This window comes from Pinus tabuliformis, chromosome J, assembly GCF_031772625.1.
Source record: "Pinus tabuliformis cultivar Carrire ecotype Pingquan chromosome J, CPIR1, whole genome shotgun sequence".
Classification (NCBI taxonomy): domain Eukaryota; kingdom Viridiplantae; phylum Streptophyta; class Pinopsida; order Pinales; family Pinaceae; genus Pinus; species Pinus tabuliformis.
The window spans coordinates 102,341,825-102,918,540 of record NC_142295.1 but is presented as its reverse complement, the minus strand read 5'-3'; the positions used below and the strand labels follow the sequence as shown (position 1 = coordinate 102,918,540).

Below are 576,716 nucleotides of genomic sequence, written 5' to 3'. Positions count from 1 at the left end.
ACGGGAGTTAATAGCACCTCACAACCCACAGCAGAATGGGGTGGCTCAAAGGAAGAATATAAGTTTTATGGGAGTTGCACGGGAAATGCTACATGATCAGGGCCTACTGTTGCAATTTTGGGCTGAAGCAGCAACACAATTGTTTATTTGCAGAACAAAAATCCTCATCAAATTCTCAGGATGAGTACACTAGAAGAAGCTTTTTCAGGTAAGAAACTAGATGTGGCACACTTCAGGATCTTTGATTCAATATCCTACTGTCATGTTACCAAGGATGCATAGAAAAATCTAGAGCATCCAATAGGAGTTGGGCATATTTGTGGGGTACACTGATACACCTCACAACTATCTAGTGTACCTTTCATCCAATAGGATGACATTAGTTCGTAGAGATGTGAAGTTAGATGAAGAGAAGGCCATGAGATGTTTCCTTAATAGGGAGCTTCAGTTACATGTAGATGAGGAGATTTTAGCTCCAAAGGAGGAACCTCGGCATGATGTGGAGCAACCACATGTAGAGGAGCAAAGAGTAGAAGCACCCACTCATGCAGAGACTTCCATAGATGGAAGGAAGCACACAAAAAAGGCTGACAGATTGATGCATGATGCTAGAGAGAATGTGGGATAACCCACATCACAGCATAGGCAAATGAGGTCACCAGAGCTTTACACTGGCTACACGGCTCTGATGAGCGAGAGTGTAGAGGTTGAGCCATCCTCATTCAAGAAGTGCATTAACTAGTATGGGGTATGCCATGGTTGAGGAGTATGACTCTGTTATCATAAACAATGTTTGCGAAGTGGTCTTAAGACTAGTAGACAAGTCAGTGGTGAGTTCTAGATGGATTTACAAGGTAAAGCAAGTAGCAGATGGGAGTGTAGAGAAACAAAAGGTCAAATTTGTGGCTAAAGGATTCTCTCAGGTGGAGGAAATTGATTAAGGTGAGACATTTGCTCCAGTTGCAAGCTACTCTTCAATAGATCTATTTTAGCACTATCAACGCAAATAGGATGGAAGATACATTAGATGGATGTAAAGATAGCATTCCTCAATGGTATGATTAAGGAAGAGGTGTATATTGAGTAGCCAGAAGGATTTGATACCTTCAACAAAGAGTCGCATGTGTGCAAACTCAAGAGAGTGTTGTATGGACTAAAACAAGCACCATCTGCTTGGTACACCTAGATTGAAATCTATTTCACTGGGTTGGGCTTCACCAAAAGTGAAGCAGATGTGAACCTTTACCATATTGTAGTTGAAGGTAAATTGTTGATTATATTATTATATGTTGATGATTTGATTCTAACACATGATGAGAAGTTGATAAAATATTGCAAAGAGGATCTTGCAAGAGAATTCGAGATGAAGGAGCTATAGGGATCATGCATTACTTTCTTGTTATGAAAGTATGGAAAGGAGATGGGGAACTTTTTGTCTCTCAGGGAAAGTATGCCAACAAGATACTGAAGAAGTTCCACATGGATAGAAGCAAACCCATGGAGACTCCTCTAGAAGGTAATTGAAGGAAGGAAGATGCTACTTCAGATGAAGTAGTGGAGGCTACTATTTATAGACAACTTGTGGGCTCACTTATGTATTTGGTGAACACACGACCGAACATGTGTTTTGCATTTATCAAGCTTATTCAAGCCATGTTTAAGCTAGCAAAACTCTATTGGAAGGCAGCGAAACATGTGTTGAGATACCTTAGAGGCACCACTCAGTTTGGTCTTTGGCATAGACGGACAAAGGGAGTGAAGCTTCAAGGCTTCACAGATGCAGATTGGGTAGGAATTCCATCCGACAGCAAGGGCACATCAGGGGGGATCTTTAGTATTGGGTTAGCAACAGTTTCTTGGTACAACAAGAAGAAGAGATCGAATGCACTCAATTCAACAAAAGCAAAGTACATGGCTACTTGTCAATCAACTTGTGATGCTATCTAGATGAGGAAGATCCTTGTTGGGTTATTTGGTCAACAGATGGATACTACAGTGATTTATAGTGACAATCAAAGTTGTATCAAAATCTATGAGAATCTAGTTTTTAATGATTGGTCCAAGCATATTGACATCTGGTATCACCATCTACGAGATTGTGTGCATAGGCGAATCATGTTGCTAGAGTACATTCCTACAGAGGAGCAGGATGCAAATATTTTCACAAAGTTATTATCAAGATGCAAATTCGAGTTTCACAAAGGCGGGATTGGGGTAGCAAATAATCCCTTTCTTATTGAGCGGGAGTGTTGAAAAAGCAACAAGAAAATCCTATACTAATTTGTCCTTGAATTAAATTAGGAATTAAATCGTAATTCCACATCTCATGCCAACTTGTAATAGTTAAATAAGCTAAGTTGACTTAGTTAACTCAGTCCAACTGAGTTAAAGTCAGTTAAACTAGTTCCAACTGATGGAGGAATTAGTGGGAGATCCAGCAGTGGGATGTGACCAGCAACAGTGGGGTGTAACTTATTGTAGTGGGGTGTATCTTACTGTAGTGCGGTGTAACTTACTGTAGTGGCGTGTAACTTACTATAGTGGAGTGTAACCTGGAGTGATCAATAAACTAAAGATTCACTCATAATTAATACATGCATGTCAGATCAGAGAAAGACCCAATGGAGAATGGAGTTCAGGGATAGTGTACTATCAGTTGTATAATAATCTGAAATGTATAAATGGTGCATGCAATTAGAGGAAGTCATGTGAGTGTTGCAAAAGTCATAATTGTGGGATTTCTCAATTAAATATGGGTTAATTCTCAAGGGAACATCACAAGGAAATAAGGGCATGGAAGGCAGTAGAATTGGCTAAGAATTGGCTTGAGCTTGTCTGGGAAGAATTGAGATAGATAGAGATAGTGCAGAGGAGGCTCGGGCTTGAGCAAAGCATTGTAATCTTCTCATATTTTCTGATTAATTCAATATACAAATAGCAGGGGTTTTGAGCTGTGGCTTTCCCCAAAAAATCATTGTGTTATGTGCGATTGAATTCTTTCTCTTATATGATTCATGATTTCATTGATCATTTATTGTTTCTACTCATGAGTATAATAGATTCAATTCAATTGTTTTAGCATATCACAATCTGCAATTTGAATCTACAAGGAATTTCTGCAGTCTATGACTATTTTCACTCAGTCATTTGGTTCAAAAACAGGTTTAGAGGCCAAGTGGATAGATTCATATGCTAATTCAATTGGGCTCAATGACATTTAGTCGTCGTAATTTGTCAATTCTAACTCTTTAGGCACTATCCAGGGATTATATGATTGGTGGAATTCTAAACTTCTTGATGGAATCATATTGACTTGGGAAATTGTAGGAGAAATGTTGCATGGAGGGAGCGGAAAATCTCCCATCAATGATGAATCTTTAAGTAGAGCCATACCAAAACTCCCATAAAAAACAAGAGTTTTACCTACCAAAGGTACAATACCAGTATTTCATGAATCGAAAGCATAAAAGACTAGTTGCTCTATTGTAACTATTTTCCCCTGGTGAGGAAAACGTATCACACGAAAGACTAAAGAGACCACTGCAAACATGGCGTAAGTCTAGCTTCGGCCTAGCAAAATTTTATAGTCTAGTTGTGAATCAACGACTTCTACTTAAACTGTAACCATTTTTCCTTCTAATTCTACTAGTAATGGGTTTAAAATGTCGTAGGTTTTGAATCCTCTTCCATAAAATGCTTTCAGAGTGGTAGGTGACTGGTTAATTGATGGAGAGCCTATTACGAAAAATAATGAAGGGGGGCAGGGGGGGTGAATAACTATTTTTATTACAATTTATCTTCTACTTCATATTCAAAATTTTGTATGCGATTGTTATTCAGACAACTCGCGCGTGTACACGCTTTTAGTGAATGTAAATCACGTATATACAAATTATTAATTTTTCACAATTTCCATCAATGATTTAACTTGACCAATGCATCATTATTTCTTTAGTCATTCATTATGCAGTAAAGAGCAGATAAATCATCAATGCATAAGAAACATATCAACACATATGGACATCGAGATTTTAAGCGAAAACCCAATGTGGGAGAAAACCACCGTTGTTGTTGTCATTTTTTCTTCTTCTCTTATTATAAAGAAAATTCTTACAATCATGTACTGGTGCAGCCTCTTGCTAGCATGCAAGCTCCTACTTGTCAAAAGCTACAACCTCCACTCATTCTCCAACACCCACTGGTAGGGAGCTACAACCCCCTAATCCCGTTTACTAGCTCCTACCGAAAGGGAGCTCCTACCCCCTCACTGAAGGCTACAACCCTCAACACCATGTGGACCACTTTTCATAATATTTTATACTCGTTCCACCTGTCAATCAACCATCAAAACCATGCAGGCCACCTTTCATCAAGATTTCACACTAAACCAACACCAACGACAAGCCCAAACCAATATACCAAACTGAATATTGAATCACAGAATCTGAATACAATCACTAAATAACCACTGAATACCAAAACCAAATCACTGAATACTTAACCAACCCAAGTTACCAATCAACCAATAATTGATCAGATCAAGACCAATTTTCCAATCAAGATAATACTTAACCATTCACTGATTAATCACACTGTTAGCTATCAGACATACATCATAGTAATCTATATATATATATATATATATATATATATATATATATACAACCCATGTATATATGCTCTTCTTAAACATAAAACCTCTGTAGAGATCTCAAATCACTGAATAATGAAACATTGTCAAGCTAAATTACTGAATCATTGTATCCATACAAATTCACAGCAACAAATAATCACAGATATACCAATATTGAATCAATCATCATTGATCAATGTACCAAGTCACAACCAAATCAATCCAATCCAAATTGTCAAATACAGACCATTATGATCAAGACATCATTGACGAACAATATCAAATAATACAAAGTTCGTCAATCCAAACATCTATAAACAACTCAGATCAAGCAGCAAGCTAAAGGAAAATTATCTTAGAATATATACACAACTACTATGAAACATATCTGCGTATGTACACGACTATCCAGAAGAAAATTGTGTATGGATCTTAAATTATTGAATTAGATCTTCACTACAAATTACAACACATAACAAACCCAGATCTTTGCACACATACTGTCAAAAGTTACAGATCTTAGTGAATGTATATTCATATCATAGTTGCACCATAATCACAGATCTTGCATTGTTAGCCACTTAAAACATTTTGCAACAAGCAAATCAATCAAGCATATACTTCAGATCTTTCAGATATGAGCCTTCTCCTTGATTCTTGGCGCACACCTGTTCCAAATCATATCACACAAGAATAAACCATTGCATTGCACACTTAGCTCCTTGATCTCCTTCTCCTTGTATAATTTTTTCCTTTTCCAATACAACACGTGAATCCCTTGGTAATGTTGTTAGTAATTGTCGACAGGATCAAGTAGACATTGTCGTCACAATACTATGGGAAATTACCATGGTATTAGCTCCTGGTTTCCTGTTTTTCATGGTTTGGAATATGTACGTGACTTTTGTTCATATAACCTATGTATGTATGCGAATTTTATTCACTGGGGTCGTGTATACTTTTCAAACTTCATAATTTCCATGCATTTTGCGGCTTAGATGTCAATCCTCTCCCACATCCTCTATAACATATGTACCAATATTCATGTTATCTGCATTAGTTCCATAACCATCACATTGTAGCCAAGTTTTCATCAAGGACATTTTTTCAGGTAGGTTGCCATCAAGGACAACACATTAGCTATAATTCCAACAATCTCCCCTTTGGACTTGATGGAGACTTCTTTGGTGTTTCTAAACCACCTAGAAACACCATGTATTCTCTCCCCCTTTGACATCAAGGGCAAAGGGTTGAACCGAGTTGAATGAAGTACTTCCCTTTATAATGCTCATCACTATAACTCGGATATGTTGATATGAACTATGATGTCTGGATACTGAACATGCTCCCCCTGAGCATATGTTGGACCTTCTAAAGATATGCAATATAAGAACAAAGTGTTATGACTCAAATGCATGGTTATGACTTCTCCTATAATCAATGACTATCATCAATCACCCAACATAATGGGGTTACCCAAATTCTACATCAATCACCCAGAATAATAGGGTTTACAAACATAACATGACTTAATCCCAATAGCCCATATATGATTGAATTTTACAATGATTACAACATGGGTCTTTTCTTGATCTTTACATCAAGAAACACAGATGACATCTATAACCATAATAAATAATTTCAACAATGAAGCATGTTTGTAGCAAAACCATGAAAAACATCAGCAACCACCATGCATCTGCAGCATAATCATTTGACAACAATGATATAAGAAACATGAACGTCCTCATCATCAAAAAAAGGCAATTGAGTAGATAAGACAATGTAGCATCATCATGTGGCCAAATATGCAATATATCTAAGCATCCCAGATATAGTGACAAGATCATATATATTTTCAGTAGTGAGTAAGTTTGATGATAGCAGCAACAACCATGAACTCATCATAGATAACATCATTAAACCATAATTCCAACAATGAACATAAGTTTCTCCCCCTGAACTTGTGCCAACTCTCCTAAGCAACATATGTGCATCATTAACATACAACAATAGATCAATATCAAAACTAGAATTCCAATACTGAAATGATGGAATCATATGAGGATCTCCCCCTGAATTTGTTCCACTCCTTTTCCATCACAAAAAAATAAACGTAATTGTCTAAGTCAAGAGTCGCATACACGACTGTCCTTCATCAGAAACGCGTACAGAATGTAAAAAACTTATTTTTCATAGCCACAACTCCCCCCGAACATGTCATGTTTGTTCATGTTCACGCTCTCTTCATCAAATATAAACATCACCAAAAAGAACAACATATGGAATCATAATCAAGGAACACATGCATGGCTCCCCCTAAGATCATATTTCGTGTTATGATAGAGCAATTAGCAGAGTGAAGAGGCAAGGATCATTCCTAACTTTTATATGAGATACTCAAAGGAATAATGTGGGAGAGGTTTGGTGAATAGATCTGCAATTTGTTCGTTTGAAGGAATGTATTCCAAGTTGATTTTCTATTCAAGAACTTGTTCTCTCATAAAATAGTATTTGATTAGGATGTGCTTAGTTTTTGAGTGCATGACAGGATTTTTAGAGATGCTTATAACACTAGTGTTGTCACAAAGAATAGGTACAGATTGAGCAAAAGTGACTTTAAAGTCTTGAAATGTTTGGATCATCAATAGAAGTTGATTACAACAAGTAGCAACAACAACATATTCTTCTTCAACAGTTGATAAAGCAATAGAACTATGTTTCTTACTGAAACAAGAAACTAAGCGAGGTCCCAATTAGAATGCTCCTCCACTGGTACTTTTGCGGTCATCGACACTACCTGCCCAGTATGAATCTTTGTAAGCATTAAGTGCAAAATCTGTGTTTTTAGGATATCATAGTCCAATATCTTGAGTTCCATGCAAATACTAAAATATCCTTTTGACTTCTCTGAGATGTTTCTTTAGGATTTGCTTGGAATCATCCAACTATTCCAACTACATGCAAAATGTCTGGTCTTGTAGCATTAAGATAAAGCAAGCTGCCAATCATATATATGTATTTCAGTTGATTAACTATAGGAGAGTTGTCAACTTGGATAAGAGTGCAAATTGTCACCATGGGTGTGCATACAGGTTTGCAATATTCTAATCCATATTTCTTCAATATCTACTTAAGATACTTAATTTAAGAAAGGAAGGTACCATCCCTAGTTTAATGAACCTAAAGACCGAGAAAGAATGTCATCAAATTCTTGTTGCATGGTTGAAGCAAATCCTTGACTCAGATCCAACATTGCTTCCAAATATGATGTCATCAACATAAACCAATACTACCAGTAGCTTATCTTTGTCAAATTTGATATATATATTTTGTTATCTAAAAATCCTTTCCTGAACCCTTGTTGTTGAAGATGCTTGTCAAGACGATAACACCATGCACGAGGAGCCTATTTTAACCCATATAATGCCTTCTTAAGTCTACAAACGAGATTTCTACCACTGCCAAGTATGAATCCTTCATATTTTTCAATATAAACTTCTTCTTCTAGGTCCCCATTTAGAAATGTAGATTTAACATCCATTTGATATACCTTGAAGTTATGAAAGTTGGCAAATGCAAGGAACATCCTTATGGCTTCAGTTCTAACTATAGGTGAAAATGTTTCTTCAAAATCTATCACTTCTTGTTGAGCATAGCCTTTGCATGCAAGTCTTGCTTTGTTCTGGAATACTTCTCCATTTTCATTAAGTTTTTTTTAAATACCCATTTTGTCCCAATTACATTTTTATTATGAGGCCTTGGTACAAGTTGCCATGTATGATTATTTTCTATTTGATTAAGTTCTTCATTCATTGCCTTAACCCAACATTCATCTTTACAAGTTTGATTCACATTTTGAGGTTCAATTGTGGATAATAAGGCTAAGTGACTAGATGATCCAATAAATGTTGTTCTGGTCTATATTCTTGCTTATTTATCACCTAAAATTTGAGATTCAGGATGATTTTTTTTTAACATACCTTGATGGAGTTTTTTCTGTCACACTTACATTTTCATTTCCTTCTTCTGATGCTTATATTTCTTCTTCTCCTACAACTTCTTGGATCTTTGTAGGAAGTTTTTCATCCTGTAATTGTACTTCTCTTTCAGTACCAGAGCTAATACGGAGTTTTATCACTGTTTAGTTGAACATAGGCCTTGTTGAGTATATCAACGGTTGTATGTACTAATTCTTCCCAGAAGGTGTGAGGTGTTCCTAACTCATCAAGAATGGCACGTGACATTTTTTGAACTGTTATGTTCATTCTTTCTCCCAATCCATTTTGTTGAGGAGTTTTAGCTATGGAGAAATGTCTTTTGATGACATGTTGCTCACAAAAATTGAAAATTTCATCTCATATAAACTCTACTCCTCTATCATATCTAAGGCATTTGATTTTTAATTCCAATTCATTTTCCACCATGGCCTTTAATATTTTAAAATTTTCAAATGCCTCATCTTTATACTTTAGTAAATCAACCCAACACATTCTTGTAAAGTCATCAATTAATAACATGAAGTATTGTTCACCACGAGGAGGCTTCTTTCTCATAGGTCCACATAAATCAGTATGAACAAGTTCAAGGGGTTTACCTAAAGTGCATTCTTTAGCTTTGAGCATAACTCTATATTTCTTACCAAATTGGCATGATTTTCAGATACTATATTTAGGTGGAGAGATGTATGGCAAGACACTAAATGCTTCCTTCTTGCTTGATTTGTATAGTTGAGAAAATTTGAGGTGTCCTAATCGTTTATGCTAGAGCCAAATTTCTCCAGATTTACTCAAAAAAAAATGCTCTTTGCCACCTTCAAGGATATAAACATTGCATGTAGTTCTGGATCCCTTGATTATAATCTTACCTATATCCAAATTTCTTACCAAGCAATTATTTGATCTAAAAATAACTTCATGCCCCTGATCGCACATTTGACTAACACTTAAAAAGTTATGTCTTAGCCCATCAACAAATAAAACATTCTCAGCTTTGACCTTTTGTTTTAATACCACATCGGTGAATTATTACCAAAATTCACATCATTTTCTTTCTTAATTTCATTAAAAGAAACAAACTTATCTTTGTCACTGGTCATATGATTTGAACAACCGTTGTCAATGTACCATAGATTCTCTTGATCTCGTGCATACAAGACTACACCACAATTTTCAGAGGTTGTAATTTTCTTATTCCATACCTTGGGAGGTTCTAACTTCTGTTGATGTTGATAAGAAGAATTCATCATGCTTTCGCATTCAGTTTCTTCATACCAAAGTTATTGAAAATAGAACATTCAACTTCATTCTAAAGAGGGGAGAAAGCATTATAAGAAGACTTCTTTGACCTATTTGCATTATGTTGATTTCTTGATTCTCTAGTCATAATCATTTTATAAGAAACATAATGAATTGCTTTGTGACCAAAGTTGTGACAAGTGAAGCATTGACCATTGAAGTAAGAATACCTGGTAGTATAATACCTTCTTGAGTAGCTTGCCCTTTGTTCATGGAAAGGTTATCTTTCTTGAGTATAGTTTAACCCTTCATTCTTTTGTGGAGTCCTACTATTCTAATGATTGCTTCCTCTTACAACATTGGTATAGCTTTTTGTACTTGTTTCAGAGGATTTCATAGGATCTAATGTTTCACCATTTTGAGTTGGATTGTATCCAAGACCTGTCTTGATTATTGGAGAACGATGAACCTTAATGATTTCAAGTTCTAAATTTTCATTGTGTTTTTCCTTTTCTTGGACTTGTTTCTTCGAATATTCTTTTACCAATTTACCCTCTTATAAATAGATCTTTAGTTAGGTTATTTCTTCAATTAGGTTGTTTTCTTTATACATACTGATTTCCTTTTCTTGATTCTTTTTTATGACCCTGAGTCTATCAATTTATTCTAGACCATCCATAAATTCATCATTACTATCAAACTCACATGCAAATTGTTATTCATATTTTGTAAGTATTTAACATTCTTGATCTAATTCATCATCTTCATTATTTGAAGAATGCTCATTATCTTCATGTGTATAAAAAAAATTCTTGCTAATAAAACCTCTTTTGACATTCTTCTTTGAAACATTCCTTCCTATTTCATGATTTTCTTTATAAGGACACTTAGAGGCATAGTGACCTACTCTTAGACAAAAAAAACATTTGAAAGGAAGTTTACCTTTGAACCTACCAATTTCTACTTGCAGCTTCTTCACATAATTCACTTCTTCCTTATCTGAAATGTAGCTTTTATCTATAGGCTCTTCTTTTTCTTTCCCTTTGTTCAGGACTTTGATGGTTGCTTCTCTAACACCTGATGTATCCCCTTTTCTCATCTCATAAGTGGTCAATATCCCATGGAGTTGTTCAATGGTAAGATTATTCAAATCCTGCATTTCTTCAATGGCAGAGACTTTGGAACCGAATTTTGGCATTGGTGATCTCAAAAAAATTTCAACAATAGTGAAATCGTTTATTTCGTCACCAATATCTCTCATTATGTTAATAATCTCATCTACTTTATGGAAAAAGATTACAATGCTTTCATCATTATGCATTCTAAGATACTCATACTGAAATCTATATGATTGAAGTATAACATTTTTTTTTACGTTAGAGTCACCTTCATAGCTTTGAACAAGCTTATCCAATGTTGCCTTCGCGGTGCTTAACTACATGATTTTCATAGACTCGGATTAAGCCAATCCTCCCAAGATAGTGTTTATTACCTTTGCATTGTTCTCATGATATTGTTTCTTTCTTGCATCATCTGTAGGAATGGAGGTTGGATATTGATATCCACCTCCAACATTTTCCCATACGTCAGCTCCTAATGGTTGTAAATACGATCTCATCCTGACCTTCCAAAACATAAATTTAGTTCCATTAAACACAGGAGGCTTTGCAAAAAATACTCCTTCCATTTTTCTTCTCCCTTTAGATCTCCCTTTAAGCGATCAAGCTTCTTCTGCGGAACTTGCTCTGATACCAATTGTTAGGAAAAACACTGAAAGGGGGGGTGAACCAGTATTTTTATTACCCTTTATCTTTTACTTCAAATTCAAAATTTTGTACGCAACTGTTATTCAGAAAACTCGCATGTGTATGTGCTTTTAGTGAATGCAAACTGCGTATATGCAAATTATCAAATTTTCATAATTTCCATCTGTGATTTAACTTAACCAATGCATAATTATTTATTTAGTCCTTCATTATGTAGTAACCATGAGCAGTAAAGAGAAGATAAATCATCAACACATAAGAAACATATCAACACATATGGACACTAGGATTTAAAGAGGAAACCCAATGTGGGAGAAAACCACTGTTGTCGTCGTCATTTTGTCTTCTTCTTTTATTATAAATAAAATTCTTATAATGTTGTACTGGTGCAGACTCTTGCCAGCACACAGGCTCCTACCTGTCAGGGGCTACAACCTCCACTCGCACTTCAGCACCAACTGGAAGGGAGCTACAACCCCCTAATCTCGTTTATCAGCTCCTACCGAAAGGGAGTTCCTACCCCATCACTAAGGGCTACAACCCTTAGCACCACGTGGACCATGTTTCATAATATTTTATTTGTTACACCAGTCAATCAACCATCAAAACGATGTAGGTCACCTTTCATCAAATTTTCACATTGGACCCACACCAACAATAAGCCCAAACCAATATACCAAACTGAATACTGAATCACTAAATATGAATATAATCACTAAATCACCCTTGAATACCAAAATTGAATCACTCAAGCAACTGAATCATTGAATACTAAGCCAACCCAACTTACCAATCAACCAATAACTGATCAAATCAAAACCAATTTACCAATCAAGATAATACTTAACCATTCATTGATGAATCACATTGTTAGCTATTAGACAGTCATCACAAAAATAATATGCATTCATTTCAAACCTTGATCAAATTAACTTCAAAATATATATATTCGTGACTTCTCTAAAGCAAACCTGCATATATATGCACTTCTTCAACATAAAACCTGCATACAGATTGCAAATCACTGAATATTGAAACATTGTCAAGTTGAATTAGTGAAATACAAAGTCACAACAACAAATAATCACAAATATACCAATACTGAATCAATCATCACTGCTCAATGTACCAAATCAATCCAATCCAAACTATCAAATACAAACCATTTTGATCAATACATTATGGATGAACAACAACAAATGATACAAACTTCATCAATCCAAACATTTGTAAACAACTCAAATCAAGCAACAATCTAAAGGAAAATTATCTCAAAATATATATGTGACTACTGTGAAGCATATTTGTGTTTGTATGCAACTATCCAGAGGCAAAACTGCGTACAGATCTTAAATTATTGAACCAGAACTTGGCTACAAATTGTAACACATAACAAACCTAGATATTTGCGCACATACTATCAAAAGTTACATATCTTAGTGAAATTATATGCATATCATAGTTGCATCATAATAATATATATTGCATTGTTAGCCACATAAAACATTTTGCAACAAGCAAATCAACCAAGAATATACTTCATATATTTCAGATCTAGCCTTTTCCTTGCTTTTCCTTGCTTCTTGGTGCACACTTTTTCCAAATCAGATCACACAAGAATAAACAACTACATTACACACTTAGCTCCTTGATCTCCTTCTCCTTATATACCTTTTTCCTTTGCTAATACCACAAGCAAATCCCTTGGTAATGTTGTTAGTAATTGTTGATGAGATCAAATAGAGATTGTCGTCACAATATTATGGGCAATTACCATGGTAATAGCTCTTGGTATCCTCTTTTCCATGGTTTAGAATATGTACATGACTTTTGTTCATATAATCTACGTATGTACGTGACTTTTATTCACAGGGGTCATGTATACTTTTCAAACTTCATAATTACCATGCATTTTGTCACTTAGATGTCAATTCTCTCCCATATCCTCTGTAATATCTGTAACAATATTCTTGTTATTTGCATTAGTTCCATAACCATCACATTGTAGCAAAGTTGACATCAAGGACATATTTTTCAAGTAGGTTTCCATCAAGTACAACACATTATCCATAATGCCAACAGATCCTAAGGCTTTCCAACAAGATACACACATGATACTTGTAGAATCTCCCTTGTATATCATAGTACGGAAAACATTTCTACCGCGTACAAGAACTCAAATTTGGAATGAAATTTGATGCGATACATGATTCTTAAGATCAAAGACTATAAGGTTTGAATCCTATGGATCGATTCCACCAATGGATAATAACAACAATTTTCGTTGTGTTGGGCAACTTTGAAGCACTTCAAGAGCTGACATTGTTGAGGGAGCTTCAGCCAAGTCTTCAACAATGTTATAATTTTGATTCGCTCTAGCATGTGGACTAAAAGATGACCTTCAAATTATGCCTTTAGGGGGTCTTATCATTGTTTCGGCATCACTCAATTTGTAGAGGATCAAAAGGAGGTGGGACCAATGTGGAAGGTTGATTTGTAGCACTTCCATTCAAAGGAAGAATATTTGCAATATTGAAAGGCATTTTGTTGTTTTGCTTTACCTTGGCCCTTATTTTACTTCCAGGTTGTTGAGGTTGTTTACCATTCGATAATTTAACTACATTAACCTAGGAATTATTAATTAGAGTAGACGTAACATAAGGTGAATTTTGACCAGCCACAATAGGAGTAGACTTGAGATTAGAATGACATGAAGGTTTACTCAAATATTTTTGACTGACAGAACCAATCACACCATGAGCGATGTGAGATCCTATAGAAGCTAATGGAATTGAATTTAATGACTAGGAACCTTGGGAATACGTTGGTACAAGGTGCCAGATTATGAATAAATTAAGTCTAAATAATGGGCATGAGCAATAACCTACTCTTCTGTAACAACTCTTCCTTTCGCAACATATTTATTTATATAAGTATGTAATGATTTAACAAACCATTTAGCTAACAATATGTCTGTAATGTAATCTTTTACTAAATGACGACAACGTCTCCACTCATGTATATGATCAAAGATGCAACTATAGTCTAACTTCTTTAGGAAGTTAAAAGCTCAGTACCATTTTCATATCGAATAGCTAACTAAAAGTGTGTCAAAAAGGTTGTTGCTAAGGAGTTAAAGTTATGGAAGGATGCATGTGCTAACTCAATGTACCATTTAGTCGTAGGACCATTTAAAGTTCTCTAGAAAATACATAATTGAATGGAATCATCATTCAAGGAGTTTAACGAACACCACAAATGATAAGTCATCACGTAATTCGATGGGTCTTCCCTAGGTTTGTCATCAAAATTGGGTATGTCGCTTGGTACTTTACAGGAATAGTCGACCAAAAAGGATAATGGTAAATTGGGTCATTAGTTAGCTGGAACAAATCTGGTAAATCTAAAGTGGCAACGAAGGGTAAATGTCGGTTAAAATATTGTTAAAGATATTGGTAACCTTGAGGATACAATCCCACTACTAAAGGAGGATATCTAGGATATCCTAGAATAGGCTGAGCCATTGGTGCTTACAATGCACCAAGATAACCAAAGTAACCCATACCAGGTTGAGTTGCAAATGGAACTTGAAAAGGTTTTCCTTGGATAGGTTGAAAAGGTTGACCTTGGATAGGTTGACTCGGATAAGGTTGAACTTGAAAAGGTTGTCCCTGATCAGGTTGACCTAAAAAGGGTTAATCTTGATATGGAATTTGGGATACACCTAGGATAGGTTAACCAGAAGGCATATGCAGAGTATCTTTTCCAATTGGACCTACAAGGATCTAAAGTATGGTTTGACCAGGTTGATAAAAAATTGCTTGAGGTATAGTCTACATAGGTTATTGAATTGGTATTCGAGGTTAGATACTTGTTTGTTATGCAATTTGAATAGGTGTTTAAAGTGTAGTTGGAATGGGATGCTCCACATATGTTTGAGGTTTACTTGGGAAAAGTTGTTTAATAGGGGTATGAGGTGTAGTATGACTAGTGGTTTGGACATATTTATAAGCAAACACTTGAGGAGTAACCTGAACAGTTTGGCTGAAGGCTAACTGGGGTACACCACCAAAAGCAGGGTTCCAAATAGTACCTCCCATTCCTTGTAACATAGCACCAATCGACGGTTGAGATACAACAGGTTGACTCGGGACTATTTGAGGTATTTTACCAGGTGTTGGATAAGTTCCACCAACAGGTGTTCCCACATATGGAGGATAACTTCCTCCAAGAGGTTGCCCTCCTAGAGGAAAATATGGACCATGGGATGGTTGGCCCCCAGTCAGAAAGTAAGATCCAGTTGGGGTTTGTTGAGGGATACCTACACCACCATATAGCAAGTTTACTTGTTGGTCATATGTCGATGACACTTCAGGCATGGAAGTTTGTGGAAATTCCATGGCTTGGGTAGTAGATTCTACATTTAATTATGATAAATAAGATGGGATTCAAAAATACCAAGTAGAAATTTGAGAAGAAGGAAGATCAAGTGCAACTCCTGAAAAGATCTCGTTGAGTGATTGATACCCAACAGGTACAAAGGATCCACCATATATAAATGATTTTGGAGGTTTTGTAAACATGGAATTCGTAATTACTTGATTAGGTACACTTTCACGAGTAGATGAAGGTTGAATTATAGTTGAGGATTTTGTCATGGTTCGCCTAATTAGAAAAGATAAAGGAGTGCGTAATCGAGGAGTTCCCTTAGGTAAATAAGATAAATAATTTGTATACCAAGAGTCCCGTTGAAAAGGAGATGGAATTTTAACAACTAGAAGGTCCCCTATGACAAGATGAGGATATGCAGGAAGTTGTGGTTCAATAATGTATCCAATGCTTATCAGGTTGGGTGGTAAATCACGTGAAATTACATATTATTGAGACGTAATTGGTAGACGAGTAGAAACTAGACCAAGTGAAGTTGAAACATGAGTTTCTGGAGTTATTGGTTCAATGAACCACTCTTTAGGTATATCAGGCTCAAGTTCAGTTGTTTCTAGTTCTAAAGTTTCAGTTACTTTAGGTTAACTTTGAATTACTTATGGTTCCAAAGTTTTAGTCACTTCAGGTTCACCTTGAATTACTTTTGGTCCTAAAGTTTCAGTTACTTTAGTTTCTATTGTTTCCATTTGAATTGTCTTAGATTTTTTTACTTTGGGTTCTGTAATTGTAGGTCATGTAGTATTGGACGACTCAAGTGTAATTCTAGGGGGTAAACCCTAGATCCTACGTGAACGTTGAGGTGGATCTGCCACAGTGAAATTTAATTAAGAATTTTAACAATGTATGATAGTTAAATCCACAATTTTATCAATCAAATAAATAGTAGCAGTAAAAGGGGTCACTAGGTATCAAAGGTTTACCAAGTTGTTATGAACTGTTATATACCATTAGCTACATGTAGGTTATGCTCCTCTAATGTTTTGTTCGGTGTATCACAGATAACAAGGTAGTCGACTCGGTTTCTTATGGCTTGTTTGCCACCTAGAAGGGGACTTCCTATATACCTGAGGGTATGTGGAAGTACAGTCTGTGTTAGTGTTGTCTACTGCGTAATTGTATGATGGGGGTCTTCCTATATACTCATCATACATGGAGAACCTTCCTATATACCCAAAGGTACGTGGAAGAATGGTCTTATATACTCTGATGTACATGGAAGAACCAAACCACTCATAGAATGTAATGCTAACAAGAAACGAAAGCTCCTATGTTTATAGATGCTAGAACACGTCTTCTAACCTAGACCCACACTAAATGTGATTATTATTGATTAATTGTTTATTTTAAATACTTTGATTGATTTTAATGTCTCACTTTTAATCAAAGATAATTAAATGTGTATGATGACTAAATGGTGTAATAACTCAATTCTAAACTAATGCAGCAAATACGAAATAATAACCTCTTCAATTCGATGAACTCCTATTTACGGGAAGGACAATACTTCTTTCACTTTTCAAAAAGTACAAAGATTCTATCTTCAACAAATCTCTTTTCACCGAAAACAAAACGATTCTAAAAGCACTCTTTCAAAATAAACCATACATTTTGTAATACAAGAATCAATTCATAAGAGAAAACACAAAAAACTCTCAAATGCACAAATTTTCATAATGATGAAATCAATGTCAATCAATCCAAGCACGAATTTTCCTTTTTTTTTGGTGTTTTATAGAAAGAGTAATCATTATTTAATTCAATCTAATAAAAACAAACCAATTCAAATCAAACCTATCCTTTTCATGATAATTACTAACTTTTCAATCAATGCAATAATTCTTTACAATAGGCATAAATGAATATTTGATCAAATTTACTAAAATAAAAGAGATTGACACAACCAATTGCAAAAGTGAAAGACCATTTTTTGATAGATCAATAAAACAATCAGATAAAAAAACCCTAAATGTAAAGATAAGTAATTTCTTAAACAAATCGTTAAGCACAACAATTAAAATTTAAGTTGACTTTCTCCTTACGAACATAGATTCAAAAAACCACTACAAGCAAATAATTTCAGACCCAAAAGACAGAAACCCTATTTTTCACTTTACTAAGGTTGTCACAAGTAGATTGTTCACTCTAGTGCAGTGTCGCACTTATAATAAAGGAAAAGTGCGACAATTGCGACTCTGTTGTTAAAAGCAGAGTGTGACAACTATAATACGCAAAGCAAAAAAATAAAAATGCTCAAAAGGTATATAAAAATAGGCTTTAAGAATAAAACATAGTTACCAAAACTTTTGGAAGGCAACACAAGGCAAAGGAAGCCATTGAAGAACAAAACGTCCCCAATGCAGTCACTAAATTTGTTTGGCAGACAAATCATTCTTGCAGACAAGAGCGATCTCCCTAGACTTACAAATCAAATCTAGAACAAACGGGACAATGCATATTATCTTTCTCTAGTAAAGTTTTAACGAGACTTACTTGTTTAACGAAATAGATCTGCACTTGAATCCTCTTCTTGCTTGATTTCCTGCTCCACTTCAATCTCTAAATACTGGAACCTACAATAACAGAGACAGACAAAAGGAGCAAAGCATACTATGGATGAATAAGTTTAAACAAATACTAATCAAAATATTAAGGTTCTTTGATACAATGAATGTGAATAATAAGCAAAACATTTGAGGAAACTAATATATAGTGTATTAACAAATAAGAGGGAGAGATTACAACCCACGACTAGATGTCATAAGCCCCCACTTAAAGATCTTCAATCCTTCCTTTGCATACAAGCCTTAAATCTCAATTGGACAACATAAGGTCATAAACCAAGTATTCCAAAATCCAACCCCTTCTCCTTTGATCTGCACTATATGTATAGAAGAGGTTAGAGACCCATTTTCCATCAGATGAGATCCACAAAATGGGGAATAAGTTCCATAATGAGTGGGATTGAATCCATCAACCTTGGGATGAGGCCCAGATAGGTAGGGGTGCTCGAGTCACAGAAAAGTGTGACACAGTTCACAGTCTGTAATGATTCAACCTGCATTGTCATAGTTTGTTAATGTAAAAAGTGCTACAATGATTGAAATTAAGGTTTTTTCATAATGTAATCCATGATTCTTGTAATTCTCAGAATGGTTTTTCTTTCTCTTTTGTAGGGGATTACTGAAAAATGGTTCATCGGATACTGAGAGATCCATATTTATGGTCATTTCCCTAATGGTGACAAAATGATGTGTAATTGTTTCCCCTTGGTGACTCTAGTTACATCGAGGTGTACATTGCCTACAAACTTCCACATGCTCTGCCATCATTCATCATGGACAAAGTAGTGATGCAACAAGTAGCTTATCAACTCACTACAAGTTTGTCTAAGACACTAGTCAAAGCCAAGAAATTGATCTATGTGGATATTGGTGGCCACCCGCCTATTCCACCTAGACCCTCTAGTCAGTTTCATATGTTTCCTTATTTATTTCATCATTTACTATTTTTAGCAGTTTTTCGGGTCCTGAACTTCCGGAGCAATTTTGACCCCCTAAACAACATTTTTTTGAGGTCCGTTGCAGGACCGTAGCCATAAGAAAGGGCCTGTGGCGAAACCTATATTACTTAGAGAGACCTTTCCAACAAGATATCGTACCAAATGAAGATAATATGACCAAGTTACGACCCCAAGAAGTTGGCTCCCCAACTAACCCCAACAGGGCCCACAAACTCTTGGTGTTACATCTCCTGGGGTTAGGGTTTTGGTTGTTTAGGGTTTTCTCATGTTTTTCAAGAATAAATAGGACCTTGAGCCTCATTGTAATACAGTTGAGAGGCAAGTAGCCACCACATCTCTTCTCAGAGATAAGCTAGCATCGCCCGAGCTATCTTATTTCCATTATGTTTGTAATCATAGTTCAATATTTTTCTATTAATGAAATGAAGTGTTTTTCTGCTGCATCTCCATACTCATGATTATATCTGTAATTTGTTGCATTCCTATTTAAATTCATATCAGTGGTATCAGAGCAGTCTTCTCTTTATATGTTTTTCTGTGCATGTCCCCAACAAGTTCAGGGTATAAGGAGTTAAGGCATGATCTGGTTGAATCGATGCAAGATCAACCTTGCAAACCCTGACGACCTCCCATGGTGGAAGAAAAGAAAGATGAGGGGGCAGGAGATCCTTTCAAAGCGTTGCTCGAGGAATCCCTTGAGCGACAGAGGAACGTGATGAAGGATAACTTTGCCCAGATCCTTCGACGGCTACCCACAAGTGATGCATCTTCATCTAGCAGCCACTCTGGAGGCACCACTCCTTTTAAGGTATAAGTTAACTTCGATATTCCCATATTTGAGGACCTGATAGATGCAAATGTTGTAGATAAATGGTTAAATATGTTGGAAGGATATTTTCAGTTCATGACTTTTCCAGTCAGGAAAATATTACTTTTTCACTTCTCAAAGACGCCCCACACGTCAAGGATTGGTGGGAAACTTACTGTGAAAAAAAAGACAAGAGTGAACCATCGTTGTCTTCAGCCCCACCCATTTGGGATTCTTTCCGAGACGCCATCAAGGGACAATATTACCCTGTCATGAGTTATGAATATAAATACATAAAGTGGACCATGCTACGATAGGGAAGGGACCAAGATGTGCCGAAGTTCACAAATAATTTCCATACCCTTCGCACGAAGTTGGGTATCAAGGATACTGAGCAGAATTTGGTACTCAAGTACCGCAGTTGTCTACACAATTACATCTAGGACGAGATGGAGTTCTTGGACATTTCCTCGCTTGGCACGGTGTATCGATAAGCTGTCAAGATTGAGCAGAATTTTAAACATAAGAAGTGGGACTTTGGATCTGCGAATCCAAAGAAAGGAAAATGCACCCCCAAACCACAGGGAAAAGGACAGCCCACCGAAGCTGCAAGCAAATAACAACACCACAAAGACAAAGAAGGACATAGTAAAATGGTGTGAGTGCCATAAGAGCTCCACTCACAACACAAGTGAGTGTCGGGTCAAGAAATCACTAGTGGCCGAGTTGAAGGCCTCCGAATTGGACGCATGTTCCTACTCTGAATCAAAACCTGATAAGGGGAATGCAAAAGGGATCTGGATCATTGATGTGGAGGACAGTGTCACCGTGGCCACCACCAAGATCCAGAAGATTGAGCCTGAAGATCCAGAGCAGGGGGGACACGTCTTCCACTCACAGATGTGGCTGAAGTGTTAGCCATTGAAGTTCATTGTTGACAACAGGAGCCAAAAGAACCTCATTTAATCATAGGTCATGAAGTGGCTGGGCCTAAAGACTACATCACATCCATAGTTGTACACCATCAGGTGGCTTCACGAAGGATGAAATCTCCACGTCAGCCAACAGTGTGACCTTCCCTACAACATCAAGCCCTTCACAGATGAGGTACTGTGTGATGTTATTCCTCTTGAATTTTGTGATGTTTTGTTAGGACAACCATATTTATGGAAGCGACACACTATATATGAGTCTAGACCTCGCTCTATGATTATTACTTTGGCCAATAAGTTGTATAGGGTACGAGAGGTAGCCTCGCCTATCGCCATCTCTTTGATCACTGCAAAGCAATGCAGTAAGATCATTTCCCAGACAAAGAAATTTGTTTTCCTTATGATTCTCCCTCAGGGCAAGAAGAAGGTTGTGGCCACGGCTTCCAGGTAGGGCTCCTCTACACAGCAGCAGTAGATGGACAAGGTCATGGAGGAGTACATGGATATTTTCGCCTCATCTACATGGGTACCTCTACACTGTCAAGTCAAGTTCTCCATCGATCTGACCCCGAGCGCGCCATTACCGAATGGACTGATCTATCGATGTTATGTTCTAGAGAACGATGAGATCAAGAGGCAGATTCAGGATCTATTGCAGAAAGGGCATATCAGGCCAAGCTCATCACCCTATGGGAGCCTGATTGTATTGGTATAGAAGAAGGATGGGACCTGGAGACTCTACATTGACTATCAGGCACTAAACAAGATCACTGTCCAAAATAGGTACCTAATCTCGTAGATTGATGACCTTCTGGACTAGCTCAATGGGGGCAAATATTTCAGCAAGATTGACTTGAAGTGCATTTATCACTACATGCATATCGAACCCTCTAATGCATGGAAGACTACCTTCAAATCCAAGGATGGCCTTTTCGAATGGTTGGTCATGCCGTTTGGATTGACGTATGCCCCTACAACCTTCATGAGATTGATGGACGACATCTTGTGACCCTCCAACAATGCATTCGTGGTGGTGTATTTAGATGATATCTTGATCTTTAGCTAGAGTTGGGAAGAGAACCTCCACCATATTCAACAAGTCCTTCAAACCCTGCGACAACACAAGTTGTGTGCTAACTTGGAGAAATGAACTTTTCGCCTGACCTAGGTTCAATATCTGGGGTACATCATTGATGAGCAAGGTGTACATGTGAACCCAACCAAGATGCAAGTCATTCGGGATTGGCTAGCCTCGACCACTCTAGCAGAGCTACGCAACTTTTTGGGTCTTTCCAATTTCTACTACAGGATCATGTTGGGGTTCTCTCATATCACTTGGCCTTTAAGTCAAGTCACCAAGGGTGGAGCGAAATCAAAGTTTTTTTGGTCTGAAACCCAACAATAGGTGTTTTCCAAGTTGAAGCATCACCTCTTCTCTACACCAGTGCTCACATTACCAGACCTACAACAACCATTTGAGATTGAGACAGATGCCTCCAACTATGCTATTGGTGTGGTTCTTACTCAACATGGGCATCCAATGGCTTACCACAGTGAGACACTTTTAGACACAGTCTAAAAGTATCCCACTTACGACAAAGAAATGTATTCCATTGTGTAGGCTTGCCGTTAATGGAAGCATTACATTCTAGGGAAGGAAACGGTCATCCACACAGACCACCCCCTACAGTTCATACAGACACAAGGGAAGTTGCAGAACGATCACCATCAGAGATGGTCCACCTACCTACAACAGTTCCATTTGAACATTAAGTATAACGAGGGCAGCACCAATAATGTTTTTGATTGCCTCAACCGACCACTGGTCATGGAGCTGATCACTGTGCTCGACTCTTGTGGGCACAAGACTTCAAGGTGGCCGTATCTTTAGAAGAGAGATCCAAAATTCAAGAGCACATACCAGACACTCCTGGGAGGGGAGAAAGTTCCAAATTTCACCTTTAGGATGAATTATTATTCCACCTAAGACACATTTGTGTTCCTTCAAGCGAGCGTGCCAAGATTATTTGGGAGGCGCACTACAGTCGGGCAACTGGACATTTTGGAGTAGAGAAAATAGTGGCGGTATTGCAGAATTATTTTTATTGGCCAAAACTTCATCAGGATGTTGGAAAGTACATTAGATCTTGCATCTCCTATGCCATTGCCAGACCAACCATCAAGAAGCAAGGCATGTATACTCATCTACCTACTCCTAGTAGGCCTTGGGAAACTATCTCCATGGATTACATGTCGGGCCTTCCTTCTACTAAGCACGACAATGATTGTGTTTTCGTAGTCGTCAACAAATTCTCTAATATGGCCATCATGGCGTCCTGCAAGAAGAGTATGACAGCAGAGGCCACTGCTAAGCTCTGAGCAAGTGTGGGTACACTTTGGGACCCCACAGTCCATTGTCTCAGATCGAGACAGCATATTCCTGAGTGAATTTTGGTCCAATCTCTGATCAATGATAGATACAAAACTTACTAAGCCCACGGCTTTCCATCCCCAAACTGATGGCTAAACAGAGGTTGTAAATTGGATGATCGTACACATTTTTTGCATGTACAACGCGAAGCATCCACGCACATGGGATGAAAGTCTCCCTTATGTCTAACACATCTACAACAAAGCTCTCCACATCTAAACAGGACACAACCCCTTTTAGGTAGGGTTGGGATTTCAACCATTATGTCCCATTGATGTGGTGTTACCATTTATAGTCACTCAAGCAGATTCGACTCACATCCAGTTGAAGCTGAAAGGGCTAACAACTTCATTAAGTGCATTCAACACAGCCGCCAGCAAGTCCATGATATATTGGACAGAGCCAATGCTAAGTACAAGTAATGCCATGATCAACAACGAGTGTTGCACAAGTTCCAGGTGGGCGACAAAATTTGGCTACATTTGTAGAAGGAGCACCTCGCTAGACCCCGCCGCAAGCTTCGCCCGCTCTGATATGGGCCATACACCATCACCAAGGCTGTCAGTGACAATTCCTTCGAGCTCATCATCCCACCATTCCTTGGTATGCACCCAGTGTTCAATGTAGATCGCCTTTGGCCATACTTTCCACCATTGTTGGACACATCCAACATTGCAGAACATCTCACACCAACAGAGCTCAACCCAGACTGCATGCAACAGGACACAACTAATCATATCGTGGATACACATATCAAGAACACTTGAAAACAGAGGATACAGCTATATCGAGTTGCCAAAGCAGGCCAACTCCTTCACCAGCGCAAGTGGTTCACCAGGGACCAGGTTCAACAGAAACTTCCTCACCTCATGGATGCTTTGCACACAATGGGGACCATTGCTTCCTAAGGGGGGAGGAATGATCTAGGGGGATATTGGTGGCCACCTTCCTATTCCACCTAGACCTTCCAGTCAGTTTCATATGTTTCCTTGTTTATTTTAGCATTTACTATTTTTAGCAGTTTTTCGGGTCCCGAACTTCTGGAGCAGTTTTGACCCCCTAAACGACGTTTTTTTTAGGTCCGTTGCAGGCCCATGACTATGGGCAAGGGCCAACAATGAAACCTGTAATACTCAAAGAGACCTTTACAACAAGGTATCATACATTCCAAACAGAGATAATATGACCAAGTTACAACCGCAGGAATATGGCTGCCTAACTAACCCCAACGAGGCCCACAAACTCTTGGTGCTACATCTCCTGGGGTTAGGGTTTTGGTTGTTTAGGGTTTTCTCGTGTTTTTAAACAATAAATAGGCCCTTAAGCCTCATTTTAACACAATTGAGAGGCATATAGCTACAACATCCCTTCTCAGAGATAAGTTACCATTGCCCGAGCTATCTTCTTTCCATTTTGTTTGTAAGCATAGTTCAATATTTTTCTATTAATGAAATGAAGTGTTTTTCTGTTGCATCTCTATATTCATGATTATATCTATAATTTGTTGTGTTCTTGTTTAAAGTCGGATCAAAAAGCCCCATGGATTATCTTCACATTAGATATCAGGGCCTACTCCAATAAGAATTTCAAATAAGTAGAAGTAAATGTTGAAGAATTGAAACATTTCAGATTTGATGAATTTAGTTTCCATAGGTATGATATGAGAGGCATCACCATGGGACATTACAAAGTAATTGGCTAGAGTTAGATATATACTTCAGAAATCGATGAAGAGGATAAAAAGGAAAATAATTGTTATAATACTTCCAAGGCTTTAGAAACATCTCTTCAAGCTGAAAAAGGAGAAAATAAGGACAAGAATCCAACAAAGAAAAGCAAAAGAAACAAAAGGCTAATAAATAAATTAAAAAGAAGCAGCAAGAGGAATAAGCTAGAAGGAAGCAGGAGGAGAAAGAGATAAAAAGAAATCAAGAAGAGGAAGAAAACATGAAGAATCAAGAAGAGAAAAGGAAAAAATGAGAAGTTGTAAAGAAGAAGAATGCAGAGGCAACAAAGAAGAGAAAAGAAGAAGAAGCACGGGAATGGAAAGAGAAAGAAGAAAAAAAGAAGAAAGTAGAAGAGGAACAAAAGAGGAGGGAAGAGGAAGAGTAGAAAAGAAGAGAATTCAAAGAAGACAAAATGCAAGAAGAAGCATTCCCTAAGAAACCTTAACAAGAATTTATTGATAGTGAGCTTGAAGACAAGGTGGTAGAACAAAACAGGCTAAAATGTCTAAAAACAAATATAGAATTGCCTACCTTGAATGTCCCACCACCCACTCCTCTCATTGATAGACAATTTCCATCCCAATAAATAGGCATTATAGTGGAAGAAGAAGAAGCAGTGTTGGATATGTCTAGACTCACTTTTGATCAAGTGTAAAATCATATAAGAGAGGCTTAGATGTTGGTCCAAGAATATAGGAACACCCATATCGATCACCATGAAAAGGGAAATTGTGGCAAACACTATAATGAATCCCAGAGTGATAGCCTCTGTAGGAATCGCTTTCATAGTAGCAACAGAGAAGAACATATACTGATTATCCAAATAGGTTGATGATTTGAAAGTGAAGTTGGCCATTTTAGAGTATAATAATATCCAGCTACAAACAAAGAACCAAACTTTATTGATCACACACTCCCAGGGTGAAGATTTGCAGGCATTAATTCTTAAAGAACTCAAGGTTCTAGAGGAGGTTATGGGTCGAGTCTGTGATGAAATTATGACCCTGCATCAAGTAATGGCTCCATTTCCCTACATCATAAGTTAATTACAAGGAAGAATAATGCTAATAAAACTATCATCCTCAGTAGTTGATCTCATATACGAATGGAGCATGGAATACCATGATGCGCTTGAAGAATTTCCCATGAAAGATTGTGTTAGCGCTTGAGATTTCACCCTAGGCTGAGGAAGGTAAACCTTCAAGGCAACATCAAACCATTTCACCTCGTAGCTAGCCCTACAGGGTATGAGAAGGCTCTCTTCGGTCGAACTCGGTAGATTTTTCAATAGGATGAGCTGACCCAATTAGGAACACTGATATTAGGCTAGTAAACTGATAAGGAGAGTTGATTTAAAGTTTTTGGGGTTTTTGGTGGCAATTGGAGGGAGTGCAATTCAGGGTGTGGGGATTGAGCTCAGTTTTTGCAGGTGGGTCTTTGGGGCAAGGTAGGAGTTTGTGCTGATGCCTTAAGCTGAGATGGATGATCAAGGAAGAAAGAGAGGGAGCTAAAGAGGGCAAACAATGACTTTGAATCCTCTTTAGACAGTGGAAAACATAAATATTAAACAAAATTGAAAGCTGAGCATGGCAAGCATGAATTCAAACTTTATCACTTCATTTGTTTAATAAGCTGCAGTAAAGAAAGAGATGGAACACATAAACACACTTACAATTACAATAAGAGAATACAACATCAACACAAGAGTCCACAAGAATCCCAATGATGTCTGCAAAACCCTGGTCTTCCTTTTCCTCAAATTGCAGAGATACAAGTAAAATATACAATAGGAGCTTCTCCCTCAAGAGTCCAACCTCTCCAACCATGAAAATGGTTAAGAAAATACATAATATAGGCAAGCCAACCTCTTTCCCCACCTCTAGGGGTCGAGCTCAGCTTCCTAGGAGCTGTTTCAACTAATTCCAAACTAAGCACTAGATAATAGGCAGTCAAAACAACTTGCCTCTAAAACTTAGGAAACCTATCCATGCATTTAATATTCACTATTTACATCAAGGAAACTTCTAGAAGTGTTAAAGGAGAGTAAATGTATCCATGTGCCATAAAAATTACCCAACAATCCATCATTTACATGCATTAAGAGTCAACCAAAGTAAAAACAGTGTTTTGCAGGCCGAAATAGTCAAAATGGTGAAATTTCCCTGAGTGGTCGCGCCCCTGCCTTGGAGTGGTCGCGCGCATTGGAAGCTGTGTTTGAGGGCCTTCCTGGTGTCCAAATCAGGTGCAAGATAGCTCATTGGAAAGGTCTGTGAGTCTACTTTCCAACCCAACTGGAATTTCTGAATTTGGAGTTGATTTGACCCCTCAAAAGTCATTTCTCCCAAGACAGCTTTCTGCAACTCAAAAAGTGGGCAGAAAGTCAAAATTTGCATGTATTTTGAGCTTTTGGAGGCCCAAATCTCCATAAAAATTTGACCCCATGCATAGGCAAGTGTATTTTTGCATGAAAATTCCAAAAATGCAAAGTTTTTCTCATTCTGAGCTGTCCCCACGAGTGGTCGCGCGCGGGGTGAGACCACTCCAATGGCCAAAACCTGTAAAATTCTCAAAAATGCCTCAAAACTCTCAAAATTTCTTGGGTTTGCTGCTAGGAGGATGCTAATGAGTATCATGGTGAGTGAGAGAGGCCTCGGCCAAGATACGGAGCGGGTTGGTCTTCTTCTTCCCGAGAGCTTTGGTCAACCTTCTTTGGAATATTTTCATCTTTTGCCTTGTAAACATGCATCCTTCCTCTCTTTTATGATGACCACCTTTGCCTCCCCTACGAGGCCTCTGCTGTGCCTCAACCTCCATAGAAGAAGACCGGTCATCACCTTGCTCATTAGTTTCAGTGGTTGACATGGTGTTATTGAGCAAGGTGGAGAAAATAGACAAAGTTGACTGCTGCCCTGCCTGCAAAATGCTAAGAAGTATGCTGTTTCCAAGGGGAAAAACCATGAGGGAAATGTTAGGGGAGGGATTTTATCATAAGGAATGGGAAAATATATAAAAACAGGGAACTTTTAAGGAATAATTCACACAATGTCAAACATGTTATCCTATCTCTCATCATTAGGAAATCATTTGCAAAGACATATCTTTATTAGGGAAAACATGTAATAGGGTCACCAAGGGAAAGGACAATACAATTTTCCACAGGGGGTAAAGGATAGCATGATTACAGGGGTATAGGGCAACAATGATAACTAGCATCAACAGCTCGCTTTTCAATTATGTCCTTTGACTGTACATTTTGAAGCATACTCTGTTTTTCCAAGGGACTGATATGCTTTTGATGCTAAGGGGCAATAAGGGATTAATTTGCATTTGTCATAAGGGGAGGGGAAAGGCTTTATTTGACAGATTCAAAGAGAAAGGAGATGTATTGCATCAAGGGGAATAGAAGGAAAAAAGATACATAGGTTTGGGTCTGAAAACACAGCAATCTTCCTTTACAAGCAGTGTTTCAAGGCAACCTATCCTTTAACAAATAGGTACAGCTGTATTTACTTTGTTTTTGTTATGAATAACAGCCTCCTTTTCACTGTTTTTGTGAGGACTATGCACAGCAATAAGTTTCTTTTGTTCTTGCAATGGCTTGGCTATACATAGTAATCTTTTTCTCTGTTTTTTTTTTTTTGTCTTTTTGTTTTATTATTGCAATTGCTCTTTCATTTTCACATTACTATTTTGATTCTTGCTGTGTTTTTATATATTTTTATAATGATATTGCTGTGGGGAATGAATTAGGGTTTTGGGACAGATTTGTATAGAGGGATTAGGGTTTAAGGGATGCATATGAGAGGGATTAGGGTTTTAGGTATAGGGAATGGGGAATTGATATTCATTGCAAATGTGATGAGATAGAGACACATTATGACAATTGTAAATCTAATAGGAGTAATGGAGGGAATAAAGAGGAATTAAAAACCTTGAAAGCAAACACCAACCTTAGCAAAATTGCCTACATGAACAAACAATCACTAAACCTATTTCTCTTCATATTTTTGATGGTAAAAATGCATGAACACAAGCTCATCATCCATGTTTCAAACATTCAATACATTAGAGAGGCCTACCTCGAGCAATTAGCAAACCAAAACGCGATTTGAGTGGATTTAGGAAGGTTCTGTGAGTGGGAGCCCGAGTGGTCGCGCGCAGGCTCCGAGTGGTCGCGCACACCCCGAGTGGTCGCGCGCGTTAGAAATTTGAACTATGGAGGAGGCGCCGAGTGGTCGCGCACCGCCCAGGTGGTCGCGCACACTGCCCGAGTGGTCGCGCGCAGGTTTGGAGTGGTCGCGCTGGTGTAAAATTTGCACTGCGGAGGAGGGCTTGAGTGTTCGCGCACCGCCCAGGTGGTCGCGCACACTGCCCGAGTGGTCGCGCACCAGAAAAACTCTCCAATTTCACTGCAATTCGACCTCCTTCACTATTTTCGCCCTCTTGCTCCTCTTTGTTAGCTCATAGAGGCATAATGAAATGTTTAGAGGGAAATTTAGCTCTTGTAGGTTGAATTTGAAAAAATTAAATCACAAAACCCACTCTCTAATGTTCTATTTTGACATTCACTTTTAACACTGCTTTTTGAGTTGCTTTGTCCTGAATTTAGCTTTTGAGGCGCTTTAACTTCATTCTTTTTGCAGGTTGACCATCTGATGGACTCTGGCGAGGAGACCAGGGTTATTGCCGGCATTTTGAAGACTTTTGAAATTTTCCTTATTTTTTACAAATATTACATGACCTTGGGTTTAAAAACAGGGTTTTTAAATCCAAGGTATAAATGATCTGTACCTGATGAAAAATATCAATGGAACATATGTACATACCTCCTTCTGGCTTGCTGGCACTCATGGACCTTTGACTCATGACCTTGCAGTGATTTTTTACCAAAACCCTAGACCTAAGACTTGGGACCTCAAGACAAAAATAAAAACAAGTATGACCCAACCTCATTATGATGTGACCTGATCCAGCAAAGCCAAGAAGGGAACAAGGACCAGCTCCTCCATCAGTTTTATGGCATGCCTAACGGAATGCAAAACTGACATCGATGAGACACCTACCTATGCATATGCAAAGAGCTTTTGATCACCGATGGAGGGCTCAAGACCGACACTAACAGATTGGATAACCGCAGAGAAAGATAAAGTACATCTCAGGATCAAGATGAAATTGCATGAGAAGTTGAGAAAAGACATGGACACGACAATGATCGCTTAACAAACATTGCACAATGGGCTCAAATCTCTTGTCAAGGTGCATAAAATACCTTCCATTGGTGCACCAAGAGAAATAATATCATAGGAAGAAGTCAAGAAAGAGATTCAAGGAATGTTAGGTCTAATAAAGCAAGCTATTAAAAGAGGTGATCTAGAGGCTACAAAGGAGGTGATCACACAATATGTTGTAGAGCCCATGAAGTTGCACACAAAGCTCACAATGTTATTGAATCGAGTGCAAGCTAAAAAATGAACCTTGCTACCTAATGCATTAGAATGCCTCACGAGGTATGAAGATGAACTACATCATAAGATCCAATCGAACGCCTATGAATACAAAGTTTGGAAAGCATATTCGAATGAGATCTATGGGTAGAATCTCTCGTTATATCCATCATCCATTTGGCTAAATGTGAATGTGAATGTTTCTTTAATTTTATTATAATTTGTATTTTATTAAAAATAAAATAGAATTTAGATTAAAGGACTGTGAAGAAGGTGAAGAGTCATGAGGGTAGGTGAAATGTCACCCTATTTTTTTTAAATATACCCTCATGGCTAGTTGTGAGAGGACTTTAGTTTTGGACTTCATTTGAGCATATTGTTTTGAGAGCTTATAGATCCTTTTGAGAATTCAAGTGGTAGCTTTGCATCTCCACTAATGGATTTCATGGGTACTTCATGTGATGGTGTTATTGACATTTCAGCTTAATTTTGAGAAGCTCTTTGAGCCCAAGCAAGAAATTCCATACATGTGTTGTTGAGAATTGCGAGACTTCTCTCTTGGTGATTCAATGGTATATGTTTATGCTTCCATGTGTTTGGTTAACAAACTATTTTGTTGATTTAAGCACATATTATACTTGGGATTGTATGCTTTTCATGCTTTCATGTTTGTTGTCAATTAGGAACTAATTCATGATCGATAAATGAATATTCCTTTTATACATGTGTTTTAATAGAAGTTTCTTACTTTCATCTTCAAGGTTCATGTCACATTATTTGGTTGTTGTTGTGTCGATAGCATCTTATATGTAAAGTATTTCATAAAGTTGCTTTAACTCATATTTATCAAAAGTTTTGTCTGTTTTCTAACACTTATTGTCCATTCCATAAAAAACAAATCATCAAGCAACATGGTAGTTTCCGGGACCACATACCTGACGGGACTCCTATCCCAAATGGTGTAAGGGCTAATTGGGATTTTGCACCGGGGAGATCCCCCAACTGTTGGCGATAAAATTTGGCCCACCAACATATTCCTAGATTCAACATGAGATGCACTCCCTAATCCTCACTCAACAAGGGGTATGCATCTCTTTCTATGCTTGAGCACCATATTTTTGTTTTCATTTTCAAGACATTCAAACAAAGATGCATATTTTGGACACCATCATTACACCTACCATTCTTTATGGTGCCAAAGGGTGGGATATTAGTTTGATTTCAATTGATTGAACAAGTTTGAAGAGACTCAAATGTAGGTTTTAACCCTGTACAAAAATTACCTGCAAATGAATTCTTAAAAAACAAAAAATAAACAATGGTGAGACCATAAAACACAAAATAAATATAGACAGATATTTTCCCCTGGATCTCAAAACCAGGACTACTAGATTGATTTTTCATTATATTCCTTTCAATGTTACAATACATATATATACATGCCAAAGCATCCATAAACTCCAATCCATTAACCCTGGATTAGAACATAACTGTAGTTCCCTTGACCGAATCTACAAAATACCATGTGCAAAAAACCATCATGCCCAAAACCATGTGCGAAAACCATGCACAAAACCATAGGTAGGTTCGCCCACCTAATATAGGGTCCAAAAAAAAAACTCCCCGGGGCGCTACCCTGGACCTCGTAGAGCGGGGCTACTACCCCCTTTCTACCCTCGGTGCAACGAAGGAGGAGTTGGCCACCCCCTCTCTAACCCCTCGGCTTCACTATTGGGGCTAGTCATGGAAAGAATATAACACACAACCAACATTCTCCCACTCGTTGTTTTCTTTCCACAGGGGGCCATAGGAGAGCTTAATCATTGGTCCAGCCCGAAAGTGTTCTAATCCTTACAACTTCAACTTCAACTTTCCGTGACCAACAATTCTAGCCTTGCTGTCATCCCCTAAGAAGACATCACCACCATCATCTTTATCATACTCGCTTAACCACTCCCTGTGAAGAGTGAAGTGAAAGGATGCACCTGAGTAAATCAGCCATGCCTCATGATCTACATGGGTACTTGAAGAAGAAGCCAAGTACACATCCCCACCTTCACCTGAGGCGGTTTTCGCCTCTGCAGAAGGAGCATCATCAAATCCCTTCCCTTTCTCAGGAAATTTAGATCTACAGTCATTTTTGAAGTGCCCTTCCTTTTTTCATTTCCAGCATGCATTTACAGGTTTTCCTGGAGATTTAGATCTCCCTCTAGATTTAGATCTCCCACTTGAGGATTTATTTTTGTTTCTGTTCTAGGACCGTCCTTGTACAGACAAGGTATCACCATTCTAGCCCTCCATATTTTTCTGTCTCATCTCCTCCAATAGCAAGGATGAGGCTATTTCATCGAATTGCAAGGCGGTCACATTGCTACCTATTGCAACAACTAGACTATCCCACAAATCTGGTAGACAACACAACAAACTGATGCACTTATCTTCATCAGAAATTTTTATATCAATGGATAACAAATGGCTTACCACAGTATTAAAGGCATTCAGATGCTCTGTCACCGAGTCTCCATCCTTCATCCTCGGTTTATACATCTTTTTTCATAGGAACAATTTATTCACCAGAGACTTAGATTGGTAAAAAGTCCCTAACTTGTCCCACAAAGCCTTCGTCGAAGCTTCCCCTGATACATTCAACAATATTGAATATGAGATACACAACTGTATTGTGCTCTTTTCCTTCCGATCCAACTTCGCCCTATCTTCAGTTGACATTGTCGTTGGTTTAGTACCCGGATCTACCGCGCTCCACTAATCTTTATCCACCACCAGATCCTCCATCTTGAGTTTCCACAACTCAAAACTCTGACCATTAAATTTCTCGATCTCTATCTTTCAACTGCTTGCCATCTTCTTTCAAGACAAGAATCGATCCCGCATATCTCCCACTGAACATGGTCTACCACAGGCCCAAGAAAACCCCTCAGCAGCAAAGGCGTCCCCTTGAAGCCGAACCAAGATCTTATACCAAATGTAGGTTTTAACCCTGTACAGAAATTACCTGCAGACGAATTCTTAAAAAATATAAAATAATCAATGGCGAGAGCATAAGACATAAAATAGATATACACAAAGCTTTTTTCGTGGATCCTAAAACCGGGACTACCAGATTGATTTTTCGTTATATTCCTTTCAATGTTACAATACATATATATACATGTCGAAGCATCCATAAAGCCCAATCCATTAACCCTGGATTAAGACATAACCGTAATTCCCTTGACCGAACCTACAAAATACCATGGGCAAAAAACCATCATGCCCAAAACCATGCACAAAACCAAAGGTAGGTTCGTCCACCTAATATAGGGTCCAAAAAAAAAATTCCCCAGGGCGCTGCACTAGGTGCAACAAAGGGGGGTTGGTCGTCCCCCCTCTAACCCCCTGGCTTCACTACAGGGGCTAGTTGTGGAAATAATATAACACACACCTAACATCCAATACATTGTATGTAGAAATTCCCACTGTAGATCACCTGATAATGCAATATATTAAAGCAAAATACTTGATCTACTTCTACAAACAAACTTGCGGAAGATTAATCGATTATGAGCAAGATCAAATAGAACACATATAACAGAGAATGAGAAATCAATCACACATGAACACAGAAGAATACTCTAGGGAAAGCCTCAACTAAAAACCTCGATCTTTGTATTATCATACAAGTGGAAATATGTCTGGATTACACAAAGCTTTAGCTCACAAGCTATCCAACTCTCAGTACAATCCCTCAATGTAGCTCACAGACTGAATAGACACAACATATGTCTTCCTCCAATCCTCCAAGCCTCCTATTTCCTTGTGCAGTTTCTCCTGGGGTCCAATGCTGCCACCTGTGTGAATTGGCCTCATCACACACTCATCAAACTCAGAAGTAACTACGCAATCTCCAAGGAATGAATTCCTTCTGCATGCAAGAGATATCCTCAATGGAATATTCCTGCAACTGATAGTACATTGTCCCATCATCTGATCTCAACTGGGTCTCTAACTGAACTGACATGCATGAGTTATTTATGAGAGAATATTCAGTTATCTGAAGTGCAACAGTTACATGCATGCATGCATTAACTAACTGAACTCACAATCAGTTCAACAAACTGTTTGAACTAATCTAACTGGACTTAACTCAGTTAATTGAGCTAACTAATTACAACTCAAAGTACAACTCATCCTGATCTCCTTTAATCAAGGGATAACTTCCTCAATCAAAGGGGAAACTGTTGCATGTCTTCACATAGACTTCATGTTTGATTTTCTACAACTAATTAACTCAAGATGAATTAATTAATTATTTTACAAACAACTGCTAAGATCAAATTCGAATTTTAATTCTCAATTTTAGTTTAGGGACTAACTAAAATTGGAATGTATCCCGAAATGTTATTTATAGCAGTGCTATTTTTAGCATTTCTTGTTGCTATTTTCAACACTCCCTCTCAACAAGAAAGGGATTATCAGTCACCCCAATCCTGTCTCTGTGGAACTCGAACTTGCATTTTGACAATGCCTTAGTCAAAATATTTTCATCTTGTTCCTCGGTCGAAACATACAGCAACAACATGATCCTCTTCACCACACAGTCTCGAAGATGATGATATCGGATATCTATGTGCTTGGACCTATCATGAAATACTGGATTCTTAGAGAGTTTGATACAACTCTGATTATTGCAATAGATCATAGTTGGATCCATCCTCTAACCAAACAATCCCACTAGAATCTTCCACATCCAAATGGCCTCGCATGTTGCCTGACTGGCAGCCATGTATTTAGCCTCTGCTGAGCTAAGTGCAACTGACCTCTGTTTCCTGCTGTACCAGGAAACTGTAGCTGAACCAAGGTTGAAGATTCCTCCAGAAGTGCTCTTTCGTTCTGATGGACTCCCTACCCAATCTGCATCTGTGAAGCCCTGAAGCTTCACTCCCTCTGTTCGTCTATACCACAATCCATACTGAGATGTGCCTCTAAGGTATCTCAACATATGCTTCGCTGCCTTCCCAAATAGCTTGGTAGGTTGAACCATAGCTTGACTCAGCTGGTTCATGGTAAAGCATAATTCTAGTCATGTGTTCACTAGATAAATCAATGAACACACAAGTTGCCGATAAACAGTAGCAGCTACTACCTCACCTAAAGTAGCATCCTCCTTCCTCTAGTTACTAGCTAGAGGAGTCTGCATGGGCTTGCACTTCTCCATGTGGAATCGCCTGAGTATCTCATTGGCATACTTGCCTTGAGACATAAATACTTCCCCATCTTTCTGCCACACTTCCATGCCTAGAAAGTAGTGCATAAGACCCATGTCTTTCATCTCGAACTCTCTTGCAAGGTCCTCCTTGCAAGACTTGATCAACTGATCATCACCTGTCAAAATCAGATCATCCACATAAAGAACAATGATCAATGGCTTACCTTCTACCATGATGTGGTAAAGGTTCACATCTGCTTCACTCTTGGTGAAGCCCAACCCGGTGAAATAGTTGTTGATCCTGGTGTACCAAGCACGAGGTGCTTGCTTCAGCCCATACAAATCCCTCTTGAGTCGGCACACATGCGACTCACGATCGAAGGTCTCAAAACCTTTCAGCTGCTCAATGTACACCTCTTCCTTAATCTTCACATTAAGGAACGTAATCTTCACATCCATCTGATGGATCTTCCAACCATTTGAGCTGATAGTGCCAACATTGATCTGATAGATGAGTACCTTGCTACATGAGAAAAAGTCTCATCATAGTCGATCCCCTCGACCTGTGAGAAACCACGGGCAACAAACCTTGCCTTATGTTTCTCAACACTGCCATCAGTTGCCTGCTTTACCTTGTAAAGCCATCGAGAACTAACCACTGACTTGTCCTGAGGTCTTGGGACAACATCCCAAACACAATTCTGAACGATAGAGTCGCACTCTTCCACCATTTCATCAATCCAGACTGGTTGTTGCACTACTTCCTCAAAAGAAGAAGGTTCGATCTCTACACACTCCCTAACCAGGGCCATGTAACCAGTGTACCGCTCGAGTGACCTCCTCTGTCTGCACTGAGAAGATGGTTGTCCCACATTCTCTCACGCATCCAACATCAACCTGTCATCTTCCCTTGAGCATTTCTGACCATCTCTGGAAGACTCAGCATGAGTGGATGTCTCCACTCCCAGATCCTCTACATGTGGCTGCTCTGCATCAGTCTGAGGCTCCTCCTCCTTAGGAACTAAAAGTTCCTCCTCTGCATGCAACTTGAGCTCCCTCTCAAGTGATACTTGCATGGCTTTTTGCTCGTCGAACTTCAGATCTCTATGTACCACTGTCCTTTGATTGGTAGGCAGGAACACCCGATAGTTGTGGGGTGTATCAATGTACCCCACAAGTATCCCCAACTCAGCTGTTGGATCTAGCTTCTTCCAGGCATCTTTGGTCACATGGCAATAAACCGATGATCCAAAGATCCTGAAGTGACTCACATCTGGTCGCTTCCTGGAAAAGGCTTCCATTGGTGTCTTCATCCCCAGTATACGGTGCGGGCTTCTGTTCTGCAAGTATACTATTGTATTGCATGCCTCAGCCCACAAATGAAGTGGTAGGCTTTAGTCATGCAACATCGCTTGAGCTGCTCCCACAATCGATATGTTCTTCCTTTCGGCCACCCCATTCTGCTATGGGTTATGGGGTGTCGTCAACTCCCGTTTAATTCCTTCTGCTGCACAGAAGTCCTTAAACTGTTGGGAGACATACTCTCCACCATTGTCGCTACACAAGGCCCTTATTTTCTTTCCAGATTCTTTCTCTGCCAAGGCTTTAAACTCACAAAACCTTAAGAAGGTCTGATCCTTCTTTTGCATAAAGTAGATCCAACATCTACGAGAAAAATCATCAATAAAAATAACATAGTACCTTTGTTTAGTGGTGGAGGCTGTAGAGAATGGTCCACACACATCTATGTGAACTCGCTCCAGGATTGCTCCAGCTCTACTGTCTCGATCCTAAAAGGAAGATTTTGCATACTTACCCAAGGTACAACCTTTGCATGTATCCGTCTGCTCCAGTTTTCCCTTGGGAAGTCCGGTAGAAATCTGTTGCATGATCTTCAAGGCCCCATGGTGTAAGTGGCCCAATCTTCTATGCCATAGCTCGCCAACATCTTGGCTCTGCACCAACTCTGCTTTGGAACTCAATGCAGCACAATCATCTACCCCCAGCTTCTAGAGATTCTTAACTCGAATCCCAATCCTCTTGGTCTGTCTAGTGCCTATATGCCTCAAGAATACCTTTCCTTTACTAAAGACTACATCATAGCTTTTGTCTTCCAACATGGCAACAGACACAAGATTATTCTTCAGACCCAGTATATACTTTACATCAGTCAAGGTGAGAGGAGATCCATGCTCCCTCTGAAACACAACCGTACCTTCACCTGAAACATGGTACTTTCCATCATCACCCATCTCGATCCGCATTTGGAGATCCTTCTCCTCCAAGGTACTGAAAAGATTCTTGTCGTCGGTCATGTGGAATGAAGCTCCACTGTCCAGGTACCAAACACATCCCAACATGGATGAAACCATGCATGCGATGAGAGAGAAATCCAATTCGTACTGTGAGGGCAGTGCCCCACCATCTAATCCCTTCGAGGATCCCTTCTTGGATTTCTTTTGTGGACAATTCGTAGCATAATGGCCCACCTCATGACAATGAAAGCATCTCACTTTCAATTTGTCAAACTTCTTCCCACCATGGGAAGAACTGGTTTTGGAATGGGACACCTTCCCTTTCCATTTTGTCGCCTTACTCACTAAGGCTAGATTTTCTTCATCATCTTGCTTTGATGAAGATCCATCTCTGGTGCTTCTTCTTATCTCCTCCTGCATCAGATCCGACCAAAGTCATTCCCAATCTGGCAGTTTCTCTCTTCCATATACTGAGTCTTGGTAGCTATACTAGCTCTTAGGAAGACTGAGGAGAGCAAGACTCACCATGTCATCATCGGTTGTCATGATCCCTACACTTCCAAGCTCATCCCTGCAGGTGATGAGATTGTTCAGATATATAGAGATCGTGTCACCCTTTTCACACTTGATTTTCCGAAGCTTGTCTTTCAGCGTCAACTTCCTCTGATCGTTGTTGTTTTGATATAGATATTTCAATGTTTTCCACATTGGAAATGGTGTCTCCTTCCCATGGAGACTCGAGAATATGTGGTCTCGAACTCCCTCCAGAAGGATTCTCCTCTCTCTATAAACACATTTCTTCCATTCCGCCAATTCTGTAGCATTAGTTGCTGCTAGCTTGGGGACTTCTTGATCAATGAAGTCCTTCAAACCGTTGTCCTCTAATACTGCTTCCATGCGATCCTTCCAGGCTATATAATTCGAGCTGCCATCAAGGGAATACTCGAGTCTTAAACCGTTGAACGCCATTGGTGAAATTTGAGATGTGATAAGAATTCGAATTCTATAATCAGGAACTTCAAACTTCGAACTTCTCCCTTCTTTGTATACTGTTCTTCGCTTTGATCACCTTTGCTCCGATACCATGTAGAAATTCCCACTGTAGATCACCTGATAATGCAATATACTAAAGCAAAATACTTGATCTACTTCTACAAACAAACTTGCGGAAGCTTAATCGATTATGAGCAAGATCAAATAGAACACATATAACAGAGAATGAGAAATCAATCACACATGAACACAAAAGAATACTCTAGGGAAAGCCTCAGCTAAAAACCCGATCTCTGTATTATCATACAAGTGGAAATATGTCTGGATTACACAAAGCTTTAGCTCACAAGCTATCTAGCTCTCAGTACAATCCCTCAATGCAGCTCACAAACTGAATAGACACAACATATGTCTTCCTCCAATCCTCCAATCCTCCTATTTCCTTATGTAGTTTCTCCTGGGGTCCAATGCTGCCACCTATATGAATTGGCCTCATCACACACTCATCAAACTCAGAAGTAACTACACAATCTCGAAGGAATGGATTCCTTCTGCATGCAAGAGATATCCTCAATGGAATATTCCTGCAACTGATAGTACATTTTCCCATCATCTGATCTCAACTGGGTCTGTGACTGAACATGCTTGAGTTATTTATGAGAGAATATTTAGTTATCTGAAGTGCAACAGTTACATGCATGCATGCAGTAACTAACTGAACTCACAATCAGTTCATCAAACTATTTGAACTAATCTAACTGGACTTAACTCAATTAACTGAGCTAACTAATTACAACTCAAAGTACAACTCATCCTGATCTCCTTTAATCAAGGGATAACTTCCTCAATCAAAGGGGAAATTATTGCATGTCTTCACATAGACTTCATGTTTGATTTTCTACAACTAATTAACTCAAGATGAATTAATTAACTATTTTACAAACAACTGCTAAGATCAAATTCAAATTTTAATTCTCAATTTTAGTTTAGGGACTAACTAAAATTGGAATGTATCCCGAAATGCTATTTATAGCAGTGCTATTTTTAGCACTTCTATTTTTAGCATTTCTTCTTGTTATTTTCAACATTGTGCTCCAACATATAATCCATTGAGAATGAACCATATTGTAGGTCATTGTAAAAAACAAATTTTTGGCTTGAGAATATTGAGAGCATTTTTTGGGAATATATTTTCCATCATATGATTTCCAATTGAGGGCACTCGGTACCCCTTGTGAATTGCTTCATTAGGCCTTTTGGACATAGTTAGTGTTGGTCCTTAGAGGTTTATGTTCTCCTTCATTCCATTGATTTTTTATGCAATGCCTTCATTCATTTATGCACTCTTTATATGCTCTAATGACCTTTGTCATTCGAAAGGGAAGATCAACAAGGTGCTCATGATGACATATATCTGCAATAAATTCATTACACTTGGCTCTCTCCTACTTAGATTATTGGCCCTAAGACGACCTCCTATTAAAAACATCTTCTAAAGCTATGGGATGGTCTTATTATCCATCCCAACTACATTCGATGCAACTAATTTTATAGCCTAAGATTTCCGTTCAACTAGATAAAGACTTCTTTCGACCATTTTGTCGTTCGGGCTACGATTTAAGGATTCATAAAAGATCTACAAAGTATGATGGCTATGTTCTTACATAAATTCATCCAAGAAATGTCCACAATGTGCCATCGTTGGAAGTGACTTTGATCATTGTACATGTAAAATGGATTACACGCAGAGTATGGGTATGCCTACCTCAGTAGTGATATCATGATGATAATGTATTGTAATAGTCAATTGATGATCTCAACCAGATGATTCTTGATCCAGAATTTTCACATGGTAAAGCACTTCAGTGCTCAGCCACAACGTCTGACTTTATATTTTAGAGGGGAATATGTTACAAGTAATTTTGTCGCATTCAAACAAATGACCCTGAACCTGGACCTATCATCATCCATTTACACTTTGAAATCATCCCCTACAAAGACAAAAACATTCCCTTTCCAGAAATACAAGAATCTGGGATTACATTGGCTAAAAACCCTAATTTTTTGGATCATAACACTTGTCCTTAAGAAAACCTTCACTGGTCATTGCATGTTTCTTTCATAAAAAGTGTGATGAACACCTGGAAATGAGGAAAAATAAAAATTAATTTTGAAGTTTCTCTCTCTAGAAGCTTCAAGAGTGGTTCTAACCATTTGTTGTTGGATCAGATATCGAACTCCTAATATTAAGGTCTTATCTCTTATCGCCTAGAACTTACCTCCTTCTGAAGTGGATCTAAGCCCTATAATGGTAGATCAAAAACCACCTCGGTTACCCTATAAATGCAACACCAGTCGTAGAGCCTTGGTTGGCTTTTGGAGACTCTGAATTAGTCCTTATTCTGCTCATTTGTGTCTAGAGGTCCACGATCCATCCATGTGTTTGAGGTGTGCTTGACGACTTACTATTGTGGCAAAGGAAGGACAAGATAACTGGGAGAGATTCACAAGGTCAAGGCCTACAAGGGTTGTAATATCTGTCATTATTAATACAAAAGTGTTTTGTTTCTCCTATATATTATGTCTTGTTTATGCATGTGTAGAACACAAATCCTTGAATTCTTGTTTAGAGTTGTCTGTATATGTTATTTTGTATGTTTTATTCTCTTGCTTGTTTTGGATGATTTACAGGTTCCACTTTTAAAAATTGGACTTAGATCTAGAGCTAACAAATAAGGAGAAGAAAGAAGCTTGCATTGGAATTCAATTAGGTCTTCCTTCCATATTTCAAAAATCTCTCAGGAAAACCATTGTGGTTTTTCCTTTGTTGTTTCTTGACTAAGCCACTAGGTATAGGGAGATTGCTTCTATCCGCATAAGGAATTTATCCACAAAACAACTTGGCAACTCCACTTGGGAACATGATGTTCTTTAGTTCTTTTATTTGCCTAGCCTTTTAAGATCTCTGAAATTGACTTTATTTGTCTTGTTTAGAATGTTATTCGACTTAGTAAAGCTTAAATTTGAGCTTAGTTAGGGTTTATCTTGTATGTTTTAAGCACAATTTTCTACATCGCACTTTTTCTTCTCAGACAAAGCAACCCATCACACTTGCCCAATTCAATAAGTGTGTCCCATCGCATCGGTTTCTTAAAGTACCCACGATGATCCTTGAAATATGCAAAAATTGCATTTCCCTTGTCTTGCTTTGAATTCTATTTTGTTTGCATTTTCTTCCTGAGCCTCTGGTTTGTCTAAGGTCTCTATAAAGCTAACAACTTGTGTGAAATTAAGAGGGATCGCCTTTTTGATAAGAGTTTTTTTTTTATATTCTTCTTGTCAATTAGCGTTTTTTTTAATTTTGGCTTGGTTATTGATTTCTTAAATGACTTTCATATTACAATTTCAGTTTGTTTGAAGTCTTTTGATTCAATAATCTAGCCATTATTTCATTTTTCATTACATTGAAAATTAATAAGGAAAAGAAAAGAAAATTTTGTTTTCTCATGCATTAGGGCTTTGAAATTTTTGAATCGGAACAGTGAATTTGCAGATTTTGTTTGGAAGTCATTGTTTTTTACATCATTGTTTGAAACTCCTTCCCATCTTTAGTTAGGTCTTCATCGAATGAAAAGAGTTATTTCTCATGCTATTTTCATTTTAGGAGTTCAGGTGAATTCATTTTGATCCTTGAAACCGAAACCTCAATCAAGATGCACATTAAAATTTATCAATTAACCTAAGGATCATTTGAAACATTAAACACACATTTAGTTGGTCTAGGCTAGAAGGTGTGTTACAACGTCTCTAAACGTAGGAGATGTTGTTACTTGTCAGTGTTACATTCCAGGGATGGCTGGTTTTCCATGTACATCAGAGTTTATCGGAACCTTCTTCCACGTACCTTTTGGTATATAGGATGACACTCTACATACAATGAGTATATCGGAACGCCCCCATCGTACAGTTACACATTAGACAACACTACTATGGACTAGGCTTCCATGTACCTTTGACTATATTTTGGAAGTCTGCACTAGGTTGCAAACCTGCCATAGGTAACTGAGTCAGTCGCCTTGTTAACTGTGATACACCGAACACAACATTCAGGGAGATTGCCTGCACATACTTAACCATATATTACAGTTCAAAGTGACTTGGTAATTATTTTATGCCTAGTTACCCCTTTTTATTTTTATTTATGTTTCTAATTTTCAAAAATAATTAATTAACCGTGGAATAATATCCTCATCATTCATGTAGAATGCAAATATTTCCTCCATTACCTCCAGAGGCAACAATTGGTCATCATAAAAATAAGAAAACGCAAAATACGAAACCCACTAGATCTAAAGTTACCCCATCTGGCATTACATCTGAAATTAATCAACCAAAATCCTCACTTCCTATCGAACCCAGATTTACATCTTTGGAAATTAATGAGTTTGAAGCAGTTAAAACTTCTCAAACAGAAGTTGTTGAAACATTAGAACGCGAAGTCAAACAACCTGAAATTGTAGATTCATAAATCTTACAACCTGAAGAACCACAAGTTACTAAGACAATAACTTATTTTCTCATTTCTCTACCTTCATCTCAACCACAACCTTTGTCCTCGGGTACTAAAGAAGAACCACTTCCACCTAGTTTATTTAGTATAGAGGATATTACCGAGGAAGAGCTTTCTCAACCTCAATTGTTTGCTCAAGAACTAGGAACTCCTCTCCATCAAGCTTTACCTTTTGTTGCCCTTGATACTCAATTACAAGCTCCTTTACGTCAAACTCCTCATTATAATTCACTCTTGAACTCCACTCAGTCATGCACTCCTTTGGGAAGTCTAACCACGACAAAGTCAACATCAGACACCAACTTGTATATGCCATTATGAATGAATCGACTGAAGTTGAAGTGACTTATATGTTCGCAACTTCACCAGAAGCTCACCTATATGGTGGTCCATAAGTACCTTTTATGGTGCATCTACTAGTCCTTGGACTTCTCATTTACCTTCGTCATCTAGAATACTATTTGCTCCATCTTTACCGAGCACCCCACCACTTGTTCAACCTATTGCACCGCAAACTCATTTGGAACAACAATATGGGGTGTTTATCAGTGGATTAGGACATCCACAATAGCATACTCCATCTTATACTGGGTACCCTCCCATTAAGGGGCAATTGCCTCCTTCCCTCCTTATCCTCCAGCTGGGGAGGAAAACCTATTTCTAGAATGTTCCCGCCTGCTGATCAAATGTTACAATTTTGTGCTCCGCTTTACACAAGTCCTCTCCCTACTGGTGCCCCATTTCTAGGAATGACCTTCGGAATGTTACCCTTCTAGTTTATGGCCAAACTAGTTAGGTGTCAATTCAAGTTCCAACCTGTCAACCTATTCAAGCCATGCCTCAAGTTATTACTTTTTAACCCCTCTAGGTTATACCTCAAATTCCTTCCATTCAACCCATCCTAGTTACACTTCAAACAAGTCAACTTGTTCAGGTTGTATCTCAAGTACAAACTAGTCAATCAGTATAGGGGATCTGTCGAATCCTGTCTATCCAGCCTGTTCAAGGTGTATTATAAACCTCATCTAGCCAACTTGGTCAGACTGTACCCCAAGTACATGTTAGTCAATCTATTCAGGGTGTGACACAAGTGTAAACTAGTTAAATTGGCCCAAGAATGATGCAAATTCCATCTAGACAACCTTTTCAAGGTATGCTACAAATTCCTATTGGTCAAACAACAACTATGCCACAAGCACATTACCAAGGTCAATATATCCAAGGCCAACCTTTCCAACCTTGTCAAGGTTTTCCTGTAACTGGACAACTTGATATGGGCTATCCTATTTTTCAAAATCCTCCTTATCCTCGTGGAATGCAAATGCCAATGGCTCAACCCATTTCATTTTATCTAGGATACCCCCCACCAACAGTTAACCTCTATACACAAGGTTACCAGCCCCCTCAAACGGAATTCAATAGGCAGTGGTCGTTTATTGCAACCCTCGAGTTACCAAATCTCTCTCGACTTACCAATGATTTGATTTATCATTCTCCTTAGTGGACGAATATTACAACCAATTTGTTGAGTGACATTCCTAAGTTTAATGGAATCCTAGAGAATATTTGTCAAACCATCTTATGACTTATCATTTACGGTGTTCTTCAATCTCCTTAAATCGTGATTCTTTTTTTTTTCGTTTGTTCCAACAAACTCTTATAGGTGTGGCAACAAAATGGTATGTTGAATTTCCCAGAGCCTCATTTAAAAACTTCAACGTATTGGCAATGACGTTTCTAACTCATTTTTAGTTATCAATCTGTTACGAAACTGGTACCAAACTTTTGACCTCCCTAAAACAATCTGACTCTACTCACATATCTGATCACATACATGAGTGGAGGCATCATCATCGTTTGGTCAAAACCTATATTTTGGATCAGTTACTAGCATAATGGTTCATTAAATCATTGTTCCCTTCTATAACTGAGGATGTTACCAAAGGTGGAGTTGTTACCGAAGAGCAAATCATTGCTATTGCCCTCTATTTAGATTTAATTTACACTCAATCTGGCATGCTTTATGACAAGATATCTAATACTTTGTGACCATCTCATGCTATTCCACCTCCTCCCTCAAAGGAATCACATGTTGTTGATAGCGTGATTGGTTATGTCAGTCAATAGTCAACGAGCAATTCTTCTGGTCAATCCAATTTGAAGTCGGCACCAACTGTGACCAATCAAAGCTCCTCTCCTACCACACCTGTAGATACTTCCAAGATTAATGTTGTTCAAGCTACCAAAGGAAAATCTTAGCAACCAAGAAGTAAAAAGAAGGGTAAAGGCAGGGCTAAAAAATAAATCCCTCCACAATACAAACATAAAACACAATCGCCTGATTAGAAACACAATTTGCGTTATCCTTGCGTCATCTATAATGAAGAGAATTTCACCAAGGACTGTCTACATCGAGTAGAAATCAATCGATTCTTGAAAGTTGCATATACTACACCTATCGTGTTGACAGACCCTTTTCCAAACCAGGAGACAAAAATGGTTGCACAAAATCCTTCCATTCCTTTCTCTTCCCATAACACTTCCAACATTTTAATATGTCAGGAAGATATCTTAGTGGCTACCCAAAATAAATACTATGGTAATATGAATCCTTCAAAAGGAAAGGCCACCAATCAACCTTCCATTTATAACCCACCTACCTCTGGTCCTCTCCAGATTGATAAACTAGTTATTGATTTGAGGCTTCTGCGATCTATATTTTGTGAGGTGTTATCTTCCGGAGTCATTGCATTCATGTTTGTTGTAATCGACATTTCGAACCAACCTCTGTGGTTCATCATCAGGATTATATCCATGAGTGAATATGTCAGAAATCAATAGGGTAATAAATAAGGTGGAGGCGTCTCTGCAACATTTGATAAAGGTGAGATCTGACTTATTCTTAGCAATCAGTGATCTGAATCATTCTAATAAATGAACTTCTTGTAATTTCTGCCTCTCGTACAGGTTGAAAATTATTGATTTGAGGCTTCAATGATCTATATTTTGTGAGGTGTTATCTTCCGGAGTCGTCGCATTCATGTTTGTTGTAATCAGCGTATCGAACCAACCTCTGTGGTTCATCATCAAGATTAGATCCATGAGTGAATAATTCATAACTCAATAGGGTAATAAATAAGGCGGAGGCGTCTCTGCAACATTTGAGAAAGGTGAGATATGACTTCTTCTTAGCAATTAGTGATCTCAATCGTTCTAATAAACGAACTTCTTGTAATTTCTCCCTTCTGTACAGGTTGAAAATTATTGATTTGAGGCTTCTACGATCTATATTTTGTGAGGTGTTATCTTTTGGAGTCATTGCATTCATGTTTGTTGTAATCAATGTTTCAAACCAACCTCTGTGGTTCATCATCAGGATTAGATCCATGAGTGAATAAGTCAGAACTCAATAGGGTAATAAATAAGGCGAAGGAATCTCTACAACATTTGAGAAAGGTGAGATATTACTTCTTCTTAGCAATCAGTGATTTGAATCATTCTAATAAATGAACTTCTTGTAATTTCTCCCTTCTGTACAGGTTGAAAATTATTGATTTGAGGCTTATATGATCTATATTTTGTGAGGTGTTATCTTCTGTAGTAATCGCATTCATGTTTGTTGTAATCGACGTTTCGAACCAACCCCTGTGGTTCATCATCAAGATTAGATCCATGAGCGAATAAGTCAAAACTTAATAGGGTAATAAATAAGGCGAGGGCGTCTCTGCAACATTTGAGAAAGGTGAGATCTGACTTCTTCTTAGGAATCAATGATCTGAATCGTTCTAATAAACGAACTTCTTATAATTTCTCCCTCCCGTACAGGTTGAAAATTATTGACTTGAGGCTTCTATGATAAACTAGTTGTCGAACTAACAATTAACCCTCCCAAGGGAATTATTCATAAATCATCACTTAAACCTCATACGAGAGTTGCACAAAATTAAAACATAGTTGAAGATCTGACTCAGGTTCCTTTGACTATGTCAGATCTCGAAGTACTGTTATAAAATTATATATTACGGAGCAATGGAACACATAAAATATTGCAGAAATATAAACACAGAAAACGCATAAAACAAGAGAGACACAGATATACGTGGTTCACCCAGTTTGGGCTACGTCCACCCCGAACAGCCAGTCCTTCCTTTCTATTATCCAGCAAAATGAAGAGACACAACCTACAGCAGATCCGCTGTAATATCCTCTATTTTCTCTCACAGTCTCACCTCTCTGTTTCTCGCTCACAGAATACACATCTATTACACAGCCTCAAATACAATGCCCTCATACAAAGAGAGGGGGTTTCCTTCTAGGGCAAAAAACCCTAAACTAAACATAAGTTCTACCGTCAGATCATCCGCCTAATGAACGGCCCAGATTGACTAGAAATTACTATACTTTTACAAGGCAATTTTACATCTGTTTTTAGCTTCGGGGGCGCTGCCCCCGAGCCCCCGAACCCCCGCGGGGGGAACAAGTCCCCCCCGCACCCCCCCACATGGAGGGGTGTACAAACTTCCTCGGGTATACATCCGGCTGAAACAAAGACCTCTGAACAATCATGCTCCACACACAATAATCTCCCACTTGGAGAATGATTGTAGCAACTCCACCGCTGCTTCATTTGCTGCACAATGACTCCTCTTTGGACCTGGCTGTTTCTCATCTTCATCGTCATCCTTGAAGACCAATTGAAACTGAGCATATTCTCAGTTTCTCCCTGGTTACAACTTTTGTTAGCATATCTGCAGGATTCTGGCTAGTGTGTATCTTTTCCAGCTTCAACTCTCCATCTTCCAACACTGATCGTATGAAATGGTACTTGAGCTATATGTGTTTATTCCTAGAATGAAATGCTGAGTTCTTTGCAAGATGAATGGCACTTTTGTTATCACTGTATAACGTGCCCATATCATGCTCCTTACCCAATTCACCCATAAACCTTTGTAACCAAATCATTTCTTTACTAGCCTCTATAGCAGCAACATACTCTGCTTCTGTTGTTGAAAGTGCAACAACACTTTGGATTTTTGAAACCCAACTGACAGTTGTTCCACCAACAATAAATACATATCCTATAGTGCTCCTCCTGTTATCTCTGTCACCTGCCATATCTGCATCAACATATCCCTGTAGAGAAATGTTTGCACCACTAAAGCATAATGCTTGATTTGTGGTACCTTTCAAATATCTGAGAATCCATTTCACTGCCATCCAATGTTCCTTTCCTGGATTGTTCATGTACCTGCTTACAACTCCCACTGCATGTGCAATATCAGGCCTTGTGCAGACCATTGCATACATTAAGCTTCCAACTACTGATGCATATGGAACTTTAGACATATAATCCATGTCTTCTTGGGTCTTTGGGCACATTTCCTTACTAAGTTTGAAATGGCTAGCAAAAGGTGTACTAACTGGTTTTGCATTGTGCATATTAAATCTTTTCAACATCTTTTGTATGTACTCATTCTGAGACAATGTTAATTTGCGATTTTTCCTGTCTCTAGTGATTCTCATACCAAGGATTTGTTTTGCAGCTCCCAAATCCTTCATTGCAAATGAATTTGCCAATTTTCTTTTGAGCACATTTATTTCCTGCATGTTAGACCCTACAACAAGCATGTCATCTACATACAATAACAATATAATATAGCTGCCATCATTTTGCTTTTTCAGATAAACACAATGATCAGAGTGGCATCTAGTATAACCTTGTTCAGACATAAACTTGTCAAATTTTAGATACCACTACCTTGGAGCCTGTTTTAAGCCATACAAGCTCTTCTTCAACCTGCACACTAGTTTCTCCTTCCCTTTCACCTCATATCCTTGTGGTTGTTGCATATATATCTCTTCCTCCAAATCCCCATGGGGAAAGGCTGTCTTTACATCTAACTGCTCAAGATGCAAATCTTCAGCTGCTACTAAACTTAAAATAGTTCTGATTGAAGTCATTTTAACAACAGGAGAAAATTTTTCATCAAAATCAATACCTTTCTTCTGTGAAAACCCCTTCACCACAAGTCTAGCTTTGTACCTCTGTTTTCCTCCATCTTCTTCCTTCAGCCTGTAAACCCATTTATTCTTCAATGTATTTTTTCCTACAGGCAACCTGACTAAGTCCCAAGTCTGGTTATGCATTAAGGAGTCCATCTCTTCTTCCATGGCTACCTCCAACTTCTTCCTGCTTTCAACCTGCATTGCTTCTTCATAACATTCGGGTTCACCAGAATCAGTCAACAATAAATAATATAATGAAGGAGAGTATCGTTCAGGGGGTCTACTTATCCTGGTAGATCTTCTAACACCACTTTCAGGTGTTTGGGGTGCCTGTTGCTGTTGTGGTGGTTGTTGTTGTTGATTATTATTATTTTCAGGCACCTTTACTTTTTCAGTGATTTCATCAAGAACTGCGTATTCCTTGTTTTCTTTTCCCTGTTTCTTTTCCTACAGCTGATTTTTATACAAGACCTTTTCATTGAATATTACATCTCTGCTCCTAATGATTTTGTGATTTTCGTAATCATATAAGCGATAACCAAAATCATTAACACCATATCCAATAAAGGTACATTTCTTTGACTGTGCCTCAAGCTTTGTTCTATTTTCTTTATCAATATGGACAAAGGCCTCACAACCAAAAGGCTTTAAAAAGGAGTAGTTTACCTTTTTTCCTGTCCATGCTTCCTCTGGAACACCACCATCCAAGGAACTTGAAGGCCCTCTGTTTATTAAATAAATAGCAGTATCTACAGCATCTGCCCAAAACTGTAAAGGCAATCCTGCATGCAATCTCATGCACCTTGCACGCTCCATGATTGTTCTGTTCATCCTTTCTGACACACCATTTTCTTGTGGTGTTCTTGGAACTGTCTTTTCTCTACGAATTCCATGCTCTGAACAGTACCTATCAAACTCTTTGCTGCAATATTCACCTCCATTGTCTGATCTAAGACACTTCAATTTCTTTCCTGTCTCAATCTCAACCAAAGCTTTCCATTTCTTGAAAGTATCACATACATCAGAATTATTCTTAATACAATAAATCCAAGTTTTTCTAGTTGCATCATCAATAAAAGTAACATAATAACGAGCGCCACCGAGAGATGATACCTGAGCAGGTCCCCATACATCTGTATGCACAAGCTCTAATTTTTCGCTCTTCTTTTCTTTCCCAACTCTGAGAAATCTGACTCTCTTCTGTTTTCCATAAATGCAATTCTCACAGAAGTCCAAATCAACATTCTTCAAACCCGGCAACAAATTCCTTGAGTTAAGAATCTTCATGCCCTTTTCACTCATGTGTCCGAGCCTATGATGCCATAATGTTGCATCTGCTCCTTTGGAATTTAAAGCATTAACAGAGTTAGAAATACCATTGCATAAATACAATGTACCAACCTTTTCGCCTTTTGTTATTACCAGGGCTCCTTTGGTGACCTTCCAAGCTTTATCTGTGAAAGTTGTCACACAACCTTCACCGCCTAACTGCCCTGTTGAAATCAGATTTTTCTTTAGATCTGGAACATGCCTTACCTCCTTTAGTAGCCATTGGTTTCCATTCTGCTGTTTTACAAGAACCTTACCCATTCCAACAATTTTACAGGGTTTATCATCACCCAAACAAACTTGTCCAAAATCTCCTTGAACATAGTCATGAAAGTATTTCTTATCAGGTGTGGCATGGAATGAGGCCCCTGAATCTACCTCCCAGGAATCAGTGATATTTTCGAAAGTAAGAATCAAAGCATCTTGTAACACCTCACCTGTCACATTTAATTCATGATAGTTTTCTTGTTGTGCATCTCCTTCTTTTCCCTTCCGAGATCTAATGTCTTTCTTTAGGTGTCCTTTCTTTCCGCATTTCTAGCACACTATCCCCGATCTGGACTTGGATCTGCCTTTCCTTGATTTACTGCGATATCCTGAGCTCTTTCCTCTTTCCATTTTTCTTCCCCTAGACTCTGCACTCAAAGCATTACCCGATGTCTCACCGGAGCTTTTCTGTCGCATTTCCTCACTAAGGATAGCACCGACAACATCATCAAACTTTAAAGTACTAGATCCAGAGACAGAGTTACTAATGGCCATTACTAAACCATTCCAACTTTCTGGTAATGAGCACAAGAATAACAGAGCTCTAACTTCATCTTCAAAGTTTACCCCTACAGAACTTAACTGACTTGTAACTGTATTAAAATCATTTAAATGATCTGCAACAGATCCACCTTCCGACATCTTCATATTAAATAACCGTTTCATAAGAAATACCTTGTTTGAGGCCGAGGGTTTTTCATATAGTTTCGACAACGCCTGAATCAAACCCTCTATCGTTGTTTCCTTCAAAATGTTGAAGGCGACTAACGCAGTGAGGCACAACCGTATTGTTCCGAGTGCCTTTCTATCGAGAAGGTTCCATTCTTCATCTGTCATAGCCGTCGGCTTCTTTGTTTTTCCGCTCAATGGTAGGTACAGATCTTTCTAATACAGATAATCTTCCATCTGCATCTTCCATAACGAGAAGTTTTGGCCGTTAAATTTCTCGACCCTAAACTTACCATCTTCCGCCATTTCTCCCACTCGAACGAGGAACCCTTATTTCCTGCGAGTTTATCAACCAAATAGACCTTTGGCTCTGATACCAGTTGTTATAAAATTATATATTATGGAGCAATGGAACACATAAAATATTGCAGAAATATAAACACAGAAAACACATAAAACAAGAGAGACACAGATATACGTGGTTCACCCAGTTTGGGCTACGTCCACCCTGAACAACCAGTCCTTCCTTTCTATTATCCAGCAAAATGAAGAGACACAACCTACAGCAGATCTGCTGTAATATCCTCTTTTTTCTCTCACAGTCTCACCTCTCTGTTTCTCGCTCACAGAATACACATCTATTACACAGCCTCAAATACAATGCCCTCATACAAAGAGAGGGGGTTGCCTTCTAGGGCAAAAAACCCTAAACTAAACATAAGTTCTACCGTCAGATCATCCACCTAATGAACGGCCTAGATTGACTAGAAATTACTATACCTTTACAAGGCAATTTTACATCTGTTTTTAGCTTCGGGGGCGCTGTCCCCGAGCCCCCGGACCCCCGCGGGGGGGACAAGTCCCCCCCCACACCCTCCCGCATGGAGGGGTGTACAAACTTCCTGGGGTATACATCCGGCTGAAACAAAGACCTCTGAACAATCATGCTCCACACACAACAAGTACTGCATAACTTCCCTACATAGAGGAAGTCATTATTAGCTACAATTCGAAGATTAGATCCTTTGTATTCAGGTTTTTTTTTTGTGTTTAATCATGAAAACCATACGCCTAAACTTTCACGTCAACTCGCATTCATGATCCAAGTTGTCGTTAGGGTAAAAATGTGTTTTGCACGATAGTGGATGAAGGTGCCTCTACTTGTATCATGTCACTATCATGTTGGAAAGCCTTAGGTTCTCCACAACTTAACCAGTCACCAATAACACTTAAAGCATTCGACATAAGAGGATTTAAACCTTATGGTATCCTAAACTCTTTTCCATTGGAATTAGTAGGTAAGATAGTCTCATTAAAGGTAGAATTCATTGATGGACTACTAGATTATAACCTCTTCCTGGGTTGTACCTAGATTTACACTATGGAAGTTTTGGTCTCGTCCTATTTTTAGATGATTGCTTTCCCTCATCAAGGGGGCATTGTGGCCATTGATCAACTTGCCTTCTTTTCCACTAATTCCCACACTACTAGAAACATACCACTTGTAGGTAATACCCTACTTCCTTACGATCATGTTGGAGTAGGATTGTTGAAAGATTCATATTTAATGGGAAATTTTGCACTCCTTGCTCCATAAATTTCCACTATAGTTGCCCTGATTAATATGATTTTGTCTAGTACTATTCCACATGATCCCTGGATAGTACCCGACAATTCCAATATCGAGTCTTTTGGTGATTGTATGCTACTCAGTCTTATTGAGTAGGTTTATGAAACTATTCACCTGACCTTCCCAACAGTTACTAAAACACATAACTTAGTGAAATTGGTTGATCGTAATTCTCAATATTCAGGATTAGATTCACATTCTGACCCTTTTAATGATATATTTCCTTCCAACGAAAGCATCTTGGAGATCTTGTTGTCAGATGAGAAACCTTGGGACGATTACCATCATCGTTTTTCTTTTCTACCCCAACCCAAAACCCTTGAGAATATTTTTAAAGACTTATTTTCACCTGAGATTACTAAGGACCCTCAGAATTTCGTCTCCATTTATGAGGTTATTTCTGAGAAAAATCTGGCAAATATTGAGGAAACGGTTCCCCTCTATATCTCAGTCAAACACAAAATTACTGAGAACATTCACATAGGTGTCTCTTGTTCTCCAGATGAGTTTTAAATTTACAAGGCCATTTTTCAAGAATTTTGTGATGTGTTTGATAGGACGTACGAAGAGATGCCATACATTGATCCAAATATAGTGGTGCATGAAATCAAAACGTACTCGGATACCAAACCTGTTAGGCAACGTTTACGTCCGGTACACCCCAAGAAAGATGTCCCAATTAAAGAAGAAGTTAAGAAGCTTATATGAGTTGGTTTCATTTATCTTGTTCCATTAACAATTGGGTTTCAAACATTGTCCCCGCAATGAAGAAACAAGGTACAATTGGAGTGTGTGTCGATTACTCGCATATTAATTGGGCTTGTCCAAAAGACAACTATCCAACCCCCTTTATCAACCAAATTGTTGATGATTGTGCCAAAAGTGAGATTTTCTCCTTCATGGACATATTTTTTGGCTACAATCAAATAAACATACTCCCTTCTGACCAACACAAAACCACGTTAATCTATCCATGGGGCACATTCGCTTATCACAAACTTCCTTTTTTTTAAGAATGTATGGGCAACCTTCCAATGGGTTATCAATTATGATTTTCACGACATTAAGAATATCATGCAACCATATCTTGATGACTTGCTTGCTCATTCAAAGCATCGTCAAGAACACCATGTGCATCTCAGAGCAATTTTCTTGTGATGTCGACAATAGAAGATATGATTTAATCCATATAAATGTGTTTTTTGTGTAAAATCTGGTTGGCTTCTAGAATTCGTTGTGTCCAAACAAGGGATTTGTATTGATCTATTAAAAGTCTAGGCAATTTTTTATTTTCCTACTCCTTCAAATCTCATTCAGTTACAATGCCTACAAGGGAATGATAACTTTCTACATCGGTTCATCCCCAATTACCCATAACTTACTAAAGGATTTACCCAAATATTGAAAAAAGTGTTCCCTTTCATTGGTATGATACTGCCCAAAAATCCTTTGATGCCCTTAAGAATGTATTAGCTCGTGCATCATTGTTGTATCCCCTTGATTATCAGCAAGTTTATTTCCTATATCTTGTTGCGTTTGTTACCACTATCGCCATGGTATTGGTAGAGGAATATGATTTGGGTGGCGGACATCCTATTTACTACTTGAGTCATAATTTAACTAATACTGAGACCAAGTATTCTCACGTTGAAAAGTTAGCCTTGGCAGTCATGTAAGTTGTCCAAAGGTTTCGCCACTATATACTACTTCACAAAACTAATGTTGTCTCGTATTGCAACCCCATTACTTACATTGTGTCACGTTAATCGCTTAGGGGAAAATACTCGAAGTGGATAGTCATCCTCCAAGAGTTTGATTTGGAGTTTGTTAAATCCAAATCTAAGACATTCTTAGTCTTTGTGGAACTAATATGCGACTTTCCCTCTCCTGATTCAGAATCAACAACTAATGTTCTTATTCCTAATGAAATGTTGTTTCTAATCGATTCCTTTGATCCATGGTATGGAGATGTAATCATTTATCTCCAGAGTTAGGCTTTTTGTCCTAAAACCACTCATTTTGATCGACATCATATCCAATACCAAGCTTGACACTATATTATAATAGGTGACACTCTTTATCATCATGGTGTTGATACAATTTTTTTACGTTGTCTCACACATGAGGAGGCCGAGAAAGCCATAAATGATTGTCATGCTAGAGCGTGCGGCATACATATGTCTGGATATGCTACTGCCCAAAAAAATTTACATGTCAGTTACTTTTGTCCTACTATGTTCAGAGATTGTATCTTAGCAGTCCAAAAGTGTCATGCATGCCAGATTCACAACCGTAAAGCCCGTGCTCCACCTTCTCCATTTCATCTAGTTGTTTCTGTTGGACACTTTGCTAAGTAGGCTATCGAATTCATAACATGTAACCCTCGCTCGACCAGGGGGCATGGTTATATAATAGTCACAGTTGATTATTTTACTAAGTGGGCTAAGTCAATGCCTATATATGACAACAACGACAAAACTTTTGCACTCTTCCTATTTAACCACGTTATTGCAAGATTCAGTGTACCACAAGCTATAGTTACAAACCATGGAAAATATTTCAGTAGTTACATGATGTCTGAACTGACTGCTAAGTTGGGTTTATGCCATGACAACTCAACTCCCTACTACCCGCAAGCCAAAGACCAGGTAGAAGCCATCAACAAAGTTTTGAAAACAATGCTTCAACGAATTGTAGGGATTCATAAATCGAATTAGCATACCATCCATTTTTTGGCTTTGTGGTCATACTGTACCTTTGTCCATACTGAAGTCAGATTCACACCTTTCCATCTGGTGTATGGTCTGGAAGTTGTTCTTCCCATTGAATGTGAAACTTCATCACTAAAACTAGTTGTCAAACTTCTTCCCGCTACCTGTGTTGAAGAAGACCATTTTTTGTATTTAGCATGACTAGATGAGACTTGTCATGATGCCATGATGGCCAATGAAGCTCACAAAAAACGTATCAAAGCAAAATTTGATCAAAATGTTAAACCTCATGCCTTCCTGGAAGGTGATTTGGTCCTCTTATATGACAAAGAAGCTAACAAGTTAGGAGATAGGAAACTTGAACCTATCTGGTCAGTTCCCTACATAGTTAAATGTGTACTTGCAAAAGGGGCCTATGAGCTTGTAGACTTTGACGGAATATGCTTGGCGGAACCTTGAAATGGGTTGTACATTAAAAAATGTTATGCCTAGAATTTTTCTACATAGTCACTATGTACGTACTGTATAGGTTTGTTGATGTGTTTGTAGTGTGATTTTCTTGAGAGTTTTTTTACCGCTTCTACTTATCCTGGATTACATTTGATTTGCAGATGTTGGCGTTCCCTCAACCATAAGTTGGTTATGTTGATTGCACTAGTCGTGGTACCCGAAACCTTTCCTTCGCAACATGGACAATTTATATTCCTACTGACAAGTTAGTGAGTTTGCAAGGAATATGCGTCGGTCACTCAACTAACAATATTGATGAGTATAGCACGGTGATCAAATTGTTGTCTGATGCCATTTCACATAGTATCCGCCATTTGGTTGTCAGACTTGATTCAAAAGTAATGGTACTACATTTGAATAATGTTTACTCAGTGAGGAGTTCAACTATGTTACTTATGTTTTTGAGAGTTCGCATCTTAGATGAACATTTGATTACATTGAGTATCAACATGTTCCAAGACGTCTAAATACATTGACAAATGCATTAGCTAATTATGTTTTAGTAAACATTTGTGACATTTGTAAACTTATAATCATCATCGTACATTATACAAGAGAGTATAATAAGTGCAAAACATCCATAGATTAGATATTGTAAATAGTGATTTTAGTTTTAAAAAAATCGTGACTGAGACACATATGGCCCATGACCTATCATATCCTGAATACATGCAAAAGACAAAATGTGCCTCAAAAGCCCCTAGGTGACTAATCATGGTGATGATCACGGTAACAAACAACCGCATGGACAACCTGTCGCAATAATTGGCTAATTCGAGTTGGCACCCCTATAGTATATCTTTGTAGCCAAATTGGGACCTCATCAATCCCTGCATCTAGAATCCCATGGTCAAGCCCTCCATAAGAGCTTTAAACTCTGTTAGTTTTTCTGCTACATCTAGATCAACTACCTATGGTTCAACCTGTCCAAATTGTGGTTTTGCTCGTCGATGAAGTGGTGACATGCCCATTGGTCACATTGGTCCGATATCTACATGTGAAATCGATAGTTAGTTTTTGATAAGTAAAAAAACAAAAATTGTAAAACTCAAAAATAAAAAATATCCAAAATGACAAAAAAATTACCTGCGTCATCCCACTTCTCGTCCTTAGGTAAGACAAGATCTGGATCACCTTGAAATCCACTCCAGCATAGGGATAATCCTTAATCATGCTTGAATCCATCTGAGGAAGGAAGGGGTAAATGGCATCATAGGTCCTCCCTCATGACGAGCCATCATATCTACCCACTGTCTCATTTGAGTATCTCTTGGTCCAGTTAGCCAAAGTGATATCCTCTGTTTCTCAGTGCTTGCACTGTGGCTAGGTCATTTGCTACTATCATATCTTGAATATCATGCTCCCTTTTTCTCCAACTTAGCATCGTTTTCGCTCCAGCAAATACTTGCAAACAACAAATGAAAAAACATATTAGAACATAAATATGAAAGATTGTGGGAAAAAATAGCTTAAAAGATAAATTTTGAAACCCTTCTGTGCTCATCACACTATCTGTTCATGGACAGTGCAGCCCATCGCAGTTATCCTTGAGGGAAGGTATGATGAACCGCACTTTTTAGTGTAAATTAAAATACCTCATCACACCACCCGATATAGGAGGCCTGCGATGGGCGAGGGCGAAATATGTTCCCAAAAATTGCTAAAAAAATTCTCAAAAAATGCATGGAATTGAAAATGGAAACCATGAAAATGTGGAGAAAGGAAATATCTCTTACCTAGAATTGATGGCAACGAAAATCATCCACAGGATTGGCCGCAATTGTTTGCTGAAGAATCAAGGCAAAAACAAATCAGAGCTCTCCAAAATGACTAATTTTATGCCAAAAATGAAGTCATTATTTTAATATGTTTTAATATTTTTTCCCTAATTTTGTCATATATCATATATTTTTTTTATGTTTTTATTGTTTTCTTAGTAGGTTAAATGAAAATTGAAGACAAGGTGCAGGTTATAAATTGAAAATTTTAATATAGGTTATTTTGGTAAACGAACATACTTTTATCACTTTTTCGGGCTCATCATAACTTACAAAAAATCCCGGAGTCCTATTTAATCTCTTTTTAGACTCCAAAAAAATGAAAAGATTGTTGAGTACTTGTCTCTTTCAAACTCATTAAAGTAAATGAAAATATGTATGCCAAGTATAAGCTTAACCCTCTTCCGAACTGGATGGACTATTTACAAAAAATGAATACTTTAGTTTAACATTGTTAGAAGGTTCTCTTGGGTATTGTTTTATGCCTTTTTAGGCCCAAGAGACTAAATTTACGAAAATGAACCTCTTGGCGTTTTCTTTTTCACCTCTTTTTCAAACTCTCAAACGTGAAAAGGAAGTCAAGTTACACCTTCGTTGGACCCGTAAAACCATAAACAACGTAGGACTCATCAAGCATGACGAAATCAAATCACTCCTCCTTAGGGTTTGTTAAAAATACTCAGAATTATTCATTCTAAGGATGAACTTACAAACCAAGCACATGTTATCCTCCTCGAGCTTCTTGAAAAAAAAAAGGTACTTGCCATAAATTGTTGGGATATTTGGGAAACATGGCACAAAACCTAATCATGACAACAAATCGCTCTTGAACGTGACACTCTTTCACCTCCATCATTGCTTTGGGTTGGGTAATCCACTTTCCTCTTTTGTTTATTACACCTCATTAAAAGCCTTCATGATGGATCTTTGAGTCAATGTTTCCAAATCCATAAAAGTGTTACCGATATGTTCAAGAGAAGTCCACCCTCAATTTGATATCTGCTACAATTCATTTAGCCTTCCTACATGCTTGTCGCCCCTGAACTAGATCTGAGTCATCACATTCTGTCTCAAATCTTGATACCTATTTCATGTCATTGATGGGGGATACATTAAGGCCCTCCTGCGATGGGTCACTTCCTATCGACATCAGCACATTATCTAGGAAGTTGACTTAGAAACTCTCTTTATTTCCTTGGAACTTGCATACCTTAATGGCAAGTCTCCTCGCTTTCGGCATCAAGTTCTCATCATTGGCCTTCGACCAAAAGATTTTGTGTGGTGTTTGACTTCAACTCATTTATTCACACCTCATAGATTGCAATTTAGTACCTTGAGGGCCATTATCATTATCGGTGGTTCCTCTCGCATCTAACTTTCATCATTGGTCGGTAATCATATGGTGACTACCATGTTCAAATCTAACACATTTATTCACATGGTTAGAATCGTACTATCGAGTGACAAGGTATAAGACCCCGGATCTAGTTCCATCCATTCGGGCTGTGATTTCAGGATTCATACAATATCTATAAAGTATGATGGCTATAATCTTACAAAAATTCATCCAAGCATGGGTCCACAATGTGTCATCGCTGGATGTGGCTTTGATCATTGTACATGTAAAATGCCTTATATGCTGAGTATGGGTATTCCTACCTCAGCAGTGATATTATTATGATAATGTATTGTAACAATCTATTGATGATCTCAAGCAAACGATTATTGATCCAAAATTTTCACATGGTAAATCACTTTAGTCCTCAGCCACAACTTTTGACTTTGTACTTTAGGGGGCAATCTATTACAAGTCATTTTCTAGTATTCAAATAAATGGCCCTGAACCTAGATCTATCATCATCCATTTACACTTTGCAATCATCCCCTACAAAGACAAAAGCATTCCCTTTCCATAAGTTACAAGAATCATGGATTACATTGGCTAAAAACCCTGATTTTGTGGATCATCGCACTTGTCCTTAAGACAACCTGCAATGGCGCAGTTTGTACACATGCAACCTGTGTTGGTCATCGCATGTTGCTTTCACAAAAAGTGCGATGAACACTTAGAAATGAGGAAAAATAAAAATTAATTTTTAAGTTTCTATCTCTAGAAGCTTCAAGAGTGGTTCTAACCATTTACTGTTGGATCAGATCTCGAACTCCAGAAATTAAGGTCTTATCTCTTATCTCTTAGAACTTACCTCTCTCTAATGTGGATTCAAGCCCTATAATTGTAAATAAAAAATGACCTCATTTACCATATAAATCCAACAACTTCCATAGCATCCTAGTTGGCTTTTAGAGACCTTGAATTATGCCCTTATGTTGATCATTTGTGTCTAAAGGTCCATAATTTATCCATCTGTTTAGGTGCGACTAAAGGCTTACTACTGTGGCAAAGGAAAGACAAGATAGTTAGGAGAGATTCATAAGGTCAAGGTCTACAAGGGTTGTAATCTTTTCCTGTCATTATTAATACAAAAGTGCTTTGTTTCTCCTACACATTATGTCTTGTTTATGCATATGTAAAACATGAATCCTTGACTTCTTGTTTAGAGTTGTTTGTATATGCTATTTTGTATGTTTTCTTCTATTGCTTGTTTTGGATGATTTGCAGGTTCCACTTTTAGAAGTTGGAGTTGGAGTTGGATATAACAAGTAAGGAGAAGAAGGAAGGTTGCATTGGAATTCAAGTAGGTTTTCCTTCCATATTTCAAATATCTCTAAGGAATAACATTGCAGTTTTGTCTTGGTTGTTTCTAAACTAAGCCACTAGGTCTAGGGAGATTGCTTTTGTCCGCAAAAGGAATTTATCCATAAAACAACACTCTTACTTAGGTATATATATGGGACCTCAATTGTACTCTTATAATTGTATTTTCCACTGTCAATAACCTATATACAATTTATATATTGTCCATATGCATATCTTTATATTCAATACATTTTAAATATTTTGTGTAATAACAAACTTTGTTTGTATCATTTGGTATAAGAGCTTTGTTGTCTGATCCAATCATCGGTCATATAAAATTCTTGGGGTCTCCTTATTCTCCGATCCTTGACTACATTTAGCCTTTTGGCCACTCTTATTCTTGTTATTACAAAGAAAGAAGAAGTAAAATGTAAAAGTTCTATAAAAAAAAATTCTAATGTTGTGGAAAAAAACATTCATAAGGTTCCAAATTATTGTTAAAAAATGTATGTGAAAGTAAAAGGGGTTTTTTTTCCAAATATATTTAAAACTACATGAAATAAAAGGAAGTTCGATTAAGATAATCTTGATTCCTCGATGGTTTACAACCTCGCAATTTGACAATCCATGATAACTACCCATAGTATTTGCAAGGTAAAAAATAAATAAAAGAAACATAAATATTTCTTTACCAAAATGATAGGTTTTATCTTTTTATGTGGAGGAAATTATCCAATGAGTTAAAGGTGTGTAAGTGGATATATATATATATATATATATATATAGATATTAAAGGTGAAGGAAATTATATACATCAAAGGGAAGATTTGAAGTTAAAAAGTCTTGTTTAAAGTTATATGTATAATGGTCATAAATCAAAGTTTATTTAGGATTATTTTAAAGAAGCTATTTAAGTTTCTAAACTACTAAACTATCATTGAAAAACAATATCTCTCTCTCATAGCCAATATCATCACAACAAATCCGACCATTGTTTTAGAAAATCACTACCATATTTCATTAATGTGAGACTCCCTCTTAGGGTCCTCTAACTAAAAACTAAATTTCTCTAATTTTAAATACAATAAAATGGGAAATAACTTATTTCTATCTAAAAACTTATTTGATGATAGTATACCATTAAAATTTATTTACCACAAATTAAATAAGTAAGAATCTCATTGCAACCATTTACATAAGTAATCAATAAACATAGGAATATGTGTTCCAATAGCTTAGTTGAGATGCTCATGAGCTCCTGACTCTATTGGGATGCTCCTCTTGACTACCTGACTGGATTTGCCTCCCAACCAGCTAGGAAGTATTCTCTAGCCCAGAGAACCTCTACAGGTTCCCTAGCCCTCCGAGCCCAAGTCCAACCAGATGTAGTGTGTCTAAGTTAAACAAACACTCTCCTTTTCTCCCTTCTCTTTTCTCTACCATCCTCCCAAAACAAAATCCCCCAAAACCACAACCACAACCACAACCAAGACTAAAGATCCCCCTCTCCTCTCATCATCCTTCCCCTTTTATGCCTCTTCCTCCCATCCACCTCAACCACCTATCATTAATGTCATAACTACCCCCTCATCATTTCTTTTGACTTTTCTTACCATATCTTCTCCCAAGTAAATTTGAGAGGACATTTTGGGGATAAGATATGGATATTTAATTTGGTAATTAATTGGGGAGGACCATATCTTCTTCCAAGTAAATTTGAGAGGACATTTTGGGGATAAGATATGGATATTTAATTTGGTAATTAATTGGGGAGGACCATATCTTCTCCCAAGGAGATTTTGAGAAGACATTTTGGGGATATGGATATTTAAATTGGAATAAATGGAAGGAGACCATATCCTATCAAAATTTAAATTTGAGAAGACAAGTTGGGAATTGAATAATAACAATAATAAAATTTATATTAGTAATAAATTTATAGTTTCACCAATGTAGGTATGTACCAATATTTCTTGATAATTATAAGTCAATATTTTCAGGTAATTTAAACACTAATACAATTTGCATGATAAGATTAAGTAGGGCATTACAATTGAATATCAAAGGTTAATTGAATAAGATCGTTCCCTAAAATTATCAGACCATCATACTATGATATTGGAACAATGAAGCACTCTTTAGTAGAATAAATACACTAGGCTATAATTCAACACAACGTGTTAGTAGACCTCACTGAGCAAATCAAGGTGAACTAGTGAAATGTAGCTATCTAGGTAAGTTTGAGTACAACAGACTCATGTTCCCCAAATTTTGTAGAGTGATTGGTTAATTAACGATAAATTATTACCACCATAACATTATTTCACATGGTTATTGACAATTTTTTATTCTATTGGTTCATCTTGTAACTTAGTCTCATTAGGATTATTGTGGGTGGAGACAACCATTGTTGCTACCTATTGGTGAAGTGCTTTAAGGAAATTTTTTGTTGTAGTCTTGTCATCCACAAAGGGGTCAAGGGTATTTGTTAAGTTGGAAATATCAAACGAGTGGGTAAACATTAATCCCAAAGAAAATCAACTCAAAGGTTGTGGTTGGTAATCACACATCAAATTGGTTAATATCAATTAATTGGCTGTCATTAGTTCATGTCATTAATAAAGACTTCATTTTAACAAACCGTGAAGGATTTAGAAGGGAGACATGTAAATTAAAAGGCATATTGAAGAAGAAGGCTTTTCACACTTTGTACATTCACTCATCATGAAATAATACACAAACTTTATATCAAAGCATTGTTTGATGTAAATTATTGACATCAAACAAAATGGAGTATATTACTAAGGAGACAAAAAAATTCCTACAACTTCAACATGCTATTATTTATTGCTACTAGAATGAAGGGGAATCTTGCACACAAATATATTACTACTTCCATCATCCGTGTCAAAAAAAATGATTATGTTAGTCATGAATTCACTAACCAGATAGTATTTCCTAATTTGAATATAATTGAAAATTAGATTATTGAGACAAAAATCTATATGACATAATCAGTTTATAACTAAACATTGGGGATTATACATTTATATCTCAATTCACTTTTAAATCTTTATGGAGTGATGTTGTTGACATAATTTTGGGTTTGCCTTGGATGGAAACACTAGGTTCCTTCATCTTAAATATGAAGAAGTTTTTGATGTTTCTCTGTAAGAAAAAGATGATGATATTCTAAGAAATTACAATGAAGTCAGAACTGATAATACCTTCACCATAATACTTTAAAGATATCTCAAAGGTGTTGCTTCAAGAAAATCAAAAGTCAATATCAAGGATGCAAAAATAATTTGACGAAGTTATCTCAGATAAAAATGAAGAAAATTCTCTCTTAAAATATCATAGTTAGAAATTACTTGCATAAGTAAAAAAGTTTAAGGCTATGAAGCAGTCATGAGAAAACGAAATAAAGCAACTTATCTAGACAAAAACATCGAAGTCTTCAGGTAAAAATTTTGAAGTTGATGAGAAGGGAACAAATACAAATCCTATTAATCTTACGACTCAAATAGATATCAATCCAATTGAGGTAAAAAGATGCGTAGATTATGCAATACAAATAATAGAAACTCCAAGTGTACGTACTAAAAAAACTCAACAATTAATGATGTAACATAAATGCATAGAGAAAATAAAACTCCAGAAACAAAGCAATGAAACACTACTATGACACCTCATTGAGATCCTAATCACAAGAACAAGTGCATTAATTAGTCACGATATAAACATTAATTAAAACGAAAACAATTAACATATCTTCTGAAAGAAGACTCATGCCAACATTATCAAGTCTAGTGATAAAATTTCTTCCTAAGAAGTCTATAAGCACAATGCTCCGTAGATGGTTGAATTAGGTTAGTAAGATCATATTATAGCTTGAAAATTCTACTCTTTGCTTAGAAGTTTGTATCGTCTAGTATCATCAACCATGACAACATCAAGATAATGCAGACATTACAAGAAAAAGTAGACATATAAAGCCTTTGCATTGATATGTTTTGAGGATAAAGCATTTATAAAGAGGAAGGTAATGTAATGAACATAAATATGTATAAAATAAATGTACAAATAATGATGATAATAATAATAATTGAAATATAATTAATAATTATAAAAGGACATGTCCTGGAGGACATGACTCTTTATGAATGGGCATTCATGCTTAGGTATATATACGAGACCCCAATTGTACTCTCATCATCATATTTTCTAATGCCAATTACTTGTATACTATTTATATACTATCCACATGGATTTCTTTATATTCCATATATTTTAAATATTCCATATTGTTTTATTCCTATATACAAGGCAACATATGACAATCTTGCTTAACTACTTGTTGATCCCTCACAATCTTGTGACAAAATGGTTACAAGCATCCCTAATTATAAGAATTTGGGACAAAATCACATTAAATGTGGGTAGATACAAGCTGAAGGTGGAGATGCCACATAATATTTGCTCTCATCTCGGAACATACCCAATAACATTTGTATGTTTTGAGGATATGAGTTGTTTTTGTTAACCACCCAATTTAAACCAATTTCATTGAGTAATTAAACTAGTTATTTTGTTGTTAACTAATTGTTAGCAGTAGGCATGATACAATAGATTATTGCAACCTAGATGTTGCCATTCCATTATTCATGAAACCATAATTTATAAATATAGGCTAATGGCTAACACAAATAGTCAAAACAACAAATTGGAAATCATTTTAACCATGACATAACCATAACAATTCAGTATTAAATTAAACACAATTTATATATACAATTACAATCACTTCTGTATATGGAATTATTCACCAATTTGTCATAGAATAAATATGTTCCACCCAAAAATGGGCTCCCTATTGCATCAATTCTCTTCACAATAGATGTCGCCCCCAAGGTGAGGCTATAAATTCACGAGGGTCATACTCTTCCTTTGGTCGGCTTTGTTTTCTCTTCCCACAACCCAATTCCTAAGCTAATAGTCACCTATAAAAATTCCCAATCTAGAGCATTCTTCCCCATCAACTTGCACAACTCAAAGAATGGGACCCATTTCCTTGCTTAGATCCCTTAAGGTATCTCATTTCCTTTTAAGGCTTTAGCTTATGTTGGCCAAGATATTTCATTATTGGGACTTAAGGAATTATCAGTTGTAGCGAAATTTCCACAAATACAACCAAGATAATTTCATACTACCACAATTCTCTATAAATTTGTGGTTGCAACTTTCATAGTTTAAAAATTCTATACACGAGAGTTCTCTCTAAGCAACTTCCCCAATTTCCTAGGAAAAAAAGAATAGTTTTCAAAGTAAATTCACAATTTCCAGTGAATTTGGCTCTTCGTTAATTACAATGGTCTTCTTTGAACTACGATTCCCTCCCAAAACTTCAAATTCGAGTAATAATAATCACCATACTAACATGCTTGCATGTAAAGGTAAACATTTGATTGCAAGGCAGAAAAAGCCACATATACCTTTAGGATCTAATCCTCCCAAAGGGTGAATTAAATGGTAAACCATAATTAGCTAATAATCAAGGTCATAATGAAGTTTGATAAGACTTTTGGTTAATAACCTTATTAAGGTCCTTTCATTAGCCTACTAAGCCCCCTTGTCTTCCCTATTGTGGAGACATAACCCCCATTCACTTTGTCTTTATTGTTTGTTGCTAGTGATGCATTTTATTATAATTCAATGTTTAGTTCAATTTACATTTGTTGGCTTATAGCCATTCCTCATGTACATGTACAACACTAAACTAGGGTATTTCATTCCCTGCTGATCCAGGTGGCTCTAGAGACACACAGGACAAAGAGGGCTTATGAACGCTCGAAAATCAAAGTGCTCAGAATGACTTCAACCTAGGACCAGAGCGTAGATCTCGTCGTCCTGATCGCGGAGGTGCGAACGGTTCGTCAATCCGAGCTCGTATGAGGGAGAACAAGCCAGTCAAAGTTTTGGTCAAAGTTGGGTTATGGGCCAGGTTTAAGTGTCCTACAATTTGACGACCCCGAGGCATGAAACCTAGCTCCCGAAATCGGTTGAAATTGCAGCCTTGTTAATTTTCCCAATATCCCTTATTTTCTAAAACTTTGAAAATTACCCCCTCTTTAAAAATCCAAAAAAAAAAATTATAAATGAGGTGGTGGGCCACCACCCCTGCCACCCCAAAAAACTACATGACAAAACATTTTGTTATAAGGCCGACGAGCCATGACCCCTGTCGGCCTAACCCCAAACCTTACAAACATATTACACATGGTTTAGCGGCCATCACCCCGCCGAGCCCTCCGCACCACCATACACAACCGTTTATGTTATATAAATGGGGTGGGCATGGGCCACCTCCAGTGGACCCAGCCCACACCCCAATACTCTCCACCAATCGCACTAACAAACAATGGCGCTGGAAATCAGGTAAGGGAGCCGACGGGGGTCGAAGCCGCCCGGCCAAGTGGTCGGGCCCCGAACGGGCGATCCCATATAATATGGCAAAAACTTTGTAGCACCAACCATTATAACAATCAACAGAACGTTAAGTGCGGGAGTTATGGGGGCGGGCTGCCCAAAGCGGACTTGACCCCCCCTTAAAATTCATTTTTGTTTAAAAAAAACAACAATATATAAAATGGTAAATTTAGGAGGGGCAGGATTTGATCCCCTGACCCCTCCTCAACAAACTTTTAAACTTAACCAACGCACCCAAACTACTTTCTTGTTTATTTCGCCTGTCAAACTATATGTAAACCTTCGTTCATTTGAACGCCCAAATGGAGGAGGCAGAGTTTTGCAGGAGGAGCGAAATTTCACTTTGTCAGAATTTGACAAATTTTATATGGTTTCAACACTTCTCGATGCCACGAACGCAATGACGTTGTCCGTGTCTCCATCAGAGTTCTGCATTTTTCGGCCCTTTTTAGTATGAGGGTGGAACCATGATTGCTGCAAAAACAACGAGCGAAACCATGATCCTTGCAATTTTCCTGAGGAGGTAATTTTTCTCCATGTCGGAATATAGTCAAGTTTATAATCATTTTTCATGGTTTTCCGTAGGGATCGCAATGGCGAAGTCAAATTCGCCTTTGGAGTTGCAGATTTCCAGTCCACCCATGGAGCAGAATCTTTGAGGAATCTAAAAGATTCCTTGAGCCCCAAATTCTCAACTTCTCAGAATTCAAAATTGGATAGTCGATTTTGCACTATTCAACGTCACAAATCTGATGGTGCGTTCAGATTTCTCATTCTCTCATTCTATTCTTCAGCCACTTTTCTAAGTGGAATGCAGGTGTCAACATCCATGTGTGAGCAGTCATGCGATTGATGCCGTGATATCAATGGTCCGAACAGCTTCAGTAGTTTGATATCTGCTTCTTTAGATGGCCCTTGGTTGTGAGGTATATGCAGTGTTCATGTACTTCTTTTTCTATGCATTGTGCTGCACAGGTCCTTGATTGATGTTTGATGTGGGATCCTATTTCTTACTCATTTTTATGATTCCTGCTTGATGTGACACGGAATCGCCTATGTGATGTACTTGTTGTCATGACTCATCATGTCATCATGTTGTGTTTTGAGATATCTTTGTTATATGTTGATGGGATACTCATGTGTCGTCATGCATGTTTGTTTTGAGATCCCTTTTATGCCATGTTGGTGGGATGCTCATCGTGCATGAGTTTTGTGTCATACTGATAGAAGTCTTTTGACTGAGAGTTCCTGTAGTGGAACCTCTTAGAGCCACTCCTGCGTGAGGGCATTTTCCTTGTATGACCGTGACATCATCTCTTGTGTACATCATCACTGTTGACAGCACTTAATGTAGTGGCCTACACCATCTTGACACCAGGGCCCGGAGACGTAGTCCCTCCTGGACGAACTCCGTTATCAACGTCTTATGTTTTCATGTGTTTATGATTGACATGTTCCTCTTCTTTACAACATGCAGATGTATTCAATAATGTTTTTTTTTTAATGCAATTTAACACATCATGAAAGTAAAAGGTCTTGGAAGGGTCCTTTGTCACACCCGGATCTGGATCAAGTGGTATCGGAGCAGTCTTTGCGTTGATGTGAATTGCAGCGTGAACAATAGAACGTGCAATGACAGAGGATGAAAAAGCGATGTACGAGACCATGCTCAAAATTTCCAAAAGGGTAGAGATAATGTATGAAACTCTACAGAAAGAGACAGAGGAAAAGGAGCGATTGCAGCTTCAGTTGCAAGCCACAGAAGAGGCCATGGAAGAACTGAAGCACAACAAACATAATCTTCAAACATAGAATGTTGAGTTGAAGATGCGTCTACAAGAAGAGAAAGAGGAAAAACGTAGTTTTCTACGACAGCTGCAAGCAAAGGATGAGGCCTTGGAAAAGCTGCAGCATGACCCATGTGAGGTAAAAAGTAATTCTCCATCTTCATGTATGTTTCCTAATGATGATTTCGCTATTTTTGAAAATCATACCACAGGAATTGGCTCCAAACTGTTGAAGAGAATGGGGTATGAAGGAAAGGGCTTGGGCTTCAATGGCCAAGGCATTATCAACCCCATCAAAGTAGAAGAATTACCCCATTAGGAAGGACTCGAGTATGTCAGAAAGAAAGTTGGGGAATGCGCCGAGACAACTAGCGAATCACCAACAACAGATGATGAGAAGCCATCAACAGTTCTTTCAAAATCGACAAAGGAGGTAAAAGATGTTGATTTCCTTTCAATTTCTTTGTCACATAGTATGATTTTTGTTGGAGATTTGGAGATCCCAATTACAAGGACAAACATGAGGCTCCTTACAAGGACGAGGCACGAGAAGGAAGAAAAAATTGGTATTAATAACCAATGCATAACTCAACCATTGGAGGTTGTGCAGAGACCTCAATTTGCAGGCTCGAGATACACCAAAGGAGAATGTTCGAAGGTGTCATATGCTTCTGAGACATCGTCAAAATCATTGAGGAAAGAAAATGATGGGAACACATCCCCATCATCCCATGGCAGTTTCCATTGTAGGGAAAGAGCTGAGGCAAGCTCTCATCACCATACTTACACCAAAGACAACAAGGGAAGGTATAACCACTTTCGATCTTCGAATGTTCATTTCGATTATGATCATGTTGATAATAATGAACGTAAAACATGGCATTGAAAAACATGCACCTTTTGTGGATTACATAACCATACATTTTCTAAGTGTTGGAAAAGAATGGCAGCACACAAAAGGATGAGGCGTGAAAGACCCTCTCAACAGCATGAAAAGAAACAGGTTAAGAAAATCTGGAGGAAGAAGATGTATTGCAGTCATTGCAATAGAAGTGGCCATCAAAGAGCCACTTGTTGGAGGCTCCATCCAGAGCAGTGCCTTAAAGACAAAGTGTCGATACATGAACCAAATGAAATGGTTTTTTGACCATCAAATGCGCCACAAGGAGGCGACCCATTCACCTTGATAAGTGAGAAATGGTTTCTAGATATGTTAGCGTTTCATGGTCGTGCTTTTGTAAATCATTTGTTGCATTTTAAAATGTAAAAGTGATGATGTGTTTCCATCACTTGTTCAACAACAATGATGTTTGATATTATTTTGGGTTGCATGTTAAACTTTGAAAGTGATGTCGTGTTTCCATCACTTGTCAAAGCAAAACAGTTTTTGGCCTTATTGTTGTAAATCATGTGTTGCAATGATGATGTGTTTTCCATCACTTTTTGAAGCAACAATGATATGTTGGCCTTGTTTTCATAGCTGGGGTATTGCATCCATCTTGATGTAAACTTGACCACCGAGTATGTGTTATAAACTCGTGGCAAGTGTGGGACGTTTGGGTCATTAGTTGGTCATGAAATTCAAGCATGTAATTTGCGAAACAATGTACTACAGGTTGCAGAGATAGCAAGTGTCGGCTCGTCGCTTAAGGCTCTGAAGAACAAAGGTGAAGGAGATGGAAGCGAGACCTTTTCAGGACACTTGTGATGCAGACAAGGTACAGAGAAGTTGCAGATTATTTTTCATGCTTTTGGAGGACCAAAAGCTCCTCAGTGGGGAGGATTGATCCAGGTGGCTCCAGAGACACACAGGACAAAGAGGGCTTATGAACGCTCGAAAATCAAAGTGCTCAGAATGACTTCAACCCAGGACCAGAGTGTAGATCTCGTCGTCTTGATCGCAGAGGTGCGAACGGTTCGTCAATCCGACCTCAACAAGAGAACAAGCGAGTCAAAGTTTTGGTCAAAGTTGGGCTGTGGGCCAGGTTTAAGTGTCCTACAATTTGACCGACCTCGAGGCATGAAACCTAGCTCCCGAAATTGGTTGAAATTGTGGCCTCGTTAATTTTCCCAATATCCCTTATTTTCTAAAACTTTGAAAATTACCCCCTCTTTAAAAATCCAAAAAAAAATTATAAATGAGGTGGCGGGCCACCACCCCAAAAAACTACATAACAAAAAATTTTGTTATAAGGCCGACCGGTCATGACCCCCACCAGCCTAACCCCAAACGTTACAAACATATTACACATGGCTCGGCGGCCATCACCTCGCCAAGCCCTCCGCACCACCATACACAACCGTTTATGTTATATAAATGGGGTGGGCACGGGCCACCTCCGGTGGACCCAACCCACACCCCAATACTCTCCACCAATCGCGCTAACAAACAACAGTGCCAGAAATTGGGTAAGGGCGACGGCGGGGGTCGAACCCGCCCGTCCACGTGGTCGGCCTCCGAACAGGCGGCCCCATATAATGCGGCAAAAACTTTGTTGCGCCAACCATTATAACAGTCAACAGAACGTTAACTACTGGAGTTATGGCAGCGGGCTGCCTAATGTGGACCCAACACCCCCTTAAATCCATTTTTGTTTAAAAAAAACAACAACATATAAAATGGTAAATTTAGGAGGGGCGGGATTTGATCCCCCGACCCCTCCTCAACAAACTTTTAAACTTAACCAATGCACCCAAACTACTTTCTTGTTTATTTCGCCCACCAAACTATATGTAAACCTTCATTCATTTGAGTGCCCAGATGGAGGAACCAGGAGCGGGCACAAATTTCGAGATGGAGGAAGGCAGTGCACGTAGTTCGAGGCAGAATTTTGCAGGAGGAGCGAAATTTCACTTTGTCAGAATTTGACAAATTTTATATGGTTTCAACACTTCTCGACACCACGAACACAATAACGTTGTTCGTGTCTCCATAAGAGTTCTGCATTTTTTGGCCATTTTCAGTATGAGGGTGGAACCATGATCGTTGCAAAAATAGGGAGCGGAACCATGATCCTTGCAATTTTCCTGAGGAGGTAATTTTTCTCCATGTCGGAATATAGTCAAGTTTACAGTCGTTTTTCATGGTTTTCCGCAGGGATCACAATGGCGAAGTCAGATTCGCCTTTGGAGTTGCATATTTCCAGTCCACCCATGGAGCAGAATCTTTGAGGAATCTAGGGGGAATCTAAAAGATTCCTTGAGCCCCAGATTCTCAACTTCTCAGAATTCAAAAATTGGATAGTCGATTTTGCACTATTCGACGTCACAAATCTGATGGTGCATTCAGATTTCTCATTCTCTCATTCTATTCTTCTGCCACTTTTCCAAGTGGAATGTAGGTCTCAACATCCATGTGTGAGCAGTCATGCGATTGATGCCGTAAAATCGATGGTCCGAACAGCTTCAGCAGTTTGACATCCGCTTCTTCAGATGGCCCTTGGTTGTGAGGTATATGCAATGTTCATATGCTTATTTTTCTATGCATTGTGTTGCACAGGTCCTTGATTGATGTTTGATGTGGGATCCTATTTCTTACTCATTTTTATGATTCTTGCTTGATGTGACATGGAATCGCCTATGTGATGTACTTGTTTTCATGACTCATCATGTTGTGTTTTGAGATCCCTTTGTTGTATGTTGATGGGATACTCATGTGTCACCATGCATGTTTGTTTTGAGATCCCTTTTATGCCATGTTGGCGAGATGCTCATCATGCATGAGTTTTGTGTCATACTGATAGGAGTCTTTTGACTGAGAGTTCCTGTAGTGGAACATCTCTTAGAGCCACTCCTGTGTGAGGGCATTTTCCTTGTATGATCATGACATCATCTCTTGTGTACATCATCACTATTGGCAACACTTAATGCAGCGGCCTACACCATCTTGACACTGGGGCCCGGAGACATAGTCCCTCCTGGACGAACTCCATTATCAACGTCTTATGTTTTCATGTGTTGATGATTGACATGTTCCTCTTCTTTACAACATCCAGATGTATTCATTAATGTTTTTTTTTAAATGCAATTTAACACATCACGAAAGTAAAAGGTCTTGGAAGGGTCCTTTGTCACCCCCTGACCTGGATCACCTGCCCCCTAGATTTTGCATCATCCTCAATGCAAGTTGTCATTATATATAGTTACAACAATCTTTTTTTTTTACATCAAAAATATCAAAATAAAGGTGGATATGCCTCCTACATTGCATCCTCTAGATCCCAATTCTTCAGGGTTGTAGTGGGTCCATTGGACCTTTACATACCACATGACTCTATTCTTACGCACATCAATATTCATGTCCAATGTACAAATTGGTTGTACTTTGAAGTCTCTTGTTAGTTTCACCTAAATCAAAGTCCAATCAATGATATGGTTGGAGTCATGCACATATGTTTTTTTTTACAGATATAAGAAACAATATTATACTATAAAAGTTGTGACTGGAGTTCACAAGGAGAAGTACAATGAAAGAGTCAACCAATGTCCTACCCATGAAGGGAGATTAAATAAATTATTCTTCTTCTTGCTAGATCACAAAACTCCCATTTTGACTAAAAATTATGGCTATGGAATGTCATGATAATACTCACGTCCATTGAATATTGATTGTCCCCATTTTTTATATGTGCCAAGATTGGCTTGTGTGTCCACCTATTCATTGTTGGCATGTAGGACATGGAACCACTGCATCAATTCAAACCTTCTTTTGAGCGTTCTAATTTGAAAGAAAACTTGAGCCAACTTATTATCTTTAAAGTTGTACTATGAGTCATATTATTGATTTGAGGCTTCTGCGATCTATAATTTGTGTGGTGTTATCTTTCGGAATCATCGCATACATATTTTTGGAAGCGACGTTTCGAACCATCCTCTGTGGTTCATCATCACGATAGATAACTCAATAGTGCTAATAGATGAAGGCGAGGGTTGGGGTGGGAATGAATGGCAACCGACAATTTTTTTATGGTGAATCGATTAATGTTGATTTAATTCAGATTTAGTTTTAATTCTATTTAATTTTAATAATGATTTTAGTTATAGTTTTAATTTTAATATCTAGTTTGTTCTTTTAAAGACTATTAATAATTAAAAAAAAAAATTATGCAATCTAATCCATAAATTAATTGTTAATAAATTTTATTTATTTGACAATTATATTTAATAGGATGTTTAAATTATTTTTAGTTTTAGAATGAATGATTAAAAATAAAAGAAAATAAATGATACTTAATACCTAATGTTTGTTAATGATTATTTCTTGATTAATCTAATTTTAAGATTGAAATTGAAACTGAATTTAATGTTTGATTCTCTAAAGTATTAATGTCTCTAAACTTTAATTATTTCATTTTTAATTGTTATTAATTAATTTATAAAGTTTAAGAATTCGAATTGAATACAATGACTGAGGTTGCCCATGGGGCTTTAGATTGACGTGAATGGGTGCACTGTTAAGGCACTCCTTGTGATAGGTCACTCGTTCAAATCCCCCGTGGGTGCTTACCTACCAAAAAAAAAGAAGATAATGATTGAGGTTAAATTGAATGAAAGATTTAGCTATAATTTTAAAATTAAATTAAATTAAATTGAAATTATAAAATTGTTTATGCTTTTTTTTATTAAAATATTTTAATATTCTTGATAATTGTGGAAACCCCAAACGTCAATAACTTTTGTATGCCTCATTGGTGTGCCAATGTAGACCTTGGAGCAGGACATATTCTCTTGCCTGATTGTTTGTCATATGACCAAAGGTCCATGTAAAACTATACTCTAGTATTCCTCTAGGCAAGAAATGAGTCACCCCACCTGCACCTACTACCCCACATATGCATACTTTTTCAATAATGACCCATGAAACATATTATGCACTTTTATGGTAGTGAGCAATGGAAGCAAGTACATATCAAGTCCTATATTATTTAGGATCTCAAAAGGACAATGCTATTTTGTTGCCAACTTGCTATAAAACCCCAACTTTAATGCAATTTTCTTTGGTTTCACTCTTAGAAACACATGCTCTCCAACTTTAAATTCCCTTTGTATTCTACCTTTATTTGCATAACTCTTTTGTGTATCTTATGCTACCATTAATTTTTGCTTGATTTTGACCATTTTCTTTTCCATTTCTCACGGAAATTCTATTCCAAGTACCACTTTTTTGGTTAGATTTTCCCAGCTAATTAGAGTATTACACTTTCTACGATACAATGCCTCAAAATGATTCATCTTTAATGAAGCTTGATATCCATTATTATAGGAAAATTATACTAAATGCAAACAATCCTCCCACTTCAATGGTTTATCCATCAAACGCATCTTAACATATCTTCAGTCACCTAATTGGTTCTCTCTATTTCCCCATCTATTTGTGGATGATAGGTTGTACTAAAGTTCAAATTTGTACCAAAAGCTGGAGATAAACTTTGAATCTTTATCCAAAATAATTGCCTTGGGTATTACGGTAATCTCCTTCAAATAAATCTCTTTTATATCAATTTCCTTATGAGTTAACTCAATTGTAATAAAGTAAGTAGTTTTGGTTAATTTGTCACAACTACCATTTTTGAATCATATTTCCTTGTTGTATTGGGCAGCTTGATGATGAAACCAATAGATAACACTTCCATTTTCACTATAGATGTTGAGAAGTGTAGGAAGAAAGGCTTAATTTGACTTTGCCTTGGTCAAATTGAGAAAATTTGAATTTCCACATCAACAAACAACTTGGAGGCAGTTAACTTGTGTGACATGGCTCTTGTCACTCATTTACATCGGTAAATTCGATTTAGAGGGCTTGGAGTTTAGTTAAACTAGCTATAACAATTAATGGAACTAATGGAAGGTTAGTTGTGCAGTGGGACAACAGTCTAACTCAGTGATAATCCAGTTCACTGATCAATCAACTAAAAATAGCTAGTGCATGCAAGGAATTCGAGTTCCTCAGTCGTGGTGGAGATTCCAAGGCAATGTAACAAGCAGTTATAAACTAGTTTGAGTGTATATGTGTTGCATGAAGTTAGATGATCAATCCTTGGGAATTGCGTAATCAATTGGAGGAAAATTCCTAAAATATAGGGGCTAATTCCTCGGGATTTGTGCAAGGAATAAGGGGCTCAAGAAGAGGCAGAAATTGGCTAAGTCTAGATCAGAGTTTCTCATTGAGTAGAGAGAAAGGTTATTCATTTGTAGGTTGAGCTCAGAGCAAGCAAGAAATTGTAATACATTCTCTATTCATATGATTAATGCAAAGAGGCTTGAGAGGTTTTTCCCAATTGGGTTCTCCTAGAAAAATATTGTGCATGTGTAGTTTTTCTCATTGCATCTTGCGAATGTTGTTCTAAATTGTGAATTAAATTCCGCAGATCAATAGAGTAGAATTGTGTCTCTTGATTTTAGATTAAATTTCTTGAGCAATTACAATTCTATCACCATATTCTCACATGGTATCGGAGCAAGATTCACATTAGAACAATAATTTCGAAGTTGTTCCTCAGGAGGTTCGAATTTACAGCTTCAATGTAGCAGGATTACTTCAAGCTCAGGAAAATGACCTTCAATGGACTAATATTAGAGTATGCCTTGGAAGGCAGCTTGAATTTCATTGCCTAGAAGGATCACATGGTGGCAATGCTTGATCACGATGTATTGCTAGATTATGTCAAGATAGACACTCCAAAACCAGGATCAACTAATTCCTAGAACTTAGCCCAATGGAAGAGAGGTGTAGCCAAGGCGAGGAGAATAATCTTGGACGGAGTGCGAGACCACATTGTTTCAAATGTCCATGGGAAAGAAACTCCTTTCGTAATGTGGAAAGCACTAACAAACCTATTCGAGAATAACAGTGACCATAGAAACCTGGCCCTCAAAGACAAACTTCGAAATATCAAGATGCAAAAGAATGATATTATTTCGCAATATCTCACCATATTACACAAGTTCGGGATGAACTTTGAGAGGTTGGTGTGAATGTTTCACAAGATGACTTGGTGAGCCTATCTCTTCTAGGCCTTCCCAAAAGTTGGCATAGCTACTAGAACTCGGTGAACAGGAGGGAGAAATTACAGAATTGGGAAAGCTTATGGTTCAATTTGGTACAAGAAGAGATTAGGCAGAATACTAGAGATGGAAGTTCATCCAATGGAGAGGATGAAGAAAATTTTGCATTGATTGGAAAGAGCAAGAAGCGAAAGGGAAGAAATCTCAAACCAAACCATAATATAGCCAAGGGGTCAAAAAGAAAGACTTGTCCAAAATAAAATGCTTCAATTATCATGAATTCAGGCACTATGCTACAAAGTGTCCACACAAAAATTCTAGCAAGAAGAACTCAGGAGGAGCAGCAGGTGAAGCATTGGCTTCACAGTTTGAGTTAGACTTCACCCTTATCGCATGCATGGCCAACACTGTAATGGAGAATGTGTGGTACTTGGATTCCAATGCCTCGTTCCACATGAAATGGTGTAGAGAGTTTTTCAGCGACCTGGAGGAGAAAGATCTCCAGATGCATATTGAGCTTGGGGACGACAAAAGGTACAATGTTACCGAGATTGGCACAATAACCTTTAAGAGGGATTTGGGATCCCCTCTTCGCCTTAAATATGTCATGTTTGTTCCATGCCTAAAGAAAATTCTCATCCCTGTAGCAGTTTTGGAATACCATGGCTAGGATGTAATCTTCAGTAAAGGTAAATCCTTTCTGAGGCACATAGCTACTGGACAGGTGAAGAAGATCGACGTTCGTGTGAACAACCTGTACAAGTTGGACGTGGAAGATTGCGTTGCATTATGCAGTAGGGCAGAGAAAGTGCAAGGTCGCGATGTCGGTGAACTTATCACTTGAGTAGCATGATGTCTGCAAGGGTTCTAACTTGGGAAGTATGTGAAATCCACATTCCATGATTAAGACATCAAAGCACATGCAGTCTTGGAAAGAGTCCACTTTCATGTTTTTGGAACTTTCTCGACATGATCCATTTCCAGACATACGTATTTTTCTATTATTATTGATGATTTGCCAAGGAAGTGTTATATCTTCTTCATGCGTAAGAAGGATGAGACATTCTCAAATCTGTAGACTTTAAGGCACTAGTTGAGAAAGAGACCGACAAGAAGGTGAAGGCTCTCAAGAGCAACAATGGAGGTGAGTATGTTTCAAATTACTTGTTGGCTTGTATGGGCCTGACCCAAGTTCGGAAGAGTTATTTGGCCAAACAAATCCCGCAACTATCGGCCCTTTTGGTAACAGCCTGCGGAGCGCAGACTGAGGCCTCACCAAAGGTAGCAGGGGAGGGTGCTGGAACTAGGTTTCCGCACCCTTGGGATGTCTAGATGTGGTAGGGAGATTTCGCGCACCATTCCACAGCCTCGCGCTGCTCTGCTTCCGTGCAGATCCGAAACAGGGCTACTTCTCAATATTAATTACTTAGTGATGTATTATAGATCAGATCTATTTATGATGGTCTTTAAGCAAACATTTAATCAAGATACCCAGTACACGCACTTAACAGAGATACAGATTTACATTAATCCAGAACATAACCATGCGCACAAAGAATAAATAGAAATACCAATCATAAATTAACCAGATCTGCAATAGCTCAGATTAACATAGAGTTTCAAAATCAACTTATCTTTATTTTCCACTTTATCACCGATACATCCAGATCCACCCTACGCACACAGCTGCAGGGGTCCGTGCACACAGCTGTAGACTCTACCAGGCCTCTGCGCACATAGCTGCAGAGCCTCTATCTATCACCCAATACCCTCGACTCGGACTTACAGACGTGTAGATAACCTTTACAGACCCATAGCACTATCATTCATTCTCTTCCAAAAAACTGACTTCTATCCTTAGAGCCCCGCTCTATTTATACCTTCCTCTAGTCCGCGAACCATGGGTAGGCCAACTTACTCCCTATTATTCTATATTATTTCTTGGGTGGACAACCCTTTGACTCAACTTTTTACACTTCGCACTCCGCATATTACGGAGTTTTACAAAAAAATTATCCTAACTTCTAGGCTCTCAAACCCAAAACTGTTACGCGGGAACTCCGCTACCTAACAATCCCCCAACACAATCATCGTGACTCATCTCGAGTCACTCGTCGGTGCGACGAGACGCGCTGCCTTGGCTTCGTGATTCACCTCCCTGTGAATGACACTCGTCATCCTGCTGCTCCTTTGTTGTCTCCTGCAACGCTTCGTCTGGCTCCTGCTTTGTTGTTTCTACCAAATCACACAACCGATAATCCTCTTTCCGCTCTGCTCGGTTAAAACAGAACAACCCCTCATAGGATTTTAGCTCTAGCGGGGGAGCCGCATACGGGACCTCCTTGTACCACCGCAGCCACTTCTGACCTTCGTATCTGCTCTTCGCACTATCTGCTGCAGCTTGTGTTGCAATTTTGCAAGACCCTTGCTGTTGTCTGCGAGATCCCAATACTCAAGGTTCACTAGAGACGACTTATTAACTGCATTTCTACCAGTGGTCTCCGTCTTTCCATGCTTTCTCTTTTTTGTTGTGGTTCGTCAGCCTGCCCCCGGGCGAGGCTGCGGCATCCGGACCAATTCTGCTTCGTGTCCCCCATTTTCCGGTACATCCCCTGCTGGTGATGTTGAACTCTGCGTGGTGCCCGCAACTGTCAACACCCTGTTCCTCAGAGAGCCCTGCCTCTCCAACGGCCATATCACCACCCTCGGGCTTACTCCTTGTGCAGAGATAATGAAAAGTTCCATATTGGTAAACAACTGGCGGTCTTTAGAAGCGTAGTTCTCCCAGTGGATGCCGCCCTGTGATTTATAAGCATTATGAATTTCAAATTCACTGGCTCCCGCCTGTTCTAGCACCCTCGTGTTAAACCTGTGGCAGATCGTTTCATATCTGGCTCGTACCTCTTCTCTTAATTGCCCGTCGCCCGCTCCCTTTTGCCATAATGCGGACATCTTGTCATGAATAGTGACAGCAACGGTCACCTCTCCTCTTATCAACGCAACAACGCAAGCCTTTTCGCGCAACCGCGACCCTTGTGATTAGCCAAATCTACGCACACCCTGGCAATCGCATGTCCTTCCCCCAGACTGCTTTATCATCTCGCGCTCTCTTTCAACTGGCTGGAGCGGTGAGACTGTCCTTCGGACGATTAGTCAGGTGGTTGGCCCACTCGTGTAGAGCTTCAGGCAACTGCCATTCACTCTTCCCGAGAAGGGGTCTCCATTGAGTTTGGCAAGTTGAACCGCACCCCCATTGGTAACTTCTTTGATGACATAGGGTCCCAACCAATGCATTCAGAGTTTGCCAAGGAATTTCTCGAACTTGCTGTCATATAGTAATACTAGATCATTCTCCTTGAAAGTGCACACCTTGATATGGCAATCATGCCACGCTTTCTCTCGCTGTTTCTGTACTTGCTGATGGAATCCAACCAAAAACCTTTCCTCCTCCAGTTCTTCTAGCTGCGCGAGTCATTCCTCCAAAGCCCCGCGGTCTGCCATACCTGTTATTGCCGCTATCCGCAAACTAGGCACAATGTATTCCATAGGCATAACGACCTCCTTGCCATAGACTAACCGAAAAGGTGTCTGGCCCGTCAACTTCTTGCATGTGGTTCGGTATGCCCATAGCACAGTAGGGATGCGCAAGTCCCAGTTGTTTCGCTGCGCATTACAGACCTTTGTCAACGCAGTCTCCAGAATTTTGTTGAATGCTTCAACAGTCCCATTTGCTTGCGGGTGATAAGGCGTACTCTGTTGATGATATATCTGGAATTCCTCAGTGAGTGCGCTAATCGTTTTAATTCAGAAAGTGCGTTTCCCGATCGCTCATGAGAATTTTGGGACATCCAAACCTTGTCAGCATGTTCTCGAACAAAAACTTCGTAGCTATCGCAGCCGTGCAATCCTTAACCGGCTGTGCCTCTGCCCATCGAGTCAAATATTTTGTCGCGGTGATGATATAGCGCGCGCTCGTCTTTCCTCGTGGCGCGATAGGTCCTACAAAGTCGATTGCCCACTTCTCGAATGGCTGTAGCGTCATCTGTGGCTTGAGCGGAATTTCATCTCTTTGCGATGGTTTCCCCGTCCGTTGACACACGTCGCAGGCTCAGAAGTATGCTTTCGAATCTTGATGCAGAGTAGGCCACCATAATCCTGCGCGAAGAATCTTCTGGGCTGTGGCGCGACCCGCATAATGTCCACCAGCAACCCCCCCATGTGCTTCGGCCAGGATCTGTCCTCGCTCGAACTCTGGGACATACCTGCGTAATATTTCATCATTGCCCATTTTGTAGAGGTGCCCTGCAATCACGGTAAAGTCTGCTACACGTATCACTAATTCCTTCTTCTGCTGAACAGAATATCCCTGCGGCGCGGTTCCTGTAGTTAAGAAATGGATTATATCCTCAAAGTGGCCATCCGCTATGCGCACTGCATACAGTTGTGCATCCAGGAGTCCGTCCTCTAAATTTGTGGGCTCTTCGCCGATCTCAATTCGGGACAGGTGATCCGAGCCTGCATTTAGATGTCTCGGTTTTATGACAACCTCGAAGTCATATTCTTGGAATAACAACAACCACCGACAAATGCGCCTCCCCAACACAGGCTTATTCACTAGGTATTTGAGCGCAGAGTGATCAGTATACATCTTAGAGTGGCCTCCGAGCAGATAGTGGCGGTATTTTTGAAGCGCATATACCATCGCTAATCCCTCTCGCTCAGTAGTGGAGTAATTCTTCTTAGCTTTTGACAACCGGCGGCTTGTAAACGCAATCGGGTGGTCAATTCCCTCCTCTTGGTTGAGTAAGTACCGCCCCCAACGCGATACATGACGCGTCGACATGCACATGAAATTCGACGTCCCATTTCAAAAAGACCAATATAGGGGCAGATGCCATCTTTTCCTTAAGCGTTTCCAGACTTTTGTTGCACTCCTCATTCCAGCAATAAGTAGCATCCTTCTTCAGCAACTATTCCATTGGAGCCGTGATCTGGGCGTAGCTTTTTATGAACTTCCGATAGTAGCCCATGTGTCCCAATGTGGCGCGTAGTTGTTTGACACTTCGCGGCGCTTGCAGATTGAGTATGACAATGATCTTTGCCGGATCCACCATCAGACCTTGCTTACAAACCACATGGCCAAGCAGGTTCCCGAAGGGGACGAGGAAAGTACACTTCTTCAGGTTTAGCACAATCTGGTGTCGTCGGCAAGTATCCAACATTAACCGTAAGCTCGCGATATGTTTCTTAACCAGTCTGAATATGGTCCAGTCATCAAGATAGACCTCTAAGAACTTATGTATAAATTCCTTGAATGCAGCTACCACAATGCGTGAGAATATTGCCGGCGCATTCTTCAGTCCAAAAGGCATCATTGTATACTGAAAACAACCCCATTCAGTGGCAAACATTGTTTTACTCCTGTCCTCTAGCGCGATCTTGATCTGGTGGTACCCTGAGAACCCATCCTTGAAGGAGTAGGCTTCCTGCCCTCCCACATTTTCTAGTACCTCATCTGTAAAGGGCGTCAGGAACGGATCATTAACACAGGCATCATTGAGCTTCCTGAGATCCACGCATATGCGAATTTCATCCCTCTGTTTCTTCTCCTGCACCACTATATGACTCACCTAGTCAGACTCCTCCACTGGTTCAATGATTCCTGCCGCCAGCATCTTGTCCAATTCTTCACGAACCTTCGCTTTGTATTTTGGATTCAATCGGTAGGGTCGCTGCTTAACTGGCTTCGCATCTGGCTTCAACGTTATCTTCATCACTCCCAGGTCTCCTAGGATCCCTTTTAACTTCGTGATTTTCGTTGGGAATAAATCTTGATATTCCCAAAGCAACTCGATGACCTTTTCCACCATGGCATCGTCCCAATAGTCCCCAAGCGTTGCATACTTTGGCTCTTCTTTTGTTCCGATATTTACTTGTTTCGTTTTCAACGGCGTCGTGATGTCTGGATCTTCGATTTCGGGTCCGCGCACCTCACGAATTCCCTCTGATTCCGGAATATTGATGTTTCGCGGGTCGTCCTCATCATCTTCTACCTGTACATTGTAACATTCCAGGGCCTGGCTCAGCTGTCGCGACCAGTCTGGCTGCCCGATTTCTTCTGGTTCTGGTGGTGTTTTGAAAATGGCGGCCTTCACCAGCTGTAACGCATCGTCCACGGTATCCATCCATTGGTCTTCAAAGAGGAATGTCGCCAGAAACCCTTTGCGCAAGATATCCCATTCGCCTGTGCCATGTCGGAGCTCTATTTCAGTATACCAGTTCCTTGGGATGACATCCAAGGTATGATAAAATAAGTGCACCCACTCTGGTTGAGGCTCCTCGCCATAAGCTTTGGTCCATCTGGTAAGGTGCATGCGCGGATCATCACATCCATCGTACTTCTCCGTTATTCGTAGTTCCGGCTTCCCAAATCTTATCTTCATCATGCGCCTGCAGCTGCACCAGTCTTTGAAAGTTCCTTCATGGGTGCCCCACCATCGCGCAGGTGTCGCGTGCAGTGTCCATTTTAACGCATCAAACCATTGGTTCTCTGGTACCGCGCTTTCGAACTTAGTCAGGAATTCATCTACTATTGTCAGCCCATCATACATGGGCAATTCGCGGTCCTGAGCTCGCACGCAATACAGGGATTTGGTCACCATCTTGCAGTGTAGCGTGGTTACTCCGTTCAACCTGTTACGCCACCGCTCGTCTTCTTCATCTGAATCGTCGGTGCAAAATTCTGCATAGCCTCGTGATATTGTCCTCTCCTTCGTTGGCTTGTCACCTTGTGGCCTATATGAAGTAATTTTGTAGATACAATCCAATTCATCTTCCCCTTCTTCGTTGCACACCGGTTCCGTGTAGCGCGATCTAGCGGAACGGCTGTGCGGAGTGACTTCTTCTCAAATATCATTTTCTGCTACTTTAAATTAATAACCCCATTCATGTCGGTGGCCCAGTCTATCCCTAACAACGCAGGGTAAAGGCTGTTTTCGTCCATGATCTCAATAACTTCAAAGTCCGTCCGAGTACTTGCACCGTCGATATCTACTGTAATTCCTTGCAGCCTTCCCATGGGCAGGATCTTTTGCTGGTTTGCCATCCGTAATTGGATAGGAGACCATTGTAGTGTGGGCTTTCCCATGTGCTCCCAGGTCTGTTTAGGCAGTACGTTTGCATCTGAGCCCAGGCCCAGAATGACCTGATCCATCTCATAATCGCCAATCTGTGCCGTTAAGCGCATTTCCCGCCTAGTCCGTGACATATGCCTTCCCAATTTTTGAACTACGCGAGGTTCACTCCACCCGGTGCATCTATTTATCAATTCTTGTAAACCTTTAACTGCCCTGTTGTCGCGAAGCAATTTTATGCATGTCTCTAAGAAGGTAGTTAGCATTGAGGGATCCCTGTCCGACTCAGGCCGATCCCTATTATCCGGGGTAGAAACCTCCATGAAGCTCTTCCTAGCATCCAGATATGTCTCCCTGCCAACCCCTGCGTCTTCCTTAGTTAGGTTCCCTTTATCTTCTCCTGTGGTCGCGCCACTTCTCAGTACCATGTTAACTTTGGGATCTTTGTCACGGGGTTCGGACCTCATCATCTGCACATTTTGCGTCGTCATGGGTGGCACTGCCATTTTTTCACGAATCTGTGCTATCAGTGTGGGGCAATCTATGAGCTCATGATCAAATTGCTCACAGTAAGTGCATGATATTCTGGTTGGGTTGGTACAATCCCACGTGTAATGTCCTGGTCCTCCACAGTTGTAACAGATTAGCTGTCCGCGACCCCTTCCTGGCCCCAATCCGCCTCGTCCTCGTCCACGTCCCTGGAACCCACCACACGCGATTGCCGTGGCTGGATCCTGACCTTGCGCCTCAGTCTACATTCTGTAGGCAGGGGAGTGGTCCATCAACAATTGATAGTTACGACAGTCTCGTTCCTCGTGGCCCACCAATCTACAGAAGTTGCAAAAGAGATGCTGGGGGGTCTGGTTGAATTTTGGCAGTAGATGACAATTATCGGTGTTATGCTTTCCTCCCACCTGACAGATTGTGCACCAGAGCGGGGTCGTCGCGCTTGGCCCTGCCTGTGCCTTTGGTCGCAATGGTGTTGGTCCCCCCATTGCCACATAATTCGCAAAGACCGGGCAATGATCTTTATCATGCCCCTGGCTTTTGCACCTTATACACCATACTTCCTCCCGGACTTCTGGGCGAGGTGCCTGGTCCTGTTTTAACTTCTTCATTTCCAGACACAAGTTTTGTATCTGCGCTTGGATCTGCTGAACTCCCAACCCCGGGTCCTGTAACGGAGTCTCGTGCAACCTCATCGTTGTCTCCAATGCTTCCGCTTGGGTTGAGATCTTTTGTTGTGACAACGTCGTCCTTAGATGTGGTGTTAATGATGCCACAAACCAAGCGCAGTGCTGCGCATCCGACAGTGTCATGTTCGCTTCGCAGATGGTACTTTTCAGTCTTTGATCCAGATCCCACGGGGTTTCACCAGGCATCATCGCGATCTCTTTGAACCCTATGATTGACTATGTCTCCGACTTCGGCCGGCTAAATTCTTTCTTTAGTTCGGTCCGGATCTCTGTTGTTCCCGCAGTTGGATGATCGCTTGAGTACTTTATGTACCAAGTCAGCGCTCGGTCCTGCAACGTGCTAACTAAGGTAGCCTTTCTGATATTGTTGTCCGTAATTTTGTGTGCGTCCCATACCAACGTTACCACGAACCAAAATTGTTCTGGATCTTCGCTTCTTGCTCCTTTGAATACCGACAGCTGGATCGCGCTCGTCATTTTCGACTTCTGGCTTGCGCGTCGATGTACTCTGAACTACTACTGCTCCTGATCCCTTCGATCTTCAACTTTCTTCTCTATAGAGTTCCAGCGTTCCAACATCAGACACCCCTTAGGCAGATCCCGGTCCCGGCAATGGAACCATTTGTTGGCTTGTATGGGCCTGACCCAGGTTCGGAAGAGTTATTTAGCCAAACAAATCTCGCAGCTACCGACCCTTTCAGTAACAGCCCGCGGAGCGTGGACTGAGGTGTCACCCGAGGTAGCAGGGGAGGGTGCTAGAACCAGGTTTCCGCACCCCTTGGGTTGTCTAGATGTGGTCGGGAGATTTTGCGCACCGTTCTACAGCCTCGTGCTGCTCTGCTTCCGCGCAGATCCGAAACAGGGCTACTTCTCAATATTAATTACTTAATGATGTATTATAGGTCAGATCTATTTGTGATGGTCTTTAAGCAAACATTTAATCAAGATACCCAGTATGCGCACTTAACAGAGATACAAATTTACATTAATCCAGAACATAACCATGCGCACAAAGAATCAATAGAAATGCCAATGATAAATTAACCAGATCTGCAATAGCTCAAATTAACATAGAGTTTCAAAATCAACTTATCTTTATTTTCCACTTTATCACCGATACATCCAGATCTACCCTGCGCACACAGCTGCAAGGGTCCGCGCACACAGCTGCGGACTCTACCAGGCCTCTGCGCACACAGCTGCAGAGCCTCTATTTATCACCCAATACCCTCGACTCAGACTTATAGACGCGTAGATAACCTTTACAGACCCATAGCACTATAATTCATTCTCTTCCAAAAAACTGCCTTCTATTCTTAGAGCCCCGCTCTATTTATACCTTCCCCTGGTCCGCGAACCATGGGTAGGCTGACTTACTCCCTATTATTCTATATTATTTCTTGGGTAGACAACCCTTTGACTCGACCTTTTACACTTCGCGCTCTGCATATTGCGGAGTTTTACAATATTTTTATCCTAACTTCTAGGCTCTCAAACCCAAAACTGTTACGCGGGACCTCCGCTACCCAACATTACTTCGAGGAGTTCTATGCGAAAGAAGGCATTCAAAGAGAGATGACAATGCCCCACAACTTGCAATAGAATCAGCTAGCTGAAAGGAAGAACCAAAGCATTATGGGAGCCACAAGAGCTATGCTACATGACCAAGTCCTACCAATGAATTTGTAGGCAAAGGCATATAACACAACAATCTACTTGCAGAATGGGAGTCCTCATCAGATTCTTGGTATTATTACACCATAGGAGGCTTTCTCGGGGAGAAAGCCAGATGTGTCTCATTTCTGAATTTTTGGAGCCTCTGTTTACTACCATGTCTCCAAAGATTCGAGTAAGAAGCTTAAGCCGACAACAGACTTGGGAGTTTTTGTGGGTTACACTGAAACTCCACACAATTACCGTGTGTACGTACCTTCCCTCAGAATGACAATTGTGCAAAGGGATGTAAAGTTTGGTGAGGAGAAAGTGATGCGGTGCTCTCTTGAGAGGGAGCTTCAAATCCCACGAGAAGAGGAGATTTTAGCTCCAAAGGAGGAGCCTTAGGAGGAACCTTAAGAAGTTGTGGAGTAGCCACAAATGGAGGAGCAGAGAGGAGGCAGAGTGGAGACACCCACTCAAGCAAAACCATCCAATGAAGGTAGAAAAATAACTAGGGAAGCTAATAGATTGGTGCAAGATGCAAGGGAGAATGTGGGAGCTCCTTCAAAATTGGTCACCTGAGAGGTACACTGCCTACATGGCTCTAATGACTGAGCTTGTAGAGACTAAGCCATTCTCTTTTGAAGAAGCAATTGAGAAACCAGTTTGGGTTGATGCAATGGTGGAAGAATATGAATCTATCATGAAGAACAGTGTTTGGGAAGTGGTCCCAAGACCGACAGATAAATCAATTGTGGGTTCAAGATGGATCTTCAAAGTTAAGCATGCAACAGATGAAAGCATAGAGAAGTATAAGGCCAGATTTGTGGCCAAAGATTCTCTTAAGTTGAGGGAATTGACTATGAGGAAATCTTTGCTCCTGTAGTGCGCAGATGGGGTGGAAGATCCACCAGATGGATGTAAAAACAACATTTCTCAATGGTGTTATTGAGGAGGAAGCGTACATAGAACAACCATAATGTTTTGAGACATTTGGTCGGGAGTCTCATGTGTGTAGACTCAGGCGAGCATTGTACGATTTCAAATAGGCACCCGAGCTTGGTGCACTGGGATTGACAATTATCTCACTGGATTAGGTTTCACCAAAAGTGAAGCGGATGTGAACCTCTATTATATCTTGGTAGAAGATAAATTTCTTATAATTGTTTTACATGTTGATGATTTAATATTGATAGGTGACGAGTAGCTGATTAGCTCTTGCAAGGAGGACCTTGCAAGGGAATTGAGATGAAAGACATGGGTCTCATGCATTGCTTCCTCAGGCTAGAAGTATGGCAATGTGATGGGGAATTGTTTGTGTCTCAAGGCAAGTATGCCATTGAGATACTACAGAGATTTCGCATGGAGAGTTGTAAGCCCATGTAGACACCTTTAGCGACCAACTGGAGGAAGGAAATTGCCACTTCAGGTGAAGAGGTGGATGCTACCATTTACCAGTAGTTAGTGGGTTCATTGATGTATCTTGTGAACTTACGACCAAATATGTTCTATACAGTCAACCAGCTGAGCCAATCTATGGTTAGGCCGACCAAATTGTATTGGAAGGTAGCAAAGCATGTTTTAAGGTACCCCAGGGGCACTACCTAGTATGGATTATGGTACAAACATACATAGGGAGTGAAGTTGTGTGGCTTCACAGATGAAAATTAGGAAGGGAGTTAATCTTATTGAAAGAGTACATCAGGTGGAATTTTCAATGTTGGGTTCACAATGGTTTCCTGGTACAAAAGGAAGCAGATATCTATGGCGTTCAGCTCGGTAGAAGCTGAATACATGCTATAAGTCAAGCAACCTGTGAGGCGATCTAAATGAGAAAGATAGTCTTGGGACTATTTGGTCAGATGATGGATCCAACTATGATCTATTATGATAATCATAGTTGCATTAAGATCTTAGAGAATTCAATATTTCATGATCTGTCCAAGCATATAGATATCTGATATCATCATTTACGGGACTGTGTGCAGAGGAGGACAATGTTGCTACAATACATTCCAATAGAGGGAACAAGATGTTGACATCTTGACAAAGGCCTTGTCAAGAGGGAAGTTCGAATTCCACATGTTCATGATAGGGGTGGTTGATCCCTTTCTTGCTAAGAGGGAGTGTTGAGAAGTGTAGCAAGAAAGTGTTCCGAATTTAAAGAGGAACGCAACAAATTACAGATATAACCATAAATACAAAGATGCAACATAAATAACACTTCATTTCATTAATATCAAACACTGAAATATGCTTACAAACATAATGGAAATAAGGCTAACTCGGGCGATGGTAGCTTATCTCTGAGAAGAGATGTGGCAGTTACATGCCTCTGAACTATGTTACAGTGAGGCACAAGGGCCTATTTGTTATTGAGAAGTAATGGAAAACCCCAAACATCCAAAAACATAACCCTAGGAGATGAAACACCAAACTATGGACCCTATTGGGGTAAATTGGTACATCAACTTCTCGGGGTCGTAACTTTGGCATACGATCTCCATTTGATGTGTATGATACATTGTTAGAAAGATCTATCATAGGACCACAACTTCTAAAAACAAATACCAAGTTGAAAACCTATATTCACCATCGATGATTTTCCCAAAAAAACGTTGTTTAGGGCCTCAAAACGGCTCTGGAAGTTCAAGACCCGAAAAACTGCCAAAAATAGTAAATTGTGCTACAATTAAGGAAACTGAAAGAAACAATGGTGGGGGTCCAAGTGGAATAGGCGGGTGGCCACCAATATCCACCTGGATAAGAAAGGCTCAATTTGACTTTGCCTTGGTCAAATTGAGAAAATTTGAGTTTCCACATTAGCAGAAAACTTGGAGGCAGTTAACTTGTGTGACATGGCTCTTGTCACTTAGTTAGCTCTAGAAATTTGAGTTAGAGGGCTTGGAGTTCATTTAAGCATGCGCGATTGCTGAATTTAATAATATATTTCAGTTATTTCCAGTTGTGTTCAGTTAAACTAGTTCTAACAATTAATGGAACTAGTGGAAGGTCAATTGTGCAGTGGGACAACAGTCTAACTCAGTGATCATCTAGTTAACTAATCAATCAACTCAAAATAGCTAGTGCATGCAAAAAATTCAAGTTCCTCAGCTGTGGTGGAGATTCCAAGGTAGTGTAACAAGCAGTTGTAAACTAGTTTGAGTGTACAAGTGTTGCATGCAATCAGATGATCAATCCTTGGGAATTCCGCAATCAATTGGAGGAAAATTCCTAAAACATAGGGGCTAATTCCTCAAGATTGACGCAAGGAAATAGGGGCGCAAGCAGAGGCAAAAATTAACTAAGTCTGGATCATATCTTCTCATTGAGCAGAGAGAAAGGTTATTCACTTGCAAGTTGGGCTTAGAGCGAGCATGCAATTGTAATACATTCTCTATTCATCTTATTAATGCAAAGAGGCTTGAGGGGTTTTCCTAGTTGGGTTCCCCTAGAAAAATACTGTGCATGTGTGGTTTTTCTTATTGAATGTTTATGAATGTTGTTCTAAATTGTGAATTAAATTCCATAGAACAATATAGTAGAATTGTGTCTCTTGATTTTAGATTAAATTTCTTGAGCAATTGCAATTCTATCACCATATTTGTACAATAGAATAAATTCTGAAAAAACATCGTTTAGGGCCTCAAAACAGCTCTGGAAGTTTAGGACGCAAAAAACTGCCAAAAATAGTAAACTGTGCTACAATTAAGGAAACTGAGAAAACTTGAAGAAACAATGATGGGGGTCCAAGTGGAACAGGTGGGTGGCCACCAATATCCACTTGGATAAAAAAGGCTCAATTTGACTTTCCTTGGTCAAATTGAGAAAATTTGAATTTCCACATTAGCATAAAACTTGGAGGCAGTTAACTTGTGTGACATGGCTCTTGTCACTTAGTTAGCTTAGTAAATTTGAGTTAGAGGGCTTGGAGTTCATTTAAGCACGCGTGATTGCTGAATTTTAGTAATCTATTTATGTTATTTTGAACTGTATTCAGTTAAACTAGTTCTAACAGTTAATGGAACTAGTGGAAGGTCAATTGTGCAGTGGGACAACAATCTAACTCAATGGTCATCTAGTCAACTACTAAATCAACTCAAAATAGCTAGTGCAAGCAACAAATTCAAGTTCCTCAGCTGTGGTGGAGATTCCAAGGCAGTGTAACAAGTAGTTGTAAACTAGTTTGAGTGTACAAGTGTTTCATGTAATCAAATGATCAATCATTGGGAATTGCACAATCAATTGGAGGAAAATTCCTAAAACATAGGGGCTAATTCCTCATGATTGATGCAAGGAAATAGGGGCTCAAGCAGAGGCAAAAATTGACTAAATCTGGATCAGATCTTCTCATCGAGTAGATAGAAAGGTTATTCACTTGTAGGTTGAGCTCAGAGTGAGCAAGCAATTATAATACATTCTCTATTCATCTTATTAATGCAAAGAGGCTTGAGGGGTTTTTTCAAGCTGGGTTCCCCTAGAAAAATACTGTGCATGTGTGGTTTTTTTTATTGAACGTTTGCGAATGTTGTTCTAAATTGTGAATTAAATTCCACAGAACAATATAGTAGAATTGTGTCTCTTGATTTTAGATTAAATTTCTTGAGCAATTGCAATTCTCTCACCATATTTGTACAATAGAATAAATAATGGTTGTAATAAATTTTACTTGATATCTATGCTCAACCTTTACTCTTTGACATTACATGCACATGGCTATATAATCAACCACAACCTTCTTCATTCCTGACAAAAAGAATAACTTTTTACTGCTGCAATAATATTTTGATAACTACAACGTCCAACGTATGGAACCTTGTGATCTTCTTTTAATACAAGCTTTCTCAATTCAAAGAACACATCAAGCCTCTTAAATGATATTCCATCTCCAATTCTTTGATTTGCCTCTTGACTCAAATAATTTGCTTCTCAAACTTCCTTGACTCTATAAGCATATTTTCTTCCCACATTTCATGCCATTTACTCCATTGATGCTTTCACTACTTCGTGTTGGACTTCAGCAATACCTAGCTCACACACTCTCACATATCAATTTATCTTTACCATCTCACACCAAAGACAACATCAATTTCAACTTTGTGATATTGAGAGGAATTCCAAAAAACCCCAAGAATTATTGCTCCCAAAATCCTAAGGATCCTGTCAAAACTACCTTCCCTCCACAAAATATATGTTGACCACTTAAGAGAGCCATGGAGAGTAACAAATCTAAAACAAGAACTCTATCCCACACTAATAAAAAAATACTCATATCGAGATACACATAAACACAGATGCCACTAACAAATAAAGAAGAGGAAGGGATGAGGGAGGTGGCCATGAGGGTTTGCCCTTTTGCCCATGCAAAAGAATCCACTTGGGCACCAATGCAACAGGGAAATAAATACCAAATAAACAAGAAATGCATATAGATAGATGCCCCCTTTTTAATACTTAATCGCCCCTTCGTTATTTGACTACATGATTGGTGAAGAGGTTCACTTCCTTTTTGTGGATCTACATGACATAAAAGAAAAAAATGACCTTAACTTTTTCATGAATCTGCATGACACAAAGGAAATAGATGACCCCTTTCGAACCACTTCTACTATTCTTTAAATAAAAAAATGCAAGGTACTAAATTAGTGATAAAAGAGATTGAAAAGAAATCTTATAATTATAGATGTCATAAGTCTAATTTTTTCGTCCCACACTCTTTGCCACCCTTGAAAACTACTCATACTTTTGCTTTATTACTTGAAATATTACCAAATTTTCAAACAAAATTAATTACCTAATTTCTTAAAAAAAAAACACACACACCTACCCAATTTGACTCCTTATTACAAAAACTTAAATATTAAAAGGATTGATTCTTAAAAAATAAACTCTAACTTTATAAAAAAATAATATAACATATATCCTAACTTATTTAAAAAAAATATATTCTAACTTTATGAGAATAATGATAGAACATGAGTCACCTCCTTTCCCTGCTTTAGCAAATCCAATCGAATCGAAATCTCAAAAGTAAAAACCTTAATTTTTATATCATTATGAATTTACCAAAATATATAAGGCCTATTTTTAAATTTAAATTGTTTTGTGCTTAGTTGGATGATACATCTTTTATTATTATTAAAAGTATTGATGTATGGATGGGCCAACACATATCATCTCTAATTTCAAATTTTTAATATTTAATTGGAGATGAGTTGTTTATCTTGTGTGGCTTTTCAATTTAATTATTTGAAATGGTTTAGATAGATGGAAAAGGTCTCAGAACTTCACTTGCAACACATACAATGGGGCAAGTGTCGTTGACTATGTGATGTATTCACAAAGTTTAATAGAAAAGATAGATGAAATTAGTATTGGAGAGCATATTTGGGACTTCAAATCAGACCATAACCCAATTTTTATAAGGTTATCATGGTTAGAAGAAAGACAACATAGGAGGAAAACCCAATGCTCTCGACAATCACTATCAAGGGGCAAAATTCTTCTAACACAAGAAAATTGTACTATTTTCAAGACAATGTTAGAGAGATTAATTCAGAAGAAGAAAATTGGTTTCAAACGCTTCAACAACCATGAGTTAACAAATATAATCCAAAGTGCACTTGAGAAGTGCAAAAGAGAAAAAAATAGGAAATCAGAATCAAATTGTTTTCCTGTAAATGCTTGGTTTGATGAGGAATGCAAAACGGCAAGGAGAACCTTGAAAAAGACAGGAAAAGAGAAGATGAATGTAAAGTTATATAAGCATATGCTAAAAAGGAAAAAAGATGAGTTCATGCAAACAAGGAGAGAAGAGTTAATATATTTAAGCAAGAATAATCCAAAGTTTTTCTGGCAGGAACTACAACCAAGGAAGAAGCAAATAGAAAATAATATTACAGCCAATCAATGGTTTGAATATGCAAGGGAACTCTATGAGAAAAAATTTGAGTCGGAGTCCCCCCCTAGGATCAACACAAATTCAAAGCTCTTCACATTACTAGAGGTGGAGAATGGAATTAAGAAGCTGAAAACAGGAAAGGAAAAGAACTTGGTTGAACTTCGAGCAGAGTATCTAAAATGGGGAATGAACGCTCTTGCACCACACATCATGAAAATATTCAACAACATCATTAAGCAAGGATTCCTAAGAGTCTGGACAACTAGCCTAACAATACCCCTTTTTAAAAGTGGAGACATTAATAATCCATCCAACTATAGAACAATTATGATTAATCCTTTGTTTGCAAAGCTTTTCAACAACATGGTAGAAGACAAAATTAGCAAGTGGGCAGAAGTAAAAGAAAAGAGGGCAAGAGGACAAGCGAGTTTTAGGCCGAAACATTATACAGTGGATCATGGCATCATGTTGAGACACATTGTTGAAAATGTTTGGGAGGACAAAGAAGAAGTATTTTGCTGCTTTGTTGACTTCAAAAAAGCATTTGACACAGTCCCTAGGGATAAATTGTGACATAGAATGGAAGAACTTGAAATTCCTATGCACTATAGAGCCGTTGTCCATAGACTTTATGAAGAAGTGAAAGTCAAAATTAGAACCTCAGCAGGTATTTTAGAAAGCTTTAGAAGTGACATTGGAGTCAAGCAAGGTTGCCCTCTATCCCCCACTCTTTTTGGTCTATATATTGATAAATTGGAAGAGTGGCTAAATCTACAAGGTGGAGATGGTGTTCGGTTGGGGGAGTTTGTGATAAAACTTCTTTTATATGCTGATGATATTGTATTGATTTCTAAATCGACCCATGGATTGCAAATGTACTTATATGCCCTTGAGCATTTTTGTAGAGCAGTGGGGATGCAAGTCAATACTAGCAAGACCAAAATAATGATTTTTTCTAATAAAAAGAAGCAAAGCCAACATACTTTCTTCTTTGAAGACAACATTCTTGAAGAAGTAAATGAGTACAAGTACCTTGGGATTGATTTCAACAACAAACTCAATTGGGAGGACTACAGAAAGAAGAGAATTTTAGGAGGGTGGAAAGCATTATATGCTCTTCAAAACAGATGTAGAGAGGCAGAGTTATGAGATTGGAAAATGATTAAAGTGCTTTTTGGACTCCTAGTTTGTCCAGTGATGCTATATGGGTGTGAATTGTGGGCTAGCAACACTCCCGTCTCAAAATGGAAACAAATTGAGAAAATCCAAAAACGCTTGATCATGAGCAAGTTCAAAATAAAAAGTTCGGTACCTTATGAGATAATGTTGAGTGAAACAGGATCAACTTCCATTGAAGCAATTGCTATGGTGCGGCTCATAAGATACCTAAAAAGAATTGAACAAACGAGAGTAGGTAGATGGCCTAATTTTATCTTCAATGAAGGCATGAGCGAAAGAAAGAAAACATGGATGAAACAAAACTACACATGGATGCAAAAATGGAATATCTACCTCAATGCCTGTCCCACAAATAGCAAGGAGCTAAAGGATTTTGTTATGGAGAAGTTTTGTAAAAAGGTATGGGGAAAAGAGTTGGGTAGAAAGAAGAAATATTACATTGAGGAATTCAACCCTACGTGTGATTTACAACAAAAAGAGTTCATTGGAGCTAGCATTTCATGGAGGGCAAAGGTTCTTATTGCTAAATTAAGTTCCAACTCACATCAACTTCGGCGTGAAACAAGACGGTGGAAAAGGCCTAAAGAAGCTTTGGAAGAACAGGTGTGTACATTTTGCATGTTTGGGGCTGTGGAATCGGAAAAACATTTCATTTTGGAATGTGATGCATTCAAAGACATCAGAGAAAGTTATGAGAACATGTTCGCATCAGTTTCTTGGCCTTGTCTTTTTAGCGAGGGGATTGTTGGAAGGTTGGGTCAACTCATCATCAATTTGAATCGGAAAATGACTGAATTACAAAAAGCGAAAAACAAAAAACTAATGGTCTCAGAAACTATTTTTAGTCTCAAGGACCTTCAGATATCATTTCTTTTCATTACACCATAAACTTTTTATTATAATTTATTAAAAAATATTCCACACTTATTTCAGATCTATAATAAAAGATTTATATAATTTTTTAGTAAAAAAACAAAGAGCCTTGCATTTTACCCAAATAGCAACATCATAAGAGATGGGAGGTCAATGGACCTACCTCACGGGACTAACTCTCCAATTTGTATAATAGAGACCCCACTGTACCTCTCAAGATCCTGATATCGTGAATATTCATGTTAATTTTTCTTACTCAGAAACCGAGTTAATTATGTCATGTCGACATTTTTGTTAATTTTTACTCAAAAGCTGACACCCACCATGACCAGACCACTTATTTACCCCAACATCTGCACAGAGACCCACCTATTTATCCCAACATCTACACAGAGACCCCAGGAGAGCAACCTTAGCAGTGCACACATCAAATTTTGGTGCCCATTATCTTCTGCTTCTGCCGGGCCTGCTGTACCTACTTCGCTTAGGAAAAGCCTATAAATGTTCCAGGATTCATGAAAGCAGACGCAACATACATTGCCGGCATGGGCGGGTCAAAGCTTCAATGGCTTTGCATTTGCAGCCTACTTATCAATCTCTGCTTCTGGCAATCCCTGGCAATTGAGTATAACACCAAAGCAGGGCCAGTCGAAGGAAAACTGAATGTTCATCTAGTTCCTCACACTCATGACGATGTGGGATGGCTCAAGACAGTTGATCAATACTATGTTGGCTCTAACAGTTCTATACAGGTAAAATTATTATCGTATTCAGTTCATAAATTTGTCAGTCCAGGGCAGCAGGTCCAGGCGTTGACTTCTGTCAGGGGGTTTGATTCTCAGTTATTGCTAGTAGTTACATTGAATGAAATTGTTGTCTATTTTGACAGTAATGAAATCCACCCAACCATATTGTATTATCTCGTTGTTGAGTTGCCCTATCATGTATGTAATTGTTGAAAGATATGTCATATAAGTGATTATATTGCTTTATTCCACTGCACTTACAGAAATCAGGTGCATTTCACATCCCGGTGTGGTAATGGTGGCCCATTAATTCTTTGTGTGCCCATGTAATGGTGCATTGGGCACATCACTGCATTCAATATGGACACTAGCACAGACCCATCTATAATATGCACCTTAAGAGAGCTCCTTTAGTACACGCAAATGACAAACTCTTAAGATCACAGTTTCAAGGTGCATAGTATACCTGGTTTAGATGGGTTTGGGCTAGTGTAATATTCAGAAAAACCAATCTTCAGGATGCTGTTTAAATTCACATAAAATCTCTTTTCACCGAAGAAGCAAGTGTTCTACAACCTAGGTGAAGGGAGATCTCCAGTTGTGTGACAAAGCGTGTGCGGTGCTACAAGAAAAAAACACACGCTGACTTCAAAAAATAACAAAATTTTATAAAAATACCAATAGACATGAAAAATAAATCTTAGGATAGATCTATTTTAAACCCGCATCTATTTGGTGCCAATTGGTTGACACCTTGAGCTTTTTTATACCTTATTAGTGCTTAATAAATTCGAGGTTAAGTTGGATGTATGCTCATATTCTTTTTTCTCAAGAAAAAAAAATTGGAATTCTTATTCCAGTGAAGAATAGAAATCACATTCTTCAGCTGCTCAAAGCATGTTTACAGAACAATACTCTAACAAGCCCATACCCAACGGGTATCTTTTAGATCATTAAAAAAGGACTTTTCAGCCACCAACCCCATAGTAGTAGATAAGCTAATACATCCATAATGGTTCTCAAGACTGTTCCCATAACAGTCTTTTACAAAGCATCAATAAAAGGTTTAAAGATCAAAACAATGAAAAAGGGAGAAATAACTAATTTAAACAGGCGGTCTTGATATTGAATTTCCATGACCTTAGGTCTAGGTTAGAGTCTTAAAATCACTGACGCTACCAAACAAAGAATCTCAACCATAAACTACTTTGCACAACGGAAATATAAATAAGTAAATCACATATGCACAAATATACACACTTTTTAACAAAATTGTACAATCCCAATCTGCGTTATATTAAACAAACTGAGTAATACAATAGTCTATGGTATACAAGATACAATGACAAACTTTGTTGTGTAACTTTGATGTCGTATCTTGTGCTACCGGTCCTTCGCTTCTGTACTGCTCACTAGTAGTGCCTTAGTCCATCAAGGCCACTACACATCGAGACTCCAAGAGGGTTGCCTCCTAACAATACTGCAAGTCACTTTTGCTGCATGTACACGGACTCATCAAACTGCTCTCTAGGCTAGCCAATACCTGAGCTCCAATCTGCCTTCTAGTAGCCTCTTTCGTCCATCAAAGAGCTACTCATTAGGCTGCAATACTTCACCCAATCACGCACCAACAACGTCCTTCTTGTCTACTGCTCTAGGGCTACTTGGGTTAGCCAACTCACTGCCCTCCAATCAAATCAATGGTACCCAATCATGTCACTGTCAATTCTGCTCCTAGGAAGACCCTTCACCTCCTCGGAAGATCCTCCACATGGCACCAACAGGCTGCTATGTCACGATCCAGTTCTGGTCAACACTTTGACCCAACAATCCTCCACAAAATGCTGCTGTCCTCCACTGTTTGCTTGCTGCTCCTGCAATTCTGTTTAGGGCACAATATGCAACCCTCAACTCAACGCACAGTCAGCAAAACTAGCCCTCAAGGGCTGTGGCCTACCTTGGAGAGGCTCCTCCCATGCCACGCTATCCTCTGAAGGTTCTGTCCACCTCAACGCAGTCCTAGAATACCTCCAGCTGCTTGCTATGGCTTGCGGCCTAGCACAGCAGCTTGCTGTAGTTTTCGGCCTCCTCCAAGATATGCCAAATAGTCACCCCAAACAGCAATGTATTGCCTCCTAGCTCCTCGGCCTAGTAGCCCAGCACCTCGGCCCTAGAACAGCTCCTCGGACCTGTGTTTTTAGCCCTCAACCAGCCCTTAGATAGTCTGCAATCATGCCCAGAACTTCGGCCTCCAAACAGACAACTCCCACGCTGCTTCTCCGCCTCCACTTCAGACTTATCCCCACACTATGCTTGACCCTTTCTTGCTGCGGCTAGGGCTCTCTTTCTCCACCAAATTCAGGGCTCTTTTCCTTGGAGGAATGTTTCACAAGTGGATGATCTAAAACACATCAATTCACCCTCCTTTTATATCCAAATCAATGTTGCACTAATCGTTATCGGGATAATTTCGGCGCAGGGAAAAAATCATAATAATCGGGAAAAAATCGGTAATAATCGGGAAATAATCGTTTGGTACAAAAATATTCATTTTTTTCAAATTTTTTAATATCTAAACCATCTACAACATAAAATAAATATATTGGCACATAAATATGATAAAAGAACTAATATATAAGATGTTTAATATCGTTTCTAGTGCTAAAATCACACATAACAGTGAATCATGTCCTAAATAGTAAGTTCTGACTCCTGAGTCCCAAATCAGCCTCAAAGTATCAACAAAAAATATAATAATGTATCTCATGAGTCATAATGTCATATACAATGAAATGAACAAAATAACTAAATTCTAATACTATTGATTTCCTCTGCCCCTCTTGCGAGAAAATGCCATAGCTTTCCCTTTCCCTCTAGATGTAGATGCTGGTGTTGGTGGAGTTGGCAGTGGAGTCTGCTGTGCTCTAGAAGCTGAAGAACTAGGAGTAGGAGCTATAGGAGGTAGACCACGTCTTCTACTGGTGGCAGGGGTAGCCTGGGCAGGTGGTGTCACCTCCTCCTTCTCTTGCTCCAACTCCTCCTCCTCCTCCCCTACATCCTGCACTAACCAATCATCAGCAGATTCCATGAGAGGCCTCTCGGACTCAACCCTCCATGTAGCGGTGGTGTCAATCCCATCCAATGAGATGGCCTCCATATCAGGTGTCCTCTCAAGTTGTCTCACCCACAATTGAAGATTGTAGTAGACGTAGACCATGTCATTAAGTCGCTGGGACTCCAAACTGTACAAAGATCATGAAATAATAATTATTTCAAAAATTTATTTGGAAATTTGCAATATTTTAAATTTTTAAGTGTTAAGCTGTTGCGCTCCTTGTTGTGTATTTTTTCAAATACACTCTAGTTGCGCTCACATCCTGAGGAGCTACATGTTTGGCTGAGGATCTGAATGGCAAGTTTTTGCAGAAGGGGTACCCTAGCACCATACATTCTCCACCATGCATCTACAACAAAATTACAAATAAAATTTTAAATAAACATAAGAAAAAAATGGAATTTGAAGAGACAATGAAATTTGAAACAAACTAAAAAATACCTGGCATTTTAATCGTCCTATCAGTCACAGCCATGTCAAAGCCAAATGTGCCACCTGCCATCCTATATGTCTCAATTTCTTTAGAGATTTCTGTACGTTCTGCTGGAGATCGCACCATCCTCTGGACACAGGTTAAGAATCCATCCATGATCTCAGCATCAAATACGAACCCACATGCGTAAGAAAATGCGGGGTTCAGGAAAATCCCAGCAGCATGAATGGGACGATGGAGTGTGTTGTTCCATCGTTCATCAATCACTCCCCATAGGAGGAGTTGTCTCTGAAACCCCTCATCTCCCTTATCATCATAGTAGGCCCGAATGGATTCTTTCGCCCTGTCCATGGCCTCATACAAATAGCCCATTGCGGGCTTCTCACCATCAACTAACCAAAGAACCTTTACCAAAGGTTCAGTAATGGCGCACACCTCCTGCACTCCCGCTCAACAGTCTTCCTGGTATGAAACTAGTTTGCATATAGCCTCTCCCTCTGGTTTGCGGCTCATTGGCAAAGCACACCACTCCTCTGAAAGAAACATTCTCTTCACATCCCACATAGAATTCAAGAGGGATTGAAGAGATATGAAACTGGTGGCAAACCGTGTAATGGCGGGGCGCACCAACTCTTTGTTGTTGGTGAATCTTCTCATCAAGCTAAGCACAGATGTATGATTATATATAAATTTTGTAATGCTTTTGGATGACTCAACAATATCTTTAACAAAGGAAATTTTCCCTATGTCCTCCAACATCAAATCAATACAATGTGCAGCACAAGGTGTCCAAAATAAAGTAGGATGCCTCTCCATAAGCATCCTGCCAGCAACAACATAATTTGTAGCATTGTCTGTTATGACTTGGACAACATTTTCTGCATCCACCTTCAAAATAAACACATCCAGCAAATCACATAAAGTTCTTGCATCTTTGATTTGTGCAGATGCATCAACAGATTTGATAAACATAGTCCCCTTGGGACAACTAACCAAGAAGTTTATAAGGGTTCTCCCCTTTTGGTCAGTCCAACCATCTGACATCACAGTGCATCCTGTTTGTGCCCATGATTCCCTAAAATCCTCCAATCTTTTGGTGCAGTCAAGCTTTTCATTTTGAAGAATCCGGCCTCTCATGTCATGATAAGAAGGGATTTTGTACCCTGGGCCAACAGTTGCAATAGCATCAAGAGCAGGTTGGAAAAATGGATTATTCCTTACAATGCTGAAAGGAATATCACTCCAAAGGAGAAATTTTGCCAGCAATTTGTCAGCTTGTTCTTTCTCAGTTTTTTTTAGCATTGAATTGATAGATGGCTGTGAACCAGGTGTGGTTCGAGGAACAAAAAATGATGAGGCAGCTACCGGGTTGGTTGATGCTGCAGTAGAACCACTGCCACTTCCTTGTTCAATTGACTTTTTTAGTTGCCTCTTCATTTCTTCTTTGGCCTCTCTAGTGTGGTCTAAAGTTTCCAATGCTTTCATGGCTCTTCGGATGAGTTTAGGATTTGTATTTGTGCAAAGCCCTACATCAATCCAGGGATTTGTGCAAGGTGATACTTCAATTTGTACACCCCCCCGGACATATGGTGCCCACACAACTTGCAAGACAAGTTTATTTTATTATTCAAAGTAGCAGGTTCACCAAATTCCCAGAAAGGGTCCAATTTCCTTGACATGTTTGATTTTGAACTTTGAAGTTGAAAACTTGAATGGTGTTTCGGTGAACCTATGGGAAAATAAGGATTACAATTTAGTATTTACAAGTTACAAATTTACAATTTAGTATTTTACTATTTACATTGTACAAAAACTAAAAAAAATTACTTACAATTTAAGAAACCCCATTCCAAACCCAACCAAAAAAACAAAAAAAAAATACATTGGACAAATGTGAAAAACCCCATTCCAAACCCAACCAAAAATACTAAATTTTTTTTACATTGGACGTATGTCAAAAACCCCATTCCAAACCCAACCAAAAACATAGAAAAAAAACAAAAACCAAGTTACAAAACAATGAAAACACAAAACGTTGGTGCCCATACTGGTTTTATGGAGATAATGTGTCTCCTGCTTAGCTCACTCTTCGATTTTTTCCTCTAGGTAGTTGATTTAGCTCCAAAATCTCCAAGCCTCCAAGTCTCCAAGTCTCCAAACCCCACCGCGCCCTCTGCTGTCCAAATGAAAAAAAAAAATCGCGTTTTTTTCCTAATAAACACGCGCTGCCCGACGGGCCCACGCTTTTTACCGAAAAATTGGCCAATTTTATTTTATTATATATATATATATATATATATATATATATATATATTATATATATATATATTTTAATCGCCTGATTTAATCGTCATTTTGAAAAAATCGCGATAATACGATATTATCGTGATTTTTTCCCGATTAGTGCAACATTGATCCAAATAAGGGGCTCTAGCGAATTCATAAAGGGACACGAATCTTGGACGAATTCACTTCAAGACTACATGACTTGACTGTCCATAATTATTTGTCACCTTCAAAAATTCATAACTTCGTTTCTAGAGCTCCGATTTGAGTGATCTTTGGAGTGTTGGAATCGGCTCACCAAACTCTATCACCTCAAATTTTCTCAAGCTCAAATTCATCATGATTTTGATCCAAATCCCGATGGGTGCAAAACCCCATACTTGGGTTCCAAGCCCACAAGTGACCCTTGTGGCGCTTTTCCCTCTAAACCTTGAACCCTAGGGCTTGGAGTACCTCCCAAGCTACACAAATCAACACTTGAGATAGTTAAGACAACATCCTGAGACTCTTCCAGGATCAAAACTCTTGCTTCCAGCTGCTGACACTCCTTGGAGAGGGCATTGCCTCAGTATTAACCTCCTGGAAAAACATGAGTGAAAGAAGCCTGATCAAAGTGGGTTGTTACCTCCTTCAGTTGGTCTGCTAAAGGCTTCAAAAGGACATTCGGGATATGTATCTCACCTTTCATCCTATTTATGACTAATGTATGCTAGTACATTCTACATAGTAACATAGACACTACTTCCTGCATTCTCATATGATATCCTTTCTACTTTACATGGTAATACCCGTTTCAGTTCTGCAGTGCCCCTGTGATTTTAGTTGATGCACAGTTGAGGGATTGCATTGGACAGCTAGGGTTAGGGTGTCCAATTGCAAAATAAAAGGGTAATCTGATGCAGTTTTTGAATTTTGTGAATGCTTTATTAGTTTACTTCTGTAAGGCACAGTGTTTCATATAGGTCATAGTTTGATGGAAGAGTAAGACCATTGAAGAGCTTGCTTCTTGCATAGCTTGTTGTGTCAGCAAGTTGAGCTGATCAGCTTTTGTATTATCTGTTTTTTTATAATCTGCAAGCAATTTTATGTGATTTTTGCTTAACAAAGCAGGTGGGATCTTATGGAAAGTGTTGGTATCTATGGTCACGAGTTCAAGCCAATGCGTCACAAGTTCAATCCACTGTGCAGTCTATATAAACATCAGTGGCAATGGCCTCTGTTACTTTTTAATACCAAACCACAAACACATAACATTCAACCACAATTAAAGAAAATTCAGAACAAGAGAGGCAAAGAGAGGCAGAATCCTTCAGTAGTTAAAACTTAAAACAGTCGAATATTCACCCAATGGAATATAACACAGGGAGCGAGAAAGGAAGAACCATTCCCATGGATTATGGAGTCAATCAACCATAACTGCAAAAGGTTAACAAGCAAATAACATCCAACCACAATTAAAGAAAATTCAGAAGAGGTAGATGAAAAGAGCGGAAGAATCCTCCAGAAGTTAAAACAGTAGAATATTCACCTGATAGAATACAACACAGAGAATGAGAGAGGAAAAACCATTCCCATGGTTTATGGAGTCAATCAACCGTAACTGCAAAAGTTTAGCAATATATTCATAGAAACTGCAATCTAGCGAACAGAATAAGAGATGAAGCTTTATCCACCGCTAGAGAATATTCAAACCAGATAGAATATAAGAGAGAGGAGAAGAATAATAGTTTACAACTTTACATTCACTGTGCAATGCAATTTCAATTAATACACTCTTTAATTCTATCCCACTCTAATGGTGTGGCCAAGAGTGCAAACTATTCTGAAACAACTTGCTGAAACCTCCAATCTGGCATTCCATATTCAGTGTATATAAAAGTATGCCTGGCAATTTCAATGTTTGTTTTCTCGGTGATTGATATGTGCGCATGTGGAGAAGCCAATGAAATACTCACATAAGAAGCAAATGGAAGAGAAGAATTGTGACAACTGTACATACTGTACTCTCTCTCTGTCTATATGTAAGTACAAAAATTGGTACTGGAGAATATTTAATGAAAAGTTGAGTTGGATATTTACAATCAGTGGTTGAGGTAGTGAGATTGACAATTACAAATATAATACATATTGACCAAGCCTCATCATTTCCTTCTTGATTAGAAGAAATTTTCCTCAGTAGGTGAGGAAATTGCTCTTCAAAAGTTGACTGGGATATCCACTTGTCTTGGGTGGGCAAGGTCACCGTGTTTGCAGCCAAGATTCCTGAGTGTCTGATATCTAATTTATGAATTTAATGAATTTTAAAGTTTTACAATTTACCATTTCATTGTTTCCAAATATGTTCTCCAATTAAAAAATGGAAGTTGTATGGGAAACTAATATATGGCATTTTTAATGGATTGTTTCCAGGTGGCAGCGGTAGAATACATCCTGGATTCATTTATCAATGCTTTGCAAGAAGACCCAAACCGCAAATTTATTTACGTTGAAATGGTGAGAAGAATATCTAGTAGGCTTACTTCTTGACTCGCTTTCCATTTCCTTCATATTTATTTAAATAACATGCTTTTTCTTCTTGTAAGGCTTTTTTCAAAAGGTGGTGGAGGCAACAAAGTGAAGAGAAAAGGGAAATTGTTAGAAGGCTTGTTGAATCTGGCCAACTTGAATTTATGTGGGTGGAATATTTAACTTCATTAATTCTCAAGCTTTAGTTCAAGGCTAATTATTTCTATTAGATGTAAAATTTGTCTTATTTTTTCAAAGGTTTTGGTTTCCTTATAAAGTTCCATAAATATTGAAAATTCTAAAGCTTGGCTCTTTAAGGTAATTTTTCAGAAATGGGGGATGGTGCATGCATGATGAAGCATCTACCTATTACGTGGACATGATAGATCAAACAACCCTTGGGCACCGATTTATCAAGAAAGAGTTTGGCAAAGTTCCTCGTGTTGGGTGGCAGATTGATCCCTTCGGACATTCCGCCGTTCAAGGTTATCTTCTAAGTGCAGAGGTTTGCAAACCTTTCCCTTTGTATGACATCGTTCTTCTTATCCTTTTCTTCACTCTTGCAAGATGATAGTATATACCAGTTTAGAGTTTGTTATGGATCAATCTCCCTTCTCCTTGTCACCACAATTCCATACACAATGCACATATAGAAGACAAGCAAGTTAGCACACAATGTAACCTACTCTGAGTCTAGGGTTAATTGTTATATACTAGGAACTTCAAGTGAGGGGATGAAGCATGTCCATCATTAAATATATCATGTGGCAAAATTCACATATGGTTATCACATCTTTATGTTCAATTTCATTATCCATGTGACAAAAGTCACACATTACCCTGGCTCACTAGTATGTGCTCAACACCCTATCATAAATCATTATTATCCATGCTTATGAAAGAAAGTGAAGTGCGAAGTGATGAAGAAGAAAATGAGATGTATCTTACGTACACATTATATACAGACACCAATATATATGCATTGATCCTTTAGGAAGATTCTTTGATGAAGCTTTATCATAAATGATCTCATTGTGTTGATCATTAATCCCATTGGGAAAATCTCACATGATGATATCAATCATGGCGTTGATTCCATAAAAAAATCTTGGATTACGATTTATCAAAGTACATAATTGTAATTAAAGTATTGTTTTTGTTGGGAAGAATCTTGGATGGCACTTTTATCAGTTTATGATATTGATTACCAATAGTAACGCCAGTTTTTTTTAAATTTCAACCATGGTAAGTAGAGTCCGCAATTAGAAAAATTAACCCAAAACCTACGTAGCTTAAAAGTAGCTTAAAAGTCGAAAAACTCAATCAAAAGAACTTTCTGAGCTACATGAATCTACAAAGGCATTACTGGAAATTATGAACAGCAGAAACATGCTTAACAGAACTAAAAACTGCGTCTGTATTCTATTTCAAACTGTAAGAAGAAAATCACAATACATAAGCTCCAAACTAAAACTCCCAACCACATGGTTGTCCACCCTTCATCTTCTTTATAGACCAAGAAGATATGGAAAATACAATGTATCTAGATACATGCATGAAGCAATCCCAATCAATAGAGTCAAACCTAACCCTAATCATCTCAAATAGTCTGCCCTCCTGCATTGAAATATGTGCCATGAATAGTGCACTTCCTACTGGAGCCAAACAACAAACATGCAAACCTGCTGTTGCCTTCTAGACATCTGTTCCTTCATCCAAGTATACAAAGTCTCATACAAGCACCCTAGCTATCTTACGGATCTGTGCCCTCCCCAAAAGATGGTAAATCCGTATTACAACAGATAAAACAAAGTCTAACTAACTGGAATTCTAAATTTGAACCAGTGTTGCATGACTCGTACTCATATAAGACTCGTCTGGGTATTGACTCGGCGACCCGTATAAGAATCGGCAAAATACAGAAAAAAACTTAAAATAGGATAAATTTTAAGCACAAAAAAGAAACTAATGACATTTCCAATCCTTATAAGTTATAAAAACCACAATATATGCAATAATTCATAACATCATCTTTTATCTATGATAGTACATTGTACAACATAACATATTCAATTTTTGTAAGCAAAACATTTAGATACTGAATAAGGAAATGAACCATGGTTCCATAATCAAAATAAAAAATGGCAGCAAGTTCAAAATTCAAATACATATGTCATAAATAATAAGTCATAGTCTCATAACAATCTTGAGTCTCATCACTCATGCATGACTACACCTAGAATAAGCCGTCATGGAGCTAGTGCCAACATCGGAAGGTTGAAGCAATTGCGAGGCAGGTGTATTTGGAGTCTCCATTTGAGATGACAAACTAGAGAGATCCTCAGTCTCTTCATCAAGCCAACTCAAATCAGGGGACTCCTCCTCAACAACCCAATCAGAGTCTAAATCAACACTATCAAATAAAATTGGATCTAGACTTTTTGGCTGCACTTGTTTTGTGAGCATTCGAAGGTTGTAGTAGATGAAAAACTTCTTCAACCTCTCATGCTTCAACCCGTTTCTCTTTTTTCTATGGATGTGCTCAAATACCGACCAATTGCGCTCACAAGCAGAAGTGCTACAGGGGTGACTCAAAACTCTGATGGCAAATTCTTGTAATTGTGGTGCCTCAGTGCCACAATCTATCCACCAATGAGTTGTAAAAAAATAACAACAAATATTATTAGTTTGCAATGCCAAAGTTCAAACATATAAAAGACTCAAAAGAGAACTAGCAAAATTACAAACTAAATTTTAACAATTTGCACTTACAAGGCATTTTCTTGTCCTTGAGACGTTGGCTTGAGCTGAATCCAAATATGCCAGACGCTTCCTTGTACGATTTTGTTTTAAATAGCTTGATCTGGGAACATCTTCTCAATGCATATCATGACACCTCTCATCACCTCAGGATCTTTTTGAATGTTAGACCCCTCATTATAGAATAAGCTCGGATTGAGATATGCTCTCGCTGCGTGCAATGGTGAATGTAGCTGCTTGTCCCACCTGGAATCAATAATTTTCCATAAAGGGAGATATTTGGATTTATCTCCCTTGTAGAAAGTCTTGATGGCCTCTTTGGACCTGTCCATGCCCTCATAAATATATCCAATTGCAGGTTTCTCTCCATCCATCAACCTCAAGACTTTCAAAAGGGGCTCAGTAGAGCTAACAATCTTAGTGATTTTTTCCCACAAACTATCACGTAGGACAAAACTTTTACAATCAATGCTTTTGGTTTTGTGTTATCTTTCCAAAATATCCATTGTTGGCTACTAAACATTCTTCTCAAAGCTTGGTACTCATACAAAATGCTTTGGAGGGAAAGAAAGTTTGTAGCAAACCGTGTGATAGCTGCGTGACTTAGCTCACCCTGTGTGAATTCCCTCATAAGGTTCAACACCCAAACATGGTTATAAATATACTTGGTAATTTGTTTGCACTCTTGCACAACATTTTGCACCCACTCCAACTTCCCAATGTCCTCTAGTATCAAGTCTATGCAATGGGCAGTGCATGGAGTCCAAAAAATGGTGGGATATTTGGCACAAAGCAACCTTTTAGCTTCTACATAATTTGTTGCGTTGTCTGTGATTACTTGGACAACATTTGCAACCCCAACTTCCTCCACACCTCAGCAAACAATGTAAAAATCGAATGTACATCCTTTACATGTGCAGATGCATCAATGGATCTTAGGAACATGGTTCCTTTAGGGCAAGCTACAATAAAATTTATTATTGCTCTACCCCTCTGATCTGCCCACCCATCATACATAAATGTGCAACTTGTAAACTTCCATGAGCTTTTAATGCTCTCCAATTGTGGCTTGACACACTCGAGCTCCTCATATAGCTCTTTCCCCCTAAGTGCATTATAAGACGGGGCTTTGTATCTAGGGCCAACACTTGCAATGGCATCCACCATGGGCTGATAAAAATAAGACTTTTCATAGTTGAATGAAAGACTATTATGGTACCAAAACCTCCTCACTGACATATCTGCATCCTCTGTCTTCTCTTCATTAAAACTTTCCAAGGTTGGCTGAGATCTTGGAGTTGTACGGGAGCGAAGAAAGAAGAGGTTATACTCTTGTTTGCCACAACACTTGAAGAGGAGTTACCGGCACTTTGATTCTGTGGTTCATTCTGAGATCTACCTATCCCAACAACCTCAACCTTCCTTCTTGCCCTCTTAGAACTTTCTTCTTTAATGGATTCTACAGTAGCTACCATTTCAGCAGTAAGCTCATCAGGGCAATGTTCACAACATTCCACACCATTCCCAGGAATTCTAGCTAGGTGGTATTATAGCTTGTTTATGCCCACATACATTTTGGCATTGCAATAATTGCACTTGACATGGTGGTCATTACCGGGAGTGAGTTGTTTACCATGTGCCCATGCCAAATCACAAGACTTTCTACTACCGGTTTTGGAGAATTTAGCATCTACGGATAAATACTAATTCACTAGACAAGTAGCTGTGCCTAGAACAACAATTTAAAGTGTTTTAGACTTTCCCTATAAGTAATAGATAAGAAGAGAGGATAAAAGGCCTACCTGTAGTTCCGCTTTCCTCTTGTCTCCCTTGTATCAATTCCGTCGCTCCTTCCCGTACTTAATCCGCTTGAAAAGTACCCTGTCAACACAACAGAAGATGAAAACCGATCAAAGCATATGATCCATTGAATATAAATGAAAGGAATCAGAAGCAATTCATACATATAAGCATTATGAAAGAACACATCATACGGAAAAAGGTTTAAACACTTTAGTAGATAGAAGAAGGAATTACAACCATCAGTGTCTGATTCAAAGTCATTCCTCCAGCTTGGATCCCATCCACATCACATCAAAAGCAAGACAAGCTTGCAGCATCACATCATTTGCTCCAAAGTCAAGTCTCATAGCAGCATTATCTCCTTACAATTCAACATAATCCAACCCCTGATCACTTAGATGAGTGGTCAATTTATAGGAAGATGAAGGAGGTTTTGTCATTAATGGTGACATTGAATGGCCTTCCATACTTAGAATTAGTTCCATGGAGGAAAGGATGAGAGGATAGGATGATCCTTAACTCATTCCTCATCCATTCTCGAGCTCATAGGAGTTGATAACACAGGGAAACTTCTAGATGACTCCACAAGATAAGAATATTCTCCAAACCCTATGTGAATTTCGCTCATTCTCGCCCAACGTAGTTGAAAGGAAGCCTAAGTGCTCTGCAGAGCACCTTGGAAGTGGACTTAGCTGCTCTGTAGCGCACCTTCATACGGGCTTACCTGCGCTGCTCCCTCTAGAGGCAATTTCTGGATGTCTTCAAGTCATGAAACTGTCTGGGAAGGAGGCATTCAAAGGGTTGACTTGTTTAGGGCATGAAACAACTGATTTTAGGGTTTGATGAGTCCTAAATCACTGATTTGAATGTTGGGATTTGATGTGCCCAAATGGATTTGTAACACTACCCTTTGGTGGCATCGTGATGAAATCTAGAAGAAGAAAAAATATTTTTTTTAAACTTAATTGAGATTCGAGAATTTAATTTTTTAAAATTTAATTATAATTAGGAGAATTTCAAAATTTTTAAGTTTTTTTAGGTCCTATGGTTGAGTTTCTCAGCCACGCATGGGCCCTGTGCGTCACTGAGAAACTTAGCCATAGGGCTTGTAGGCTTGATATTTTCTCAGCCCGCAGGCCCTATGGATGAGTTTCTCAACCACATCTCAGCCCGTAGGCAATGTGGCTGAGTTTCTTAGCCATGCACGAGCCCACAAAAATATCAAGCCTATAGGCTCTGTGGCTGAGTTTCTCAGCCATGCACAGGGCCTGTGTGTGGCTGAGAAACTCAGCCTAAGGGCCCAAAAACGTTTAAAAAAATTTGAAACAAAAAAAATTTACATGGAATTTTTTTTTTTCAAACAAGCAATCAAGTTTCATGAAGCCTACCTAGTTGTGATGAAGCTGGGTCTGATGAAGCCTCCTTTAGCCTCCTGCAAGAGCTCCTTCACTGTGCAATGGAGTCACTCGGCTCCTTCAGCCAAGACTCAACACTCAAATGACAAGTGAATGAGAAATGTGAGGGAGGGAGGTGCTTATAAAGCATTTTATTCCCTCCATTTTCTCTTTCCCTCCACATGATCTCCAAAAAAAAAAAAAAATAAAAAAATCGAATTTTGAGGGTCTTCACGGGTCTTATGAAGGCCTTATGCGGGTTCAATGCAGGTAGAGGAGTTCAATGTGGGTATTCATAGGTACAGGTAAGAACCGCGGGTTCTATGCGAGTGACCCATCTCACTATAAGACCCATCAAGACCCGCAAGTACTCGCGGGTCTTATAAGGGTCGTACTAGATTTGAACAGTTGTACTAGATTTGGAATAAGGATGAGACTAGTGCCCTCTCTCTCTCTCTCTATCACTGCAACACACCTCTCACAATAGACTAGCATCGTGCCATCACTCTGCGCTTCCTTTGCTACACCATTAAGTATTTGCACATTCATCCAAGTATAAAATGTCTCATACAAGCACCCTAGCTATCTTAGGGATCTGTGCCCTCCCCAAAAGATAGTAAATGCATGTCACAACTGATAAAACAAACTCTAGCTTACTGGAATGCTAAATTTGAACCTAAGTTGCACGAAGCACTGAAATGTTTCAAAGTTTTCGAAAAAGGTATGTTTAGAAACATCGGTTGAAACGTCATATATATATATCGTTGAGAAATCACTGCTTATAGGAATTAGGATTTGATTCCTCTTTCTTGATAATTACTTGTGAATTATGTTGGCTTCTTTTACCTCTTAATTAGTTTATCTTTCATCAAGCAATTACCAAATTATATGTATATGAAGATCATAAGAACAAGAGACACTAGATGTAGGCGCACAACGAGAGAAAAACCCCTTAAAAGGGGAAAACCTAGTCAAGAACTCTTCCTTCAGTAGATTCAAATCAAGATGAGATACTTCCAGACTTCTTAGACCTAGACAAAGACCTCCTTCCACCACCAATTCAGACCTTCCCTTCAATAGATGATCTTCACAAAATACTCCTAGTGACAACTCCCCAACAACAACGTCAGTTCAGAATTTCAGCCCCCTAGCAGCAGAACTTCGACCCCAACAACAAAATTTTGGACTTGCAGTAAACACAAATTTTCGGCCCCAACAATTGCCCAAAACTTCGCACGTGTGAGAGATAGATAGCCTAGAAATTTCGATTTAGGTCTTCCCAGCAAACTTCGTCCTTCTCTAGCTACTTCGCTCTTTTTTTGCTTCTCTTCCTTGAAGATCGAACTTGTTGAGTGAATGCTCTCCAAATGAAGTCGAGTTGCTCAATATATAGGCTTCTTGTGAGGTCAAATTGCCCTAACCCAGGCCGACTTGATGAGGGCAGGGCCGACTTGGTGTGGAGGTGACAAATGACCATTTTGACTCAAAAATAAATCTTTTTGCATGATACAAAAGCCCAAGAAGGGTCTAATAAAATTGACAATGACTCTAATGACTCAAGACAAAACTTAGAAACCTTCAATAGAGGCTTCGACCTAGAAAACATTGACTCAAACATGAAACCCATGTTTTAATAAGTCATTTTCTTTAATAATAAATTTTCTTTTTGACAAGTACAATTATGAAGATCAAAGCTAGTTACATTCTTCAACACTCCTTCTTAACTAGGGAGGTATTCATAATTACATATATACAACTACATGGAAGATTTCAAAATGATGAACTACGGAGAGTTCTAGCATACTCAGTGCTGCAGACTAGATACCTGACCAGGGTAATCTATCCGGGTGGGACTAAGATGGACTCAAGCTTTTAGCTAGTTTAGGTACCATCAGACTTACTTGCTAACCATCAATCCAGGGATCTAGGTGCATATCCAAGGTCAGAGCTCCATGACCAACACCACCCTCCCTCTTCTGGATCTAGACATCAACACATAGGCCGACCAGATTTCCTCCCAAGCATCCGCCATTAGATGCTTCATCTCTCCCTTTTAAACTAGATATATCCATTTGTCCAAACATGCTTCCAAAGTATTCAACCTTCTTGTGGAGAGATTTATCTGTACAAACACAAAACCCAATCAACAATAAACTTTCAAATAAACATACAAGTAAACACAAACCTTCGGGGTCCTCAGTCATCTCGATGCCACTTATTCATATACGAATTGTCGAAAGCTTTCTTCTTCTTTCACTTCTTCAGCAACATCAAATACATCCTCAGTACATTGCAAATCTATTTTTGTAGTCCTTTCATTCATTCTCCGATTTCTTCTTCAAGGTATCCATCATGACTATCATAATATGCCCTCCCTCTCAACTAGGGAGATGTACTCTTTCTTCTATCCAGGCTCCCTCTCAACTTAGGGAGATTAACAACTTCATAACATCGGAGAAACTTCATTCTTTCAAGGCTTCATCTTTCTTATGGCATCAAGGTCATCTTGATCATCATCATTCTTATAGCTTCCTTTCATCATGCTCATTATTATAAACATCTTCAATCACAAACATCTTCAACATCTTGAAGATTGTGTACCTGCAACACATTTAACAACAAGTACAACCAAATACAAACATACAAAAGCATGAAGTTAACTATATCAGAGTCATATTACAATAATGGAATCATCTTGACTTTAGAGACCAAATACCTAAACCTAGTTAGGTTCATAATTGATAAGAGACACATCTTTTACATACTAAACTTCAACTTCTTGCTAGGATTTTGTCATAAACCCTAGACTCCATCTTTGAGACACAGAGCCTTAGATATCAACAATTCAATCAAATAACAATTCTACTATACATCTAAGGTTTCAACACTATGCTTTTACATGTCAGACTTCTACTAGGGTTAGTTGCAAACCCTAGATTTTATCATCAAAACTAAATCATATCGAAAATTAAAAACAACATCATCATCTCCTAGAATATCAATCTCTACTAGAGTTTTATAGACTCTAGATTTTACAAACTAAAACATGAGTATCAACAATTAGGTTATCATACTCGCATATACATATCTAGGATTTCATGCACTAACATCTCATATCAACATTCATACGAACTAGGTAAACCCAGGACACAAACATCAATACATCAAAGTTAGATATACAATTTTTTTATTCAGACTAGGGTTTCGAATATATACCTAGGGTTTCATTCCTAGGATCTTACTATAAAGGTTTTGTTCACGAACCCTAAATCACCAAACCCTAAAAATCTAGGGTTTCATTATATAACCTAGACATTAACAACAAACCCTAAAGGACTAGGGTTTTTACCAAGACATTATCAAAACCCTAAACTTTTAAAAGAATAGGATTTTACTATATGTTCTAGACTTTATCAATAACCCTTAAGTAGACAAGGGTTTCAATATTAGCATCAGTATACCCTTAGGTTAGGGTTTTACAGTGAACCCTAAAAGTTCGGATTGCACAATAATGATCAAATGATAATATAATGGGAGTAGATTCAATCTAATGATTAATCACCCTAACAAGAATCTTTACAATTCAAAACCCTAGACATAACGATGTCAGTAATGTAAAGCAAATTTCAAAAGAGAATGAACATACCTTTTCTATGAAGAGAACCTTGTAACAAAATTTGTAGTTTAATACATACCTTGAGTTGTTCTTTAACAAACCTTGTAGGACATCAATTCTTAAAAGATCTCCTTTGCAACAAAACTTCTTCCATGCTTCAAGTCTATCCTTTGAAGTCTCCTCCATAACCTTTGTGTATTCTGTTTCTTTCCTACTAAAGAGAAGGTTATTAGCATATAATACAAACAAATCTTGATATGAGAGGGAAATTAAACGTAACAAAGGAAACAAGGAACAAGATACTTATCTTTTGGTAAAATGGTGGAGGCTCCCTCCTAATCTAGTCCTTATGCATTCTTCAATGGTTCTATTCTTCCTTTTTGCAATTCCATTCTGCTCGGGGTTGTAGGGAACAATGAGCTCCCTCTTACTACCTGCTTCTTTACAATATGCAATCAATTCTTTTGAAGTGTATTCCCTTCCATTGTCGGATCTCAAAGTTTTTATCTTTCTTTCGGTTAAGGTCTCCACTTCGGATCTAAATTCCTTGAACCTTTCAAATAGAGCCATGTCCTTCTAGAGTGATCATCAATGAAGGTAACATAATAATGATGACCTCTAAGAGATTTGTTAGACATTGGCCCACACACATTGGAATGAATGAGATCTAAGATCTCCTTGTATTACTGCTTGTAAAAGGTTTCCTTGTATTCTTTCCCAAAGAATATCCCTTACATACTCCATGATCTTCCTTGATGTTGAGGATGCCCTTTACCATTTGACTAAGTGAGGGTATTATCTTGTAATGAATATGCCCATATCTTATATGCCAAAGTTCGATAGGATTGATCTCCATGTGAACCAGGGTTTGAGCAGATGGTGTTATAACTCTATATAGTCTTCCTTCACAAACTTCAATAATCTTTGCCTTTTCAATACTTGAATCCTTTCCCCAAACCAAAGCTTTACCATCTACAAAGGAAACCCTATCTCCTTTATCTTCTAAACAAGAAATGGAAAGTAAATTCTTTTTCAAACTTGGGACATAGAGTATGTTGTTGAGGTGTAGCTTTGCTCCACTTTCCAGCTTCAATGGTGTAGATCCAAGGCCTTTGACTGCATAACTGTTGTTGTCTCCTAGCTCTACTGCATGAGATGATGGTTCCCTTGATAGAGTATGAATTTGTCCACTTTCTCCTGTCATATGTCTTAATGCTCCACTATCAATGATCCATGTGTTGTGATCATCAAGAGTACCTGTAAGTGTAGCAAAAAAAATCCTTCACTCTTGAGTCTCCTAAATAGGTTGTAGATTATCCTTCAATCCAACTTCCTGCAATTCTCACGATATTGATTCCCATATTCAAGTAGCTTGCCATAGAGGGAGTAACCTTTTCTTCCAAAATTGCTTTTCCTTTCTTCAGGTAATTGCCAATAAAGTGATCTTCAACCTTCTTTGACCTTAGCTTTGATACCATGTTGAGAAATCAATGCTTATAGGAATTAGGGTTTGATTCTTCTTTCTTGATAATTACTTGTGAATTATGTTGGCTTCTTTTACTTCTAAATTAGTTTATCTTTCATCAAGAAATTACCAAATTATATGTATATGAAGATCACAAGAACAAGAGACACAAGTTGTAGGCACACAACCAGGGTAAAACCCAGTCAAGAATTCTTTCTTCAGTAGATTCAAATCAAGGTGAGACACTTCTAGACTTCGTAGACCGAGACAAAACCCTCCTTCCACCACCAAGTCAACCCTTCCCTTCAATAGAGGATCTTCACAAAATACTCAAAGTGACAGCTCCCCAGCAACAACTTTAGTTCAAAATTTCAGCCCCCTAGCAGCAACACTTCGATCCCAACAACAAAATTTTGGACCTGCAGTAAACATAGATTTTCGGCCCCAGCAATTGCCCAAAACTTTGCACGTGTGAGAGATAGATAGCCCATAAATTTTGATTTAGGTCTTCCCAGCAAACTTCGTCCTTCTTCAGCTGCTTCGCTCTTTTTCTGCTTCTCTTCCTTGAAGATCGAACTTGTTGAGTGAATGCTCTCCAAATGAAGTAAGTTGCTCAATAGGCTTCTTGTGAGGTTGAATTGGCCTAACCCAGGCGACTTGATGAGGGCAGGGCCGACTTGGTGTGGAGGTGACAAATGGCCATTTTGACTCAAAAATAAATCTTTTTACATGATACAAAAGCCCAAGAAGGGTCTAATAAAAATGACAATGACTCTAATGACTCAAGATAAAACCTAGAAGCCTTCAATGGAGGATTTGACCTAGAAAACATTGACCCAAGCATGAAACCCATGCTTTAATAAGTCATTTTCTTTAATAATAATTTTTCTTTTTGATAAGTACAATTATGAAGTCGGAAGCTAATTATATTCTTCAACACACACACACACACACACACACGCACACACACACACATATAAAGAAATGTATAAATAAGTGAATAACACATTATCTTGCAAGAAAAAAAAGGGAATAAGACCCATATATATATATATATATATATATATAAAGAAATGTATAAATAAGTGAATAACACATTATATTGCAAGAATAAAAAGGGAATAAGACCCATATATATATATATATATATAAATAAGTGAATAACACATTATCTTTCAAGAAGAAAGGGAATAAGACCCATAGATGACAATTTAGAAGGAAAACCAAGTCTATATTAACTCTCATAGATGATTACAAGGTGGTCGAGTTTCCGTCGAGTTTCAAAGTTTCGGGTATGGGTATGGCCCAAAACACTGGGTTACTATAAGTTTCGTGCAACATAGATTTGAACATTGTTCTAGATTTGGGATAAGGATGAGTCTGTTGCCCTCACTCTCTCACTCTCTATATCATTGTGACACACCTTTCACAATAGACTAGCACCGTGCCATCACTCTGCTGCATCATCAAGGATCTGCTGTGTATGCTAGCCTCACCAGCTGTAGGAGATTAGTAACCAAGCAACTAGGTAAAACTCTCCCACTTCCTCTTTGTGAGGAAAGTGTTCTCCACCAGCCCAAGTCTCTCCCTCAACATCTCGAACTTCCCCTTAGCCATGGGCTTGTTGATGTTTATAACTTGGATAGGAACTTCTGCACAGATTTTGTGTCAAACGTGCGTGAAGCCATCTGAAGTCCTTTATATTTTGTAATTTACTTTATTAAAGTGAAGAGCCTTTTAATTTTAAGTTATGAAAAGTTTAATAAAGTGTAATTTAATTATACTAGTGATTTAGATAAATCTCCATTGTTGATCGCTAATGAGATTGGGATTTAATCTTAACTGTTGATCTCAATGAGTGATTAGGGTTGTGTAGACTTAGTCATCAACTCAAAATTATAAAGGATGGGCAAAGTGAAAAGAAGAGACACAGTAACTCAGTTGCACAGAGTGATAGAGGTACTACAGAACCTAGATTTGAAGTTGGATCTTTTTGGGAGAACGGTAGAAATGCATGGATATTTGGCATCACAGCAGATTACGGAAGTGAATTTGAGTGCAAGGAATGAAACATTGCTACTCAGCATCTGTCTGCAAAAGATTGCAATAGACCAGGGTTTGGATAGTTTGTGCAACAGACAGATCCCGGAAGATGTGTGTAGCATGAAAGCTGCCCTTCTCAATGATGGAGAAGGCACGTCAGACCCCTCCCAGAGGCAACAATGAACAGAAGGCAGCAGGAAACTACCCCATGCCACCCTATTGTGTCACTGAACTCCAGATAAGCATGCATGGCGTAAATTTCAGGTTCACTCAGAATTTTGTTATTTCTGGTATTAGTTTTAACTTTTAAGTAATCCAGCAGGGCTGGTAGAAAAATCAGTTGATCATCTTTAGAAATCAGCATGCTGGTTCTATTTGGATGATTCTGAACATCCAGGCATTTGGGTTTACCATCTATATGTAAAATATTGTAAGGTCTTCAGGGGTCTATTCTAGGAAATCATGGATTTCAGAGATATTAGATCTCTCAGGTTTTGGATGATGTAATTATCCCCTGTTTTGGTGAATCAGTAGTATTATAATATAATTTTTCCAGTGAAACAAAATGTTTATCAATTGCTGATTTTTTTTGGTATTGGTTATTGATAAACCTTAAATTGATACAGTTTTCGAAAAGCAAGATTGTCAATTGTATCATCACCTTACGGGGATTAAGTTACAGGTTGGATTTGAAGCATTGTTCTTTGCGAGGGCTGACTATCAAGACATTGCCAAAAGGAGAGAAGATCGTACTATGGAGATGATTTGGCGTGGTTCTAAGTCACTTGGGTCTTCTGCACAGGTGGGAACTATTTAGTGTTTTGTGAAGATGTTAAGATTTCCAGAAGTAGTGGTGTGGTTATCTTTTGTCTTCAATGTTCATATTAAATTTATTTTGAATAACTATTTTGCTTCTTTTATATATTTCTTTTACGGCATAGAATGCACAAGAATTTTTGTGATCTATTGATGCAAAGCACATGATTGTTCTCCTAAAACTTATAATATATCTGATTTCATGAAGTATTTGATTTCCAGGTTTTCACTGGAATTCTTGCACACCATTATGACCCTCCCTCTGAATTTCGATATGACATTAAAACTACAGAAACAACTATCCAGGTGACCTTTTCCCGTATCCCTGCCTGCTTATATTTTAGAGACCTAGATCATGATGTTCATTACCAAAACTCCTCTGTGATGCAGGACGATCCGTTTCTTTATGATTATAATGTTGAGCAACAGATTGATCGTTTTGTTCAGCTTGCTGAAGAGCAGGTTTGAATCAAAATCCAAGTTGTTAGCCCTTCTAGACAAGTTACTGAATTTAAAAATTTCTCATAATCCGTGATTAATGAGATCTGAATTCGCAGGCCAAACAATTTCGTACAAATCATATCATGTGGACAATGGGGGAAGATTTTGCATATGAAAATGCAAATACATGGTTCAAGCAGATGGATAAACTCATACATTACGCAAATAAGGTCGGTGGTTTTCTGGTTGACCTTGTCTAATGCTGTATTCTGATGCTTACATTTTAATGTTATGATAATTAATTAAAAGAAATAAAGGGTTGGCTCCTCTTTTTTGACATTAGATGTTGGATGTTGATTTCTTTTTTCTTTTTTTAATCATTTTGGTTTTATAGCGAACACACACATGGAGATATCCCCCACACTGAGCTGTATAGTGCACCTCGCTACTCAGTACAATCATGGTCTTTTCTTAACTACTGTTTGCTGCAATCAACCATGGTGAATTTATCATTTTCAATTTTTTACTGCAGTTAATTATGGTCAAGAGCAAGGAGCCATAGATGCATACCCTTATTTTTTCTTTACAAAGAAAACCTTGCGGGGAAACCTAAGGGATGCTTCCCTACATTTGGATGGCATCCCTAATAAACTTGGTGGCATAGACTGGTGCACCTCACCCTAGGGGATTCAAATTGGGCACCTGCCAGCACAAAATTAGCCAAATACCCAACAATGTTGATGACCGCCTGTTGAGCTAATCCCTTGGGCTGAAATATTTGGAAACATCTTGCCCACCCTTCAAGTAATTAAGAGAGTGCGATTTCTGATACCTTGCTAACCCTAGGTGGCCTAGAAGGGGCAAACATGTCACAAGTAAGATTTGAACTTGGGTAGAAGGGCTAAAACTTCTCTTAACAACCCAAGCTAAACCCAATTGACGAATGTTTGCAAAGTTCAAACATCTCGTCACATCCTCAAGTAGTAAAGTAAGAGTGAGGTAGCTGGTACCTTACTAGCCCTAGTTGGCCCATGAGGGGTAAACATGTTACAAGTGGGATTTGAACCTTGGTGGCTGTTGTCTTCACAAATTACACACCTTGTGGGGTTGAGGATTTTTCCCACATTCTTGGGTGTGCAATTTGTGAAGACAACATCTTTTTGGCGCCGTTGCCGAGGATAAGTCCTCTTTAATCTGGAATATGACTAACTTTCGGTTTTGCATTTTGGATTTTTAGAGTTAGATTCCTGGTCAAGTGGTGACTCCACTTGGTTCATTTTCTGCAAGAGTTTATACTAGGAGGAATCCAAGTAGCTTGGTTAGCCCCACTCTTGATCCTGAAAAGGTTTTTAGAGCGAGATTAAATAGGCTCTCTTCTTGTAGACTTCTTGTTAAATCTTGGGAAGGAAGCTAATTCTGATATCCATTTGCTTTTTTCAAGGTCAAGCTAAGTAAGAAATCATGGATGGTTTGTTTGCTCCCTGTAACTTTGCTATTAATGGCTATCTGAATAATATTCTCAATAAAGCCATCGAGAATTTGCCTTCATTCCAAGGTAACAATGCCATTAGTGCCAAGACTCACCTTATGAGCTCCATGTTGATTTTGGGTAGCATCGAATGTGCTCTAGCTTCGAAATTTTGTGGAGGGACTAGAACACATGAGATCTCTAAGACCTAGAAATTGTTTGGAGAAATTCCACCCGAATGAGGAGTTATTAAAATAATTAATATTTTTAATAGGTTCCTAAGTCTAAACTTCGGAAAATAAAAATATTAATGGGTATTAATAAAGATGTGGGTGAGAAGCTTCTAAGAGACGAGGATCAAGTCTTTTTTAATCTTAGTTGTTGATTAGAGATTTAATCTCAGCCGTTGATTCATCAACAAGAAAAGTATAAGAGAAGACTTGAGAGTCATTTGGAGATACGCCGGGCAAATACTCAGTACCCCGAGCGAAATCGATTTTCAAGGAAAAGGAGTTCGATTTTAAAGGGAGAGTTGTGGGGTGGAGGAAGAGGAGGGCATTAGTAGCAATCAGTGACTGAGGAGGAGGTGACGCAGGGCATTCAAGAGACAATGCAGAGGGAAGAGCAGGTATACAACACCATTGGAGACACAGTCCTCACGCAGAGTGACGCAGAGGGACGTAGAAGTGACGCAGAGGTGGGTGAAGGGTCTCCAGGGTGTCAGAACTTCTCTAGGAAGAGGAGAAACTTTGTCTTAGGTGTTTTCTCTCAATAGTGTCTCAGTTTCTCTATAAAATCATTCTTTGTAAAGCGATTGTTGCTGAAGATTAATAAAACCCTCATCTACTGCACCGGTTTTCCCACATTGGGTTTTTTCGGGGACAATTGTCCAAAAACAACTGTGTTGATGTGATTGATTCTTGTGCTTGTATATCACTGCTATTTTCTCTATGTAATTATGTGATAACTGCAGTAGAATTTATTTTAATATTTACAGAAGGGTTTTTCGTAAATTACTTATTGTGAGAAATAAGTAGGTGAAATAAATCAGTTGCTGCAGTAGAATTTCGTATTAGAAATTTTCACACTTCAACCTTTGTGTGAGCAAGTGGTGTAATAATGCTAACCATGAGGATGTTAAGATGAGACCCTTTGTCCTCTCTTTAGATGAGGATGCTTGTGATTGGATCACAGAGTTTCTTTCTAACTCTTTTGATTCCTTGAAGTCTATCATCAATGCCTTTAATGAGAAGTATGCAGACAAAAGAGAAGAAAGCCATTTGCTCAATGCTATTAGCCATATTAAGAAGAGTGAGAATGAGACAATGTAAGAATTTAATAAGAGATTTAATGATATTGTGAAGAGTTTGCCTCAAGATGTTAAACCTCCGGAAAAGCCCCTTTTGATTTATTATGTTGATGCATATGGAGCTGGTAATTCTTATGAGCTGAGGCGCACTGAGCCGAATGATTTAAAGGCTGCTCAGACTTTGGCTGAAAATATTGGAGAAATGTAGAAAGGTGTCTGGGAAGCCCGAGATTCCAGGGTTTGATAAGGGTCCAAATAAGTCACGAGAATCTAAGGGAAAATAAGTTAAAGAAGTGGATCATGACCCTGTTGGCCACTACTTGTCAACAACCCATAGCAGTACACCCCATTTTTTCGCAAAAGGGATATCGCCTGATCGATGTGTCCGTGCTGTTCAGCGATCATCATTAGCGTGATTTCCAAGATGTTATAATGTAAACCCATTCTGCATGTATATGATGTAAATAATCTCAACAGATCCGTGTCATGTATGTAACGACCTAGGTAGACCTACTTTTCTAGTGACGATCTACATTCTGGGAGGCTTTTGTCTCATCGATCCATTCTCGAATGGTTGGCAGAGTTTTCCTCTAGTCTTACCCCAAAGCTGGAATGTATTTTGTCGCTAGGATCTTAGGCGAGTCCTAGTGTTCTAGATCGAGTCTATGTAAAAGTGACTTGGGAATAATCCTAACTATTTGGTTAAGTTATTTTATAACAAATTGCTTGGTCTACTGGATTATATTTGTGTCGCAAAAATGAGTATTCTGTGAGGGTCTATTACAAATGGGTTTTCCCCCTTATGACGTAAAAAACATGAAGATCATGATGTAAAGTGTCTCGAGGGTTGGAAAAATAATTTAGTCCGTCATAGGTTAATTAACTAAATTTTTTGGCCAAAAAATTAATTAAAATCCTAAGTCAGAAATTTAATTAATTCTAGGTCCTAAGTAAATTTAAATTTTCCAAAGGAAAAATTCGTCGGTCCTAAAAAATTAAATTTTAAAAGGTCCCAGGACTAAGGTAAATTAATGATTTTGCCAAATTTTAAACCTTTGATCTCTAGGGATTAAGTCAAAGTCAGTTTTTTGGGGAAATTAACTCAAAATTTTTAATTTTTGAGTTAATTAAAATGCATTTAATAAAAAAATTCGATTTTCCCCAAATATTTAAATATTTCGACAGATGAGATTAAAAGAAATTTCAATCTTCATCAACGGTTGAGATTGCTTTGACGAGGATCATTCGAACTAGCCGTTGGAGGATTTATCTTTAAATAGGAGGTCATTTGTCAGTTGATCCATCCGATCTCTGAGTCGTGTGCTAAGCAAAAAGCTCGTGTAATCTTTTTTCTGGATAATAAAGAAAGACTTTGGGGTTAAATTCCGTTGGTGTTACTCTTCATGGGAATACTGTAAGATGTGTTGTTTTCATGTATAATTTTTTCAAAATCCATTGATGATAGCTTCTGAAGAGTGATTTGAGTACAAGTATCTTGCTCAGTTGCTGGGGTTTAAATGATAATTTAAATTTTGAATGTAATAACAGGTATCTCTATTTGTTTGAATTTTATTATTATTTTCTCGCTCTATTTTGATGGTTGGATTGAGTTTTGCAGGGAAATCTTGATTTTTTAGATCCTCGGGCATTAGGGAAGTTTTCAGTTGGACCAACCAACTCCCGATCCGTGTTTTTTGAAGAGCCCAGCTAAATTAGCTCCGGGCTTATCATAAGATTTTATTGGTGATACATAAAGGGTTTCAAGTTAGCACCTCCTTTAAAATTTTAAAATTTATTTTTTGTGTGGAAAATTGATAGATCTGGCTGTTAAGAGCCTTAGATTATCAGATTTAGGAGTGGAGTTGGACTCATACTCCTAAGATCTGATAGATCTACCATTCTTGTGCATAGATCTGTAATTTTTTTGGTTTTCTGACTTGGGTTTCTGGGGTTTTATTTATTTTTGTATATCTGGGTTTTGGGTGTTTTTTGTTTTCGTTTTTTCCAGGTACAGGTTGCAGATCTGAAAGAGAAGTTTGATTTGAAGCCAAATCTAGGCCCTGGAGGGCAAGATCTGGCCTCAATACCATTTTGCAGGGACATTATTCAAAAGATTTTACAGTTTGAAAGGTTTCAAATTCTCTGAGGATTTCATAAGTTTTTTGAAAGAAAATTTTAAGCAGAAGAATATATCATTTTAATCATAAATTTCTGGGAAATTTTCTTAGGTTTTTGGCTACCATTTTTCTCCTGTCTGTTGCTGCGTTTTCTCCTTTCTGGAAAATTCTTGATCCTCTCTGCCTGCATTTTTGGGTTTATTCCTTTCTCTGTCTGCGTTTTTCTGTTTCTTCCCACTTTTTTCGACTTTCCTCTCCTCCACTCCCTAGCTGTTGTACCTGTGTTTTCTTCCTTTGCATTTCACCCTCACTCGCAGCTCCTTCCTCGAGTTTCATTTCATCTGTGGCTCCTTGTTTACTCTATCCCCTTGCCGCCTGTCTGCAGCCCTCCTTTTCGTTGTTGCTAGCTTTCCCATTCTTCCTTGCCGGCTGCCCTAACTCGCATCTAGCCCTTTCATTGCTATTCCTCCCTCTGCTTTGACCAACAAACAAGCTCCCTTGTCGCTCCTCGCTCCTCGTCCCTTCCTCCTTTTCCTCCCACGAATTTCTTTTTCCTCTGCCCAAACCCTCCTCCTTGCAAACCTGCGCACTGCCTTTCTCCTCATCCCTGCCTACATTTTTACCTCTGCCTTCTCCTTCAACCTGCATATCTCTGTCTCCCTACGTTGTCCATTCTTCGCCTTCTGCTCATCCTGCAGCTCCTCTCCCTCGAAGCTCTGTCTTCCTCTACCGTCGGCCCAAACCTGCATACTCAACACAACAAACATTCGATTTTTTTTTGATTTTTTTTTGTGTCTTTACGTTATGCATTAGGTTTAAGTTTTTTTGTTTTGTTTTGAATTTCTCTTATTTACTTTAGTTTAGTTTAGGTTTCTTAAATTTTTCAATTAATTCAATTTTATTTTTCTTTACTTTTTGATTTGTTAAATTTCGATTTGATTTATTTTTCCTTTATTTTCATTTTTTTTTTATTCTTTCATTATTTTGATTTTGTTTTAAAAAAATTAAAAATCTAAAAAATTTCAAAAAGCATTAAAAAATCTAAAAATTAAAAAATTTCATTTATGTGACTTTAAAATTCCTAAAAGAATTAGATCAAAAGAGGATTTGCGCTTTCACATTAAAAATTTTAATGTGGCCTATGGCCCATTAAAATTTCAATTTATTAACCCTTTTGATTTACTTTTGTCACATTAAAAATTTAATTTCTTCATTTACCACATTAAATTGATTGCCTAAGGTTTTATTTTTCTTTACTTTTTGATTTGTTAAATTTCGATGATTTATTTTTCTTTTATTTTGATTTATTTTTGATTCTTTCATTATTTTGATTTTGTTTTAAAAAAAATAAAAATCTAAAAAATTTCAAAAAGCATTAAAAAATAAAAAATAAAAAAATTCATTTATGTGACTTTAAAATACCTAAAAGAATTAGATCAAAAGAGGATTTGTGCTTTCACATTAAAGATTTTAATGTGGCCTATGGCCCATTACAATTTCAATTTATTAACCCTTTTGATTTACTTTTGTCACATTAAAAATTTAATTTCTTCATTTACCACCTTAAATTGATTGCCTAATGGTTAATTAACATTCAAATTTAAAGTTCCTTGATGTCATTGGTGTTAAGTGTAAAATTTTAATTTTTGTGGTCTTTATTGGCAAGTGCGATTAATGTTTTGAAAATTATATTGCCTATAGGAGAAAGATAAATTCTTCTAGATTTAGGATTTAATTGCTAGAAACGCTTGCATGATAAAGTTTTGAGCATTCACATTTAATTGTTCATGATCGTCGCTTTGCCACATTATAAATTGCTTTGGGTAACTTGTTTTTATTTAGCCTTTGGTTAATTGAACATAAGGCACTGGTCTAAAATCATTTTTATCTTGTGGCTGTGTCTTATTTTATTAGATCTATCCATCCTAGTTAACCAGGACTCGTTTACACTCGTCAAGTTGTCCATCTTTAAGTCTCCTAGAGCCTGTGTTTTACAGGCTATTCTCATTCATTCACTTTAGGGACTACTCCCCTTGACTTTTCTAGGAGAGAGTAAGGATTAGAGTGACAACCCTTACTGTGAGCGTTGTCTAGACACTTTGTGCGACAACAGACCCTATCGAGGAATTGATGCAAATGATTAAGAATATGGAGCTCAACCAAGCATGATTAATAAAGACCATGGAAGCAAACCATGCCAAGGAAATAAGTGCCATGTAGAATAGGTTGGTGGAAATGGAAAGATCACAAGTACAAAAGTTCCAACCTAGGCCAAATGATAGATGGCAGAAGAATAAGAGCCCTTCACAAGATCAGGGGTCTCCCAACCCATTGGAGACTACCAATATGGTAGATCAAGTTCCGCCTTATTGTAGACCTTGTGATGAATTTCACAAGGAGGCCACTTGTTGCATTGTAAGAAGGATGATTGAAAGTGGCATGGCTAAAAAGGAACGTGGGGGAATTAACAATCAGATTAATATGTTATCCATGGGGAACCGAGCTAGAACTATTGAGAGAAATCAAATGATTCATCACATGATTGCTAATAATGATGATAAAGTTACCAAGATTTTTGGGGAAAAACCTACAGCTAGACAGATTTTTGCTATGGAAAAATATAAAAGAATGACTTATCAAAGGAGGAATAATCAAAATCAGAGTAATCCTAGAAAATTTTCCCCTCCTACTTCAGATTTGGATTTTGACTTAGGGGATTGGATTAGCCATGCAAAGGCCTCAGTTCTAGTATCTGAGTTATTAAAATTCCATCTTAGAGGTCAAAGTTGTTAGAAGCCATAGAAGTATTTCAAGGAGAAGTGGATGAAAGAATATCTGAGGGCGTTCAAGAGGATACTCCAGTAATTTTGCAAAATATGGATAGGAGTATAGGAAATGAAGATAATCAACCTTTCTTTATTTCCTTGATTGTGAATGATCACCTTTTACCCAATTGCCTGCTTGACTCAGGGGCTTAAGCTAATGTCATGACTCATGACCTAAGTTGCAGGAAACGTAGGGCAAGGGGGCGTTTCCATACGGAAACGAGTACGAAATGCTGAAACCCGTGTGGTACGGCCTTGAAACGCGTTTCAGGCCGTACTGCCACATTTCATGAAACTGAAACGTGGCCAGTATGGACTGAAACACGTTTCAGGGCCGTACGACTCACGTCTCAGCTTTTTACTAGTGTTTTTTCTAAAGTTTTTTTTGGTTTTTTTTGTTGTTGTTTTAATTTGTTCTCTAATTTATTTTTAGGTTATCCTAGTGACTTCTAGATGCCTGTCTAAAGTTATAAAAGTGAACTTTTGCCCTAGTGTTGATATGCAGTTCATCAGGAAGTTTGAGGCATATGCAGTTCATGGTAATGTTAAATTCTTAAAGTAAAAGTGATATTCTCCTTTATTTTTCATTTTCATCCTTTTACTTAAATTTTTAACATTACCATGAAATGACTCGGGATGTTTGAGAGTGGTTTCGCCCTCATTGGATTTCATATGGAGAAAGTAGAATTTTAGATCTCACTCAAAATCCAGCAGACTTATCTGTTTTTCAGGATTTCAGGATTGGGGGGATTGCAATGTTTCCATTGGATTTTATCATGTACTAGGGTATGGAACTTGTATTTAATCAAGAGAACCAAGCCCTCTATGCAGGGGAGACTCCCAATAATCAAGAGCATGTAGGGTACTAGGGTATGAAACTTGTATTTAATCAAGAGCACTAAGGTCATTCGACTATGTAGGAGGAGACTCCCAATCAAGCACGAGACAAGAAATTAGAAATTTATCGTGGCTAATTTTGGATATTTCTATTTTCATTATGTGATCATTCATGAGTAAATGTGATGTAAATTTAGAGACTTATAGTTTATGCATTGACAATTGACAATTTTATCATAATGTAATAAATTAGAATGTATCATATATGCTTTATGATTGCACATATTTCTTAAATGTCCTAATATATATATATATATATATATATATATATATTCTCGTGTTTCCCTGTTTCCAAAATTTGGGGAGGTCGCGTTTCGTATTGGTTCCCGTTTCGGAAACTTGTACCCATTTCCCCGTTTCGTGCAACCTAGCTCATGACCAAGAAGGTCATGGAACAACTTAATTTGAGGATATATCATGACCCTATCACAATATTTGTGCTATGAATTCTGAACAAATTGAAGTCCATGGATTGATCAAAGGTTTACAAGTACATTTAGCGGCATATCTTGATATTTCCGAGATCACTATGGACATTGTTGTGATAGATGTTCCTGATGCATGGGGCATGCTCCTATCTCGGAAATGGGCAGTAGATCATGGAGGAAGTACTCAGATGAACTTATCTTATGCTACCATTCCTATGCTAGATAAAACTTTGGTCTAGCTTGATCGAGAATTAGAATGAAGACATCATGTTGAAAATCCAAGGAAGCCAACAACGAAATTATAAGTGGGTCATCTACGTCAGAGAGTTATGCAGTATTAACAAACTTTTTAGCACCCATGACAAAAGAGGTAAAAAATGAAAAGGTTGGGCATTCCGTAGAATACTTGGACACTTCAGATTTTGCATCGAAATCTTTTGGGGACAAGGTAGAGGGGTCTACATTGGTTACATCATCATCATCATCACAACTTACCAGGGAAATAACTAAAAAGCAAAAAAAGAAAAAAAGTTAAAAATAAGCCACTAGCTTTGGACAAAGTTGGTACTCAGAAGAAAAGAAAAAAAGAAAACATAATAAGACTGATGGCCATATACAACATAACATTGGGATGAGTCAGTGTCCCAAGATGATCAGAATTGGACAAGGCACATAAGAGAAAGAACCCATGGATCTGCCTGTGAGTCGGCAGGTTCTCAAGATGGACTTCATCGAGAACATCTGATGCCCAAGGGGCATTTTGTATTATATCTCTAACCTTACACCTTTTTATTTTCATGTTACTAGATTAGATTTCATTACTGCTGTTAAATTAGTTTCTATTTCATGCTCTTAGTTTAGTTTCTATTTCATATTATTAGAGTAGTTTTTATTTTAGTATGTTATAGTAGTGTTTCCATTTCAGTATTTGATTTTATATGATGATTTCTGGATATATATGTGAATGGATTCTACTGATTTGTACTTTGTCGTTTGAATGGGATGCAAATTCTAGGTTCTCGCATGCTTTCATGAAAGTATGCGTCCCCATGTGGAGCCAGATGTTGACCACTAAAGTTGCATTTGAAGATCTGTCAAAGACTCCACGAATAAAGTACATTTAGAGCATTCCAACACCATCAGATCAGTTAGAATTCCTGACTTCTTTAGGCTTTTATGCCCCTTTCCTCTTCTTATCATCATTCTGTTTTTCAAATTCTACAGCCCTGCGGGGACATTGTAAAAATGATGCTAATATGATGAAGTAAAGCCTTGTAACATGCCTAGATAGTTTAGGAATTTACTAGCAAGTGAGTTCACTCTATGGAGTTTTTTTTTCACTTAGCTAATTATTCCTGTTTTAACACTTATAATTAGTTGGGTTTTTTCTCCCAAATATACCCCAAAGCTGGAGTGTGGTTTGATGGTAGAGTCTTAGATGGGTGCTAGTGTCTAGAGTCAATCTATATTACTAGACTAGATCGTCTCTAAAGTTTTGCGGAATTTGGTTAAGTCTAAGTGTCATTTTTTAGTTGTTAAAAATTTCCTGTAGGAAGAGATTTTTAATAAATTTTTGATGTAAGCTGTAATAAGTGTTGTCTAGAGAAGTTGTAATAACTTTATACTAAGACACACTTTTAGGGTAAAAAAATTATTATTTACCCCTCAAAACCCATTTTTTCCTAAGTTTTGATGTAAAACTGATAAATAAATTAGCCAAAAATAATAATTGGGAGAAAATAAAAATTCTCTCCAAGTAGGAAATGCTCAAAAGTGAGGTGGAAATTCACTAAAAATTAAAGGCAATTAAAAAAATTGATGTGGACTCCACTTATCAAGGAAGATGAACACAAGAAAAAATTTGATGGTCCAAGGCACAACGAACTCCCCAACGAATTCACATTTTTTGAGGAGGAGATTCAAGTTAGCAAATTTGTCTGGATTATTTGATGGGATCTTACCGAGACTTGATCAATATTAATTAAGAGAAAACGGCTAGAGTGGTCCCATGCCACTCCACCCATCTTACCATTTGTTCCAACGACTAGCTCCTTGAAGACTGTGTAGGCATCCATAAGGGTTTCAAATTTACTCAGGGATCAAGACGTTTTGCGTTGGGATTAGCACATTGCACTTGGAGATGGATCTATCATTGGGATATACTCCCATTTTTTCTATAAATAGAGTCTTTGGCTCCTCATTTGATTCATTGTGTGTAATGCTTAGACGATGCCACTAGGCTAGCGACTTTGCAAATTTTTTCGTCTATTTTTTTTGATCTAATAAAACAAAGACTTTGGGTTTTATTCATGTGGTGTTATTCTTCTGCTTTTGAGGTATAATTGCTTCAATTTGTGCTTAATGCTCTACTTTTGCTAATTGATTTATTATTTCCACTTGCCAGGTTTTGGATCTATTGATGTAAGCTATCTTGCGTTAATTTTTGAGCTGGAGGACCACTCTAGAGGGAGAAGCACTAGAGGGTTTTTGGTTGAACCCTAGCCTTCTTTTTCATTGTGTAGTCTAGTTCCTTGTGGATCTAATAATTTTTTGTCAAAGTGTGTAGAGATCTTTTTGTTTTGAAGCAGATCTTGAGTGTGGGGTAAGTTTTTGGTTGAATGAATCCACTCCCAAGTCGAAAGGAGCAAGAACCCACCTTGATTTACTTCTCTCAAAGGCTGATCTAAAGAGTAAAGAGGGAGTTTTCTACCTTAGCTCTCTAAGACGTTTTTATTTATTAAGTCTAAGTTCAAATCTACTATTTTATGCGCTTTCATTTACAGATCTAGCTTTCAGAGCTTAGTTAGAGGGTTAATCCTTTATTGCCTGCACAAGAGCGGAGGTGTCCTCATACTCTTGTGGCTGACATTTGTATTTTTAATTATATATTGTCTCTACTTTGTGATTTGATTTCTCTTGCATCATATAAAATCTCCTTATATGCTTGCGCAGTTCCCTGTCGAGGCTTGAAAAGTGGTCTTTTGAAGACATCTTGGAGGGATCTACAAGTTGAGGCTTGAAGGATAAAAAAATCACATATTTGGAACCTCTTCCTACACTCTGCGTGGAGAAAAAAGCCTTCGATCCCTCTCTTTTGCGCATATCTTCCTCTTGGAGATTTGGAAGTTGAGCCACTAAGACTAGATCCCTTGGAGGAAGAGCGAGATTCCTCACATGAGGAACTCTCTTATTGTATTATTGAAGCATTGTATTTTTTTTCTCATTTGCATCTTATAGTTTGAGGAGTCTTTGCTCCTTGAAGCCTTTGTTGTAAACCCTCCTCAAGATATAAAATCTTCAATTCTTTATAAGAGGGTATTTCAAATAATAATAAAAGAATCTTTTTTTTTTGAGGGAGCTTGGGGATTTCCACTTATTAGAGAATGTAATTAGATTCGGTCTTCATAATGACCTCTGTAAACATGACATTGTATATTTTGTATATAAAAAGAAAAATAATTCTTATTTTATCGAAGCATGGGTATCATGCTCAAGTCTAGGTCAAAGCATGTTCTTCATGCTTTTAGGGCTTTCTAGGTCAATGAAGAATTCTTGTCATGTATTATAGTCCCATTTGGACTCCGTTACCGCTCAATCTAGCAAGGGTTCTAGGAGGGGTTCCAAAGGGGCAACTACTAGACCAAGTGGCAACAATGGGACAAGGACCCACTGTCACCTCAGTCGATGCCCCTGCTCTTTACAGACCCTCACTGATGGGAGGGGTCCCCGTATAAAGGAAATCACTAGGAATGATAAGTCAATGATAGGATATAGAGTGATTCCTAAGGCCCATTCACAAGAGAGACTCAATTAAGAATCTTGCTTGATTTAGAAGCAAGGTAAGGGGCTCACTAGGAAGGGATCAAGAGAAGCTCTATATACTAAAATCAATGTGGAAAAAGTATGCAAAAAGTCGCGATTTAATCCTAAAAACACAATTTTTTGAACTAAACGATTTAATCCCTCGACTTTTTGGCGACTTTTTCACAAAGGAAAAAATCGCGAATTAATCGTTATACTCCTGATTTAATCGGGAATTGACCCAAAAAGTCGGCCTCCCTTCCCAGGCCACGGATAAAGAGGCCGCAAAGGCGAAAATGATCTTATTTTCTGCTGTTTTCTCTCCCATTCGACGCTGTGGAGATTCATAGGGGTTTGCCATTGCCCTAGAGGAGAATATTTGTGAGTTTTGTGGTGGAGATTTGGAGATTTTTCCACTGCTCATTGTGGGAGATTCAAAGTGCCGAATTGCTGCTGCCAGGTATGTATTTTAATTTCTCTCTTAGTTTTTTTTACACATGATTTCTTAAATCTTTCTATACTTCTCTAAAATTCTATTAGTTTGTTTATGTCTTATTTTTGCCTAGAATTTTGAAAGGGAAACATTGTTTAGAATCTAGATTGAAGCAAAACTTCAACTTTCAAGAATAAAATGACAAAAATTCAAACCCTTGTTTACTGAATCTGAGTGTTTTCAAGTGACTGAGAAGAGGCATTTAAAATCTAAAATCAACTATTTCATTTGTGTTTGCTTTTTATGTGATGGGAAATTTTTAATTTGTTTCAATTTTTTTTTTGTGCCCAGGTTTAAATTCAAGTTCAAAGTTTAAAACAAAATGCCAAGGCTTTTGGACGCTATGTGGGAATATGGTGAACTTGATACTATACATGAATCTGGGGGGATCAATAGAATGTATTTGACTTGCAAGTTGTGTGGCAAGCATATGTCAGGAGGTATCAACAGATTAAAATTCTATTTGGGGCAAATTCTGGGGAAAAATGTTGACCTTTGTCCAAATACAACTCCAGAAATCATCCGACGGGCCATTCAATCATTAATGGATAAAGAGGAGGGAAAAGACACCATGGCAACACTAAAATTCCAACTTGTAGGGGCCTCAAGAGTGGGGGGAATTGAGAGTGGCAGTGCTTCTTCAGCATCACCTTCCTCACCCATAGGTCCCAACCCCTCATCTATCTCATCTTTTTTTGTTCCTAGAACCACAGCTGGTGCACAACCTGGCATCAAATCAGCAATTAAAAAAAAGGAAAAGGCAGAAGCTGACAGGTTGGTCAGTAAGTGTCTTCTATGGAGTGATGTTCCTTTCAACATTGCCAAGACAAACCCATTCTACCAACCTATGTTTGATGCTGTTGCTGTCGTTGGCCCGGGGTACAAAGCCCCCACCTTTGCAGAATTGAGAGGGCCTCTTCTTCAAGATGAAAAGACTGATTGCACTTCTAGATTGGAGGAGTTTAGGGCATCATGGGAACAAATTGGATGCATAGTCATGTCAAATGGTTGGACTGACCAGAAGGGTAGGACCCTTCTTAACTTCTTGGTTAGTTGTCCCAAGGGGACAATGTTTATGAAATTTGTTGATGCATCTGCACACATTAAAGATGCACGTACATTATGTGAGTTGTTGGACATCTTCATTCAGGAAGTAGGCCCAAGCAATGTTGTCCAAGTCATAACGGACAATGCTGCAAATTATGTTGCAGTTGGCAAGTTGCTTATGGAGAGGTATCCTAACTTGTTTTGGACACCTTGTGTTGCTCATTGCATTGACTCGATGTTGGGGGATATAGGTAAGATTCCTATTATGAGGGATATTGTTGAATCATCCAGGAGCATAACAAAATTTATATATAATGATGCATCTGTGCTTAGCTTGATGAGAAAATACACCAAAAACAAAGAGTTGGTGCGTCCTACCATTACACGGTTTGCCACTACTTTCATATCTCTTCAGTCTCTATTGAATTCTATGTGGGATGTGAAGAGCATGTTTCTTTCAGCGGATTGGCATGCTTTATCTATTAGTCGTAAACCAAAGGGAGAGGGCATATGCAGACTAGTTTCATATGATCAAAGCTTTTGGGCAGGAGTAGAGGAGGTGTGTGCCATTTCAGAACCTTTGGTAAGGGTTCTTCGGTTGGTTGATGGAGACAAACCTGCAATGGGCTACTTGTATGAGGCCATGGATAGGGCCAAAGAAGCCATTCGTGCTTATTATGAAGATAAGGGAGACGAGGGGTTAGAGAAACAACAGGTCATATGGAGAGTGATTGATGAGCGATGGAACAATACCCTCCATCGACCCATTCATGCTGCAGGTATCTACCTCAACCCCGCATTTTCTTACGCCTGTGGTTTCAGATTTGTTGCCGAGGTGATGGATGGATTCTTCACTTGTGTCGAGAGGATGGTGTCATCTGAGCAAGAACGTGAAGATATTTCTAAAGAAATGGAGGTCTATAGGATGGGAGGTGGCACATTTGGTTTTACCATGGCTATTAAGAATAGGACGACCAAAATGCCAGGTAAGCTTCAATTTGTTTCAAACTTTCAAGTTTAGAATTTCAATGTTTTTTTTATGTTTTTCATTTTTCTTTTAACTTGTAGATGCTTGGTGGACAAGCTATGGTGCCAAAGTACCCCATCTCCAAAAGCTTGCCATTCGAGTGCTCAACCAAACATGCAGTTCCTCTGGGTGTGAGCGCAACTGGAGTGTATTTGACAAAATACACAGCAAAAAGTGCAACAGGTAAAAAAATTTCAAATTAAATTTTTTGAATTCATTTGATTATTTTTAATATTTAAATTTTCTAAGTACTAATTTACAATCTATGACCCTAATACAGATTGGAGTCCCAACGCCTCAATGACATGGTCTACATCTACTACAATCTTCGATTGTGGGTGAGACAACTTCAGACACCTACTGATGTGGAAGCCATCTCATTGGACAATATTGATACCACCGTTGCATGGAGGGTCGAGACTGAGAGGCCGATCATGGACTCGATCCGGGTTGGTTAGGTGTGGATCTAGAGGATGTAGCAGTTGCAGGGGAGGGAGAGCCAGAGGTAGAAGAGGAGGAGCAACATTAGGGTCAGGAGGCAGAGCTGGTTGAGGATGGTGAGGAGGACGTGAGACCATCTAGGATGGGCAGCAGCAACATAGGACAGAGGCCACCTCTTCCATCGACTTCTAGAGGACGATTGAGTCCATTTGTATCCCCAGGGGTAGGGCCTTCTTCCTCTAGAGGAAAAGGCAAAGCCGTTCCCTATTCCCGTAAAAGGGGAAGAGGATCTCCATGATTGATTACTTGATGACTTTTAGATGACTCATGATATACATTTATTATATTTTTTGTTGATATTTTGACTCTTGAGAGTTGAGACTTAGACAGGACTCAAGATTTAGGAGTTGATTCACTATTTTGATATGTGATGTAGCACTAGACTTCATATACATATTATATATTAGCTTTCTTTACATGTTTATGTGGAAAAGCATTTATTTGATGTTGTGGATACTCTAGATGTTAAAAAAAAAAAATGAATAATTTTGTGTTTTTTTATTTATTTATTTTGCCAACTTTTTCAAAAAACTCCAGACTTTAACGAGTTTTTCAACTTTTGGACCCTTGTCGAATTAATCCCGACTTTGACTTTTTCCACATTGTTATATAGGGCGTAGAGGTATTTCTTAACAAAGGATGTCCTAGACCTAAGGCTCTTTGGGGAATAGAAGGACCTCTCTTAAGGTCTTGTGAGGTAACAAGCATATAAAAGGTTGGGACCACAAGAGAGACCTAGAAGACCCAAGCAAGGCCTAGGGTTTATGATGATCATCAACAATAGGACTAGGTCAACCAAGGATGAGAGGAAAGGGTCAAGAGAGATTAACTTCCTTTGAGCTTCCAAGCATAATAGACCCTTTGGAATGCCACTAACCTAAGGAGACCTAGACCAAAACAGTGGCAAGACTAGGGCTTGATGTTTCTCTAAAACCAACTGTGGGATTGTCTTAAAAATTGGAGGGCAAGGAGGGGGACACCAACGCAGTTCTCCAACAACTCGCACCTCAAATGGATGGCTCTAAAGGAAATTGTTTGATGCCCTAGGTAGATTGTCTAGGGTTAGGGCAGAAAGAGGGAAGAAAAGTGAGAAATGGGTTTTAGGGTGATCACTGATCACCCTAGGATTTAAGACAAGTGCCTGGCTATTGGGAGGATTGGAGTCAAATGATCTTGACATTGTCACCTTCGCTCTTCAAGGAGGCCTAAAGCAACAACTTCACTATCTAGGGATGCAGCTACACGACAACTTTAGGCATTTATACTTCGATGGAAAATATTATGGATTTTCAAGGATGCAAATAATCCCCTAGGAACATTCATTCATTCATTATCTTTATGAGTAACACATGCAAAATTTTCCAATAGTATCAAGGCCTAAAATAATTTCCCATGAATTAGGGCACAATAATAACCATAAGAAAGAAATTCCATCCATTAGACAATCATTATTTCAGAAGTATAGCATTTCAAAGGCACTTTCAAGGCAATGAAGAATATATCCATTCACAACACTCCAACAAGAAGCTGCAAGAAAAGATAGCGAAGATTTCCAAATGTCAAAATGCATTTATTCCATCCAAATCACTCCACAAATTGCAAGTTGAAATTCTCAAGAAGAACTAGCAAAAATCCCAAGTGATGATGAGTTACAAATGAGCCCTCACTTGTATTTATATGAGCCACTAGCAATTCGAATGGGTCAAATTTGCCTAACAAACCCCTAAAAATGAATCTAATGTGCAAAATAACACCCTAATTGGTGACAAGCCCACCAAATAGCTTCATAATATGAAAAATAAGCCTTTGAAGAGGGCCGAAATGGTTATACAATAGCTAGGAGGGCCGTTGGAAGGCCTAGTGAAGTCCATAGTGAATAGGAGGGCCAATAACAGTGATGAAGGGGGTGGCCCCTTGATTTCCAAGCAAATGACCTGTGGTGCTCCCAAGTGGCTGTGCGGGCACAAAAGCATCCTTATGGGTCTCCAACTGAATCAAACAAGAATGTATCCCATCTGTAAGGGCTGGAACAATGATGCAAGCCCTCCCTTGTCTCCCATGGTGAGACAAAACCCCATCTGGGCCCTTGATCAACTGCTAAGTGTGTAGCCGGCTAGGCAAGGTGGTCTAGGTGCATCATCATCATCAAATAAGTCAGACACGAGCGAGCAATGAATGGTGTTGAAGGATCCCATGGCATGGCTATCGACTCTCTGCTATAGTGGAGGCCCATGGCTCTCAACGCACGCCTTGCAAATGCTGATATGACCCTCTGGAGTTCTTGGACCCCGTATAGGGAGACCAATCCCTAAGATGAAGACCCATCTGCAATCCTGTATAAGATCCAATGCGTCTCCTCACCTTCCAACACAACAGTTCATTAGTGCAATTGAGTAAATGAGCTTACAAATCATGGAACTAAGTGGACACTTCATGGTGGCATGCCCTTCCATAATGGGCTCTAGAGTATATAGGTGTCCCCAGCTGCAAGTAAGGGGTTAATCAAGGACCCTATTAGGTGGTTTCAACCTGTAAGGGAGTGACAGGTCCATGTTAGATCCCTCAAATGGCAGGTGTCATGTGACATAATGATGAAATGGATTGGGGGCATCAGGGGAGGCTCCAAGCCACATGCCACGGTACAAGGGTAGCAACGATGAGGGAAGCCCACACATGGGTGTATAGATGAAGGAGGGAGAAATTGTGGTACACGAGCTACCCTGGCCTTCGTTTTTCCACCCTTCTGCATATGCCTTTTTCCTTTTATTGATTTTTCTTTTTATAACTGCTTGGGGCTCAAGGGAATGAGAGCATGATGCGTAAGATATAACAATGATTACTCCCTTAAGGTTGGGCATTTTGTCGCCCACTAGGGGTTGGGACAATCATGGGTTCCTTAATAATGCGAGGGGCTCATATATGGGCCCTAGGAACCAGGGTGATGGCCATAATGATAGGGGGTAGAGCTCATGTTGGCTTTTGCCCACGTGCTAAATTTGTATGTCCTGACCCTTACCTTGCCATTGTTGAGAGAGCGATTTTCTTGAGGAGTGAGAGACTAGGGTTGAAGAGAAGGGAAAATGATTGCAACAAGAAAATTTTAGGAGCAAATTTCAAGGAGGTTGAGTTTAGGAGAGAGAGGCCAAATTGCTACAGAGCTACGAAATTGCCAGGGCCGATTTATCTCAAGTGTGTAGGGGCTGTATGAAGGGAGAAAGAGGGGGCGAGTTCGCTGGTGAAGGAGGTCGATTTTCAGGAGGGATGAATTCCTTGAAGCTGATTTTCTAGAGGGGCTGATTTCTAGGTTCCATCAACTGTAATTTTTGTGTGTATTCTTTGTGAGTCTAGGCCCAAATTTTCATGAGTAATATAAAGTGGTGGAAGATTGTTTTGGGCAAAATTTTCCGCTAGTTTGTCGTTGATATTCCCAATTTTATTTCGACTGCAAATTTAATTTTTGAAAGTTAAAATACCAATGAATTTATTTTCCAACAATTCTTAGATTTTATTGAGTAAATAATTTCTGGGTATAGAATAATTGTTGACGTATAACTAAATGAGATATGGTATTGAAGATTTAACAAACTAAAATCATTGATTAGGCATGTTAAGCTTTTTCTACCATTTTTTAAGGTTTGGATTAGGCAATTTCATCAAAATTGGGTGGTGTTGGCTGATGTCCCTAGAGGATGGAGGTAGAGGCAAAGGGTGATACTTATGATGAGTATACTAGTATAAGTGATGGTAGTTTTTTCTACCATTTTTTAAGGTTTGGATTAGACACTTTCATGAAAATTGGATGGCGTTGGTTGATTTCCCTAGAGGATTGAGGTAGAGGCAAAGACTAGACAAGAGACAAAGGGTGATACTTATGATGAGGATACCAATATAAGTGATGGTGGAACATTGCTTGTTGTTTACATGTTCCAACTTGTTTCCATTTTGGAAATGCATATTTGTTTCCCCAGATCATGCAACTTAGCAAAAAGAAAAATGTGGGCAAGACTGAGCATCTCACCGTGTCTCGCTTTTCTACAAGGAACATGGATATATAGCATCCCTATCATGTGGGCCCCAAAACTATGGTTCCTGGAAACAACAAAACTTCTAAAAGGAGCAATTTCTCAGAATCTGATAGAACTGACTTTGAAGTAATCTCTGGTCACTGTGGAGACCTGGATGTACCTGTAATGGAACCAACCTAATGAGATCTTTTTGGACCTTAACCCTCGAGTTGCATGGGCAATCTGGGGCATAACCAGTGTTGCACGAAGCGCCCCCCCCCCGGTTCCAAGCCCTGAAGCGCGTCCTGTACGGAAGCGCCTAGGAAGCTTGGCCGGAAGCGCGCTTCCGAAATTTTTAGACGCTTCCTGGAAATTTGGAAGCGCCGAAGCGCGCTTCGTACGACGCTTCCCAGACGCTTCCGTACGCTTCCAGAAAAGCTTCCGGAAAAGCATTTAGAAAATCGTTTTTTTTTTCAATTTTTTTTTAAATTTTAGGTGAGTTTGCTTGTTGGGGGTGGGTCCACCTTGGGTTAGGGTGACAAATGAAAGCAAAAAAAAATATAAATATAGCATATGCTCCCTCATGGTAATGTTAAATTCTTAAAGTAAAAGTGACATTCTCTTTTATTTTTCATTTTCATCCTTTTACTTAAATTTTTAACATTACCATGAAATGACTCAGAATGTTTGAGAGTGGTTCCAGCCTCATTGGACTTCATATGGAGAAAATAGAATTTCATATCCTATTCAAAATTCAGCAGACTTAACAGTTTTCAGGTATTCAGGATCAATGGGATTGTGGCATTTCATTAGATTATATCAAGTATGAAGGTATGCAATTAGCATTTAATCAAGAGCACCAAGCCCTATATGTACCCTGGTGTTGGTGGTGTTAATTGTTGAACTCCTTTGTCACGCGGCACGCCCTTAGCAAAAAATTACCTTTCAATCAAGTCAAAATCATCGATCAAACATGTTAAGCTTTTTCTACCATATTTTAAGTCTTGAATTAGGTAGTTTGATCAAAATTGGGCAATGTTGACTAATATCCCTAGACAATCGAGGTAGAGGCAAAGGCTAGACAAGAGGAGAAGAATCTAGATTCTAGATCATTAATGTACAATGGATGTTATATCTATCTTGATTTATGCAAAAATATGCATGTTTTCATGTCTTCTACAATTAATTTGGTATTTGGGATGTTTGTTTTGAGTATAAATGCAAAAAATATAAAATATATATATATATATATAGCAGACGCTTCCGCGGACGCTTCGCTTCCTAGATTTTTGGAAAATGACGCTTCGGCGTCCCCGCTTCCAAAAAACGCTTCCGCTTCGCTCCCGCTTCGTGCAACATTGGGCATAACACCACCCAAGATAGACTCAATTTGTGTCCATATATGCATACCCACATACATATGGATGCCTTTCACTTTACATATTTGTGTGCATATCTGCACTATACAGTAAAAAAAATGTACTTGTTGATTCACTGCTTATAAAAATATTAGAACTTGACATCTTATACACACACATGCGACTTTTAAAACCGTAACTTGGAGTTACTTAAACATTTGATATTTAAGTTAATATTTATCCATATCAGTGTTGATAATATCGTCGATATTTCATGAAATATCGAAAATATCGCTTCCCTAAAACGATATATCGCTGGGTAAATATTGCTATATTTTCTATGTTGAAAATATCGCGGTATTAACTAAACATTGGCGATATTTCGGCAAAAAATTGTCGGGTGCATGGGTCCACAGTTACAAAACTGATTTTTTGGCTTTCAGTTAGTCATTCTGCTTTGTTGGTCTTGGAGAAGGAAGGGGGAGAGCTTTGTGGTGGTTTTCAAGGAGGGATTGAGGATCAAGCAACAATATCATCACCAACCAATTTTTTTTTGTGGATCAAAGATTCAAGATCAATGAGACAAACTTCATTTCTTCCATTAACAAGTATGTTCTTAAAAACCCCTATATTAATGTTTTTTTCATAGATTTAGGGTTATGCTTGCTTGCCTCTTTGCCTACCAACATTTTGCTTCTTTGTTTTTTTGTCATTTGCTATGATTTTCATGCCCATGAACCAATGCAAGGGTTTTCTCCATATTTGGACAACAAGCTTCATTTTTTTTAAACTTTCTTATGCACCTTCTTATTGCCATTTTTCATTGCAAATAATGTAATAAACAAATTATTTTTTAAAATGAGGTGGCTGTTATTTTTTTTGTATGGGGATTTAATGCCAATTTTTTGTCTTTTTGGTGCCCTAGGTTTGAATTTTGATGCTGTCCATTAATCCACTACAAATATGCCAAAGCCCTTGGACCCATTTTGGCAGTATGGGGAACTTGATGGTGGGACAAATCGGACATACTCTCATGCAAATTGTGTGGGACCAAGATGATAGGAGGGGTTATGCAATTGAAATACCATCTGGCTAGACTTCCTGGACATGATGTTGGGTTTTGTACGAATTCAAGCGCCAAGCTTAGAAGAGCTGCATTTGAAGCAATCGATGAAAAATACTAAAAGAAGAAGAGGCAGAAAAAAACAAGACTGAACGTGTAGACAAATCTTTAGGGATATTTGATTCCGATTTTGAGACTAAGGGTAGGGAGAGGTGCTCCATAGCGTCGTTTGCTAATGTTACTGGGAGTGGGAGGTCATCATTTTTTGTTCCAAAAACTGGACGTGGAGCACAACCTTCCATAAAGTCAGTTATTAAAAAAAAGGAGAAGCGAGAAGTAGATAGAGTTATGGGGAGGTGTCTTTTTTGGAGTGAATTACCTCTCAACATCGCCAAAAAACTCCTTTTTGGCAGCCAATGTGTGATGCTATTGCTATTGTGGGCCCAGGGTACAAAAGTGCTACATATGAGGAGTTGCAGGGGCCAATCCTTCAAGCAGAAAAGCGAGACGTCAACTCTAGATTAGTCGAGTTGAAGCAGACATGGGAGGTGTTTGGATGCACAGTGATGTCTGATGGTTGGATAGGTAGTAGGACCCTTCTAAATTTCTTTGTACATTGTCCTAAAGGTACCATGTTTATTAAATCAGTGGATGCATCAACACATATAAAAGATGTAGCATTGATATGTGAGTTGTTAGATGGGTTCGTCCGAGAGATTGGTGTGCAGAATGTGGTGCAAGTCATAACAGATAATGCAACTAATTATGTGGCTGCCGACAAAGTGCTTATGGAGAGGCACCGCACATTGTTCTGGACTCCATGTGCAACACATTGTATCGATTTGCTGCTTGAGGATATGGGGAAACTCTTCTTCATCAAGGAGGTGATTGATATGGCTAGGAACATCCCGAAGTTTATATATAACTATATTTTTGTTCTTAGCCTCAAGAGGAGATACACTAGAAACAAGGAGTTGTGGCATCCTGCAATCACACGTTTTGCCACCAACTTTATTACTCTTCAGTCTTTGCTTCGATGTTAGTTTGAGTTGATGCAAATGTTTGTTTATGATGAGTGGCGTGATTGTAGATACAACAAGAGACAAAATGAGAGAACCATTGCAAAAATGGTGTACATTGACACATTTGGCAAGGAGTAGAAGAAGTGTGCTCAGTTAGTGAACCTATAGTAAAGGTTTTGAGATTGGTAGATGGGGAGAAGCCTGTAATAGCTTATTTGTTTGAGGCCATGGATAGGGCCAAGGAGACCATTTGTGCTTATTATGCAGACAAGGGTTTCGCTAGGCTTAATAGACAAATGATGTTGTGGGATGCGATTAATAGTCAGAGGATAGAGATGCTCATCGACCCATTCATGCAGCAACACTCTTCGTCAACCCTGCATTTTGATATAAATGTGGCTTTGATTTTGATGGTGAGGTGATGGAAGGGCTCCATTCCTGTTTTCATAGATGGTACTTGCTCTCGAGCTTCGCAACAAAATCAATCATGAGATACAAATGTATAAGGATTGTGTTGACCTATTTGGCTTTGATGATGCTATCCGGGAAAGGACCCTCTTCGTGCAACATAAGTGACAAGTCATGACTCATTAAAATTTTCAATTTGCTAATTTGTAATTCTAAATTTTTTATATTCAATTATGTTTTATTTGAAAATTTAATTTAGTTTTAAGTTTTTAAGTTTTTTTTTCTTTATTTTGTTGTAGATGTTTGGTGGCGAAGCTATGGTGCAAGCAATGTTTTAAAAACCGGAACCGGCGATCAGATCAGTCCACCTAATGAATCGGGTTTCAAACCGGAATCGGTCGAACCGGGACTGGTCAGGTCTAAACGAACCGGTTTAAAAAAATACATTAAATAATTAATTTTTAATGAAAAAACTATTTTTAAGATTTAAAACCATGATTCCAAGCCAATAGAAACAAAATATGCAAGGTTTGCTCATCTATATACCATGTAAAGGTGAATATATCAAAATGGCATTGAGTGCAATACATATCCGCAACAAAATACATAATCAATGAGGCTCTAAATGGCCTCTAGAGTCCGAAAACAATGCTCTAAGCTATGGGGTCACTGAACTACTACAAGTCTACATATCAGTGATCAACAACATGATCACTCCTCATCATGATCAAACTCATCACCACTACTAGACAAGAGATCATCAACATGAGCTACATAAATAATATGCCTCCGAGTTTGAGGACTCCTAAAACTCCTCTACAACTTTAGTAGTAGTAGCAAAAATAGACATCAAAACTACAAATCACTGATCAACATGGTCACTCATGAAACTCATCATTGATTCAACGCTACTAGAAATACATAAACATCATCAACAAGAGATACATGAACATCATCTAGCTCAAAGTCTTCAGACTTGGATTGCTCAACCTTATAACATGATAGAAATTGAAAAGGTTTAACATGCCTAACCAATGATTTTTGTTTGAGTGAAGGGTCATCTCCTCAACCTTATAATGTGGTAGAAAAAGATTAGTATGCCTAACTAGTTGTTTTCCTTTGAGTGAAGGGTGCATTCTAATTTCTTGTTAAGGCCATGGTAGAGGAGTTCAACAATCAGTACCACCGACATCAACAAAGTTCAACAATCAATGCCACCACAATCAAGGTTCTTAAAGGGCTTCATGCTTTTGATCAAATGCCAATCTCATACCGTCACGCATGATAGAATCAAATGGAAACATTGCAAACCCCCAAACCATGAAATCTTGAAAACCATTAAGTTTGCTGAATTTTGAGTGAAATCTAAAATTCTAGTTTCTCCATATGAAATCCAATGACGTTGAAACCACTCTCAAACACCCTGAGTCATTTCATGGTAATGTTAAAAATTTAAGTAAAAGGAATTAAAGGAAATGTCACTTTTACTTTAAGCATTTAACATTACCATTAATTGCCAACATTGTTAGGGTTGAGATGTGTCAGGAAAATGAGAGGGTAAGCATGCTTTTCTTCGAGGGACTATTTTTGGAGGAAAGCAACCCCAAATTTCCCTCAAAACAACTTCAAAACTCACAAAAATGCATTTTGTGGGGGTTATATTTGCCCTGGCAATAAACTGGCCGGTTTAGGACAAAACTGACCGGTTTGACCACAAACAGACCGGTTCCGTCCTAAACCGGCCGGTTAGGGCAAAAAAAGGCGAAATGAGGAGGTAAACTAGGTTTTTAAGCCAGTTTGACCTGGTGGGCTTGCTAACCGGCTAGTTTGACCGGTTATCGGTTCAGACCGACTGATTTTTAAAACATTGGCAGGGCACCAAATTTGCAAAAATTGGCCATAGGAATCCCGAGTCAAACTTGCAGCTCTTCAGGGTGTGAGCGCAATTGGAGTCTATTTGAGAAAATACACTAAAAGAAGCGCACCATGTATAAGTTTGAGCTTCAACCTTCAATTGAGCAATTACATTTATTGTAATTTATGACTCTCAAGTGTCAAGACTCATTAGTTTTATTGACACTTTTACAAGTTGGAGTTCTTATGCCTCAATGATTTAGTATATGTGCATTACAATCTTTGACTACGAGTGAAGCAAATAGAGAAACCAATGGATCTGGATGCCATATCCTTAGACAATATAGATGTATTGTCTAAGTGAAGGGTGGAGTCTGAGGTGCCCATCATGGAAGAGTCATCTACATGGTTAGAGGAGGGACCATTAGTACATGGGCAGCAAGAGGAGGAAGACTCGGGGGAGGAGGAGGAGGAGGAGATTGTGGGAGCGTTAGCGTCAACACCATCTGCTATAGATATAGGAGAGCACAACTCCATACCCAACAATCATTATTTGACATTAGGTGCAGGGCTAGGGCCTTTTACTGCTAGGGGCAGGCCTGACAAACAACCCATCATGTTTTCCCGTAAAATGGGGAGAGGGCACTGATCTCAGATAGCTAGCTGCTAGTTTTATTTGTTTTGCTATATATAACTCATGATGATGAGATACTTTTATATATGTGATGTTATTTTGTCTTGGTTCTCCACATTTGAGTCCTTGATTGGACAATTATCTGGGATCAAGAGGATTTGGTATCGCCTTTGATGTATCATTTTTATTTGACATCCACTGCATCATATATAGCAGTGCTTTCTTCATATTTATGTGCCAATGTGTTTATTTCATGTTGTTTTTTTATATGTTTAAAAATATGAAAAAATGAATATATTATGCATTTTTTATGTTTGCCGATATTTTCCGATATTTTTGTCGATATTGCCGAAAAGATGTTTTCGGGATCCTTGCCGATATTTCGCCGATACCGATATTATCAACACTGATCCATATAGAAGGTATCACCTATGAATATCAATCAGATCAGAGCATACCAGAATATGGCAAACGTTAAAATTTTTAATTATATGTATTGGACCAAGAAAATAATACTCCTGAAAATGTCATAATTGAAATTGGTTCTACACTAATGAAGTTGAAGAGTAATGCATATTCCTTGTGTTCAACTTAATTTTTTTGTATGTTGAGTAAGATCTAATCTCTTCCTACGCTTGATCTTTGATCAGGATGGGCGCGTCAATGCATTTTATTCAACTCCAACTATCTACACTACTGAAAAATATGCAGCCAATGAGAGTTGGCCTCTGAAGACAGATGACTTTTTCCCGTAAGAATTTCTCCTAAGATTTGAAATAAATGATTAAAGTTTTGATTGTTTCCATTTTCGGTCAATATAAGGTTATGGCCCATGGGAGCTGGGACATTACATGATTAACACAGATTATAAGTATCACTGCATTAGCACATAGATGATGCTTTCTTGCTTGTAGAATCTGGAAATGGTTGCTGAGCTGGTTGACAGTTCAAGATGTTATCATACTATAAAGTCAAGAATAAATGGGCACAAGCTAGATTCAAACAACGGTCCTTATCTGCATTCCTGCCAGCAGGTTAATGGGGCAATGCAAGAATTAAAACAGAAAATTAAATAAAGCAAAAACAGAACACTAAGCACAATAAGCACAAGACACCTAGAATTATGGTCATGAAATTGCTCAAACACCAGATATAACTGCTCCACAGTCTGTATTTCGTTAGGTGCTTTCTCTAAAGATTTCCTGCCTGACCCAAAAAATACAATCGATTTCCTTTGATAGAGATCTCAGATCAATTTGTATCTACTGGTTATCTAGAAATAGATACTACTAAGGATAAAGGTGTGATCCAGCATCATGATGAGTATTTAGTTCAATTTGCTTATAAAAGTGCCATACACGCCCTGCGCAGGCCAAATATGTTTGGCATTCTACTCCACTTGGTTTCTCACAGAAGACCTCATTAAATAGACTGTTAAGTGTTAACTAGTATGTCAAGAAACTGTAAACAAATACAGATGCATGCAAATGCACTAGCTGAATATGCAAGTGCACCATGAAAGCCACATTTGAGGTGGGCGGATGTTTTGAATTTTTCTACTCAAGCAACTCGTAGCTACATGAAAAGGACAAGCTGAATTTGTGTTCTTGACTAGTTTTTCCAATCCTTTATGCATCTCTCCTTGAACTTCTTGAAAACTCCCTAAGCCCTACAATGCTGCCCTAACCCTCCTTGGTCTGATTGAAACTGCTTTTATGATTGCCTCATTGCGGCAGTTGTCTTTGAACTGTCTTGGACCTTGCCTAAAGTACAGCGTCCCTCTTTTGCCCTATTCTCAACTCTTTGAGCTATTAGTAATCATGATAATGAACATTGTAGTAGTACCAGTTCCATGATAATATTAAATAAACATTGCAGCCTTGTTATAGATTTGTGTTTCTTAGGAAGACAATAAATGTTAGTGTTCTACGAGGATGCATCCCCCAGGGTGCGCTTCCCATGTTTCCCATGCTCCCAATACAAGGGGAGGCCTAAGGAAACTTTCCCCACGTCTCCCTTTTGGGGAAACTCAGAGCCGCAGGGGAAACGTTTCCCCAATGTGGGGGACGCGTTTGCCCAAAAGGGATGCTTTTGGGCATTCCCCTAAAAAAGAGCTAGGTGTCCCCCATGAATTTTGCTTAAAACAATAATTTCTGAGTGGGGAAGCCCAATATTCAACCCTAGGGCCTTACTAATGCTAATGTAATTAATGGTAATGTTAAATTATTAAAGTAAAAGGATGAAATTTTTTAACATCACTGCTCCCACCCAAAGTGGGTGACCCAATAGGAGAAAATTTTCTTCTATCATCTCTTTCAGTTGGCAGCCAACAATCCACATCAACCACTAGTAACCGATGATGATGTGCCATTCATATGTCCACCACATGCATCAGTGATATGTTTCCTCGCCCATCTGGCAAGAGTACATGTTGGAAGTTGGGCTTCTAATCAAAAGGTACTTTATTTGTTTTGCAATCGGGTGCTTATGCTTGTTTATATTTGGGCATTTGACATGGATTATGGGGTGACTTGGAAGAAAGAAAGGTCTTGGCTGTGATCTTGTTCCGTCACCTTAAATGGCTGTTTGATTTTCAACCCTAGTCCAGTGGGACCTCCCCTAATGGCCCAATAGATAAATGATGAGCACTACTTGGGAAGCCATGATTGAGATAACATAGCCCCATATCTCTCGATTCCATACTTACCACTTTCCATCTTACATTACAAGCCCCTATTCCACCTCCATTCTTTGGGTCCAACTGACCACTGGTTCATTGAGATTTGGCACACACACATCCCCATGTCTAGGTAGGGCTTGGAAATTTTCCTTGGGAGGTTGATGAAACTAAAAGAAATAGAAAGGACATATGATGGCCACAAGAAAAGCAAAAGAAAAATCAAAATGGAAAAGATGGTCGGGACATTTAAGTTAGCAAGTGGACACATGTCAAGTATTAGCTCTACCTCATTCATATGGCTGCCACTCGGTTCTTGGGCCATTGTTGCCCTATCTCATAAAAGAAATGGAATCTGTGCATATCCCAACCCCTGACGGGTGATGAACTACCCCATCTTTAAGGGGGTAATAATTGCTATACATCATACAAAGCAAGCTCTAATCCTTTGAGCTATGAGTAGTAATACAAAGAAAAAATCAAGAAAAAGCAAAAGGCATAAGAGGGGTGGAAAAACAAAGGGCGAGTTGGTAACTCATGCATCCACAAGTACTCCCTCCTCACATCTATACACCCAGGATGAGGATCCCCATCAGGCTGGCTCCTTTGACCATGGCACTTGGCCATGATTTCTTTTCCCCTCTGTTTCATCATTATTTACATGGCACCTATCGATTGAAGGGTGGACCAAGGACATGTCACCTCCCCTTATGGATTGAGAACACCTAATAGGGTCATCTATTAATCACCCCTACCTAGGGAGGTAACACCATTACATGACCAAAGCCACAATTTTAGAAGGGAAGCCTTATATGAAGTGTTAATTTTCCCATTACTTTCAAGCTTGGTTCACTTAGATGCAATAATGATTAAATGTACCTAATGGTGAAAGTTGCAACATTGGATATCGTGTGTAATTGATAGGTGGTTCCATCTATAGCCCCAGGCAACTTAATTGGGGTCAAAGTCCTCCAGAGGTAAATATCGACACCCATGGGTGAAGCGTCAAGAGCCATGGGATTCTAGACAGTGCAAAAGCATCACTGACATCCTTGGGCACCTCTAGCACCCACGATGTACCAACACTTTGCCTGACATTGAATTTTATGGGATGATGCACTTGGACCAGCATGCCCCCAACCGAATTAGCACTGATCAGATGGGATGGCAACCAATCTAGAGCCTAGATGAGGATGGTCTCACACATTAAAACATGGGAGGGCTAGCAACACCTTGAGAGCCCGTAACGTTGGAGCAAAGACAGGAATTTTGGCCACTTGGAGACACATGAGACCACCTTTGTGCCCCAAAGTTAAAACTGGGGTCCATAGAGGGAGATTGACAAAGATCTAGCGGCCAACCCCTAGAGGATGATTTTAGAGGGCTTCTACACATTTCATGGCACTCTTGACCCTCAATGCTTGCCCTACAAGGGCTTACACATGCATGACATTAGCACTATCTGTCATATAGCTCACACGTGTGGGATAAATATTATGTTTTGCATTGGCTACTAGGTCGGCTTGTGATCTAGATTGTTACTTGTCCATTATTTTATTATTTTGAGGGGCTAATAGGCTAAAATAGGATTTGGATTCCTCATATAAATAGAGGAACCTTTCATTCTTGTTAGACATCATCACACACTTGGATATTTTGGCCTCTCTCTATCTCTCTAGAGAAATTCCGGCCCTCTTTTATTGTGGTAGAGATTGATCTATAAATGCACTTTGATATTTGGAGCTAATTTTGGTCATCTTTGGAGCTATTCTTTGGACACATTTATGGAATAATGTTGATTCTAGGTTATGCTAATTGTGCCTTGTTGCACCCATTTTTTCACAATTCCAAGGAAGCAGTTGTGCCAATTTTTTCAAAGATCAGAATCATCAGCCAATAGGTTATCATGTCATTGTAAACCCATTCTGCAAATTTGTAATGTAAATGATGCTAGTACGACCGTTAATTATGTAACAACCTAGGTAAACCTATCTTTTTGGCGACGGATTTCATCCTAGGAGGTTTTTCATCTCACTGATTATCTGTGTTTCTAAACACAGATGATCGACAAAGTTTTTCCCTCCAGCCTCAACCCCAAAGCTAGGGTGAAATTTATTGACAAGGTCTTAGGTGAGTCCTAGTGTTTTAGTCGAGTCTATTGTAAAAGTGATTTGAGAATAATTTAAGCTATTTGGCTAAATTATTTTATTACAGATCACTTGGTCTACTAGATCATATTGTGTTGTAGAATTGAGTAAAAATTATGAGGGTTTATAACGAAAGGGTATTTCCCCTTTGAGGGTTGCATATGTAAAATCTTATGTAAAATAAATATTTTAGTGCATGGTCCTTCATTCTTAGATACCATGGCTAAAATATTTGAGGGTGGAAAAATAATTAATCCCCTCATGAGTCAATTAATCAATTTTTCTGGCGAAAATAAAATTTCTTAAGCCAGAAAAATAATCAATTTAGAGTCCAAATTAAAATGTTGGAGAAATTAATTTCTCCAAGTGGAAAAATTCGTGGGTCTAAAAGAAGTTAATTTTTGGAGGTCCCCCACCAAGGGAATATTGGAAATTTCAAGAAAATTTGGATTCTTTTACTTTGGTGGTTAAGTCAAAGTCAAAATTTTGAGGAAATTAGTTCAAAATAATTATTTTTGAACTAATAAAAAATGGTTTTAATGAGAAATTCGAAAATTCCTCAAAAATAAATATTTTCAACGACAGAGATTAAAAGTTGATCAAAGATTTATTGACGGTTGAGATTATTTTCATGGGGACCAAACCAACTAGCCGTTATTTCCCACTCGGAGGATTTATCTATGAATTAAAAGCCATTTGCTTCTCAAGCCACAATGATAGTGACTCTGGTCTCAATGTGTGGTTGTAACGCTGGTGTGAAGCCATTGTTCTGCTTGGAACGTTTGAATCTCATAATAAAAGACTTTGGGGTATAGTTCATGGTGTCTTTGTCTCATTGATCTGTGGTATGTGTTGGGTATGTGCTTTCCTATATTGTGCTTCAATATTATCTGAATTGTTATTTCATTTGTAGATGATAGGAACATTCTATTGGTAAGTTTTGGGCTTATCTTAGGTGATCCGATTCATTGTATGTTCTAACGATTTTTCTTAAGAAAATATATAGAGTTTGTAGGTTCCCCGACCCTTGGGCTCCAAGTTCACAGACCATGGGCACAAGCTGACCTTGTTTGGACTTCAAATATTTTATGTGGGTTTCTTACTTCACTAAGGTTTTGGTTAACACCTATTTTTCAAAATACATCAAGCTATTGTCATTATCGTAAAAAAATTGCTCTTCAAAATTTTTCTCAAGCATTGTATATTTGTAAATTTGTAAATATATTTTTTGTAGAATAAATTTTCTAACCCTTGTTTTGTAGAAATTGGGGTTTTATTTTTGATTTTTGTAGATATTGGGGTTTTGGGCACTTGTAATTTTATTTGTGCAGGTGATATTCAAGAAGATTTCCTGGGTTGGAGCTAGATCTAGGCTCTTGAGGGTAAGATCTAGTCTCTAGAATTTTTGCAAGGCCAACATCAGTGAATTTTGGACAAGTGTTGAAGATCTGAAGCAAATTTTGATTTTTTGGCGAGGGTTTCAAATATTTTTTGAAGTCTCTAGGCCCAGCGTCCCCCTCCTAGCCTAGCCATTCCCTTTGGTTAGCCTAGCCGCAGCCCTGAAGGGCCAAGACTCCTCCGATTTACACTTGTTGTGAGGGTTAGAGGCCTCATCCTCCTTCTCAAGCTGGACGACAACCCTTTAGGGCTTGCTGTAGGCCCTTCTTGCCCTGCATCATCCTCTCCTAGGCCTTCCCTAGCTCTTTTCTCCACCGCCTTCCCTCCTTCTTCCTCCTCTCCATCTCTCCTGCCCTCCACTAGCCCCTCTACCCCTGCCGTGGGCAATAACAGGCCTCTCAGCCCTCCCTTAAGGCCAAATGACAACCCTTTTGGGTTTGCTGTGAGCCCCTTGAGGCTCCCTCCCTTGTGTTGAGAATTTAAAGGGCAATGATTATGATTAATTATCTTTACTTGATAATTGCTTGTGGTTCCTTTTTACTTATTAACTTTGTTCCTTATTAGTATATGTGTGAAGCATCAAACAATTACCAAAACAAAAAACATAATGACACAATATATAGGTTGCAAGCCAGGGCGAAACCTCTCCTCTTGAGAGGGAAACACTTAAATCTCTTCTCTTCCTTATAGATTCTTCGATTGACGAATTCCAAGACCTTAAGATTGAGACCAATACCCTCCAAGAACAAGACCAACCTCATTGAGTGATATGCCAACTTCAATCTAGTCAAACCCAGTGAAATCTCTTCCAGTAGCACCTTCTCGACCTTCTGCTGCAAGATTTTCGTCCTCCTACAGCAGATCTGAAATTTCGGCCCCCAGTAACTGCTATTGCCACATGTGGGAACTTCGATCTTCTTCTAAAGCCCTCCTCTGACCTTCGGTTGCCTTTCCCTGACTTTTGGAGATTGAGAGAGACCCTTAGTAACCTTCGCTTGACCTCTTTGCCTTATTTTTCCCAAGATCAAACTTGTAGAAGGATGCCTTAGGTCAACACTGTGAAAATTCCTGAATCTAATACATCAAAAACCCCTACTGCAATTACTAGTTTACAATCTCCTACTTGTTCTTTACATTAACAAGTTATTTAATTGCATAAACATCGAAGTAAACACTATTGCAACCTTCACAAATATACAGATCATGCACTGAAATAAACTGAGACAATAACACAAGGGACACCGTTATTTTTGGACAATTGTCCCCGGAAAAACCCAATTCGGGAAAACCGGTGCAACATATAGAGGGTTTGTATTATTAAGCAGATTCTTGAATACAACTAGGGTGCTAGAAATGGCTCACCCAACAGAGAATATCCTTGGCAGTAGTACCTCTATCCGGAGACAGATATTCCGGCAAATCAGCAAACGGATGATCAAACCCCATAGCGACTCCGACTGTTCCTTATGTTGGACAACGAAAGCTGCTCCAAGCACTGCTCTGGAACTGCGTCACTCCTCCAAGAGCTGCGTCACCCTATCCCGGCTCAGAATCTGCTGATCTGCTCCTAGTCTGCCCCACAAAATCTCCCCAGTGCTGCCTCTGAGGCCCAATGTCAGCCTCTGCGGCTTTTGTGTCAGCCCTCTGCGTCAGCTTTACGGCCTCTGCGTCAGCCCTTCTAGGGCCTGCATTGTCTCTCCCGGCACTGCGCTGCCTCTCTGCTATGTATTCTTTAGCCTCGGATGAAAATACCTTGCTGAACTGCCCCTCACTGCAACTCTGATCACTAACTCGATTTCCTCTGCAAACCTCACCCCAGAATATCGAATTCTTTGATCAATTCGGTGCATCTCCAACTGATCCTCAAGCCTCCTCTTATACTTTTCCTGTTGACGAATCAATTGCCGAGATTAAGTCACTAATCAACGGCTAAGATTAGAACTAGCTTGATCCTCGTCACTTAGAACTTTCTCACCCATATTTTATTAATACACATTAATATTTTTATTTTCCCAAGTTTAGACTTAGGAACCCATTAAAAATATTAATTATTTTGATAACTCCTCATCCGGGTGGAATTTCTCCAAATGATTTTTGGGTTCTGGAGATCTCATGTATTCTAGCCCCTCCACAAAATTTCAGAGCTAGAGCACATCCGATGCTACCCAAAATAAACACTCCCTCTTAGCGAGGAATGTGCTCTAGCAATGCTTCATCATAGAAGCATCACACTAATCCTCCGCATCGGTCCTCTGTGCTGATGCTTGGCCCACTGCCCCGCATCCACTGCACTGCTGCTTTCTATACTACTGCCCATGACACTGCCACTGCCACTGCTACATCTGTACTGTAACACCCTCTCAACATGCTGCTTCATGCTGCCCATAGCACTGCCACTTCTAACTGCTGCATTGCAACTTAGTTACCGAGAAGTAAGTAACTGACTTCACCCAAACACTAACATCTTGGTTAGTCTGGAAGCCTAGTTATGCTGAAGCTACCTCTGCTGCTATCCTGTGCTCCCTCTGCTGCCACTGTGCTATTGCAATCTCTTCTGTGCCTCTCGCACTGCTGTAACCTCCACTGCGCTGCTATAGAGTTCTGCGCTCTAGTGTTGCCTTGCTGCTCCATCACACTTTGCTCCACCCGACACCTGTCATAATTCTACCGTCTTTAAGGGCTTCCATAGCCGGATGTGATCCAAGAGTTTGGGCACCTCAAGGGTCCTGCTCCCCTTCTGTAGTCCTCTAGACTACAGCTCCAAGTCTCCCCACCTCTTCTCTAGAGGCGCATGATCACTCATGGCACAATCGTCATCAGTCTCAACATCCTTCTCCACCTTTGTTGGAGCAGCCTTTGAGTCGAAAGCTTCTCCCTTGCCTTTCTTCTTGGGGCATTGAGAGGCATACTGTCCCATCTCCCCACAGTTGAAGCACTTGACCTTGGAGATGTCTTTCTTCTTCCTCTTCTGTAGTCCCTGCTGTCTCGCTGATGTGATCGCTGCATCCTCCTCCTCCTCCTTCTTGATTCGAACTCCCTTACCGCTACTCCTTGCCTTAGTCAATCTCCACATCTCCTCCTAACTAGGGAGAGTTGCTTTGCCCAAAATGCTTTGGACAAACGTCACCCACTCCTCGGAGACTGCATTTAGGGCAGTCCTGACCATGAACTCTGGATCCAGTGTAGAATCCACGGAAGTAAGCTGGTCGCGAATCCCTTGCAACCTGAGAAGGAAGGGATCTATCTCCTCTCTTTTCTGTGTCTGATACTGTCTCAGCTGATTTTCTAATAACATCTTCCGTTGCACAGAAGAGCCTTGATACAAGGTGGTCAGAGTCTCCCACATCTCCCTTGCTGTGTTCTTCTCAGCAATGTGTGGTACTACATGATCTTTGACCCCGTCTAGGATCATGCACTCGGCCTTAGCTTGGGCCTCCTTGTATTTCTTCAATGAATCAACGTCGACTGGTTCAACAACAACCTTCAAGGCATAGTCCTTGATGTGATGTTTGTCTAGGATTACCAGGATCCTAGCCTTCCAGATGAAAAAATTGGATATGCTCCATCTAATTTGTCCTGATCCCTCAACCCATTCATTACCATCTTTGCTCCTCTTCTCTAGACTCCCTCTGAGTCCTGATTTCCCTCTCGGAAATCCTCCAGCCAACTGTCGAATCACTCCTCTCCAATACTCCTTTGCTGCTGCAACCTGCATCTAGATTTCTTGGCTAGAAATCTGTCGAGGTAGTGCTTCCCTCTACCTTGGTTTAGTCTCCTTAGACATTGTTCTGCATCGACAGAAACAACGTCCCGCCAACACCTCAAATCAAAGTTTGCACAGCTCCCTTAGCCCTGGCAACTCGAAGAATCTGAGCCCTTTAGGCTCTGCGCAATCTCTGCATGGGCTGAATCTACTCCACCGGCCAATCCTGGCTTAGAAAGGTGACGTGACTCTGCGTGAGCCTGATCTACCCTTCTCTGCCTCTGCGTTGGCCTTGATGGCTGATGCAACTACTGCGTGGGATCCTCCCAGCTACTGCGTCTACCTGTTCCGGCTTAGAATGCTGACACAGGCACTGCGTGAGCCACTGCGTCACCTCTTCTGCACTGCGTCACTCCTTCTGCCTCTCCGGCTCTAGAACAACGCTGTCTCTCGGGACAACTGCTTCTCTGCTGCAAACTCTCAGATTTCTTGGTCGGTGTCTTCAGTTGCCTATGATCTGCAATCGCTGAGATACCATGTGAAAATTCCTGAATCTAACACATCAGAAACCTCTACTGCAATTATTGGTTTACAATCTCCTACTTGTTCTTTACATCAACAAGTTATTTTAATTGCATAAACATTGAAGAAAACACTATTACAACCTTCATGAATATACAGATCATGCACTGAAATAAACTGAGACAATAACACAAGGGACACCATTATTTTTGGACAATTGTTCTTGGAAAAACCCAATTTGGGAAAACCGGTGCAACATATAGAGGGTTTGTATTATTAAGCAGATTCATGAATACAACTAGGGTGCCAGAAATGGCTCACCCAACAGAGAATATCCTTGGCAGTAGTACCTCTATCCGGAGACAGATATTCTGGCAAATCAGCAAACGGATGATCAAACCCCACAGCGACTCCGGCTATTCCTTATGTTGGACAGCGAAAGCTGCTCCAAGCACTGCTCTTGAACTGCGTTACCCTATCCCGGCTTAGAATCTGCTGATCTGCTCCCAGTCTGCCCCACAAAATCTCTCCAGCGCTGCCTCTTAGGCCTAGCGTCAGCCTCTGCGGCTTTTGCGTCAGCCCTCTGCGTCCTTTGTGTCAGCTTTATGGCCTCTGCGTCAGCCCTTCTAGGGTCTGAGCTGTCTCTCTTGACATTGCTCTGCTTCTCTGCTATGTATTCTTCAGCCTCGGATGAAAATCCCTTGCTGAACTGCCCCTCACTGCAACTCTGATCACTAACTTGATTTCCTCAGCAAACCTCTCCCTAGAAAATCGAATTCTTTGATCTTTTGGTGTGTCTCCAACTGACCCTCAAGCCTCCTCTTATACTTTTCCTGTTGATGATTCAACGTTTGAGATTAAGTCCCTAATCAACAACTAAGATTAGATCTGACTTGATCCTTGTCACTCAGAACTTTCTCACCCATATTATATTAATACACATTAATATTTTTATTTTCCTAAGTTTAGACTTAGGAACTCATTAAAAATATTATTTATTTTAATATCTCCTCATCTAGGTGGAATTTCTCCAAACGATTTCTAGGTCTTGGAGATCTCATGTGCCTTAGCCTCTCCACCAAATTTCATGGCTAGAGCACATCCGATGCTACCCAAAATCAACAAGCGCAAAAACCCTAGTCCTTTCTAACTCGTGTAAGAGAGAAAGATAGCCCAAACACAACTTCTTTGTCCTTCTTCTCCTTCATTGCCTCTTCCTTCTTCTTCCTTCGCTAGAATGAGAGATGAGTGAGTGTCCTCGAGGAGGACGAGTCCTCTTCTATATATAGGCTTCTTCAAGGGTGGACGTGGCTCTTCCTTTAGGTCGACTTGCTAGTTGCCAGGTTGACTTGGCCTTGGAGGGTATTCCGACACTTTTAAAGACAAAAATATTTTTCTTTACAAGTTACAATGTGCCCAGTGGGGTCTTCAACTTATGACAATGATTCTTTTGAATTCTTGACCTAGGACAAACCCTAGACACACTCAATGGGTGCTTGACCTATAAAATAAAAGACCTTGAGCATTAAACCCATGCTCCAAAAACAGTAATAATAATTTTCTTTAATTTCATAATTTACAAGAATAAAAAAAATACATTTCATACTTATGAAGGCCGAACCTAGTTACACATTTTCAACACTCCCTCTTAATTAGGGGGATATTCATAAGAGGCACATGGACATTCTCAATCTGAAGAGATCTCATATGAAGAGTCAGATTGGTAACTCATCTGTCTAGCATCATATCAACCAGCATTGTCACATAGCAAGGCCTTGACTAACAACTCTTTCTCTCCACAAAATCAGAGCACAATGCTGGCGAGACAAATGATTTATAGACACCACCATCATTGTCTCTCAAGGTACACACTCCACTCGAGTGTTCACTGAGTATGACCTTCTTTGGTCTATTCTTGTCTTGGATAGCTAGTCCTCAAAGAATATCGGTCCATGACTACTCTTATCTTGGATGAACTACCACATCCTCAAAGAGTATCAAATGCCAGATGGTTACCCAACCCTCCATTCTGTCTTCCCAAGTGAAGACAAGTATGACGTGCCTAACTCTCCCTCTCAATTAGGGAGGATATATCAACCAAGCCAAGCTTGTCTCTCAAGTACACAAGCTTCTTGTTAGGAAGAGATTTCGTCAATATGTTAGCTACTTGCTCATCAGTGGAGATATATTGTAGCTGCAACACACCATTTTGTACTAGCTCTCGAATATAGTGATACTTGTTGTTATATGCTTTGCCTTTCCATGGAATACTGGGTCCTCAGACAAACGTATACAACTGGTGTTATCACAATGTATCACTATAGGGTCCATCGGTCCTTCGAATAGGTTAGATAACGACTTTCTCAACGAGACTTCTCTGCTTACTTCACAAGCTGCAACATACTCAGCCTCAGTGCTACTCAAAGCAATTGTGTCTTGCGTTCTGTTCATCCATGAGATAATAGAGGATCCCAAATTGAAACATCCTCCCGTAGTGTTTCTTCCATCCTGCTCACTGCCTCTCTAGTCGGAATCTGTATATCTAATCAAGTGGACATCATTCCTTCTATCATATTTTAGGCAGTAGTGGATAGTTCCTCGCAGATATCTCAGTATATGTTTTGCTGCTATCCAATGATCATGCTTTGGCTCCACTTGGAATTGACTGAGAATGTTTACTGCAAAACATATATAAGTACATCAGTGAGCCAACCAGTTGTCTATACTTGGAAGGATCCACAGGGCTTGATTAAGAACTCCTTTGTCTTTTCAAGTTTGTGATCATCAGAGTGGTCATAGGTTTGCAATCCATCATGTCAAACCTCTTCAACATCTTGATCACATACTTTCCTTGATCCAAATAAAATTCATCAGGTCCTTTCCAGACTTCTAGTCCCAAATAGTAATGATCAACCCTAGATCCTTCATGTCAAATTCTACTGCTAGTTGCTTCTTACATTCTTCAATTCGATCTTCTATACCTGTCAAGAGAAGGTCATCTACATACAAAAGAATGATTACAAGTTCTTCATCTACAACCTTGATATAAAGGTTTAGATCAGTATAACTTTTTGTGAAGCCTATTCTTTGAAGATATGCATCCGTTCTAGCATACCATGCCCTTGGTGCTTGCTTGAGGCCATATAATTCTTTCTTCAATCTACAAACATATGCCTTTCTGTCTTTAACTTCGAATTCCAAGGGTTGCTCTATATAGACTTCCTCATCAATTGTACCATTCAGAAACACAGTCTTGAGATCCATTTGATGGATGTTCCCTCCCATTAATGCTGCTAGAGAGACCAATGAACGAATCGTTGGATACCTTGCTGTCGGAGCAAATGTCTCTTCATAGTCGATGTCTTCTTGTTGGGAGAAGCCCCTAGCCACAAATCTTGCCTTATACTTATCTATACTTCCATCTGCCGCCTGTTTGATCTTGTAGATCCACTTGGAAGTTACCACAGATTTGTCTTTGGGCCTTGTTACAATTTCCCAAACCCCATTCTTCATTATAGATTAATACTCTTCATTCATGGCATCATTCCATTCCTAATGGTTGACAACTTCTTCAAAAGTGTATGGTTCTGCTTCTATTAGCTTTGTCATGTATGCAACATACCCAAAATATCTTTTGAATTTCTTGCTTTCTCTAAATGAACCTTTCACTGCTACTCTATCACCCTTGTCCTCTAGACTTGAAATGAAAAGTAAGTTTATATGCAAACTTGGAACAAATAGGATGTTGTTGAGATGAATGCTGCTTCCAGTCTCCAAATCTATAGACTGTCAGACCAGGCAGTAACTCCTCAACCAAAATTGATTCGTGTGTTTATTCCTTCAAGTTGGTCTTCATTATATACATGAGGGAGAGACTGTTCACTTCATCTCCCGATCACTGTTCACATTACTTATTTATTTATTTACATTATGTTCACCCAATCCTGATGATTAGGTGTCAACATTCCCCCCTTTAATCTGAAGGGATGTTGGTGAGTCCAAGCATCATTCTAAATTGTTCAAGCTTTTCTCTTCCAAGCGCTTTGGTGAAGATGTCTGCAATTTGCTCAATAGTGGAACAATGACGGAGATGGATTGTTTTGGCCTCAACATGATGTCGAATCAGATGATATTTAGTATTGATGTGCTTCGTTCGATCATGGAACTTTGGGTTCTTGGCCAACTTTATTGCAGAGGTATTGTCAATCATGAGTGGAGTTGATTTTACTTGTTTTACCTGCAAATCTTCAAGAATTTTCTCGAGCCACACAATTTCTTTTGTTGCTTCAGCTGTTGCCACATATTCTACTTCTGTTGTGGAATTTGCTGGAACTGATTGTTTGCGTGATCTCCAGGAGACAGCTCCTGATCCAAGATTCATAGCATATCTTGAAGTAGATACCCCAGTTTCTTTGTCTCCATCGGAGTCTGAATTAGAGTATCCAATCAAGCTGAAGTCGTCCACCTGTGTATACTTGATTCCAAAGTCTTGAGTTCCCTTCAAGTACGTTAGAACTCTTTTCGCAGCAGACCAATGTCCCTCGCAAGGCTTTTGCATAAACCTGGAGAGGATTCCAACAGCAAACGAAATGTCTGGTCTGGTAGTAGTTAGGTAGTTGAGACTTCCTACAAGCTGTCTATACTTTGTTGCATCCTCAAATTCTTTTCCTTCAATAGATGTGAGCTTTAAGTTTTGTTCCATTGCAGTAGTAAGAGGATTGCATTTTGTCATGCCAAACCTGTTCAACAGATCTCCGATGTATTTATTTTGAGAGAAATATGGACTTCGGATGCTGGGTTACTTCAATGCCAAGATAGTAATGAACATAGCCCAAATCAGTCATTTCAAAACTTTTCCCCAATTCCTTCTTTATGGATGCAATGTAGCTTTCATTGTTCCCTGTCATCAAAAGATCATCTACATATACCACAAGATATACAACTGTTTTTCCAACTTTCTTGAGAAATAAAGTTGCATCATCAAGATCATAATGTTTGAAATTGAGTTTCAGAAGATGCTTAGTTAGTTTTTCATACCAGGCTCGTGGTGCTTGTTTGAGGCCATATAAGGACTTCACAAGTTTGCATACTTTATGTTCATGTCCTTTCACAGCAAATCCTTCAGGCCGAGACATAAAAACATTCTCTTTTAGATCTCCATTTAAGAAAGCAATTTTTACATCCATTTGATGGACTTTCCAACCATTCTGAGCTGCTAGGGCAAAGAGTGTCCGGATGGTAGCCCATTTTGTTGTGGGGGCAAAAGTCTCCTCATAATCGACCCCTTCCTTCTGTGCAAAACCTTTTGCCACAAGCCTAGCTTTGTGCTTGTCAAGTGAGCCATCAACTTTATACTTGATCTTGTAGACCCACTTGCAGCTAATTGGTTTGGTTCCTAATGGAGGATCAGCTAGCTTCCAAGTGCCATTCTTTATGAGGGCATCATACTCCTTTTGCATTGCTTCTTTCCATTCATCATGAGAAGCAGCTTCTTTGAAGGAAGTTGGTTCAAAATCTGTAGACAAGTTCAATTCACAATCATAAGAAACATCCATATCAACAGGTGAATTAGAGTCATCTACATCACCTCCATTTTGCCGGTTTGAATTTCTAGTTCCTGTCTTTCCAACCTCATCAGGATGAACACTTTCAAGTGTCTTTGTCAGCCACTTTGGGGGACCTTTTTCAGATGGTCCAGGCTGCTCCGCTGATTGAGTTGGGACTGAATCAAGATTGAGTCTCCCAATTCTGTCAATCACATCACTTAAAGCATCATCCGTTGTTGGAGTTTCATGCAGGGGAGAGTGTTCTTCAGAAGAAGATTCCACATGTTGATCTAGTATAGGAATCCCCCCTTCAAGATGTGGAATCTGATTATCAAATTCTTGAAATGATTTTGCTTTTGCGAATCTATCCAAGCGATCAAGTTGCCGCTCAACAACATTGTCAATTTTGGATGATTCAAGAAAAATTACATCTCTAGATACAACAAACTTTTTATTTACTTCATCATAGAGACGGTATGCTTTGGAGGTGTTTGAATACCCCATGAAGATACACTTACGACTTCTAGCACCAAGTTTGTTTCTATGTACCTTTGGTATCAAGGCATAACAGGTGGAACCAAAGACCCTGAGATGCTTTACTGAAGGAACATGTCCATACCACATTTCATAAGGACTCTTGTTTCTAATAGCATTAGATGGACATCTATTCTTTATATATGCAACACATAGAACAACATTAGCCTAAAACATTATCTTTAGATTTTTGAAGAAGAGCATGGATCGTACCATATTTAAGATTGTCCTATTCATTCTTTCAGCTACACCATTCTGTTGGGGATTATAAGGTACAGTTGTTTGATGTTTGATCCCATGTTGGCGAAGATAGTTTTCAAATTCATTTGATGTGTATTCTTTTCCATTATCAGTGCGAATAGACCCAATATGAGATTGTGCATCATTTTCAATCCATTTATGAAAATTCTTGAATGTTTGAAAAGCATCAGATTTGTTCTTCAATAAATAAACCCAACACATTCTGGTGTAGTCATCAATAAATGTCATCATATATTTATTTCCATTTACAGAAGGAACAGGCATTGGACCACATAAATCTGAATGAATGAGTTCAAGTTTTCTATGTGCTCTTGAATGTGAATCATGAAAACACTGTTTACTATGCTTTCCTAGAATACAAGCAGCACATTGCTTAAATTTCCTAGGAATTGTAGGCAAACCAGCAACACCATTTTTTTCAACAAGCAGAGGCTGTCATAGTTCAAATGTCCAAATCTAGCATGCCATAATAAACTTGATGGAAGTGTACCTTCTTCATGATGAGAATTGTATGAGAAATGTTGTGCACGAGCAGAGGTTCCTTGCAGCTTGAGAAGCCTTTCTTCTTCTATTCCCCTCATGACAAGTGAGTGGTCAAATGCTTTTCTTACCTCAAGCTTGCCATCAAACATATGAATGGAGTGACCTTGCTGGCGGATGTGGACCAAGGACAACAAGTTTCTCTTGAGCTGTGGGAGATATAGAACATGATGCAGAAGAAAGTCTGGAAGACCAGGCAGTTTAAGCCTGATTGTGCCAAGCCCTGATGGCTTGATTTTTGATTGGTCTGCAAAGTATACTGCTCCATCAACATTGTTAGTAAATTCTTCAAAAAAATATTTTCTATGAGTCATGTGGCAGGTTGCTCCTGAATCAAGCAACCAATCATTTTTCCAAGAAGCAAGTGAAGCATTAAAGAAATCTTCATTGACTCCAATATTACATTGTGCCACAACATAGTGAACAGATTCAGGTGCTTTACCTTTGTTTGTATCATCAGTTTTACCTTTCTGTTGGTTTCTTTGCTGCTCAATTTTGTCCCATGGTAACTTGCATGTAGAGGCATCATGTGATCCATTTCTTTTGCAGCGTATGCAGTGCAGATCTGCCTTTTCTCCTTGAGAGTGTCTGCCCCCCTGCCTCTGAAATATCTTCCTCTTCCTCTTCGACCACCTCTTCCTCTTGAAGAATCTTGAGCAGGATGCTTTTCTTTATGAGCAAGGCACACAGCCTCTTCAAAAGATTCAGGGGCTGTCTTCTTTCCAAAAGCTTTCTCTCTTTCAACAAACTTTTTCACAAGAGAGTTAAAGGTGATATCTTTGAGATTTCCATTTGCTTGCAATGACTCAAGATAATTGGAGTAAGTAGGATAAAGTGCCTTGAGAAAAGCGATAAGAGGAATATCCAATTCAACCTTAGTGGATTTGATATCATGCATTATAGACTTTACTTCAGATGCAAGAGCAAGAGGATCATTATTTTGCAGTTCAAGAGTGAAGAGTTTAATCATGAGTTGAACAACTTCAAGTGCAGAATGTGAGTCATAGAGTTCTTTCAGCTTTTGTAAGGCTTCAAAGGCAGTTGAGAATGACGAAATATGGCGACTCACCTCTTCATTTACAGATGCTGCGATTAATGCATAAGCTTTGCTGTTCTTGTTTTCCCAAATGACGAGCTCTTTGTCTGATGTAGGCTGTTCTGGTTCATTGTCCCCGTCTTCGACACACACTCCTTTCCACAACTCATTGAAAATGAGGGTGTGTTTTATCATCCGGGACCACTCAGGATAGTTCTCCTTGCTAGTGAGAACTATTCCCACAATAGATATGATTGAATGCATACTATAAAAAAATACTTCTGCTGGCAAAAATCTGTGTATTGTAAAAATACTTCTGCTGATAGAAAAATACTTCTGCCAATATACCGTAAAATTGTACTTTTGGTGGTAATTTTTTTTATTAAAAATTACAATTCAAAGAAATATATTTTTGATATGACTTGACAGAAAATTCAACTGGATAGCGCTCTGAACAGCGTAAATACATACAACTTTATAGCGCATTCAACAACACTCCAACAGAGGTACGTTTTTCTTACAATTGCAAACTCAGAAATCCCTTGCAATGTGTCTCAGTGCAAAAACTTACATAACTCGATGCAAATGATAGTTTTGCATCTCTTCTCCTTGCTGCCGGTGCGACCTCTTTTACCAGATCGGTCAGCTCTCGGAGTGTAGCATCAGCGCAGCACTTTACCAATACACCACCATAGGAAGACTCGTACCCCATAGCCACACCATTACAAAGTTTTACCAATGCAGCAGAGGTTCATCCGATGGAGGAAGACGCAATTCATGCGATGGAGACAGCGTTAACTTACAGCATTTAACAATAGCGTAAATACCATACCAAACAGCCTTAATACAACTGCGTAAATACCATACCAAACAACCTTAATACAACAGCGTAAATACCATACCAAACAGCGTTAATACAACAACGTAAATACCATACCAAACAGCCGTAATACATCATCGTTAACACAATATTAAAACAGTGTTAATAGCATTCAACGTATGGCATTAACTTCAACGTTTGCCCTTCATAAACCAGTGAACACCACGCTTGTATACCAGCGTATGGCCAAAAAACTTCAACGCATAGCCAAAAACTTCAACAGATTGCCAAAGAAACTTCAACGCATAGCCATACCAGCGTAAATACCATGATTGCAAGTCATCCAGCTAATCTCTAAATCTTCAGAATTTTTTTTTGCAGATAGAGGCTTTGATTCACGCACCATTCACGCAGTGAACATGGTCATGGAGTCGATTCACGCACCAGCAGCGTTTCACTGCTCCTCCGCATAGCTACTCGGACCATTCAATGCAGCAGCACGACCTCAAGGGCATTCAACTCAGCGATTCAGAGGATTTTCAGGTCTGAGGCTGTCAGGTCAGAGAATTCAGAGTTAATTATGGCAGACAGAGCACACAGGGGCAGTGGACAGAGAGCAGTAGGCAGAAGGGAGTTACAACTATTTTGGGAGCTGGCTCTGATACCATGTCAGACCAGGCAGTAACTCCTCAACCAAAATTGATTCGTGTGTTTATTCCTTCAGGTTGGTCTTCATTATATACATGAGGGAGAGACTGTTCACTTCATCTCCCGATGACTGTTCACATTACTTATTTATTTATTTACATTATGTTCGCCCAATCTTGATGATTAAGTGTCAACATAGACGTTGATCCAATGCCTCTCACATGATAGCTTTTGTTATCTCCAAGTTCCACTAAATAAGAGGACTTTCCCTTCGATAAGGTCTTCAATTGTTTGTGATGACCTGTCATGTGCCTGGATGCACCACTATCAATTACCCAAATGCTCTCGTCTTAGAATGTGCCAGTGAGTGTCGAGAAGAGACCACCATCATTTTCTTTGATTACTTCCTTCTTTGTAGAGAATAAGAGACTCCATGCTTCCTTGATGTTTTTCTTGAGATAGCTTGCTACCTTTGAACACTTCTTGACGAACTTCTTCAATGTGTTGGGGATCTTCATGACGTGGCATGCCCTTAGCCAACATTAGCTTTGATACCATGTTGAGAATTTAATAGGGCAATGATTATGATTAATTCTCTTTACTTGATAACTGCTTGTGGTTCCTTTTTACTTATTAACTCTGTTCCTTATTATTATATGTGTGAAGCATCAAACCACTACCAAAACAAAAAGCACAATGACACAGTATATAGGCTGCAAGCCAGGGCAAAACCTCTCCTCTTGAAAGGAAAACCCTTAAATCTCTTCTCTTCCTTATAGGTTCTTCAATTGACGAATTCGAAGACCTTAAGACTGCGACCAATACCCTCCAAGACCAAGACCAACCTCATTGAGTGATGTGCCAACTTCGATCTAGTCAAACCGAGTCGAATCTCTTCCAGTAGCACTTTCTCGACCTTCTGTTGCAAGATTTTCGGCCTCCTACTGCAGATCTGAAATTTTGCCCCCCTAGTAACTGCTATTGCCACACGTGGGAACTTTGATCTTCTTCTAGAGCCCTCCTCTGACCTTCACTTGCCTTTCCTTGACTTCTGGAGCTTGAGAGAGACCCTTGGTAGCCTTTGCTTAACCTCTTTGCCTCCTTTCCTCCAAGATCGAACTTGTAGAAGGATGCCCTAGGTCCGTGCAAAACCCTAGTCCTCTCTAGCACGCGTGAGAGAGAAAGATAGCCCAAACACAAAACTTCTTCCTCCTTCTTCTCCTTCGCTACCTCTTCCTTCTTCTTCCTTCTCTAGAATGAGAGATGAGTGGGTGTCCTCAAGGAGGACGAGTCCTCTTCTATATATAGCGTTCTTCAAGGGTGGACGCGACTCTTCCTTTAGGCCGACTTGCCAGCTGCCAGGCTGACTTGGCCTTGGAGGGTATTTCGACACTTTTAAAGACATTTTTTTTTCTTTACAAGTTACAATGTGCCCAGTGGGGTCTTCAACTTATGATAATGACTCTTTTGACTTCTTGACCTAGGACAAACCCTAGAAGCACTCAATGGGTGCTTGACCTATAAACCCATGCTCCAAACAAAAATAATAATAATTTTCTTTTATTTCATAATTACAAGAATAAAAAAATACATTTCATACTTATGAAGACCGAACCTAGTTACACATTTTTCAACACCTTGTGCTGCATGCTTTTACCTCTCCGCGAGAGCGCCTTGTGGGCTCCTATCACCCTAACGCAGGCTTAACTTAGGCCTCTGCTTTAGCCGCAACTTCTAGGAGGCTTTCTGCCCCCTCATTTGTCCTTGTCTCTTGCCTCATTCCCTCACTATTGGTGACCATTTGATTTTTTGAAGCTAATCATTGGTGAGTTTTGTAGAAAAGTTGGTAAAAATTGGTGCTTTTAGGTGTTGGAGAAAATTTGGGCAAGTAGGCAAGTTTTTGCTAGGCCTAGGGCCTTTGCTTTGACCTTTAAACCTTTACATACCTCTGTTTTGCTACACCAATCATATCTCTTCTTAACAGTGATAAACAAACACATCTAAGTGATATAAAATCAATTGATGAACTATCTAACACATTGGCAAGCCACTTAGGAAAATTGGGCATTGTTCATTTGGCACATATCTAGTTGTTTTAATGATTGTCATCTTTGCATAATAAGTCTAATCAGATCTGATATAACAATGCATCATAAGAGGGCTAAAGTATCTAAGATTTCATATTGGCAAGCTTGGTTAGGCATTTGTGTGAAAATTTGCTGCAATAATTGATTTATTTCTCCTACTTATTTATGATAAGTTATTTACCAATACTTCAGTAAATACCAAAATAAATTCAGTTGCAGACTTCACAAACTAGAACTGAAAATTAAACGGCAAGAGAAACATCAACATATGAACAATCACATTGACACACTTGTTTTTGGACAATCGTCCCTGGAAAAACCCAATGTGGGAAAACTGATGCAGCAGATCTGAGGATTCTTATTATTGGCAGTAAATATCTGAATACAATCTAGGATGCTCATCTAGCAATCCTTTACAGAGAAAATACTGGCGGAAAATCTGAGTGAGTTTTACCTCACTTCACCCGGTAGAATTCTGGCTGATTCGGCACAAGACTGGCTAAGCCCGACTATTTCTGTGCTGGTTCTGTGTCGGCGTTGCGTCACCTTCTCTGCCCTCTGCGTTAGCTCTCCCGACAGTTCTGGGCAGTTCCAACTGTTTCGATAGTTTTGGATTCTACGTGACAGGCAGATTTTTTGCTCTGCGCTAGCCTTTCTGGCTCTGCGTCAGGGCTGTGTGGGCCCAGACTGGCCTAGTGTCATCTCTCCCAATTACTGCGCTGCCTCTCTGCAAGCTCTCTCCGCCTCTCTGTTCTGTATTTTCTGGAAAGTCCTCCTCCCAGATTCTCTCTGCCCCTCAGCTGCAAGATCTCCCCAATCGATTTTCCTCCTGAGAACTTCTCACCTCAAAAAATCGATTTCCTCAATCTCTGTGTGTGTTTCCAAATGAACCCCAAGCCTCCATTTTATACTTTTTTTGTTGAGTCTTCAACGACCGAGATTAAATTTCTAATCAATGGCTAAGATTAAAACATGACTTGATCTGCCTTTTAGATCATTCTCACCCATATTTTGATTAATACCCATTAATATTTTAATTTCCCTAAGTTTAGATTTAGGAACTCCATTAAAAATATTAATTATTTTAATAAAATACAATCCGGGTGGAATTTCACCAAACAGTTTTCGGGTTTTTTAGAACTCATGTGCCTTAGCCTCTCCACCAATTTTCAAGGCTAGATCACTTCCGATGCTACAAAAAACTAACAATTTGGAAATTGTTTGACACTTTTTTTGGCACATTTAAGCACATTGGTGGCTCACTTCTCTCATAGTTACATACTGTTGTCATAGAATTTAATTATTGCTTGTTGAATATCATAAGAACATATATGACATACGTGCTTTCACTTACTCATGCTCTATTGCTCATAACTAAATTCATTACTTCCGATTTAGTGGTTAAATCAAAATGATTTGACAATTATTGCTAAGAAGAGGACTAACACTTGTGGTTTCATTGCAAGTTTCAAAGTTTTCATAAGATGACATCTAATTCACTCACTAAAGCACCCTAATCTCAAGTTGCATTGTGACATTATTATGTTGAGCATCTAATTGTCTAAAGAACATTGCTAATCTCAAAATGAATCATTAAATAATTGCTCGTGTTCTCTTTTGCCATCATTTGTTTGTGGTTTTTTTGAATCCTTGGCATATTGGCATTTACCTTGTCTAAATATCTTGAAAAAATTCTAAATTGTTCAAGAAATCATCATTGGAATATCTTGAGTAATTGTTACTGGCATCTTGTATTGAAAATCATTGGCTAATTGTTAAGTGGAGAAATGCTCTAAATTGCTATCATTGGTATTGGTTAATATCTTGTGGAAGATAATTTTGTTTTGAGCACTTGAAACGATCACTTGTTCATGTTTGGCACTTGTTAAATTGGCACTTTCTTGTGGTTAAGATTGTATCTTATTGATAAGTACTTGTTGATATAACTTGAAGTCAGATCATAACTAAGTACTTAAAAAACATTTAACCAATCTTACCTTAAGAATCACTCAATCCATCTTGCATTGCATTTTAAGTTTAGTTGCATTAATAACTTACCTCCAAGCATAAGCTTGGTTGATAGACATTTATGGCCACCCTTTCTCAATTTAGCTTGAGGGTCTTACGACCTCTTTAATGGTTAACATGTCGACCTTGCAGTTGTTAGAGCCACAGTCTCTGCAGCGCCGAAGGCATCGGGTGGTTGGAATACAGGGGGAGGTATCGTTAATCAGGCCCTTGCTTGCTTCCTGTTAGCTTCCATCCCACAACATACTCTAGAGACTAGTTACAAAACAGTTAAGAAGAAGGTTACATTTAGAATAGGCATCTAACTTAAAATCAACGAAGATTTTGCATTTCACCTAGCTTGTAGGACTTGCATTTTATCTAGGTTAGTGAAGCATCCAATCATTGATTGTTCATCCAGTTACTTGGCATTTAATTGGTAATAAGCAAGAGTTTGATCCATAAGGCACTGGTCTCACATTCAAATCTAATCTAATCTTTAAGTCTTTGTTAAAATTAACCAAGTAGATAGGCCATTCAATCGTGTCTCCCAGACTCGTTGGTTGCCAACTTGTCCTTCATCTTCACATTTCCATAGGGACGATCCCCCATAGCCTGCTGTTGGGAGACATCTAGAATGGAGAGGTCGGGGATCAGAGTGACAACCCCCGACCTGAGTTGTTGTCGCAGTGCCTATACAATCTGAGCGACAACATGCCCTAATTTTTTGAAGATATACTTAATGCTATCTACATGACCTACTTCATGCATTACTCATATAACATGTGAATGAATTGTCCTATTTGTGAAATCCTGGTAGCTCTCGCATGAAAAATCCATTATCCATTGCATATGTAATTGTTGAATTTTGGTTACTAGGGCATTAAAATCTCGACCTCCTTGGAAACTTATTGGCTGACCTATCACATTATAGACTCCACTCACCCAAGAATAAGGCACTGACCTTCCTTTGTTGGTGATCACTTTAACTTTCGTCCATAAATTTTCTCTTTGCCTAATTCGCCCCCTTTAAGGCCAAGTGAGCAAGCTAAGGCTTGGTGTGAATTCCTAGTGAAGAGGAATTTTCCAAGTTGGAGAGTCTTGTTGAAAAGTGTAACTAGGTTCGGTCTTCATAATGACATGTAATTATGATTTTATGTAATGAATTATGAGATGTAAAGAACAAAAATAAAATTATTGTATTGCTTGCTTCATGGGTTTCATAAGCAAGAGATTTTGTTTTTGAGTCAAGACTCCCATTGAGAGTCTTTAGGAATTGTTTGTCATCTAGTCATAAAATGATAGAGTCATTGTCATGTAATGAAGTCATGTTATACATTGTAAAAGGTCAAACTTGTCTATGTAAAGTATTCTCCAAGACCTCGTCACTTATCCTCTTCAAGTCGGCCTACAACGATGGCAGAACATGCTAGAAGAAGTCGGCCTAAACACTTGTAATCATGTCGGCCTAAAGGACATGTAATGAAGTGTATATATAGCCACACTTGGCCTCACTTGAAGAAAAGCAACTCGACAAGCATTCAATCAAGGAGAAGTGCGAAGTAGAGTCCAACAGTAGAAGTACGAAGAAGGTATAGTGAAGAAGAATTCTTCTGGGTATTGCAAAGGAGAGATTCTTATGGGGCCAGCGAAGGAGAGATTCTTCTGGGATCAACGGAGGAAGGTTTCTTTCGGGGTCAACGAAGAAAGGAGTCTTCTGGGGTATTTGTTTTGGGTACAAAAGAAGAAGGACCGAAGGCATTTAGTGAAGATCGAAGAGAAGCAGTATAAATACTAGGGTTTCTAGAAATCGAGATTCTCTAGAGATAGTTGAAAAGAGCAGTGTGGATACTAGAGATTGAGATTCTCTAGGGGAAGCAGAGAAGAAGCAGTGTGAAGGATAGAGACTGAGTTTCTCTAGAGGAAGCCAAGGAGAGCAGTTCAAGATCAAGAAGAAAGTCGAGAAAAGGAAGAGGTAGAGCATCAAGGTTAGTGACAAGGTTCTTGAGAGGATACTAGAGTCAAGGGTCTTTGTCATGGTCTTGGTACTCATTAATTGAAGATCTAGAAGAAGAATTTTGATCAGGTTTTCCTCTCAAGAGGTGAGAGGTTTTGGCCCTGACTGACAAGCCTACATACTGTGTCACTTGTCTTTTATTGTGCATATTGGTAATTGTCTTGATGAAAAGAACACAATAATAACATAACGAAGAAAAGACTATAAGCTAAGAAGTAAAAGTATATCACAAGCAATTATCAAGCAGAGAAATCTTTTAACTATTCATGCCCTAGATTTCTCAACAAGTGTAAGTGCCAAGAGGATAGTGGTTGCTGCAAAATCCCTCATTTTGGTAGGCATTCACTTCAATTTCATCCATAAATTTCTCTGCCTTAGTTACTAGCCCTTAAGCTAACCCTAGTTTTGGATTTAATGTAATGACCCATCTACCAGTACAAACGAAATGTGAATTATTAGCATGCATACAATGCATGCATATGATAGCTACATATGCATGTGTCGCACTGCACTAGTAGTCATATTAAATCATGAAGAAATTCCAAGCATAGTATAAAAGACGTAATTGTTGAAGATATTAAATAAATATCTAACTCGCAAAAATATATTGGAATATGTATTTTAGTATGTGTCATCATCGTAATAGGTAACCATAGAACATTATCCAAAAGTTCTAAATTAAATTATTAAAGTTTAAAAGGGAGTTATATTGTTATAAAATAAGTAACTCTTAACTAAAGGTTAAACATTAAAAGAGGCATGATATAATAAAACGTTAAATAAATCTTAATGAAAAAAGGACTACGTAATATAGTTTGGTATCACCCAAAAACCTTGTAAAGTGATGAGTGTCAAAATAAAGCGTGACCACCTCTTTAATTCATTGTGAGGAGCCACATAATAGATAAGGGGCACACAACCAAGGCAATGAAGGATGAATGAGTGGTGGTTCTAGGAAATAAAAGGAGAAGGGAGTAGGACTGAAGGGGGATCTTTTTCGCTGCTTGGGAGTAGAGTGTTGAGAGGAGGAAAATTTGTAACAGGAAATTACAGACAGTAAGGACTGAGTGTTGTTTGTTTTTGAATTTTTTGGGCACGGGGGAACAGATTGCATCAATTGAGAAGCATTCTAGACTGAGTAACTAGGTTGTACCCAGTTTGGCTGGGAGGTTTTAGTCTTATGGTAGCAAGAGTGAAGGCGGGAGTAATTCTGAAGCATCTTCAACCACAGCAAACCAGGTAGGTACTCAACAACAAATTAATGAATTCTGATGTTATGAATTTTGGTTAAACTTCATAGCAGGTTTCATATTCTGATTAGCATAAATATCTGATTAAATTGTTTAGAGCCCTACATTTAGCTTCAACTTGGGGGCTTCTTGAGGGTTTCATGTGCCTTGTTCTTGTTGAAAATCATTATTTGAAACCCTTTCTCCTCACCTGGACCTTTGGCTGCCCCAACTATCAACTCATTGATCAAGCCCTAGGTCTTGGTTTGCTTATATTTGGTCTCTCTAAGGAAAGCATATTGCCTCCTCTTGGAGCCTTGAGCCTAAAATTGTGTCTTTCCATTGTAGATCTCTTTGTGTCACCTCACACCTCAAACCTAGAATACCTATTAGGTGACCTTCCACATACCGAGACTCCTCCCATCGGTGAAAATCCATAAAGAGCAGGGGATTTTGGCAGTGGTGACAGTGAACCATTACCCCATTTTTGTCTCTTGGTCTAGTTTAATACTAGTAGGTCATCCCTCTCCTAGGCCTGCTAGATTTTGCGGCAACAATTACCATTACCAGTTTCAGGATTGATTAATTTGATCACTGGTTTGGTTCTAATAACGTTGGTTCGTTGTCCATTTTGATTTTTAGTTTTAACTTTTGAGTCTTCACTCTAGACACAGAATTGTTGTCTCTTGGTCTAGTTTAAGCCTAGTAGGGCATCCCTCGCCTAGGACTACTAGATTTTGCGGAAACAATTACCATTACTAGTTTCGGGATTGATCAGTTTGATCACTGGTCTGGTTCTAATAACGTTGGTTTGTTGTCCATTTTGATTTTTAGTTTTAACTTTTGAGTCTTCACTCTAGACACTGATGACCTTAGACCAAGTCTTTGACTTGCCACTTTTTACTATTTTTGAGTTTTGAGTAACTTCAATTTACTATTCTAGTCTTCAAGCTTTAGTATCTACTATCTTGCTTCGTACTAATCAGATTCTAAAATAATAAATGATGAATTTAAATCAATGTATACAAGATTTTACTATTTCGATTTCATTGAATCATTTATGATGTATGAATCAATGTATTTCATTATTGAATATCTGAATTTGAGTCACACACACATGCTCCAACATCCCCCTGCCCCCTTGGAATTTCCCTAAAATTTGGGGGTTCTCCCACATGTGCCCCCTTTGCATCTCCCTGTTCCCGCGCCCCTCTTCCTGGAAACTTGGTGGAACATTGACAAATATCTGTCAATTATGTTTTATTGAAAGGCACCAAAATCTTGTCAGTGTATAATCTCGACTTAGTGGTTTTTATTATCATTAATATTAATATGTTATTATAATAAAGTATGACCCTGAGTGGTTGTGTCTTTTAGATTCTAATTCTATATAAAGGGGTCTCATACCAAATTATATTGATCTCATCTATCTATTTCGATTTTATATGTTTTGTATTAGTTCCCAACATGGTATCAAAGTAAGGGATCCTTTATCCTGAGAGTTCGTGATTGATAGCGTGTGGCAATTCAAGCAGACCATAGTGCTTCCTCCGCTATTGTCAAGTCCTTAGTGGATAATAAACTTGTGGCCTCTTTGACAAGACTTTTGCAGATGTTAGGATTTCATTTGTTGTGTTTCCGTCATTGCAAGCAGATCTAGGAAATTGGACATGTCCATATTAGGGCACGTATCCTGTGTCCTGTGTCCCAGTGTTTGACATGCAGAGATATGGGACATGCATCAGCACATGTTACACATGCATTTTTTAGGTGTTTAAAAGAACATGTCTCATGCATGTTTGACACCTGGGTCACATGTGTCTCGAATGTGTCAGACACACACAGGCTCATAAAGGTGTGTTTAGGGTTTTTCTTGAGCATTTTAAAAGTTCATTTAGGGCCTATTTTTCTCCCTATCATTCTCAGAAAACCAAAGAATGTTTGCAATAAAGGAAAAAGGGGGTTAATCATGGATTTCATGCTCTTGGTTATCTAAATTCTACCATATTATTCTTCATTTCTCAGGCAACAACATTATTCTACAGTTTTACCACACAAACAGTGGCTCAATCATCAATAATTGTTGCTCAAACTCAGACGAAGGGAAACAATTTGTTGGTGGTGCTGGTTATCCTCCTCCAAGTTCCCTGCTACTGTGAAGGTTAATGATACTGCTCCAGCCGTTGGAAGTGGAGCTGCAATAAGGAAAATCAAGAAAGCAAATACACTTTCTGGAATTATGTAACAAAACAAGGGGGCAAGGGTGCAGGTAGGGGAAACCTCTATTGGACATGCAACTTTTGCAAGGTCACCTTCAAGAGCAACTACTTCCTACTCAAGGCCCTTTTGTTGGGCCTTGAAGCAAGAGGAATTGAAGGATGCAAACATGTAACCCAAACCAAAGAAAAAATATGGGAAGAGAGGAGTCAATTGGCATGGAGCCTGTGACAGTGACACATGGGATTCATAGAGATGATGGTCCTGTTCTATTTGTAAAGAAGTCGTCCAGTGGAAGTGGAAGAGGGGTTGAATTGGAGAGTGGTAGATGAACAACAGTAGGAAGGAAGAGGCATCTTCCCGCTGCAATGAACAAGATATATCATCAAGCGTTGTGAGAGCATATGCATCTTCTTAACACTTAAAACCGTTTCATTCTAAATATAGTCTCTGGAAGAATTACTTCTTTAAACTGGAAGAATTAAAAGGTTACCAGGGAATGTATCAATGCCCTCTCACACAGTCCCTTTGTACTTCAGGTTAGTGTTTGCTAACCTCCGGGGGGAATCCTTATGAGATTTGGAAATAAAAGATGAACGTAGGAGGCCAAATATTCTCCAAACTGCAAAATGAACTTGCTTTTATATAAAAACCAGACCTGAAATCTGTGTGAAGTAAATGTGGACAACAAGCTATGATGCAGATTTACACCTAATAATTTAATTTTACCTCAGGCATTCTGCAAATCTGCTGTTAGTATACCTGAAATCTGCCCTTAAAAGTGCATATCTGCATGTAAAAATACAATAGTAAGCTTTGAATATGGAAATTAGTAATTGTAACCTTAGCCTTGAAGATTGTGGGTGATGGAGTAGTAACTAAGTGGGAGTAATTTCCAAGGTTAATTGATTAAAAAATTCATGTAACGTAAGCAAACCAAGACTCTTTGACATGATGTGCTCTCATTGTGTATGTCCTAATATTGATCCTGCCTACTTATATAAAGAAGTAGGCTAGGATTTACAATGCACAGGACCTTAAACATATGCACCTAGAATGGAGCACCCATCCTGCATGCATGTATGCATTGAAGTAGGATAAGATTTACATTGCACAAGACCTTCTTAGGAACCTACAATAGAGTGCCCAGCCTGCATGCATGCACTGGGATCCTAGGAATCTGTGCCTTAACTGGAGAAGGCAAAACCATGCAAAGTGCCCCATTTCTATCTTTAGGATCAGTGCCCTCTTATAAAAATGAAGATACACTTAAAGCACTTTTCTTAAAACTGGTAAAACAAACTCTAACATAGAAAAGCAACTTTTATATCTGAACTAAAGCTGATCTACTAATTCTGGACAGCAAAACAATCTGGAAAAGACTGAGGTCAGTGCATGCATGTGCCCTATAACTACTCCATAATTTCTCCACCATTATATAATCACTGTTGTGTCGTTGCTACTCTTCTGAGTGTTCCATGGGGTGTGAAGACATTTGCAGAAGCTGTTGCTGTTAAAACTACCGCTGCAGAACCTGCTGATAATGCTCGCTTCCTCCACTGTCATCACGACTCTGGATATGCTGAAGTGTGCCATGCTGAAGGAGAAACGCCTATAAAACAACATTTAAACTCTAACACGCTGTGTTCAGACTAAGTAAATTCCTCTCACAAGCTTTAGAAATGGTGATATCAATTCTCATGTCTAGAGAAAAATGAGTAGATGAAGAAGAGGGTGAAGAGATGGATTTTTTTTTAGTAAAAGAGGCAATACTAATAAAAGTAGCAGCACCAAGAGAGTAAAAGAAATGCTAACACTGTGGACCGTCAAGCCATGGCATGCAGAATTGCAAGATTTGTTGTGCTGATGTATCGAGGATAAAGTCAAAAAGAAGGGGAAATTTTAGATGGCCTAGGATTCAGTGAACAAAGACTCATAATGAAGAGGATGATAATCTATTTGGTAATGACTACGTTTGATCAAACCATGCTGCACCACAGCTTCCAGAGTCCAGACCAAGGGCATTGAGGAAGGACGTTGAGTTGATTGATTAGCTAGGGGAGTCCAACCATATTCTACCTTTAAAGAAAGAGGGTTGAGATGATCTGATAGTGAGGGATTGTCTATGGGAATCTGATGTAAATCTACCTTCAAGGAGAGGGTTATGCTAGTTAGATGGAGCATCAAGAAAATTTCTAGAGTTGAGTGGCATTGCATTGCTGAAGACTGAACAGGATTGCTATATAAAACCTGTAATCATGCTTTTCTTGTTCTATTTAGTTGTTTTATAAGTGCTGTTATGAATTTTGCATTTGTGGGGGTGGGATAGGGTGGTGGATGAAAAGTAGTATTCAGTGTTAAGTGGGGGTGTTAGAATAAGTAACACTCAACAAAGTATTAGGAGTCCTAATGTAATGATGAATATCGAAGTCCTAATGTAGTGACGAGGAATAAAGGTCATTTATGTTTAGTGTTTAGTTATACTAATGTAATGTTATGCGAGTGGTGGTAGTTGGGATAATTAGTTAGTGCAGCTACTTAATTCATGAATAAAAGGACGATTGCATATTGTATCATTGACTCCTTCCTTTTTATTTTTTTAATAATATAATTATTTTGTGAAAATTCGGAAACCCGAATCCTATTGCAGCAACTGGAAATAATTCTCCTAATTGTTAAATTAATTCTTAACAATTTATTTACTGTGAGCTACAACAAATACTGAATCAATCACACTGCAACCTACACAAATAAAACTGTGGAAGAAATAAACATTGGAAGAAATACTAGCACACACACATAAAATAACACAGTTATTTTTGGACAAATGTCCCTGGAAAAACCCAACTTGGGAAAACCGGTGCAGCAGCTGAGGGTTTTATTATTATGCAGTAGTGAAATAATCTGAGTACAACTGGATGCCGAAACTAGCAATCCTACAGAGAAATACTGGTAAGAAAATCTAGTGAGGAGAAATTCCTCACTCCACAGGCAAATCCCGACACTGACCTCAGCTCAAATTGAGCTGTCCAAACTGCCTCTACGCAGTCACTGCGTCACCCTAGCGCTGTTACTGTTGCTCTTAGCTTGGAACAATTTCTCTTGAAGCTATCTTACCAATCACTGTCTGGGAAAACATCTCTCCTGGCCTCTGGAACCTTTGCCCAACTTCTGGCACTGAAATTCTGCTTCTCCCCAGCAAATCGACTTTGCCTCTAGAGGCTACTGCGTTGCTCTGCGTCAGCCTCTCTGCCTCTTTGCAAATGCACTCATCAGATCAGGAAATCTTCATCCGGCTTCACTGTCCCTGCCCCTCTCTCACTGCTTCGATTTCTCTGGCTCTCTTTCCGGCAACTGAATGCTGCTACTCAAGAAATCAATCTGCTCATGAAATCGAACTACACAAGTGTATTCTCCAAGCCCCATCGACTTCTTCTTATAATCCTCTATTGAGACTTCAACAGCCAAGATTAGATCTTAATCTATGGCTAGGATTAACTTGAAGTCGATCCGTGTGAGTTTCTAGAAGATTCACACCATAACTTAATTAATTCTGATTAATTAGTCATATTCCCTAAGTTTAGACTTAGGAAATATTTAAAAAATGACTAATAATTTAATTAAGTCATTTCTAGGTGGAATTTCCAGAAACGATTTCTGGGTTTTGGAGATCTCATGTATTCTAGCCTCTCCACGATTTGAAGGCTAGAACACATCTGATGCTACAAAAACTGACACTCCCTCTTAGCGAGGAATGTGTTCTAGTGCTTCTATCCCCTGTAGCAACACCCTGTCTCTGCATCATCTCCTTTCACGCTGCTAATGTCTCGCTGCTGCTGCCAACCAACTACTGCGCAACTCTGATATGTGCTGCTGCTGACCTTGCAAAACTGTTGCCAACACTACAACTCCCTCTCCATCTGCTACTGCTGCAACTACAACATTTGCAACCGAAAAGCATCCTAAATACTGAATCAAGTATGATTAGTATGATACATCTGTTACCCGAGTCTCTGATTGCTGCTAGTATCTGCACTATCACTAAGGTATTTGTGTTGCTACTGACTCTGCACTGCTGCCAACTTTGCACTGCTGCCAGTGCCAACTCTGCACTGCGTTGCCCAACATCTGACTGCAACTAGACTCTGCATCTATCACTCTGGCATCTGACTGCATCTACTGCCACTGATCCATCCTGCTACAAAATACTATGGGCCCTGTAGCAAGGTATTGATTCAAGAGGTGGACCTCCTCAAGAATCCTGCCCATCTGTAGCACTCTAAGGCTACAACACCAAGTCACCCCATTTCACTCCTGGGGGTATGTCAACAAACATGGCGAAGTCTTCCTCCAACCTGGAGGAAAGCCTATCGATCTCAACATGTGCTGTAACTTGGTCATGCTTCTCCTCCTTATCCTTCTTTCTCAGAGGACACTGGGTACTGTAGTGCCCAAGTTCACCACACCTGAAGCACTTGACCTTTGACAGGTCCTCCTTCTTTTTTCGTTGCTCCCCCTATCCCTGACTGGGACCCTTCGATGCAAGGGCCACATTCTCCTCCTCCTTCACCTGTTTCGATCCGTTGTTGCTGCCATTGATGGAGCTCTTCAATAAAGCTCGTCTCAACTCCTCCTGTTGCAAATCAACCCACATCCTTTCCCAAATTGGCAAAGTTTCTCTGCCCAAGATGCTCTAGACGAATACCTGCCACTCAGAGGCAATGTTTAGTGCCAATCGCACTAGCTCTGTGGGTTGAGGCACTGCCCCAACAACTGAAAACTGGTCCTAGATCTCCTAAATCTTGGTGAGGAAGGGGTCTATGTGTTTCCCTTTCTACATCTTGGTGCATCTCAACTTCTCCTCTAAGTACATCTTCTGCTGCTCGGAAGTGCCTTGGTACAACGTGGAAAGTGTATCCCACATCTCTTTGGCCATTCCCTTGGCCACTATGTGTGATACAGCATGATCCCAGACACCATCTAGGATCAATCTCTCCACCCTTGCCATCTCCTTTCGATATTCCTTCAGTTGATCTACATCTGTGGGGGTAGCTACCACTGCATCAATATATGGCTTCAGGCCATATTCATCCAGAAGGAAGGACACCCTTGCCTTCCAGATGACATAGTTGGAAGCACCATTCAACCTATCCTGATCTCGAAGTCCAATAATGGTCATCTCAAATGATGTCGAAAATATCCTCTTCCTTTCTACTCAACTACTGCTCAGCTATTCGCACTCCCTTCTGGAGTGAGATACTCTACTCACAATGACTGCTGATCTGCAAGGGAATTTTAACTTCTTGAGACTAGAAGTTCCTTGAGGAAAATTTTCCCTCAATGTGTGCTCTTCTTCCTCCCGACGCTAGTTCTGCTCTAGTAAACTGTTGTGTCTAGTTAGAGATCTGCTTCGCGAAAAATATTGGCTACTCCCTCTGCCTCTGCAAACCCTCGATCTGGAGAGATCAAATTTTTCTGTCCCTTAGAAAAATTGATTTCTCCTCAAGAATTCGACCTCTTGGCCAAGGTGACTGCGTTGCCTCTGGGGTTTCGAACTGCTGCTCCTCAATGAACATTAAAACTCCCTCTTTGCTACTGAGCTCTTTGGTTGATCATCTGTGCTCTGATACCATGTGAAAATTCAGAAACTCGAATCCTATTGCAACAACTGGAAATAATTCTCCTAATTGTTAAATTAATTCTTAACAATTTATTTACTATGAGCTACAACAAATACTGAATCAATCACACTGCAACCTACACAAATAAAACTGCGGAAGAAATAAACACTGGAAGAAATACTAGCGCACACACAAAATAACACAGTTATTTTTGGACAAATGTCCCCAGAAAAACCCAACTCGGGAAAACTAGTGCAGCAATTGAGGGTTTTATTATTATGCAACAGTGAAATAATCTGAGTACAACTAGATGTCGAAATCGGAAATCCTACAGAGAAACATTGGCAAGAAAATCTAGTGAGGAGAAATTCCTCACTCCACAGGCAAATCCCGACACCGACCTCAGCGCAAATTGAGCCGTCCAAACTGCCTCTGCGCAAGAACTGCGTCACCCTAGCGCAGTGGTTGCTGCTCTCAGCTTGGAACAACTTCTCCTCAAGTCGTTTGATCAGTCGCTGTTTGGGAAAATGTCTCCCCTGGCCTCTGGAACCTCTGCCCAACTTCTGGCACTGAAATTCTTCTTTGCCCCAGCAAATCGACTTTGCCTCTAGAGGCTACTGCGCTGCTCTGCATCATCCTCTCTGTGGCTTCTCTGTGCCTCTGCAAATGCACTCATGGGATCAGGAAATCTTCCTCCGGCTTCACTGTGCTTGCCCCTTTCTCACTGCTTCGATTTCTCTGGCTCTCTTTTCGGCCACTGAACGCTGCTACTCAGGAAATCGATCTGCTCATGAAATCGAACTGCACAAGTGTATTCTCCAAGCCCCATCTACTTATTCTTATAATCCTTTGTTGAGACTTCAACGACCAAGATTAGATCTTAATCTATGGCTAGGATTAACTTGAAGTTGATCCGTGTGAGTTTCTAGAAGGTTCACACCATAAATTAATTAATTCTGATTAATTAATCATATTCCCTAAGTTTAGACTTAGGAAATATTTAAAAAGCATCTAATAATCGAATTAAGTCATTTCTAGTTGGAATTTCCATAAACGATTTCTGGGTTTTGGAGATCTCATGTATTCTAGCCTCTCCACAAAATTTAAAGGCTAGAACACATCCGATGCTACAAAAACTAACATATTTTCCCTTTGACTGTCTTGTGATATGTGTTTAATGTGTAAAATTGTAAATACTAACAAATTCTACCTTAGAGCCCAAATGTGCCTGTTACCGCTCAAACTAGCAGGGGTCCTAGGAGGGGATCCTAAAGGGGAACTACTTGGTCAAGGGCAACAATGGAGCGATAGCCCACTATCACCTCAGTTAAGGCTCCCTGCTCTTTATGGACTTTCACCAATGGGAGGAGACCAGGTATAGAGGGAATCACCAGATGAATGAGTCAATGAAAAGACAAGGAGTGATTCCTAAGGCCTGTTCACAAAAGAGACTCAATTATATGGTTTTCTTGCTTGAGAAGCAAGGTATAAGGCTCTCTAAGAAGGGCCAAGGGGATTTCAAGGGCTAGGGTTTGTCCCTTGGAAATTAGCTTCAATAAATTGTGGGACCACACGGGACCAAGTGGACCCAAAATTAAGTCAAGGGGGTGGAGTTGACCAATCAGGGGTGTGCTCGACTTAATTGAGAAGAAGAAGGGGATCAAAGAGAATTTTTCACTGATTTTGATGCAATGATCCCAATGAGGTTACTAGCAAAGGGAAATCGAGGGCAAGAATCAATCTCGGAGCTAGGGTTTGGAATATCTCGAGATCCCACTCTGGGAATTGCTTCAAATTTGGAGGGCTTCTAGGAGACACAACAACACAGTAGAGGGCAAGAGATCAAATGTCTTTGAGTGGTGAATCGTGATAAATCTGATGCCCTAGGTCACCTATTGGGGCTAGACCTAGAAAGAAAGGGAGAAGTTGAGAAAGATATGCTTTAGAGTGATCACCAGTGGAGGATCAATGCCTAATCCTTTGGGAGAGACAGTGTCAAGGAGATTCCAATGCTTGGGATGGATTCACTTAGTCAAGGAGGCCTTTGGAACAATTTTGCATGGCAATTAGGGCATGTGAACAATTGCTTCAAGGTTTTTACACTTCAATTTGTAATATATGATGACTTATCAAGATAAAATTTCGACAAGATATCTCTAGGAATATTCACTCATTCATATATGGCCCATGACATGATGCAAAGCTATAAAAAGACAAATTTCCACAATTTCGCAAAAGAAAACCAATGAATTTCAGTCGAGTATAGCGAAAATTCCCAGCAACATGCATGTGACATACGAAAATAAGAAAAAGGCATTAAAGGAGTACTTATATGTAAGAAAGAGTATATACAATCATCATTATATGCCAATAGTGAAGCTCCAAGACAAAAATGAAGAGATCCAAACATCAAAATTTATGAAAATCTCACAAGTGGGAAAGATCCAATCCAAGTTATGATGATCAAAATGATTCATCACACTTGTATTTATATACTTCCTAATGAATTTGATTTAGCTAGTTAGGCCTAATTTAACCCCTAAAATAAAATAATATGCATAATAACAAAAATTTTAGTGACAAGCCCACCAAATAGCTCAATAATGTAAATATAAGCCTCTCAAGAGGGTCGAATGATCAATAAAGTGAGTCGTTGGGCCTTTGAGGAGGCCTAATGAAGTCCAAGGGGTGCCATGATGTAGAAACAAACTCCAAACATAGTGGACAAGGGGTTGGCCCCTTGTTTTCCAATCAAGAACCTGTGGTGCTCCCAAGTGGGTGTGGAGGCACAAGGACATCCTCATGTGTCTCCAAATGGATCAAATATGCCTGTAGACCATCTATAAGGGTTGGAGTAATGACATAAGCCCTCCCTCTGCAATGGGAGGCATCCTGGAACATCTGCAAAGTGTATGGTGCAACTGTGAAGCTGGTTGGGCATGGTGGACCAGGTGCACCATCCACGTTCAAAAAGTGGAATACGAGCAATCAATGAACGCTACTGGGGATCCATGGAGTAATATCTGCTATGGTAGGGGCCCATGACTCTCATGCTCACCCTACAAGTGCCAATGTGGCCCTCTGGAGGGCTAGGACCCCGTATAGGGAGACCAAGCCCCAAATGAAGACCCACCTGCAATCCTGCATAAGATCCAATGTGTCCCCTTTCCCTCCAAAATAAGAAATCATTAGAATGATCAAGTAATAATGCTTACAAGTCATGGGATCAATGGGGCACTTCATGGTGGCATGCCTTTCCATAGTGGGCTTGGGCATGTACAAGTGTCTCCAAGCTCAATAGGGGGTTAACCAAGGACTTTATTAGGTGGTTTCAACCTCTAAAGGGGTTGGCATGTCTGTAATACATCCCTTAAGTGGTAGGTGGCAAATGATATAATGATGGAATGGAATGGGGATCAAGGGAATCATCCAGACCACATGTCAAGGTGCAAGGGTAACTATAATGAGGGAAGCCCACACCTGGGTATATGAGTGTAGGAGGGAGCAAATCATGGTACATGAGTTACTCTGGCCTTTGTTTTTCCACCCTTCTTCATATGCCTTTTTCCTTTGATTGATTTTTCTTCATAACTGGTCAGGGCTCTAAGGGATAGAGAGCATAATGTGTAATATGTAGCAATGGATACCCCCTTGAGGTGGGGCAGTTCATCGCCCACTAGGGGTTGGGACAATCATGTGTTCCTTAATGATGGAGGGGGCTTATCTAGGGCCCATAGGAACCAAGGTGATGGCCATAGGTAAGGGGTAGAGTTCATGTTTGTTTTTTGCCCAAGTGCTAAATTTGTATGTCTTAACCATCTTTTGCATTTTGTGGTACATTTCCTATTGAGAGTGGCCAAATTATGCTTTTTTAATTTTCTTTTTAGCTGCATCGACCTTTAGGGCATCGTTCCAGGCCTGACCCAAGGTGTGGACAAGGGGAGGGGGAGGCTAACCCTGTGTGGACCCGGATGGGAAAATAGATGAATGGGGCTCAAATAAGTGGAAAGGGGTAATGTAGGTGGTGTCAAGAAGCAAGACCACACAACCAAAATCAGGATTACCCATGTAGTGCCAGCCTTAAAGCTAATGGCCAGTGAAGGAGATCCCACGAGACTAGGATACAAGGGTAACTACGAAATCGGACAATGAAGACAAGAATGCAAACCTAACCCACTCTTTCCGCTGAACCCCCCCACCAATTCATGCCCAAAAGTTCCCATGACAAGGAAAACTACTCAACTATACCAATGAAAAGCCATACCTTTGGGGTCGGGAGGCCCACCTTCAAACATACATTCATAACAGATGGGTGAGGGACAACATGGCTGGCTCAGGTGGTGGAGAAAATGGCACATCGAGCTATCGGGGGCTGCAAGGGGCTGCTGGCTGCCGGCTGAGGATCATCTAGGAGAAATTTTTTCTCCCATATACACTACCCAGAGGTGGTGGGTGCCCTTGCTGCTTTGGAAAGTATATGTACAATGATTGGTCCAGAGAGTGGTCAGTCTAAGCAGTGATTGGTTGTTTAAGGACTTAACACGGAATCACCGAGAAGGACAACCTGCAAGTAAAGATGGGGAGAGAACAAATTACATAAATGAAATGCAATGCCCTTTAAAGAAATTTGGTGGCCCATAAGATTTGTTTTGGCTTTTCATTCCCTTGTGACATAATTCTGAACTTCTTCACTTTGCAAGTTTTCTCCCACTTTATTCACATTCATTATTAATTTGTTTCATCTGGCTCATTCACTTAGTGGGTGCAGCTAAGGGCACTACGTAGATGATGCTTGATCTCATCCTGACATGAAAATAGCGTTGATGCAAGGAGAAGGGAGAAGGCTTTACTCTGGTAGTTAAGCTGTAAATGATAATTTAATGCACTGGTGGAAAATACCAAACCCAGAGGTCCATAAGTTGGTTGTAACTATGCCAATAATCTTCAGTTAGAGAAATAACCAAAATATAATATTCTGTATTCCTTTTAGAAAATCCAAAGATCTGATTTTGATGTTACTGGAGATAGTATGCACTTCCTGAAAAAATTGTTCTGAGCTAAATGTTGTATCTTAGCTAAATTATATCTATGTTGTTGTTTAAATAGGTATGCAGACTGTGAACATTGTTACTGGACAGGGTACTTCACCAGTCGACCTGCTCTAAAAGGTTATGTGAGGAAACTCTCCGGGGTTTTGCAGGTTTGTGTCAGCTTTAAAATGTTCAAGTCAACTTCCAGCATTCCTGTTTATCATCTCTTTGTAAACGTAAATTTTGTTTTATAGTGTTCTTGTTCACCTTTGTAACTATCTTTGAAAAAGCATATTCCCAGGCAACAAGACAGTTGGAGTTTCTTGTAGGCAGAAATGAGGGAAAGCCTAACACCGATTCTTTGGAAGAAGCCATGGCTATTTTGCAGCACCATGATGGAGTAAGTGGCACTGAGAGACAACACGTGGCTGATGACTATGCTGTACGCCTGTCACGTGCTTCTATAGAGGTTTTAACCTGGTGACCTTGTCTCAAAGTGAAATTCCTGTTACCCCCTTTTTGCTGTAATATGATAATTTGTCTTATTAAAGCATTTTAAGACCTCTCTCTCTCCCCCTCATATATATATATATATATATAGTGTACATTGTGACTAGACTAATGAATTAGAAAGGAAATTTTAACAACACAAAAGTTTACAAATGAAATCCAAGTTTCTTGTTTGTGAAATTTTCCTTGCCAAATGTTTTGTAGTCAATCTAGCTAATATGTTGGATTTATATTGATTTTAACAGGATGTACTAGTAAACTATAGGTATTTATCTTCTTTGGTTTGTAGGCTGAGGATGTAATGAAGTCAGCATTAGTATACCTAATGAGTGGTAACCAAAATTGTGAAGATACAATTTCCACTGTTGTCAAAACTAATGCAAAGCGACATAAAGCATATTTATTGGAAGAGATGGACTCTCCAAATACTTCACAATATATAAGAAAGGGAATTGAGCTTGAACAGGTACAAGTGGCTCAATCGACTATTGGTTTGTCTGGTTCAAATCCATTTGTTCAAAGGTTCTGGATTAAACATAAGATTCTTCCCTTCTTCAAAGGAGATTTGTGATTAAAATCATGGCTTATTAGGGTTCTAATTGGATTTTATGTTGCTTTCCTTAATACTCATAAGGATTCTAAGCTCAAGTATTTAATGATCTGTTTTCACAGTGCTCTCTAATGAACATCAGCTACTGCCCCAAATCTGAAAGCGAGCTAGGAGTCGGAAAGAGTCTGGTTTGTTTTTTCATTACAAGTTTATCATGTTTTCTGTACTGTTCGATGCTAATGTTTTGGTTCTGAGGTTACTGTCTTCTTTGATATGAATTCAGGTGGTTGTTATATATAACCCCTTGGGATGGATACGCCAGGAATTTGTTAAGATCCCGGTAATTTTTATTCCTGAATAAGACCATATAACACATATTTAATTGTTCGTCCAGCAAATGTCATGCTCATTCTTCTTACTATTACTTCTGAAACCAAGGAATTAAAATGGTGATTAAGTATTACTGTAGTCTAATTTCTTTGTGATTAGATTTGAATAGGCAGAGTATATGGAACACTTTTGCTCATTAGTAAATCACAACCAAAAATTAGTTTCCATAATTCGTCTCTTAGCATATTTAAATGGTATATAATCTTCCATTTGATAGGGATATCCCAATATTGTAAAGGAATATTTCGCTCTACAACAAACTTCTGTGGCTTTTTACTCAGAATAAAGCAGCAACCAATAGCACAGCAAGTTCATCTAATCCTAATGGTTAGGATGTGTATATTTTCCCTTCTATTCTATCTTCTGGGTGGCATATACCTTGTATGGTTGCAAATGTATGTTTTCAGAACTTTAACTTCTGCCATTTGCCCCTTGTCTTCTGTTGACTGCTCATCCAATAATGTTACCTTTGCTTGGTTAGACAATTAAAGGATACAAACCACTGTTTCATGCATTCTTATAGGGGATGTTTTATATTTGATTTTCAGTTTCATCCAAGTTTATCCTCCTATTACGGTTCCCTGATATAAAAATTTAATTGTTCATTTTTTTGGGTTGATTGAATTTCTTGGCCTTTTCTTGAACCTTGTGATCTTGGTTATGGACACTTATTGATGTCTTCTCAAAGCCTAGTAATTGATCTTACGAGCTATGTGGAGATCAGTATAGTTACCAGGGTACTCGAAAGCCCAAATAAGCCACTGAACTATGTTATCTTATCCGTAAGTGTAGGGTTGTGCATCTTCTTTAGAGTAAGTTGGTACATATAACGAAAACTAGAGGATCATTCATTAAGGTGAATGGAGATTTCAGAATCTCTTGGGTTGATTTTTTATCTGTGATGAGTTTGATGGTTGATTGAATTTCTTGGCCTTTTTCCTGAGCCTTGTGATCTTGGTTAGGGACACTTATTGATGACTCACAAAGCCAATTGATGGATCTTATGAGCTATGTGGAGATTAGTAGAGGTTTCGAGGCACTGGAAATCCCAAATAAACCGCTGAACTATGACATCTTATCCGTAAGTGTAGGGTTGTGCAACTTCTTTAGAGCAAGTAGGTACATGTAGTCAAAGCTAGAGGATCATTCATTCAGGAGAATGGAGATTTCAGAATCTCCTTGGTTGATTTGGCCTCTGCATTGAGTTTGATGGTTGGAAGACCAAGACTGTGATATCATGTTTATTGAGTTGAGCTTTGGTATTCTTTCAAAGAAATTGCGTTTTATCATTAACTTTTATAACGAAATGAAATGAAATGAAATTTATATTAATGTCTTTGAAAGACCAAAATAAGTCAAAGGTACGAGAAAATACAGCAAGCGTTCATGGCCAAATAAAAGGTGAGGGGTGCAAGAAGCACACCCTAAAAGGAGATAAAAATGAATAAAAAATAGCAACATGAAATGACATAAAACAGACAAGTGGTTTAAATTAAAAATCTAAACTCTAGAAGGTGAAGAAAAGCCAGCAGAGAGACAGTCATAATGATGATGAATTACACAAGGGGCTTGCCTAAGTTTTCTAAAGTGAAGTATATAGAGCTCAAAGTGCTATAAAAATGTTCAAATATTGTAATGTTTGCTTTCTTGACATCAAACTTCTCATGGCAATGGCTTGTTGTTTAACAATTATGCACAATTATCCAAAGAAGGCTGTTATTCACAACATTTATAGCGTATTATTTAACTTCTACTGGTTGGAGCAGGTATCAAGTTCAGCTTTGGAAGTTCTGGATTCAGATGGAGGGAAAGTAGAGGTGCAATTTGTCCCAATCGATCCTGCATCCCGAAGAGTTCGTGATTACTATGCAGCATCATTTACAGAAACTTCAGTTCAAGCTGGATCATTGTTCAATCTATATTTTGAAGTTTCAGTTCCTGCTCTTGGTTATACTGTCTATTTCATAAAAGCTACAAAAAGTGAAACTTCTTGTAAGAAATTAATTGATTTCAGTGCAAATATACTTTAGGATTTTTTAATGTGTTCTTTGCTTCCGGAATCTTATCAGTAGGATGGCATTTACAAATTGAAAATAGGACTACGCCTCCACACAATCCATGGATGTTTGACTTTGGTAGAATGTCCAGGGACGTCAAAGAGGCCACAAGATTTCAATGGAGATATAATTCTTGATTCAACTGAGATGCGGATGGTGTTCTCCAATTCTTCCGGGTTGTTGAAGCAGATTAGATATCATGAACATGAAGTAAGTATTCAAAAATTTCTGTTTCACCTAGTATGTATATAGCTGAATTACAGGTTGGCCACAATAGGTTAATTCGGTTAGTTGTGGACCAATTCTTTCATCTTTCTTTAGATCACGAGTCTAAACTGTGAGCCTACAGTTATGGTAAGCATTTTCGATACTGTGCTGCATTAGTCATTGGCCCTATGTGTCATGTGTCGGACACATGGATGTGTGATGCTTGAGAGTCGGACATGTTTGGGACACATATTCTATATGTGTTTGACATTTGGTCATGATCTGTCCCAACATGTTAGACACTTGGGGGCCAAACAAATTAAAAAAAATTCACAAAAATGTTTAAACATGTGTCTCGGCATGTCAATATAGGTGTCTTGATGTGTAATTGATGTAGTTCTATTCTTGAAATGTTCAAAAGATTTACATATTTATGTATATATTTTATCTCTGTAATATAATATTTTTAAACTGTATCTATCAATCTATCTATATATCAAAGTTGTCACACTCGGACTCGGCAAAGACTTGGCGTCTTGGAAAGGACTTGGAAAAGACATGGCAAATGCCCCAAGAAACTAAAAATATTGTAAATTCTGTGTACAAAAGAGACACTAATGACATTTCCAATCCATACAAGTTATAAAACCACAATTTATGTACAAATTCATAAGATAATCTTATAAAATACAATAATACAACATTTGACGCTCGCTATTTGTCTACAAAACAGTAAATTGAAAGATGATTCCATTATCAAATTCACAAATAGTACCAAGTTCAACAATTATTAATAAGCAATCAAATACATAACTTATAGTGTCATAACATAATTAGAAAATCAAAATAGACAATATCCCCATTCTAATCTTGAGTCTCATGCATGACTATGAGGACACCTACAAGAAGCCCTCAAGGAGCTAGTGCCAACATCGCTAGACTGAAGTAACTCAAGAGCTCTCATGATTGATGAGCACCATCATTCAGTCAATAACTTTCCATTATATGGTATGACAAAATCATCGAAGTTTCTGCTAATAATGTCTCAAGGGAAATGGGACAATTATTCAAATGTGAAGCCACTATGAGTTATTTATGATTGTTTGAATAATGTAAAATTAATCTATTTGGAAATGTTATTGTTATGAATAAAATGTAGATATAAATAATGTAAATATAAATAATAATAACACATCATAAATAATGATTAATTAGTATCATAAGGACATGACCATTCATAAGGGACACCTGCCTAGGGTATATAAGCATGCCCTCACTCTCATTTGTAACATCATTCTCATTTCATACATTTTAATATATATTCTTGTATCTTCAATGGAGATCTACATATTCGAAGTCTTTTGGAGTGTTTAACCTGCTATAACGAACCTTGTTCGTTACATTGGCATCAGAACATTCCTCTAAGTAGATGAACTTTGTTCATTACATTGGTATCAGAACATTCCTCTGAGTATACAAACTTTATGTTAGAAAATCAGAAAGGCAGAAAGATTTTCTTTATGTTGATAATTACTTGTGGTACTCTTATGATCTTATTAACTTTCTTATGTTCTTCTTTTACTTTAGTTCATCAAGCAATTACCAAAATAATAATAGACACCAGATGTAGGTGGATAGCCTAGGGCAAAACCCCTATCTAGGGGAAAACCCAATCAACAACTCTTCCTTAATAATTTCACAAGATGATCCAAGACTCCTTGACCTAGACATAGACTTCCTCCGACCACCAAGTCAGCCCTTCCCTTCTTCTGCAGATGATAACCTTCTAGCAACAACTTTGACCTAGCTGCAACAACAGAACTTTGACCCAGTAGTAGCCCAGCGAAACTTCGACCTAGTAGTAGCCCAACAAAAACTTCGACCCAACAGTAGCTTAGCAAAAAATTCGACCCAGTAGTAGCCCAACAAAAACTTCGACCCAGTAGTAGCCTAACGAAAACTTTGACCCAACAGAAACTTCGATCTAGCAGAATCTTGGACCTTCCAACAAATAGCCCAACAAATCCACACGAGTGAGAGAGAGACAACCCAGAAACTTCGATCTCCCTTCTTCCAGCAAATCTCCTTCTGCAACTTCATACTTTTTCTGCTTCCTCTTCTTGGATATCAAATTTGTGAATGAGTTTCCGCCAAATGAATCGAACTGCTTGTATATATACCCTTTTCTGGAGGTCGAATTACCCTCGTGTAGGCCGACTTGATTAGGTAAGGGCCAACTTGGTGTGGAGGTGACAAATGACTCATTTTACTTGATATTAATTCTTCTTACATGATTCAAAAGCCTAAGAATTGTCTTTTTAAATGGACAATGACCCTAATGACTCAAGACAAAACCTAGAAGTCCTCAATGGGGACTTTGACCTAAAACATGATGACCCAAGCATGAAACCCATGCTTTAATAAGTCATAACAATAATAATAAAAAATAATTTTCTTTCTTTTGATAAATACATTTCATTATGACTCAAATACAATTTATGAAGACCGAACCTAGTTTCATTCTTCAACACTCCCTCTTAAGTAGGGGGGTATTCATACATATACAAGTACATGGAAGATCTTAAAACACATGAACCACAAAGAGTTTTGGCACTTACAGTGCCACGAACTAGATTCCTGACCAATGCAATCTATCTGCGTGGGACTAAGATGGACTAAAGCTTTCAGCCTCTCTAGGTACCATGAGGCTTACTTGCTAAACATCAACCCAGGGAACTAGGTGCGTAATGCAAGGTCAAAACTCTATGACCAACGCCACCCTCCCTACTACTTCGGGAACTAGACATCAACACATATGCTGACCAGATGTCCTCCCAAACATTTTACACACACGATGCTTCAACACATAAAATCTCTCTTGATCAAATAGATTGATAACCTCAAGCGTGCTTTTCAAAAACTTCGAATGATTTACTTGAACAGTCACAACCCCAATTGGTAACAACCTTTGAAATACTCAGGAGTAAACACAAACCTTCGGGGTTTTCAATCATCTTGATGCTGCTTCACATTTGATCACAGTAGGACTTAGAGGCTTCCCAAATCTTGACAAAAGTTTCCACAATCATACAACTTCCATTCCTACTTCACATGCAACAACATATTCTACAACCAAATCTTTCTTTCCTTCTTTTAGTAGCACCTCAATATGCATTCTCCAATTTCTTATTCAAGTTATCCATCATGACTATAATACACCCTCCCTCTCAACTTTGGGAGTTATACTCTTTCCTTTATCCAGGCTCCTTCTAAAATTAGGGAGATCAATTACTTTCTATGACATCGGAGAATCTTTTAGGGCCTCATTCCTTCAAAGTCATCTTGATCATCATCTTTCATATAACTTCTTTCATCATGCTTATCAATCAAATCAACTTTACTTATGAATATATTCAACATCTTGAAGATTATGTACCTACACAACTTAGATAGCAAGTGCAACCAGCGACATATATAGAAGCATGAACTTAACTATATCAGAATCTTATAATAATGGAAGCATTGGACTTTAGACATCAAATACCTAAACTTAGTTAGGTTCATAATCAACAAGAGACACATACTTTTATACTTCAACTTCTTGCTAGGGTTTAGTCATAATCCCTAGATTTCATCGTCAAGACACTAAGCTTCAACAATCAAAACCAATCACAACACAATCTAAGGTTTCACCAATATGACCAACCTTTTTGTAAACTCTAGATTTTATCATCACATTTGAAACAATATCATCACATCATGTCCTAGAATATCAAACTTCTACTTGGGCATAGTTACTAACCCTAGACACACATATCTAGGATTTCATAATCATGCATAAGCATATCACAACAATATCCATTAGGTAAATCCAAGACAAAAATATCAATACATTTAAAGTCAGACATATAACGATCTTGATTAGGCTAGGGTTTTGATCAGACAGACAAACATACACCTAGGGTTTCATTCCTAGGAGCTTACTCTTGATACATAAGGGTTTTACTCATAAACCCTAATTTACCAAGACCTCAAGGTCTAGGAACACATTACCATCCAACCCTAAAGGACTAGGGTTTCCATAATAATACTAAAACTCCAAACATGGCATTACCATCAAAACCCCAAACATCAAAATAATAGTATTTTCTAGATTTCATCAGTAACCCTAAGTAGACTAGGGTTTTTCACATTAGCATTGACATACCCTTAGGTTAGGGTTTTACAAAGAACCTTTTAGGGTTCCACAAACATAATGATTTTAATGAGGGTAGATTCAATCTAAAGATTAATCACCCGAACAAGAATCTTTAAGATTCAAAGGTCTTAGACATAACACTTGTAAGTAATGTAAAGCAGATTCATTTAGGATGAATGAATGTAGCTTTATCTCGAAGATAACACAACTTATGATTTAAAACATATCTTTGAGTTGTTTTCTAGACAAACCTTATAGGATATTAATTCCAGTGCTTTGTCTTGTGAGATCTTCTCCATAGCCCTTGAGCATATCAACAAGCTTTTCCTAAACAAGGAAAATATAAAAAGAAATGTTATTAGCATCTAGTATAAACACATCTAGATAAGAAAAGGTGTTAAAATTGGCAACTAGGGCCAAACTCCATGTGGATCACCTTATTTATGGCTTTTGATATTTTGCCTAGATTCCTCTCATCGAGAGGTGTAGGATCTTACTTCTGATAAAGTCACTGAGTATAGCGAGCTTCTCAAGGAGCTTCAAGACATATTGACTTGGAATTACAAGGATATACTTGGCATAGATCCCAAGTTGGTTATCAACAACCGAGATTAAGTCCCTAATCAACGGCTAAGATTAGATCTGGCTTGATCCATGTCTTTTGGACCACTCTAACACAGATTAATATTAATACACTTTAATATTTTACATTAAAAAAATTAATTATTTTAATATCCTCCTGATCTGTTTAGAATCTGCCCAAACCCTTTCTGGGTATTGGAGATCTCATGTGCTCCAACCTCTCCACCAAATTTCGTGGCTAGAGCACATCCGATGCTACCCCAAATCAACAAAGAACATATCAAAAGATAAATGAGCATAATTGCTCAAGGTAATCCGTTCAACAAAGGAGTAGACATAAGGCTGCTTGGTGATGGCAGCAGCGTTTCGTTCAACAAAGGAGCAGACAAAACGCTGCTTGGTTATGGCGACAATGTTCAGTTCAACGAAGGAGCAAACAAAAAATGAAATGTGAAATGAACATAACGTAAACCCTTCCCAGTCGGTCAACAAATATTAAAAATTACGATTTTTTTGTTTCATAAAAAAAATTTGCGAATTTTTTCTAGGGAAATGACCCTTCAAGACCCCTTAAGACCCCTTTCGCTTAGGAAACGACTCTAAAAATGGAGGAAACGACCCCTTTCAAGTTTCCTCGTGTATCCTGTCTTTTGGGAGTGTGGGGAAACGACCCCCTCTCATCCCCAAGTCCTTGGAGCGTGAGGGAGCTAGGAAACTCAACCCCCAGGTGGGGGGACAAGGCCTCGTGGAACGCTGGTTTTATCATGTAGCTAGGAAATTTGGCATATGCATCATGTGACTTGAATATGCATCATCTTCATGGTTAGGGTTTTCTCGTAGGGTTTGCATGATGTTTAGGGCAACATCAGAAAAGGATAATTCATGCATCACAAGAATATTTGCCATCTCCAACAATGCCATATTGACATCAATGACAACTTTGACCAATAGAGGAAGTTTGTATAGAGCAACCCTTGGGATTTGAAGTTAAAGACAAAAGGCATATGTTTGCAGATTGAAGAAAGCATTATATGGCCTCAAGCAAGCACCAAGGGCATGGTATGCTAGAATGGATGCATATCTTCAAAGAATAGGCTTCACAAAAAGTTTTGCTAATCTGAACCTTTTTATCAAGGTTGTAGATGGAGAACCTCTAATCATTCTTCTATATGTAGATAATCTTCTCTTGACAGGTATAGAAGATCGAATTGAAGAATGTAAGAAGCAACTAGCAGCAAAATTTGACATGAAGGATCTAGGGCTAGTGCATTACTATTTGGGACTAGAAGTCTGGCAAGAACCTGATGAGGTTTATTTGGGTCAAGATGTTGAAGAGGTTTGACATGATGGATTGCAAACCTATGACCACTCCATTGATCACAAACTTGAAAAGACTAAGGAGTTCTGAATCAAGCCCTGTGGATCCTACCAAGTATAGACAACTGGTTGGCTCACTGATGTACTTGGTGAATACTCAACCTGAAATATGTTTTGCAGGAAACATTCTTAGTCAATTCCAAGTGGAGCCAAAGCATGATCATTGGATAGCAGCAAAACATATACTGAGATATCTACGAGGAACTATCCACTACTGCCTAAAATATGATAGGAAGAATGATGTCCACTTGGTTGGATATACAGATTCCGACTGGGGAGGCAGTGAGCAGGATGGAAGAAGCACTACGAGAGGATGTTTCAGTTTGGTATCCTCTATGATCTCATGGATGAGCAGAAAGGAAGACACAGTTGCTTTGAGTAGTGCTAAGGCTGAGTATGTTGTCGCTTGTGAAGTACGTAGATAAGTGGTCTAGGTGAGGACGCTGCTATCTGACCTATTCGAAGGATCGATGGACCCTACAGTGATACATTGTGATCACACCAGTTGTATACGTTTGTATATGGACCCAGTATTTCATGGAAAGACAAAGGTAATAAACAGCAAGTATCACAATATTCGAAATCTAGTACAAAATGGTGTATTGCTGCTACAATATATCTCCACTGATGAGCAGGTAGTTGACATATTGACAAAATATCTTCCTAATAAGAAGCATGTGTACTTTAGAGACAAGCTTGGCTTAGTTGATATCTCCTCCCTAGTTGAGAGAGAGATAGGCACGCCATTCTTGTCTTCACTTGGGAAGACAAAAAAATATTATTATTGTTTTTGGAGCATGGGTTCATGCTCAAGGTATTTTATTTTATAGGTCAAGCACCCATTGAGTGCTTCTACGGTTTGTCCTAGGTCAAGAAGTGTTAATTTTAGGATAACAATGATATGTTCTATGCTTAGAGCAATTTTACTTCAATTTCTTTATTAGCCCAATATCAATATCCAGTTTAGCAATCACATCAACATGTTAGTAAAATGCAGATAGAACATAAACAATCACAGTAGAAGACAATCCAAGACAAGAGGACACAAGATATGACCAATGTTGTGAAAATCGCGATCGGGATTAAATCGGCGCGGGGAACAAATCGGAAAAAATCGGAAAAATCGGGAAAAAATCAGAAAAAATCGGGAAAAAATCGTTTGGTACAAAAATATTCATTTTTTTTCAATTTTTTTAATATCTAAACCATCTACAACATAAAATAAATACATTGACACATAAATATGATAAAAAAACTAATATATAAGATGTTTAATATCATTTCTAGCGCTAAAATCACACATAACATTGAATCATGTCCTGAATAGTAAGTCCTGACTCCTGAGTCCCAACTCAGCCTCAAAATATCAACAAAAAATATGATAATGTATCTCATCATGTCATAATGTCATATACAATAAAATGAAAATCTAATCCTATTGATTTCCTCTGCCCCTCTTGCGAGAAAATGCCACAGCTTTCCCTTTCCCTCTAGATGTAGATGTTGGTGCCTGTGCTGGTGGAGATGGCAGTGGAGTTTGATGTGCTCTAGAAGCTGAAGAACTAGAAGTAGGAGCTATAGGAGGTAGACCACGTCCTCTACTGGTGGCAGGGGTAGCCCAGGCAGGTGGTGTCACCTGGAAACATTACAATCTCCCAATCCTGAAATCCTGAAAAACTGATAAGTCTGCTGGATTTTAAATGAAATCTAAAATTCTACTTTCTCCATATGAAATCCAATGAGGCTGGAACCACTCTCAAACATCCTGAGTCATTTCATGGTAATGTTAAAAATTTAAGTAAAAGGATGAAAATGAAGATTAAGGAGAATGTCACTTTTACTTTAAGAATTTAACATTACCATGAATAGCATATCCATACTAGGGCCTAGACTTGATCATTAAGCTGCCCCACTCAAAAATTATTTGTTTCTTTAAAAAAAAATTGCATGAAAAAACCCAAAAAAACGTTATAAAACTATGCTGTCGCGACCCCCAACGATTTTTTAAGTTTTTATCGCGATTTTTTCGTTTTTATCGCGATTTTTTCATAAAATCGCGATTTTTTTCAGTAAAAATCGGCAAAAAAAATACCGGCGATTTTTCCGTATAAAAATGGCGATTTGATCGGTAGAAGGAAAAAATCGCGATTTTCACAACACTGGATATGACAAACCCCAAAGTGGGGAAACCCTTGATCAATTCTTCTTATAATTCTTCAAAAGTTCAGCAGAGAGAGGGGATTCATCCATGATATCGAAGCAGAACCTAGAGAGAAGCAACATCCAGATGTGCTTTTACGATCCACCATACTGCCAACCCCGTTTGCATCAGAGTAACCACGGAGCCTCACATTCTCAGCAGTGTATCTCAGTGCATAAGTGATTGTGCCCCGAAGATATCTCAAGAGATTCTTGGTAGTAATCCAATCTATGTGATGAGGCTCGACCATAAACTGGCTCAATGTATTCACTACAAAACATATGTCCGGACGAGAGTTCACCAACAACATTAGGGCCCCCACGAGTTGACAACTTGACGATACTCAGAAGGATTTTCCAAATCGGGCCCAACAACACTTCCGCATAACTTCCTGAAGTTAAGTTCCATCGGAGTAGTCACGAACTTGCAGTTCACCATCCCAAATCTTTCAAGAATCTTCACAATATATTTTCCTTGAGAAAGGAAAATATCGCCTGGCTTTTGCCAGACCTACAACCCTAGGAAGTAGTGCATCAGCTCTACGTCCTTCATCTCGAATTCGGAAGCCAACTCCCTCTTACATTGACGAATAAGAGGGTCTGCACCTGTCAGAAAGAGATCATCTACATAGAGTACCAAGATGAGAGGTTTATCATTCTCAACCTTAAAGTAAAGGTTCGGATCAACTTCACTTGTTGTAAATCCCAACCTCATTAGATAGCTATCGATCCTTTCATACCAAGCCCAGGGTTCTTGCTTCAACCCATAGAGGGCTTTCTTCAACCTGCATACATGTGTCTGATGATCTTGAACTTTGAACCCCTCAAGTATTTCTACATAGACTTCCTCCTTAAGTGAGCCATGCAAGAAGGCAGTCTTGACATCCATCTGATGAAGATTCCATCCTTGTGAGGCAGCAAGGGCTATAATTGAACGGATGGTGGTGTAGCGGGCAACAAGTGCAAATATCTCATCATAATCTACACCTTCCTTTTGAGAGAAGCCTCGAGCAATGAATCTGGCCTTGAACTTTTCAGCACTTCCATTAGCTCCATGCTTGATCTTGTAGAGCCATTTCGAGGTGACAACGGATTTGTCCTTGGGTCTAGGAACCACATCCCAGACATCATTCTTCATAATCAACTCATACTCTTCGTTCATTACATCCTTCCAAACCTAGTGTTTGGCAGCTTCTTCGAATGTGCAAGGCTTAGATTGAACAATGGTGCTCATAGCAGTTAAGTACCCTTGGTACCTATTCGGCTTCTTGCTTTCACGAAATGTCACCCCAAGTGCAACATGTCTCTTGGCATCTTCGAGAGTCTCCTTAAGCCTTGAGGGTCTCCTTTTCGAGGAGGAGGGCTCATGAGGGGGTGGATCAATGGGATCCATTGGTTCTTCAACATCGGTCATCTGCTCATCCTACGGTTCTCCCTTCTTTCTGGAATCTGCTTCTTTGTCCTTCCTTGGAAGAGGAAGGTTACTAATCTTCCCAAGGGCAATATCCTCATCGAAAGTGACATCATGAGTTATCTCCACTTCTCTTTGACTAGCCACATAGATTCTATATGCCTTAGAAGTTTCACTGTAGCTCACAAATGTTCCTTTCTTCCTAGAAGCATCCAAGTTGCTTCTCTCTTCTTTCGACACATGAAAATATACGGGGCTACCAAAAATTCTAAAGTGAGAAACAACAGGTTTCTTACTGGTGAAAACTTCTTTGGGAGTCTTGGAGTCCAACACTTGATGAAGGCATCTATTTTGAACATACACGTCGGTATTTGCAGCGTCGGCCCATAAGAACTTCAGAAGGCTTTGATCATGAAGCATGGCACAAGTGGCTTCTACGATAGAACGAATCTTCCTTTTAGTAACACAATTTTGCTCAAGAGTATATGCGGTAGTAGTCTCCCTCTTAATGCCAACTTCTCTACAATAATCTTTGAACTCATTTGATTCGTATTCAGTTCCATTATCAGTCCTCAATATTTTGATCTTCTTCCTGGTTTGATTTTCGACCAAAGTTTTGAAAGAATAGAACCATGAGAATACTTTGTCCTTCTTTTTCAAGAAATATATCCAAGTCTTGTGGGAGAAATCATCTATAAAGGTTGCATAATATAAGTATCCTCCCAATGAGTTCACGGGCATTGCACCAGATAGATCAGAATGAATCAATTGCAATATGTCAGTAGTCTTGCTATCACTTGAGGGGAATGGTCCCCTTGTATGCTTTCCTTCAGCACACCCCTAAAAAACACCTTCATGTTCTACTTTAAATTCGGGCATACCTGTCACCATCTTCCTTGCATCGGGTAGAGCCTTATAATGTAGATGAGCAAACCTCCAGTACCATAATTCGGATTGAAGTGATGTGTTGCAAGGCATAGCTCCCAATGGGCTTCCTCCATCTTGATATAGGCTATCAACCCTAAAGCCAAGTGTGAATGCACTTTGAAATTTTTATTCCACACAAGTACCTTTCCATCGATGAATGCCACCTTGAATCCTTTGTCCTCCATCATTGAGATAGATACCAGGTTCTTCTTTAGATCGGGTACATATAATACTTCTTGTAGGTGAATGGTGTTACCTTTATTCAATTGAAGAGTAACATTCCCAACTCCCTTCATGGGATTGGTGGCATTGTCTCCAAGGATGATTTCTAAATTTGTATCCCTTTCAATCATATTTGAAAGGGCTTCCTTATACTCGGTGAAGTGCGTTGAGGCACCACTATCAATCAACCAATTTCCCAAAGTGTCCGGAGGAGATGCAGTAGAAAGGGCAGATATAAGACATAATTCTTTTTGCTTGTTATCAACAACATTAGATTCATCATACTTGGTGTTTCTTGATCTCTTGGAAGGGCGACCATTTGCTTGATGAGAAGCGTGAGCATTCCTTTTACCTTGGTTGTTGAATCTGCGATTCCTTTGATTGTTGTTGCCCTTGAAATTGTTGTTGTTGTGGTTGTCATCATCATGAGGTGTATCCCTTCTATTAGGACACTCCCTAGCATAGTGACCAAACATGTTGCAAATGAAGCATCTTTCCTTCCTTCCATTTTTGAAACCCAGCCTTCCTTGACATTGCTTCTTTGAACCTGCATTGTTCTTCTTTTTAGCATGAGCGGAGAATGTAGTGGGATAATTCCTATTTGAAGGCATATCTTGTTCCATCATCCTTGTTTCTTCTTGAGAGCACCTAGTCAACAATTCTTCAAAACTTGGAATGCTGTCGTTTTTAAGAATAGTAGTGTTGAACACGTGCCATTCATGAGGGAGTCCTCCAAGGGAAATGAGGGTAAGCTCCCTATCAGCAATAACTTTTCCAATAGAAAGAAGATCATTTTTTATCTCAGTAATCCTCATGAAGTAGGATTGAATATCTTCATTTCTTCCTCTGTTTATATCCTTGAGTATGTTCTCAAGGAAAAGAATTTGATTTGCATTGCTAGATTTGAACATGCCAACCAACGTGTCATATATCTCCTTTGAAGTGTTCAAATTGGAAATGTAAGTAACTAAATGCTTACGAATAGAATCCTTGATGATCTTCTTGGCTTTGACTTCACCCTTCTTGTATTTGGTCTTAGCAGCAACCAGTGCATTAGAAGGAGGTTCTGAAATCTTTCCCTGCACATAATCCATCACATCTTGCTCTTCTAATGTCAAATCAAGAGACATCTTCCATGCATGATAGCCATACTTATCATGAATCTTATCATTAGACTTGAAGTAGGATGTGGAAGCCATTGAATCTTGTCTTTGATTAGTGATTGCCCCTCTTGGTGATTGCTCTTCTCACTCTTGCTTGGGCTTTGTCTTCACCTCAACTTTGATACCATGTTAATTTTAGGATAACAATGGTATGTTCTATCCTTAGAGCAATTTTACTTCAATTTCTTTATTAGCCCAACATCAATATCCAATATAGCAATAAAATCAACATGATAGTAAAATGCAGATAGAACATAAACAATCACAGTAGAAGACAATCCAAGACAAGAGGACATAAGATCTGGCACCAGCGATAGACAAACCCAAATGTGGAGAAACCCTTGATCAATTCTTCTTATAATTCTTCAAAAGTTCAGCAGAGAGAGAGTACAATGTATAATATTCACTTGTCCAATTACAGTGAAAATCTGATCAGTCAAACAACAGAAACAGTAAGCCCTAACCAAAAAGTCGACGCTGGTCAACAAGGAAGATTTCTTCCTCAATTCAGGTCGAACAAACCCAGTCAACTTCGTCCTCCAACAACAAGTCTAATTAGCCCAAAAACAGTCCAAAAAAGTCCAGTCAAAACTCGTCAACAAAAGTCAACTTTGCAGCCAGCCCTAACATGGTCATGTTGATTTGGGGTAGCATCAGATGTGCTCTAGCCATAAAAGTTGGTGGAGAGGCTAAAGCACATGAGATCTCCAAGACTTAGAAATGGTTTGGACAGATTCTACCTGGTTAAGGAAATATTAAAATAATTAATATTTTTAATGGAGTTCCTAAGTCTAAACTTAGGAAAAATAAAATGTTAATGGGTATTAATATAACACTGGGTTAGAAAGTTCTAAAAAAAAATGGATCAAGCCAAATCTAATCTTAGTCGTTGATTAGAGATGTAATCTCGGTCGTTGAAGGACCAATATGAAAAGTATAAGAGGAGGCTTGAGGGTCAATTGGAGAACACACTAGAGTGATTAGTCATTCGATTTACTAGAGCGGGGTTTGCTAAGTAAAGTCGAATTAGTGACCAGTTTGCAGCGAGGGGCAGTGAGTACTGGGCAGAGAGGCAGGGATAGTGCCGAGAGACCAACACAGAGGCAGAGAGGCAGACACAGAAGCTAGAGCAGGCCATGCAAAGGCTAGCTAGGACAACGCAAAGGCCAGAGGGCCTGCGTCATCCATGCAAAGGGCAACAGGAGTGACGCAGAGGGCCGTAGAGGTTGCGTAGTGCCTCAGAGGGCTGACGCAGAGGCCAGGAGGGCTGACGCAGTGCTTCAGTGGTGCTGGAGAGGGTTTCGTGGGGCAGGTTTTCTGAATACCTGCTTCCGAATAGAGAGGTATTACTGTCGGTTATTTTTCTCTGTCGGGTGAGCCAGTTTGGCACCCAGTTGTACTCAAGGATAGATTGCATAATAAAATAAACCCTCAGAATTGCTGCACCGGTTTTCCCGCATTGGGTTTTTCTGGGGACGAGTTGTCCAAAAATAACGGTGTCACTTGTGTGTTTGCTATTTCTTTCAGCTGTTGATCTGTAGATGGTTGAGACTGTATTGTGTTTATTTCGATGTTTATATGTTTAAATAACTTGTTTGTAATTAACAAGTAGGAGAAATAAACCATAAGAATATAGATAAAATTTCTAACGGATAGACTTAGAAATTTCAACATGGTATCAGAGTGTGGTTGCAGATCATAGGAGCGTTGAAGGCATCAGCTGAAGCAGAGCATTTGCAGTAGAATCAGCTGTCCTGAGTGACAAAAGTTGATCCTTGCAGAAAGCGACAGAAGAAGGGTTGACACAGAGGGACTGCGTCATCAGTCCGGGCCAGAGAGAGGCCAATGCAGAGGTTGAGGAGGGCAGAAAAAGGCTCACGCAGAGACCAAGAGGGTTGGCGTAGTTGGCTGAGGGAGCATTTTTGCCATTGCGCAAAGCCTAAAGGCTCAGTCCTTCAGTTGCTGGGGCATAGGAAGTTGTGGGCAGTTTGTAGGAGTGAAGCTGGTGGGGTACTGTGGGCAAAACAATACCTAACAGGGAAAAACCAAGGTCAAGGGAGTCGCTACTGAGGCCAAGGAATCTAGATCAATGTTGCAGGTGCATAGGAGATCAGAGAGGTGCGACTCGACGGTTGGCAGGCGGATTTCCAGGAGGGAAATCGAGACTCAGAGGGAGTCTAGCGGAGAACTTCCAGACGGGAAGTAGCGACTTAGAGGGAGTCGAAGAGAGAACTTCCAGAGGGAAGTAGAGACTCGAAGGAGTCAACAGGAAGAGAAGAGAGATGGCCATGAATGGACTGAGGGATCAGGACAGGCTGGACGGGGCGTCCAACTTTGTGGTCTGAAAGGCCAGGATCCTATCCATTCTAGATAGAGATCGCATCAAGGCCTTCGCTTTGAGAACAATGGTTATCCCAGTTGACCCGACTGATAATGAGAAGTACGAAGAGGCAATGGCCAAGGCAAAATGCATCATCCTTGAAGGGGTCAAGGATCATGTGGTCCAACATATTGCCGAGAAGGAGACGGCAAAGGAAATGTGGGACGCCTTGAAGAAGTTGTACCAGCATACTTCCATGTAGAGGACGATGTTACTTGAGAATCAACTGCGGTCATACCAGATGCAGAAGGGGGAACAAATAGATCACTTCCTCGGGAGATTGAAGGAGATCCGGGACCAACTGACTTCCATAGGGGCCACGCCGGATAAGGAGATGTTGGTTAGGACCGCTCTAAACGCAGTCTCCAAGGAGTGGGAGACATTTGTCCAGAGCATTCTAAAATATACGGGGCTACCAAAAATTCTAAAGTGAGAAACATCAGGTTTCTTACCGGTGAAAACTTCTTCGAGAGTCTTTGAGTCCGACGCTTGATCCCTCATCTATTTTGAACATACATGGCAGTGTTCGCAGCGTCGGTCCATAAGAACTTCAGAAGGCTTTGATCATGAAGCATGGCACGAGTGGCTTCTACGATAGAATGGTTCTTCCTTTCAGCAACACCATTTTGCTCAGGAGTATATGCGGTAGTAGTCTCCCTCTTAATGCCAGCTTCTCTACAATAATCTTTGAACTCATTTGATTCGTATTCGGTTCCATTATCGGTCCTCAATATTTTGATCTTCTTCCTGGTTTGATTTTCGACCAAAGCTTTGAAAGAACGGAACCATGAGAATACTTCGTCCTTCTTCTTCAAGAAATATATCCAAGTCTTGCGAGAGAAATCATCTATAAAGGTTGCATAATATAAGTATCCTCCCAATGAGTTCACAGGCATTGCACTAGATAGATCAGAATGAATCAATTGCAATATGTCAGTAGTCTTGCTATCACTTGAGGGGAATGGTCCTCTTGTATGCTTTCCTTAGGCACACCCCTGACAAACACCTTCATGTTCTAGTTTAAATTCGTGCATACCTATCACCATCTTCCTTGCATCGTGTAGAGCCTTATAATGTAGATGAGCAAACCTCTGGTACCATAATTCGGATTGAAGTGATGTGTCGCAAGACATAACTCCCAATGGGCTTCCTCCAACTTGATATAAGCTATCAACCCTGAAGCCAAGTGTGAATGCATCTTTGACATTTTTATTCCACACACGTACCTTTCCATCGATGAATGCCGCCTTGAATACTTTGTCCTCCATCACCGAGATAGATACCAGGTTCTTCTTTAGATCAGGTACATATAGTACTTCTTGTAGATGAATGGTGTTACCCTGATTCAATTGAAGAGTAACATTCCCAACTCCAATATGAAAAGTCCCGATATGAGTAAAGACGGGAATATCGAAGTATTGAGATATCGAAGGGGAGGAGCATCAGAGATATCAGATATCGGGAGTGTGAGGCATCAGAGCATTGTGATATCAGAAACTTTTGAGATAGAAAAAGTGTTAAGTATTAGAGATATCAGATATCGGAGGTTTGAGATATTAGAGGGTTTGAGTGACGCTTGTTATAAAGCTACGATATTCAGGGGTTTCCAATATGTCAAGTGGAAATATTGTGGGGCTGACGGTTCTTTTGAAATATTCAATAAAAAGGAAAGGCCCATGTACTTTATGTTATATATCGGGAAAGTTTTATCGGGGAATGGTTTTATCGTAACTTTCCTATAAGGAATGTTACGATATTTCAGTGGTCCGATATAACTCCTCCGATAAGACATTATTTAAATAACAAAAGGCATCTCGGGTTCTCATGAATTGTAATACTTGTAAGGTTGGATTTCCGATATGTGGGTTCCGATAATAGAAACCTTTATGTGAGAGGGTATTTTATTTACAAAAATAAAAAAATTGCCTTATTTTATTAGAACTAAAGAGTTATTATAAAAGTTCAAAAGGGTTCCTATAATTCATTATTTAGCTAAAATAAAGCTAAATGGGGGGTTGTTGAGTACTACAACACAACCAAACCTGAGGAGTGCACTGTCACCTTTGTGCCATACACTCTGGCTCTCGCCGTCCCCTCTGTCGTGTGCTCCCGCTGTCCCGTCTACCATCATGCTCCCGCCGTTCAAGCCTCTGCCCAACGACTGACTAATGACCACCCCTGTTCTGTTCTGCATTCACTGACAGCTATGCCGTCCTTGACGTGTTCTCCCTGTTCCGTTGGTCAACAACCACTCTGCTGAAACTCCCACGACGCTGTTATCCTCCCGTCTCTGCCACCGCACCACTCAACCAACATTCAACCAAACCGACATTTATTCCATGATCAGCCAACGGATCCGACTTCTTGTGGTGATACAATTAAGTTATATATTTTATAAATTAATGTAAGTTATACAATTTAAATTATTGAAAATAATAATAATAATAATTAAAAAAATATTATTATTTGGTAAAAAAAAACAACTCCAAGGGAATATTACTGACGAGCTATACATGCTAAGACAATTGACGAATTATACATATCGAGATGACAAACACAAGGTGAAGAAAATTGTAAGCATTAAAGCTTTGAGGACAGCTTTTGAAGGAAGTGGCAATGTTATGAATATAATTTATATAAAATAGAATAAATATAGATAAAAGAATAATAAATCATAATTATAGTTAATTAATGATTAGTTAGTGAAGAGGTATGTCTTAATGGACATGACGATAGTATGAAATGTACAAGGAATATTGAATGTTACAATGAGGGCCTGCTTATATATTTTACATTAAAAGTCAACAAGCTACAGTTTTGTTGCTTCAGGTAGATCCAACAATAGAACTGGATACCTGATGTAGGTTATAGCAAAACTTGAAGGCTGTATCTCAATGCACTTTGTGTGGATATAATGTTTTCTGTTGAAAAAATGAAAAAACAGTTTTTTCTCTTGGAAAAGAATAGAGTTTATCTTGTATAAACTGAACCCATGAAAACAAATAATCTGATTTTTGTTTTCTTTTACATCCGAGGAAAGAAATCAACCTCCCTCTCATTCTGAGGGCTAGAGTGAGGTTGCTAGCATCAGACCAGCCCGCAATACTCACTTGAGTTCACAAGGCTTGAAGCCAATACAACAATATCCATAGGCACAAAGCCATTACAACAATAATTATCAACGGATTATTGTTCATCATGTCACTAGCAGGGATTTGATTCTTGGTGGGGAAGATAACAGCCATTCTACCCAACCACCCGAGATAACTCTGATTGGCGAATAATTCGAAAACTAATGCTAGATAGTTTGCAATTATATAATACTTAAATAATTTTGTCACTGATGTACTTCAATATTATTCTCTCTATGAATGTTTTCATAAAATATTCTGATCTGCTATTAGTTTTAAAATATCAGTTATATTTTCCAATAGCCATTATTTACCACAAATGTAATCTGCATTTTATATAAAATGGAACAATTAGGAACAAAACCTGTCGCGAATGGCACCAGTTGCAACTGATTTTGATCATTGAGGGTGACTCAGTATTTGGAAGACTTGCTAGTTTGGCCCTGTTTTGACCTGATTTGAGTGAGTGTGATTGTGTCATTTTTTAGTACGGGTGATTTTCAAGGCACATGGGCGAGCCAAATGAATTCAACAAGTTTCCCAAATGATCAACAAGTCTGATCAGTATCATGTGGTAGAGGAGTGAGCACATTGTTCATTCACAAGAGTGGAAGTTGTTAATGAAACTAATCAATATCTTAATTGTAAACATGTAACTAGCAAAGTATGATGATTCATGCCATTCGTGTATGCTATTGCTTAGCATTTTATTGTCATACTGGGACAATAATTGTTACCCTGGTAGTTGATGACCACCAAGCGTGTTTCCTTTCTTACACACTCATGCATGCAGGGCAAATCCATACCTTGAACTTGTCTCCCTGTGTAGTATACCTAGGAGGGATAATATGGGGTACAAAGGGAATGTAGTATACCTAGGGGGGATAATATGGTGATGACAGCTAAGTCGCTTTTACGCAGCAAAGCTGCATCGTTACAAAATTAGTGTGTGGACTTGTGGCTTATGGGCCCACGTATACATCGGAAGCATTATAATTGGTGGAAACACAATGAAACCCGACCAATCACCCAATGATCCTTTGAACGTTTATGACTGAAACCCAAATAAATTAAAACTCTCTTTGATAAATCTATTGGGTCCGCTCAAGTCCGTTAACCCATGCACATGTTCGCGCGCGATTACCGTCTGATCAATCCACCAACAAATGGTCTGGATGGCCGGAACTCAACAAGGTTTTAATCTTGTTGTATAAACCCTCATCGCGTTTGTTTTTGGAATTAACAGCCGCGCTTGTTTGCACGCGATATGCATCTGATCGCCATTAAACGGATGGTCCGATCACCCTAAAGTTTAAACTCTTTTGGATGATTTTCTCGAGTCCACTAGCTGAGATAACTTGCTCGCAAGTTTCCACGCGATCACCGTGGATCTCCTCCCATCGGACGGCTACGATGTTTCCTCCGCCATTCCTCTTCCATCGTTATTATCCGTTGATCTAGCTGATTCAACGGTTCCCGCTGTGTTGATCAATCGACTCCAGTTGCGATTGAACACTCTCCTCCATCGTTGATCTTCTCAAATCCAACAGTTATTGAGTAGTCGCTGATTGATGGAATTCGCATTACACACAGACTTAACTCTGCCATACTTTGCCTAAGGCACTCACATTACTCATATAATAGGTCATTCTATGATATCGTATTATCATTGGATCACCATCGATCCTTATAGTGATCGATGGTCGATCAATAACCTGTCACACGAAATTTAGCTCTTCCATCGCACACATCCAGATTATAGGTAAAACAACACACATACACACAAAATACAGATAATACATATATTCCAATTATATACATAATTCGATTATAGGCTAAGGCCTCATGGCCTTAGTCACAAATTCCCCTGCAGCTACATTGTATCCTATATATCCATTTCATACAACACAAACTCTCTTGTATAGGAAATTACAAAGGGAGGGATCGTTTACGATCCATGAGTTTCTCCCACAATCGCTCAATCAAACCCCAAATCTTTCTATGGCAGATAATTACATTTAATCAAGTCTCTAGAGACTTATCAATTCCATCAATTTAGCTCTGTTTGAACAGAATTTGCCCCTGTTTACAATGATTGTTCATGTTTCCCCCTTCACAGCGCAAAATTTCAATTTTGATTAAGGGTGGTCAGATGCTTCTGCATCAGACTCCCAAGGTACAAACATTTATGACCTCCTGGTCATATGCTTCTGGTCGTCCCTTAACAATTCTACCCACATCCTCTATGGAATTGCCTTTATGATCTTTCCGTGAGCTACAACAAAACCTCTGCTGTAACAAGTCCTCTTCTTGCTACACATGCCTCACTAAGCTTCTCTCCTCTGAGCTCAGTCTTTCGGCATCTCTCTAGTTCTTTCCTCTGGAACCAATTGAACACTCCTGGCTCTAGGTTGCTGCAATCTTCTCACTTTCTTCTGCCGCTATCTGTACGACAAGAATAAGACCACAAACTTTCCAATCTTCAACATGACTATACCTCCTTTTGCACGCAGAATCTTCATCTGCTCTGATACCAAAAATTGATGACAACTAAGCTGCTTTTACGCAACAAAGCTGCATCTTTACAAAATTAGTGTGTGGACGTGTGGGTTATGGGCCCACGTATACATCGGAAGCATTATAACTGGTGGAAACACAATGAAACCCGACCAATCACCCAACGGTCCATTGAACATTTATGACCGGAACCCAAATAATTTAAAACTCTCTTTGATAAATCTATCGGGTCCACTCAGGTTCGTTAACCCACGCACATGTTCGCGTGCGATTACTGTCTGATCAATCTAGCAACGAACGGCCTGGATGGCCGGAACTCAACGAGGTTTTAATCTCGTTGCATAAACCCTCATCGCGTCCGTTTTTGGAATTAACAGCCGCACTTGGTTGCATGTGATATGCGTCCGATCGCTATTAAACGGATGGTCCGATCACCCTGAAGTTTAAAATCTTTTGGATGATTTTCTCGGGTCCGCTAGCCGAGATAACTTGCTCACAAGTTTCACCATGGATCTCCTCCCATCAGACGACTACGATGTTTCCTCTGCCATTCCTCTTCCATCGTTATTATCCGTCAATCTAGCTGATCTGACGGTTCCCACTATGTTGATCAATCGACTCCAGTAGCGATTGAACACTCTCCTCCATCGTTGATCTTCTCAAATCCAATGGTTATTGAGTAGTCACTGATTGATGGAATTCGCATTACACACAGACTTAACTCTGCCATACTTTGCCTAAAGCACTCACATTACTCATACAATAGTTCACTCTATGATATCGTATTATCATTGGATCGCCATCGATCCTTATAGTGATCGATGGTCGATCAATAACCTGTCACACGAAATTTAGCTCTTCCATCACATACATCCAGATTATAGGTAAAACAACACACAGACACACAAAATACAGATAACACACATATTCCAATTATATATATAATTCGATTACAGGCTAAGGCCTCACGGTCTTAGTCACAAATTCCCCTGTGGCTACATTGTATCCTATATATCCATTTCACACAACACAGACTCTCTTATATAGGAAATTACAAAGGGAGGGATCGTTTACGATCCATGAGTTTCTCCCACAATCGCTCAATCAAACCCCTAAATCTTTCTATGGTAGATAATTACATTTAATCAAGTCTTCTAGAGACTTATCAATTCCATCAATTTAGCTCTGTTTGAACATAATTTGCCCCGGTTTACAATGATTGTCTACGTTTCCCCTTTCCCCCTTCACAGCTCAAAATTTCAATTTTGATTAAGGGTGGTTAGATGCTCCCGCATCATATGGGGTACAAAGGGAGGTATCCATGGGAATAATGTAATAATGTGATGTAATAATGGGCAATACTTAATAAATAAAGTGGTTAACCCACATTATGTAAGGGACCACAAGTAGTTAGAGAATAATGTGATAAGCCCATTGTAATGGATTTATGGTATTGAGAGACCCATGGTAATTACCCATGGTATTGTAGGTATGAAGCCTATATAGAGGCTAGAGACTCCCCATTGAGAGGTGTCAAGGAATATTGTATTGACAAGCATATGGCTTATGGAGTGCTCTCCTTCTTTAAGGAGTGATTGTATGGTGTTACCCTACCTCAAGGGTTTTGATATTAATAAAGAGAAACATTTTGATTTTATATTCTTGTATATCTCTTGGGATTATTTGCAGTATTGGGCATATTTGCATTTTATATATTTTCAAGTCAGATCCATTACACCCTATTAGCGCTCAAACCAAATGAAAATATGGTTTCTCTTCATTTATGTTTCAAGCTCATCTACAAAAATGAGTTCTATATTATCTTGCCAAGAAGATCAATTAGAATACCTTTTAAAACTATTGATTGCGATGAGTACCAAATACCTAGGCGAGATTTTTATAGTTTATTGAAGGAAAGTTAAAAGACTCTCTCTGTTTATGTCGCAAGCCATATGCATATGCACTACATGAGTTCCATATTATCTTTCAATAAGGCCAACTACAATATGGGCTGAAAACTATCGATTGGGTTATGAGAATCATCTGTTGTGTTATAAGTGCATGCGAAGGAGCTATCTGTATCTTAAGCAGAGTGTTTAAAGATGTGCGAAGTAGATAGAATGAATTTTTCAGTAGATTTAGCTAATACCAAGTTACCTAGAATCAGCAATATGTTCTTCCATTCTCTTCCTTTTAATTTTGGATTAAATAAGTGCGATCTTAAATAATTTTCATATTATCTAGGTATCCCTTCCTGTCGAGCAGTCATTTTGCTGGTATAATGGAAGTGATGGCAACACTGGCGAGAAAAGAATCCAAGTAAGTCTTATTTTGAGATGTTATACATTTTGAATATTTTTTATGTGAGTGAAATTAAAATTTAAATGTCAGGTGCTGTTTGTTTGAAGTAGGTTTCTTATACGTGTTTAGGAAACTCATTGAACTTTAAAGAATTTGGTTTTTGCATCATTAGACATGTTGAAGTTTCTTCCAAATGGTTCATATTTGTCTTACTTTGTCCTTTATTCAAACCTTTTCAATGAAAATGCAAGAGCAACAATTTTTGAGCATTTCCTTGCATTGCTTTTCAATTGAGTAGAAATCATATGGATCTTTTGGAGGGATTATCATCCTTCTAAAGTTTAATTGTTTGTCCTCCACTTACGAAAATTAAAATAATGACGCATAGCATATTGGACAGTGGTGACACCCATCCATTAGGAACAATGTGTCCTTGAGTGTAGAAAATGGAAAAGGGGAGATGACAAGAAATACGTTTCTGCAAACTGGAATGTTTGGGGTTAGCAAGGTTACGAAATTTGGGATAGAATACTAGGAAACAACAGTGAATTGGTGAAACACCAGGAAATAGGTTTCTGAAAACGAGAAGAAAACTGCCAAATAAAACCTATCAACTTTTAGACTTTTACAAAAAAAATGAAAATTTCAGGTGCTATGTACTCTTCACAAAGAATAAGAAATGAATGGTGTCTATTCACTAATGAGAGAGCATCAAAGAAGAATTCATTGTCAAATTTCTTGGTGCTAAATACTTCATAAATATTGATTTGGCTTCGGTTGAAGAATCTAGGGCAAGTAGGATTGATGTGATTCTTTTTAACTTGATAACTATTTGTGAGTCATTTTAATTTTCTTCTTAGCACAATCTTCTCTTTGACATTATTAGAGTGTGTTTCTTATTTCATCAAATAGCTACCAAAAACCAAAGAGACAAGAACACAAGATGTTTGGCTTTCTGCCAGGGCCAAAACCTCTCCCTCTTGGAGAGGAAAACCCGCACACAATTCTTCTTATAGAGATTCCATTTGACGAATACCAAGACCTTGACCCTTGACCTACTAGGCCACTCCAAGACCAAGACACCAATCCTCATCTTTGACACTGCTGAGATCATCATCATTGCTGCACCATTGAGGTCATCACTGCTGCATCATTGAGGTCATTATTGTTGCACCATTGCTGTTCCTTTACCTAGATCATTTCTGCATTCTTCTCTGTTATCATCATCATGTCTTCATCGATGCACTGAGGTCTTCATCATGCCCTTGTCTTCACCAAGATCATTATGTCGATATCATAACTGTGTACAGTATGTTGAGAGAGTATTGTTGTGGGATTACTATTATGTCGAGACAGTGATCAGTGTATCATCTTCATCTTCTTCATAACAAACATACCGAGACAGTGATCAGCACTAAGGTCTATGTCATTACATCTATAACGAGATTGTGACTGTGGTCTTTCCTTGCACCCTAGACTGTCACCACCAAGGAGGAGAAGACTGTAATCTGCTTACTGAAATTATACCCGAAATAGCAGGGGTATCCGAGATGTATCCTTCTGTAATGCGAGGTTCAGATTCCTGTACCCATCCGAGAGGATCTGAGGTCCTGTACTTACCCAAAGTTTCAGAGATCCAAGACACTGTTCTGCTGCCTTGATCCGAGATTCCTGTACCTACTGCACCCATCCGAATTTCAGAGAAGAATCCGAAATCTTGCTTTTCTGTGGTGACCCTAACTGCGTATATATAGTAGTTATGTCTCTGTATTTGAGCCGACGTGACAGTGTGAAGTGTTGTCTTTTTATTGAGCCGACATGACTTTCTTTAGTCTATTTAATTCAATTTGAGGCCGACATGACTGCTCTCTTTATCATTTTGCTTGCTGTCTTCTTCATGAGGATTGTGCTGGTCTTGGAGGGCTAATCTAGTCACTAGGTAGACTTATATACATTACATATATGCTCAAGAAGAGCTCTTTGACTCTGAATTTCCTAGACCTATGAAATGAGCAAGAAACTCATTCTCATAATTTAAAAATAATATTTCTTTTTCTTGACAAGTACAAAGATCAAAATTACATTTGTAAATACCGAACCTAGTTACACTTTCTTCAACACTCCCTCTTAACTAGGGAGGTATTTATAATGGTACTTGGTCATTCTCAATCTGAAGAATTTCTCATAAGAAGAATCGGATTGGTAATCCCATCTGGATAGCATCATATCAATCAACATTGTCATAGTGCAAGGCCTTGACTAACAACTCCATCTCTCCACGAGACCATGAGCTACAATGCTGGTGAGACCAATGATTTATGGACACCTTCATCATTGTCTCTCAAGGTACATACTCGCCCGGGTGTTCACCGAGTATGACCTTCTAGGACCATTCTTATCTTGGGTTCCCAGCCCTCAAAGAATATCGGTCCTCTTGCCTACTCTTGTCTTGGATGCTGTACACATCCTCAAAGAGTATCGGATGCCAGATGATTACCCAATCTTCCCATTCTTTCTTCCCAAGTGAAGATAAGAATGTTGTGTCTACCATGTGTCTACATTTCCATCATGGCCTTCATCTAGACTTATGGCTGTTAGTCCTAGTCTAGGCATGACACATGACATGGAAAAACACAAATGTCACTCCTTTATAATCAGGGGTGATCTTAATTCAAGCTCGGACCTGTCAGAGCTCCCTCTTATCTAGGGACTCTTCTATATATCAACAACTTTTTCTTTGTGGGTCCTTTAGCTGCTTGATCAACTTCTCTCCTTGATGTCATAAAATTCAGTTGAGCTTCTTTCTTGTAGGGCATCAACCATCGATCACTTTCCTTCTTGGTTTGTCATGTCATTCCTTTCTTTATGGAAAGTGACCTTCTTGATACATATCTGGAACCTTCGTCATATAGCTTCTTCCTTCCCATCATGTTTCTTTCAGGAATTTCCATCCACCACATGAATGCCAGTTGTACTTGTACTTACAACTCTTGTTCCAGTAGCCCTGCATGCACTCACCCAAATATTATTCAAGAAATCAAAACATAACATTAAATCAAATCGTACCTTACTATATGGCTTCTTCATCATGACATCTTCCTGTAGGCATCAACATCCTGCATTCATGTTGACACATCTCCCAAAGATATCCATTGTCAAGGGTCTCCTTTTTTTTTTGGACTTTCATCAGAGTCTTCATATCCTTCTGCGAGATTTCCTGCTCAAAGCTTCTTGGTCTATTGGATGTTGATTGCCTTCAACATGGTTGCATATCTCACGATCTCTTCCTTCCTCACTCATTCCATTCCACGAGCTTTCAATCAGAGTTTCTTAATTGTAGTCAACCACCTCATACTTCATATGAGGACATATTATGTTGATTTCATCTTAGTGTGACTTTATGCCTTCCTGCATCCTTTCAGAGGAGGAGTCCCTTTTTCTCTTGATCATGCTTCTTAAGATAGAAGCAATGATCCATGTTACCTGCAACCATATGACATGACATTATAATATTAAACACAATCATACATACCTTATTTCACCTTCAGGTCATCGAGGCTTCTTCCAGCAGCTTCCTTGATTGAAAAGATCTTCAATCTCGTGATCTGGTTCATGTCATATCATCATCTCATGATTCTATAAGTTGGAGTTCTTGTTGAAACACTTGCTTCCTCTCTAGATTAGTGAACCCTACGATGAGGATTCCATCAAAGAATTTTGAGGATCTTGTATATCCCCAACTGGCAGATGTTTCCTTTTTGACTTGATGTATGATGAGCCTTAGATGACTCCTTTCTTTCCTTCAATGTCCACTGAGGTTCCTAAGAGCTATATATCCTACATGTTGTCTGCCATGGATTTTTTTCCTTCATGATCCTTATAAAGATGTTACAATTTCTTGTTTCTAATGCTTTCATGATGCCATGATGCATCTTATTATCATTGTCATATCTTTTAACACAAGATTTAGGAGCTTATGATAGGACCCTTTTGTGAGGGATATTATCTTACTCATAGGAGAGATTTGTTACTCCCTCTTTCCTTGGCCCTTTTCTTCAGCTTCCTCCATCTTTCAGTGATATGAGCTTCCAAAATCTTTCTATAGCATTGAATCTTAGCTATACTTATTTTGTCTTGCTTGAGGACCAACCTTGCCTTTCCTTTCTGCACATGGTTGAGTTCTTTTAACCTTCAATATTTCTGCCATCAACTTGTCTTTCTCTATCTAGCATAGAGACCACAAGTTGTTGAATGAGGTAACCTTCTTGTTCATGGACATTTGTTACCTTGCCTATCAGTTAGAACGATGATGATTATCTTCCTTCCTAGATCTTGTAGATGGGATCTTATGAAGATATCCTACATCCTTGATACCCTTTTACTTTCATGAAGAATATGTGACCTTCTTCATTGCATCTTTAGAGAATGAGTTTATCACCTACATCACTTTGATGTCTCCAATATTGCTATGTGAGGGGATCTTTCATAAGCATCCCTTTCCATAAATTCAAAGGAGACCTATTGATATGTTTAATGACTTCAGCTACTTAGAGGACTATGTCTATCCTCCTTCTTCATGCAAGGAATCTTGATGGCCCATCCAACCTATAGATGTCCTTGCAATCATGAAGTCATTTAACCAAATATATAAATTGAAAAGATACTTACTTGTCATGTGAAGATGAAATCTTCACCTTGATTGCTTTGATGATGGTTGAAGCAGATGCATTGATGCTTCCTCCGGATGAGATCCTTGATGTAATGGTATGAAGCTTGCCTTCTTGTCTTCAAGTTTCTTTGACTTATACATCTGATTCTTATGATTCACAACCTGTTGATGAACTTGAGGTAGCATTGTCTTGCTATCACATAAGTGGATTATGGAACCTTGTAGTATGCAGCATTGTGTAGAACCATAGAGTCTTGATGTTGCTTGCCATGATGATCATTTTATGGTATTGAGATCCATCAACAAACAACTTCATTCTATATTGAGATCCCTGTGGTATGACATAGACTAAGACTGTGAGAGGCATCGAAACTGCTGCCATGAACCTGAGTTCTGAGTACTTGTGATCAAAACTTCATTCTTTGACAAAAGCCTTTGCTGTTGTAGACTGTTATTGTGGGCTAATCCTTTAATCTTGACAAAGCTCTTGCTTTGATGCCCTTCTTGAAGACTGGTCTTTGTATGTCTCTTTTGTTGCCTTTCCTTTGACTTTAGCATCTTAGCTCTGATTACATGTTGAAGAATCTAGGCAAAACTAAATCCTAGTGGGCAAAACTGAAGTTATCCAGAGATTGGGTTGCAACTGCACAAAAAGAAGGGAAATGGGTGGTTATTCGTGATCTCAAAGCCATCATTCAAGATTCAACTTCTCAGGGATATTCCTGACCATGGGCCAAATGATGGTCCCTTTCAGATGGAGGACATGATAGGGGGCATAGGTCCACCATCTCGATTGGTTGTTGCACTATAATGGTGTATTTTGGTCTTCCGCAAGCATGCTTCATGATGCGATTGGGTCTCGGGTCTCCTTTTCCTTACAGAGACACATGCGAGTCCTATGTAGAGCCCACCCCTATTCCTAGGTACCATTAGGCATAGTCTTGCCGACAGGAGACAAGGTCCGATAATGTTAGAGGCTTAGTGGGTGCGACGGGTTTTATACGAGACTCCCAAGTCACATTGGTTTCTCTAGATGAGCACGCCAGATTTATATGGCTTTGGATCCATTAGAGTGGCCTCCTAATTTGGGACAGATACATTGTGTTGTCCCCTAAGATGCACACCTCAATGTGGGAAACGTCCTCAATCCCACTATGTGTGGTCTTTAAGATGCAACGCTCAGAGAAGGGGCTGTCACCTGTTGCCATCTCTCTCCATTTAAGCTCTCCTAGTTAAGCTAAGGGAGGTAGTCCCTAAATATGATACTAAAGAAAAACTTGTTAAGGATAACAAGGCCTAGGAGATAAAGTGCAAGGCAATCACCATTTAATGTAATTTGAATTTAAAGTTTAATTAGCAAGTATGAATATTTATGAGCACTTAAATATTAATGAGATATGTTCAAAGAAATTAACAAGATATCTAGTAAGATAAATTATTAGAGACTAGTGCCTTTGGATAATGCTCAAATAAAGTTACAATACTTGCAAAATAAGAAAATGATGCTTAAAGTTACAAGATAGGCAATGCTACAAGACAAGTGTTAGTGGAACGATATCACAATATTGAAATATGAGCAATAGAAAGATTTGCAAGGTAAATGAAACTTATACTTGTAATTTTAAGAAGAATGCTCAAATAAGATAGAATTGATATCAATGAACAATGAGCAAGTAATTGAAATGAGAAGTACAAGAGCAATACAATGTAATACTTGCAAGTAAAATGAAATGCTCACAATTCAACTTGTACAATGAACAAATGCAAGATGAGACAATGTTATGTGAGTGTGTGAGACAAAGTGGTCTTGGTAAATTTTAATTATATGCCTAAACTATGGTGAGACTTCCCCTCAATTTCTCAAAACTTGGTAAGGACTGAAGTGAATTGCAAGAAGGCTAGGACGAGGAGGCGCTTAGTCCATCATTAACGATACCCACCTAGACTTCAAGGCAACCCACATGCCTTCGTTCCTACAAGGGCTTGGCCACAAGAGAATTGCAAGGTCACGTGTTTTAACCTTTGCTCCAAACACAAATTTATCAAATTGAATGAAAGGGAAGGTTGTTCTAAAATTTCTATTTGCCAAGCTTATGCTTGAAGGTAAATTTTAGAGATGCAAGACTAAATCTAGATCTAAAATGCAAATTAGATGCAAAAGTTAATAGAATGCTTCAATGAGATATAATAAGGACAAGATGCTTCAAAAGTGAGGTGCCTCAAGATTTGTCAATATATCAAAATACCACACTTATATGATCAATTTGGCAATTAGCACTTTTGAAAGAAAAATATGATATTAGATTATGCCAATGATTAGTGAAGCAAGTGAAAACCTCCCAATGAAGGAAGCGAATGAGAGCAATGTAACACAAGTTAAAATAGCCCCAATGCGAATTAGATGTAAGAATTAGAGAGACTACTTCAATAATTTCAAGTGAATTCAATATAAGAGCTGTTCAAATGCAAGCTAAATCAAAGTAATCCAATGGCAAGAAATTAAATCTAGATCAAAGAGGTTAGTAAACTAATCTAAGTAATGCAAGAAAGATAAGCTATTACTACTCGAGATTCTCCTTCTAAATGAGGAGAAGGGATACCATGGGGAATAACCCCAAGCTCCCATAAGAAAAAATCTCCTTTTATTATTAGATTTACGAAGAGAAAAACCCTCTTGAGACAAGAGAGAGGGCTTCAAATTCTTAAGGAGGGCTCATAAGATTTGAACTTTGAAAGACTAATACCTCTCCTTAAGCTATAAGAAATGAATGAGGAAAATTACAAGGCCTTTTCAATGAATTGCAATGAGATTTCCTCAAACAATTTGAATCATCCTTTCCCCAAAATATCACTCCAAAATCGTAGCCGTCCCAAATGAAAGAAATTTGCGCAAGGAAAGAAGGAGAGGCCTTCTCTTGCCCATGACCTTGGGAGAGAAATGTGAAAATTTCTAAAATAGAAATCCTATTGCAGTGATTAATATTATTTCTTCTATTTATTACCTCAGAAATAAGTTATCTACTGTATTCTTACGACAAACATCGAAACATATTCTATTGCAGCCTTCACAATTAAAACATTGTAGAAAGTTAATGTAAGTAAAATGCTGGCACATATATAAACACAATGACACAATTATTTTTGGACAATTGTCCCCAGAAAAAACCCAATGCAGGAAAATCGGTGCAGCAAATGAGGGTTTTATTATTCTTCAATAAAAATCATCATGTACAAATTACACCCAGCAGTATAGAACAAGGGTTTCTGAGAAGAAAATTACAGACGTTCTTGAACAAGTATCTGACCCGAGAGAGATGTTCCTCCACCCTCTGCGTCTCTTTGGCTTGCCCAACGTCACTTTCTCTAGCCTCTGGACTGGCCTGCGCAATGCTTGCATCACTCAAGCGAGCGCTGCCTCTCCTAGCGTCAGTCTGCGCAATGTTGTCCCTTCTACTGCTATGCATCTTCGTCCCTGTCTCCCTGATTGACGCTGAACCCTCTCTGTCTCTCTTCCACCTGCAACTCTCCCTCTGAATCGATTTTCTCTTGCCAAACTTTGACCAGTGAGAAAATCGATTTTACTTGGGCAACTGAGTATCTGCCTGGTGTATTTTCCAAATGACCCTCAAGCCCCTTCTTATATCTTCCTGTTGGATAACCAACGACGTAGATTAAATCATAATCAAAGGCTCAATTTGTTTTGGCTTGATTCGTGTCTTTTTCTAGAATTTTCACCCTTGATTAGATTAATACCCATTAATATTTTAATTTTCTTAAGTTTAGACTTAGGAACCCCATTAAAAATATTAATTATTTTAATAAAATCACTTATGAGTGGAATTTCCCAAAACGCTTTCTGGGTTCTTTAGAATACATGTGCCCAAGCCTCCCTGCAAAGTTTGAGGCTTAGAGCACATACGATGCTACCCCAAATCAACACTCCCTCTTAGTGAGGAATGTGCTCTAGCAATACTGTTAATTTTTTGGTATGTTCTTATGCTTAAGAGCAATTTACTTCAATTTCTTAATTAGCCCAATATCAATATCCAGTTTAGCAATCACATCAACATGATAGTAAAATACAGATAGAACATAAACATAAAAAGTACAAGACAAGCCAAGACAAGAGGACACAAGATGTGGCACCAACCAGGGACAAACCCCAATGTGGGGAAACCCTTGATCAATTCTTCTTATATTCTTCAATAGTTTACCAGAGAGAGAGATAGTAAAAATATACAAATCTAATATTTTATGACAGCAACAACAAACCCTAACCAACAAAGTCAACGCTGGTCAAACCTGTTAGATTTGACCTCCAAATTAGCTCGGTCAATGCCCAGTCAACTCGGCCTCCAACAACAAGATGAAACAACCCAAAACAGTCCGAAAATCTTAGTCAAATGTTGGTCAACTGCAGTCAAACTTGCGGCCAGCGATAAGACAGTCAACGTTGGTCAACACAGGGTCAAAGTAGCCTTGAAATCCGTGTCCATAACTGTGTCCTTCCAAGGAGAAGCTGCCACCCAATCTGCAGTCAAGCCAGGTCAACGCAGCGAAAGAAGTCTTCCTGTAGCTCGGTCAAACTAGTCAATGCAACCCTAAACAGAAATGTCCTCCTCCTTCCTTTGCACGTGTGAGAGATGCTGCCCAGATCTGCATACCCAAACAAGTGAGGAGAAATAGATGAGTGAAGATGAGATGATGTTCAAATGAGTTTAGGTCTCCTCCTTTTATATGCAATGTTGAGGATAAGATGGGGGTAAAAATTCCTATTTTGCTTGTTGGCCGATCTAGACAAATTGTCAATAATACAAATAAATTCATATATCCATATATACATGTCGGAATCAGATTATCTTTAGATCAATCCTACACCTCTCGGAGAGAGGAATCCGAGAAAAATATTAGTTGCCATAAATAAGGTGACCCATATGGATTTTGGCCCTAGTTGCCAATTTTAACACTCCCTCTCAACAAGGGAGAACTCCATTTGCTAGACCATCTGCCAGTCGGTACTATCTTTGCCAGTCGGTACTATCTTTGCCATCAACGCACTGCTCTGCATTGCTCTGCTGAACTATGAAGAAGAAGTGATCGAGAATGTATCATACCATTCTCTACTAACTCGAAGTCAGTCCCAAATAAAAGAGAGTGTCTCATACCACTCTTACTGACCCGAAGTCAGTTCCAAAAGAGAGTGTGTCATACCACTCTTACTGACCCGAAGTCATTTCCAATTGATCCCAGATGAATATCATCCTAGCATAGGGAGTACAGTAGTACACGATGCGTCCATCTGTGGTACTATGGTCCCTATCCTCATTTCCCTACTCATTGGCTAGATGAGAGGTTCTTCTCGTCAGTCCCAGACTGCATGGGTAGAATGTCTCAGCAGGGGAAGGCTGAACCACTCATCCCGCCTACATGTTGCCATGGGGTATCACAGGGGAAGGCTGAACCACTCACCCTATGGTTGCTCATCGCTCCAAGAAGTACCCCAAGCCCCCCGGAGCTCCCAGAGCTCAATGTCCATATCATACAGGACCCTCATAAGAGGGTCTCTCCACGACTCCTAGTCGTTCTCGAAAAGTCAAGAATTTGACCTTTCCCAAGGGCTTTGTTAGAATGTCGGCGACCTGCTCATCAGTCCCAATGTGATGGAGCCTTATTGCTCCTCGTTGTACCATATCCCGGATAAAGTGGTACCTGATATCGATGTGCTTGGAGCGATCATGAAATACAGGATTCTCTGATAATCGGATCCCACTCTGGTTGTCGCAGAGGATCACGGTGGTATCCAACACATGTCCAAACAACTCACTGAAGAGCTTCCTCAACCAGACAACTTCACAGGAGGCCATACTCGCAGCTATATATTCGGCCTCAACGATGCTCAAAGCAATCGACTTCTGCTTCCTGCTCATCTAGGATATCGAAGCAGAACCCAAAGAGAAACAACACCCAAAAGTGCTCTTGCGATCCACCATACTGCCGACCCAATCAACATTAGAATAACCATGCAGCCTCACATCTCCGGCAGTGTATCTCAGTCCATGAGTGATTGTGCCCCGAAGATCTCTCAGAAGATTCTTGGCACCAATCCAATGTGTGTGATGAGGCTCAACAATATATTGGCTCAACGTATTAATTGCAAAACATATATCTGGACGAGAGTTCACCAAGAACATTAGTGCTCCTATGAGTTGATAATACTCAGAAGCAGTTCCATCGGGGTAGTCACACACTTGTAGTCCACCATCTCAAATCTTTCCAATATTTTCACAACATATTTTCCCCGAGATAGTAAAATTTCTCCTGGCTTTTGCCAGACCTCCAACTCTAGGAAGTAGTGCATCAGTCCTAGGTCCTTCATCTCAAATTCAGAAGCCAACTCCCTCTTACATTTGTGAATGAGGGGGCCTGCACCTGTCAGAAAGAGGTCGTCCACATAAAGTACCAATATGAGAGGTTTATCATCTTCAACCTTAAAATAAGGGTTTGGATTGGCTTCAATCCTAGGGAATCTCAGCTTCATCAAATAGCTATCAATCCTCTCATACCAAGCTCAGGGTGCTTGCTTCAAGCCATAGAGAGCCTTCTTCAACCTACATACATGAGATTCCTGGTCATGAACCTCAAACCCCTCGGGTTGTTGCACATAGACTTCCTCTTTGATCGAACCATGGAAGAAAGCGGTCTTAACATCTATCTGATGTATGTTCCATCCTTGCGAGGCAACAAGGGTTGTGATCGAGCGGATGGTGGTGTATCTGGCAACAGGTGCAAATATCTCATCATAATCTACACCTTCCTTTTGAGAGAAGCCTTGGGCAACAAAGCGAGCCTTGAACTATTCTACACTTCCAACAACTCCATGTTTGATTTTGTAGAGCCACTTAGAGGTGACAACCGATTTGTCCTGGGGTCTGGGGACCATATCCCCCCATACATCATTCTTCATAATAGACTCGTACTCTTCATTCAGAGCATCCTTCTAAACTTGTTGCTTCACGACTTCTTCAAATGATGAAGGTTCATTTTGAATGATAGTGCTCATGGCGGTCAAGTATCCTTGATACCTGTTTGACTTCTTGCTCTCACGGAAAGTCCCCCTCGGTGCAATATTTCTCTTGGCATCTTCGAGAGTCTCCTCTTGGAGGAGGAGGGCTCTTGGGGTGGAGGATCAATAGGATCCATAGGTTCATCAACATTTGGCATCGTCTTGTCCCTTTTTGCACCGGGTTTCCTAGTGTCAACTTCTTTATCCTTCCTTGGTATAGGAAGGTTGTCGACCTTGCTAAGAGCCATATCTTCGTCAAAGGTGACATCATGACCTTTGACTAGCCACATAAATTCTATAGCCCTTAGAATTTTCACTGTAGCCCATGAAGATTCCCTTCTTCCTTGATGCACCCAATTTGCTTCTTTTCTCTTTCGACACATGAAAATATATGGGACTTCCAAAAATTATAAAATGAGAGACATCGTGTTTCTTACTAGTGAACATTTTTTCGGGAGTCTTGGAGTCCAATGCTTGATGAGGGCATCGGTTTTGAACATACACGACGGTATTTGCAGCTTCGGCCCATAGAAACTTCGGAAGCCTTTGATCATGAAGCATGGCACGAACAACTTCCATAATAGTACACTTCTTCCTTTCAGCCACAACATTTTGCTCAGGAGTATATGGTGTTGAGGTCTCCCTCTTAATGCCAGCTTCTCTACAATAGTCATGGAATTCATTGGATTCATACTCGGTCCCATTATCAATTCTCAATATCTTGATTCTCTTCTCGGATTGATTTTCGATCATGGCTTTGAAGTGACGGAACCAGGTGAACACTTCATCCTTCCTTTTCAAGAAGTAGATTGAAGTCTTGCGAGAATAGTCATCCGTAAAAATGAGATAATATAAGTATCCTCCCAAAGATTTTACGGGCATCATACCAGATATGTCAATGGATCAACTGCAATATATTAGTGGTCTTGCTATTACTTGAGGGGAATGGCCCCCTTGTAAGTTTTCCTTTGGAACATCATGGACATATACCTTCATGCTCTACTTTGAATTCGGGCATACCTGTCACCATCTGTCTCACATCGGGAAGGGCCTTATAGTGAAGATGGGCAAACCAATGGTGCCATAGTTCAGATTGTAGAGATGTGTTGCAAGACATGGCTCCCAATGGAATTCCTCCAACTTGATACAAAGTGTCAACTTGAAACCCAAAAGTAAAAGCATCTTTAAAATTCCTTTTCCAAACACGTACCTTTCCATTGATGAATGCCACCTTGTATCCTTTGTTTTCCATTGCTGAAATGGACACCAAGTTCTTCTTGAGATTAGGTACATATAGAACTTCTTGTAAATGAATCGTGTTACCCTGATTCAATTGAAGGGTAACATTCCCTACTCCCTTCACGGGATAGGTGGCATCGTCTCCAAGAATAATCTCCAAGTTGTTTCCTTCTCTATCAAATTAGAGAGAGATTCCTTGTACCCGGTGAAGTGCCTTGAAGCACCACTATCAATTAGCCAATTCCCCAAAGAGTCCGGAGGAGAGGTAGTGGAGAGGGCTGATATAAGATAGTATTCCTTTTGCTTATTGTTAACAACATTTGATTCTTCATACCTGGAGTTCCTTGCTTTCTTGGAGGGTTGACCATTTCCATGATGTCCCACATTCCTTTTTCCTTTGCCATTGAACCTGCCATTCCTTTGATTGTGGTTGTTGAAGTTGCCCCTGGAGTGATTGTGATCATCATCATGTGGTGTGTCCCTTCTATTTGGACACTCCCTCGCATAGTGGCCAAACTTATTGCAAACAAAGCACCTTCCCTTCCTTCCACCCTTAGATCCGGGCTTTCCATTGAAATGACCTTTAGACCCTGCATTATTTCTCCTTTTGGCATGAGCGGAGAAAGTAGTGGGGTTGCCTCTATTAGAAGGCATTTCTTGCTCCACCATTCTTGTTTCTTCTTGAATGCATCTCGACATCAATTCTTCAAATCCCAGAATTCGATCATTATTGAGAATAGTGGTTCTAAATATATACCACTCGGGTGGGAGTCCTCCAAGGGTAGTGATAGTAAGTTCCTAGTCAGGAATGACTTCTCCAATCGATAGAAGATCATTCTTGATCCCAGTGATCCTTAAGAAGTAGGATTGAATATCCTCGTCCTTGCCCTTCTTAATGTCCTTCAATTTATTATTGAGGAATAAAATTTGATTTGCATCACTAACTTTGAACATGCTGACCAACCTGTCATAGATTTCCTTGGAGGTGTTTAGATCAGAGATGTAGGCCACTAGACGCTTGTCAATGGAATCTCTGATAATCTTCTTCGCTTTGACTTCAGCCTTGTTGTACTTGTTCTTTGTAGTAGCTGGTGCATTTGAAGGAGGCTCAGGGATTTTACCCCTCACATAGTCCAACACTTCTTGTTCTTCCAATGTCAGATCAAGAGACATCTTCCATCCATGATAATCAGACTTTTCACGAAGCTTGTCTTCAGTCGGGAAGTGCGATGAGGAACCCATTGAGCCTTTGTCCTTGTCCTACTGTCTGCGGTGATTACTCTTTCACTCTTGCTTGGGCTTTGTCTTCACCTCAGCTCCGATACCATGTTAATTTTTTGGTATGTTCTATGCTTAAGAGCAATTTACTTCAATTTCTTAATTAGCCCAATATCAATATCCAGTTTTGCAATCACATCAACATGATAGTTAAATGCAAATAGAACATAAACATAAACAGTAGAAGACAAGCCAAGACAAGAGGACACAAGATGTGGCACCAGCTAGGGACAAACCCCAATGTAGTGAAACCCTTGATCAATTCTTCTTATATTCTTCAATAGTTCAGCAGACAGAGAGAGATAGTAGAAATATGCAAATCTGATATTTTATGACAGCAACAACAAAACCTAACCAGCAAAGTCAACGCTGGTCAAGCAGGTCAGATTTGACCTTCAAATCAACTCGATCAAAGCCCAGTCAACTCGGCCTTCAACAACAAGATGAAACAACCCAAAGCAGTGCGAAAATCCTAGTCAAATGTTGGTCAACTGTAGTCAAACTTGTGGCCAGCCCTAGGACAGTCAACGTTGGTCAACGCAGGGTCAAAGTAGCCTTGAAATCCTTGTCCAGAACTGCGGCCTGCCAAGGAGAAGCTGCCTCACCCAATCCGCAGTCAAACCAGGTCAATGCAACAAAAGAAGTCTTCCTGCAACTCGGTCAAACTGGTCAATGCAACCCTAAACAGAAATGTCCTCCTTCTTCCTTCGCACGTGTGAGAGATGCTGCCCAGATCTGCGTACCCAAACAAGTGAGGAGAGATAGATGAGTGAAGATGAGATGATGTCCAAATGAGTTTAGGTCTCCTCCTTTTATATGCAACGTTGAGGATAAGTTGGGGATAAAAATGTCTGTTTTGCTTGCTGGCCGACCTTGACAAATTGTCAATAATACAAATAAATTCATATCTCCATATATACATGTCGAAATCGGATGATCTTTAGATCAATCCTACACCTCTCGGAGAGAGGAATCCAAGAAAAATGTCAGCTGCCATAAATAAGGTGACCCATATGGAGTTTGGCCCTAGTTGCCAATTTTAACAAATACACTGCTACTACATACTGCTCTGACTTTGAAACATCGCTCTCTGCGCTGCTGATATTTGACATGCTGTCCAATAATCGCTGCGCTGTTGCTGCAATTGTACTGTTGCCTTTGACATTGCCACTGCCAATGCTACATCTGTACTACAACTCCCTTTGAATTGCTGCATCTGTGCTGCTGTTGGCACTGCCACTGCCAACTGTCCCTGCACTGCAACCTGCTGTTGCTACTGAAACAAATTTTCAATCATACCCAACTGCTCTCTGAACTGAGTAAACTTAGCTCTTTCGAGAGCCTTTGTGAGTATATCGGCCACCTGTTCTCCTGTGGGAACATACTGTAGCTGTACTGCCTCACGCTGAACACAATCTCTGATAAAGTGACAACGGATATCCATATGTTTCGACTGATCATGAAATATTGGATTCTCAGAGAGTTTGATGCAACTCTGATTATCGTTGTAAACCTTGTTCGCCTCCATCCTTTTTCTGAATAGGCTCACAAGCAATTTTTCTGAGCCATATGGCTTTGCACGTGGCTGTGTTGGCTGCCATATATTCTACTTCCGCTGAACTCAGTGCTACCGATTTCTGCTTCCTGATGCACCAAGATATCATCCCTGATCCAACACTAAGGCAATACCTTGAGGTACTTTTTTTGTCTACTGAATTACTTGCCCAATCTGCATCAGTGAACCCATTCAAGTTGATATCCTCCTCTCTAGAGTACTTCAACCCATATCCGACTGTTCCACGTACATACCTAAGTATGTGTCTTGCTGCTGCCCAATGCACCCTTTTTGGGTCCACCATGAACTAACTAAGAGTGTTGACCTGATACATAAGTGACCCAATGAGTTGTCTATACAAGGTGGGATCTATTTCTTTATCCTCTGATGCATCAATTTTCTTCCAGTTGGTGATCGTGGGAGTAGCCATGGGTCAGCAATCCTGCATTTTGAATCTCTTCAGAATCTCTGTAGCATACCTTGCTTGTCCAACGAAGATCTCCCCATTCTTCTGCCAAACTTGCAACCCCAGAAAATAATGCATCAATCCCAAGTCCTTCATGTCGAATTTGACTTCAAGATTCTTCTTGTAGTCCTAGATGAGCCTAGATGATCTAGTTAGGAACAAGTCATCTACATATAGTACCAGAAGAAGTGGCTCATTCTCTACCGATAAGTAGCAGAGATTGGGATCAACATCACTCTTGACAAATCCCAACTGCTGCAAGTAACTATCAATTCGACCATACCATGCTCTAGGTGCCTGCTTGAGCCCGTATAGGGCTTTCTTTAACCTGCAAACATGAGACTTCTTCTCATGAATTCTGAAGCCTTTGGGCTGTTCTATATACATGTCTTCTTCTATCTCTCCGTTGAAGAATGTTGTCTTGATATCCATCTGTTGAATCTCCCATCCCATTGGCGCTGCCAGGGATATGACAGATCTGATAGAGGTGTAACGAGCAACTGGGGCGAAGGTCTCTTCATAGTCTATCCCTTCTTTCTGAGCATACCTTTGCTACGAACCTTGCCTTGTACTTCTCTATGCTTTCGTCTGCAGCATACTTGATCTTGTAGATCCATTGTGATCCTACAACTGATCTATTTTCTGGTCTAGGTACTACTTCCCAGACATCATTCATCATGATGGAGTTGTAGTCTTCCACCATGGCATCCACCCATACTTGGTGTTGAACAACTTCCTGAAAGCTAGAGGGTTCTCCAACTTGAGCTACCAATGCTTGGTATCTATCTAGTTGTCTACATTGCCTCTTCTCGGCTCTATGAGCTCCAACAAACTCCTCTACGTCCCTCAGTGTCTGTCACACCTCTCTGCTCGTTCTACCACTAGTGGTGTGAGGCTCAACCAACTGTTCCTTCTGATCCTGTTGTTCTGTCTGTTGAGAAGCATTTGCATTTCCTCCCTTTGAGGAAATATTGGTACTAGTCATTGTACTTGACCCAGGTGTATGCTCTCCTACCTGTCCTTCTTGTTGCCCCTACTGCTCTTGGACTAACGGAACATCTCCTAACTGACCTTCTGCAGGTATTTCACGAGATTTCCTGAAAGATCTATCTTCCATGAACTTTGCATCCTGTCTTACTACAATCTTCTTGCTGCCTGGAATGTAGATTCTATATGCCTTTGAGGTCTCGCTGTATTCTACGAGATACTCCTTCTCTGCAGTCTGATCTAGTTTGCTGCGCTTCTCGTCTGGAATGTGGCAATAAGCCACGCTTCCGAATATCCTGAGATGACTGACTTCCAACTTCTTCCCTGTGAATACTCCTGCGGGTGTTCTCTTCTTTAATGCTCTACGAGGAGTTCTATTCTGGATATATACTGTCGTGTTGCAAGCTTCTGCCCATAGATACTTAGGTAGATCTTGATCATACAACATAGCTTTGGCTGCCCCAACAATAGTTCGGTTCTTCTGTACTACCACTCCATTTTGCTCCGGATTATATGGAGCTGTCCACTCTCTTTTGATGCCCTCCTTTGTGCAGAAATCTGTGAAACCTTTGTCTGTATTTTCTCCACCATTATCTGAACGCAATACCTTTATCTTTTTCCTTGTCATATTTTCAACAAGAGTCTTAAACTCTCAGAAATGATCAAAGACCTCATCCCTTGTCTTTAAGAAATAGATCCAGGTTTTTCTGGAGTGATCATCGATAAAAGTGACGAAGCATTTGCCACCACTAAGAGCCGTTGTGGACATAGGACCATAGATATCTTAGTGGATTAATCCTAATACATCCTTTGCCTTATTGTTACTTCTGGAAAAAGCTGCTTTAGCATACTTTCCTAGCAGACATCCTCTGCACAAGTCATCATGTTCACTACTTAGGACTGGTACCCCTGTAATAGTCTCTCTGAGCATCCTCAGTGCTCCATGGTGTAAGTGTCCCATTCGCCCGTATCATAATTCATTTCGCTCCTTCTCACCATTATAGTTGCTGCCTATTAGCGCCATTGGCGATTCGAGCTGCAACCTTTACAACTTGTTGCCTCAAACCCCAATTTGCTTTTTCTTCTTCTAGCGTGGATGCTTAACGTATACTTTCTTCCCGATGAAGTATACATCATATCCCTTGTCTTGTAATTGGGACACTGAAATTAAATTCATTTCTAATCTTGGCACATGCAGAATATTGGTGGCTCGGATGTTGGTCCTTGCTTCCGTCGGAAAAGCTATGGTGCCTCTCCCTGTTGGAGTACATTTTGTTCTGTTTCCCATAGTTATTTGGAAGTCCATCTGTTCTTCTTGATAGCTCGAGAAATGTTCTCGTACTTGAGTCATATGAGCTGAAGCCCCGCTATCAATGTGCCAAACATCTGCTGATGCTAAATTAGCTAGGCATGCGAATTCTTCATATAATCTGGTAGATAGATTTGAGACACTTTGAGTATTCATAGTGTGCCAATTTTTGATGCTAACCTATCCCAGCAACTGCTGTAGGAAAAACTATGCCCCACCTGAAATAATCCTCCTTGCTGAATCTTTTGTTGCGCTGTCCCTTCTACCATTGATAAATTTCGATTGGAAAAGACTTACCTCTCTGTCGGCTCACTCAGAGAGAGTTTTCCCTCGAAATCCAAACTCCTTGGTTTGAACTGCGCGATCCTCTGGGAGATTGCAGGAATTTCGAATTCCCTTCTCTTCTCAGCACTGGATCTTCCGACTTCTCTCTTCTGCATCCCTGTAGCTATGATACCATATGAAAATTTCTAAAATAGAAATTCTATTGTAGTGATTAATATGATTTCTTCTACTTATTACCTCAGAAATAAGTTATGTACTTTATTCTTATGGCCAACATCGAAACATATTCTACTGCAACCTTCACAATTAAAACATTGCAGAAAGTAAATGTAAGTAAAATGCTGGCACATATACAAACACAATGACACAATTATTTTTGGACAATTTTCCTTGGAAAAACCCAATGCGGGAAAACCGGTGCAACAGATGAGGGTTTTATTATTCTTCAGCAAAAATCATCATGTACAAATTACACCCAGTAGTATAGAGCAAGGCTTTCTGAGAAAAAAATTACATACGTTCTTGAACAAGTATCTGACCTGAGAGAGCGGTTCCTCCACCCTCTGTGTCTCTCTGGCTTGCCCAACGTCACTTTCTCTGTCCTCTGGACTGGCCTGCGCAATGCTTGCATCACTCAAGCCAGCGCTGCCTCTCCTAGCGTCAATCTGCCCAACGCTGTCCCTTCTACTGCTCTGTGTCTTCATCCTTGCCTCCCTGACTGATGCTGAACCCTCTCTGTCTCTCCACCTACAACTCTCCCTCTGAATCGATTTTCTCTTGCCGAACTTCGACCAGTGAGAAAATCGATTTTACTTTGGCAACTGAGTATCTGCCTGGTGTATTTTTCAAATGACCCTCAAATCCCTTCTTATATCTTCCTGTTGGATAACCAATGACTTAGATTAAATCATAATCAAAGGCTCAGATCATTTTGGCTTGGTCCATGTCTTTTTCTAGAAGTTTCACCCCTGATTAGATTAATACCCATTAAGATTTTAATTTTCCAAAGTTTAGACTTAGCAACCCATTAAAAATATTATTTAGTTTAATAAAATCACTTCTGGGTGGAATTTCCCAAAACGCTTTCTGGGTTCTTTGGAATACATGTGCCCAAGCCTCCCTGCAAAGTTTGAGGCTTAGAGCACATCCGATGCTACCCCAAGTCAACAAGAAAGGCTCAAAATATTTTATTAAATTAAAATAAACCTTACAATATGAGCTCTCCTCTAAACTTAAGCTTGAAGACCATCAATTTTTTTTTGATTCAGCTGCAAAATGTCTAAGCAAGGAAGTATTTTCACACCAGAAGGTAGGATAAACCTCTCTAGGCTTGCAACCAAGAGAAAAAAGTGGCAAAAAGGTATGCGACCTCCTCAAAAAAATTTAGATATGAAATTTTTTAAAACCCCAAGTGAAGCTTCTCCAAATCAATCTTGGATTTATCCTTTTAGAATTTTTTTTTTTTACAAACCCTCCAAGGATTTTCACTTTAGATGTCAGGAGGAGGCTCCCTATGCTGGTGGCCTAAAGTGATGGGCTCCAAAAAATGGTAGATGACTTCCAAAAGATTTCGATATGCTAGAAACCCTAGCTGTCTAAGAGAGAAAAGGGGGTTTGATCAATGGGCAAGTCTTGAGCTTCAAAATTAATTTGTCTTTGGTCTTCAAGCTTCCACCTACAAGAAAATGTTTTTAAGAGATTTCCTAACGTAAATCCTTACTCCCTTGTTTAGATATGCAAGAAAATAGAGAGAAGATCCAAAAAATATATATACGAGACGGTTAGAAAATATACATAAAATATATTTACAAAATTTACAAAAGCTAATCTAAAGGGTGTGAGGACACCTCCGCCCCTTAGAAAGCGAAAATAAGCTCTTAAAATTGCAGATCTATTCAGTAAAGCACATTAGTAGAGAGAAATAAATATTGAAGTGAATAGTTTTCACAAGCTGTGGCCAAGAAACCCCTGCAAATTTCTTTTGTTAGTCTTTAAAAGAAAATAAAGTGGGTTCTTCCACTTCTATGCGCAAGAGTTGCCTTGTTCAACTGAAAACATCCCCTAATGCTTGAGAATTAATTTAACAAAATGATTTCTACAAAATCTTAAAGATATATTGTTAGGTCCAGATGGGATAGGATAATACAATGAAAGGAAGTTCTAGGAGTTCAACTGAAAACCCACTAGGACGTCCAAGTCTAGAGTACTTCTCCAAATCCAAATACTAGTGCAAGATAACTATACACCAATAAATCTATGATAGCAAATGGAAATAACAATTAATAAACCCAGTAGAAAATTAAGCACAATGAATCAATATTACCATAGTCATGGAAGAAGAACACCACAAAAATTTATCCCCAAAGACTTGCTTTATTATTCATTAAATCTAGTACATAGCAGAGCTTCCAGAGCCAAGAGCTTGATTACAATATCTAAAGATTAAATGTCACAATGAGGAGCCAAGGGCTCAATTTATAGAAAATAGGAGAGAGGACCTTCCCTCCAACTGAAACGAATAGTTCAAGGTTTGATCTGTGTCAAAATAATTTGGTCCCTTGATTAAGCTATGCAAACCTCTAGGAAGTAGTTCAATTTGTTGTGAATAATGAGTTGGATTGACCAAAGGTTTGATGCCGGACCACAAAAATATTTTTCTCAATTTTCTCCTTGATAATCTCTCATTCAAAATAACCATCATGGACCATTCCTTTTGGAAAATGGAATTCCCACAAATTTTTGACTTGATTTAATATTTGGGAATTTCCATCTCATTTTTTGTAATTTTCACTTGGAGAGGATTTTTATTTCTTCTCTCATTTTATTTTCTGGCTAATTTTTAGGTAATTATTTACCATTTTTGCTAGAAATTAGAAAATATAAATTTAGAGGGGTATATACATATTTTTCTACCCTCAAAGCGTGTCTAGATATAAATTTTAGGTGTTGAGGTCTATTTTTGAGTACTCACACCCCCTACAACTTCTATAGACAACACTTTTTACACTATACATCAAATATCACATAAAAAATCCTATTCAGCGGGGGAACTTTGACAATTAAAAACTGACCCCTAGACACAACGAAATTCTATGAAACTTTAGACATGATCTAGTATGGCATTTTACATCGACTCTATACACTAGGACTCACCTAAGACTTTACGATCGAGCCTCACTCTAGCTTTGGCGGATACGTGAGAGAAAAACTTAACCAATTATTTAGTGTTGAGACACACAAATAGTTAACTAAGGAAGAAAAATTAACCAATTATTTAGTGTTGAGACACACAAATAGTTAACTAAGGAAGAAAAAATCCCTAGAGTGATAATTCTCTAGCAAAAAATCTTAGGTTACCTAGATGTGTTACATGGCTTTATATTCATCATACTAGAATCTTTTTTACATCATCCTGGCAGGGCTGCAGAATTTGGATTACAACATGATGACCAAAAGCTACATGATGATGATGAAGTTTTGAAATTTTGACTAATCTATTCATGATGAGATGTTCTGACATGTGCTCTGAACATGGAATGGTTGACCAAACTTCAAATGCAATTTGAGGGATCAACAGATTGCAGTTTGCTACTTTCCGCCTACCACATCACACTTCACACTTCATAGGGAGTCTGAGGGAGACCCTTTCCTTGACCTCTATGCAAACATCTCCCACTACTCTCTCAAAGTCATCATCCTTTTAGGATATTTTAATGCATGCACCAAATAATTGCAGGTACCCATCCATGACAAAGTAGATGATGCACTTTGCCTTCAGGAGTTGGAGCTAGCATTAGTGGGTCTTCGTAGAAGTTGACAAGACAGACATGTACCCCTCACCAGTTATGGTGATACCTCTTATAGCTAGGGGAATCTCATGGGCTACTGATCCTGAATGGGCTTCCTTGTTTCCCTGATTCAAGTGATTTTACTTGCTTTCCTCATAGTGGTGGAGCTAGTGTAGTTGACTATGTCCTAGCCAACCAAGACCTCCTCCCCCAAATCCAACACTTCTCAGTCTCCCGCCTCACTTTGGTTGACCACACTCTCCTCGCCTTCTCCCTCTCTACATCCCCTTCTCCTCTCCCCATACCCCCTCCCACCCCTTTATCCACCTATACCACCTTCCTTTTTGATAGAGATTATGCAGACACATACAATACCTGCCTCAAGGTGTTGCTTCCTCCCATCTCTGACTTTAGAGACTTAGACACAATGATAGCTAAATACAAAACACTTTCCAGGGCCCTCATGGAAGCATCCCTTGACTTCTACCCCCATTCCACTCAAAAGTCTCACCCTCATACTACCCGCAAGACCTATCTTATGAAACTTTGGTTTGATGATGAGTGCAAATCTTTCTATAAATGTCTCTACCTCACGCTTATGCATGACCCATCTTCCTCCCCTAACCTCTGCAAAGCTTATTGTAGACTACCTCGCCACAAAAAATAAACATTCCTCTCCCAACGAAGATGGGAACTTTGTGATGCTTTCTACCACTCCCCAAAAACTTTTTGGCTGCCCTCTTTTCTAGACCTCACGCCATGTCTCCCGCCCTTGACTCCCATACTATGTTCTCCGACACCACCTCCCTTTATGATGTCCCTAAACAACCCCCCACTTGTATCCCCTCCCCTCCCAGCTTATGCCACCTCTTCTCTTAATTGGCGATTAGGAAAGCAACCAAAACTTTGAGTACCAATAGAGCAATCGATGAAGATGGGTTTTAGGTTGAATTCCTCAAGCATGGCATTCAGTCACTTGAGTCTTATATTGCAAATCTTTTTAACCATGTGGATTGTTCAAGATCCCCCCTCTTGGACAAGATACATTATCCATCCGATCCAAAAATATTGGAGCAGTGCTGATTCAAATAACTACTGAACTATCATGGTGGGCCACATATTCTCCAAGCTTTATGCCATAGTTCTACACCAATGGATTTCTGAGGAATTGGGGAATCAACATCTCAGAGCTAGAGGACAAGCAGGGTTCTGCCCAAACTGCTAGACGATTGATGACATCTGCACCCTCAGAGCCATCATTGAGGAGGCTCGTCATCACTCTTCATGAGTTTACAATTGCTTTGTAGATTTCCAGAAAGCTTTTGACATAGTTTCGAGGGAGGCATTATTCCAGAGGCTCTGTGACATTGGCATATCAAAGACCCTCTTAATTACTATCATGAGACTTTATGAGTTAGTGTTGGGGCCCCTCAAGATGGCCTATGGTCTTTCAAACTTCAAAGTACCATTAGGGTGAAGCAAGGATGTCCCCTCTCTCTGACTCTCTTTGGGATTTACATTGATAAGCTCGAGTATTTGTGAAAATTCCACAACTGGAATCCCTACTGCAACAACTAATGATATTACTCCTATTTGTTAAATTCCTTTAAACAAATCACTCGCTGTTTCCTATGACAAATATCGTAATACATACACTGCAACCTTCACTTAATTAAATGTTATGTGGAAACAAGAGATTGAGCAAGAAAGAAAATACAACAGAAATGACACTGTTATTTTTGGACAAAAGTCCCCAGAAAAACCCAATGTGGGAAAACCGGTGCAACAAATCTGAGGGTTTATTATTATTAAGCAATAGCAACTTTTGAATACATCTTTGAATACCTATCGGGTTATTCAGTTTCAGAGAGAAATACTGGTAGAAAGATTTTTGAGATTACCTCACACAATCACTGAGAAAATCTTGGCTGATCTAGACACTGGATGAAGTGCCTCTGGCAGGCCCTACGTTGCCTCTGCGCAGTCCTCACACAGTGCATGCGTCAACCTCTCTAGGCATTGTGTCACCCAACAAGCTGATCGATTTGCTGCCCAAAGTCTCTGCTCTCAGCCTCCCGGTCTCACACCCCGGCGCCCGACTTCTGAAACTGACTCTGCCCAGCAAAATCTTGGACTCGCTCTCATCCTCTGTGCCGCCTTTGCGTGGTCCTGCACGGCCCTGCGTCAGCCTTTGCGTGAGAGCTGTTGGATCACTCTCTACCTCTCTCTGCTAATGATTCTTCGGCTGATGAAATCTCTCTCTCTCTCTGGATGCTATCCCTGCCCCTCAACTGCAAGAAATCTCCTCGATCAGAACTTCCTTTTGAAAACTTCTCACTTCAGAAATTCGATCTCTTGATCTCTTGGTGTGTTTTCCAAATGACCCTTCAAGCTCCCTTAAATAATCTTCTCGTTGACATTCAACGACCCATACTAAAAGCTAATCAATGGCTAAGATCATTTTAACTTGGTCCTCGTCTTCGTCTAGAAGTTACATCCACAATTAGATTAATACCCATTAATATTTTTAATTTCCTAAGTTTAAACTTAGGGTCCCATTAAAAAATATTAATTATTTTAATAAAATCGTTTGTGGGTGGAATTTCCCAAAACGCTTTCCGGGTTCTTTGGAATACATGTGCCCAAGCCTCCCTACAAAATTTGAGGCCTAGAGCACATCCGATGCTACCCCAAATCAACACTCCCTCTTAGTGAGGAATGTGCTCTAGCAATATACGCTGCTGCATACTGCTCTGACTCTGAAGCATCATCCTCTGTGCTGCTGATGTCTGACATGTTGTCCACCAACTACTGCGCTGCTGCTGCAACTGTACTGTTGCTGACACTGCCACTGTCAACATTGCATCCGTACTACAACTCCCTCTCAAGTGCTGCATCTGTGCTGCTGCTAGCACTGCCACTGCCAACTGCCACTGCACTGCACACTGTTGCTGCTTCTCAATCAAGAACGGAAAAACATCCAAAATCACTGAACTACCGTGTTCAGTATGATACCACGTGAATGTTGGAGCCTGACTACTGCTAGTCTCTGCGTTGACCCTTTGAATCTACTGTGCTGCTGCTGATCTCTTCTCCGTGCCATCTGCACTGCTGCCAAATCTGCCCTGTGCTGTTTAGTCTCTGGCACTCCTAGCCACTGCAACTGTCTCCTTGACAATCCTCGACACCATTCGACACTAGTCCATCCTGCTACTTTTGATTTGGGCTCCCGTAGCAAGAAAATGATCCTAGAGGTGGACTCCTCAAGGATCTTGCCCATCTGTAGCTCTTTCGAACTACAACTCCAAATCAACCCACCTCCCTCCTGGAGGTATCTCGACTGTCATGGTGAACTCCCCTTCGATCTTTGCGGGCGCAACCTTCAGATCGTGTTTCTCATCCTTGTCCTTCTTCTTGAGACAACACCGAGTAGCTTAGTGACCCATCTCACCACACCTGAAACACTTGATCTTCGAGATGTCTTTCTTACGTCTCTGCTGCTCCTGCTGTCCTTTCGATGCAAGGGCTGCATTATCCTCCTCGTCCTTGGGCTTCGACACACCGCTGCTGCTGCTTCTGTCAAGTTTGACCTTGACTAAGTCTCTTCGCGACTCCTCTTGTTATAGAGCTGCCCACATCTCATCCAAATTTGGCAATGCTACTCTGCCCAGGATACTCTGGACAAAGACTTGCCACTCATCTTAGACATAATTGAGGGCTAGTCTAACCAACTCTGAATCCTAAGGTGTATGCCCCGCAACAGACAATTCATCACGGGTTTCCTTTAGCTTCGTGAGGAATGGATCCACACACTTTCCCTTTTGCATCTGAGCAGATCTCAGTGTCTGCTCCAAGTACATCTTCTGCTGCTCGAAAGATCCTTGATATAGCGTTGCCAAGGCATCCCACATCTCCTTAGCAGTCCCTCTGCTAGCAACATGACACACCATGTGATACTTGAATCCTTCCAGGATCCTCCTCTTGGCCTTCGCCATCTCTGCCTTGTACTTCTTCAGTGGATTTGGGTTTGCAGGTTCAGCCACCACGCTATCGACGTATGTCTTGAGGGCATGCTCATCTAGAAGGAATGACATTCTAGCCTTTTAGATGACAGTTGGATGCTCCATCCAATCTGTCCTATTCCCTCAAGCCACTGGTTGCCATTTCTGCCACAAATGTTGAAAATATCCTCTCTCTTCTGTGCTGTTGCTGGGCTAGCTTACGCACTCCCTGCTGGAGCTAGTAAAATTGCTGCCCCTTGTTGTTGCTCAGCTCTAGAGAATTCAAATTCCTTGGCTAGGAATTCTCTGAGGAAGAAATACCCTTAACTATGCTTCTCCTCTTTCTTTTGATGATCTTCCGCCCAACAAACTGCCTGTAGAAATATCTGCGTCCCACCAGCTCTCCTCACGATGAGGCTTCAACGCTGTTCCCTCTGCTCCAACAAAAATTCGAATTGGAAGTCCTCCTCTCTGTCGACTCACTCGGAGAGAGACTGCCTTGAACTTCAGCCCTCCGGCTAAGAATTGCGCAAATCCTCTGGGGTTTCGAACTGCTGCCTCCTACAGCTTTTTCGAACTCCCTCTTCTGCTCAGCGTTGGATCTACTGGCTTTGCTCTTCTTGCTTCACTTGCAGCTCCGATAACATGTGAAAATTCCATAACTGAAATTGCTACTGCAGCCACTAATGATATTACTCCTATTTGTTAAATTCCTTTAGACAAATTACTTGTTGTTTCCTACGACAAATATCGTAATACATACACTGCAACCTTCACTTAATTAAATATTATGCAGAAACAAGAGACTGAGTAAGAAAGAAAATATAACACAAATGACACCGTTATTTTTGGACAAAAGTCCCCAGAAAAACTCAATGCGGGAAAACCAGTGCAGCAGATCTGAGGGTTTATTATTATTAAGCAGTAGCAAATTCTGAATACATCTCTAAATACCTCTCAGGTTATTTAGTTTCAGAGAGAAATACTAGCAGAAAGATTTGTGAGATTACCTCACATAATCACTGAGAAAATCCCGACTGATCCGAACATTGGATGAAGTGCCTCTGGAAGGCCCTATGCTGCCTCTGCGCAGTCCTCATGCAGTCCCTACGTCAACCTCTCTAGGGACTGCGTCACCCATCCAACTGATCTATTTGCTGCCCGAAGTCTCTGCTCTCAACCTCTCGGTCTTGCACCTCTTTTCCCGGCTTCTGACACTGACTCTGCCCAGTAAAGTCTCAGACTCTCTCTCACCCTCTGCGCTGCCTCTTCATGGCCCTATGTCAGCCTCTGCATGAGAGCTGCTAGATCACTCTCTGCCTCTCTCTGCTGATGATTCTCCGACTGAGAAAATCTCTCTCTCTCTCTCCGGATGTTATCCCTACCCCTCAACTTCAAGAAATCTCCTTGATGAGAACTTCCTTTTGAGAACTTCTCACTTCAGAAATTCGACCTCTTGATCTCTTGGTGTGTTTTCCAAATGACCCTCAAGCTCCCTTAAATAATATTCTCGTTGACATTCAACGGCCCAGATTAAAAGCTAATTAATGGCTAAAATAATTTTAGGTTGATCCTCGTCTTCTTCTAGAAGTTACACCCACAATTAGATTAATACCCATTAATATTTTTAATTTCCTAAGTTTAGACTTAGGGTCCCATTAAAAAATATTAATTATTTTATTAAAATTGTTTTTGGGTGCAATTTCCCAAAACATTTTCTGGGTTCTTTGGAATACATGTGCCTAAGACTCCCTGCAAAATTTGAGGCCTAGAGCACATATGATGCTACCCCAAATCAACAGTCTTTCCTCCATGAGCACATACAAAAGAGTGACGACTGCCTACTGCACCATGTTTTGATCTCCTTGCTTCTCTTCGTTGATGACTTGGTCTTGTTGGCCTCTACTCCTAAGGGATTACAATGACAAAATGGCGTGTTGGCCAATTTCTGTGACCTTCGTCAACTGATGGTCAACTTGAGTAAAACCAAGGTTTTGATCTTCAATGCCTCGAAGAACTCTATTGTAGATCTACACTTCTACTACCACGAGACAGAGATTGAGATCACCACATCTTACACCTACTTGGGGGTACTGTTCATAGGGCCCAAATTTGGTATGCGATAGGCACTCCAACCTTGGCCTAGTAAAGGTTACTGCTCCCTAGCTCTCATTGAGCGACAATGCTTCTAGGCATAGTTCCAGGACATCTTCTCCAAGATCCACCTCATGGAGGCCATTATCTGACCCACAATCCTGTATGGCTCTGAGATCTGGGTACCCAGTTTACTATAGTTAGGTTGGCCTACAATGAGGAGAGTCTAGACCCTACTTCTTTGATGTATCATTCGTTGCAAATGCATAGTTTCACAACCCATTATGTAGGCAGAGTTCGGGGTCCACCCATTTCGCCTTGAGGTCCTTTTTTGCTTGGTCTCTTTCCTCCATCGAGTCAGGACTTATAGAGATTCTACTACTGGGAGAGAGAGATACCCATATCTTGCACTTTGTTCTTCGGAGGCCATCGCTTTGGCTGCCCTGTCAAGTCATGCTCATGGATGGTTCAAAGAGGCTTCTCAGCTCCTTTAGTCAATTACCATCTCCTCAGAACGCCATTTAGTTTCTCCCTTGACGGACCAACAAATCTCTTATCGAATTGATAGACACTGAATCAGGCCATCATAGAGGATATCTATGGATTATACATTTAGATCACTTAGACAACCCCCTCGATGAGCCTTGACTCAACTATGTCCTTCTACCTAGAGCATTTTTTGGAGTTGCATGATGGCCTCATTGTCCAACCCCCTTATACTCGTAGGCACTAAATGCACTCACTTAAGATCCCACTAGGGCAGCTTCGAGTTGGGTCCCATTGACTTTGGGTGGAGATGAATTACCGTATACCACAATCCAATAGGGTCTCCAGTTGTGCCATCTACAAGAGCCAAAGATTTCCCTCATTTTTTGGTGCCCCATATACTATGAGATCAGAGGATGTAATCGTTGATTATATAGAGAGTTTGGAGGATCCCTCTCCTAACTAGAGATGCCTAGTCCTCTTCATCAGGGTTATATTTAGACGCAAATCTCAGATCCTAACTACTCCATCTCACTCAAAGATTATTCAGATGATCACATCATACATTCATGTTGATCTGACTAATTGGAGTAACAAGTGACGCCCTGAGTTCTAGGGTATTTTAGATAGTTGAGCAGTGAGACCTCGAGTCTCCCCTCACCCACCCCCCCCCCCCCTCCCCCATTTGGGAGGCCAAGCATTACCCTCCAGACTGTTATGGAGGTGCCGAACAGCACATCAATTCACTCACACCCAAAGCATCAGAGGGTTTAGTACCAGACGGTTCCAAAACAGCCCCTCCCCCCCACTCGACGGGTTCCTGCTTAGCCCCAACGGAGCAGCTGGAGACTTATCCAAAACTTATTTCCTTTGTTATCAAATATTAGGAGTATCCCTCGCTCCTACATCCACCACAAGATCATGCAGCTAGACTCCTCGTTGCATCCAGGGAGCTCCGATAGCGAGCCAATGCCACTTTCGTCCCCCTCACTGTTGGCTATCAAACTCGGGACTCTTGACATCATTGACTTCCAACCATGGAATTATTCACACGATCTAGTTATATACATGTCTATGAGGCTGTTCTATTATTGTACCCTTATTGTTCCAACCATGGCATTTTCTAGGAGTAGCATTTGCACTCCCACATTGTACTCATACTGGTTGTATCCTTCTGTCCCATTGACCTATTTATGGTCATTCGTTGGACATTAATAAAATTATCTTATCTTATCTCACTCAAGCTAACGCCTATAAATAGGACACAATTGATCACTAGTCACAACCCTTAGCATGATCCTCAATGTCGACTTTACAATCAATGTCCCACTAATTCACATAACTAATTATATAACCATTTTATTCCTTAGACTATTCAAAAAGGGTTGCTTACATTATACAGAAAGGGACAGCCAAGTCAAACTTGATCACTACGTAGAAGGCCCATAGAACAAAAAGCTACGTGTGATAGTAATTTATTTTCTATTTTTGAGAAATCATATTTCAAACAATATTTCAATTTGAGGAATATTTTTGTCTGAGACGTGGAATGCAAATTTTTTGCTTATTGCACAGTTAATTCAATTCTTGTTCACTTTGTGAAGAATTTCTTAAATTAAAGAGTAGACAAACCTTATATTACTCATGAACTTTGTTGCAGGCTTCTGGTGCTTATGTATTTCGCCCCAACAGTTCAAGCTGCTTTCCTCTAGGGGGATCAAGTGATCAGGTCTGTGATAATTTGGTCCTGTATTGATGTAGTGAATAAAAACTGGATTGTATTCTTAGACATGTCCATCATATTGAAATATTGAATTCATCATTCATCAATATCTTTAACATGCAATAGCATTCATTTTCTTTTTCTTCCAGTCAAGGATGGTCTGGAATCTGAACTTAAATTTGGCACGTCTTTTCTATTTTATATAAGTAACCATTCCTTGCAACTTCAAAGACTGCCATTTGCAATATGTTTTCCTTTATCATGTTTAGAGTGAAAGATTTTTTTGTATAAGTGATTCTGGATTGAGCAGGCTATACAGTCGGTTATACAAGGAGATATTGTGAGTGAAGTACATCAACAGTTTTCTCCTTGGGTCTCACAGGTTTGTATTTATAACTATTTATGCCATCTAATTCTATATTGATCTTGAAGTTCCATGCAACTGGTTGCAACCATTTTTAAAGGCCATGCTTAATTTAATAAAAGATCTTAATAATATAGAGTAAATGTTTTTTTAAATTGATTTTATTTTGTAATCACGAGTGCCATTGTCTGCTATGTAGTGATTATGTCTGGATCTTTGTAATGGAAATGTTCAAGGAGCTGAAAGGCCAAATTTTTTGGGGAAGGGAATGAATGATCTCCATTACTGTACAAGCTAAAAATACAAAAGAACTTTTGTGATGTATACTGATTTCGTATCACCTGATAGTTTTTAGGGACTATCAATTGACATGATATTCTTGTTTGTTTGTCATAGGAAATATTGTTGCCTAGTTTATATTATCGACAATTGATGTACCCTAGATGGTCACAGTAGCATCGTTTAGTGAGTTATTCCGATAAGAGTGGGGATAAAGCTGACAGAATGAAATGAAAGTTGTGCAGGTAGTTAGGTTGTACAAGAATGCAGAGGATGCTGAAATTGATTTCCTGGTACATTCCTTGTGAATTATTTGCATTTATATTATTATTTAATATAGCTTTGTTTCTTTTTATCAATCATTCTTAACTCCTTTTATTACCAGGGCATGATAGAACCTTATCCTTTTTTCTTTCTTGTATATGTGTGAAGTAATTCCTTTCTGTTGAAAGGATTCTCATTTCTTCAGCAAAAGCTTTGTTAGAGAAAGCCAAGTAACACATATCTTACAGTTGCACTCATATCACATCTGATCCTCTAGCTGATCATCATCATCAAAATTTTTTGTCACAAATAAGTTAAAGGATGATAAAGTAATTAAAATAACTCAAAAAATGGCACTGCATTGTTTCATGTTTTCAGACACAAGTTATGGTAATGTTTTTTATTACACAAAGGTTCATATAGAAGCCTCAGCAAATCTTGTGGCAACACAGCATTCTTCTAAGAAATGGGACTGTTTGATGTATCTGGACACCATGAAAAGGGGGAAATTTGGGACCTGGGTTGTATTTTGATGTCTGTAAAAGTAGTATAAATCAGGGTGGGTTAATGTATGTTGCCACCTTTGTAAAAAATGTAAAAATGGACTTTATATGATTGCAATCTCAGATTAATCATCAAAGTCTAGTTGCATATTTTTGGTTCTCGAAAGGAGAAATAAATGAAATTAGTTCTTTGCTTGTGCTATCTTTATGTAACTAATATCATTATCCATAATCTTCCTTGCATCATCTTGCATTTTTTTCTTTTTATTTTTCACATTTTCCCTTGAAATTTTTTGCATCAAACCCTTCTATCATTTTTCCAATTATTGATTTAAACTAGTGCATAAGTTGTAACAATTCCCTTTTTTACTCATCTTGCCATTGATAAGGTCACAATTTACAGGTTGGGCCAATTCCAGTTGATGACAATCTAGGGAAAGAGATAGTAGTACGATTCATGACAAACCTTTCATCAAATGGAGAATTCTTCACAGATTCCAACGGTCGGGATTTTCTAAAGAGAGTAAGTTCTATTGATTATCATCTAATATTGTTTTGTTATGCTTAACAATGTATCAACATAGTAATTCTTTCTCTCTGTCTTGCAAGTTTTAAAAAAGGCTATTCTATTTCCTACTTGTTATGATATCATGGTTGAATTGTTCTTGAGGCTTGATATTTAATTTGGAGTATAGTACCATACCCATATTATACTTGGGATAATTGGCATGCTTAACATATTTGATAGTATGAAGACACAAAAAGAACATCTTTAATGTATGAAAAGATATTCACAAGTATGATGAGTATATTTGGTTTGGGATGGCACATTCAATGACTACCTGCCAATACTTGCAAGTATGAAGAGCATTGATCACACAATACTCCATCGGTGCAAGCAAGACAAGTATTGACCACCCAATACTTGTTCAATGCATGGAAAGTACAGAGTTGAAACTTGAATACTCAGCATACTCCTGAGTATTATAATTTTGATTTGGGGTGTCCTTTTGTCTCCATTTCACAATTCTTATTTTTGTTTGTATTTTATAGTAATTTTTTTTTCATCATATGGATCCCTCTTTCATGCTCGTTTTGAGGATCACATCATAGCATCAACTTTCAGAATGTAGTTGACATTATTTAACAAGAGATGGAATTAACTTGAATACTATTTGCCAGATTAGCAAGTACATTTCTTTTAGAGAAGTTGACCTTATGGCAGATTTCTTCTAATCTTTGGACAAAAACTTTTCTATGCTAAATCTGGCAACCAGTGTCATGTTATAGATCTTGTTTGCAATGGATGGACACGTGAAAAAAGCTTACAGTGGAAGACATTTACCTACACCTATAGAGATGTCAGGACTCAGTACTAAGTAGACATAATCAGAATACAGTGTAATTGCTCTAATAAATTTTCTTCGTGTAATTATTAAAGTATGAGCATGATAACATCACAAATTTTCACCTGTCCAAGTTCAGAGATGAAATTGTGTAAAACAAGGTTACAAAAAGCACAGATGTGTGAGTGTGTGAGCTCATACACATTATAGTCAATTGCATTTGATGATCACTGTCATTCTTTCAAGGGGAATGGATCATTCTATGCCTCCAAAATCCACTATCTTCTTGGGCGTTCTTTAACTTCATTTTGTATCCTTGGAATTGCCAGTGAAGTGAATGATCTTAGCCGGAAAAACTGGGATCCACTCACAAAAACTAGCATCCACTGCTTAAAAGCACAGTTCCATTCTTTTCTTTCCTTGGTTGAATTATATGCTCCTTATATCCCTGAGATTTTGCAAAGGGCCCACAATATCATGGAAGCACCGCATTGGGGACCCTGAGGTGAATGGCCAATCAAAACCTCAAACTCTTGAGCACAAAATGCTATAAATTCCATGGGCAGACTATTGACACAACGGGGAAATCCAAAGTCTTCAATATCTGGGCCCAGCACATTAGTGAAGGAAGCTCATATGACTAGTGTAATATTCCTGAATGGAAATTAACAACAAATACCAAAGCAATGTACAAGGAACAACAAGAAAATGGAACTATAACACCACAAAATCAACATGCAACTGAAAGCAGCAAGTAAATCTGAGCCATCTATTAATCAGTACAGAGAGTAGAGAGGAACAATAAAACCTAGGTTTGCTAGGAAAGCTAAGCAAAACCCAGAAAGATGTGGCCTCCCTCCAATGTAAAATCTGCTAAATGACTGAAGTGGGTGGCTCAATGACTAAATGGTTGCTAGCTGTTGGTTGGAACAGTGATTTCAGGGCTGAATACTCCTCAAAATGCTTTGAAAATTTAGCACCGGACTCCTCTCCCAAAACCCACAAAAACCCGGAAATGGTTCAGGCTAAATCCAAGCGATGAGGAAGCCCTCCAAGTGGTGCAGATGATTTCTCAGGGTCACAGAGCGCACTGTTGTCGCTCAGATTGTATAGGCACAATGCGGCAATGACTCCGGGCGAGGGCCATCACTGTGATCCCCGCCCACTCCGTTCTAACTTTCTCCCAACAACAGGCTATGGGGGGTAGTCCCTATGGAAGATAGAAATGAACGACAAGTTGGCGACCAACGAGTCCGGGAGACATGATTGAATGGCCTAGCCACTTGGTTGATTTAGTAAGCGCTTAGTGATTAGATTGAATTCTTAATGAGACCAGTGCCTAATGGAGTCAATTAGTTTTAAATCAATTAGAGACCAAGTAACCAGATGAACAACCACTGCTTAATGAATGACTATCCTATATGGTATGCAAATCCTATGACTTAGGTGTGATGTAAGAATCTTGGTTACTTTTAATTAGATGCCTATTCTAGGTGTATCCTTCCTCTTAACTATTTTGAAACTAGTCTTTGGAGTAGGTTGTGATAAAGAGGCCAAGGGGAAGCAAGCAAAGGTTTGATTAATGATACCTCCCCTTAGGTACTAACTACCCAGTGCATCCAACGCTGCAGAGACTGTGGCTTTGACGATTGCAAGGTCACCGTGTTAACCACTAAAGAGATGCTAGGCTCCTCAAGCTAGGTGAGAAAGGTGTTCCTATCTTTCTATCAACTAGGCTTATGCTTGGAGGTAAGTTATTAATGCAAGACTAATCTTAAGATGAGATGCAAGATGAATGAGTGATTCTTAAGGTGAGATTACTTAAATGTTTTTTTAAGTATTTAGTTATGATTTACTTCAAATCAAGATATCAAGTACTTAAAAATGCTTAGAAAAGGTAATCTCAACCGCAAGACAAGTGTTTAAATTCAACAGTGCCAACAAGAGATACCAAGAAATGATAATAATCCACTTAGATTAGTTAGCCAATGAGACAATACAAAGTGCCAATGATAATTATCCAAAAGTGACAATAAGAATGTAAATGTTCTTAGCCAATATTTCTCAACAATTAGCTTCTTCAATGTTAACAAGACAATTATTAAGAGATATGCTATTAGATCCACCAACTCTCAAGCCAAGAATACTTAGATCTTAGATGCAAATGTCACAATGATTACCAATTAGATTTTTAATTAGCCAAGATCACAAATTGCTCAATGATATTCTTTAAACACAATTAGGAAAAGTTACTTCAATGCCAATTAGATTGATAGAGACAATTAGATCTTCCAAAAGACAAGTGATGTAACTTTAACCATTCAACAAGATACCATTTGAAAGTTAAAGTGCTTTTAGAGAGTGAGCTTATGAGTGCAAACCTGTAACTTTAAAGATCATGAAAAAAAACTCACAAGAGACAAGAGAATATTAGTATCCTTATCCATAACACAATAGAACATTTTTTTCCCACAATGAACTATTAGAGCATGAGCAATAGAAAACACTTATGTCATGTATGTTCCAATTAAATTCAAATGAGAAGTAAGTAAACTCTTTGAAAGCAGTAGACAAATTATGAGAGCAGTGAGCTAACAGTGAGTAAACTTACACCAAATGTGTCATTTAATGAGCAATAAACTTTTAGGACAGCAGTGAATAACCTTAATTTTAGAGCACTTTTAGATGCAAAATGAGATGCCAAATGCAAGTGATAGAAACCAAATGCCAAATCACTTTTCAAATCACCAAATTCTCAATGTTTAGGCCTTCTAAAGATGCAAATGTATTATGAATATAATTCATAAGAAGTAAATAAATAAAATAAATGTAAATATTAAATAATTAATATTGATTATGTTAAATAGTCATTAAGTTATGTGAAAAGGCATGTCTAAAAGACATGCCCATTCACGAAAGGACACCTGCTTAGGTATATATGCGGGTCCTCATTGTAACATTCATCACTTATACATTATATATATATATATATATTATTTCAAATACATCTTGTGTATTTTTACATTCAAGTCTACAAGCTATCAGCTTTTATGCTTCAGTGGTATTAGAGCCATGGCGCACAATATAATCATGCGGGTATTTGAACGTTGTTCGCCGCATAATGTGCCATTACATTCACGTCTTGAATGCGTTGAGCAGTTTAGTAAAATTCAAGAAACATTTCAGCGTTTAGAAAAATGATGTGCAGAAGCTACAACATGTTTTAAGAAAAGTTATGCGGAAATCGATAATAAGGAAGATGATTGCGACAATAAAGAAACAAAACAAGGTGAAGCATTAGATGATTATAATATTGAAGAAATGTTTTGCTAGAGCATTAGTTTCACAGGATTAAGAATGGTGTTGAATTTGGTGACGGAATGGCGACTGGAGACGGGGTAACAATGGCGAAACCCTAGGTCTCTCGCCTACTGTAACGCAGGCCGCCTGGACTGTGGTGGTTTGCAGACTCCCAAGAATGGCGACAGACGCGGGCCCGACAATGGGTCTATTTTTTTAAGATGCGACCTCTCATTGGGACCGTAAAAAACTGTTGAGGGTTTGCAGACTCGACCCACCGTTTTTGTTTTTTTCCTTCGTAACCTGTTTCCACTGCAGCCTGACCCTCCTGGTCATACGGTGGACTGATTAGCGGGTTTGTCGGTTGCCATGGTAGAGATGACCTCGTGGACTATGAGGAGGACCCGATGCCTGAACAAGAAATCTGGGCACATCAAAGAAACCCGGCTATGGACCCTTGGGGGAAGAGACCGATTAGCTCGACAGCTGCTGCTCACCTGACGCCACACTCGTCGCGCACCGGAAAAAAGCAGCATCGGGCTGTCAACATTGAGGATCTGCCGGTTTTGGAGTGTCCCCCTCTCTCGCCGGCCACGCTGCACCTTCTGGGCTCTTGCTTGCAGTCTTCCCCCTCTTTCGATTCTCCCCTCCCTATCCCATCGCAACATCCCCCGACTCCCCCCTCGCGGGTCTCCCAACCCTATCTTACCCCATCCATATCCTTGGCTCTGGAAGGTCCCTCCATCATTCAGCACCCTACTCCGTCCTTCATCCAACCTGCCTCCTGTAGTTTGAACCCTCACTCCCCTATTCGCTCAGGCTGCTTCAGTTCTCCGCTTCTGTCTGCTTGCCCGGCCAGATCTGCCCAGCACAGCACCTCTGATCCGTGCCGAAATCTACTCAAAGATATCCCTATTGGCAGGCGCTCCGACAAGCAGAAAAAAGGCCGGTGCCTTAGGGCCATTGACTCAGACATTAACTTGACCTTTGGGGAAGACGTCCAAATGGCCGATGCACTGGATACAGCGAGGAAAGTTTTGGTAGGACGTGTGCGTGGTCGCACCTATTCGGTGGAAAGATTGCGACAATGGACTGAGGAGATTTGGGGTACCCTCCTGAAGGAACTGCCAGCTATAAGGGTACTAGCCAGGGGATGGTTCGCTCTACACTTTCATAGAGCGGAATACACAGAATGGATATTGTCGCAATTCTGGCATATCGAGCTTGCTCCAGTCCTTCTGAAGCGTTGGGATCCCCTTTTTGATCCGGAGCGAGAACAACTCGGAGCTGGGCCTATTTGGGTCAGATTGCCGGGGTTACCTATGCAATTTTGGACCCCGCAGGTCTTCAAACGTATAGGCGATGCGCTGGGAACCTATCTTGAGCACGATAAGTCTTTCGAAAGAACAGGAATTATGACTGTGGCAAGGATATTAGTTCATCTTGACACCAGAGTTGGATTGGAAGAGAAAATCACATTACACTGCCGGCACTTCTTGCGCAAACAGCTTCTGGACTACGAAGGTGTCCCTTACCGGTGTAGACGGTGCCACAAAGTAGGGCATCTATACAAGGACTATCCATTGCTCTCAGGGGTGACCTCGGAGAATTCGAAGGGGACAAAACAACCTTCGGTCGAACAGAACAAAGGAGACAAGCAGCACGGTGAGGGTGACAAGAACCAAGGTGAGACCCCATCGGAGGCAGGGAAAGATGCTTCAATCAAGGCAAATAATCGGCAGAAAGCAGCGTCCTCACCGCCTCGTACCCACTCCTTGATAGCCGAGGAAGCTATCTCTCCATCGGGTAATGTATCATTTCCCATAACCACTGCAATCATTTCAGATGTTATGTTCTCTGTTATGCATTCATCTCTGCATCCTCCTTCCTCGGCCCTTGACCCTATCCCCTCCATTCCATGTTCCATTGCCTTGCCCCCCCCACTTTCTCCACTACTCCCACCTCTCTCAGGAAGCCTTCCACCCCAGACGCTCTCTCTGACTCCATCTCTGGATCGGGATCTCATCCATATAACTTGCGTTCTCGTGCCCGTCCAAAATTCATGGGACTGGGACTCTCACCTGGGCGATCCACAAAATATAAACCTCCTAGAGGCCGCCCATCCAATATCAAATCCGCCATCAAGTCGGCTGTGGCTGATGTTGCGCGTGGCCGACAATGCACCATAGAAAGGGCGCTTAGAGCAATTGAGCCCTCTGCCCCTGGTTCCCCATGATTTGGCTCTCCTACAACTGTAGGGGATTAGCCAACCCCAAAAAGCGATTGGCTCTCAAGAGGATGGCAATGGACTCTAGATGTGACATCCTCTTCCTACAGGAAACTCTCTGCTCTTCGGACACCTCCATGAGAACCCTTCAATCCATCCTACTGGGTTGGGTATTTCAGGGTATGGATTCAAACGGCAAATCGGGTGGTCTCGCTATTGGTATCAACCCTAGGACTGTAAAGATAATATCAACCTGGGGAGGCTGGGGTTTTATTGGCATGGACATCTTCGTGTGGGAGCTCGGACTCCCATTAAAAGTTATCAACATCTATGCCCCAAACCAGAACAGAATGGATTTTTGGCTCAATTTTTTGGATAATAATCTTGTCACTTCTTCCACCATCATTGGGGGAGATTTAAACTTTTCGCTGGGTATGGAGGAATACTGGGGACATCATGCACAATTGGATCCTATATCGGAGCAGATGGGTACGCTACTGGACACCTACAAGATGGTTGATGTTCCCATGAACAAGAAAGTCCCCACTTGGCATAACAGGCAAACAGGGGAAGCTACTTTGGGACGGAGATTGGACAGATTTCTAATCCATGAAGACCTCCTCCGTAAGCTCCCCCTGTACAGACAATGGGTCGGCACTGGTGGCTTATCTGACCATCTCCCCATATTCCTTCAAGTCAGTGGTCCTACCAAGAAGCCCCGTCCTCCTTTCAAACTCTTTTCCGGCTACCTACAAGAACCGGATTTCATCAATCTCGTGACTGATTTCTGGAATTCGCAACCTCCGCTGAGGGCTTAGAGGATGGCGGTGGATTTCTGTGATAGACTCAAAACTCTCAGAAGTAGGACTGAGGAATGGTCAAAGAGGAAGAAACTGAGAGATGATCAACACCTCATTGATATTGAGCTACAGATTGCACAGCTAACGGATGAGCGGGGGCTTGGATTCATAATAGAGGATTCAAAAGTGCTGTTGAATAACCTGGAGAAGCAAAAATCCAAACTGCTACTAGACAAAGAAGAACAGTGGAGGTTGAAAAGCAGAGCCACCTGGCTGCAAACGGGTGATGGCAATACAAAGTTCTTCCACAACTTTGCAAACGGCAGGAAGGCATCGAATACTATCTGGCAGCTGCCTTGTGAACCTGATGGCTGGGCCTCATCACACCAGCAATTAGCCAGGTTGGGTACATCACATTTTAAAAGACAATTTACTGCACCGACAGCTATTAATCTCCCGGATATCATTAACCTGGCTGGGCATTTCCCAAGGTTTGTGGAACCTGATGCAGTTGAGGACTTGATACAACCGGTCACTATGGAGGAACTGGAAGCAACATTAAAGTGGTTCAAAAAAGACAGGAGCCCGGGTCCGGACGGCTGGCCAGTGGAGTTCTACCTGGCCTTCCTGGAACTGTTGGGGGAGGATCTGCTGGCAGTCATTGAAGAGAGCAGAATCAATGGCCATATACACCCTCCCATGAACTTCACCTATATTGCCTTGATTCCCAAGTTTGATTCCCCCACCTCTTTCAATGACTTCAGGCCCATTTCCCTTTGCAACTGTTTATACAAAATCATTTCTAAAATTATTGCTAACCGCATCAAGCCCTTTCTATCTAACCACATCTCCCAGGAGCAATTCGCGTTCCTTGATCATCGTCATATTTAGGATGCCATTGGAACGGCCCAGGAAGCCCTTCATTCCATCAAATACAAAAAACTCAAAGGAATCTCTCCCAAAATTGACCTATCGAAGGCCTTTGACAAAGTGAATTGGCTCTTTCTGAAAATGATCCTCTTGCATTTAGGCTTCCCCCCGTCATTATATCCTGGATCATGGGTTGTATCTCTTCTGTCTCTTTCGCTATTCTGATTAATGGATCAGCCACTTCATCTTTCAATATAGACAGAGGAATCAGGCAGGGCTGCCCTCTATCACCACTCCTTTTCTTGCTAGTCATGGAAGGACTTAGCAGACTTATAGCAACTACAAAAAGGAGCGGGGGTATCAGTGGGCTAAAGATCATGGAGCACTTTTATCTTACACATTTACTTTTCGTAGATGACATACTGATATTCTTGAATGGGAGTGTCCAGGACACCACCTCCCTGAATGAAATTCTGAATCTTTTTTGTAGAGCTACAGGGATGGAAATAAACAGAGAAAAATCTACCATATCCCTATCCGATTGCACGCCACAGGAATCTCTCCTTGCCAATCAAAAATTTATCTTCCAAGAAACAGACCTGTTGGAAGGAATCAAATACCTGGGATTCAGGCTCAAACCTGATGGATACAAGATTGCAAACTGGTCCTGGCTTATCACAAAAGTGGAAAAAAGAATCAGCTGCTGGTGTCATAGACTACTTTCTAGAGCGGGCAGACTCATCCTGATTAAATCGGTTCTCGAAGCCACCCTGGTGTACTGGATGTCACTAGCCTGGATACCAAGAGGTATCCTCCACAGAATCCAACAAATCTGCTGCAAGTTCCTCTGGAATGGAAAGAAGGAGGGCAAGACTTTTGCCTGGGTCAAATGGACCAAAATTGCTACTCCAAAGAAATGGGGAGGATGGGGACTCAAATTACTCCCAGCATTCGCACAAGATCTGGCTGCCAAACAAGGATGGCTCCTTCTAAAGCAAAACAGTCTATGGGCGGAGGTTATTCATCACAAATATATCTGGCCACTGACCATCACTGACTGGATCAGAAAACCGAACTGGAGCAGAAAAGGTATATCGGGAATTTGGAGAGCCATACTCAATTCTATGTCCATTATAAAAGAAGGCTTACTTTGGCAAATTGGTAATGGCGCATCTGTGCGCATTGGCATCGACCCATGGTCGGGCTGTGGAAACTCACATTTATTACCAGAGGGGTTGGTACAACATCTAAATAACAGCGGCATAAAATTTCTTGCTCAGATTGGTGACCAACAGAATTCTGACCTTTTTTCACAAGCCTGGTTGAGCGAACAACACTTGAACATCCCTATTGAATGGAGTGGCGCTTGGCAGAACTACATACAGGGCCTTACAGAATCACATGTTAGGTTAAGGATGGCAGAAGACGAACTTATATGGGCACTATCTAAATCTGGTCAATATACACCGAAATTGGGGTATGACAGAATTATTGAAGATAAAAAACCTGCGGTCTTCAAAGCCTGGTGGGTGTCTCTATGGTAGATTACTGATGTGGAACATTTTGGCAAACAAGATCCCTACCGCTGCCTATCTAAAAAAAGGGGCTTTCTCAGGACCATCCCGTTGTCTGCTATGCCGACAGGACGAGGAATCGACCTACCATCTCTTCCTCGCTTGTCCCACCACCAGGAATCTCTGGTCACAGGTCATTCAATCTTTAAACTTGAATATGAACTGGCAGGGGGAGGATATTATCGCAGCTTGGGAACTCTGGTGGCGCACCTCGGCGGAGGAAAGGCCCCGAAACCTTCCACTCCTTATCTCATGGCACATATGGATCAAGAGGAATTCTATCATTTTTGAAGATAGACAAGTCAACTGGAATCTACTCCATCCTATCATCTGCGCAGCCTACGCGGAACTGCCAATTGAAAACAGACAGGACAAGCCTAGGATCATCCGACAGGAGCATATAAACAGGGAATTGCCGTGGGCCTATTTTGATGGAGCCGCCCAACAACAGGGCTGTGGGGGCGGCATACTATTCCACCTATCGGAATCCCATTACTTTCAGATTAGCATGGGTCTAGGACTGGGTACAAACAACCATGCGGAGCTGATATCACTCCAACACCTTTTATATTTTGCCATTAACAAAAACTGCTGAAATTTTCAAATCTTTGGCGACTCAAAGAATGTTATTGATTGGTTTAACAACAATGCTATCTGTTCTGCATACTCATTGAAGAATATCTTGGAAGAAATTGTTTTTTTCAAAACATTTTTTGATCAGATAACTGTTTCCCACATCTACAGGGAGAGGAATGGAACTGCTGACCGGTTATCGAAGGAAGCGACGCATCGTCCTCTAGGCGAGTGGATGATCTCTGAATTCTCTCCAGCAGGGACATACCAGTACTTTCACATGGCCTGCATTGATGGGGCAATCCAGTGAGGCAACAACCTCAATTGCACAGCTTTTTGAGCATGAACTTTTTGACTATGTTTATTGTATATAATCAGAAATTTTGCTTATATTAGGACATCTGCTGTATATAGCCGATACTATCTGAACTCTTATATATCTTTTTGATGGTCTTTGCACCAATACTGTACACCCTCAGGGTTACTTTCTGAACTGGTTTACTAGACAGTGGCGAGTGCCACAGTTACCGCATATGCCTTCGGGCATCTTTAGCATGTAATTTCTCCTTGAAATTATGAATTTTCTATTTTGGAAAGATTATAATATTGAAGATAAAGATGTTGTAGAAAATGATCAAGATGATCTAGATGAAGTTTATCTTGATGTGGATGGGAATGATACAGATCAAGATGATGATACAGTTGTTGATGATGAAGATGCAGAGATTACTTATTTTGAGGATGAAAAGGAAGTGAATTCTGATAATAGAGAGAAGGATATGAATTCACACAGTAAAAGTGGTTATGAGAAAAATGAGGAGTCTTTTCACATGTCTTGTTGTAATCCCAAAGTAATGTCAATACCTACGAAAGATAATTGGTACTATACAACATGTAGGAAAAAGAAGAACCCAAGCCATAATTACAACAATGTTTGTTTGCTACATTTGAGAAAATTAAGCTCAATGCCTGTATCACAATGGGAAAGGTTAGAAAGAGCCCTTGCATCTTCAAATGCATGCCCAACTAGTAGTACAAGGACAACAAACTCTCTTGAATCAAGACATACATGCCAGCAGCAAGAACTTGCAGCAATTGAGAGGAAAGAAAACAATCTTGTTACAACAAACACAGATTTACAAATCGAATTGGATCTCGTAGAATTACAAACAGAGCTCAATCCATCGCCATCTGATACAGGAACAATAATTGAGGACAATAAACTGGATTGGGACAAGATCATTATTGATCCAACGTTTAATTTCGATGGAAATCCTGAAATTGAAACTGCTAGTCCTTGGGATCTGTTCTCTGTGGATTCTCATGATGGAGCTCATGTCATTGATAATCCTAACAATCCTAATTCCTCAAGGATTGGGCCCCAAAACCAGGCATCTGAGGAATTGGAAACATTGGCCCTAATTAAGACACCAACTTCAAAAAGGAAATCTTCAGTTCAATCACCTTCTACTCATTTGCCAAGGGAGAATCATCGCTATTCACATGCTTCATCTGAAGTGTCAGTAGATAAACAGGGTTGGCTGAACAATAAAGATCAGAGACAGGTAGATTCATCAAGTAGTGAAGGAGGCACCATGCCTGAAATTCAGGATCTTCGAAGGACTGATTACATGTCTGAAGACTCTTCAGCTGTACAAATGTATAACACTGAAAAGATTCTAAAGGGATATATTGCGTTGTGGTCCCAAAGGATGAAATGTAACTCAGAAACTACAGATGAAGCATCTGTCAGTATCCAACAAGCAAGAACTTGGCTCTTGGGAACTGTTTATTTTGGTGCTCCATCAATTTGTTGCTGGCTATGTATATCCCAAATTGCTTCTGCTTCGACCCTCCTTGCGGTCTCCTCCAGCAGAAAGTCTGTTGACAATACGTTGACTACACTAACTGTTCCACCGATCCCTCATGCTCGACATACCTGCTCAACAGCCAGACTACAATGGAACACACCCATAAACTATCTGTATATGCTGTCACTCCCCGCCCTTCACACGAATTCGCTGTTAATTAAAAAAAAAAAATTGTTGCCACCGTCATAGGGTATGTCCGCGGTCAAACACTGGGTCATACGTACGTGATCCCCGGTGATACGTCAGATCGGTTTAAATATGGTCGTGACATAAATAATGGTGGTATATATAATTGTGGTGATATATATATATATATATATATAAGGCATAGTTATACAACAGTTAAATTCGACCATTGTCTGTCCATCTCACCTTTTGTTGATTTGCAACAACCCTATTTTTGGTTAGAACGATTCCGGGTGAGATGTACAAATTGTGCAATCCTCTTACGCACAAGTCTTTCCAGATTTCTGGCGTTTATTCCATCGTGGTTCGAACCGAGCCTGTGCAGACAAAAAAGCTCGTGGATAATTAACGGTGAACATATCGTGGAACAAAAAAAAGGAGTTAACATATATAACATATAAAAAGTTAATATATAATACATATATAAAGTTATATTTATGTAATTATTTTATATATATATATATATATATATATATAATAAATAAAAATATATATATTAAAAAAAGAAAAAATATAGAGTTGTTTAAAAAAAAAATTGAGTTATTAAAAAAGAAAAAAAAAGTTATTAAAAAAAAATAAAATTCCAAGGGAATATTACTGATGAGCTATAAGATGAGAGGATGACCAGATTATACACATCGAGACGACAGACATTAAGTGAAGAAAATACAGAGCATTAAAGCTTTGAGGACAAAGCTTCTGAAGGAAGGGGCTATGTTATGAATATAATTCATAACAAGTAAATAAATAAAATAAATGTAAATATTAAATAATTAAATATTGATTATGTTAAATAGTCATTAAGTTAAGTGAAAAGGCATGTCTAAAAGACATGCCCATTCACGAAAGGACACATGCTTAGGTATATATATGCGGGTCCTCATTGTAACATTCATCACTTATACATTATATATAGATAATAAATTATTATTTCAAATACATCTTGTGTATTTTTACATTCAAGTCTACAAGCTATCAGTTTTTATGCTTCAAAATGCCACTGTTTTACTTCAAGTTTTAGAATGCAGTCATAGAAAACATGACAGTCATCAATTCTTCATGAAATCAAGCCCAAAATAGATGCCCAACTTATGAAATGAATTCCTTAATATGTTAAGCAATTAATGAATTATTTTTAGGGTACTTTTATGGTTTTTTATCACTGTTATGAAAAGATAAGACTGCTGAAGTAAACAGTGAGGGAAAATGAGGGTTAGATCGTGCAAACCTATAGGCCTTTTGGCCTAGAAGACAACCCACTTGCCAAAATCCTTCTAGTGAGATGGCTACCTATAAACACAGGATTTTAACCCAAACTACCAATATTCGCTTCAGAAATCAAAATGACTAAATAGAGATGGAAAGAGGGACAAAGAGGGCTAGAAAGCCAACAACTAGCTAAGCGAAGGCAGCGGCTAGGGAGGAAGGCCTAATCGGGCCTAAGCTAGGGAAAAACAAGGCTTTAGAGGCCACGCCAAGCCTCATAGAGCTTGCGGCCAAGAGGATAGAGGCCTTCTAGGCCTGCTGCAAGCCCTAAGAGGGTTGCGGCCAAAGGGAAGAAAAGGCCGAGGAAGAGGGAGGGCCGAAAAGGGGCTGTGACAAGGAGAAGATGGGCAGATAGAGGAGGCCGAGGGCAAAGGAGGCAGAAGCAAGGGGGGAAAAGGGCTGACAGAGGGATAAGTGTTGGAAAATCAGAAAGGGAGAAAGATTTGCTTATGTTAATAATTACTTGTGATATTCTTATGTTCTTATTAACTTTCTTGTGTTCTTTTATCTTTGTTTCATCAAGCAATTATCAAAAGCAAAACATGAAGATCAGGGACATCAAATGTAGGCGGACAACCAGGGCTAAAACCCCTATATAGGGGAAAACCTAGTCAATGAACTATTCCTTCAGTAGATTCAAAAACAAGATGAGATAGACCAAGATTCTAGACCCACAGAGCTTCCTCCACCAAGTCAACCCTTCCTCCTTGTAAATACCCTTTTCTTAGTCTTTCAAATGTCAGCACTTTAAAGTGCAACTTCAATCCAGAACTTCGATCTAGCAGCAGAATTTTCGGCCTAGCTACTCCAGAATTTCGGCCTCCCCAACAACTGCAAAATTTCAACCTTCTAGCAAAACTCCAGAACTTCGAACATTTGAGATGAGAGAGAGAGAAATCGAATTCTTGACCTTGAAAGAGACCTTCTTCTTTGCCCTTAGACTTGTCCTCTTCTTCCTTGGAATTTCACACTTTTCCAACTACAATCTTTTGCAAATCGAACTTGGTTGTCTTGCTCTATAAATGAGGTTGAGTTGCTCCAATATATAGGTTTCTAGTGAGGTCGAATTACCCTGTTTGAGGCCGACTTGGTGGAGGAGGCCTAGAAGACCTAAAATATAATAAAATAAATTTCTTCTTTGAAAAATAAATCCCAAGAAGGGTTCTTTACATTATGACATGGACAAGGACACTTGACATAAACCCTAGAAGCCTTCAATGGAGGCTTTGACCTAAAACAATTGACCCAAGCATGAAACCCATGCTTTAATAAGTCAATTTAATAATAATAAAATTTCATTTTTCTTTCTTTTGACAAATACATTATATTGTGACTTAAATACATTTATGAAGACCGAACCTAGTTACATTCTTCAACACTCCCTCTTAACTAGGGAGGTATTCATAATTACAACTATATAGAGGTACATGGAAGATCTCCAATATGAACTACAAAGAGTTTAGGCACACTTATTGCCACAAGCTAGATACCTGACTAGGGTTATCTATCTAGGTGGGACTAAGATGGACTCAAGCTTTCAGCCACTCTAGGTACCATCAGGCTTGCTAACCATCAATCTATGGATCTAGGTGAATATCCAAGGTCAGAGCTCCATGACCAATGCCACCCTCCCTCTTTGGGCTCTAGTCATCAACACATAGGCCAACCAGATGTCCTCCCAAGCATCCACCATTAGATGCTTCAAATCTCCCTATCAAACTAGATATATCCATTTGTCCAAGCATGCTTCCAGAGTGTTCAAACTTTTTATGGAGAGATTTACTTGTACGAACCCCAATCAATAAGAAGCTTTCAAATATACATACAAGTAAACACAAAGCTTCAGGGTTTGCATTCATTAGGATGTTGCATATATCATTATCAAGTTATCCAAATCTTTTCATTCAATTCTTTTCAAATCTTTTTCTTAAATTCAAGGTGTTCACTGTCAGAGCCATCAAAACAATCAAATACTTTAGACATCAAATACCTAAACCTGGTTAGGTTCATAATCAGTAAGACACATATACTTCTAAACTTCAACTTCTTGCTAGGGTTTTGTTACAAACCCTAGAGTACAATATAAAGTAACTTAGATCAGTCTCATTCTATCTAGGGCCTCAATATATATCACAAATTCTACTATGATCCATTACAAACCTTAGATTCCATCTTAGAGACACAAAGCCTTAGATATCAACAATTCAATCAAATAACAATTCTACTATACAATTTAGACTCAACCAGGGTTTGTTGCACACCCTAGATTTATTCATCATGTCAGAAACAATATCATCATATCCTAGAATATCAAACTTCTACTAGGGCTTAGTGACAAACGCTAGAATTTACAAACTATGAGTATCAAAAATTAGGTTAGCATATATACATATCTAGGATTTCATAATCATGCACAAGCATATCACAACAATATCAACTAGGCAAACCCAAGACACAAATATCAATACATTAAAGTTAGACATACAAGAATTTTGACTAGGCTAGGGCTTCGATTAGACAAACAAACATACACCTAGGGCTCCATTCCTAGGATCTTACTATAGATATTATAAGGGTTTTGGTCAAAAACCCTAGTTTCCCAAACCCTAAGGGTCTAAGGCTTCATTTTAAACATTAACAACAAACCCTAAAGGACTAGGGTTTTTACAATACCAAGACTCTAAGCAAGAGAATAGGATCTCTGGACTTCATCATTAACCCTAAGTAGACTAGGGTTTCATAACTATAAACATACCCTTAGGTTACGGTTTTATAGAGAACCTTTTAGGGTTCCATACAGATGATCAAAATATAATGAGGGTAGATTCAATCTAATGATTAGTCACCCAAACAAGAATCTCTTACGATTCAAAACCCTAGACATAACAATCTTAGTAATGTAGAACAAAATTTAAAGGAAAAATGATCGTTATAACAAAGCTTATAGGCTAAGACATACCTCAAGTTGTTCCTTAACAAACCTTGTATGACATCAATTCTTGAAGGGCAAAACTTGTTTCATGTTTCAAGTCTATCCTTTGAATTCTCCTCCTTGAGTATTCAATAAGCTTTCCTAACACAAAAAATATAAAAGGTTATATAATTCAAACAAGTCTTGATGTGAGAAACCAAACATGAAAAGATGAAGCAAAGAACATAATACTTATCTTTTGGTATTTTGGTGGAGGCTCCCTTGTAACACCCTCCTCCCACATCTACCCAAGCAACCGGCGCGCTGTTGGAATTTCTAAGTTTAACCCGTTAGAAATTCTTCCTGTACTATCTGATTTATTTCTTCCTACTTGTTCAATTACTTAACAAGTTATTTACCATGTAAATACTGAAAATAAATACAAGTACAATATCAACACATACAGATCATCAACTGAAAGTAAACAAGCACACAAGTGACACCGTTGTTTTTGGACTAATGTCCTCGGAAAAACCTAATGCGGGAAAACCGGTGCAGCTATTCAGAGGGTTTTATTATTATGCAGTTTCAGAATACAACCTGGGTGCCAGAAATGGCTCACCCAACAAAGAATGCCCTCGGCAGTAGTACCTCTCAGTCGGAGATAGATATTCCGGCTAAAACACCAGATGAACGATCCCATAGCAACAATGCAGCTTCTGTTGCTCTGCGTCACTCTGATAGGGACTGCATCACCCTATCCGGCTCTCCAGCTCTCAGTCTGTCCTAGGAAATGTTCCCAGCGCTGCCTCTAGGCCCTGCGTCAACCTCTCTGGCCCAACGTCAACCTCTCTGGGCTCTGCGTCAACTTCTGGAGCCTTTGCGTTAGCCCCTGGACCCTCTGCGTCTCATACGCTGGCCCTCTCTGGTTCTGCGCAGCTCCTGGTTGCCTCTACGTGGCCTCTAGCTGGCTTTGCATCCCTCTCCCGGCTCTGTGCTGATCCTCCTGGTACTAACTCTGCCTCTATGCTATGTATTCACTACCCCTTAGCTGCAACTCTGATCACTCACTCAATTTCCTCAGCAAACCCTGCCCTAGAAAATTGAGTTCTTGATCTCTCTCGGTGTGTTCTCCAACTGACCCTCAAGCCTCCTCTTATACTTTTCTCGTTGGTCCATCAACGACCAAGATTAAATCTCTAATCAACAGTTAAGATTAGATTTGGCTTGATCCATGACTTTTGGACCATTCTAATCCAATTTTATATTAATACCCATTAATATTTTATTTTTCCTAAGTTTAGACTTAGGAACTCCATTAAAAATACTAATTATTTTAATATCTCCCAAACCAGTTAGATTCTGCTCAAACCATTTTTGGGTCTTTGAGATTTCATGTGCTTTAGCCTCACCACCAATTTTCGTGGCTAGAGCACATCCGATGCTACTCCAAATCAACACTCCCTCTTAGCGAGCACTGTGCTCTAGTAATACTCCTCATTGAGTATCACCATGATCATCCAGCATTAGTCCCTGTGTTGACGTTAGGCCTCCCCGCCCAACATCCTCTGTACTGCTGCATCCTGTACTGCTACCCATGGTCCTGCCACTCCCACTGCTGCATCTGTACGACAGCTCCCTCTGCATCTGTGCTGCTGCCCATGGCCCTGCCACTGCCACTGCTGCATTTGCACTGCATCCCCTCTCATCATGCTGCATCGTGCTACCCATAGCACTGCCACTGCTAATTGCTGCACTGCAACTTAGTTACTGAGAAGTAAGTAACTGATCCTCCCAACTCTGACATCTCTGTCAGGCTAGAAACACTCCCGATGCTGAAGCTCCCTCTATCGCTGACAAGTGCTCCCTCTACTGACCTCTGCGCTGCTGCAACAACTCCATGCATCTCACATTGTTGCCTCACGCTGTCCCAGGACTCCTGCACTGTAGCATCCTCTGTCACTCCATTCGTATCCGTCTCTATTGACATTCGCCAGTCCTGCTACTTCTCTTCGGGGCTTCGGGGCTCCCTTTGCAAGGTATAATCCAAGAGGTTGGGTACCTCAAGGATCCTGCCCCTCATCGTCTATAGTCCGTCTGACTACAGCTCGATGTCTCCCCACTTCTTCTCAAGTGGCGCATGAGCACTCATGGCACAATCGTCATCTGTCTCCACTTCTTTCTCTGCCCTCGCTGGCACTGCCTTGGTCTCAGAAGCCTCTCCCTTACTCTTCTTCCTTGGACACTGGTTTGCATAGTGACCTAGTTCCCCACAATGGAAGCATTTGACCTTGGAGAGGTCCTTCTTCTTTCTCTTCTCCTGCTTTCCCGCAGATGCAAGAGCCGCATCTTCTTCTTCCTCCTTCTTGATTCTGACCCCTTTTCTGCTACTCCCTGCCTTGGTCACCTGTCTGATCTCTTCTTGACGAAGAGCCACCCACAGTTCCTCCCAATCTGGATCGATAGACCTGCACAGTATGCTCTGGACAAATACCTCCCAATCCTCTGAGACTGCGTTCAATGCGGTCTTCTCCGTCAGTTTCTGATCCGGCGTGGCCCCTATGGAAGTTAGCTGATCACGGATCTCCTTCAATCCACTGAGGAAGACATCTATCTGCTCTCCTTTCTGCATCTGGTATGACTGCAACTGATTTTCAAGTAACATCTTCCTCTGCACGGAAGTATGCTGGTACAATTTCTTTAGGGCCTCCCACATCTCATTTGCTGCCCTTCTCGGTAATATGCGACACGACATGATCCTTGACCCCATCAAGGATGATGAACTTTGCCCTGGCCATTGCCTCTTCGTACTTATCATTTTCAGCTGGGTCAACTGGGATCGCTATCATTTTCAAGACAAAGTGCTTGATGCGATACTTGTCTAGAATGGACAAGATCCTGGCCTTCTAGACTACGAAGTTGGAAGCTCTGTCCAGTCTATCCTGATCTCTCATCCCATTCACTGCCATCTTGTTGCTCTTCTTTCGACTCCTCTGAGTCTCTTTACTTCCCTCCTGGAAGTCCTCGGTTTGACTCCCTCTGAGTCTCGATTTCCTTTCTGGAAATCCCTCCTCCTTGGTCTTGCCCTATTAGGTACTGTTCTGACCACAGTACCCCACCAGCTTTGCTCTGCAAATTATCCGCAACCCCCTATACCTCAGCAACTTGAAGAACTGAGCCTCTAGGCTCTGCGCAATCCCGACACCGGCAAAATCTGCACCTCCTGGCCACAACGTCAATCCTTCTTGGCTGAGAAAGATGACTGGGCATTGCGTAGGTCAAGTCTGCTCCTCTCTGCCACTGCGCTGATCCTCCTTCTGGATCGAACTGATGACGCAGGCACTCTGCGTCACCCCTTCCTTGCTGCTTTCTGCTAGGAACAACTTCTGTCACTCGGGACAACTGTTTTCTGCTGCTACTGCTCTGCTTGGCTGATGCCTTCAGTTATCCTATGATCTGCAACCACGCTCTGATACCATGTTAGAATTTCTAAGTTTAACCCGTTAGAAAGTCTTCCTGTACTATCTGATTTATTTCTTCCTTCTTGTTCAATTACTTGACAAGTTATTTACCATGTAAATACTGAAAATAAATACAAGTACAATATCAACATAGACATATCATTAACTGAAAGTAAACAAGCACACAAGTGACACCTTTGTTTTTGGACTAATGTCCCCGGAAAAACTAATGCGGGAAAACCGGTGCAGTTGTTCAGAGGGTTTTATTATTATGCAGTTTCAGAATACAGCCTAGGTGCCAGAAATGGCTCACCCAATAGAGAATGCCCTCGGCCGTAGTACCTCTCAGTCGGAGATAGATATTCCGGCTAAAACACCGGATGAACTATCCCACAACAACAATGCAGCTTTTGTTGCTCTGCGTCACTCTGATAGGGATTGTGTCACCCTATCCAGCTCTACAATTCTCAGTCTGTCCCATGAAATGTTCCCAACGCTGCCTCTAGGCCTTGCATCAACCTCTCTGGCCTAGCGTCAGCCTCTCTGGGCTCTGCGTCAGCTTCTGGACCCTCTCTGTTTTTGCGCAGCTCCTAGTTGCCTCTGCGTGGCCTCTAGCTGGCTCTGCGTCCCTCTCCCGGCTCTGTGCTGATCCTCTTGGTACTAACTCTGCCTCTATGCTATGTATTCACTACCCCTCAGTTGCAACTCTGATCACTCACTCAATTTCCTCAGCAAACCCTACCCTAGAAAATCGAGTTCTTGATCTCTCTCGGTGTGTTCTCCAACTGACCCTCAAGCCTCCTCTTATACTTTTCTCGTTGGTCCATCAACGACCAAGATTAAATCTCTAATCAACGACTAAGATTAGATTTGGCTTGATCCATGACTTCTTGACCATTCTAACCCAATTTTATATTAATACCCATTAAAATAAGTAAAAGGCCCTTCAGAAGAGCTATAAAGCCCTCTGGTAGGAGGGGGGAGGGAGTTTGAACCGAAAACTCCTGAGTTTAGACTTAGGAACTCCATTAAAAATATTAATTATTTTAATATCTCCCAAACCGGTTAGATTCTACCCAAACCATTTTTGGGTCTTGGAGATCTCATGTGCTTTAGCCTCTCCACCAATTTTCGTGGCTAGAGCACATCCGATGCTACCCCAAATCAACACCAGCCGGGGTAAACATGCGACAATAAGCCACTATGATATGATTCCACCTCCTAACTCATGTTAAGGAAGTGGAACCGTTAGAAACACACCATACAGACATTCAATATTAGCTTCAAGACCCTCAGGAACCAATCCAACACTTCAGACAGCTTGCCCTTGGGTCCCACTGAACTTTTGGACAACTTAAGCCTCAATCGCTCTCATGCTATAGGCATGACAACGTCCAAAAACCCAGAGTTTCTCTCACAGGCTTGCCTACCAGCATCCAGAGACTCATTTAGTCAGTGCTATGCTAGCGTCCCGGGATTTGAGCCACTTTTTTAGGCCCAGAGCCTAGGTCACTGCCCAGAATTGAACCATCTCTTCAGAACAGTAAAATAACATGGAAATGATAGTACTAAAGCAAATACTTGTTTAAGACCTTGACTGGACCCCTACTAGCCATGACAGGCATTTCGTCAAACATATCACAAATATGTAAACTACAGGTGTAAAGAATAGTTTTGAGCATAGGGGTCTCATACTTAGCTGAGAATCGCTAAGGACCATTAATGCCTCAACACATCAACTGCCATTCCATCTATTAGGTCATAGATACATTGATCATTCAATAAAAAATAAAAACATGGTGAAAACCATACATAATTGCTGTCATAAAACACATACATAACCAACATAATAGCAACAAAAATACTCATGAAAGTACAACCATATAGACCACATATAATCCATCAAAATGCTCATAGAAATACAAGGAGAAATAACCTTTCATTAATGGTGCAAAATCCAAACTTGAGATGGGACTTCCACGTTCCACTTGACCGTAGAATGGCTGGACCAAATCTCTCTTCAGCGATTCACCCCCGTGCCATATTCCAAGCATGAATGTGGGATCTCATAGAATACATCAATCAAAACTCATCCAGGGCTTCCAGAGCGTTGATTTCTGGCAGCATTAGATGTGCTCTAAGTCTCAAATTTTGCAGGGAGGCTTGGGCACATGTATTCCAAAGAACCCAAAAAGCGTTTTGGGAAATTCCACCCAGAGATAGTGTTATTAAAATAATTAATTATTTTTAATGGGAACCTAAGTCCAAACTTAAGAAATTAAAATAATTAATGGGTATTAATCTAACCGTGGATGTAACTTCTAAAAGAAGACGAGGATCAAGCAGAAATGATCTTGGCCATTGATTAGCTTCTAATCTGGGCCGTTGAATGTCAACGAGAAGATTATTTAAGGAGGCTTGAGGGTCATTTGGAAGATACACAGAGAGTTGATCAGTCAGATTGAATTGTTGAAGCTAGAAGCAGTGCAATGATTTTGTAGTGATCACGTAAAGAGGGGCAAAGAGAGATTTGGCTGTAGGATCTTCACCAGAGCCAATAATACTCAACAGAGAGGCATAGAGACACACAGAGGCAACACAGTTGGCAGAGAGGGTGACGCATGGCCAGGAAGGGCTCACGCAGGACCCACGCAGAGCAGCGCAAAAGCCTTCCATGCAGAGGTCTGAAATTTGCTGAGGAGGCTGACGTTCTGAGCCAGGAGGGTTGGAGTCACCTCCTGTGAGCAAATCGATTCCCAACAGAACTAATGCAGTGCCTTAGAGGCCGATGCAGGCCCACGCAGGGGCAGCGCAGAAGTAGCTGAGGACTTGTTGGTTCAGCTGCCAGATCCATCGGGACTTGCAGTGTAGAGTGAGGTAATCTCACTAATTTCTTCTATTGAGTGATATTCTCTATACTGGATTGCCGACAAGGCATCCAGAGATTGTATCCAGAAATAACTTCTGCTTAATAATAAAAATCGTCAGACTTGCTGCATTGGTTTTCCCGCATTGGGTTTTTCTGGGGATGTTTGTCCAAAAACAACTGTGTCATTTGTGTTGTATCTTTCTCTTGTTTAGTTTCTTATTTCAACATATTATTTTGAATGGTGTAGGCTGCAGTGTATGTATTTCGATGTTTTCCGTAGGAAACTGCAAATAACTTATTCATGTAAATCTAACAAGTAGGAGAAATATCATTAGTTGCTGCTGTAGGGATTCTGGTTTAAGTAATTTTCACGCAAAGGCCATCCACCTCAACCCATCAAACAGTGGTTTCACTTCATAGTCGGACATCACAAAATCGTCATCAGATTGGTCTCCATCCAAGCCTTCTAGGGCTTCCAGAGTGTTTGTCCAACAAAGGCTTCTAGGACTAGTAACTCAACCCACAACTTATACAGTGCTTCCAAAGCGTTTGTCCAACCAGGGCTTCTAGGACTAGTAACTCAACCCACCAAGGGCTTCTTCCAGGACTAGCAACTCAACCCAAGCTGTTACAGGGCTTCCAGAGTGTTTGTCCAATTAGGGCTTCCAGGACTAGTAACTCAACCCAAGCTAAGGAAACATGAGAACCAACCAAAAAAAAAAAACAATGAAAGTAAACCAACAATCACCATGGCTATCTAGGAAATGGCAAGGCTAGGTAGGCAATCCACTGTCAATCCTGACCATCCTCCATGCCAATGAAAGATCACAACCAAAAATGCACATGCATATGCCATGCATGCCATAACTAGTGAAGGAAGCATACATGCAACTCGGTACTTGCAAGCAAATCTGATGTAGTTGTTGATCTTGATGCCCTCTTGCGCTTTCTTGCTCTTTCTTTGCCTTCTTGCTCCAAGAATCCAAGTATACCACACCCACCAAGAGCTCTCCAAGAAAACTCTAAGTCTCCAAGGGTATGAGAGAGAGAGAGCTCCAAAACTGAACTGACAAAAGTTTACTAACTGATCCTCATAAGCCTTTTTATGAATGAGGCCTCTATTTTCTTCATTTTCCATTATTTTCCATCATTTTCCTCCTCACATGCAACTTGTGACCTTTCACCTCCCTTTTCTCCTAAATTCCATTATTTTGATAAATAAATGTGCCAAAAATGTCATTTTGCCTTTCCAAAGCCTTAGCCATTTCCTTAGCCATAAACAATCAAAAGTGATCCCCATCACTAGGATTTTGCCCAACCTTCAGCTTGGAATAAATGTCCCATTATCTGTGGTTATTATTTTTCCTTTATTTACCTTTTTACATGGAATTTTCACCAGGGCTATTACATCCCTCTCAATCCAATCTTTGAAGGAGACTTACAACTTATTAAAATAATTCAAAAATGTCTTCAACACATGTTAGACCTATAAATTTAGAAAACATAAAGGAAATTTAGAACTTAGAATAGAATACCAAGGGAGGATATGTGTAGGGGAGGACTTAGTAGTATAAGTCCTTGAATTCCGATTCTTCTTTAGTCTTGTTCTTCTTAGATGGAGCTTCATCAACGACATTTGCTTGATCCCTATTTCTTTTCTTATTTCTTGGATTCTCAGGACAATGACTCTGGTAATGTCCCATCTTGTGGCAATTGTAACATTCAACCTTGGATAGGTCCATTTTCTTCTTTGGTCCTTTGAACTTCTTGAAGGTTCCCTTCTTTTTGTGATGAGCAGAATAAGCATTTGAGGTGTTTTCTTCTTCATCCTCCTTGTTGTTTACCATTGATATTTTGGCTTCTTCTTGACTACATGCATTCCACATTTGTTCAAATGTTGGAGTATCCTTCCAACTGTTAAGTCTTGATGCAAAAGCACTCCAAGATTTAGGTAGTCCTAGAAGGGCAGTAATTACGAGCTCCTTTTCTAGGACAACTTCATCTATTGCTTGGAGTTCATCCCTGATTCTAGATATCCTTATAAAGTATGATGAAACAATATCATCATTTGTCATCTTAACAGTTCTTAGTTCATTCTTGAGGCTTTCTATTTGACCAATGTTCTTGATTGTGAATAACTTGGAGAGAGCCTCATACATTTCTTGAGTGAAATTTATGTTGGATATGTATGGAATTAAGTTATCCTTAACTCCATCCACTATTAGATTCATAGCCACGATTTCAAGTTCTCTAAACTTTGCTTTATCTACATCACTTAATTCATCTATAGGCTTCTTGATATTTTGTCGAACTAGATCCAAAACTTTATTCTTCTCGAGGATGAGATCTATCCTCTTTTTCCATGCCCTATAGTTGGAGGCTCCTTCTAGTTTGTTTTTTCCCTTCATTGAGTTAGACATAGTTCTTGTAGATAGTAGGCTTATCTTCTTATATGATCCCTTTTCTTGATGACCCTTATTCAACTTCTTAAGACTCCTTATTCTTCTCTCAGTAGATATTCAGGTTGCCTTTTTCTTCCTTCTTCACCTTAGCTCTGATACCATGTTGGAAAATCAGAAAGGCAGAAAGATTTTCTTATGTTAATAATTACTTTTGATATTCTTATGTTCTTATTAACTTTCTTGTGTTCTTTTATCTTTGTATCATCAAGCAATTATCAAAAGCAAAACATGAATATTGAGGACACCAGATGTAGGCGGACAACCAGGCCTAAAACCCCTATATAGGGGGAAACGCAGTGAACGAACTCTTCCTTCAGTAGATTCAAAAACAAGATGAGATAGACCAAGACTCTAGACCTACATGCCTTGTTCCTCCACCAAGTCATCCCTTCCTTCTTGTAAATACCCTTTTCTTAGTCTTTCAAATGCCAACCCTTCAAAGTGCAGCTTCAATCTAGAACTTCGATCTAGCAATAGATTTTTTGGCCCAACTACTCCAGAATTTTGTCTTCCCCAACAACTGCAAAATTTCGGCCCTCTAACAAAACTCTAGAACTTCACATATGTGAGATGAGAGAGAGAGAAATCGAATTCTTGACCTTGAAGGGGACCTTCTTCTTTGCCCCTAGACTTGTCCTCTTCTTCCTTGGAATTTCGCACTTTTCCAGCTACAATCTTCTGCAAATCGAACTTGCTTGACTTGCTCTACAAATGAGGTCGAGTTGCTCCAATATATAGGCTTCTAGTGAGGTCGAATTACCCTGTTTGAGGCTGACTTGTCCTTCCTTGAGGCCGACTTGGTGGAGGAGGCCTAGAAGACCTAAAATATAATAAAATAAATTTATTCTTTGACAAATAAATCCCAAGAGGGGTTCTTTACATTATGACATGGACAAGGACACTTGACAAAAACCCTAGAGGCCTTCAATGAAGGCTTTGACCTAAAACAGTTGACCCAAGCATGAAACCCATGCTTTAATAAGTCAATTTAATAATAATAAAATTACATTTTTTTTTCTTTTGACAAATACATTATATTGTGACTAATACATTTATGAAGACTAAACCTAGTTACATTCTTCAACAATAAGGAGGGAGGCTGAGGGGATAGGTAGGCCCAAAGGGCTTGTGGCCAGGCCTTAGAGGCCAAGGAAGCGATGCCGCAAGGCTTAGAGGGCCTACGACCAAGAGAAAAAAAGAGCCTAGGGCTCGACGACTATGCTTCAAGGGCCAAAAATGACCAACGGTTAGGGCTTGGGGGCAGACGCTGGGTGTATAGGCCCAAAAAATTTGTCAAATTTCCTTTGATGTTGGCCCTGCAGAAATTCTAGAGACTAGATCTTACTCTCAAAGGCCTAGATCTAGTTGCAACCCAACAAATCTTCTTGAATTTCACAACACAAATGAAACTACAAGTACCCAAAACCTCGATACATACAAAAGTTTAAAACCCCAAACCCTAGTTGCTGCAAAACAAGGGTTAGAAAAATTTATTTACAAACGTTATTTTACAAAATATAATTTACAAATGTACAAATATACAATGCTTGAAATATTTTTGGAAGAATAATTTTTATAATAATGACAATGGCTTGATGTATTTCGAAAGATAGATATTTAACCACAATCTTAGCGAAGTAAGAAAATCACATAAATTTCCCCGAGTCCAAACAAGGTCAGCCTGTGCCCATAGTCTGTGAACTTGGAGCCCTAAACTTATCAATAGAATGTTCCTATCATCTACAAATGAAATAACAATTCATATAATATTGAAGCACGATATAGGAAAGCACATACCCAACACATACCACATATCAATGAGACAAAGACACCATGAACTGTACCCCAAAGTCTTATTATGAAAATCAAATGTTTCCAGCAAAACAATGGCTTCACACGAGCTTTACAAAGTTTACGTCGGCCAAAGATGACAATAGAAACTCAATAGCCTTCTGTTTATAGAGAAAATCCCTCCAAGTGGAAATAATGGCTAGTTGGCTTGATCCCTATGAAGACAATTTCGATCGTTGATAATTACTTGATCATATTTTAATCTCCGCCGTCGAAAATATGTATTGTTGAGGAATTTTCGAATTTCTCATTAAAACCATTTTTTATTAATCCAAAAATAATTATTTTGGATCAGTTTCCTAAAAAAAATGACTTTGACTTAATCACCAAGGTCCAAGGGCTTAATTTTTCTTAAAAAATCCATTTTTGCCTTGGTGGGGGGCCTCCAAAATTGGATTTCCTCATGACCTACGATTTTTTTGGTCATTTTCTACTTGGAAAAATTAAATTTTTCCAATTTATTTTTACACTAAATTAATTGATTTTTTGGCTTAGGATTTAATATTTATTTTGCCCGAAAAATTAATTAGTTGACACTTGAGGGGATTAATTATTTTTCCACCTTCAAATATGGTAGCCATGCTGTCTGATTGCAAGGGACCATGCACTTAAATATTTTTTACTTCAAATAATTACATTTCAACCCTCAAAGGGGGAATACCCGTTCGTTATAGACCTTCATAATATTTACCCAATTTTGCGACACAATATGATCTAGTAGACCAAGTGATTTGTAATAAAATAATTTAGCCAAATAGCTTAAATTATTCCCAAATCACTTTTACAATAGACTCGACTAAGAACACTAGGACTCACCATTTCACCCTAGCTTTGGGGTTTAAGCTGGAGGGAAAAAACTCTTCCGATTAGCCATGTTTAGAAACATAGGTAATCGGTGAGGTTAAAAAACCTCCTAGGATGAAATTCGTCACCAAAATCATAAGCTTACCTAGGTTGTTACATAATTACACGGTCGTACTAGCATCATTTACATTACAACTTGCATAATTTGGGTTTGATAATGACATGACAGATAGTGGCTGATGATTCTGACTTTGAAAAATTTGGCACAACTACTTCCTTGGAACTGTGACAAAATGTGTGCAACACGCACTACTGGAAAACACTGTTGCTTGAGCTCCCAAAATCCACCACTGAAGAATCCCCCAAGCCACTTGAGGATTTATCTCCAGAAAACCCCCAATCTCCAACTCACCTAGCTCCCCAACTTGCATTACACAATGCTTATGCACTGCTTGAAGATGATGAAATTGGCCCTCTGAATCAGATCCAAGTCTCCTTGGGAAAATACCCCCAAATCCTCACTTCTCCGGCAATGGAATTTATCTGCAAATCTGACCCAGGAACTCCCTCCACAACTGCGCATTGGATGTCTCGCTCCTCTTTTGCGCCCCTAGAATGCGCACTGCTCAATCTGGCTTAATAATGGAAGGTTCAGCTCCATTGAAGTCCCGTGATGGACTCCTCAATCTACCAGCTAGGGAGACACTCGAAGTTCTTCGAAACTGGTTTGGAATCTTGCCTGAGGCTCCTTGTGCTCAACAACTCTCTGGCCCTTGTGCTAAGCAACTCCAAGAGATATCAAATTCTGAAATTCAATTGACAAAAAGACCCCGAAGGATGGCCTCCCTTTAGTATTTATACTGGCTGGCCCAACTGCTCTCCTTAGTGGCCCCCACTTTTCTCTCCAACTCATCCTCTCTCTCTAGAGGCATTGCCTCCGTGTGGCTCGCTATGTGAGTGTGGGGTCCACTCACCCACACACCTAAGCTCCCAAAATGCCAAAAATTACCTCCAATGCCAAAATTACAAAAAATTGCTATGCTTAGCAACTTTATGGTATAGGGGATATCACAACTAGCAAGGGCAGTTAAAGCGCTAATTTCCCTACATAATATGCATTAATCCTCTGTAAACAAAAAAAACACTAATCCATTGCCCTAGATTGACCTTCTAGTATTTTGTGATTTATGCCAACCATGCAGGTTCAGTCACAAGCATGCATTGCTATTCATAGTTTCTAGTGATGTATGGGTTTAAAACTTTAAACATTCAACATGATAGCAACATATAGCATAACAACAGACATAATTTAAGTCAAGACAATCATAATAAATCTATCAAATCAGATTCTAGACTAAAGTCAAAACAGGCATCGTAAAGTATGTGATCAGCCCCTTTCTAGCCCCAAAGATGGGGTAAAACAATTTAAAATATGCTGCAGCTGAATCTTATACTTTGGAAGACTCACAATCAGCTTAGAACAGAGATAAAATTACCTTAAAACCTGCGCCTTTAAAAGAGAATTGATGACCTTGAGAATCCAAAACAGGCTAGTTGGTGCTCTGCCAACTGAGATTGTTGGCCTTAATCCCTTTGATATTGCACCTGTGGAAGGTTTGCTATTATGCAGGTCAGCATCCTCAATTATGATTCATTTATAATGAAAGAGTGAGCTAAAGTGCTCTTTTATAAGAGAAAATCCTCTTGTAATTTATAGTAAGGTGTGGTCTAGTTTTAGGGCTCTCTGGTACTCTCTTATATCTATCCTTGTTCTCATTTATTCTTTTTGTTTTTTCCCGAAAGAAAGTTGATAATGTTGATAATTTGGACACTTGGGTCAAAAGTATGCTTCCATGGAGCCACCCAAGTGGTTATAATGCCTATTTTACTTATCTGGCAGCTAAAATCACTCTAATACCATATGGAGAATTTCATTCTACCTTGTTTACTTGACATGTCTCACAAGTATTTATAGATTGAATTATACACTGCTTCATATTCTTCTAGGAGACATGACACCTTTCATGTGCTGAGCTAAAGTGCTGTAATGAAACCCATACACATTTATATAAATCAATCTAGCCACACCATTCACAACTATCCAAAAAAACCAGATACGACTAGGAACCATCTTAGATTTTGCAAGGATTTCTATTAGCTATGGCAAGGATCTATATCAGACATGGTTTGTAACTTTGTACAGATCCCAAGCCAAATCCATATTGAGAGACAATTTGAATTTTTTATATTAAAACTTCTGCTAGGCTGGGACGAAAAGGCTTACATCTGACGCAATATTCCAAGATAGAAAGGAAAATGTAAGGTGACAGTAAGATCCATGAGGTGCTACAAAGAAGTCTTAGACTAGTTATTCAGATTTGATGTCCTTTTTACTGTTTGGCCTCCTGGCCCCAGTGGATTGGCTTTTAGTTACTTGTCTCTGAAGCACAATCATTTAGGATCTTTTGGCCATGTCTTCTACTTGACCCTTGAAGAACGTTTACTCCCAATTGTTGTAACGTAATTTCCCACTTTTCTCGATGTGGTTGTATGCTTTACATCAACCAATTTCTGGGCTGAAACAATTTTCTCATTTTGACTATAATTTTTTATTTTTCATTTCATTAACTTCCTAATGTGGATAATAGTACTTGAATGAAACAGTCAAGAACTGGGAGAGGGTTGTACTGTAATCTTAACTTTCATGGTTATGTGCTGCCATCTAGACAAGAATTTTTTGTTTTTCATTTCATTAATTTCCCAATAGTGGATGATTGTGCTTTAATGAAGCAGTCAAGAGATGGTAGAGGGTTGTATTGCAATGTTAACTTTCATGGTTATAACTTATGGGCTGCTTAATGCAGATCAGAAATTACAGGAAGGACTGGGATTTGGACATACATGAAGAGATTGCTGGAAATTATTACCCGGTGAGCAGAAAAAAATCTCCCCTTGCTTTTAGTGGTTGAATTCTGTTGCAAACATATTTGAAGCATACCCCACATTTGTTTACCCTTTTTTCTTGATATTTCAAAATGAATTAGGCAAAATTGGTGAAATTCATATTGTCCCAAAATATGCAAAGCATCCAATACTTGTGTCAAGCTTGAACACATGAAAAGAAGTATGGCATAGAAATCAAGATCATTATGCAAATTTAGAGACTGAAAACTGCAGTGCAATTAATAATGCACTTATGTTGAGAAATTAAGAGAGAGAACAGAAAAGATAATACACAAGCTAATTAGTCAAAAAACAATTTTCTTCTGTTCTCAGCGCTTTTCAGTGATAAATTGTCAACATATTTTCTTTTCTATTGGCAGCTTTCCTTTCAGCTTCTGTTTTGAGTTTCTGCTCTCATCTTTCACTTTTATTCTTGCTTTCATGCATGCATGCAATCCTCTTAAACGTGCATGTATATATATTTTGAAAATTCAAAATATAAATTTGTCATTAATTCAAACACTCGCCTTAATGTCAGTATTATCCTTATTGACTAAAAACATGTTCTTTAAAGATGCTTGCAAAGATATCTGCAATCTGATTATGTACATACCTTATCTTGCTTTGTATTTTTTAGTCTTCGCCATGTCTTGTTCCTTGAAGCCTTTATAATCATACTTTTCATGTCATCATTAACATCATCCATTAACAACTCCGATCCTCCTCTAATTAGAAATCCTGTGTGACAGTGAACTCAACATTTCAAGTATGGTCGCTTGATATTTGCTCCACATTGAATGTCACTATTGTAGCTTGATATTTGCTCCACCAACACCCCTTCTCAAATGAGATATGGAACTGCAAGTCTTGACTCTTGATCCATAAACAAGTGTCATAACTTTCGTTTTACAGTTCCCCTTGAACCCAATTTTTACTTCAAGAACCCCTCCAATAACATTTGGTTCATATATAGAGGAAACTTAGCCATCAATGCAACTCCTATGCAGGCACACATTTCACTTCCTCATCAACATTAATGGTCAATTACACGACTTGGATTTTTGTTTTGCAAGAACAACGTTAGTCTCCCATGGATAGGATGCATTTAACAATAGGCAAAGTTTAAATTGGTGAATGCTCTGGACTTACCCAAAAATGGAACAGCAACTAGTTGCTCCAACTGCACTTTATAGTACGAGATGGTAACATAAGGAATTCACATTGGTCAGCTGGAACACTTGGTCTTTAAAAAGAGTTTAAACACTGATGGATCAAAGTCCTGTTGAATTTTCTACAAGATGAATAGTAGAAACCAATTTTCTGATCTGATAATTGCTTCCTAATGATCTTCAACCAGTTTATTTTATGTCACTGATATCATTGAGCAATTATACACAGAAAATCTCAACATGTAATGCAGTGAAAACAATAAGATCATAAAGAGACAGCTATGCACAATAGAGACAACATATTTACCCTAGAAATCCCAAACTTGGGAGAAAACCCAGCAACTCTTTTTTTAGGAGAAATTATTCTTTGGCAAGGTTTACAATTCAAAAAATTGTCTAGAATCTGTGCCAAAATCCAAGTCTAAATACCAGTCAAATCTGGTCAAAATTTCAGCCAGTCAACATTGGTCAAACCACCCAATAAGTCAAATCTGGTCATGTCTTTGGTCTGTTCAACTTAGCCCCTGCGGTCAACTCGGACCTTTGGTCAAACCAGTGGTCAACTCATTCTTTTCTGTGGTCAATCTCGATCAGATATCTCAGTCAAACAGTAAATCAAACTCGGTCAAATGACAGCTCTGTTGACTCAATCAAAGCTTGGTCAAACAGTCAAGAAATCAGCTCAGTCAAAATCAGTCAATTCTTCCTTCTTTCTCCACACGTGTGAGTGCTCTTAGAAAGATAAGATATTGCGTTCACGATGATTGTCAAAGTGGAGTAGCACATCATGTATTTATATAGGTCAAATGGGTGAATTTGACCAAGGGACACAACCTTTCATGGTGGGGCTGACTTGTCCATTTTGAGCCTACATGAAGCCCAAAAAATAAACTTTTTATTTTTATTTTCATAATTTTCTTAACCTGACTTAGGAGGCCTCTTGTCATGCGGGAATACCTCTTGATGCTACAAAAAATCAACACTCCCTCTTAGCGAGAGAGGTATTCTCCTTGGCTGCAACGAATTTCTCCTTAGTTGAAATTTCTCCTCCATAAGAAAAGTGAATGATCTTGCCATGTGGATGCATGTCTATAGATAACTACATCCTAGAGTAGGCAATGTGAGTATCCAGGGCCTTTTACCTCTTACAAAAATCCTTTATGTTTCCTTGGGCAAATGTATCAATCTCCTTTGGTCAAAGTCCTTTATGATGCAAGCAAGTCCTTCTGGCTTCTCAGGAGAGAATATGCACTTGGACCATTCACCCTTAGCCAAAATCCTTTATGGCTTCTTAGGTGAATTACATCTATCTCCTTTGGTCAATGTCCTTTATGACCTAGCCAAATCCTTCTGGCAGCCAAGTCCTTCTGGCTTCTTAGGAGAAGATCTGTCTGACCCTGTAAGTGCCTTGGGTTATTCACCTCTAGTCAAAGTCCTTTATAACCCAAGAAAGTTCGTTTGGCTTCTCAAGTGAATGTATCCATCTCCCCTGGTCAAAGTCTTTTATGTCCTAGCCAAAATCCTTTATGGCTTTAGGAGATGGTCTGCCCTAATTCTGCAAAGACATCAACCCTCCCTCTCAATGAGGGAGACATTTTGCATCATGCCAAGCGTGTCTCTAAAGTGTACAAAACTTTGCCCTAGACAAAGGCTTGGTGAGAATGTCAACAATATGCTCATTTTTGCATATGTACTGGAGCTCCACTACTCTCTGCACCATTTCTTGGATGAAGTGTCTTGATCAAGGAGTCTTGCAAGAAGCTTCCAAATTCACACTGCTAAACAACTTGTGACATAGGCTGCGATATACTCTAATCCTACTGTTTTGGGTGCGACATAAGTCTGCTTTCCACTAAACCAAGTTATCATAGTCGATCCCAAGTTGAAGTAGCACCCCTGAGGTGCTCTTTCTGTCCTCTGCATTCCTTGCTCAATTTGAATCTGTATATCCCATAGCCTCACTTCATCACCTGAGACATAGTTTAGACCATATCCAATTGTACCACACAAGTACCTCAACCATGCTTTGTTGCAACCTAATGTATTTGCCTTGACTCGACCGTATACTGTCTCAGGGTGTTAACCAGGTACATCAAGGACCCATTCAACTGCTTGTACATCATGAGAACCGCCAAATCTGAATCTCCAATCCCATGAAATAATGTATATGGTCAAAATCCTTCATTTCTATCTTCGAGGCCAACTCCCTCTAACACTGAAGCAAGTCTTCCTATGGTAGTCCTGGCTGCTCCCTTTGTCATGGAAGCAAATCCTCTTGCCATTGCTGCTCCCGTTGTCACGTAAGCAAGTCCTTTCACCATTGTTGCTCACTCTGTTAATTTAGCAAGTCCTGTTGATTTTTATGTATTTTCTTAAATGATAATTACTTCTAGTGATTCTTATTTCAATTCATCTTATGCCACATTCATTATTAAGCAATTATACAAGAAAATCATCAACAATAGAACAATAATGCCAGTAAGAACAAGAAGCGAGCCAAACACAAGAGACACAAATTTACCCTGGGAAAACCCCAAGCCACGAGAAAAACCCAACAACCTTTTCTAAGAGAATTTGTCCATTTCAACAAGAGATACAATCTGAAATATCAGTAAAATCAAAGTCAAATTGACCAGTAACCAATCCCAGGTCAATCCTGATCAAACAATCCTTAATAGCATCAGAAATTTGTCCCTCTCTGTCTTAGAAATTCGGCCTTCTTTGGTCTCAGAAAATCTCAGTTATGCTACTTAAACATGCCCATATATTAGCCTCATATTTTTTCCTTCTTGTGGTCCAAAATAAGCCTCAGGTTTCGTCCTCATTATGCCTCAGATTAATCTGAATTGGATGTTTAGAAGTGATCTGTTTGATGCCTAAAAGTGAAGGACGAGTTGGTAATATATAGAGGTTAAGTGATCTGAATGGGTGTGACCATTGGCTGGAGCCGACCTGACTTTATGCTGGGCTGACTCAAGAAATTTTGGAGGCAAAATTCAGATTATAAAAAAATAAATTTCATTTCTTTTAAAACCGATTTGAAGCCAATTTATATTTGCCAATTTTGGAGGGCTAATACAAATTATGAAGGTCGATCGAAGCTACAAAATTCCAACAAGTCCTACTGTTCCTGCTGCCTCTGTCATGTAAGAAAGCCCTTCTACTATTTGACATGGTCTCCTCAAAGAAGGCATACTGCTCCTAGATCCTTTTGTCTCTGAGCATCTTGATAATCTCAACCCATGACATCCTCTTGGAAGGCTGCTCCTTCCATTCTGCTATTGAAACTGGAAGCTCTTTTGGTCGTTTGGCATGGTCCTGGATGTCTGCACAATTTCTCCTTTTTGAACACAAATCACTCTTGCGGAGTCTATGCTTGAGCCCTTAGGCCTATCTATTGGAGAATGTAGAAAAAATATCCTTGTAGTCCACTCTCTCTTACTGGGAGGTTCCTCTTACTGCAACCTTACCTTGTACTTCTTGATATTGCCTATTTTGTCACAAGTCCAAGGATGCAGTTGTACAAAATTTTTCAAAGACAAAATTATCATCTAGCCAATTCTTATGTCATTGTAAACCCAATTTTTGCAGATTGTAATGGAAATGATGTTAGTATGACCATTTAATTATGTAACAACCTAGTTAAGCCTTTGATTTTGGCAACGAATTTCAACCTAGTAGGATTTGTAACCTCATCACATTATGTGTTTCTAGACACGGATAATCGACAAAGTTTTCCTTCCTGCTTAAACCCCAAAGCTAGGGTTAAATTTATTGATAAGGTCTTAGGTAAGTCCTAGTGTTATATCAAGTCTTTGTAAAAGTGATTTGGGAATAATTTAAGCTATTTGGCTAAATTATTTTATTACAGATCATTTGCTCTACTAGATGATTTGGTCTACTAGATGATATTGTGTCTTAGAATTGGGTAATTATTTTGAGGGTCTATAACGAATAGGTATTCCCCCTTTGAGGGTTGAATTTGTAATATCGTATGTAAAAAAATATTTTAGTGCATGGTCCCTTGCAATCAGACACCATGGTTAAAGTATTTGAGGGTGGAAAAATTAATTAATCCCCTCTTGTGTCAATTAATTAATTTTTCTAGCAAAAATAAATGTTAGGATATTCCGACACATAGGAAAGAATTAAGTATAACTTGGTCTAGTGTATAGTTAGGTAAAGTGTGTTTCTTTAGTATGTACTTTTTGTAACTTACAATCTGACGGTCACGATATGTTCTAGACATGACGTGATCCGACGGTTCATTCTCTCCTCGGTATTACCGACACTTCATCCTTGGCTTAACACTCGATTGGTCCATGATCTCTATTTAAAGAGCATGGAGGGTCATTTGTTAGGTGACTGTTTATGAGAGAAGCTCATGTAAATTTTCTTTTTTTTTACATTAATAAATTGCCTGAAGTGGCCGCATTGGCTCATGCTGTGGACTGTTTCCCTCTCTGAGGGTTTTAACCACGTCAAGAGCACTGGTGTATTGATCTGTGATCTATTTGTGAGCGATGTCCTTTTGGTGTTCTATCTAAGGAACTTACCCTGTAAATTCCTACATGGTATCAGAGCTATTTGAGGGCCGCATTCGTTGGTGATCCAAATCTGAAGCCGGTACAACTGCATCCAACTGTCGTTTCCTAGATCTACTGTTTCTGACCGCTTTCGAGCCAAGAGGACTACTCTATTGTGTTAGGAGCATCTATTCCAGTGAATAACCCCTTCCGTTTCATGTGAAAAGGTTTTCGGTAGCCCTAGTTATGCCATTTTTAAGATCTGGAGGTATACAGTCTTTATTTGCAGTTATAGTTATTTATCTCTCTGTTTATTTCAGTTTATAGTCCTCTATAAATTTTTTATTACCAGATCTATACCTTTCATTTCTCCGTATGCTCGTTGCCTTGTGACTCTGTGCGATCTGGGCAAACCAGAAACAGAAAGAAAGAATTTTTCTCATGCGTATGCTATTTTCCATTGCGCCTTAGTGTGATCTCGGAAAACCAGAAACATTCTGGAAAATATATAGTTTTCGGCCAAATCTAACTTTAAGCCATAAGGTTTGGAACTTTTGCTTGTTAGTTTGGTTTGTGTGGTTGTTTTTTGTTTTGTAGGCAAAAAGGGGTTTTTGAAGTAAGCATGCACCCCAAAGCTTCAGTGAGCCAAAAAAAAAAGCCCCTTCCTCCTTTCCAAAAATTAATAACCTTTTAAACTAACTCACTTGGTCCAAAACTACTTTATGAGAATAGAGGTCTTGGGTTCAAGTCTTTCTTTTTGTTGAGTTGTTTTTTCAAAAAGCACATGTAACTTATGTTTTAAAGTTACTTTATGTAAAAGTGTTCGCATCCATTCTAAAAAGTGAGTCACCTATAATTCTAAAGTCACTTTATCTTTTATTTAAGTTACAATTTAGTGGATAGTTCATAAAGTACCATTGTAAAAGTGACTTTCACTTATTTATAAAAGTGAGTCACATAAAGTAATCTTTTTTTTTTAAATGTGAGCTAATTAGATTAAGTTCTGAAAGGGGGAGATTTTTTTTTAAATATAACATTATCATTCACTTCCCAACATTCACGTAGTTCGTCGGCATCTTCAACAACTTTTTTTAAAAAAGCCATAACTTTTTCATCCAGAAGTCGTTTTTAGAGCCATTTTTTTTATTTGGCTTAATTTTTTGAGATCTTTCTATTGGAACACTTAGTTTCAGCATCTACCGCTTCAGTTTCTTTTGAAATGGAAAGTCCATGCCTAGTTATTCTTGACAGCACCAAATACTTCGAATGACTATCCTACATTGTGGATTTACTTAGATGTAAAGGTCTTTATAGAATAGCCTCGAGCCAAGAGTCTAAACCTAAAGATGAAGATAAGCAAGCCAAATGGGAAAATAAGCAAGATCAAGCACGTGAGTTGATATGGATGTCTATTTCTCCAGACCTTAGATTCCATATCACAGAAATTGACACCCCTGATGAAGCAATGAAATAACTCAGTAAATATTTTGGAATTAAAAATGAAATTAGAGCCCATCAACTTGAAAATGAGTTTCTTGCATTGGACCCCAATAATTTTTCTTCCATTGAAGATTTTTTGTCGAAGTTAAAGACCCTTAGACTTCTCTTGGAAGGTGTTAAGGTTAAGAAAGAAGATGGTAGCCTTATCTATTCCATTCTTACTAAGTTAGGACCAGTCTACTTTGTGTTTGTTTCCACCTTTCATTCTACTAGAGAAGTCTTTATTTCTTAAGGACAAGACTACAAATCCCCTTTTTTGATGCCTTTTGTGATTCTTTTATAAGAGAGCAAAAAAACTCTTATATCTTGGTCTTCTTAATACTGGAAACTCTTTTAAGAAATCCTTAGCAACCTAGCAGCAACCAAGTTCAAAGAATCCTAAGAAGCATCATCCTAAAAAGAATGGTCCTAAATCAAACAAGGGTCCTAAGCCATTTCAGTGTTAAAATGAAAAATCAACTCAACAAAATGATAAGGCAACTAAACACAAAGGGAAGAAGACTGATAGACATTGCAACTTTTGTAATCGTGATGGCCACTTAGAATCCAAATGCTTTAAGAAGATGGAAGCCTTGGAAGCAGTGATGAAGAAGCATAATATCCATTTGGAGCACTCTTCAACTTCAACTTCATCTTCAAAAATAACACTTTGTGCATGTGGTTGTCAAGCATCTCGGTTTGATTATGCACTAAATGTATCTTCTTCTTCTCATTCTCATGAGTGGCTCATTGATTCTGAAGCTTCTTATCACATGGCCAAAAACAAAGCCATGTTTTCTTCTGTAAATGATTGTAATACCAAAAATATATATGTTGGTAATGATAGACCTCTTAGTGTTGTAGGGACTGGAACTATTCATCTAGACAATGGTCAATTTAATGATGTATTATGTGTTCTTACCTTATCCTGCAACCTTCTTTCCGTAATTTTAGGTATGTTCTATGCTTAGAGCAATTTATTTCAATTTTCACAGTTAGCTCAATATCTTTTCCAGATTAGCAATCACATTAGCTTTAAAGTAAACTGCAGATAGAACATAAACATAAATCGCAGAAGACAAGCCAAGACAAGAGAACACAAGATGTGGCGCTAGCCAGGGACAAACCCCAATGTGGGGAAACCCTTGATCAATTCTTCTTATATGTTCTTTAGTAGTTCAGCAGAGAGAGAGAGTGCGTTTACAATAAAAGTCAACATTTTGACTTATCTAGATAAGAGCATAGATCATCTCTAAGAAGATGATACATGAGATCAATTGAAGACATGCTGCTTCAACTGATTCTCCAAGGTGACTCCTTCACCTATTGTTGTGCTGCATTTCGTCATCATGCTGCACCACACCACGCTGCACCATGCTGCACCCATCATCACTATGCTGCATCTCATCACGCTTCATTAATCATGACTGTACCCATCACTGTATTGCATTATGTGCCATTGCTGCACCATGTTGCCATACTGACCTATGTGTTGGCTGCATCTTGCTTGCTTGTTGTCCCTAGCATGCTTGTTGTCCTTAGCATGCTTGCTATTGCATGCTAGCTGTCCCTTGCATGCTAGCTGTAACATTGCATGCTTGGTGTATTTGCTGCTAAGTACCATACAATTGTCCCAATGTTAGTTAGTTGTCCCTTGCATGCTGCTCTTCTTTGGAGACAGATGCTTTGGTTGTTCCGGCAGTTCCCGACAGTTCCGATAGTTCCGGCTATTCCCGGTAGTTCCCGATAGTTCCGGCAATTCTGGCTGTTCCCGTCAGTTCTGGCAATTCCAGCAGTTCCCGGCAGTTTCGACAATTCTGGCTGTTCCCGATAGTTCTGGCTGTTCCCGACAGTTCTGGTTTTTGCCCTCTGCATCAGCTTTTCCGCCTGTTCTGGCAATTCCCGATAGTTTCGACAGTTTCGGCAATTCCGGCTGTTCCTAGCAGTTCTGGCAGTTCTGGCAATTTCGGCTATTCCTGACAGTTCCGACTTCTGCCCTCTGCGTCAGCTTTCCTAGCAGTTCCGACTGTTCTTGGCAGTTCGAGCAGTTGGCAGTTCGAGCAGTTCCCAGTAGTTCCGGCAATTCCGGCTATTCCTGGCAGTTCTAACAGTTCCGGCAATTTTGACAATTTCGGCTATTCCTGATAGTTTTGACTTTTTCCCTCTGTGTCAGCTTTCCTGGCAGTTCTGGCAATTCCCAGCAGTTCCGGCAGTTCCCGACAATTCCGGCTGTTTTGGCTTCTCACGGCAGTTCTGGCATTTTCGACAATTTCGGCTGTTTCCAACAGTTCCAGCAATTCCAGCTATTCCTGACAGTTCTGACAGTTCCGACTTCTGCCCTCTGGATTAGGGAAACGTTATCCCTTAGGATCTCTCCTCCTACTAAAACCCAAAGACAAGTAAAGAGGAAGAGATCCCAAGTGTGTTGAAATGACTTGAAGGCCACCTCTATTTATACTAAAACGTTGAGCACAAGTGGGGTTTATTTGGTTGCTGGCCAACCTTGACGAATTGTCCCATAACACAAATAAATTCATATCTCCATGAATACTTATTGGAATCGGATGATCTTTAGATCAATCCTACACCTCTCGATGAGAGGGATCCAAGAAAAATATCAGCTTCCATTAATAATATGACCCACATGGAGTTTTTCTCTAGTTGTCAATTTTAACACTCCCTCTCAACTAGGGAGAACTCCATCCGCTGATCCATATGTCCGATTGTACTATCTCTGCCATCAGTACCCTACACTACTCTACTCTACTTAGCTCTGCTCTGTTGAACCATGAAGAAGAAGAATTGATTGAGAATATCTCATACCATTCTCTACTGACTTGAAGTTAGTTTCATTTGAAGAGAGTGTGTCACATCACTCTTACTAGCCCGAAGTTAGTTTTATTGATCCTAGATCAATATCACAAGAGAGTGTCTCAAACCACTCATACTGATCCCAGATCAGTTTCATTGATCCTAGATCAATGGAGGTCATCCTAGCATGGGGAGTATGGTCGATATATCGATGCGTCCATCGATAGTACTACTATGGTCCCTAACCCCATTTCCCTGCTCATTGATCAGATGAGAGGTACTTCCCATGAGTCCTAGATTGCATGGGTAGGATGCCTCGACAGGAGAACTAATCATCCTGTCCACAGGAGAGCGAATCATCCTGCCCCACAGTCGCCACGGGAGAACTAATCATCCCGACCCACAGTAGAACTAATCATCTTGTTGCATAGTTCCCACGAGAGAACTAATCATCCCGGCCCACAGGAGAACTAATCATCTTGTTCCATAGTTGCCACGGGAGAACTATCATCCCGACCCACAGGAGAACTAATCATCCTGTTCCACAGTTGCCACGGGAGAACTAATCATCCCGGCCCACAAGAGAACTAATCATCATGTTCCACAGTTGCCACGGGAGAACTAATCAGCCCGGCTCACAGGAGAACTAATCATCCTGTTCCATAGCCGCCACGGGGTATCACAGGGGAAGGTTGAACCTGTCATCCTGTACATATCACACCACTAGGGGAGGGTGAGTCGCCCTGTGGTCGTATGTTGCTCCAGTAAGTACCTCAAGCCCCTCCAGAGCTCCCAGAGCTCAATGCATGCAACATGCAGGACCCTTATAAGAAGGTCTCTCAACGATTCGAAGTCGTTCGGGAAAGTCACAGATTTGACATTTCCCCGGGGCTTTGACAAAATGTCTATGACCTGTACATCAGTCTCAATGCGATGGAGCCTCCTCGCTCATCGACTTACCATATCCCAGATAAGGCAGTATCTGATGTTTATCTACTGGAGAAATCATCGAATACGAGATTCCTCAATAATCGAATCCCCCCTCTGGTTGTCACAGAGAATCACAATGGTATTTATCATGTGTACAAACAACTCACTTAAGAGCTTCTACAACCATGCAGCTTCACACGAGATCATACTCGTAGCTATGTATTCGATCTCGATGGTGCTTATAGCAACCGACTTCTACTTCTTGCTCATCCATGATATCAAAGCAAAATCCAAAGAGAACTAGCACTGAGAAGTGCTCTAGTGATCCTCCACACTGCCTGCCCAGTTAGCATTCGAATAATCATGCAGTTTCATATTTTCGGTAGTGTATCTCAATCCATGAGAGATTGTGCCCCGAAGATATCTCAGAAGATTCTTGGCACCAATCCAATGAGGCTCAACCAAATATGAGCTCACCATGCTAACTGTAAAACATATGTTCGGATGGAAGTTCACCAAGAACATCAACGCGAATGAGTTTATGAAACTCAGAGGCATTTCCTAAATCTGGTTCGACATCACTACCATATAACTTCTGAAAGTTAAGATCCTTGAGGTAGTCACAGGCTTGCAGTTTATCATTCCACATCCAGAATCCAACTCCCTCTTACTTCTGCAAATGAGAGGGTCTGCACCTGTCAGAAATAGGTCGTCCTCATAAGGTGCCGGTATGAGAGGTCTATCATCCACAACCTTCGGGTAATGGTTTGGATTGGTTTCACTCCTAGTGAATCTCAGCTTCATCAGACAACGATCAATCCTCTCATACTACGCTCAGGGTGTTTTGCTTCAAGCCATAGAGGGCTTTCTTCCACCTGTATACATGAGATTCCCGATCATGAATCTCAAACTCCTCAGGTTGTTCCAAACCTGTGGACCTGCTGCATGAGGGGAATGGTCCCCTTATAAGATTTTCCTTCGGTACATCTCAGACATGTACCTTCATGCTCTTCTTGAATTCAGGCATCCCTATCACCATCTGACTCACATCGGGTAGAGCCCCATAGGTAGACCTCCGGTGTTATAGATGCGATATGTCAATTGACATGATCCCCAATGGACCATCCTACAACTTGATACAAATTGCCAACCCTGAACCCATGAGAAAAAGCATCTTTGAAAATTCTATTTTTTAACACGTACCTTTCCATCGATGAATGCCACCCTGAAACCTTTGACTTCCATTTCCGAGATGGACACCAGGTTCTTCTTGCGATTAGGTACATAAAAGAGATTCTTGTAAATGAATAGAGTTACCCTCATTCAATTGAGGGGTAACATTCCCTACACCCTTTCCGGGATAGGTGGCATCAACTCCAAGTATAATCCCATGGTTGTTTCCGTCTCTACCAAATTCGAGAGAGCACCCTTCTATTTGATGAGATGCCTTGAAGCACTACGATCAATAAGCCAGATTCCCAAAGAATCTGAAGGAGAGGGCCAATACAAGATAATGCTTCTTTATCTTATCAGAAACAACATTTGATTCTTCATACCTGGGGTTCCTTGCTTTCTCTGAAGAGTCGGTCGTTTCCTTGATGACCTGCATTACCTATCATTCCTCTGATCATTAAAGATGTCCCTGGAATGATTGTTATCATCATCAAGTGATGTGTCCCTACCTCAGACACTCCTTCGCATGATGGCCGAACTTATTACAACCAAGGCATCTGCTTTCCTTCCACCCTTAGATCCAGACTTCCCATTGAAGTGATCTTTAGGTAAGCCATCAGAAACTTCTGCTGTGCCATTTTGATAATATTCTCTGCTTCGATTTCACCCTTGTTGAATTTGAAGAGGGATGAGGAATCCATTGATCCTTTTTTTCCCAACTGTCTTCTGTGATTGCTCTTTCACTCTTGCTTGGGCATTGCCTTCACCTTACCTCTAATACCATGTTAATTTTAGGTATGTTCTATGCTTAGAGCAATTTATTTCAATTTTCACAGTTAGCTCAATATCTTTTCTAGATTAGCAATCACATTAGCGTTAAAGTAAACTGCAGATAGAACATAAACATAAGTCGCAGAAGACAGGCCAAGACAAGAGGACACAAGATGTGGCGCTAGCCAGGGACAAACCCCAATGTGGGGAACCCTTGATCAATTCTTCTTATATGTTCTTCAATAGTTCAACAGAGAGAGAGAGATAGTACGTTTACAACAGAAGTCAACATTTTGACTTATCTAGATAAGAGCATAGATCATCTCTAAGAAGATGATACATGAGATCAGTTGAAGACATGCTGCTTCAACTGATTCTCCAAGGTGACTCCTTCACCTATTGTTGTGCTGCATTTCGTCATCATGCTGCACCTCACCGCGCTACACCATGCTGCACCCATCATCACTATGCTGCATCTCATCACGCTTCATTAATCATGACTGTACCCATCACTGTATTGCATTATGTGCCATTGCTGCACCATGTTGCCATACTGACCTATGTGTTGGCTGCATCTTGCTTGCTTGTTGTCCCTAGCTTGCCTATTGTCCCTAGCATGCTTGTTGTCCTTAGCGTGCTTGCTGTTGCATGCTAGCTGTCCTTGCATGCTAGTTGTAACATTGCATGCTTGGTGTATTTGCTGCTAAGTACCATACAACTGTCCCAATGTTAGTTAGTTGTCCCTTGCATGTTGCTCTCCTTCGGAGACAGATGTTCTGGCTGTTCCGATAGTTCCCGATAGTTCCGGCAGTTCCTGACAGTTCCGGCAATTCCGGCTGTTCCGACAGTTCCTACAATTCCAGCTGTTCCTGGTAGTTCTGGCTTCTGCCCTCTGTGTCAGCTTTCCCGCCTGTTCCAGCGGTTTCCGGCAATTCCAGAAATTTCGGCAATTCCAACTGTTCTCGACAGTTCTGATAGTTCTGGTAATTCCGGCTATTCCCGACAGTTCCGGCTTTTCCCGGCAGGTCCGGCAGTTCTGGCTTCTGCCCTCTGCATCAACTTTCCTGGCTATTCAGGCAGTTTCGGCTATTCCCGGCAGTTTCGGGAGTTCCCAACAGTTCTGGTAATTCCGGCAATTTCGTCTATTCCCAGCAGTTCCGGCAGTTCCGACAATTTTGGTTGTTCCCAGCAGTTTCGACTTCTATCCTCTGCGTCAGCTTTCATGGCAGTTCCAGCTGTTCCTGACAGTTCCCAGTAGTTCTGGCGATTCCGACAATTCCGGCTATTCCGGCAATTTCGGCTATTCTCGGCAGTTACCTGCCCTCTGGATTAGGGCAGCGTTATCCCTTAGGATCTCTCCTCCTACTAGAACCCAAAGACAAGTAAAGAGAAAGAAGATCCCAAGTGTGTTGAAATGACTTGAAGGCCACCTCTATTTATACTAAAACATTGAGCACAAGTGGGGTTTATTTGGTTGTTGGTCGACCTTGAAGAATTGTCCCATAACATAAATAAATTCATATCTCCATGAATACCTATTGGAATCGGATGATCTTTAGATCAATCCTACGCCTCTCGATGAGAGCGATCCAAGAAAAATATCAGCTTCCATTAATAAGATGACCCACATGGAGTTTTGCCCTAGTTGCCAATTTTAACAGTATATCACATAACTGATTCAGGTGAAGGTAAAACAGTTCAATTTTCACCTCATGATGTTGTAATTAAGGACCTAAGAGATCCTAGACAAATTTTAGCTACTGGCATTGCTAATGATTCTACAAGGTTGTATAAGTTTAACAATTTTGGGTCATCAACTCTTCCTGTTGAAATTCTTAAGTCTATCCGTTAGGAATTTAATCTGTATTCTGCTGGTTTATTTCTTCCACTTGTTTAGAATCGAATAAGTTATTTAATACATTAAATACCGAAATAAACACAATACAGTCACAACATCTACAGATCATCAACTCAAAGAGAACAAGCACACAAGTGACACTGTTATTTTTTGACCAATGTCCCCGGGAAAACCCAATGCGGAAAAACCGATGCAACTATTCAGAGGGTTATATTATTATGCAGTCTATTTGAGTACAACTGGGTGCCTAACCGGCTCACCTGACAGAGAAAAATACACGGCAACAATACCTCTATATCCGGAAACAGGTATTCAGAAAACCTGTCCCATGAATCCCTCTCCAGCACAACTGAAGCTCAGCGCTGGCCCTTTTGGGCTCTGTGTCGGCCTCATGTTGAACTGCGTCAACCCCAGGATCCTCTGCGTCAGCCGTTTGAGGCACTGCGCAGACTTTGGGAGCCTCTGTGTCAGCCCTCTAAGGCACTGCGCAACCTCTGAGAGCCTCTGCGTCACTCCCTCTACCCTCTGCGTGGATGACACAGTCTCTTTGGGCTCTGCATAGCCTGGACTGTCTGCTGCTCTCGCTCTCTCTGCTTCTGTGCTGATCTCCTAGTATTGTCCTTGCTTCTCTGACTCATACTCACTGCCCCTTGTTGTTGATCACTGATTCAACTTTGCTTAGCAACCCCGCTTTAGCAAAATGAATGACTGATCACTCTGGTGTATTCTCCAACTAACCCTCAAGCCTCCTCTTATACTTTTCTCGTTGGTCCTTCAATGGCCGAGATTAAATTTCTAATCAACGACTAAGATTAGATTTGGCTTGATTCATGACTTTTGGAACCTTTTAACTCAGTTTTATATTAATACCCATTAATATTTTATTTTTCCTAAGTTTAGACTTAGGAACTCCATTAAAAATATTAATTATTTTAATATCTCCCAAACCGGGTACAATCTGTCCAAACCATTTCTGGGTCTTGGAGATCTCATGCGCTTTAGCCTCTCCACCAATTTTCATGGCTAGAGCAAACTTTGGCATGAGCGATTTGGTCACTTAAACTATCACTCCCTTCAAAATCTATGTAAAGAAAATATGGTGACAGGTCTTCCTATGGTATCTTGCAGAGATGGTGTTTGTTTTGGATGTGTACTCAGAAAACATCATCAAGATAGTTTTGAAAAATGTGCCTCTTGGCACACCTCAGCCCCTTTACAGCTTGTGCATAGTGATTTATGTGGTCCACTTCCAGTTGTTCCATTCTCTGGCTACAAGTATTGCTTAACTTTCATTGATGATTTCTCCAGACGCACTTGGGTATACTTCTTAAAACTCAAGAGTGAAGTCTTTAACATGTTCTTGGCCTTTAAGGCCTTTGTTGAGAAACAATCTGGACATCAAATTCTTAAGCTAAGATCTGATAATGGCAGAGAACATGTTAACAACAATTTCATCAACTTTTGCGCTGAGCATGGAATTCAATTGCAACACTGTTCCATATACTCCACAACAAAATGGTGTAGCTGAAAGGAAAAATCACATCACTAAGGAAATGACTAATTGTATGCTTCAATCTAAAGGACTTAGTCTTAATTTTTGGGCAGAAGCAATTAGCTGTGCAAATTACATAGTAAATCGCACTCGTACTAGGTTTTAAAGAATATCACTCCAAAAGAGGCATGGAGCTCAATTAAACCACATATAAGTCACTTTCGTGTTTTTGGAAGTGAAGCATCGGCCCATATTCTAGATGAGAAACATAAAGCCCTAGAACCTAAGAGTGAAAAATGTAATTTTGTTGGATATTCTGAAGATGTCAAAGGATATAGACTTCTTCAACCTAAATCTAAAAATGTTGTCATTAGAAGAGATGTAAAGTTTGCTGAAAATATATTGGCCTACGAGCCTAGTTTGACAAATGTACCACCTCTCTTTATCCCTTCTACTTCTGAAAATATTACTTCTTTAGATGATGACAGCGAGGATGACAATCATCCCCCAACTTCTCGGGATCCTCCTTCAGCTCCTCAGCGTCCAAAATGGGTCCGCACTACTCGGGATGCAGCAGGTGCTCTTGTAGGTGATCATATAGATCAACGTCGTACACATTCTCAGTTTGATAGAGCCTCTTCTTTACTGGCTCAAGCTTCAACGAATTACGATCTTGACATCTTTGCAGAAGCTTCTGGCCAACCAGATTGGGACACAGTGATGAATGAAGAATATCATTCATTATTGGCAAGTGATACATAGGACCTTGTTCCTCTTCCAAAGGGATGAAAACTTGTTAGATGCAGATGGGTTTACAGAACCAAGTTTGGACTAGATGGAAAAGTTGATAAACATAAAGCTCGTCTTGTTGCTAAGGGTTTTTCACAAGTTGAAAGCATTGAGTATACTGAAACCTTCTCCCCTGTTGCCAAAATGAACTCTATCCGCCTTGTTCTCTCCCTCGCTGCCTCTTTCAAATGGGAAGTCCATCAGATGGATGTTAACTGCCTTCTTGCATGGGGACTTGCATGAAGAAATCTATATGGAACAATCCCCTGGCTTTATACAAACAAACTCCAACCTTGAATGTCGGCTTAAGAAATCCCTTTATGGTCTCAACAAGGCCCCTCGGGCTTGGTATGCCAAATTGGATAGCTTTCTTTTAGATACTTGCTTTTCTAGGTGTCATTCTGACAATACTGTCTACACTAAGAAAGTGGGTAAGTCTCTTATCATTCTTGTTCTTTATGTTGATGGTCTTATCCTTATTGGTAGTGATCCCAACCTTATAAACCATGTGAAGTCCAGCCTTAAAAAGAAGTTTGAAATGACAAACTTAGGACACTTGCATTATTTTCTTGGTCTTCAAGTCTTGCAATCCAAAGAGGGTATTTCCCTTTCCTAGTCCAAGTATGCCTGTGATCTTCTATGCCACTTTCACATGGAAGACTGTAAGCCGACCCCTTTTCCCTTTTAGTCTGGAGCCAAACTTTCAGTCACTTGTACTTCCCCTGAAGTTGATGCTACCTTATACCATCAGCTTGTTGGAAAATTTTTGTATTTGACCCATACCCATCTTGACCTTTCCTTTACTATTGGCCTTGTTGCGTGGTTTATGCAAAAACCACATGAAAGTCATTGGAAAGCAGCTAAAAGAATACTTTGTTATGTTCGAGGTACAGTTCAGTTTGGGATTCATTACAGTGCAAAAGCATCTCCTCTATTGGTTGGTTTCACTAATTCTGATTGGGTTGGTGACCTTGATGATCGGAAGTCTACTGCAAGTTATGTCTTCACTCTTGGTTTTGGACCTATTACATGGGCTTGCAAGAAACAAAGTGCCATTTCTCTTTCTTCAGCAGAAGCAGAGTATCGTGGCACCGTTGAAGCTAGTAAGGAAGCCCTGTGGCTTCGTTAGATCCTGTTAGAGTTTGGTTTTCAGCAGCAACATCCGACTAAACTTTGGTGTGATAATCAAAGTGCCATTCAACTATGCAAAGATCCAGTCTAACATCAGCATAGCAAACACATTGAACTACACATGCACTTCATCAGAAAGCTCATTCATGACCATGTCCTTGAAGTGCAATATTGTTCAATCGATGATCAAGTTGCAGACATCTTTACAAAGGCTCTCACAGAGGCGAAGTTTACTAAACTTCGATTTATGGTTGGAGTTCAGGAAGTTGTCACTAAGGGGGGATAGGCTCTAATTCCTCCTTCTTTCTCCTCTTGTGTCATCTTTGTACATCCTTCAATCCTATCCCAAGTTGTTCTCAAGGGGGGATGTTAGGATATTCCGACACATAGGAAATAATTAAGTATAACTTGGTCTAGTGTATAGTTAGGTAAAGTGTGTTTTTTTAGTATGTACTTTTTGTAACTTACAATCCGACGGTCATGATATGTTCTAGACATGAAGTGATCTGACAGTTCATTCTCTCCTCGGTATTACCGACACTTGATCCGTGGCTTAGCACTCGATTGGTCCATGATCTCTATTTAGAGAGCATGGAGGGTCATTTGTCAAGTGACCGTTCATGAGAGAAGCTTATGTAAATTTTCTTTCTTTTACATTAATAAATTGCCTGAAGTGGCCGCGTTGGCTCAGGGTGTGGACTGTTTCTTTCTTTGAGGGGTTTAACCACGTCAATAATACTGGTGTACTGATCTGTGATCTATTTGTGAGCGATGTCCTTTTGGTGTTCTATCTAAGGAACTTACCCTGTAAATTCCTACAATAAAATTAATCCCAAGCCAAAAAATTAGTTAATTTAGAGTCAAAAAATTAATTTTAGAGAAATTAATTTCTCCAAGTGAAAAATGACCAAAATATTCGTGGGTAAAAAAGATGTCAATTTTTAGAGGTTCCCCACCAAGGCAAAAATGGAATTTTAAAGAAAAATTACGCCGCTGGACCTTGGTGGTTAAGTCAAAGTCAATTTTTTGAGGAAATTAATCCAAAAAATCAATTTTTGGATCAATAAAAAATGGTTTTTATGAAGCTCGAAAATTCCTCAAAAATAAATATTTTCAACAATAAAGATTAAAAAATGATCAAATATTTATTGATGATCGAGATTATTTTGATGGGGATCATAATAAAAGACTTTGGGGTTCAGTTCATGGTGGTGTTCATTCGATGATCTGTGGTATGTGCTGGATATGTGCTTTCCTATATTGTGCTTAAAATTTTATAAGCTTGTTTATTCATTAGATGGTGATAAGAACATTCTATTGGTAGATTTTGGGTCTATCTTAGGTGATCTGATTCGCCATATGTCTAACAAGTTTTCTTGAAGAAATATATAGAGTTTGCAGGTCCCCCAACCCTTGGACTCCACGTTCACAAACTTTGGAGTAGAGTCGACATTGTTTTGGCTCCGAGAATTTTGTTTAATTTTCTTAATTCACTAAGGCTATGGAAAACACCATAACTTTCGAAACATATTTGATCTATTGTCATTGTTCATCATTTAAAAAATTATTTCTTTAAAATATTTTCACAAGCATTGTATATTTGTAAATGTATTTGTAAATTATTTTTTGTAGAATAATTTTTGCAAATAAATTCTTCTAACCCTTGTTTTGCAGCTATTGGGGTTTGGGGTTCTATTTTAATTTTTTTGTATATGTTGGGGTTTTAACTTTTGAGTATTTTTATTTTCATTTGTGCAGGTGGGATTCAAGCTACTTCAAAGGATTTGCTGGGGTTTTGAGCTAGATCTAGTCTCTATTCTATTTGCAGGGTCAACATTGAATATTTTTCGGTGAAATTGAGGCTTGAGCAAATTTGAAGAGGAACAAGAATTTTGTGAGGGTTTGCAAATTTTTTAGGGCCTCAAGTCCCAATGTCAAGCCCTAAACTCTGGCCGTCTAGCCCTCCTCGCTTAGCTGTGAGCCTCTTAGGCTCTTTCTAGCCTTTCGACCCCCTCATTTTCTTGGCCGAAGCCTCTCCAAAGCTGGCCTTGGCCTCCAAAGGCCTACGACTCCCTTTTAGGGCAGTCGTGTAGCCCTTAGAGGCCCTTGGCCTCCCTCCTATACCCTGCTGCAGTCCTATTGTGGCCTTTCCCTCCTCTCGGCCCCTCCTTCTCTCCCTGCTGTGAGCCAAACAGACCTCTCGACCCTTCTTTTAGCCAAGCGACAACCCTTCCAGGGCTTGCTGTGAGCCTCATTAGCTCTTTCCCTGAAGCCGCAGGCTTATAAGGCCTTTGCAGCCCTAACACAGGCCTATTTGGTCTTGTGTCCCCTCTTTCCTAGCCCTAACCTTGCTTCATTTGCCCTCTCTTTGTCTCTGTGGGTATCATTGAATTTTTTGAAGCTAACATTTGACGTTTTCCAAAGGTATGCCCTTAGAGGCCCTCGACCTCCCTCCTATACCCTGCTGTAGGCCTATTGTGGCCTGTTCCTCCTCTCGACCCCTCCGTCTCTTCCTGCTGTGAGCCAAATAGACCTCTCGACCCTTCTTTTAGCCAAGCGATAGCTCTTCCAGGGCTTGTTGTGAGCCTCATTGGCTCTTTCCCTGAAGCGCAGGCCTATAAGGCCTTTGCAGCCATAACATAAGCCTATTTGGCCTTGTGTCCCCTCTTTCCTACCCCTAACCTTGCTTCATTTGCCCTCTCTTTGTCTCTGTGGGTATCATTGAATTCCCAGAAGCTATTGGTCAAATTCTTGTGGTTGCAGGTAGCCTTTCTCTTGGAAAATTTGTGGGCAACTCTTCTAGTCATTTTCTAGGCCTAGGGCGTAAGTGGTTTGCCCTCTAAACCCTTATTTCCCTCACTGTTTTGCTACAACAATCTAATCTTTTCCTAACCGCGGTAAAATATTCATATAAGTGGCATCAAAATTAATTGGTAAACTATCCAATGTTTTAAAAACCGACCGGTTCACTAGCCGACCGGGTCAAACCGGTAGAAAAATTGGGTTTGATCCCTCCCTTCACCCAGAAACCACAAAAACCGATGCTAACCGACCAGTAATGAAATGAACTAAGTTACTAATTAATGTCTTTTTCTTTGCAGCACATTGGTGGGAGTCATTTGGCAGCCAATGTCCTCAATTGCAAAAGTTTGCAATTAGAGTCCTCAACCAAACTTGTAGTGCTTCAGGTTGTGAGCGCAATTGGTCTGTTTTTGAGCACATACACACAAAGAAGAGAAACTGTTTGGAACAAAAACGGTTAAATGATCTTGTCTTCGTGCAATACAACCTTCGACTAAGGCGGAACCAAATGATGAACAAAACACTTGATCTAGATCCCATTGTGTTGGACGATATTGATCCAACATCAGAATGGGTGGAGGAGATTGAAGATCCTGTGTTTGATGCTGATTTTGATATTGACATGGCATTAGCGGGGGATGAAGCAGATTTGGTGGTGCCATCAAAACCAGGATTAGTAGCCGCATCAAGGAAAGACAAACAACCAATGGAAGGCACTAGTCGTGCAGCTCGACCAACTCGTGCTTCCATTAGGTCCACTTCTATTGTTATTGGTGGCATTGCTACTGAGGTTGCAGATGAGGCTGAGGCATCCTTAGACTCTGAACCAGATGATGTCTATGTAGCTCCTGATGATGATGATGATCATGTGTCTAGTAGTGGTGATGAATTTGATGATTGATCATGTATAGACTCTAGAGTCTAGACTTGTAGTTTTGTAGTAGGTCAATGGCCTCATAGCTTGTAGCACTGTTTTTGGACTTTATAGGCCATTTAGAGTCTCGTTGCTTATGCATTTGTTGATGATATGTATTGCACTTGGTGCCATTTTGATACATTCACCTTTACATGGTATATAAATGAGCAAACTTTGCATATTTTGTCTCTATTGGCTTGGAATCACAGTTTTAAATCTTAAAAATAGTTTTTGTTTCATTAAAAATTAATTATTTAATGTATTTTTTTAAAAACCGGTTCATTTAGACCTGACTAGTCCCGGTTTGAAACCCGGTTTATTAGGTGGACCTGTCTGGTCACCGGTTCCGGTTTTTAAAACTATGAAACTATCTAACACATTGATAAGTCACTTAAGCAGATTGGGCATTTATTGTTTTGCAAAATTTCATCTTTTTTCACGACTGTCATCTTATTTTGGACTGCATTCTAAGATCTGAAATTATAGCAGTGACATAAGCATCTTTTCGTAGTTTGCATCATCATCTAGAGTGCTTTTATTTGGTCAAGTAGAAGAGATAACTCCTTGGGATGGTTTTCACACATTTGGCATTGATTAGCTCACTGCTCTCATAGTTTGCTTGCTGCTGTCATAGAAGTCTAATAATTGCTATGAATGTGATTGAAACACACATAACATAAGGTTTCCTTTGTTCATGCTCTATTAGTAATAATTACATACTGTGGAAAGGATAGATAGCATTGAAGTAAGTTTATAGTTGGGGTAATTGTCACATTCTTTCTATTGTTTCAAAGGCAGTAACATATTGTTGTCTTGTGTAAACTCAATAACTTTCAATTTTGCACTAATAAGCTCACTCACACATAAATCTCATAATCCAATAATCTTGTTGAATGGTTGCCTAAGTAAATAAATCTAAGTATATTGGATATTGGAGTTTGTTGTTCTTAAAGATCTAAAATAATTGAATATATCTTGAACAATTGGCATTGAGGAATCTAATTGCAATATTGGCATTATCTTGTTGGTATATCTTGAAAGGCTTCTAATTAAATAAGAGCATTAATTATTTAATCATCATTGACATCTTATATTGTCTCATTAGCTAATTGCTCTAAGTAGATAACTGCTCTAATCGTCTTTAGATTTATAGTTGATATCTATTGTGGATCTTTGGCATATTGGTTATCTTTCCTTTAAGAGCATATATCTGTGATTATTAAGCAATTGTATCATGGATATATCTTGTATCTTGTTGGCATTTGTAAAATTGACACATATACTTGTGGTTGAGATTGTTCCTTATTTACCATTGTTAAGTACTTGTTGTCATAACTTAATACCAATCATAACAAAGTACTTAAAGAAACATTGAACAATCTCACTTCAAGAAGCACTCTAACATATCTTGCATCTCATCCTAGGACTAGCCTTGCATTAGTAATTTACTCCCAAGCATAAGCTTGGTTGATAGAGATAAAGGAATACCCTTTCATCTTTGCTTGAGAAGTCTAGGCTCTCTAGTATTTAAAACGGTGACTTTGTAGTCGTTAGAGCCACAGCCTCTGCAATGTTGAAGGCACTGAGTATGTTAGATTTCAAGGAGAGGGATCATTAACCAAGCCCTTGCTTGCTTCACCTTGACTTCTCTCTACCACTTACTTTAGAGACTAGGCTCAATATAGATAAAGATCAAGGGATACACTTAGGTAGGCATCTAAGTAAAATAAACCAAGATTCCCGCATTTCACCTAGTTTGTAGGATTTGCATTTCATCTAGGATAGTCAAGCATCCATTAAGAAACGATTGTTCATCCAATCATTTGGTCCTTAATTGATATAAAGCAAGTTGTTGACTCCATAAGGCACTAGTCTCACATGTAAATCTAATCAAACCTTTAAAACTTGTTAAAATTAACCAAGTGGCTAGGCCATTCAACCATGTCTCCCGGACTTGTTGGTTGCCAAGGAGTCTTGCATTCTTTCATTTCATAAGGACTACGCCCCATAGCCTACTATTGGGAGACAACTAGAATGAAGAGGTTGGGGATCAGAGTGACAACCCCCAACCTGAGTTGTTGTCACAGTGCCTTTACAATTTGAGCGACAACACTGCCACCTATGTAATGGCAGTCTTCACAATGGACCTATTCTTCCTTTGTGTAAACCTCATTCAGGAGGCCATGGGAAAGGAAAATTCATAATGGAGGTAAGAAGGAAATATCAAGGCCATACAAAATAAAAAGACAAGAGGCTGACTAAATAATAATAATAATAATAATAATCAAGGGAGAAAAATATGAAGTACTTATCTCTTAATTTAAGAAGAAACAATTGAGAATTGAAGGGAATTGTCAATTCCTTTTCTAACAAATCTAAATGAAAAAATCCTTTGACTTCTTTTGAGGTGGCTGCTCATCATCATCATTATCAACATTGGTTGCTGATGCATGTTGCTTTTCCTTCCTTTTCCTTTCAGGACAATGGGATGCATAGTGTCCAAAATTATGACAAATGAAGCACTTAATATTTGACATATCCTTCTTTTTCTACTCTTGAACATGAGCGGGTCTTCTACCTGCATTCTTCTTGTCAATTTTTCCAAAGTTCCTACTACCCTTTCCTTTTCTAGTATGAGTTGCAAGGGCTTGAGTTTCTTCATTCTGTGTATATTGTGAGTTATTCCTCGACAATAATTTGGCTTCCTCTTGGACACAACTATTCCATAGATTATCAAATGTGGGTAGGTTTGATCATGCACAAATTCCTTGAATAAATGGCTTCCATGAGGGAGGGAATCCATTGAGAGTAATTGTAACAAGCTCTGTATCATCAATGGTGTCTCCAATGGTTATAAGCTTATCTTTGATCTGGGAGACTTTCATAAGATACGAGACAACAAAATATGATCTACTCATTGTAACATTATGCAGATGATTTTTCAAGGCTAACTTCTTGTTGGAATTGTTGCTTGGATACAATTTTACTAGAGCATCATATACTGCCTTGGTAGTGTTTAATCTAGTGACATGAGAGATCAAGTGGCCTTTTATAGAATCTATCAAATTCTCTTTGCCTTAGCTTCATTCTTCTATTACTTGGCTTTCTCCTCAACTCCATCTGGCTTTGGATGACTTTCTCCACATGATCCTGAAGTTTATTCTCTTCCAGGATAAGGAATATCTAGGTATTCCAAGGTTTGAAATTGATGGAACCATCCAACCTATCTTCAACTCTAAGACTTGGTTCCATTTTTGGCAAGAGACACAAAAACCAATTAAGTTGCTAAACACATGCCTCTAGGGATGACTTCAATGATTTCTCTTTCAATAAAGCTCTGGAACCATGTTGAATTTTCTACAAGATGAACAATAGAAGCCAATTTTCTGATTTGATAATTATGACCTTCAACCAGTTTATCTCATGCGATTGATATCATTGAGAAATGATACACAAAAAATCTTAACAGTAATGTAGTGAAAATAGTAAGATCATAAAAAGACAACCATGCACAATAGAGACAACAAATTTACCATGGGAAACCTAAACCTGGGAGAAAACCCAACAACTTTTCTTTTAGGAGAAATTATTCTTTAGCAAGGTTTACAATTCGATGAATTGTCTAGAAATCTATGCCAAAATCCAAGTCTAAATACCAGTTAAACTTGATCAAAATTCTAGTTGGTCAACATTGGTTAAACCACCTAATAAGTCAAATATGGTCAAGTTTTCGGTCTGGTCAACTTAGCACTTGTAGTCAACTCGGACTTGTAGTTGACTTATGTGGTCAAACTCAGACCTACGATCAACCTTCGTGGTCAAACCCATAGTCAAATCCAGTGTGGAAAAAGTCGGGAAAAAATCGGGATTAAATCCCCAAAACGCGATTTTTTTGGCTGGCCGATTATATCGGCCGATTTTTTCCCAGTCGAAAAAATCGGGATTAAATCGAAAAAGTCGGGATTAAATCGGGACTTTTTCCAAAAAATCGTGGTAGTTTCTTTAATGATTTTTTTTTCTTTGAAAAAATCGGGATTTTATTGAAAAAGTCCGGATTTATTAAAAAATGAATATTTTTGTATTTTTTTTTAATTTTGCCGACTTTTTGCCGACTTTTTCGAAAAACTCCCGACTTTGCCGAGTTTTTCAACTTTTGGACCCTTGCCGAATTAATCCCGACTTCGACTTTTTCCACATTGGTCAAATCGTCCTTTTCTGCGGTCAACCTCGACATCTTCAGTGGTCAAACTCAACTAGATATCTCGGTCAATAGTAAGTCACTCAGTCAAATAACAACTCTATTGACTCTATCAAAGCTTGGTCAAAGAATAAAGAAATCAACTAAGTCAAAATTGGTTACTTCTTCCTTCTTTCTCCACACATGCGAGTGCTCTTAGAGAGATAAGATGTTGTGTTGATGATGATGGTCAAAGTGGAGTAGCACATCATTTATTTATATAGGTCAAATAGGTGAATCTGACCAAGGGACACACCCTTTCATGGTGGATCTGATTTGTCCATTTTGAGTCTACATAAAGCCCCCCAAGAAACTAAATTTTTATTTTTATTTTCATAATTTTCTTGAGCCGACTTAGGAGGCCTCTTGCCATGTAGGAATACCTCTTGATGCTGCAAAATATCAACAAATCTTTTTGGGTGAAGCCAATCATGGCTCAACTCATTTACCAATTTGACTCTTTGGCATCATGCTAACCTCTCCAGGTCCATATTTGACTATTCGATTTGTATCTTGCACATGTATACTTAGCTTCCTTCTACACCATTTCATTCCACATTCTCTTCTTTTGTACCAATAGTAAATACACATGCTTATTCCTGTTGATTTTTCATAATGTCTTCTATACTAATAATTACTTCCAATGATTTAGTTCTTTTTCACAATCTTATCTATAATTCCATCATTAAGCAATTACACAAAAGACATCAACATTATAGAATTTATGACAGTAGGATCATGAAGAGACAACCAAACAAAGAACATAAGATTTTTCCCTAGGAAAACCCTCTCGGGGCAAAAACCCAACAACCTCCTTCTTAGAGAAATATTTAATTCAACAAGAGATACATCAAAGTCAAGCTTGTGGTCACACTAACTAGCATGAGGCTATCACAAGACAACCACAAAGATGCCAAGTTAGACTTACTTCACTTGTCCACAAAGTCCTCCTTCAACAGTGTGAAAATGTGCTGTAGTAATTGATTTATTTCTCCTACTTATTTACAATAAGTTATTCACCAATGCTTTAGTGAATATCAAAATAAATTTAGCTGTAGACTTCACAAATTAAGAACTGAAAATTAAAAGGCAAGAGAAACAACATATGAACAATCACATTGAAACACTTGTTTTTGGACAATTGTCCCTAGAAAAACCCAATGTGGGAAAACCGGTGCAACAGATACGAGGGTTTCTATTATTGCCAGTAAATATCTGAATACAATCTGGATGCCCCAAAGAAAATGACAATCGACTCAGAGAAGATAACTGAGAATTCTCTCACACTGATTCTAGAGATTTTATCATGTCCACAACTCCTGGATGACCCACAACGCAGTCTCTGCGTGAGCCTACGCAGCCATATCATGACTTCTGTGTGGAGACTCCCTCTAACTGCATCAACCTGGGCTTCTTTTGCTTCTGCTGCTGAGAAATTGAGATTTCTCCCGCCAATCACTCACAATGATTCTCGGCGCTGATCTCTGCTTATGCCCCAACACTTTTGCGTTAGCCTCCTCTAGTTTCTGTGCTGTCCCTCTGTGTCAATCTCCTCCAACTGCTGCGCTGCCCCTCCTTGGCCCAACGCTGGTTCTATTATCCTTCCTTGTCTTCTCTGGTGTATATTCACTGGAACTGGAAATCTCTTCCTTCCAGTACTGCCTCTGATCCTCACTGCTTGATCACTAGTTTGAATTCCTTAGCAAACCTTGCCCTAGGAAAATCGAACTGACTGATCAACTCTCTGTGTATTTCTAAATGAACCCCAAGCCTCCTTCTTATACTTTTCTCGTTGAGATTTCAACGACCGAGATTAAGTCTCTAATCAACGACTAAGATTAAAACTTGACTTGATCCGCCTTCTAGATCTTTCTCACCCATATTTTGATTAATACCCATTAATATTTTAATTTTCCTAAGTTTAGACTTAGGAACCCCATTAAAAATATTAATTATTTTAATAAAATACCATTCAGGTGGAATTTCGCGAAACGGTTTCTGGGTTATTTAGAACTCATGTGCCTTAGCCTCTTCACCAATTTTCAAGGTTAGAGCACTTCCGATGCTACCAAAAACTAACACTCCCTCTTAGTGAGGAAAGTGCTCTAGCAACAATGTCCAACTGCATGCTGCTCTGTCTCTGAAGCAACTCCTTTCCGCACTATTGATGCCACCAATCACTGTGCTGTTGCTGCTGCTGTACTGCTGCATCTGTACTACAACTCCCTCTCAAATGCTGCATGACATTATTGGAAGGGATTTTCCAACATACCCATATGTTCCCAAAATTGAACAAACTTTGTTCTTCCTAGAACCTTGGTGAGTACATTTGCTACCTGATTTCATGTGGGAGTAAACTCCAACTGTACCTCCCCACGCTGAACACAGTCTCTGATGAAGTGACACTGAATATCGATGTGTTTGGAGCGATCGTGAAACACTGGATTTTCAGAGAGCTTGATACAACTATGATTATCACAAAAGATCTTTGTCGCTTCCATCCTTTCCTGAATAGATTTACAAGCAGTTTCCCTAGCCATATAGCTTCACATGTTGCTTTGCTAGCTACCATATACTCAGCTTCAGTAGAGCTCAATGCTACAGACTTCTGCTTCTTATTGCACCAGGAGGTCATCCCAGATCCAATACCGAAGCAATACCCAGTGGTACTTTTCCTGTCCACTGAACTTCCTGCCGAATCTGCATTAGTGAATCCACTCAATTCGATATCATTGCCCTTGGTGCATCTTAATCCAAATTTGACTGTTCCCCGCACATACCTGAGAATGTGCTTTGTTGCTGCCCAGTGCGCCCTTTTTGGTTCCACCATGAACTAACTAAGGGTGTTGAGAGCATAACATATGTCTGCCCTGGTGTTGACCAGATACATAAGCGACCTAATGAGCTGTCTGCATAAGGTGGGGTTCACTTCCTTGTCTCTAGAAGCATCTATTTTCTTCCAATTGGTAATCATAGGCGTAGCCATAGGTCTACAATCCTGCATCCTGAATCTTTTCAGAATTTCTGATGCATATCTACTTTGGCCAAGGAAGATCTCACCATCCTGATGCCAAACTTCCAATCCCAAAAAGTAGTGCATTAGCCCCAAATCCTTCATATCAAACTCTGTTTCCAGGTTCTTCTTGAAATCCTCTATGAGTCTAGATGATCCTGTCAAAAATAGATCATCCACATATAATACCAGAATTAACGGCTCACCTTCTACCAACAGATAATAAAGATTGGGATTGACATTGCTCGTGATGAATCCCAACTGCTGTAAGTAGCTGTCAATTCGACCATACCAAGCTCTGGGTGCTTGTTTCGGCCCATAAACGACTTTCTTCAGCCTACACACATGAGTTCTCTTTTCATTTGTTTCGAAACCTTCTAGCTGTTCGATATATACCTCTTCTGCTATCACCCCATTCAAGAACGCTATCTTGACATCCATTTGGTGACTCTGCCATCCCATCCGTGCTGCAAGGGATATAATGGATTTGATAGAGGTATATCGAGCTACTGGGGCAAAGGTTTCCTAATAGTCTATTCCTTCCTTTTTGAGCATATCCTTTTGCGACGAACCTAGCCTTGTACTTGTCTATGCTGCCATCTGTAGCATACTTGATCTTGTAGATCCATCTCGAACCCACAACTGATCTGTTCTCTGGTCTTGGTCCAATTTCCTAGACATCATTTGTCATTATGGAATTGTACTCTTCTACCATGGCATCCACCCATACTTGGTGTTGTACAACTTCTCGGAAACTAGAAGGTTCTTCGAACTGAGTTGCCAATGCTTGGTACCTATCAGGTTGTCTACGTTGCCTTTTCTCAGAGTCTGTCATACTTCTCGGCGAGTTCTTCCACTGGTGGTGGGAGGTTCCATCTATTCCTCTTCTTGTTGTTGTACCTGCTATGACACTCCTGACTCCTCTTCTCTTGAGGAGATGCTAGTACTCGTTACCGTGCTTAAACTAGATACATGTCTTCTTGCCAGATTTGATCCCTATTGCTGGACCAGAGGAGCATCCTCAACCTGTTCTTCAAACGACATCTCTCGAGATTTCCTAAAAGCTCCATCTTCCATGAACTTTGCATCCCGCCTTACTACAATCTTTTTGCTGCTCAGAATCTAGATTCGATACACCTTTGAAGTCTTGTTGTAACCCACGAGATACCCAACATCGGTAGTCTGCTCTAACTTGGTCCGCTTCTCTTTTGGAATATGTCAATAAGCCACACTTCCGAATATCATGAGGTAACTTACTTCTGGCTTCTTTTTCGTGAAAACACCCTCTAGCGTCTTCTTTCCTAAAGCCCTGTGAGGAGTCCTTTTTTGAATGTATACAGTCATGCTACATGCTTCTACCCATAAAAACTTGGGTAGATTTTGATCATATAACATCGCCTTTGTTGCTCCAACAATAATTCTATTCTTCCTTTTTGTGACTCCATTATGCTCTGGATTATAAGGTGTTGTCCATTCTCTTCGGATCCCTTCTCTTGCACAGAAATCTGTGAAGTCCTTATCCGTGTACTGTCTGCCATTGTTTGAGTGCAATATCTTGATCTTCCTTCCTGTCAGGTTTTCCACTAGAGCCTTGAACTCCTTAAACTGATCAAAGACCTCATCCTTGGATCTCAAAAAGTAAAACCAAGTTTTCCTGGAATGGTCATCTATGCAGGTGACAAAATACTCAGCACCACCTGATGGCTCTTGTAGACATTGAACTGCAGATGTTTGAGTGTATTAAACCTAATACACTCTTAGCTCTATTGTTGCTTCTGGAATAAGCTTCTTTGGCGTACTTGTCTAGCACGCAACCTTTGCATGTATCATCATGCTTGGTAGTAAGCACTAGAACCCTCGTAACGGTTTCCTTGACCATCCTTAACGCCCCATGATGTAATTGTCCCATCTTTCTATGCCACAGCTCATTTAATTCTTTTTCTCCACTAACATTACTACTTATCAGTGCCATAGGAGACTCAAGTTGCAACTTATATAATCTGTTGCTTCGAGTTCCAATCTGGGCCCATCTTTTTCTGCTTAAGATGCTTGACATATACTCTATTACTAATGAAGTATACATCATATCACTTATCTTGTAATTGAGATACAGAAATCAAATTCATTCCAATACCTAACACATGCAGTACGTTCGTGGCCCGAAGACTATCTCCTGCTGCTGTCTGGAATGTAACGGTTCCCTTTCCTACTAGGGTGATTTTCGTCCTGTTACCCATTGTGATTTGGAAGTTTGTCTGTTCCTATTGATAGCTCGAGAAATATTCTCGTTCTCCAGTCATATGAGCTGAAGCCTCACTATCAATGTACCAATCCTCGGTTGATGCAAAACTCGATAAGAAAGCAAATTCCTCTTCCAACCTGGAAGCTAATTTGGAAATATTCTAATCACTACTGTTCTCCATTCTCTTTTTCTTTGGTTCCATCTTGCCTGGGCCTTGCTCTGATACCATGTGTAAATTTGTAGTAATTGATTTTTTTCTCCTACTTATTTACAATAAGTTATTCACCAATGCTTCAGTAAATATCAAAATAAATTTAGCTGCAGACTTCACAAATTAAGAACTTAAAATTAAAAGGCAAGAGAAACATTAGCATATGAACACTCACATTGGCACTCTTGTTTTTGGACAATTATTCCCGGAAAAACCCAATGTGGGAAAATCGGTGCAACATATATGAGGGTTTCTATTATTGGCAGTAAATATTTGAATACAATTTGGATGCCCCAGAGAAAATGGCAATCCACTCAGAGAAGATGAATGAGAATTCTCTCACATTGATTTTGGAGATTTTATCCTGTCCCCAACTCTTGGATGACCCACTGCGCAGTCTCTGCATGAGCCTACGCAGCCACTGCGTGACTTCTGTGTGGAGACTCCCTCTGGCTGCGTCAACCTGGGCTGCTTCTGCTTCTGCTACTGAGAAATCGAGATTTCTCCTGCCAATCTCTCACAGTGATTCCCGACATTGATCTCTACTTATCCCCCAACACTTTTGCATCAACCTCCTCCAGTTTTCGCACTGCCCCTCTGCATCAATCTCCTCTAGTTGCTGCGCTATCCCTCCTTGGCCCAACGATGGCTCTATTATCCTTCCTTGTCTTCTCTGACGTATATTCACTGGAATTGGAAATCTCTTCCTTTTAGTATTGCCTCTGATCTTCACTGCTTATCACTAGTTCGAATTCCTTAGCAAACCTTGTCCTAGGAAAATTGAATTGACTGATCAACTCTCTATGTATTTCTAAATGAACCCCAAGCCTCTATCTTATACTTTTCTCGTTGAGACTTCAACGACTGAGATTAAGTCTCTAATCAACGACTAAGATTAAAACTTGACTTGATCCGCCTTCTAGATCATTCTCACTCATATTTTGATTAATACCCATTAATATTTTAATTTTCCTAAGTTTAGACTTAGGAACCCCATTAAAAATATTAATTATTTTAATAAAATACAATCCGGGTGGAATTTCATCAAACGGTTTATGGGTTCTTTAGAACTCTTGTGCCTTAGCCTCTCCACCAATTTTCAAGGCTAGAGCAGTTCCGATGCTACCAAAAACTAACAAGCAACCTAGTCAAGGTCTGTAGTAGGGCTTCCAACATTTGGTCTGATTTTCCATATTGGTTCGGGCTTGATCACATACTTGATTACAAAGAATCTCGGTCTTCATCATCTGTTTTTCTCCATAAGAAACTCGGGCCAACATACAGGCCTTTCTTCACCATGAACTCAGGATAGATAAAAAATTTCACCCTTCAGGGATCTTGGACTAGATCCTTAGGAAACTTGGCTTCATTCCGCAAAGATCTTGGACTAGACTTCACTACTCAGGAACCCAGACTTGTCTTCACTCCTCAGGTATTTGTACTTGATTTCACTCAGAAATTCGTTCTTGACTTCACTCCTTGTCTTCGTTAGAGAACAAAAAATATGCTAATCTTGTAGTGATCTGAATTTCCTTTTGAATGGAAGTCGAATGACCTATTTATATGCACTCGAAGTAGTCCAAATTGGTGTCTCTTGGGCCAAAGCCAATTTGATCACATTTAGGTCGACTTGACTTCTTGTGGTGTCTAGAACCCAAATTTAAAAATTCAATTTCCTGCTTTTAAAAAGGCCATGAAGAACACGCCTTATAAAAATATTCTTTTTACAAATTATTAAATAAATTTTCTTTTATCAAAAGCGTGAAGAACATGCCACATATAATTTTTCTTTCGTTACAAATATAATTTATATTTTATCTTTACAAGTAAAAATTGTACATTATGAAGACTGACCATAGCTACAAAATTCAATACTCCCTCTTAGCTAGGGAGGTATTCATAATGATTATCCAGATGTTCTCTGTTGAAATATTTTCTTTAAGAATAAGGTTTCACAATTCACAACATCAACATCATAATCATCTAGGTCAACACTCTTGACCTATAACAATCATAACATCTACTCAGGAGTCAATACCATTATCCAGGTTAGCACACCTAACCTATGGTACATCATCAATATCCACTAGGTACCATCATCCAGGCTAGCACACCTAGCCTATGGTACAACATCAATATCAACTAGTCACCATGATTCGGTTGGCGCCTCAACCTCATGGTATATGAACTAGTATAGGTTTGCCATCATGACGGTCAAACCTTAGGGAACATCCACATTCCAACTTCACAGGGTTGGCCAAACCCTAGAGGACATCCACATCCTCACTCCACAGGGTTTGCCATCACCATGGTCAAACCCTCAAGGACATCTACGTCCCAATTCCATAAGCCCCATTCCAGGCCTCATTCCAGGCCATGATGCTTTATGACCTCACTCAATGTGGAATCGAGCCTGATGCTGAAAGTCACCCACTTTTATAGAGTGATTGTGCCAAAACACTGAAAGGCACCCACTCTTTTGAGTGTTCGGGCCAGAAATTGTAAGGCACCTACTCTTTTGAGTGACTGGGCCTTGAGGACCATTCTTCCTAATCCGGGTCACACACTTGAACTAGGAAGAATTACAGCCCTCTGTTATATCACCATCACTCCCTCTCACTAAGAGAGGTATCAACAAGTCCCAAATAATAGTGCATCAAACGAAAATCCTTCATATATTCAACAACCAACTCCATCTTAATCTATAACATAATCAAGTCTTTTTTGCCATCGCTGCTCCCTTTGACACGAGTCCTTTTGACAAGATGTTAGAGACAAATCATATAGGATCAACTTTGATCAAAGATACCAAGCCCAATGTCTTCTTCAATCGTACAAAGTCTTCTTCAATCATTAATCTTCTTCTCATGTACCTCAAGGTCCTGAGGTAGCCCTTATGTACACTTCTTTCATCGAGAAGGATGATCTCTACATCCATCTGGTATGCTTTTCAACATAAATCATAAAACTTTAATAGAAGTGTACCTTACAAGATGTCCCTTCTTAGTTTTCTCCATCTTACTGAGATAATCCTTCACTTTGTACTTCCCTATAAACTTCACCTTGGAAGTCACCACTAATTTTTGTTTGACATAGATCAAGACATACTTCAATCTTGATGATCAAATTGCTCCCTCTGAATCCAAATCTCTTCTAGTATGATATCTCTTGATACAAGTCCTCTTGTCACAAGCTTTGCTTTGTTCTTTCAATCTTATCATCTGCTGCCAAAACCTAGGCAACCTTCACCATGTACCTGCAATCCTCACTAGGAGGTCATGGAAGAACAATTACAACCAAGTAAGGAATATAAAGACAAGAGACTAACTACTAGTGAAATCAACAATAGTAATGATTAAAGAAATATAAAATACTTATCTTTAAGAAGAATATTAACTCCCTCTTGATCTTTAGTCTTCTTGCATCTATCTTGCAAATCAACGTTGTCTATAAGATGTCATTCCTTCCTTGCATGAGGTAGGGTTTCTTCTTTAGGTGGAAGCATACCATCCTAGGGTTTTGTCCATAAACCCTAGGGTTCTTCTGATTCAAGCCCTTTTAGTTTGCTAGGGTTTACAAACCCTAGATATCCCAGTGTCAAAAACATAGAATCGATCCATCATCCTTGGTTTCACCAATCGACTTCTTCAAAATATTGTAGATTTCAGTAACCATGTACTTATGCAGGGTTTTCCATAGTACACATGGCATCAATACTTTTAAGGAACTCAGATCTTAGCAACAACAGGTTCATTCAAAACTTTAATGCAATATCTTTGTCCTGCTATGATAGTACAATACTGGATTTGCGAGTGATTGATCTGAAGAGAGCTTTGATTTTCATCTAGAAGAGGAATTTGGCCTCTTTTCCACTGTAAGCAAGATTTCCTTTTTTTTATGTGTAATGAATTTCAAGACTGAATATTACTCTTATCAACAATGTAATGCAGAGTTGCATATTAAGCAACAACTTCAAGGTGGAGCACATGATTGATAACTTAAAGCTTGCGGTACAGAGGTCACATGTTTCTCTTATGCGGCTAGATCTTACTTTGAGCCACAAAACGAATTGTAATGTTGTAATTTCTTCTTGTCATATCAAAATAACTTCTATGTCACATATGATCAAGGTAAGATGAAGGTACTTCTACATTATTCACAACTGTCCTTAAGTATTTGTTCAAGGATACCATAACAATCAATATTCAGAAATATTGTGCTTGTTCCCATGTCCCAACTTGGTTAGTCTTTTGTTGGTTTTTGCATAAGTCTTCATTCTCAGGCTTGAAACTTGCATTGAACAATTTGTCACAATAAGATGTCAATACACAAATATTTCAAAGTGAGTTATTATTCCAACTCCTTTCATATACAATGCTTTTCACAAGAGATAAGCTCCAATGGGGACTAGTTCACCCCAACTCTTGTTGATGTATCATGTCCAACTGGGGTGAGATAAGAGAAATATTTAGTCCAACAAGAGATACATCAAAGTCAAGCTTGTGGTCACACTAACCAGCATGACGCTGTCATGAGACAACCACAAAGATGGCAAGTGATGAGAGGCCAAATTGATCCACAAGTGATGATGAAAAGACAAATGAGGCGACCTCTCTTTATATGAGGTCTACCTTAACTAATTTATGACTAATGAAGCCCCTAAATCAAGTTTGACATTAAAAAACCTTGGGTTACAAGCCAACCCACTAGCTAAGTGACAAAATAAGCAATAGATGCCCATATGTGTGAGTTGTAGCCTCAAATAATGCTAACATTGTGAAAATTCCCTTGAAATGCAACAACTATAAATATTTCTCTAACTGATAAATTAATAATGCAATTTATTTTGTTTACAACAAAATAACGAAATATTCACATTGCAATTTCTTCACCATAAAATTAATTGCTGAAGCAAAAATAGGAATTGAGAAATGCTAACACACAAAATTAACATGGCTGTTTTTGGACAAAAGTCCCTGGGAAAACCGGTGCAACAGTTGAGGGTTTATTTTATTATGCAAGAGTGAAAATCTGAGTACAATTTTTGGAAGCCTAGCTAGCTATCCAATGAACAAGATCTGAAAAAAAATATATGGAGAGAAGGTTCTCTCCCTCCACAAGCAAACCTCGGCCTCTGAAAATTAGCCATCCAACCTCTGCATAGTCCTTCGCGGGTTCTGATCGATTTGCGTAGCTGTGCTAGGAAAATCTGTGTGATCCTCGCCACTGTACTGAGAAAACCCGCGCACCTGTAACTACGACCTGTCAGGAAATTCCGCGCAACCCCTGCAGTTGATTTGGATTAGCTGCACTGTGGAATACTTCAGTCACTCGCTTTTGCCTCTTCCAAATCTGGAAATCCTCCTTAGGATCATTGTGTCTGCCCCCTTGACACCTTGCTACTTGATCTTTGACTTGATCACTCCTGTTGAATCACCTGCACTAGAGAATCAATCTGTCTAGATCACTGAGTATCTGCGACTGGTCTCACACTCTCAAGTGCTTCCCACCTTCAAGTGTTCTCCAAAAGTGTATTCTGTTGATTTTGGGTAGCATCGAATGTGCTCTATCTCCGAAATTTTGTGGAGGGGCTAGAACACATGAGATCTCCAAGACCCAAAAATCGTTTGGAGAAATTCCAACCGGATGAGTTATTAAAATAATTAATATTTTTAATGGGTTCCTAAGTCTAAACGTAGGAAAATAAAAATATCAATGGGTATTAATAAAGATATCGGTGAGAAGCTTCTAAGAGACGAGGATCAAGTCTGTTTTAATCATAGCCATTGATTAGAGACTTAATCTCGACCGTTGATTCATCAACATGAAAAGTATAAGAGAAGACTTGAGAGTCATTTGGAGATACACCGGGCAAATACTCAGTAACCCGAGGGAAATCAATTCTCAAGGAAGAGGAGGGTTTCAGCATTACTCAGAGACTGAGGAGGAGGTGACACAATGCCTCAGAGAGATAGCGCAGGCAAGGATGAGATCTGTCGCAGTCCTCATGTAGATGGCGCAAGGATGACGTAGTCCTCACGCAGATGATGCAGGGGTCACACAATGAAGGATAAAGGGTCTCTGTGGTGTCAGGATTTCTCCTAGCTGAGGAGGAAAATTATTTTAGGTGTTTTCTTGAAGGTTTCTCTATGTACTGCAAAATTATTCCTTGTAAAGAAACTGTTGCTGAAGAATAATAAGTAAACTCTCATCTGCTGCACCGGTTTTCTCCCATTGGGTTTTTTCGGGGATAATCGTCCAAAAATAACTGTGTTGATGTGATTGATTCTTGTGCTTGTATATCACTGTTATTTTTCTCTATGCTATTATGTGATAACTGCAGTAGAGTTTATTTTAGTGTTTGCTATAGGGTTTTGTAAACAACTTATTGTGAGAAATAAGTAGGAGAAATAAATCAGTTAATGCAATAGAATTTCGTATCAAAAATTTTCACATGGTATTAGAGCAGAGATCATGCAACAGGAGTAAAGAATCTGCTATGAGTCAGGAGCATGATGTCGGGGCATCAACTCAGAAGGATCCACACAGATCTCCAGAGGGAGAAGAGAACACAAGGAGCATGGATCATGATTATTCTATGTTAGCTTCCAAACTGGAAGAAGAAGTCGCTTTCTTAGTCAGTACTGCCTCCTCTGAGGTTTGGTATATAGATAGTGGAGCTTCCTGGCACATGACAAGAATACGAGAATGTTTTTCGAATTATCAGGAAGAAAGGATGAACTTCCAGATCACCATGGGAAATAAGTCAAAATGTACCCCCGTAGGAAGAGGTACCGTAGTATTTCAAACAGAAGCAGGGGATCGGCTTCGAGCAACCAATGTGTTGCATGTGCCAGGATTGGGGATGAACTTACTCTCTATATCTCAGCTTCAAAACAAGGGCTATGATGTTTTCTTCATTAAGGAGAAAGTATATGTCAAACACCCGAGTTGGAAAAAGAAGGCCCAGATTGGAGTCAAAAGTAACAGGCTGTATAGATTACAGCTAGAATCTCCAATGGCACTGATAGGCAGCAGTGGGGAAAAAGATTTGAATGAACTATGGCACAGGAGGATGGGACACTTACACCATGGGGCTCTAAGAATTCTCAGGAGAACAGTATCAGGAGTTCCAGAGTTGAGTACCGAATGAGATGATGTATGCAGAGGATGCACACTAGGCAAGTACGCCAAAGCTGCATTTTCCAGAAGCAACAATAGGGCTAAGAGTGTTCTAGGATTGATACACTCAGATATCTACGGACCCATGTCCACAAGAGCTCTTAGTGGTGCCGAGTACTTCGTCACCTTCATTGATGACCATTCCAAAAAGACTTGGATCTACTTTCTAAAAACCAAGGATGAGGTTTTTGGTCGATTCAAAGAGTTCAAGGCTCTAGTTGAGAATCTGACAGGAAAGAAGATAAAGATATTGCGCTTAGACAATGGTGGAGAATACATCGACAAGGACTTCACTGATTTTTGTGCAAGGGAAGGCATCAGAAGAGAGTGGACAACCCCCTATAATCTAGAGCAGAATGGAGTAGCAGAAAGGAAGAACAAGACTATTGTTGAAGCAGCCAGGGTGATGTTGTATGATCAGGATATGCCCAAGTTTCTATGGGCAGAAGCATGCAACACGACAGTGTAGGTCCAGGACAGGACTCCTCACATGGCATTAGGTAATATTACTCCGGAGAGTGTCTTTACTAGTAAGAACCCTGAGGTGAGTCATTTCAGGATATTTGGGAGTTTGGCATACTACCATGTACTCGAAGAAAAAAGGAAGAAATTGGATCAGACTGCAGAGAAAGGACATCTTGTGGGATATAGCGAGAGTGCTAAGGCATATAGAGTCTATCTTCTGGGGAATAGGAAGATCGTTATTCGACGGGATGTAAAGTTCATGGAGGACAAAGATTTCAAGATATCCTGAGAAATGCCTACCGAAGAGCAGTCAAAGGATGATCCGTTGGTCCAACCAATTCGTCCAGCAGAAACTAGCACCAATGTTTCTCCTAAGGGCAAAATTCCAGAGGTATCACAACAGGTGGAGTCTCAAGAAGAGGAGGAGTAGATAGATATACCCACTACCAGTGGCAGAACGAGTTGGGAACTTCGACAGATACTACGAGATGCAGAGAATTTCGTCAGTGTGCCCAAGAATGAGAAAAGGGAGTGTAGACAGCCAGACAGATACCAAGCCTTGGTGGCTCAAGTTGGAGAACCCTCTAGTTTTCAGGAGGCCATTCAACATCAAGTGTGGGTAGATGCTATGGTGGAGGAATACAGTTCCATAATGGTCAATGATGTTTGGGAAGTGGTACCTAGGCCTCAGGACAGGTCAGTTGTAGGTTCAATATGGCTCTACAAAGTCAAATACACTGCAGATGGCAGTGTGGAAAAATACAAAGCCAGGTATACTTCTATTAGATTCGTGATATTCCTTGCAGCACAAATGGGGTGGGAGATTCACCAGATGGATGTCAAGACGTCGTTCTTTAACGGGGTGATAGAAGAAGTATACGTTGAACAACCAGAGGGTTTTGAGACACATGAGAAGAAATCTCATGTATGCAGGTTGAAGAAAGCCTTGTATTGGCTTAAACAGGCACCTAGAGCATGGTAGAGTCGAATTGATGGCTACTTGCAGAAGATGGGATTCGTCAAGAGTGACGCATATCCCAATTTCTAATATCTTGTTGTAGAGAATGAGCCTCTAATCTTGGTGTTATATGTGGATAATCTTTTCTTGAGAGGATCATCCAGGCTCATCAAAGATTGCAAGGAGAACCTAGCCACATAATTCGACTTGAAGGATTTGGGACGATGCATTATTTCTTGGAGTTGGAAGTTTGGTTCAGAACGCAGGACTGTACATGCAACACAGGTGTCAAGAAAATTATGAGTTAATTTTATGGCAACTTAAGATGTCTTTTACAATTGTTATGAATTATTTTGCTCACTGAAGTAAAACAGTGAGGGTTAGGAGTCAAACCCTTAGGCTCTAAGCCTAGAAGAAAATAGTCCACTTGCCTAAATTTTGTTCAACACCTGAAAACAAAATTTTTTACCAACTTTTATGCAAAACTCACTAATGATTAGCTTCAGAAACTCAAATAACCAAATCAAAGATGAATGAGGGCAAGAAGGTGAAAAGAAAGGCTAGAGAAGAGGGCTAGAAGGCCACACGAGGCTTCATATGTTTCACGGCAAGGGGAGGAGGTCCCTTTGGGACCGCGACTAGAGGCAAGAGGATACAAAAGCCTCACGGCAAGCCCTAAAGGGTTGCCGCTGAGCTAAGGCAAGGGCCGAAAGGTCCTAGAGGGCAGGCCGAGGCCTAATTTAGGCCTGTGGCTAAGCAGCTAGACCAAACAGAGGAGGCCGAGGAGGAGGAGAGGCTAAGGAAGGACAAAGGGGAAGAGAAGGAGGACGGAGGGCTAGCGGAGCAAGACGGAGGGGAAAAAGGCCATGGCAGAGGACAAAGACATAGGCCAAGAGGATTAGGAGGAAGGTCAAGGCCTTTGGGCCTCATTGCTAGGCCTAAAAAGGCTAGAAATTCCCAGGGCAAGGAGCATAAGGGAAAACCAAGGCCTGATTTGGCCTGCGGCTAGCCTTAAGAGGCTAGAAAAGGCTGACGCAGGGGCAAGGAGGGCTAGATGGCTAGGTTAGAGGAAAACATTGGGCTTGGAGGCCCTAAAAAAATTTGAAACCCTTGCCAAAATTCGAATTTGCTTCGGATCTTCAATTTCACTACAAAATTCTTTAGTAGCTAGCCCTGCAAAAAATTTTAGAGACAATCTTATCCTCAAGGGCATACATCTAGCTCTAATCCAACAAATTTTCTTTGATCTCACCTGAACAAATAAAAATACAAGTACCCAAAATCACAATATATACAAAAATTTAAAATTCCCAAAACCCCAAAGCCCAGCTGCAAAACAAGGGTTAGAAAATAAATTTATTTACAAAAAAATTATCATACAAAATATACAAATGTACAATGCTTAGAAAGATTTTGAAATAATAGAGTTTTTATAAACCTTGACAATGACTAGATGTATTTCGAAAAATAAATGTTAAACCGCAACCTTAGTGAAGTTAGAAAATCACATAAAATATTTAGAATCCAAACATAGTCAACCTGTGCCCATAGTTTGTGAACTTGGAGCCCAAGGGTTGGGGAACCTACAAACTCTATATATTTTCTCAAGAAGAAACCGTTAGAACATACAATGAATTAGATCACTTAAGATAAGCTCAAAACTTACAATAGAATGTTCCCATCATCTACAGTGAAATAATGATTTTAATTAATATTTGAAGCACAATATAAGAATGCACATACCCAACACATACTACAAATCAGCGAGGCAAAGACACCATGAACTGCACCCCAAAATCTTTTATTATGATGATAAAAACATTCCCAGCGGGACAGTGGCTTTACACCAACATTTACAATGTGACATCAGACCAGAGCTCAAGATCCAAATGAAAATAGAAGCAAAAGGCCTTCTATTTATAGAGAAATTCCTCCAAGTCGAAAGTAATGGTTAGTTGGCTTGATCCCCGTCAAAATAATGTCGACTGTCGATAAATCTTTGATAATATTTTAATCTCCGTTGTCGTAAATAAATTTTTTTGAGGAATTTTTGAATTTCTCATTAAAACCATTTTTTATTAGCCCAAAAATAAATATTTTGAGCTAATTTCCTAAAAAATTTGACTTTGACTTAATCACCAAGGTCCAAGGGTCCAAATTTTCTTGAAATTTCCAATATTCCCTTGGTGGGGGTCCTCCAAAATTTAACTTCTAGATCCAGAATTTTTTCCACTTGGAGAATTTAATTTCTCTAATATTTTAATATTTTACTCTAATTAATTAATTTTCTGGCGTAGGATTTAATTTAATTTTTCCTACAAAAATGAATTAATTGACATTTGAGGGGATTAATTATTTTTCCACTCTCAAATATTTTAGCCATGGTGTCTAAGTATGAGGGACCATGCACTAAAATATTTTTACATAGGATTTTACAGTAATTCAACCCTTAAAGGGGGAATTCCCGTTCGTTATAGACCCTCATCAAACTTACCCAATTCTGTGACAATATGATCTAGTATACCAAGTGACTTGTAATAAAATAATTTAGCCAAATAGCTTAAATTGTTCACATATCACTTTTACAGAAGCTTTGACTAAAACACTAGGACTCACCTAAGAGTTTGATGATAAATTCCACCCTAGCTTTGGGGTGAGGATGGAGGAAAAAACTATGCCGATCATCCGTGTTTAGAAACACATATAATCAGTGAGACGAAAAACCTTCTAGGGTGAAATTCGTTGCCAAAATAATAGGCTTACCTAAATTGTTACATACATACATGGTCTTACTAGTATCATTTACATTACAAATTTGCATAATGGGTTTACAATGAATCAAAAAGTTGATGGCTGATGATCCTGATCCTTTGAAAAAATTGGTACAACTGCTTCCTTGGAACATTGCCAAAATGTGTGCAACATCTGAGTCCATAGGGGGACACCTTGCTTCCATGAAGTAATGTGAGAATCCCAAAATCATGTACCAAAGAAAACATAAGTCCATCAAATAGATATCCATTCAAAATCGAAATCATCATGCATATATAGTAAATCTGTTGGAATAAAAAAAATATACTCTAACAAACTGAAATATAATTTTGATTTGAAGTAGCATCGGATGTGCTCTAGCCACGAAATTTGGTGGAGAGGTTGGGGCACATGAAATCTCCAATACCCAGAAAGGGTTTGGGCAGATTCTAAATAGATCAGGAGATATTAAAATAATTAATATTTTTAATGGAGTCCCTAAGTCTAAAATTAGGGAGAATAAAATATTAATGTGTATTAATATGAATTTGTGTTAGAATGGTCCAAAAGACATGGATCAAGCCAGATCTAATCTTAGCTATTGATTAGGGACTTAATCTCGGCCGTTGATATGTCAACATGAAAAATATAAGAGGAGGCTTGAGGGTCACTTGGAGATACACCAGAGTGATCAGTGATTCTATTCTCTAGAGCGGGGTTTGCTAAGAGAGATAGAATTAGTGATCGGGAGATACAACTGAAGGGTATTTGAATATAGAGCGACAAAAAGGCAGAGATAGTGCCGGGAGAGCTGCGCAGTAGCCAAGGAGAGTGACGCAGAGCCAGCCAGGGCTCACGTAGGGCCACGCAGAGGCAACCAAGAGCTGCGCAGAGCCTCAGAGAGGCCAGCGTTGCTGACGCAGAGGGCCAGAGGGCTGACGCAAGGCCTCCCAGGGCTGACGCAGACCCATCTGGGGTGATGCAGGGCTAGCGTGAGGCAGAGAGGGGCTGACACAGTCTAGAGAGAGGCTGACGCTGGGGTTTCTGGGGTAGATTGGTGCTGAGTAGCTGCCGGAAGGATTATCCGGGGTTCAGCCAGGAGATTTGTCAGAAACTGAGAGGTATTACTGCCAAGGAAATTCTCTGTTGGGTAGGCCAGTTTCAACACCCAGATTGTACTCTAATATTGCTTAATGAGAAAACCCTTAGATAGCTGCACTGCTTTTCCCACATTGGATTTTTCTAGGGACATTAGTCCAAAAATAATGGTGTCATATGGCGTGTTTGTTTCTGTTTCTTTTAGTTGCTGATCTGTAATATGTTGAGCATGCGCTAGTGTTTATTTTCAGTATTTACATTGTAAATAACTTGTTAAGTAAAATAACAAGTAGGTAGGAATAAATCAGATAAAGTGCATTGAGGGTTTCTAACTAAGTAAACTTAGAAACTTCAACATATAAAGATACAAAACATAAGTGCATAAAATAAAACTAACTAATGACATAAATGAAAAGGAGTAGGGTTAGAGATACTATACAAAAGATGCCCCATGGCATCAAATGTCATTGGCGTGTCACAATCTGAAACATATCAGATGTCCCTTGCTGAAACTCGACCCTCTTTGGTTGGTGTATCTTGTGTAAAGGTTGATGATCCTCATTACTCATGTAGCAGTTCAAATCTTTTAACTTAATTTCTTCATCTTTGGGGTGTGAATCAACTTTATCTTGTTGGGCCATGTCTAAAGCTTTGAAGAATGAGGCTCTCTGTGATGGCATCTTTAAAAATTCCAAGACCGGGACTGCCATCTTAATATTACTAATCCATGCATGATGCAGCCCAATCAACTTTTAAACCTGACTTATACTTTTCAGATGCAACCTGCTTATTTTGACTTTTCTCTTTACCTTTCCTTTGATAAGTATAACACACACTTCTAGCAATTTCTAGAATTTGTTCCTGAGATGGCTTTTCACCATATGCCTACGCGACGGGATCCTTTTCGTCACTGAAGTTATTGATGGCGAAGTATGAAGAAATAATGTCTGTGCAACAACTTTCCTTGGAAGAATTTTGGCTTACATTATTTATTTGTTCATTTGCTGCTTCATCGAAGATTTTTTTAGCAATAGCACATGCACTTTCTTCATGGAAACTTTCACATGGTCTGCAAAACGGGATAGGTTGATCAACAACATTGGCAGACTCAAGTGGAGTAGGAGGCCTCTAATCATTTGGAGGATTCCTTCTTGGCCATGGATTATTGTTTCCTCTGTTATTATTGTTATTTCTAGGTTGCATATTTTGCACTTGATTTCTTTCCATCTGAATTAGCCTAGACTGCATATCACTTATCTTTCTAGCATGCTCAATTTTCATTTCCTTAATTACTTGAGTTAATTCTTTAATTGAGTCACGCTCTTCTTCCTTAACTTTTTTTCCTTTAGACTTGACCGGACCTCTTTCAAAACCAGGGATTTCTGATTTACCTTAAGCTTTCTTATCCTTTTCTAATTCCTCAGCTGTATTCTGGGCAACAACTAAATTGGCAGGCTTGGTACGTCTAATCTCATATTGAGTGTCAACACCAAAGGCTTCAAGATATTGCTCTAATATTGTCTTGTCTAGCGGCTTGTAATCTTGAGTCATATCTTTGAGAAGACCATTAAATCTTTGGTTGAATTCTTCAACTGTCTCATTTTCTCTTTTCTTTATGGAGTTAAGTTCTTTAACCAAATATTTTCCTTCTCTTTTATCCCCAAATTTATCTTTGAAAGCATCAGTAAGGGCTCGCAGAGAGTCAAAAGCATTATCAGGCTTGTCTTGGAACCAATCCAATGCAACATCTTCTAATGAGAGGACAAATAACTTCATTCTAACATCCTCATGATTGTATGCAGTTGCATCAACATATCTGTGTAGAAAAGTTGTGAATTTTTTGATGTGCGTCTCAGCATTGACTGCATTATTCCCTTGGAAGAGTGGAAGCTTGTCCATAGCAACATTTGGAAGATCGTGAGGATACCCTTGAATGTTGGCAAAGCTGCAAGGACTATAATAAGCCATGGAATCTTGATTGGCGAGATTGATGAAAAGCAAATGGATATCAGGGAGGGTTTCTTGTCCGAGAAATATTAGATGCTTTCTAGAATGTAATTTGTTTAATCGAGCTCTTAAAGCCTTTTCAAGATCAAGAGCGGGGTTAACCAAGCTACTAGGATTTCTTATAGAGTAAGCTCTTGTAAATAGATGAATAATTGGAGTTGCCACCCAAACATGAAACTGACCGAAATGTTCAGGTGCTAAAGGTATAGATAGAGAAGATGAAAAGATTAGTGAGAGGAGAAAAGATAAGGTGATGAAAAGATGAAGAGATCTCAATTGTGCTAGAAATGTTGTGGAGTTGTCGGCTAAATGAAAAGAGGAAAAATCACAAAACGAGATGCTAAGAGAGGATGAGAAATGATAAGATGATTGAGCTCTTAAAGCCTTTTCAAGATCAGGAGCGGGGTTAACCAAGCTACTAGGATTTCTTCTAGAGTAAGCTCTTGTAAATAGATGAATAATTGGAGTCGCCACCCAAACATGAAACTGACCGAAATGTCCAGGTGCTAAAGGTATGGATAGAGAAGATGAAAAGATTAGTAAGAGGAGAAAAGATAAGGTGATGAAAAGATGAAGAGATCTCAATTGTGCTAGAAATGTTGTGGAGTTGTCGGCTAAATGAAAATATGAAAAATCACAAAACGAGATGCTAAGAGAGGATGAGAAATGATAAGATGATAGAATGTCATTGAAGGGCCAAGAACAAGATGATCCCCAACAACGACGCCAGAAAATGTTGTCACTCAGATTGTACAGGCACTGTGACAACGACTCAGGGCGGGGGTTGTCACTTTGATCCCCACCCCCTCCGTTCTAGTTGTCTCCCAACAACAAGCTATGAGGGATAGTCCTTATAGAAATGTGAAGATGAAGAACAAGTTGGAAACCGACAAGTCCAGGAAACACGGTTGAATGACCTAGCTACTTGGTTAATTTTAGCAAGACTTAAAGATTAGATTAGATTTGAATGTGAGACCAATGCCTTATGGAGTCAACTTCTTGCTTATTATTAATTAGATGCCAAGTAACTGGATGGACAATCGCTGCTTGGATGCTTCACTAACTTATATGCTATGCAAATCCTAAGACCTAGGTGTGATGCAAGAATCTTGGTTACTTTTAATTATATGCCTATTCTAAGTATAACCTTCCTCTTAACTATTTTGAAGCTAGTCTCTAGAGTAGGTTGTGGGAAAGAGGCCAACAGGAAGCAAGCAATGGCTTGATTAATGATACCTTTTGTTAGGCTCTAACCACTCGATGCCTCTGGCACTGTAGAGATTGTGGCTCTGACGACTGCAAGGTTATCGTGTTAACCACTAAAGAGTTGCTAAGCCCCTCAAGCTAGATGAGAATGGGCGACCCTAATAATCTATCAACCAAGCTTATGCTTGGAGGTAAATTATTAATGCAACTAGACTTAGAATGTAATGAAAGATGAATGAGTGAAGACCTCTTGAGTTAAGATTGTTTTACGTTGGGTACTCCGGTTATGATTAATCTCTAGTTATGACAATAAGTACTTATCAATAGAAATTAATAGACAATCTTTTCCCACAAGAGAATGTACCAATTTTAACAAGTGCAAATAATACACAAGAGCTACTCACGATATGCAATTGCTCAAGAATAAGAAAAATGCTCTTCACAATGATTCACAAATATATATCGACTTAGAACATGAACTATAAATGATAATAATAGCACTTATAGAAGATGTCGATCAATTAGAATTCTTCCAAATTATTTCAACAAGGTAAATGCCAATGGTGATTTCACAACAAGATTATTAGTGATCTTACACCAATATTACTCAATGCCAATTACTAAGAGATGCTCAATTAGATTAGAAGTCCTTAAGCAAAAAACACTTAGATGCCAAGATATCAAACAAATTGGATTCTTAGAACCTCAAGATTACAAATTGTTTAATGATAAACAATTAGAGCTATACCAATAAGATTGCAAGTGTTCTTAGCCAATATTTTTCAATGATTAGTCCAATTCACTTAAGAGACACAAGATGATATTCAGTTATGGATTAAGTGCTTATATGAGTGAATTAAGTGAAAAGTTAATGACCTCTTAGAGATTATAAACAAGTTTCACAAGAGACAAGCAAATGTTAGATTCCAAATAACTAATGATAGCAATCTTATTCAAAATGTCGACAAAATATGATCACTACTGTGGATATTCCAAAATTTAGCTCAACAGAAACTAACCACAGAAGTTTAAAATCCAACATTTAGAATGTAAAACAGTGAAAGCACTAATGTAACTTGTATTTCAATGTACCCAAGCAAAAGAGATCTATGACAGCAGTAAGCTACTTAGGTCAAAATGAGATTTATTGAGCATCAAACAAACTGATGACAACAGTGTAACTTTTAATTTAAAGCTCTTTCCAGTTTGAAATGAGAAGAATCTATTAGCCAAATATGAGCATTGAGAACCCAAATGTCAAATTACTTTGCCAACTCAATAATTTAGATGTATTAGTCTTCTTAACATGCAACTTGCCACTGTTATACCAGACGTGTTATTCAGAGATGTTAGTGACCCAAACTCATAGATTCATGCCAATTTATGATTGCCCAATTGATGCAATTTATTCCTTAGTGTGTCATGCAAATATGAGTTAATTTTATGGCAACTTAAGGTGTCTTTTACCACAGTTATAAATTATTTTCTTGCTGAAGTAAAACAGTGAGGAAAGTGAGGGTTAGGAGTCAAACCTTTAGGCTCTAATGCTAGAAGAAAATAGTTCACTTGCCCAAATTTTATCCAACACCTGAAAACACAAATTTTACCAACTCTTCTGCAAAACTCACCAATGATTAGCTTCAGAAAATCAAATAACCAAATCAGAGATGAATGAGGGAAAGAAGGTCAAAGGAAAAGGCTAGAGAAGAGGGCCAGAAGGCCACAAGAGGTCTGGTATGGTTCACGGTAGGGGGAGGAGGTCCCTTTGGGACTGTGGATAGAGGCAAGAAGCTACAAAGGCCTCATGGCAAGCCCTAAAGGGCTGCCACTGAGCTAAGGAAAGGGCCGAAAGGCCCAAGAGGGCGGGCTGAGGCCTAATTTAGGTCTCCGGCTAAGCCGCTAGATCAAGAGGAGGAGGCCGAGGAGGAGGAGAGGCTAAGGAAGGAGGACAGAGGGCCAACAGAGCAGGACAAAGGGTGAAAAGGCCACAACAGAGGACAAAGTGGCAGGCCGAGGGGATTAGGAGGAAGGTCGAAGCCTCTATGCCTCATGGCTAGGCCAGAAATGCCCACGACAAGGAGGATAAGGGCAAGCTGAGGCTTGATTTGGCCTATGGCTAGCCTTAAGAGGCTAGAAAACGCTGACGTAGGGGCAAGGAGGGCTAGACGTTTAGGTTAGAGGAAAACGTTGGGCCTGGAGTCCCTAAAAAAAAATTTCAAACCCTTGCCAAAATTCAAATTTGCTTCAGATCTTCTATTTCACTGCAAAATTCTGCAATAACTGGCCCTGCAAAAAAATTTAGAGACTAGATCTTACCCTCAAGAGGCTAGATCTAGCTCTAATACAACAAATTTTCTTTGATATCACCCGCACAAATAAAATTACAAGTACCCAAAACCCCAATATATACAAAAATTTAAAATTTCCAAAACCCCTAAGCCCCAACTACAAAACAAAGATTAGAAAATAAAATTATTTACAAAAAATTTACTATACAAAATATACAAATGTACAATGCTTAGAAGGATTTTGAAATAATGGAGTTTTTATAAACCTTGAGAATGGCTAGATGTGTTTCGAAATATAAATGTTAAACCACAACTTTAGCAAAGTTAGAAAATCAAATAAGATATTCATAATTCAAACATAGTCAGTCTGTGCCCACAGTTTGTGAAGTTGGAGCCTGGAGCCTGTTGAGAAATCAATGTTATTAGAGTTAGCGTTAGTTATCTCTTTCTTGGTAATTACTTGTGAATTATGTTGGTTTCTTTTACTTCTTTGTTATATTATTTTTCATCAAGCAATTATCAAATTATGTGTCTATGAAGATCACAAAAACACGACACAAGATGTAAGCACTCTGCTAGGGCAAAACCCCTATCTAGGGGAAAACCTAGTCAAAATCTCTTCGTTCAATAGTTTTCTTGAGATAACCAAGACTTTTCAACCTAGATAGAAACCTCCTCCAACCACCAAGTCATCCTCTCCTTCTAGCAACTTCGACCTTGCAGCAGTAGCACTTCGACCTAGATCTTCGACCTTGCAGCAGTAGCACTTCGACCCAGCAAATCTAGAATTTCGACCTTCCAGCAACAGAATCTTCGACCCAACGCTTTCAGAATTCCAACCCTTGTAGTAGTAAAACTTCGATCCAATAGCTAGCCCAGTAACTTCGCATAAGAGTGTGAAAGAGATAGCCCAAAACCTTCAACCTTGATCCTTTCAACACTTTTTCTTCTCTTCTAGGAATTTCACACTTTTTTCTGTCTCCTTCACTTGGATATTGAACTTGTGAGAGAGATGCTCCAAATAAATTCAAACTGTTTCTATATATACACTTTAGGTGAGGTTGAATTGCCCAATTTGATGCCGACATAATCTCTTTGAGGTCGACTTGGTGTGGAGGTGTCAAATACCTTATTTGATTCAATAATAAAACTTTTTACATGATTCAAAAGCCCAAGAAGGGTCTATTTAAATGGAAAATGACTCTAATGACTCAGAATAAATCCTAGAAGTCCACAATGGGGACTTTGACTAATAAAAGATGACCCAAACATGAAACCATGATTTAATAAGTCATTGTAATAATAATACAAATTTTCTTTTTCATTCTTTTGATAAGTACATTACATAATGACTCAAATACATTTATGAAGACCGAACCTAGTTGCATTCTTCAATAGAGCCCATGGGCTAGGGAACCTGCGCACTCTATATATTTTCTCAGGAAGAAACCGTTAGAACATAAAATGAATTAGATCACCTAATATAAACCAAAAACTTACCAATAGAATGTTTCTATTAGTTACAATGAAATAATGATTTAATTAATATTTTAAGCATAATATAGGAATGCACATATCCATCACATACAACAAATTAGCGAGACAAAGACACCATGAACTGCACCCCAAAGTCTTTTATTATGATGATTAAAATGTTCCCAACGTGACAGTGGCTTTACACCAACATTTACAAAGTTACATCAGACCAGAGCTCAAGATTTAAATGAAAATAGAAGCGAAAATCCTTCTATTTATAGCGTAATTCCTCCAAGTCGAAATAACTGCTAGTTGGCTTGATCCCGTCAAAATAATCTCGATCGTCGATAAATCTTTGATAATCTTTTAATCTCCACCATTGATAGATCTTTGATAATATTTCAATTTCCGTCGTCGAAAATAATTATTGTTGAGGAATTTTCGAATTTCTCATTAAAACCATTTTTTATTAACTCAAAAATGATTATTTTGAACTAATTTCCTCAAAAATTTGGCTTTGACTTAACCACCAAGGTCCAAGGGTCCAAATTTTCTTGAAATTTCCAATATTCCCTTGGTGGGGGTCCTCCAAAATTTAACTTCTTCTGGACCCACGAATTTTTCCACTTGGAGAATTTAATTTCTCTAACATTTTAACTTTTTATTCTAATTAATTAATTTTTTGGCTTAGGATTTAATTTTATTTTTGCCAGAAAAATTAATTAATTGACAATTGAGGGGATTAATTATTTTTCCACCCTCAAATATTTTAACTATGGTGTCTAAGTATGAGGCACTATGCACTAAAATATTTTTACATAAGATTTGACAATAATTCAACCCTTAAAGGGAGAATACCCATTCGTTATAGACCCTCATCAAACTTACCCGATTCTATGACACAATATGATCTAGTAGATCAAGTGACTTGTGATAAAATAATTTAGCCAAATAACTTAAATTATTCCCAAATCACTTTTACAGAAGACTCGACTGAAACACTAGTACTCACCTAGGACTTTGACGATAAAGTCCACCCTAGCTTTGGGATGAGGCTGGAGGGAAAAACTCTGTCGATCATTCGTGTTTAGAAATATAGATAATCATTGAGAGGAAAAATGTCCTAGGATGAAATTTGTTGGTAAAATAATAGGCTTACCTAGGTTGTTACGTACATACACTGTCTTACTAGCATCATTTACATTACAAATTTGCAGAATAGGTTTACAATGACTCAAAAAGATGATGGTTGATGATCCTGATCCTTTAAAAAATTTGGTACAACTAGTTCCTTGGAACTTTGACAAAATATGTGCAACACAACCCTCAAGGAAAGTGGCAGTTCCAAGGTCCACCCCTCAATCAATAGGTGTTAGTGTGCATATGTGAAATGAAGGGGAGACGACCACATGACCAAGTGCCATGGTCAAGGGGACCAACTGATGGGGAGTCCACATCTTGAGTGTTTGAATGTAAAGGAGGGAGCAATCGTGGAAACATGAGTTACTCTATTGACCATATTTTTTCCACTCCTCTTATGCACTTTTTACTTCTTCTTGATAATTCTTTGTATTACTGCGTATAGCTCAAGGGTTAGAGCTTTTTCTTTATGATGTGGCATTTATAGTACCCCATAAGATGAGAAAGTTTATCGCTCATTAGGGTTGGGACATGCAAGGGTTCCTTTCGATGTGAAGGAGCATCATGTGCTCAGGAATCGGGTGATGGCTAATGAGGAGGGTAGAGCTCATGCTAGGTTTTTTCCCATTTACTAGTCTTATGTTCGACCATCTTTTGTATTTTGATTTTCTTTTTTTTTTCTTTTATTGTGGCCATGATATGCTTTTCCATTCTTTTAGCTGCATCAGCCTCCAAGGCAATAGTTTCCTAGACCTACTCAAGGGGTGTGGACATGTGGGTGTCAAATCCCAAAGAACCAATGACATGTTAGACTCGAAGAATGGATGTCGACCGTTGATTAGAGACTTAATCTTGGTTGTTGATTTCTCAACAGGAAAATTATAATGGAGGCTTGGGGTTAGTTGGAGAAGATACATAGAGAGATCAAGGAAATCAATTCTTTGAGGTGAGAAGTTCTTAGGAGGGAAATCGATTGGGGAGATCTTGCTGCTGAGGGGTTGTGATAGTTCAGGAATACATATAGAGAGGTGGAGAGAAACTTGTGGAGGCAGCGCAGTAGCCGGGAGAGCTGACGTTGGGCTAGTCTGGGCCCACATAGCCTTGACGCAAAGCCAGGAGGGCCAGCGCAGAGGAAGAGTTGCCTTCCACGCAGAAAGCAGGGGAGCTGTTGGAACAACCGGGAAAGCTGATGCAGTGGGTAGTAGTGCTGACACAGAGCCTCAAAGAGTTCCACGCAGTTACTGTGAAGGGACACCACAGTTGTAGCCGGGGCCAACCAGTTTTGTTATCGGATCAGCCGGATTCTGCCGGGTATAGTAAGGTGAAACTCACTCAGGTTCTCTGCCATTGTATTTCTCTATCACTGGTTTGCCGGGAGGGCAACCAACATTTGTATTCAGAACTTCTGCTTAATAATAGAAAACCCTCAGAGTTGTTGCACAGGTTTTCTTGCATTGGGATTTTCCGGGGACGTTTAGTCCAAAAATAAGTGTCCTTTGCATGGTTGTCTCATTTATTTTTTAGTACTTGATCTGTATAGTGGTGTAGGCTGCAGTGTATTTACATCAATATTTTCTGAAAATAAATTGTTAAATGAAGAATACAAGTAGGTAATGTAAATCAATTTACTGCAGTGGGATTTTTGACTTGTTCGATTCAGAAATTTTCACATGGTATGAGAGGGATTGCAGATCAAGGAGTACTGAAGCCATCCGTGAAAGAACAGAAGAAAATCTATGTGAAGGCAGCTGTCCTGAGTGACAACGCAGTTTTTGGCCGAGAGAGCAGAGGAAGGGTGATGCAGTCACCAAGAGAGGCTCACACAGAGCTTGCATCAGCCTGTTTTTATGACGTTGTTGCTGCAGAGGGCAGCGCAGTTATTGTTGGCCCAGTGCAAAGACTATTGAGTCTCAGTTTTCCAGTTGTCGGGGCTAGAGGTGCAACACAAATTTCATCTAGAGTCGTTGGTGGGGTGCTGATTCTGTTGGTGCAGAAAAGTACCTAGTGGGGTAGAAGAAAAGCAGAGGGAATCAGTTCCTCAGAAGATTTCTTGCCAAGAAATCTAGATCTAGTGCTGAGCAACAACAAAGAGAGATCAGAGGGGTGGTTCAACAATTGTTGGCAAAAGGATTTCCGTGAAGGAAATCGAATTTCAGAGTGAGCTTGTTCCTTAGAGGATTTCTAGCGCCAAATAAATCTAGATCCAAGTTTTGCTGAGGCAGCAATGAAAGAGGGAGAAGAGAACCTGTTCGACACTTATTTGAGCAGAGATGGCAGTTAATGGACTGAGGGATCAAGACAGGTTGGATGGAGCATCCAACTTTGTCATCTGGAAGGCCAGGATCTTGGCAGTTTTGGACAAAAATCGCATCAAGGATTATGACTTGAAGATGGTTGTTGTTCCGGTTGTTGTTGATCCTCTCAAGAAGTATGAGGAGGCTTAGGCTAAAGCGAAATGCATGATCTTGGACGGGGTCAAGGATCATGTGATCCCACATATTGCTGAGAAGGACACAACAAGGGAAATTTGGGAGGCCTTGACCACTTTGTACGAGGGAACTTCTGTTCAATAGATGATGTTGCTTGAGAGTCAACTGAGATAGTATGAGATGCAGAAGGGAGAACAAATTGATCCCTTCCTTCTCAGGCTGTAAGGGATCCGAGACCAACTAACTTGCGTAGGGTCTACACCAGATCCTAAATTCATGGTCAGGACTACCCTGAATGCAATCACTAAAGGCTGGGAAACCTTTGTCCAGAGCGTCTTGGGCAGGGCTTCTCTCCCCAGTCTTAGAGTGAGTTCCTTGGTAGGTCGAGCTATCCAGCTTCAGAGCTCAAGCAGAGGAAGATAGTTCGAGCTAGAAGGGATGTAGAGGGGAAGAGATAGTAAATCCGAAGGAAGTTTTCCAGTTTCGGTGAGCAGTAGCAAGTGATAGAGTATTCCGCAGAGAGGTTGTGTAGACAGCTTCATAGGCAATTCAATTTAGCTGTGGGTAAGATTGATCCAGCATCCAGAGGCTGGGAAGATTTTCAAGAGCGCTGGAGAGTCACTTCCAACAGAAGAGATAGGCAGGACGACTTGTTGTGAGGGTGTCTCCTACCACACGTGTGTGGGACCTGCGTAGAAGCAACTTTGAAGGGTGTGTGCAGAGGTTGGATGGCTAACCTTCAGAGGGAGCCAGTAGCCGGGATTGTCAGTGGAGAGACAAAAAAGTTCTCTCTAATAGTTTTGTTAGATTTCTTGTTGTGGATTGTCAATGCTTCGACATCCAGATTGTACTCAGATAATTTCATTGTTGCATAATATTAAAACCCTCAGTTGTTGCACTGGTTTTCCCACATTTGGTTTTTCCAGGGACAATTGTCCAAAAATAATCGTTGTAATTTTTATGTGTGTGGGCTAACATTTTCTCAGTTTCCAACACTTTATTTTCTCCAAAATGCAGAAATTGTTTCTGGAAATTCCACCTAGAGATAGCTCAATTAAATTAATTGATCAATAATTAAAAAATGCCTAAGGCTAAATTAGAGAAATCGATTAATTAATAGGAATTAATTGAGAAATGTGAGAATTCTCTAGAAACTCACATGGATCTCAGCCATCGATTAAGATTTAATCTTGGAAATTGAAGTCTCAATTGAAGATTATAAGAAGAGGTTGATGGGGTTGATGGAGAATACATAAGAAGAGTGAGTTCCTTGGCAGGTTGAGCTATCCAGCCTCAAAGCTCGAGCAAAAAAAGATAGTTCGAGCCAGAAGGGATGTAGAGGGGCAGAGACAATGAATCCGGAGGAAGTTTTCCAGTTTCGGTGAGTAGTAGCAAGTGACAGAGTATTCCGCAGAGAGGTTGCATAGATAGTTTCATAGGCAGTTCGATTTAGCTGCGGGGAAGATCGATTCAGCATCTAGCTGCTAGGAAGATTTTCAAGAGTGTTGGAGAGTCACTTCCAGCAGAAGAGACAAACATGACGACTTGTTGTGAGGGTGTTTCCAACCACACATGTGTGGAACCTGCGCATAAGTAGCTCAGAAGGGTCTTCACAGAGGTTGGATGGATAGCCTTCAGAGGGAGCCAGTAGCCGGGATTGTCAGTGGAGAGAGAAAAGTTCTCTCTAATATTTTGCTAGATTTCTTGCTGTGGATTGTCAGTGCTTCAACATCCGGATTGTACTCAGATAATTTCACTGCTATATAATATTAAAACCCTCAGTTGTTGTACCGATTTTCCCACATTGGGTTTTTCCAGGGACAATTGTCAAAAAATAATTGTCCTTTTTATGTGGGTGGGCTAACATTTTCTCAGTTTCCAACCCTTTATTTTCTGCAGTATTTTTATGGTGAACAATTGCAGTGTGATTTATTCTTTATTTGCTGTAGCAAATAAACTGCATAATTAATTTACAGTTAGAAGAATAAATTTCCAGTTGTTGCAATTAGACTTGTAAATTTTCACAGGGTTGAGTTGAAGCAAGAGCAACGCGACGACTAGGTTGTGTTTCGAAGGAAAGAGCAACCACTATAAGAAGTTAGAGTTACTGTGAGCAGTGGTCGAAGATCCCTTAAGAAGTCTGGACGAGCTAGTGTAGTTTTGGGCCGAGTTGTGTTGATTAGAAGGCGTCGAGGCCTTTGTTGGTCACATCATTTACAACTGAGTGTATGCCCTCTTAGCTGCTCTCACGAATACATACACCCATTTTCACTGTTTTTTTCCAAAGGAAAAAACGAAACTTTTTATTAAGATTATAAAAAGTTTACATTGCATATGCCGATGCATCACTGTTCATTCTGAGTTACTGTCAAGTCTGGATTTCAAAATTTTCTGCCCTATACCTGAAAACAGTTCCATTTAAGTGTTGTAGCTGTCTCTGGTTTGCGCTGAACTGTGGTTCTTTTGAGCCGATAATCTTACACAGAGACTATGGACTGACCATGAGGAATATCATCAGAACCGGGTCTCCTCAGAATTGAGGAAAACAACCCGTCACTATTCCAGAGAAGTTTTAATAGGCCGCATTATCGTAGCTGTGGTAGTTTTGAGGTTTTATATATAATACAAAAATTTTGTTGAGAGTAAGTAAACAAAAAATTTCTGCCAGAAATATCAGAAAAGTTAATTATAAGGTGGCTGATCCGACCTTCTGATTTGGCCTTGATCATCTTCTACTATTTGCCAGCTGCCCAAATCCTGTTGAAGACCATCTTTAGAAATCTTATCCGCCATGTCATTTCTTTCCCTGAAAATGTGGCATATAGAGAAACTATTAAACATTGATTTTAGTCTTTGAACTTCTCCCAGAATTTGTTTTAAGACTTGATTGCTGCATGTACTTTGACCATTTACCCATCTGATCACATTTTGGGAATCCCCAAAGATTTGAATAGTGAGGGTGTGCCTTTGGATGAGCTAGCATAAAAGGAGTTTGAGGGCAAGCAGTTCTGCAAAGTTATTGGAGCCTGTTCCTAGCCCCACGAAAGCTTTTAGAGAATGAGATGGGTTTTCATGTATGACAATTCCTGCTCCTGCTTTATTATTTTGAGATGCACCGTCGAAGAAAGCCCAGGGGATTCCTTCTGAGATTTGCACTTCAGGGACATTTCTTTGGGAGGAGGATTCCTTAGGTTCAGGAATGCTGGAAAAGATGGCAGCGCCCTGAATTGCGGTGACTGCTACAGGGGTATCCTTGTCCTGGAAGATGCTCCTGTTCCTAGCTATCCATATCCCCCAGCTGATGATTAGGGGGAGGTTGCGCAGGTTCCCATTCGGGTGCTCATTCCACCACTTCTGCCAGGCTTCTTGAATATTGTTGCCTTCCCAGTCGAGCTTTTTGTTCAATAAGTTTCCAGTCTCACACCATATCTTTAGGGATTCTGGGCATTTAAGAAAAAGGTGGTTTATGGATTCTACTTCAGCTTTGCATAAGGTGCATCTCCCAGGCCCGTGCATGAATCTGGTCTGCAGAATGTCCCAAGTTGGGATTTTGCTCCTTAAGATGCACCAGAAAAGGATTTTTGACTTTGGAGGGCTCTTAAGTTTCCAAAGCTGTTTCGACCACCACTCCGGGTCTCCCCATCCTTTCCTTGACATAAGGAAGTTATAGCCATTCTTTGGGGCGTATTCCCCGGAGTCTGCATGAGCCCAGATTAGCTCATCTTGCCTGTCGCTCAGCCTTACATTGGATCTGAAGAGTTCCTAAGTGAAAACATTCCAATCGTTCCACCATCTTTGCTCCAATTCCAAATCTTCTCCATTCTTGCAGGCTTGCCCCCAGATGGATGAGAAACCTGGTTTCTCCAGTTGGCTGAGGAAGAGGAGACCTTTTTCTTCTAACTGCTGAACCAGGCCAGGGGAGAGGGCATAGTTGCCATTACAGCCAACCCAGGGATCCTTCCCGATCTTTACCTTTTCACCATTCCCAATCTTCCAAGCTAGTCCTTGCTCGATCACCTTAAAAGACTCCAAAGTAGCTTTCCAAATAGCAGAAACATTCTTTTGGATCTTGACTGGGTTCCTGATCCATTCTTCCAGAGGAGTTGGATCTATATATTTTCTTTTTACCGTTCTTGTCCAGAGGTTTTCCATCTTAATAAGACGCCACCCTGATTTGGCTGCCAATGAAAGTCTGAAATCTGGCAGGCTTTTTATCCCCCAACCGCCCCAGTCCTTTGGTCTCGCCACTTTCTCCCATGCAACCCAAGGGAGAACCGAGTTTTCTTTGGACCCTGCCCACAGAAATCTGCTGCATATTCTCCTAATTTTCTCCAGAACTCCTTTTGGGACCCATGTTAGAGCTGCCCAGTAAACTGGGATGGCTAGAAGCACAACTTTTATTAAGGTCAGTCTCCCTGCTCTGGAGAGCCATTTGAAACTCCAGTGACTGATTCTTGCTTCAATCTTAGCGATTAGCCAAGACCAATCCTCCTTCCTATAATCATTTGGCTTCAGCCAGAACCCCAGATACTTGAAAGGGGAGCCCATGTTGCGCATTTCATATGGAAAGAATGAACTGAACTGCTCCTTTTCGAGTCTGTTTAACCCTTCTTCAATGATTTGAGATTTCCTGGGATTGATCTGCATTCCGGTGGCTTTCAGAAAGAGATCAAAGATAATTTTTAACTCCTTAAGTTCATTGGAGGAGCCATTAGTAAAAACCAGGATATCGTCTACAAAAAGTAGGTGAGATATGAACAAGTTTACTGCTGCCTCAATACCATTAATCTTACCTTCCCTTTTGCTTTTATGAATCAGCTGGCTTAGACCTTCAGCCACTAGAAGGAATAACAAAGGGGACAAAGGGCAGCCTTGCCTCAGCCCTCTCTGTCCTTTGAAGAAAGAGGTAGCAGCTCCGTTGATGAGGATAGCATAGCTGACATCTGTTATACACCCCATGATCCATCTGATGAAGTCCACTTTGAATCCAAGGTGCGTTAGGAGCATGCGGATATATGTCCAGTTTATCCTGTCATAGGCCTTTGAGAGGTCAATTTTGATCACCGCTCCCCTCTTGTTTTTCATCTTAACACTGTGAAGGACCTCCTGAGCCACACCAATTGCCTCATGGATTTGTCTTCCGTTCAAGAACCCAAATTGTTCAGGTGAAATATGCCTTGATAAAATTGGTTTGATCCTGAGAGCTATTACTTTTGCGATTATCTTATAGATGTTGTTGCATAAGGAAATAGGTCTGAAGTCCTCGAAAGATTCCGGTGCTTCCTTTTTAGGAATGAGGGCTATGAAGGTTGCATTGAAAGGACTGTAGATTTCTCCCTTCGATCTTGACTCCTCTACTACTTCTGTGATTTCTTCACCTATCTGCTCAAAAAAGTGTAGAAAAAGCTCTACTGACCAACCATCCGGGCCAGGGCTTTTCTCTTTTGCCATAGACTTTATTACACTTTCCACCTCCTCCTTTGTGACAGGATCCATTAGTTGGTCCGCTTCTTCCTCCTCCACATATCTGTGGAAACACTGCGCTGTTTGGATGACTTCCGCTATGGTGATCTCTCCAGGGTCTTTGAATAAGGATTGGAAATGATTCACCCCGAGGGAGGAAAGAGCTTCGAAGGTCTTGGCTTCCCTTCCATCTTCAGATTTTAGGCTCCAAATAGTATTGGCACTCTTCCTCCCTTTAGCATAGTTATGAAAAAAGCTAGTGTTATCATCCCCTGCTTTGAGCCAGATTGCTCTGCTCTTGAGTCTCCATTCTTCCTCCTTTGCCAGCAGAATTTGATTCTTGTGCTTCTCCAGGGCTACAATTTTCTCCTTAGAATCTTGTGTCGCATAGCTATCCGCCTCTATGCTTTCAAGCCTTTGGAGTTCCTCGTTTATCCTAGATAAGTCCTCATTCTGTTTTAGATTCCTGTCCTTTGCCCATAAAATTGTTGCCTTTTTCAATCTTTTGAGATTTTCCATAAATAAAAATCCTTTATTCTCTTGTGAACCTCTGACAGGGTGAATCCATGTTTCATTAAACAGCTTGTTGTAGGATTCATCTTGGAGCCAGGAGGCATTGAATTTGAAGGGAGCAGGAGGTTTTGGGGGACCTTTGGAGAGCTCAATAAAAATCGGAAAATGGTCCGAGGGCCCCCCTTCTTCTACCCATTGCCTGAATAAAGGAATTGCAGCTGCCAGAGCCTCATTGATTAAGAAGCGATCTAGTCGCTTTGCCACCCTCGCTTCTCCTACTCTTCTATTCCGCCAAGTTGGTTTCAGCTTGATGAGATTTGCTTCTATTAGATTATTTGAGGCTAAGAGATTCATGAAAAAATCGGATTGCGGGTCCTCTCTTGCATTTGGGCCCCAGGTCTCCGCTCTTCCTAAAGAGAAGTTTAGGTCTCCTCCCATCACCAAGAAATTATCTTTCACGAGCGAGCTCTCCATCAAGCCATTCCAGAAAGGGATCCTTCCTTGACATGGCCCGTATATATTAATAATAGTAAAAGGAAATTCAAAATCAGAAGATTGACACTCAACCCCCATCACCTGCTTCATTCCCCATTGATTCCGGATCTTGATTCTGCCTTCTCTGATTCCTACAGCCAAACCACCTGAATGGCCATCAGCATCCAAGGCTGTGAATTCCCATCCTGGAAGAAGTGCTTTGAGCATTGATACAATGTCCTCCCCTTTCCCCAGGGTCTCCTGGAGAAGGATCACATCCACCTTTGAGTTCATGACTAACTCCCTCAGGGCCAGTTTTTTGGGTTTACTGGCTAAACCCCTACAGTTCCAAGAGGATATGATCATTTTAAAACAGGACCGGGGCTTTGCACTGCTCTAAGTGCCCCTGTGATAGATTGCTGCTTCCCATCTGCCACATCGAAAATAGCCTGGACTTTGGCCGCAGAGAGTTTGGATTTCCTACCCCTTTTTTTCCCGGGCTGGCTCAGGGATGGGGAAGGATCAATGCCCCCCACAGAAGGCATATAACCGGGTTTGGTTACCAGAGAGCGAAGGTTATAGGGGCATTGAGAAAGCTGGGCCTGGGAGGTGGATTCAAGGCAACACCCATCACGATTCAAATCCAGGGAAGGAATAGCGGCCGATAAGTTTTCAATACAGTTTTCAATGCAGGTTTCCAATTTTCCATCGTCCAAGCTTACATTTTTAATAGTTAATTCAGGAGGGGAAGAATTAATGAGCGGATCAGCAACTAAACGTTCATCCAAACATTCGTCTTTATTTTCAATAAGAGGAGAATGGATTGGATTCAAAATCATACCCTTTGGATCCTCGACTGGGCTTGGGGCTGTGCTAGGTGACTCCTCGTCCGCGGGCTGCTTTGCTTCCTCTGGGCACGCTCCGTCTCCCGGCAGATCCTTCGGAGGTTCCTGAGGGTCAGCTTCCTGAACATGGCTCCCCTGCTGCGGGTCTATGTCCATTAATTCCTCCTCCTGGGCTACAGGAAACTCTTTGTTGATTTGATGCTGAGAACGCCTATAGATGTTTTCCGTCCTCTCCCTCGTTCGCTGGAACCTCCTCCTCCGTCTTCCCAAAGGGCATTCCTTAGCCAGGTGCCCGTATTCGTGGCAGCGGTGGCAACGGAACGGCAAGTACTCATAATCCAGGATTTGTTCAAATACATAATCCTTATATTGAAGAATGATCTTCTCTGCCAAACCTCCGCTAGGATTAAGGCTTACCAGGATCCGAGCCATGGCCCTGTTGTTTGTTTCCTGAAAAGACATATCAGTCTCTAGATAAGTACCCAGTCTGTTCCCGATCGCCTTAAACACTGATTCTACCCAGAGGAACGATGGCAAGCCTGGCGCTCTTACCCATACCGGGAAGACATCAGCTTTTTCATGAGCTGCATCAAACATGGGGCTCCATTTTTTAAACAGCACTGGGATGTGCCCAAGTGACCAGTTCCTCTGCAATACCCATTCTGCTGCCTCTTTGGATTCAAAACGGACCGAGAACCATCCTTTTGCTAGTGTCAGAACCCGAAACTCTCTGATTAGGTCCGTTTTCCAATTCTGCTTCCCCCAGGATTTGATGAATTCAGATGAGAAAATCTTCCCTCTTACTCTACCGACCAGGGTACTTTCAGCTACCTCCAACACTTCTTCAATTTGGACGTCCATCCCCAACACCAGGTTTCCTTCAACCCCTTGAGATTTAATCAATCTCTGTTTTTTCCTTTGCCCTTCTGAGAGTTTTGAACCTCTGGGGATGTCTCCTAGGGCTTCATTCTCCTGCTGCCCTCCATGAGCGCTAGGGCCAGGGGACTGGGAGATAGGGCTAGCCTCCAGGCAGTGCTCCTTCGAGGAATTTGGATGAAAAATTAAAGAATCAAAACGAGTCTGATTAGTTACCTGAGATCCCTGAATTGTCCGCCTATCTTCCCCCCTTGGATCCTGGGGTTCTACAGGACGCTGAACCGGCCCTCCTATCTCTTTTGCGTTATTTCTGCTTGCTGCAATTGAAACCCTTGTGATGGGTGCAGGACTTCGCGCATCTCCAACCGGGCTATGCCCTAACTTAGCTCCCAGGTTGACAATGTCTTCCAAACCGCCGGAAAGAACCGGTCCTGCAAACCCTAGGTTCCCTTTACTTCCGAAGGGTGGGTTGATCGGGTTTGTCTGAGAGGTCCTGTGACTCGAGCTTTGGAGCGGGTGGTGAAGCTTTCCTCCCTGATGCACGTTTACCGTTTCACACCGATCCTTAGACGAAATGGAGGGTATATGGGTCTGTTTCTCTGGCTCCGAACAGAACGGAGGAGAGACTAGGGCTTCCACCGTTCCGAAGTAATGTTCAACGTTCTGGGGTGTTGGGTCTTTCCCCCAAACGGAGAGAATATCCTCCATAGATGGGTCTAGATCGATACCCTCATCCGGTATAACCATGGTTACTTGCTGGATGACAGTCGATGTCGGATTGTCGGGTGTTGGGAGGTCACTGTCCGAAAAAACCTATTCCTGTTTTCCCCCTGCAGAAAATTACCTTCACGATTTACAGCTGCGATGCCCTCCAGGTGTCTGTACTTTGTCTAGAACAACCTCCACCTGCCGATAACCTACCTATCTGCCACCGGGACGAAAGAGACTGCCGATGCCTACTCCCCGTCCATTGTTGCTGGGCCCTAACCTCGGCCCTACGGGCCTAGATCTGGCTCTGCGCCAGCTGCCGAGACCTCCCTGCTACGATCCATCTCTCCTTCGTCCAATTCACATTTTCACTGTTGTGCGTTTAGAGTAAATCAATGGGCCAAGGATTATACGATTCCAGGGAGCCATAACATCCCTTCTACTATTGGACGTGTGCTGGGAAAGACAAAAATCAGAGGCTGAACTAGCCCACGAAAAAGGGTTAATATAGTATGCGGTTGTGTGTTTATATTTTCCAGGCAAACCCGCGATTTCTCTGCACTGTATGACTTCCTGTAACTTCAAAGAGGTCGTCACTAAGAGTTGATAATTTCTGAACAGAGCTTGAAAGTTTCCAGGTTCTATTTCTATTCTGTGTTATAAATCTATCATTTTATAATTGCATATGTTAAAAAGCATATATATATATATATATATATATGTTGGGCATTATTTGTTATTTATACACAATACTGGAATGTATCTTAAATGGCTTGCATTAATAAATTTCAGTGGTTTTATGTTATGCATAACAGAGAGTGTCATTTCAGTTGTTGATAAAATTCTGGGTTTAAACTCTGAAACTTTATTTGTGCCACTGTACCTGCAAATTCAAACCCAATTTGAATGAACTTACACTGTTTGCATATGAAATATTTGATAAAACTCTTGCCTAAAGAAAATTCCACTTATGTTATGCATAACAGAGAGTATCATTTCAGTTGTTGATAGAATTCTGGGTTTAAACTCTGAAACTTTATTTGTGCCACTGTACCTGCAAATTCAAACCCAAATTGAATGAACTTACACTTACAACAGTTTGCATATGAAATGTTTGACAAAACTCTTGCCTAAAGAAAATTCCATTAACTCAGAAAATACAGAGAATTTTGATGAAATTCTTGAAGGGGATTTGACAGTGTGGTATTAGAGCATGTTCTTGGACAGCTAAGGGTCTAAGGGCAGCTTATCGATGATGTCATGACAAAGGAGAGTCCTTACAGAGGGATCACTTACAAGAGATGGTAACACATAGATAACCCACCCCTATTGGAGAAGAGGATATTCCAGATAGTGAGAGTGAAGAAACACCAGAGGAAGGAAAAGGGGTAGAAGAAACACCTGAAATAGAAGATCCAGACATGGGTGACAAGGAGGAAAGATCCTTTAACAGTTTTCTCAGGTGCAATAAATAACTTGGCTAGAGGACAAAAAGAGATGGTGGATTTGATGAGAGGGATGAAAAACAAAGGAACCCTCACTGGAAAGGAACCAATGAATGGAGAAGGGTCTAACAGTGCAGAGGGAAACCATGCCCATACTACTACACAGAGCCATTCATGCTCATTTAGCAAAACACCCAAAACCAACATGCCTCAATTCTTACATGAGACAACAAAGGACCAAATAGAACAGTCTAATCCAGGGATACCGTATGCCGATTATATGGAGGAGTATAGAGCATTGGGACGTGAGTTCCAAACTGCCATGAGTTTCACTGATTTATTCCCTCTTCAGTTGAAGAGCAGGCCCAAAACATTTCAAAAAACCTTGAGGCAGAATAATGAGCTGCAAAAAGACATTGGGGAAGGTGACTATCCCTTACTTTGATAGGTCATCCAAATGTTCAACTCGGTCACGTGTACAGAAATAGGATACATATTTCCAGTTGCATCATATGACAGAGGAGGCTATCATGCTAACCACATTATGTTGAGTTTTGGGTGACATCGGATGTGCTCTAGCTCCGAAATTTTGTGGAGGGGCTAGAACACATGAGATCTCCAAGACCCATAAATCGTTTGGTGAAATTCCACCTGGACTGTATTTTATTAAAATAATTAATATTTTTAATGGATATTAATGAAAGTATGGGTGAAAAGCTTCTAAGAGACGAGGATCAAGTCTAATTTAATCTTAGCCGTTGATTAGAGACTTAATCTCAATCGTTGATTTCTCAACAGGAAAATTATAAATGGAGGCTTGGGGTTAGTTGGAGAAGATACACAGAGAGATCGAGGAAATCGATTCTTTGAGGTGAGAAGTTCTTAGGAGGGAAATCGATTGGGGAGATCTTGCCGCTGAGGGTTTGTGATAGTTCAGGAATTCATACAGAGAGGTGGAGAGAAACTTGTGGAGGTAGTGTAGTGGCCGGGAGAGCTGACACTAGGCCAGTCTAGGCCCACACAGCCTTGACACAAAGCCAGGAGGGCCAGCGCAGAGGAAGAGTTGCCTTCCACGCAGAAAGCCGGGGCGCTGTCGGAACAGCCGGGAAAGCTGACACAGTGGGCAGTAGTGCTCACACAGAGCTTCATAGAGCTCCACACAGTTACTGGGAAGGGACACCACAGTTGTAGCCGGGGCCAACCAGTTTTGTTATCGGATCAGTTGGGTAAAGTGAGGTAAAACTCACTTAGGTTCTCCGCCATTGTATTTCTTTGTCACTGGTTTGCCAAGAGGGCAACCAACATTTGTATTCAAAACTTCTACTTAATAATAGAAAACCCTCAGATTTGTTGCACAAGTTTTCTTGCATTGGGATTTTCCGGGGACGTTTAGTCCAAAAATAAGTGTCCTTTCCATGGTTGTCTCATTTATTTTTCAGTTTTGATCTGTATAGTGGTGTAGGCTGCAGTGTATTTACATCAATATTTTCTAAATATTTCTGAAAATAACTTGTGAAATGAAGAATACAAGTAGGTAATGTAAATCAATTTACTGCAGTAGGATTTTTGACTTGTTCAATTCGGAAATTTTCACATGGTATGAGAGGGATTGCAGATCAAGGAGGACTGAAGCCATCCATGAAAGAACAGAAGAAAATTTGTGTGAAGGCAGTTGTCATGAGTGACAACGCAGTTTTTGGCCGAGAGAGCAGAGGAAGGGTGACGCAGTCACCAAGAGAGGCTCACACAGAGCCTGCGTCAGCCTGTTTATGTGACGTTTTTGCTGCAGAGGGCAACGCAGTGATTGTTGGGCCAGTGCAGAGACTGTTGAGTCTCAGTTTTCCAGTTGTCGGGGCTAGAGGTGCAACGCAAATTTCATCTAGAGTCGCTGGTGGGGTGCTGATTCTGTTGGTGCAGAACAGTACCTAGTGGGGCAGAAGCAAAGTAGAGGGAATCAGTTCCTCAGAAGATTTCTTGCCAAGAAATCTAGATCTAGTGCTTAGCAACAACAAAGAGAGATCAGAGGGGTGGTTCGACAATTGTTGGCAAAAGGATTTCCGTGAAGGAAATCGAATTTCAGAGTGAGCTTGTTCTTTAGAGGATTTCTAGCGCCAAATAAATCCAAATCCGAGTTTTGCTGGGGCAACAATGAAAGAGGGAGAAGAGAACCTGTTCGACACTCATTTGAGCAGAGATGGCAGTTAATGAACTGAGGGATCAGGACAGGTTGGATGGAGCATCCAACTTTGTCATCTGGAAGGCCAGGATCTTGGCAGTTTTGGACAAAAATCGCATCAAGGATTATGCCTTGAAGACGGTTGTTGTTGATCCTCTCAAGAAGTACGAGGAGGCTCAGGCTAAAGCGAAGTGCATGATCTTGGACGGGGTCAAGGATCATGTGATCCCACATATTGCTGAGAAGGACACAACAAGGGAAATGTGGGAGGCCTTGACCACTTTGTACGAGGGAACTTCTGTTCAACAGAAGATGTTGCTTGAGAGTCAACTGAGACAATATCAGATGCAGAAGGGAGAAGAAATCGATCCCTTCCTTCTCAGGTTGCAAGGGATCTGAGACCAGCTAACTTCCGTAGGGTCTACACCAGATCCTAAATTCATGGTCAGGACTGCCCTGAATGCAATCACTGAAGACTGGGAAACCTTTGTCTAGAGCATCTTGGGTAGGGCTTGTCTCCCTAGTTGGGAGGAGATGTGGGCAGCTCTTCGACAGGAAGAGATCAGACGGTTGACCAAGGCCGGAAGCAGCAAAAAGGGATCAGAGTCAAGAAGGAGGAAGAGGAGGATGTGTCTCTCACATCAGCAGAACAGCAAGGGCAGTAGAAGAGGAAAAGGAAAGATATATCCAAAGTCAAATGCTTCAGATGTGGAGAACTGGTTCATTTCGCCACTCAGTGCCCTCGGAAGAAGGGCAAGGAAGAGAAGTCTAACTCAAAGGTTTCTCCAGCGAAAGTTGACAAACAAGACGATGATGAGGATTGCGCCATGAGTGCTCATGCACCTCTAGAAAAGAGGTGGGGTGATATTGAGCTGTAGTCGAGAGGACTTCAAAATGAGGGGCAGGATCCTTGAGGTGCCCAAATTCTTGGATCACATACGGCTACGGGAGCCCTTAATGACAGTAGAAAAATGATGGGAGTCAGTTGGTGCGAGGGATGATGGAGCAACAGTGGCAGAGCTAGAGTGCCAAAGTTTGAAGCAACACAGTGGAGTGTTGCAGCAATGCGGAAGGCACAAAGCAGATACAACAACAACGCAGTAGCATTAGAGGGTCAGCACAAATTAGCAGCAGAGGTAGCTTCAGTGTCAAGGGGCATCCAGACTGATCAACATGTCAGCTTTTGGGTGGCTTTTCAGTTGCTTACTTCTCAGCAACTGAGTTGTAGTGCAGCAGTTAGCAGTGGCAGTGCTATGGGCAGCATGATGCAACATATTGAGAGGGAGTTGTAGTACAGATGTAGCAGTGACAGTGGCAGTGTCATGGGCAGTAGTTCAGGCTGTAGCAACGCAGTGAATGAAGGGCAACAGGCCGAGGATCAGCACCGTAGAGGACCGATGTCATGGATCAGTGTGATACTTCTATTGGGAAGTATTGCTAGAGCACATTCCTCACTAAGAGGGAGTGTTGATTTTTGGGTAGCATCGGATGTGCTCTAGCTCCGAAATTTTGTGGAGGGGCTAGAACACATGAGATCTCCAAGACCTAGAAATCGTTTGGTGAAATTCCACCTGGATTGTATTTTATTAAAATAATTAATATTTTTAATGGGGTTCCTATGTCTAAACTTAGGAAAATTAAAGTATTAATGAAAATATGAGTGAGAAGCTTCTAAGAGAGAAGGATCAAGTATAATTTAATCTTAGCCATTAATTAGAGACTTCATCTCGGCTGTTGATTTCTCAGCAGGCAAAGTATAAATGGAGGCTGGGGACAGTTGGAGAAGATACACAAAGAGATTGAGGAAATTGATTTTCTAAATTGAGAAGTTCTCAGGAGGAATACAGACAGTGATAGTTCAGGAATACAGATAGAGAGGCAGAGAGAAACTTGTGGAGGCAGCACAGTAGCCGGGAGAGTTGATGTTGGGCCAGTCTGGGTCCATGCAACTTTGATGCAAAGCCAAGAGTGCCAATGCAGAGGAAGAGCTGCCTTCCATGCAGAAAGCTAGGGAGCTGCTGGAAACTGCTGACACAGTGGGCAGTAGTGCTAACGCAAAGCCTCAGAGAGCTCCACGCAGTTACTGCGAAGGGGCAGTGCAGTTGTAGCCGGGGCCAGCTAGTTTTGTTGCCAGATCAGCTGGATTCTGCTGGGTAAAGTGAGGTAAAACTCACTCAGGTTCTCCACCATTGTATTTCTCTGTCACTAGTTTGCCGGGAAGGCAACCACCATTTGCATTCAGAACTTCTGCTTAATAATAGAAAACCCTCAGTGCTGCTGCACCGGTTTTCCCACATTGGGTTTTTTGGGGATGTTTAGTCCAAAAATAAGTGTATCCTTTGCATGGTTGTCTCATTTATGTTTTAGTACTTGATCTGTATAGTGGTTTAGGTTGCAAAGTATTTACATTAATATTTTCTGAATATTTCTGAAAATAACTTGTTAAATGAAGAATACAAGTAGGTAATGTAAATCAGTTTACTACAGTAGGATTTCTGACTTGTTCAATTAAGAAATTTTCACACATTACACTTGGATGGCAAGGTCCATGAGTGGTGGTACCATTGGTTGGTGACGGTGGGTCACAACAATATCACCTCATACACTGGGTTCACTCAGAGACTCATTGAGTGGTTTGACAAGAAGGACCCGAAGCTTCATTTTAGAGAGCTGGCACAGGTCAGACAAACATGTTGTCCGAAGGCTTACATTTTGGAGTTATAGAGACTTGTAGTTATGGTTACAGATATCTCAGAGGCCAGATTGGTGATGTTATTTGTAGAGGGGTTGTTAGAACCTCTATGTGGATGGGTCAAAGGCTTTGAACCCACCACTCTTCGTGCGAGAATTAACAAGACTAGGGAAATGTAGAATGTCGTTCCTAAAAGCAAATTTAGTCCTAAACCCTCTTTCCCTTTGAAGAGTAAAGTGGGCAAACCCTTTCAGGAGGAGTGGACCTGGAAACCAAAGATGGATGAGGAGACCTGGAAGGAGTTAAGAAAGAAGAAGCTCTGTTTCAGCTGTCAGGAACCTTGGGCACCGGGGCACAAGTGTGCAGGTAAGGACAAAGCAGGCAAGGCTCACTATATCAAGGTGTACTCTGAGAGTGACATTGATGATGGAGATGAAGAGCCAGTGCAGGGACGGGTATAGGGTCAAATACATCAGACAATTGGGGGTGAGACTTCACATGTAGAAGGAAAAGCCCCGATCATTGCATCCATGTCAGGATTCCCCAGGTATCATACTTTCAGAGTCAGAGGGGTTATAGCAGGGTACAAGGTGACGATATTGATCAATAGTGGAACTTCTCACAATTTCATCAATGTGGCCATGGTAGACTGCAGAGGGATTCCTACTGTGGAGTTTGATGGTTTTACGATTGTCATATCAGGTAACCATCAGATGGATTGCTATAAATAATTCCCCAAACTGTAGCTAACTATGGGGAACTACATAGTGGCAGAGGACTTCTTCCTGGTGGATGTACCAGACACCAATGTGGTGTTAGGTTGTCAGTGGATACATTATATTGGGAAGTATAATATGGATCAACGAAATATGGCGATGGAATTCAAAGACCTAGTGGATGGCAAAAAGGTAGTTTTGAGGGCCATGCATCAATACCCACCGAGACTAGTATCATCTAACCGCATGGAAGTAGTATTGAGGCGAGGTGATGTTGAGTGGGCAATTGAGTACCTTATTACAAACAACAAATAGCTAGAACAACCACGACAACACTCATATGACATTCAGGTATTGCTTCATAAACACCAAAAGGTTTTTACTGACATTTCTCCAAGTAGACCACTAGGCAGGGGTTTTGAGCATGTTATAGAATCAAAGGACAGTATGTAGGCAGTGATAACCAATCCTTATCCACATCCCAATGTCCACAAAGATGAAATAGAGAAGGCCATTAAGGAGTTGTTGAGGTTGGATCATATTTGGCCTAGCTCCAGTTCGTTCGCTTCTTCGATAGTGATGGCTAGGAAGAAGGATGACAGCTTGCGGATGTCCATAGAGTATCAGGCTCTCAATAAGAAGACAATCAAGAACCAATATCCTATCCCCAGGATAGATGAGTTGATGGATGTCTGATAAACTGAGAGGGGCCAAATATTTCTCGAAGATTGATAATCATTTTGGCTATAATTGGATTCCGGTTCAGGAGTAGGACATCTCGAAGGTAACTTTTAGGTGCCACTATGGGCAGTACGAGTTCTTGGTTATGCCATTTGGGATAAACAATGCCCCCACAACTTTCAAGTCATGCATGAACCATGTGTTCTATAAGGAGTTGCGGAAGTACTTGTCGGTATTCTTTGATGACATATTGATCTACATCAAGACGTGGGAGGACTATCTAATGCACTTGGACAAGGTTTTGGGGATTCTGGAGGAACAAGAATTATATGCCAAGGAGTCCAAGTGTGAGTTTGGCATGACAAAGATGCTCTACCTAGGGCATGTGATTGGGCATGATGGGGTTTAGGTACACTAGGAGAAAATTTGGGCAATCATTGAGTGGCCCACCCCAAAGAACGTGACAAAACTGAAGAGCTTCTTTGGTCTTTGCACTTACTACAGGAAGTTTGTTAAGGGGTTCTTACAGTTAACAACAGCTCTTACAAACCTCACCAAGGAAGGAGCCTTCAACTGGTTAAAGAAAGCACATGAAACATTTGAGAAGATGAAGGAGGTGATGAGTATGTGCCCTGTGCTTGCACTACTAGATTTCACACAGCCATTTGTGCTGGAATGCGACGCTTCGGGGACAGGGATAGGAGCAGTTCTTATGTAGAATCATCACCCCATAGCATTTGAGAGCCACAAACTCAGAGATTATGAGTGACACTATTTGATCTATGATAAAGAGATGTTGGCCATCATGCATGCATTGGCCAAATTTAGGCAATATCTAGTGGGGAACAGGTTCAAAGTAAAGACATATCATAACAGCCTGAGATTCCTCATGGTGCAAAATTAACCAAGTAAAAGGCAACAAAAGTGGATCAGTAAACTATAGGTCTATGACTTTGAGATAGAGTACATCAAAGGAAAAAACAATATAGTGGCTGATGCTCTTTTGATGATGCCACCCACTCTCTCACTCGTAGAGATGGTAGGTGATTGGAGGTCATTGTTGCTTGTGGAGTATTCGAAGAATAAATTTTCCTGTGAGGTTCTAGAGGGGTTGATTAATGATGACAGGTACTGGGTTGTGGATGATATCATTTACTACAAAAACTGGATCTGTCTAGTGTCAGAATCTCAGCTCAAGGAGAAAATTATGCAAGCAGCTCACAGCTCACCCTTAGCAAGGCACCCAGGGTATGTAAAGGCCTACAAGAAAAGAAGGGGGAGGTTCACTTGGAAGGGCCTTAAGATGGATGTGTTGAGATTCGTAAAGGAATGCAACACGTGCCAGCAGAACAAAGCAGAACACACTCATCTAGCAGGCTTACTGCAGCCACTCCCCATCCCGGAGCAGAAATGGGAGAGCCTTTCCATGAACTTAAACACTTTTTCAGCAAGAGTAAGGAGATAACTGGGCTGTGTTTCGAAGGGAAGAGCAGCCACTACAAGAAGTTAGAGTTACTGTGAACGGTGGTCAAAGATCCCTTAAGAAATCTGGACGAGCTAGTATAGTTCTGGGGCGAGTTGTGTTGATTAGAAGGTGTCCAAACCTCTGCTGGTCACATCATTTACAACTGAGCTTATGCCCTCTTATCCGCTCTCACGAATACATACACCCATTTTCACTGCTGTGCATTTTGCATAAATCAGTGGGCCAAGGATTCTGTGATTCCGGGAGCCATAACATCCCTTCTCCAGTTGGACGCGTGCTGGGAAAGACAAAAATTAGAGGCTGAACTAGCCCATGAAAAAGGATTAATATAGTATGTGTCTGTGCGTTTATATTTCCCAGGAAAACCCACGATTTCTCTGCACTGTATGACTGCCTGTAACTTGAAAGAGACTGTCACTAAGAGCTTATCATTTCTGAACAGAGCTTGAAAGGTTCCAGGTCCCATTTCTATTCTGGGTTATAAATATATTTTTTTATAATTGCAGAAGTTAGAGAGAATATATATATATATATATATATATATATATATATATGTTGGGCATTATTTCTGATTTGTACACACTACTGGGATGTATCTTAAATGGGCTGCATTAATAAATTTCAGTGGTTTTATGTTATGCATAATAGAGAGTGTTATTTCAGCTGTTGATTAAATTCTGGGTTTAAACTCTGGAACTTTATTTATGCCACTGTACCTGCAAATTCAAACCCAAATCGAATGAACTTACACTTACAGCAGCTTGCATATGAAATGTTTGACAAAACTCCTGCCTGAAGAAAATTCCACTAACTCAGAAAATACAGAGGATTTTGATGAAATACTAGAAGGGGATTTTACATATATGGGGCTTGTAATGTGTGATGGAAAGTGTCAAGTATGGTATAGGGGATAATGAACGCGCTATCTCAATAATGGTTTTCCAAGTACTGCCCCTCTTATAACCCTAAGGCCTCAAGGGAGGTCTGACTGGACTAGGGCTAAAGATTAAACCCCCCTGGTAAGGTGAAAGCACAGGTTTACAGTCAAGATCCGTCAATCTTCCAGATCACCCCTTTATCCATACTAAATGCCAAAAACAAATAAGTATAAGCATTTGATTGCAAAATGATCAAAGTACCTTTTGAATAGCAGCCCACCTTCATCCAAGTGGTAATGCTGGATGGGGAGAGGCATGTGGCTGATGCAAATGGCAGAGACACATGGCATATCATTGTCAAATAGTGGCTGCGGGTTGGTTGTCTCTCATGCGGACTATCAAAGGTAGGAGAAAAGTCTTCTCCTATGGGGTTACCCATTTTGGTAGGTAACAAACCCATCATAAGAGGAAAGCTACACACAAATATGTGTTTGTGTGCTATTTCCTTAACATTTGAAAGAGACATTTCCTTTGTCCATGCCCTGCTGCTAGCCAAGTGATAGCCAGTGGTTTGACACACAGCAGTAGCGTTGAAATCCATGCCATTTTCCCCATTCTAGGTGGCCTATGTCTTTACTGAGGTTATTCCAAGATGTCTAATACTCTTCATCATATAGGGTTTGAACACTAGATCACCCCATACTTCTATTACTTATAGCAGTGTCACACAAGGATCATAAGTTTGACTGAGATAGGGCCCCGGAAGATTATTTGTGGATCAGGTGAGTCAAAATCTGGTTTACTGAGTTTGACTTGGTCAATGTGAGGAAGCTCATGATCCCTGTGTTGAACTCACAATTTGAACTTGTTCGTACTTGGGAAACAGATAAATACTCTTTTAAACAGTGTTTTTTTCTCATTCTTTCAATTTGTTTGAGCAAATTTCTCTCTGCTAGAGTGACTACAAGTGGCAAACAGACCTAAAGGACGACAAAGTAACCCATATAGAGCACCTACTGATACTTGTGTATATCATTATATTTTTGTACTTGCTGAGTTTTTCCCGATTTATATCTGATCTTATTCAAATTTTTTGCTCTTCTGCCTCCTCAACTTTTTGCTGATTCTGAGTCTGGTGACAAAGATACTCTTCATTCTTCCCTAACTTTAGCAATTTTCTATATACAACTAGAGATTGCTTGATATTGTGAAACAAGCCATCTTGTAGCATAAATCAACCCTTCAAGATGATTTTCAGACATATTGTTGTGAACAAAATTATGAGTTCTAAATAAACAACTTCTACTGATAGAGGACATGCCGTAGTGGAAATCACATATTAACTTTCAGCTTTGATTGCATGATGAAGACCCCTACTCAAATAAACTGCCATAAATGTATCCATGCTGTAAACAGGATGCATGTTTGGTGAGCCCTTTGACTAGGGCTTTCACAAAACCTGGATCAATTTAGCCACTTTCAACCTGTGGATCAATTTTGAGGTCTAATCGTTGTGTTCAAAAGGGATTGTATGTGTTGATGTCTTGACAATACACTTACATCCCTCCTCCCACATCTTGTAACACCCTCCTCCAACATCCACCCAAGTAACCATGCAAACTAGGGTAAACATGAGACGAGAGGCTACTATGATCAGATTCAACCGCCTATGTGACCTTAAGGAAGTGGAATCGACGGAACATCACACACAGTCATCCAAAATCATCAACAAAACCCTCAGGAGACAAGTCTGCGACTCAGATAGTTTGTCCCTGGGTTCCACTGTTGTTCTGGATCTCTTAGGCCATAGTTGCTCTCATGCTATGGGCAAGGGAGCGACCAGAAACCCAAAGTTGCTCTCACAAGCTTGCCTGCTAGTGACCAGACACCAAAGTTTCAGTTCTGTGCTAGCGACCCTGGGATATAAGCCACTTTTTCAGGCCTAGAGCCTAGGCCACTACCTAGAATGGAATGATAGCTTAGAATCAGTAAAAATACAGGGAAACAATGATGCAAAAACAATAAGCTGAACAAGACCATAACCAGACCCCTACTAGCCATGACAGACATTTCATCAAGCACATCATCAACATGTAACCTACATGTGTAAACAACAGAATTAAGTGTATCTGAGAATCGTTATGAACCATTGTTCCCTCATCTCATTTGTTGCATTATCATCTATTAGGTCAGAAACACATTATCCATTCATATACAAGTAAAAACATGCTGAGAGCCATACATAGTTGTTGTCATAAAATATACGTATAACCAGCTTAATAAGAACAAAAATACCATAAACTTATCAGTCATCAAAATCCATATATACATCAGTACATTTACACATGAAAATCAAGGGAATGAATTTCTCATTAATGAATGCAATGAACCAATCGGAGATGGGACTACCACGTTCCACCCGACCATAGATTGGCTGAGCCAAGTCTCTCTTCAGCCAATCACCCTCGTGCCATATTCCAAGCATGAATGTGGGACTCATAGAACACATCAAAACACCAATCAACATGGATGCCACCAGAGTTCTCCGCCTACACTGTGAGGAATTTGAGTGCCTCCTAGTCTCTCAGGCTTTACTGTGCATCCACAGTCCGATCCAAGGATCACTAGGCCCTACACCGAGACATACTCTCCAGGCTTTACCGTGCATCCCATCTTGAGACCACTAGGCCCAACAGAGAGAAAATCCACCTCTTGGCTTTACCGTATATCCCGCCATTCACCGACAAGGATTCCTAGGCCCACCGAGGCACACAATCTGGCTTTACCGCAACCCACAGTCCGATTTAGGGGTTACTAGGCCAGTGGCTTCATGATCCTCAGTCCAGTTCAGGGACCACTCAGACCATGTGTTTGTCAATTTGGAGATCCACCCCACTCAGCTTCGAATCCAATATGGCCATCCCACATAAACGGTATGAGAGAACCCATCTCATCAAAGCTATCAGAAAATGGCAAGGCTAGGCTAAAAAAACTGTTACACCTGGCAAAACCCATGCCATGGTAGAAAAGAAACACATGCAATCCCATGCATGCCAAATCTAGCAAGGAAAATACACATGCAAGTCGATACCTGCAATGAAGCCTGTTGTAGCTGCTTGATCTTGCCTTTCCCTGCTTGATCTTTGCTTCCTCTTGCTTTCTTTGTCTTTCTTGCTCCAATGCCAAAGTGCTCCAAGAAACTCTAAGTGTCCAAGAGTATGAGAGAGAGAGAGAATAATGAGAGAGCTCCAAAGCTAAACTGATCAAAAGGTTACCAACTAATCCATAGAAGCTTTTTTTTATGAATGAGGCCTCTATTTTCTTCATTTTCCATTATTTTCCTTCATTTTCCTCCTCACATGCAACTTGTGACCTTTCACCTCCCTTTTCTCCTAATTTCCATTATTTTCATAAATAAATGTGCCAAAAATGTCATTCTGCCTTTCCAAAGCCTTAGCCATTGCCTTTGCCAATTTCCTTAGCCATAAACAACCAAATGAACACCCACTAGGATGTTTGGCTACCATTCAGCTTGGAATACGTGTCCCATCAACCGTGGTCTTATATATTTTACATGGAATATTCACCAGGGATGTTACAGTTTTGCGGTCTAATCATTGTGTTCGAAAGGGATTGTATATGTTGATGTCTTGACAATACACTTACATCTTCTATTGTATATATTTAATGTTTTTATGAGTTGTTATTTTTTCTTGCATATGAAAGGCCTCCAATTTCTGGATGTCTTCATCTGCTCATTGATCCTGTTCATTGTATCCTATCTCAAATGAGTCCTTTTTTCCTATCAGATATAGTTATTAGCTTCTATATGCATAGACACTTTGTTTGATGTGCTTCTATATTTTGATTTTCAAAATCTCATTGATAACTTTTTATCAACCATGGGTATCGATATAACTTCTTTCCTCTATGATTTCATTCTTTCATCATTCATACAACCACTTTCCAGTATATTTTAAAGTTGCAAATTCTTAAGATCTTATTGTTTATTCTTCCCCACGTTGTTGTTAAAGCTTTCACCATTGCAACATAAATATCTACTCAGGTAATTGAGCATCCATTTAAAGTATCAGAACTTTTTTTAAGTTCATTACTCTGCAGTTAATCAATTGTTCTTGGTCATTGGTTGAATGCACAGCTGAATCTGGGTATCTATTTGAAAGACAACAAGACAGAATTTTCTTTACTTGTTGATCGTCCGCTTGGGGGTTCAAGCATTTTTGATGGAGAGCTAGAGTTGATGCTTCATAGGTATGAAACGATACTTATGCAGATTATCTTTTTTAATTGGCTATCTTTTAACTTCTCTTTTATTAAAATTGAATTACATATGTTCAGGCGACTGCTCCATGATGATGGTAGGGGTGTTGGCGAGGCCCTTAATGAAACTGTTTGTATAAATGGAACAAATTCCTGTGAAGGTTTAACTGTAAGTTTGGCATTTGCATCAATAATCTCCAAAGTCCTATTCTTATATTTTGCAGTAAATCAGATCAGTTCATAGTGGCATCTTTGTTTAGACACTGCAAGATGATTTGAGGTTCATTAGTAATGGTTATGGATGACGGTAGGGCTTGAGTTGGACATGGCCCTATGAGATAACAATTAACAAGTTAAGGTTTATTAGAAGCACAGGTATGAGAGATTGGTATGTGATTTTACAGTTTTCAGTCAAGTCTGGATGAAACCCAAACAATTGCTTTGGCATCTTTAAGTTGTTTTAGGTGTTTGCATAGTGGTTGTAGCCTGTAGGGTAGAGTAGGTGCTAGCATTCTGGGGATCAGCTATGATATAGATACATCTTTGGTATGTTTCAATGCCTAGATACAGTGAGCATTTGCATCTGAGTATTCCAGAAGTGTTAGCTGTTGATGGAGGAGTTCTGACACTTCACACAAAAACACCTCAATTCCCGTTAGGCTAGGTGAGATAGGCAGGAATATCACCCTCAGTTTGTAGCCTTTAAATTTACATTGAAATTTCAAGACATCAAGCTCTTGAAATTTGAAATTTATTTTCTAAGTATAATTTTTTTTTTTAATGTTTTCCGTCTATAACCCAAAGATTAAAAGAATAAGTAATAGTACAAAAGCTTACGAACAGAAAAGTTTCCAATTAAATTTTAAAATGCCTAAAATAAGCTATAAAAATTGAACAGCAATAAAAATTTAGCATATACTTTTCAGTAAGCCAACCAGAGAAAGAAATTAGTCATGATTTATTATAAGACCAATCTGAATACAAGACGTCTTTTCAGATCTTTGTGAGGATTAGGACCAAAGATGTTCTTAGATGCCTAAGATGTTACAATGACTCATTCAAAGGCAACTAAGTGCCTAAGGATGCTATACAATAGGTAACTCACAACTTGAAAGATATGAAGGCTAGGCACATCATTTTGGATGCTGTGAAGGATCATATAATCCCTCACATCTCAATGAAGAAGACAACACATAGCATATGAACAGCCTTGACAATGCTGTACAAAAGCAGGAACCAAACCAAAAGATGGTGATAAGAGATGAATTGAGAAACATTAAAATGAACAGATCTGAAACAATAGCCTCATACCTCACCAGGATCGAGCAGGTTTGAGATGAACTTGCAATCTTTGGGGAAGCTGTGGATGAGTATGAGCTTGTTACGATATCCCTCAGTGTTTTCTCCAAACAATGGGCAACCTTTGTGATAGGTATCCTCGCACGTGACAAGCTTTCTGATTGGACTAAGTTATAGGACGATTTCACCCAGTAGGAGATCTGGAGGACTCATTAATTGGTGGATAGCGCAAGGGTAGGGATGAGGAAAATCTTGCTCTTGTTGGGCAAGCAAAGAAGGTAAGGGAAAGGCCAAGCAGAACCCAGGTGGAGGAGCATCTTCACAGAGTGAGAAAAAAGACATGAGCAAAGTCAAGTGCTTTGCATGTCATAAATATGGACACTATGAAGGTCAATGTCCAAACAACAAGAAGCACAAGGGAAATATGCCTATGGCACATCTGCACAAGAATCGGCAATAAGTTTGAGAAGGAATTTTCCTTGGTGTCTTGTCCTTCTACCACCAAGACATATGGGGTGTGTTCTGTGGACAATGGAGTTTCTTGTCACATTACGGGATATCGTGACCTATTCACTAGTATGGCCAAGGAGCAAAGGGATCTACATGCGGAGCTTGGTGATAATGCCAAGTACACAGTAGAGGGTGTGGGTAGTATATAGTTCCTTGGTGTCTTGTCCTTCTACCACCATGACATATGGGGTGTGTTTTGTGGACAATGGAGTTTCTTGTCACATTACGGGATATCGTGACCTATTCACTAGTATGGCCAAGGAGCACAAGGATCTACATGTGGAGCTTGGTGATAATGCCAAGTACACAGTAGAGGGTGTGGGTAGTATATAGTTCCAATTGTATTTAGAGAGTCCTCTGGAGGTCAACAAAGTATTGTATGTACCTAGGCTAGAGAAGAACCTACTATCAATTTCGACCATGGAGGACAAGGGGTATGGGGTCAACTTTATAGGAGGATAGGTACTTGTTAGGTCGAAAGGATATGATTCTAGCATGGGGCGAGTAATAGGACGCAGAGAGGGTAACTTATATCTATTGAGAGGACAACCAATACAAGCCCTAGTGCATGACAATGATAACTTGTGTGAGCTATGGAATAGGAGGATGGGTCACTTGCACTATACATATCTACCACTATTATGGGAGATGGTCACTAGTCTTCTAGAGTTCACTGTGGAGCATGATGGAGTGTGCAAGGCATGTGCACTTGCCAAGTATGCCAAGGCTACTTTTCCAAGTAGTGAGACCAGGTTCAAGGGTGCGTTGGACTTGATTCATTCCAATGTGTGTGGTCCTATGTTAGTGGAATTTGTGATTGGATATTGTTATTATGTGACATTTATAGATGATTTCTCCAGGAGGACATGGATATACTTCTTGAAGGCCAAGAATGAGGTCTTTAGTCGATTCCAAGAGTTCAAAAATCTTGTGTAGAACCAGACAAAGAAGAAAATCAAAGTTCTCAAATCAAATAATGGGGTCGAGTATACCTCCAACGAGTTCAAGTATCTCTGCAAGGAGGTAGGAATTAAGGAGTTGACAATGCCATATAATCGACAATAGAATTGACTGGCAGAGATGAAGAATAGAGGGTTATCGTCAAAGTAGCCAAGGCCATGATCCATGATCAGGATTTGCCTATGTTCTTGTGGGCAAAGGTGTGAAATAAGACTGTGTATTTGCAAAACAGAAGTCCTCATGAGGCATTGGGGGACAAAACTCCTCGGGAGTCTTTCACAGGAGTGAAACCTAAGGTGCACCACCAACGCAACTTTGATAGTCTAGTGTATGCCCGTATTCCTTCAGAGAAGAGGACTAAACTAGTGCCTCAACAGAAAAGGGCACTTTTTTTGGATATAGCGAGACTTCAAAGAGGTATAGGGTCTACATTTCGGCGGAAAGGAGGACAGTGGTTAGTTGGATGTCAGATTTGAAGAGGGTGGGACTTTAGGAGGTCACATGGTTTGATCCAATAGTGGCAAACGATCGAGAGTGAGAGGATCCGAAGACTAAGGAGGGACTAGTAGCACTAGCAACAAAGACACATTATTCTGATCAGGAGGAGGATCAAGATATTCCTTCTAGCTTTGTTGGGGGGAGTTTGAGATGGGCCGAGCAAACTTTGATGAATGTTGAGGAGCATGTGGAGGCTCCTAGTAGCACTTTTAGGGAGAGTAGACTCTGAAAATTCCTAAACTGGAATCCTTACTGCAGTGACTAATGATATTTCTCCTACTTGTTAGATTTATATGAACAAGTTATTTGCAGTTTCCTACGGCACATACTGAAATACATACACTGTAGCCTTCACTCAATTAATTTATATGTGGAAACAAGGGACTGAGCAAGAAAGAAAATAGAACACAATAACATCATTATTTTTGGACAAATGTCCCGGAAAAACCCAATGCGGGAAAAGTAGTGCAACAGATCTGAGGGTTTTATTATTATTGTTGAAATTCCTAAGTCTATCCGTTAGGAATTTCATTTGTATTCTGCTGGTTTATTTCTTCTACTTGTTTAAATTCGAATAAGTTATTTAATACATTTAAATAACGAAATAAACACAATAAAATCCCAACATCTACAGATCAACAACTAAAAGAAAACAAGCACGCAAGTGACACCGTTATTTTTGGACAAATGTCCCCGGAAAAATGCAATGCGGGAAAATCGATGCAACTATTTTGAGGGTTATATTATTATGCAGTCTTTCTGAGTACAACAGGGTGCCTAACTGACTCACCCGACAGAGAAAAATAAACGACAACAATACCTCTATATTCGGAAACAAGTATTCAGAAAACTTGTCCCACGAAACCCTCTCCAGCACAATTGAAGCTCAGGGCTGGCCCTTCCGGCCACTGCATCATCCTCCTACTAACCTGCGTCAGCCCTAGGACCCTCTACGTCAGCCCTCTAAGGCGTTGCGCAGCCTCTGGGAGCCTCTGCATCACTCCCTCTACGTGGACGACACAGTCCCTCTGGGATCTGCGCTGCCTCTGCTCGGCTCTACGTAGCCTAGACTGGCTACTGCTCTCGCTCTCTCTACTTCTACGCCGGTCTTCCAGTATTGTCTTTGCCTCTCTGCCTCGTACTCACTACCTTGTTGATTTGGGGTAGCATCGAATGTGCTCTAGCCACGAAATTTGGTGGAGAGGTTGGGGCACATGAGATCTCCAATACCCAGAATGGGTTTGGGCAGATTCTAAACAAATCAAGAGATATAAAAATAATTAATATTTTTAATGGAGTCCCTAAGTCTAAACTTAGGGAAAATAAAATATTAATGAGTATTAATATGAATCTGTGTTAGAACGGTCCAAAAGACATGGATCAAGCAAAATCTAATCTTAGCCATTGATTAGGGACTTAATCTCGGCCGTTGAAATGTCAATAGAAAAAGTATAAGAGGAGGCTTGAGGGACACTTGGAGAAAACACTGAGGGAGACCAGTGAATTCAATTTCTGGAGCGCGGTTTGCTGAGAAATTGAACTAGTGGTCTAGAGAGCAGTCAGGAGGTAGCAAGTACTGAACAGAGAGACGGGAGATCAGCGCAGAAAAGGTAGACGCAGAGGTAGAGGCAGCAAAAACTTCGCAGAGCCAGAAGAGCCTGCATCATCCACGCAGAGGCTGCAGGAGTGACGCAGAAGCCTGGAGAGGCTGCGCAGAGCCTCAGTAGGCTGACGCAGAGGGTTTCAGGCTGTAGTAGAGGTCAGTAGGGCCTATGCTGGGTTTAGGAAAGTGTTGGAAGTTTGTCTATCTATGGGTAAGCCAGTTTGGCACCTTGTTGTACAAGAAAATTGTTGAATAATAAAATCCTCCCTTGCTGCACCAGTTTTCCCACATTGGGTTTTTCCGGGGACATTAGTCCAAAATAACTGTGTTAATGTGTGCATATTTTTGTTTCTGTATTACGATGTGATATCTGCAACAGTATTTATTTTAATGTTTGTTGAAGTAATTTCATGAATAACTTATGATGAAATAAGTAGGAAAAGTAAATCAGTCGCTGCAGTGATAGAATTTTCACATGCCCCTCATTGCTGATCACTGATTCAACTTTGCTTAGCAACCTCGCTCTAGCAAAATGAATGACTGATAACTCTGGTGTATCTTCCAACTGACCCTCAAGCCTCCTCTTATACTTTTCTCGTTGGTCCATCAACGACCGAGATTAAATCTCTAATCAACGGCTAAGATTAGATTTGGCTTGATCCATGACTTTTGGAACCTTCTAATCCAGTTTTATATTAATACCCATTAATATTTTATTTTTCCTAAGTTTAGACTTAGGAACTCCATTAAAAATATTAATTAATTTAATATTTTCCAAACTGGGTACAATCTGTCCAAACCATTTCTGGGTCTTGGAGATCTCATGTCCTTTAACCTCAACTTAAGAACTCCATTAAAAATATTAATTAATTTAATATTTTCCAAACTGGGTACAATCTGTCCAAACCATTTCTGGGTCTTGGAGATCTCATGTCCTTTAACCTCTCCACCAATTTTCATGTCTAGAGCACATCCAATGCTACCCCAAATCAACACTCCCTCTTAGCGAGGACTGTGCTCTAGTAATACTCCTCACTGAGCATCACACTAATCATCTGACACCGGTACCTGTGCTAATACTAGGCCTCCCCGCCCAACATCCTCTGCACTGCTACATCCTGTACTGCTGCCCATGGCCTTGTCACTACCACTGCGGCATCCGTACAACTGTTCCCTCTCCATCCATGTTGTTGCTGGTCCATCCTCCCAGCACTGCACCGGCATTGCATCCCCTTCTCATCATGCTGCATCATGCTACTGCACTGCAACTCAATTACTGAGAAGTAAGTAACTAATCCACCCAACTTCTGACATCCCTATTAGGCTAGAAACACTCCCGATGCTGAAGCTCTCTCTGCCGCTAACAAGTGCTCCCTCTACTGACCTCTGCGCTGCTGCAACAACTCCATGCATCTCGCACCGTTGCACACCTCTCTGTGCCATCCTGCACTGGTGCAACACTCTTGTGCCTCTTGCACTGTTGCAGCCTGCTAGCCTCGTGCTATCCGGGGACTCCTGCACTGTAGTACTCTATGCCGCTCCATCCGCATCCATCTCTACCCACATCCGCCAGTCCTGCTACTCCTCTTTAGGGCTCTCGTAGCAAGGTATAATCCAAGAGGTTGGGTACCTCAAGGATCCTGCCCCTCATTGCTTGTAATCATCCTAACTACAACTCGATGTCTCCCCACTTCTTCTCAAGTGGCACATGAGCACTCATGGCACAATCGTCGTCCTCCTCGACCTCTTCCACCTTCGTTGGCGCTGCCTCAGAGTCCGAAGCCTCTCCCTTACTCTTCTTCCTTGGACACTAGTTCGCATAGTGACCCAGTTCCCCACAATGGAAGCACTTGACCTTGGAGAGGTCCTTCTTCTTCCTCTTCTCTTGCTTTTCCGCAAATGCCAGAGCCGCATCCTCTTCCTCTTCCTTCTTGATCCTGACCCCTTTCACGCTACTCACCGTCTTGCTCAACCCCCTGATTTCTTCTTGGCAAAGAGTCGCCCACAATTCTTCCCAATCTAGAATATCCACCCTGCCCAGTATACTCTGGAAAAATGTCTCCCACTCCTCGGAGACTGTGTTAAGTGCGGTCCTCACCAACATCTCCTCATCAGGTGTGGCCCCTATGGAAGTTAGCTGGTCCTAGATCTCCTTCAACCGACCGAGGAAGTGATCTATCTGCTCCCCCTTCTGCATCTGGTATGACCTCAGCTGATTCTCAAGTAACCTCTTCCTCTGCACGGAAGTATGTTGGTACAATTTCTTCAGGGTGTCCCACATCTCATTTGTCGTTTCCTTCTTGACAATATGTTGGACCACATGATCCTTGACCCCATCAAGGATGATGCACTTATCCCTGGCCATTGCCTCCTCGTACTTCTCATTTTCAGTCGGGTCAACTAGGATCGCCACTACTTTCAAGGCGAAGGCCTTGATGCGATATCTGTCTAGAATGGACAAGATCCTGGCCTTCCAGACCGCAAAGTTGGATGCCTTGTCTAGCGTATCTTGCTCCCTAAGCCCATTCACGACCATCTCCACTCCTCTGTCTACTCCTTTGAGTCTCTCTACTTCCCGCCTGGAAGTTCTCGGTTCGACTCCTGTTGAGTCTCTCTACTTCATGTCTGGAAGTTCTTGGTTCGACTCCTACTGAGTCTCTCTACTTCCTGTCTGGAAGTTCTTGGTTCGACTCCTGCTGAGTCTCTCTATTTCCCGTATGGAAGTTCTCTTCTGAACTCCCTCTAAGTCCCGATTTCCCTCCTGGAAATCCTTCTGCCAACGTCAAGTTGTCTCTCTCAGATCGTCTATGCAACTGCAACACTGATCCGGATTCCTTGGCTAGAAATCCACCTTGGCAGCAACTTCCTCTACCCTGGTCTTGCCCTGTTAGGTACTGTTCTGACCACACTACCCCATCAGCTTCGCTCCGCAAACTACCCACAGCCTCCTATGCCCCAGCAACTGAAGGACTAAGCCTCTAGGCTCTGCGCAATCCCAACACTGGCAAACTAGCTCCCTCAGCCAACTGCTTCAGCCCTCCTGGCCTCTGTGTGGCTCTGTGTGAGCCTGATTTTGCCTTCCTCAGCCTCTGTGCCGGCCTCTCTCTCGCCTAGACTGATGACGCAGTCCCTCTACGTCACTCTTTCCTCTATCGCCTTCTGCAAGGATCAACTCTGTCACTCAGGATAGCTGAATCTGCTACAAATGATCTGCTCAGATGATGCCTTCAGTTTTCCTGTGATCTGCAACCATGCTCTGATACCACGTTGAAATTCCTAAGTCTATCTGTTAGGAATTTAGTCTGTATTCTGCTGGTTTATTTCTTCTACTTGTTTAAATCTGAACAAGTTATTTAATACATTTAAATACCGAGATAAACACAATACAGTCACAACATCTACAAATCAACAACTAAAATAAAACAAGCACACAAGTGACATCGTTATTTTTGGACAAATGTCCCCAGGAAAACCCAATGCGGGAAAACCGGTGTAGCTATTATGAGGGTTATATTATTATGCAATCTTTCTGAGTACAACAGGGTGCCTAACCGGCTCACCCAACAGAGAAAAATACATGGCAGCAATACCTCTATATTCGGAAATAGGTATTCAGAAAACCTGTCCCACGAAACCCTCTCCGACACAACTGAAGCTCAACGCTGGCCCTTCTAGCCACTGCGTCAGCCCCAAGACCCTCTGCGTCAGCCCTCTGAGGCACTGCGCAGACTTTGGTACCCTCTGTGTCACTCCCTCTGCCCTCTGCGTGGATGACGCAATCCCTCTGGGCTCTACGCTGCCTCTGCTGGGCTCTGCGTAGCCTGGATTGGCTGCTGCTCTCGCTCTCTCTGCTTCTATGCAGGTCTCCCAGTATTGTCTGTGCCTCGTACTCACTACCCCTCGCCGCTGATCACTGATTCAACTTTGCTTAGCAACCCCACTCTAGCAAAATGAATGACTGATCACTCTGGTGTATCTTCCAACTGACCCTCAAGCCTCCTCTTATACTTTTCTTGTTGGTCCATCAATGACCGAGATTAAATCTCTAATCAATGGCTAAGATTAGATTTGGCTTGATCCATGACTTTTGGAACCTTCTAACCCAGTTTTATATTAATACCCATTAATATTTTATTTTTCCTAAGTTTAGACTTAGGAACTCCATTAAAAATATTAGTTATTTTAATATCTCCCAAACCGGGTACAATCTGTCCAAACCATTTCTGGGTCTTGGAGATCTCATGTGCTTTAGCCTCTCCACCAATTTTCATAGCTAGAGCACATCCGATGCTACCCCAAATCAGCAATTATGCAGTAGTAAATCTGAGTACAATTCTTGGATGCTCAACTAGTAATCTGATACAAAGAGAAACTGGACAAAATGAATGGTGAAGTGCTCTCACCTTGTCATTGGGAGAATCTTTGTCTGATCACGCTAAACTGGAGCCTCTGCATACCCTCTGCGCAGAACTGCGTTACTCCCACGCAGTTCTTGTGTCACCCCTACTGGGTATCACGCTGCTCCTTCTCTGGACCCTCTGCTAGTTGGAAATTCCGAATTTTTGCCTCTTGGTCTCACACACCAGCTCTCAACTACTGAAACTCGATTTCCTCAACAGGAATTCGATCTCCCTCTAAGATTTGCATTGCCACTGCGTCAGCTCTGCGTGGGTCAACGCCTGCCTCTCTCTGGATGTCGTTCTGCTCTCTCTGCCTTATACTCTCCAGCCCAAGAAAAACTTATTTCTTTTGAATACTCACTGCCCCTCACTGCAAAAGCTCACTGTCGAATCTCTCTCCGGCAGTTGTTCTGCATCAGAAATTCATCGTTTGAACTCTCTTGATGTATTGTCCCAGTGCCCATCAGGCCTTCTCTTATAATCCTCTCATTGATCAATCAACGACCCATATTAGATTCTAATCAATGGCTAGGATCATATTGACTTGATCTTTGTCGTCTTTTAGAAGTTTCACGCACAGTTTATATTAATACCCTTTAATTATTTTAATTTCATAAGTTTAGACTTATGGTCCCATTAAAAATAATTAATTATTTTAATAAAACTGTCTCCGGGTGGAATTTCCCAAAACGATTTATGGGTATTGGAGAATGCATGTATCCAAGCCTCCCTGCAAATTTTGAGACTTAGAGCACATCTGATGCTACAAGAAATCAACACTCCCTCTTAGCGAGGAATGTGCTCTAGCAATGCCTCCCACTGAAGCATCAACCTGACTTCATAACATCGTCCTCTGCGTTGTTGATGTCTGACATGTTGTCCACCAACTACTACGCTGCTGCTGCAACTTTACTATTGCTGACACTGCCACTGTCAACACTGCATTTGTACTACAACCCCCTTTCAAGTGTTGCATCTGTGTTGCTGCTAGCACTACCACTGCTAATTTTCACTACACTGCAAACTATTGCTGCTACTCCAACAACAACGGGAAAACATCCAAAATTATTGAACTAACTGTGTTCAGTATGATACCACGTGAATGTTGAAGCCTGACTGCTACTAGTCTCTGCGCTGACCCTCTGAATCTACTGCATTGCTACTGACCTCTTCTTTGTGCCATCTACACTACTGCCAATTTTGCTCTGTGTTGTTTAGCCTCTGGCGCTCCTAGCCACTCCAACTGTCTCTCCGACACTCCTCGGCACCATCTAACACTAGTCCATCCTGCTACTTTTGATCTGGTCTCCCGTAGCAAGGAATTGATCCAAGAGGTGGCCTCCTCAAGGATACTTCCCATCTGTAGCTCTTTTGAACTACAACTCCAAATCAGCGCACCTCCCTCGTGGAGGTATCTCTGCTGTCATGGAAAACTCCTCTTCCTCGATCTTCGCGGGCGTAGCCTTCGAATAATGCTTCTCATCCTCGTCCTTCTTCCCGAGAGGACATTGAGTTGCGTAGTGACCCATCTCACCACACCTAAAGCACTTTATCTTCGAGACGTCCTTCTTACGTCTCCACTGCTCCTGCTGTCCCTTCAATACGAGGGCTGCATTATCCTCCTCCTCCTTGGGCTTCGACCCACTGCTGCTTCTTCCATCAAGCTTGCACTTGACCAAGTCTCTCCTCATCTCCTCTTGCTTAAGAGCTACCCACATCTCACCTCAATTTGGCAAAGCCGCCCTGCCCAAGATACTCTGGACAAAGACCTACCACTCATCTGAGATAGAATTGAGGGCCAGTCTAACCAACTCTGAGTCTTGAGGTGTAGACCCCACAACAAATAACTCATCACGGGTCTCCTGAAGCTTCATGAGGAATGGATCCACATGCTCCCCTTTCTGCATCTGAGCAGATCTTAGTTTCTGCTCAAGGTACATCTTCCGTTGCTCGGAAGATCCCTGATACAGCGTAGACAACGCATCCCACATCTCCTTAGCAATCCCTCTGCTAGCAATGTGACATACCACATGATCCTTAACTCCGTCAAGGATCATACGCTTTGCCTTTGCCATTTCTGCCTTGTATTTCTTCAACGGATTTGCATCTGCAGGCACAACCACTATGCTATCGACATATGTCTTGAGGGCATGCTTATCTAGAAGGGATGACATCCTTGCCTTCCAGATAACATAGTTGGATGCTCCGTCCAACCTATCCCGATCCCTCAAGCCATTGGTTGCCATCTCTGCCACAAATAGAAAGTTGATTGTTGTCCTCTCTCTTTTGCGCTACTGCTGGGCTAGCCTACACACTCCTTGTTTGAGTTAGTAGAACTGTTGCTCAGCTCGTGAGAATTCGAATTCCTTGGCTAGGAATTCACTAAGGAAGAAATTCCCTCAACCGTGCTTCTCCTCTCTCTTCTGATGATTTTCTGTCCAACTAATTGCCTGCAGAAAAATCTGTGTCCCACCAACTTCTCCTCACACTGAGGCTTCAACACTGCTCCCTTTGCCCCGACAAACTTTTGAACTGGGAGTCCTTCCTCTCTGTCGACTCACTCAGAGAGAGATTGCCTCAAAAATCAACCTTGCAGCTAGGATTGCGCAAACTCTCTAGGCTTTCAAACCGCTACCTTCTATAGCTTTTTCGATCTCCCTCTTCTGCTCAGTGTTGGGTTCTCTGGCACTGCTCTTCTTGTTCCACCTGCAGCTCTGATACCATGTGAAAATTCCTAAACTGGAATCCCTACTGCAACAACTGATGATATTTCTCCTACTTGTTAGATTTACATGAACAAGTTATTTGCAGTTTCCTACGACAAATATTGAAATACATACACTGCAGCCTTCACTTAATTAATTTATATGCAGAAACAAGAGACTGAGCAAGAAAGAAAATACAACACAATAACACCGTTATTTTTGGACAAATGTCCCCGGAAAAACCCAATGCGGGAAAATCGATGCAGCAAATTTGAGGGTTTTATTATTATGCAGTAGTAAATCTGAGTACAATTCTTAGATGCTCAACTAGCAATCTGATACAAAGAGAAATTGGACAAAATAAATGGTGAAGTGCTCTCACCCTATCATTGGGAGAATCTGAGTCTGATCAAGTTGAACTAGAGCCTCTGCATAGCCTCTGCACAGAATTGCGTCACTCCCACGTAGTACTTGCGTCACCCCTACTGGATATCACGTTGCTCCTTTTTCGGACCCTTTGCTGGCTGGAAATTCCGAATTTCTGCCTCCCAGTCTCACACCCCGTCTCTTGGCTACTAAAACTCGATTTCCTCAGCAGGAATTCGATCTCCCTCTAAGGCCCACGCTACCACTGCATCAGCTTTGCGTGGGCCAGCGTCTGCGTCTCTCTGTATGTCGTTTTACCCTCTCTGCTTCATACTCTCTGGTCTAGGAAAAACTTCCTTCTTCCAGATATTCACTGCCCCTCACTACAAAAGCTCACTTCAAATCTCTCTCCGACAGCTTTTGTGCTTCAGAAATTCGATCTTCTGAAATCTCGCGGTGTGTTCTCCAAGTGCCCATCAAACCTTCTCTTATAATCCTCTTTTTGATCAATCAATGGCCCAGATTAGATTCTAATCAATGGCTAGGATCATATTGACTTGATCTTCGCCTTCATCTAGAAGTTTCACCCACAATTTATATTAACACCCTTTAATTATGTTAATTTCCTAAGTTTAGACTTAAGGTCCCATTAAAAATAATTAATTATTTTAATAAAATTGTCTTTGGGTGGAATTTCCCAAAACAATTTCTAGGTATTGGAGAATGCATGTGTCTAAGCATCCCTGCAAATTTTGAGACTTAGAGCACATTCGATGCTACTAGAAATCAACATAGACCACCTAGGATATTTTTAAGCTTTATGGGCTTGATGAGCAACATTGGTGAGTCTGATTCGTCTACTTTTGAGGAGGCAACAAAACAATAGGTTTGGAGGGAAGAATGATACCTCCAATCTTCTACTAAGCTTACCAAAATGATATACAATGTAGCACAAGGGGAGAGCTCCTCAATCCTCAAATTCCCCAACCATGCAAATGAGGGAGAGAACAAACCCTTTTGTATAGGTTTGAGATCAACTCATTTTACAATAAAATAGTAATTGTTTTCTTGGATCCATTAGTGCTCCAAGGAAGACAATAAAATATTACATTTTTATCCATCTCAACAAATTCCGTACTAAAATTAGGAGTGAGTTGTTGGAATCCCCTTTCCTTTCCTTGAGGAAACAATAAAATAATCATTCTCCCCCAAAGAAAACAATAGAGTAATGTTCTATTCTTAACTAACTGCATGAGACAATTTTAACAATAATAAACTAATTGAGTTAGCCAGAAGCACTTCCAAAAATAGTAAACAAGTAACAACCTCCTGAATGTGGTAAATTGACTTCAATAACCTCGATGATCTCTTCCTCAAATAATGAGCAATTAGCCTCAAAAGTGGACCCCCATCAATAATGCATATGTTAGAGTCAAATAAAGTATCCATGGTGGATCAACCCTATTACCCACCAAAAGTGGGTGACCCCATATGAGAATATTTCTCCTAGATTTGTCTTCAATCGGCAACTAGGAACCCCTGACAACCACTAGTGTAGCTGATGTATTGTGCCATTTAATCTGCTCCCTAAGCTAGTCATATGTCCCCTCGCTCGTATGTCAAGAGCATATGTTTGAAGGTGGGCTATCCAATCCTAATGGTATGTTTTTCATTATGCAATTGAGTGCTTATGCTCGTTTTTCCTAGAGCACTTTAGGCATGAATTATTGGATGACTTGAAAGAAGGAAGGGTTTTGACTGTGGTTTTGTTCCCTCACCTTAAATGGGGGGTTAATCCTCAATCTCAGTCCCATGGGATCTCCCCTATTGCATTATAGCTTCAAAAAGGGCACTAGTTGGGAAACCTCGATTTTGGTACTATGGTCCTATTTTTCCATTTCACATTTTTCACTCCCCTCCACGCATTACAAGCCTTATTTGATCATCTTCCCTCTTTGGGTCCACAAGGCACTGGTACACCCCCTTCCCTTGTCCACATGTCTGTGTCTAGCCTTGAAATGTTGCACTGGAGGTTAATGCAGCTGAAAGAATGTTAAAAGCATATCATGGCCACAAGCAAAACACAAAAGAAAAGAATATTATAAAATGCAAAAAATAGTCGGGACATTAAAATAGCACGTGGGAAAAAGCCAAGCATGAGCTCTATCCCTTATCATTATGGCCATCACCTTAGTTCCTAGGGCCCCATAAGTGCCCCCACATCATTAAGGAACCTATGCACGTCCAAACTCCTGGTGGGCGATGAACTGCCCCATCTCAAGGGGATAATAACTACTTACATCATACACAACATGCACTCATCTCTTGGAGCCCTGAGCAGTAATATAAAGAAAAAATCAAGAAAAGGAAAAAGGCAAATAAAGAAGGGTGGAAAAGCAAAGGTTGGGGTAACTCATGTATCCACGATTGCTCCCTCCTACATTTATACACCTAAATATGTGGACATCCCTCATCATTACCATCTTTGAGTCTATGACATTTGGCTTTGAGACCCTTGTGCCCCTTTTGATCTCATCATTATTCATGTGACCCCTATCAATTGAAGGATGCATCTTGGACCTGTCTTTCTCCCTTAGGGTATGGCAATATCTAATAGGGTTGTTTATTAACCACTCCTACCTAGGGAGGTAACACTATTACAAGCCTAAAGCCCCAAATTTGGAAGGGTAGCCCATTATGAAGTCTCAATGTGCACTTGATTAACAAGCTTAGTTCACTTAGATGCACTAATGAATTATTCTACCTGATGGTGGGGAAGCACATTGGATCTTATATGTAATTGGCAGGTGGTTTCATCATGGGTTGGGCAACTTAATTGGGGCCCCGTTACCCACCACTTGTGGGTGACACCCATAGGAGAAAACTTTCTCCTAATTTGTCTTCAGTCGGCAGCTAGCAGCCCCTTGCAGCCACCAGATAGCTTGATGTGCCATCAAATCCGCCACTTGAGCCAACCATTAGGTACCCTTGTCCATTTGTCATGATCGTATGTTTGAAGGTGGGCCTTCCAACCCTGAAGGTATGGATTTCATTATGTCATTGAGTATTTTTGCTTACTTATCATGGACACTTCCGACAATGGATTAGTGGGGGGATTCGGTAGAAAGAATGGGCTTGGTCTATGTTACCAACTACCCTTGGGTATTATCCATAAGAGAAATTTTCTCCTGTATGGTTCTCAATCGGTAGCCAACAACCCCTTGTAGCCACTAGATAGCTTGATGTGCCACTATTCCCGCCACCTGAGCTAGCCATATGCTCCATCGCTCATTTGTTATGATCGTATGTTTGAAGGTGGGCCTTCCAACTGCAAAGGTATGGTATTTTTGTTTACTTATCATGGACAATCCTGGGCATGGTTTGGTGGGGGGATTTGGCAGAAAGAGTGGGCTTAGCTTGTACTCGTCTCCTTTGTCCAATTTGATTGTTAGCCTTGTATCCTAGGGTCGTGGGATCTCCTTTATTGGCTACTAGCTTTAGGGGTGGCACTACATGGGAGGCCTTGATTTTGGTTGTGTGGTCCCACTTCCCGACACCATATACATCAACTCCCCTTCGCTCATTATAACCCCATTCACCATATTTCTGATTCAAGTCCACATTTGTCCATTAGGTCCACAAGGAGTTAGCCTCTAGCTTCCCTTGTCCACACCTTATGTCGGTCCTGGAATGACACCCCAGAGGTTGATGCAACTAAAAGAAAAGTAAACAACATGATTTGGCCACTCTCAACAAGAAATGTATCATAAAATACAAAAGATGGTCGGGACATATACATTTAGTACGCGGGAAAAAGCCAAACATGAGCTCTATCCCTATCATTATGGCCATCACCCTGGTTCCTAGGGTGTCTCATATTGACCCCTTTCATCATTAAGGAACCCATGATTGTCCCAACCCCTTATGGGCGATGAATTGCTCCATCTTAAAGGGGGTATCCACTGCTATATCTTACACATCATGTTCTCATGCCCTCGAGCCTCGAGCAATTACGAAAGAAAAATCATTAAAATGGCAAAAGGCATATAAAGAAGGGTGGAAAAACAAAGGTCAAGGTAATTCATGTATCGCGATTGCTCCCTCCTGCATTCATACACCCAAAGTGTGGGCTTCCCTTATTATGGCTACCCTTGTACTATGGTATGTGGCTTGAAGCCTTCCCCTGATGGCCTATTCCATTCCAACATTATATCACCTGCCACCTTCCATTTCATGGATATACCATGGACATGTCACCCCCTTAGAGGCTGAAACCACCTAATAGGGTCCTTGGTTAACCTTTTTCTTGAACTTGGAGACCCTTGTACGTTCTGAAGCCCACTATGGAAGGGCATGCCACTATGAAGTGTCCACTTGGTTGCATGATTTGTAAGCTTATTTACTCGATTGCAGTAATGATTGGTTGTACTAGAATGTGAGGGGACACACTGGATCTTATATAGTATTGAAGATGGGTCTTCATCTAGGCTTTGGTCTCCCTATACAGGGTCCAAGCCCTCTAGAGAGTCGTCATTGAGAGCCACAGGTTTCCACCATAGCAGAGAGTGGATTGCCACTTCATGGGATCCTTAAGTTCCACTTATTGCTTGCTTGTGTTCCACCTTTTGGATGATGATGATGCACCTGTACCACCTTGCCCAACTGGCTCCACTCTTGCACCAGATACATGGGAGTTGATCCAGGGCCTAGATGAGGATGTGTCTCACAGCGAGAGACAATTGGAGGGCTTGCACTATTCTTCTAGCCCTTACAGATGGAATACAAGCCTGTTCGATCCATTTGGAGACCCATGAAGATGTTTTGCACCCCCATAGCCACATGGGGACACCATAGGTTGTTTGCTTGGATATCAAGGGGCCAACCCCTGTGAAAATTTTCAACTATTACATCAACTGGAAATTATTCTTCTAATTGTAAATTAATTAACGGTTTATTTGCCCCCACAACAACGAATAATTCACAACTGCTATTTTCTCCAAATTAAATTTTGCATAAGCTAAACTGGAATCTAAGAAAATACTAGCACACAGACAATAAATTTGACACAAGTATTTTTGGACTAAAGTCCCTAGAAAAACCCAACTTGGGAAAACTGGTGCAGCAAATGAGGGTTTTTTATTATTAAGCAGTAGTGAAATAATCTGAATACAATATGGATGTCAAAAACTGGCAATCCTGCAGAGAAAATACTGGCAAAAATCTAGTGAGGAATTTTCCTCACCCCACAAGCAATCTAACATTGAAGACTGGCCTCTAAAACTCCTCCACGAATTGTCCTGCATGACCCTTTGCGTAGGCTCTGTGCAGGCACAAATTCATGCTACCTGGATCTCACAATGAGCTGCCTCTTTAACCTACTACCGACTCTGGAAACGTTTCTCCTGGCCTCTACGAAGTTTTCCTGCCTCCAAAACTCTGAAATGTCCTCTCAAATCTGCAAATTGAGCTGCCTCTTAGATGCTTCTTGTTAATTTTAGGTATGTTCTATGCTGAGAGCAAATTTACTTCAATTTTGCATATTAGCTCAATGTCAAATCCAGATTAGCAATCACATTTAGCATGATAGTAAAATGCAAATAGAACATAAACATAAATCGCAGAAGACAAACCAAGGCAAGAGGACACAAGATGTGGCGCTAGCCAGGGACAAACCCAATGTGGGGAAACCCTTGATCAATTCTTCTTATGTTCTTCAATAGCTCAGCAGACAGAGAGAAAGAGATAGTACATATACATTAGAAGTCAACATTTTGACTTGACAAAATAAGAGCAGAGATCTTCACTAAGAGGATAACACATGAGATAGCTGATTTGAACTCAGGTGATTCCATCACCATGCTGGACCCATCATTGTGTTGCACCCATCACTATGTTGCACTTCATCATCACTATGTTGCACCATGCTGCACCTGACACCATGCTGCACCCAACTATGTTGCATCTAAACATGTTGTCTCTAACACCATGTTGCATCCAACTATGTTGCACCTAAACATGTTGTCTCTAACACCATGTTGCATCCAACTATGCTGCACCTAAACATGTTGTCTCTAACACCATGTTGCATCCAACTATGCTGTAGCTAAACATGTTGTCTCTAACACCATGCTACAGACACCATGCTACATCCCACTATGTTGCATCTAAACATGTTGTCAGTACAAGCAGTCACATCAAACTCCAGTCCTTATTCTTCATACAGTCATGATCCAAGATGAGGTTCAAGACTGACTTGTGCAACCCTTAACACAATCTATGCTGCTGGCTATGGCCTGCGGCCTAGCCCAACAGCAAGTAAGGTTTACATAGAGTACCCAACTATCTTTAACCTTTAACAACAATGTCTTCCAATCAACCTTATTACTGCATAGTCATGCCCAGAATAGATCTCAAATGTGCCACGTTGTCATCTACAACAATGTGACATAGTGATATGATTACTTTAGCTGACTTTCCTTACAACGTCTAAGGGTTCCTTATAGAGATATGGACCTTTTTAACTTCATCATTTATGGCTAATAGGGTCCTCTCCAACTGTGGCCAAGATGGCCTCCTTGAGTGCTGAGACTAGGGCAGTATTGGCCCTACTTTGACTGTAGTTTGAAGCACAAATGACAGCTGCTAGAGACCTTTATTTCGGTTGTTGTAACCTTCACCTTTTATTGCAGCTAGGGCAGATAGATGCCTCTTTGAAACTGCAGATTAGATTGAGTGTTTAGACTGTGGATGAGGAACCTTTTAGGCAGCGTATGGTAGCTCTCTTTGACTACTAGAGATCCCTTAGGACTGCAGCCAAATCTTTTCATTATCTGCGGCTAGGTTAAGACTATAGTCCTCCCAATAGGACTGCGGCTAGGACTTGTTGCCTTCATGACTGCGTATTAGTTAGGGCATCATTAGGCCAACGGTTAGGGTTTCTCCATACCAGCGTTAAGGCCTCTTCTTAGGGCAGCGTAGGTGCCTCTATCTTCAACGTGATACTCATGCTCCATGATTGTAATTTGGGGTAGCGTATAGATCTCTTCAAACAGTGTCTAGGGCTAGGGCAAACCCTCTAGGGCAGCGTATCCCCTTTAGATCTCTCCTACCACCAAAACCCAAAGACAAGTGGAGAGAGATCACAAGAGATGATTGATTAAATGACTTGAAGGCCACCTCTATTTATACTAAAACGTTGAGGATATATGGGGGTAATTTGGTTGTTGGCCGACCTTGACGAATTGTCACATAACACAAATAAATTCATATCTCCATGAATACTTGTCGAAATCAGATGATCTTTGGATCAATCCTACACCTCTCGAGGAGAGGAATCGAAGAAAAATATCAGTTGCCATGAATAAGTAGACCCACATGGAGTTTGGCCCTAGTTGCCAATTTTAACACTCCCTCTCAACTAGGGAGAACTCCATCTACTAATCCATCTACCAGACTGTACTATCTCTACCATCAATGCCCTACACAGCTCTGCTTTGTCGAACTATGAAGAAGAAGAAGTGGTCGAGAATGTATCATACCATCCTCTACTGACCCGAAGTCAGTCTCATATAAAAGAGAGTGTATCGTACCACTCTTGCTGACCTGAAGTCAGTTCCAATAAAGAGAGTGTGTCATACCACTCTTACTGATCCGAAATCAATTCCAAATAAAGAGCGTGTATCACACCACTCTTACTAATCTGAAATTGGTTCCAAAAAAGAGTGAGTTATATCACTCTTATTGACCCAAAGTCAGTTCTAATTGATCCCAGATCAATATCATCCTAGCATAGGGATTACAGTAGTAACACGATGCGTCCATTGGTACTACTATGGTCCCTATCCTCATTTCCCTACTCATTGGTCAGATGAGAGGTACTTCCCATGAGTCCTAAACTGCATGGGAAGGATGTCTCAGCAGGAGAAGGATGAACCACTCATCCTGCCTACATGTCGCCAGGGGCATCCCAGGGGAAGGCTAAACCACTCACCCTGTACACAACAAATCACTAGGGGAAGGCTGAACCACTCACCCTATGACTGCGTCTCAGCAGGAGAAGGATGAACCACTCATCTTGCCTACATAGCAGACCACTAGGGGAAGGCTGAACCACTCACCCTATGGTTGCTCATCGCTCCAAGATGTACCCCCAAGCCCCCGAAGCTCCCAGAGTTCGATGTCCATATCATACAGGACCCTTAGGAGAGAGTCTCTCCACGACTCCTAGTTGTTCTCGTAAAGTCAATAATTTGACCTTTCCCAGGGGCTTCGACAAAATATCGACGACCTACACATCAGTCCCAATGCGATGGAGCCTTCTTTCTCCTCAATGTACCATATCCTAGATAAAGTGGTACCTGATGTCTATATGCTTGGAGAAATCATAGAGCACGGGATTCCTAAACAATTGATTCCCCCTTTGGTTGTCACAGAAGATCATGATGGTATCTAGCACATGTCCAAACAGCGAACTGAAGAGCTTCCTCAACCAGGCAGCTTCACACGAGGTCATACTCGTAACTATGTATTCGGCCTCAGCAGTGCTCAAAGCAACCAACTTCTGCTTCCTGCTCATCCAGGATATCAAATCAAAACCCAAAGAGAACCAACACCCAAAAGTGCTCTTGCGATCCTCCACACTGTCTGCCTAATCAACATCAAAATAATCATGTAGCTTCACATTTCCGGCAGTGTATCTCAATCCATGAGAGGTTGTGCCCTAAAGATATTTCAAATGATTCTTGGCACCAATCCAGTGAGGCTCAACCATATATGAGCTCAACATGCTAACTGCACAACATATATCCGGACGGGAGTTCACCAAGAACATCAATGCTAGTATGAGTTTGTGAAACTCAGAGGCATTTCCTAAATTAGGTCCAGCATCACTACCGCATAACTTCTTAAAGTTAGGCTTCATCAAGATAGTCACAAGCTTGCAGTTCACCATTCCAAATCCGGAATTCAACTCCCTCTTACTTTTGCAAATGAGAGGGTCTGCACTTGTTAGAAAGAGGTCATCCTCATAAGGTACTAGTATGAGAGGTCTATCATACACAATCTTAATGCAATGGTTTTGGATCAACTTCACTCCTAGTGAATCTCAGCTTCATTAGATAGCTATCAATCCTTTCATACCAAGCCCGAGGTGTTTGCTTCAAACTATAGAGAGATTTCTTGAACCTGCATACATGAGATTCCTGATCATGAATCTCAAACCCCTCGAGTTGATCCACATCTATGGTCTTGCTATTACATGAGGGGAATGGTCGCCTTGAAGTTCCTTTGGTACATCTCGGGCATGTACCTTGCTCTTCTTGAATTCAAGCATCCCTGTCACCATATGTCTGACATCGGGTAGGGCCCCACAATGAAGATGGGCATACCTCCAGTGCTATGGAAGAGATTTGTCAACTGACATGGTCCCCAATGGACTTCCTGCAACTAGATACAAATTGCCAACCCTGAACTCAAAAGTAAAAGCATCTTGAAAATTTCCTTTTTCAAACACATACCTTTCCATCAATGAATGCCACCTTGAAACTTTTGACTTCCACTTCCGAAATGGACACCCGGTTCCTTTTGAGATCAAGTACATAAAGAACTTCTTGAGAGTTACCCTGATCCATCTGAAGAGAAACATTCCCTGCACCCTTTCCGGGATAGCTGGCATTGTCTCCAAGAATAATATCCATGATTGTTTCCTTCTCTATCAAATTAGAGAGAGCTTCCTTGAATCCAGTGAAGTGCCTTGAGGCACCACTATCAATTTTCCCAACAAGTCCGGTGGAGAGGGTCGACATAAGAAACAACATTTGATTCTTCATACCTGGAGTTCCTTGCTTTCCATGAAGAGTCGACCATTTCCTTGATGACCTGCATTCCTTTTATTCCTTTGCCATTGTACCTGTCATTCCTTTGATCATTGAAGATTCCCCTGGAATGATTGTCATCATCATCAAGTGATGTATCCCTTCTATTTGGACACTTCCTCGCATAATGGCCAAACTTATTGCAAGCAAGGCATCTGGCATCTGCCTTTCCTTCCATTCTTAGATCTAGAATTCCCATTGAAGTGACTTGTAGGTAGGCCACCAGATGCTTCCACTGCACCACTTTGATAATCTTCTTTGCTTTGACTTCACCCTTGGTGAATTTGAAGTGGGATGAAGAACCCATTGAGTCTTTTGACCTTGTCCAACTATCTTCGGTGATTGCTCTTTCACTCTTGCTTGGGCTTTGTCTTCACGTCAGCTCCGATACCATGTTAACTTTAGGTATGTTCTACACTGAGAGCAAATTTACTTCAATTTTTCATATTAGCTCAATATCAAATCCAAATTAGCAATCACATTTAGCATGATAGTAAAATGCAGATAGAACATAAACATAAATCGCAGAAGACAAGCCAAGACAAGAGGACACAAGATGTGGCGCTAGCAAGGGACAAACCCCAATGTGGTGAAACCCTTCATCAATTCTTCTTATGTTCTTCTATAGTTCAACAGAGAGAGAGAGAGAGATAGTACATATACATCAGAAGTCAACATTTTGACTTGATAAAATAAGAGCAGAGATCTTCACTAAGAAGATAACACATGAGGTCGTTGATTTGAACTCAGGTGATTCCATCACCATGTTGTACCCATCACTGTGTTGCACCAAGCTGCACTATGCTGCACCATTCTTGTTGCACCTAACACCATGTTGCATCCAACTATGCTGCAGCTAAACATGTTGTCTCTAACACCATGCTACATCTCACTATGTTGCATCTAAACATGTTGTCAGTACAAGCTGTCACATCAAACTCCAGTGCTTATTCTTCATACAGTCATGATCCAAGATGAGGTTCAAGACTGACTTGTGCAACCCTTAACACATATATGTTGCTGGCTATGGCCTGCGGCCTAGCCCAACAGCAAGTAAGGTTTACATACAGTACCCAGCGATCTTTAACCTTTAACAACAATGTCTTCCAATCAGCCTTATTACTGCATAGTCATGCCTAGAACAGATCTCAAATGTGCCACGTTGTCATCTACAGCAATGTGACATAGTGATATGATTAGTTTAGCCGACTTTCCTTACAACGTCTAAGGGTTCCTTCCTTATAGAGATATGGACCTCTTTAACTTCATCATTTGTGGCTGATAGGGTCCTCTCCACTTGTAGCCAAGATGGCCTCCTTGAGGGCTGAGACTAGGGCAGTATTGGCCCTACTTTGACTGTAGTTTGAAGCACAAATGACAGTGGCTAGAGACCTTTATTTTGGTTGTTGTAACCTTCACCTTTTACTGCGGCTAGGGCAGATAGATGCCTCTTTGAAACTGCAGATTAGATTGCGTGTTTACACTGTGGATGAGGAACCTTTTAGGCAGCGTATGGTAGCTCTCTTTGATTGCTAGAGATCCCTTAGGACTGCGGCCAAATCTTTTCATTATCTGCGGCTAGGTTAAGACTATAGTCCTTCCAATAGGACTACGGCTAGGTTAAGACTATAGTTCTTCCAATAAGACTGCGGCTAGGGCTTGTTTCCTTCATGACTGCGTATTAGTTAGGGCATCATTAGGCCAGCAGTTAGGGCTTCCCCATACCAGCAGTAAGGCCTCTTCTTTAGGGCAACGTAGGTGCCTCTATCTTCAACGTGATACTCATGCTCCATGATTGTAATTTGGGGCAGCGTATAGATCTCTTCAAACAGCGTCTAGGGCTAGGGAAAACCCTCTAGAGCAGTGTATCCCTTTTAGATCTCTCCTACCACTAAAACCCAAAGACACGTGGAGAGAGATGATTGATTAAATGACTTGAAGGCTGCCTCTATTTATACTAAAACGTTGAGGATAGATGGGGGTAATTTGTTTGCTAGCCGACCTTGACGAATTGTCACATAACACAAATAAATCCATATCTCCATGAATACTTGTCGGAATCGGATGATCTTTGGATCAATCCTACACCTCTCGACAAGAGGAATCCAAGAAAAATATCAGCTACCATGAATAAGTAGACCCACATGGAGTTTGGCCCTAGTTGCCAATTTTAACACTTCTACGCAGCCCTAGCACCACCTCTCTGTGGTTATTTTTGACTCTCTACAATGTACTTTCCAGAAATGGAACCTCTTCTTCTGGACTCACTATCCCTATCCCTCACTATCTCTGCTTCCCTTCTCTAGCTCAAACTCTTCCGGCAACTGTTGTCGCTCTTTGGAAAATCAAACTGCCCAAGTCAATCGATCTGAAGTATATCAAGTGTGTTTTCTCCATCTACCCATCGACCTCCTCTTATAATCCCCAGTTGGGACTCCAACGGCCAATATTAAAACATAATCGATGGCTGAGATCATTTATGGATCGATCCGTGTGAGTTTCTTGATGATTCACACCTTTTTGAATTAATATTGACTATTTAATCACTTTTCCTAAGTTTAGACTTAGGAAATATTTAAAATAGGCTAATAATCTAATTGAGACACTTCTAGGTGGAATTTCCATAAACGATTTATGGTTTATGGAGAAATCCTGTGTTTTAGCCTCTTCACAAAGTTTTGAGACTTGAACACCTCTGATGCTACATAAACTAACACTTCCTCTTAGCGAGGAAGGTGTTCTAGTGCTGAACTGCTGCTACAATACCCTGTCTCTATATCCCCCTCTGTCACATTGCTAATATCTGGCCACTGTGACTGCCTGCTACTGCCCACCAACTACTGCGCAACTCTGATGCTGCATCTGGGTTGTTGCTAACACCAGGGTTGCAGGAATCGCCCCCCCCCCCGCCGGATCCAAACCCAGAATCGCGGATCGGAGCGAAGCGTCCCGGAATCCACACTGGAAGCGCGATTCGCATTTGGAGGTGGCGCGATTCCGGCAAATAAAAACGATTCCTGCCAAATGCTGTTGCGGCCGCCCGGAACCGCGGATCGGAGGACGCTTCGGGCACGGGGTGGCGCCACGCAACCTGCCCGGAAGCGCACGCCACCCAGGCGCAACCCGGACGCAACCCCGCGGCAGCGCATTTTTACTTTTTTTTTTTTTAATTTGTTTTAAAATGTAACTTAACTAGCATGAGGGGGTGGGTTAGGTGAGTTTAGGGTGAGTTTAGGGTGACTTTAGAAAAGAATAAAGCCCCCATTCTCTTCTCATTTTCTCACTTTGAGTTTATGAGAGTTGGAGAAGAGAAGAGAGGAGAGGAGAAGAGAAGAGAGGAAAGGAGAGGAGAAGAGAGGAGAGCTTGGAGGAGTGAAGAAGGAGGAGCTAGGAGAAGGAGGAGGAGCTTGGAGCAAGAGCTTGGAGGACTTCATCTACAAGAGCTAAAGAGGTAAGTTCAAACCCCAAACTCCCTTGTTTTTTTGAAAAAAAAATTGTATTTTTCTCCTCCCTCTCCTACTCTTTCCCATTGTTTCTACTTGCTCCTTTATTTACAGGTTGTCCACCACCTATATCCATATTCCAAGATGGTGTTCTTTTGGCTTCTATGTATCATTCCACTCTTGGTTTTAATGATGGCAAGGGTGAGGAATAGAGGGGAAGAGGAAGGGGATGAACTTGGTCCTAATAGTAGTGACCCAATGTATGATGAGGAGGAAGGGTTTGAAGAGGAAGGGGATGAACTTGAAGAGGACACTGAAGCACAAGATGGGAAAGGTACATCAAATCCCTTGTGGAACTATGTGACCAAACTTGAAGGGGGAAAGGGTGGTGGATCTTACAAATGGATGTGCCCTCATGGTTGTCATGGAGGAAAACCATATACGGGTTCATATACCCGTCTGAGGAGGCATCTTTGTGGGGTGCTAGACAGTGATGAAAAAAAGGGTTCTGTGGGGGTAACCATTTGCCCAAACATTTCAAGTGAACAAAGACAAAAATACATCAAAATAGAGATGGCTGCACAACAAAAAAACAAGAAACAAAAAACTCATTCTGAATCAAGTGCAACCTCTAAATTTGGTAGTTGCCCATCTCCTCATGGTACTTTTGCAACCTCTGGAGGTAGAAAAACAATAGGGGATTTCCTTAATGTTACTGGGAGGGATGATGTGGATGGAAAGATAGTCCGTTTTCTTTGTGCTTGCGGTGTACCATTCAATGTGCTTCGCTCTCCCTATTGGCATGAAATGGTAAAGGCCATCAATGAAGCCCCAAAAGGATACAAGGCCCCCAACTATGAGAAAGCTAGAACAGTGTTATTAGAAAGAGAAAAAGCTAAGGTTCAAAGAGCTTTGACACGTTTTACACATGAGTGGGTGGATTCTGGGGTATCCATTGTATCAGATGGGTGGACAAATATTAGAAACCAACATTTGATAAATGTTCTTGGTGTTTCTTCTAGTGGTGCAGTATTTATTGCATCTCATGACTCCTCCTCCATCAGTGCAACTGCACAAAACATTGCAGATCTCCTATTGAAATCAATCAAAGATGTTGGTCCGAATAATGTGGTTCAAGTGATCACAGATAATGCAGCAAATTGTAAGTTAGCAGGAAAAATTATTGAGCGTACTCATCCACACATCTTTTGGTCTGGGTGCCTGGTTCACACATTGAACCTTTTGATGCATGATATTGTGAAACACAAAGATTGTGGGTGGATTGCTGAGGTTTACAGGAAAGGGAAGCAGCTCATTAAATTCATCACAGGGCATACAAGGGTAAACTACTTCTATGGCACTTACTCCAAGTTGCAATTGCTTAAAATTGCAAAGACAAGATTTGCTAGTTATTACCTCACCTTTAGGCGGCTAGTGAGGTTGAGACAAGCTTTAACTAATCTGGTGTGTGCTGAAACATGGGATGAAATTAACGCCAGTACAGATGGTGCTAATGAAGTCAAGGACACTGTTCTTGACAGTTACTTTTGGTCACAGGTTAAATATGTTTTGCAATTCACCAAACCAATTTATTACATGATCAAGTTTGCAGATTCAGATCGACCAGTAATTGGGGAGGTGTATGAGCAAATGGATAGCATGTTGGGGCAGATTAAAGACATTGTTGAGCCTAGAGATACCACCTTGTACAATTATATTCGTGAAGAGGTGGAAAAACGATGGGATATGCTAAATGTTCCATTGCATGCATTAGCATATGTTTTGACACCTAAATACTATCATCCATCATGGCTTTCAAAACCAGCACCTGGGGGGGGAGTCAGGAGAAAACCACACCAAGATAAAGAGGTTCACGAAAAATATATGGCTGCATTGAGTAGATTAATCCCTGATGAGGAGGAGGCTGCATTGGTACGGAGACAGGTGAGCAACTATACGAGCAACACTGGTCCATTTTCGAGCATGCATGCAATTCAAGATCGAGAGCATTTTTCTGCTCTTGAGTGGTGGAACATGCATGGAGGGCCTACTCCACTTCTACAGAGTTTGGCATTGCGGGTGCTATCACAGGTGGTAAACACTTCTTCTGCAGAGAGGTGTTGGAGCTCTTATTCTTTCATCCACAGTGTTAAAAGGAACAGGTTGAATTTAGACCGGGCAGAGAGCTTGGTTTATGTTCATTACAACTTGCGATTGTTGTCCCATTACTGTCAAGATGCAAAGTCTAATAAAGACTTGTTGACTTGGGACAAGAATCCAGAGGAGCCCAATTTGGAGGATGGAGTGTTGCGACTAGAGCAATTAGAGGATTCTCTTATCCAGGTATGTCCATTGTGGTATGAATTTTCCAATTTTCCCTTATAAAGCATTTCTCTAATTCATGTTTTTAATTTTTTTGTTAACTAGTGTTTTTTTTTTTGCATGAATTTTTTGAGCGATTCTAGGATGATGACACGGGTGTTGATGTGCCACCACCCCCACCCCCATCTGGTCCCTTGGTTTCTAGGTTCCATGGTTCAACACCAACGGCAGGGGGTTCTTCTTCATCAGTTCCAGTGCCACGACTTACACAGGGACCATCTTCTTCATTGCCACCACGTGGAGGCCCACCATCACGTTCTATTCGTGGTGGAAGGAGGAGAGATTAGTAGATATATTCACAATCTACTTCTTTTTGTCATAGATTACTCATTAGACTTGTAGACTTGTGAATTTGAATTTTGAACCTTTTTGGCTTGGCGGTGACCAAGTGACATATTTTGTAAACATTATTATTTGAATTTTGGACATGACAAATGTTGACAGTTGCTCACTTGCTAGATAAATCATAATATGCTCTATGTTTTATGTTTTATAATATGCTTAAATGTTTTATGTTTTATAATATGCTTAAAAATTTGATGTATGTTTGTAATAGCTAGAATATAGATGATTGTTGTACATACTAGTAACTACAATGGAATCATGGATGCCATATCTATCTTGATTTATGCAAAAATATGCATGTTTTCATGTCTTCTACAATTAATTTGGTATTTGGGATGTTTGTTTTGAGTATAAATGCAAAAAAATATAAAAAAATATATATATATAGCAGACGCTTCCGCGGACGCTTCGCTCCCTAGATTTTTGGAAAATGACGCTTCCGCGCTCCGCGCTTCCGCTTCGCGCTTCCGCTTCGCTCCCGCTTCGTGCAACATTGGCTAACACTGCTATACTGCTACCAACTCTGCATCTACACTGCAACTCTCTCTCAATTGTTGTCGCTGCAACTTCAACTACTGCAACTGAAAAGCATCCAAAACACTGAATCAACTGTGTCTCTGTGTTGCATTTGTCTCGTGAGCATTTGACTGCTACTAGCCTCTGCATTGTTCGCTAAGGAATTTGTATTGTTGTTGACTTTGCCACTGAGCCTCTTGCTTTGTTGTCAACACTGCACTGCATTCCTCAACACCTGACTGCAACTAGTCTGCAACTGTCACTCAGGAATCTGACTGCATCAACTGACACTGATCCATCCTGCTATTGAATACTGTGGGCCCCTGTAGCAAGGTAATGATCCATGAAGAAGACACTTCAGCAGACCCTACCCATTCCTCTGTAACTATGGGACTATAACTTCATATTTCCCTGTTGTTGCTGCCTAGTACACACACCTAAGTTAGTGAGAAAAAACCCTTAACCCCACAAGGTGTGGCTTAGTGGAAAAACTAAGAGATGGGGCTATCACCTATTCCCAACTCTCTCCGTTAAAACTCTCTCCTAGGTAAGCTAAGGGGGGTGGTCCCTAATGAAAAGTTAGATGAAAATGATATGAGTTTCTAGGAGATCCTAAAGTCAATTGGACTACTTCAAGATTATGAGCAAGTTCAACAAGTATGATGAGCAATACAAGATATGGAATGAAAGATATTCTCAATGATCATCAACATATTCAAAAGATAAACATGTAAAACCAATGCCTTAATAATTGCTTCAAAATAATAAACACTTGCTCAAATGAAATAAAACAAGTAATCCTGCAAAACAAATCAATGTTAGATTAAGAAATATTAACTTGCAAGATATAAATTGCAAAGAGATGCCTTAAGCCAAGATACTATCATTCATGTTTGAAAAACATGTAAAATAGCAATTTAAATAACTTGCAAAATGAAATGAAATAAACCAAAGCTTTTCTTGCAAAAAAAAAGATATTGTACTTGCTCAAAGAAAATACTTCAACAATGAAAATGATAACTTCAATAGATGTTCACCATAACAAGTACATGAGATAAACTTGCAAGTAAGAAAACTTTAGAAATAAAATGAGTTAGGATGAGATGCACTTAACTAAAGTGAAATGCAATTATCTTGGTAAGTTTTAAACTAAATACCTATTCTAAGTGCGAGATTCTTTTTTCAACCTCTTACCAAAGGGTAAAGATTGGGGTGACTACAAGGAAGAAGGGCTAAGGACGCACTTGTCATCTTTAACAATGCCCTTCCCCTAATCTTTACAAGCCATGTGTGCTTTCGTTCCTACAAGGGGACAATGTCGCCTTCATAACCACAGGGTCACACACTTTACCTTACTCCGTACGAGTTGGAAGAACCTTCCAAGAAAATCTTGGTCCTAAGGTTTCTATTCAACCAAGCTTATGCTTGAAGGTGAATTTTAAGAAATGCAAGTTATGTTAATATGCCTAAATGAGATGCATGTAAGTTTTCCCCAAAAGAAATGTTGTTTGCAATGCTACAAATTAAGAACAATGAGATAGTGTTCAACATAAATTGCAATAACAATTTCAATTGGAGAAAATAAAGTGGAAATTAGCTCACATGTATTGCATGTGCTTCACCAATTGATAGAAAGTAGACAAGCTAAATGAAATGAAGCAAGCAAATTGCTTGAGATAAAATTGTTTTAAGTGAAATGTCATGCACCAATAATTACCAAAATGTGTAGCATAAGCATATATCCAAATAGTATTGAAACAATTAAACAAGTTGAGTGCAAGTAGATCAAAGCTTGCCAACAAAAGTAAAGTGCTTGCACATAAATGAAATTGCTCAATAAACAAGTTGTCAATGTTGAAACTTAGGCATACAAGAAATTAGATATCAAAATCAACAATGAAATGTTAAGTGAAGTTGTGTTAATTCCCAATTAAACATACAAATGAAATTAAGTATGAAAGCTAGGAAAATGAGATGCATAGTCAATCCACCCACAAAGGTTCTCCCTCAAAATGAGGAGGGAGGATGCCATGGGTAAAATCCCAAGCTCCCGCAAGCAAATCTTGATCTTTTATTAATTGTTACAATGAGTAGAAAGCCTCTTAGAGGAATGCCCAAAAGAAGAAGGAAAACTTTACAAAAATAGTTGCTAGAGAAGGTAGGGTCTCCTTCCAAACTATGGAAACCACAATGGCCAATGGATTCCTCTCAAAATCTGAAAATTACAAGCCCCAAAAGGCCCACAACCTAGCTAATTTGCAATTGTTCTCTAATGCTTACGACCTCCTTGAAATTGATGATCAAGTGCTTGAGAGGTCCTGCAAAAAATAGTTAGAGTTTTCCAAAATTTCTCTTCAAGACTTTTGTTGCCAAGAGCTCCAATTATGAGTTGCAAAACAAAAGAATATTAATGTAGAAAGAAAGCAATAAACAAAATATAATACAAATTAATATACAAGACTCCAAATCAAGTAATGGGAGTGAACCCCCATATTTGTTTAGTTTAGGAAATTGCTCTTAAATAGTTTATGTAACCTTGAAAGCTCTAAAATCAAAGAAGTATGTAATTTAAATGAGTAGATGATTCAAGTAGATAGTAAGTGAGCGAAACTCCCCCCTTGCTCCTTTTAAGATGAAATACTTGGAATGAAAATTGATGAGTCTCGAGCCACTTTGAATACGGGAGTGAGTTGATCTATGTGAGACTTCTCCCACACCCAAATGGATTCATACACACAAATTCAAATAGATTTCTTCCTACACTCTTGAAACAAATACTAGCTTGCCAAGGATTAGAGCATAACAATGGGTGAGATAGACCAAATATTCCTCCAAAAATAAATTTGTACACTCACTTCTAAAATGCTACTCTAAATCAAGGATATGTGCAAGATAGCTTGCACATATCAATCCAAAATATATGGCAAATATAAGCTAACAACATTCAAATATGCAGGAGAATTGAAGCATAATAACAAATTATGGAAGGATATCACCTCAAAATGCCAAGAGAACACCACCAAAATTGTCCCAAAGTCTTTGATTATATTAGCAAATTGCAAGTACAAAATGACAGAGTTTCTTCAAGCCCAATAGCTCATAACATGAATACATAGTGAGAGCTCATTGCTCACTTAAATAGAATCTTGGGAGCCAATCCCAAGGCAAATGGTGACAATCCCAAAGAAAATGGATGACAATCCCAATGCTCCTCCATGCAAATTCGAATTTCCCAAGTGGCAACTCGATTTCTTCCTTAGAGGCCCATGCAATCCTTGATGAGGGAGACTTCGTTGAGATGAGGGGACATGTGGGAGAGTGAAGTGGAGTGGTAGGAGACCACTCTCCACCTCACTCAAGTGAACTCCAACCCAATCTCAAGCCAACTCATGATATCTCCTTGAAGCTTGAGTTAACCTCCTCAAATCGTGGATCTTGTCACTTGAAACTCGTTGTCTTTCTCCAAGAAATTTGATTTCCCTTTTTGTCACATGTTTCTCCTTGATTCTTCGTCCATGGTGGAGTCCACATCACTCTTTAATTCCTTGATGATTTTCTACCTCATTTCCACATCATTTAACATGTGTGGATATTTATTTTCTCCAATTTATTTAATTGTTGGGCTAATTTATTCCCACATTTTCCACTAAACTTAGGAAAAATGGGTTTTGAGGGTCTAGAACTTATTGTTTACCCCACAAAACGTGCCATAGTAGACATTTGAGGGTGAGAGGTGTAATTTTGAGTGCACATACCCCATACAACTATGCTATACATAATTTATTACATTTTACATTTAGAATTTATTCAAATTTCCGCCTTACGGGAAATTTAAAATATTAAAAAAACTGATCCCTAGACGTATTTAAATTCCACGAAATTTTACGAGTGATCTAGTATGATAATATTTAATGATTCTAAACACTGGGACTCACCCAAGGCCTCGTCATCAAGCCGCACTTCGGCTTTGGGACTATGCCTGGAGGAAAAAACTCAATTAATTGTTAAGCCCTCAAAAACACCTAATAATTAACCTAGTAAAAAAAAACCTCCCAGAGTAAACTCACTTGATGACAAGGTCTCAAGTTACCTAGACATGTTACATGACTCAATTCATCACACTAGCATCACTTATTACATCATCCCCGCAGGGCTTGTTGAATCTGAATACAACGTGAGAAGAAGATGAGAAGAAGAAATAGAGTTAAAAAACTCTGATGATATAGTGAACTATGATGGTACATGAAGCCTCTTACACATCCTCGAGCGTGGAGTCTTCAATAAAAATTCAGGTACACTTCAATGGTCAACATGCCCCACCTCACTCATGGAGGTATAACTGCAAACATGCTGAAATCTTCCTCCAGCCTAGAGGACTTGTCCATCTTTGCAGATGTTGCCACCTGGTCCTGCTTCTCCTACTTGTCCTTCTTCTTGAGAGGACACTGTGTATTGTAGTGGCCAAACTCACTACACCTAAAGCACTTGACCTTAGATGGGTTCTTTTTCTTCTTTGTCTCCCCTTGTCCTTGAATGGGACCCTTTGATGCTAGGGCCACATTGTCCTCTTCCTTCTCACACTTCGTGCCTTTGTTGTTGCTTCCATTGATGGTGCTCTTTACTAGAGCTCGCCTCATCTCCTCCTATTGTAGGTATGATGACATACTGCCCCATCCAGACAATGTGTCTCAGCCCAAGATTAAAGTTGCTTGGGAGCGGAAGTGGGAGCTGGGAGCAACGTTTTCAAAAGCTCCCAGTTCGGGAGCGAAACTTGTATATATTTTGATGCATATATGTCAACAAAAGCATGTAGAATGATGAATTAGATATAAAAAACAGAAAAACATGGATCGAACCATATAACATATAACAATATAACATAGTCTCCTCGTACATAGTCGAACGACCTTTTGGTGCTCTTGATTAAATACAAGTTCAATACCCTAGTACCCTAGGTGCTCTTGATTATTGGGAGTCTCCCCCGCATAGAGGGTTTGGTGCTCTTGATTAAATACAAGTTCCATACCCTAGTTCATGACAAAATCCAATGGAAACATTGCAACCCAGCAATCCTGAAATCATGAAAAAATGATAAGTCTACTGGATTTTGAGTGAGATCTAAACTTCTACTTTCGCCATGTGAAATCCAATGAGGTCGAAACCACTCTCAAACATCCTAAGTCATGTCATGGTAATGTTAAAAATTTAAGTAAAAGGATAAAAATGAAAGATAAAGGAGAATGTCACTTTTATTTTAAGAATTTAACATTACCATGAACTGCATATCAACACTAGGGCCATAGACTTGAACATTACGCTGCCCCACTCAAAAAAATGTGTTTCCAATCTTCAATAGCTCTCTCTATCACTCCTGAATAGGCACGGAGCGAAAATGTTTTTAGGGAGCGCACTCTTGGGGTCACTCCCAATGCGCTCCCAACCGGAGCGCGCTCCGGGAGCGATTTCAAGAGGGGGGCACTCCCTCGCAACCCTGCCCTAGATACTTTGGACAAAGACCTACTACTCCTCGGAGACACTATTTAGTGCCAAACATACAAGCTCTGATGGTTGAGACGCATCCTTAATGGCTGCTAACTGATCACGGACCTCCTATATCCTGGTGAGAAAGGGATCTATGCTTTCACCCTTCTGCATCTTGATGCTCCTCAACTTCTCTTGCAGGAACATCTTTCGTTGCTCAAAAGAATTCTAATATAACTGGTCGAGAGAGTCCCACATTTCCTTGGAAGTATTCTTGCTAGATACATGCAAGACTATATGTCTCGGACTCGATCCAGGATCAACCACTTTGTCTTCACCATCTATTTCTTGTATTCCTTAAGCTAATTTGCATCTTGAGGAACTGCCACCACATTATCTACATAGGCTATCAGACAATGTTCATCTAGTAGGGAGGACATTCTAGCCTTCCAGATGACAAAGTTGGAGGCTCCCTCCAACCTTTCCTGATCTTTAAGCCCAGTTGTGGCCATCTCTGTATCTGGTCGAACATCTCCCTCTTTCCCTTTGCTTGGTTGTTGAGTCTGCTACATGCACTCCCTTCTGGAGTGAGAAATTCTGCTTATAGCTACTACGAATCTACAACATGAATATCCGATTTCTAAAACTCAAAACCCCTTGAGAGAAATTCTCTCTGTTTGTGCCTTTCTCTTCCACCCGATGCTGATTCTACTGTTGCAAAACCCTTCTGCACCCAAACAAGGAATCTGCTCAGCGAAAATCACTAAGTTGCTACTCCCTCTACCTTGATGGAATCACTCAACTGGCAAGACGAATTTTTCTGCCAACCTGCACTGAAAAATTGAACTTCCCTAAGCAACTTTCGCTGCCTAGCTTAGGCTCTGTGCAGCCTCCAGAAATTTGTCTTGTTGCACTCTCTGAACAACGAATTTTTGCTTCCACTTCTAAGCTTCCCCATCTGATTAAAATCCCTTTGATACCGTGTAAAAATTTTCAACTATTACAGTAAGAGGAAATTATTCTTCTAAATGTATACTAATTAATATTTTATTTGTCCACACAAAAAACAAACAATTGACAACTGCAATTTTCACCAAAATAAATTCGGTGGAAGATAAATTGGAATCTAAGAAAATACTTGCACAAAATAATTTTGACAATTATTTTTGGATTAAAGTCCTCGGAAAAACCCAACTTGGGAAAACTGATGCAGCAATTGAGGGTTTTAATTATTAAGCAACAATGAAATAATTTGAGTACAATCTAGATGCCGAAAACTGGCAATCCTGCAGAGAAAATACTGGCAAAAATCTAGTGAGGAATTTTCCTCACCCCACAAGCAATTTGACACTAAAGACTGGCCTCTAAAACCCCTCGACGAATACCTGCATCACCCTCTACGTAGTGTCTGTGCAGGCACAAATTCGGGTTGCCTGGACCTCACACTGAGGTACCTCTTCAACCTGTTACTGACTCTAGAAACGTTTCTCCCGACCTCTGCAAAATTTCCCTGCCTCCAAAATTGTAAAATGTCCTCCCGAATCTGCAAATCAAGTTGCCTCTTAGAGTCTTCTGCGGAGCCCTATCACAACCTCTCTGTGGCTATTTCTGCCTCTTTGCATTGTACTCTCTGGAACTGGAATCTCTTCCTCCATACTCACTACCCCCACCCTCTTTATCTCTGCTTCCCTTCTTTGGCTCGAACTCTTCCGACAACTGCCACTGCTCTCTGGAAAATTGAACTGCCCAAGAAAATCGATCTCAAGTGTATCAAGTGTGTTTTCTCCATCTACCCATCAACCTCCTTTTATAATCTCTAGTTGGGACTCCAACAACCAAGATTAAAACATAATCGATGATTGAGATCATTTCTGGATCGATCCATGTGAGTTTCTAGATGATTCACACATTTCTTAATTAATATTGATTAATTAACCACTTATCCTAAGTTTAGACTTTGGAAATATTTAAAAATAGGCTAATAATGTAATTGAGACACTTCTAGGTGGAATTTCCAAAAATAATTTATGGGTTATGGAGAACTCTTGTGTTTTAGCCTCTTCACAAAGTTTCGAGACTAGAACACCTCTGATGCTACAAAAACTAACAATCCCTTGATCACTATGTTTGGAGCTCATTTATTCATCTTGGCACACATTGGACTCCATCAGGCCTCTTCAATGGTCGTTGGACCTATTGTATCTATTATTTTGCCCTCTTGGGAGGTTTATTGTTGTATTATTGAGCTATCTTGGTGGGCTTGTCACCAAGTGATGTTATTTTTGCACATTATTTTATTAGTAGGGGCATTATTAGGCCTATTAGGCAAATTGAACCCCTTAGGATATATATTGATGTGATGATCATTTCATTTGATCATCACTTGGATTTGGATCATTTGTTTCTTCTAGGAATTTCGCTAGGCCTTTTGATGGACGAATTGGAGATTTAATGCATTTCGATTTTTGGAAGAGCTTAAAATATTGTCTTTGAGCTTCAATTTTCTTGCATCTTGATGATTGGAATAATTTCACTATACTTGTGAGTACTCTTTCATGGTTATCTCATAATTTTGTCTCATGAAATAATCTATGAAATATTTTCATTCATGAAGTTGGTGTAATTTCTCTTTGCCTTATGCGAAGTTAATTTGTTTTTGTGAGGGATTTTTCATGTGATTATTGTGAAGTATGGTGAATTATTGTCCTAGGGGTACATGATTTTTCATGATTTGTCTCGATAAGTCATCATTTTGCAACATAAAGAAGTATAAATTTCCTTTGTAACCTAGTTGTTGCTAAGGCAATATGAAGTTTTTGGGGAACTCCTTCATTGGAATTAAGCCTATCTAAGCATTGATTTCTTTAGACTCCATTCTCCCAATTGGCTAGGCACTAGTCTAGTCCTAAGGTGCTCACAAAAGAATATTCTTCTCACCTCTCTTCCTCTTTTCTAAGCCCTAACCTAATAGGTCTCCTAGGGCATCATTTAAAAATCATTTCTATCCATTGAAAATCCTTGAAAATTGGTCAACTACTGCAGTGGGGTCTTCTTGATAGGTCCTCCAAATTTGAGGTCGATCCCACGGTGGAATATCAAGATATTTCAAATTTTCAAGCCCTAACTTGAAGACCGTTCTCATCCCTGGGTTCCCTTTGGTTGGTGGCTTCATTAGGATCATTGTACTCAAATTCCAAGAGAAATTCAATGCCTTTGATCCTATTCTCCTCCTTAACTTGGTCAAGATCATAAATTTCTTGCTCCAATGCAAACCCTTGACCTCGTTTGAGCTTGCTTGGGCCTCTTTATGGTCCCACTACCTTATAACTTCAATTTCACAAAGATCACTTAGAAACCCTAATCTTCTAGGATTCCTTGATCTTGGGCACTTCTTTTCAAGTAACACTCCTTGAACCCTAGTTCTAGAAATCTTCATAGCCCTTTTATGAGAGTTGTCCACCTTGCTTCCAAAACAAGTAAACCAATTCTCTGAGCCTCTCTTGTGAATATGCTTTAGGAATCACTCTTCACCTTATCATTGATCCATTTATCCTAGTGGTTCCTCTCAAATCGGGACTCCTCCCATCGGTGAAAGTTCATAAAGAGTAGGGAGCTTTAGCTGAGGTGATAGTGGGCTATTGCTCCATTGTTGCCACTTGACCTAGTAGTTGTTCTATAGTATCCCCCTAGGACCCTTGCTAGTTTGAGCGGTAACATTTTTGGCATCGTTGTTGGGGAGCAAGCAGGTCTACCTCCTTATTGAATCATTGAGGAATTGATTCATAGACGACATTTCAAGTATTCCTCTAGCAACTCCATTCATTGTCCAATCCCCTAGTTTACTTGAAGGTGACAACATTCCTCCTGTGACTATTGTTGCTACAAGAAGGGGAGAACGAACCCCATCACCCATTAGAACTAGCCTTCTCCCTGAATTTGAAAAGGTTGATGATCTCACCCCAAGATGGCAACAAATTCTAGCAATGTCCTAAACCATGACCAACCCAAAATTTCACGAAGTAAGAGTCATTTGGTTAGTGTCTTTGCACCTTTGAATTTGAGTGACAATCTTGAGCTTTTACTTGAGAAATACAATAATTTGTTACGCAACTTTAAGGGTGATGCTACCATAAGTGTCCGTGACCATGTTGAAGAATTTTATTGGGCAATTTCTCCTAGGTTAGTATTTGACAAAGACAAGATCATGATGATATTCGTCTTGTCCTTTGAAGGTCAAGCTAGGGAATGATACCTTAGTCTTCCCCTAGGATGCATAGAAAACTCTAACCAATTTGAGGATATTTTCATGAAAAGATGGTCGTGTGATGCCTAGGGGACTTTCAACATTGAGAAGTTTTACCAAATAAGTAGGGGAAGGGAAGACATCAAGGAATTTATCCAAAAAATTGATAGGGTAGTTAGGGATATCCCTGACCATTTGAGACCCCCTGATGCTAACATACTTGACAAATTCATTAAGGTTGTGGGTGGTCATCTGACTTATGCATTGAGAGATAAGAAACCTAAGAGCCTAGTCGAGGCCAAGGAAGTAATTATGCAAGTTGAACAAAATTTGAGAATTTCCAAGATGGATGTAGATGAACATCCCAAGGCTAAGGTTGAGGGCAAGAATGGTAAATCCAAGGACCACACTGAGGAAACCCTTTTAGTGCTCCTTCAGAAGGTTGATAAGCTAACTAAGATGAACTCATGAGATAAACTCTACATGAATGAGCTCACCACCTTATAAAGCGCTCAAAAATCAAATTATATTCCTAAAGGGAAGCCTTTCCCGAAGAAGCAAAGTGATGAAGACAAACCAAGCTCATCTCAAGTTCCAAACACTTTGGCTCCAACAAATGTTATGGAAGAAGAATCATCTTCTGAGGACAAGCAAAGTGATGAGGAAGAAGGTGAAGATGAAGAAATCAATGAGCAAGCTAATATTGTAGAATCTAAAGCCTTCAACATGGGAGGATGAGTGGGAGATTTAAAGGGATTCAATATTCAAGAAAGAATGATAAAAACCCTTCCACAACATCGAAGGAGCCCTATTGTCGCACAAAGTGTCTAGGCACCACGACAACGCTCAAAGTAAAGGTTGTCACTCTAATCCTTACTCACTTCGTTTAGACTCTCTCCTAGACAAGTTAAGGGGGTAGTCCCTAAGGTGAATGGATGAGGATAGCCTGTGGAACACAGGCTCTAGAAAATTTTAAGGATGAACAACTTGATGAATTTAAAGCGAATCTCGGTCAATTGAGATAGATAGATTGAAATAAGACACAATCACATGATAAAAATGACTACAAACTAGTGCCTTTACATTTGAATTAACCAAAGACTAAATAATAACAAGTCACCCAAAGCAATTTATAATGTGGCAATGCGACGATCATGAACAATTAAATGTGAAATACTCAAAACTTTAGCATACAAGATAATCGAGCAAAATAATCTTTTTTCCAACAGTCAATATGATTTTTTAAACATTTATCGAACCTTGATAATAGCGAAATCACAAAAATCAAGATTTTGCACTTGACACCAAAGACACCAAGGAATTTTAAGTTAACATTTTAATTATTCCTTAGGCAATTACTTTAATGTGATAAATGAAGAAGTAAAACAAATCAAAGGGTTAATAAAAAAATGGGCAATAGGCCACTTTAAAATATTTAATGTGAGAGCACAAGTCCTTTAATTTATTTCATTCCAAATTCTTAAGTCACTAAAAAAAAATTAAAATTTTTTAGATTTTTTTTTTTTAATTTTAGAAATTTTTATGATTTTTAATTTTGTAAAAATAAAAAATAAAAATTTAAAATCAAAATATGAAAAACCAAAGTAAAGAAAATCAAATGTCACAAAGATTAAAAAGGCTTTTTTTATTCTTTCTAAGTTTTCGAGGAAAATCAAACACAAAATAAAATTTGAAACAATAAAACCTAAGTAACCTAACACGGAGTTTCAGGATTCATAGGATACGGGGATTCGACTGTCGGATTCGGACACGTTGACCCCCCGGAAAAGGACACGTAGGATTTGTTATATATATATAATTAGATATTTCTTACACAAATTCTCATTAATGATACAAATTCATTGATTTCAAACATAGATCTTCATCTAGATGTTAGTTTCATTGTTTACAAAGTAAGTTAGTAACATTATAGCATGCATAGTACATACAAAATTCAAATACATGTCACATAAATCATAAATGATAAATCAATGAATCATAAATTCTAAATTCATAAATCATAAATCATAATACATTTTCAATTCATCAATGATCCAATAGGAGAAAAACAAGATAGTAAGATAAAGACACTGACAGATGTAGTTTTCTCATTAAGTCATCAAATCAAAATGTGTTACATAAGTAGTGCAATGCCAATGGCAAATAGAAATATAAAATATAAAACAACTACAGGTATACAAGCCTCAAGATAGTAGGTAGCGCATGACTCATAAGTCATCAATCCTCATAGTCATCATCAAAATCAGCATCAATGTCCTCATCATCATGGTCACCACTGTTAGTGTCAGTCTTTCCAGCCTTCCTCCAGTGATCAAATGTGCTCTTACAAAGTGATTTTGAAGTGTCAAGGTCAAATTTTGTCATTTCAGTGAGTCTTCAAGCAAAATTTGGTCACTAGGCATTAAGTCTAGGGTTTGCTTTCACTCTTCTCAAAGTTGTCCAAATGGCGGTCCATGTCATCATTCAACTGAGCCTATCATCATTCAGAGGGTTGTCATCACCATGTCAAGTTCCATAGGGTCATTTTACAGCTTATCCATGCTTCAGTCGCGCCTAGGCAAGGTCATTTCCCTCTCCTAGGGTTTTGATGGCAATATCTCTTGGACGGTCAAATCATCGGCAAAACTTGTATCCAGATGTTCATACACCTTCCCCTATCCTTCATATACCTTATCAAATGCTTCCCAACACTCAGATCCCCCAAATTCCTCATTTTTGCATAAACCCTAGTTTCTAGCTACAACCTGGCAATTTTCTAGGTTGGGCCTGTGTTTTGCCCTTTTGGACCCCTTCCCCTCACTCAATCTCTGAGATTCCACTTTCCCCTGCTTCCTAACATCCCTCCCTACTTCCAAAAATTTCCCCAAGAATTTAGAAGCCCCCTATCCCCTTCATTTCGCTTCATTTCGACAAAATTCCTTGTTTCACACATCGGGATAAGTTTCACTCAAAAGCTGTTTCAGAGCAATCAAAGATGAATTTTGGGAAACTGAGAGAGGTTTTTGTCCACAACATGCCAAAGAAGAAAAACCTCCTTCACTTTTTGCACAGGTGTCATGGTTTGAGAGAAATGTCAAGAATACCGTTGCCTCAGGAGAATCAAAGACACCTCTGAAGTGACCTTGGGAAAATCAAGTTTTCTCCTAGCTTGGTTGGCCAAATGATTTGCTTGATGGGTAAAATGATAACTAGACACAAAGAGCTTTCCAATGAGCTATCATGAGCTCAATTTGGGGTTGAGGAAGGCATTCAAAAGTTGACTGTAACAGCACTCTTCCTTCAGGCAGCCTCATTTGGCACTTTTTGACCAGTCTTGAGAGATTTGATTTTTGACAGGTCAAATCAACTCCAAATTGAAAAATTCCAGTTGGGTTGGAAAGTAGACTCAAAGACCTTTCCAACGAGCTATCCTGCACCTGATTCTGACACTGGGAAGGCCTCCAAAAGCCTCCTGAAAGGCGTGCGACCCGTCAGGCACCCTCTACCAGTGCAAAAATTACACTGGCGCGATCCGTCAGGGGCGCGCGACCCGTCAGGGTTTTCTCCATAAAAGATTTGCCAGTAAACTTGCCAAGGAGCCACAAATTTTCAAATTTTGTAAGGTAGGCCCTCTACACTTCAATTTGGTTGTTGGTTATGATTGAAGGCCCTCATGCTTGTGTTTAAGAATCAAATTGTGCAAGTGGAAGAGGCTTCATATGACTGCAATATTAATGGTTAAAATGTGCTAGGGTTTGTGTTGTTTCAAGGTTTTTTCCTTTGTAATTGTTTCCCTCCTTCCCCTTTCCACTCACATTTGTATTTATATCTATTTTCCCATACTATTTTATAAATAAAATGCAAACCCTACCCCTCTCCCAAAGCATCAAAAAACTCAAACCCTAATCTTGCTGCACCATATGCATGTGTAAACACAAGAATTTGTTGGTGAATATGTAAAGAGTTTTGTAAATATGTTTCCCTATCTTCCCCTGTTAATGCATGTATTCATATTCCCATATGTTCACTTTCTATACATGTATTCCCATATGCAGTGATTTTTGCAAATGATTTCCCAATATTCCTGATTATAAACATGTATTCCTATATGCAATAATTGTTTGCAATGCTTTCCTTAAATTCCCTGTTATATTCATATATTCCCAATTCCTTGTAAAAAGGTCCCTCCCCTAACATTTCCCTCATGTCCTTGTCCCCTTGAAACAGCATAGAATTCAGCACTTTTAAAGGCAGAAACAGCAGTACATTTTGTCCACTCTGCTCCTCAAACATGTCAGAAACCGAAACATATGAGCAGAGTGATGACCAAGCATCAGTGTCCGAGATTGAGGTACAGAGGAGGCCACATAGGGGTGGTAAGAGTGGTCACCATGTAAGAGAGGAGCCCACCTTTTTGACTTATTTGCAGGCTTGTCCACTTGCAGTCACATGTTTCCGCCACATGTCATGTTATGAGATTTGCGAGAGGCTATGCTTATCCGGGTCAATGCACACTTGGAGAGGCTGTTGGCTAAGGCCAACCAAGATAAAAAGTTGCTGAGGAACATGAAGAACCATTGTTGGGCACGGATGCACGTGTACAAAGCAAAAGTGAAAATGCTTCAAAGGCGGTTGACCGAGGCACTAAAACGGAGAAAGAGGCCCAATCCACTCCGTATCTTGGCTGAGGCTTCCCTCAAAGATCAAGGCACTAATTAGCCCAGCCACAGCACAAATCCCAAAAAAATTTGAGAATTTTGGGTGAATTTTGACATTTTCAGGCAATTTGCAGGTTTTTCCCATTAACGGGTCTCACCCCGTGCGCGACCCTACATCATGGCAACTCCTTTTGGCGAAAACTCAACATTTCTAGATTTGTCATGCAAAGTTACATATGCCTATGGATGGACTTGAGATTTTGTGCAGTTTTGGTCCCCCAAAAGGTCAAAAAACTACCAAAAAATGACTTTCTGGCCCTTTTTTGAGTTGCAGAAACCAGTGTTGGGAGAATTAAGTTTTGACAGGGCAAATGACCTCCAAAATCAAAAATTTCAGTTGGGTTGGAAAGTAGACTCACAGACCTTTCCAACAAGCCCACTTTTGCTCAATTTGGACACCTGCAAGTGCCTCAAACATCGCTCCAAAGGCGCGCGACCTGTCAGGCAGGGGCGCGCGACCCGTCAGGCAGTTTTTGCCAGATTGCATTGTACAGCCCAGAAAACGCAGTTTTGACCCAGTTTGACTTTTTGGGGTGGAAGATGATTATCTTTGATGTAATTATTGTAACTCTAAGACACTTTTACTCTTGTTTAACACTTCTAGAAGATTCATTCATATAAAGGGTAAATATTTAATGAATGGATTGGTTTCCTAGCTTATAGAGGCAAGTTGTTTTGACTGCCTAGATTGTAGTGCTTAGTTTAGAAGTGGTTGAAACAGCTCCTAGGATAGTGAGCTCGACCCATGGAGGCAGGGAAAGAGGTTAGATCATCTATATTATGTACTTTCTTGCTCATTTTCATGGTTGGACTCTTGAGGGAGAAGCTATCATTGTATTATTCATTGTATCTCTGCAATTTTTGGCTAAGGAAGACCAGGGTTTTGCAGTCCTCTTTGGGATTCTTGTGGACTCATGTGTTGATGGTGTGTTTTCTTCAATGTACTTGTAAGTGTGTTATGTGAACCATTTCCTTTCTTTACTTCTGCACATTAAACAAATGAAGTGTTAAAGTATGAATTCATGCCTGCCATGCTCTGCTTTTAAGTTTGTTTAATTTCTATGTTTTCCACTGTCTAAAGAGAATTCAAAGTCATTGTTTGCTCTCTTTAGCTTCTCATCTTTCATTCCTAATCATCCACCTCAATCAAAGGCATCAATACTGTCTCCTACCTCGCCCCAAGGAACCCCCTGCAGAAACTGTGTCCAATCCCTGCACCCAAAATTGCCCTCTCCTCAAACTGCCACCAAAAACCCCAAAAAACCCCAAATCAAACTCTTTTATCAGTTTACTAGCCTAATATCAGTGTCACCTTGTTGGTCATCTCATCTATTGAAGATCTACCGAGATTGACCGGAGAGAGCCTTCTCCTGCCCCGTAGGGCTAGCTACGAGGCTAAATGGTTTGATGTTGCCTTGAGGTTTGCCTTTCTCAGCCTGAGGTGAAACTTCAAGCGCTAACAACCACTACTCTCCTCTGCATCCTCCTCCTCCCCTGTATCCATAGTCGCCTCTGCATCTGCTAATGTGGAGGATGACCCCTCTACAATATCACCATCATCAAATCTAATAGGCTCTAGCGCTAGATCATTGAGATCCATGTTGGCCAATGCCAACTCAACACTGTTGTCCAGACCCATATCATCAAGAAAGACATCCCACATCTTTGTCTTTCCATTCAACCACTCTTCCCTCTGCCTGTAAACAAGACGAAGGTTGGTGTGCACATACACCATTGTCTCTGCCCTGGACTGCTCAAACCTGCTCTTCTTCACACTATACAAATTCCCATTTGTGCTCCAATTCCTCTCGCAACAAGAGGATGAAGTCACCTGAGAGAGGAGCCTCATGGCTAACTGTGGAAGAGGAGGACTTGTTGCCCCATGATTTGCCCACCAAGAATAGGGCTTCTTAACCCCCTTGTCTCTAATCACATCATATCCTGCAAATCGACCAATGCCAGTGGAAAACTTTGCAAAGGCATCCTCCACCTCATCAAGCAATGCTCTATCCTGAAAAACCCGCTTGAATGCATATTTCCTCCCCTATGAGATTTCAACATCCATGTGAGGAGGGAATTTGCGGGATGGTCCACCATTCAGCCACTCATGGCTGTAGTATTTTGGGTTCAATGAGTGAGCCAAACAATGTAAAGGTGTGCAATTTTTGTCCCATCTGCTAACAAGAATATCCTATATAGTACCACAAAAGGCCTCTAGTGATGTCTCATACTCAGGGCACTCACTCTGTAGAATAATGCTCCTCACAGAGTCAATCATGGAATCCCATCCCTCATAAACCTCTCCTAGGATGGGATTGTCTGTATCTGCAAATCGAAGCAAAGAAATGATAGGGTCCATGATTTGAATAATTAGATCTACCCTCTTCCACCAAGCATCATCTAGCACTGTGTCCTTCACTCTTTTAGAGGCTACTTGATCTGTCTTTCTCCAAAAAGACCGAAACTCAGAAATAACCATGGCCCCAAGAGCAGTCTTGACCTCCCTCAACCTCTTCAACATGATGAGTGAAGAGGCAAACCATGTATCAACAATCTTCAACAATGATAGATTGTTGTACTCCTTGTAGATAGTGAGGGCATTTGTATGATTTTGCACAAATTTACAGATATGTCGTGAATCCTCAATAATGTTACCAATCCAAAGCACATCAAAAGCAATGGATTTCAGTGCTAAGTTCAATGAATGGACAATGCAAGGTGTCCAAAACACTTGTGGATATTTAGCTTCCACAATCATGCCAGCAACCTTGCAAACAGGTGCATTATCTGTAATGATTTGCACACAAGAATCAACACCTACATCTTCAATAACTTTAATAAACAACTCACCCATAAATTGTGCATCCTTGTATTCTCCAAGTGTATCCACTGCTTTCAAGAAAACTGGACCATTCAAGGAAGACACCATGAAGTTGATGAGTGGGTGTCGTGCTGGATCTGTCCATCCATCAGAAACAATGCTAACCCCAGATGTTGGCCATGATGCTTTAATAGGCTCAAGCATTTTTTGCACCTCTTTTTTTTCCTTCGTCAACAATGTGGTTCTAAGCTTCTCTGGACCAGGAGGCACATACCATCATGGAGACCCATAAGTTAGAGCTCGACACATCTCAATAAATAGAGGTGAGCGTGCAACATTAAAGGATATGAAGTTTTGATAGAAAAAGAAGGCAATGGTGAGATCAAGCTCTTCCTGTTTCTCTTTTTGAAAAATCTTGTCCATTGGACCAAGTGAAATTGCCTTTCTTTTTGCTGCTTGTCCCCCAATAGAACTCTCAAATGGAAATTTGGTGGTGCCTTTCCTCAAAAATGGAAGGGGGTCATCATTCTTGGATTTTCTTGATTTTGCAGCCACATTTGCCATACCAACAGTGAACTCTTTTTCCATTTCTTTCCTCTTTTGTAAAGGAACAGTTGTACAAGCTCCAACTCCACAACCTGGTAAAGCCAACAAATGGCCTTTCACATGAAAATATGTGCTTGTGAAAGTATTGTGGCAAAAATTGCATTTCCAATGCACATTGCCTCCTCCCTTCCCCTCGGTGCTTGGCCCATCCTCTATTGTGACATATTTCCATAAGGGATATTTCTCAATGTTACCTTTAGGAGGAAGTCTTCCCTCAACATTACTTGCAACATACTCTGATGATATTGCGGGAGGAGGGGCATCTCCAATGGGGACATTCTTCCCTTTCCTTTGCCCCCTACCTGCTGCTCTTGATTGAGCCATGAATACTGTAAAAAAAAAAAACAAAAAATGCACAAATTTGTAAATTAATTGCATCTACAAACTGTTGTAATACAAATGCAAAAGATAGAGATTAAATGCACTTACCTGGTGCTTGAATCTCCTTGCCGAGTGCTCCAAACCCTTGGCTCCTTGCTCCAAACTTCTAACAGCAAACCCACAACTCAGTGTTTGAAAAAGGAATGAGAGAAAATGGTAAATAAAAATAGGGATGTGTTGTTTTTAAAGGCCCGCAGTTTCCTTTTCGCTGTATTCAAATCTGGTTTTCAGGACACGTTGTGTCCTAATGGGACACGACTCGGATTCGAGCGTGTCCCGTTAGGACATGATGTGTCCTGAATTTAGGATCGAATTAGGGTGAATCGTGTCCGATTTGTAGGATTCAGACACTTGAGGAAAATCCAACGAATCTGGTTTCATAGAATAAAACTAAGAAAATTCAAATTTGTTAAAAATTCTAACCCTAATGAAACATTAAAAAAATCAAATCTAAAAAAAAAAAAAAACTAACCTAACTCATGCATATACAAATGAAAATGAAAAAAAAAACAGTTGAACCAACTAAAACCTAAAAGCGAATACAAAACGAAAGATAAAAAAAAGGGTCAACGAAGATGAGGGCAGTGACGGCAGAGGAGAGGAGATGCAGCGAGAGGAGGCCGAGGGAACTGATTTGGAGCAGCGGGAATGGACACGTGGAGGGTTAATGGGTGGATGAGCTGCAGCTACGGGTTAGCAACACGCAGATGGAGAGAAGAGGTTGCGGATTGCAGCGGAAATGGATGTTTGCAGGTCGAGGAGTGAGGAGCAGGGACAGAGTAGCGAGGAATGGACACACAGAGGGTTAATGGAAATGCAGCAGCGAAGTGAAGGAAAGAGATGAGGCAGTCGCACGAAAGGAGGAAGGGAAGGAGCAAGCTAAAGGGTTTGAAGGGACGACAGGAGATCTAGTGGGCAGAGGAGGAACAACGAGGGAGTTTGGTTGCCGTTTTGATAAGGCAGCACTGGATGGAGGAATGAGCCGCATTTGGAGCTGCAAATTTGTAGGAAGGGGACAGGGTTTCAAAAAGAAATCGAAATCTTCTATAGCAAATATGCAAAAAAACCCTAGGCAGCAGACAACAGAAAAATGGTAGCTGAAGAACCCAAGAAAAATTTCCAGGAATCTTTGATTAGAATTTTATACTTCTGCTTTAGATTTATCAGTGAAACCCTTGTAAAAATTACCAGATTAAAATATATATATATATATATATATATATATATATATATATATATATTCAAACCCTTGGATTGCAAAAATAATGCCCCTGCAAAAATGGTTTTGAGGCTAGATATTACCCTCCAGGGCCTAGATCTGGCTTCAAATCAAACTTCACTTTCAGATCTGCAACCTATACCTGAAAACAAGAACACCCAGAACCCAGATATACAAAAACAAATAAAACCCCAAAAACCCAAGTCAGAAAACCCCAAAAATTTACAAATCTATGCACAATAATGGTAGATCTATCAAATTTAAGAACTATGAGTCCAATTCCGCTCTCAGATCTGATAATTTAAGGCTCTCAACAGCCAGATCTATCAATTTCCCACACAAAAAATTAATTTTTAAAATTTTAAAGGAGGTGCTTAGCTCAAAACCCTTCGTATATCACACATAAAATCTTATGATAAGCCCGGAGCTAATTTAACTGGGCTCTTTAGAAAACACAGATCGGGAGTTGGTTGGTCCAACTGAAAACTTCCCCTAATGCCCGAGGATCTAAAAAATAAGATTTTCTTGCAAAACCCAATCTAGCCGTTAAAATAGAGCGAGGCGAGAAAATGATAATAAAATTCAGATTGATAGAGATACCTGCTATTACATTCAAAATTTAAATTATCATTTAAACCCTAGCGACTGAGCAAGATACCTGTACTCAAATCACTTTTCAGAAGCTATCATCAATGGCTAAAAAAAAATATGCATGAAAACAACACATCTTACAACATTTCCATGAAGAGTAAAACCAACGAAATTTAACTCCAAAGTTTTTCTTTATTATCCAGGAAAAAATTAGACAAGAGCTTTTTGCTTGGCACATGACTCAGAGATCGGATCCATCAACTGACAAATGACCTCCTATTTAAAGACAAATCCTCCAACGGCTAGTTCGAGTGATCCTCGTCAAAGCAATCTCTACCGTTGATGAAGATTAAAATTTCTTTTAACCTCATCTATCGAAATATTTAAAATATTTGGGGAAATTCGAATTTATCAATTAAATGTATTTTGATTAACTCAAAAATTAAATTTTTGAGTTAATTTCCCCAAAATTTTGACTTTGACTTAACTCCAGGGATCAAAGGTCTAAAATTTGTCAAAATAATTAATTTACCTTAGTCCCTAGGCCTCTTAAAATTTAATTGAAGGACCGACGAATTTTCCCTTTGGAGAGTTTAAATTTGCGTAAGACCTAGAATTAATTAAATTTCTGGCTTAGAATTTTAATTAATTTTTTGGCCAGAAAATTTAATTAATTAACCTATGAAAGGATAAATTATTTTTCCAACCCTCAAAACACTTTACGTCATGATTTTTATATTTTTTACATCATAAGGGAGAAAACCCATTTGTAACAGACCCTCACAGACTACCCATTTCTGTGACACAAATATAATCTAGCAGACCAAGCAATTTGTAATAAAATAACCTAACCAAATAGTTAGAATTATTCCCAAATCACTTTTACATAGACTCGATCTAGAAAACTAGGACTCGCCTAAGATCCCAGTGACAAAATCCATTCCGGCTTTGGAGTAAGACTGAAGGGAAACTCTGCCGACCATCCAAGAATGGATCGGTGAGACAAAAAATCTCCCAGAATGTAGATTGTCACCAGAAAAGTAGGTTTACCTAGGTTGTTACATACATGACATGGTTCTGCTGAGATTATTTACATCATATACATGCAAAATGAGTTTACATTATAACATGGTGATCGGGTTGATGATGATAGCTGAACGGCACGAACACATCGATCAGGCGCTATCCCTTTTGTGAAAAAAGGGGGTGTACTGCTATGGGTCGTTGACACATAGTGGTCAACAAGCCCAACGAAAAAGAGTCTCTTCCTAAGCAGTCCCTTCTTAATGAACCTCCTCCTAAAGAGTCCCTTAGGAAAGGTCCCCCTAAAAAAGACAATTCTATAGGAAATCCTCCAAAAGGGGAGCCCAAAAACAAGCCCAAGGGCAAGAAGGTAGAACTTGATGTCGATTTAGATATTGCTATAGGAAAAATGACCATGCAAGTTCCCTTGAAGGAAATTGTGAAACTCCCACGACAACAATGGCAAGTTAATAAGGCCCTTGGATTTGAAGAAGACACACACATTAACATTGTAGAACATTCACCTTTCCAAGTCAAATATGGGGCATGAGCCATTCTTGCTCACCTTAGCCATCAATGACCTCCTCTTACATAATTGTATGTTGGATTCAAGGGCTTCTACGAATATCATGCCATTAAAAGTCATGAAGCAATTGAACCTTAACATTACTCGTGAATATAAGGCGATCTGTGGTTTCAACTCCAAATTGTTGAAGTAGAGGGCCTCATAAAAGATTTAAAGGTTTCCCTAGCTATGAACCACGATATATCACTACTCATGGATGTCGTAGTCATACACATTCCTAACGTGTAGGGAATGCTATTGTCTAAGAAATGGGGTGATATTATAGGTGGTCAACTCTGAATGGACTTAATCTTATGTCACCATTTCGTAGTCTAATGGAACTCCCTTTACCCTCTATAGAGAACCTACGTACCCTACTGACGTGGTAGACTTGGGGCCCATCCCATATTACTCCTCTAATGTTGTTACTCCTCCGGTGCTGCTACTTCGTGGTGCAAAAATTTTCTAAGTACTTGATGCTATTACTCCCCGGATGTCGTTACACCATCAATGTGGTTACTCCTCTGTGTTGTCACTCCACCAGGTAAGTGCCAGGTATGTCCCCGAACAGACTTTGCGGCTTTGATTAGTAATTCTTTTGACATGACTTGAGGTGACCGCGAACGATCATTTTTCAGTTGGGGGGAGGTACAACTATATTTAAAAATGGCAGTGTAATCAATTTCAACAATGATTCATTGACGTCATCATAAAAAGCTTGTGCCAATACGTCCACTCCACGATTCTTACCTTACTCTGCACATTTATCAATAGATACTGGATTTAATGAACCAATCCAATTTCAACAATGATTCATTGACGTCATCATAAAAAGCTTGTGCCAATACGTCCACTCCACGATTCTTACCTTACTTTGCACATTTATCAATAGATACTGGATTTAATGTCCCTTTGGAGTCTGTAGAGTAATTACCATAATGGCTCGCCATTATTTCCATAACCTGCTGTGGATTTTTCCCATCTTTCTAAAAATCGCCATTCGTACACCCCGCTATCATCATTTCCTATGCCTTTTTGCAAAAATTACCTATTGATACTCCCTCCTAACAGTTTTTCTGCTACTTCGAAGTGTTGCTACTGAGCTATAGCAGAATGGGTGGAGCAGCTGTGAGACATGAACCTGAGAGCACAATTTTGGTCTGCAGTAACGCAGATGTATGGCAGGTCTTTGTAAATGCAGGTTGGGATAGATATTTTGAGAGATTGTAGGGGTTTGACGAGACTGTTACAATTGAATTTGCGTTGAACTTGGAAGAAGATCATTCCAGAGTTCAGGGTCTCAATATCCCTGTCACAAAGGAAGCCATCTCGGCCGTCAGTGGACTGCCACAGGAAGGGAAGAAGTGGTTTTCGCGGAAGGCTCCCTTGCCGAAGTTCCCGGAAGTATTTTTACAAGCCGAGGAAACAGCAATTCAAAAAGGAAGGGGGTATGATCGTAAGTCACTACCTTATCCCTGGGGCGAAGTTGCATACTTTGTGTTAAGATACATTACCTACGAAGGGTGCTTTATAGTGCTATTCAAGTATCATTTTAAACTATTAGCGTCCCTTCAGTTCCAGCATGTGCAAATTCATTCGCTGAATATGCCTTTCTTCCTCTAGAAAAGTCTTCAACTGATGGCGCAATCCGCCTGTCGCTCTCAGCAAGTATTAGCAGTCCTCACGAATCATGGGTTGGTCCGGCTACTAGTAATTCAAGCGCTGGCTCGAACTCCTGTACCTTGGCCACAATTCGTTGAATTGTCGGAAGAAGAACTAGAGGGCATTATACCTACAGAGGGGGAGGATGGCGAAGGCTCAGTCGAAATGGAAGACGCCACAGCTGATGCTATTCCACAAGAACTAGCATCGCCTGTTGGCTTGATCGAAATGGAAGACGCCACAGCCGATGCTGCTCCACAAGAACCAGCATCGCCTGTTGGCTCAGTTGAGATGGAAGACGCCACAGTTGATGTTGCCCCACAAGAACCAGCATCGCCTATTGGCTCAGTCGAGATGGAAGATGTTACAACCGATGCTGCTCCACAAGAACCAGCATCGCCTGTAGGCTCAGTTGAAGTGGAAAGGATGGAAATTGAGGACATGGTTGATGTTGCTTCAACATCAGCTGATAATTCTCGGGGAGAACTACCACCACCATCACTGGAACAAATGAATTTGAGGTCTAAAGAAGAGAGTGCAGGTGGTGTTGTTACACAAGAACTAGCACCACCCGTCCAAGAAAATTTGGGGTCTGAAGTAGAAACTGTAAGTGGTGTTGTCACACAAGAACCAACACCATTGACAGAAGAAACCCTGGAATCGGTAAAAGAAAAAGAACCTACACTTGACACAGTTCTTCAGGAACCACAGGGAGACTCAGCCCAAACAACAAATGCAAAAGTTGAGGGGCATGACTTAGGGAGTATAGTCCAGACGGAAATGAGAGAAGATGTTCTTCATTCTTCCCTTCCTACAACTCTACCAAGAGGAGCGAGGAAATCTCGAACTCCTCTGTGCTCGGAGGAAAAAGTCATTCCCCCAATTTTAAAATTTGTTTGTACAATATTTGATGCACTGGTTGAGGCAGCCACTCAAGTGCCGACGCTCGTCATTACACAGACAGAACAATTTGGAAACATGGGCGTCAACATTGCTACACAAGAACCGGTGTTGACCGAGGAACGAATTGAAGAAGCGGTGATGGATGCTAGCCCTGTAGAACCACCAGGGAAGACATTCGTGTTGACGCTACCCCACAAGGGTTTGAGTCAATTTTTGTACAGAGAATGGATGACCGGTGGAAGAGCAAGCACAAGAGAAAAATGTTGAGGATGGTATTCCGCAGGTTGCCAAGATAACTCAAGAATTACCAAAAGACGCAATGCCTGCTGAAACTGACCCATCAGAGCCAGAGGCAGTTTTGGAACACATGGGAGAACAAGCAGGAGAAAAAGAAGTGGAGAATGTCGAGCCCCCAACCGTGGTAATTTTGGAAGGAAATGGAGGGGACACCACTCAAGGTGATAAGCAAACAGAAGAAGTGAGGGTGAAGGTGGAGTCAGTCGACACCTGTGCCGATGACCCACCAGGCCCCACACCAGCTACGAGACCAGTGGAGGAGGTCATTGTCAAGCAAGAATTCATTGAACAGTGCGCACAAAGGAGACCTCCCCTTAAGGAAAGGTATCAGTCTCAGTTTAATGAACTTATGCAATTAAAAATAGATAATCTGAGATTGAGGAAAAGGGTGTTGCGCTTGCAAAGGGGAGCAAGAAGGTACAGGAGAAAAATTGCAATACTTAAGACTGGAGCTGCCCCCTCAGTAGCTCAGACTGGGGAAAATCCCACTGTTTCTGCTGTGGTGCAAACAGAACCTATAGACCATTTATGGGAGGCTCGGGAATTCATTTTGACTGCCGAGATTCAGAAATGGCAGGCTGCGGTTGTTCGTCTTCAACAGGGGACAATTGCTGTGAAAGATCATCAAGAAGAGGTAAATAGAGTTCGCAGCTAGGTTGTAGAAATCATCACTGATTATGTAGACTAGATGGATAGGGAGAGGTAGAAATGAGAAAAACAACAGAAGAAGATCGAATAGTTAGAAGAGCAGGTGCGAATGTTGAAAGTTGATAAGGAGGAAATGTTTACCTTAACGCAGCAGGTAATGGCTTGTCACCCCCCTGCTCACAGTTATGCTTTGTTTCTCCATGAACAATACCTTCTCTTTGTTGGCATTATGATTCAGGTTTGGCGCTATGGCACAGGTGTTGTACTTGATGGCAACTCACTCAAGTGGCAAAACTCTGTTCAGGCTCTCAAAATGATGGAAAATAAGGGGTTCGCAGGTGCACCGTTTAAAAGGTGCGGACCCGCAGGTACGCCGACCAAGAAGTGCGGACATACCCGCAGGTGCTCCATTCAGAAGGTGCGGACCTCAGTTCACTCACTCCAATGCAGAGAAGCGCGCACACGTGGGGTTTCTTATGTTTGGCCCTTGGTATTTAGCCCGTCGTTCATGATCCTATGGTTTTGGCCCGTGGTATAGGATCTAAATTATTGAACTCCGGTTTGGATCCCTTGTATTGGTTTTCGATGGTTTTGTCCCATGGTTTGAATAAGGGCTTGCCTATAAAAAGGAAATGAGATCACTTGGCTATACACTTGTGAAATTTGAATATCTTAAGATCTGAAATTTTGGGTAATCGGTTTTTAAAGCTAGATCTAAATCAAGGTGAAATTTAAGGCGAATCTATTGATAGGTCATGATCTCTCCGGCACATAATCAGATCTGTGGATTTGACTATCTGTGGCACATTAGAGGACTGTTAATTTGGCTCTATTTAGAGGTCTGCAGGCGATCCACAGTGCAGGTGCGGAGGTCCGCAGCGTAGCAGAAGGCGCAGGTGCGGGGGTCCGCAGCAAAGCAGAAGGCGCTAGTGCGAGGTACGCAGTGCAGCAGAAAGCACAGTGCGGAGGTACGCAGAGGAACAGAAGGACCAGTGCGGAGGTACACTGTCAGGCAGACAGTGAAGGTGCGGATCTGAGCTGAGGTACGCAGTGCAGCGGAAGCAGTAGGTGCGGAGGTACGCAGAGCAGAAGAAGGACTAGGTGCGGATCTGCGCAGTTCAGGCACAGAAGAGCTGCAGATATCCGCAAGTTTATATTGGTGAAGTTGCGGACTTTTCTTGAAATATTTGTTGGCCGCCTTTTATCTATTGCTGCAGTGTTCTGGGTTTAGATTACTGGTATTGGTTTTCTGTTTACAGCATTCTGAGAAGTTGGGTGGTTCATTGCTTTGATTGTATAAGGAGATTGGTTGATTCACATGTACTTGATGATTATTCTTGGATCCAGTCTGAAAATTAATGAAATGTGGTCCTTAAAGAAGTAAAAGAGCTAAGGGGGTTGTAGCTCCCTTCCAGGAGAGATTGGAAAATGAGAGAGGGTTGTAGCTCTCTGTAGGTTGCAGCCTGCATATTGGTAAATGACTGCACCAGTACAAAATCATTGTAAAAGAAGTTTCTAATTGAAAGAAGATAGAGACATATTGCAGCAGGTGGTTTTCACTCACATTGGGTTTCCACCTTATATCTGGTGTTTTTTGGTGTGACTATCTGTTTTTCTTGTTCTTGCTCATTATTATATGGTACTGACATACAAATTAATGATCAATATCTGAAGAATAAATTAAAGTATAAATCTGTAAGATATATTGAAAAGAATTTGATAATACTGATTCACCCCCCCTCTCAGTATTATTTCCAACAATTGGTATCAGAGAAGGTCCTTCAGAAGAAGCTTGATCGCTTGAAGGAAGTTCTTTCATCATGAGCAACTATGAGAGGGAAGCATCAATCAGGCCACCGATTTTTGATGGGACAAACTTCGTATATTGGAAGGTAAGAGTTACTGCCTATCTTCAATCACTTGGTACAGAAGTCTGGGATATCATAGATACAGGGTATACTTTTCCATCAGCAACTCCTACAGATCCGGCTGAGAAGAAGAAATATGAAACAAATGCAAAGGCGGTCAATACTCTATTAGGATGTTTATCTCAATCAGAATTTGTCAAGGTTATGAAGTATAAATCCGCAAAAGAAATATGGGACAAGATTGTTCTGAGCTATGAAGGAGATGATCAAGTAAAACGAGCAAAACTTCAAACCCTCAGAATTCAGTATGAAAATCTCAGAATTTACAATGATGAAAGTGTGGCTAACTATTTTCTTCGTGTAGATGAGATTGTTAATTGTATGAAAAACTTGGGTGAAGAAATAAAAGAGGTTGTTGTGGTTGAAAAAGTTCTAAGATCTTTGTCCCCTAGGTTTGAATCTAAAGTTTCTGCAATAGAAGAAAAAGAGAATCTACAAAACCTTAAAATGTCACAGCTGCACGGAATTCTAACTGCTTATGAAATGAGGAAAGGAGGACCATCAGACAGGAGAGAAGCTGCCTTCAAGGCTTCTGGCAAAGGAGACTACTATGAGTTAGGACACATGTCAGAAGAAGAAGAAGAATCAAATTTTGTCAAAAATCTTCAACGAGGTGCTGGACGATTCCGAGGTAAGTTACCTTTCAAATGCTTTGCTTGTGGAAGAGTCGGTCACTATGCTGCCAAATGTCCTCATAAGGATAAGATTGACAAGGGGAAGGAACCTGTTAGATGGAACAAGAAACAGAATGCAAATAAGAAAAGCTATTACACTCATGAAGATAGTGATGGACTTTCAAATAGTGACGAAGATGAACGAGGTAATAATTATAAACTTTTAATGGCTTTTGAAGATGATGATTACATGGATGCTATAGATGAAGAAGGTCTTTATGAAGAGATTTCTAATCTCAAAATTTGTTTAGAAGAGAAAAATGTGATTATTGATTCTCTGCAATGTCAACTGGCTGAAAGGGAAAAACATCATGAAAAGTTGGAATGTGAAATTGTTGGTCTTAGAAAAGAGATTGAGAAGACAAAAGCTATTAATCTTAAATTTGTTAAAGGATCTGAAACTCTGGATGAGATTATCAATGTGCAGCATTCTCCACTAATCAAGACAGGTCTGGGATATAATGGAGAAACATCTCAAGCATCCACCTCCAAAAGTTATCTTGATGTAATAAGGAGGAGCGAGCAAAGGCCTAATAGAAATCATCAGGTAAATCAGGGACAGTTTACCTCAAGAATGAACAAAGTCTATCAAGAAAATCAGGGGCAATCTACCTTAAGGGCAAACAGAAGCTACAACCAGCCACAGGTAAAATCTTCCCAATTTGCCTCAAGAATGGATGTCAGTAGAAACTACAATCGGTTGGTTGATAAATTTGATAATCACAGGAGTTACTTCAATGGCCAATGTTTCTCTTGCCATAACTTTGGTCACAAGGCATCTCAATGTGTTGCCTATAAGACAATCATGACTAGAGAAGCTCAAAAACAAAGAAGCATGACTGGAATCACGAAAAGGACCTATAACAACTTTTCCGCCCTTGAAAGTGAAATTGAATGTTCTATTTGTAATAACTTCGGTCATGAAGATTTTGAATGCAGGAGCAGGTTTTGGAAGACAATTCAGAAGGAACAAACCTCGAATGCCAGAACATGGAGAATGAAGGAACCGCAACCAGAAAGATGTGGGATAGCTTTATATGCAGAAGGACAAGAAAATCAATGGTACATCGACAGTGGATGTTCGAAGCATATGACAGGTGATAAAGAAAAACTTCAATCATATAGTGCTTTAGAAAAAGGAAAGAAAGTTTCTTTTGGAAATGATACCCCTACAGTCATAAAAGGAAAAGGCACTGTTCAGTTGAAAGAAAAAGTCAAGGCTGGAAATGTTTTGTATGTTGATGGCTTGAAGCATAATCTACTAAGTGTTAGTCAGATGTGTGATCAAGGAACTGAGGTAATATTTCGATCAAATGGATGTAGTGTTCGTGATCTTGATACAGGGAAAACAGTGATCAAAGGCATAAGAACTCCAAATAATTTATACATATTTGAAGAAGGACAACAACAATGTTATTTGAGCAAGAACGATGAACACTGGTTATGGCACCGGAGGTTGGGACATCTAAGCTTTTCACAGATAAGGAAGGCATGCAAATACCAGGCAGTTCGTGGTCTTCCAGACATCAGAATTCCAGACAATACAATATGCAAATCATGTCAGTTTGGTAAGCAAACCAGAACTAACTTCCCTGAGAAGGAAGGATCAGCTAGCAGGCCTCTTGAACTAGTCCATACAGATGTATGTGGTCCATCTAGGAAAAGGTCACCTCGGGGAGAAGAATACTTTATATTATTCATTGACGACTTCTCCAAGATGGTTTGGATAGGACTTATGAAGCACAAAGACGAAGCTTTCGAAAAATTCAAATCTTTCAAAGCCTTGGTTGAAAACGAATCAGATCACAAAATTAAGTGCCTCAGGTCTGATAGAGGTGGGGAATTTACCTCAAATGAATTTTTCGACTTTTGTGAAGAACATGGAATAAGAAGGGAATTCTCTACAGCTAGGACTCCTCAGCAAAATGGAGTAGTGGAAAGGATGAACAGAACGGTTCAACAAATGGCTCGTGCTATGCTTGATGAGTCTGGAACTTCCGCGACCTTCTGGGGTGAAGCTGCATTTGCTACGGTTGTTATTCTCAACAAAACAAATGTCCGGGTGAACAACACTCAAACTCCTCATGAGCTGTGGTATGGTGAGACTCATTCGGTAAAACATTTCAAAATCTTTGGAAGCAAATGCTATATTAAGAATAATGATGAACATCTTGGCAAGTTTGAACCTAGAGCAGATGAAGGGATTCTCCTTGGTTATTCTCCTCACAGCAAAGCATATAAGTGTTACAACAAAAGACTTGGAAGAATAGTTGACAGCATTGATGTAGTGGTTGATGAAAAAGGAAACATTCCTAGGCAAATAAATTATGAAAATATCGAAGAGGATGAAGATCATCCTTCAAATCAGACTGATGAGGAAGAAGAACCTCAAGAGGCACCAGAGGAACAAATAAGGATAGAAGAGAAGACTCCATCCAGGTATGTTCAAAAGAATCATCCAGAATCTCAAATTTTGGGGCAAAAGGAGGTAGGCGTACAAACAAGAACAATTGCAGAAGCTTCAAGCTATTTGGCATTACTCTCCTCCACTGAACCACAAAATGTAAGAGAGGCATGCAAAGATGAATGTTGGGTCAAGGCAATGGATGAAGAACTTGAGCAGATCGAAAAGAACAACACTTGGGAGTTGGTTCCTAGACCAAAAGATAAGAATGTCATAGGGACAAAATGGATCTTCAAAAATAAGTTGAATGAAAATGGGGAAGTAATTAGAAATAAGGCCAGACTTGTTTGTAAAGGGTATGCTCAACAAGAAGGAATAGACTTTGAATAAACTTTTGCTCCCATTGCTAGACTTGAGGCCATCCGAATGTTCCTTGCTCTCTCAAGCTTTCAGAAGTTCAAAGTATTTCAAATGGACGTGAAATCAGCCTTTCTGAATGGAGACTTAGAAGAAGAAGTGTACATTGAGCAACCAGATGGTTTCATCCTTGGGAATGATCTAAATCTTGTATGTAGACTAAAAAAGGCTCTCTATGGTCTTAAACAGGCTCCAAGGGCTTGGTACTACCGTTTGGACAATTATCTTCATCAACAAGGTTTTTCAAAGGGATTAGCAGATAGCAATCTTTATATAAAAATTGAAAATGACAAATTGCTAATACTTGTTGTGTATGTAGATGATATTATCTTTGGCAGCAATGAAGAAGCTGAGTCAAAGCTTTGCCTTGGTGATGCAGAAAGAATTCGAAATGTCTTTGCTTGGAGAACTGACATATTTTCTTGGATTGCAAATCCAACAAAATGAAGGAGGCATATTCTTGTCTCAAACCAAGTATCTCAAGCAGATTTTGAAGAAATATGGCATGGAATATGCAAAACCAGTATGTACCCCCATGGTCACAGGATGCAGCCTCAGTGCAAATGATGAATCAGCAGCAGTGCATCAACCAACTTACAGATCTATGATTGGAAGTCTACTTTATTTGACAAGTACCCGACCAGACATCATGCATGTAGTGGGAATAGTTGGAAGATTTCAGGCAAATCCAAAGGAAACGCATCTTCAGGCAGTGAAGAGAATCTTCAAGTACCTTCAAGGAACTCAAAACTATGGCTTATGGTATCCTAGAGATACAGATCTCACACTTCATGCTTATATAGATGCAGATTGGGCTGGAAGCATGGATGACAGGAAGAGCACAAGTGGTGGTGCATTCTTTATGGGTTCCAGATTAGTATCTTGGTTCAACAAGAAACAGAGTTCAATTGCTTTATCTACAGCTGAAGCGGAATATGTGGCTGCTGCATCTTGCTGCACTCAACTCCTTTCGATGATGCAGACCTTGCAGGATTTTCAAATCACTTGTACTCCACTTATCTCCATCTTATGTGATAATACAAGTGCAATCAGCATTTCAAAGAACCCAGTCATGCATTCAAAGACCAAGCACATACCGATCAAGTATCACTTTCTCAGGGAACAAGTGCTTGAACAAAAGGTCAAGTTGGAGTATGTTCCTTCTAAGGAACAAGTTGCTGATATACTCACCAAACCATTGCCCAGTGGGCCCTTTGAATACCTCAGGCAAAGGTTGGGGGTAGTTGATGCATCATCGTGTTGTTGAATCTCATCTGTTTCAGAGACTGTCGGTTGTACGCGAGTTTCATATGGGGTATACGCGTACATTTACTGGTTTATGGATTGGTCGAAGGTCGAATGGCACAGGTTCAGGGGGAGCATATATAATGCATTGTTGGCATTATGGTAGCACAAAAGGAGAACATGGATGCTGATCTGAATATTGTTGCAATATGTCTCTATCTCTTTCACGGTCATTTATGGTGTATGGTGGATTATGGTTCTTCTTGAAGAAATTTTTCTTTTGTAAATCTGGTCTACAGTCAGGGGAAGCATGATCAGCAGAGCAAAGACTAAGCATGTTCTCAGGGGGAGCATAACCCTTTGCCCTTGATGTCAAAGGGGGAGAATGACGTTGAGGATCTTGAGGTTGCCATCAAGTCCAAAGGGGGAGATTGTTGGCATTATGATTCAGGTTTGGCGCTATGGCACAGGTGTTGTACTTGATGGCAACTCACTCAAGTGGCAAAACTCTGTTCAGGCTCTCAAAATGATGGAAAATAAGGGGTTCGCAGGTGCACCGTTCAAAAGGTGCGGACCCGCAGGTACGCCGACCAAGAAGTGCGGACATACCCGCAGGTGCTCCGTTCAGAAGGTGCGGACCCCAGTTCACTCACTCCAATGCAGAGAAGCGCGCACACGTGGGGTTTCTTATGTTTGGCCCTTGGTATTTAGCCTGTCGTTCATGATCCTATGGTTTTGGCCCGTGGTATAGGATCTAAATTATTGAACCCCGGTTTGGATCCCTTGTATTGGTTTTCGATGGTTTTGTCCCATGGTTTGAATAAGGGCTTGCCTATAAAAAGGAAAGGAGATCACTTGACTATACACTTGTGAAATTTGAATATCTTAAGATCTGAAATTTTGGGTAATCGATTTTTAAAGCTAGATCTAAATCAAGGTGAAATTTAAGGCGAATCAATTGATAGGTCGTGATCTCTCGAGCGCATGATCAGATCTGTGGATCTGACTGTCTGTGGCACATTGGAGGACTGTTAATTTGGCTCTATTCAGAGGTCCGCAGGCGATCCACAGTGCAGGTGCGGAGGTCCGCAGCGCAGCAGAAGGCGCAGGTGCGGGGGTCCGCAGCAAAGCAGAAGGCACTAGTGCGAGGTACGCAACGCAGCAGAAAGCACAGTGCGGAGGTACGCAAAGGAACAGAAGGACCAGTGCGGAGGTACGCTGTCAGGCAGATAGTGCAGGTGCGGATCTGAGCTGAGGTACACAGTGCAGCGGAAGGAGTAGGTGCGGAGGTACGCAGAGCAGAAGAAGGACCAGGTGCGGATCTGCGTAGTTCAGGCACAGAAGAGCTGTGGATATCCGCAGGTTTATATTGGTGAAGTTGCGGACTTTTCTTGAAATATTTGTTGGCTGCCTTTTATCTATTGCTGCAGTGTTCTGGGTTTAGATTACTGGTATTGGTTTTCTGTTTACAGCATTCTGAGAAGTTGGGTGGTTCATTGGTTTGATTGTATAAGGAGATTGGTTGATTCACATGTACTTGATGATTATTCTTGGATCCAGTCTGAAAATTAATGAAACGTGGTCCTTAAAGAAGTAAAAGAGCTAAGGGGGTTGTAGCTCCCTTCCAGGAGAGATTGGAAAACGAGAGAGGGTTGTAGCTCTCTGCAGGTTGTAGCCTACGTACTGGTAAAGGACTGCACCAGTGCAAAATCATTGTAAAAGAAGTTTCTAATTGAAAGAAGATAGAGACATATTGCAGCAGGTGGTTTTCACCCACATTGGGTTTCCACCTTATATCTGGTGTTCTTTGGTGTGACTATCTGTTTTTCTGTTTTTGCTCATTATTATATGGTACTGACATACAAATTAATGATCAATATCTGAAGAATAAATTAAAGTATAAATCTGGAAGATATATTGAAAAGAATTTGATAATACTGATTCACCCCCCCTCTCAGTATTATTTCCAACACTCTTTTGCCTAGAAAGTATTCGTCTCGAAATCAGCCATGAAATCGAGGACCCTATACAGTTTCTCTGCATTTGAACCAACACTTAATATGTGAACTGTATATGCATGATTATTTCTTGGGAGATGACCAAGCATTCAACCCAGTCCCCTATGTAGGGGATATTCAACTGAGAGCTTTCACGTCCTACACCATCAATCAAGTCAAGTGGAAGAAGGCTAGTGATACATTTGAAGCAAATCAATCCACTAGGCCTCTTCTTATTCGAAGAGAGCATTGTCAGTCTAGCACTATTTATAATAGGCATGCTACCTTCTTGAGGATTGAGGGGCATCCAGAAAAGATATTGGTAACTCAGAGATGGTGCACCAGGTTATGCACGACACAGGTGGTTGCTTGTCAGGATGAGGCTCTGGATAGTTGTCAGAGGAGATGGATGTTGTCATCATCAGCTGTCAGAGTGCGGGAACCTTTCGGGGCCCCTAACTATGCTAGAGCACTAGAAAGATTGCCACGTTATATTGCCTGCATCCATACTCGAGGGGTTCATTGGATGGGCTTGAGATTCCAGTTTCCCATCCTTTGGTTGCCAACAGATCAATACACTCCTGCCTACAATGTGAACAGTGATTGGTGGAAAGATATCTTACTAATAGATGGATACAAACCCCCAGGGACAGATATGGCCGAAAAATATGATCTTGCTCAACTGCATGCTGATCACAGTCAATTTAACCCAGACCTATGAAGGTGACAGGTTGCATGAGGACATGCAGAAAGACTAGTTGGGGGGAGATGTTGGGAGCTAAACTTGCATGTTTTTACTTACCTTTTTATCCTATTTTCCTTCACATTTGCACTCCTAACTAAGTCATTTCATATCCTAAATCGCACAGGTATACCTCTAATCATGTATTTATGAATTAATTAATCATTGAAGCATAGTCTAGGGGATTATGACCAAAGCACTTGCTAAACTTCATCTTATGTGCAGATTTCCAAGTCAAATGGCTAAGTTTACACATCGAGCTGGCAGAGCTATTATCGAACTGCAGTTGTAATGGCAGAACTGATCCAAACTTCCTCTTTCTATCTTTTGTATTCAGTTTTGGGCTTATTACAGCCTTCATGTAAATCGCAGGCAACAATTACCTTAATCTCAGGAACTGTTTTTGTATAAGAAAGGATAGAGAGTTTGAAACAGGGGGTTGGAGACAAGAGAGTTGAGCTTTGTAACAGAGACTTTTACATTAATGAAATTTACAGCTTTTTGATCTTTCTTTGAGTTCGTGAGTTCATCACAACCCTAATCAGGGAGTTGGGCCCACTCTCTTGATCAGGTGCTGCTGAGATAGTGTGTGCTAGTTTCCTTTTCATGTATGTATTTCTTTTCCTTGCTGTGATGGTTTGATGTAAATGTTGTGAATTGAATTGTTGTTATAGTTAATTATTGCTATCATTTCCATTGCTATTACAGATTAGTTATTGTTGTCATTTCCATTTGTTGTTACAGTTGTTTATTATTCATTGATGAATTCTCAGTCAATTCTGGGTTGTACAATTGTTACCTGCATATATTTTGCGTGTTAGCCTTGAAATAACTAGTAGATCCCAGATTGATAATTAATGTGGGAAAGGGTTGAATAGTTTTATTCACACTTGGACACTGACACCTATCTAATTAGCATTGCCAGTAGCTAAGTTGTTGCAAGAAGTTGAGGAAGAGCCTAGTGCTTTGACTAGAAGAATAAATCAGTTGGTGGAGCTTCATGAGAACAAAGAGCAGGTGGGGACCAAACTGTCAAACTACCAACAACGGATGAAATCTCTGTTTGACAAGAAGGCTAAGGACAGTCCTCTTCAACGAGGAGATTTAGTGCTCAGATGGGATGTCAAGCGAGAAGACAAAGGCAAGCATGGGAAATTTGATCCACTATGGTTGGGCCCCTTCAAGATTGCAAAAGAGAGGGGAAACAACACTTACATGCTTGAAAACTTGGATGGTGAACTATTGGAACTGCATGTAAATGGTCAGTTCCTAAATTTTATTTTCAAAATTAGAGATATTTGTATCTTGCTCATTGTAAATATCCGGTGTGTGTTGAAATTGTTATTTGAGTTTTTTAGTTTATTATCAAAAAGTCCTTTTTCACAGAATTATATTTTGTTTAAGAATAACTCCATGCCCAATGGAAGGAAAGGCTACTAATCTACAGGTCCTCAGCACCTTTGCTAGCTAGGCACTGTCCCCAGTTGAGCCAATGTTGTCACTCATTGCATTGTGGATTTCAATTGGTCAAGGTTGCCCAAGAGCAGTGAAATTTGGAGCCATTGTCCCAAGCCACAGAAGATCTCAGAGCTCGATCAACCCCCCTCCAATGCCTAGTGCTCATAAAAAGCTTTCCAATGGTATATAGAAGTCCAAAAATGGACTCCTGGAGTAACAGTTAAAGCACTTTGAAGATTACCATGGAAAAACCCAACAAATGAAGAAAAATAGCTAAGTATGAGAGAAATCCCACAAATCAGTTGTCACCGCAAGCCCGCAGTCACAGAAAACCCCAAAGACTTTGCGGGGGCCGATTTTCCGCCTGTCACGCAGATGACCCGGGTTTGATCCCCAACAATGGCGCCAAATGTTGGTGTCCAAGTGCGAATAAACTATTCAACCCTTTCCCACATTAATTATCAATCCGGGATCCACTGGTTATTTCAAGGCTAACGCACAAAATATATGCAGGTAACAATTGTACAGCCCAGAATTGACCGAGAATTCATCAACGAATAATAAACAACTGTAACAACAATTGTAAATGACAGCAATAACTAATTTGTAACAGCAATGGAAATGATAGCAATAATTAACTGTAACAGCAATGGAAATGATAGCAATAATTAACTGTAACAGCAATGGAAATGATAGCAATAATTCACTGTAACAGCAATTACATCAAATCATCACAACAAAGAAATACATACATGGAAAAGAAACTAGCACACACTATCTCAACAGCACCTGATCAGGAGAGTGGGCCCAACTCCCTGATCAAGGTTGTGATGAACTCACGAACTCAAAGAAAGATCAAAAAACTGTAAATTTCATTAATGTAAAAGTCTCTGTTACAAAGCTCAATTCTCTTGTCTCCAACCCCCTATTTCAAACTCTCTATCCTTTCTTATACAAAAACAGTTCCTGAGATTAAGGTAATTGTTGCCTGTGATTTACATGAAGGTTGTAATAAGCCCAAAACTGAATGCAAAAGATAGAAAGAGGAAGCATGGATCAGTTATGTTGTTACAGCTGCAGTTCGATAATAGCTCGTTGTGTAAACTTAGCCATTTGACTTGGAAATTTGCACATAAGATGAAGTTTAGCAAGCGCTTTGGTCATAATCCCCTAGACTATGTGTAACAACCCATCTCAAATCACGAGCAGCATAGCAATATTAGCATGCATGTGAGGCATGCATATGGTAGCTACATATGCATGCATCATATACATTGCACTAGTATATATAAATATATATACACATCGACTATATATCGACTATTCATGGAGAATGTCTAAATTTGAGATAAATGAATTAATTATCAAAGGTGTAAATTAAATGCCTAATTCTCGTAAATGGAAGAATACACACTCAGTAAGAAATATAGTTGAGGTTATTCATATGTTACATATATAACCCAAAATGTGTACTAATAAACTAAACCCATATACCTTATGATTAAACTTGACATTTTATAAAACATAAAGTAAATTGTAATATTTAAAATCATCATGGTCTTATACTATTTTATAAAATAAAGTACCAACTGTCATAATTAATATGACACCATTCGATATGGTGAGGATCTGATTCAATTAAAAGTAGATATCATGACAAAGCAGCCACCGCCTAACCAAATCTTATCCTTCCATAAAGGCGGTGAGCAGATGCGGAGAGAGGGAGGAACCTCTGCTATTTAAAGGAGGGACTGTGAGTGGGAAAAAGGAACCGGGGGCTGTTGAAGGACGAAGGAGAGTGCTGAAGGAGAGGAAATTATCCATATTGCTTGTAATTCGGAACTATTGAGCCTTACTTGTTTTGAAGTCTCTGGGCACGGGGGAACGGTATGCTCCGGTTGAGAGGCATACTGTATTGAGTATCCAGGTATACTCGGTTCGGCTGGGTGGTTTGGTCATTCGGTAACGGAGAAGTTCTACAGCAGATCAGCGCAACAGCAGTGGCAGATCAGGTAAGTACTCCATCAAATAGATTAATACCGTTTCACAGCTTCATTAATCTTTACAGTTCGGTAAGAACTTCTTTAACTTAGGACAGTCTTTACACTATGCTTCAATGGTTAATTAATTCATAAAGACATGATTAGAGGTATATTTGCGCAATTTAGGATATGAAATAACTTAGTTAGGAGTGCAAATGTGAAGGAAAATAGGATAAAAAGGTACGTAAAAACATGCAAGTTTAGCTCCCAACATATAGGTAATATTATAATAGTATTTTTACAGTATATGCTTATAAAGAGAATCAAAACAAAAAAGAAACATAAAAAAGGTGTTACTCTTCAATTAAGGGGAAATTTTTTAAGTGAAATACCTAAAAGTTAAAAAATTATAAAGTTAAAAAGTTTCAGGAGATTTCATTTTCATAAACAAAGTATCATTTGAGGAAATTATCAACAAAACAAAAATGGAGTCAATAACTTATGAGAAGGAAATGGAATCTATAATGAAAAGGAAAGGAAGATTTCTAGAAACTTCATTAAGTTATGCCCCTATGCTATTTAGAATTAAGGGGACTCTAGCAGGAAAATATGTTATTATTTCTATCTCTCCTGCCGAAAATTAAAATTATATAACCCCTAAAATTGCAAACCTATTAGTGATTCCTAAGTCAAATATAATCAAAAAATTAGACTTCTTGGACAAAAAGCAATATGAAATAACTGATTTAAAATTAAGCATTAGGGATTATACATTTATATCACAATTCTCTGTTCAACCCCTATGGAGTGATCAAGGTGACATTATTTTGGGTTCACCCTAGATGGAAACTCTAGGGTCCTTCATGCTAAATACATAGAAGAATTTTTTAACATTTTCCTACAAGAAGAAAAAAAATAACACTACTGAACATTATGTTGGAATCAGATTCAGTAACACCAGAAGACATACAAGATATCTCAAAAGTATTTTTTCAAGAAAGTAAAAAAGCAATACAAAATATGCAAAGGGAAGTCGAAAAAATCACCATTGACAAAAATGAAGAAGTTTCTCGGCTTAAAGACCATAATGAAAAATTACTGATGCAAATTAAGAAGCTTAAGAAGGACAAGGAATCATTGGAAAACAAGGTACAACATGTTATCAAGAAGGAACCGTCAAAATTTTCAAATGTAAAAATTCAAGTTGAAGAAAAAGGAGCGAATATTGATCCAATGAATATCACAACTCAAGAAGATAACAAGCCAGTTGAAGTCAAAACATATTTAGATGCTGCAGTTCAGAGGATGAAAAATCGAAATGAAAATTATGTAACCAACTCAACAACATCAGTGTTTGATGTAAATCTGGAAATTGCCACATGCATAATAAGGGAAAATCAAACCACAAGAACTCCTTATCGACATCTGAATCACAAGAGCAGACAACTCAATCAGTTTGCATATCTGTATCACTCAGAATAGAAACAATGAACTTATGTTCCGAAGACTACTAATGCCAGTGCAATTCAGTCTTGTGATAAAAATTCACATGAAGTATCGAGTTCCACAAGATCCCACAGAAGATTAATTTAGGATGGTCAGATCCTTTCTCAGTTCGACAATTTTGTTTAGCACTCAGAGGATCCTATCATCGAAGTTGACAATTCGAAGAATTTCAAAAGATGTGATAGATTACAAGGCAAAGAACCAGAAGACACGCCTTGTCAGCAATAAGCTTTGAGGACAAAGCTTTTTGAGAGGAAGGCAATGTTATGAATAACAAATATATAAAAATAATATAAATTATATAAATAATAATAATCATAAATAATGAATAAACTAAACAATAATTATTTATATAAGGGCCATGTCACTAGGGACATGACTGTTCATGAAGGGGCACCTGTCTAGGTATATAAGCAAGCCCTCATTTGTAAAATATATCATCTCACATCTCATATCAATTCTCTTATTCATTATTCGATATATATATTTCTTATCCTTAGTGGATGTCTTCGTGTACCAAGTGTTCTGAAGATTATTGTGAAGTGCGAACTTTGTTCATTACATAGAGCTCCTTTGAGAGGTCCTACCTCATCTCCTAGAGTCTTGACCTTAGGAATACATATTACCATTGCATATTTCAAACCCTAGGTCTTGATCTTCTCACATCAAGGTCTTTCTTGGAGAGCGTGTTAGCTTTTTTGACAAATTGATCCTTTGTTATGTCTCTTCTTGAATGGACTTTGTGGAATCACTTCACACCTAAATCATTGATCTATTCATCCCAAGTGATTCTTTTCCTACTGGGCCTCCTCTCATCGGTGAAAGTCTGTAAAGGGCAGGGGACTTTGACTGAGGTGACAATGGGTCATTGTCCCATTGTTGTCACTTAGTCTAGTAGATGTCCCTTAGGTTTCCCTTCCATAAGGCCCTGCTAGATTGTGTGGTAACAGCTACATATAATTATGGCTCCATGAATAATGTGCCATATTTTATCATATAATATAAATTGAATCCTCGTACCATGTCCAACTGAAGTCACTTGTAATAGTTGTTTAACAAAGGTAGGTTGATGCCATGATGTTACCCCATGCTTGTTGTATGGCACCCCTCAAATATCAGCTCAAATCAAGAAAATGGCTCCATAATACATTACCCCATCTATTGATTGGTTTGAAGGTTGACTTGTGATCTTCATAATTGTAGCATGAAGATATACCACACGGCAGTTGATTGGGTTCATATGTCACTAAAACTATGCCATATCGTATGGCATCCACAAATTTATGACCAAGGTGAACCATGGCTTCATGGAGTGGGCAACTACGGAAATTATGACCCATGGCTTCATGATAATACAAGGTTGCTCTATTTGCATGATGTTACATGCATAGAATACTCCAAGGATAGGCCAACGACTCATGAAATGTATTAATATACTATATGTGTCATGCTTCTTAGGTTTCAGCTAAAAATATATGCATGAAGTGATGGAGAAATGAAGTCATGTATAACTGGAAAAAATTGAAAATTTGTATCCAAAAATCTGCCCTACATGATCCAAAAAATACACAATATCCATTGTCACACATGGCTAGAGAAAGCTATTCAATTTTTGTACAAAAAAATCCAGCCCATGTGACTGCCCATGATTCCAAAACTCCTCAATGTTAGCATCATTCTCTTGATTGTCTTTGTCTTCATGTGGAGTTGCAGTAGAATATTCAATAAGCTCTTGCACACTAACGAATTCTTCTTGATCTAGCCTTCCAGAATCCATACCTTTCTCTAGCATACACAACCAAGAAAAACAATGCTTCACTTTTGCACTTTATCCAAGAGAGGCCTTGAGGGGTCCCTCTCATATGAAAACATCATATCATCCCCAAATTTCATCCCAAAATAATGCATCATTTAGCCCTTCTCTTTGATCCTTTGCAGTGTCATGTCCCTTTTCAAACACATTTGTAACAGGGTGCTACTACACAATTTTGCACAATTTTGGCTAAGGAAGAGATCCCATCATTTTCGACTTAGGGACTTAGGAGGCAATTCGACTTTATTTAGTTGCTAGTGGAATGTGGGGGCCACCCACATGGGAGTTCGAATTGGCCCATTCGAATAGGTTGGAGGGAAAGTCGAATAGGTGGATGGAGGGGCCCACATGAGACTAGGGAGGCCCAAGGAGTTATAAGGAGGGAGCAACTCTCATTTTGGATTCATTCTTACACCTTGCAATCAAAATTACTTAACTGTTCACTCTACTGTTTAGCTGAGTCAACCCGCTATTTAGCCACGAATCTCTCAAGCAGGAGATTCAACATCTACTTCGGGGGACCATCCGTGCCTGCCCTAAAGAGGCAGTTCCATAAGTATTTCAAGAGTTCCGGGAGTGTGTTACAACACTACCATTCAGCCACAATAGAGAGTGTGTATTTCTGACTAGCTGGAGAATACGCAAGGGGAGTTTGGAGATATCAGTGATCAAGCATTTGCCGGGAGAGTTAGAGGATTGGGAGAGCAGCAATGGGCCAGCCTTTCTTGCAAGTTTGGAGCCAGCAGAGCCAACATCCCAGCAGTCTGAATTACAGTTACCTAGGCCTCCATAAAGAGCCATCACTATGCTCACGTGGGAGTTGGAGGAAGGAATTGTAGCATTGGAGCTGGCCGGGAGAAGTAGGAGATCACTTGGAGAGCCATTTGAGGAGAATTGTTGGAGTTGGGAGAGCAGAGATTGATAGGATCAGTCACAGTAACAGAATTCAAAATTGGAGGAGCGCTGAGTTGTGAAGGGTCAATTTTTGAAGGTTGGAACCAAGGGAAACCCTTTCCGGGTTTTTTTGGGTTTCGGGCAAAGATCACACTTCTAAATTTATAGAATTTTCTAGGCAGATCTAAGGGGTCAAACAGGGGTCCCGACTCAGCCAGCAGTTAGAGGAGCTAAGGAGAATTTGGGCCAAAATTCCGAGGTCAACAGTTGGCCAATTCCTTCGTGGGTTTTTCTGGGTTTAGGCCAAGGAGCAAGGAGCTGAAATCTCATAATTTTCTGAGGACGGGAAGCAGTGTTTCCAACCCTTCGAAGTCAGCAGACAGAGCAGTTTTTTGGAGCAATGCAGTTCAGTTTGGTGCAGCAGTTGTAGCAGCCTTCAGTTCAGCATTTTCTCACCTGAGTTTTGTCATGTTTGTCCATTGAAACAAGCCCAGGTGCACCATTCTATTTTACTATTGTATTTGCCCCTGAAGAAGTAATAAAATGGCTCAATAGTTCTCTATTTCCAGTGTTTCCATGGGTGCTTAATGTATATTTCGTTTTTCTGATTGCCGGATTGTTTGCATGCTTTGTACATCACTTACATTCCTGTTTAGGAACATTACATACAGCAATCCAAAATTCTTGAAAAACTATGAGGAGATAACAAAATGAGAATATCTCATTGAGATTGTGTCCATCATACCATTCCCTTGCATGTATTTTCATAAAAAGTTCAAACATTTTCATAATTACATCTGCATGGACAAGATTAAATTTTTCAATAAAACCCATAAAAGAAGCAACAAAACGTAGAAAATCATTGTGATTTCCATAGAATCTTAGAGCATGCTTCTTCCATAGTTCACAATGGAACTCATGTGGACATCCTTGAATGCATGAGAAATCTAAAGGAACAAGAAACTTTGCTTCCAATTTATTGCAAAATGGGGCCATGCCTCTTTACTTCAAATCTGAAAATTTTGAAATGTATATGATCATCATAACTCATATCAAATTTTGAAATGTGGAATTGCCAAGGTTCATGTTGGTGATATGAGAATGCCAGCCATCTAAGGAATGCTAAAGGCCTGGCCAAACACTCATAGGTCAGATCCTATGAAAGAAAATATCTCTCTAGGGGGCTTATGAATTACAGGTAAATTAGCTTCCCAGCATTGTGATCTTGTCTTGAGCGCTTGAGGAGCACTTATTGTGTTCTCTCACCATTTATCTCAAACTAGAAACTGTATAGATAGATGCAATTGAGATGAAGCTCTCATGGTTATCCACTATTAGCATGCTCACGATTACTATCTTTAGCTGAACAAGCTATTGTGTTAGAACAAACAAGTGTCTCACTTGATTTTCTAACACCATCAAGTCAATGAACCTTATCAATCATATCAGCTTAATGTTAATCACCATTTAGCAATATAAATTCTGGACAAACTTTTGTCATACATTGATTTCACTTCCAACTAAATAGTAATGGAGTAAGGTATATTCCTTTAAGGACTTACTACATAGCATAAGCAATAACTAGGATTGTACTATCTTTAGGACTCCAAGGAATTGCCTCTTAGACCAAGATAACAATATCTTCCTTTAGGATTTACCAATTAGCATTACTAGGTTGTTGTTGGACTGGGACCTATGTCGCAGGAAACGTGGACCCTCCACATACCAGCCACATTTCAGTATGGAAATTCCAAAATGGGGCTGAAACGCATTTCAGGTGCTGTACACCAAGTTTTTCCATATGTACAACGTGCTTCAACATCCTTGCAATGTGTATAGAGCCATATGGCACACTTATGTGACCTATTTTTGGCTTTGGATTAAACATTATTTTTTTTAGAGATTAGGTTTTAATAAAAAAAAAATTGGAGATCTCTAGAAGCCTCTAGAAATAAAAAAAATTCTTTTAAAACATGAATATGTATTCTAAATCATAATGTTAAAACTTAAAATTGAAATGCTTTCTTTCAAAGTCTCAACATAATTTTCTGAAATAGCACATTATATATATATATATATATATATATATCGCATTTCCATTTCCATGTATCATGCAACTTAGACTAGGACCATGACTACCTTAAGCTATAGCAATGTGCACATTGTAATCATGGCTTCCTATTGCACCTTAGTAAACTTCATGGCACTGAACCCTATTGGCAATTTTAGGGATTTTAACATAGAAAAAGAGTTCACGGAACATATGTACAGGTCCCAGTATAAAGGAAGCCTAATGTACTACGTATTTTTACCACATAAAAGCACACCATGTATGAACACATTCAACAATGAGGCCCCTTGGGTATCGTTTGAAAACCTCAATCCCCCAACCTAAGCATTCTTTGATATATAAATCAATTGAGTAGACTTCTGATACTTGCATTGAATTATCAAAAAAAATGTAGCAAGGATTGGTCATATTTACTACAGTGATTCAAACTCTAGAAATTTTCCTCCTTAATGCTTTCACATTATAGTCCAGGTTAGTAGGAAATTAAAGAAAAAAACTTTACAAAGGAAGTGAGAATGTAAGGAAATATCTTTGGGCATACTTCTTTTAGCCTGTTTAAAGTAGTTCTTGAACATAATAGAGAAAATCTATAGAGGGGAGCCCTCCTAACAAGGCTGACCAGTAGCAGGAATTTTAAAGTCACTCAAGAGGCTGATGAAGGGATTCAATGCACTGTTTAAAGGAGACAAGTTCCTTTCTCTCCATCACTGCATCCTAAGTCAGTTTTCTTCAACTTGCCTCAGCTTGGAATTTGCTTCTTGATGGGTTTGACATTGATTTCATGGTCAAATTTAATGTTGGCAAAATATTAGTGACCCTATAAGCAATTCATCCCCCGTAGGCTGCTTAAGAAACCACACCTGGTGAAGGGATTCAATGCAATCTTTAAGGAGACTAATTCCTTTCTCTCCATCACTACATACTAAGTTAGTTTTTTTCAACTTGCATCAGCTTGGAATTTGCTTCTTGATGAGTTTGACATTGATTATATGGTCAAATTTTATGTTGGCAAAATATCAGTGACTCTATAAGCAATTCATCCTTCCTTAAGTATAAAGTTGTTAGCTTTTGTAGGAATAACCTCCAGAAACTTGGAAAAAATCTGAGTTGAGGGGGCTGTGGCCCAAAGCAACAACAAAACAATAGACACCCTCAAGTTGTGGACCGTGGTTACTATTTTGCTTTCTTATCAATTTCTGAATACTCTTAATACTGTGATTAGCAGTAAAACCATTTAGGACTTGAGTGTATATGTAAGCTGGTGTGTATGATCATCAGGTGTTTCTTGGACCTATCAAAATTTTCTTCTCCCAGTACCTGCTAATACTTTGATAAATACATGGACAAGCCATAGCCAAAGGGATTAGCTCAACTGGTTGTCACCAATGTTGATGGACATTTGGCTAGTTCCATGCCATTAGATGCCCAGTTTGAATCCCCCAGGTGAGTTGCACTGGTCCACGCCAATGGATTTACTAGGGATGCCATCCGCGGATGCACAGAAGCATTCCTTGGGTTTCCAGCAAGGTTTTCCTTGGGAAAAATGTGAGTCAAGGTATAAGTTTTGCAGATTGGGTTTGCAATATGATGTTAACCATATAATTTAATACTAGACTTTGTTTATTTATCCATTGATCGTTCATTGTAATTTATGTTTGGTTTTATGAATTTTCTTTATTCTCTCCCACGTTGGATCATTTTTATTTTATTAATGCAAGTATTATCTATACTTTAATGACTTCATTTTCATTTCTCCTTTTATATTATTATTAAGGCATAATTTTAGTTTATTTTATGAACTAGAAAGTTAGAAACCAATAGAAATTTGTGATGTCAATATCTAAAATTAGATGAAATATTTACACCTGTTTTCATATTTATAGTTTTCCTTTTGCTAATTGGGAGCTGCAGGTTCAAGGTAAATTATATCTGAGTGTCAAGCCTGCGGAAGAAGCTCCAGAATGGAGGAGGACAAAGGGATTAAAAGCTGCACTTCCTCTCCAGATTTTATTTGCGACAATAGATGTAATTCACTCAACTTGCCCTTATAGCAAAATATTTTAAAGAGTTTTAACATGTAAAAGAAATTTGGCATACAATTGAAATAAATCAGATGGTGAATGCAAGAAATGCAAGTTGCATGGTCTCCGGGGACAGATATACATAGTAAGTCAACCAGTTTGATAATTTGAAATGGGTGTATTAATTCACTGAGGTATTAATGAAATTGCAACTGAATTTATACCTTGTCAAACACGTTTTAGTTTAGTTTGTAAGCACCATCAACTCATTTTAGATGGTCAATCCTTTGAAAAATCTTTCTGTCCCACTGATTATGTGAATTTCTCTACTTTTCCAATGGCTTTAAATTCTAAACTTAAACTCAGAATTTTAAGATTTTATATATTGATTTGAAATGGTCGATTCAAGATGCACATTAGGAAGGTTATCCTTCAGTAAATCTAGGGAAGTGATTTTGTAAATATGGAAGGCTGCAAACAAAATGATATTTAAAGATAGCCCATCCTTTGGAAGTTTAAACTTTAGTTGACCATCAAGCACATAGTTCCAGTTACATGTGCTTGTAAGGCTACATTTCCCTAATCATAATTGGAATTCTTAAGAATCATTGTAAATGACAGACCTTTTAGGATAATAAGTTTTAAACCTGCCCAAACTATGAGCTGGAATTTTCAGGCAATGACTAAAGATGATGTCTCAGATTGGAGAAAAGAAACAGGTTTATAAGGAATTGCTGAAGTGTTAAGTTTAGGTGCACTTTCATACAATCAGCATGACATGAATTGTAGTGTCATTCTTAACTGGACAAATACTTGGCAATAATTTTACCTTTATGCTCAACGCTTTTTCATTGCCTTGGACTCCAGATCTATTGAAATGGGTAGATATATCAAATGGATTTCCAAACAAGACCTTATGAAATGTTTGAAGATAAAATAATTTCCCCACATCTATTTTTATATATCTTAAATGCAGTAATGTATGTATCAAAAGAGTGAAAAATCAGAAACCCGATTCCTATTGCAGCAATTGGAAATAATTCTCCTAATTGTTAAATTAATTCTTGACAATTTATTTACTGTTTGCTACAACAAATACTGAATTAATCACAGTGCAACCTACACAAATAAAGTGTGGAAGAAATAAACACTGGAAGAAATACTAGCACACACACATAAATTTACACAGTTATTTTTGGACCAATGTCCCCGGAAAAACCCAACGTGGGAAACCGGTGCAGCAGTTGATGGTTTTATTATGATGCAGCGGTGAAATAATCTGAGTACTACTGGATGCCGAAACTAACAATCCTACAGAGAAATACTAGCAAGAAAAATCTAGTGAAGACAAATTCCTCACTCCACCGGCAAATCCAGGCACTAACCTTAGGTCAAATTGAGTCATCCAAACTGCCTCTATGCAATCAGTGCGTACCCTAGCACAGTTGCTATTGCACTCAGCTCGGAACAACTTCTTCTCAAGACGTTTGATCAACTGTTGTCTGTGAAAACATATCTCCTAGCGTCTGGAACTTCTATCCAACTTCTGGTACTGAAATTCTACTTCTCCCCAACAATTTGACTTTGCCTCTAGAGGCTACTGCGCTTCTCTGCATCAACCTCACTGTGGCTTTTCTGCCTCTCTACAAATGTACTCACCGGAACTAGAATCCTTCCTCCGACTTCACTATCCTTGCCCCTCTCTCAATGCTTCGATTTCTCTGGCTCTCTCTCCAGCAACTGAATGTTGCTACTCAGGATATTGATATGCTCATGAAATTGAACTGCACAAGTGATTTCTCCAAGCCCCATCGACTTCTTCTTATAATCCTCTATTACTTCAACGACCAAGATTAGATCTTAATCGATTACTAGGATTAACTTGAAGTCGATCCAAGTGAGTTTCTAAAACATTCACACCATAACTTAATTAATTTTGATTAATTAATCATATTCCCTAAGTTTAGACTTAAGAAATATTTTAAAAATTGACTAATAATCTAATTAAGTCATTTCTAGGCGGAATTTCCAGAAACGATTTCTGGGTTTTGGAGATCTTATGCATTGTAGCATCTCCACAAAATTTCAAGGTTAGAACACATCTGATGCTACAAAAACTAACACTCCCTCTTAGCGAGAAATGTGTTCTAGAGTTGTTGCCTTCTGTAGCAACCCCTTGTCTCTGCATCATCTCCTGTCACGCTGTTGATGTCTAGCTACAGCTGCACACCAACCACTGCGTAACTCTGATATGTGTTGCATCTGTGTTGATGTTGACTCTACTAAATTGTTGCCAACACTACATCTTCACTGCAACTTCTTCTCCATCTATTGTTGCTGCAACTGCAACAACTGCAACTGAGTAGCATCCTAAATACTAAATCAACTATGATCAGTATAATGCATCTGTCACCCAAGTCTCTGACTATTGCTGGTATTTGCGTTGTCACCAAGGCATCTGCATTGCTGCTAACTCTGCACTGCTGTCAACTCTGCACTACGCTCCCCAGCATCTGACTGCAACTAGACTCTGCATCTGTCACTATGGCATCTGACTGCATCTTCTATCATTGATCCATCCTGCTACAAAAATAATGTGTGCCCCCGTAGCAAGGTATTGATTCAAGAGGTGGATCTCCTCAAGAATCTTGCCCATCTATAGCACTCTAGGGTTACAATACCAAGTTACCCTACTTGACTCTTGGGGGTATGTTAGCAAACATGGCGAAGTCTTCCTCCAGCCTAGAGGAAAGCCTATCGATCTTTGTTGATGCTGCCTTCTTCTCCTCCTTGTCCTTCTTACTGAGAGGACACTAGGTACTGTAGTGGATCCAAGCGCACCACATTTGAAGCACTTGACCTTTGACAGGTCCTTCTTCTTCTTTTGCTTCTCCCCCTACCCCTGACTAGGACCCTTTGATGTGAGGACCACATTCTCCTCTTCCTTCACCTTCTTCGATCTGCTGCTGCTGCCACTAAAGGAGTTTGTCAGTAGGTCTGTCTCAACTCCTCCTGCTACAAATCGGCCCACATCCTGTCCCACCTTGGCAAGGTTTCTCTGCCTAAGATACTTTGGACAAATACCTGCTACTCCTCTAAGACATTATTTAGTGCCAAGCGCACTAGCTCTATGGGTTGAGGCACTGCCCCAACAGCTGACAACTGGTCTCGGATTTCCTAAATCCTGGTGAGGAAAGGGTCTATGTGTTCCCCTTTCTACATCGTGGTGCATCTCAGCTTCTCTTCTAAGTACATCTTCCATTGCTCGAAAGTGCCCTGGTACAACGTGGAAAGTGTATCCCACATCTCTTTGGTCATTCCCTTGGCCTCTATTAGTGATACAATAGATCCCGGACACCATCAAAGGATCAATCTCTTCGCCCTCGCCATCTCCTTTATGTACTCCTTTAGCTACCACTGCATCTATGAATGGTTTCAGGCCATATTCATCCAGAAGAAAGGACACCCTTTCCTTCCAGATGACATAGTTGGAAGCACCATCCAACATGTCCTAATCTCGAAGTTTAGCAGTGGCCATCTCAAACAATGTCGAAAATCTCCTCTTCCCTTATGCTCAGTTGTTGTTAGGCTATCTGCACTCCCTTTTGGAGTGAGGAAAATTGCTTACAATGACTGTTGATCTGCAAGGGAATTCAAACTTCTTGAGACTAGAAGCTCCCTGAGGAAAATTTTCCCTCAATGTGTGCTCTTCTTCCTCTCAACGCTAGTTCTTCTCTAGCAAACTGCTGCAAAACTTTTGCATCCAACTAGAGATCTGCTCTACGAAAAACACTGGTTGCTACCTCTGCCTCTGGAAACCCTTGATCTGGAGAGGTCGAAATTTTCTATCCCCCTCTCAGAAAAAATCGATTCTCCTCAAGAATTCAACCTCTTGGGCAAGGTGACTACGTTACCTTTGGGGTTTCGACCCACTGACCCTCAATGAATAGTGAAAATCCCTCTTCCTTTAGTATTGAGCTCTCCGACTAATCAATTGTTCTCCGATACCATGTGAAAAATTGGAAACCCGATTCCTATTGCAACAACTAGAAATAATTCTCCTAATTGTTAAATTAATTCTTAACAATTTATTTACTGTTTATTTCTACAAATATTGAATTAATCACACTGCAACCTACACAAATAAACTGCGGAAGAAATAAACATTGGAAGAAATACTAGCACACACACATAAATTTACACAGTTATTTTTGGATCAATGTCCCCGAAAAAACCCAACTTGGGAAAACCAGTGCAGGAGTTGAGGGTTTTATTATTATGCAGCAGTGAAATAATCTGAGTACAATTGGATGCCAAAACTGACAATCCTATAGAGAAATACTGGCAAGAAAAATATAGTGAGGAGAAGTTCCTCACTCCACTAGCAAATCCGGGCACTGACCTTAGCTCAAATTGAGCCATCCAAACTGCCTCTACGCAGTCATTGCGTCACCCTAGTGCAGTTGCTACTGCACTCAACTCGGAACAGCTTCTCCTCAAGCCATCTGATCATTTGTTGTCTAAGAAAACGTCTCTCCTCGCCTCTGGAATTATACCCAGCTTCTGGCACCGAAACTCTGCTTTTGCCCATCAATTCGACTTTGCCTCTAGAGGCTACTACGCTGCTCTGCGTCAACCTCACTATGGCTTCTCTGCCTCTTTGCAAATGCACTCACTGGAACTGGAATCCTTCCTCCGGCTTCACTGTCACTACCCCTCTCTCACTGCTTCAATTTCTCTGTCTTTCTCTCCGGTAATTGAATGTTGTTACTCAGGAAATCGATCTGCTCATGAAATCGAACTGCACAAGTGATTTCTCCAAGCCCCATCGACTTCTAGGATTGACTTGAAGTCGATCCAAGTGAGTTTCTAGAACATTCACACCATAACTTAATTCTGATTAATTAGTCATATTCCCTAAGTTTAAACTTAGGAAATATTTAAAAAGCTAACTAATAATCTAATTAAGTCATTTCTAGGGAATTTCCAGAATCGATCTCTGGGTTTGGAGATCTTGCGCATTCTAGCCTCCACAAAATTTCAAGGCTAGAACACATTTGATGCTACAAAAACTAACAAAGAGAACACATATGCACTTGCACACATATAGTATTGATTGTTTGCATACAGCATGCGGCTTTTCAGCACAAATCAAAAGTACACTTAGTGTTAAAAAAGAGCATCGCCATTTCTGCAACTTTATTTGGGTGTTACATTGCATAATGTCACTAGGGAAATTTTCCCCTTGGGGTTATCAAGAGCATAAGGGTATATTGCACCAATAATACGTGACCCCTTGATTCAATTCGACACAAAAAAGTGCATAATAATAAACAGGTAATTCATTTTTTAGCAATTCCAACTGTACACAACAATTTACAACTTCCAAAATTCACTTCCTAGCACTGTTACGGTGCCCAGAATTAAGAATAATAATATTCCTTTCACAGGTATCTACAATACTAGTTAACAACTACCAACTTACAACTTCCTTTCTGCTACTGTTCTATGTGCCCACTTGACTTAGCTTCCCCGCTGCCTGCTCTGATCAAAGCTATTTCGTTGTCTATTGCCTTGGATGTGCCTACGATGGGAGCCACCAACTACCACAGATGAGACTTGCAATCTCTGGCTAGATTCATGTTGTCAGAGTGTATCAAATTCGGTCCTTATATCAAGAACAAGAACAAAAAATTACTGCCACAAATTAGATACCAAAGAGAGCTCACTGCCAAAATTTACTCCTTCGCAACCTGGTTCAGATGGGCCACATACCCTGGGTGTCTATTCCAACGGTTGTTTTCTATAGGAATGCACAAATCACCCAAATGAGGGTATCGTGCAATGTTCCACGAAGCGAGGATGTTTTTTGGAAGCGAAGCATTGGAAGCATCACTTTCCAAAAATCCTCAGATGCAAAGCATCCCAGAAATATATATATATATATTAAAAAAAAAATTCTAGATTGCCAAATTAGTTGCAGAATATATCAAAGCATGCATATTGTACACAAATCAAGATAGAAATGGCATCCATAGTACATTAATGATTAATTATTCGAGCATCAACCATCTAGAATCTAGATTCCTCTCCTCTTGTCTAGCCTTTGCCTCTACTTCGATTCTCTAGGGATATTAGCCAACATTGCCCAATTTTGATCAAACTGAATAATCCAAGCCTTATAATATGGTAGAAAAGACTTAACATGCATGATCAATGATTTTGACTTGAGTGAAGGGTACATTTTTGTTGAGGCCAGGATAAAGGAGTTCAACAATCAACACCACCAATGTGAAAGTTTCCAACTATTGCAACAACTGCAAATTATTTTTCTAAGTGTAAATTAACTAACAATTTATTTTCCCACACAAACAACAAATAATTCACAACTGCAATTTTCACCAAATTAAATTTTGCGGAAGATAAACTGGAATCTGAGAAAATACTGGCACACACACAATACATTTGACACAGTTTTTTTGGACTAAAGTCCCCGAAAAAACCCAACTTGGGAAAATCGGTGCAACAGCTGAGGGTTTTTATTATTAAGCAACAGCGAAATAATTTGAGTACAATCTGGATGCCGAAAACTGACAATCCTGCAGAGAAAATATTGGCAAAAATCTAGTGAGGAATTTCCTCATCCCACAGGCAATTCGACACTAAAGACTGGCCTCTTAAACCCTTCCACAAATTGCCCCATGTCACCCTTTGCATAGCCTCTATGCAATCACAAATTCTTGTTCCATGAATGTCACACTGAGCTACCTCCTCAGCCTACTACTGACTCTGGAAAGGTTTCTCTCAACCTCTGCGAAATTTTCCTGCCTCTGGAACTTTGAAACATCCTTCCAAATCTGCAAATCGAATTGCCTCTTAGAGGCTTTTGTGCATCCCTTGTGCAACCTCTCTGTGACTATCTCTGCCTCTCTGCAATGTACTCTCGGAAACTAGAAATCTTCCTCCAAATTCACTGCCTCTGCCCCTCTCTGTCTCTGCTTCCCTTCTTTGGCTCGAACTCTTCCAACAACTGTTACTTCTCTCTGGAAAATTGTACTACCCAAGGAAATCGATCTCAAGTGTATCAAGTGTGTTTTCTCCATCTACCCATTGACCTCCTCTTATATTCTCCAATTGAGACTCCAATGGCCAAGATTAAAACATAATCAATGGCTGAGATAATTTCTAGATCGATCCGTGTGAGTTTCTAGATGATTCACACCTTTCTCAATTAATACTGATTAATTAACCACTTTTCTTAAGTTTAAACTTAGGAAATATTTAAAAATAGGTTAATAATCTAATTGAGATACTTCTAGGTGGAATTTCCAGAAACTATTCTTAGGTTATGGAGAACTCTTGTGTTTTAACCTCTCCACAAAGTTTTGAAACTAGAACACCTCCGATGCTACAAAAATTAACACTCCCTCTTAGCGAGGAAGGTGTTCTAGTGTTGCACTACTGCTACAACACCCTGTCTCTGTGTCACCCTTTGTCACGCTGCTGATGTCTAGCCACTAGGACTGCCTTCCACTGCCCACCAACTACTGCGCAACTCTAATGTTGCATTTGTGCTACCGCTGACACTGTTATATTGCTGCCAACTTTGCATCTGCACTGCAACTGAGAAGCATCCAAAATATTGAATCAACTGTGTCTTTGTGCAGCATCTGTGTCTTGAGCATCTGACTGCTACTAGCCTTTGCACTGCCCACTAAGGAATTTGTGTTGTTGTTGACTCTGCCACTAAGCCTCCTGCTCTATTGTCAACACTGCATTGCGCTCCTCAGCACCTGACTGCAACTAGTCTGCAACTGTCACTTGGGAATTTGACTGCATCAACTAACACTAATCCATCTTGCTACTGAATATTGTGGGTCCCTGTAGCTATGTAATGATCCATGAGGAAGACACCTCAATGGACCCTACCTATTCCTCTGCAACTCTGGGACTATAACTCCTGATCACCCCACCTCACTCCTGGAGGTATAGTTGCAAACATGGCGAAATTTTCCTCTAGTCTAGAGGACAACTTGTCTATCTTTGCAGACATTGCCGCCTAGCCCTACTTCTCCTGCTTGTCCTTCTTCCTGAAAGACATTCCGTACTGTAGTGGCCAAACTCGTCACACACGTGACACGAAGCACTTGACCTTAGATGGGTCCTTTTTCTTCTTCTTCTCCCCTTGTCCCTGATTGGGACCCTTTGATGCTAGGGTCACATTCTCCTCTTCCTTCTCACCCTCCGTGCCCTTACTATTGCTTCCACTTATCGTGTTCTTTATTAGAGCTTTCCTCATCTCCTCCTACGATAGGTCTGACCACATCCTGTCCCATCTAGGCAATGTGTCTCGGCCCAAGATACTTTGGACAAAGACCCGCCACTCCTTGAAGACGCTATTTAGTGCCAAACGTACAAGCTCTGATGGTTGAGGCACCTCCCCTACAAGAACATCTTCTATTGCTTGGAAGAATTCTGATATAGCTGGTTGAGAGCGTCCCACATTTCCATAGCAATATTCTTGCCAGATACGTGTGAGACTATATGGTCTGGGACTCCATCCAAGATCAACCGCTTGGCATTCGCCATTTCTTTCCTGTATTCCTTCAGCTGATCTGCATGCTTAGGAAATACCACCACATTATCTACATAGGCTTTCAAGCCATCTTCATCCTTCAAGAAGGACATCCTAGCCTTCCAAATGACAAAGTTCGAGGCTCCCTCCAACTTATCCTAATCTCTAAGCCCAGTTGTGGCCATCTTTGAATCTAGTCGAAACTTTCCCTCTTTCTCCTTACTCGGTTGTTGAATCTACTACACGCGCTCCCTTCTAGAGTGAGAATCGAATTTCTAAAACTTAAAACCCCCTGAGAGAAAGTTTCTCTATGTGCATTTCTCTTCCACCCGACGCTGATTTTGCTACTGCAAAATCCTTCTGCGCCCAAACAAGGAATCTGCGCAACGAAAATCACTAAGTTGTTGCTCCCTCTGCCTGTTGGAATCACTCAACTAGAAAGCCGAATTTTTATGCCAACTTGCACTGAAAAATCGAACTTCCCTAAACAACTCGCACTGCCTAGCTTAGGCTCTGTGCAGCCTCCAGAGATTTGTCCAACTGCTCCCTCTGAACAACGAATTTGTGCTTCTGCTTTTGAGCTTTCCCATCTTATCAAAATCTGTTAAAATTAGCAACTAGGGTCAAATTCCACCTTGGGACAGCTCATATGATGGAGATGATTATTGCATTGGATTCCTCTTTTCGAGAGGTCCAAGTTTGATATAAAAATCATCTCATTCGGACAAGCAGAAATGTGATTTTGAATTTATTCTCTCACATGTACAAATTGTTAAGGTCAGCCTTATCTTAATGTAGGCTCAAGAAGTTCAATTGATGTGTCTCTTCACCCACATCAAAGTGTATAAATAGAAGAGACCTCTCTCCTCATTTGGACATCACTCACTTCATCATTCTTCTCTCTCCACAACAGATTGGTTCGTACAGCTTGGGAATCTTCTCTCTCTCTCTCACACGTGTGGCTAGGAGGACTGTTTTTTGGGGCTGAAACAGGACGAAAATTTCAAATTGTTGACCTGCGTTGACCATTGTCGTTTTGACCAAGTTTGACTGCATTTTCTGGGGCAGAATTTCGCTCTCTTGAGGCCATATTAATTGGCACAGAAATTGAGGTGTTTGGGACTGTTTGACCAATGTTGACTTCAGGGTTATTTGACTGTAGGGCTGACTGTTGTTTGACTGAATTTGACCAGCATTTGTGGCATTGTTTTGGGTTGACTTTGACTCTTGATGAAGGGCAAATTAATATGCCTTTGACTGAGCTTCAAAGGAGATGACTTGTTGTTGATTTGACCAGCATTGACTTTCTGGTTAGGGTTGAAGTTTGACTGCAGTTGATTGTAGAATTTGACAAGGCTGATTTGACTTTGTATTGGCCTAATCTATTTGACTTTTGTACTCTCTCTCTCTGTTGAACTATTGAATAATAATAAGAAGATTTGATCAAAGGGTTTTCCCCGCATTGGGGTTTTTCCCTGGTATTCGCCAAATCTGGTGTCCTCTTGTCTTGGCTTGTCTTTTGCATATGTTTTTATGTTGTATCTTCATAATGACATGATCTTTGTAAATGATGTAATAAAGAGAATAAATTATTTTTGTATATCTTGCTACATGGGTTTCATGAGCAAGAAGTGTCATTAGGTCAAAGACTTCTTCTTGATGTCTTTAGGATTTTATTTATATGTCAAAGAGTCATGTCATATGTAAAGAAGCTCTTCATGAGCCTATGGAAATGTATACAAGTGTGTAGCAGCCCTCCAAGACCAAGATCAATCCTCCATTAGCAAACACAAGAAGTCTGCAAGCAAAACGAATCAGAGATCATCATTGTCGACTTCAAATATTGAATTAAATATGTTTAAATGACATGTCGGTTCACAAGTTCACGTCGGCTCAAAATAGGAGCACAAACAACTATAAATACCCGTCTAGGGTATCCGCAAATGCCATGCTAAGATCTCGCAATTCTCCTCTGAGATTTCGATGGGTATAGGGTGCAGGAAGGCGTGGAACAGGCCTCGGATGGGTTACAGGTCTAATACTTCGTATGGGTACAAGCAGAAGCAACCTCAGACAAGATGTCACCACAGGCAGACAAGGATTCGGATGGACAGTAAGCCGCAGTCTTGATGACAGTGAAGTCCTGTCTGTAGTCTCGATGAAAGGCAATGATCTCAGTGTCACAAACTCGGTGGACCTATCTATATATACTCGACATACTTGTGGAAGAAGAAATAGAGTCTCGACATATATATACTATCTCAATTACTGTCTCAACATACTGTCTCGGCATAACCATGTTGATGAAATGAGTTTCGATGATAACAGTGATTCTCCGCATACCTGAGAAAGGAGACATACAGTCTCAATGGATAACACAGTATTCGTATCTGCCTCCCAGTGATCTCAATATGAATATGTATCTCAGATGCAGCCACAATGACAAGGATCATAAGCAGTAATAACATGATTATTACAGTCTCAGCATAATGGAAGAAGCAGTGATCACCAAGTCAAGGAGGGTCAGTCTCGGCAAGGATAAGTGACAAGGATCATGATTTCACAGTGATCTCAACCTACAGTGAAGTGCAGTCATGATCTTCATGATCGCAAAGAAGGTGCAGAGATTATCTCAGTTATAATCTGAAGGAGCAGTCATGGTGTAGCAATGATATTCTCAATGATATTGCAACAGTAATGAAGTTCTTGGTGATGTAGTAGTGTTGATCTCAGAGGTGCAGCAAAAATGATGATCCCAGCAGTGACGAAGAAGAGGATTGATGTCTTGGTCTTGGAGAGGCAGAATGTGTCAAGGGTCACGGTCTTGGTATTCGTCAATTGGAATCTCTATAAGAAGAATTTTGTGTGGGTTTTCCTCTCCAAGAGGGAGAGGTTTTAGCCCTGGCAGAGAGCCTAATCTCTTGTGTTCTTGTCTCTTTGTTTTTGGTAGCAGTTTGATGAAGTAATCACTCACACTAATAATGGAAAGAAGATCATGCTAAGATAAATTGTAAAAACACTTCACAAATTGTTATCATGTCAAGAAGAATCACCCTAATTTATGTTTGCCCTAGATTCTTCAACATGGTATCAGAGGAGGAAGGTTCAGTGGCCAAAGAAAGGGCAGAAAAGAGACATGCAAGATCTACATTAAAGAATCATCTTGATCAAACCCTAGATCAAAAGATCAGCCTACAACAGCAGTGTATAATAACAAGGGTTACTGTCTATGCAATCAAGAAGAATAGTCTACATCAGCAAGAGATTTTGTCTCAAGTAATCATCATCTAAATAAGGCAGCTCGGAGGATCTCAAATCATCTTGGAACCCTAGGAAGCAGTTTACAACAACAGTCATCTACAGCAAGGGTTTTGGAGATTAACAGTCTGAAGATGAAGCATTCAGAACTCTGGTCCGTGGCAACAGTTCTGATGCCTCTCACAATTTTGGTCAATGACATGTTAAAGATTTATCTTCTCAAATCATTAGTGCTGCATATTACAAGCAACTCAATCATAAGGAGGCTTGAAGACAATCTTCCTGTCATTACAGCAAGGATCTTATCAAAAGAAAGCATCAATGAATCTGCCTCAACAACAGCCAACATGATCAAGGTGAAGATTTCATCTTCACATCTGAAGTAAGTATCTTTTCATTCTATAATCAAGTTTGGTTCTATGACTTCATGAATGCAAGAACTTCCATAGATAAATTAATCATCAAAGGTCCTTGCATAGAATAAGAAGGATTGACAGAATCCTTATGGAGAAGAGAATTCAGTGAACAGATCTCCTTTGAAATCATGAGAAGGAACTCTTAAAAGTCCTCTCATCTCTATGTAGCAAGAAAGGAGACAGATAAGAAATATATGAAATACTAGAAGATATACTCTCTAAAATGCAGTAAAGAAGGTGTCAAATAATGAAGAAATATCTTCATGAGATCTCAATTGGAGATCTGAAAAAGATTATAAGAAGATAATCATCTACGTTCTTAATAAGCAAGATGGCAAGTGTCCTTGGGACATGAAAATTTCCTCATACAACAACTTGTGGTATCTATGCAAGATGGAAGGAGGACAAGTTATAGACAAAAGTATTGAAGGTTAAAAAGATTTAAACATGTGCAGAAAGATAATGGAAGTTATTGTTGAATTTAGGGTTTTGTGATTCATAACAAGTTTATGAGAGGGGTTTCGGCGTAAATCACATCATCAATCATTTGTCAACGCGTTTCGAACCAACAAGTGTGGTTCATCGTCAAGACAAGTTGAAGAACTAGATCATGGCTGCATGTTAAATAGAGAAAGAATATCATCCAACTGCCATATTTGACTTGGAAACGGCTATATTTGACTGGACTGGACCAAGGGATAGGGACAACTGCTATATTTGACTGGAATGGACCAAGGGATAGGGAAAGGGAAAAAAAAAGTTTCGTTAATTCATAAGTTAGTTATGTTATATTTATTACCATAATTGACTAATAGTAATTTATTGTATTTAATTACTAATTATATAAAAAGTTATAATAGAATATAAAAATTAATAAAGGTTTATTAAAAGAAAAACTAATTTAGTTCGTTAATTGATGTAACCATTTCTCCTAATTACAACCCCTAGGAGAAAGAATATATTAGTTACTAATAAGATAATATTAACTTAATATTACTAATTAAATTAATATTTATAATTAACTTTATTTAATTATATATAAAGGCGTAAATAATAATATTATAATATTAATAGAATATGAAATAATAAAATTAAATAAAAGTTTATTAAGAGTATAACTAATATAGTTAGTTAAATAATAGAAAATGTAACAATTTAGAATCACTAGGAAAATAGATTCAAGTTATTGAAAAATTATATAGTTGTTTCTAGTTAGTTGGTTCAAAATTAACTTTATTTAATTATATGACACGGGATAAATTAGTTCCCAACCTTTGAACTACCTACATTTATGTTTTGGTGAAAAGATTTTATTTATTTATACATTATGTTAATTAAAAGGATTTTTATTACTTATTCAAACCGAACCATTCTGTTCTTATTTTTAATCTAGAAGAGAACTAGAAAAATTAAAATAAATTACTAAAAATCGACGAGAAATCGAAGAGCAGAGAAGGAATAAAAAAAAAAACAAACGATCCAGAAGACGAGGAGGAAAAAACAGAGAAGATCTCACTAAAAGGACAACACAAGGGGCGGGGACAGGGGGACGGGGTTTATGATGAAAGGGCAGGGATCCAGCAGCTGCTAATTTTCCAGTCGTCATTCCTATTGAGATTTCTCGGCCTTTTTCCAATTTCTATGGCCTCAGAAGTTCTCAAGACAGATTAGTACTATGGAAAGATTATGGAAAAGAGCTCATATCGCCGGAAGGATGGAGGAAGTTGAAGAAAATGACCAAGGAAAGAGGGAGCACCAGACCTCTACTATGAGTGAGATGGTGTCCCTCACAAAAGGATCCTATCATAGACTCCAAAATCCTTTGCAGATATGACCATGATAATAAGATGCATTGTGGCATCATGGAAGCATGAGAAACAAGAGCTCGTGATATCACCATGAGAAACATGAAGGACATAGCTCTTGGAAATCTCATTGGACATTAAAGGAAAGGAAGAAGTCATCTAGGTCAAAGGAAACATTTGCCAGATGGGGATATGCAAGATCCTGTAGATTCTCTGATAGAAACCTCAACGGAGGATCCCCTAGTCTGGGAAGGCAGCAAGTGTTTCATCAGGAAATCCAACTTATGGAATTCATGAGATGACATAAGAAATGAAACAGATCAAGGGATTGAAGATCTTTTCAATCAAGGAAGCTGTTGGAAGAAGCAAAGGTAAAATGAGGTATGTATGCTTGTATTTATTTAATATTGTAATGTCATGTCATATGGTTGCAGGTAACATGGATCAAGCATGATCAAAAGGAAAAGGATCTCCTCCTCTGAAAGGATGCAGAAAGGCATAAGTCACACTAGATGAAATCAACATAATATGTCCTCATATGAAGTATGAAGTAGTTGACTACAATTGAAGATTTTTGATTGAAAGCTACTAGGAATGGAAGGTGTGAGGATGGAAGAGATCGTAAAATATGCAACCATGATGAAGGCTATCAACGTCCAAAGGATCAGGAAGATTTGACCAGGAAGTCTCCCGAAAAGATGTGAAGACTCTGATAGAAGTCTGAAAATATGAAGACTCTTGACAGCATATCATTGGGAGATGTGTCAACATGTATGCAGGGTGTTGATACCTACAAGAAGATGTCACTGGAAAAGTCCATCATCAAAAAGGTAATATGTGATTTGTTTTTGGTTTCTGACCTCTTGGAGAAAGTCTGGGTATGTGTGCAGGGCCAAGGTAAGGAGAGTTGTGAAGGATGTCACAACTATGTACCTTGTGAATCACCGTTGAAGAAAAGGTGAAGATAGATGGCCCGATGAAGGAAGCCCCAGATGTAAAGCCAAGGAGGATACTTTCCGAGAAAGAAGAAATGACATGACAGAGGAAAGTGATGGATGGTTGAACCCTACATTGATGACATCGAAGTCTTGGATCATCAATCAACTAGAAGACCCTATAAAGCACTGATGATAGAGTCATTAGGTAAGAGGGAGCTCTGTGAGGTTCCTATGAATAAAGGAACTCGAGTAAGTTTTTGAGTGAAGAGAAACTTGGAACTCATCCCTGGTTGAGAGGGAGAGTTAGACATGACATTCTTATCTTCAGTTTGGAAGAAAGAATGGAGGATTGTGTAATCATCTGGCATCTGACATTCTTTGAGGATGTAGTAGGGCATCCAAGACAAGAGTGGGCAGGAGGACAAATATTCTTGAGGGCTGGGAACCCAAGATGAGAATAGTCCTAGTAAGGCATACTCAGAGAACACACAGGTGGGTATGATCCTAAGAGAGACAATGATGATGCATATCTGTCAATCATTGATCTCACCAACATTGTATGCTCTGATCTAAGTGAGAGATAGAGTTGTTAGTCAAGGCCTTGCTATATGAAACAATGTTGGTTGAAATGATGCTATAACAGATGGATTGCAAATCTGATTCTTCTTATGAGAAATTCTTCAGATTGAGAATGACCAAGTACCATTATGATTACCTCCCTCGTTAAGAGGGAGTGTTGAAGAAAGTGTAACTAGGTTCAGTGTTCATAATGACATGATCTTTGAAAATTATGTAATAAAGAGAATAAATTATTTTTGTATATCTTGCTACATGGGTTTCATGAGCAAGAAGTGTCATTCGGTCAAAGACTTCTTCTTGATTGTTTATTTGGGGTAGCATCAGATGTTCTCTAGCCACGAAAATTGGTGGAGAGGCTAAAGCACATGAGATCTCCAAGACCCAAAAATGGTTTGGGCAGAATCTAACCGGTTTGGGAGATATTAAAATAATTAATATTTTTAATGGAGTTTCTAAGTCTAAACTTAGGAAAAATAAAATATTAATGGGTATTAATATAAAACTGAGTTAGAATGGTCCAAAAGTCATGGATCAAGGCAAATCTAATCTTAGCCATTGATTAGAGATTTAATCTTGGTTGTTGATGGACCAACGAGAAAAGTATAAGAGGAGGCTTGAGGGTCAGTTAGAGAACACACCAAGAGAGATCAAGAACTCAATTTTCTGGGGCAGGGCTTGTTGAGGAAATTGAGTGAGTCATCAGAGTTGTAGCTGAGAGGCAATGAATACATAGCAGAGAGGTGGAGTTAGTACCAGGAGGACTAGCGCAGAAGCCAGGAGAGGTTGACGCAGAGCCAGCTAGAGGCCACGTAGAGGCAGCCAGAGGTAGCCAGGAGCTGCACAAAGCCAGAAAGGGCTAGCGTGTGAGACAGAGAGGCTCCAGAGGCTGATGCAAAACCCAAAGATGTTGACACTAGACCAGAGAGGCTAACACTGGGCCAGAGAGGCTGACGCAGAGCCTAGAGGCAGCGCTGGGAGATTTTTCATGGGACAGACTGAGAGTTGGAGAGCCCGATAGGGTGACGCACTCCCTATCAGAGTGACGCAGAGCAACAGAAGCTGCATTGTTGTTGTGGGATTGTTCATCCGATGATTTAGCCGGAATATCTGTCTCCAACTGAGAGGTACTACTGTCGAGGGCATTCTCTATTGTGTGAACCATTTCTGGCACCTAGGTTGTATTCTGAAACTGCATAAGAATAAAACCCTCTGAATAGCTGCATCGATTTTCCCGCCTTGGGTTTTTCCAGGGACATTAGTCTAAAATCAACGGTGTCACTTGTGTGCTTGTTTACTTTCAGTTGCTTCTCTGTATGTGTTGATATTGTGCTTGTATTTATTTTCAGTATTTACATGGTAAATAACTTGTTAACTAATTCAACAAGTAGGAAGAAATAAATCAGTTAGCACAGAAAGAATTTCTAGCAGCGTAAACTTAGAAATTCCAACATGGTATCAGAGCGTGGTTTCACATCACAGGATAACTGAAGGCATCAGCCGAGCAGAGCAGCAACAGCAGAAATAGTTGTCCCGAGTGACAGAAGTTGTTCCTAGCAGAAAGCAGCAAGGAAGGGGTGATGCAGAGAGCCTACGTCATCAGTTCGAGCCAGGAGGAGGATCAGCGCTGAGGCAGAGAGGAGCAGACCTGACCTACGCAGTGCCCGGTCATCTTTCTCAGTCAGGAAGGATCGATGTTGTGGCCAGGAGGTGCAGATTTTGCTGGTGTCGGGATTGCGCAGAGCCTAGAGGCTCAGACCTTCAGATTGTTGAGGCATAGGAGGTTGTGGGTGAGTTGCGGAGCGAAGCTGGTGGGGTACTGTGGTCAGAACAATACCTAACAGGGCAAGACCAAGGTGGAGGGAGTTGTTGTCGAGGATTTCTAGCCAAGAAATCTGGATCAGTGGTGCAGTTGCACAAATGATTGGAGAGGGGCATCTCGACATTGGCAGAGAGATTTCCAGAAGGGAAATCGAGGCTCAGAGGGAGTCAAACCAAGAACTTCTAGACGGGAAGTTGAGAGACTCAGCAGGAGTCGAACAGAGGACTTCCAGGAGGGAAGTAGAGAGACTCGAAAGAGTCGAAAGAGGAGCAGCAAAATGGCAGTGAATGGGCTGAGAGATCAAGATAGACTGGACGGAGCTTCCAACTTCGTAGTCTGGAAGGCCAGGATCTTGTCCATTCTAGACAGGTATTGCATCAAGCACTTCGCCTTGAAAACGATAGTGATCCCAGTTGACCCGGCTGAAAATGAGAAGTACGAAGAGGCAATGGCCAGGGCTAAGTGCATCATCCTTGACGGGGTCAAGGATCATGTGGTACCACATATTGCCGAGAAGGGTATGGCAAATGAGATGTGGGATGCCCTAAAGAAGTTGTATCAACATACTTCCGTGCAGAGGAAGATGCTTCTAGAAAATCAGTTGCGGTCATACCAAATGCAGAGGGGAGAGAAGATAGATATCTTCCTCGGGCGATTGACAGAGATCTAGGACCAGCTGACTTCCATAGGGGCCATGTCGGATGAGGAGATGTTGGTGAGGACCGCACTAAACGCAGTCTCAAAGGACTGGGAGGTATTTGTCCAGAGCTTACTGGGCAGGTCGAACCTTCCGGATTGGGAGGAACTGTGGGTGGCTCTTCGTCAAGAAGAGATCAGACGGCTAACCAAGGCAGGGAGTAGCGGTAAGGGGGTCAGAATCAAGAAAGAGGAAGAGGAGGATGTTGCTCTAGCATCTGCGGGAAAGCAAGAGAAACGGAAGAAGGACCTCTCCAAGGTCAAGTGCTTCCACTGTGGGGAACTGGGTCACTATGCGAACCAATATTCAAGGAAGAAGAGCAAGGGAGAGGCTTATGAGACCAAGGCAGCACTAGCGAGGGCGGAGAAAGAAGTGGAGACAGATGACGATTATGCCATGAGTGCTCATGCGCCACTTGAGAGGAAGTGGGGAGACATCGAGCTATAGTCAGACGGACTACAGACGATGAGGGGCAGGATTCTCGAGGTACCCAACCTCTTAGATTATACCTTGCTATGGGTGCCCCGAAGAGGAGTAGCAGGACTGGCAGATGTCGATAGAGACGGATGCGGATGGAGTGACAGAGGGTGCTACAGTGCAGGAGTCCCGGGACAGTGTGAGGCAACAGTGCGAGATGCATGGAGTTGTTGCAACAGTGCAGAGGTCAGTAGAGGGAGCACTTGTCAGCGACAAAGGGAGCTTCAGCATCGGGAGTGTTTCTAGCCTGACAGAGATGTCCGAGTTGGGAGGATCAGTTACTTACTTCTCAATAACTGAATTGCAGTGCAGCGATTAGCAGTGGCAGTGTTATGGGCAGCATGATGCAACATGATGAGAGGGGATACAATGCAGATGCAGCAATGGCAGTGGCAAGGCCATGCGTAGCAACACGGATGCAGAGGGAGTTGTCGTACAGATGCAGCAGTGGCAGGGCCATGGGCAGCAGTACAAGATGTAGCAGTGCAAAGGATGTTGGGCGGGGAGGCCTAGCATCAGCACAGGGACCGATTCTGGATTATCAGGGTGATACTCAGTGAGGAGTATTACTAGAGCAGAGTCCTTGCTAAGAGGGAGTGTTGATTTGCGGTAGCATCGGATGTGCTCTAGCCATGAAAATTGGTGGAGAGGCTAAAGCACATGAGATCTCCAAGACCCAGAAATGGTTTGGGAAGAATCTAACTGGTTTGGGAGATATTAAAATAATTAATATTTTTAATGGAGTTCCTAAGCTTAGGAAAAATAAACTATTAATGGGTATTAATATACAACTGAGTTAGAATGGTCCAAAAGTCATGGATCAAGCCAAATCTAATCTTAGCCATTGATTAGAGATTTAATCTCGGCCGTTGATGGACCAAGGAGAAAAGTATAAGAGGAGGCTTGAGGGTCAGTTGGAGAACACACCAAGAGAGATCAAGAACTCGATTTTCTAGGGCAGGGTTTGTTGAGGAAATTGAGTGAGTGATCAGAGTTGCAGCTGAGGGGCAGTGAATACATAGCAGAGAGGCAAAGTTAGTACCGGGAGGACCAGCGCAAAAGCTGGGAGAGGTTGACGTAGAGCCAGCGAGAGGCCACACAGAGGAAGCCAGAGGCCACGCAGAGGCAACAAGGAGCTGCACAGAGCCAGAGAGGGCCAGCGTGTGAGATGCAAAGCCCAGAGAGGCTGACGCAGAGCCTAGAGGCAGCGCTGGGAGATTTTTCGTGGGACAGACTGGGAGCTGGAGAGTCGGATAGGGTGACGTAGTCCCTATCAGAGTGATGCAGAGCAGCAGAAGCTGCATTGTTGCTGTGGGATTGTTCATCCGGTGATTTAGCCGGAATATCTGTCTCCAACTGAGAGGTACTACTGCCGAGGGAATTCTCTATTGGGTGAGCCGTTTCTGGCACCCAAATTGTATTCTGAAATTGCATAATAATAAAATCCTCTAAATAGTTGCACCGGATTTCCCGCATTGGGTTTTTCGGAGGAAATTAGTCCAAAAACAACGATGTCACTTGTGTGCTTGTTTAATTTCAGTTGTTGATCTGTATGTGTTGATACTGTGCTTGTTTACTTTCAGTTGCTGATATGTATGTGTTGATATTGTGCTTGTATTTATTTTCTGTATTTACATGGTAAATAACTTGTTAACTAATTGAACAAGTACGAAGAAATAAACCAGATAGCACAGAAAGAATTTCTAACGGGTTAAACTTAGAAATTCCAACATTGATGTCTTTAGGATTTTATTTATATGTCAAAGAGTCATGGCATATGTAAAGAAGCTCTTCATGAGCCTATGGAAATGTATGCAAGTGTGTAGCAGCCCTCCAAGACCAAGATCAATCCTCCATTAGCAAACACAAGAAGTCTCCAAGCAAAACGAATCAAAGATCATCAAATATTGAATTAAATATGTTTAAATGACATGTCAGCTCAAATGAAAGACATGTCGGTTCACAAGTTCATGTTGGCTCAAAATAGGAGCACAAACAACTATAAATACCTGTCTAGGGTATCCGCAAATGCCATGCTAAGATCTCACAATTCTCCTCTAAGATTTCGATGGGTATAGGGTGCAGGAAGGCATGGAACAGGCCTCAGATGGGTTATAGGTCTAATACTTCATATGGGTACAGGCAGAAGCAACCTCGGACATATCCCTGCACCTAGATTAGCATGATCTCGGACAAGATGTCACCGCAGGCAGACAAGGATTCGGATGGACAGTAAGCCGCAGTCTTGATGATAGTGAAGTCCTCTCTGTAGTCTCGATGAAAGGCAATGATCTCAGTGTCACAAACTCGGTGGACCTATATATATACTCGGCATACCTATGGAAGAAGAAATACAGTCTCAACATATATATACTATCTCAATTACTGTCTTGACATACTGTCTCAGCATAACCATGTTGATGAAATGAGTTTTGGTGATAACAATGATTCTCGACATACCTGAGAAAGGAGACATACAGTCTCAATGGATAACACAGTATTCAAATCTGCCTCCTAGTGATCTCAATATGAATATGTATCTCAGATGCAGTCACAATGACAAGGATCATAAGCAGTAATAACATGATTATTACAGTCTCAGCATAATGGAAGAAGCAGTGATCACCAAGTCAAGGAGGGTCAGTCTTGGCAAGGATAAGTGACAAGGATCATGATTTCACAGTGATCTCAACCTACAGTGAAGTGCAGTCATGATCTTCATGATCTCAAAGAAGGTGCAGAGATTATCTTAGTGATAATCTCAAGGAGCAGTCATGGTGTAGCAATGATATTCTCAATGATATTGCAACAGTAATGAAGTTCTTGGTGATGCAGTAGTGTTGATCTCAGAGGTGCAGCTAAAATGATGATCCCAGCAGTGACGAAGAAGAGGATTGATGTCTTGGTCTTGGAGAGGCAAAATGTGTCAACGGTCACGGTCTTGGTATTCGTCAATTGGAATCTCTATAAGAAGAATTTTGTGTGGGGTTTTCCTCTCCAAGAGAGAGAGGTTTTAGCATTGGCAGAGAGCCTAATCTCGTGTTCTAGTCTCTTTGTTTTTGGTAGCAGTTTGATGAGGTAATCACTCACACTAATAATGGAAAGAAGATCATGCTAATATAAATTGTAAAAACGCTTCACAAATTGTTATCGTGTCAAGAAGAATCACCCTAATTTATGTTTGCCCTAGATTCTTCAACAGAAGGTCTCTATCGGGTTGGAGGAAGTACATTGGGAGCAATGACTTGCCATACTTCTCTTCAATCTGAATTATGGCACCGAAGATTTGCTCACTTTCATTACAAAGCCTTACTTGATGTAAGGAATATGGTCACATGTATGCCCAAATTCAACATAGATCATGAAGGATTTTGTGACGGTTGTGCAACCGGAAAACATACACGGGGACCATTCCCCTCAAGTGAAAGTCAAACTACCGATATTCTTCAATTGGTCCATTCTGATCTATCGGGTATGTTGCCCGTAACATCTTTCGAAGGATATTTGTATTATGCAATTTTTGTGGATGGCTTCTCTCGCAAAACATGGATCTATTTGTTAAAGAAGGATGAAGTGTTCAAATGGTTCCACTCGTTCAAAGTCTTGGTCAAGAATCATGTTGATTTGGGGTAGCATCGGATGTGCTCTAGTCACGAAATTTGGTGGAGAGGTTGGGGCATATGAGATCTCCAATACCCAGAAAAGGTTTCGACAAATTCTAAACATATCAAGAGATATTAAAATAATTAATATTTTTAATGGAGTCTCTAAGTCTAAACTTAGGGAAAATAAAATATTAATGTGTATTAATATGAACCTCTGTTAGAGAGGTCCAAAAGACATGGATCAAGCCAGATCGAATCATAGCCGTTGATTAAGGACATAATCTCGGTCGTTGAGATGTCAACAGGAAAAGTATAAGAGGAGGCTTGAGGGTCACTTGTAGAAGTACACCAGATGATCAGTCATTCTATTCTCTAGAGCGGGGTTTGCTAAGAGAGATAGAATCAGTGATCGGGAGAGTAACTGAGGGGCATTGAGTACAGAGAAACAGAGAAGGCAGAGATTGTGTCGGGAGAGCAGCACAGTAGCCAAGGAGGGTGACGCAGAGCCAGCAAGGGCTCACGTAGGGCCATGTAGAGGCAGCCAAGTGCTGCGCAGAGCACTAGAGGGGCCAGCGCAGCTGACGCAGAGGCTCCCAGAGCTGACGCAAGCCAAGAAAGGCTGACGCAGGGCCAGCGTGAGACAGAGAGGGGCTGACACAGTCCAGTTTGGGCAGACGCTGGGGTTGCAGAGCAGTTTTGTGCTGAGGAGCTGCTGGAAGGATTTTCCGGGGTTTCAGCCAGGAGATTTCTCTCAAACTGTGAGGTATAGCTGCTAAGGAAATTCTCTGTTGGGTAGGCCAGTTTCGGCACCCATATTGTACTCTGATATTGCTTAATAAGAAAACCCTCAGATCGCTGCATTGGATTTCCCACATTGGGTTTTTCTGGGGACATTGGTCCAAAAATAATGATGTCATGTGGTGTGTTTGTTCTTGTTTCTTTTAGTTGCTGATCTGTAATATATTGAGCATGCACTGGTGTTTATTTTCAGTATTTACTTTGTAAATAACTTGTTAAAAAAAATAACAAGTAGGTAGGAATAGATCAGATAAAGTGCATGGAGGGTTTCTAAGTAAGTAAATTTAGAAACTTCAACAAATCAAACCAGGAAGAATATCAAAATATTGAAGACTGATAATGGAACTGAATATGAGCCAAATGAATTCAATGAATATTGTAGAGAGGCTAGCATTAAGAGGGAGACCACTACTGCATATACTCTTGAGCAAAATGGTGTTGCCGAAAGGAAGAATGAAACTATCATAGAAGCCACCCGTGTCATGCTTCATGACCAAGGCCTACCAAAGTTCTTATGGGGAGAAGCTACCAACACCACTGTGTATGTTCAAAATAGATGCTCGCATCAAGCATTGGACTTCAAGACACCCAAATTAGTTTTCACCAGTAAGAAACCCGATGTTTCTCATTTTCAAATTTTTGGTTGTCCCGTATATTTTCATGTGTCAAAAGAGAAAAGAAACAAGCTAGATGCACCTGGGAAGAAAGGAACGTTTGTGGGCTACTGTGAAACTTCAAAGACTTATAAAATCTATGTGTTTGGTCAAAGAGAAGTGGAAATAAGTCATGATGTCACTTTCGATGAAGATTTTGCCCTTGGGAAAGTCCAAGATCTTCCTATCCCCAAGAAGGACTAGGATGATGATGCAGGAAAGAAGGATGAATCTTCGACTGTTAAGTTATGGTATGTTCTATGCTTAGAGAAATTTACTTTTCTTTCCTATTATTATTCATAGATTAGCAATCACATGTGCATAAGTAAAGTGCAGATAGAACATTAAACAATCAACCAGAAACAAGCCAAGACAAGAGACACAAGATGTGGCGGCTAGCCAGGGACAAACCCCACAATGTGTGGGGAAACCCTTTGATCAAATCTTCTTTTATCTTCAATAATTCAGCAGAGAGAAATAGTACAATAAATCTTATTTATATCAGCAATAGAAAACCCTAGATCAACAACATCAGCATTAGCGGCTTCATCATCAAAACTAGGGCAGTCGATATCTCGCAAACCGACCGTCGGATCGGCTTGATTCCACCACCAAAAAATGCGGCCTTCAGAGGAGGTCCAGATGGACCTACAACACAGTTCAGAAGAGGAGGTTTGATGGTCAACACTGGTCAAAGTTTGGATCTGCAGTTGTAGCTTCAGGTTCAGCAGCTTCCTTCCACATGTGTGAGAGAGAGTCTCTTTTCTACGCAGTAGAGAAGAGCCTCTTTTCTGCGTAGGAGAGAGAGAGAGATGTGATGAGATGAGTGAGTGCAAATGAGGAAATGTTCTCCTGTGTTTATACACAACTGTTGATGTTTGAATAGATGTGACTGTTGGGCTTCTGAGCCTACATGAGTTGTAGGTTGGCTTGATAATAATTCCATAATCAAAATAAATTCATATCTCCATAAATACTTATCAGAATCGGATGATCTTTAGATCAATCTTACACTTCTCGACGAGAGGAATCTATAAAAATATTATCAGCCATGAATAAGATGACCCACATGAAGTTTGGCCCTAGTTGCCAATTTTAACACTCCCTCTCAACTAGGGAGAACTTCATCTGCAATCTGTCTGTCGGTCGCTACTATTCATCCATCAAATGCACTGCCCTGTACAGCCTGACCCTTGCCCTGCTCTACTCTATTCTGCCTGTTCTGCTTTGTCTTGTTCTGCCCTGTACTGATCTGTATTGCTCTGCTCTGTTATGCTCTGCTTTGCTTTGTTTTGTTCTGCTCTGCTTTTGTCCGAATTATGAAGAAGAAGAAATGATCGAGGATGTATCATACTGACTCAAAGTCAGTCTTAGAGTATGTACCACTGGTCCCAGACCAGTCTCAACCAACCCGAAGTCAGCGTCATAGTGAGTACAACTCCTACCACTGGTCCCAGACCAGTATCATCCTCCACTGACTCAAAGTCAGTCTCAGAGTGCGTACCACTGGTCCCAGACCAGTCTCAACCGACCCGAAGTCAGCGTCATAGTAGGTACCACTGGTCCCAGACCAGTATCGCAGTCTCAGAGAGTGTACCACTGGTCCCAGACTAGTCTCAACTAACCCGAAGTCAGCGTCATAGTATATACCACTCTCACTGGTCCCAGACCAGTACTGCACTGACCCGAAGTCAGTCTCAGAGTATGTACCACTGGTCTCGGACTAGTCTCAACCGACTCGAAGTCAGCGTCATAGTGGGTACAACTCCTACCACTGGTCCCAGACCAGTATCATTGATCCCAGATAAATGAAGTTCATCCTAGTGTAGGGAGTACAGTAGATACAGCGATGCGTCCATCGATACTACTATGGTCCCTAACTTCATTTCCCTGCTCATTGATCATATGAGAGGTATTTCTTATGAGTCCCTGACTGCATGGGTAGGATGCCTTGACAGGAGAACTTAATCAATCCCGTCCTCACAGGAGAACTAATCATCCTGCTACACAATCGCCATGGAGAACACATCATCCAGGCCTCACAGGGGAACTAATGATCTTGCTACATAATCGTCATGGAGAACACATCATCCAGACCTCACAAGAGAACCAATCATCTTGCTACATAGTCGTCATGGAGAACACATCATCCAGACCTCACAGGAGAACCAATCATCCTGCTACATAGTTGCCACGGGGTGTACATGTATACCACCAGGGGATGGTGAATCATCCTGTGGTCATATGTCGCTCCAAGAAGTACCTCGAACCCCCTTGGAGCTCCCAGAGCTCAATGCATCATACAGGACCCTCATCGGAGGGTCTTTGAACAATACCAAGTTGTTCTCGGAAAGTCAAGAATTTTACTTTCCTTAGGGGCTTTGTCAGAATGTCAGCGACTTGTTCATCTGTACCAATATGCTGGAGCCTTATAGCTCCCTGTTGCACCATATCTCGAATATAGTGATACCTAATATCGATATGCTTGGAGCGATCATGAAATACGGGATTCTCTGACAAATGAATCCCACTCTGGTTGTCACATAGGATCACGGTGGTATCTAATGTAAATCCAAATAGCTCACTAAAGAGCTTTCGCAACCAGACTGCCTCACAGGAGGCCATGCTAGAAGCAATATACTCTACTTCAGTGGTGCTCAAGGCCATCAACTTCTGCTTCCTGCTCATCGAGGATATCAAAGCAGATCCCAAGGAGAAATAGCACCTGGAAGTGCTCTTATGGTCCTCCACATTGCCTACCCAATCAGCATCAATGTATCCAAGTAGTTTCACATCTCCGACAGTGTATCTTAATCCATAAGTGATTGTGCCACGAAGATATCTCAACAGATTCTTGGCACCAATCCAATGTATGTGGTGAGGTTCAACCATATGTTGACTGCGAAGCATATATCTGGACGGGAGTTCACTAAGAACATTAATGCTCCAACGAGTTGCCGATACTCGGTAGCATTTCGTAAAACAGGTCCAATAGCACTACCACTTAACTTCTTGAAGTCAAGCTCCATCTAGGTAGTTACAGGCTTCCAGTCCACCATACCAAATCTTTCCAGAATCTTCACCACATATTTTCCTTGAGATAAGAAAATTTCCCTTGGCTATTGCCACACTTCAAGTCCTAGGTCCTTTATTTCAAATTCAGAAGCCAACTCCCTCTTACATTTGTGAATGAGAGGGTCTGCACCTGTTAAAAAGAGGTCATCCACATACAACACCAGTATGAGAGGCTTGTCATCTTCAACCTTAAAGTAAAGGTTAGGATCGGCTTCACTCCTAATGAATCCCAGCTTCATCAAGTAGCTATCGATCCTCTCATACCATGCTCAGGGTGCTTGCTTCAGCCCATAGAGAGCTTTCTTCAACCTGTATACATGATATTTTCAATCAGAAATCTCAAATCCTTCGGGTTGCTCTACGTAGACCTCTTCTTTGATCGAACCGTGCAAGAATGCAGTCTTGACATCCGTCTGATGTAGGTTCCATCCTTGTGAAGCCGCAAGGGCTATGATCGAGTGGATGGTCGTATATCTGGCAACAGGTGCAAATATCACATCATAGTCTATACCTTCCTTCTAGTGGAAACCACGAGCAACAAAACGAGCCTTATACTTTTCAGTACTTCCATCTGCTGCATGCTTTATCTTGTACAGCCATTTAGAAGTGACAATTTTCTCGTCCAGGGATCTGGGAACTACTTCCGAGACATCATTCTTCATAATGGACTCATATTCTTTGGTCATAGCATCCTTCCATACTTGATGCTTGACAGTATCTGAGAATGATGAGGGCTCATTTTGTATGATCGTGCTCATGATGGTCAGGTATCCCTGATACCTGTTAGGTTTCTTACTTTCATGAAAGGTTCCTCAGGGTGCAGCATGTCCTTCAGCATCATCAAGTAGCCCCCTAAGCCATGTAGGCCTCTTCCCAGAAGAGGAAGGCTCAGGTGTATAAATAGGATCCATAGGTTCCTCCACATCAGGCATTGTTACATCATCTACCCATAGAAACTTCGGAAGTCTTTGATCATGGAGCATGGCATGGACAACTTCCACAATCGTACGGTTCTTCCTTTCCGCCACACCATTTTGCTCAAGAGTATGTGGTGTAGTAATCTCCCTCTTAATGCTAGCCTCAGATATGCCTGAGTGAACCAACTGTAATATATCGGAGGTCTTGCTTTGACATGAGGGGAATGGTCCCCTTTTGAGCTTTCCTTCGGCACATCCTGGACATACACCTTCTTTTTCTACTCAGAATTCAGACATCCTTGTCACCATTTGTCTTACATCGGGTAGAGCTTTATAATGAAGGTGGGCAAACCTTTGATGCCAAAGTTTGGACTGAAGAGATGTGTCATAAGACATGACACCTAGCGGACTTCCATCGACCTGATATAATGAATCAACACGAAACCCAAGAGTAAAGGCATCTTTAACATTATTTTTCCATACACGTACCTTGCCATTGTTGAAGGTCACCTTGTAGCCTTTGTCTTCCATTGCCAAGATGGACACCAAGTTCTTTTTGAGGTCAGGTACATATAATACATCCTGTAAGTGGATCGTATTACCTTGATTCAATTTGAGAGAGACATTGCCTACACCTTTCACGGGATATTTCATATTATCTCCAAGGATAATTTCCAGGTTAGTTTCTTTCTCTATCAAATTATGGAGAACTTCTTTGTAACCAGTGAAGTGCCTTGAGGCACCACTATCAATGAGCCAAATTCCCATTGAGTCCGAAGGAGCAGAGGTAGATAAAGCAGCTGGTAGATAATATTCATCCTGCTTATTTTCAACAATGTTGGATTCATACCTGGAATTTCTAGCCTTCTTGAATGGTTGTCCTCTTCCTTGATTTCCAACATTCCTTTTACCTTTGCTATTGAATTTTCCATTCCTTTGATTGCCATGAGAGGGATTTTGATCATCGTCCCGGTGTGAGTCCTTTCTATCAGGGCACTCCCTTGCATAGTGACCTGCTTTATCGCAAATGTAACATCGTCCTTTTCTTCCTCCCTTAGGTCCAGCCTTTCTTTTTGATTTAGTCCCGGAATTATTTCTTTTCTTAGCATGAGAAGAAAAGGCAGCAGGAGAACCTTTAGGCATGGGCATTTCTTACTCTTCTACCCTTGTTTCTTCTTGAATGCATCTAGCCATTAGTTCCTCAAAACCAGGAATTTCATTATTGTTCAGAAGAGTAGTCCTGAACACGTACCATTCGGATGGTAATCCTCCAAGAGTCGTGAGTGCCATTTCCCTATCAGTAATAGTCTCCCCAATAGATAGGAGATCGTTCCTGATTTCGGTGATCCTTAAGAAGTATGCTTGAATATTCTCATCTTTACCCTTCTTAATTTCCTTCAGCTTATTTCTAAGAATCAAAACTTGATTTGCATCATTAACTTTAAATAAACTCACCAGTCTATCGTAGATTTCCTTGGAGGTGTTCAGGTCAAAGATGTAGGCCACCAAGTGCTTGTCAAGTGCTTGTCAATCGAGTCCCAGATGATCTTCTTTGCTTTGACTTCTCCGCTTTTCCATTTGTTCCTGGCAGCAGCAGATGCATTTGATGGAGGCTCAACAATATTGCCTCTCACATGGTCCACAACTCCTTGATCTTCTAGGGTTAGATCGATAGACATCTTCCATCCGTGAAAGTCAGCTTTCTCACAGAGCTTGTCCTCGGCAGGAAAGAGCGATGAGGACCCCATAGATCTTTTAGGATAGCCTTGCCAATCTTCTCTTTGGTGATTGCTCTTGCTCTTGCTCGGGTTTGTCTTCACCTCAGCTCTGATACCATGTTAAGTTATGGTATGTTCTATCCTTAGAGAAATTTACTTTTCTTTTTATTATTATTCATAGATTAGCAATCGCATGTGCATAAGTAAAGTGCAGATAGAACATTAAACAATCAACAGAAAACAAGCCAAGACAAGAGACACAAGATGTGGCGACTAGCCAGGGACAAACCCCACAATGTGTGGGGAAACCCTTTGATCAAATCTTCTTTTATCGTCAATAATTTAGCAGAGAGAAATAGTACAATAAATCTTATTTATATCAGTAGTAGAAAACCCTAGATCAGCAGCATCAGCATTAGTGGCTTCATCATCAAAACTAGGGCAGTCGATATCTCGCAAACCGACCGTCGGATCGGCTTGATTCCACCACCAAAAAATGCGGCCTTTAGAGGAGGTCCAGATGGACCTACAATGCAGTTCAGAAGAGGAGGTTTGATGGTCAACGCTAGTCAAAGTTTGGATCTGCAGTTGCGGCTTCAGGTTCAGCAGCTTCCTTCCACATGTATGAGAGAGAGTCTCTTTTCTGCGCAGTAGAGAGAGAGAGATGTGATGAGATGAGTGAGTGCAAATGAGGAAAAGTTCTCCTGTATTTATACACAACTGTTGATGTTTGAATAGATGCATCATGCGACTGTTGGGCTTCTGAGCCTACATGAGTTGTAGGTCGGCTTGATAATAATTCCATAATCAAAATAAATTCATATCTCCATAAATACTTCTTGGAATCGGATGATCTTTAGATCAATCCTACACCTCTCGACGAGAGGAATCTATAAAAATATTATCAGCCATGAATAAGATGACCCACATGAAGTTTGGCCCTCGTTGCCAATTTTAACAACGACAAATGATCTGATGCCCGATGTTGAAGGTCTGATGGATCCCATGGATCCACCTCCTTATGAGCCCTCTACTTCAAGAAAAAGACCTTTGTGGCTCAAAGATACTCTTGAAGATGCCAAGAGACATGTTGCACCAAGGGGGACATTTCGTGAAAGCAAGAAACCAAACAAGTACCAAGGGTCTTTAGCTGCCATGAGTACCATAGTACAATTTGAGCCATGTACATTCGAAGAAGCCAAGAAGCACCAAGTTTGGAAGGATGTGATGAACGAGGAATATGAGTCGATCATGAAGAATGATGTATGGGATGTGGTTCCTAGACCCAAGGACAAGTCAATGGTCACTTCAAAATGGCTTTACAAAATCAAACATGGAATTGATGGGAGTGCTGAAAAGTTTAAAGCCAAGTTCGTGTCTCGAGGCTTCTCTCAAAAGGAAGGAGTGAACTATGATGAGATATTTGCACCATTTGCCGAATATACCACTATCCATTCGATCATAGCCCTTGCTGCCTCTCAAGGATGGAGCCTACACCAAATGGATGTCAAAATTGCATTCTTGCATGGTTCGCTTAATGAGGAAGTCTATGTAGAACAACCCGAGGGGTTTGAAGTTCAAGATCGTAAGATGCATGTATGCAAGTTGTTTAAAGCCCTCTATGGGTTGAAGCAAGTTCCCAGGGCTTGGTATGAGAAGATAGATAGTTATCTTATGAAGCTGAGTTTTGCAAGGAGTGAAGTTGACCCGAACCTATACTTCAAGGTTGAAAAGGACAAGCCCCTCATTCTGGCCTTTATGTGGATGATCTTTTTCCGATAGGTGATGACCCTCTCATTCATCAATGCAAGAGGGAGTTTCCTTTTGAATTCGAGATGAAGGACCTAGGATTGATGCACTACTTCCTAGGGCTGGAGGTCTAGCAAAAGCCATGTGAGATTCTCCTTTATCAAGGAAAATACATTATGAAGTTGCTTGAGAGATGTGGGATGGTGGATTGCAAGTCCGTGACTACTCCGATGGAACTCAACTTCAAGAATTTATGTGGAAGTGTTGTTGGTTCCGGATTAGCGAACCCTTCCGAGTATTGTCAACTTGTGGGGGGGCTTGCTGTTCTTGGTAATCTCCCATTCTGACATATGCTTCGCTGAGAACACGTTGAGTCAATTCATGGTTGAGCCTCATCACATTCATTGGATTGCCGCTAAGAATCTTTTGAGATATCTCTGGGGCACAATCCACTATGGACTGAGATACATTGCCAGGAATTTGAGGTTACAGGGATATACAGATGCTGATTGGGCTGGTAGTGTGGTGGATCGTAAGAGCACGTCTTAGTGTTGCTTCTCTTTGGGGTCTGCTTCAATATCTTGGATGAACAGGAAGCAGAAATCAATCGATTGCTTTAAGCACTACCGAGGTCAAATGCATTGCTGCGAGTATGGCCTGTTGTGAAGTTGTTTGGTTGAGGAAGGTCTTCAGTGAGCTATTTGAGCACATGTTGGATACCACTGTGATCTTTTGCAACAACTAGAGTGGGGAATCACATGTTCCACGACTGCTCCAAGCACATTGATATCAAGTACCACTTTATCCGAGATATGGTACAATGAGGAGCAATAAGGCTCCAACACAACAAGACGGATGAGCAGGTCGCAGATATTCTCACGAAGCCCTTGGGGAAGGTCAAATTCTTAACCTTCCTATAAAGACTATAAAGCCATTGTAAATACAGTAAAGGGTTTTTCATCATGAGCCTGTGATAAATTTCCTAAAATTTTACAAATTTAACTAACAGAATTGATGAGAGTACCTACTTGTATTCCTGCGATTGATGATGCCTCAAGCTGCTCTACTTCGGTTACCAAAAGACTGAAACCACCCAGCCAAAATGAGCAGAACCTCGCTACTCAGTCCAATAAGCTTCTCAGTTGAAGAAAACTATTCCCCCGTGCCTAGAAACCTCAGAACAACCAACTCTCTTTCTGTTGGTAACTCAAGTTTATAAAGATCCTCCCTTCTTTAGTATCCCTTCCTTTGTTCTTTCTCCTTCTTCCCCAATGCCCCCCAAAACTCCTCTCTGGTTTATAAATTGTTTCTTGGCGGTGGCCGCCCTTCCACCAATAACCCACCGCTTCACCTCCTCGTGACACCCTTCCCATGTCACGTAATATATATTTCTTTTAAAAGGTATATTGATTGTATTATCAATTTTGGTTTAATATTCTTTTTTTATATTTCTTTTTAATATAAAGGTCCTAGGGTTATACTAGATCTTTAATTAGTTTATTTTTTCTTCTAATCATTTTATTAATTTATTAATAATCTAAAATATATAATTATATAACCATGTTTTAAGATTTATCTTAATTTTTAACATCTATCTTTTATAATTATGTTTATGTTATACATTTTAAATTTAGTATTTACCCATTAGTCATGATGCATTAAGCAATATGGGTGTTGATGGGTGAATATAACTTCTATTTGAAGAAGCGTCATGATATTTAATACTTATAGTTAATTTAGTATATAAATACTAGTGTGGTGTATGCGACACATGCATATGTAGCTATCATATGCATGCATCGTATGCCTGCTATTATTCTTTTGTTCTCTATATTATAGATAGTTCGTTACACTTCCAAGAGAGACTTGGAGTCGTAGAAGGACCCTCTTATGAGGGTCCCGCATGAATTGAACACTGAGCTCTGGGAGCTCCTGGGACCTTGGGGTACTTCTTAGAGCTATGAGCGACCATAGGGTGAGTGGTTCACCTTCCCCTAGTGGTGTGCTATGTACAGGGTGAGTGGTTCACCTTCCCCTACGATTGGCATATGCATAGGATGAGTGGTTCACCTTCTCCTATGGCATATGAGCAGGATGAGTGGTTCACCTTCTCCTGTTGATGCCCCAACATACATCCTACCCATGGAGTCCGAGACCCATGGGAAGTATCTCTTATCTGGCCAATGAGTTGGGAAAAGTGGTTAGGGACCATAGCACCACCGATGGACGCATCATGTATTGCCATACTCCCTATGACTAGGATGCATGGTGTTCAACAACTTGATCTGGGATGAAAGACTGACTTTTGTCAATGGAGAGTGGTAAGGTCTTGTAAGGTCTTGTGACTCACTCTCAATCACTTCTTCTTCATTATTACTTCATGGTTCAGCAAAGCAGAGCAGAGATGTAGAGATGGTACATGATAACAGGATGGCATGATGATGACAAATGGATTGGCAGGTGGAATTATCCCTAGTTGAGAGGGAGTGTTAAAATTGGCAACTAGGGCCAAATTCCACCCTGGGATAGCTCATATGATGGAGATGAGTATTGCATTGGATTCCCCTTTTCGAGAGGTCCAAGTTGGATATAAAGATCATCTCATTCATAAAGCAGAAGTGTGATTTTGAATTTATTCTCTCACATGTACAAATTGTTAAGGTCGGCCTCATCTTAATGTAGGCTCAAGAAGCTGAATAGATGTGTCTCTTAACCCACATCAAAGTGTATAAATAGAAGAGACCTCTATCCTCATTTGAACATAACTCACTTCATCATTCTTCTCTCTCCACAACAAATTGGTTCGTACAGCGTGGGAATATTCTCTCTCTCTCTCACACGTGCAGCTAGGAGGACAGTTTTTCTGGGCTAAAATAGGATGAAAATTTTAGACTGTTGAGCACTGTTGTTTTGACCAAGTTTGACTACATTTTCTAGGGCAGAATTTCACTCTCTTGAAGCCACATTAATTGGCACAGAAATCGAGGTGTTTGGGGACTATTTGACCACTGTTGACTTCAGGGTTGTTTGACCCTAAGGCTGACTATTGTTTGACCGAATTTGACTACCATTTGTGGCACTGTTTTGGGTTGACTTTGATTCTTGATGAAGGCCGAATTATTCTGCCTTTGACCGAGCTTCAAAGGAGATGAATCGTTGTTGATTTGACTAGCGTTGACTTTCAGGTTAGGGCTGAAATTTGACTGTAGTTGACTAAAGAATTTGACAAGGCTGATTTGACTTTGTATTGGTCTAATCTATTTGACTTTTGTACTCTCTCTCTCTCTCTACTGAACTGTTGAATAATAATAAGAAGATTTGATCAAAGGGTTTTCCCCACATTGGGGTTTTTCCCTGACATCCGCCAAATCTAGTGTCCTCTTGTCTTGGCTTGTCTTCTGCAAATGTTTTTATGTTCTATCTACATTTACTGTCAATGTGATTAATGGTTAATATGATTGCTACTGGAAATTTTTGAAAATTGTCATTGAGTTGCTAAAGGAACATTGAAGTAAATTGTGTTAAGCATAGAACATACCATTGTTATCTAAAATTAACAAAATTGCTTTGATACCATGTGAAAAATTTCAACTATTGTAGCAACTGGAAATTGTTCTTCTAACTGTAAATTAATTAACAGTTTATTTGCCCACACAAACAACAAATAATTCAAAAATGTAATTTTCACCAAATTAAATTTTGCGGAAGATAAACTGAAATATGAGAAAATACAGGCACACACACAATAAATTTGACACAGTTATTTTTGAACTAAAGTCCCCGGAAAAACCCACCTTGGGAAAGCCAGTGTAGCAGCTGAGGGTTTTTATTATTAAACAGTAGTGAAATAATCTGAGTACAATCTGGATGCTGAAAATTGGCAATCCTACAGAGAAAACACTGGCAAAAATTTAGTGAGGAATTTTCCTCACCCCACAAGCAATCTGACGTCGAAGACTGGCCTCTAAAACCCCTCCATGAATTTCCTTGCGTCACCCTCTACATAGGCTCTGCGCAAGCACAAATTCATGTTGCCTAGATATCACATTGAGCTGCCTCTTTTGCCTGCTACTAACTCTGGAAACGTTTCTCCCGACCTCTACGAAATTTTCCTGCCTCCGAAACTCTAGAATGTCCTCCCGAATGTGCAAATTGAACTGCCTCTTAGAGTCCTCTGCACAGCCCTTGCGCAACCTCTTTTTGTTTAGCTCTGCCTCTCTACAATGTACTCTCCGAAACTAGAAAATTTCCTCCAAATTCAATGTCACTGCCCCTCTCTGTCTATGCTTCCCTTCTCTAGCTCGAACTCTTCTGACAACTGTTGTTGCTCTCTGGAAAATTGAACTGCCCAAGGAAATCGATCTCATGTGTATCAAGTGTGTTTTCTCCATATACCTAGTGACCTCCTCTTATAATCTCCAGTTGGAACTCCAATGACCAAGATTAAAACATAATTGATGGTTGAGATCATTTCTGGATTGATCTGTGTGAGTTTCTAGATGATTCACAACTTTCTCAATTAAATGGCTCAAGCATGAAATGTCTTGGTCTTGTAACAAAAAATCTGAAGCGAGTTGTCAGTCAAGCTGTTGGATGTAATTTCAATTTTGCAATAATAATATCAAAGTCTTTGGGGGTTTATCTTGCAATGGTATTTCTTTTATGCTTCTTGTGGTAATGTTGATCTGAATTGTGCTCTAATGCTCTACTGAATATAATTTCTAAGTTATTATTTAATTTTCCAACAATTGGATTATCTATTTGCACAGGTATATTGCAATAGGTATTGGGTTTAGAAAAGCGTTCTAGCTTACTTGATCTAGCAGGTTTCTCTAGATCTTGAGGGTTTTAATGTGTATCTGGCCCCTTATGATCTAATAACTTCATTTCAAGTGTGTAGAGATTATTTGATTTTCAGATCTTGGGTGTGAGGGGAAGTCTTTGGTTGGACTAGCCAACTTCTAAGACAAGAGGTTTAAAAGTTGATTGTGTTAAATTCTTCAATACTTATCTAACGATTTGTATGCAATAACTTCGTCATGGCTCTAAATTAAAAATTATTTCTCCACTCAAATTTTCCTCTAATTCAATTGCACAAATAAAGTTAGATGTGCTTGTTAGAGCTTGTAATTTTTATTTTGTGAATATTGTAAGTAAATTTTGTAAATTACTTTCACTAACCCTTGTATTTTATTTTAATAATGTAAATAATTTGAAGGGTTTTATTTTTCAAATTTGAATTTTATCTATAAATAGTGGTGGAAGGCTAGCCTTTTGTGACTTTGCAGTTGTTTCATCATAAGATCAAAGGCTAATTCAAATTTGTGGAAGGAGCAAACCCTCACCTAGCCTAGAAGCAAGGGTTGGAGGCACCACAAATTCATTGCATTTGTTTCTTCTTTGTTCCAACCTTTGTTGTAGGTTGAATGATCCGAATTGGATCATTATATTGTTTGTCATCCATCTCAATGCATTTGGATTGGAAAAAGTGGAGGAATCAGCCCACAGGACCATTTTTACTGGCGGGACCCAGTTTGGCAAAACGGGGTCCGAAACCTTCCGGGAGCGTTTTGAGGCTTCAAACGATGTTTTTTGGGGTAAAAGTTTGCCCCTTAATGGAGCACATTTTCGTGCTATTCTACACACAAAGAGTTTTACAATGGCGCAAGAATCACGTCAATCGGAGTCCGTATGCAAAAGTTAAGCCACACAGAAGTTGACCTTCCTGTTTTCACACCTGTAGTTTGGGAGCATGTCGCATCAACCCCCATTATTCATGGAAAAGGGGCTAGCCACATGTTTGTGATGTAAAAGACTCTAGAAGAGTCTATTTTGTAACTCCAGTTAAGATTTGATGTAGTCAAAATAACCACTAATAGGCTATCAGGATGTGTTATAACCGAGCCACTAGGAAGAAGAGGCATTCCATTCTTTCAAGAGCATTTTGTTCCATAACTGAGCAAAGATAGCTAGAAGAGAGAGGAGGTAGAGCACACAGAGAGGATCTTTGCACTGTAGCAACCCACGGGCCACGAGCAATACTTCTTTGTATCTGCAGCCATATTGCCAGATAGAGAAAGAGAGCGAATCGTCCTCACCTTCCAGTTGGTTTTTCTCCTAAAAGGGTTTCCCAGAGAGCATATCTTGTGTATTATGTGTGTGAGCTTATTTTGTCATTATCTACTTTTCTGCTTGATTTACTTTTACATGCATGCACTAATTATAGTTAATTTTACAGATCTAGAAATTAAATAAAACTGTAATAGTGTAGAATCTCAAAATTTTAATATAATATTATCATATCTGCTATGATGAACTGTCTAGTGGAATATCCACGACAGTATACGGATCACTGAATCACAGTTTTTTTTGCAAGGGTTTCAAGTGTTTTTCTCATTGAAAGTTTGTCATTGCAAATTTTTTATCCATATAGGCTTGAGATACTTGTTTTGAGGATTATTCATTGGTTTTGCAGGCCTAGCATTCGTTTGAGAAAGGGATTGTGAGCTTGGTCTCTTTTTGACCCATCAATCTAGCCTGCTAGCCTTGGCCGCAAGGCCTAAGGGCCCTTTTAGCCCTGGCCGCAAGCAATTGGAGGTCCAATTCATTGTTATAAATAGTCTAGGGCTAACATCTTTATGGTTGCAGGTGTTTTGGAAGGGTTTCACTACTTGTTTGGGGTCCAAAAACAATTTTTGAGGGCTTAAACTTGATATATCACTCATCTTGGCTTGGTCGCAGACCTAGAAGGCCTCTCTAGCCCTAGTCGTGAGGGCTTGAAGGTTTGATCTTGTCATTTCTGAAGCTAACACTTGTGGTTGCAGGTTTAGCATTTGAGTTTGGAAGAGTTACATTGCATACTTCAATTGCTCTTGGATTCCTTACTTGGTGTATCATTTGTTGGAGGAAGTCCACAAGGCTTTGAGGCCTTGTTCCTTTTCCCTCTGTTAGCACTTCGTAAATAGCTTTAGGCTTAAGAAAGGGCTACAGAGGTTACCACAAACCGCTCTAGACTAGAAAACTAGCCTTTCTAGTCGGAGGGGGCTCCCTCAACTAATGAAAACTAAAGGTATTGACTCTATAGCATACAGAGACCAGTTCTGGGAATATTTGGATTTTGATAAAGAAGTGGTAGAGGGTTTCTACGAAAAGCTATTGACAGTATGAGTGATCTTTCTATTGTAACATGTTGATGTATCTCCAACTAGCTTCATATATGGAGGCTTAATTAGCACAGTGTTTGGAATGAATAACGAAATTGTAGAATATCAAGACATTTATCAAAGAGCAGAAATAACAACTTTATCACTGTAGCTCAAATTCATGACCATCCAGAAGAAAATACAGAACTTTTAAAAGACATGCATACTTCATTTGCAACTGAAATATACTTGGTTTTAGTCATACACGAGCATATAAGATGAATTCAAATATAGCTATCCCCTACACCTTTAAATATAGTATGAAGAAAATAGATAAGAGAGACACATAAATTGAGATAAAAACTTATTCCAAACTCATTTGTAACATAAGAATCTCCATAAATCGACTGGAATCCCTTCAACATTCAAGCATGTTCATTAAAACCAAACCACAAACATGACAGCAGTAACTCCTCTAGCAATTGGGAAAACCAACAACAACCTTCTTTGTCTTCATTTATCAAAATATGTAGTAAAAATATGGAAGAAAGTCATTTCAAGTTCACTGCATCTTCGATCCTTCAAAGGATCGATTCAAAACTGGGAAAAGATAGTAAATTGTTGTTTTTCCATGATTTTCACCCAAACATAAAGCATAAAGCATCCTTTTGTCTTCTTGAAAGCAAAAACAACCTAATTAAATACAAATTATCTTTAAAAAGGTCTTCGGACTGATAAAACTGACTGAAATAGAAAAAATTCTAAAAGTTGCTTTTGTGTCTGCTGAAAAGCCTGCGCAGCGCCCAAATCTTCATGCTTCTAGAACTCACACGTGGCAAGAAGCTAGGGTGGTGAGTTGGACACCATATGTACTCCACACCAGCACCTTCAAAACCTGACAGGTGGCTATTGTACTGTGTACGTGAAATGGTCAGACCATGGGCTACGTAGCGAGTGTGCAATGTGTGCACAGCACCTGCGTAGCGAAATTGCTACAACTGTTTCTTGAATGTTCTTTGTTGCTTCTAAACGTTGTCATGACACTATTATGTCGATCATGTCAACCTTAACATATTTATACATCAGAAAATTAAAACAAAACTTGAGAATAAAAAGGAAAGCCTGATCATTTTCTTTTCCTCTTGCTTGATAATTTGTTGCTAGAAGCCTTGATGCTAGGAGTCTTTGATTTGGGATTTGGAGTAATGAGGTCTTGTTGCTTCACAGGTGGCAATAAAGCAGGTGAGGTTTTGGATTTAGGATCAAACTTAGGCATTTTCATGAGTGGAGGTATAACAGCAACCCCCTCATACCTCTTCAGCAATTTATGTGCCTCCTCTAAATCCTGCCTCACAGTTCTTAGTTGTGCATTCAAGACCAAATTCCTTACATACAAATTTCTGCATTGTATCCTAACTAGTTGTGACCACTTGACAAAATGCTTACTCCTATCAAGAGCTTTGGATGCCTCTTTAACCTCATGGTCACAGTTTTCTAAAATATGTTGAATAGAATTCTTATACTCCAGGTTTTGTTGCCTGAATTGATTAACCTGGTATTTGCTTTCTTATAACTCCTCTAGGCACCTCTAATACTCTTTCCATTGACTGAATGGGGGTGTACCAGGGGCTTTATCTATTTGTTTCATCTGTTGCACATATTTAAACTTTGACATAAACACCTTGACTGCTGGCTCACCAGACCCCACTACAACATTTTTAGCTTGTTTAGCAAAGGTAACATGTTTCTTCTTCCCTTTGGCACTTGTTGAGGGTGACTTTGTCTTGTCCTCTGCTGGTTTAATGGCCTGTTTTATGTCCCTGTTCTGCTTCTCTAGAAATGTTATCCTCATCTGGTTTTTAAACAGTGCCTCTCTCATCTTTATTATTTTAGGATCCTCTTCTTTGTACTGTACAACACTTGTTTCTAGTGGTGCTATCTCTTCCTCATAATATGATTGTACCATTTATGGACCTTTGACCTCATCCACTTTTTCATCCACCTGTGCATCTATCTGCTTATTTTCAGAGATTTCTACAATTGCTTGAGGGGTTGCCTCTTGCTGGGTTTTCTTAACTCTAGACCTTGTTCTAGATTGTTGGAAATAATACTGAGAGGGCGGGGTGAATCAGTATTAGCAAGTCAATAATATTTCATTTCCATATTCTGATTCATATATGCTACTTCAGTTAATGAAACTTGCGTGTATACGCAACTGTATATAAGGAAACTAGCGTATACCCTATAAACCTATAATTTAGTTAATTCTTCATATGTTGATCTTTAATCTGTGCATCAAAACCATATAAATAGTAACCAGGAGCAGTAAAAACAGAACAAACAATCACACACACATGAACACAAGATATAAGGTGGAAACCCAATGTGGGTGAAAACCACCTGCTGCAATCGTCTCTATCTTTCTTTTAATAAGAAACTTCTTTTTACAATATTTTGTACTGGTGCAGTCTTATACCAGTACGCAGGCTTCTACCTGCAGAAGGCTACAACCTTCTCTCGTTCTCCAGCTTCTCCTGGAAGGGAGTTACAACCCCCTAGCTCTTGTACTCGTTGATGTACTAGTACGTAGGTGCTGACCTACTGAAGGCTACAACCTTCTCTTTTCTTCCATGGACCACGTTTCATAAATTTTTAGACTGGATCCATCAATAACATCAATCAAATGTCAAATATATCTGCATCAACCAATCTCCTTTGCACCAACCAAAACTGAATCAAACAATCACTTCTCTGAATGCTGTAACCAGAATACAGTAACAGTAACCAGAACCCAAGCCAAAACCTAGAACACTGCAACAGCAATCAGAAGTAGCTAAAACATATTTTATGAGGTGTACGCTACTTCAATGTGATGAACCTGCGTGCATACGCACTTGTATCAAGGCAAACCTGCGTATACGCACTTTTGAAATGCCGAACCAGCGTGTATACGCGCCTTTGATATAATGAACCTGCGTATAGATCTGTAAATGATGATTTTAACCTTTACAATTATTCAGACATCAGTTATACCCAGATCATCATATTTACAGATTACAACATGCACCAATTATTAAGATAAAGATCAAAACCACACAAAGATACTTCTCTTCAAGCCTTAAGATCTTGACCCATCAATAGAACTTACCCTTCATCAAGCGCTCATGTTCATCCTTGATTCAGATCCAACTGTGCACGATAACCCAATAACCTGTAATCTAGATTTTGCTCTTCATTAGATATTCAATTCATGAGTGCCTTTGCCTAATGATCTTCTCCTCCTTTTATAGTCTTAGGCCTTACTCAATACCATGGTCCAAAACCACTTAGAATCAATACCTTGGACCAAATACCTGGGGTCAACACTTCGGACAAGATACCTTGGACCAATACCATGGATCCCAATGCCATGGACCAAATACCACGGACCAAAACCAAGTTTTCCAACATATACGCGCCTTTCCATTAATGAAAGTGTGTGTGTACACCATACGCGCCTTTTGGTCTGCGAACCCGCGTGTACACGCGACTTGGTCAAAGGGAACCTGCGTATACCTCTCTTTCTTCTTTCTGTGAGCCTGAACTGTGATCTGTCATCTGTGAGAGTTGCCATCAAGGACAACACCTGTGTCAAAGCGCCAAATCTGTGTCATAATGCCAACAATCTCCCCCTTTGGACTTGATGGCAACCCCAAGTCACTCTCCCCCTTTATCATCAAGGGCAAAGGGTTATGCTCCCCCTGAGTACATGCTGAATTCTTTGATATGTTGAAGTGTGTTGTCCATGCTCCCCCTGACTGCAAGCAAGGTCTGCAAAAATATGTTCTACAAGAAGAACATGACTCTATACATCATAAATGACCTTCCTATCACCAAAGACTCATACATACATCCATCTCCCAACCAAGTGGGGATATACCAAGATTGACTCATCCACCTAACCAAGTGGGGATATACCAAATGTTTATACATGACAGAATAAGAACATTACATCATCCATCCCAGGCATAGTGGGGAAACAAAATAGGTCGTTACATGACCTTGATAATAAAAGATATACATGACATAGAGACCAAATATCTAAAACAAGACCATGATAGTCATCAGCAGCATCTGACAATCACCATCCAGACCAGCAACCATGATCTCCCCCTGAACCTATTCCACCTGAAACAAAACAACTGTGAATTTGTACCAAGATCTTCTAAGATAATGCCAACAATGCATTATTAGAAGTATATGCTCCCCTTGAACCTGTGCCAGAGATTATTGTCAGACCCATATCAAACTCCTTTCATCCTAAGTCTGGCCCACTGTTTTTCTTCAAACCAACATATACGCGATTGTGTCCACAGCAACCTGCGTATGTACGCGGATACGCTTCATGAAACTCACGTACAACCACTTTTCTCTGAAACAGATAAGTTTCAACAACAAGATGATGCATCAACTACTCCCAGCTTCTGTCTGAGATATTCAAATGTCTCTCTGGGCAGTGGTTTGGTGAATATATCAGCAACCTGTTCTTTGGAGGGAACATACTCCAATTTGACCTTTTGTTCAAGCACTTGTTCATGTAGAAAGTGATATTTGATGGGTATGTGCTTGGTCTTGGAGTGCATGACTGGATTCTTTGAAATACTGATTGCACTTGTATTATCACATAGAATGGAAATGGGTGGAGTACATGTAATCTGAATGTCTTGCAATGTTTGCATCATCCAAAGGAGTTGTGTGCAGCAAGATGCAACAGCCACATATTCTGCTTTAGTTGTAGATAATGCAATTGAACTTTGTTTCTTGCTAAACCAAGATACTAATTTGGAACTCATATAAAATGCACCACCACTAGTGCTTTTTCTGTCATCCACGCTTCCTGCCCAATCTGCATCTATATATGCATGAAGTGTAAGATCTGTATCCCTAGGATACCATAAACCAAAGTTCTGTGTTCCTTGAAGATATTTGAAAATCCTTTTGACTGCCTGAAGGTGTGATTCCTTTGGATTTGCTTGGAATCTTCCAACTATTCCTACTACATGCATGATGTCTGGTCGGGTACCTGTTAGATAAAGCAGACTGCCAATCATGGATCTGTAGGTTGGTTGATGTACTGCTGCTGATTCATCATTTGAACTGAGACTGCATCCTGTTACCATAGGGGTACATACTGGTTTAGAATCTTCCATGCCATATTTTTTCAAGATCTGCTTGAGATACTTGGTTTGTGATAGAAAAATACCATCTTTATTTTGTTGAACTTGTAAACCAAGAAAATATGTGAGTTCACCAAGCAGGGACATTTCAAATTCTTTCTACATTACCAAAGCAAAGTTTTGACTCATGGCTTCTTCATTGCTACCAAAAATGATATCATCAACATACACAACAAGTATTAACAATTTATCATTGTCAATCTTTGTATATAGATTGCTATCAGTTGATCCTTTTGAAAAACCTTGTTGATGGAGGTATTTGTCAAGACGGTAATACCAGGCCCTTGGAGCTTGTTTTAGACCATAGAGAGCCTTTCTGAGTCTGCATACAAGTTTTGGATCATTTCCAAGGATGAATCCATCTGGTTGCTCAATATATACTTCTTCTTCTAAGTCTCCATTAAGAAAGGCAGATTTTACATCCATTTGGTATACTTTGAAGTTCTGAAAGCTAGAAAGAGCAAGGAACATTCTTATGGCTTCAAGTCTAGCAACAGGTGCAAAAGTTTCTTCAAAATCTATACCTTCTTGTTGAGCATATCCTTTACAAACAAGTCTAGCCTTGTTTCTAATAACTTCTCCATTTTCATTCAGCTTGTTTTTGAATATCCATTTGGTTCCTATGATATTCTTATCATGAGGTCTAGGAACTAATTCCCAAGTATTATTCTTTTCAATTTGCTCAAGCTCTTCATTCATGGCCTTGACCCAACATTCATCTTTGCATGCTTCATGTACATTTTGAGGTTCGATGGTGGAAAGCAATGCTAGATAGCTTGAAGCTTCTGTAATAGTTCTTCTTGTCTGCACACCTGCCTCTTTCTGTCCCAAAATTTGAGTCTCTGGATGATTTTTTTGAACATACCTGGATGGAGTCTTTTCTTCTACCGTTATCTGTTCTTCTGGTGCTTCATTGGTTTCTTCTTCAGAATTAGTCTGATTTGATGTGGAAGGATAATCCTCATCTTCTTCATAATCTTCGGTTTTTACCTGCTTTGGATTTTGGCCTGCTTCATCAACCACAACATCAATACTTTCAACAATTTTCCCTAGTCTTTTATTATAACACTTATATCCTTTACTTCGGGAAGAGTAACCAAGGAGAATGCCTTCATCTGCTCTAGGTTCAAACTTGCCAAGTTTTTCATCAGTCCTTTTGATGTAACATTTGCTTCCTAAAACTTTGAAGTATTTTACAATAGGAGTCTTACCATACCAAAGTTCATGTGGAGTTTGAGTGTTGTTTACCCGAACGTTTGTTTTGTTGAGAATAGTGACAGCAGCAAATGCAGCTTCACCCTAGAAGGTTGCAGGAGTTCCAGACTCATCTAGCATGGCACGAACCATTTGTTGAACAGTTCTATTCATCCTTTCTACCACTCCATTTTGCTGAGGAGTCCTTGCGGTAGAGAATTCCCTTTTTATTCCATGTTCTTCACAAAAGTCGAAGAATTCATCTGAGGTAAATTCCCCTCCTCGATCAGACCTGAGGCATTTGATTTTGCGATCTGATTCATTTTCAACCAACACTTTGAAGGCTTTGAACTTTTCAAATGCTTCATCTTTATGCTTTAGAAGTCCTATCCAACACATTTTGGAAAAATCGTCAATGAACAATATAAAGTATTCTTCTCCACGAGGTGACTTTTTCCTTGATGGACCACATAAATCAGTATGACCAAGTCCAAGAGGCTTACTAGATGATCCTTCCTTCTCAGGGAAATGAGCTCTGGTTTGCTTACCAAATTGACATGATTTGCATATCTGGAATGCTGATATTAGGAAGATCACGAACAGCCTGGAATCTGCAAGCTTTTCTTATTTGAGAGAAGCTTAGATGCCCCAATCTTCTATGCCATAACCAATGTTCATCATTTTTGCTTAGGTAGCACTGTTGTTGTCCTCCCTTGAGTATGTATAGGTTGTTTGGAGTTCTTATACCTTTGATCATTGTTTCTCCTGTATCAAGCTCACGAACAACACATCCATTTGATCGAAATACTACTTCATTTCCTTGATCGCACATTTGACTGACACTCAATAGATTATGCTTTAGACGATCAACATACATAACATTCCCAACTTTAACCTTTTCTTTTAAGAGAACAGAACCTTTACCTTTTATGACAGCAGTTGTATCATTTCCAAATGAGACCTTCTTTTCCTTTTCTAAGGCATTATATGATTGAAGTTTTTCTTTATCACCTATGACGTGTTTCGAGCATCCACTGTTGATGTACCACTGATTTTCTTGTCCTTCTGCATACAAGGATATACCACATCTTTCTGTTTGTGGTTCTTTCTTTCTCCAAGTTTTGGGACCCAATGAATTTTGCTCCTTCTGAGATGTTTGTCGAAATTTACTCCTGCATTCAGAATCTTCATGACCAAAGTTTTTATAGATAGAGCATTCTATTTCATTTTCAAGAAGCGAAAAGTTATTGTAGGTCCTTTTCATGATCCCTATCACGTTCTTTTGATTTCGTTCTTCTCTAGTCATGATGGTCTTGTAGGCAACACATTGAGCAACTTTGTGTCCAAAGTTATGACATGAAAAACATTGGCCATTAAAGAAATTTCTGCGATTATCGAAGCAAACTGAGTATGATTTACCTGAGGTTGGTTGTAGCTTTTGTTCATCCTTGAAGTAGATTGACCCCAATTTACTTGGTGATCTGCTTTATGCCTTTGCTGACGATTGTCAGACTGTTCACTGCTCTTTACTGCATCAAGATAGCTTTTAGTGGAGATGGATGGTTTTTGTGCTTCTTTAGTATATCCAAGACCTGTCTTTATTAGAGGAGAACGCTGCACTTTGATAATTTCATTTAGGGTCTCTGATCCTTTAGCAAATCTAACATTGAGAGCTTTTGTTTTTTCAATATCCTTTCTTAGACCCACAATTTCACATTCTAATTTTTCATTGTGTTTTTCCCTTTCAGCAAGTTGGAATGTCAGAGTATCTATAATCATATTCTTTTCTTCTAAACAAATTTTAAGTTTAGAGATTTCTTCATAAAGACCATCTTCATCTAAAGCATCCAAGAAATCATCATCTTCAAAAGCCATCAAAAGTCTATAATCATTACTAATTTTATCTTGATCACTATTTGATAAACCATCGCTATCTTCATGCGTATAGTAACTCTTCTTACTTACACTTTGTTTTCTATTCCATTTTGCTAGTTCCTTACCTTTATCAAGCTTATCCTTGTGAGGACATTTGGCAGCATAATGACCGACTCTTCCACAAGCAAAACATTTGAAAGGTAGTTTACCTCTGAATCTTCCAGAACCCCGTTGAAGGTTCTTGACAAAGTTTGCTTCTTCCTCTCCTTCTGAAATATGTCCTGATTCATTGAGTTCTTCTCTTCCTGAAGCCTTGAATGTGGCTTCTCTCATATCTAATGGACCTCCTTTTCTCATTTTGATAGCAGTTAGGATTCCGTGCAGCTGTGTCATAGTAATACTCTGAAGATCCTGCTTTTCTTCTATGGCAGAAACTTTTGATTCAAACTTAGAAGACAATGATCTTAAAACCTTTTCAACTAAAGTAACTTCTTTTATCTCTTCACCCAAGTTTTTCATGCGATTAACAATCTCATCTATACGTAGGAAGTAATGAGCTATACTTTCATCATTGTGCATTTTGAGAGTTTCATATTGAATTCTAAGAGATTGTAGTTTTGCATGTTTTACCTGATTGTCTCCTTCATAGCTTAGAATGATCTTCTCCCATATTTCTTTGGCGGTTTTGAGCTGCATAACCTTGACAAATTTTGATTGTGACAGACTCCCCAATAATGTATTGACAACCTTGGCATTGGTTTCATATTGCTTTTTACCTGCCGTATCTGTAGGAATTGCTGATGGAAATGTATATCCTCCTTCCACGATTTCCCAAACATCTGTTCCAAGAGATTGAAGATAGGCTTTGGTTCATACCTTCCAATAAACGAAGTTGCTCCCATCGAAGATTGGTGGTCTAATGGATCCCTCTCTTTCGTAGTTACTCATGATGATAGATCTTCCTTCAAGCGATCAAGCTTCTTCTGAAGGACCTGCTCTGAACCCAATTGTTGGAAATAATACTGAGAGGGGGGATGAATCAGTATTAGCAAGTCAATAATATTTCATTTCCATATTCTGATTCATATACGCTACTTCAGTTAATGAAACTTGCATGTATACGCAACTGTATATAAGGAAACTAGCGTATACCCTGTAAACCTATAATTTAACTAATTCTTCATATGTTGATCTTTAATTTGTGCATCAAAACCATATAAACAGTGACCAGGAGCACTAAAAACAGAACAAACAGTCACACACACATGAACACAAGATATAAGGTGGAAACCCAATGTGGGTGAAAACCACCTGCTGCAATCGTCTCTATCTTTCTTTTAATAAGAAACTTCTTTTTACAATATTTTGTACTGGTGCAGTCTTATACCAGTACGCACGCTTCTACCTGTAGAAAGCTACAAACTTCTCTCGTTCTCCAGCTTCTCTTAGAAGGGAGCTACAACCCCCTAGCTCTTGTACTAGCTGATGTACTAGTACGTAGGCGCTGACCTACTGAAGGCTACAACCTTCTCTTTTCTTCTAGGGACCACGTTTCATAAATTTTCAAACTGGATCCATCAATAACATCAATCAAACGTCAACTATATCTGCATCAACCAATCTCCTTTGCACCAACCAAAACTGAATCAAACAATCACTTCTCTGAATGTTGTAACCAGAATACAATAACAGTAACCAGAACCCAAGCCAGAACCCAAAACACTGCAACAGCAATCAGAAGTAGCTAGAACATATTTTATGAGGTGTACGCTACTTCGATGTGACGAACCTGCGTCCATACACACTTGTATCAAGGCAAACTTGCATATAAGCACTTTTGAAATGCCGAACCAGCGTGTATACACGCCTTTGATATAATGAACCTGCGTACAGATCTGTAAATGATGATTTTAACCTTTACAATTATTCAGACATCAATTATACCCAGATCATCATATTTACAGATTACAACATGTGCCAATTATTAAGATAAAGATCAAAACCACACAAAGATACTTCTCTTCAAGCCTTAAGATCTTGACCCATCAATAGAACTTATCCTTCATCAAGCGCTCAGGTTCATCCTTGATTCAGATCCAGTTGTGCACCATAACCCAATAACCTGTAATCTAGATCTTGCTCTTCATTAGATATTCAATTCATGAGTGCCTTTGCCTAATGATCTTCTCCTCCTTTTATAGTCTTAGGCCTTACTCAATACCATGGTCCAAAACCACTTAGAATCAATACCTTGGACCAAATACCTGGGGTCAACACTTCGGACAAGATACCTTGGACCAATACCATGGATCACAATACCATGGACCAAATACCACGGACCAAAACCAAGTTTTCCAACATGTACGCGCCTTTCCTTTCATGAAAGTGCATGTGTATGCCATACGCGCCTTTTGGTCTGCGAACCTGCGTGTACACCCGAATTGGTCAAAGGGACCCTGTATATACCTCTCTTTCTTCCTTTTGTGAGCTTGAACTGTGATCTGTCATCTGTGAGAGTTGCCATCAAGGACAACACCTGTGTCGTAGCGCCAAATCTGTGTCATAATGCCAGCATAGGTCTCATCACAAATTCATCTTGGATTGTTTCTTCAATTTTGACCTTAAGTCTAGCTTGTTGAGTTGATGTTTCATGTTCTTCTATTCTTTTGTCTGCCTTGTCATCCTCTATGCCTTGCAACTTAGTTTTCTTACTCAACTTGCCTGCAAATTTTTTGCTTGGCTTGGCACCTTCCTTCTTTACAGTTTTCATTTCCATAACTAAATGAGTGCTCTCCTTCTTTGGATGTTCCTGCTTGGATTCTTCTTTATCTGCCTTGATTGAAGGTGACCTAGTTTGTGGCAAGAGGTCAATACTTGTAAGAAAATCAAACCAAAGCATTTTCTTTCTTTCAACAGCATTCTTAACCAAGATTTTGATCAAAGAGCAATGAAACAGACTTGAAGCATGGTTATCCTTTTGAATGTGTACGTTAGTGGCCATTGTTTATAGACTCTTAAGCAAGAAGTAAGGGAGGTTCATGGGCTTGCTTTCGGTGAAATGCCATAGCAACCTGAGATGATACTGGTATATTCTACTGAACCTACCTTCGCAAGTGAAATATCTTTGGATGACCTTCAAAAGGTCTACATACTGCTCTTGGAGATAAATGCTAGGGAAGGTGGAGGCAAACTTGTCAAGATACTCTGGTTTTACAAACTGCTTATAAGCCAAAATGTCTAACTCATCCCCCTTGAACCATTTCTCCCCTGTTGTTGGGAGATTGGTTGCATCAGCTATGAACTTTTCAGTCAATATAATCTCCAGGTCACCTAGATTCACTCTGCTATCTTGAAAATTTAGAGCAAATAAACTGGCCAGTTTTCCATTATGACCTACTTTCTGAATCTTCTAGTAGAAAGGAATGCACCCTGTGTTCTCAAAATCCACTCTAATGGCAGGGGATGAATTGAGCAGACTCAAAGTACTGGGTTCGGTGCGAATGAGGTCACCTCCTTTTTTGCTGGTAGTAGGAGCCATCCTATCTCTACACCTAGCTGATGGATTTTGACTTTTGGGTTATGACTACGTGTGCAGACCCAAAGGAATGAGAACAAGCTCGTATGACAGCAAAAATCCACTCAGGCAGTTGTAACAATAAGGTGGTGACAACACAGATTATGCGATGGAATACAAGCAGGAGGCTTTAAACATTTAAAAGGTATTTAAAATCAAATCTTCAGGAAGCATTCATCATTCAGAATTTAGGCTTTGAGCAGTAAAACAATGCTCTTGGAGGTGAGACTGTGTTTTCTAACAGGACAGGGTATGCACAGCGCACGCTTTCTAACAATGACAGACAAATCTTAAACATTGTGACCAGGAGAATTATCAATAAGAATTCATAGGAAGGATGACTGTCTCCCTACCTCTGCAATTTCTTAATTTCAATCTGTACGCTGAAGACTAGCTTGAGATGACTTATTTTGCTGTATAGGAAGAATGTCGCACCATGCTGAAATTGTCTGCAACTTGTAAACCTGCCTACAACTCCTGAACCTCTTTGCACCTTTTGAAATCTCTTTCAATCTTTGCTCTGAAAATAAACCAGTCATCTCATCCTCTGCATACCACCTACGAGCAGTCACATAGAAAATTGGCACCCTGCATAATGATTTGAAATTATGGTGTTGATGTAAGCAAGATGAATGTGCAACCCACGTTTCTTATGAAATTTCACATGCTTGAAAAGCGTTGTTCAAATGTTGTAAGGTGGCGGAGGATTTAGTTATGATAGCTTTGATAATCAAAGTGTGTCGAGGTGAATAGGACGATAAACGAATCATGGTGGGTAATGATGTTTAGGGAAGGGAATAGTTTTAGGCCTAGGGAAATGTGGTTTAGGTGAGAACGATGATAAAGGTTTAGACCTAAAGTAAATCGATAGGAGTAAGGTAGCATTAGGGAACGAGGGGAAGGAATGAAATGTGGGAAAAAGGAGATAGGTGGAAGGATTAATAAAATGTTTAGTAAAGGTGTAGGTCAAAGCATTAATAATTAGGATCTTTTTAAGATCCTTTCCTTAGTAGCTGACACTCAGACCATGTTACCCACCTATCATCACTTAATACTCGAACTCAACAATAAAACCTTGACAAACATTAGACACTCTTTCCCAATGACCGACCTTGATGACCAAAGTGATAACCTAACTGAAGATGACTCCTTTGAGCAATGACAGGTCAAAACATAACAGTGAGAAAATTTTATGATTTTGACCTTCTTCTAAACAGAAAATAATTGACTCGAGGTAATTTTTGACTGACAATCTATCCTATTCTTACATGGGCTCCATTGGGGATGGCAGCCTCCTTGTTAGGTGCTAAGAACGACACCGCTGACTAGTAGCCTTCCCATTGGGAAACACAGTCATAGCATAAAAAAAACCGATATACAGACTCTGAATCATGAAAACTTTACTGACTAGACTGACTGCAAATGATATAGAAACTAACTGACTCTAATATTTACGAAAGCAATCAGTTAAGATCTCATGGCCTTCACTTCGGGCTTCAAATCTTAACTATAACTACCCACACTTGCATTATTCAAAACAAAAATGGTATAAACAATGAGATGATCTCTCAACATCCAACTTAAGAGAGGAAATGTTTGAGCAGCCTGCCATTCACAGGCCCTGCTCCAACTGGCTGATCTGACAAATCTTCAAGTAAATATGCATTCTGCCCTCTAAAAGCAACAACTTTAAAAGGCCCTTTCCACAAATTCTCAAATTTCCCATGCTTGCCCTTATCCTCATTCCGAGCATCCCATTTCAACACCAAATCTCCAATCTAAAAATATGTTGCCTTTGTTCTTCTATCATAGATCTTCTTTATCCGGTCTTGTAACAACTGTGTTCCTGAATACTTCTCTTGACTGTTGGAGCTGGATCATTTGACCAATTCTCCATTGCATGTCATTGGGCTCTGCTTCTGCTTCTTGTAACAATCTCATGACCGACACTCCGAGAGATGAAGGAAACAGTGCCCTGTTCCATACACCAATTCAAATGGAGACATACCTATGGATCTTTTAGTACTAACCCGATCTGCCCATAATGCATGGATCAGTTTTTTGTGCCAGTTCCTTTTATTCTCTTGCAACAATTTCCTAATAATGTTGACCAGACTCTTGTTGGATGACTCTGCCAAGCCATTTCCCTGAGGGTAATAGGTTGTGGAATGACCCAAATTGATGTTATATTTGTAGTAGAATTCAATCATCCTTTTTTACTTGAATGCAGCAGCGTTGTCCACGATAATCTTTTGCGGACAACCAAAACAGGACAGAATGTTATTTTCCAGAAATTGGATGATAGTTGCATCTGTGGCCTGCCTAGCAGGGACTACTTCAATCCATTTTGTAAAGTAATTTGTTCCTGTTAAAATCCACTTATGCTACCCAGAAGAGGAAGGATGAATTTCTCCAATAAAATCAAGTCCCCATTGTTGAAATGGTGACTCAACTGCTATAGGCTTTAGAGGCAGGGGAAGTAACTTCTTTCTACCCTCGAACATCTGACATTCCTTACAGCTGGCCACCTTCTTATAAACATCAGCAAATAGACTAGGCCAATAAAGGCCAGCTCTTAGAATCTTATTTGTTGTAGTTTTCCAATATAAGTGACCACCACAATCACCCTTATGAAAATCTTCTATTGTTGTTGAGCTTCATCCTCCAATAAACAATTAAGCAACATCCCACCAGGATCTTTCCAGTATAAAAATTGGTCAATAATACAAAATTTCATTGCTTTTAATTTTAAAAACCGGGCTTTAGTTTTGGGCCAGTCCGGCGGTGCTTGCAAATGTTGTAAAACATATAGGATATCTGCATACCATGGTGAAGCAGTGAATTTTTCCGGCACTTGCTGAACAACATTTGAGATTTTTTCCTCTGTTAGGACAGCGAGAAAACTAATTTGAAAAGACTGTAAATTTGATTCTGCCATCATGTGAGCTAAACCCAAACCTTTAATCAACTTTGTCGGTTTGATTTCTATGTCATATTCAAGAATTGTTGCGATCCACTTGCCCCTCCTTCCATCTAGATCACTTTGAGTCAAAATATTTTTAACTACAGCACTAGGCACATAAGCCACAACATGAGAATGTAAAATGTACACTTGAAAATATTTTAGGGCTTTAACAAGCGCAAATGCTTGTTTTTCCATTATGTCATACTTGAGCATAGCATCTCTGAGCACCCTACTGAAAAATGCAATGGGTTGCTCAACTCCCTGCTGATTTTTCTACAAAAGAACCGCAACGATACTATGTTTAGATGCAAAAGAAAACACTATGAACTCCCTTGTATAATCTGGGCTGGCCAAAGTAGGAGCACAGGACAAAGTTGCTTTAACTTCACTGAATGATTTCTTATTGTCTTCATTCCATTTTACCTCGCTGTCCTGCTTCAGCATGTCTGTAATTTTCCTAGAAATCTCAGCCAAATTGGGAATGAACCTTCTCAAAAAATTAATTCTGCCCAAAAATGACTAAATTTCCTTCTTACTCCTAGGAGCATTCATTTTCTGAATAGCTACAATTCTGTTAGGGTCTATTTTTATGCCATCTTTTGAAATAATATGGCCCAACAGTTTGCCTTCCTCCAGGCCAAACAAGGACTTTTTGGGATTTAATGAGATGCCATGTTTCCTGCACTTTTCCAAAACTGCTCTTAAGTGCTGCAAATGTTCCTCATCAAATTGTGAGTAAACAGTAATGTCATCCAAATATATGACAAGAAACTTATCCCTTTCTTCTGCAAAAGCTATGTCCATCGCCCGCTGAAATGTTGCCCCCGCATTCATCAAACCGAATGGCATCTTAGCATACTTAAAAGTACCCCAAGGAGTTGTAAAGGTGGTCTTGTCTTGGTCCTCTAGGTGAACCAAAATCTGGTTATACCCAGAGAATCCATCCAACAGTGACATTCTTCTAGCACCCACTACTTTCTAGAGAACGTGGTCCATTTTTGGAAGCGGATAGTTGTCCTTGAGGGACACCCTATTTAAGTTCCTGAAATCCACACACAATCTAATCTCACCCGTTTTCTTTCTAACTAGTACCAAATTGGACAACCAATTTGAAAAACGGAGGGGAACTATAATACCAGCATCAAAAAGTTTCCTTACTTCTTTTTCGATTAAGGGCAGCAATACCGGATTGGTCCTCCGCAACTTCTGCTTGAATGGCTTTTGATCCTTTTTGATCGGTATTATATGTTGAATGATCTCTTTATCATACACCTTCAGGTCTTCATACCCCCAAGCAAAAACATCAGAGAATTCAGTAAACAGTTCCAAATATCTTCTTTTCATATCAGGGCTCAAGATTTTGGACAGCTTTATCATCTTGGGGTGTTTTTCCATACCTATATTGCATTCTTCAATTCCTTCTCTAGCTAGTGTTAGTTGCGGTCTTTTGGCCACATCATTTTGGTCAAACAACTCTTCCAAAGGTACCAGACCTCTTGGAAGAATGTTGTCCTTAAGCTGCAATATCTTCAGCTCAGAACCTTGCTGATCCAATTCCTCCTTCATCTGATTTATGAAACTTTCCTTATCTGCATCTCCCCACTCACTGTCCCTTTCCCATCTCATTCTAGCAAACTCTTCTTTCATTAGCAAGAAATTTTCTACTTGCTTGTCATTTTCAAACACTTGCCAATGACCATTGTTATCAGGAACAGTGGGTCTATGTCTTACCTCTACCCTGTACTTTCCTTTCACATTACTGGGGATGTCAAAATCAGAGGCTGAAGTAACCAATGCATCTGCAACAGCATTGTCTTTCCACGGGACCACCGAAAAACTGTACTCAACAAAATTCTGCAAATAATTAAGTACGACATTCTGATAAGCTCGCATGCGAGAATGCTTGGTCTGGTATTCACCTTTAACTTGTCTAACCACCAACTCAGAATCACCAAAAACAACAATTCTTTTAGCCCCTGATTTCTTTAAATTCCTCAAACCCAAAATCAGAGCTTTGTATTCCGCCATATTGTTGGTACAATCAAACTCTAGTTTATATGAACACAACTTTGACTTACCAATTTCTGGACTAATAATCCACACCCCTGCTCCAGCTCCTTCTCTGCTTGCTGCCCCATCAAAATGCATGGTCCAAACTTGATGTTTCTTCCTCGCTTTGCCATCTATTTCGACTTTGGAATTTGCAGATTTTTTGAGAGCAGACTGGCTGATCTATCTCTCTTTTTCATTGTTGTCCTGCCCTTCTTTTTTAAGGTTGTCTACTTCAGAAATATGTTTTACAGATGTCTCTTTATCTTTACTCAAAACATCAGATTTTATTTCTATGTCTTGCTTCTTTTTGACATCTAATTTACTTTGGCTGTCCTGCCCTGAATCCTCATGTGAAATTCCTTTTTCCTGAGTGTTGTTCCCTTCTTCTTCAATCTCTGAAACAAGATCTTTATCAACGAGAACAAAACAAATGAATCTACATCAGAATGGACAGCATATACCAGATGATTAATAGGCTTATCCTTACTGCTGATCATATACTGCATGAGAGGCTCTCTGTATAACCTTCTCATCTGTCCTCCAAAAACTAGAATTGTGATAAATGACATGTCAGTTTGTAATGCTCCATTCAGTTTTTCCATCCAGGATCTAGACAACAGCATACCATACCTGGGAGGTATGTCTGCCACCACGATGTCCATCACCATGCATTTGGAAGGAATCTGAGTCAAGGATATTGCTAAGTTTTTCATTAAGCCTAGACATATGTTCGTGTAATATCTAAACCCAACCTCTCCATGATCACCTTTGGCATCAAATTATGTGATGCCCCAGAGTCCAACATGGCATTGTGTAGGATTTGTTCATGCACATTCAAACTAACATAAAAGGGAGGAACATCACCATCCTGTTTTTTATCCTCAATTTTTGGCCCAAAGATGATTGTTGGATGATCATCCGCTATATTTACTGTATCAGAGATTTTATCTACTTTAAGTGCCTTTAAAATCTGAAATCTATATTGATTATTTCTCACTAATTCAGCAAGAGGGATGAAAATCTTCAACTTCAGCTTCGAGATTAAGTAGACTTGTTACCTTTTTTATCTCCTTGTGAACAGCGTCCTTCTTTTCTGCAACTTCTTTGTCTTTGGGTATGCTTTCTTTCCGCTGCAAAATAGTGACAGGAGGCTCCTTCATTGGAGCACTTGTGCTAGGAATATCTTTCTTCTGAGCACTTGTACTGGGGAGGATCTTTTTAACACCACTGGAAGGCACTTATTTTCTTGTTGCATTACTGATTGGTGCATCCTTCTTTGTTGCATTACCTCCCACAGTCCTATTTCTCAAATTATATTGTCGCTGCACTTGCATTATAGCATTCTGAAAACCCTTTCTGTATTCCTCTGATTCAATCATCAATGCATCATTTTGGGATTGGGACAACAATAGTTCTTCCTCTTCCGCTTCAAAGTTTTCAAGTTTTTCATATTCTTGATCCTCTTTGGTCAAATACACCTCCTGCTGCCCATCACCAAAAAATAAAATCTGATCTTCGGGAGTTTTCTCATCTTCCTCATCTTGATCTTGAGCAAAATTTTGTTGGAATGGTGGTCTTATTTGTTGTTGTGATTGTTCTGGACCTTTTTGCTCCCGAGGTTTGTTAGGCAACTGTGGCTGCCTTCGGAAACCAGGATTTTTTATTTGTGGACCAATCTGGGTCTCTCGGATTGTTGTTTGGTCAGCCAGGGAGATTTTCTCCATCATCTTCTCCATTGTCTTAACCAATGTTTCGAATTTAGCATCTGAGGAAGTGGCAGGATCCTCCTTTATGATGACTCTTTTCTCAGACTTCAACTTAGACTTTTTCGCTAATAGATTAGCCTCCACATTGACTGCATTATTTTGCATGTCCTCCAATGTTGTCGGATTTCTTTCTCTGAGTTGATAAGCCATTTTAGGGTCAAAAGCATCCAGATAATGCAGTAAGGCCAGCCCAAGAGGAGGCTTAATCTCTGCAGGAATTGAATTGTACAGTTTGTTGAACCTTGTAGAAAAGTTTTGAACAGATTCTTCGGGTTGTCTTTTCAAGTTATTATACTCAGCCAATATCTACAAAGGGTTCTTCTTTTTACCCCGCCTCACAAGGAAAGCATATTCTAACTCCTAATAATTTGCAAAGGTTCCTGGGCGAGAACTCTTGAACCATTTCTTGACATCACCAGAAAACTCTGAGCAAATAATCTGATTTTAACATCATCATAGTCTACTTCCTCCAAATCCACAAAATCACTGACCTTGTCAACATGTTGCTTAGCAGTGATTTCTCCTATGCCATCATACTATGGAAGCCTTTGCCCATAATTGAGAGGTAAATCATGAAGTTGAGCAGGCAACACCAAAGGAGCATACCTTGCTGCCATAACTACTATTTGAGTAGTTTGGTGACTGACAGGCGGTGTAACAACAACAATAGAAGATGGAAGAACTGGGTGAATGAAAATCGAAATTGAGGATGAAGGCTTTTGAACTAGAGTCAAAACAAAGCCAACAGTGGAAATAGATGGTACAGGGATATTGCTTTGAGATAGGATTGTGTTTTCAGCAACTTTCTAAACTTTGTCAACTAGACCTCTAAGTTTACTGAACTGCATGATGATATTCTGACTAAACTCATTTCTTGAGGATGGTACACAAGAACTCAAATTATCTGAATTTGCTATAATTTCAGGGATACTAGAACAAGACCTTGTCCTAAACAATGAGATTTCAGAGGCAGATTTCCTAATAGGATGGTAGCTAGCTTGACTTTCCAGCACCACTCTCTCCTTCCTGAGGAGTTTTTTAGGATCAGAAACCAATACAGGAGGATTTGGGTCAGGGTTCTGCCTAGTAAACCTCCTAGAAGCTAGATCTTCTCGGACAAGGATGCATGCAACAAAAATTCTCTAAAAATCAAAAGGATATTTACAATTCAGCCTATGATGTACATTTTAGACATGAAACTTCCCGGGATAATTTAAACTTTCAGTCCCCAGCAACGACGCCACTATGTTAGCACTCCGTAAATCCCTTTAGGCTGAAGAAAGGGCTACAGAGGTAACCACAAACCACTATGGGCTAGAAAACTGGCCTTTCTAGCCGGAGGGGGCTCCCTCAACTATTGAAAACTAAAGGTATTGACTCTACAGCATACAAAGACCAGTTCTGGGAGTGTTTGGATTTTGATAAAGAAGTGGTAGAGGGTTTCTACGAAAAGCTATTGACAGTATGAGTGATCTTTCTATTGTAAAATGTTGATGTATCTCCAACCAGCTTCATATATGGAGGCTTAATTAGCACAGTGTTTGGAATGAATAACGAAATTGTAGTATAGAAATTGTAGAATATCAAGACATTTATCAAAGAGCAAAAATAACAACTTTATCACTGTAGCTCAGATTCATGACCATCCAGAAGAAAATACAAAACTTTTAAAAGGCATGCATACTTCATTTGCAACTAAAATATACTTGTTTTCAGTCATACATGAGCATATAAGATGAATTCAAATATAACTATCCCCTACACCTTTAAACACAGTATGAAGAAAACAGATAAGAGAAAGACACATAAACTGAGAGAAAAACTTATTCCAAACACATTCATACCATAAGAATCTCCATAAATCGACTGGAATCCCTTCAACATTCAAGCATGTTCATTAAAACCAAACCACAAACATGACAGCAGTAATTCCTCTAGCAATTGGGAAAACCAACAACAACCTTCTTTGTCTTCATTTATCAAAATATATAGTAAAAACATGAAGGAAAGTCATTTCAAGTTCACTGCATCTTTGATCCTTCAAAGGATCGATTCAAAACTAGGAAAAGATAGTAAGCTGTTGTTTTTCCATGATTTTCACCCAAACATGAAGCATAAAGCATAAAGCATCCTTTTGTCTTCTTGAAAGCAAAAACAACCTAATTAAATACAAATTATCTTTAAAAAGGTCTTTGGACTGATAACACTGACTGAAATAGCAAAAAGTCTAAAAGTTGCTTGTGTCTGCTGAAAAGCCTGCGTAGGCGCAACAGGTTCGCAGCGCCCAAATCTTCATGCTTCTAGAACTCACACGTGGCAAGCAGCTGGGGTGGTGAGTTGGACACCATATGTACTCCACGCCAACGCATTCAAAACCTGATAGGTTCCTATTGTACTGTGTACGTGAAATAGTCAAACCATGGGCTGCGTAGCAAGTGTGCAGCGCCTGCGTAGCAAAATTGTTGCAATTGTTTCTTGAATGTTCTTCATTGCTTCTAAACGTTGTCATGACACTATTATGCCAATCATGTCAACCTTAACTTATTTATACACCATAAAATTAAAACAAAAACTTGAGAATAAAAAGGAAAGCCTGATCAATTTATTTTCCTCTTGCTTGATAATTTGTTGCTAGAACCCTTGATGCTAGGAGTCTTGGATTTGGGATTTGGAGTAATGAGGTCTTGTTGCTTCATAGGTGGCGATAAAGCAGGTGAGGTTGGATTTAGGATCAAACTTAGGCATTTTCATGAGCAGAGGTATAATAGCAGCCCCCTCATACCTATTCAGCAATTTATGTGCTTCCTCTAAATCCTGCCTCATAGTTCTTGGTTGTGCATTCAAGACCAAATTCCTTACATACAAATTTCTGCATTGTATCCTAACTGGTTGTGACCACTTGACAAAATGCTTACTCCTATCAAGAGCTTTGGATGCCTCTTTGACCTCATGGTCATAGTGTTCTAAAATATGCTTAATAGAATTCTTATACTTTAGGTTTTGTTGCCTGAATTGATTAACCTGGTCTTTGCTTTCTTCTAACTCCTCTAGGCACCTCTGATACTCTTTCCATTGATTGAATGGGGGTGTACCAGGGACTTTAGCTATTTGTTTCATCTGTTGCACATATTTAAACTTTGATTTAAACACCCTGACTACTGGCTCACCAGACCCCACTACAATATTTTTAGCTTGTTCAGCAAAGGTAACATGTTTCTTCTTCCCTTTGGCACTTGTTGAGGGTTACTCTGTCTTGTCCTATGCTAGTTTAATGGCCTATTTTATGTCTCTATTCTGCTTCTCCATAAATGTTATCCTCATCTGGTTTTTAAACAGTGCCTCTCTCATCTTTATTATTTTAGGATCCTCTTCTTTGTATTTTACAGCACTTGTTTCTAGTAGTGTTATTTCTTCCTCATAATCTGATTGTACCATTTTTGTACCCTTGACCTCATCCACCTATGCATCTGTCTACTTATTTTCAGAGATTTCTACAATTTCTTGAGGGACTGCCTCTTTGTTAAATTGGCAACTAGGGCTAAACTCCATGTGGGTCAGCTTATTTATGGCAGCTGATATTTTTATTGGATCCCTCTCGTCGAGAGGTGTAAGATTGATCCAAAGATCATCAAATTCCGATAAGTATTTATGAAGATATGAATTTATTTTGTTTACGTAAATATTATCAAGCCAACCAGCTCTTGTGTAGGCTCTAGAAGCCAAAACGTCATGTATATTCAACCTATACGTTTTTGGTATAAATAGATGAGGATTTGATATCATTTGTACACATTCTTGAGGTGATCTCCTCTCCACGTCTTGGGTTTTTGGAGAAGGAGAAAACCAAAAGAATATGCTGGCCTAGAAGAAGCCCTAGCTGCAAATAAAGCTCTAATCACAGTCAACGTGTTGCCGTCAAAGTGATGCCCTAATTCGTGTCTATGGAATCATCTATACGCAGGCTATGATACAACGCAGCAAGATATTCACGAGTGAAAATATTCGGATGGTTTCACTATAATAAGGATTCCACGCAGACATGGAAACTCATGCACTCAATACACTGAAATGGCACAGCATGGAGATATATCGCACAGCATTCAAAGGGATACATACGCAGCTATATCATGGAAACCTCAAACCTAGCCGCAGTACATACAGCCTAATACGCTGAGACACTAATACGCAGTCATAGAAACTCTTATGATACATATCCGCAGCAGATGATGGAGATCTTACACGCTGTCCCATACGCAGTTCAATAGGACATCAATATGTTGTTTATGAAAATGTTGTTCACATATATGCTGGTCTATACGTTGTTTATGAAAATGTTGTTCACATATATGCTAGTCGATACGCTGTTTATGAAAACATCTGTTCATATAATACGCTGGTCATTAATGATACTCATACGCAGATCATGGAGATTCTACGCAGGTCATGAAGACTCATACACAATCAATGATGACACTAATACACAGATCATGGAAACACTATGCTGTTCATGATGACGTTCATTTATACGCTGTTCATGGTTATTATACGATGTTCATGAGTCAACGTGATGCCCTAATCTATGTATTGGGTTACCGCTGTCCACATGGTAGCCGCAATGATATTGGAAGCTGTTGTCCACATGGTAGCCGCAGTTATTAGAAGCCGTTGTCCACATGGTAGCCGCAGTTATAAGAAGCCGCTGTCATAAAAGGTATCATAAAGGGTAGCTGCTGTGATGTCAAGCATGAAGAAGAGCTGCAGTAAGGAAGACATCTAGCCACAGAGAGCCCAGGTATATGAAGCCGAGGTAGCCGCAGTTAAGAGCAGATATGCACTGCAGGAAAAATGACGCCGATCTCAGGTGAGTACAGGTTCTTGGTGTCAAGGTGCTGAAGCATATATGATAAGGGTTCTGGAGGAAACCCTTGCAACCTTCACTTCGGACCTACCTGCACATGTATATAAATGAATATGGGTACCCTCTCAACTGCATGCTATCTCTAATCAAAGAAGGCTAATGATGATCTCAATATGTCTATGAGTAGCATCTCGACATACCTGTAGGTGATGTCATCAACCGAATGGAGCTGAAGGATATTAAGGTGCAGCATGATGGGCATAATAGTAAAGGGCAGCATATGCAACATAATAAGGACAGCATGATGTATGGGCAGCATAGTGATGGGAGCATGAGAAGCATGATGCAGCATGATGGTGTTACACGGTAAGGTGTAGCAAATGAACGAAATGGATAGGTGAAGTTGTCACCTTGGAGATTCAGTTGAAGCAGAATGTCTTCAACTGATCTCATCATTATAAGAAATGATCTATGCTCAGATCCAGATAAGTCAAAGTGTTGACTTCTGTTGTAAATGTATTATCTCTCTCTCTCTCTCTCTTTCTCTGCTGAACTTTGAAGATAAAAGAAGATTTGATCAAAGGGTTTCCCCACACATTGTGGGGTTTGTCCCTGGCTCGCACCATATCTTGTGTCCTCTTGTCTTGGCTTGTCTTCTGCGTTTTATATTTATGTTCTATCTGCAGTTTATCTTAATGCTGATGTGATTGCTAATTGTGAAAATTTAAATAAATTGCTCTAGCATAGAACATACCTAAACTTAACATGGTATCTGAGCTAAGGTGAAGACGATGCCCAAGCAAGAGTGAAGGAGCAACCACCAAAGACAGTTGGGACAAGACAAAAGGATCAATGGGTTCCTCATAATTCACTTAGGGTGAAGTCGAAGCAGAGCATATTATCATAATGGCGCAGCAGAACTTCTGATGACATACCTAAAGATCACTTTATTGGGAAGTTCGGATCTAAGGGTGGAAGGAAAGGTAGATGTCATGGTTATGAGTTCGGCCCTTATGTGAAGGAATGTCCGAATGATAGAGATGCAAGTCATCTAAGACACGGCCGACTCTTCAAAGAAGCAAGGAACCCCAGTGCTTCAAGGCACTTCATCGGATATAAGGGTACACTCTCTAATTTGGTAGAGATGGAAACAATCGTGGGATTACACTTGGAGCTGATACCACCTATCCCGAAAAGGGAATGGAAGTCAAAGGTTTTATGGTGGCATTCATAAATGGAAAGGTACGTGTTTGAAAATAGAATTTTCTAAAGATGCTTTTGAGTTCAGAGTTGTATCAAGTTGCAGAAAGTCTACTAGGGACCATGTCCATTAACACAGCACCGGAGGTCTGTGAGTCAGATGGTGACAGAGATGCCTGATTTCAAAAGGAACATGGAGGTACATGTCTAAGATGTACCGAAGGAAAATATTATAAGGGGACCATTCCCCTCATGCAGCAGGTCCACAAGCTTGGAACAACCCGAGGAGTTTGAGACTCATGATCGGGAATCTCATGTATACAGGTGGAAGAAAGCCCTTTATGGCTTGAAGCAAAACACCTCGGGCGTAGTATGAGAGGATTGACAACTGTCTGATGAAGCCGAGATTCATCGATCCAAACCATCCAAAGGTTGTGGATGACAGTCCTCTCATACCGGCACCTATGTCTGACAGGGGCAGACCCTCTCATTTGTAGAAGACAGAGGGAGTTGGATTCCGAATGTGGAAAGATAAACTGCAAGCCTGTGACTACCTCGAGGATCTTAACTTTCAGAAGTTATATGGTAATGATGTCGGACCAAATTTTGGAAATGCCTCTGAGTTTCATAAACTCATACCCGTTGATGTACTTGGAGAACCTCCTTCTGGACATATGGGTTGCAGTTAGCATGGTGAGCTCATATTTGAGCCTCACTGGATTGGTGCCAAGAATCTTCTGAGATATCTTCAGGGCACAATCTCTCATGGATTGAGATACTCTGCCGGAAATATGAAAACTGCATGATTATTCGAATGCTGACTGGACAGGCATTGTGGAGGATCACTAGAGCACTTCTCAGTGTTGGATTCTGCTTCGATATGATGGATGTGAGCAAGAAGCAGAAATCGGTTGTTATAAGTACCGTCAAGACCGAATACATAACTACGAGTATGACCTCGTATGAAGTTGCCTAGTTGTTGAAACTCTTCAGTGAGTACACATGATGAATACCACTGTGATTCTCTGTGACAACCAGAGGTGGGATTCGATTATTAAGGAATCCCGTATTCGACGATTGCTCCAGCAGATAGACATCAGATATTGCCTTATCTGGATATGGTAAGTCGATGAGCAAGGAGGCTCCATCGCATTGAGACTAATGTACAGGTCGCTGACATTTTGACAAAGCCCCGGGGAAAGTTCAAATCTGTGATTTTCCTGAACGACTTGGAGTCGTCAAGAGACCCTTGTACAAGGGTCCTGCATGTTGCATAGATTGAGCTCTGGGAGCTCTGGGGGCTTGCGATTCTTACTGGAGCAACATACGACCACAGGGTGACTCACCCTCTCCTGGTGGTGCGCACTGGAACAAGATGATTCGCTCTCTTGTGGGACAAGATGATTCGCTCTCTTGTGGGACAAGATGATTCGCTCTCTTGTGGAATAGGATGATTCGATCTCCTGTGTAGCAGGATTGATGTGTTCTCCTATGAGGCCTGGATTGATGTGTTCTCCATGGCGGCCTGGATTGATGTGTTCTCCATGGCGATTGTAGTAGGATTGATGTGTTCTCCTGTGAGGACAGGATTGATTAGTTCTCCTGTCGAGGCATCCTACCCATGCAGTCTGGGACTCATGGGAAGTACCTCTCATCTGATCAATGAGCAGGGAAATGAAGTTAGGGACCATAGTAGTACCGATGGATGCATCGTTGTATCTACCGTACTCCCTACGCTAGGATGACCTCCATTGATCTGGGATCAATGATACTGGTCTGGGACCAGTGGTAGGAGTTGTACATACTATGACACTGACTTCGATTCGGCTGAGACTGGTCTGGGATCAGTGGTACATACTCCGAGACTGACTTCGTGTCAGTGCAGGACTGGTCTGGGACCAGTGAGAGTCGTACATACTATGACGCTGACTTCGGGTCGGTTGAGACTGGTCTGGGACCAGTAGTACACTCTCTAAGCCTACGATACTGGTCTGGGACCAGTGGTAGGAGTTGTACCTACTATGACACTGACTTCGGGTCAGCTGAGACTGGTCTGGGATCAGTGGTACATACTCCGAGACTGACTTCGTGTCAGTGCAGTACTAGTCTGGGACCAGTGAAAGTGGTACACACTATGACGCTGACTTCGGGTCGGTTGAGACTGGTCTAAGACCAGTGGTACACTCTCTGAGACTGCAATACTGGTCTGGGACCAGTGGTAGGAGTGGTACTTACTATGAAGCTGACTTCGGGTTGGTTGAGACTGGTCTGGGACCAGTGGTAGGAGTGGTACTTACTATGAAGCTGACTTCGGGTTGGTTGAGACTGGTCTGGGACCAGTGGTACGCACTCTGAGACTGACTTCGGGTCAGTGGAGAATGATATGACTCATTCTCGATCAATTCTTCTTCTTCATAGTTCAGCAGAGCAGAGCCAGCAGAGCTGAGCAGAGCCAGCAAGAGCAGAGCTGAGCAAAGCCAGCAGAGCAGAGCAGAGCCAGCAAAGCTAAGCAGAGCCAACAAGAGCAGCGCAGAGCCAGTAGAGCTGAGCAGAGCCAGCAGAGCTAGGCAGAGCAGTGCAAGGCACTAATGGCAGAGATAGTACAGTCGGACATATGGATCAACGGATGGAGTTCTCCCTAGTTGAGAGGGAGCGTTAAATTGGCAACTAGGGCCAAACTCCATGTGGGTCTGCTTATTTATGGCAGCTGATATTTTTATTGGATCCCTCTCGTCGAAAGGTGTAGGATTGATCCAAAGATCATCAAATTCCGATAAGTATTTATGAAGATATGAATTTATTTTGTTTATGTAAATATTATCAAGCCGACCAGCTCTTGTGTAGGCTCTAGAAGCCCAAACGTCATGTCTATTCAACCTATACGTTTTTGGTATAAATAGATGAGGATTTGATATCATTTGTACACATTCTTGAGGTGATCTCCTCTCCACGTCTTGGGTTTTTGGAGAAGGAGAAAACCAAAAGAATATGCTGGCCTAGAAGAAGCCCTAGCTACAGATAAAGCTCTAATCACAGTCAACGTGTTACCGTCAAAGTGATGCCCTAATTCGTGTCTATGGAATCATCTATACACAGGCTATGATACAACGCAGCAAGATATTCACGAGTGAAATTATTCGGATGGTTTCACTGTAATAAGGATTCCACGCAGACATGGAAACTCATGCACTCTATACACTGAAATGGCACAGCATGGAGATATATCGCACAGCATTCAAAGGGATACATACGCAGCTATATGTACAGCGTGGAAACCTCAAACCTAGCCGCAGTACTTACAGCCTAATACGTTGAGACACTAATACGCAGTCATAGAAACTCTTATGATACATATCCGCAACAGATGGTGGAGATCTTACACGCTGTCCCATACGCAGTTCAATAGGACATCAATACGCTGTTTATGAAAATGTTGTTCACATATACGCTGGTCCATACGCTGTTTATGAAAATGTTGTTCACATATACGCTGGTCCATACGCTGTTTATGAAAACATTTGTTCATATAATACGTTGGTCATTAATGATACTCATACGCAGATCATGGAGATTCTACGCAAGTCATGAAGACTCATACGCAGTCAATGATGACACTAATACACAGATCATGGAAACACTATGCTGTTCATGATGACGTTCATTTATACGTTGTTCATGGTTATTATACGATGTTCATGAGTCAACGTGATGCCCTAATCTATGTATTGGGTCACCGCTGTCCACATGGTAGCCGCAATGATATTGGAAGCTGTTGTCCACATGGTAGCCGCAGTTATTAGAAGCCGTTGTCCACATGGTAGCCGCAGTTATAAGAAGCCGCTGTCATAAAAGGTATCATAAAGGGTAGTTGCTGTGATGTCAAGCATGAAGAAGAGCCGCAGTAAGGAAGACATCTAGCCACAGAGAGCCCAGGTATATGAAGCCGAGGTAGCCGCAGTTAAGAGCAGATATGCACTGCAAGAAAAATGACGCCGATCTCAGGTGAGTACAGGTTCTTGGTGTCAAGGTGTTGAAGCATATATGATAAGGGTTCTGGAGGAAACCCTTGCAACCTTCACTTCGGACCTACCTGCACATGTATATAAATGAATATGGGTACCCTCTCAACTGCATGCTATCTCTAATCAGAGAAGGCTAATGATGATCTCAGTATGTCTATGAGTAGCATCTCGACATACTTGTAGGTGATGTCATCAACCGGATGGAGCTGAAGGATCTTAAGGTGCAGCATGATGGGCATAATAGTAAAGGGCAGCATATGCAACATAATAAGGACAGCATGATGTATGGGCAGCATAGTGATGGGAGCATGAGCAGCATGATGATGCATGATGCAGCATGATGGTGTTACATGGTAAGGTGCAGCAGATGAACGAAATGGATAGGTGAAGTTGTCACCTTGGACATTCAATTGAAGCAGAATGTCTTCAACTGATCTCATCATTATAAGAAATGATCTATGCTCAGATCCAAATAAGTCAAAGTGTTGACTTCTGTTGTAAATGTATTATCTCTCTCTCTCTCTCTTTCTCTGTTGAACTTTGAAGATAAAAGAAGATTTGATCAAAGGGTTTCCCCACACATTGTGGGGTTTGTCCCTGGCTCGCGCCATATCTTGTGTCCTCTTGTCTTGGCTTGTCTTCTGCGTTTTATATTTATGTTCTATCTGCAGTTTATCTTAATGCTGATGTGATTGCTAACTGTGAAAATTTAAATAAATTGCTCTAGCATAGAACATACCTAAACTTAACACTCTTCCTGGGTTTTCTTAACTCTAGACCTTGTTCTAGGTCTCATCACAAATTTCTCTTGGACTGTTTCTTCAATTTTGACCTTAAGTCTGGCTTGTTGAGTTGATGTTTCATGTTCCTCTGTTCTTTTGTCTGCCTTGTCATCCTCTATGCCTTGCAACTTAGTTTTCTTGCTCAGCTTGCCTGCAAATTTTTTGCTTGGCTTGGCACCTTCCTTCTTTATAGGCTTCATTTCCATAACTGAACGAGTGCTCTCCTTCTTTGGATGTCCCTGCTTGGATTCTTCTTTATCTGCCTTGATTGAATGTGACCCAGTTTGTGGCAAGAGGTCAATATGTTGAAGTTTCTAATTTTACTTAGCTTAGGAACCCTTCATGCACTTTTTCTTATTTATTCCTACCTACTTGTTATTTTTCTTTAACAAGTTATTTACAAAGTAAATACTAAAAATAAACACCAACGCATGCTCAACATATTACAGAGCAGCAACTAAAAGAAACAAGAACAAACACACCACATGACACCATTATTTTTGGGCCAATGTCCCCGGAAAAACCTAATGCGGGAAAACCGGTGCAGCTATCTGAGGGTTTTCTTATTAAGCAATATCAGAGTACAATCTGGGTGCCGAAACTGGCCTACCCAACAGAGAATTTCCTTAGCAACTATACCTCACAGTTTGAGAGAAATCTCCTAGTTGAAACCCTGGAAAATCCTTCCGGTAGCTCTTCAGCACAAAACTGCTCTGCAACCCCAGTGTCTGCCCAATCTGGACTGCGTCAGCCCCTCTCTGTCTCACGCTGGCCCTGTGTCAGCCTTTCTTGGCCTACGTCAGCCCCAGGAGGCCCTGTGTCAGCTTTCTGGGCCTCTGCGTCAGACACACTGGCCTCTCTGGTGCTCTGCGCAGCACTTGGCTACCTCTGCGTGGCCCTGCGTGAGCCCTTGCTGGATTTGCGTCACTCTCCTTGGTTGTTGCGCTGCTCTCCCGGCACAATCTCTACCTTCTTTGTTTTTCTATACTCAATGCCCCTTAGCTGCGTCTCCCGAGCATTGATTCTATCTCTCTTAGCAAACCCCGATCTAGAGAATAGAATAACTGATCATCTGATGTATTCTCCAAGTGACCCTCAAGCCTCCTCTTATACTTTTCCTGTTGATATATCAACGGCCGAGATTAAGTCCTTAATCAACGGCTGAGATTAGATCTGGCTTGATCCATGTCTTTTGGACCATTCTAACACAGATTCATATTAATACACATTAATATTTTATTTTCCCTAAGTTTAGACTTAGGGATTCCATTGAAAATATTAATTATTTTAATATCTCATGATATGTTTAGAATCTGCCCAAACCCTTTCTGGGTATTGGAGATCTCATGTGCCCCAACCTCTCCACCAAATTTCGTGGCTAGAGCACATCCGATGCTACCCCAAATCAATACAATACTTGCAAGAAAATTAGACCAAAGTATTTTCTTTCTTTCAACAGCATGCTTAACCAAGATTTTGATCAAAGAGAAATGAAACAGACTTGAAGCATGGTTATCCTTTTGAATGTGTACTTTAGTGGCCATTCTTTCTAGACTCTTAAGTAAGAAGGGAGGTTCATGGGCTTGCTTTCGGTGAAATGCCATAGCAACTTGAGATGATACTAGTATATTCTACTGAACCTACCTTCGCAAGTGAAATATCTTTGGATGACCTTCAGAAGGTCTACATACTGCTCTTGGAGATAAATGCTAGGGAAGGTGGAGGAAAACTTGTCAAGATACTCTGGTTTTACAAACTGCTTATAAGCCAAAATGTCTAACTCATCCCCCTTGAACCATTTATCCCCTGTTGTTGGGAGATTGGTTGCATCAGCTATGAACTTTTCAGTCAATATGATCTCCAAGTCACCTAGCTTCACTCTGTTGTCTTGAAAATTTAGAGCAAATAAACTGGCTAGTTTGGCATTATGACCTACTTTCTGAATCTTCTGGCAAAAAGGAATGCACCCTGTGTTCTCAAAAGCCACTCTAATGGCAAGGGATGAATTGAGCAGACTCAAAGTATTGGGTTCGGTGCGAACGAGGTCACCTCCTTTTTTGTTGGCGGCAAGAGCCATCCTATCTCTACACCTAGCTGATGGATTTTGACTTTTGGGTTTGTTGACCACTACGTGTCAACTACCCATAGCAGTACACCCCCTTTTTTGCAAAAGGCATAGTGCTTGATCGATATGTCCGTGCCATTCGACTGTCATCATTAGCCCGATCACGTTATGTTGTAAACCCAGTCTGCATGTGTAAATTGTTAATAATCTCAGCAGATCTGTGTCATGTATGTATTTGCCTAGGTAAACCTAATCTTCTAGTGATGATCTATGTTCCGGAAGGTTTTCTATCTCACCGATCCATGATCGGCAGAGTTTTCCTTCAACCTAACCCCAAAGCCAGAATGGATTTTGTCATTAGAATCTTAGGGGAATCCTAGTGTGCTAGGTCAAGTCTATGTAAAAGTAATTTGGAAATAATCCTAACTATTTGGTTAGGTTATTACAAATTGTTTGATCTGCTAGATTATATTTGTGTCGCAGAACTGGGTGGTCTATGAGGGTCTATGTCAATTGGGTTTTCCCCCTTGAGATATAAAATTGTAAAAGTCATGATGTAAAGTGTCTTGAGTGTTAGAAAATAATTAATCCCCTCATAAATCCCAAGTCCTAGGTGATTTTTCCAAAGGCTAAGTTCGAAGGTCCAATAAAAATAATAAAAAATTAAAAAATAATAATTAAAAAATAAAATAAATAAATAAAAAGTTAATAAAATAATAATAAGTCAAAGTTTTGAGGAAATAAGTGCAAAATTTTAATTTTTTAATATATTAAAATGCATTTAAAATTTCGATGGATGAGATTAAAAGAGATTTTGATCCTCATCTACGATCGAGATCGCTTTAACATGGATCACTCGAACTAGTCGTTGGGAAATTTTCCTTTAAATAGGGCGTCAGGGGTCATTTGAGAGCATTCGATCTGTGAGTCTTGTGCTAAAGAAAGCTCTCTTGTAGTCATTTTTCATGTGCAATAAAGAGACTTTGGGGTTGAAATCTTGCTGGTGTTACTCTTCCGGAAATGCTATAAGATGTTTTATTTCTGTGCATGATTTTAATTTCAGCGATTGATGATAGCTTTATGAAGAGTGATTTAAACACAAATATCTTGTTTAGTCGCTAGGGTTTGAATGGTAGTTAAATTTCTGAATATGATGGCAGGTATCTCCATTAAATCTAGATTTTAGTATCGTTTTCTCCCTCTTTGTTAATGGTTGAATTAAGTTGTGCAGGATATCTTTGATTTTGAGTTTACCGCGCATTCGAGGAAGTTCTCGGCTGAACCAACCAACTCCCGGATTGCATTTTCTAAAGAGCCCAGCTGGTTTTGATCCCGGGCTTATCATTAAAAAATTTCTGGTGAATGCATGAAGGGTTTTCTGAAGCACGTCATCTTATATTCAAAATCTTAAAAAATATTTTTGTGGCATACTAACAAATCTGGCTATTTAAGAGCCTGCAGCCTGTGAATATTGTAATTATTTAGCTAGGGTTTTTTAAGGTTTCATTATTATTTTGTTTCTGGGCATTTTGCTTCTATCATTGCAGGTACAGATTTTGAAAATTCTTTAGGGTTTTCCATCAGGCAATCTGATCTTCAGGGTTTCCATCAGGCAATCTGATCTTCAGGGTTTCCATCAGGCAATCTGAAGTAGGAAGGGTTTAAAATTTTAATTAAGTTTCTGGACTACCGGTTTCAGTTTCTCTGCTGCCCAAGGTTGATTTTTATTTTCTGACAAAAAATCTCAATTTTTTTAATGCTGTCCGGATCTGCAAACCCTCCCGCTGCTCTACCTGCGTCTATTCCTCTGCCTGCGCAATCTGCCATTCATCGATCTATCGCCCCTGTGTTTTCTTCCATTTACGTTGTCTCCTCTTTCTCTCAGACTCTCCCGCAGCCATCACCGATCCTCAGTTGCATCCTCCTTCCGCAGCCTCCTCCACATCCAGCCTGCAAGAAACATAAAAATAAAAACAAAAAACTAAAACCCTCAGTTCACCCGTAACCCCATCTCTACACTGCCAGAACCATTGTCTTCCTTACGCAGCTCTTCCAGCAGCCACCGCTCGGGCATTTCTCCCTCAGCGCCATCAAACCTATCCACGTCCCTAGTGCCCGTTTACGTTGCTGCCATTAATCTTTACACTGTCCAGATCAGCGAATCTTTCTTTTGCGGTTGCATTCACCAAACCCTTTCCGCCGTCCAACCTACACACCAAACAGCAAAAAATTTGATTTCTTTTACTTGCATATATGCGTAGGTTTTATATCATGTGTTAGATTTAGGTTTAGTTTCAATCTCTCCCTTTTATTTGCATGTATGCGTTAAATTTCATTGGGTTTAGTTTATTTCTGTTAGGTGTTGGTTTTAATTAGACCTTTTTTTTATTTACTTTGATTTTATTTAGTTTAGGATTTAGCTTAGGATTTAGATAGACTTCAAATTTTCATTTTTTTTTATTATGATGTACATACATTAGTTCTTTTAGTTAGATTTTAATTTAGATTTTGGATTTTGCTAATTAGATTAGATTTTGATTTTTAAGTTAGTCTTTAGTTTAGTCTAAGTTTCATTTTAATTTCCATTTTATTTTGGTAAGTTAGTATCAATTTTTGAATATGGTTTTTTTTATATAAAATTTTGAAAAACAAATATAACAATAAAATAATAAAAAATTAAAAATTAAAGAAAAAATCATAAAAAGGTTTTTAGGTTTTTTTTGGTTTGGTCTTAGTCTAGAATTTAGTTTTGTATTGCATGATTTTGATTTTAATCATAAAATAAAAAATCATTAAAAAATAAAAATATTTAAAAATTATTATTATATTTTTTTTTTTAAAAGACTAATTAAACTGGAATTTCCTTCTAATGTCTTTTTTCTATTGTGGTATCAGTATTCATCATTTTACTATAGTTGAATGAACTTAAATTCTTATATGGAGTTTAACTATTGGAAAATGATAAATTTCCTAGATTTGGAATTTCAAGCATAATCATTTTAAATTCTAGGTGGTTAGCTTTTAAGTTTTGTGGTTATTTAAAGTATTCGATCATTTTGAAATTTAATTGTTGGAACTTTGTGCATCCTTTGAATATTTTGCATCTGGTGGAATTAATCATTGCTTGGATTATATAATGCTCGTTATATGTTGGATATTTTGTAAATATTTTCAAGCAATCATTAAATTACTTCATAAGCAGCAGCAGCGAATTAATTACTTGGTTTTCATTGACTCCATAAGGCACTGGTATTAATCATTTTTTATCAAATTATAAATCTTGAGCCTTAATCGAGTATTTGATTGCCTTGTTGTGTCTCCCGAACCGGCTGGTTCCCAGTTGGTCTTCCTTTTTCCCATAAGGTCTACCCCCCTTAGCCTGCTATAGGGAGACGGCTTAAACAGAGAGATCGGGGATCAGGGTGACAGCCCCCGTCTAAGCGTTGTTGCGCTGCCTGGACAATCTCTGCGACAACATTTTTTGGCACCACTGCCGAGGATAGACTTTTTTCTATCCTTGGTTCATTCGACACTCATCATTCATCTTTCATCTTTCTCATCTCTCATTCGAGCTGGCAAAGTCAACATTTTTTGGCATCATCTCATCTTTTCCGCCATTCATTAGCCTGTCAAACGGCCAACATTTTTTGGCGTCATTTGATCTTTTCATCACCTTATCTTTCATCATATCATTTAATCGTATCTTTAGCACCTACTCTTCAGTTCGTTTCTTGTTTGGGTGGCGACTCCATTTCTTTTCATTTATTTTTCCCAGACAAGAAGCCTCCCTCATATCTGATTGTTTGTTGCTTTTTGGATCCTAGAGTTAGATTCATGTTCAAGTGGCGACTCCACTTCTTTCATCTCTTGATTTTCTTGAGCAGAGATCTCTTTCTATCATCCATTTGGTCCCTCATTATTCATCATGGATTATTCGTTTACCTCGTGTCATTTTACTGATGTTCTCCATGATATTCCGGAAGTGGCCATTTCTAAATTACCTTTGTTCTCGGGTGGTGATTCAGTGGCTGTTAGAAAGCATTTATGGAGTTTTATTCCTATAATGGTCATATATTGTAGATCTCCTCAGTATGATCATGAAGATGTCAAAATGTGTCTATTTGTCTTTTCTTTAGAGGGTGATGCTTTGAATTGGTTTAATAATTGTCCTAAAGACTCTTTCACTTCTTTACAAGACATTGTCAATGCTTTTAAAGATAGATATGGTTATCTAGATAGCTCGCCTTGTGCCCCTAAAATTGTACAACATAATGAAAGTAATCTTATGAAGGGTCTAGCTGTCGATGAAAGATTTCAAGACAATTCTTCATATCAGAATGTGCCATCCACCTGTACTGTTGCAGATCAAATCCATGATAGTGGAAAAGCAGGGACAAATTGTAAAATCAGTGTCGACAATGAAAGGGAAAATCAAAAGCAAATTATAGAAGAACTAATGCGGCTGGTAAAAAATATGGAGATCAATCAAGAAAAATTTGTAACTGATCACGCCAATGATATGAGAACTTTATGCACCCACCTGGAAAAACGTGATAAGGAGATGGAAATCATGAAAATTAAACACTCTGATCACGTAACCGACATGCAAAGTTAGCATGCTAAGGAAATTGAGACCATGAAAGCTAATCATGACAGGGAAATTAATTTTATGCAAAGCAAGTTGTCAACTATGGATGATGAAATGACCATCATGAGAATCGATTATAATAATCAGTTGGCTACCCTGCAAGCAAATCATAAGAAAGAGATAAACTCTATACAACATTGCTTGATGACCATAAAGGCAAAGGACGACAAAGTAATAAAAGATATGGAAGCTAGTCAGATATGTCTTCAGAATAAGTTATTGACCATGGAGGAAGACCATGCCAGGGAAATCAGTGCTATAAAGGTTGAACACTCTAGCTAGGTGGATGCCATAACGATACAAGTACAGAAACTTCAACATCAATCAGAGGATGAAAGAAACAAGGAGACGTCAATAGATCAGAAGCCTCTTTATTCGCTGCAACAAGCTCCATCTTATTATGAGGAGGTCGTTTGCTCCATTGAAAAGTGGTTAATTGAAGGTGACCCAGATAAAATTGAAAACGATAAAAATCAGATGCAAAATGAAGAAAGACATGTCACGCATATCTTACATACTTCATCTGAGAGTTTTGAAGCAGAATGTTCCACATCATCAGTGATACAGCCTACCACAAAGAAAAGACGCAAAAGAAAGAGAACGAGAAAGCGATTTGATGCATCAGATGGTCATAAGCAACTTGATTTTCGGATAGGAAAAAGTCCTACCGTATGCAGAATTGGACATGGCACATCCGAGAAGCAGCCAACAGATTTGCCTGAAAGCAGGCAAATGCTCAGTGTACACTATATTGAACGCATCTGATGCCATGGGGCACCCTCTGTATTTCTAACCCTACTCCTTGTTTTTTTTTAGCATTTTCATTTCTGTTTTAGGATTAGATTTACTTTTCATGTTACTAGATAGTTAATAAATGAAGAGCTTATATCTTTCCTGTGCTTAATGTTATATGATGATTTTTGGATGGACGCTACTTATGTTTTATTGTGTGTTGCGTGGATGCAGATTTTGGATTCTCACATTCCTACAGTGCAGCAACGTGTCCCCAAGTAGAGCCAGATGTTGACCACTACGTGTCAACTACCCATAGCAGTACACCCCCTTTTTCGCAAAAGGGATAGCGCTTGATCGATATGTCCGTGCCATTCAACTGTCATCATCAGCCCGATCATGTTATGTTGTAAACCCAGTTTGCATGTGTAAATTGCTAATAATCTTAGCAGATCTATGTCATGTATGTATTTGCCTAGGTAAACCTAATCTTCTAATGATGATCTACGTTCTGGAAGGTTTTTTGTCTCACCGATCCATGATCGGCAGAGTTTTCCTTCAGCGTAACCCCAAAGCCGGAATGGATTTTGTCATTAGAATCTTAGGGGAATCCTAGTGTGCTAGGTCAAGTCTATGTAAAAGTAATTTGTATATAATCCTAACTATTTGGTTAGGTTATTACAAATTGCTTGATCTGCTAGATTATATTTGTGTCGCAAAACTGGGTGGTCTATGAGGGTCTATGTCAAATGGGTTTTCCCTCTTGAAATATAAAATTGTAAAAGTCATGATGTAAAGTGTCTTGAGGGTTAGAAAATAATTAATCCCCTCATAAATACTTGGTCCTAGGTGATTTTTCCAAAGGCTAAGTTCAAGGGTCCAATAAAAATAATAAATTTAAAAAATTAAAAAATAATAATAAAATAAAATAAAATAAATAAATTTAATAAAATAATAATAAGTCAAAGTTTTGAAGAAATAAGTGCAAAATTTTAATTTTTTAATATATTAAAATGCATTTAAAATTTCGACAGATGAGATTAAAAGAGATTTTGATCCTCATCGACGGTCGAGATCGCTTTGACATGGATCACTCGAACTAGCCATTGGGAAATTTTCCTTTAAATAGGGCGTCAGGGGTCATTTGAGAGCATTCGATCTGTGAGTCTTGTGCTAAAGAAAGCTTTCTTGTAGTCATTTTTCATGTGCAATAAAGAGACTTTGGGGTTGAAATCTTGCTGATGTTACTCTTACGGAAATGCTGTAAGATGTTTTATTTCTATGCATGATTTTAATTTCAGCAATTGATGATAGCTTTATGAAGAGTGACTTAAACACAGGTACCTTGTTTAGTCGCTAGGGTTTGAATGGTAGTTAAATTTTTGAATATGATGGTAGGTATCTCCATTAAATCTGGATTTTAGTATCGTTTTCTCCCTCTTTGTTAATGGTTGAATTAAATTGTGCAGGATATCTTTGATTTTGAGTTTACCAGGTGTTTGGGGAAGTTCTCAGCTGAATCAGCGAACTCCCGGATTGCATTTTCTGAAGAGCCCCGCTGGTTTTGATCCCGGGCTTATCATTAGAATTTTTCTGGTGAATGCATGAAGGGTTTTCTGAAGAACGTCATCTTATATTCAAAATCTTAAAAAATACTTTTGTGGCACACTGACAAATTTGGCTGTTTAAGAGCCTGTAGCCTGTGAATACTGTAATTATTTAGCTAGGGTTTTTTTTAAGGTTTCATTACTATTTTGTTTCTGGGCATTTTGCTTCTATCATTGCAGGTACAGATTTTGAAAATTCTTCAAGGTTTTCCATTAGGCAATTTGATCTTCAGGGTTTCCATTAGGCAATCTGATGCAGGAAGGGTTTAAAATTTTAATTAAGTTTCTGCACTACCGGTTTCAGTTTCTTTGCTGCCCAAGGTCGATTTTTATTTTCTGACAGAAAATCTCAATTTTTTTTATGCTGTCCGGATCTGCAAACCCTTCCACTGCTTTGCCTGCGTCTATTCCTTTGCCTGCGCAATCTGCCATTCATCGATCTACCATCCCTACGTTTTCTTCCATTTACGCTGTCTCCTCTCTCTCAGACTCTCCCACAGCCATCACCGATCCTCAATTGCATCCTCTTTCCGCAGTCTCCTCCACGTCTAGCCTGCAAGAAACATAAAATTAAAAACAAAAAACTAAAACCCTCAGTTCACCTGCAGCCCCATCTCTACGCTGCCAGAACCATTGTCTTCCTTACGCAGCGCTTCCAGCAGCCACCGCTCAGGGATTTTTCCCTCAACGCCATCAAACATATCCACGTCCCTAGTGCCCATTTACGTTGCTGCCATTAATCTTCACGCTGTCCAGATCAGCAAATCTTTCTTTTGCTGCATTCTCCGAACCCTTTCCGCCGTCCAACCTGCACACCAAACAAAAAAAAAATTCGATTTCTTTTACTTGCATATATGTGTAGGTTTTATATCATGTGTTAGATTTAGGTTTATTTTCAATCTCTCCCTTTTATTTGCATTTATGCGTTAAATTTCATTGGGTTTAGTTTATTTCTGTTAGGTGTTGGTTTTAATTAGACCTTTTTTTTATTTACTTTGATTTTATTTAGTTTAGGATTTAGATAGACTTCAAATTTTCATTTTTTTTATTATGATGTACATACATTAGTTCTTTTAGTTAGATTTTAATTTAGATTTTTGATTTTGCAGTTAGATTAGATTTTGATTTTTAAGTTAGTCTTTAGTTTAGTCTAAGTTTCATTTTAATTTCCATTTTGGTAAGTTAGTATCAATTTTTGAATTTGGTTTTGTTTATATAAAATTTTGAAAAATAAATATAACAATAAAATAATAAAAAATTAAAAATTAAAAAAAATCATAAAAAGGTTTTTAGTTTTTTTTTTTGGTTTGGTCTTAGTCTAGAATTTAGTTTTTTATTCAATGATTTTGATTTTAATCATAAAATAAAAATATCATTAAAAAATAAAAATATTTAAAAATTGTTTTTTTTTTTTTTGAAAAAAGACTAATTAAATTGGAATTTCCTTCTGATGTCTTTTTTCTGTTGTGGTATCAGTGTTCATCATTTTACTATAGTTGAATGAACTTAAATTCTTATCTGGAGTTTAGCTATTGGAAAATGATAAATTTCCTAGATTTGGAATTTCAAGCATAATCATTTTAAATTCTAGGTGGTTAGCTTTTAAGTTTTGTGGTTATTTAAAGTATTCAATCATTTTGAAATTTAATTGTTGGAATTCTGTGCATCTTTTGAATATCTTGCATCTGGTGAAATTAATCATTGCTTGGATTATATAATGCTCGTTACATGTTGGATATTTTGTAAATATTTTCAAGCAATCATTAAATTACTTCATAAGCAGCAGCAACTAATTAATTACTTGGTTTTCATTGACTCCATAAGGCACTGGTATTAATCATTTTTTATCAAATTATAAATCTTGAGCCTTAATCAAGTATTCGATTGCCTTGCTGTGTCTCCCGAACCGGCTGGTTCCCAATTGGTCTTCCTTTTTCCCATAGGGTCTACCCCCCTTAGCTTGCTATAGGGAGATGGCTTAAACGGAGAGATCGGGGATCAAGGTGACAGCCCCCGGTCTGAGCGTTGTCGCGCTGCCTGGACAATCTGTGCGACAACAGGGTTATGACTACGTGTGCAGACCCAAAGGAATGAGAACAGGCTCGTATGACAGCAAAAATCCACTCAGGTAGTTGTAACAATAAGGTGGTGTCAGCACAGATTATGCGATGGAATACAAGCAAGAGGCTTTAAACATTTAAAAGGTATTTAAATCAAATCTTCAGGAAGCAATCATCATTCAAAATTTAGGCTTTGAGCAGTAAAACAGTGCTCTTGGAGGTGAGACTTTGTTTTCTAATAGGACAAGGTGTGCACAGCACACGTTTTCTAATAGTGACAGACAAATCTCAAACACTGTGACCAGGAGAATTATCAATAAGAATTCACGGGAAGGATGACTATCTCCCTACCTCTGCAATTTCTTCGTTTCAATCTGTACGCTAAAGACTAGCTTGAGATGACTTATTTCGCTGTACAAGAAGAATGTCACGCCATGCTCAAATTGTCTGCAACTTGTAAACCTGCCTACAACCCCTGAGTCTCTCTGCACCTTCTGAAATCTCTTTCGACCTTTGCTCTGAAAAATAAACCAATCATCTTATCTTCTGCATACCACCTGCGAGCAGTCACACAGAAAATTGGTGGCTTGCTTATTAATTTGAAATTATGGTGCTGATGTAAACAAGATGAACATGCAACCCACGTTTCTTATGAAATTCACATGCTTGAAAAGCGTTGTTCAAATGTTGTAAGGTGGCGGAAGATTTAGTTATGATAGCTTTGATAATCAAAGTGTGTCGAAGTGAATAGGACGTGTTGTCGCACAAATTGTCACGACAACGCTCAAACCGGGGGCTATCACCCTGATCCCCGATCTCTTCGTTTAAGCCGTCTCCCGCGGCTAAGGGGGGTAGACCCTATGGGATGAATGAAGACCAACTATGGACCAATTGGGTTGGGAGACACAACAAGGCAATTTAGCACTTGATTGATTTCGAAATTAATGTACGAGTGCCTTACAGAGTTAATGATTAAATGATTATTTATTAAATGTTGCAGAAGTATAAACCATGTAAAACAATCATTTACCATCAAATAACCCAAACAATGTAAGATATTCAACAAACGCACAACGCCTTAATGATGATCCAGCAATTAAACTTCAAGAAAAATTAAATGCTTTAAATGATCATAAAATTTAAATGCTGCCCAGTTACTACTTTCACATAGCTAACTTCAAAATAAACATTAGGTGCATTTAACTATAGAGAAATGGAACATAGAGACACCAAAAATGAATTTTTCAATTTTTTATTAAGCTTTTTCAAAAAAATTTAATTTTTTTTAATATTTTTATATTTTTTATAAAATTTTAAGTTTAAAACAAAACAAGATCTAAAATTTAAATCTAAATCTAAAACTAACACTTTATCATATATACATCAAAAAAGGGAAAATCTAAATTCTAAAAAAAAAAAAACTTTTTATGGCTTTTTTTTTAATTTTTAATTTTTAACTTTTATATTTTTTTATAATTTTTTAATTTTTTTTTAATTTTAAGAATAAAATAAAACAAAACTAAATTCTGAATAAATAAAATTTAAATATAAACTAAAGTCTAATCTAAAATCTAAAAGGAACTTTTTGATGCTTTTTTATATTTTTATACTTTTTGATATTATTTTTAAAATCAAAATTTAAACAAAATTAAATCGAAATTAATACTAAGACCTAAGAAAAAAAAAACTAAGCTAAAAACAAAATGAAAGAACTAACACCTGATCAAAAAATAAAAATCTATAAAATTCAAATCCTAACTAAATAAAACTCTAAATCTAAATAAAAAAAAAAATCTAACCTAGTCTAAAACCAAAATATTAATCTAAACTAAAATCTGTCTAAAAAACTAAAAGAGACCTTTTTAAAAAAAAAAAAAAAAAACTTTTACGATTTTTTTAATTTTTTTTTTCTTTTAATGAAACTAAACTAAAACTAAAGATCAAAAAAAAAAAATAACACCTAATCTACATACATATAATTGAAAATGAAAGTCGATTATTATCAAATCTAAATCCTAAATTAAACTTAAATTTTTTTTTTTTTATATGAAACGTTAAAGTAAAAAGGTGAGATAAAAACTATAATTAAACTAAATCAAAATTTTTCATTTTTAAAGAATCAAACTAAACTAAATAAAATATAAAACCAAACTAAATAAAATATATAAACCAAACTAAATAAAGGAAAAAGGGAGACTTACGCTAACCTAACTCTAAATAAAAAAAACTAAGCAAAATAAAACTTGACGCATATATAAAAAAAATGAAAGTCGAATTTTGATTGATCGTATGCAGGTTTGAGGAGTTTGACGGCAGCAAGACTTGACGGAGGTGAACGCAGCGAGAAGGATTTGCAGTTTCGATGGAGCTGGCTGCGTGAAGATGGAATGGATTGCAGCGGATAGGAGAGGGTTTCACGCAGGAGAAAGGCAGCGTGGAGAAGAAATGAGGAAGGCAGCAGATTTATGGCAGCGTGGAGAGGAATGATGAACTTATGGAAGGAGTAGCATATGAGGTTGGTGGTTTTTTCTTGCAGGTACGCGGGAATGGGAGAGCAGCAAATCGATGGAGGGAGAGCTGATGGTTGAAACGCAGCGCTGTATATATCTGCTGGCAGCTTTGATGAAAGGATGGTTGAGGGGAAAACGAGCAGCTGGGCAGCGTGAGGAAGAAGATAAGTGCGGATTTGGATAGCGATGAAGAGCAGACTGGAAAGAGGAAGGATAGGGGCTGCGTGGTTGATCCAAAGGGAAAAGGGCCAGCGATAGGTGAGGGTGCTAGAGAGAAACGTAGGCTTGGTGAATGCATGAAATGGACAACAGATTTGTTGTGTGGGAGTGCTGGATGAGCCACAGAAGCTGAGCAGCATTTGGAAAGAGAAAGACACAGAGGGAGAAGAGGCTGCTAGTGGGAAAAAGCTGCGTGGAGGTGAGGCAGCAATCCCACAGCCTGCTTAAAAAAAATTTAAATTTTTTCTGTAAAATGAAACCCCAGGTAGCAGCAAAGAAATGGCTTGGAAAACCTTGAACCTCTTCAGAAAACTTAATTTAGAGATCAGCTGCTTCAGACTTGTCAATTTAACCCTTATAAAAATTTGCCGGATTTTTGAACCCTTAAACAACAGAAACGTGCACCTGCAAAAAAGTGGTTCTGAAGCAAATATTCTTGCTAGCGCTGATCTTGAGGCCAGATCTTACCCTCCAGGGCCTAGATCTGGCTTCAAACAAAAATTTCTCCTCAGACCTGTAACCTGCAACCTGAAAACAAACAGCCAAAACCTGAAAATGCAAAAAATAAATGAAACCCTAAAAACCCTAAGAACCAGCTAAATAATTACAGTATTTACAAACTGAAGGCTCTAGATAGCCAGATTTATCGTTATGTCACAGAAATATTTTCAGAATTTAAATTTAATGTGAGATGCTTCAGAAAAACCCTTCATGCATTCATAAAAAATTTCAAATGATAAGCCCGGAATCAAAACTAGCTAGGCTCTTTCAGAAAACACAATCTGGGAGTTGGCTGGTTCAGCCGAGAACTTCCCCGAACGCCCGGTAATCTAAAAAAAGGGATTTCCTGCATAGCTTAAAATCAACCATTAACATAGAGGGAGAAAACAATAGTGAAACCCAGATCAAATGGAGATACCTGCCATTATATTTCAAAATCTAAACTATCATTCAAACCCCAGAGATCAGACAAGATACCTGTGCCTAGATCAATCTTCATTAAGCTATCATCAATGGCTGAAAATAAAATTATGCAGAAAAATAAAACAATCTTACAGCATTTCCAGAAGAGTAACACCAGCAAGATTTTCAACCCCAAAGTCTTTCTTTATTGCACAAAAAATGACTACAAGAGAGCTTTCTTTAGCACTAGACTCTAAGATCCAATCTAATCTCAAATGACCCCTAACACCCTATTTAAAGGAAAAATTCCCAACGGCTAGTTCGAGTGATCCATGTCAAACTAATCTCGACCGTCGATGAGGATCAAAATCCCTTCTAATCTCATCCGTCGAATTTTTAAATGCATTTTAAAATTTTATTTACTCAAAATTTTGACTTATTATTTTATTTTATTTTTCAAAATTTATTTATTTATTTTTTTTATTTTTTTTATTTTTTTTATATTTTTTTTTAATTTTATTATTATTTTTATCTATTTTTTGATTTTTTAATCTTTTTAATTTTTTAATTTTTATTTTTGAATCCTTGAACTTAGCCTTTGGAAACATCATCTAGGACCTAGGACTTAGGACTTATGAGGGGGTTAAAACATTTTCTAACCCTCAAGACACTTTACATCATGACTTTTACAACTTTACATCTTAAGGGGGAAAACCCATTTGACATAGACCCTCATGGACCACCTAGTTCTGCAACAAATATAATCTAGCAAATCAAGCAATTTGAAATAACCTAACCAAATAGTTAGAATTATTTCCAAATTACTTTTACACAGACTCGAAGCACACTAGGATTCCCCTAAGATTCTAATGACAATTCATTCTAGCTTTGGGGTTAGGCTGAAGGAAAACTCTGTCGATCATGGATCGGTGAGACAAAAAACCTTTCGGAACGTAGATTATCACTAGAAAATTAGGTCCACCTAGGCAATTTACATACATGACTCAGATATGCTAAGATTATTTACAATTTACACATGCAGACTGGGTTTACAACATAACATGATCAGGTCGACGATGACTGTCAAATGGCACGAACACGTCAATCAAGCGCTATCCCTTTTGCGAAAAAGGGGGTGTACTGCTATGGGTAGTTGACACGCAGCGGTCAACAGGACAATAAACGAATCATGGTGGGTAATGATGTTTAGGAAAGGGAATATTTTTAGGCCTAGGGAAATGTGGTTTAGGTGAAAACGATGATAAAGGTTTAGGCCTAAAGTAAATCGATAAGAGTAAGGTAGCATTAGGGAACGAGGGGAAGGAATGAAATGTGGGAAAAAGGAGATAAATGGAAGGATTAATAAAAAATTTAGTAAAGGTGTATGTCAAAGCATTAATAATTAGGATCTTTTTAAGATCCTTTCCTCAGTAGCTGACACATCAAACCATGTTACCCACCTATCATCACTTAATACCCGAACTTAACAATAAAACCTTGACAAACATTAGGCACTCTTTCCCAATGACTGACCTTGATGACCAAAGTGATAACCCGACTGAAAATGACTCCTTTGAGCAATGACAGGTCAAAACATAACAGTGAGAAAATTTTACGATTTTGACCTCCTTCTAAACAGAAAATAATTGACTTGGGGTACTTTTCAACTGACAAACTAACCCACTCAAACACCCACCATAGCCTATTTGTTGATTGTCATAACAATCAGATCTGAAGTAAAGCATAAAGTGGTCTAATCACATTAAAATCTAACAATAATAAGCCTAAAAACACCTAAAGACATGACACATTAACTATAAAGGCCTAATCGTTCTTCTAGCTCTTGTGCTTTTTCATTTGTGACTGATCTTTTGTTGACAATGGGCTGATCTAATTGACAGTAATATCTTTCAAGGTTTGGTGCATTCATCTTTTGACCATTGTAAGAAGTGTATTAGATAATAGATTGCATTGGTTTCTCTCTTATCTTGAGGATAGCTTGTTAGATCTCTAACCTTATCTCTTGTGTTTTTCTCTTGTTAGAAGTATCATTGCATGATTAGTTCTTGTTGCATTGCATTGTTTAATCATTTTTAACAATGGCATCTAGTTACTTATGGTTGTGCTTGTATAATTTTGAAAGACTCTCTTGCTCTAATTTGCAAATCAAACAAGTGAGTAATTTTAATAAGTACATATATGGGATTAAGAAACATTGCTATTGTTTCAATGAGTAACATTAAAGTGCTTCTCTAATTGGCTCTTGCAATCTTGATTGATAAGTGATATTTGACATATTGGTTATAAGTGATCTTATCTTGTTATCATTGGAGCACTTTTCATTTTATAATCTCATTGAAGCAAATATTAACTTGGTCATCTCTTGCATTCTCATCCTAGATTAGAATTGCATAATTAAAATTCACCTCCAAGCATAAGCTTGGTTGATAGAAACTTAGGGCCACCTTCTCTACCAATTTGCGATGCTTGACCCTTGCACTGAGGTTAAAACAGGTGACCTTGCAGTTCTCTTGCAGGAAATCCCTTGTAGGAATGGAGGCATCTAGGTCATTAGAACTCCAGGGTAGGTATCGTTAATGAGGCCTTAGCCTCCTTCCCTTGGATTTCTTTCTACAACCTTGTTCGAGACTTGCTTCAAAACAATTGAAGAGAAGGCTCTCACCTAGACTACGCATATAACTAAAAGTAATCAAGATTTTGCATTTCACTTTAGATTAGATCCTGCATTTCATCTAGGATAGATCTTGCATGTCATCCTTGCAGCATTTGTCTATCTGGTAACTTGACATATTGATCTTTGTTGTGCAAGTATTTCTCAATTCTAAGGCATTGGTTTATGACTAGTATATCTCGAATAATCTAATTGTTTATGCTTATTAATCTTATTTGCCTTATAATTTAAATCAAGTTGCTAGGATATTCATTTGTATCTCCTAGACTTGCTGATTTTCAATTGGTTCATTATCCTTTCACCTTTAGGGACTACCCCCCTTAGCCTGCTTTTAGGAGATTAGCTTAAATGGAGTGAGTAGGGATCAGAATGACAGCCCCTACTCTCAGCGTTGTCTCCTTGGGTGTACACCTCGGGCGACAACATGGTTAGTATTTTCTGAATTATCTTCTTAATGCTCTACAAAATTAATTTTTAAAAGTTGTTATTTCATTAGCCAGTTGTGGATTAACTATTTGCACAGGTATCTTGCATTAGTTATTGGGTTTAGAGAAGCATTTTAATTCAATTGATCTAGCAGGTATATCTAGATCTTGAGATTTATTGTGTTATCTAACATCTATTGTTCTAACAACTTGATCTTAAGTGTGTAGAGATCTTTTTGGTATTTAGATCTTGGGCGTGAGGGAAAGTCTTTGTTGGAGCAGAGAACTCCCAAGACACTGAAACTTAAGAGCCCATTTTGTTAAATTCTAAAGACTTATCTAACAATATGTTTTAAAGAGATTCTTGCCTATTACTCATCTATAAATCTTATCTCACTTATCTATTTTTATTTATGTGTGCATTAACTAAATAAATTTTCTAATAAGAGCCATTATTTTCTAATCAAGGAACCCTCATTCCTTGATCTAGCCTTTGTAATTTTGTAAATAAATTTCTTGTATATAATTTATAACCCTTGTAGATATTTGTATATATCGATTGGGGTTTTCTCTTACAAATCTGAGGAGACGTCTAGAGTTTCTTTGTTGATTTTGTTTGCAGGTGGATCTATCTCAAGGATCAAGGAGAAATTGATTTGTGAAGGCTCTAACCCTCACCTAGCCTAGACAACTAGGGTTTCTAGCTCAACACTTCATCTTTTTTGGGGTCGTCTAGCCTATCACCCTCTCTTCAGGGCTGCAAGCATCTAGGCCTTTCAAGGAGATAGATTCAAATTTTTGTGGCCTCATCTCATCAACAAATTTTTTTTAGGGAGCCGCAAGGGTTTGAGACCCTCTCTCATGCTGAAATTTAATTTTTTGGTTAGGCTTTCTATTTTTAAAAAATTGTAAATAATTTTTCAAATTATTTCTCCATTTTTCCATTGAAGATCTGACTTGGGTTTCGATTTTGCAGATTGATAGACATTTTCTTGGGCTCAAATTTTGATCATACATCTTTGTTTGGCTAGCCGCTAGCCTTTTGGCTCATTCCTAGCTTAACCACAAGCCCTTTAGGGCTTCTCATTTTTGCCTTTGATTTTAAGGACTAACCCTTGGATTTCTTGTAGACATATACTCATATTTCTAAGCGATTTTATCATCATTTTTTGGGCTAGAGGCTACCCTCTTGAAGTTGATCATTTAAGACCATTTTTGGAGACTCTCTGCAAGGCCCTTGAGGCCTCTTTCCTCCTAGCCGTGAGCTTAAGGCCGAATACCCTTCTGATTTGAAACGATTTGTTTTGGAGGGTTTTCACATTAATTTTGAAGAGTTTAAGTCTTGGAAATATTTGCAATTTATCACACAAATTTTATTACAAATTTTTCTAGCCTTTTCCTTGCTAGGTCGTGGGCTTTTGAGGTCATATTCATCAACGACATGTGTCGCTTGAGGCTTGGGAACAAGTCGTTTGTCATTGAAGCTTGTCATCTCTTGGCTTGTGCCCTCCTCTTTGATATCGTGTAGCTTGAGGAGTGATTGTTTGCTATAGAAGTGCTCATCTCCTCAAGGTGGTGTTGGAAGAGCCTTTCTCATTGTCCTAAAAGGTTTCTTCCTCATTGTATAAAATTGATCTTCTTGCTTGAAGGGAGCTTGGGATTCAATCCCATGGTATCCCCCTCCTTATTTAAAGGGAGGAGCCTTCATCTTCTTAGTTAGTTTCTCTTTTTCTAGTCTTAGATTTTGGTACTAACCTTTTCTATTTCTCTCATTTGATTAGATTAGAATTTCATTGGTATCACAAATCAGATCTAGTCTTGGAGTTGCATTATCTTGTTAGCAATCTCATTTGCCATTATTTACGTGTACTTGCATCATTTAATTCTCACTTGTTTCAATTTTCATATCATATAAATGAAGAACATCCTAATAAGCACTATAATTAAAGGCATTTGAAATGTTGTCATTGTTTCATTGAGTAAATCTTAAAAATGCTTCATTGGTTTATTATTGGAATCTTATAATCTTGTGTTTTAAGTGATATTCAATAAGCTTTTTCAGAGCGAAAAAAGCAAGATTATATTATATAAGATATATAAAGAAACAGATACATTTGACAGAAAGATCTTCATAGGGGCTATTTTAGCCTAGAGATAGGATTTCCAAAAATTATAACCAGCCCATTGAGCTGCCAAAAGTTGCAGGATAAGAGGATACATCACAAATAGAGGAGAAAAGAAGGAGCAGAAGGTTCTCTTCAAAGAGAGAAAACAATATTTAGAAACTATCAGAGGATTCTAAATTTGCTCCAGCCAAAACTTTAAACAGAAAGTTGGAAGGAAGAAATAGACAGAATACTGAAGGAAAATGCATACCTGAAAACTAAAAGATTTGAATTTAAGAGCCGGGAAAGGAAAAGTCCTGGATAGAGAAGATTTCCTCGCCAGATTTTACCTTCATGTTCCAGATACCTGGTTCCAATAGGAGACCCTCCTTTGATAAGATGTCTGCTTGCTGGTTCTGTGATCTGTAAATGTGCTGGATGGAGCACCCTTCCATCTTCCTCCAAAGGAACTTGATTCTGTCCATCCCAGTGTTGTGAAAATCGCGATTTTTTCCTTCTACCGATCAAATTGCGATTTTTATACGGAAAAATCGCCGGTATTTTTTTTTTGCCGATTTTTACTGAAAAAATCGCGATTTTATGAAAAAATCGCGATAAAAACTTAAAAAATCGCCACGGGTCGTGACAGCATAGTTTTATAACTTTTTTGGGGTTTTTTCATGCAATTTTTTTTTAAAGAAACAAATAATTTTTGAGTGGGGCAGCTTAATGATCAAGTCTAGGCCCTAGTATGGATATGCTATTCATGGTAATGTTAAATTCTTAAAGTAAAAGTGACATTCTCCTTAATCTTCATTTTCATCCTTTTACTTAAATTTTTAACATTACCATGAAATGACTCAGGATGTTTGAGAGTGGTTGCAGCCTCATTGGATTTCATATGGAGAAAGTAGAATTTTAGATTTCATTTAAAATCCAGCAGACTTATCAGTTTTTCAAGATTTCAAGATTGGGAGATTGTAATGTTTCCAGGTGACACCACCTGCCCGGGCTACCCCTGCCACCAGTAGAGGACGTGGTCTACCTCCTATAGCTCCTACTTCTAGTTCTTCAGCTTCTAGAGCACATCAGACTCCACTGCCATCTCCACCAGCGCAGGCACCAACATCTACATTTAGAGGGAAAGGGAAAGCTGTGGCATTTTCTCGCAAGAGGGGCAGAGGAAATCAATAGGATTAGACTTTCATTTTATTGTATATGACATGATGAGATACATTATCATATTTTTTGTTGATATTTTGAGGCTGAGTTGGGACTTAGGAGTCAGGACTTACTATTCAAGACATGATTCAATGTTATGTGTGATTTTAGCGCTAGAAATGATATTAAACATCTTATATATTAGTTTTTTTATCATATTTATGTGTCAATGTATTTATTTTATGTTGTAGATGGTTTAGATATTAAAAAAATTGAAAAAAATTGAAAAAAAATGAATATTTTTGTACCAAACGATTTTTCCCCGATTTTTCCAATTTTTTCCGATTTGTTCCCCGCGCCGATTTAATCCCGATCGCGATTTTCACAACATTGGTCCATCCAACCTATTAGGAGAGGGTTTCTGATATGGCTCTTTCCTGATAAGAAACGAGCGTTTGCCCGAGTGAAGAGCACCGCTCCTGATAAGCTTGGTTATAAGTGATTTAACATTTCTGAAGCATCTTGCCATAATTATATCTCATTGAAACAATCTTATCTCATTGTCATTGTCATTTGCACTATCATCTTTGATCTAGACTTGCATTGTAAAATTTACCTCCAAGCATAAGCTTGGTTGTATAGAAAGTTAGGACAACCTTCTCCATTTTCAATTCAAGAGCTAGACCTTTACTCAAGGGTTAAAACAAGTGACCTTGCAGTTCTCTTGTGGGCAATCCCTTGTAGAAACGGAGGCACTTGGTTCGTTAGAAGTGTTGGGTAGGTATCGTTAATGAGGCCTTAGTCTCCTTCCCCAACACTTATTTCTACAACCTTGTTTAAGATTAGTTTCTACCAATTGAGGAGAAGGCCTTCACCCTTAGCATAGGCATATAATTAAAATTAACCAAGATCCTGCATTTCACATTAGATAGATCTTGCACTCATCCATCATCATTGATCATTGTAATTGGAATTGTGAGCTCAATCTGTAATTGCAAGTTTTGCATTGTTGTACTTGTCATTTCAAGCTTATTGTCTTTTGAATATCATCTCTACTTGAAAGCACAAGTCTCTTTTCCTTGCAATTTTTCTCTAAAAGTTTATTGCTCATATATTTGATTATATTGATCTATTGATTTCTTGTACTAACATTTTCTTGTAGCATTGCTTATCTTGTAGCTTGAAATGTCATTTATCATTGTGCAAGTAACTTAAATTTGTTGGAGCATTGTTATTAAGGCACTGGTCTCTCGTTGTTTCATCTCAAGTGTCACATTGATCTAATTAAATCTATTTTTTCATTGCAATGCTCAATAATTATAATCCCACTTCCCATCTAATCTTAATTCAAGTTACTAAGAGAAGTGATTGCCTTGCCCTTACATCTCCTAGACTTGTTGTTTCAATAATTTCTTCCTAAGTGTTTCTATATTTAGGGAATACCCCCCTTAGGTTGCTAGGAGAGAGCTTAAACAGAGTGAGTAGGGAATGGGTAACAGCCCCTACTTTGAGTGTTGCGCCATGAAGACTATACCTTGTGGGGTTGGAAACTTTTCCCACACTTAGGTGTACATCTTAGGCGACAACAGGATCAAAACCTAAAACATTCAAAATTTGAAGGGGGGGAATTGGTAAACAGTACAACCTATCGACAGTTGATTGGAAGCCTCATTTACTTGACAACCACCCATCCAAATTTATCATATGCAGTCAACATTATTTCCAGATTCATGCAGGCACCTAGAGAAAGTCACTGGAATGCAGCAAAAAGGGTCCTTAGGTACATACAGGAAATCTGTATCCCCCAGATTTTGTCCTACATCCTTGTTGCTTCCAGCAGATATCGAGAGCATATGCAACTATAACATATAGATATGGTGTGAAAAGGAAGCCTATTCTAATGGATCTATTTAGAAGAATCCAATAAAACAAGATCCCATTAACTGATCTAAAGGCAGAGACATCAGAGAATAGAGTGTGCACCACCCCAGCCAAGCCACATAAACGTATTTAAAAGAAAGCTCCAGCCAGCTCTGTCATTGGCTTTAATGAAATCAATTCCTGGAAGTCACTCTAGGCCACTCTATACATTCTAACATTGTGGCCACTGTGTCCAAAATAAATCTTTCTTGAACACACCATGTTTGCTCATGTGTATCAATCCTAACGCAATTCATTGAACCCTCATGGCCAATGCCTTGGCGCAATGATATTTATTCGTTTTTTATCATTAAAAAAACCTATTAGCATTGTTCCCTTATCATCCCCTGAAGTGGGCCCTCCTCACTGTCTTGGAAACTCAACCCCTTGTCCCCCATTCCCAAATATCTATACATATGTATATCTTGATGTATATTATATCTGTGGAAGTTACGTCCAAAACATAGATATGATTGACAAGAAAGAACATTACTTTTAACTAAAAGTTGATCAATATAATATGCTCATGTGAATATTTATAGAGTTTTATTATAATTTAGAACAAAGCCTTGGAGAAAGTTCATATGAAACAACCGAAATTGTGCTGTAGGAAGACGAAGTGAATCAGATCAATACACCTCAATATTCAGCAATGGTTGCAGGCTATGAATTACCACCAAATATTGCAATCATTACACTTCAGGTATATTCAACTTTATTTTTCTAAGAGACATTGAAATTTACAACACTATTTTTGTTATGAGCTATTTTAGTACTTGATACTGATGCAACAGACATGTTGGAAAGTAGGAATTGGAGGATCAGCATACATTGTTGCGTCTGGCACATCTTTATGAGGTAATTGTGAATTTTATATGAATAGTTCACTTACTGTTTTGCATAAATATGATCTGCAGTTACAGCTTAAACTTAAAACAGTTGGCCAAGCTTCTGTTATTTATCTTAATTTCTTATACAGGTCGGAGAAAGTGACAAATTTTCAAGCATTGCAAGTGTTGATCTTCAAAGTCTATTTTCAAGACGCAAGGTAAACCCCTTTTTTGAAATAGACTCCAGTGTCATTCAAGATCCTACTTTCTATGCATATTCAATTGCCCATATTGCTATAAGATTGCATGTTTACAATTTCTTCAACCTCTCTTTGGCTGTATAAAGCTAATTTGAAATTACCAATTAATACTGCTATGCATCCATTCGCGCAGCTTGGAATCAAATACTTAATGTGCTTTTCATTATAGTGTTTTACACTAAGTCACATGACACAAAGACATGCAGATATGGGTGTCCAACACATAGATCCCTCAAAATGCAACATGCAGGGAACACATGTATGTGTGTGTGTGTGTGAGATGATGTGATCTCAACAAAAATAAAATTACAGGGATCATTAGACATAAAGTGTAAAATTTTGAATAATTAGAAAATAGAACTACATCAATAACTCATTGGGACACATTTATTGACACATCTATACATATCAATACATTTTTAGAATTTTTGTGAAATTCTTTGCCTTTTTTTGGTCCTAAGTGTCCAATGACAAGCTAGGGCACGGTGTCAGACACATTCTGAATGCATGTCTAACATGCCAGGGCAGTGTGTCATGCATGTCAAGATGTCCAACACCCTGACATGAAACATGTGGGCCCACACAATGTCACCCCATTGTGTCTTGTTTCATAGGTTTTACACTATATAAGAGTCATCATAAAATTATCTCCACGTTGACTTGATGGGTATATACCAATTAAATAATGTGTCCACATCATTAGCCCCATAAGTAATTAAGCGTCTTAGTTATGGATTTGTATTCTTATCATTTTGGTGGTAAATTCCAAAACAATTGATTGTTGGGTACAGAGAATTAGATAGTATTAGCTCTACCAACATCGTTTGAAAAATTTGCAAATCACCATTCATATATTTGTTTTAGGAAACAAATACATCTCTACAGTATTGCAAATTGTTGATTGTTTGCTAACGTCCTTATCTTTTTTGAGCCAAAAACCTAGATTTATTAATCAAAAGAAAAAGGAAAGCTTGTTTTAGAAGTTTACTTGGTTTGGATTCGAAGATTGGAGTGATTGTGGTTTTTACTTTTCCTCTATATCTAAGTTAACAAGGTACATGGGTATGAATATGGGTTGCGGGTAAGGCACTTTTGAAACAGAGGATGGGAGTCTGTTGGGGGTAGGGGTATGTCACTGCTCAAACTAGCAGGGGACCTAAAAGGGATTCCTAAAAGGTCAAATGCTAGACCAAGGGCAACTAATGGAGACTTAGCCCACTATCACCTTAGCTAAGGCTCCCTACTATTTATAGACTTTCACCGATGGGAGGAGACCCGGTATATATGGAGTCACAAATGAAGGATAAATCAACAAATGGATATAAAGTGACCCAAATAATCCCTTTCCAAAAGAGGGTCAAGAATGGAGCTTGCTTTCTTTCTAAGCAAGGTACAATGTCTTGTAGGAAAAGGATGTGGGGATTTGAGGGCTAGGTTTAGGGAATATAACTTGTGAAAAAGTTTACTAATCCCTAAAATCCTTATTGAAATTGGTATCCCAGATGGTTCTTAAAGAATTGTCTTTTCAAAGGAGTGGGACCACACAAGACCAAGTGGACCCAACCTAGGTTAAGAGGCAAGAATTTAGCAACCAATGATGTTCTTAACCCAGACAAGGAAGGGGAAAGGATCAAAGCAAGAATTTTCACTTAAAGGTGTCAAATTGATCCTATGAGGCACTAGCCTTGGGGATACCAGGGCAAAGTTTGATCTCGGAGCTAGGGCTTGGGTTATCTCACAACTCCACCGTCGGAATGGCTTCAAAATTGGAGGAGGCCTTGAGGACACACCAACACAGGAGAGGCTAGGAGATCGAACTTTTTGGAGGGCTACTTTGTCGGGAAAATGATGCCCTAGGTGACCCAACTTGGCTAGACCTAGAAGAAGGTGAAAAAGAGTTGATTTTTGAGTGACCACCTCTTGGTAGATCAGTGCCTTAGTCTTGGGAGAATGGATTCTAGGATAAATATGAATGAGGACCTTGTTTCTTAGTCAAGGAGGCCTTAAGACTACCTCGCTTGCCTTCTAGGGCAAAGGGAAGCAACCTTACAACTTTATACTTCGACTTGCAAAAGGTGATGGCTTATCAAGATGAATTCGTTGATAGAATTATCCCTAGGAAATTTCATTCAAAATTACATGGCCCATACATTGAGAGATGTTATATAGAGACAAAATTCGACAATTTAAGTAGCAAATGCATGCAACAGTTAGCCCTAAAAATAGCGAAATTCTCAATCCAATGTATATGACAAAGTAAAACAAGAATAGCGTTAAAAGCATGTACTTACATGTAATAGAACATATCCAACCATCCACAATTTGACAATCAAAAAGCTCCAAGATAAGATAAACCAAATCCAAACATCAAATTCACCCATAAAGCTCCAATTCATCCTCCAAGAAAAAGTGTGAAATTCTCAAGAGAGAGAAGAGATCCAATCCAAAGTGATGATGAGCAAATGAACTCATCTCACTTGTATTTATACACTAATGAGGAGTTTGAATTAGTCTCCTAGGCCTACATAAGCCCCAAAGATAAAATAATGTGCTAATAACCTAACTTTTGGTGACATGCCCACCAAACTAGCTTACAAATGAAATAATATGCCTCTTAAGAGGCCATATGATAAATAATACATGTCGTAGGGCCCTTCAAGAGACTTTATGAAGTCCATAGGTGCCGTAATGAAGAATAGGACCCTCAAAAGTGATGGACAAGGGGTTGGCCCCTTGTTCTCCAAACAATAAACCTATGGTGCTCCTAGTGGGTGTGGGGGCACAATAATAACCTCATGGGTCTCAAAGGAGTCGAAAATGCTTGTAGATCATCTGTAAGGGCTCTGATGATGGTATAGGTGATGCCACATCATCCTACAAGTCATGGGTCAGTTGCCAAGTGCATGGTACATCTGTGGGGCCGGTTGGGCAAAGGTGAACCAAGTGCATCTTCCTCGTCCAATAGGTTAATCTCGAGCAATCTTTGAACACCCTCGGGGATCCATGGAGTGTTGTCTACTGCTGTGGAGGGCCATGGCTCTCAAAACACACCCTACATGTGCCAATGTGGCCCTCTGGAGGGTTAGGACCCCGTATAGGGAAACCAAACCCAAGATGGAGACCATCTGCAATCCTGCATGACCAATGCATCCCTTAGCCCTCCAGCATGACAAGTCATTAGAGAAATCGAGTAAATGAACTTACCAACCATGGACCACTGGTGGGGACTTCATAATGGTATGCCCTTCCATAATGGGCTTCGAAATGTGTCCCAAACTACAAATGGGGTTAACCAAGTGTCCTATTAGGTGATTTCTACTTCTAAAGGGGATAATATGTTTCAGGGTACATCCTTTAAAAGGTGGTGGTATGTGATAGAGAGGTGAATGAAATAGGGGATGAGAAGGGGTAACCCTGGGCCACATGTGTGAAAATTCGAAATCTCGAATTTCGACTACAGCAACTGATTAAGTTTCTTCTATTTGTTAAATAACTAAACAAATTATTTATTGTGTTCTACGGTAAATATCAAAACCAATACACTGCAGCCTTCACTGCTTAAAAATATGCGGAAACAAGAATCTGAGCAAGAAGAAATACACAACACATAAGTGACACCGTTATTTTTGGAAAAACATCCCCGGAAAAACCCAATGCAGGAAAACCGGTGCAGCAGCTAAGGGTTTGTATTATTAAGCAGTAGTTTTCTAAATACAATCTTTGGATGCCTTATTGGCTATCCAATACAAAGAATCTGACCGACAGAGAGATGAGTGAAATATGCCTCACACTATCATTGGAGATCCAATACTAATCCAGGCCTTGGATAGATCGCCCCACGCTGGCTCTTCATCAGCCTCTCTGGAGGTCTACGTCACCTCTTCCTGGATCTCCTGTTGTCTGGAGCTTCGTTCCTCTGGCTCTCTGGTCTCACACCCTGTCTTCTGGCTCTAGAACTCGAATTCCTAGTTGAATTTCGGACTCCCTCTAAAGCTTTTCCTGGCCTTACGTTGCCCAACGTGGCTCTGCGTTGCATCTTTTGGATCTCTCTCTGCCTCCTCTGTGATGTATCCCTAGATCAGGAAACTCTCCAACTGGAAACTATCTCTGCCCCTCACTGCAAGAAATCACTTCAATCTCCTCTCTAGCAATTGTTGCACTGCCCTCTTTGAGAAATTTGATCTCTTGATCTCTATTCAATGCGTCTTCCAAATGCCCATCAAGCCTCTTCTTATAATCCTCCATTTGAGTAATCAACGACCCAGATTAGATTCTAATCAATGGCTCAGATCATTTCGACTTGATCCTCGTCTTCTTCTAGAAGTTTCACCCTCAGTTTAATTAATACCCTTTAATTATTTTAATTTCTGAAATTTAGACGTAGGCACCCATTAAAAATAATTAATTATTTTCATAAAACCTCCTCTGGATGGAATTTCCCAAAACGATTTCTGGGTATTGTGGAATGCATGTGTACTAGCCTCCCTGCAAAATTTGAGGCCTAGAGCACATCCGATGCTACCAGAAATCAACAACATGCTAGGGTGCAAGGGTAGCTAGTAAAAGGGAAGCCCACACTTGGGTTTATAATGTATAGGAAGGAGCAATCGTGGTATGTGAGGTACCCTGGCCTTGATTTTTCCACACTTATTTATATGCCTTTTATGATTTTTCTTTGATTAACTGCTCGGGGCTCAAGGGGTAAGAGCATGAGGTATGAGATGTAGCAGTGGATACCCCCTTTTAAGGTAGGACAGTTCATTGCCCACCATGGTTTGGGACAATCATGAGTTCCTATTTGATGAAGGAGGCTCATAGAACCTGTAGGAACCAGGGTGATGGCCATGATGATGGGGTAGAGCTCATGTATTGGCTTTTGCCCACATGCTAAATGTACTTTTCCCAGCCATCATTTGCATTTTGTGGTACATTTTCCTGTTGAATGTGGCCAATTATGCTTTTACTTTTCTTTTCAGTTGCACCAACCTCTAGGGCGTCATTCCAAGCCTAACCCAAGGTGTGGGCAAGGGGAAGGGGAGAGCTAGCCCTACGTGGATCCAGTGGAGGAATGTGGACCTGGGTGGGAGAAATGATGAATGGGGTAATAATGAGTGGAAACAGGCAATATATGCAGATGGGGGAGCGGGACTACGCAACCAAAATCGGGGTTTCCCGTGAAATACCATCGCTAAAGCCAAATGGTCAGTAAAGGAGATCCCACTAGACTAGAATCCAAGGTTAACATCCAAAAGGCATCTAGGGGACAAGAGCACAGACCTAACCCATCCTTTCCGTCAAATCACCCCATTAATCCATGCCTAGAAGTGTCCATGGTAAGAAAACTATAATACTCAATTACCAAATGACAAGGCATACCTTTAGGTTCGAGGGGGCCACCTTCAAACATACGATCATGACAGATGGGTGAAGGACCACATGGCTGGCTCAAGTGGCGGAGAAATGGCACAATGAGGTAGTTGGTGGCTACAAGGGGTAGTTGGTGGCTACAAGGGGTTGTTGGCTGTCGGTTGAGGACCATCTTGAAAAAAAAATCTCCTAGGGATATCACCCACAAAATGGTGGATAACAGGGTATACATATAAAAAATTAATATGTGAAAAAACCTAAAAGCTAAAACTTAAATTAAAAACACAACTGAAATTTATGTAGATCAACAAAGATTTATATTCATTTTTCATCATTAAAATCAATCAAATTCATACTTCAACTTCATTGTCAAACATGTGTTGTTCACCAATTGACAATTTGACATTTGTGATTTAGAATCCTCATTCAACATTGACCAATCAATCAATGATTAGAAAAAATTTAATTTGATCATTCTCATTAATAGTTCTTGATTGTTGTTGGTCGGCTTTGTCCTCGCCACTTATTTCCATAGTGGATAGAGGATTTTATGAAGCCATTATGGAGAAATATGAAAATAGATTTCAAGAAGAAGACAAACACTAAAAATCACTTAAAATGCTGAGAGAATACCCTAATAGTGGAATATTTGAACACCAAAGGCAGTTGTCTACTTGATCCGAATTGGATCATTAAATTGTTTGTCATTCATCTCAATAAATTTAGAGTAGAAAAAGTAGAGGAATCAGCTCACAGGACCATTTTTATAGGCGGAACCTTGTTTAGCAAATTAGGGTTTGAAACCTTCTGGGAGTAGTTTGAGGCATCAAACAACATTTTTTGAGGGGTAAAACTTTGTTGCTTAAGCGTCACACATTTTTGTGTTGTTCTACACACAAATAAATTGCGCAGACAAGAGGGACAGGCACCCGCTGCCTGTCACTGCACTGTCTCTGAAAATTGCGCAGTTCTGTCAGTCAGTCTCCCTGTCAGCCGGCCTGCTGCTCCTCCTGAAAATTGCGCAATTTTCCTGGACTGTCCACCAGCTGCCCGACACCTTGCTCAGCCCGGAAACTATGCAGAAATGTTCAGCATGATTGCCTCCCAGTTCTGCGCAGTTTTGGCCAACAAGCTCCCACAGCCCGCTCCCAGCATCCTCTGAAAATCTACACAATTTTCATTGCCAGTGTCCTCTGGTGCCCGCACTACCTTCTTGGGAAAAATTGCACAGTTCTGCCTCCCAGCTAAGCCAAATCCCGCAGAATGTCATTGTTGTTCCGGACTGCTCATCCCAGCCTCCCAGTGACCTCTGCGCAATTTTTCTTAATAGTGCCCCGGAGCCTCGCATCCCGGCCTAACATGTGCTCTGCATTGTTTCAAAGCCTTGTCCTCTCTCCCGGTCACCTGCACCTGGAAACGAAAGACAATGCATCATGGTAGACTAGGGGATTTCTAGATTTGATGTCATCTCATCATGAGTGATTGCAGAAACAGGTACATGGATGAGACATGGTGCGACGACGAACAAGATGAACAAGGAGCACATGCTAGAAGACTTGCTCGCGGTTGGACGAACACACGAAGCATACCAAGTAGCAAGCGAAGGAGACGTGCACATGCATGAACTATCAAGCGAACACCAAGACCATTAAAGACTCTGCACACTCTACCATGCAGAGGTGAAGATATGGTACACCACGGGCACACTCATCACTCAACAGCACAGCAACTCGACACGAACAGCACAACCAGCATGTGCATACCTGCAGCGTCATGTCGAGTTGTGTCATGAGTTGCCTCGGCCACATCACTACTTTGGGTCATAATTGTGTAATCAATGTAATGTAACGTGGAAGTCCAAAAGACCCACGGATGAAGTCAAAGAGTCATGTAAGTCAAACAGTGAGGAGGGAAGTCAAATAGTCACAAGGGTCAGTTTCACCCTTGGCTATATATACCCCTCATTTGTACATGCAAAAGGCTTTTCACCTTGGCTTCTCCCACATAGCCTTGAGAGTCTATAGTCTTTTCTTTTGAGGAGCGAGCAGTGGCTCCAATGCCCCGCTATCAGGGTTAATGATGTAATAGTGTACGGATGTGTCTTGGAACTTTTGCTTAATTCGGAAGCCTGTTAACAAGCCAGCAGGTTTTCACACATGTATTATATTCGTTTGTAATACTATTCTTTAGACGCTTGTAATGCATGTTGCTTTAATCTGTATTAAGACAGTTGAACTATTTTGGTTGTTTTAGTACATATGCTATTGGAAATGTGTTGTATCAGTTGTTAACGTTGTCTCGCCCGTGTGGACTATTCCACCGGACACTCGACAGACTCATTCTCGTAAACTTGTTATAACGACCGTCGCACTCGTGTGGACTATTCCGCTGGGTGTTGTACGTGTTATCTGTTCACTATGTGTTTGTGACTGCCGCATCCGTGTGGACTACTCCACAGAAGCTGCGCATGTCCTGTTGTGTTGTGTGTCTCTGATAGAGTTGGGACTATTCCCTTTCGACTTGAGACTCACTCTCACCCTCTCCCTCTACAGCGAAAGAACTTTGACACAAGCAACACTAAGCACTCACAAGGCACGCGAACCTCGTTGTTCGAAGACTAAGTCATGTAAGTCAAACAACCATGAGGGAAGTCAAACAGTCATGAGGGAAGTCGAACAGTCACAAGGGTCAGTTTCACCCTTGGCTATATATACCCCTCATTTGTACATGCAAAAGGCTTTTCACCTTGGCTCCTCCCACATAGCCTTGAGAGTCTGTAGTCTTTTCTTTGAGGAGTGAGCAGTGGCTCCAATGCCCCACTATCGAGGTTAGTGATGTAATGGTGTACAGATGTGTCTTGGAACTTTCGCTTAATTCAGAAGCCTGTTAACAGCCAGCACGTTTTCACACATGTATTGTATTCGTTTGTAAGACTATTCTTTGGACGCTTGTAATGCATGTTTCTTTAACCTGTATTAAGATAGTTGAACTATTTCGGTTGTTTTAGTACATATGCCATTGGAAATGTGTTGTATCAATTGTTAACATTGTCTCGCTAGTGTGGACTATTCCGTCAGACACTCGACAGGCTCATTCTCGTAAACTTGTTATAATGACTATCACACTCGTGTGGACTATTCCGTTGGGTGTTGTACATGCTATTTGTTCACTGTGTATTTGTGACTACCACATCCATGTGGACTACACCACCGGAAGTTGTGCATTTCCTGTTGTGTTGTGTATCTCTGACAGAGTTGGGACTATTCCCTTTCGATTTGAGACTCACTCTCACCCTCTCCCTCTGTGGTGAAAGAACTTTGACACAAGCGACACTAAGCACTCACCAAGCACGCGAACCTCGTTGTTCGAAGACTAAGTATACCACTCTCATGTGCTGACAAGCAAGAGCTAAGGCATATCTTTAAGATAATGGCAATCGAGCCATCATACCGAATGGGACTCCTACACCAAATGGTGTGAGGTCTAGTTGGGACTTCATATTGAGGAGATCCCTGAATGTTGGCGGGTCCAGCACCGTCAACAAGAAATTTGATGGCAAGGATTCAGTAACATAGATACTACATATGGAGCAATATTTTGATCTCCATAATGTGCAAAACACAAAAAGTACGCATTGCAACTTTATATTTGGAACCCAATCAGTTTGTATGGTATCGATGGCTTTGCTCTCATAAGAAAATTGTCTCTTGGTCAATTTTTATGGAGGAAATGATACCACATTATATGGATACAAAAAGCAACACCTTCTTTAGCCAATTGATAAATCTCAAACAAAGGGGTTCAATGCTCGAGCACATTAAAGACTTTCAAAAATTGAATATAACGATAAAAGATATTCCAAAGGAGCATAGGATTGATGTGTTCATAGGGACTTTAAAGGATAACATCTAACATGAGGTTCGCCTTTGGGAACTTGATTCATTGGAGAAGGCATTCAGGCTGGCAAGAAAAATTAAAAGCAAAATTTTGGCAACAAGGAAGCCTACCACTCACAACTATAAAGATGGAAGTGTTGCTACCCCTAGCCTTCCACAACCTACAAGGTTAACACCACAAAAATTGGAAGAAGAAAGAGCAAAAGGGGTTTGTTATAGTTGTGATACAAAATACTCTAAAGGTCATAAGTGTGCTGAGAAGAAATTATTTTACATAGATTGTGAAGAGGAGGAAGAAAAGGAACAAGAAACGTCAAAAGAAGAGGATATACATCAGGAACCAACCCTAGAGAAAGAAGAAATGAATCCGACCATATCTTGTAATGCATTGGTAGGAATTACCACTCCTCAAACTCTCAAGATAGAAGGACATATCAAGAAGAAAAAGGTAATAGTGTTGATTGATTCGGGTAGTACCCATAATTTTATTCATTGTAAGATAGCCAAGGAATTGAATTGCTTCCTATATCCAGCACCAGTGTCAAGTGATGGTTGCAAATGGAGGAACCATAAATTGCTCTGGAAAGTACCATAATATCAAGCTATCCATGGGAGAATATGTATTGAATAGTTCAATGCTTTCCATTCCAATGGGTGGTGTTGATGTTGTACTAGGAGTCCAATGACTACAATCTTTGGGTACGATAGCTTTTAGTTGTCAAGAACTTTTCTTGAAATTTTCTTGGAAGGAAAGGAAGTTGAATTAAAGGGTATCGCAGGGAGACCAAGAAAGATAATCAGCTCTAACAGCGTGACAAAGCTTCTAAAGAAAGAACAACGGGGCATAATTGCACAATTTTGTTCACTAGAGGTTCCCACATCGAAATCATCTATTTCTCGAGATCTCCAAAAAGTCTTGGACAATCAATTCCAAGGTATTTGAGACTCCCAAAGGCCTCCCACCTATTCGTGATCATGATCATGCTATTCATTTTATTCCAGGAAGTGTTCCTCCAAACATCAGGCCTTACAGATATCCCTATGCCCAAAAGAGTGAAATTGAACATATGGTTGCAGAAATGCTAGAGGTTGGTATAATTCAACCTAGTCAAAGTTCTTTCTCTACTCCAGTAGTATTGGTGCACATGAAGGATGGATCATGACGCATGTGTCCAGATTATAGGGAGCTCAGCAAGCTCACTATTAAAGATAAATTTCCCATTCCTGTCATTGTTGAATTATTGGATGAATTACATGGAGCAATTTACTTCACCAAGTTGGATCTTTGTTCAAGATATCATCAAATCAGAATGAAGACTGAAGACATTCCAAAAACAGCATTTAGAACTCATGAGGGTCATTATGAATTTTTGGTCATGCCTTTTGGCCTTACCAATGCACCCTCTACATTTCAAGGTTTGATGAATTCCATTTTCAAACCCACCCTTAGAAAATTTGTGTTAGTATTTTTGGATGATATGCTAATCCACAGCAAGTCTTGGAAGGATCATGTTCAACATGTTGACAGGGTGCTGAAACTATTGGAGGAGAAACAATTATATGCAAAAGCCTCCAAATGTTTCTTTGGAGTACAAGAGGTGGAATATCTGGGTCATATTGTCTCTCAGGAAGGCAGTAAGGTAGACCCTAGAAAAATTAAAGCCATTAAGGAATGGAAAATCCTCACATCCGTAAAGCTTCTGCGAGGATTTCTTGGGTTGACAGGGTAATATCGCAAGTTTGTTAAGAATTATGGGAGAATAGCAGCACCTCTAACCAATGTTGCACGAAGCGGGGACGAAACGGGGATGTTTTTTGGAAGCGGGGACGCGAAAGCGTCATTTTCCAAAAATCTAGGAAGCGAAGCGTCTGCGGAAGTGTCTGCTATATATATATATATATATATATATATATATATTGCATTTATACTCAAAACAAACATCCCAAATACCAAATTAGTTGTAGAAGACATGAAAACATGCATATTTTTGCATAAATCAAGATAGATATAGCATCCATTGTACATTAATGATTAATTATTCGAGCATCAACCATCTAGAATCTAGATTCTTCTCCTCTTGTCTAGCCTTTGCCTCTACCTCGATTGTCTAGGGATATTAGTCAACATTGCCCAATTTTGAACAAACTACCTAATTCAAGACTTAAAATATGGTAGAAAAAGCTTAACATGCTTGATCGATGATTTTGACTTGATTGAAAGGTAATTTTTTGCTAAGGGTGTGACAAAGGAGTTCAACAATTAACACCACCAACACTAGGGTACATATAGGGCTTGGTGCTCTTGATTAAATGCTAATTGCATACCTTCATACTTGATATAATCTAATGAAATGCCACAATCCCATTGATCCTGAATTCCTGGACTGCTGAATTTTGAATAGGATATGAAATTCTATTTTCTCCATATGAAGTCCAATGAGGCTGGAACCACTCTCAAACATCCTGAGTCATTTCATGGTAATGTTAAAAATTTAAGTAAAAGGATGAAAATGAAAAATAAAGGAGAATGTCACTTTTACTTTAAGAATTTAACATTACCATGAGGGAGCATCTGCTATATTTATATTTTTTTTGTCTTCATTCCTCACCCTAACCCAAGGTGGACCCACCCCCAATATGCAAACTCACCTAAAATTTAAAAAAAAATATATATATATAAAAAAATCGATTTTCTAAACAGCGTGGCGCTTTTTCCGGAAGCGTGTACGGAACCGTACGATTCGCCCTCCGAAGCGCCACGCTTCATACCGCTGAAGCGCGCTTCAGAGATTCGGAAGCACGCTTCGGAGATTTGGAAGCGCGCTTCAGAGGGACGCTTCCGGAATTTCCAGGAAGCGTCCAAAATAGGCGGAACCGCGCTTCCGAATTTTGGAGTCGCGCTTCCGGGGACGCTTCTTGTACAAATCCGTACGGGACGCGCTCCGGCATTAGATCCGGGGGGGGACGTTTCCTGCAACATTGCCTCTAACAACATTACTGAAGAAAGATGCATTTTCTTGGACTCCAGAAGCAACGAAGGCCTTTGAACATCTTAAAGAGGCAATGTACCAAGCATCAGTCTTAGCTACGCCAGACTTCACAAAAACCTTTATTGTGGAAAGTGATGCCTCAGGAAATGGAATTGGTGTTGTTTTAATGCAAGAAGGAAGACCCATAACTTTCGAAAGTCGTCCATTCAAAGAAAAGTATTTACACAAAGCTCTTTATGAGAAGGACATGTTGGCAATACTACATGCACTTAAGAAATGGCGACCTTACCTAATGGGAAGACACTTCAAGGTAAAAATGGATCATGATAGTCTTAAATACTTTTTAGAACAAAGGTTATCTTCAGAAGAGTAGCAAAAATGGGTCACAAAGATGTTGGGTTATGACATTGAAATCATCTACAAAAAAGGGAACCAAAATGTTGTTACAGATGCACTCTCAAGAAAGGATGAGGATGTGGAAGCATTGCTTTGTGCCATTTCTATTATCCAACCAGATTAGATAAACGAAGCAAGGGATGAATGGAAGAATGACGAAGAAGTGTGGGTACTCATTCAAAAGTTGCAGCAAGATCCCAGTACATCTAATACAAAGATTCGTTATGGTACAAAAATCACTTATACCTCTGTAGGAATTCCCAACTCAAACAAAAGATTCTTTTGGAATTGCACACCTCTCCCTTAGGAGGGCACTCAAGATTTTTAAAAACTTATTACATGGTTAAGAAGGAATTTTTTTGGGATTGCCTTAAATCTAATATTCAAAAGTTTGTGGCGGAATGTTTGGTTCGCCAACAAAATAAAGTTGAGACAATTAAGACCCCGGGTCTGTTACAACCTTTATCCATTCCAAGTCAACGTTGGGAGGAGATTTAAATGGATTTTATCACAGGTTTACCCAAGTTTGAAGGAAAGAGTGTCATCATGGTGGTAGTTGATAGACTTACCAAGTATGTACACTTTTGTGCATTATCTCATCCATTTAAAGCCAGTAAAATTGCTACTGCATTTATGGAAACAATTCGAAAGCTACATGGAAACCCAGACATCGAAATACATACACTTCAACCTACACCATTTAAAATAATATGTCGAAACAAGAAACTGAACAATAAAGAGGTACAACACAAATGACACAGTTGTTTTTGGACAAAAGTCCCTGGAAAAATCCAATGCGGGAAAACCAGTGCAGTAGATTTATTTCATTTTAGTTTTGTTTTATTTTAATTTGAATTTAGAGCTTTATAAAAAATATAAAAAAATAGAATAAGAAAATTTTAAAAAGCATAAAAGTTAATCTTAGGGTTTTGATTTATTTTTTATTTTCTATCAAAGAAAAAAAAATTAAATTTTGGTTTCATATAAATTTTATGAAAAATTCTAAAATTAAAAATCTAAAAAATTTTCTAAAAAAAACTTTAAAAAAAAATATAAATTATAAAAAAATAAAATATTTAAAAATTAAAAAATTTTGTTATTTTTCTATAGTTAAATGCGCTTAAATTTTATCTGAAGATTAGCTATCTGAAAGTGGTGAATCATTTTATGAACTAGTTAGCATTTGAATTTCATGGTTGAATAATGAATTTTGATCCTTTGAAATTTAATTGCTAGAGCTCTATGCATCTTTTGAATATCTCGCATCTGGTGAAATTAATCATTGTTTGGATTATTTAATGTTCTTTACATCTTAGATATTTTGCATTTTTTTCAAGCAATCGTCGATTATTTCATAAGAAGCAGCAACTAATTGATTACCTTGAATCATTAACTCCATAAGGCACTGGTATTTATCTAATCAAATTCTAAAGTCTTGCTAGGCCTTAATCAAGTATTCGATTGCCTCACTGTGTCTCCCAACCCGGTTGATTCCCAGCTAGTTCTCCTTCATCCCATTTATCCATAGGGTCTACCCCCCTTAGCTTGTTGTAGGGAGACAGCTTAAACGGAGAAATCGGGGATCAGGGTGACAGCCCTCGATCTGAGCATTGTCGCTATGCCTAGACACTCAATGCGACAACACCTCCCATTCTTTATTCGCAAATGAAGACAAGAATGTTGTGTCTATCTTGTGTCTACATTTCCATTCATGGCCTTCATCTAGACTTACGGTTGTTAGTCCTGGTCTAGTGCATGACCCATGAAATGAAAAACACAATTTTCACTCCTTTGTAATCAGGGGTGATTCAAAACTCCCTCTTGATCAGGGACCTATCAAAGCTCCCTCTTAATTGGGGACTCTTTCCTTCATCAACAGCTTCTTCTTCGTGGGTCCTTCAGCTGCTTGATCTCCTTCCTTTCTTGATGTCATGAAGTCTTCGATCGAACTTCTTCTAGGTAGGGCACCATCCATCAATCACTTTCCTTCTTGGTTTGTCATGTCATTGCTTCGTGGAAAGTGACTATCAGGTTTTTCTTGTCATCTTGTCCATGCTTCAGAATACTCTCTTCATGGATGCTTCATAGTACTTGCTAGGTTACATGCTTTGACCTAGTAGCCCATTATGACTTCATCCTGATATTGCTTCAACATTGCTTTTTCTTTTGTTGGATGGCTTCTTCATCACGACATCTCTGTAGAGTAGAATCAATTATCTGCACCTTTTGTATCTCCAAGGCCTTTATAGGTGTCAAGGGTCCTTTCTTTCTTTATCAGAGTTGTCTTACCTTCTTTCGGGAGATATCTTCAAGGCCTTTTGTCATATAGTGATTCTCGGTTATCATGGTGTTTTCCACATGCTTGATCTCTTTCTTCATTTGCTTCTTCTCAGATAGATAGGTCAACCATATAATGCTTCTTGTGAGAGCATTCCTTCATTGCTTGCTTTCTGGACTTGTCAGCATTTCTTCTTGCTTCTTAGTCAGCAATCTTATGCTCCTTATGTGAGCATATTCCTTTGTTGACCTTCATTGCATCGTGGTACATGCCTTCGAGCATGTTCTTGGTGAAAGAGATTCTTTCATGCTTGATCATGTTATAGAACTATACCCATGACTCAATAATATACAAATGATAACATGACTTAAACTTTGATGCATACATACCTCATCTTGATTCTCCTTTGATCATCCTTTGGTGTGGCCCTTCTTGCTTCATCTTAGCTTGCCTGCATATCATTCTTTTCTTGAATCCCATGAATGGGATTCCCAATGAGACATCTGCTTTGGTCCATGAACCTTCTTTTGAAGATTCCATCATAGGATCTTAAAGATCTTTGCCTTGCAAATGTTTCGTTTCTTTTGATGATGTAGGTCTTCTAAGATTCTTGTCATGATCAAATTTTCTTTCATCATGTATGAGGTCCTATACTAGGTATGCTTCTTCTACACAAATATCTTGAGCTATATCTGCCATGCTCCTATATTCTAGAAGATATTTCTACTTATGCATATTTGTTCTTATCATAAATTCTACATCTACATGAGTTTCTTAGAACTCTATGTACATCACGCTGCTAGATTCTAGAGGGTGTTTCTAGCCATGCAATTTAATTTATTCCTAAATGCTCCTATTCTACTCAAAACTTTGAAAGAAGTCTAGAAGTAAAGAGTTTGACCTAGTCATAGTAGAGATCCGGAGGATCTTCCTTCTTTTGCTTATTTCCTTCTTCTTTCATCTCTTGAGTTATGTGAGCTTCTTCCCTCTTGCTTTTGGTGTTGTCCTTTTTAAGTTTAGGACAATCCCTTTTGTAGTGTCCATATTCTTGGCATCCAAAACATTGGATCTTGGACATGTCTTTGTTGTTTGTTCTTCGTGGACCAAACTTGCCAAATTTACCCTTTATTTTGGCCATGGTAGCAAATGCTTGCTCCTTTGATCCCACATATTCTTTTGTCTGAAGTCTGGTTTCCTTTGTCCTGCATAGAGACCACATTTCACTAAGAGTGGTTGCTTCCTCCTTGGCATATATGCTTGATGTGAAGTTTCTCCACTCCTCAGGTAGAGCATTGAGTACTACAGTTGTCATCTCTCTGTCAGACATGACTTCCCCAAGCTCTTGAAGTTGATCTCTCATTTCATAAATTTTCATGAAGTAGGGAGTTATTCCTTGCTTTGTTATCTTCATCTTGTATAATTCATTCCTCAGAGATATTACTTCTCCGATTGTGGATAACGAGAATTGTTGTACTAACTTATCATATATTTCTTTCGATGTCTCAAACTTGGAGACATGAGGAATGAGACAGTCTTTGATTGATTCTATCAGAATCCTTTGAGCTCTTGTCTCATCCTTATTGTACTTGGCTAAGGCTTGTGTCTGCTCCTTAGCAGGGATAGTGATATTCCCTTTAAAAAATTCTGGGAGTTCATTCTCCTTGAGAAGTAGATCAGTCCTCTTCTTCCATGCAAGAAATTTATTGGTCCCTACCAATTTATTGCTTTCCTTGCAAAAAGACATTGATGTATATTCAAAAGGGAACATGTACTTACTTGATAGGTTTTGTGATGTAATGGATTTGCTTCCTCCTTGAAGACTTGATGGCTTGTCTTCCCTGGATCTTGATGTTCTTCAAGTTGCCTTCTCCAAGTGGACTTGCTTGGTGATGAGGTTTTCTTGAAGACTTGTAGCTTGATGTAAGTCCTGCTTCAATCTGCTCTTCTTTATAGGTGCCTTTATATAAGGCTCTTCTTCTAGCTTTGTAGACCTCCTTGATGAATGTTGGATTGTAGACCCTTCTTGTCCTTGAAGTGATTGAGACTTCTAGGCTTGATGCTTCGACTTTGTAGATTCTTCTTCTTGATGAGTGTTCTTGAGTTTCCCTTTCCTTGATGTGTCACCTTACCTCTGATACCATGTCGAAGAATCTAGGGCAAAGTAGCATAGTGTGATTCTTCTTTACTTGATAACAATTTGTGGAGTCTTTTTACTTTTCTTGTTAGCGTATTCTTCTTATTATTATTATTAGTGCATATGTATGTACTTCATCAAACTGCTATCAAAACATAAATAACAAGAACACAAAGTTTGGCTCTCTGCCAGGGACAAAACCTCTCCACTCTTGAGAGGAAAACCCTTGGTAAGTTTTCTCTTATTGAAGCTTCTTATTTGAACAACTGCCAAACCCTAGACCCTTGACTAGGATATCCTCCAAGCACAAGTCAAATCCTTCCTCTTTCTGCACTATAACTTCCAGCACATGGACCTCTGTCTTCCGACACTTTGCTCCTTAGCACTTCGTCCTTCTTCTGCTGCTTGTCTAAGTTAGGAAACCCTAGAACATTAGGGCTTCTTTACTTCGTTATAGAGAGAGTCTTCTTCGCTTTCATTTGGATACCTTGTAGGCCTAAATACATATCCAAATGAAGCCTCTAAGTGTATTGCCTTCAACTACTGTCAAATCCGCAAAAGTTGACTTCTGAAATCTTCGCACATGTGGACAAAAACCCTAAAAAAAGTCTCCTTTTTCTCGCTGTTTTTCTTCCTTCTTCTTCGTTGGTTGAGGAGGCCTTATAGTCCTTGTTTCTTAGCCCAAAACCAAAATACTTGTCACTGTAATTTCCTATTGTAGGAAGCCTCCTTTATCTTCACATGTGTGGCTAGGAAACCCTAGAACATTAGAGCTTCTTTACTTCGTTATAGAGAGAGTCTTCTTCGCTTTCATTTGGATACCTTGTAGGCCTAGATACATATCCAAATGAAGCCTCTAAGTGTGTTGCCTTCAACTGCTGTCAAATCCGCAAAATTTGACTTCTGAAATCTTCGCACGTGTGGACAAAAACCCTAAAAAAGTTTCCTTTTTCTCGCTGTTTTTTTTCCTTCTTCTTCGCTGGTTGAGGAGGCCTTATAGTCCTTGTCTCTTAGCCCAAAACCAAGATACTTGTCACTGTAATTTCCTGTTGTAGGAAGCCTCCTTTATCTTCGCATGTGTGGTTGTTGATGCCCTAGAAAACGTCTTCTTGCCTTAGTTGTCCTGCCTCCTTAACTCGTTGTCCTTGTAACCCTTTTCTTTGGCTTTTCTTCGTCCTTCTTGGTTCTCTTTCTTTCTTGCGGATTTCAAAGTGAAGTGATCTCAAATGAGGAGTGGACAGCCTCTATAAATAGAGGTTTGTCCCTCCTCTTTAGGCCGACTTGACTGTCCATTAGACCGACTTGAAAATTACACTATAATTCATCTTTTATTCATTATTTTGCTGCTTGGAGACTTCGTTGATGCTAGGAGAGGATTTGAATTTGCTTGGAGGTGTTCCCATGACCTTGTACATTGACATACATGATGTAACATGCCCTCAAAGGGTCTTATCATAATTACATTTTGACTTTGACTTTCTAGAAGCACTTTAAAATGTGCTTGACCTATTTTCAATGAGCAAGAAACTCATTGACAAATACTATAAAAATAATTTCTCTTTACAAATATCAAAATTACATTTATGAAGATCAAAACTAGTTACATTTCCTTCAACACCATCTACTCTACTCTCAACGTTGCATCTGCGCTCCTCAACACCTGACTACAACTAGTCTGCAACTGTCACTCAAGAATCTGACTGCATCAACTGAAACTGATCCATCCTGCTACTGAATATTTTGGGCCCCCATAGCAAGGTAATGATCCATGAGGAAGACATCTCAATGAACCCTGCCCAAATCTGCGCAACTCTGGGACTATAACTCCATATCACCGCACCTCACTCCCGGGGGTATAGCTGCAAACATGGCAAAGTCTTCCTCCAATCTGGAGGACAATTTGTCTATCTCTGTGGACGTTGTCCCCTAGTCTTGCTTGTACTTCTTCATGAGATGACACTGAGTACTGTAGTGGCCAAACTCGTCACACCTCAAGCACTTGACCTTAGATAGGTCCTTCTACTTCTTCTTCTCCCCTTGTTCTTAATTGGGACCCTTTGATGTAAGGGCTACATTTTCTTCCTCCTTCAAACCCTTATTGTTACTTTTGTTGATGGAAGTCTTCACAAGTTCTTGCCTCATTTCCTCCTGTTCAAGTCTGACCACATCTTGTCCCACTTAGGTAGGGTATCTCGCCCCAAAATGCTTTAAACAAAGATCTCCTAGTCGTCTAAGACACTATTCAATGTCAAATGTACAAGCTTTGTATCTTGAGGCACCTCCCCAACTGCTGCAAGTTGATCTCGGATTTCTTGAATTCTGGTGAGAAAGGGATGAATGCCTTCACCCTTATACATAATGAGGTTTCTCAGCTTTTCCTGCAGGAACGTCTTCCGCTACTCAGAAGGATTCCGATATAGCTGAGCAAGAGAATCCCACATCTCCTTGACAATATTCTTGCCAGATATATGTGAAACTATATGGTCCCGGACTCCATCCAAGATCATCGCTTCGTCTTTGCCATCTCTTTCCTGTATTACTTCAACTGATCTGCATCATTCGGTACTGCCACAACATTCTCTGCATAGGTCTTCAAACCAAATTCATCTAGCAAGAAGGACATCGTAGCTTTCCAGATGACGCAGTTGGAGGCTCCCTCCAACCTATCTTGATCTCTAAGCCTGACTGTGGTCATTTCTGCAATACTCGAAATGAATATAAAAAATCTCCCTCTATGTGTGCTTTTTCTCTTCCACCCGACATTGAATCTGCTCTAGTAAATTGTTGCAAACCCTCTAAGCCTAGACAAGAATATGCTCTACGAAAATCTGAGTCGTTGTTGCTTGTGGTTGCACTGCACTCGCGGATTTTCCGTACTCGCACAATTGTTCAATCTGAACTCATGTGATCCTCGTAGTTGTACAAAAAATATCTCTCGTGGTTGTTCTGAGGTAACCCGCGTGGTCGTCCGAAAAAATCATTCTGCAACTCCCTTTGAACCGCAAATTTTTCATTTCTTCTTCTAAGCCTCTTGTCAGTCAAATACGCTCTAATACCATGTGAAAATTCCCTTGAAATGCAGTAACTGGAAATATTTCTTCTAACTGATAAATTAATTATGCAAATTATTTTGTTTATAGCAAAATAGCGAAATATTCACACTGTAATTTCTTCACCATAAGAACTAACTACGGAAGCAAAAATAGGAACTGAGAAATGCTAACACACACAAAATTAACACGGTTGTTTTTGGACAAAAGTCCCTGGAAAAACCCAATGTGGGAAAACTGGTGCAGCAGCTAAGGGTTTATTTTATTATGCAGCAGTGAAAATCTAAGTACAATCTTTGGAAGCCCAATTGGCTATCCAATCAGCAAGATCTGACAGAAAATATTTGGAGAGAAGGTTCTCTCCCTCCACAAGCAAACCTCGACCTCTGAAAATTGGTCGTCCAACCTCTGCATAGGCCCTTGTAGCTTCTGATCAATTCGCGCAGTGGTGCAGGGAAAAGCCACGTGATCCTCATGGTTGTACTAGGAAAACTCGCGCGACCGTAACTGCAACTCGTTACAAAATTCCATGCAACCCTTGCGGCTAATCTGGATTAGTTGCGCTGTGGAATACTTCAGTCACTCGCTTCTGCCTCTTCCGCATCTAGAAATCATCCTCCAGATCACTCCCTGACCCTCTGACACCTTGCTACTTGATCTCTGACTTGATCACTCCTGCTGAATCACCTGCACTGGAGAATCAATCTATCTAGATCACTAAGTATCTGCAACTGGTCTCACACTCTCAAGTGCTTCTCACCTTCAAGTGTTCTCCAAAAGTGTATTCTCCATCTACCCATCGACTTCTTCTTATAGTTGAGACTTCAACGGCCATGATTAAAACTTAATCAATGGTTGAGATTATCTTCTAAGTCAGTTTGTGTGAATTTCAAGATAATTCACGCCATTCTCAATTAATTTCTATTATTTAACCCATTTTCCTAAGTTAGACTTAGGAAAAATTAAATGATGGCTAATTAATTTAATTAAGTCATTTCTAGGTTGAATTTTCATAAAGGATTTATGGGTTTTGGAGATCTCATGTGTTTGAGCCTCTCCACAAAGTATCGAGACTAGAATACCATTTGATGCTACAAAAACTAACAGTATACACTCTTGGGTGATGGCGACAGCATCATGTATTTCTCTGTTCTTGAGAAACCCAAATTGTTCATCTATAATGTATGTCGAGAGCTTCTCTATGATCCTAATTGCAATAATCTCCGAAATCAACTTATAAGAAATGTTACATAAAAAAATGTGGTAGTAATCTCTGAATGAGTTAGGGCATGAGGATTTTGGAATGAGTGCAATAAAGGTTGAGTTAATCGTCCCCGCTACCTTGCATTGAAGCCTAGATTCTTCCACCATCCACAGTAATTCCATCCCCATAATGTCAAGGAAATGTAGAAGGATTTCGACAGTCCAACCATCCAAGCCAGGACATTTATCATTAGAGAAAGATCTCAATACACTTGAAATCTCCTCCGTAGTGATACGCTTGTCAATATCATCGTTATTCGCTTCAAAGAACATTGTGGGATATGAATCAACGAAAAAGTGTTGGTTTTCAATGTCTACATTGGGTCTTTCCTTGAAAATACCTTCTGATATTTTGGCCTTACTTATTCAATGGAAAATCAAGGGTAAATCTATTTTTATCATGAGAACAATACTTTCTTTGCTTTTTGTTCAATGTGGAGGGATTGGGGTAAAGTAAGCCATCAGCGCCTAACTAAGGGTGCTCTATTGATCAAAGATGCCAATTTTATATTGATCAAAGATCTTATGATTTCCATTTTATATACCCTTCTATTTATGTTTTATTGTTTATAAATATTTGTCTTTGTGTGGGGAAAATTGTTTGTGATCCTTTCCACCTGGGTTCAATTCTCGAGACATGTTGGGTTGTTGTGATAAGGATTAAAGAGTAGGCAACCCTTGGGATAGAGCTCCCTTGCAAGGGGGGTTCAGGACGTCTCAAGTCTTGTGAATGTTGGAATTTCTAGGTCTAACTCATTAGAAACCCTTCATGTACTTTCTGATTTATTCCTACCTACTTGTTTTGTTAATTAACAAGTTATTTACCATGTAAATATTGGAAATAAACACAAGTACATGCTCAACACATTACAGATCATCAACTGAAGGAAACAGAAACAAGCACACAAGTGACACCATTGTTTTTGGACTAATGTCCGCGGAAAAACCCAATGCGGGAAAACTGGTGCAACTATCTAAGGGTTTGATTTACTAACCAGTTTCAGAATACAATCTAGGTGCCAAATCCGGCTCACCCAACAGAGAATAATCTCGGCAGTACTACCTCTCTACTCGGAAGCAGATATTTCGGTCGAAACCCCGAATAATCACTCCGGCAACTTCACAGCTCCAATCTTCCCCACGAAACCCCAGCGTCAACCTCTAGGGACAGCCTCAGCCCTTTCTGGCCCAGCGTTTGCCAAGTGTCACTCTGGCTTGGCCTGCATCAACCTCTGGAGGCACTACGTCAACCCTCTGGCCCTCTGCGTCAACCACGTTGGCCCTCTGAGGCATTGCGCAGCTCCTGGCTGCCTCTGCGTGAGCCCTGGCTGGCTTTGTGTGAATCCCTAGCTGGTTCTGCGTCCCTTACTCTCGGCTACTGCGTTGATCCTCCTAGTGTTATTTATGCCTCTCTGCTTTTGTATTCATTGCCCCTCAACTGCAACTCTGATCACTCTCTCGACTTCCTCAACAAACCCAGCCCCAGAAAGTTGAAATCTTGATCAACTCGGTGTGTTCTCCAAGTGACCCTCAAGCCTCCTCTTATACTTTTCTCATTGGAAATTCAATGGCCAAGACTATATCCCTAATCAACGGCTAAGATTAGATCTGGCTTGATCCATGACTTTTGGACCATTCTAACACAATTTTATATTAATTCACATTAATATTTTAATATTAATTATTTCAATATTTCCCAAACTGTTTAGAATCTGCCCAAACCCTTTCTGGGTATTGAAGATCTCATGTGCCTTAGCCTCTCCACCAATTTTCGTGGCTAGAGCACATTCGATGCTACCCCAAATCAACACTCCCTCTTAGCGAGGACTGTGCTCTAGCAATACTCCTCACTGAGTATCACCCTGATCATCCGGCATCAGTCCCTATGCTGATGCTAGGCCTATTGCCCATCATCTGCACTGTTGCATCCTGTACTGCTACCCATGGCCCTGCCACTGCCACTGCTGCATCTGTACTGCTACTCCCTCTGCATCTGTGCTGCTGCCCATGGCCATGCCACTGTCACTGCTGCATCTGCACTGCAACCCCTCTCATCATGTTGCATCGTGCTTCCCATAGCACTACCACTACTAACTGTTGCACTGCAACTTAGTTATTGAGAAGTAAGTAACTGATCTTCCAACTCTGACATCTCTGTCACGCTAGAGACACCTCCAATGTTGAAACTCCCTTTGTCGTTGACATCTCGCACCGTTGCACACCTCTCTGTGCCATCCTGCACTAGTGCAACACTCTCGCGCTTCTCACACTGCTGCCTCACGTTGTCTTGGGAATCCTGCACTATAGCTCCCTCTGTTGCTCCATCTGCATCCGTCTCTACTGACATCCACCAGTACTACTACTCCTCTTCGGGGCTCTCGTAGCAAGGTCTAATCCAAGAGGTTGGGTACCTCAAGGATCCTGCCCCTCATCGCCTGTAGTCCGTCTGACTACAACTCGATGTCTCCCCACTTCCGCTCAAGTGGTGTGTGTGCACTCATGGCACAGTCATCGTCTGTCTCCACTTCCTTCTCTGCCCTTGTTGGCGCAGCCTTGGTCTTGGAGGCCTCTCCCTTGCTCTTCTTCCTTGGACACTGGGTCGCATAATGACCCAGCTCCCCATAGTGGAAGCATTTGACCTTGGAGAGGTCCTTCTTCTTCCGTTTCTCCTGCTTTCCCTCAGATGCTAGGGCAGCATCCACCTCCTCCTCCTTCTTGATTCTAATCCCCTTGCCGCTGCTTCCCGCCTTGCTCAACCTTTTGATCTCTTCTTGGCGAAGAGCAACCCACATTTCCTCCCAGTCTTCTGAGACTACATTCAGGGTTGTTCTCACCATCAATTCTTGATCCGGCGTGGCCCCTATGGAAGTCAATTGATCCCAGATCTCCTTCAATCGACCAAGGAAGGGGTCGATCTGTTCCCCCTTCTGCATCTAGTATGATCGCAGCTGATTTTCTAGTAACACCCTTCTCTGCACAGAAGTATGTGGGTACAATTTCTTTAGGGCCTCCCGCATCTCATTTATCGTTTCCTTTTCGACAATATGTGGTACTACATGGGCCTTGACCCCGTCAAGAATGATGCTCTTGGCCCTTGCCATTGCCTCCTCGTACTTGTCGTTATCAGGTGGGTCAACTCGGATAGCTATCGTCCTCAAGGCGAAGTGCTTGACACGATTTCTGTCTAGAATGGATAGGATTCTAGCCTTCCAGACTACGAAGTTTGAGGCTCCGTCTAGTCTGTCCTAGTCTCTTACCCCGTTCACCACCATCTCGCTGCTCCTCTACTTCCCTCCTGGAAGTTCTCAGTGTGACTCCCTCTGAGCCTCGATTTCCCTCTTGGAAACCCTTCTGCCAATGTTGAGATGCCCCCACTCTGATTGCTAGTGCAGCTGCACCACTGATCCGGATTTCTCGGCTAGAAATCCTCGGCAGCACCTCCCTCCTCCTTGGTCTTGCCCTATTAGGTATTGTTCTGACTACAGTACCCCACCAGCTCCACTCTGCAACTTACCCACAGCCTCCTAAACCCCAACAAATTGAAGGTTAGAGCTCCTAGGCTGTGCGCAATCCCGACACCGACAAATCAGCTTCCTTGGCCAACTGCGTCAGCGCTCCTGGCCTCTGCATGGCTCTGCGTGAGCCTGCCTTTGCCTCCCTCAGCCTCTGTGTTGCCTCTTCCTGGCTCAATCTTGATGACACAGGCACTGCATCACCCCTTCCTTGCTGCTACTCTGCTAGGAACAGCTTTTGTCACTCGAGACAGTTGTTTTCTGCTGCTGCTGCTCTGTGCGCCTGATGTCCTCAGTTCTCCTGTGATCTGCAACCACGCTCTGATACCATGTTGGAATTTCTAAGTCTAACTCGTTAGAAACCCTTCATGTACTTTCTGATTTATTCCTACCTACTTGTTATGTTAATTAACAAGTTATTTACCATGCAAATACTGGAAATAAAAACAAGTACATGCTCAACACATTACAGATCATCAACGGAAGGAAACAGAAACAAGCACACAAGGGACACTGTTGTTTTTGGACTAATGTCCCCGGAAAAACCCAATGCGGGAAAACCGGTGCAGCTATCTGAGGGTTTGATTTATTAAGCAGTTTCAGAATACAATCTGGGTGCTAAATCCGACTCACCCAACAGAGAATAATCTTGGCAATAGTACCTCTCTACTCGAAAGCATATATTCCGGCTGAACCCTGGATAATCACTTCGGTAGCTTCACAGCTCTAATCTGCCCCACGAAACCCCAACGTCAGCCTCTAGGGACAGCGTCAGCCCTTTCTGGCCTAGTGTTTGCCTAGCATCACTCTGGCTTGGCCTGCGTCAGTCTCTGGAGGCACTGCGTCAACCCTTTGGCCCTCTGTGTCACCCACGCTGGCCCTCTAAGGCACTGCACAGCTCCTGGATGCCTCTACGTGAGCCCTGGCTGGCTCAGTGTGAACCCCTGGCTGGTTCTGCGTCCCTCACTCTCGGCTACTGCATTGATCCTCCTGGTGCTATCTCTGCCTCTCTGCTTCTGTATTCACTGCCCCTCAGTTGCAACTCTGATCACTCTCTTGACTTCCTCAGCAAACCCAGCGCCAGAAAGTCAAAATCTTGATCAACTCGGTGGGTTCTCCAAGTGATCCTCAAGCCTCCTCTTATACTTTTCTCGTTGGAAAATCAACGACCGAGATTAAGTCCCTAATCAACGGCTAAGATTAGATCTGGCTTGATCCATGGCTTTTGGACCATTCTAACACAGTTTTATATTAATTCACATTAATATTTTATTTTCCCTAAGTTTAGACTTAGGGACTCCATTAAAAATATTAATTATTTTAATATCTCCCAAACTATTTAGAATCTGCCCAAACCCTTTCTGGGTATTGGAGATCTAATGTGCCTTATCCTCTCCACCAATTTTCGTGGCTAGAGCACATCCGATGCTACCCCAAATCAACAGCAAAGTCATAATTTCTTAGTATATTTGGCTTGCAAGTTGTTGGATATACTCTTGGTGTTATAGTGGCAACCAGAAGGCTTGATCTTGGGCATTGCCCAGGTTACTTTGACATGTCACTAATTCACCATGGTTTTAAAAAAATCAAAAAATAAATTAAATAAAAAAATTGTTATACATATTTTTCAAAAAAAAACTAAGCACCCACGTGGGAGCATTACTATAATTAGGGATATTCATTTTTAAATATAACTTAATTCTATTAAGAGTCTAAGACTAAGATAGGGTTATTAAAGTTAAAATGTGTCGATTAGAAGGATATAGGTTAAATCTACATTGAGGCATATGCAAGGTGCTCAAGTGAGAGAGAATGACGAATAAATATAAGACAAATCTATTAGACCTAATGATCAAAAAGAAATGATATTTTAACGTCCACGAGACTAAAAATAGTCTATGGGACCATTAGTTCCCTGTTTTTCGCCTTTTGCAATTCAATCCTTTTCTTATTCAAACTAATGATGAGCTGGTCCAACCTTCCAACAATCCCCTCGCTGAAAAGACAATGCCAAGAAACCGATGCTAACATATTCCCATAACTTTCTCTGATGTCTTTGAATGCATCACATTCTAAAATGAAATGTTTTTCCAATTCCACTGCCCCAGATGTGAAAAATGTACACACCCGTTCTTCCCAAGCTTCTTTAGGTCTTTTCCACCGTCCTGTTTCACATTGAAGTTGATGCGAGTTAGTTCTTAATTGAGCAATAAGAACCTTTGACCTCCACGGAATGCTAGCTCCAATGAACTCTTTTTGTTGTAGATCACACGTAGGGTTGAATTCCTCAATGTATTACTTCTTATTTCTGCCCAACTCTTTTCCCCATACCCGTTTACAAAACTTCTCATAACAAAATGTTGGGAAAAGCAAAAAATATTGGTATCAAGCAAGTGTCGGCCTGAAATTTTGCCCGCCCAAAGAAAAAATTGTCATTACTACTCAGCTCGACAAAAGATTTCGGAACAACAATTTCCCTTGCTTCCTTCACTAGCTAATGAAATACATAAGTTTGATATGTGCTTTCCGTGTTCGGCAAGCTTCCACCTCCAATGTGGAGTCTCTGAATGCAGTGCTTGCCCTTGAAGTAAAGGACCTCCTTGTTTGTAACCAAGCAAGAGGGAGAGAACTGCTCACGAACACTCGATAAGAATAGATAATTCAAGAACTGGCCTAATTGACCAATCAGGGGTCTTGTATTATCAAGTCCTTCCTTCATTATACCCAAACCTTGTGCCCATCCCAAAGTGTACTAAGTTGTGCACCAAGAAGAAGATTCATTGTGTTATTACCTATAGATTTGAACCAACCACTCTTAGGTGCATGCAAAATAGTCAAACCAGCATGCTTTAAAACTAATCCGGCCATGAAAACACAATCCAACAACAACATGCTAGACTCGGCAAAATAGAAGAAGTTATTCTAAACTTAACATACCTGAGGTCAAACTTTGTAAACTGCATTTACAAAACCTATAATAGTAGCATAAACCTCACGCTGCATACACAAATCCATGATGATTGCACTCTTAAGCTATTATTTATTAATATTCTATCTAGGATGAAATCAAGCTATGGCAACAATGGTAACTATGTGTTGCGGCATTGAGGATAACTGAGAGAGAGAAATAAAGACATCTTTGAGTAAAGAAAATTTTAGGTTTCTTTTCTACACAATAGGACCTTTTGTGGGGTGGGACCTACAATGGGCTAGGTTCATCCCTTTCACACCCACGATGCAACGACAAACCAAAGGTCTTGAACGAGTAAGAACATGGGTATAATAGACTCTTCTATACAATGGGCTCAATCTCAAATAGCTTAGATTCCTTAGATCAATACCAGTGCTCAAAATGTAAATGTCTAATCATGAGTTGATGTACTGTCAACTTGATACAACTTTTAAAGGTGGTCTACTGTGAACTCTTAATTTATTCTCATGCGAGAAATCTTGATGAGGGAATGGTTGATTATGCATTTCCAAATTTCTTCGCAATCAATCTCTTTTCCTAAAGTTCTTTGTGTCCTTTCAAATCCCAATTGTGAAAAATCCTTAAACCGGAATCCCTACTGCAACCACTGATGATATTTCTCCTACTTGTTACATTTACATGAACAATTTATTTGCAGTTTCCTACGGCAAACATCGAAATACATACACTTCAACCTACACCATTTAAAATAATATGTCGAAACAAGAAACTGAACAATAAAGAGGTACAACACAAATGACACAGTTGTTTTTAGACAAAAGTCCCTGGAAAAATCCAATGCGGGAAAACCAGTGCAGTAGATCTGAGGGATTTTATTATTAAGCAGAAGTATTTCTGAATACAACCTCTGGATTCCTTGCTGGCAATCCAATACAGAGAATATCACTCGGCAAAAGAAATTGGTGAGATTACCTCACTCTACACTGCAATTTCTGGCTGGTTTGGCAGCTGAACCAACGAGTTCCCCAGCTACTTCTGCGTTGCTCCTGCGTTAGCCTCTAAGGCACTGCGTCACCTCTACTGGGAATCGATTTGCTCTTAGGAGCTGATTCCAACCCTCCTGGCTCAGAAACGTCAGCCTCCTCAGCAAATTCGTACTTCTGTGTGAAGGCTCTGCGTGGGCCCTGCATGAGCCCTTCCTAGCTCTGCGTCACCCCTCTCTGCCAACTGCGTTGCCTCTTTTGTGTCTCTCTGCCTCTCTGTTGAGTATTCTTAGCTTTGGAGAAGATCCTCTAGCCAAACCTCTCTTTGCCCTTCTCTGCGTGATCACTACGAAATCATTACACTGCCTCTGGCTTCAGCAGTTCGATCTGACTCATCAACTCTCTGTGTGTCTTCCAAGTGACCCTCAAGCTTCCTTAAATAATCTCCTCGTTGACATTCAACAGCCCAGATTAGAAGCTAATCAATGGTTAAGATCATTTATGCTTGATCCTCGTCTTCTTCTAGAAGTTACACCCACAGTTAGATTAATACCCATTAATTATTTTAAATAATTAATTATTTTAATAAAATTGTCTCCGGGTGGAATTTCCCAAAACGCTTTCTGCGTTCTTTGAAATACATGTGCCCAAGCCTCCCTACAAAATTTCAGACTTAGAGCACATCCGATGCTACCAGAAATCAACACCAATCCCCTCCCGGCTACTAGGCTTATGATCTGATTGGAAATTCATTCATGTTGTCTTTCCATTCATCTTGCTCTTTCATCTTGACATCAAGCCTCAATAATTGCTCATCATATTGATTAGCAATTGTTAGCCAACCAGAGACTGACTTGGTTTGTGAATTTCCTCACTGAGGTCGTGGGTAAATCTGATTGCAAATTCTTTGTTGCTTATCTTATGCACCAGATTTAACCTTCTAACTGCTAAGGCAGGTCTTTGGTCTTTCCATTTAGATAATTGATCAGTAGCTTTGAGTCCCTTTCTATTTCCATGGGAATGAAACCAAACTTCAAGCAATCTTAGATTACGGATGCCAATGCCACAAGCTCAACTTTTTTGTTTGTTCTTGTGCCAAGGAATTTGTTGGAATGAGCATGAACTTTTCCTTCTTAATTCCCTATAACTCCTCTCATTGTAGCCATGTATGGGCTACTTTTAAATGCAACATCAAAACAACTTTTATACGTCCCTCCAGTAGGCGCCTCCATGACTTATAACTACTAAGGCCTCAATTTGGCCCCTAGGGTATGTCCATTATCAGGGACTTAACTTTTTCAAAGCTTGAAAGTATAGAAATGAAAAATAATAAATCCATAGCTGTAGGAATTCGTCTCGAAGTTCACTTCTATTGTCTTTTTAGCAATTATTTTTCTTAATGGAGTGCACTTCAAAAAGAAATCGAAAGTGAGGTTCCTTAGAAGAACTTTATAAAATATTGTTTAGTGAACTTGTGCATCATTTACTCATGTCATCTCGCGGCATGTGTGTGCGCATGCATGTATTGAAATGTATATGTACACAATGTGTTCCTTGTCTGGTTTCTAACAATGGCCTAAAGTGGCATAGGACAGTGGGGCCACTGGAATTGGCGAGGTTGATCCCTTTCAAAGCTTGAAAGTATAGAAATGAAAAATAATAAATCCATAGCTGTAGGAATTCGTCTCGAAGTTCACTTCTATTGTCTTTTTAGCAATTATTTTTCTTAATGGAGTGCACTTCAAAAAGAAATCGAAAGTGAGGTTCCATAGAAGAACTTTATAAAATATTGTTTAGTGAACTTGTGCATCATTTACTCATGTCATCTCGCGGTATGTGTGTGCGCATGCATGTATTGAAATGTATATGTACACAATGTGTTCCTTGTCTGGTTTCTAACAATGGCCTAAAGTGGCATAGGACAGTGGGGCCACTGGAATTGGCGAGGTTGATCCCCCCTATTTTTAGCCTTGGTCAACTTGTCAAAACTGGCAGGATAAGATAGATTTCCTTAATTTCACATATCTATTTTTTATCACTGAGTAGGGTTTATTTATGTCAACACCATTTCTTTGATCTTTCCCTCCCTTCATACTACTGGTTTAATTCTTCCCTGCCTCTGTAAGAGTAAGATTTCTTTCTAATGTGTTTAATCCATTCATGTCATTTCTATTTCATAGTCTCTTCAAAAAGTTGCCATCTTTGCACTTGTCATTCTCTATTCCATGTAGACTTGAAATCAATGATCGTTGAGTCATTGGCAAAATAAACTTTACCTAGTTCCAATTTTGGACTAAAATTTCAACTCTTAACTAGTATTTTTGGAATCGTAAAAAAAATGATGGAATATTAAGAGCATGATATCTACGGTAAACTTGTAATTGTTCTTTGTTGCTAACGTTGTCAAAACCCATTATTTCCATTTCATTGAGGCTTGCTTAATAGTAACTAGTATCTCTTTTCTTCTCATTTGAATGCCTTTGAATTTTGTGGATTTCTGAGTTCTGCGTCTTTAGTTGATCTCTCTCTCTCGTGTACAAAAATGGAGAATAAATGGCATGCATTCACTTTATTCCTTTTTCTTGTAAGTTATAAAGAAAATTTGGAAAAAAATATATACACACACAGGGAAGCAAAAAAAAGTATTTGTCCTTATTTTATATTGTCCATTTCTCGTTTTGTCCAGTTTGGTTGTCCGTTATTGATTAATACTTTTGACATTCTGATTTTTTATTGTATGTTTGCGCAGATTAAAGAAATTGTGGAGCTCAACCTCTCAGCAGTTCAGAATAAGTCAGAAATGAAGTCACTGGATTGGCAAGTTGAAGGAGAAGAGAATATTTTCATCAAGCCCTCTAAGAGAAACAAAATAAAAGATGAAGAGTACATAATAGAACTAGCACCCATGGAAATAAGGACCTTTCAACTTGAGTTCCATGATTAAGCACTTTTGGTATATGTGTAATAACAAACACAGGACCCATGTTTATGGACTCGATTGATGGATAGTTGTTGAAATGTGCTGTAACTAGATACAAGTTTTTCTTTTATAAGCAATTGTTGCATTATTGAAGTATGTGACCTTCTAAAAGTTTGTCCAAAAAGCATTATCATGAATTTATCTATAAAAAAAAGAATATAGGGAAGGAGATTTGTTTATCCTCCTCCCTTTTTTTCTTTTATGAAGGTTCTTTTTATTTTTCTCTTGGCATTCTTAGTGGAGATACAAAAAAAGTTTGAAGTTGTTAAGAGTATTGTGCCTAGGCACACAACATCCTAATAGTCGTTTCTTTGAATTTTTACTAACATTGATCAACAAGTTTGGTTTGTACAAGGTTGAAACTTAAGATCTGGTTTTGGTGCTTTTACTTTTTGTATGTTGGAAATCCCACGTACCCTAGGTTCGGTCTATGTCCTAGCTAGGAACATAAACACACTAGAGATGCCCAACTTTAAACAACTTTGCACAACGGAATATAACAGCAATGATATCAACAACAGTACACAATATTTATGGCCCAAAACACGTTCCTTATTAGTCCATCAATAAAAAAACATAGGGCTCCCGTACCAGGCATCATGGCCCTTTACAAACCCTAGTCCATCAGGCTCTCATCTGCCCAACAAATACACAAATAGTACAAAATACTTACAATTTTTTAGTCTCATCAAATTGTTGTCCTGAGGCTTAACCAACCTCCTCAATCAACCTTGTGGTCAATGCTGATTCCTTACAACTGATGCGGTAGCCCTCTATCATCGTAAGCCTACTCCTTTAGGCCCTAACAAGTTCTCAGCCACCTAGCAGCTTTGTTGTACCTTTTCCCAGACTTTGGCTTGGTCCTTTAGGTGCTTGGTCTCCTATTGTGTCACTCCACAGCAAACTTCACGCCTTGGGTTGTTCCTTTAGCCCTCAGTATGCCTCCTCTAGGTCTTGAATTGCTCCATTAGCCCTTAACCACTAGTTTTAACCTTCAACAAATATTGTCCTAACTACAGCTCACCTACAAAGAGCCCTTTAACCCCTCAGCCTATCCTCTTTAGTCTTCTCAGGCCCTCAACCAACTCTCATAAGGTTTATGTCTAGCCTTGCCTGATCTGACTAAACCTCTCTTAAGCCTTAACAGGTATGCGATTGGTCTCTTTCTTGTTGCGGCTAGGTCACTCCTTATCCTCAGCCTACTTTCCTTTCCCCAACTTGTTGCTCAGTCAACCCTATAAGGACCAAGAATGCCCTAGATCAGGCTACAACCAACCTTTTCTGCTTTTGCTCTCAAAGAATAGTCCTCCACAAAACCTCAAACAGACTTCGGCCTCTTGCTAGACAGATTTCTCTTTTCTTTCTTGAGTTATGGCTTCTCTCTATGATCTACGACCTCCTTGGACTCTCTTGCTCACACAAGTTTGTGTCCTTTCACACTTGTGATTGGCTTATCCTTTGGCTATTTATATTTGTCCATAGGTTACCTAGGGAACCCCTTGGCCGTCCTCTTGCCAGACAGAATTCTCTTTTCTTTCTTGAGTTATGGCTTCTCTCTATGATCTATGACCTCCTTGGACTCTCTTCCTCACACAAGTGTGTGTCCTTTCACACTTGTGACTGGCTTATCCTTTGGCTATTTATATTTGTCCATAGGTTACCTGGGGAACCCCGTGGTCTAGTAAGGTGTTTCCCACTCAATCACTTAACAATTAGTTAGAATATAAAATTTGTATTTTGGGTAAAGAGCCCACTCCTTTGGGTCAAAACCCCAGCCCTTGGGTATCTTGCCCACAAGCTCTCTTTTTGTGGGTTTTTTCTGCTCAGAAATACCCTTCGGGCTACCCAAATTTCAAGAGACCCTCTTAGTGAGGAAGGTATTTCCGCCACTACTTGGAAGTGGCTTTGCCTCCAAATCTTATCAACAACTAGGTCCTTTTGGAAGACTTGGATATTCGAAGATACCATACTCCTAGAAATATCCAACTCCATGATTTCTACTTGCATGGCCATTTCTTTACTTGCATGTGCCACACCTTCTTTTGCATTAACATGACTTTTCTTGCATGGTTCATGACTATCCTTGCATGTACCATGGCTTTCCTTGTGTGCATCATTATTATCCTTGCATGGGCTACAACTTTCTTTGCACCACCACAATTGTCCAAGCATGGTTCGTGACTTTCCTTACATGGCCTAGAAGACTCCACTCTCTCTCTCTTAAACCCTAAAGGTTAGACTTCCACTTTGCGGTTGACTCTCCTTCATAGTTTCCCTCTGAAGCTAGACTCCCTCTGAGCCTACACAACCTCCCCCTGACTCATTATGCTTTCCCTTCTAAAAAGTGTTGCAACTTGTGTCCTTGCAAGGTCAGTTCCGAGTTGTGGTTGAACATTGGGCCTAATCCACTTTAGACCACCACAACTCAACTTGGCAAGTGTCTTCATCTTCTTGGGTCGAACATCTCATATGCACATGGCTCCACTGCCATATGTGCAACTTTGCAACATAATGAAGATATTATCTCACAATTAACCTGCCATCCAGGCGGAGCTACCTCATCCATGCCAAAGCACTCCTTGCCAAGGCACCTGGACTATCTCAACATACTTTGACAAGTATACTGAAGTCCATCAATGATGTCGACAACCTGCCACACAACATATTGTTGTGCACCAAGTTCTCTACCAATCCACCAGAACTCCCATCCTATCTTGTTGCCAAACCAATCAAGACAACATCTTCATGTTCTCTGCGAAACCTTTTGCTCCATGTCTAACCAATTGTGATTTGGTAACACTGCTATTTTTTGCAATAGTTTCACAGCTCCCTCCTAGAGTTGACATATGTGCACACTCTGATCCAGTTGCCGTTCAAAGTAGCTTTGATACCATGTTGGAAACCTCACACACCCTAGGTTTGGTCTATGCTCGAGCTAGGAACACAAACACACTAAAGATGCCCAACTTTAAACAACTTTGCATAGTGGAATATAACACCAATGAGATCAACAATAGTACATCAATATTTATGGCCCAAAACATATTCCTTGTTAGTCCATCAATAAGGAAATCATAGGGCTCCCATACTAGGGATTATGGCCCTTTACAAACTCTATTACAAAGCTATAATACACAGTCAGTCCTTTGACTAATAACCAGGGTTAAGGCCTAGCCCATCAAACTCTTATCTGCCCAACAAATACACAAATAATACAAAATACTTATAGTTGTTTATTCTCCTCAAACTATTGTCTTAAGTCTTAACCAACCTCCTCAATCAACCTTGTTGTCATTGTCGATTCCTTTCAACTGATGTGGCAACCCTTTATCATCATTGGTCTGCCCCTTTAGGCCCTTAGCAAGTCCTCTACCCACCTAGCAGCCTTGTTTTATCTTTTCCATACTTTGGCATGGTCCTTTAGGCCCTCGATCTCCTGTTGTGTCACTCCACAACAAACTTCATGCCTCGGGTTGTTCCTTTAGCCCTTAATTTGCCTCCCCTAGGTCTCGGACTGCTCCTTTAGCCCTTAATCCACAATTTCAATTTTTAGCAAATATTGTCCTAACTACAGCGCGCCTACAAGAAGCCCTTTGACCCCTTGGCTTGTCCTCTAACACTCTTAGACCCTCGGCCAGCTCTCTTAAGGTCTCTATCCAACCTCTGTCTGTTTTGACCAAACCTCTCTAAGCCTTAACAATTTTTTGGTTGGTCTCTTTCTTGTTGCAGCCATGTCACTCCTTGTCCTCGGTTGCTCTGAGTAGGCCTCGGCCTACTTTCCTTTCCCTGACTTGCTACTCAAGCAACCCTAAACATACCTCGAATGCCCTAGATCGGGCTAAGGCCAGCCTTTTGCAACTCGACCCTCCAAAAATAGTCCTCCAAAGAACCTCAAATAGACTTTGGCCTCTTGCTGGATAGATTTCTCTTTTCCTTTTTCAGTTGTGGCTTCTCTCTAGGATCTACTGCCTCCTTGGACACTCTTGCTAACACAAGTGTGTGTCCTTTCACACTTATGCCTAGCCTATCCTTTGGCTATTTATATTTGTCCATAGGTTACTTAGGGAACCCCTTGGTCCATTAAGGTGTTGCCCATTCAATCTCTTAACAATTAATTATAATATAAAATTCATATCTTTGGTTCCAAGTCCACTCCCTTGTGCCCACAAGCTCTCTTTTTGTGGGTTTTCTCCACAATATCTAGTTTTGGTGCTTTAAGTATTTGTATGGTTAGACTACATGTTTGTCTCTAGGATATGTGTGTGTGTGTGTGTTTTCAAATAATTGATGTATATAGAATGGATTCTAATCTTTTAAGTTGTTTTATATATGTATATTTCAGAGTTTATGATTCCATTTCATTATCTTCCCAGTGAATCTTATGCAAAATTAGAATAACTAGGCGTTCATCCATCTTGATAACATGCAAAAGTTCAAGAAAATGTACAGTATCTCAACATAGAAGCTAAATTTTCTCATAATATGATTGGAAAGGGTCAATGTGGTGTCTCTAATAACTCATTATAAAATATGACAAGAATACAAAACTTAGTTTATTTTCTGGTAAGAATGTCTTGTTCACATATTTTGTTTAATTACAACTATAAAAAAGAAGTAAAGGATATTTTATTTTCCCTCTTTATTGAGAACCAATTGCTTGAGTCAATATGTCAATGATGGTCACCAACATCCCTCTTCCATGATAGTTATATTTGCAAATCTAGACTTCTAATCCAATCAAGTGCTATTTTTGACACACCTTGAACCTAGTATGGGGACTCTAAATAAATCCTTGAATAACATATGGATAAAACTTAACCAATAATTCAACTTCTTTGTAGACACATTCACCATTCCTGCATTGGTGCACATGGTTGATTCCACAAGTTCAGTTATATTACCATGGTTCATTTCACAAGTTGAATCATACTACCTTTAGTCCAAATCTTACCAAACCCACATCAACTCTTGGTTGTCAATGTCAAATTCAAATCATTGTTGTGAGAACAATGTCAATCTCCCATAAACCTCTAATAGTTTAAATGGTACTCAAATGTTTTGGACATTCTTGAAATAGATAGGTAACTAATGGCTCCAACCACACTTTATAATACCGTATGGTTATGTGGATGGATCCTCATTTTCCATCTACAAATATGTCTTCACATTAACTTCAATTTTTCAAATCAATAATTAACATCCAAAACAAAATATTGTGTCCATGGCACATTAGGTCAAAGTCTTTATGGGTCAACCAACCACAAGTCAATCATGAAACTCTAGCTCTAACACACAACAATGATAACCAACATTTGCCAATATGTTCCAAGGGACAACAATGTCACCTCTCTAACAAGGAAGCATTGAAATGATATTACATGAAATCAATCAAACTCCCTACCTATTTTACATTTACAACCATATGCACATTTATGATACTTTTATAACCATAGGTGCAATAACTCATTGTGTGCAAAAAAGTGACCCATCAACATACATTAGACTTGAACACTTGGTCTTGTCTAGTTACAATGCACCTTCAATAACCTATTTGAGCAAGAATCTCTCTATCCTTATTTGTGAATGCCACTTCCTTGTTACATCCACATGGCATCACTTTCATACTATTAATAATGTATCATAATCTCTTAAAGTCATGACACACCTAGGATTTCCATATCACATAATATTCCCATAGTCTTAGTATCTTCGAATAAAAAATGTTTTATACACCCTTACACTTGTTGTTCTTGCATTTATATGTTGACAATTCTCAACACACCCACTAGACTTACTAATATAGTATCTTTAGCAAACATTTCCTCCCCTTTAACATCCGCTCAATTTATTGATGTTTACATGTATCCAATTCAAAATGGAATTACCTATACAACTTTAGAACTAATTAACATAGTCAAGTTTATTGTCACAAAATCTAACATCTTAGTACAAGCCTTCCCAAGGGGCTAAGACTAGTGGAACATCAGAAGTGTTACCACTATCACCTAGGCAACTACCCTATTTTTAGTAAATGATGGATCCAACATAAGGGAGGCTCCCCCTGTAGGATATAGGGCTCCTAAGGCAATATGTAATTAAGTTGGTCTCCTAAATATCTATCCAATTCATCATCGAAGAGATGTATCAATCAAGTTAGGTATAAAGTAGTTACTCAAAGTAAATTTCAAATTTGGTTTAAATTGTTCAAAAGTTAATTCAGTGGTTTTCAAGTAGTAATCCCATGCAAAACAATCCTGAAACCATTCAAATATGAAAATTATCAATGGTTGTTATAAAACTTACATAAAATATATGAAATTAAAACAATAAACAAGTTACAAAAACAATACAATTTAGCCCTCAAAGCGAGTATAAATCGGTAGAAAATAGTGGTAAAATAATAAAGAAATCTAGGGTTTAATTAATTTTTAAAATTTGAAAATTACAATGCACATAACAACCAACTAGATGGTTAACCCTAATTATGTAGTAATACAAAATCAACAATGCAATCTTTATGTAATAAAATGATTTTAGGTCAAACATGCAAGAAAATGCTAGAATTTTAGGTCAAAAATATGCATGAAAACCCCTAGACATCTATGGATTTTATGGCTAAAAAATTAATGTGAGCTAAACAAAACCATAAATTTACTTTAAAACATAAAATAGAAAGTCAACTTGTTTATGATTGACTAAAAGAGAGAATATTAGTTTCTATGATATTTTTTAGGGCATATGGGGTCAATAAGGCCTCCCTTGAAGTGATGCAAGTAGATGTAGGGTAATGTTTAGAGTTGTTTGCTACAAACCCTTAAAATCACCTAGTACCTTACTAATAACTTCAAGATGATTCAATGGAAAGCAATCCATTAGTAACATCACAAGAGCTTTGAAAATATAGATTTATTTAAGAAGAAACAAAGAGAATGCACCACCACCACTAAAGAAGTACAATTACACTAGCATTCATTCATACACAATCCACAAGATAAATTGAAACTTCTTACTCAAGAAATCGTTCAATATTCAAAACCTTGCAATCAACATCCATAAAGAAGTAAAGTCATCTGCAAGATAATCTCTAGAAGAAGTCATTGTAACTTTCCATCCATAACTTTTTACAAGGGAGAAATAGTAGATAAGTAGTAATGTTTCTCCATAAGTAGCAACTATTTACAAGTGAGAAGTGATTTACTTATTTAAATGAGAAACCAAGTACACTTCTCATTAAAATAATAATATTTTCCTAACAAAAAAAATCTAAGAACATCAAATAATGTATTTATCTCTTACAAATCCTAAAGTAAAGAAAATAACACAAAAAATTCCATGATATAAGAGTGGATAGGTCCTAGAGACCCCCAATGACGTCCCCAAATCAAGTAAACTCTCCTCAAGCGTTAAGCCATCCTCCTCAACATGTGGAATGGCCTCCTCAAAACCCTCAACAAACTCCTCCAAATGTGTTCTATGAGTGGTCAAGAATTGATGATAATCTTCTCATGGTAGATTTTAAAGCACCATAATTGTGTCAATATTTACCTGAATTTCTATTATGACCACATTTAATCTTACAATCATTTTGCATCTAATGGGAATCACCTGGAGGAATTCTAGATATTATGCCAAAACATAGTTTTCCATGAAGTTGGTCACCGTCATAATCTATGATAAAATCCCCTCAACGTCCTCCAAAGGGCTTAAATCTCGTATCCATGCCATGTCCCTGCAATGTACAACATCCAAGGAGAGGCTTCAAGCGTCTAAATGTGACCATCAATCGGGGGCATGTACACAAGCCAATGGAACATAAAAAGTGAGTCATCTTATATGTAAATGCCACTAGATATATGATATTAAGTATCACCTTCAAAAACATGCCATTTGATAGGTTTAGGTATGGGGAGATCATCATTAACCCCTATTAAGTATGTCATTATCCAAGAAGAGTAGTGTTCCATATCATTTCATTTTCTTTCGCATTTTGAATTTTATATCTTGTTATTTCCATCTTTCTATAAAATTTCATCAACCTTGAGCATTCAATCTCCTTCTTCTCCTGGGATTATGAAGCATGAACCTATGTGTGTGAAATATAACACATTCAACCCAAAGGGAGGAACAACGGAAACAAGAAAGGCAGAGCATGTTATGTATTTGTTGGGACATGGGCACATTACCCTTATCAAAGTCCCCCAGTAGTACCCCTCTACCCAATAGAGATAACACTTAACTTGGAGATTATGATGACCACCAAGGTGAAACAAGCCAAGAGGCACAAATTCAAAGTATCATAATCCATTATCTAATTTCAATTCATGTTCATTACTTTTATGCCAAATATATATGTTATTAACGCTTAATATGAAGCAATGAACAAATGTGCCACATGTGTGTTGAGCACCAAAATCATCAAATCAATGAGCTAAGCATGGTGTGGGAAGCATCTTTGGGCCATTATCTGTTGAGAAACATGGGTATCAACTAGATTGTTGCCTATGATTAGAATCATAGGAGAAAATTTCTCCTATAGTTACCACTATATGTGAGGGGGTAACATTTGGTTCCAACATGGAGACATGTGCTCATTGTAGAGTGCATGAGAATCTCAACATCTATGAAACTCCAAGACCTGCAGACTACATCATTCCAAAAGTCCTAGTAGATTCTAACTTAAAACCATCAGCAAAAATGAGAATTATCCTAATAAAATAAATGCAACAAAAGTCTTTGTTTAATCATCTACCGTTAAAAAAAATGTACAAAGATTATATCAAACTATTTATAGATGCATAAAATCAGGTAATAATTGAAAGCAAGCAAGGAAGCATAATCAATATGTATAAAGGAAATGCACAACATGACCTACAACAATAATAATATGAATTTTTTTGACAATAAAGAGTTAGGCACAATCATGCAACCATTGAAGCCACCTTAGCATCTTATTAAGCTAAGGAGTTTTGCCCTTGTGCTTAGTTATGAACCAAAACAAGGATTTGTCAAGAACAAAATGATTATGAATTGATACAAAAATTACACCATGGCCAAATATAGAATCCAATTCATGACGGTGAATAGAAGCAACAAAATTCCGTAATTGGCATGTGCATCTATAAGCTTGCTCTATCCATCTTTGAATGGGGCTACAATAGAACAATGATTGCCCATACTTGTTGCAAGCAAGGTCTTCATGATGCAACCCTTGCATCTCATAAGCTTTGTCCACATACTTCAAGACATGTATTTTGGCTTTCATACACACTATCATTCCCTAAGACTTGGGATGGAGTCATAATAAATCTGAAAATGCCTTATGGTTGTTTAAGGTTTGATGAAAATGTGGTGTAAATTCAAGTTTTAAAAAAAATCGAAAACACTTTTGTTATATATATATATATATATATATATGTTAGCACTAAAATCATAATTCCTAGTTGTATATCCCATGACATATTGAGGATAATATGAAAAGAAAGATGGCTGGAAAATTCTGCTAAGAAATACTTACTACCCTATGTGAATCAAAGCCCTATGAGAGTGCTCTAATTTTGAATTCTCACTTGAATTCTCACCAAAATCTAAACATAGGGGTGGTGAAACATTTTCTAAATTTTTACCTTCATAAAACAGCGCCATATGCTCAAAAAATTATGTATCATGTCCCATAAATTATGGTTGGAATGTCATGAGAAGGTTGTAATAAATCAACCCTAGAAACCAAATCTGTGAAAATATCATGTTACCAAAAAAATGCACTGGTAGTAATGATGATTTTTTTTTAAATAATGGTTGTTCCAAAAGAAATAATTCTAGAATCTTAACTCTAGAATCATCATCAATATCATAAATAGGGCCCCCATTAAAATGAAAACAACTCATATCCCATTTATGCTCTCACCATCTAGGTATTTATCAAAGTCTTCTTCAATGTACTCATGAGGTAGCTCTTTATCCTTATGAAATACTATTGCGAAGTCTTCAAAAACATCTTCATATGTTTCTTCATAATATTAGGGATCCCAGTGTTTGAGGAAGAGAAGGATCAAACTTGCAAAAGAAGATACTTTCCTTAAGCGACTACTATACTTTATCCACCTGTTTAGATCTCCTTCAAAAGAAAATACAAATATTTTTATGCATACATCCTCATGTATTACACTTAGCTTTGAGACAAATTTCAAGAATGATGAATGTGTTGGGTGGCCAAAATGAAACCATCATCTTTTGAAAATTATTTTCCCATTTTGGAGGGAGCTTATTTAGGTATCCCTAAATTTTCTTAAGATGAAGAGGATACAATTCATGAAAATCCCACAGTGCCATGTTTGAACATATGGAAAAATCCAAAACCAAGCTTATACCTCATACCAATCATATGTGGATTCGCCAAGGTGAATCTTCAATGCCTTTACAATGATGTTTCCTTCACCCTACAAGCACAAGGTCTTCAAAAATATATAAGAAACACGAACTTTATTTCTCCAACGGGGTCGCCAAATGAGTAAACTTAGGTTAGGATTTAGTTTAAAACCATCAAAAAGGTTGAAGCATAGACCTCAGATATATAAATAGAGATTCAATTCTCCTTGGAAATGGTGCCAAAATGTTATCACAAAATATAGCATCTTAGTGCAAATCATCACAAAGTGCTAAGACTAGTGGAATATCGAAAGGGTTACCATTGTCACCTAGGCCACACTTTAACTCATTTTAGTGAAGGATAGATTTTACACAAGGGAGGATTTGCTAGTAGAACTTAGGACTCCTATGGCAAGGCATAATTAAGTCCAAGGCCTCTTAAGTATCAACCAAATTCACCATGAAAGAGTTGTATTAGTCAAGTCAAGTATAAGGTGGTTACTCAAAGTAAATTTTAGAATTGGTTTAAAATATTATAAGGTTTATTTTGGGGGGGGTTTCAAATAAAAATCTCATGCAAAACAATCCTCAGACCACTCAAACCTAAACATGATCCAGATCTTAGGAGTTAAGATCGATGGAGCCATGAATGCAGAGAGAGGAGGAGAGAAAACATACAATTTTGCCCTGAAACTATCTCCCAAAAAAACATTGAACAAAAAATACACGGTGAATGCTTCACAACATATGAAAAGAAGATAACTCTTTAGTAAATGGAGAAATCCTCAAAAAATTACCAATGGTTGTTGTAAAATCTGCATAAAATATAGGAAATTACAGTGTTAAACAAGTTATAGCATTAGTACAAAATGAGCTATAAATCAACCGAAAATAGGGATAAAATAATGAATAAACATAGGGTTTGATTAACTTTTTAAATCCAAAAATTATGAGGCATACAACAACCAACTAAAACAAGATGTATCACACTAATTATGCAGCAATACAAATCACCAAGACAAACATTATGCAATAAAATGATTTTATGTCGAACATGCAAGAAAACCCTTGAATTTTAGGTCGAACATGCAAGAAAACCCTTGAATTTTAGGTCAAGAATATGCAAGAAAAACCTAGAATTTTAGGTCAAAAATATACATGAAACCCCTAGATTTGACATATAAGGTTTTTATCGTTGAAATGTTAAATGTAAACTAAACAAAACCCTAAATTTACCCTAAAACATGAAATAAAAAAGCCAAATTTAAAGTTGTGATTAACTATAAGTGAGAATACAAATGTCTACTATATTTTTGGGGGCACATTAGATCAATTGAGGACTTCCTTGAAGAAATGCAAGTAGATATAGGGTAATATATAGGGTTGTCCACTACAAACTCTAGAAAATCACCTAGTACCTTACTAATAACTTCAAGGTGATGCAATGGAAGGTATTCCACTAGTAACCTTCCAAGAGTTTGAAATGAGGGATTTGTTTGAGAATAAACAGGACATAATGCACCACAACCACTAGAGAAATTCTATTACACTAGCATTCATTCATAAACAAAATCAACAAGATAGAGTGGGACCACTTACTCCATAAATCTTTTAATCTTCAAAAACCTAACAATGAGCATAGATAAAGAAGTAAATCCATCGATAAGAAAATATTCACAAGAAGCGACTCTAACTATCCATCCATAGTCTTTTAAAAAAAGAAAAGTAGTAGACAATTAGTTATGTTTATCTAGAAGTGGAAATGATTTATAAATGAGAAGTGCTTCTCTTATTTATATGAGAGAACAAGCACCATTTTCATTAAAATAATATTATTCTCCTAGCAAAATCTCTAAGAACATAACATAATGTCTTTATCTCATACAAACCCCAAAGATAAGGCAACAACACATAAAATATCTATGATGCAAGAGTGGTTAGGTGGAAAAGACCCCTAACGATGCTCCCCAAATAAAGTAAGCTATTCTCAAGTACCAAGCCGTACTCCTCAACATGTGGAACAACCTCAACAAAAACCTAAACAAACTCTTCCAAAAGTGTCCTCGGTGTGGTCAAAAATTCAAGATAATATTTTCACAACATATTTTAAGAGCACCATAATTATGTCAGTGTTTTCCTGAACTTATGTTATGCCACATATTAGAAATCTTGTAGTCGTTATGCATATACTGCATTGATCCAGCGGAGTTTTGGGTATTTTTTCAAAAGACAATTGCTCTTGAAAATGTTTTCCCTCATAACATGTGCCAAAATCCCCTCAACGTCCTCCAAGGAAATCAAAGCTCATATCCACATCATGTCCATGGAAATTACATTGTCCAAAGAGCGTCTCCAAGTGCCCAAATGTGATCACTAATCTAAGGCATGTACAAAATTCAATGCAACATAGAAGGTGAGTCATGTCATATGTAAATGTCACTAGGTAGATCATATTATCTATCATCTTCAAACTTCACAATAACTTATAGAACTCAAGTAATTTTCCAAGCTTATGTATGGGAGGATCATCATTAACCCCTATTAGGTGTGTCAAAACCCAAGAATAGTGTTCCCTTAAAAATACATCAAGGAGTATTTGTAAAGATAGATGGAATGGTTTGGAGATTAACTTCACGAGTGTTGTTACATAGTAATGTGAGGTTGTGTAAGGTATCCATCCACATGAATGCCTTTGTTGAGGGAGTGCTTATGCATTGAGTTACCCCTTCCTCGACATTGTGTCTTACTACATCTTTCTTGCATTTTTCTTGTTTTCTTTTATTCTCTTTTATTTTACTTCATTTCATAGAGTCCCATTTTTCTTGTATATGCATTTTATTGCATGGGGTTTTGGTATAATATAATTTATTCCTTTTTAGGTATGTGTTTCATCACATAGTACCTGTGGTTGACCCTCATAATGAAGGGTTAGAGCTTTAGATTTACCTTGTCTTCTATCTTTTTTTATGTGTGTAGTTCACGGAGATTGAAGATTAGTGGCCGCTACATCCATGGAAACTATCTAGGTAGATCCACCCAAAGGGATAACTTCTCATTAGCTCATTACCAAATCTTAACCCCAAGAGCATTGAGGAGAATTGACCCGGTGACCTCCCATTAGAAAGGTGCTTTAACAATGAGAACTTGACCAATTGAGCTAACCCTTAAGGCTACAATGGCTTTTCATTTATCATTCATCCCTTCATTTTCCTTTGCATTTTGAACTTTATATATTGCTCTTTCCTTTATCATATAAAACTACCTCAACGTTGAGCATTCAAGATCCTTCTTCTCGTGGGATTATGAAGTATGAACCTTTATGTGTGAAATATAACAACAAACCCAAAAGGAGGATTGACGAAGATAGGAAAGATGGAACATGTTATGGATGGATTGGGTCATGGACATGTTATCCTTGTCAAATTCGTACTACTCTATACAAGAGTGACAACACTTGACTAGGAGATCATGATTACCACCAAGGTGAAATAAGGCAAGAGGCACAAATTCAAAGTACCATGAGCCATTATGTAATTTCAACCCATGGTCATTATTTTTATGCCAAATATGTGTCATTAACACTTAAATGAAACAATGAGCAAATGTACCTTGTGTGTCAAGCACCAAAACCATCAAATGAGTGAAATGAGCATGGTGTGGTAGGCATATTTAGGCAATCTTTTATGGATAAACATGGGTGTTAACTATGGATGTGTTGTTTATGATCAATGATCATATGAGAAAAAATCTTCTCTGGTTACCCCTAGATAACAAAGCTCAAAATGAAAGATAAAGAATCCAAAGAAAAAAAAAGTACTCAGGGCACCTACATATCCAAGGGGATCAACGTACAAATTTAAATGCATCAAATAAGAATATTTCAATGAAAACTTTGTTGATTAGGTTTCTTGAATAAAAATTACAAAAGAGGGTGGGAAAACCCTATTTATACAAAGGGAGAGACACTCTAACTTGAAGTCTAAGTTATTAATAAGTGTAATTAGGCACTTATTAGATGTAAGTGGCATTTTATGATAATTAAAATATGGTCCTAGAAATACCTAAGATGCATTAATATATCATCATGAACTTATAACAAAAGAGTCTAATTGCATAATAAAGGTAGTGTGTTTAGGTACAGAAGCTAATGTCCTCTTCATGAAGCTTTGTCCTCAAAGCTAAAATTCCAAAGAGTGGCTTGAAAAATCTACTACATTATCTTAAAATACATTTTTTCCACATTAGGAGCCCAACATATGTCATATAGTAGTGCACACAGTATAAAAACATCTCAAGATATTTGAAAAACATAAGGTTATCAAACTTTGGGAGTTTAGCACTCCTTTTGGACTTCAACATGATTAATGCATTTTGGTTACAAAAAAGTATTGTCTCGTACTAACAAAGTTAGCATAGAAAGAAGGAGCAAGATTTCAACCACCAACTACTTTATTTTTCCATTGCACCAAAGGCATTTCCACCTAATTTATGAAATGAGAAAGAAGCATTATTTTTCTAGTCAATGGTTGCAGGGCACTACACAAAGGACATTTACAAGTGAAAAAAATTGCACTAATTTCCTATTTCCCAAATATAGTGGTCTTTCCCGGTTTTATTTTTCCCATGTAAACTTCCCAAGCTTATCTTGTATCATTGCCTTAATTTTCCCATCAAATTGGGTGTGAGAATAAGTAACATTGTTGAATATGTTCCCTACCAATGTAAAATGTTTGGACCATAAGTCTTGTTGTCACTATGACAAACACCCTCCAAAATTTTGCCTATATTCTGAATTTTGGAGCCTCTTTGTGATCTTATGATCCATCATTTCAATTTTTTCATGTCACTTCATGATTGGTTGATATTTTTCTAAGTCCTTAAGTATTCTTGTGATATTCTAACTATCAAGTCACTTACTTACATATGCTTAGATTTTGATGCATTCACAGGTGCAACTCTTTCTAGCAAGCATAGCAATGTCTACCTTTTAAGATAGGCATTGTGCATCCCTTGAAGATAGTGCTTGTGCAACCTTTGGAGATAGTGCATGTGCAATCCCTAGATACAGGGACTACACAATGTCGGGTGGTAGTAACTGAGAAACTCTTGATGATAATGACTACACAACCCTTGGTGGTAGTGACTACATAATTTATAAATAAAGTGCCTACACTGCCTTTGCTAACAACCAGTGCACAGTTCCAGTTGACAGGGAGAATGCAATTCTCCAAGTCAGCATTGTCACACTTCTTAGTGGCATCCACCTCACTCATGTTTGCTCTATTTGTAGCAATAGTCTAACTTAGATATCTTTTCATAGTTTTCTTTCGCTTTCGAGCTTTGTGCACTCTGAAGCATAAGGAGCATTCTCTCACTCTCAATTGCATCTGTACCATCATCCCAGTGAGTTTTTTCAACTGTCGTTTTCATGTGTTTTTGCTTTCATAAGTGTAGCTTTCACTTTCACAAGTGTCACTTTTTCTTTCTTTATCTTTCGCATGTGTCTCTTTCACTTTCTTTAGCTTTTGCAAGTGTCATTTTCACTTATTCTTACTGTCGCAAGTGTCGCTTTTGATTGTTTTCACTCTTGCATGTGTCACAGTTTGGCGCACCATTAAAGGAAACTATAGCACACTATTATGCATTAATTGATGTTATATATCATAATAATATGCACTAGACACTTTTCCACAACTCAACACATTTTTTGGTTGCAGTCGACACTTCTATCGTAACTTGTTTTTAAGTGTCGCAAAGCTACGTTTCAACTGTCGCACTCAGAAATAACTGTCGCTTTATTTTTGTTTCAAGGTATGCAATTGGATCTTGAGTATTGTGAATTCTCTTCACTTTTTTTTTATGGTATACATGTGTTTGAATCTATTTTGGAACTTGTTTATATCATGTGTTCTCTCTTATTTCATTAATCCAACACACAGCCATTTCTGGGCTTTCCCTTGTCTTCACACTTTGCATACCTAAACTCCCATCTACTGCATGAGCGCATTATGCATTATTATCTAGTAAGGATGCATCTCTTACCTCTTACAACTACGCATTACACCATCCTAAGGGCATCCTCTTCCACAAACACATTGTGCAATCCTGAAGCATAGTCTCTCAAGTCTTTATTGCTTACACTTTCTCATTGTGCCCAAAGTTGACTCATGCCTGCCTCCATTACGTAGTTCTATTGGACAATGGAGACTCCTCCTAGTCACTACTGAAGAGAACTATGAAATTCATTAAGCTTGTTCCTCAATCACTACGCATTGCATAGTTACAATGGCTAGTCTTGTCTCTCATTTTGAATGAAACCCCTCACTGTGTGGTACCTTGTCCTATCTTGACTCCTGCTACACATTTTGTAGTTCCAGTGGATAGTGGGGTCATCCCTCAGTCCTTGTGAACCTCAACTACATGATCCCTGCTTCCTCTTCCCTGAGCACTACGCACTGCACATCCTCAGTTAGCAATCTCATCACCCTTGTCTCTTGGACTTGCCTGCTGCACAAAGCCTTGATGAGCCTCCCCTTATTGTGCATTATGCAGTTCCATTGGACAACATGGTCATCCCTTGGTCACTCTTGAGCTCAATTGTGCAATTCCTAGTCTCTCTCTCTCAACACCCTTGCCCGTTGCCTCATCACAGGAAACATCTTCCATGAGCAAGCAAAGGTAGAATAAATGGTTTTCAAACTGATGTTGGCTTGTCATGAGTGGACTTCATTTGTAGGTATTATCATATCAACATATCAGGGTGATTCTCAAGGGAGGTTATCAAGGAGAGGTTATAAGAAGGCACTTGTGAAGAAGATTCAAGAGGAGGAACCATCATGATGGACATGAAGGGGTCTTGGACCAAGACAAAGATGTGGAAATTCATGCTAACTTGGACAATTTTGGCACTCATCTAGACCCTTTTGAGGGTGAAGATGAAGAACAATAAAAGATCCATCATGAATAAGTCAAAGTAACAACAACAAAGAGAATAACTTGGCCTTTATGCACTATGAAGTCTGATGTCACCATCGCCAAGTCATGGCTTCTTAAAGCGTCACCACAAAAGTCATATGTGTCATTGTATTTTGCCACATCACTTGTGGAATGTAATTATTTTATTTTCAAAAGTGATAAAATTTAAATTGTGTGGAAGCCCAATGGTCACACGTGGAATGTAAAAAGTCACTAGGAAGTCCTAGAGTCATGTAAGAAGTTCAAGGGTCATAGTAGAATCTCAAGAGTCATGAGGGAGGTCAAGAGTCATATGGGAGGTGAAAGGTCACATCATTTGTTATAAATGAACCCTCTTAAATCAAGAAAAGGGACTTTTGGACATTTCACCTTGGAATCTCTAGCTTGGCATAGGAGAGAAGTGTTGAGAAATATAGATAGGGGCAACAAGTGTAGGTGATTTCTCTTCTTTGATAAAATTTGTTTGTGGTGTATTTTTACTTTTCTTGTTTAGCTTCTTCTTTCATTTGATGATTATTATTATTTTATTCATCAAATAGCTACTAAACCATAAATAATAATATGACAAAGGACATAAGATATAGGCAATCATCCCAGGGCCAAAACCTCTCTAGTCTAAGAGGAAAACCCATGTGAAATATTCTTCTTATAGAATCTCCAATTGATGAATTCCAAGACCTGGACCCTTGACAAAGACTTCTAGTCAAAGACACCTCCAAGACCAAGTCCAATTTATTTTTTGTATAAGTTTATTCTCAAAACATCAACCCAAGTTAAACTTTCCTTTTAAGCCTTCAAACCTACAATGATGAGTGTAACTTCTGCCTTCTGAGTTTACAATTCTATACCTGGCTGCAGCTACTGCAATTCTCGCATGTGAGAGTGAATTATGGTGAGATTTATCTCTTATTCCCTTCGCTTGGTGGTCTCCTTTCTCTTTATTAATTTGACCTTCATATCACATTATAAAAATCCCAAACTTTGTGATCTTTCTACAATTGTGGGAAGCCCTAGTTTCTTTGCACGTGTGGAGGATAAGAACCTAGAAAACAGACCTAAAAGTGCTTTGATCTTCCTCCATCTATATCTTTCTTTTTCACTGGAATTAGGCTCTCTTTTTCCTCCTTAATTGAACTCTTTCTTGGTCGAATAAATTCACCCTTGAGTGAGGTCAAGTCCTCCTTTATATAGGCATTTTTTCCCATTCATTAGGCCGACTTGTAGCTTCATGAGTTTGACTTGATGCTTGCTTCTTTGACAAGGTCTTAAAGGTGCCTTTGATTCTGTTTGACTCAAATAAATTTTTCTTTTACAATATGTGATATTCCCAAATGGGTCTTCAATACAGGACAATGATTCATTTGACTTGTAAACCAAATGTCAAGCCCTATAAGCTGTCAATGGGAGCTTGACCTAATAAAAAATCCTTGAGCATGAAACCCATGCCTCAAACATAACAAGAATAATTTTATTTTTCTTCTTTACATCATTTACATAAAATGATGATTACATATGTCATTATGAAGACCAAACCTAGTTACACATTTCAACAATAAGATCATTCTTTTGGGGAGGAAGTAGTGCCTTAATGTTCCACTATTGGGACTAGTGTGGTAGCATTTTAATTGTGTATCTTGTGACTTTCACTTAATATATGAAGCTCTCAAAGTCGGCACACTTTCATGCATATGTTGTGAATGATTGTAAGATTATTCTTTCATTGTTTGTGGTGTATTTTTATGTTAAAACATACTAATGAAAATGAACTATTTCATTGACTTTGGTATACATCTTGTTGAATGTGTGTTGTTACTTTCTTTTATGATCTTGTTATCTTGTGAACTACTTTGCAAATTAATCAATGATTATATCCACGCTTTGGTGTGTCTCTTCTAGGATAGTACTATTACTTTTCTTCTAGATGCTCACACTTTCTTTGCCCTTCCGTGAAAGTACCTTATATACATTTCAATTGAATGCTTCGCAATGTCAGCTTACTTGCTTGTTTCAAAGACTATTTGTATAATCTCTTATGTTGATAATTGCAACCAAGGAAAATCCCTAATAATAATGGTGACCGAACCTATTATCTAGAGGGGCTCCTGCTCCAAACGACGTGATGGCTAATTGGGACTTCATACCGAGGAGACCCCCTTTGTTGACGGACTTCCAACACCTTCAATAATTGGCACTAGAAGGAGAGCTAGATGACAAGTTAAGCTTGTTGAGTATGTTTTGAATCTCTTATATTTAATGGCTCAATCCCAAATCATAATCCCAGGATGTTTTTCTAACAGAGTGAACCTTACACTCCCCATGGAACTTATTTATGACTTGTCTCAATTCAAGTTTGATGGTGAGGGTGGAACATCCATAACCGAGCATACATCTTAATTTCTTAAGTTTTGTGATTTTCATGAAGTGGATTGTGAAGAATTTTCTTGTAAATTATTCACCCTAACACTTTAAGGTCGATTTAAGTTGTGGTGCCATACCTTACCAGTTGCTTCCATTCATTCATTTGAACAAATTTTCAAGAAGCTTCGTCAAGCCTTTGATAGGTATGATTACCGATATATTTATAAAAGGATTAATCAAATTAGAATGAAGCCTTATGAATCAATAGAGGGTTTTTCCAATAGATTTCTTCACCTATGTTATGAGTTTCCTAAAGAAGATGTGGATTGAGATTTATTCAAGGAAAATTTTCAGTGTTTGGTTCAAATCTCTTTGAAACATTGTGAATTTGAATCCTTGATTGATTGTGCTCTCCCAACTTTTACTAATCATGAGACACCTCTAACCTCAAGGGAGGAACCTACTATCCCTTTTCTCCCTTGTCCTCCTCCATTTTCATTCCCTAACAAGGTAGTCTTTGGTTCTATTGTTGAGTTTGGGAAATCCGAAAATAAAATTGGTGATCCTCCTCTTCAAATTTTTTTGCTTCCCATGCTCAAGATCTTATCCGAGAAAAATTTCAATGTTCTAATAAATCCATGGATCCTAAGGTGGAGATTGATCCCTTGATTCCTAAAGATCACCAAAATCTTGAACTTGATTCCATTAAAAGCGTTGTTTCTTCAAGGGATACCAGCCATCCTCTGTTATCTACATCTCATGGCCATTTGTATCTTGATTCGTTTGATCAATCCGCTCCATCAACAATTCCTTTAGATACTTTCAATTCTCAATTTGTTGGCCCAAGTTTTGAACAAGTACAATGTGGCCACATTCCACAAGTAGAGGAGCAGAAGGGTGAAGATACTTTTGATCTCTCTTTCCTATTTCAAAGTCCTCTATTTCAAGATGTTTTTCCTTCATTCCTGGTTGATCTAGAATTTTTTGATCTCGATAATCAGTCAAATGAAATCAAATCTCTTAACCTAGAGAAAGCCTTGTATAATCATAATTTTTTAATGACCATGATCCCATTGATGAATCCCCAGGTATATCGACCAATCTTTTGATTTCTTAAGAAGATCTTATTATAGGAAATTTTTCTTCAACTTACTATCCCTTGTGTCCTACTACTTGTAATGAATTAACTTGTGATGAAAATATGTCATGCTCTTCGAATCTACAATCCAATGAGTTGAATTTTAAATTGACACAAGGTAGTGAGGTCATCCATGATGAAGAATAAAGCAGTGAAATCATAGACCATCCATTCCCTACCTTGCAATTTCCACACTTGCATCAAGATTTGTTACATGTCAATTTGTCGCCATGACACTTACCCAGTTTATGGATATTTTTACCCTCCATGAACATGTTTGAACCAACTCCCTCAGAATTCAAACAACCCAAAATATTTTGAAGTAGATGAGAAATTTGGGGAAAATAGTTGTCACACCTTATTAAGTTCCACCTGCGCAAATTTTTCTAGAGTTTCCCGTGCATTTGCTGGAATTAACTCTTAGAACAGCGTAGAGCTAAGCTCTATCTGCCACAATAGACCCACTCAGGTGAATTCAAGAAAGTAAAAATAAAAATTACATTCTAGAAACATAGTTTGTCGAATATTTCACAACTGAAAGCTTCTAGGTGATGACTATTTGAAATATAACCCTCAGATGATGCATCTTCATCCCTTTTATCATGGTAACCTAATCCCTCAATGAAGGAGCCTCATCCTCCTCTTTTGGATATGAAACTTCTTCCTCTTGGCCTATAAAATGACTATAGGGTAGAGGGATTGAGGAGGTCAAAACTCAGAGAAGACAAACTCATGTTGTTGGTTTGAGATTGGAAATCTTGTCATCTAAGGAGGAGATTGAAGGCATTTGGGAGGGACCTCATGGAATCAAGGTGAAGGTTGTAAGGCTCCTCTTAATATTTGATTAATACGAATGAACACTTTCTCCCATTGATTTGTCTTATTGAAATAATGAATGGTTTACAATTGTTTATAATGTCTATCGGTAAGAGGCTCATCCATTAGCTACAATTCTTATAATTCAAACAAGTTCAACTTAGGGAAAGGGTCAGTTCATTTGTCTTTCTTGTTTCTAGTTTCCGTCAAGGATCTAGGGAGATCGCTCTTGTCCGCAAGATGGATTTGTCTGGTGTAACAAATTGGCGACTCTGCTGGAGAATGTCTTTGTTCTCGTACTTTTCCTTAGTTTTTCTTTTTGATTCTTCTGATTTGTCCAAAACTGACTCTTTATAAATTAATGACCTTTTAGATCTGTGTGGTTGACTTTTCGAATTTTTATTTTTTCATAAGTTTTTTATCCCTACGTTGTTTCTATTTGCTAACAGAGCGCAGTTCTGCACTAGTTTTTCCTTAGCAACAGAGTGCATGCGCTCTGTTTGCCACTATAAACCCATGTAGGCCTTGAGAATTTTTGAAAATATAGATTTTCCTTCAACCCAGACCTGAGTTTGCTTTTCTAGAAGTGTCATTATACTTGTTTGGATTGTGTTGTGTCTCTTTTAAACTCAATTGATTGCTTTGTTAATGATTTTTTAGAATTAGGTCTTTTTTAATAAATTACTTAGGGTTTTTCTTGGTTGATTTGTTGATTGATCAAAACAAGATAGATTGTACTTTTTCTTATGATATTCTTATTTTGTTCTGTCAAATACACCGGTTAAGCCTTAGTTGTTGCTTATTTGTAGTCAAACTCATTTTGAATTGCAAATTAGGGTTTCTTAAGACCTAGTGCTTTTGTGAAGGAATTGTGGTCATTTTTGCTTAATAAAAGAAATTGTTGCTTTAATCTTGGAAATTTCTCGCAATTAAACTATTATTATCATTAAATCAAATCATTCATATGGAAAATGTGTTTTCTCCAACTCGCTTGATTGATTTCTGTGTGCTTGAAAGTTTTAATTGATTAGAGATAAAGAGTATTTCGGCTTATTTGATGTTTAGGGAAATCTGGAATTTGGTTTGTTGACTGCGTTTTCATTACATTACAGTGAAATTGGTTGCCTTAGAAAAATTGGAAAAGTTGTGAGTTTTTGCATGTCATTTCTAAAAAAAATCAAAGAAACTCTTTCTTTTCTCTAAATAGGATTTCATCGAATTTGAAAGTTTCTATTTCATTTTTTAGTGCATTAATATTTCGAGTCGTGTCATAACATCATAATTTTGACCTTCATCACCCATTAAATAAAGAACAACTTAATAATATGACGTTAATTAAAACTCATCTAGAATTTTACATTTTTTTAAGGCTCTTGTCACCTACAGTAGCTTAAGTGTAGGGCTTTGGAATAGGGAAGGAAGTAAACTTTCCAAAGCTACAAACGAACAATAGAATCTTGAGTTAGGGAGAGAAAATCCAATTATTTCCATTTTGCTCTAGGAAGTTCTTCTTGTACATGAGTTAAGCTCGAGATCGTGTTGAATCTGGTGAAGTGATCGTACCCACTTCATCGGCCTAGATATAGTGATTTTCACATATTACAACGGTACCGAAAGGTACTTGGGGTCACTTGAAAGTAAACCTCCAATTGATCATGTGGAGGAGCCTTCAAGGGGATTGAGCTTGTTACTCTTCCCTTGCATGTACGTCCGATCTGCGACTGTCCCCCCGGGTAAAATTGTTGTATTTGGTAAACTTACTAATTATAATCCTAGGGCACTACCTAAGGTGACAGTAGAGGGAAGGTCCTGGTGTACCTGGAACAGATGTTGACTAGACTCACTTGGACTTTTTGGAGGGTAATCTTTGCTCGAGATGGTTTATAGCAGAGTTACTTGCACCAAACTGTTTCATTAAGTAGGTTGTTAGGGTAATTGGTTCCAAATGCTCATTTCTATAAAGCTTTTCACCTTGATCACTGCAACGTTGGATTTCATCACCAACTATTAATTATTGATCTCTATGAAGAGTTAGTTTGTATGGTTTGAACTCCTATATTTTTAGCGTGTGTTACTTTCTGTGTTGTTCTTTTTAATTTTTAGAGACTTTAGGTGTAATTTAGATATTGTGTAATT

At 39.6% G+C, this 576,716-nt stretch overlaps 1 protein-coding gene across 4 annotated transcripts; it reads left to right on the top strand.

Annotated features, from left to right (window-relative positions):
* Positions 1 to 97,058: 97,058 nt before the first annotated feature.
* On the top strand, positions 97,059 to 553,145 carry LOC149225724 (alpha-mannosidase-like). 4 transcript variants are annotated; one of them, XR_016247699.1, is made up of 29 exons: positions 97,059 to 97,536; positions 105,774 to 105,857; positions 105,947 to 106,035; positions 106,200 to 106,374; positions 119,633 to 119,752; positions 119,989 to 120,072; positions 120,157 to 120,228; positions 120,324 to 120,437; positions 147,114 to 147,214; positions 186,580 to 186,673; positions 186,805 to 186,972; positions 187,303 to 187,479; positions 187,686 to 187,751; positions 187,847 to 187,903; positions 189,720 to 189,945; positions 190,102 to 190,220; positions 212,569 to 212,643; positions 243,506 to 243,574; positions 243,879 to 243,950; positions 244,457 to 244,504; positions 245,382 to 245,501; positions 276,214 to 276,279; positions 353,955 to 354,067; positions 354,155 to 354,245; positions 429,176 to 429,289; positions 520,668 to 520,760; positions 520,852 to 520,915; positions 521,037 to 521,105; positions 552,698 to 552,831. XR_016247699.1 is itself a non-coding variant. In XM_089377296.1 (29 exons), the coding sequence occupies exons 1-29, from the start codon at positions 97,300 to 97,302 to the stop codon at positions 552,890 to 552,892; spliced, it is 3,156 nt and encodes a 1,051-aa protein (XP_089233422.1). In that variant the 5' UTR covers positions 97,060 to 97,299; the 3' UTR covers positions 552,893 to 553,145. The 4 variants fall into 4 exon arrangements, 3 of the variants coding, with proteins under 3 accessions (XP_089233424.1, XP_089233422.1, XP_089233423.1); XM_089377296.1 differs by having other exon boundaries at positions 97,060 to 97,536; positions 520,868 to 520,915; positions 552,698 to 553,145; XM_089377298.1 differs by lacking the exon at positions 552,698 to 552,831 and having other exon boundaries at positions 521,037 to 521,110.
* Positions 553,146 to 576,716: the final 23,571 nt, after the last annotated feature.

Excerpts from the sequence above, each read along its gene's own strand:
- LOC149225724 (XM_089377296.1), top strand. The coding sequence starts at position 97,300 with ATGAAAGCAGACGCAACATACATTGCCGGCATGGGCGGGTCAAAGCTT. Across the intron at positions 97,537-105,773 it reads GCTCTAACAGTTCTATACAG|GTGGCAGCGGTAGAATACAT; the intron begins GTAAAATTATTA and ends GATTGTTTCCAG. Across the intron at positions 189,946-190,101 it reads TACAAAAAGTGAAACTTCTT|GGACGTCAAAGAGGCCACAA; the intron begins GTAAGAAATTAA and ends TAGAATGTCCAG.